At 44.0% G+C, this 571,789-nt stretch overlaps 17 protein-coding genes and 6 long non-coding RNA genes across 68 annotated transcripts in view; 14 read left to right on the top strand and 9 right to left on the bottom strand.

Annotated features, from left to right (window-relative positions):
* The first annotated feature begins 17,650 nt into the window (after nucleotides 1-17,650).
* TBC1D24 (TBC1 domain family member 24) lies at nucleotides 17,651-49,138 on the top strand. 5 transcript variants are annotated; one of them, XM_082198973.1, is made up of 8 exons: nucleotides 17,651-17,849; nucleotides 32,215-33,249; nucleotides 35,203-35,220; nucleotides 40,187-40,345; nucleotides 41,258-41,321; nucleotides 41,989-42,084; nucleotides 44,170-44,404; nucleotides 45,474-49,138. In XM_082198973.1, exons 2-8 carry the CDS (start codon nucleotides 32,291-32,293, stop codon nucleotides 45,626-45,628), a joined length of 1,686 nt encoding a protein of 561 aa, XP_082055099.1. In that variant the 5' UTR covers nucleotides 17,651-17,849; nucleotides 32,215-32,290; the 3' UTR covers nucleotides 45,629-49,138. The 5 variants fall into 5 exon arrangements, with proteins under 5 accessions (XP_082055099.1, XP_082055101.1, XP_082055102.1 ...); XM_082198975.1 differs by having other exon boundaries at nucleotides 17,651-17,845; XM_082198976.1 differs by having other exon boundaries at nucleotides 17,651-17,821.
* LOC309518647 lies at nucleotides 48,960-53,129 on the bottom strand. Its single transcript, XR_014213574.1, has 3 exons — nucleotides 52,462-53,129; nucleotides 51,695-52,206; nucleotides 48,960-49,557 (listed from the first exon to the last, which is right to left on the bottom strand). It is a non-coding gene; the product is annotated as an uncharacterized lncRNA (long non-coding RNA).
* Nucleotides 53,130-80,479: 27,350 nt separating this feature from the next.
* On the top strand, nucleotides 80,480-101,204 carry ATP6V0C (ATPase H+ transporting V0 subunit c). The gene is made up of 3 exons (XM_082199431.1): nucleotides 80,480-80,961; nucleotides 96,796-96,979; nucleotides 100,322-101,204. The coding sequence occupies exons 1-3, from the start codon at nucleotides 80,877-80,879 to the stop codon at nucleotides 100,524-100,526; spliced, it is 474 nt and encodes a 157-aa protein (XP_082055557.1). The 5' UTR covers nucleotides 80,480-80,876; the 3' UTR covers nucleotides 100,527-101,204.
* LOC309518878 lies at nucleotides 90,203-96,789 on the bottom strand. The gene is made up of 2 exons (XR_014213634.1): nucleotides 93,124-96,789; nucleotides 90,203-92,862 (listed from the first exon to the last, which is right to left on the bottom strand). It is a non-coding gene; the product is annotated as an uncharacterized lncRNA (long non-coding RNA).
* LOC309518879 lies at nucleotides 100,686-110,193 on the bottom strand. Of its 3 annotated transcripts, none has more exons than XR_014213635.1 (3): nucleotides 110,090-110,193; nucleotides 109,393-109,499; nucleotides 100,686-104,694 (listed from the first exon to the last, which is right to left on the bottom strand). It is a non-coding gene; the product is annotated as an uncharacterized lncRNA (long non-coding RNA). The 3 variants fall into 3 exon arrangements; XR_014213636.1 differs by having other exon boundaries at nucleotides 109,393-109,720; XR_014213637.1 differs by lacking the exon at nucleotides 110,090-110,193 and having other exon boundaries at nucleotides 109,393-109,794.
* A 151-nt stretch (nucleotides 110,194-110,344) lies between these two features.
* AMDHD2 (amidohydrolase domain containing 2) lies at nucleotides 110,345-123,495 on the top strand. 3 transcript variants are annotated; one of them, XM_082200128.1, is made up of 12 exons: nucleotides 110,345-110,439; nucleotides 112,466-112,572; nucleotides 113,032-113,168; nucleotides 114,063-114,202; nucleotides 116,168-116,222; nucleotides 116,926-117,138; nucleotides 117,461-117,549; nucleotides 117,962-118,106; nucleotides 119,043-119,150; nucleotides 119,923-119,991; nucleotides 120,965-121,066; nucleotides 122,125-123,495. In XM_082200128.1, exons 2-12 carry the CDS (start codon nucleotides 112,487-112,489, stop codon nucleotides 122,211-122,213), a joined length of 1,233 nt encoding a protein of 410 aa, XP_082056254.1. In that variant the 5' UTR covers nucleotides 110,345-110,439; nucleotides 112,466-112,486; the 3' UTR covers nucleotides 122,214-123,495. The 3 variants fall into 3 exon arrangements, with proteins under 3 accessions (XP_082056254.1, XP_082056256.1, XP_082056255.1); XM_082200130.1 differs by lacking the exon at nucleotides 110,345-110,439 and adding an exon at nucleotides 110,464-110,545; XM_082200129.1 differs by lacking the exon at nucleotides 110,345-110,439 and adding an exon at nucleotides 110,605-110,767.
* Nucleotides 123,496-126,358: 2,863 nt separating this feature from the next.
* Nucleotides 126,359-136,787, top strand: LOC309519283 (UPF0488 protein C8orf33 homolog). 3 transcript variants are annotated; one of them, XM_082200125.1, is made up of 9 exons: nucleotides 126,359-126,840; nucleotides 127,823-127,883; nucleotides 128,458-128,548; nucleotides 129,232-129,369; nucleotides 130,347-130,865; nucleotides 131,155-131,291; nucleotides 132,318-132,405; nucleotides 134,117-134,263; nucleotides 134,975-136,787. In XM_082200125.1, the coding sequence occupies exons 2-9, from the start codon at nucleotides 127,875-127,877 to the stop codon at nucleotides 135,187-135,189; spliced, it is 1,344 nt and encodes a 447-aa protein (XP_082056251.1). In that variant the 5' UTR covers nucleotides 126,359-126,840; nucleotides 127,823-127,874; the 3' UTR covers nucleotides 135,190-136,787. The 3 variants fall into 3 exon arrangements, with proteins under 3 accessions (XP_082056251.1, XP_082056249.1, XP_082056250.1); XM_082200123.1 differs by having other exon boundaries at nucleotides 126,361-126,806; XM_082200124.1 differs by having other exon boundaries at nucleotides 126,833-126,966.
* A 1,106-nt stretch (nucleotides 136,788-137,893) lies between these two features.
* Nucleotides 137,894-140,135, bottom strand: LOC309519334. The gene is made up of 2 exons (XR_014213809.1): nucleotides 139,310-140,135; nucleotides 137,894-138,089 (listed from the first exon to the last, which is right to left on the bottom strand). It is a non-coding gene; the product is annotated as an uncharacterized lncRNA (long non-coding RNA).
* Nucleotides 140,136-151,261: 11,126 nt separating this feature from the next.
* On the top strand, nucleotides 151,262-248,844 carry LOC309519245 (uncharacterized protein). 3 transcript variants are annotated; one of them, XR_014213769.1, is made up of 15 exons: nucleotides 151,262-151,729; nucleotides 154,966-156,001; nucleotides 156,374-156,593; nucleotides 157,435-157,592; nucleotides 158,907-159,008; nucleotides 160,284-160,490; nucleotides 161,436-161,986; nucleotides 163,550-163,853; nucleotides 166,170-166,371; nucleotides 167,672-167,802; nucleotides 168,928-169,038; nucleotides 171,374-171,571; nucleotides 172,193-172,286; nucleotides 176,420-177,623; nucleotides 248,826-248,844. XR_014213769.1 is itself a non-coding variant. In XM_082200041.1 (14 exons), exons 2-14 carry the CDS (start codon nucleotides 155,125-155,127, stop codon nucleotides 176,658-176,660), a joined length of 3,396 nt encoding a protein of 1,131 aa, XP_082056167.1. In that variant the 5' UTR covers nucleotides 151,262-151,729; nucleotides 154,966-155,124; the 3' UTR covers nucleotides 176,661-178,806. The 3 variants fall into 3 exon arrangements, 2 of the variants coding, with proteins under 2 accessions (XP_082056167.1, XP_082056168.1); XM_082200041.1 differs by lacking the exon at nucleotides 248,826-248,844 and having other exon boundaries at nucleotides 176,420-178,806; XM_082200042.1 differs by lacking the exon at nucleotides 248,826-248,844 and having other exon boundaries at nucleotides 151,263-151,729; nucleotides 160,284-160,481; nucleotides 176,420-178,806.
* Nucleotides 179,008-188,140, bottom strand: LOC309519291 (uncharacterized protein). 5 transcript variants are annotated; one of them, XM_082200141.1, is made up of 6 exons: nucleotides 187,718-188,140; nucleotides 185,851-185,944; nucleotides 183,383-184,400; nucleotides 182,197-182,375; nucleotides 181,275-181,409; nucleotides 179,008-180,293 (listed from the first exon to the last, which is right to left on the bottom strand). In XM_082200141.1, the coding sequence occupies exons 3-6, from the start codon at nucleotides 183,867-183,869 to the stop codon at nucleotides 179,907-179,909; spliced, it is 1,188 nt and encodes a 395-aa protein (XP_082056267.1). In that variant the 5' UTR covers nucleotides 183,870-184,400; nucleotides 185,851-185,944; nucleotides 187,718-188,140; the 3' UTR covers nucleotides 179,008-179,906. The 5 variants fall into 5 exon arrangements, with proteins under 5 accessions (XP_082056267.1, XP_082056266.1, XP_082056268.1 ...); XM_082200140.1 differs by having other exon boundaries at nucleotides 185,851-186,015; XM_082200142.1 differs by lacking the exon at nucleotides 185,851-185,944 and having other exon boundaries at nucleotides 187,718-187,985; nucleotides 188,036-188,131.
* On the top strand, nucleotides 195,136-203,772 carry RNPS1 (RNA binding protein with serine rich domain 1). Of its 3 annotated transcripts, none has more exons than XM_082199509.1 (8): nucleotides 195,143-195,259; nucleotides 198,814-199,008; nucleotides 199,289-199,444; nucleotides 200,331-200,486; nucleotides 201,020-201,122; nucleotides 201,695-201,848; nucleotides 202,671-202,812; nucleotides 203,583-203,772. In XM_082199509.1, the coding sequence occupies exons 2-8, from the start codon at nucleotides 198,938-198,940 to the stop codon at nucleotides 203,686-203,688; spliced, it is 888 nt and encodes a 295-aa protein (XP_082055635.1). In that variant the 5' UTR covers nucleotides 195,143-195,259; nucleotides 198,814-198,937; the 3' UTR covers nucleotides 203,689-203,772. The 3 variants fall into 3 exon arrangements, with proteins under 3 accessions (XP_082055636.1, XP_082055635.1, XP_082055634.1); XM_082199508.1 differs by having other exon boundaries at nucleotides 195,144-195,259; nucleotides 200,295-200,486; XM_082199510.1 differs by lacking the exon at nucleotides 198,814-199,008 and having other exon boundaries at nucleotides 195,136-195,259; nucleotides 200,295-200,486.
* TELO2 (telomere maintenance 2) lies at nucleotides 205,829-231,818 on the top strand. Of its 4 annotated transcripts, none has more exons than XM_082200065.1 (21): nucleotides 205,829-206,137; nucleotides 207,040-207,386; nucleotides 209,004-209,281; nucleotides 210,781-210,849; nucleotides 212,299-212,446; nucleotides 213,233-213,335; nucleotides 213,905-213,973; nucleotides 215,096-215,237; nucleotides 216,466-216,602; nucleotides 217,412-217,500; nucleotides 218,117-218,224; nucleotides 218,339-218,427; nucleotides 219,413-219,504; nucleotides 220,023-220,139; nucleotides 220,466-220,537; nucleotides 220,822-220,992; nucleotides 222,259-222,350; nucleotides 223,241-223,340; nucleotides 228,053-228,117; nucleotides 229,041-229,156; nucleotides 231,418-231,818. In XM_082200065.1, exons 2-21 carry the CDS (start codon nucleotides 207,055-207,057, stop codon nucleotides 231,513-231,515), a joined length of 2,487 nt encoding a protein of 828 aa, XP_082056191.1. In that variant the 5' UTR covers nucleotides 205,829-206,137; nucleotides 207,040-207,054; the 3' UTR covers nucleotides 231,516-231,818. The 4 variants fall into 4 exon arrangements, with proteins under 4 accessions (XP_082056191.1, XP_082056192.1, XP_082056193.1 ...); XM_082200066.1 differs by lacking the exon at nucleotides 205,829-206,137 and adding an exon at nucleotides 206,163-206,298; XM_082200067.1 differs by lacking the exon at nucleotides 205,829-206,137 and adding an exon at nucleotides 206,495-206,572.
* Nucleotides 232,303-312,988, bottom strand: IFT140 (intraflagellar transport 140). Of its 2 annotated transcripts, XM_082200021.1 has the most exons (30): nucleotides 312,846-312,988; nucleotides 310,940-311,095; nucleotides 309,850-310,071; nucleotides 308,133-308,254; nucleotides 306,749-306,891; nucleotides 303,436-303,608; nucleotides 302,342-302,433; nucleotides 300,957-301,063; nucleotides 299,600-299,748; nucleotides 297,941-298,144; nucleotides 296,743-296,815; nucleotides 295,600-295,691; nucleotides 294,506-294,633; nucleotides 293,442-293,559; nucleotides 292,380-292,510; nucleotides 289,738-289,888; nucleotides 288,699-288,830; nucleotides 285,765-285,958; nucleotides 243,121-243,298; nucleotides 241,211-241,401; nucleotides 240,639-240,734; nucleotides 239,914-240,046; nucleotides 239,610-239,753; nucleotides 238,371-238,499; nucleotides 237,301-237,483; nucleotides 236,107-236,313; nucleotides 235,305-235,517; nucleotides 235,060-235,226; nucleotides 234,388-234,529; nucleotides 232,303-232,806 (listed from the first exon to the last, which is right to left on the bottom strand). In XM_082200021.1, the coding sequence occupies exons 2-30, from the start codon at nucleotides 311,084-311,086 to the stop codon at nucleotides 232,603-232,605; spliced, it is 4,365 nt and encodes a 1,454-aa protein (XP_082056147.1). In that variant the 5' UTR covers nucleotides 311,087-311,095; nucleotides 312,846-312,988; the 3' UTR covers nucleotides 232,303-232,602. The 2 variants fall into 2 exon arrangements, with proteins under 2 accessions (XP_082056147.1, XP_082056148.1); XM_082200022.1 differs by lacking the exon at nucleotides 237,301-237,483.
* TMEM204 (transmembrane protein 204) lies at nucleotides 251,024-282,364 on the top strand. Its single transcript, XM_082200156.1, has 3 exons — nucleotides 251,024-252,110; nucleotides 264,800-264,955; nucleotides 282,018-282,364. The coding sequence occupies exons 1-3, from the start codon at nucleotides 251,831-251,833 to the stop codon at nucleotides 282,260-282,262; spliced, it is 681 nt and encodes a 226-aa protein (XP_082056282.1). The 5' UTR covers nucleotides 251,024-251,830; the 3' UTR covers nucleotides 282,263-282,364.
* A 1,330-nt stretch (nucleotides 312,989-314,318) lies between the features above and the next one.
* On the top strand, nucleotides 314,319-362,307 carry CRAMP1 (cramped chromatin regulator homolog 1). 5 transcript variants are annotated; one of them, XM_082200025.1, is made up of 21 exons: nucleotides 314,319-314,521; nucleotides 317,425-317,843; nucleotides 326,418-326,611; nucleotides 327,432-327,585; nucleotides 329,117-329,200; nucleotides 331,426-331,474; nucleotides 332,876-332,961; nucleotides 334,363-334,486; nucleotides 335,157-335,238; nucleotides 335,833-337,104; nucleotides 338,482-338,656; nucleotides 339,643-339,824; nucleotides 346,370-346,444; nucleotides 347,175-347,256; nucleotides 348,058-348,162; nucleotides 349,687-349,859; nucleotides 351,066-351,146; nucleotides 352,885-353,119; nucleotides 353,690-353,854; nucleotides 355,864-356,012; nucleotides 357,591-362,307. In XM_082200025.1, exons 2-21 carry the CDS (start codon nucleotides 317,426-317,428, stop codon nucleotides 357,753-357,755), a joined length of 4,050 nt encoding a protein of 1,349 aa, XP_082056151.1. In that variant the 5' UTR covers nucleotides 314,319-314,521; nucleotide 317,425; the 3' UTR covers nucleotides 357,756-362,307. The 5 variants fall into 5 exon arrangements, with proteins under 5 accessions (XP_082056151.1, XP_082056149.1, XP_082056153.1 ...); XM_082200023.1 differs by lacking the exon at nucleotides 314,319-314,521 and adding an exon at nucleotides 316,629-316,841; XM_082200027.1 differs by lacking the exon at nucleotides 314,319-314,521 and adding an exon at nucleotides 316,629-316,794.
* Nucleotides 362,308-364,627: 2,320 nt separating this feature from the next.
* JPT2 (Jupiter microtubule associated homolog 2) lies at nucleotides 364,628-385,314 on the top strand. Its single transcript, XM_082200163.1, has 5 exons — nucleotides 364,628-364,787; nucleotides 380,360-380,508; nucleotides 381,676-381,818; nucleotides 382,756-382,813; nucleotides 385,083-385,314. The coding sequence occupies exons 1-5, from the start codon at nucleotides 364,744-364,746 to the stop codon at nucleotides 385,259-385,261; spliced, it is 573 nt and encodes a 190-aa protein (XP_082056289.1). The 5' UTR covers nucleotides 364,628-364,743; the 3' UTR covers nucleotides 385,262-385,314.
* Nucleotides 385,315-387,906: 2,592 nt separating this feature from the next.
* LOC309519281 (lysosomal dipeptide transporter MFSD1-like) lies at nucleotides 387,907-404,562 on the bottom strand. The gene is made up of 13 exons (XM_082200121.1): nucleotides 404,325-404,562; nucleotides 403,054-403,154; nucleotides 401,308-401,429; nucleotides 400,405-400,460; nucleotides 398,876-399,019; nucleotides 398,358-398,516; nucleotides 397,080-397,195; nucleotides 396,283-396,383; nucleotides 393,794-393,905; nucleotides 393,022-393,159; nucleotides 392,631-392,770; nucleotides 391,880-391,991; nucleotides 387,907-390,949 (listed from the first exon to the last, which is right to left on the bottom strand). The coding sequence occupies exons 1-13, from the start codon at nucleotides 404,347-404,349 to the stop codon at nucleotides 390,836-390,838; spliced, it is 1,440 nt and encodes a 479-aa protein (XP_082056247.1). The 5' UTR covers nucleotides 404,350-404,562; the 3' UTR covers nucleotides 387,907-390,835.
* On the top strand, nucleotides 391,874-396,275 carry LOC309519326. The gene is made up of 3 exons (XR_014213801.1): nucleotides 391,874-391,998; nucleotides 392,971-393,177; nucleotides 396,224-396,275. It is a non-coding gene; the product is annotated as an uncharacterized lncRNA (long non-coding RNA).
* A 10,835-nt stretch (nucleotides 404,563-415,397) lies between the features above and the next one.
* Nucleotides 415,398-485,083, top strand: MAPK8IP3 (mitogen-activated protein kinase 8 interacting protein 3). 13 transcript variants are annotated; one of them, XR_014213767.1, is made up of 34 exons: nucleotides 415,398-415,985; nucleotides 426,568-426,688; nucleotides 428,277-428,347; nucleotides 428,655-428,746; nucleotides 432,463-432,486; nucleotides 435,946-436,087; nucleotides 439,251-439,494; nucleotides 439,860-439,959; nucleotides 440,076-440,194; nucleotides 444,871-444,882; nucleotides 447,558-447,575; nucleotides 453,300-453,357; nucleotides 454,332-454,484; nucleotides 455,410-455,491; nucleotides 457,834-457,985; nucleotides 458,853-458,909; nucleotides 460,287-460,457; nucleotides 461,956-462,115; nucleotides 462,663-462,758; nucleotides 464,636-464,797; nucleotides 466,437-466,602; nucleotides 468,012-468,197; nucleotides 469,255-469,441; nucleotides 470,218-470,340; nucleotides 471,214-471,294; nucleotides 472,253-472,320; nucleotides 473,148-473,296; nucleotides 473,888-474,059; nucleotides 474,199-474,312; nucleotides 475,843-475,881; nucleotides 477,666-477,848; nucleotides 478,288-478,431; nucleotides 479,906-483,058; nucleotides 483,306-485,083. XR_014213767.1 is itself a non-coding variant. In XM_082200039.1 (33 exons), exons 1-33 carry the CDS (start codon nucleotides 415,668-415,670, stop codon nucleotides 480,025-480,027), a joined length of 4,053 nt encoding a protein of 1,350 aa, XP_082056165.1. In that variant the 5' UTR covers nucleotides 415,398-415,667; the 3' UTR covers nucleotides 480,028-485,083. The 13 variants fall into 13 exon arrangements, 12 of the variants coding, with proteins under 12 accessions (XP_082056165.1, XP_082056161.1, XP_082056156.1 ...); XM_082200039.1 differs by having other exon boundaries at nucleotides 461,989-462,115; nucleotides 479,906-485,083; XM_082200035.1 differs by having other exon boundaries at nucleotides 457,855-457,985; nucleotides 479,906-485,083.
* A 229-nt stretch (nucleotides 485,084-485,312) lies between these two features.
* On the bottom strand, nucleotides 485,313-493,137 carry NME3 (NME/NM23 nucleoside diphosphate kinase 3; the record flags this gene model as incomplete). Of its 2 annotated transcripts, none has more annotated exons than XM_082200160.1 (5): nucleotides 485,313-486,838; nucleotides 488,132-488,244; nucleotides 490,006-490,107; nucleotides 491,563-491,693; nucleotides 493,014-493,137. In XM_082200160.1, the coding sequence occupies 5 exons, from the start codon at nucleotides 493,135-493,137 to the stop codon at nucleotides 486,721-486,723; spliced, it is 588 nt and encodes a 195-aa protein (XP_082056286.1). In that variant the 3' UTR covers nucleotides 485,313-486,720. The 2 variants fall into 2 exon arrangements, with proteins under 2 accessions (XP_082056286.1, XP_082056287.1); XM_082200161.1 differs by lacking the exon at nucleotides 493,014-493,137 and adding an exon at nucleotides 492,759-492,917.
* An 855-nt stretch (nucleotides 493,138-493,992) lies between these two features.
* Nucleotides 493,993-515,670, top strand: ERCC4 (ERCC excision repair 4, endonuclease catalytic subunit). The gene is made up of 11 exons (XM_082200064.1): nucleotides 493,993-494,365; nucleotides 497,807-497,987; nucleotides 500,233-500,428; nucleotides 501,510-501,717; nucleotides 505,159-505,339; nucleotides 506,581-506,712; nucleotides 507,779-507,889; nucleotides 508,923-509,493; nucleotides 510,309-510,401; nucleotides 512,419-512,531; nucleotides 514,420-515,670. The coding sequence occupies exons 1-11, from the start codon at nucleotides 494,165-494,167 to the stop codon at nucleotides 515,151-515,153; spliced, it is 2,721 nt and encodes a 906-aa protein (XP_082056190.1). The 5' UTR covers nucleotides 493,993-494,164; the 3' UTR covers nucleotides 515,154-515,670.
* A 136-nt stretch (nucleotides 515,671-515,806) lies between these two features.
* Nucleotides 515,807-528,609, bottom strand: LOC309519320. The gene is made up of 3 exons (XR_014213794.1): nucleotides 526,613-528,609; nucleotides 520,361-520,489; nucleotides 515,807-517,337 (listed from the first exon to the last, which is right to left on the bottom strand). It is a non-coding gene; the product is annotated as an uncharacterized lncRNA (long non-coding RNA).
* MRTFB (myocardin related transcription factor B) overlaps nucleotides 524,292-571,789 on the top strand; it is a 92,227-nt gene continuing 44,729 nt past the window's right edge. Inside the window, exons 1-3 of one of the 7 annotated variants that reach the window (XM_082200045.1) lie at nucleotides 524,377-524,395; nucleotides 536,335-536,385; nucleotides 554,471-554,637. In XM_082200045.1, the coding sequence (XP_082056171.1) occupies nucleotides 554,484-554,637 (154 nt within the window). In that variant the 5' untranslated portion in view covers nucleotides 524,377-524,395; nucleotides 536,335-536,385; nucleotides 554,471-554,483. Of the gene's footprint in view, nucleotides 524,396-528,778; nucleotides 528,896-529,312; nucleotides 529,332-529,373; nucleotides 529,397-536,334; nucleotides 536,386-551,677; nucleotides 551,809-554,470; nucleotides 554,638-571,789 lie in introns of those variants that run through there. The other 6 variants (XM_082200044.1, XM_082200046.1, XM_082200043.1 and 3 more) reach the window with 6 other exon arrangements.

A 571,789-nucleotide genomic window follows, 5' to 3' on the forward strand; every position in this document is an offset into this window, starting at 1 on the left:
CTCGAACACAGGTGCACTCTCCCCTCTTGCAGTTTCCAGCAACTGGCATTAAGGAACATTACTGCAAATGTAATGAGCATAGCCATAATGGCTGGTAGGGATTGACAGCCTTCTTTTCCATGAGTTTGGCTAATATCTCTATAAGGGAAGAACACTCCAGGAGGCTGCAAAGCAGGGTCAGTGAGAGGCGTGGCCTGCAGAGAGGGGGTGTGGCTGGGAAATATTTCCAAGGGCCTGGTAGAGAGGCTTGGAGGGCCACATTCTGACCCGAGACTAGAGCCTTGGCACCAACTCACTCAGCTTGTTCCCCAGCTGATGGTTACCGGAATCTGCAAAAAAAAATTAGGACGCAGTCCCTTGTTGAGCAGGCGGGCAGCAGCGGAGCTATCGTTTTTTTCCATCTGTCGTAATCTTGCCTTTGCATCTTTATTGGTAGAATGGGTAAAAATGTAAAACATCCTCCTTGGAAATTAGAGCAGTCCTTCAAAGCTCAGCTGCATCTGGACAATGTAGGGTTCCGTCAAAAATGTTTACAGAACGTGGAAGGGGGGGTTGGGGGTGGAAATCAAAGCGTTTGTGGGGAGAAAGAAGAAGATGGCAGCCCCAGACGTCGAGCAAAGCCCCACTGTCATATCCCCTTGGGAAACGGAAGACGGGAACATCAGGACTCGTTTATTTTAAGTAAACTATAAATATCAGACGACAAGGAATGCATGTAAGAAATGAAAATTTGGGCCGGATCCAGTGAGTTTCCGAAAGGTCTTGGACAAACATGTCTGATTGAATCTGGCAATTCAGCCCCCCACCCACCCCCACCCATTGGTTAAAGTTGATCAAGAGAGCAGAGAGTGAGATACAGTTTAATCCCTTCCAAATGAAAAGCAGATCGCATCAGAAAGAAATCAAGATAGAAGCTCTGCAGGAACTCAGCGGCAGGATCAGTCAAGACATGGAGCTGAGGGCACAGTGTGCCCTCCTATGCTTTGCAAAAGCAAAAACATGCAGCCGGTGGCTGCAAGGTGCTGTTGGGAATTCTCTGTGGGTGCCATTCAGAGGCCTAACAAACTTGCAGCGCGATCAAATCCTGCATAGCATAGGACCACTGCCTTCATGTCTGAAAAACACTGCAGATGGTGCTGGTTTCTGTCTCTTGCCCTCTGAATCTTTTCCACTAGTCCTTAGTATGTGAAGGTCAGAGTTATTTCGGCAGCGGCAATGAAAAGCCACTCTGCACATCATAAAGGCACCCAGGTGTTTTTTTTTAATAACTTCAGAGCCCTTTTGGTGCACCATATGCAGATAATTACAAAGCAATCCATCTGCCTCTGCTCTAGGGAAGTGTAAGCAGGAATAAAAGTAGCCTTGGCCTATGGCTGCCTTTGTTTTCAAAAATCCTGCCATCAAGTACTCTGAGCATATGCAGAGTGCCTTTTTCTCTGATCAGAAATGGCTCTTACCATGGGCAAAGGTTTTGCTATTTTTTTTATTAGTGTCTCTTTAATGTTACTGTTTGTTTTGTTCTTTTTATTGCTAAAGATGTTCTCTTTCGCTGTACAACATGTGACGTTGTAGGAACCTAAGAGCAAAAGCACAAACCTTCAACTGAAAAACTATTGGATGATTTGCTGTGGACCCAACCCTGACCATTGGCTGCCATATTGTTATGAACATCAGAATTGTCATATTGGATCAGAAGACCATCTAACCTAGTTTTCTGTCTCTGTCAGTGGCCAGCCGGATTGTAGTCCCCAGTTACCAGTAAATTCATGTATGTAAATAAAGATTTTGGGTAGAATTCAACTTCATACTCTTCCAATCATTCTGTCTGCACAAGCATTGCTGCTTGCCAGACAGAACAATGCCCCCCCACCCTGTTTCTTCTCCCTCCCCCCCCCCCCAGCATGCTGTTCTGGGGGTTTTCCTGACACACACCCTGAGCCAATTTGGAGGGGTGCAAGCAGAAATATTTGTGCAGGGCTTCCACTGGCAAATGAACACCTCATCAGCTAACATTTACTCAAAGTAGATTCACTGAAATATCTTGTCCATCAGTTTCAATGGATCTACTCTGATCAGAACTAGCATTGAATGCAACCCATAGCCTCTGGTGTGTTAGAAAAACCCTGCTCTAGACTGCTCGTTGCAGACCTATACATTCCTTTTCTTTTATTCCTCTTTAATAAACAGCACCCTCCCTGCCTCCCAGCCTGGGCACACTTTTACTCCCTGCCTCAAACCCAGAGTTCTGTCTTCCTGGGGCACAATTACTTGCTTTATCTTACCTCCCAAGGATCCCTGGGAACTGTTACGCTTGGTTGGAACGACTTGGAAAATCCCCTTTCTGCCAACTGTGTCCCAAGAAGAAGAGCAAGCAGGGGCAGGAACCTGGGTGGGCATGCCCTGGCAGGGCCGTTAGAAAGAGGACAATACAACAATTCATCCCCCCACCCACCCTCTCCTTCTAGCCATTCCCTTCCTAGGCACTGATCTGCTCAGAGCCCTCTTGGAGCTGCCATTCAAAAAAAAACCAATGATAATTAAATTCTGTTTCGACCTGCCCTGGCCTCCAAAGACTGTGGCAGTTAGCCAGGGACAAGGTGTTGCTTTCTCTGTGCAATAAAGCCAGGCCCGGCTGCAGCCTTTTAAAAGGTCTGAGCAAAGGATCTGCTCATGGTCTTTATGACCTGCTTCTCTGGATGAGGTCAGGTTGCCAGAGGGGAGCGAGAGCATAGCAAGAGTGGGCCAGACATGGGTTTAGTTCTCATTAAGGTAAAACCTATGTCTGGGCTAGACCATTTCGGGTTGTAGGTATGCACGCCCATGAATGGTGATGCTTGTGTGTGTGTGTGTGTGTGTGCCCTGCAACTGTCCTGGGAAAACCGGGACATCCTATTTTTTCACACGAGAGAATGGCGGCACCCCAAAATGCATGTTTTGGGGCACAATGTTCTCATGCAAGAGCACAGCCCTGAAAAAAAGCTGAGAAACCACCAGGGCAGGGAAAACACACTCAGTGGTTTGGGCAAATAATAATAACAATAATTTTATTTATACCCCACCCTCCCCAGCCAGAGCTGGGCTCAGGTCAGGGCGGCTATCATCAATAAAATTTCAGTAAAAACATAATAAGGGAAAAAATTAAATACAGGTTAAAATGCAATTTAAAATACAGCCTCATTTTAAAAGTCAAAACCATAAGGGGAGGGAAACATAAGGGTCAGACTGAGTCCAAACCAAAGGCCAGTTGGAACAGCTCTTTCTTGCAGTCCCTGCAGAAAGATGTCAAGTCCCACAGGGTCCTAGTATCTTGTAACAGAGTGTTCCACCAAGTTGGGGCCAGTACTAAAAAGGCCCTGCAAAGGGCTACTGGTCAGTGGTAGAGCATCTGAACTACTAATGCAGACATCAACAACCTTTCAGGGCCCATTTGCACACAAGAGAAATTGTCGTGGGCGCAACACACAAACAGCAACTTATTCTACTGGTTACAGTACAGTCCTTCTTCCAAGCCTAATTTCAGTTGGGGTGGATGGATGGAAGGGACCTTGTTGACACCAGGGAAAGTCTCCGTGGGCACCCCATTGGTGACCCTGCCCCAATGCCTGCAGATTGAGCTGCACAAGCAACAAGACCTGAATAAAAAGATGGAAACTTGACTGGTCCAGGTACAAGCCTGCAATTCTGCCACTGCACCAGGTCAGATTATAGGACTTGAGAGCCCCACCCTTCCCCTTGCTTGCATGATCTGACAAGGATAGACAGGCTGTTCCCTTGGCCTGTGGACTTGCATAGTGAACCAGAGCAAGATGGAGCTATCACAGAGAAGTTGGAGCGAACCAATGGATTCAAATTGCAAGAAAGGAGATTCCAACCAAACAATAGAAAGAACTTTATGGTGGTAAGAGCTGTTTGACAGTGGAACAGACTAGCTTGGAAGTTGATGGACTCTCCTTCATTGAAGGTCTTTAAGCAAAGGTTGGATGGCCATCTGCCAGGAATTCTTTACCTAAGATTTCTGTGTTGCTGGGGATTGGACTCAATGAACTTTGGCCTGCCTTCTAATCCCTTCCAATTCTATTATTTTTTTCTAAAGATTTATACAATTCTGAAAGACTTTTGGCCCAACAGCTTCTCAAGTTTTCCTCTATCCCATCCCACCCTAAGTAAAATAAATATAAAAATTCAGCCAAGTGTTAGGATCTGATCTGCTGCTGGATCCCATGAGCAAGGCGGGTCAGGACCACGGATAGCTCGAGGGGAGCAACTTGCTCCAACAAAGGTTCAGAGCGAACTTGGCCCTTTTCAGCCTCTGCCCTCCTCCTTCCGACTGCCTCTCCGAGGCGCCACCCCCCTTGTGGATAACCTCTTTTTCATAAAGGGCCAACCCTCTGGTCTGTACATACCGGTAGGTACTTGTTCCATAGCCTCTCACCCAGTGTGCTCCCTGAACCATTCGACCAGTGAGGCATTTGGATTCTGAGATTCAGGGGGAGGTGCCATGAGGATCGAGGCTCTGGCCCTACAGGCCACAGTGGTACGGGACATTCTTCTCTGTGCTCCTGTCCATCAGCCTCAAGCTCAGTCTCTCAGTTTGCAGGGCCTGGGGCCTGGTCTGGCTCTGTTGCCAGAGACTCCACAGTCTCTGACCCCAAAGCCAGACTCTGGAGTCATGACACAAAGTTGAGTGAGGAACATCTTTTCATTCAGTTGCAGGGAGAAAAGATTGCTTCTTTTGTTGTGCATATGGTGGTGGCACAAGAGTCCTGCTGGGATGGGTGAGGAGTGGAGTTGGCAACTCAAGGCGTACATGGTCATCTTTTTTTCCCTTTTTTCTTTTTTTTTTACATCCTGCTGATCAGGGAAATAAGCATTAAGAAAGGTATGGAATGGCTTCATGTGATGAACCTGATAGCCAACAGCAAGAGGTCAAGCCAGGTATTTACATATAAGTTAAGGATGGCAACTTTCCAACTGGCCATGACTCTGAGGACCTAAACAAGTGATAACCTTTGCCCTTGTGTTATGAAAAGCTTTGCCTGTTCCTTTCTGCACAGCAGGCAGCCTATAAGGACTCTGCCCCATGTTCATTTTGGTCCTTTAGCAACCCTAACTCGCTTCTGCAGTACCATAAGCTGCAATGGGGAAGTTTGCCCTCTCTTTAAGAGGGTGCATCTTAAAACTCAGGCTTTTATCCTTCTAAGTTCTACTTTGACTAGACATGTTGGAATTAATAGGCCTAAATTAGTCATGTCCATTCATTTTCCTCATAGTCTGACTTAACGCAACACACACCAATTTACAGCTACTTCTGATATTCCTATACAGTATTAGGCTTTAGGAAGAGAAAGGGCGCTCTCTGCTGTTTACTGAGGAAAAATAAGCTTTTGAACAGGACAGAGTCTCCAACCTGGAACAATGGAAAATGGTATCGAAATGTAATGTTTGAATCTGCCAAAAGCTAGGTCAGATACCATTTGGAAGTCCCACCTGGAAATTTTGAGACAACAGGAGTCAGCGATTGGATTCAGTCATCATATAGAAATTACAGGCAAGGTGCACATGAGCCAAAGATTCTATATCCACCCCAACTCCCCAAGGACAGAGACATTCACTGTAAGGGGACCAAGCTGGTGATATTTCCAAATTGTTGAAGCAAGCAATTGGGTGGTGCCCTGCTCCTTCCAGTCCTCCACTCTTAGCCCATTGCTTCCTTCCTTGGCCACTGCAGACAAACAACGTAGAGTGTTATTGCACTCAGGTGATGCTTGTGGGCTTCCCATAGGCATCTGGTTGGCCACTGGGAAAACAGGAGCCAGGACTAGATGGGCCTCCTAGAACAGGCTGTTCTTATGACTTCATGATCTACTCACTCGGTTCCTGGTGGGTATTACAACAAAGATTCAATAAATAGACAAAAATGTTGATTTCCCTGCTCCCACTCTGGTGCTCGCAATGGGAACCGAGTATAGTAAAGATTTTATGTTGTGATTTTATGTAGAAACTGACCTGAGACCTGCGGGTATAGGGTGGTATAATTATAATCATCATCATCATCATCATCATCATCATCCCAGCATCGTGCAAAAACGTACAGTGGCTTAGCACTGCCAACTCTGTTGTTCACACCAATAGACATTACTGCTTCTCAAATATTCAATGATGCAAGAGAGGAGGAGTGTCTTTTTAAAAAAAGAAGCTAAAGTGAGAGAATCCAGAGATATATGAAGTCCTTCATTGTACAAGTGGTGTGTTCTATGGGTTTCCCTGAAATCAAGTCCCTCTGTTAAGGTCTATCCATTCAGAATAAGTTTACACTGATCCACCCACTGGTTTGCTAGCAGCCAGGAGTGCCCCCCAGTTCTCTGGCAAGCGGAACAACTGGTACCATGCAGATTGCTAAAGCAGAAGTCTAATTTCTACTGCAGTTTCCAAGCAGGTAAGAAGCTGCAATACAGTTGTCCCTTCCAAGCAGCAGGAGAGACTCCTGCTGTTCCTTTCTACACCCCTGTATAAATGAGATAAGATTCTATCTGTCTCCCATGCCAGAGGATAAAGGGGAAAGGTCTGGTGGCAAGCACAGATAATGACTGGCTGGTAAACCAGGTTAGGGTATGCCGACTCCTGATTAAGAAGTTAACCGACATGCTCCATCACTTATCCTGCATTGAGGTGAGAGAGAAATTCAGTGACATAAGAAAAGGATGGGAGAATCCTGGCTTGGGAGCAGTACATGTGAAAAAGATCTAGGTGTCTTTGGCCATATCCATACGATACATTTAAAGTGTATATTGGTGAAAATGACCAAAAAATTGCTTCATATCATAAGAAACTGCTTGCAAAAATGTGTGTTATTTGACAAAATTTGTCCGCAAGGGAAATGTGAAGACTGACACCCTCCCATTCAGAAAGTCTCGCCTTCATTGTCATCACCTGATGGGTCCAGAAATACTTATCTTCCCCGCCACCCTGGAACACAGGAGCGCTGACTTGGGCCCCAGATTATGGGCACCCAATGGCAACCGTGTTGTAACATGATGTCATGACTTTGTGCCAGGGCCCTCTATAGTTGGTGCCAGTGCTGGAACAGATTTCCTTCTCCCATCCTCTCAGTGCAGTAATATATTTCATAGCACCTGTGCTGGGAAAACCAAAGGACATTTCTGCACAATTAGATTCCGAAGTATCAAAGAACTATAAAGATCCATTCATTGCTAGGGATGGACAAAACTGTTCATTTTTTTGTTTCTCATTTTTCCCAATATCCACATGTTCCAGATCCATTTGCATATTTTTAAGCCCTCCCGAAAATTCATTTATTTTATTTTACTTTACTTTGGGTGGGATGGGATAGGTCATTTATCCAGTCAGTTTTCCTATTCCTGGCAGTTTCCCATTTGGACACTAATCAGCTTCAACAGTGGACAACCATTAGGTACCTCTGCCCCATTCTCTATGAACCAAGATGGAGTCAGAAGCAGCTGCAATATCTTATAAGAACTGCTTTCCTCCCTGAAACCTTTTTCTCCGTCTCCCTCCAAATACCCTGCAGGTATTTAAGTAGGTTATAAATGTGGGGGGTTTGCCATGGCACTTTCCCAAACATACCCCATAAATTGCAGTCCCATGCCGATCATAAGCCAGGTAATAAGGCCACTTTTTTTTCGTCCCGCCAAAAGCACAGAGGTGGCAGCAGGGAGGGGGTGAAGGCTTATTAGCGTTAAGGTGAATTTTATGTGCAATGGAAAATGTTTACTCAGCTGAAAGCAAGAAGGGTTTTGAACCCAAGAATGCATGTTAATGAAAACAAGAGCATGCAGAGGAGAAGTGAGTTTTGGCACAAAGTGGCAATTCACTTGCGTGCACAGGTGTAATCACACGGGAGGAGCCCAAAGCCTCCAGGTCAGAGCGCTCACAGTGCCCTCATTTGCTTCACACTTTTGCAAAAACTAATTGCAGGTGCTGCTTCATATTGCAGCAGAATGTCATGGGTAGACATCATTCCTTCATTCTTTTCTGTAACCATAAAAGGTAAAGGTAAAGGGACCCCTGACCATTAGGTCCAGTCGTGACCAACTCTGGGGTTGCGGCGCTCATCTTGCTTTAATGGCCAAGGGAGCTGGTGTACAGCTTCCGGGTCATGTGGCCAGCATGACTAAGCCACTTCTGGCGAACCAGAGCAGCGCACGGAAACACCATTTACCTTCCCGCCGGAGCGGTACCTATTTATCTACTTGCACTTTGACGTGCTTTTGAACTGCTAGGTTGGCAAGAGCAGGGACCGAGCAATGAGAGCTCACCCTGTTGCGAGGATTCGAACCGCCAACCTTCTGATCTGTAACCATAGGCCATCATTAAATCTGGCAGCGATACAACAGTGGAGCCCAAAGGCAACGTACTCAGTGACATAGCTCCTTTGAAGTGCTTGCATGGTCCTAAACAGCTTAGGACTTGGATATTAAGAAGGATATTGACAAGCTGGAAGGTGTGCAAAGGAGGGCAACCAAGATGATAAAGGGCCTGGAAATCAAGCCTTATGAGGAGCAATCAGTCTGGTTCAGAGCAGCAGCTGTTGCCTACTCCATCACCTTGGTAATAGAGACGCCAAGGAGGTAGAACCCTGAACAAAAGTGTGCAGGAACCTTTGAAGACTTTTGACATTGCCCAACCCCCTTAGCCAAAGACTAACCCAAAATCATCATACATACATCATAGGAGGCAGTCTACAGCAGAAATCCTGTCTGCCAGGATACCTGATAATGGTCGCTGGTTGCATTACCTGGGCAGCCTGGCCATTATTTTGTGATGGTTAATATTTTAGTTCCTGAATCCAGGTTAGAGGCTCACCCTATTCATACACAAATACACCCTTAAGATGGGATTTGTAAGCGAAAAGACAATGGGAAGGCTTTCCCCATTTGCCTCCCTTACTGCAGAGGAATATTTGAGGTCATTGAGAGAGCCAAAATGGCTTCAGGATTGCTCTCCTGTACTGTTTCAGACACATGGTTTACATATTTAGATATATGTGCATTTATGAATATTTATTCTATATTTGAGACCTTAAAATTCTTATAACAATCCCCCGTTTGGAGCTATAATTTTATCTAAAATTGTTGCGCCACCAAACAACCTAATGTCCACCCTTCCCAGATGTTGTAAGTGGATGTGTTTATGTAACCCCGAAGAGACTCGCACGTCAGGCCTCTTAAGGCTATTCGCAAGTGTAGCAGTGCACATAGCTGGGCATAGGATCCTGTATCATATAAAATAACACGTCTTGTTTTGTTCTATAGTTAAATTACTTGTGGCATTCTAACACTCTCCCATTTCCCATAAAAATGAGGGTCTATGCTTTACACATATGCTTTACTTTCAGCAGAAAGTTCCATTTAAAATGAAATATGTACGGTAGTTGTTTTGCTTCTGCTTTTTTGTGTTCTCAGGTGTCAAAGTTAGCCTCCTGGCCCTGCTCCTCCAGTATACCACAGCAACATCCCCCAGTAGGATTCCCTGGTTGGGCTTTCATTGTCCATAAGCAATATCCCATGTAGCTAGGTGGCAACACTCCCTGGAAAGAAATGGTCCATCTTGCCCATCTTTGGGATTTTACTATGGCTTGAGTCTTGCGCTCAAGGGGTGAGTTGCTCTTCTTAGAGGTTCACCTATCCTGTCTGAAGGGAAAGATTTGTTTCCTGTGAAAATCTCTGTAAGGGTCTGTTTCCTTTGGGCTTTGCAAGGGAATAGGAAAGCAGATCTCTGTAAACTTCCAACGAAGCAGCTTGGCTTGGCATACACGAGAAATGTCTGTGCATGCAAGGAAAATGTGTATATTGGCAAATGCATAGCCAAGGACTAGAAATTAGCAAAGATTAGCATTAAAAATGGCTTTCCCAAGGCTTGAAAACTCCTCCGTGGATAAAAAGGAATTTCCTGTTCACAGGCCAAGGGATTTGGGAAAACCTGGAATTTTATTTTTTTAAAGGGAAAAATCAGCTACTCCTAGCTGTACCCATTTCATACCTATCTGAAAAATATCATTCCCCAATGGCTGAAATGTTCTGATAGCTCAAGCTCTGATTACATATTGCTTTGGTGGTGTATTTGGCATGTAGTAGTAACATGCTGACTGGGGAGTTCTGAAACATTATTATTTACGATTTAAAGTTGTGTTTATTTATTTTAAGCCTTTTAAAAGAGGAGTGTTGCCTGATTAAGAAATCTTACACTGAAGCCTAATGCATATTTATCTGGGAGCAAAGCCCATTGAACTTAAGGGGGCTTTGTTATGCATAGACATTTATAGGAGTACACTATGCCTTTATTAATCGTATGAGTTTAGTCAAATTAAAACAGGACTGTAGCAAAATGAATACTAACTTCGGAGGGTGGGGCACAAGGTGTGCAAAATTCACCCATGCTTCTCCCAACTCCTTCATGCTGCCAACTGCTGTATTTAAAGCCTCAGCATGTCCCAGAATAATGCTGCAGCACAACATAGCTCCCCCCCTCGAAGGTGTTATGTACTGAGTTGAATAGGATCCTAAATGCAGCAGTCTGATTGGTCCTAGAACAATAGGATCCAAAATGGAGCAGTCTGATTGGTTCTTGAACAATAGGATTCAGAATGCAGCAGTCTGATTGGTCCGCAGGTGCCACCCAATCCAGCTCCAGGTGGAAGTGAATCCGCAACCTGATTGGCCTACAGGAGAATCCCAGAATTAGCCAATCACGTGCGGCCCATTGTGTAAATAATGTATATAAAGCAGATATTTTGGGGAAACATTCATTCCTCCTCACCACTATGAGCTGAATAAAGAGCATGAAATCCACTCTCGACTCCAAGTATATTTCACAAGGGATATTCTGGGATGTGGGGAAATGGCATTCCCCACTGTTGGCTGCTTTAAAATGCTAGTGGGTATGTCGCCCAGCCCCTGAGTCCCTTGCAAAGCTAAGCTGTGCTGTCACATAGCTTTGTTCTAAAGCAGCCTTTGCCAATCTGTTGCCTTTCAGATGTTTTGGACTCCCGTCAGCCTCAAACCAAAACAGCCATGGTAGATACTAGGACAGCAAAGCAGCTGGCAGCTTCTGCTAGCAAACAAGATCCCTTGGTAAATGGGGGGAAATTACAAAGCCAGTGTGTTCGCTGGACCATGCATCCTGATGCAAGGCTTCTTATAGAGACACGGAAAACCCAGCACTGGAATGACTGCTTACACACCACCCAAAAAAGAATAAAGAGAGGACAAATGGGACACATATTTGCATAATATTTGCATATGCTAATTTGTATTTATGAATGAAAATTTACAAGGCATTAGTATATCTTAAATAGAAATACATCTCAATAGAATAGGGACTATTTGTGACAAGGTAACCCATATGTCTTGAACGTGGGTGGCGCTGTGGTCTAAACCACTGAGCCTCTTGGGCTTGCTGATCAAAAGGTTGATGGTTCAAATCCCCGCTACAGGGTGAGCTCCTGTTGCTCAGTCCCAGTTCCTGCCAACCTAGAAGTCTGAAAGCATGCCAGTGCAAGTAGATAAATAGGTACCGCTCCAGCGGGAAGGTAAACTGGGTTTCCATGCGCTGCTCTGGTGTCGGTGTTTCATTGCACCAGAAGCAGCTTAGTCATGCTGGCCATATGACCCAGAGCAGACAAACACTGTCTCCCTCGGCCTGTAAAGCAAAATGAGCACCGCAACCCCAGAGTCGTTCACGACTGGACTTAACTGTCAGGGGTTCCTTTACCTTTACCTTAACCCATATGAAGGCTCAGTTTGCTCTCCAGATGCTGTGATGTGCATCTTCAAGGCCCTTCCTGCTTTCCCTTCTTTGGGTTCTTTATCTTCAAACCAGATTTGGCCAAGACATCCCTTTATATAGAGGGCCCTGGCAAACAGGAATTGTCCTCTCTAGGGCAGGTCACCTAGCAATAGGGATGGGGGAGAAATTTGATTCCACTCATCGTTAAAGGCAAGTCTACCTAATTCACACTTTTGGGAGCAACCAAAACACAGCCCCCCTGCAAAATTTACACTTCTCCAACCAAATCATGTGTACAAAATTTATATATTAAAGTGGGCATATAAAGGCATATATTTGCACAAATAATAAAAAATGGATTTTATTGGGGAAATTGCTTTGCAAAAATGTGTATATTAGACAAAATTGCATTTAAAAACTTGTATAGAATATGTATAGGAGGAGAAATTCACTAAAAATTGGTGGTGAATTTTCTTGGGAACTTAAAAAATATGTACTTCAAAAGAATGGGGAAATGTGGAGAACTGAGTTAAAGACTGGAAAAATGAGAAACTGAAATTGACAAATTTCCCCACCCCTCCTTAGTCACCCTTGTCCTGCCTTGAACAACAGATTGTGAAAGAAATTGCTGATCAGGACACAACCCCATGGCGGTTTGCAGGTGTGAACGTAACCTAAACCTTTGCGTGTCTGGAAAGGAAGGATTGTGGTCTGTGGGCCAGAGAAATACAACCCACTAGAACACAGTTCAGTGCAGGCATTTACACCCACACAGAAACAGTTGGCAGGATAACAAATATTTGAGAAGTCCAGTCGAAATATCTCAATTCATGGAAGTGTGTTGCGCCACATTCTCTGTGCGAGGCAGAGACCCTCAGCCACCTGCCAACTGAGAAAAGTGGAACATTAAGCCCCTATGGTCAGGTGGGCAGAACTCAAATTCTGCCATGACCTCAATCCATTAAGAGCGCAGGTTTGCTTTCCAAATCTCAAGGGACTTCTTACTCGGAGCAAACTGTGGAATATGTGCACGGGGGGGAAAGAGCCTTGATTTAGGAGTGGTCGCTGTTCATACACCTGATAATAATCAAAACACAGGATTGACTTTCCTCTCGGCTCGCTTCGCTTTTTTGGCACACTTCGCCTTCAGCTGGCAGAGCGGGCGAAAATCCATTCTCCTTTGGGTCATTAAACAAGCCATTTCCCCTCTAAAGGGAGGGGGGCACTCTGTACGTCTGCGGCCCTGCTGGCCCTACCAAGGCCTGCTCTCCCTCTCTCCTCCCCCCCCCCCCCCGCACCTTGCCCATCTCCAAGGCTTTCTGGGACATCAGGCACATGGATTGGAGTTCTGCATTAGTATGAAAGCAGCGCACACATCTGGAAGTCCCTTTGGTTAATTGGGCAATTATTCATACCACACTTTCTGGAAGGAGCCTTGTTAAAGGCTGGCCAAGAGCAACAATGGAGTGTGGGCTATGCCCCACCCCTCTCAGCAATTGTATAGCGAGAGGAGAGGAGAGGAGAGGACGTTGGGCAGCGGCAAGGGTGGAGGAGGAATGTATTACTGTAGTCAATCCACAGGACGCACCAACATTTGGAAATCCTTTTTCATTCCAGTCTGTAACAAAAAATCTAGATGATGGTGATGATGAGCTGTAGCTCAGTGGTCGGCTTTATGCACTTAAGTTTTCAGTTTCAGTCCCCGGCATCTCCAGGCCATGCTGCAAAAATCTGAAACACTATAGAGCTGTTGTTGGTCTGCATAGCGAATGCTGAGCTTGAGGGGGCAGTGGTCTAACTTGGTATAAGGAAGTTCCCTTTAGTGATTGTGCCTGTAATGTCTTGGTGTGGAAGCTGGGGGCCAGGGGCCAGATGTGACTGCCTAGGCCAACTTATCCAGCCCTGCTCAGCTCTCCTTGGGTCACACCCCTCACTGCCCCAAATGTTTTTGTCTGGCTGGGATGATGAAGATAATAATCTTCCGCTTGATATTGTGAAGTGTACAGTGGTACCTCAGGTTAAGAACTTTATTCTTTCTGGAGGTCCATTCTTAACCTGAAACTCTTCTTAACCTGAGGTACCACTTTAGGTAATGGGGCCTCCCACCATTGCCGCGCCACCGCTGCGCAATTTCTGTTCTCATCCTGAAGCAAAGTTCCTAACCCGGGATACTATTTCTGGGTTAGTGGAATCTGTAACCTGAAGTGTCTGTAACCTGAAGCATCTGTAACCCAAGGTACCACTGTATTGTGAAGTGCGTCTTTGAGGGTGATGCAGAGACTATGGTGCCTGTAGAGCCCAATATGGGAGAGACATGTTTTGTTGCAGCTAGGGCAGATGAAGGCATCTGGTTTTGCTGCTGAAGATGCACCATGGCGTTTCTTCCCTCTGTGTTCCTTCCATCAATCATTCCTCCCCAGGTCACTGCTATGAATATAAGACCTGACTGTCTGTCTGTCTCCAGCACTGCGGTTGTCTGGAAGGAGTTTCCACACAGCAGGGTTGACGTTGCCATATGTCACATTTGCATGAACACAGAGTAGCTCTGCCAGTGGGCCTGGTGCCTGAAGCCAGCTCCCCATAGAGCATGTCCTTAAGGATCCTGCTATTGTATCTTCTATTCTGTGGGCATGACCAAGCCAGCGTAGACGTTACTGAGACAGGAGTGCGAACAAGCTCTGTTTAAAACTCTGTCCTTCCCCAGTTCAGCGTGAACCAATCTCGGGTCTTTTCTGATGCATCACTGATGTTACCACTGCTGAAGTTTTCAGGCTTTCCATAGCAAGAAACAATAGCAATGAACAGCTACCCTGTTTCCACATACCCATGTCAACTTCCCAGAGAAGGCAATGTGCTTACAGGAAAATGTCAGAAAGGAGAAGGTGTGCTAGGATCCAAACCAGGTCCCTGCCTCTTTAAGATCTTATTTAAGAACTTCCATTCCTTAAAAAAGAGACAGACTCTAGGAGGGGTAAATCGGCCCTGGGTGCTTAAAAACCTTCAAAGTCCACTTCGTTGCAGCATGTTGTTAACTTGGATCTGTAATTAACTTTGATCATGTGTCCCCATCATTTTAATAACCACTTCATTGTGGCAGGTGGATCAGTTTTGTTTTCTCCTTATAGGCTAATGCTATTTTAAACACTATTAAGATATGTATGCCATAGTTCTCCAAGCACTAGTAGGTAGTTCCTTCTTATCTCCACAAGGGGTCTCACATTCTCAGTGTTTGACCTCGAATCACTGAGGCTACAATCTTCTCCTGGAAATAAGCCCTGCTACCTGCACTACAAACTGCGGGAGGCAGTGGAAGACAGGAGTGCCCAGGGGCGCCGACTTATAAAAAATATTGGGGGGGGGCATACCGGGGTCCTGCCCCGGGAAGTTTTCTAAATTTTAGATGAAAATTAGTGAGTTTTAAAGTTTTTTAAAAGTATTTTAGAGTCATATGATCAACATTAGAACCCTCACTCAACGGCACTTTCTGGCCCTCCGCCAGCAAAAAAGGAAAACCTATCCCACGCCGGGTCGCCCCCCGCGCGCTGCCCTTGGCGGCAGGATGGCAGTGGTGCTTTTGCATGCAAGAACCGGCCTGCCCTCCCCAGGCTTCACGCCGGGAGGCGGCCACCCCCTCCTACCCTCCTACCGTCACCTTAGCCGAACCTATGATTCTATGAGAAGGAACACAACATAAATTTTCTTCCCAGCCAAGCAAGGGATACTCACTTAGATGTCCTTCAGGCATAATGTATACAAGTATATTGCTGCTGTCATTGTGATGTCATTGAGGAGTCTCCATCTTTGGAGGTCTTTAAGCAGAGGCTTGACAACCATGTGTCAGGAGTGCTCTGATGGTGTTTCCTGCTTGGCAGGGGGTTGGACTCGATGGCCCTTGTGGTCTCTTCCAACTCTATGATTCTATGAACCCAGAAAAAAAGCCCCGCTCCGGCGGCGGGAACTCCCGTCCCCTCCATTCTCCCCTCACCCCGGTCCCTCGCCGGCGACGAATACGCCGTTCCTCGGCCCCGCGGCTCCATTCCTTTCTAAAGTCCCGCCGCTGGGGGTCTTCCTCTGACTGACCAACCTGCCCGCCCCTTCTCAGGAGCTCCCGGTCACTTTGGGAGGCGCGCGCTGGAGTCCCCTGCGCGGTTTTTGGCAAGGTGCCTAATAATTTTCTTAAATTATTGGGGGGGCAGAGCCCCCCAAACGAATTTTTGAGGGGGCTCGGGCCCCCTCAGGCCCCATGGAGTCGGCGACTATGGGAGTGCCTGGCATGCTCTGGTCCATGGGGTCACGAAGAGTCGGACACGACTAAACGACTAAACAACAGCAACCTGCACTACACATTTAAAGCAGTATCATATGACTTTAAACAGCCATGGTCTCCACTAAATAATCCTGGGAACTGTAGTTTGTTCAGAGTGCTGAGAATTGTTGGGAAACCCCACCCAGAGATACGGTTTCAGGAGTCCCCCGCAAGCAGGACTGATTGTAAAACCACTCTGAAAATTCTACTTCTGTAAGGGGAATGAGTGCCTCCTTACAACTCTCAGCACCCTGAACAGGCTACAGCTCCCAGGATTCTTTGGGGGAAGCCATGACTATTTAAAGTGGTATGGTGCTGCTTTAAATGGATTGTGTAGATAGGCTCCCAGCCCATTCTTAGGATTGCACTGTGAATGTTGTTATGTATACCACATTCAAATGAGAAGCCATCTTTGCAAGCTTTCTACTAACTTAGTGTTTAAAATACTGTACAACTATCCATAGTCATTGGAAAGTATTCTGGAATGCAGCAGGAATGAAACATTCTCAGCACAGCATCAGTGGTGTAGCATGGGTTGCCAGTGCCCGGGGGCAGGCAAACTGCCAACACTGTTGGAGCACACACACCCCACTAGAGCCAAGTGGGGCTGGGCTGGGCTGCCTGTCCGCGCATGCAGGGTGAAGCCCGGCCGACTGACGCAGTTCTTGGTGGGCAAATCCCCCCAACTGCCCACAGTCTAAGATGGGCAATGGGATAAACTACAGAGGGACGGGAGGGACTACAGAGGGACTAGGGAATGGTTTTATGTAACGGTTACAATTTGGGATTGGGGGTTGACTTTCAGCCATTTCCACCTGGTTGTGTCTGAGGGGGAAGACATTCAGCAATGGTCCAACTGCCATTTTGGCTCCTCTGCAGCCATTCCAGCTGGTTATGATGCAGTCATATTTAAATTTATGAATGATGAATATGTGTGATTACTGTCACTAGAGCCTAAAATATTACTTTGGGGCCAAAACATAATTTTACATGATATAGAAATAGTGGCAAATTTCACTGCTGGTAAAATGGGTATATGTGGGATATAGCACACCATCTGTTTCAGATTGGATTGACAAAATGATGTTTACCTTTGCATATTATAGAAGGCCATGTAATGAGCAACCAATTACATGTTTAGAAATATGGACTTCACTGTTACTTGTGGTCTTTTGGAATCATAAAGATACTGTATATGCTTTCACATTTTTTTTGCAATTATAGTTGTTTTCCACATGTCAAGTGTATAATCAAGTGGTTTTTTTTTAAAAAAACACCTAAGATACATCGCCTTTTAGGTATAGGCCCTATAAGGAGACATAAAAACTAAAGAAGATGCAACTAAGATACATCTGAGGAGATAAAAATAACAGAGTAAACACAGCTAACACTGCAGGGATATTTTCAACGGCCTTCGCCGCGCCCTCTGAGCAACAGCTGTGAGCTATGGAGCTCCTTAAAAATGTATAAGCCACGCCCCCCCTCCTGGCCGTCCCCGTGCACGAGGAAAGGGAAAAGGCGGGGGAAAGGAAAATACAGACAGAATAACGCCTCAGCCTGCGAGCGCGCGATGCAGGAGCGGAGCGTGCACGCACGCACGCCACGGGAGCACGCGCCAAGGTTTCTCCTCCTGCGCCGAAAAGTCTCGTGCGCGGCCGTAAGCTCCGAGACGCCCTTACTACGCATGCGCCTCGAGTCGCTATTTATAATCTGCTCCGTTCGCGGCCGCCGCAAGGGCTCCCGTAGGAGGTGTGTACATGGATGAACTGTGAGGTTGGTGAGTAGAGAAAACGCGGGGGGGGGGCGGCGAGCGAGAGGAAGGAGAGGGAGCTAGAATGGTATAAAAGTGCGCCTGCGCGGGCTGGGTCTTACGAGCTGGTACCTGAAGTGGGGCCAGAGGTAAGAGGGGCCGGGCGCGGAGGGAGGGCGCGAGGGCGCACTCAGCCTGCGGGGGGCGCCTCCGACCCACACCTTTTGCCGGGAGAGGGGGCTGGGAGCAAAGGCAAGGTGGAGACGGCCGTTTTAGCGTTGGGGGGGGGCGAGGTATTTTTTGTGGAGAGCAGCTACTGTGGGAGAAATACAGGAATACCCTGGAAGGGCGGGCTGAGCGGGGTGTCTCCTCACTTGCAGGGTTTCGTTTCAGCCGAAGCCCTCTTCTGTTTTTCATCCTCTTTCCAGTTTCGAGAGAGAATGGATTTGTGGAGTGTGTGGAATAGTTTACACAAAAGGGGGCAGTGCCCTTGAGCATGAGCAGAGTGCCACCGCCAAGGAGCCCGCTGTGCGTCTACATTTGGGGTCTGTGTGTGTGGCGTGCAGTGAATACGGTGTCAAGGTAGAATTCAGGAGTTCCTGGTCTGATTGACCCCACTCAGCCCCATAGCATACTAGGTGACATTGGGGTCAGTGACAGATTCTCAGCCTTAACCTGCTGCACGGGGTGGTTGTTAGGATAAAAGGGGTGTGGGGAGAGAACAGTGTGTGTTGCTTTGGGTTATTAAGGGCAAGTGATCTTTTTTTAAATATAGAAAAGCTCCCCAAATGATGTGAATCCCAGCAGCTTTTCTTCTAGAAATTGGGTTGCTTGTAATTGTGTGGAAGAAAGACCCTTAAAGCAGAAGTATTCATCCCTTTCACAGTCCAGACCCACCATTTTATCCCCAACCTGCAGCACTGGATAAGACTAATATTGTTATCCTTGAGTTGGAAGTGACTCTGGGGGTCATCTAGTCCAACCCCTTGCAATGCCAGAATCTCAAGTACATGGCCATCCAAGCTCTGCTTAAAAACCTCCAAGGAAGGGAGAGTCCATCACCTCTCATAGGAGTTTGTTTCACTGTTTGTTGAACAGCTCTTACTGTTAGAAAGCTCTTCCTGATGTAGTTATGTCCTGTTTTCTGTTGCTTTCATCTCTACTGACCTCCTTTCTCCTTAACCTCCACATTTCTGCTGCACCCCTTTGCCTTCTCTTTTAAAAATGAAATGAAATCCAAAGGCACAAGAAAAGTGGTTCCACTGGGGCACCTGCTTGAGGTTGGGCTACAACCCCCTGTTGCATCCTAGCCCATTACATGAAGGCCAGGGTATGAAGAAATCTGATAATGATGAGATAATTTTAAAAAGCCATTGAAACAAAGTTATGTACAAGTATTGTGTGATGTTCAACTAAGTGCCACTGAAATTAATAAACATTACCTAAGTTAAGGCCTTGAATTTCAGTGGGTCTGTTCTGAGTAAAACTCAGCTGAATGCCACCCATAGGCGATTGAGGGCTGAATTAGAGGCCTGGCTTGCATTCCTACAGATGGGAAAACAAAATCTTGATTCCTAAAGATTGACATGGGACATTTAAAACACTGAATTTCCAGGTGAATGCAAAAAAGAGGTTCTGCAGCATGAGGGGAAGGGTGTCCTCCTGGAAATAAGCCCCACTGATACGGGGGGACTCCCCAAATACATAACCATATAGAGGATCTGTTTACACAACTCCACCCACATAATTGGCATCCTTGCTATATCCTCTACCTTCTCTTTTGACTAGCCGTGTGTTTTCCAGAGTGAGCACTGAAATTTCTACCCACCCTCTGGCCGTAAAATATGGTTGATGACATTAGGGGTGTAATGGTGCTTATCTGATGTGGGGGGCGTTGCTAGTTTGGGAAATATGTAACTGGAATCAGATGCTGAGGCTCTAAAGCAGGCAGCCCCAAACTCGGCCCTCCAGATGTTTTGGGTCTACAGTTCCCATCATCCCTAACCACTGGTCCTGTTAGGTAGGGATGAAGGGAGTTGTAGTCCCAAAACATCTGGAGGGGCAAGCCTGACCTAAAGTGAAGCAGTTGCTACCTCTAGAATGGATGTTGATACTGCAAGCAGCCTGAATTGTTCGTAGTTACAGAGTGGTTGTTGTATAAACACAATAAACTAGGTTTAAAGGCATGTTTAAGTGCCTGTTTATGTTTTTCTTAATCATGTGATGCATGAATCTCATGCACTAAACTGTTCAACTTGAAATTGCCAATATCCTATAGGTTAAATAAACAAAAAAACTTGCCCTAATACTCTTTGCACTATGGATTATATTTTAAAAAAGCCTGTATCTCTCAGGCCTAAGATTTTGAAATGACTTAAGATGTTTGCTGTATCGCTTCAGAATGCATGTTCCCCTGAAAATGTTTTCCGAAACATTCATGAATTTGTAATTAATTAGACTGATTCCAACCATGAGTTATCAATTAGGCCATTTTTTCTCATGACTCCTGAATCTGCCTATATCTGTAGGGTGGGGGAAAGGATTTTTTTCCAGCCCTGAATTTAATTGGTAATTGAGCAATCTTAGCCGCATTCACACTTCCCTTTCTTCGAGCAGTTACTGCAGTAGTAGTAACTTTTATTTCCAAGTGCATGCTATAGTTTTATCTGGTTTTCTTTTCCCACACTGGGAACCTGTGGGTTTGTTTTTTTTTCAGCAAATAGAGATGTATTGATGGTTTTTTTAAGATCTTACGTCATATTTCATAAGATCACAAGTTTTGAATCCTGAAACACTTGGCAGCCTTATTGTTGGCGCTGCTGGGCTCTTGGAACTGATGCTGATAACTAAAGTGAGGGGGAAACCCACCTTCTAAACAACCCCAGAAAAAACTGACTATGACTGTGATTGTGATTTTGAAAACCTGCACCACACAGTCATTTACATATCTAAGCAAACTGTATTTCATTTCAGTGCGAACATGCTTGAATTAGCCTCTGCCCATTTTGTAAACGGTAGCCTTACATGGCAGCCTTACATAATGTATGTATAGTAAGCTCCAAATCATCACTTTTTAAAAAGGGTGTTTTTTTGTTTTTGTTTTTTTGGTATGGTAAAAATCAGTGTGTTTGTGCACAACCTAAATAAACTGGACATTGTTTTTACTGCACACGCAGGACCTAATCACAGTATCTCTTTTTAAGAGTCACAGAGGCAAGAAGGAGGTTGCAGTGTTTACTAACCCCAAGTGACACCTGAACTTGTGGATGTGGGCTGGCCCAGGATGGTGGGTGACTGTTGACTTATCAGCAACTGACCACTTTTAACATTTACCGGTATATTTTTATAAGCTAAGAAAACAGAATCATTTTAAAACATATTAGGCTGGAAGGGGGGTACACAGCTGGCAACTTAAGTGAGAGAAACAGGGAGGAGAGGAAATTGGTTTGGGACTCTTATGGGGAACTAGAGGATAAAATTAGAAGGGAATCTGGGAGGCAAAAAGGAACCTGTAAAAAATCATTTTCAGGACATGAGGGGCAAGGAGTGGTAATAGCTTTGGTTATGACAGAAGACAATAAATATGTCCTTGTTACCAAGCAGAATTTCCTCATCCGTTTTCAAATTGCTTTGATCATATAATTTCATCAGATTGAGTAAAATATGCTTGATGCTAACTGCCAAGCATGTTTTCTTTTTTAAGGCTTGCTTGCACAAAATTACAGATTTTTGTAGGCATTGCTGTGAGCAGGCCTGCTATATATTATTCTGTAGCATTATTTTGGGGACATTTCTGCATGCATTGTCTTACTTAACAACATTTGTGCAGAAGCCCACAAAAATAATAGTAATAGCATACTACCAACATCCAACTCCCAGTAGTCTTCCCCTTCATACATCCCCTCTTATTTCTTTTCTTTTGGGGATTTTAAGAACAAATTTAGACAGATTGCACCTTTACATTTAGACTAATGTTTCTATGTTATCAGAGGCACTTACTTACTTCTTACATCCTTTTCCACATCTCTATGTTTTCCTTTTTGCTGTTGTTGAATTCTTGGCTCTTGTCCTAGTCTTTCCACCTGTTTGTTCTTAATGGTACAGAAAAACAGTCTACCAAACAGATTTTTTGTGGGTGGTCGGTTGCAGTCTGTGAGAAACTCAGTTTACAAGCAGCAAATGAGGTTTTTCTTCAAATTAACTGTTTATGAAAGAAGCAGATCGATCTTTCATGCAACTCTACAACCTACTCCAGACACTGGTGAACCCAATGCCAGGTGTAAGGAAGCCAAGTATTTTTTCCACCTCAACTGTATATCTGATTGAAGTGACTTATTTGTCTAAGTGCCCATCATTGTAAGCAGTGCTGTGTGCATAGAGATAGACTTGCCTACTGCAGAGAGTGGGGCGCACAGAGGTTCTGCAATATTTTTCACGCAGAAAAATGTTGACTCCCCACATTCAGTCCCATTTGAAGGTGGATGGACTTTCCCTCTGCAGCATTTCATTTGTGCCCCCATCCCCACTTCATGAGTGAATGACAACTACTGTCTTGTATGGGAGAAAAGGTTGTACAAGGTCAGCACTGGAATGAAGAGTAAATCTGCCCCCTGCTCCTGGTGACCCCCAGTTACCTGGAGTGGCATTTTCATCTGTGTTCCTCCATCACACCTAGTTAACTTTTTACTTCTGAACTGAATAGAAGCCGCCCTGCATCCACACAAATAGATCTTCACCTAAGTAACTCTGGTTTACTCCTTTTTTAAAAAAACAACAACAACAGGATGTATTTCATTCACATTGTTTACAGGCTTGGAGCTTTCTATGCCGAATTAAGTCAGACAGGTTGTAGAGTTGCATCCATCTTGATGGTCCTCAATTGTGGCTTCTTAAATTTCTTTCACAAAGTCAAGGGTTTCTGTTGACTTCTGTAGGTTGGTGTTGGTTCATGAAATGCGGTGAGCTGAAATTCAAAGTCTTTGCCCACTTCAGATATAACCAAAATAATGGTTTCTTACAAGTACAAACCTTGGGCTCATACACTCTTCTCCCTTCTGTGTTTGCTGTACAAATTAGATTTCATTGCAGCGATTCACTTAATCTGTGGATGCTTTCACAGAGCTTGAGAACCAACCCAAGAAAACATAAATATTTTCACAAACTGGGAATAAGCAGTGGTAGTTTGCCTGCATTCAGTGAGTTCATGAATAGATTGAGATTTGAACAGGACTTCTAGTTTGTGCTCTTAGTCACTATACTACACAAGTGCTCGTTAGTGTGTGATTATTGCCCACACATACTCTGCTTGGATTACTGTGAATATGCAGAGCACAAGCAAGGTCATAGTTGTAAGCTTCCACATTTCCAGTGTTTGGCCTTATCTTATGGCCCTGAGGGGCTGTTAAAATACAAGGCGTTGTAGGTTTTATCTCCTGAAGTCTATTCAGGGCACTATTGTCAATTTATAAATGAACTCATGGAAGAAAATGGAATACAACTGGACAGATCAATAGTCATACTGCACATTCTAACAAAGCCCTTAACTTACTAGGGAAATTGCTTTCAGACCTCTTGTACATAAAGCTAACTACTTCTGTGAACTCATCTGAAGAAGGGAATCTAATGAATAACCATTCACCTGGTCTTTTGGTCAAGTTCTCTTTCACACTGATTTTTGGACAGTGAGGGGGCAAAATTATCCAAGTGAGTTCTTCAAAAAAATTATGCAAGGTGGCAGCATGCATGTTTTAAATGAGATATAAGCATAAATTTTACAGTTGAATATGCCTAGATGTTTATCCTTTTAAAATACAGAAGAGAACATTTTTCAGTAACTAACAAAACACCTCTACTCTTCTCTCACTGCCTCCATTTCTTCCCCTTCTATTTGCCAGGAGGTGATGGGACCAGTGGCCATGATCTTAGGTTTTTTTTTTTATGTTGAGCTTCAGAACATATTTTGTGCTCTCCTTTCACCCTCATTAATAGGTTCTTTAATTCCTCCTCACTTTCTGCCATCAAAGTTGTGTCATCTGCATATCTGAGGTTGTTGATATTCTTCCGGCAATCTTAATTCCGGATTGGGATTCATCCAGTCCAGCCTTTTGCATGATGAATTCTGCATATAAGTTAAATAAGCAGGGAGACAATATACAGCCTTGCCGTACTCCTTTCCCAATTTTGAACCAATCAGTTGTTCCATATCCAGTTCTAACTGTAGCTTCTTGTCCCACATAGAGATTTCTCAGGAGACAGATGAGGTGATAGTTTACAACTGTTAAAAACTCTTTTCCTGTAGTATCTGTTATATGCAACTATGAAATATATATGCTAGATGGACTGGTTGCTGACATATCAAAGATGGTCTTGTGTGATATATTTAATCAGGTAATTAAATAGGCACAAGATAATAGTGAAGTACTGAGCGCTGTTCCAAGGCTATTGTGACTATTATGCCATTTTTATTGCATTTGGATATGTAAGCTTTACACAGGGTTCATCAGGAAGCCAAAGAAACTGCTGATGTTTGAATCCTTCTGTTTCTTAACAGCACTTCTGCTTATGATTGGGTGGTATTTATATCACATCTGTGCTGCTCAAGCAATGCTGAGTGGTTTTTGGAAATGCCATTCCATCTTTCCCTTAGTCACAAAACCTTCTCTTTCCTCAATACCAATTATTTGTCTGGGTCTCTGGAGAACTATTTAGCTCCTGGTGGTTTTGCACAGCCAGCTGTAATTAAATGCATGTAGTAATCTCTAACATTCATTACAAAGAGTTGAAGAATCTTAATGCGGGTTTTTAACACCACTCTATTTGCTGCTCTTGAGTTAGCTGTGTGGTTACAAGACTTGATTCATGAACTCTTCATAGAAGGCAGAGTGAGGGGTTAGGTGTGGCATGCCACATCTGCCAGTCACACAATTTTGCTTTTTATTTTACTACATTTAGTAGTAACATGGTTTTCAGATTGGATTGCTCCTAGGGTCTGATTTCCAGGGCAGCTGAGTTCTCTCAGAATGGAGGAAGACACTTGAGTTCTGATAGTCCACAATGGGCATGTGTGCTCCCTACCCTACCTCTAATTCTCATACCCACAACAGAAAAATGTAATTTCATCTGTCTTCAGAAATAATCCCTAAGTGGAGGAGGTAGCACAAGTAGCTACTGTGCTTGGGTGACTGTTCCTCACTATGTTGTGATCTATGCTCTTGATTGTATTTGATCTAGAAATGTTGGTATTTGGGCTTTTTCAAAAAAATGAAGTAATTGTTGGATTCATTTATATGTTGTTGTTATCAAAGAAAGTGCTTCAGTTGCCTTTCTCCTTGTAATAACACTGGCCTGATTCACACAACACACTTGTTGGCTTAGCAAGATCGTGTGAACATGCTGGCTCCCAGATAGGACCTCACACAAGCTTTGCTCTTCCTTGGTCTTTCTTGCTGCCATGCCAAGCTAAGCCAAGGTTTGGCTTAGTATGTCATCCAAATAGTGTTAGAAACTGAGATATGAAAGCTAGGAACTAAATGGCACCTTAAACCTAGGTTATGAGCACAACAATGGAATGTCTAGGCACACTTTTTTATAACAAGAATACAAAACTGAAAATGAATGAACTGCAGCTAAAATATTATGCTCATTTTTCACATGGTCCAGTCCCTCCCCTGCCAACCCCTGTAATAGTCTTAAGAGGGTCTCTTATCCAGTCTTCAGAGAGTAGCTGGAAGTGGGGAGGCAGAAAAAGGTCCTCCTTTCCTTCCACTCTGCAGTTTTAATCTAAAATCTTAGATGCAGTTCTGCACCCAGAGCTCAGAAACTGCTTGCACTAATGAAATTCCCTGTTGCAAAATGCGCCTAGAACAGTGCAAGTTTTGAACACTGCATCCAAACCAGAACTCATGGGTAAGCATTCTCCCCACTAAGCATGAGTTTCAGCCAAGGTTTGTTCTTTGCAACAACTCATTATTAGTGAGCACCTTGTCTTAGTATGATGTCGAGAACCAGCTCGACATCCGAAATAATCAGTCTCACACCAAGATGACTTGAAGAAAAAGCTTTGGCTTTTGCCATGCAATGTTTATTGTGTCCAGTGAAAATAATTCATCCTCTCTCCTCCAGCACAGCGCTTGTTCTGCGCCTCGTACCCAAAAGTAACAATCACAAGAATGTAACCTTGCCTTTGCCCACAGACAAAGAGAGTGTTATGCTACGTGAGCCAATCATTTAGTCTAGCATGAGGTGTTCACGCGCTCATCATGCTCTTAACAATATCTCGTGCTGTAAAATCACTCTGCAATAATAAGAACTCTGCTCATGCTCTCATGTACAAGCAATCATTTCCCCACAGTATGATATAGCAGCAAAAAGGACCACAGAGGAACAAAGCGACTATGAGGCGCTCTCCAGCAGCCTACACGGTCACATCGTCTTGTTGTGTGAACCAGTTATACAGTGGTACCTTGGTTCTCAAACTTAATCCATTCTGGAAGTCCATTCCAAAACCAAGGTGCACTTTCCCATAGAAAGTAATGCAGAATGGATTAATCCGTTCCAGACTTTTAAAAACAACCCCTAAAACAGCAATTTAACATGAATTTTACTATCTAGTGAGGCCATTGATCCATAAAATGAAAGCAATACTAGTAATCAATGTACTGTACTGTAAAATAAATAAGACAGTATTGTAGATGATAAAAATTAAAATTAATATATTTTCTTACCTGCTCTGATGATAGTCATTGTTTGGATGGGGGGCTTTTATCTATTTTCACAATCGCACAATCAATCAGTAGCTGAACTGGGTTCCACACAGTCACAAAAACAAAAGAACCGAAAAAGCCACAAAAATAAAATAAATAGCAAAAGCAGCAAACTTAATCCATTCCGAAAGTCCGTTTCACTTCCGAAATGTTCAAAAACCAAGGCACAGCTTCTGATTGGTGCAGGCGCCCCAGAAACAATAGCTGATAGCCACATCAGATGTTCGGCTTCCAGAAAACATTCAGAAACCAGAACACTTCCAGGTTTTTGGTGTTTGGGAACCAAGGCGTTTGAGAACCAAGGCACCACTGTATATAGATTCAGAGGAAAATGGATCAGGAAGCAATTGCCACCTGAAACACTGGCTAGGTTAGCATGAGTTACTGTGATCTACATTCCTGTAGTCCCAGTTTAAGTGGTGAGAGAAGCTGATGCTGATGTACACAAAGCCTGAGGCAATTCACAAGGAGATAATCGAACTACATTTAACCTCATTAAGGCAATCCATTGAACTCAGTGCATCAGTGTTGGACAATTCCACTACAGAAACAGTATTTCATTAACTCTCATAGATGAACTGAGGTAGACATTTCCTGAGGTGAGAGAATTGTTTCTGTTGCCAATAATGCATGTCTTATTGTTCAGTAAATCTAATGTTTCCTGTTGCTGCACTTGTCTAGATTTCTGCATGTCTGTTTAAAGAAAACTGAAGCTTTGCAAATCCCTTGGAGCTTTTCTTTACCCCCACAAAAAAAAATATCTTTATGACAATAATTTGGAGCTTGGTCATCCTGGCCCCACAGTAGCCTTTCCCTAGTAGAATGGTCCCTCTTCTAAATACAGCAATACAGTGGTACCTCGGGTTAAATACCCTTCAGGTTACATACACTTCAGGTTACAGACTCTGCTAATCCAGAAATAGTACCCTGGGTTAAGAACTTTGCTTCAGGATGAGAACAGAAATCGTGCTCTGACGGCCCTGCGGCAGCAGGAGGCCGCATTAGCTAAAGTGGTGCTTCAGGTTAAGAACAGTTTCAGGTTAAGTACGGACCTCTGGAACAAATTAAGTACTTAACCCGAGGTACCACTGTACCCATAAGGAATGGCATCAGTGTAAATACCATGAAATTGATACTTTAAAACCTTAACTTGTCCACTAGTAACATCCCTTGCTCAATTCAAGACTGACAAAAATAATCGCTGAACAAGTGCTGACCATCCGTGTGTGTGTGTGTGTGTGTGTGTGTGTGTGTAGAAATCTGGAAGAGCTGGTATAAACAAGAATGGGAGCCCTTGGAAATAGTCTGTTTGTATAAAGTGAGGTGCCATTAGACTCATTCTGCTCATTGCATTACTTCAAAGATTTGGGCATCTGTGTGGTAATGTGGATCTGGTCCCATATTTGTGAATGTGTCCTTGTGTCCATATGTGTCCTTGTAGCATTAATGGTAAGAAATGTTAGAGTTAATACAGAAATTAAGGAAGAAGGGGTGTTAACCTTTTTCACTTCTACAGTATTTTTGTACTAATAAAAGGTACCCGCATTCTCTAAGTTGCAAAGACTTTACTGTATAAAATGTCAACACGGTTCTGATTGAGTGCTCTGGGGGAATGCCAAATGGTCTACTCTTCTTAATCGAACCAAAGAAAGTATGTTGCCCTTCCAAATAAATCCACAAAAGTTATTAGCCATAGATACGCACCTACACTAGGTGTATATGACCCAAAATGAATTAAGGATCTGACTTTTTATAAAAACTTGATTGACAGAGATAATAAGTTAGCAGGCAAGTGACTAGGCTACAGGTAAGAGCACAAATTAAGGTTTCACCTGTTCCCTTCTTCTGTAGCTTGCTACTTTAAAAACCACAATTGGCCTCTATTTCCTGACTCAGTTGGAAACTATTAACCATAGTCCCTGGGTTGTACGCAGTAGGCAAGATTAACTGAGCCTTCTTGGTCTGTTTACATTAGCAGGCAAAGAGAAGAGTCAAGTGAGAGCAAAGGGCTTGTGTGCAGGTTGCTCAAAAGCTTGTGCATATCCTGGCTTTTTATCATACCATTCTGCCATGGTCGAATGTTTAAGTCTACAGCTACTCACTTTAATAGCTAAATGATACTTCTATGTACAGAGCTCAAATATTGCTGTGTTAGAAGCAGGGCTGTTTAGATCTTTCTGGGAAGCTTACATTAGACTTCTACAGAAAACAGAATGCTGGCTAGCTGGACCTTGGTTTCATCCAACAAAATAGTCTCAACTTCTTTCTCAGCAAATTTCTAGCCCTTAATGTTGCAATTGTAGACCAGAAAGTGGTGCTGTGACTGATGCAGTCTCAAAAGCCAAGAGGAAGAGGATTTTCTGAGACTAATAAAAGAAGTGGCTCAGCTAAGCTGTATAGACAGGCCAGTTGAAGAGGATCAGATTCCCATCCATTCAGATCTGACGGCTGATAGAGACCAGAGCATCATAGTTCTTTGTGCCTCCCTGTAACTAACAAGATTAATTTACATGAAACAATCACCAGTGTTGTTGCATTATTTAATCGAGTTACAGCATCTGGATTTCCTCATAGAAAATGGTTTTTTGCTTTTCTTGGAAGAGGGGCTGTGGGGTTCACAGTTCTGCAAAAAGTGTTGTGGAGAGTTGCTACTAAAGAGGCAGCAGTCTGCAGTTGGCAATCTGACCAAATCAGGGATGTGACTCAAGACAACCTTACCAGGAACACTTAATCCGTGTTGGGTAATCCATAACAGTGGACTAAAATACTAATTATTTCCCATTCTGCCTCCTAATCCCAGCCCCTTTTTAAAAAGAACAGCGATGCTTCTAGTCTCAGCAAACAGTGAACCTGCTGGTAACCAGCAGTACTGGAAACTGGCTTCTGCCATTAAATGCAAACTGTCTCTTGTTTGCAGGGATTTTACTTTTGTTTTTCTCAGTTCTGCTTTTTGGTCAAACTCTTTGTGCATATTTAAAAACGAATATATTTTGCAGAGCGCAGACACTGAGATTTCAAAAGGTACAGAAGCTCATGCCATAAATAAATTGTCTTTAAGGTGGCTGCTATTTTCAAGCCTGATAAAAATAAATGTTCGAGGGCAACAGCTGTGATTCTCACCTATGCGCTCTGCTGTAAACCCTGTATACTTAACTGGAATGTATAAGCAGGTTGATCTGTTTATGCTGAAGCAGGAGAAAAAGGAACTCTGCCAAAGAGGAAATTTTGATTGCAGCTGTATACAATGGTGCCCCGCAAGACTAATGCCTCGCAAGACGAAAAACCCGCTAGACGAAAGGGTTTTCCGTTTTTCAATGCGCTTCGCAAGATGAATTTCCCTATGGGCTTGCTTTCGTCTTGCGAGTCTTGCAATTTTTTTCGCTCCCCCCCCTTTTTCTAAGCTGCTAAGCCGCTAATAGCCTTTTAGCCGCTAAGCCTTTAATAGCCGCTAAACCGCTAATAGCACTAATCCGCTAAGCCACTAATAGGGTTGCTTCGCAAGACGAAAAAACCGCTAGACAAAGAGACTCGCGGAACGGATTATTTTCGTCTTGCGAGGCACCACTGTACTAATAGTAAACTCATCTTCTGTATGTGGATCCTTGCATAGCCAAGATGGCACCAACTCTGGCGAGCGGGAGATATCGGCAGGCTTGGATTTGTAGAAGTATTTTTTTTTAAAGGAAAAAATATTTAAGGGGTGAGGAGATATTTTTGAAAAATACTGCTGGGCTATTTGGGGGGTGGGTGGGAGGAATAGAATGGAGTGTTCTGGAAAAGGGCATGGCTGGCTGGAATTCTAAACAGAAGAACTCTATGCTGCAACAGTTCCCACTTGTAACCCTTTAACCATGTATTATAAAGGTGGCTAACCTGTGGCCCTCTAGAAGTTGGAATTCAAATACCATCAGCCTTGGCCAGCATGGCCAGTAATAGGGGTGTTGTAATTCAGCAAGACAACAGATTAGCTATCCCTGATATAGAACCTATACGTGATAGTCTATGTATACCCATAGAGTGTTGCATGTAATGTGTGATGCAGTTCTGATTCTCTGCATGTGCCTGATAGTTTCAAATCATATCTCCATAGGGCTTCCTAAAGACATGGGTTGTATCAGAGTAGAATAATTAAAATGAATGTGCCTGAGTTAGGTCAAAATTTTAATCGGTCTACTTGTGAGTAGGACTAACATTGGCTATATCATTTGATCTGACACCGTACTAATTTTGAGACTAATGTGGAATCTCAGATATCCAGATTAATATTCAACCAAGATCTTGATTTATCTGGACAAGGACTTGCCCTCATTGCCATGCCTATTTATACGCAATATTTATAAGCATGTTTTCCTTAGAGTAGGCAAAGGTTCAGAATTTTAACAGAAGTGAGACAACACCCACTCTTGGCACATGAACCAGTATTTCATGCATTAGTGTAACCTGTTATAGAAAACATATTGATAGACACTTAATTTCTTAAAGTTATCTGGTTTTTAAGTGATGGAGAACCACTTAACTTGTCTTTTATTAAGTCTGTCATAGCACTTAATACAACAGCCAATACTGAATTTCCAAAGCTCTGCTTACAAAAGCAAATTTGCTTTCCTATTGGAAAGCTGCTGCTTAAACTTTGGGACTAAACAATTTATTGCCATTCTACAGACAGACTAACTATGCGCATGTTGAACGTACATCCCTGACTTTGTTGTTGAACTCCTGCTCTTCCAAGTGTTGTACAGGCCTATGTTAACCTGACTTGTTAGGCTGTATCTTCCAGAGGATTAGCCCTGTTCGTTACAGCAAAAAGAACCAGAGTCCTGTGGCACTTGAAAGACTAATTTATTATGGCATTAATTAATTAGGCTTTAAGGTACTACAGGATTCCTGTTTTTATTTGGCTACAGCTAGTAAAATCCTTTCCTGCCTATGACCTAGTATGCTCACGAAGCCATTGCATTTCCCAAAAAGCTTGATAATGTAGTCTCCTATGGCAACTCCTTCCTCAAAAGACAGAGGATTCTGATATGGCAGTAGCATTTGCATCTTTATTTTCTGATGTCCTGTATAATTTCCCCCCACCTCCCTGCTTTCTGGTACCATATAAATAAGATGTGCTGGAAAGGGATGTTTGAGGCAAATTACAAATGGTACCTCAGGTTACAAATGCTTCAGGTTACAGATGCTTCAGGTTATAGACTCCGCTAACCCGGAAGTAGTACCTCGGGTTAAGAACTTTACTTCAGGGTGAGAACAGAAATCACGTGGTGGCAGCAGGAGGCCCCATTAACTAAAGTGGTACCTTAGATTAAGAACAGTTTCAGGTTAAGAACGGACCTCCGGAATGAATTAAATTCTTCACCAGAGGTACCACTGTATTCTTCAGCTCAGTTTACTACAGTTTTCAGCCACAGAACAGTGTATTGCACAGATAGAAAAGGTTAACCCACTGAGGAGGGAAATACCGGTACATCAGTTTAAAAGTAATAAGCCATCAATTACCTGAGTGAAGCCCCTTTGCAGGCAGTCTGGAACTTGCACTCCACTGCCAATAGCAGGACAAACTATTAACAATTTACATGTTCTTGACACGAAAGTAGCCGTAACCTGTTGTTTGCTTTGTTCTTTTCCAGGAAAAAGTGAAAGTGCTCCAAGGGCCAGATAAGATACTTGCTTTTATGTCATTCTGCGAAGAGTATCTTAATAGCTATGGGTGAATATAGCCGCTTTATAGACTGGGATAAAATGGATTCTACAATCCAGGACCAGGATGCAAAGGAACTGACCAGCACAGAATTTCAGGACCTGAAGCAACTGGCTCGCCAGGGATATTGGGCCAAAAACCACTCTTTAAGAGCCAAAGTGTACCACAAACTGATTAATGATATCCCTTGCCGCACAGTGACTCCAGATGCCCACGTCTACCGGGACATTGTGGTGAAAATTGCTGGCAAACGTAACAGCGGCAGTCTTCCGCTTCCAGAATTTGTGGACAACAGCCTTGTTCCCACTTACTGCCTGAATGCAGAAGGCATTGGGGCAGTCAGGAAGATAATTTCATGCATTGCAAGCCAGTTCCCGGACATATCATTCTGCCCAGCTCTGCCTTCAGTGGTAGCACTTCTCCTCCATTACAGTAGGGATGAAGCAGAGTGCTTTGAGAAGGTCTGCCGCATCCTTGCCTGCAACGATCCCTCCAAGCACTTCATTGATCAGACATTCTTGGCTTTTGAGTCGTCTTGCATGACTTTTGGCGATCTGGTTAACAAATACTGTCAGGCGGCCCACAAGCTGATGGTAGCAGTTTCCAAGGATGTGCTAGAAGTATATTCAGACTGGCAACGGTGGCTTTTTGGAGAACTGCCTCTGATATATGTTGCACGGGTCTTTGATGTATTCTTGGTAGAGGGCTACAAGGTTCTATACCGTGTTGCACTAGCTCTTCTCAAATTCTTTCATAAAGTCAGGGTTGGGCAGACTATGGAGTCAGACAACGTTCAGCAGGACATCCGAGCTTTTGTTAGGGATATTGCAAAGTCAGTGTCTCCTGAGAAACTGCTAGAGAAAGCTTTTGCGATTCGGCTCTTTTCACGGAAGGAGATCCAGCTTTTGCAGATGGCCAATGAGAAGGCTCTTCAGCAGAAAGGCATAACCGTCAAACAGAAGAGGTAAAAGGGATTCATACATACTCCAGAGAGGCTTTCCCTCTCCTCTAGTAATGCTCTTGACTTACATGGGAAGTGGATATGGTTGCAAAAGCAGAATAATGTGGGTGCTCAGTGGAAAAGTATAGAGACTGTACCAACTTAACCGAATAATTACATGCGTATGTTTGCTTTTTCAGCTTCTGATAATTGGGCTTTTAAAGAACAAGGACCATAGTGGTGGAGCTCTTTCAAAGCACTAGTCATGTTTTTTTAAAACTCTAAATAGATTGTGTCTTAAAATAATATAAGAGACTGTGACTTCCCATATGAACTTGCCCCCTTCATTAAGATCTGAAGAGGGTCTTCTCTGCATTTGCAAAGCCTCAACTACTAATGGGAGAAGTAGGAGAAAGCCTTTTCTGATGCCCCACCTAGATTATAGAACTCCTGTCAGGGTATAATTGTGTATTTTATTGCACAAGCAGTGTGGATATTTGGTAGAGTGAAAAACAACCTGCTGTGAGATGTAACAATTGTAATATTTATAGAAACCACTAAAATCATTAAACAAGATATATTAAGCAGGCACAGAACCTCTAGCTTACAACAGTGTTAGAAACTCAGATAGATAAGGTAGACACCAAATGGCACCTTAAACCTGGCTTGCAGTCACCACAAAGAAAGGCTATTCATCCCAGGGGGCTGGACTAGATGACCCTCAGGTCCCTTCCAACACTACAATTCTGTGATTCTACAATTCTGTGACCTCAACTACATTGCTTGACTGTAGATTGCTCTTACAGATATTCAGTTGTCCAATATGCAAGAAAGAGAAACACACAGTGGAAATGGAACTGGTATTAACTATGAACTAAGGCAAAGGTTTTTAAACTGATCTGTGAGTTGTGTTTGGGTGGCCTGTGGAAAGGCTGCATCATGGACCTGCACCAGTAGCAAAAAGTGCTGAGCGCCCAGTTAATTTTGAACACTGGCTTACAATCTATAAAGACAAACTTAAGAGAAATGGGGTGAAAGGGCTACAGCTAAAAGTACTAAAACTGGGCAGAGTTAAGTGCACGAGGCATCTTTGATGAAAGAGCCCTTTAAGATGTTCCGCTGGGGCTTATTCAGCTGACAAGTGTTTGTGAAAGCCTTAAAGTTTCTATATTCTTGTCAGAAGCATTGACATTTCAGAGATTTGGGTCAGTGTTCTAAATATTCCATTTATCGTTAGTAGAAATAGCACAAGACCAGTGGCTGACAGGCATGAGAACGCTGTGCTTTTGTATAAGCTGAACAGCTAGTATTCTGTAATCACAGAAACTTGATTGGAGGAAATGTGTTCTGGTTGTGTGGCCCAAAATGTAAAGCTTCAAGGAGCTCGGTTAACAGCCTCACAAATAGTTTCTTAGCATTTCACACATGCAAATGGTTTGGTTTTTGAAATTATGTAATCTGCACCTGTCCAATTTTCCAAGGGGAGGGGATTCCATTTTTATGTTAACTCTGTATTTTTGTAATATTTTGTTTAAGTTGTCTGTTGCTTCATTTTTTGTACACCACTTAGATATATTTTTAATACATTAAGCGGTATGGAAATTAAATAATCCAGATCAGATCAAATGAAGTCAAAGGGTAAGTACCACAGCACTAACAGGAAAACCTCAACAACAGAGCGCAGTCGCGTATAAGGAGTGAGAGTAGAAGGGAAGGTTGAAGGGCAAGTTCAGAAGTCATAAGCAGTTAGGTGAAGAGACATTGTATAGAAAGATAAATGTGATAAGAGAATTGAGGAGGAAGAACTGTGATACAATGGTTGGGTGTCCATCTGTTCTTTAATCTCATTCATTTGACTTCAAATCTTACTCTTGAGTTTTTCTCTAAGGCTCTAATTTACTGAACTTTTCTTGATTTCTCTCTCTCTTTTGTCTCGTACTGTCATTTCCCTGTCTGCTGCACCCCTTCTCTTTGCAGCATTGCATCCCCAAAAAGGTAGGTTTCAAGATTTGAATACTCCACGCTTTGCTTTTCTCTTCTGCCTTGGCTTGACTTCCTAATGGCTGTTATCGCGGCTTATGCTTGGCTGGTTATGCCAGTACCTACTGCAGTATCAGATGGTGGGGAAGCAGGGTGGGGGGGTTGCAATTCACAAATGTCTTTCCAGAGCTTTCAACAGTCCTGCTGTCAAGTATGCTGTACAAGGTTTGCATTCTAGTCTAGCCTTATTTCTCTGCACTTTCGTGAGGATTTCACTGGTGAAACACAAGCCTATTCTAACATACTGTAGGGGCTACTAGTCTTTTGTTGTTAAAAGAACTTCTGAGCCATATAGTGATAAGGCAGAATGTTAAACATGAAGTTGCTTTGTGTGAATAGATAAAGATTGTTAATAACTGTAGAATCATAGAATCATAGAGTTGGAAGAGACCACAAGGGCCATCGAGTCCAACCCCCTGCCAAGCAGGAAACACCATCAGAGCACTCCTGACATAGGGTTGTCAAGCCTCTGCTTAAAGACCTCCAAAAAAGGAGACTCCACCACACTCCTTGGCAGCAAATTCCACTGTCGAACAGCTCTTACTGTCAGGAAGTTCTCCCTAATGTTTAGGTGGAATCTTCTTTCTTGTAGTTTGGATCCATTGCTCCGTGTCCGCTTCTCTGGAGCAGCAGAAAACAACCTTTCTCCCTCCTCTATGTGACATCCTTTTATATATTTGAACATGGCTATCATATCACCCCTTAACCTCCTCTTCTCCAGGCTAAACATGCCCAGCTCCCTTAGCCGTTCCTCATAAGGCATCGTTTCCAGGCCTTTGACCATTTTGGTTGCCCTCCTCTGGACACGTTCCAGTTTGTCAGTGTCCTTCTTGAATTGTGGTGCCCAGAACTGGACACAGTACTCCAGGTGAGGTCTGACCAGAGCAGAATACAGTGGCACTATTACCTCCCTTGATCTAGATGCTATACTCCTATTGATGCAGCCCAGAATTGCATTGGCTTTTTTAGCTGCCACGTCACACTGTTGGCTCATGTCAAGTTTGTGGTCAACCAAGACTCCTAGATCCTTTTCACATGTACTGCTCTCAAGCCAAGTGTCACCCATCTTGTATTTGTGCCTCTCATTTTTTTTTTTTGCCCAAGTGCAATACTTTACATTTCTCCCTGTTAAAATTCATCTTGTTTGTTTTGGCCCAGTTTTCTAATCTGTCAAGGTCGTTTTGAAGTGTGATCCTGTCCTCTGGGGTGTTCGCCACCCCTCCCAGTTTGATGTCATCTGCAAATTTGATCAGGATGCCCTTGAGTCCATCATCCAAGTCGTTGATAAAGATGTTGAATAAGACCGGGCCCAAGACAGAACCCTGTGGCACCCCACTAGTCACTCTTCTCCAGGATGAAGAGGAACCATTGATGAGCACCCTTTGGGTTCGGTCAGTCAGCCAGTTACAAATCCACTGAGTGGTAGCATAGTCAGTAGTACAGGCATCCCCAAACTCGGCCCTCCCCTCCAGATGTTTTGGGACTACAACTCCCATAATCCCTAACTAACAGGACCAGTGGTCAGGGATGATGGGAATTGTAGTCCCAAATCATCTGAAGGGCCAAGTTTGGGGATGCCTGCCCTAGTAGTACAGCCCAAGATAGTTTTGTGCCTAGGGAGGTGTTCAGATGATCTGGTATATAAATTCCACTTAACTATGATAAGGGTATATTGGCTGCAATTCTTCAGATAGCGTTATAGGCATAAAGTACCTTACTCTTACTGACAGGGTTGTATGTTGCCACTTATATGTCTGAAGGTGGTTTGAGGACTAAGGCCGGGTTGCTATATGGGAGTCATCCTCCCTGCCATTCAGACAAGCACATGTGGTAGGTGTAAAGTCCCTCCATATAGTGCCTATACATTTACATGTTCCTTGTATTTTGCTCCATCTCCTTGCTTCTGACCACCTCTGCCCTGCTGGTTCATACATATGCTGGTCAGTCGGTCTCTCACATATGTGCACGCGTGTGCTCACACACACACACACGCACACACATATATAAGCACTTCTTTTGTCTGTTTGCTGCTTTTATTATTTCATGACACTATCCTTCATTTGCCTTCTCCTTTTTCCAGGGAGTCTTTCAAAATAAATGATGGAAAAGTTCCTAGGCCCATATTGCTCTGGGACATGTCAAGCCTCCTTCACAGCCAGATCTCCTCCCAGGCTTGCTCTCAGTGAGCCTTGACCCTTGAATCTCCCTAATTTTTTTCTTCTCTGAACCTTAGTCAGATGGCTGCACATGCTGATTCCCTATCAGGGTCTTCTTTGTTGCTCAGACCTCCCCTTAGTACAGGCAATGACTGCTTTGCACAAGTTATATTCCTGACCCCCTTGCATGTTGGCGGAGTGCACGTAAGCCAGTTACCCTCCCGCCTTTTTTTCAGCCCCTTCTGGGTTGTGGCAATGCACGTGTGCGCTGTCACCTGTCAATTAGTCATTGCCTGTATAACACCAGTTCCTTCCTTCTTATTTTTTTCACCTTGGAAGCAACAGAAGCACATTGTACTGGAAACTTGGAAGAAAGCACCTAAGGTAGCCTGGTGACAATCAGGGGCATGGCTCAATGCATTAAGGCATTAACCAAAAAGAGCTTCCTACAGCCCATACACAAATACAGAAAATGAATGCAACACATGAAGGTGTGACTAAGTGTGGAACTATTGCCTGCAGCCCAAATTGGATGAATGGCATGTTCTTCCCCACCCTCAGTTAAGCTTGTTTCCAAGATCTTTTTAAAAGTATACAAGCCCATGTGGTATTCAAGCCCATAACTGAGAAGCCAGTAGTGAACTTTTAACAAATTTCTTGATAGCAGCAGTGCTTTTTTTCTGTGGGGACTCAAGGGTACACGTACCCCTAAACATTTTGTGAATCTTTGTACTTTTGTCCATTTAGTGTATTTATTTTTCCCGATTTGAACCATAAAATGGTGATTTTCTTGAGTCAAAATGAGAGTACCCCTAAAAAAATTTTTTTAGAAAAAAAAGTACTGGTTAGCATCATGTTTATTAATCACTCTGCCACAGGTACACAGTCCATGTGCTTTGGTAACAAGACATGAGATTCATGTTAGCTTGAGCTGCCTAAGCCTTGGTGGTTTTAAGGCTTAGAGATTAGTGATAAATTGTAGCATGCACACTGAACAGAGCAGCCTTCACAACTTGTAGATCATGCTTGGAAGGAGACTAATCAACAACCTGATAATCCTCTGCTGATATCATGCAGGCTCCTATCTGCAGTGCTTCGGAAGTACATATAACTGGCTCTGTGGCTTATCTGTGCTGAAGGGGACACATCCTGCCTATAGCATATGCAGTCAACTATGCATTTTGATTAACTTCTGGTTTAAGGACAGAACATGAGTTGCTTCAGAAAGGCAGCCACACGATTTTTGAAACTATCACTTCAGTTAAATTTTGAAACTACCTACAAATAAGCATCCCTCACTTAATTAGATATGTGCAGACGATTCCAACTAAACATTACAACAAACTTTCTGGTGGCAGATGTTCGACAATGGAACTGGCTACCTTGGAGGGTGATGGAGGTGATGGGAGATTTTTAAAAAGAGCTTAGATGGTCATCTGCCAGGGATTCATTAGCTGAAATTCCTGCATTGGAGGGGATTGGACTAGATGACTTTGGGTCCCTTCCAACTCCACAATTCTATCATTCTATTAGCCGCTAGTTTTCTGCAAGGTTTACAGTATGCAGATGTGTCCATAATAAAATGGACAGGTGGATCCCCTCCCTTTTTTTTAAGAATGCCTTTGCACTATAAGTGGCCTGCATTTCAACTCTTCTTCCTAGCATGTACTGTATAATAACTCCAACGTTTGGCTTGCTTCATGGTACAGTTCTTGTATATCTCTGACATAAGCTGTGAAACCTGCATTTAACTCTAGCTTGGCTGTCAAAAAGAATTGGCTATATTTCCTTGTCACTGGCTTGTATGTTATCCTCCTGTTTTATGTATTGGCTTCCAGTGCTTTGGAGCAACTGAGCCTTCTGTGGATTCTTTAACTCCATGGATATAGCCATATTCAAGTCTGTTTTCATACTTGGGCAACAGTTGGAAGAGAATTTCCATGAGTGGCACATAGGTCTGAATATATTTATGGTTGTACAGTTTCCTCTGTAATGGTATCACCTGGGTCCCCTGCTGGTTTTGAACTGCAGCAGTCATGGCTGGGGAAGGCTGTTTACATCAAAACCTTCCAAGTGATTTTCAATGGCTATAGCTTTGATTGGTGAATTGGGCTAGCTTGTAAATATGTCTACCAAATCAGTGGGGAAACTATGAAAGGGCAAAGCTGATCCTAGTTGCAAGGTAACAACTTATGGTATAGTAGGTTTTAAAATTTCCCAGAATTCCCACCATTTGAAAATCTGCATTCTTCCTTGGGGACACAAAAAAATGTACAGCTATCAATTATTCACATGAAAATCAAATACAGGAAGTAACTTCCTGTTATCCATGTAAAAATGCTGATTTGTATTTAAGAACATTATTTTGACAAAACTACTTAGGGCTGCTGAGATCTGCACCCTTATACAGAGCTAAACACCACAGCATTAATATGGATATCAATCCCTCCTAATTTCAAGCTGTGGGCGACTGGAAACCCTTCAGTTGTTTTGCCCTTTTATTGTTTTTTCCTGTGGTGTGGTGTTGCCCTCTTTCTGCTCATAGAGTTACTAGCCCTTCTGCTAGTTTGTTAGTCATTTACAATGCATCTACAAAGGGAAAGGGAAAGAAATGTTTTAATTTGCAATGCTTCTTTGCCTTCTGGATGCCAGGAAGGGACTCTTTCTTGCCCTAGGCAACAAGTTGAGGCCCGAATTGGGCAGTAGTTGCTTTGGACAAATGCCCATGACTCCAGTCTTAACACCACTTTTCTGTTATTCCACAGGCAGAATGTCCACTTGGCAGTTCATGCTGAGAACTTCAAGTCTGAAATAGTTGATGTAAAGAAGATGAGAGACATATGGTCATGGATTCCTGAGCGCTTTGCACTTTGCCAGCCACTGCTGCTGTTCACCACCTCAGAACATGGCTGCAGCTTAAGCAGGTAAAATGTAGTCAGCACTATTTTAAAAGGAATCTTTGGTACTGTACACCACAAGATGATGTAAACAATCATAGGCCAATTCTCTTGGCAAGGGTGCTTTGCTTCTGATGTATGATGAATGTTGCTAGAGTTGTCTTGCCTTGCCTCAACACAAGCAGAGTTTGTAGGCTGGCTTTACATTGAATGTATGTTGTTGTGCTATCAACTCATATAGATCTTTTTTCTAAGTCAAATCATGGCTTAGTGTGAAAGCGTGTGGTCCCAGAAAGTCAATTGCAGCTGCTTTCCCCCTCCCTGGCCATCCTGCTGTTGTTGCCATGGTTTGTCTTAGCATGTCATCTGAACATGGGCTTGCAGTTTGTCTCACTTCAGACAAACTGCAATCTGTAACCAAAATTCATTCTTGGTTTACAGTTTAAGGAGATGGACCACGAACCCAGATTTGGATGATGTGCTAAGCCAAACCAAACCATGACTTGGCTCATAGCAATGCAGCAACAGCAGGACCAGAAATCAAGCAGCCACAAACTTCTCTCTGGGAACCTGCACATTTGTGATGTACTGTGATTTTGCTTAGCGTTATGGACAAACTGAGCTATAGACTATGCTGTGCTATAGAACTGTGGGTTTTTGCTCGCTCTTGCTTAGCTGAGAGGCCTAACTGTAGGAATGTTGAGGCATTAAAAAACCTAAGACATTTATTATGGCATAAGGTTTTGTGAACTAGAGTCTGGTCTTTTAGCACATCACCCAAACAGTTTTTATTGTTGATTAAAGAGGCAGACAATGAACTGGGACTTGATTGGCAGTGTGGTGTGGATGCAAAAAGTGTGTGGAGAGTGTGCACAGTTACCAAGACCAGCAGTGGGATGTTTCACTAAAGGAGCATTGTTTTATATGTGTCTTTATCAGGTTCTATTCGCATTGCGAGGGACATGAACCAACTCTCCTTCTGATTAAGACAACGGCCCAAGAGGTAAGTTAGTAGGACAAGTAGCAGCTTCATAAAAGACACTTTATAAATTTCATATGATTCACTAATCTGCTGTCCATCAATTATTGTAGTTGCCATAAACAAAAAATGAAATAACTCCTTAGAACTCTCCCTGTTCCACTAACTCATTTGTGCCTTGCTTGCTTAATAAAGCACAATTTAGCTGCTTTCTTGGGAAATTTGAATTTGAAACTCAACCTGTTTTCCAGGTTGACGTGTTCTGCCACAGACTCCCTTCCCCTACCACTACAGAGGGGTTACTTCATCACAATGCACACACTGCAATATGTGTCTCCTGCACGACTGCAGAGCTATTCAAAAAGGCCCCTCTTGACACTGATAGGAGCAGTCATAAAATGTGATCTTGGTTGACCGCCATAAACTAACTAAAGATATAACTTGCTACTCTCACACCAGGGCCACTTCAGAGGCAAACCTTGGTTTGCTAAATTCAACTGTGAGTTGCTGCTGTTGACAAATTTACATGTTTGATTTCCATTTCACACCTAAGGTGTGTGTTAGGTGTACACCTACAAATGTTATAAGAAGTGTCTCTTTATCTACCAGCTTTGAGACCTTTCAGCATTACAGCTTCAAGTGTTCAAACTTCTTCGTTGTTTCTCTAAAATGGTGGCTATTACCATCCTAGGTCTGTGGGGCTTATTTATCAACAGACTGGAATGAACGCAAACGAGGAGGAAACAAGCTGAGCTTCTTTGGAACAGGGGAATGTTTTGTGTTCAGGGTAAGAAGTAATCATGTTCACTCCTTTTTTTAAAAAAATCATTTTTATTTGATTTTACAAATAAATTTATAACAATCCAAATGCATATCCATATATAGCTATTAGTCTGAATCTCACGACTTCCCCCCATACCCTCCATGGGTCCTATTGTCAACATTTATAACTGCATATTATTCCATAATCTATATTTTGTATCCATCCATATTATCCATAGTATTTGTTACATTATAAGTGAGATTAAAATCCTGCCAATGTTTTCATCTGCTTAAACAAATAAATAAATAAATAGTTTTCCCCCATTCTTTTTTAAAGTTTTTGTCCTCTTGGTTCCTGAGGTTTCCCTGTCAGCTTTGCCATTTCATCATGGTCCATCATCTTAGCTTGCCATTCCTCTCTGGTACCACAGAGTAATCATGTTTACTCTTACCACCCCTTGCCTTGGGGAACAACCTACTAATCAGTTTATAAGACTAAACCTTGCTGCTATTAGCAGCAGCAGCAGCAGTTTAACCATCATCATCTATATGAATATGGAGCAAACCTTTCCCCAAGTTCATCAAAAGTCTGAATGTTATGATATTCTACTGCAATAAGTGTCTTGATTATTGTTGGGTGTCACTTCTCTACCATGGTGTATGATGCAATGTTGCCAAACTAGGAAGTGTAGATATTTTGAATTTCAAGCTTGGGGCAAGGGACCGAGGCATACAGGTGTAGCACATGGATTGTTGATGAGCTGCCAAAACAAATGTGTCACTCTGAAGTTGGAAGGCAACTGGATTCAGTCTGCATTTAAAGGTGAACCTACTAATAATATACAAGAATGCATTATATCATGGGATATTGCATAGAAAAATGTGTATTAGGAGAAATTCACACTAAAATGCTGATAAATTTCCACAAGGCCTTTAAAAAAAATAGCAAACTGATGTGAAAATGGGGAGAACAGAACTTAAGAATGGGGAGAAACAAGAAACAAAAAGTGATATATTCCCCCATCCCTAGTTGTAAGTACAGTGGTACCTCGCAAGACGAATGCCTCGGAAGACGAAAAGCTCACAAGACGAAAGAGTTTTTCGTTTTTTTGAGTTGCTTCGCAAGACGAATTTCCCTATGGGCTTGCTTCGCAAGACGAAAACGTCTTGCAAGTTTGTTTCCTTTTTCTTAAAACCACTTGAAGAGGTGCAGTTGCGACTTGACCGTGCTTCGCAAGACGAAAAAATCGCAAGACGAAAAAACTCACAGAATGAATTAATTTCGTCTTGTGAGGCACCACTGTACCTTTTTCAGATTCACTTAACACACGAGTCTTTACAATTAAAGTGGCAATCAAGAGGGTCACCAAATGAAACATTTGAGTATCTATCCTGATTTTGCAAGATTCCTGATGCAATGTCAGGAAGAGGTTGTGTAATATAACTGTCATAATGTCTTAACACTTCTCTAGTGCATTGAGGTCCTGCCTAGAAAGGTAGGCCAGAAGTACTCTATATATTGCTAAGCAATCTGAAAGCCCCCCGTGCTCTACAAATACCAAACTTGATTTATGCCTAGCAAGGAGACCACTGAAAGTTGCTCTGAGCTTTACTAAAGGAACAGCAGGTTATAAATATAATAACTTCCCTTTTTAGTGTCTGCCACAATACAGTGGTGCCTCGCAAGACGAAATTAATCCGTTCTGCGAGTCTCTTCGTCTTGCGGTTTTTTCGTCTTGTGAAGCACGGCTATTAGTGGCTTAGCGGCTATTAACGGCTTAGCGGCTATTAACGGCTTAGCGGCTTTAAGAAAAAGGAAACAAACTCGCAAGAACTCGCAAGACGTTTCGTCTTGCGAAGCAAGGCCATAGGGAAATTCGTCTTGCGGAACGACTCAAAAAACGGAAAACTCTTTCGTCTTGCGAGGCATTCGTCTTGCGAAGTACCACTGTATTCTGAATGTGCAAATTCATTCTGAAAATCTTTCCTGGGATGTGAGTCAAGTTCTGGCCATCGGGGCACGGGGGGGAAGAGACGCCAAGTGCAGTGCATTTTCTTTGAAGAATTCCTTCATAACTCCATCTCTCCTCTCCTCCTCTCCTCTCTCTAGCTGGTGCCTGAAGTGGAACGCTATGAGTGGGTAATAATCAGGCACCCAGAGCTAGCCATGACAGGACCTGAACAAGGGAACAATTCCTCCCATGTTTCTGACCCTCCATCCGCAACCAGCCTCCCCTCAGACCCCTCAGACCGCCTTTCCCCCTTCCTTTCTGCCCGGCACTTCAACCTGCCTTCCAAAGCTGCATCCATGTTTATGGCTGGTGGAATGGACTGCATCATCATAGGTAAGCCTGTGTTCTTCTGTTGCTGCCTCTTGCAGCAGTGCCTTGTAGTTCTGTGTAGGGGCACAAAGGGGTTTGCACTTTTTAAGACTTTTATTCCTAAATCATCTTTGAATCTTGGTTAATATGAAAGATGGAGTAGGAGAATGATTTTCATCTGATATCGAACTGCAGTTAGGCCTGCAATGTTGAGTTTGGGGGGCGGGAACTATAATAAAATAATAATAATTTATTGTTTACACCCCGCCCATCTATCTGGGTTTCCTCAGCCATACTGGGCGGCTCCCAACAGAGTGATGATGATGATGATGATGTGGTAAAACATCAAACATTAAAAACTTCCCTAAACAGGGCTGTCTTCAGATATCTTCTAAAAGTTAGATAGTTGTTTATTTCCTTGACATCTGATGGGAGGGCGCTCCACAGGGCAGGCGCCACAACTGAGAAGGCCTTCTGCCTGTTTCCCTGTAACCTCACTTATCACAGTGAGGGAACCGCCAGAAGGCCTTCGAAGCTGGACCTCAGTGTCCAGGCTGAACAATGGGGGTGGAGACACTCCTTCAGGTATACTGGGCTGAGGCCATTTAGGGCTTTAAAGGTCAGCACCAACACCGAATTGTGCTCGGAAACGTACTGGGAGCCAATATAGGTCTTTCAGGACCGGTGTTTTATGGTCTTGGCAAATAGATCCAGTGTGCAATATTTTATCTATTCTGCATCAGATTCTTGACCGTAAGCTCTTCTTAAAGCTAAAATAGCCATAATTGAATGCTCTGCATGTTCTAGCCTTCACCAACATGGTTCCCTCCAGATGTTGTTGCCCAAAACATCTGGAGGGTGTCATGTTGGCAAAGACTGGTATACACCTTGGATTCTGAGAGATCCATGAATTCTTAACTGTAGAGCAGTTTGATGGGGTGATAATGTCTTATCATAATATATATTCACATGTTGGGGCAGCTGAAAGCTGTCATTCTGTGTCTCCAGAAGTAGTGGAACTGAACATGCGATTGGAGCCACTGCTTTGCATCTTGATGCAGGGACAGTGTAACTGTGGTCTTTTCCCCCACAGGTGGAGGCGACGGTCAAGCTCTCTACATTGATGCAGACCTGAACCATGGAAGAACTGGCCACTGCAACACTTTCAACAACCAACCATTGTGCTCTGAAAGTTTCCAGATAGCTATCATAGAGGTTTGGGGTTTCAAGGACACTATGAGCAACTGAGGAGATAGAGCCTACTTTCAAAAACAGCTAGCTTGTGGAGCATCTTATGATTCTGACCACAACTCCAGTTGCAAGAGTCGAGCTTATTTATAAATCCACAAAATCAGTAGGCTCCTTTTTTGTAATTTAGAAAGCTAATTTGCAGGGCTCACGTAGTTGCAGGGGCCTCATTGTTCAGCCATTGTATTCGTCATATGCAATTTGTATTTGGCTAAGCGATTTATCCTTGACCTCCTGTTCTTACCTCTGGAAACCTTTATGCATATCCTGATATTTTTGGTAGAGAGAAGGTGGCCTCACTGAAGTATCCAAGTTGACTTTTATCCGTGTCAGAGCCTTCATGAGGCCAGATAACATTTCTGATGTCAGCAGGTGCTTGTTGGTGACTGGATTTATCCAGCAGTGTAATTTTTCTTCTTTTGCAGAAGCTTCTAATCCCTGCTAACATTAGCTTGGATACAGAGTGACTCCCATGCAATCCAAACTGATTATGTTGCTGATTTTTCTCTCCTCCCAACTGCAGTCTTGCTTACTGCGTGCCACGCCAACCTAAAGGCTTCCCCAGATCCTCAGGGGCTGCAGTGGGAAAGGGAAGGATGAGAGAGACCCATTGCACATGTGCAGAACACACTGCAAATGGAGTGTTTGATCCAAGCCATTATTTTCTATAACCTATTAGATTCGAGAAATCTGTTAAAAGCACCATTGTGTGTGTGTGTGTGTGTGTGTGTGCGCGCGCGCGCGCACACACACTCATTTACACACCTTACAGCTGGCTGTTGCCCTAATAGCCAGTCTTCGTTTGACATTCCGCTGTGTGTGAAGTGAGGCTGACTGAGTAATTTGGGAGTACTTTTCCCCCCTTTGGTCTTCAGTGCCACTGCTCTGTCGAAGGCATCTTGTCTGACATGCTGCCATCCTGCTTTTCTGTTTACATTCCTGATACTGCATATCAGTGATACCATGATTTTTTTTAGGGGGTACATTCAGGCAGCTAAACGACCCTTATGGGATATACAACACACTGAACTACTTCCTCCTGAGTCGTTGCTATTTGTGTTGAAAAGAAGCTGGGAGGAGCTTGAAGCAGTATTAGCTAACTGACCTCAAACTTTAGCACAGTCTTTTGAAGTGAAGCTATTGCAACAAGTTAGGGAAATGGCAGATAGTTGTTTTGACTATTAAAGGACTGTTTCTTCTAGGGACTCTAGGGGGTGCTGCATCCTCATGAACCTGACAGATACCTGGTCACTGGAAGCTTTCTTGCATGCAGCCTTTGGCTGTTTGGTTAGTAGTGACAACTCTTCAGTTCAGGTTGCCACGTAGTAAGCGAAGTCTGCCCCTAGACTAACACAGAAGCATTAAGCACATCTTGTTGGTTTTCCGCTTCCTTTTTTTGTCTCTGAATCTCTGTGAGATCTGCTCATTCCTAGCTTAGCAAATGAGGAAGGGAGCTTTGCCATATCTGATATCCGCACAACTGCAGTAAAGTAGCCAGCTTAGAAGATTTTCCTTTAGAACCGGTTATTGACTGTTTTCATTTGATTATGCCCTGTCTTAGAAATGACACAGCCTATGGCTAAAATGGGGGGAAAGCCAGCTTGTTACAGAACTTGCTTGGTTGAGGCGGTGCAAAACTCAGCATGCTATAGCCTTTGGGGACGTTACATGTGCTTGAAGCTAGGAGGTACTTAAGATAATAGCTCAAGAACATACCATATAACCTGGCTTATTTTAAGCTTGTTTTGGCCCTTTCTCTTACAATTTCTAGTAATGTGGACAAAATTCTACCTGCCTGATTTGATGGACGTTGTTTGGTAGTGGAGTAATACAGACACAAAAAGAAGCCATTGCATGGTGTCCTACTGTTGAAGCTGTTTGCTCGTGCTGTCTGGGGAGCTTTATCTGCAATGGGACTACCCTCCTCTGAATGAAAACTGGTGGCATTTCTGGCCATCTTTCCACAGCCCAGTCCACTCCCCGTCACTTCTCTGTTGGAGTAGAATGCAGCACATGTGAACAACACCAAAACATCCAGCTAAGGTGAATTGTTTAGGATGTGGAAGTCTCAGCAAACCAAGTGGAGCATGTTTCCATATCTATCCAGAAGGTGGCACACATTTCTCAGTGGATGTTGACATGGTGAAAAATAAATAGGTGTTAACAGTCATCTAAGCTTTTGTGAAGCAGAGCTGTGAAAGTGGGGGCTGGGATGTTACCTGCCATCTTGAGAAGGGTGCAGCTCAGAGTCTGCTGCAGCAGGTTTGGCAAAAATTAAAAAAATACTTATATCTCCCTGTTATGTTTCCCAATCTGTTTTAAGTGGGAGGTTTTTAGCATAAGCAGTTTTGGATTATATGTCTCGAAGTCGATACCTTATTCGTGATTTCATTATAATTCATGATTTCAATATAAGCAAGCTGATATTAAGTTTTATCCGGTTTCTGTCCTCATTTTTTGAGATCTTGATGATGACTGAAAAGGAGCCATTCTAAAAGTGGTTTCCTGGGAGATAAGTCCCTTCCTTGTAATAATAGGTTGGACAGCAACACTTGCTGTGTTGAGGAAGGGAGAAGTATTGGCAGTAGCAAGAAGTGACATGAATGTAACTAGAAACAGCTTCCAACGTAATTCTTTGGGGTGCAGGCAAATTTCTACCCACCTACAATAGACTGCTGCAGTGCTAGAATTTTCTTGGGAATGTTTCAGTAATTCACTGAGAACCATGTACTTGTTGACAACCAAGACTCCCTATTTCTCATTGAGATTATTTAGCTTTTCTTGCATATGAAGAGAGAACAGAAGAGAAAGTCAATATTACCATTAAAGAGTTAAAAACACCTCATACTTTGTTTTAGGAAACCATAAAAACTGCTTCATTCATTAAATCAGTTGTTAATCCCAGAACTGATGTTAAGCACAGAATTTATTCTTTTTAAAAAATATATATTCCGAGGTGTTTACTTCTTCATGTCTCTTGAAATAAGTGTTCTAGTTCTCCTCCAAAATCTGAATATGTATATTTTTGCCTCGCCATCGTAATGTGTTAATATCACAAGCAAGCAAGGCCTTTGCCCTCATCTACACACAGTTGGGGCAGAGGAACTCTGGTGTTGCAGATACATATCTAGAAGGTGGACCAGCGGCCAGATCTCAGCTGCTGTCTCCTCCCTCTCCCCCTCCAGGTCGCTGTGTGTCCCTTTGGTGTGTTTTGAGATGAGCATTGTACCTGGTTGTAACGATACATGTGAATGTGCCTACTGCTCCTGACAATGTGGTGATGTTTATTTCCCTGGAGGCAATTGTAGCTTTTGTGCAATGTGACTTTTCCCCCTCAACATATAGTTTATGTCTCCCTTCCACAATTGATGTCACTGATGGCAGTTGTCGCTGTGTGTGTGTGTGTGTGTGTGTGTGTGTGTGTGTGTGTGTGTGTGTATCTGTGGCCACACAGAAATCAAATTGACTTTTAACAGAAAAATAAACTCTGGATATGACTTGACTCTTCAATGCAGCCACATGGCTGTTGGTGTTTCCTCTCTTCACTTTTCTGTAAGTAGTTGGTCCTGCAGCCAGCAACTTGTTTAGCTGGCCATGTGCTGGGATACTGAGATCTTGGGTGTGACCACCTGTCACCAGAAACACCAGGTAGCATGATTCATAATGCCCCCTCCATTATTGCCGTTCTCCTAAGCACGAAAGCAGTCCCCCTCTCTAACAAGCAGGGGGACCAGCTTCTTGGATGCATCTTCCAAGGCAATTAGCATCATCCTTAGAAATCAACCAGGAAAAAGTTTCTGGCAGGGGCTCAGATAGTACCTGAGTTTTATTGCACAGGACCCCTGAAAACCTGAATGGGTTGCATGCTGTTGAGTCTGAGAAACAAAACCTCTTGGACCATCACAATTCCACATAAACTGGATATAAATCTGGACAGCATGAGAAAGCTAATTACCTACTGATTTGAATATGATAAGCTATGTAAACACAAGGCAGTTCATCCCTTTGGACAAGGGGGATCTTGTGGCAGTTGCTCATACTGTATTAACTAATATGCAGCATGTAGGCCATTACAGCTTGGCCTGTTTGTTTGTCTCCTGGACCACAAGGTGTAGAAATAAATTGTCAAGATGGGCACAAAGGTAGTGTGCACCACCATGCATTTGAAGCATATGGCTTCCTGCAAAGAGTCCTTAAGTCTGGGATTCCCTAGGATTGTTGTTTTTTTTGGGGGGGGGATAATGTGCTTTAAATGTATGGTGTGTCCACTGCCTAAGGCAAAGTTAGACTTTGATGTAGCTATGGCCGCTCTTGCCTTTGGCACCACCCACCACAGGCATGTGGCCCCTGCAAGGCTGCCTGTGGAGGAACGTGGCCTTCAGGCTGAATTCCTCATCCTTGCTATATAAGCATTGTACATTACTATATCCTGCCAACCTAGCAGTTCAAAAGCACGTCAAAGTGCAAGTAGATAAATAGGTACCGCTCCAGCGGGAAGGTAAACGGCATTTCCGGGCGCTGCTCTGGTTCACCAGAAGCAGCTTAGTCATGCTGGCCACATGACCTGGAAGCTGTACACTGGCTTTCTCGGACAATAAAGTGAGATGAGCGCCGCAACCCCGACTGGACCTAATGGTCAGGGGTCCCTTTACCTTTACCTTTACATTACTATATAATATAGCAGTACTTCATTCTGGCCTCTAGAGGTCCCTGTTCGGCTGATTTCAAAAGCAATAGCAACTACTAGACCTTCTGTTTGCAGAAGGTCTTACTGTGGATTCAAAGCTGCTCTTTGCAGGCGGGAGTCTCTTTCATGAGCTGCACCACCAGAGCGGTGGTGCCTAACCTGACCTGGCGCTACACACTGGTACATAGTAACACAGGTCTAGATTTTACTATCACAGCCTTGCAGTGCATGCAGACAGGCATGGGCGTTTTGCTCATTGCCATTTTGCCCATTAAATCTCTGGTCAGCTGGAAGCTGTGGCACATTCTTGGCTTGACAGCATAAGTCTGGCAGGGCCCTACAGCCGCCTTAACCCTCTAAGGCATGTATCAAGTGTACCTGGTTGCCCTTGCACCCACCCTAGTGTTTACTACCCTACACTGGCCTGCAAACAGCTTTAGAGGAACAGTTTTCGACAGGAGCACGAGCGGCTTCCACATGCATTTTCTAAAACACTTTAAATGTAAAGACCAATTTAATGTTGTTTCTAGCCCCGCCCCCGAAGTGTAGGCTGTCCTCAATTAGAGGGGGAGACATCTGTCTGAATCCCTCTTTGGTAATACCACTGGAGTGAACAAGCAGCAGCACATCAGATCTTGGGACTGATCTGCGCAAGCACACACTACAGTACTTCCTTGCAGTTGGAGGTGCAGTTGCACCAGGTGCATAGAGCAATGCTGAATTATCAAGGTTGGTGCTGCATACAATGAAATATTCTAGCGATTGCTGGAATTCTTTGGGGAGGCAGCGGCCCTTCACTCTGGATAAGCTAGTGCCCACTATTCACAGCTCCTCCAGGGACTGTTCCTTGAGTTTCTCTGCTGGGCATTTCAAAACCGTGGTGCTAAGCTTCAATACTGATGCTGCATTATGAGTCACTATGGAGGTAGCACCAGGCATCCTGGAATCTCCTTTCCTGACCAGCAGCTTGAAGAAGCCTGTAGATTATCCTTGCAGCAAGTGCTGTGCTGCTATTTCCATCCAAAGGAGAGTGTATGTCTGGTTACAAATTGTCAGTAAAATGGAGCCATCTCACGCTGGCTTTCCACATCTCTGAGCCCCCTTGGGCCAGGATCACAGAGGAAATGCTGTGGCCGATGGGAAAACAACTGCAGGGTGTGCAGCAAGGCAAGTGTAGCTTAAAATGTGGGGTTCTACTTTGCCTGCACATGATGATTTTTCATCTTCAGCCTTATGGTGCTTTAGTAATATAGGAACACAGGAAGCCTTATATTGAGTCAGACCCATTGGTCCATTTAGTTCAGTATTGTCTGTGCTGACTGACAAGCGGCTCTCCAGAGTTTCAGAGAGGAGACACTCCCAGTCTTACGCAGCGGTACCTTGAACTGAACAAGGGTTCTTCCACTGCACTGTGACTCCTGCCCTTAAAAAAATGAATTACATTTTTAGTGCTCATGATCTAGTCATCATCATAAACTTTTACTGCACTAGCCAAAGGCCATGACATCTTCCAAAAACAGATCTACAGTGGTACCTCGGGTTAAGAATTTAATTCGTTCTGGAGGTCCGTTCTTAACCTGAAACTGATCTTAACCTGAGGTACCACTTTAGCTAATGGGACCTCCCACTGCTGCCACGCAATTTCGGTTCTCATCCTGAAGCAAAGTTCTTAACCCGAGGTACTATTTCTGGGTTAGCGGAGTCTGTAACCTGAAGCGTCTGTAACCTGAGGTACCACTGTATTTGGAGGGACTTGGATTGTTACAGAAGAGTATTCAGCCATGCAAGATAGAAAGCAGTCTTACACACACACACAGAGAGAGAGAGAGAGAGAGAGAGAGAGAGAGAGAGAGTCAGACCATTGATCTACTTATCTGAGTACAGTGGTGCCCTGCAAGACGAATGCCTCGCAAGACAAAAAACTCGCTAGACGAAAGGGTTTTTCGGTTTTGTGTTGCTTCGCTAGACGAATTTCCCTATGGGCTTGCTTCGCAAGACGAAAACGTCTTGCGCTTTTTTTTTTAAGCCGCTTGAAGAGGCGCAGTTGTGACAGACCGTGCTTCGCAAGACGAAAAACATCGCAAGACGAAAAGACTCGTGGAACGAATTATTTTCGTCTTGCGAGGCACCACTGTATTGTCTACACTGACCAGCAGCAGCTCTTTGAGGTTTCAGACATGGATCCTTCGCCAGCCCTGCCTGAAAATGGCAGAGATTGAAACCGGGACCTTTAGCATACAAGGCAGATGCTCTACTACTGAGTGACAGCACTTCCCCATCACTTGCTTCAGGTAAGCTTGAACTCATAAACTCAGTACTGCTGTGCCACCAAACACTGCATCCTAAGTGCTGTGTACTAACTGATTGCATCGCTAGAGCTGCAAAATGCTTGCCTTTTGGAGTGGAACACAAATTTTTGTATTTATATCCTATTTTGGAAGAAAGTGCAAGGTGGTTAAATGATTTTTTTTTTAAAGGGTAATACTTTCCCATGAGTTCTTCCCAGTTATCCTTTGCTGGTGATGTCATTCATCTGTCTGCAGCTCATTCCTTCCATCAGTTTCAAACACTAAACAAGTAATAATTCTATTCTAGAGACATCAGGAGGTTGAGATGGGTTTCCGCATATTTTTAAAAAGTTGTAAATAATTATTTAAAAGGTTCAGGCCAATACTGTATTTGTCTTCATTTCTAAATAAACCACAACCTGTGATAACCACAAAACAAACCAAGTATAATCTATTTATGCTCCACCAACTTCAAATAAAATGAAGTTACAGAATATAAAATGCATAAGATTGTTAAAAGGCGGGAAGGGGGATTCAAAAAGTCATCTTAAATTGTCTAATGTCCTCCGATGTAGGACAGAGGCAGAAGGCAGAGTGGAATCCAGTATCTGTTGAGGAATGATGTTCCTGAAACTACTGAGATCGTTTCAGGATATTTAGCTGAGATTTTTAAAGTCAACTTTAAAATTACTAATTTTACTTAATGGTGGCTATTGAGTCTTTTTTATGTTTTGTGTTTTAATATGTAGGGATTACCAATATTTTACGGATGTCTTTTATACGTTCTGTTGTCCAATTATGCCAATAAAGGCTGAATGAATAACAAGATTCATGAAGAGTAAGGCTATCTTTGGCTTCTAGCCATGAGGGCTATGCTGTGCCTCCATAGTTGGAGGCAGCAATGCTGAAAACCAGATGCTGGAAACCACAGGCGGGGATAGTGCTGTTGTGTTCAGGTTCCGCTTGCGGACTTCCCTCAGTTAACTGGTTGACCACTTACAGATAGGTAGCCGTGTTGGTCTGCCATAGTCAAAATAAAAAAATTCCTTCCAGTAGCACCTTAAAGACCAACTAAGTTAGTTCTTGGTATGAGCTTTCGTGTGCATGCACACTTCTTCAGATACACTGAAACAGAAGTTGCCAGATCCTTCTATATAGTGAGAAGGTGGACCTGTAAGACCTATTGCAGTCGTTAAGAGTCGTCAACAGGCTCATCTCAGCTATCTGCCAATCTCCCATTCCCACCACCCTTCTGAGTAATACCCCTCCCCACCTTCTTACTATATAGAAGGATCTGGCAACTTCTGTTTCAGTGTATCTGAAGAAGTGTGCATGCACACGAAAGCTCATACCAAGAACTAACTTAGTTGGTCTTTAAGGTGCTACTGGAAGGAATTTTTTGGTTGACCACTGTGAGAACAGGATGCTGGACTAGCTGGGGCCACTGGGCTAATCCAGCAGGCCCCCGTTATGTTCTTGTATTCCTAACAGCAGCTGAAGAATGAAGAAAACTTCCAGCAGCCAAGTCAGGCCTTTCACTTTCAAGTTCCATTTTCTGTAAATGCTGAAGCTGACATCTTTTCATTTCTTACGAAACAGACTTCCCTGTATACAGTGGTACCTCTGGTTACGAACTTAATTCGTTCCGGAGGTCCGTTCTTAACCTGAAACTCTTCTTAACCTGAGGTACCACTTTAGTTAATGGGGCCTCCCACTGCTGCCGTGCCACCAGCACGTGATTTCTGTTCTCATCCTGAGGTAAAGATCTTAACCCAAGGTACTACTTCCAGGTTAGCGGAGTCTGTAACCCGAAGTGTTTGCAACCCGAGGTGTTTGCAACCCGAGGTACCACTGTATTAACTGACTGGCTGTTTCCTGTTCCACCCCTCCTCCCTCTCCCTATTTAAAAACTACACTTCTCTTAAATTTCCCAACCTCCCTCCCTCCCTCTCTGTATGTCTGGCAGCCAGCCCATGAAACCCATGAGAAATGTAACAGCTTCTATTTCTTGCTGCTTCTAGGGGGGTAAGCCAGGCTACGAGACCTGTTGTCAGTGATAACAAATCCTTTTGTTAAGCATATTGAGAACAAATAACATTTGCTTTTCAGTTTCTTTCCAGATTTTGCAAAAGACGGTTTGTTTGTATACAAAAGCAAACAGAATAGGAGGGCATCATGGCCTGAAAAACTAGAGTTGAAGGAGAGGAAAATGAGCCCTCTGACGGATGAGTGATATTACACATTTTGTTTTCACTGATTTTTGTGTGTGTGTGTTTCATCCAAGGAGCTCCAGGCAAGATGCAGGTGCCATTATCCCCTTTTTATCTTCACATACCTGAGAGCCAGGCGGAGGAACAATACTATACTTATCATTTGCTTAGTTATTTATTTATTTGAGCAATTTAAATACCCCTTGGGGGGGGGACAATCCATCTCCAAGGTAGCTTACAAAAGATTGGGAGAAGGGCCATAGCTAAAGGGTAGAGCGCCCATTTTGCTCAGTGTTGTCTACACTGACTGGCAGTGCTCTCTGAGGTTTCAGATGGGGGTCTCTCCCACCTAGGGAAGTGGGCAAATCTGTTGATGTAGGTTTTGCTCAGTTTCTCGTTTCTCCAGTCTTAAATTTCAGTTCTCCACATTTCCCAATGAGTTTGCAATTTTTTTTAAAAAAAGTCTTTGTGAAAATTCATCATTTTACTGCAAGTTTCTCCCGATATACATTCTTGAATGCAATTTTGAGTACTATCATGCATCGGTGTGTGTTTATTTTCAGTAATGCATGCATTTTGGGCAATAGACAAATATAATAAATTAATAAATACAAATTGCATGCATTATGGAGAACTGCACTACAAAATTTGGAGAGGTGTGAATTTCAAAAGATGGCTGTGTTTTATGCATTGGTTTGGAAAGTGTAAATCAGGTAGGTTTGCCTTTAAATGCTAATCAAATTTATTCCCCATCTTCCCAAACCTCATTGGGGATGCTGGAGATTAAATCCTGAGTCCTTCTGCGTGGAAAGGGCCTTTTCTGTCCCTCTCTCATTCTCACTGCCCAGGGAAGTTCCAGCAGGGAGGGAGATCCCTTTTTTGCCAGACAGCTGAACTGACTGCTTATAGAGGACGTTCTTCCCTCCTACTTCTGTCACTGAATTCATGTTGACTCCCTTCACCCATCTCCTACTGGGTTCCCCACCGCCATGAAATTAGGCTGAGGGTTTCAGGTCTCCCTAACCCCTGGTTTCAGCTAATTTCAGCAACAGCATAATCAACAGGCTGGTGTTAGAGGTGATCCCTATGTGACAGCTGGAGCGTCATAGGAAGCTGCCTTCTCCTGAGTTAGAGCATTTGTCCATGTAGCTCAGTTCTGTCTACATAAGGAGTAACCAATGTGGTGCCCTCCAGATGTTAGACTACAACTTCCATCCTCCCTGACCTTTGGCTGTGCTGCCGTAACGGAGATCCTTATTATATTCCTCCATAAATAAATCCTCCATTGCTGCAGCTGGAGGGTTGAACCCCCCAATTCTGGCTTCCCTTCCCAGGAAGAGCTGAGCCACTGACTCAGTTCATGTCGGCTCTTTGGCATGCAGGAGGAGGGGAGAGAGAAAGAGCTGACTCCATTCTTTCATTTCCCATTCTTCCATCGCAGGTGCTCCAGGACTGTGTGCACTGTAAACAAAGCCGAACCTGAGCCCAGCAGCATCCATGCTCCTCCAGGCTGGTTCGTGCTAGTGGGTGTTTTGTTTGGCGTAGCAGCAGGAGCTGGCTGGAGGCAGCGCATCCCTGCTTCCCGCAGTCATGGTACGGTGTGATACTTGCCTGCGTCAGCAGCCTCCCCTCTCTTAATGCCCTTGCTGGCAAAAGAGCTATTTTGGTCTCCTTACCTGTTAACCCCATGTGTGCCGCAGCCTGCAAGGATGCATCAGGCGCTGTTGAGTCTTCTAAGCAGGGAGCTGCCCATTCAACAAGATATTCAAGCATCCCTTTTCACTCATTGAATGCATTTGCATACTGCCTTTAGGGGAGGTAGGTGCTCAAAGCCGAGACAAAATGGGGATTGATCCTGCCCAGCTCCCAGGTGTGGCACGGCAGCCTGGACCATGCATACGACACACATAATACATTTTACATCTTCCTTTTGAAAATTACGTTTTTAAAAAAGCAAAAGGAGCCCTTATTCCTCTGGCTGGAGGCAAAAAGCCTAAAGCAGCCTACTTCTATCTTGCTGTTGCTCAGGGATGATGGGAGTTGTAGTCCCAACAACATCTGTGGTCTAGACTGGGTCCTTCTCTCACATTTTCAGGCCAACGTATACACACCGTACATGCTGGTATGGCACACACTGTGTCACCTTTCTTTCTTTCTTTCTTTCTTTCTTTCTCTCTCTCTCTCTCTCTCTCTCTCTCTCTCTCTTTCTCTCTCACACACATGCCATATCACACTCATTTCTAACACAGCACTGGGCTTAAGAGGAAGCCTCTCTTCTCAGTCCAGCGTTGCAGTGGAAGAAACCATCACTATTTTAAAAAGCACCTAACCAAAGACTCTTGACTAAACTTTCCTATTTCATTGAAATACGAAATTGCTGATCATGTAACCAAAATATGTAACTTCTCCTTCAGATAAGTCTCCATGCCTGCACACTGGAACTTGTAACTTCTAGGATCAGGTTGGGTCCTAGAAGTTACAAGTTAGCTTAATGCCTTTCCCAGGGAAACTGGTGTAAAGCATTATTAAAGACAGAATTACCCAGCAAGATACAAGAACAAGAAGCCTTGCTGGAGCAGAGGAATCTCTTATCCCAGCCCAGTACTGAAAAGGAGAATCATAGAATCATAGAATCATAGAATCATAGAGTTGGAAGAGACCACATGGGCCATCCCATCGAGTCCAACCCCCTGCCAAGCAGGAAACACCATCAGAGCACTCCTGACATATGGTTGTCAAGCCTCTGCTTAAAGACCTCCAAAAAAGGAGACTCCACCACACTCCTTGGCAGCAAATTCCGCTGTCGAACAGCTCTTACTGTCAGGAAGTTCTCCCTAATGTTTAGGTGGAATCTTCTTTCTTGTAGTTTGGATCCATTGCTCCGTGTCCGCTTCTCTGGAGCAGCAGAAAACAACCTTTCTCCCTCCTCTATGTGACATCCTTTTATATATTTGAACATGGCTATCATATCACCCCTTAACCTCCTCTTCTCCAGGCTAAACATGCCCAGCTCCCTTAGCCGTTCCTCATAAGGCATCATTTCCAGGCCTTTGACCATTTTGGTTGCCCTCCTCTGAACACGTTCCAGTTTGTCAGTGTCCTTCTTGAACTGTGGTGCCCAGAACTGGACACAGTACTCCAGGTGAGGTCTGACCAGAGCAGAATACAGTGGCACTATTACTTCCCTTGATCTAGATGCTATACTCCTATTGATGAGGCCCAGAATTGCATTGGCTTTTTTAGCTGCCGCGTCACAGTGTTGGCTCATGTCAAGTTTGTGGTCAACCAAGACTCCTAGATCCTTTTCACATGTACTGCTCTCAAGCCAGTAGAAGACCGGGGCTGGCCATTTCAAAAGGTTTCCAGGGCCTGATCTGACCCATGGTTTCTCCACCCTTATTATGAGCTTAATTTCCAGCTCTCCTTTAAGGAACACCTCTCTCCCTCTAACCCCAGTTGAACAAAACAAGACAAGCCATTTGGAGGTATTGCGACAGGAAATTCTTCCTCTTTCCCACTAAGTATTTGATCTGTAATGCAGCAAGCAAGCATAAGAGGGAGCTCTCTTGCAACCACAGCCACTTCTCTACTGAGCTGTTGAGAAAGGGCCCAAAAAGGTTGAGTGAGCCCCTTTCCAGCTATGTCCAGCATGTAATATGATTACTCTGCTTTGCCTCCTTGGTTGGAGGCAGTATGGCTCTGGATGTCAGTTGCTGGAAAAGACAGGAGGGGGAAATGCTGTTTTGTTCAGGTTTCCCACATTCATCTGGTTGGCCACTGTGAGAACAGGATGCTGCACTAGAACTTCTATTGGCTGATCCAGCAGGGCTGCTCTTACGTTCACATTCAAGTAGATAACCTGGCCTGCAGGCCAGATCCAGTTCCCAGTCCCAACCCATGCAGGCCAACTATGGCAGGTGGTTGGGAACGCCCACCTGTCAATTCACCTGACATTGCGGTGGCATCAGGTGACCCGTTTTCCAAATTAAGCTTTGCGGGCAAAGGCATACGGTGCCAACTATCAGCTGATCCTAGGATCTTGTGAAGCGCTAGGTATGGTGCTCCGCAGGGTCCAATGATCATTGGAAGTTTCTAAAGCCTGTGCACAGCACTTCACAAGACTCTGACAGCCCAGGGTGCAGTGCAGCAGAGGGCTTTGCGGGTGCCCTTTCAGATGACCCAGGTCATTACATCTGATGTCATAAATGATCTAAAGTGTGTGTGGCAGCGGCGTAGCGTGAGTTGTCAGCACCCGGGGCAACGCAAGTAATTTGCGCCCCCTAACCCGGGGCAAGGCAAATAATTTGCGCCCCCCCAACCCCTAACCTGCGAGTTGCTGCTGGCGCTGCCGCCCAAACGACGCCGCTTGCCCCGAGGAGGAGGGGGGCAGAGAGGCGAGGAAAATGCAACGGCCCAGCAGCTGCAGCGGCGGAGGCGGGGCTGTGAGGAGGGGCTGCCTGGCGCGTCCTCCGCGGCGAGCGCTGAGAGCCGCTGCCTGCCGGGCGCCTTCAGCCCGGACGCGGGCACAGCTCGTCGGTTCCGCGAGACATGCGGCTCCGCTACAGCCTGCGCCCGAGGCTCTTCGGCGACTCCGGAGGCAGCGAGCACGCCCCCCCAGATGTTGCGCCCGGTGCAGCCGGCACCCCTGGCACCCCCCACGCTACGCCACTGGTGTGTGGCTTGGCCAGAATGGTCTCAAGGGCCAAATGGGGAAGGTTAGGCACACAGGCTGGAGGTGCCCCACCACTACACTAGGGTGTCCGGCCAGACACACAGAAAGCTACCAGGGCATGTATGTAATTCTTAGTGATCCACTCCAGTTTCAACTTCCTTTTTCTCCATAAACTTTCCCACCTCCATGGTTAATAAAAATGAAACAAAATGAAACTCGCCAGTAGCCTTTGGTTGTCTAGATATGCCCAGCTGAACTGCAAACTTTGACTTACAGCTATTTGAAGCCTCAGTTTCAAAATGTAATTGCATTCAGAAAATTGCATTACGCGGTAGCAAAATGTGTGGGACACTTATTGCATATTTGCAAGGAACATGACTGCTGAGACATTTTCCAGTGTTCTTGTAGCAGACCTTCTTGCAGAGAAAGGAGGTGCAATTAAACACTTTGCACAACATTGAAGCCCTTGCTCCTCTCAGCTGATGGTCAAGAGAGGCCCTTAGGGGCTGGATGAAATCTGGCAGCCACATCCAGTCTGTAGGCTGACAAATTTATTTATTATTGAATTTATATACCACCCTATACCTAGAGGTCTCAGGGTGTTTCACAAAATAAAATCAAAATATAAAACCACAAAATACATAATCAGGATAAAAACAACAACCCAATAACCACCCCCCCAAAAAAAACCCACATTTTAAAAGGCCGTAGCATGTCAATCAAATCAACCAAAGGCCTAGTTTAAAAGGAACAGTTTTGCCCAGCACCTAAAGGTGTATAATGAAGGCGCCAGGTGAAGTTCCCTGGGGAGAGCATTCCACAGACGGGGAGTCATTGCAAAGAAAGCCCTTCTTGTGTTTCCACCCTCTGGACCTCTCAAGGAGGAGACACACAAAGGAGGGCCTCAGAAGATGATCTCAGGCTCTGGGTAGGTTCATATGGAAAGAGGCGGTCCTTGAGGTATTGCAGTCCTGAGCCATTTAAGGCTTTATAGGTCAAAACCAACACTTTGAATTGAGCCCAGAAACTAATTGGTAGCCAGTGCAGTCGGACCAGAATCGGTATAACATGCTCAAACCGTTTTGCTCCACTGAGCAACCTGGCTGCTGAATTCTGCACTAGCTGAAGTTTCCAAACCGTCTTCAGAGGCAGCCCTACATATAACGCATTGCAGTAATCTAACCTTGAGGTTACCGGAGCATAGACAACAGTAGTTAAGCTATCCCTGTCCAGATATGGGTGTAGCTGGGCCACCAGCCGAAGCTGATGGAAGGCACTCCAAGCCACTGAGGCCACCTGAGCCTTGAGCGACAGCAAAGGATCCAGGGGTACCGCCAAGCTACGAACCTGCTCCTCCAGAGGGAGTGTAACCCCATCAAGAGCAGATGATCTCCCACTCATCTGGTTTAGGGCTGAAGGCTTGACAAAGCCTCTCTCCTATGGTTTTATGACGGGGTCCTGGAACACTACTTGAGTCACCAGTGTTAGCAAAGTGTTAGCAAAGCCATTTAAATAACAAAAATGGAGTCTGGTGATAAAAGTCCTGATAACACTTTGCAGAGCAAACTGGACAAAAATAGTGTATAATCTGAGGAGAAAGGAAGAGAGATACAGGGACACTCAGGTTTCGAACATGATCCATGCAGGAGGCACGTTCGCAATCCGCAGTGCCACATCTGCGCACGTGCAGGTCACAATTCAGCATTTCTGCACATGCGCAAAGCATGATTTAGCTTTTCTGCGCGTGCGCGAGTGCCGAAACCCAGAAGTAACCTGTTCCGGTACTTCTGGGTTCAGTGAAGTGCTCAACCTGAAAGTGCGCAACCTCAAGCGTCTGTAACCCGAGGTATGACTGTACTTTGTCTTGCTTAGTTTAGGCCTCGTACATAGCAGGAGACGTACAGAGGAAAATGCCCTTAGAACTACATGGCCAATCAGAGTACATGCTACCTCAGTGAAGATCATGCCACTCTGCCTAGTTGCTAAGCAACACCGTTACCTTGGCTAGTTGACTTTAACACTAACAGAACTAACCCTTAAGTTACAAACTGAACAATCTCTGCTGCCGCACTTCCAGCAATCAGAAGTGTGCTTTACTCCTGCGCTTACACTCCACTTGTTGCAACAGCCCCTTCTTGGAAAATATCTTGACAAGTACAAATTCTGAAGACAAAAAATAAAATGCAGAAGTGAAACCCACAAGAGGAAAGATTCATTGGGGAAATAGTGAATGCATGCTGTGAGTCATGGAAATGGGATGGTGCTAGCTGCTTTTTAAGGGAGGACTCAAGAGTGACTAGCCTTGTCCTCTGACACATATGAAAGGGATGCTAGCAAATGAGAGAAGGAATCTTTTAAGGTCTGGACCTACTTCAGTTGATTCTTTTATCCTACTCCAGTTGATTTATAAATATATATTGTTTTAGCCATTAGGCAATACAATTTAACAAATGCAGTGACTTTTGCCCACTTCCATTGTGCTATAGCACAAGAGTGCCCTCCATACGGTAATAATGCAACAGCTCTGAGTAAGCATTGCAGAACAGCTAATCAAGCAGAATGGTGTGTGGATTGTCCAGTATAAACCCACCACTTAATGTGCTATTATAACAATGGCATGTTGCAGAGTTACAGCTGCGTAAAAACTCCAGTCTTGGAAGGTCTGTAGTTAATCGGTTTTGAGGCTGCAATCATGTGTACAACCTCCTTTTCCTTAGAGTAAGACCTTGAATACAATGGGATTGACTTAAATGTAAACATGGATTAGTTGCACTTTAGGTCCTTGGTGGCTTCAGGAGGAGACATGCCTTGAAAATTGCAGAGTTGGGAAAAAAGAATACTAAAACTGAATAGATAACAAGCACATGCTTCACTTTCTCCCTTTCAAGGGCTTAGCTTTGGTTGGAATGTGCCCCCTTTGTTGATATACCCACAATATTATGTCTCACTGCAATGGCACAAAATCTGTGTTGTTTTAGGGAAATTAATGTGTGGGCTTGCAGACCCAAGAGGAAAAAGTGCAGATATGCACCAGTTCAGGGAGTGGGCGAGAATTGCAGAAAAACGCAGAAGAGGACAAGAGACAAACCCAAATGCAATACCACAGAGGAGCAATCCTGCTAATCTATAGTTGGCCATTTTCCAAACGCTCTCCACACAATTTCCACTCCTCCATCCAGATTGGTCTGCCCAGTTCTTTGCAGTAGCTTCCTTTTTAGCAACTCTTGTGGCTGGGGGAGCCCAGGGTTAAAGCCAAATTAATACCAGTAGAATAGTCTGAATACTCAGAATGAGTGGTGGGAAAGGGGGGTAGGTGATGTGCCAGCTCTGATCTGAAAGCCCCACACAGTAACCAGGACTAACCTGTAACAACCGGGCCTGTGCTTTCTATGTCCACAAAGCAAGACGAACCAAAAACAACCAGCTCCCATTCTGGCATGTTCTTCTGTCATTGGGCAACCGGTCAGGAACTTAAAAGACTCTAGGTTTCATTGGCGTCCCTGCCCCCCAGAAGAGCACAAGCTGCTTATGAAAGGAAATCAATGAAACATTAAATTGCCTCCAAGTACACCACCAGAGGAGGCTGGCTTTACAGAGGCACCATAAACAAGCTTGTGTGTTTCTCTGACCTAAAAGGGCCAAGGGAGGCATAGGAGATTTTGAGGTAGTAATATAAGAACCTTGCTGGAACAGGCCAAAGTCTTCTCATCTACTCCTGTTTCCCATAGTGGCAAATCAGATGCCCTCCAGCCATGGGTGTAGCAAGGATTGGAGGGGGGCAGAACTGATGTGATTGGTCAGTTAGTTACATATTTCTACTGTTTTACATAATGGGGGGGGCAGCTGCCTCCCTGTCATGCCCATGCCTCCAGCAAACCCATAAAGAGGGTGTTATGTACTGAGTTGAATAGGATCCAAACTGCAGCAGTCTGATTGGTCCTAGAACAATAGGATCCAAATTGCAGCAGTCTGATTGGTCCTAGAACAATAGGATTCAGAATGCAGCAGTCTGATTGGTCCAAGAACAATGCAGCAGTATGATTGGTTGGCAGGAACCACCCAATCATGCTCCAGATATAAGTGAATCCACAACCTGATTGGCTTACAGTAGAATTCCAGAATTAACCAATCATGTGCAGCCCATTGTGTAAATAATGTATATAAAGCAGATACTTTGAGAGGACTTTCATTCATTCCTCCTCACCACTATGAGCTGAATAAAGAGCATGAAATCACTTTGCGACTCCGAGTATATTCCAGAGGGCAACAGCCCTCTTCCACTTATGATCTCCGCAAGTGGTACTCAGGGGCATGCTCACCAGGACTGCTTTAGAATCGCCTTGTTCATTTCAACAATGGTTGTGTAAGAGAACCTTAACCTGGTTGGTGTCCCATGCCAGGCTCTTGCTCAGTTCCAGCCCTATGCAAAAGGAGCTGCATGAGAACTTCCAGGTAGATTGCCCCTCATATTCATTAGTGCAAAAAGAGGGAAATTCAGAATTCTGCTCTATACCCAATGTCTTGGCTGGCCCTATGGATGTTCTGAGCTTCTGAGAAGGAATCTAGGAGGCTGCCTTATACCAACTCAAGCCAGTGGCACACCTAGCCCAGTACTATAGACACTAAGTGGCAGCAGCTGCTTCCCAGCCCTGTTTTGAATGGAAGGGAAGGCACTGCCTTGTCCTTTGTATCCTGGCAGTATAGGAACACAGGAAGTTGCCTTATACAGAATCAAAGCATTGGCCAATCCAGCTCAGTGTTGTCTATGCTGACTGGCAGAACTCTCCAGGGTTTCAGACAGGAGTTTCTCCCAGCCCTACTCAAGGATTGAACCTGGGACCTTCTGCATGCAAAACAGATGTTCTACTCCTGAGCCACTGCCCTTGTGTACTGAAAGCTAGATGGCAGGAAGCCTGGAGCAAGTGGTGTTGTGGTCTGGAGTCCCATTACCGTTTCTGCAGCAAGGTCCCTGCAGAGGCACTGTCTCCCAGCATCCTAGAGCCTCCCAATTAGGATAAAAGGAATGTGTTTTAGGCACTGTACGCTCTAAAGCTAAGTATTTAGGGGCACGAGGTGCTTCAGTTTTGGGGGGAATGGTGTGCAAGTTCTGTTATGTGCAATAGAACTTCGTGGAAGATAAAACTTCAAAAGAGGATATTGGAGCACTCCAATTCATTTCCCCATGTATCGTGCACAGAAAATAGTACACCTAGCTGAAAGTCAACACATGGAGATCTGCATCAATCGTTGAAGTGCATCCCTAATAATTATTATAATTAAAATTATAATATTATTGCAGAATTGTTGGCTGTTATACAATCCTATAAGCAGCACGGCTGCAGCTATCACGAAGGGACCTTGCACTTCAGAATTCACCACTACACTACTAGTCTGGAGCAGAGGAATCATTACCTTCCAAATCCCTCTCGAGTTACTGTTAACTGAAGATGAGCCATTTCCTGCTGCTCTGGGTCTCTCCATGTGATACTGACTTAGTCAGGGGAAGGAGGATGGAAGAAGTGTGAATCTGTCTGCCCTCATCACAGTCCTCTTATATAGCCCCATCTTCTAGGTTCAGTTCCCCAGAACTGAACGGAGCAGCAAATTAGGATACAATCTTGCAAAAGTTAGTCATCAGAGCTGTTGTATCATTAAAAGGAAAAAAAAAAGGGGGGGGGGGAATAAGAGGAAATCAGCAGTTAAAGCTGCCTCCCAATACAAAGAAAACTGGCATTGGGGTAATTTTAGAGCGGCTATTCATATTCATTACTAATTGCCTCACTAGGGTCAACAAGAAGAAATAAAATCCACTAAAACTTTGAATTTCAGTTAGCATTAAAAAAGGATCTCTGCGGAATGTAGCTTACTTGTGAGGAGACAACTAGAATGTTTGTGTTATAAAAAGCCAGTGTTTCCCCCCCAAAAAAATGTTTAGGGGTACTCTCATTTTCCTAATCATATTGAAATGCTGCCCCTCAATGAGGCCAAATTTAGATTCACAAAATGTTCAGGGGTATGTGTACCCCTGCGTCCCCCCAGAAAAAAAGGACTGTGAAAAGCTATAAAAAGTTACGGGATTTCAGAAGGAAGTTACAGGATATGCACTGATCGGCTATGATGTGGTGTGTATGCCCCAAAACTTTTGCATGGGCAAAGAATATTGAAAAGAGGTTTAAGTACAACTGATATGGTAGCGTCACAAGTACGAATAATCACGAATGTGCAATAAAATGATGCCTGAAGCAGCCCTATTTCTGGAAAGTTATGCTTCATTCAAGGGTTCCAATGTGGATGTACCCTTTATGGAAGACGTATGGTTACCTCCAACTATGGGCTTGTGCACACATCACATAGTAAATCACAGCTAGCAATGCCAATAAACCATGGTTTACTGTGAATGTGGTTGTGCCAGGAGACAGAAATCCCAAGACTTGGTTGAGCATGATGTGCCAACCAGCACTCATAGTTTGTATCTCACAAACCATGAGTAGTAATCCACAAACAAATCAGGGCATCCATCTGTCCCTGATTTAAAACTTTAAAGGCCAGACCCAAAACCTTAGAATTGGGCCCAGAAACAAGTAGGCAGACGATGTAACTGGCAAAGAATACATGTGATGTGATCTACCTGCAGCCTTCTGTACCAGTTGCAGTTTCCGAACCATCTTCAAGGGCAGTCCCACATAAGAGTGTGTTACAATAATCTATGAGAAAGGACCATCATAGCATTTTCAAAGCCCTAAGGACAAAGTCAAGTAAGGGAGTCTTCAGCCCTCTTTAACTGTGCAGCCTGCCACATTTGAGCACATGGCTCCCAATCTAGACTGGCCCACTCTGAATGCTAAGAAGGAAAGTTGAGTGGGTGGGTAGGAATAAAACATGCATTTAAATTCTGGATCTAAAATCCTGAGCCTCCTCACCAAGACATTGCCCTGAAATGTGGTTTCTGTGATTTGAATATGCGTACCAAAGAACCTGCTCATTGGAAGGACAGATTGTGAAGCTGAGGCTCCAATACTTTGGCCACCTCATGAGAAGAGAAGACTCCCTGGAAAAGACCCTGATGTTGGGAAAGATTGAGGGCACAAGAAGAAGGGGACAACAGAGGACAAGATGGTTGGACAGTGTTCTCGAAGCTACAAACATGAGTCTGTCCAAACTGCGGGAGGCAGTGGAAGACAGGAGTGCCTGGCGTGCTCTGGTTCCTGGGGTCACGAAGAGTCGGACACGACTAAATGACTAAACAACAACAACCAGAGTACCTTAATCAAGATCACATCCTCTGAAATGAGGAAGGGCAAGCGAGGTCAAAGAATGTGAGTAGCAGCAGAAGAGCTGGCAGCGAGCTTTGCACATCCTCTGTTTTTAACAGGCAAGGATTTGGTTGAAGCCATATCAGGCCTGGAGCTCAGTTTGCTTCCTTTAGACCAGGGGCTGTACCCATGAAGGTTGCGCGACACCATCATTTTCCACATTTCTGTTTTTTGCATGAATCTGCCCTGAACTTCTCGTTGACGGTTCCTTTTCCAGACTTGCATGGTAAACGTGCAGAGGAGGTCTGTTGCAAGAATGAAACTTCTGGGGTTTGTAGGCCAGATTTCCGTACCCACCCCAATCCTGCTTGACATCTGAGATTTACATTTTTAAGACTCGCTTTCTATGGCTGTGATTTGTTTTAAACAGCTTTGAATATTGTGTTTAACTGCCATAACCTGCCCTGGAACCTTTGAGTGAAGATCACCCTCCATCATCAGGGGGAAGAAGAAGAAGAAGAAGAAGAAGAAGAGGAGGAGGAGGAGGAGTTTGGATTTGATATCCCGCCTTTCACTCCCTTTAAGGAGTCTCAAAGCGGCTAACATTCTCCTTTCCCTTCCTCCCCCACAACAAACACTCTGTGAGGTGAGTGGGGCTGAGAGACTTCAAAGAAGTGTGACTGGCCCAAGGTCACCCAGCAGCTGCATGTGGAGGAGCGGAGACGCGAACCCGGTTCCCCAGATTACGAGACTACCGCTCTTAACCACTACACCACACTGGCTCTCACTGGGTAACCAATGTGGTACCCTCCAGAGGTTGTTGGACTACAAGTCCCATCATCCCCGATATGCTGGCTGGGGGCAATGGAAGTGGAGTCCAGAAATAACTGGAGGGTACTGAATTTGTTACCCTTGGTGTATATATAAGCACTTGCCACCTGCTACTCTGCCACTGTCATGCCCCCCGAAAGACCACCTATGTAAGGAATTTCCTTCTGTGAAACTTTGTCGGTGATGCAGCCACCAGCCGACTAGCTTGCTGTCCTACCCTCTATGTTCTTTCTGCAGCTCTAATAAGATCAGCTGAGACCATGCATAAAACCCCAGAAATCAACAGTTCCATTCAGTGTCGTACCTTTTTAGCTGCTTGGTTTGTCAACAGGTGTTATTCTGGGTGAACTGAATCTGAAACAGGGCCCCACCAGACTTATCTTAGCAAGTAACCATGGCAACAAAGGACAGCTTGTGGAACAGGGTGCCATTCTGAAGCCATCTGCAGAGAATCCCTGTAAAACATTCACAAAACCCATTCCAGCCAGTTCTTTCCATGCTTACTGCAAAGGTCATTTCATGATGCTCGGCTGATGACTGAGCTCCATTTCCTAATCTGCAACACTGGTGAGAGAGCCACTGGGAAAGAAGGTCCTTAATAGGACTAAGGGTCTGGCTCCCCTCCAGTCCCATGAAGGATTTTAAGGGAGTGGGTAGTAATGACATGGCTTGCTCTTGTGCCTCTTTGATTGACAGAAATCATGGAAGGCCATAGCTCAGTTAAAGACCTGGATATTCACCCAGGCTTCCATTGGTAGTCTTAACACCTGATTGGATTGTTGTGCATTATTTTAAAGTGGCAATTTAATCTATGTTATATGTTCTGAGTAGCTGAAGCATTGCTGAAGCAAATAATAAAAAAGCAATGCCTGATACCATTCTCTGTGCCCACATCTAATTTCTATCCCAGACTAAGACCAGAATAACTCAAGAACCACCAACTCCTATATGACCCTGCCCAAGCTTTAATATCAGTTTCCAAGCATCTACTTTTTACTGTGTCTTCATGTAATACAAGATGGGCAGGTGCAAGAGACTAGGCCTTTCTGGTGGTGGCACCGATACTGTTAAATATCCTCCCTGCAGAAATTACCTGGGCTAAACTGGTCTATTCCCATTTTAATAAGTTTCTTTCCTCAAAGATGGCTTTTGAAGCTTATAAACTACCTTCTGCTTCAAGGCCTGCCTTGTTTCAATACTGCCATTTAACGGTCTATATTGTGGTTTTGTATTGTTCTAATACAGACAATTTTTTATTAATTGCTGGGTTTTATGTATGTAAGCATGAATGAGATTTTACAGAAATAATAACACCCCCAACCATTTCTGCACCAGACTGTAGCTTCAGAACCCTTTTCAAAGGCAGCCCCATGTACAGCATATTACAGTAGTCCAGGCTGGACGTGACCATGGCAGTGGTTGCTGCTGCTTCTAACCATTCGCTTTAATGAGTGGACACAGCCGGTATTTATCCTGTCAACTCTCCTTCATTCCTTAGAAAGGATTTGCTATAATCAGTGTCTTACGCTGGTGACCTTACCAGCAATTGCAGAATGCTTTGGTCCCACCCAGATCCCTTCTAATGGAATGTGCCGGCCTGTGTTTCTACTGCAAACCTCCATGCTTTCGGTGTCACGCTGGCTCACCCACAAGAAAAGCTTCCACAAACACCCAGACCAAGGCTTGGTGTTTTCCCAGCAGAAAACAGATCTTGACCAGCAACAAAAGAAACATAAACAATGGTTGAAAAGGAGGCAAGAGAGGAAAGAAAGATATGAAACTGTTCTTCCTGTTTGATGAGTTCCAAAGGGAACATTTAAAAAATAAAATAAAACACACAGAATATCCTGATTATATAGAGGCTAACCAAGAAAGTCACCAGTGACTTATTCGGAAAGGCAAGTAGCTCAGCTGACCTCACAAAACTAGAAACACCATTAATCTTGTTAAGGCAATCAAGGCCAACTTTTCTCTATGTGTTTGCTTTGCTATTAACCTTATTCGGAGCTGATGGCAGTAAGATGGGAAAACATAGGAAACTGCCTTATACCAAGGCAAACCATTGGTCTATCTAGGTCAGTACTGTCTACACTGACTGGCAGCAGCTCTCCAGGGTTTCAGACAGGATTCTATCCCAGCCATACCTGGAGATGCCACAAATTGAACCTGGGACCTTCTGCATACAAACCAGATGCTCTGCTACTGAGCTACAGTCCTTCTAGTAAGATGGTTGTTTAAATGCTCCTCAATGGCTTTTGATGGTTGGTGGCTAGTAACTGCTGTATATACCTCAATTGTTTGGGTGGAACGCTGGCAGCTCTTGACCTGCAATGGTTGACTCCCTCTAACATTAACTAAACCAATAAAAACAGAACAGGACAATACCTGCCCAAAGGTTGATATGACACAAAAGGAAAAGAGAATAAGGAGGGAGGAGGAAAGCAAGCACATTTAACTACCAATTCTTAAAGTTATATCATTGTTCCAAAATGAGACCAGTTACGAGTGAGGAAGAAGTTCTAGGAGAGGACGAACCAAAATTTGACCCAGCTGGCCTAATCAATTGGGTGTTGCTCTCTATTTTCTCCCTCTGAAGAAGCCAATGTTAAAATGGTTCTTGAAAAGAAAGCAAACAGCAGCTCAAGCCAGGTCAAAGGAGTAGCCTCTGGGTCTCACTCAAATATGCATCTTAGAAACCCAGTTGCTATTTATTTATTTCTTAATTGTGTACTGATTTTCTTTATAATCTGTGCTTGCTAGCAAAGCGACTTATAATTAACCACTTGCAATAGTCGTGGGTATTATTTCACTTACTTCAGAAACTGTTAAGGCAGTTGTCCTGCATTTGAGGGCCCTAATGTTCATTAATTAATTAACAAAAGTAATATACAGCCTGATTGTAACAAAACAGTTTCCACAAAATACTAAAATAACCAATAATAATGTTTAAAATAGGTATTTAAAAGCATTCAAAGGCTGCTTAAAATTAACAGTAGCTAATAAAAAGAGACAAATCACATGTAACTTCTACCTATCTGGATAGTCTTGCGTAAACAAAAATGTTTTAAGCAGATCTGTGTGGCACCTGTTAACAGCACCAGTTCTGCAAACTGAAGCAGTCAAGTGGGTACATACAGGGAGATCCCACAAGTAAACTGATCCCAATCCATTAAGGGCTTTATATGCTAATAGTAACACCTTGCACTTGGCCAGGTAACCAAATTGCAAGCACTGCAGGTCTCTGAACAGAGGTGTCATCACTGCAGTCAGCAACTGTGCTGCAGCATTCTGCACTAGCTACCACAGGGGTCGGCAAATTTTTTAAGCTGCGGGCCGGTTCACTGTCCCTCAAACCATTTGGCGGGCTGGAAATGTGGCACCGGGGGGCAGGGAGCTGGAAGAAGAGGCGAGGGGGGCAGGTAGTCCTCCTCCCCACCCCTCAGCCCCAGCCCCAGCCACTGCGTTTACCCTCCCTGGGGCTGCCACTGCCGCCACAGCTTCTTGTGGGTAGGCAGACGGAGCTTGGCCCACAGGAGCACCAGGGCAGCAGTGGTGATGGCGGAGGGAAGATGAGCAGAGCAAAAGGGCTGGCTCCGGAGAGGGGCTGCTTAAAATGGCGCTCAGCCAGCTCAGGCCAGCCCCCTTCCTCCTCTAGGCAGGGTGGGAAGAAGCCAGGAGGAGGGAGGGAGGGAGGGAGGAGGCGCCGCCACAGCGGTGGGGGGGGGATGGAATGGCACAGCAAAAAAAATGGCACAGCCCAAACTAGAAGAATTCCCATGCTGATCCACGGACAGTCCGTGGGCCGGATCCTGAAGGCAATTGGGCCTGATCCAGCCCGCAGCTCTTAGTTTGTCGACCCCTGAGCTACCGTTTTGCTTTGTTTTTCAGATCAGGCCCAAGGGAAGCTCCAGATACAGTGCGTTGCAGTAATCCATTCTTGAAGTCACTGCCTGTGACTTCTGATTTCCCAACCCTCAAGGCAAAAGGGACAAAAGGAAGAGAGTTTATCTGCTCGGCTACTTCCTCATTCTTGGCTGCAAGGATCTGGTCTTTCTTGAATCATATGATACAGCCTCACAAGCTGCAGATAGGCTGGGAAGTTTCCACACCTCCCCCCCCCCCCTTTCTCTTGAGTGCCTATAGAGACAAGCTTTTCATTCTTTCTTTTCTGATGTCTCCAAGTTTTGATTAACAAGAAGCCTGTGTCGTAAAGCTGAAAGGGAGGGAGGAATGTCTTCAGTGTTTTTCAAACTTTTTAGGCTCCCCAACTCTAAACTTACCTTCTCTGCTTGCTGATGGGGCCCGTGGTGGTTTACAAAAGGCAAAACAGTAAAATCAAGAAAAAAACCTGCAACTCTGCTTTAAAACATACAAAAGTTAAAATACTAAAGCAGATTAAAATTACTTCAAGTTTCTAAGCACTACTGCTTAATTTAAAAATAAAAACGGAAAAAAATAAAAAGGCAGCATAAAAACACTGTAGAAAAGCAGAAAGACAGTATTAGGAGCTTGCAATTAGGAAAAGGAGCCTGTCTTATTTTGAGTCAGACCATTGGTTTATCAAGCCCAGTATTGTCTACACTGACTGGCAGAGGCTCTTCAGAGCTCATACCTGGAGATGCTGAGAATTGAACCTGGGACCATCTGCATGCAAGGCTCATGCTATACCACTGAGCCATGCCACAATGAGGTCATGACCACTTTTAAACTCCCCCTGCACTCACTTTGGCCCTGGGTCTACAGGGTCCTTGGGCTGAAAACCATTTGCGACTCCTGTTCAAGGTCATTAACTACCACATGTGTGGGGAACCTTTGGCCCTCCAGATGTTGCTGAACTCCAACTCCATCAGCCCCAAAAAACATGGCCAGGGATTATGGGAGTTGTAGTTCTGAAGGCAGCCCTGTTTAGGGAAGCTTTTAACGTTTGATGTATTACAGTATTTTAATATTTTTTTGGAAGCCGCCCAGAGTGGCTGGGGAAGCCCAGCCAGATGGGCGGGGTATAAATAATAAATTAGTATTAGTTCACCTACATCTGGAGGGCCAAAGGTTCCCCACAACTGACTAACTCACTAAAGTGTGCAGTCACAGTCTTAACCATTTTGATAACCACATCAGGGAGTGAGTCAATGAGGCCTGTACGTTTTTATATACTAACTACTAGGATATACACCACTTGGGCATTTTGAGGAATGTGGAGCAGAGAGGCGTCTCCACACCAACAGTACAGGAGTTCCTTAAAGCCACTCTGTAAACCCACTGATACGGAAGGGGGGGGGCATGTCTTCTTCACCTCCTTCTTCGCTACAATATATCCATTTATTTCCAATTGTCAATGTCAAAAGGGACTAAAATCTTTAAAATTCATTGAAAATCAACATGCCAATTTGCTCAATTTCTCTAGGACCCCATGACACCTCCCCTGTCCTCCATAATCCCTCAAGCAAGGTGTCAAGACCCTAATCCCGTCAAATCGCTCTGCCAAGCCCTTCCTCCAGGCGATGCCAGGTGACAGACTATGCATACATGGACCATTGTCTTCTCAGGATGTGCTTATCTGCGCATATCTCCAGCTCTGCATATTCCCCCCTCCCTCCTCCATATGTTAATCCTGTGTAACCCAACCTCTTCCTAATGTATTCGTGATGTAATCTGTGTAACCCAACCTCTTCTTAATGTATTCATGATGTAACTGGGATGTATTTTGCACTGTATTCTGGGACATGGAGGGAAATTTCAAAAGTTCATGTCACCCCTTTCTCGCTGTTCAATCTCGCCTTGAACCTGTTGCGCAATAAACTTGGATCTTCTGCAGTTTGCTCCTGTCCGGCTGAGCTCATTTTCTTCCGCACGGACCCGCGGACCTAGTCCGACGAGCTGGGTGGCAGAGTAGCCCCGCACCCAGATTTTTCCGTAAAACCCACCCAACCTCAGTTGCTTGGAGGACTGACTTCATTTCTTAAAGTCATATTCTGGCACTGAAATTCATCACGCAAATTCCACACGGGAAAGAATTCCAAGGAAATGTCATTATGATTCCTGTTGGCAAGGTTCATTATGGCTGTGATTTCAAACTGGGGGGGGGGGGAGTACATCAAAGGGAACCTGCAGGAAGAATACCGTGTTATGCTAGAGCTGAGCCAGACTGGCAGCTGTCCACAGCAACCCACTTCTTCTGAATTCTGGACTGGCTCTGTCACTTTCTTGCTTAATATATCTGATTCCAAGCTCCGAGAAACCCTACGTCAGAGGTGGGGGACCTCAGGTTTGGGCCCAAAATGTGGCCCTCTCTGTTTGGCCCTCAAACTCTCTTCCCCTCATTGGCCCTACTACACACCCCATACTTTTGCCTAGCGAAAATATGCCATTGAACTCTGCTAATGTCTCTTGCTTGTCTGGATGGAGGATAGAGGGGTGTATGTGGTTGTGCATAGTAAAAACTAGTCTAGTATACAAAGTTAAATTTTGCATTCATTGCTCGATCCACTTTTGCTCAGAATGTTGTCCAGAAGCAAATTTATCCTGTCCTCCCAAAAGCTGGACTTACCTCCTCTTCATTAAGAGGACTGTGCCAATTTCATTGGTACCCACAGGCCTGGATTACTATTATTATTATTTTTTAAAAAATCAACATCCCTGCTGAAAAGTAGCAGGGGGTGTTCTGAAATCTCATGTGTTTGCAGTAAATCCTCTCTTTCCGTCAAACTGCTTGCATCTCCTGCTGTCGGATAGCAATTGATAACCTTTAAATGCCCTCTGATCGCTTTCTGCTACAAAAGCAGCCCGGCTAGAGGCAGAAATCACATACAAACGCTCTCAAGATCTTCACGCAGGCAGAATGCTGCTTTCCCCCGGTTTCTCTTCCATAAATCCGCGCAAGCTGTAGTCGACTGGGCTGTAAGAGGGATGTTAAGATTTTTCTTTTCTTTTTTTTTGTATTACAGGCCTGTGTCAGCAGCTCTGTCATTTAACTCGGAACCAATGCAATAATCTGCACTACACAGTCCAGCTGCTTTTCTAATGGTGCTCTTGGCAACCAATCTCTAAATGGGGGCAAGTTCTGTGGACTGACCTCAGTTCACAAAATCCAGAAATGCAAGTAGCTCCCTCTGCCTTCATGTCCCCATCCCTGCTCACTGCCATTCCCTCCCTGTTTTGCACCTGGCAGAGGACACAGATATCCACTCGCTGGCCTGAGCTGCAGCTACGTAGATTCAAACCGCTATTAATCCTTCACCACCATGAGCAGCAGACAGCTTTCAACATTTATTGAGAGCTATTAAGATACTGTAAGCTGAGGATCATTCAGCTGGGCGCTTGAGAGATGCACAATGGTGGGGGTGAGGGTGTCAGGTTAAAAAATAATAATTACAGTGTAATATTATAAATCCAAAGCAAGGCACTGTTAAACAACATGCAAACTATAATGCATACCTTTCCAAAGGAACGGCTATAGTTTTGCATACAGAAAATCCCTGGCATATCCAGAATGGGGTGGGGGAGACTCTCGTCTGAAATTATGGAGAGCCGCTGCCAATCAATGTAGACAATACTATGCTATATCAACCAGCTTTCCCTAATACATAAATACATCAAAGGGTTGGGGGTATATATAAAGGATTAGCATGTCTACTCAGAAGGAAATCCAGTTGAATTCAATGGGATTTATTCCCAGGTAAATGCATGTAAAGCTGCAACATTAGGATTACAGTACAATGTGCTCTTATTGGGAGTGAACCCTGTGCAATACAGTGTGATACTCTGGAGTAAACATGCCTAGGAATGTGCTGTTTTGACTAACACAGTGTGTAAGAATAAACTCCAAAATGCTGGTTCTTCACTCCCACAAAGAACCAAAGTAGAATGGAAGAATTCTGCCATCTCCAGTGCACTGCGCCTGGTGATACTCAAATCCTGTTTAAAGGAGCTGTAGTTGTGGCTGAGTTCTGATGCTACTTTATTTTGTTTTGATTTATTGATTGTATTGTATTGGCATTAATATATATTGTTGTTCACAGCTTTGAGAGCCTTAAGCTAAAAAGCAGTACAGTATATAAATAAACCATACCACACTCCTTCCCTGCAAAGAATCCTAGGAATTCTAGCTTATTAAGGGTGCTGGGAATTGTAGTTCTGTGAGAGGTGAAGCACAGCTAGCAAAAGCATTTAGGGTAGTGCTACCATTTCCACCGCACTGGGCGCTGAGCCTAGGGGGTCTGCAGGACGTTGTAATTATGACATAGTAAATTGAGCAGAACCAAAGGCAAGAGGCGGGGGGGGGGGGCATTGAATTTTGGCCTCGCACAGGGAGCTGCTGAAAACTGAAAGACCAAAGTCTGCTCTTGCAGCTAGGACTGGTCTGGAAGAACAGCAGCTAAACAAAGTTCTTATAGTGAACTAATGTCTAGCTTTTTTCAGAATGATCACCTGGGAATGGTTTCCTATTTTAGAACAATTTGTATTGATAGAATTTTTCCACTTTTGTGTAGAAGCATTTTAAGTACTTGGATCACATAAAGAGTGAACAGTTGAACAAATGTAAATGGAAACTTTTAATAAAACTATTTGTTGGGAGGAATTTCCACTTTGCTCGACTGTTTTATTGACTTTGAGTTTTACTGTATATTGTTATATTTTGGTTTTAAATTGTAATGTTAAGTGTCCTCACGATTTATTTACTTACTTGGTATTTAAAAAAAAGAAGAAGGGCAGTATGCAAAAATTCTTAACCTAATTATAGTTACATCTCACATGACCCCCTTAAGAGCCAGTTCAAGATATTTTGCTGCCTGAGGCAAAAAGCCAAGATGGTGTCCACCTCTCCACGCCACATATAGAAGCCATTGGGATTGGCAGTTGAAACTTATTTGAGCACTGGCAATGGGACAGGAAGCTTGCTGAGGGGCCACGGAGCAGGCCACAAAGAGCTCTATTTTTCAGTGCCTGACCCCCAACAGTGGCTAGTTCCCACTGGAACTGGCCAACTAAGGCCACATCTATACTGTGCATTTAAGAAACATTGATACTGCTTTAAAAGTCATGGTTTCCTGCAAAGAATCTTGGGAACCATAGTTTGCTCAGAGTGCTGAGAATTGTTAGGCGATTCCTACTCCCCTCACAAAGCTTATAATCCTCAGTGTCTTTTAACAACCAATCCTTCTTCAAAGAGAACTCTGAAATTTGTGGTTCTGTGAGAGTAATAGGGGTCTCCTAATAACTCTCAGCGCCCTTAATAAAATGCAGCTCCTAGAATTCTTTGAGGGAAGGAGTATCATAGCAGAGGAGGCTAGCCTGGAATGATGGAACTTCAGCAGCTGTCCGAGGAGTCTGGCCTCCGGTGCCAGCTGCGGAATGAAATATTCTGCTCCGGTGCAAAGGACGATCCCTGGCTCTATTGGCAGGGTTGTCCTGCCTCTGCAAAACGGCTCAATGCCAGCATATGATCAAGCAATACAATAATAATAAAGTACCACAGCCCCCAGTTTGCAGGCTGCTTCCGTCTTGCAGCCAGAAGGACTCTGTGCACCAGGGTATAAGGCCTCCCCATGTGAGCAAACAGAAGTCGCAGCATGAACTGGGGGTCATTGCGAAAGATATTGAGCAACAATGTCCATTAGCATTCACTTTGCAACCATGATGTTTTTGAACTCCTCACTTCTGCAACTGATAGAAAGTGCCAGGAGGGGCTTTCCTTGTAAGGAAAGAACACTGCAGAGGAGGGATGTTGGGCTTTTTGCTTTAAAAAACAAAACCCTGTTTATAAATACATTGAAGCGCCTAAGCCTTTACCAGCAATATGAAGCGGTACAGCCCAGCCACATGTTTAGCACCTTAGTGAGAACTAGAGTCTTGTTTAGGCTTATTGTGCTCTCTGCCTGCTTGTATCTTGCCAAGGAGGGAGCATAACTGGCCCTCTGCCAGTGTAGTGGGGCTTCTGCTAGAAGTTCGCTATTAATATATAGGGAATACAAATACACACACACAAATACATGTGTGTGTATTCTTGTCACACAATATTCACTCCAAAAACCTGTTTTCAGTTCCTAGAGTGACTGATGTATCTAGAACAGGGATGGGGAACCTGTGACCCTCCAGATGCTGTTGAACTCCAGCTCCCATCAGCCGCTGTGAACATGGCCAATAGTCAGGGATGTTGGGAGTTGTAGTCCAGCAAGATCTGGAGGGCAACAAAATCTCCACCCTTGATGCAGACAGACTGATCCATTAATCTCAGCTCTGAAAATATGGATGCTTTTGTACTGATTGAATTTTTAAAAACCAAACCCTTCTATCCTGTGGGCTTAGAGCAAGTTTTTAGATAATATAACGTGGTCAATAACTATTGCAATCTATATGGGACTCATACTTGAAGGAGTAATTTAGCGTGCACTTTCAGAATAATGACATCCTGCAGCTCTCTAGAAAAACAGTACATAAAGCATATGAGGTACTTCAGTCTACACTAGCAACAGGTACACATTGTAAGGGAAAAGGTGCAGCACTATTTAACCAGGTACAGCTGGGACACAAAAGAGGCTCACCTGCTGCAGATATCAACAAGGTGAAACTAGAACGCACATATAAATAAGTACTGTTAGAGGTTATGCAGACATGGCTGTGCATTATGGACTTCACACATTATAAGGTGTCCTACACAGAAGTCAAGCACGTCACAAGAATTTAACACGCAATCCCTTTGTAAATCATTCCTGAGTTTCACTCAGTGTTATTATTTATATTAAACATTTATATTCCACCTTTTAGAACCACGTCCTCACAAAACGGATTCCGGCAACAGAAAAAAAGACTATCAAAACAGAATATACAAATTAAAACTTAACACCAGATAAACACCAGAACAGCATGAGAGATCAAACCAGGGAGGCTTAAACATTTTTTTTTTAAATCTAGGGAGGCCAAAACAACAACAACAATAACCACCACCAAGAAAGGCTAAGCAGAAGAGGCAGAACCTTAGATCATGTCAAAAAGCACCCACAGATGGAACTTGGGAAATATCTCCAGTGGTGATGATCATAGGTGAAGAGTCCAGTGCTTTTTTTCTAGAAAAAGAGGTGCAGGAACTCCCCCCTTTTTTTTACAGACAACCCTAAGCTGTTGAGCTGCTGTTACGCTACAAAGAGGTGCTGGAACTCAGTTCCAGTGAGTTCCAGCTGAAAAAAAGCCCTGGAAGAGCCACCACTGAAAAGGCTCTGTCTCTGCAAAGGTCATTCACAGGATGACCAAGGCAGTTTCAGCCTCATAACCAGGTCAGAAACTGGACAGAAATGGAACCAAGTAAAGAAGTATCATCCATGACTGTCTGGAGTTGAGATGCCACCATCTTTTCCAGTGTCACTAAGTTTGATGAATCCAGTTCCCTAGTAAGCATGTTTATGACTGCAGCGTAAAGTGGTCCATTAGGGTTTCAAACTCATCACCAAAAAAGACAATGCAGCACCAAAAAAGGGGGCACATTTACTTAACATTTGCATATTATAATTTATATGTACAGAAGATTTTGAAATCACTGCAACTTAAATAGGTATACTTCTCACTAACCATTCTGAAGAAGACAGTGACTAAGTGATCTGTGTGCCCGCAGTGTCTGCCACCCACCCAGATGCTCACAGCTGAAGGACAACTTTAAGGCTCCCTCTCTCCCTTCCTATGGCCATTTTATCTTTATACCAGACATGGACCGGACATCCCTCTAAATAGAGGATTGTCCTCTGTAAAGCAAGACACAGATACCTTAAGTGCAATCCAATGCATGTCTATTCAAAGGTAAGTCTCACTGATTTTATGAGGACTTTCTCCTCCATAAAGAATTGCAGCATTACAGAACATATTCTTTACAGAGTAATACTTGCAGAGTATTGGAAGAGCGGAGGATGGGGGGGGAATGTTTGCGGTGTACTATACCACAATATTTTATTTGAAATTATTGCTTATTTTGAAGAGCTTCTCTGTTCATTTTATGTATCTGATGAAGCAGATGGAAAGGCTGTAGCTTAGTGGTACAGCATTTGCTTTGCCTGCAGAAGATCCCAGGTTAAAAACCAGAATATTCCATATAAAATGGGCAAACCCCTCTGCTCTGTCTGAAACCCTGGAGAGCTGTTGGCAGTGAATACAGAGATACATGGACCAATAGCCTGATTGGAACAAGGCAGCTAAGGCCCTATCACCTCAGGCCCAGGGGCCAAATGTGGCCCTTAAGTCTTCCCTCTCTGGCCCCCAGCCCCCCCCGCCTTGATTTATACCCTGAATGGGTTTTGCCTGGCTGGAAAGAGTCCTTGAATTCTTATGCATCCCGAGGACAGAGAGGTGCAGAAAGTTCTGTAAAAAGGCAAAATTGCACCCATTGTAAGACTGTGGTTTCATTTCTGGTGAGAAAAACCCACAACCAGGTTATTATTATTTGAGGATCGAGGACGCTACCTCTATCAGGCAGGTAGGTCTATCAACAGCCTGGCGAGAAAAGGGGGCTGGGCTTGTCGCGCTGCCCCCGCCCTTTATGTTAATCAGCGCTGAATCACGCTCACCTGACGGGAGGGGGAACAAATAAACCCCGCCCCTCCACTGACAGAGAGAGCCGAGAAATCCTGAGGGGGCTGAACCACCCGAGCCATTTGCTTCGACGGGAGAGGGGGTCGGCGGAAAGAGACACCCCAAGACCCTGTCTGACATTCATCTTTCACGAACCCTAAAAAGCAAAATGAAAACCGTCCTCATGATCACAGATCAGCGAAATGACCGCGGAGGAGGAGCAGGAGGTGGTTCCCTATTGGGAGCCCTCCCCTTTTTTCCCCTCCCTCTCTCCCTTGGCACATTCCAAGAGAAGGGAGGCGAGGAGGAGGAGGAGGAGGAGGAGGTGCCCGTCTCGGGCCCACGTGACCCCCGGGCAGCCGCCATTTTGTCCTGCGGTGGCTGGGTATTTAGAGCGAACCGCGAGCGCAGTGGCGGAGGAGCAGCAGCTGCAGGACGAGGAGGAGCGACGGAGCCGGAGAGCGCCGCTGCCAACGCGAACCAACGAGGCCCGCCGTCTTTGCAGCAGCCTCCGCCGCCTGTCAGGACGTTTGAATACCGCTTGGCGGTAGAGGACTAAGCAGCGGCGCTAGAGGACTTAAGGAGCCCCGTCACCCGCCGCCGCCGCCGCCTCTTGCAGCTCACAGCCGCCAGCCCTTCGCCCGGCTCAGCTTGGCGCCGACGTAGCCGTCCTCCTCCACCCCCCCTTTCGCTGCTTATTCTTATTTTTTAAAACTCTCCCTCCCGCCCCGCCGGCTCGGTTCATCTCAGCAGCCATGTCGTCCGCAGCCACCACCGCTCCTCCCGAATATTCCTGCTTCTTCGCCGTCATGGGTGCCTCGGCTGCCATGATCTTCAGCGGTGAGGCTGCGGGGTATTTCCGACGAGGACACACGGGTGGGGCTTGGCGGTGGGGGTTTGGTTGAGGAAGGACGTCATGTGAGGAGGCTGCTGCTGCTGTTGTGTGGCCTTGCGTAACTGGGCTGGGTGTCATCCTGATCGCGGCGGGGGGGAAGGCGCTCGGCTCAGCCAGGGTGGCTCTGCAGCAGTTGGGTGACTTGGTTCCAACCCACCCACTCGCCTCTTTTGCACATCCTGGGAGGAGATCCTGCCGCAAGCGGGGAGGGGGACAAGTGGGATCGTTATACAGATTGGGGGGGGGGGAGGGAGCTTTGCCTTGGCCAAACCCTGAGACTCTTTCGTGGCTCCATGAGGACGTCTCCTGGCTGCCTGTGTGTGTGTGTGTGTGTGTGAGAGAGAGAGAGAGAGAGAGAGAGAAAGAGAGAGAGATTTCTTCCCCACCCCTTCCTATGCCTTAGGGGGAATGGGGGCTTCCATCCCATTTCTCCCAGCACCCTCCTGCTCCTCTTGTGCAATTCTCCACGAAACCGTCTTCCTTGTCCTGCCTTTGGACTTGGGAGAGGCAAGAAAGGCGTGGGCACGGGGAGGTGGCAAGTCTGGCGTTACCTCTTTCCCTCTGCCAAGGTGTTTCCCCTCTTCCCTGCCCTACTTGGAGAGGGAATGATCTAGTGTCTCCCCTCCCCCTGCTTTCCAATGTTGCCCCCCCCTGCAGAAAGCTTGTGGGGTGGTTGGGGAAAGGAAGGAATTATTGGGAGGGGGCAATCAGGGATGTGGTTCCTTGACTCCTTTCTCTGCTTGGGTATGGAGAGTGCCTGCAGGCATGCTGCTGATTATTGGATTTTTCTTTCTTTTAAAAAAAGCTTTCGTTTAAAATTAACTGGGGTTCCCTTTGCTTACAACCTGGGAGGGGCAACATGTATTTAGTTTAGATATTTAATCTGCCAGCTCTATATTGTATCCTGGTCTTCAATGCAAGAGACGGCAGGTGTCCTTCCTTGCTCCAGCCTGCCCCAGTTCCAGGGCTTGGCTTAAGCGGCCTGCTTCTCCTTGTCTTGCCATTCTGTGGCTGCAGGAATGTCCCTGCCCAAGTGATAGGGGAGAGAAGGCAATGCGGGGGCGAAATCCCAGCCCAGCTGGACGTGCTCTGCCTGTCACTTCCGTTGCTTCAGTGTCTACCTTTTTCTTAATTCTCTCCCTTTTTGAAGGTTTTCAGTTCTGCCTTCTGTCGCCCTACTCCTACCAGCTGGCTCATCCGGGTTATTGGCAGGAGGGGGGAGCAGAGGCAAAGAGAAAGAGAAAAAGGAGACTACTGCTGTTTCGGAAAGCAGAGATGCAAAGGGGCAATGAGGGTGACGTCATAGGGGAAGAGTGTCAGCTGCTAGAGGAGCCCCTGGCTGGCCATGTGACTGCAGGGAGGGGGGGGTTGCAGCCTCTGCTGCTTCACTACATGCCATCCGGAGTGCTAAATTAACCTAAACCTAGGTGATTCCATGCAGTCATGATTCCATGCGGTCAGTTCATCCAGGCCAGTGAGGCTGGAACATCTTCCATCTTGTACCAAGCAAGCACTCCCACAAGGCAGTCAGATGGATGTGCAGTGCTTGGATTAACTTGCTGTCTGCCGGTTGCAAAATCTGGCTTATCCTTGCTGAGATGTAGTATGCAGCTTGCCCTCCAAAGTCCTATTGGGGTTGCTCTGGAACTGAATTGTTGTGTTAGAAAAAGACCTGAGTGAAGCTATCTCTACCCAAGACTTTACTGGAGGTGTCATTTTTGAATCTGTATGTTGGCTTATCAACTGAATGCCAGCATATTAAACTGACGCACCATTCTGTTTAAGCGGAGAGGACTTGTGAAATGCAAATAACACTCTGCAAGGGCTACCTAATTTTGAGCATGGTCATACTGAAAGATTCTGTATTGGATGGGAAGTGGTGGTTGAATAATCAGAGTCCTGAATAAATAGCTCTTGATGAATAAGAGTGCTGGCCAGCTGTGACAACCAAACTGTTCTGGTCTCTCAGTTGCAGCTCCTTCCCTTTCACTTCTTTCTCTCAAAACTTGTCCATAGCACTTGTCCAGAAGTCCACAGAAGTCTTTAATTGCCTGATTGACCACTAAACAAAATGAGCTATGTCAGATTGCCTTTAATTCCACTTTATAAAGCACCTACAAATGTAATGTAAATGTTTTTGGAAGAGGAATTTCAAAGTATTGTTACTAATTGAAAAATGCAGACACACTAAACTTTACTGCTTTCCTTAAATGTGTAAGGATAATCTAGCAAGCACTGCTGCTGTTATCTGTAGCCATGTAAAATATGCTTCTCGCTAAACTATTGCTGCTGCTTTTAAGCTTAATGAGGGAGGTCTTGACGCCCATGTACAAATTGCATCAAACTACCAGCATGGCTCTAACTAGCCAACTATAAAATTCCTTGTGCTGTTTAGGTAGCAATTGGAAGTAAGTTCCATTAGAGTTGAGCATAACTTGAAAATAATCATCCATATAAGTTAGCCTCCAGGAGAATCTCCTTCCATATAAAGCTCCACTGAGCTATTGCACACCTGAATAGTTCTAAAGCAGGTTTCCTCAAACTCGCCCCTCCAGCTGTTTTGAGACTACAATTCCCATCATCCCTGACCACTGGTCCTGCTAGCTAGGGATCATGGGAGTTGTAGGCCAAAAAACATCCGAAGGGCCGAGGTTGAGGAAGCCTGTTCTAGAGTAGCCACTGCATTATTACTATTTTTTTTTAAAAAAAGGTGCATAGCTCTTCCTCAAAGGAACGCTAGGCTGTTCTTTATTCTCTCCCCTTTTAGCAACCCAGAGAGGTAGGTTACACTGACATAGTGACTAGCCCAAGGTTGAAGCTTTATGGTTGAGTGGAGACTTGAATCAGAATCTCCCCAGTACTAGTTAATCATTCTAAGCACTACAATATTCTGGCTCTCATTAAGACAATTGCTGTTTCTTACCTAGCACACCAGTACTTTCTGACCAAGTTTAGCCATTGATTTTGTCTTCAGGAATTATTTTACTGAAATCAAATGACATTAGCATATGGGCAAAAGGAAACTTAGCAGTTAATAAATTCCCACTGTACAGGAGAAGATTGCTGAACTTAATATGGCTTCCTTAGCAACTTTGTGCAATAGGCTAATTTCTACATACCCCCCCCCCCGGGTGCGAACTTGAATAAAATATTGGGGAGGGGAGGTAAGCCCAGCCCCACATAATCTATCACAGTGGCAGTGTCCATCAACTGGGGGGGGGGGAGGCTTCCTCAAATATTTTATGGTGAGGGATCTTGGCCCCTAGGAATTGGCTCCTCTGTTTCCCCCTGTCATTTATCCAGACATCCAGTTCAAGGGCACATTCTAGCCAATCAACATTTCCCTGTAGAATAGCTACATACAACTGTCTCTTATCTATTCTGGCAGAGTGTGGGGAACTGGATGGGTTCTGTTCCAGTGGAAACTGGTTGTAGTGGGGTTTCCAAATTGTGTTGCCAGGATCAGTGACTCTGAGAAGGCCAGTAACAACCGAAGTGGTCTTGGGAAGATGGCTTGTATACTGTTTTCCTCTCAGCAGTGTGTTGTTCCTGTATAAAGCTGTCTTTGGAATGGGCCCAGCAGACCAAGCTGCCCCAGAATCCTTTGAGGTAGATTCCTCATCTGACATGCAGATGTTCCTAGTGATAACTAAATGTAAGAAGCATTTATATAGGGAAAGGAGTTCGCAGATGGCTAGTCTAGTAGTCTGAAGGCGTGATATTTCAAAATAGTGTCCCAACTATAGTCTCTTAAAGCAGCAAATGGAAAACTTGCATTGCAAGCTCATATTGTCAGTAGCACCCCAAGTTGAGTTGGCTATTGAGTATTGTTCCCTACATTGGACTAGACCTCTCAACAAAGTAACAATAAGGTGTGAACAGTTGCTTTGACAGACTTGTTCTAGATCAGATCTGGTCATTGGCTAAACACCTGGACGTTTTTGTCCTGCTGTGAAAAACAATGTTGAGAAAGCCTCTGCCAGATAGATGGATGTGTTCATATGTTGAAAAGTGGTTTGATAGAACTTGCAGATTGAATCAATTTGTGGAAAGGTATTCATGATTAAAACTGTTGGACAACCATACATAGTTCTTGGTGGATGTTCTGTTAAATACCCAGACACCTTAACTAGCAGTCTATTAGTGAACTGCAAATGGCACTGAATGCTAATCTTCAGAGAAGCAAGAAGCTAACTTGTCAAAGGCTTCCATTCCAGAGACTTAGATATGCAGTGTCTTAAGATCAGTGACTTAGTACCTGTTGGTTTGTCATTGAACACTGCCCTGGCACACCTTAAATAAGACACTATGTCATAGTTCCTCATGAGCTGTGCAAGACCAGTCTAGTACTACTAAGTTCAGGCCTTGTTTTGTGCTAGCCAGCTTGAGACAGAAACCATGTTGTATAAACACCCATATCTTGGTCCTGTACACACTAATTTCTGATGATAGTAAACAGCTTATAAAACTCATTCTGGTCATTGCTGGCTAACCTTGTGATGGTGCTACCTTTCTGCTGCAAGTGCCATCATGACCTTCAAGCGTACAACCATATTTTGTGATACTTATTTGGTGACCAATCTCTAATCACAAGGCTTGTGGGTTTTCCCTGCTTCATTGGATTATCAGATGCTTCTGAGTGATGTGATTATCTAATATTTCCATGTAACATAGTTAGACTCTATGGCAGAAGGAAATGGGTGACAATAATTTCCAGTGGTTACAAGTACTATATACTGATCCATGTTAACTTCCTACTTGATATAATCTTCCTTGTAATGTGCATCTATCTTTAGAAAGGTGAAACCTGGAATTGCCTGGCTGGGGAGCACATTTCTGCTCCCAATATGGCTAGCTGCACAGCTTTTTAAAAAAAATAAATCTCTAAATCGCTCTTTAGCTGGGTGGATCGTGGAGAAAGATAATGAAAGCAAAACTTAATGTATTACAAGAGCTTTCTGGACTGCTTTAAAGAGGCAGAAGCTGTTAAAATGGCTTCTTCTCTTGTAATTTCCTGACCAACAAGATTGTTTGACTAAACTTCACAGAGTGCTGTTACCAAAAGCGGATTGTTACAAAGCTTAAAAATAGCATTACAGTTAGCATGGACCAGCTTACTAAAGTTGGGTATTGCCAGATGTTCGGATTGGCCATAGACTGTTAACATCTCATACAGTATTCTAGTACACCAGAAACAAACACATGAGATTGCATGCCACATCTAAATTATTTTATTATTACTTATTAGATTTATATACTGCCCTTCATCACAGCATCTCAGGGCGGTTCACAGAGTAAACGTACAAGGTAAAAACACAAATAGTTAAAACGAACAACAAAATAACACACACCCAAAAAACATGTAGAATATTAAGCAGCCAAAGACCTGGTTGAAGATGACATAGGAGGGATCCGCTAGGAACGTAGTATAAGCAACCATTAACACCATATGTTATAATCTGGCCATGTTGCATTTCTTCCAAAGCTGAGACAGACAAATGAACATGGATTGCTGTGATCATTGTCCTAATGTGACTGTCACTTTGTCAAGTGTTCTGCGGTTCTTCAATTAAACCATCATCCAATATTATGTTGGTCTACAAGTCTCCTTTCCACAGAAATGAGTAAAAGCTTTATTTTCAGCCCTGGCTGACATAGTTGCGTAATAGCTAGTTCCTACTGATGATGAGGTGGTGTTCTTGTGATCCCCAAAATTCTAAGTACTGTAAACTAGAATATTTGCAGATCCTGATTGCAACTTGTAAAATGGGTGGAAGGTGTGAAGGCGAATGGATGTCTGACTTTGGCCTCTGGAAGCCCTACAGAATGCTGGTCTTAGCTTTCCCTAGGCTTCCGTGCAACTAAGAGGCCTACTCATAAGGTTTTATTTTTAAAAAAATCAATGAGGGTTTGTTGGTGTGAATACCAAGTAAGGTGTGCCGAACCAGTCCAAAACACATTTGCTTTTCTGATCTTGACATTAAATGTCAAGCTTGGATAAGCTTGGAATTGATAGCCTTCCCTGCCTCCCATTGGGGATCTTTGTGCCAGAGTTAAGGTGGTGGATAATCTTTTTGAAACACAGTGCATTCTTCTCCCAAACTTTGCAAACATCTGCCAATACTAACTTGGATCTTCATGATCCACAGACAAGGAACTGTCTGTTACCACCACTTGAAGTGAGTGTTAAGAGAAGCTAGAGATGTATGGTTGACAGGTGATCTGCAACCCCAGAAAGCCAGCCAGTTAAGTACCTGTCATATTTCAGCTTCTAGCTTTAAAGCACTGCACATGCTTGAAGCCCTCTCCCCCACTCTCCAAAAAGAATACCATATGCTCTTTCAGGCATGGGTCCATCATTCACTCTACTTTAAGCTGCTAATTGGAGGCTTCCTTTCTTCTCCTCTCTGTCTGTTAGTGATCTCCAAACTTGCCTAGCAAAAATGGGATCTCTTGGCTTACTGTTGCTCACAATTTGTGCAAGAAATGAACTGTTTAACACACAACTGGGGGTTGGAAGCAGGGAGAGAAAACAGGAAGAGCCCAAGGAGGGGCAAACTCATTATTTGAATGTTTGTGAATGGCAAGTTGCTGTAAGAAACCACTGAGAAGTCAAACGCAGGAATTAAACTGTATGTCTCGGAATACTTTACTACTTCTCCTTTGGAGCTTGTGGTATCGCTTTGCGGGTCTAGAATGGATCCTAGCGTTCGCGTCTTCAATCCTGCCTCCTTACCAAACCCCGATGGGTTTGGCACACACACAGGAGAGTCACCCTGAACGCAGCCAGATCCCCCTGTCCTGAGGATTTACCTCCTTGGTTCACAGAGCCCTAGCGTGACCTCTTTATACCTCCCCGGAGAGTTGATCCTGCACTCCTTCAAATGGCAAGAGGAAGTTACAGAGTTCTTTACATGTTGGGTGGGGCACAAGTCATGATGTGCTAGTACTCCACATTCTGGCAGAATTAAGATAAAATTACCTTAAATCTGTAAGTAAGTAAATTTGTGGCCATGAGAACACATCTTACTAAGTCAAGTCTCTAGAAACAGGTTCTCAGTCCTATAGGTAGAATAGCAGTTGACTATGGTGGGGCAAGTGGGAGGGGGAAGGAGGTTGACTGCTATGTTAGTACATCTTTATGCTACAAAATCCTGCTCAGGTTTTTCCAACAGCAATTAAGTATACATAGCAGGCAAATAAAACTTCAACTTTGTAATGATAGGAAATGCCAGCTGCAAAACCCACAACAGAAGCTTTTAAGTTGATGGATGAGTATATATGTTATGAAGTGTATGATATGCCTACATGCTTTTTGTGTTGCTATGTCTTCATTTGCTACCTTGATGGATTTCTCCCAGCATGTAGAAGTCATGCTAGAAAGCAGGGTTTCTTCCTGTAATTACAAGCTTTTTTTTTTTCTAACTAGACTAGAGCAATGAAAAAAATATTAGGTTTGCTAGAAAGCTGCTATAATGTAAATCCATTTCCAAATAGCAATAGGCTTGGCTTCTAAATTAGAAACCTGTACTAGGGCTGAACTAATAAAATGTAACTGGATGATGTACTCCAGTAAAAATTAAGGAAGACTTGTATTTGTATGTTACCAGTTTGTATGTTACCAAGTTCCTTAGACCTGAGCAGGCCACTTAAATATTTTCACATGGCTTGTCCATACGTCCCAGTTAAAGCCATTTCTCTCCAGTTCCTCATCTTAGAGCTCTGCAAGATTTCTGACAGTTTTTCAATCTAAGGTACCTATCTGACCTCCCTGTTAACTCTTGATGCAAGAAGGTTTTCCCTCATTCAGATTTGTATTTGTGTAGTCCTCCTAACTATTGTGGCAAGGATATGCTCTGCTTGAACATGAAGAAGACTATCTCCTAAATCTGTTGTCATATGGACTCTTGACCAAAGGCAAATCAAGGAGAATGAAGTGACTAGATCATTTGCCTTTATGTTGTCAGCACTTTCTAGATTATGCTAATAATTCTTGATTAAAATGAAGATTCTGTTGCAGTGGGACTTTGACTTTTAAAGAATTATGTCACAAAACCAGTTGCTACTTTCAGAACCTCTGACTTGAGACTGCCACTGAAAACACTTAACTAAAGTGTCTTCCTTCTCAAGCAAGTTAGAGGTTCTGAAAGTAGCAGCTGGTTGTGTGACTAAAGTAACAAGGCTGTGTCTTAATTCTTTAATCCTTCTATAGATCACAAACTTCCCGGCATTCATTCAATATTCCACCAAAATCAATATTCCTGCATGAAAGCTGTGCATGGCTTTACACCATGTGCCATTAAATATATTATCAGAGCAGTGGCTACTAGAATAACTAAATTAAGCAGTTGTTTGGAAGCCTCCATTATAAAACCACAACTTCACATACTTCATCAACAAAGCTTTAGCAACTCCGTGCAGCAAAGACTGGGCAAGCATTCAAAACTATTCTCATGGTCATGGTATGCACTGTATAATTAAAATGCAAGCCTCTGACAGGAAAAGGTGGACTCTACAACCTGTGTAAGATTCACTGTGTCTACTTGCACAATTTTTTCTTCAGTTTCAGATAAGCAAAGAGTTATTTAGGACAGAGTTGTTCAGCTGTTACTGTGCCTAGCTAAATTCTGCCAGTTGCACTTCTCTTGTGACTATCATCATTTGTGTGCTTAGTAATAAAATTTCTACAGCCAATTTTTATAGCAGTGCATCTTCCAACAGGATTCTCCGATATCAGAAAAGTGGAAGCTGCTTGGCCTTAGCCACCCTTTTCAAGGTTCCTTTCCTGAACAAGTTAACTTGGATCCTAAATGGCTCCTCTGTTTAAGGGATGGAGCAATTTTTGCCAACCTAAACTGCCCACCCCACCCCCCAAAAAAAATTTCAAACCATTCCCTGGGAGCAGAGTCTTGGGGTGATATAAAGGCAAGGGGGGAAAGGGGAAATGCTTTTTTGTGAACATAAACCCTATTCCATTCATAGTGTTTTTAATACAGCACTGTTAAGGTACATAGACTTTAGCAGAATACCTTGAATAAGAATCCCTAATCCAAGCAAGTTATAACCTAGTGTGACCTGCAGCCTCCGTTCACAACATATCTGTGTTACTATGTATTTGCCTGCTAAACAGTCGCCTTCTCACCATCAAAAACCAATAAACCTGGGTCCATAGAGCTATTAATCAAGACTCCTAGCTTCTCCAGCACACCTGTTCAGCAAGTATAGATTTAGAAGATGGTAACAGGTTCATAAGACTAGTCAAATATTTTTGCAAAACTCTTGGCTGACATTTACCTGGATGTATGGAGGATTAAGTACTTCCATTCAGGGTTCAAAATGAGCAGGGCACCAGGCGCATATCTCCATTTGCGAGCACCTCAAACACTGCTTCCATTGCTACTATGAGCGGCAGAATCTGGATTTATTAGAGTAATGGCTAATTTGGTGCATGCTGTGGGCAGCCTTTCTGTACTTTTGATTGGGACACTGTAGCCCAGCTAACATCACAATAAATGATGTCTTGGGGGCAATTGAGGGGGGAAACCACAAGCTTGTGTTCAGATGAAACAACAAGGCTGACTTGCTTCATCCACCATACAACAGAAGTAGGGAGGACCATAGCAGAACTTTTGAACAACATGCACTATATGGTTTTTTAAATATCTTCTGAACCTGATGTTGTTTGTAGCCTAATGTGATTGTAATAGTATGATCCTAACTATGTCAGTAGTGAGGGGAGAGAGACTGTGTTGGCCAGCAGATAATGGTTTTTTCCACCTACTTTGCCCTACCCTCCAGCCCTAAGAGTCTTAATAAGAGCTGTATCCAGAGGGAGGAGAAAGGGGAACTTTTTGCCATTGGGGTGGTTGGTTTCACCTGTGCTGCTACACCTCCAGCCCAAGGAACCTTCAGAAAGGAGTTTCTGCCATGGGCATTATATGTATACATATTTTAATGAGCAAAATAGAGTGAAAGTTTGAGTCATGGGGTGTGGGGAGTGTGTTTGTGAACCTTGCAGTGCTTAGTTTATTTTTTGGCTGCTATTTGTTGATGTTAATATTGTTATATAGATTATAAATGCTGTATTGATTTGTTAATCATAGAATAGGACCTTTGCTTTAATTGTGACAATCTTTTCTTGTTGTTGCTTTGATAACTTATAGATTGTAGTCATTTCACTGATGATTTCTTAATTATTCCACATGATTTATGTTGTATTTCTGATGTTTTGTTGTGCTTTATCATGTTATTTGTAAGCCGCCATGGGATTCATTTGAATGAAAAGTTGCATAGAAATATAATTAATCAAATCAGACAAAATCAAATATGTCAAATGCTTACATAGCAATGAATGCAAGAGAGTCATTCTAATCCAACAAGCTGTTGCTGTAGCTCATTATCATAGGGTAGATAAACTTAAAGCAAGCTTACAGCTTCAAATTAAAAGAATGCACACTGATTGCTTGATGACACTGGTAAGAATGGTTTCAGTATTTTTTTTATTCCTGTCAAATGAGCCTTGCTAGATCAAATCAGGGGTCTGTGTAGCCCAGCATCTCTCTGACAGTAGCTAATCAAATACCTCTGGGAAATAAGCAGATCACAGAACCAACACTCCCCTGTTGTGTGTCCCCAACGCCTCGTATTGAGGGTTAATGCTACATGTTTAAATGTTTATTTGCATACCAGGATGCAAATAGCTATCACTATTAAGGGATTTATTTCCCAAGCAGCAATCTCCAGTACCAACTGCTTGTAAAACAGAGGTTTGAAAAGTTAGTTTGATAATGGAAAGAGAGTATTCTGTTCAAAGGGGGGGGGGATATTATCAAACATACGTAAGTGCCTAAAGTAGCCCCCTGGATCCTTGCCAAAATTTCTTTAAAATTTAAAACAATATTACTATTTTGAAAGATGCACGATGTATTGCTTATGTAACTGGAAACCTGCATTTTTTTCAAGCAGTATGTGTGCAAAAATACACCTGTTGTTGGTAGGTGAATTGCTTCATTGCACCAGTAAAGATCTTCATGTCATTTCACTTCTATTGATGCTCAATTACAGATAACTTATTTCCCCACCAACCATATGGTACTTCAACTACTTGTTCTAATTTAGTGTCCAGAAGCAAGTTTGTCCAGTGAGATGGGAAGTGTTCCTAGTGATTAGGTGGTCACAATATTCACAATTTGAGAAGTGAACAAAGATGGTGGTTAGATGACACTTGGATAAAATTTGAAATCATCCAGTGGGTTCAGACTTCTGCCAAAGCTACCACCTGAATCCCAATAATAAATTGTAGATTCCTAAGAAATAGAGGAAAACAATAGAATGGGAAAAACCAGAGATTTGTTCAAGGAAATTGGAGATATGAAAGGAACATTTTGTACAAAGATTACCATCAAGAAGATTACCATCAAGAAAAGATTAGACATCAAGAAGAGGTGGCAAGAATACTCAGGAATTTTTCCAGAAAGATATGTATGTCTCGTACACTGCAGGAAGTGTGGTTGCTGACCTTGAGCCAGCCATCCTAGAGAGTGAAGTCAAATGGACCTTAGAAAGCACTGCTAATAACAAGGCCAGTGGAATTGATGATATTCCAGCCGAACTATTTAAAATTTTAAAAGATGATGCTGTTAAGGTGCTACACTCAATATGCCAGCAATTTTGGAAAACTCAGCAGCAGCCAGAAGATTGGAGAAGATCAGTCTACATCCCAATCACCAAAGAATTCTCCAACTACCACAATACTGCACTCATTTCACACGCTAGCAAGGTTATACTTAAAATTTTACAAGGCAGGCTTAAGCAGTATGTGGACTAAGAACTCCCAGGAGTGCAAGCTGGATTTCGAAGGGGAAAAGGAACCAGAGACCAAATTGCAAACATGCACTGGATTATGGAGAAAGCTAGAGAGTTCCAGAAAAACATCTGCTTCTGCCTCATTGACTATGCAAAAGCCTTTGACTGTGTCGACCAAACAAACTATGGCAAGTTCTTAAAGAAATGGGAGTGCTTGATCACCTCATCTGTCTCCTGAGAAATTAAGAAATTAAGATTGCCGGAAGAAATATCAACAACCTCAGATATGCAGATGATACAACCTTGATGGCAGAAAGTGAGGAGGTGTTAAAGAACCTGTTAATGAGGGTGAAAGAGAAGAGCGCAAAATAATGGTCTGAAGCTCAACAGAAAAAAACCTAAGATCATGGCCATTTGTCCCATCACCTCCTGGCAAATAGAAGGGGAAGAAATGGAGGCACATGATCACTGCAGATGGTGACAGCAGTTACAAAATTAAAATACGCCTGCTTCTTGGGAGGAAAGCAATGACAAACCTAGACAGCATCTTAAAAAGCAGAGACATCACCTTGCCAACAAAAGTCCGTATAGTTAAAGCTATGGTTTTCCCAGCAGTGATGTATGGAAGTGAGAGCTGGACCATAAAGAAGGCTGATCGCTTTTGAATTATGATGTTGGAGGGAGACTCTTGAGAGTCCCATGGACTGCAAGATGATCAAATCTATCCATTCTTAAGGAAATCAGCCCTGAGTGCTCACTGGAAGGACAGATCCTGAAGCTGAGGCTCCAATACTTTGGTCACCTCATGATAAGAGAAGACTCCTTGGAAAAGACCCTGATGTTGGGAAAGATGGAGGGCACAAGAAGGGGACGACAGAGGATGAGATGGTTGGACAGTGTTCTTGAAGCTACCAGCATGAGTTTGACCAAACTGTGGGAGACAGTGGAAGACAGGAGTGCCTGGCGTGCTCTGGTCCATGGGGTCACGAAGAGTTGGACACAACTAAACAACAACTAGACAACCATCAAATTGGTTGTTTTACATATAGCATTGCAAATGTATCTAGTAGAGATTTGACTAGGTTTTGAGAGATTTAGCTATGGGGCTAACATGCTTTTACTTATACAGTGGTACCTCGGGTTACATACACTTCAGCTTACATACGCTTCAGGTTACAGACTCTGTTAACCCAGAAATAGTACCTAAGGTTAAGAGCTTTGCTTCAGGATGAGAACAGAAATCGTGCTCTGGTGGCGCGGCAGCAGCGGGAGGCCCCACTAGCTAAAGTGGTGCTTCAGGTTAAGAACGGACCTCCGGAACAAATGAAGTACTTAACCCGAGGTACCACTGTATTTATTACAAACCTAGTTCTGCAGCTCATATTTAAAATTATATTTAAAAAGAAATCAATTTGCTTCCATTTTTTTTTAAAAAAAAATCCAGCCTGCTTGCTGCTTTTGCTTGCCATAGCCTATCCACACTACCATGGGATAATTCTCAGGCTGCTGGTGGTGAAGACAACAGTCAACCTCTCAGCCTTGTCTCTGGCCAGTTGTAATAAGTCCAGTGGACAAGGCTTGAATAGATGCCTGTGGTATTGGCTCATGAATGTGACTTAGAAGGAAGAGGCTGTTCAGTGGTGGTTTTCCATTTCTCTGGAATGCTAACTAACCTTGCCATTCAGAAAGCTGAGTGCCAAGCAGCAGAACAGGGAAGTAGTCCTGTGGCATGAGTTTTCTGCAAGCTTGGTGCTACCATGCCTTTTTTTAGTGAGTAAAGATAACTGAAACATTCCCTAGCTGATTTTCTATGGTTGTGAAAGTGTCTGAACAGACGCTCCCTAACATAAGGCGGCCACAAACACCGTTGACACTTAACTGTTGCCAACACCACCTTTCCAAAGGAGAGTTTTATGGTAGGGAAGAGCCAAGTGCTGCACTACCCCAGGAAAGTGTCATGTAAACATGCTGATGGCTTAATTAAGGCTTAACTTGCAGCCAATAAACAAGCTGATACCTAGCAACCTTACTACAGGTTTCAGGTTTGAGAACTTTGCTCCATTATATGGTTATTTATGCAGGTGAAAACTACTTAAAAGCAAAGCATTGGAATTAAGACTGGACTTTAAAATTTCTGCATTTCTGGGATGAGCCTCGGAAAGAATAGCCTTACTGCAATCTGGCAGTGCAAAAACTACAACTGCCATAACATGTTGCTATCTTTATTTTAGTTCCTCCTTTCTGATTTTCCTTTGACGTAGATAGTTTCTGTACATCAGAGAAGCACAGATGAGCTACATTAGATCAGCTTAAGGTGTTGTACTAGATTTAGTTGCATTTGTGGTACATGGCTCATAGGCTCCGTTGGTGATGCAGGATTAAATCAGCCAGCTCTAGTGATGAAGCCATTTTGGCACAGAGTAATGTAGGTGGGACACAGGTGGTGCTGTGGTCTAAAACCACTGAGCCTAGGGCTTGCCGATCAGAAGGTCGGCGGTTCGAATCCCTGCGGCGGGGTAAGCTCCCGTTGTTCCGTCCCAGCTCCTGCCAACCTAGCAGTTCGAAAGCACACAGTGCAAGTGTGCAAGTAGATAAATAGGTACTGCTCTGGCGGGAAGGTAAACGGCATTTCTGTTCGCTGCTCTGGTTTCGTCAGAAGCAGCTTAGTCATGCTGGCCACATGACCCAGAAAAACTGTCTGCAGACAAATGTTGGCTCCCTCTGCCAGTAAAGCGAGATAAGCGCCACAACCCCAGAGTCGTTTGCGACTGGACTTAAGTGTCAGGGGTCCTTTACCTTTAATGTAATTGCAGCATCCTGGATCCATGGGCTCAGGAAGAGGGGCAAAACACTACTGTAAAGTGACTATCTAAAAAGTCCTGAAGCCATTTAATGCATTGGCACCAGCATGTGTCTCAAGTGAAACTTGTCATCCTTTTATGTAGGAGGATACTGTTTAACTTTCTACTTTAAAATAGGGCTTAGGGCTGAATGCGGGGGGGGGGGGGCTTTGTATTTTCTAGGGAAGGGGGTGTCAAGTGGCTACAGACGTTCACCTGAAAATAACAGGCTGCATTGACATAAGTTGGTGGGGGACACAGAAGCTGAGGCCATGTTGTAAAACAGTTAGATGCTGCTATTCATTGCTTCCAGTTCTGCATCAAGAATGTTGGTTGTCCTCATGCCTTGAATGAAGGCATGTGTCCATCTGGGGATCATAGTTAAACCCTAGATCAGGCATCCCCCAACTCGGCCCTCCAGATGTTTTGGGACTACAACTCCCATGATCCCTAGCTAACAGGACCAGTGGTCAGGGATGATGGGAATTGTAGTCCCAAAACATCTGGAGGGCCGAGTTTGCCTATGCCTGCCCTAGATTGTAGTCAGCCAACCTGGGTGGTAGCTAAAACGTATACTCTTGTTGCTGTTTGCACAATAACTCTTGACACTATGCTTTGTCTACCGTTTCTACTTCTGATCTACTGCGGGTGGCCCCTAAATTAGAAACAAATATCTTAGTCACAGTGTGTGGATAATATAGTATTGTGGTCTCTGAAACCTTGCTTGCTTGGCACGTTGTACAACAAGCCTGACTTGTAACTTGTGAAGCTACATTGCTGCTCAAGGCACACAACAGGTACTGTTAAAAAGCTGCTGGTGGACTACATGGTCAGAAGTTTAGAATTTTTTTAGATACTATTTGTAAAATAGTACTGTGTTCTCTGTATTGCTTGCATGGGTATGCTTTGTTACTTGAAATTAGAAATCAGTTAAAAAATTATATTGTATGACATTCATACCTGCAGTGTGATTTTGTATTTTATTCAAATTATATTTTTGCATGTTAACCAAAGTCCAAGATAATTTTACACAGTGCTGATTTCTGTGCCAATATTTTCCTTCGTTCTTTTGTATTAAAAGGGTACAGTAAGCTTGGCAAGACTCACCTCTGTTTTTTCTCTTCTTCCTTCCAGCATTGGGAGCTGCCTATGGCACAGCAAAGAGCGGCACAGGCATTGCAGCCATGTCTGTTATGCGGCCAGAGCTGATCATGAAGTCAATCATTCCTGTTGTTATGGCGGGTATTATAGCAATCTACGGCTTGGTAGTGGCAGTCCTTATTGCCAATTCCATCACAGTTGGAATTACACTGTACAAGTAAGTTTTCTTTTTGAGTCCTCTGCATTGCGAGCTGTGCTGAAATTTAAAAAAAAAACAAACACTGAAATGACCAGTTGACATGTCAGCTGCAGGTTTTTCAGTGGCTCTGTAGTGCAGGGGTCGGCAAGGCTCAAGCAACCTGGGCCGCTTCACTCCCCTGGAGATCTCTCTGCGGGCCGGATCGCGTGTGTGCGCAGAGGAGGCGTCTACATGTGCGTGCACATGTGCAAACGCTATTTCAGGAGCTTCCTGCAGCTGATAGGAAGCCCCGCCAGCACCGCAGAAGTGAGTCCCTGTGCCACGCTGTGCTGGTTTAGTGCAGCGCGCAGGGACTTGCCAAGTGGGCGGCAGGGTTCAGGGCCAGTGCGGGGGCCGGTTAAACTACAGTGGTGCCTCGCAAGACGAAAAGAATTCGTTCCACGAGTCTTTTCGTCTTGCGAAGCACGGTCCGTCGCAACTGCGCCTCTTCAAGCAGCTTTTTTTAAAAAGCGCAAGACGTTTTCCTCTTGTGAAGCAAGCCCATAGGGAAATTCGTCTAGCGAAGCAACGCAAAAACTGAAAACCCTTTCGTCTAGCGAGGCATTCGACTTGCGGGGCACCACTGGACCCCCGTGGCCCATATCTGGCCCCCGAGCCTTAGGTTGCCAACCTCTGCAGTGTAGTATGTGGGAGTACATCTGTAATAGAATCCTCTTCTCAGTTCCTTTAAGGTGCAAAAAAGCAAGACTGTTCTATATGCAAATGATAACCCTTATTGGCTATGTTATCATGCTTGGCTAATGATAGTGCCATTTCGAAAACGGTTGCCATATAACGTTTGGCAGCACTTGCATTAATATGTGCTACTCATAGCTGTTAAAAACCTGTGGGATCCCATTTGCTAAAGGCCCCAGCTATTTTCAGGTATGTCCTTGTAGGTCAGTGGTGTCCAAATGGGGGACAGCACAACAGCCTAGGTTTTTTGGTTTTTTTTTAGGATTGAAGTTGTTGAGTTTTTTAAGGGTTAAAGTTGTAGAGGGTTTTTTAGGATTTTACCTCAGGAAATTAACTGCCACAGGGGCCAGATTAAACCGACCGGCGGGCCGGATTAGGCCCCCGAAACGGACTTTGGACATGCATGTTGTAGGGTATACTCAACACACAGCAGCATAGCTCCAAAATCAACCCATCTTGTTTAGACTGAGTCTGGATCAACTTTGTATAAGTACAGTCAAAATTGCAAGCTCAAGGAAACACTGGGCTTTATGGGCTTAAAATGGTCTATCATTACTTAATATAGAGTCCCTCTGCTTTGAGACTTAAGCTCTAGCATTGTGATAGAAAGGTGTTCAGCCACCTGGATTCAATTCTCAAATGTCTTCTGGTAATAACTGGGATAAAAGGTATTATTTCCAGCATGCTGGGGCAGTGGGGGGATTTTTTCTGAACATCAAGCCCTCGTGTAATAATACTGCAAACTGTTTCAATTTTAGCTTTTCATACAGCATGTTAAGGCTATTGTTGAAACAATAGTATGAGGCCCCCTCTCTTGATCTGCAGAACTGACTGCTCACTTGAGCCAACTGGGCTGTAGTGGGTTTTGAAAGCTTGAGGGGCTTTTCTAACGAACTTGCCCCCTCCCCCGCAAAGTCTTCAAACCAGATAAGGCAAAATACTTTAATATGTAATAACTCTGACATGTGGTGCAGTAGTGAAGCACTGAATTATTCAGTGATGCTTAATTTGAAGCATGTCTGTAAACCAATCTCTTGCTGCTACGCTAGACTTAAACAGGCACGGATCCTTGCATTATGTACCTAGAATAAGCTGAAACCCAATCTTTGTTAAACTTTCATGAGAAGTTGTAGCAAAAGCCTGTGACTCCTACCGGGCATATCTGCCCTGTAAGGAAATAATCAGCCATGAGTGCATTGGCTGCTATAGTTTGTTTTAACTGTGGCACATTACTAGAACAATAGAACTAAGATTAATAGGAACTGATGAGATCATGTAAGAACCTGCATGTAGTAGCTGACGGCTGTCTGGATGTCTAGTTAATAATCCATCCTAAGAAAGTTATTATTAATAACTTGCCAATAACAGTTATGAATGGAGAACTTTATTGCTAATAAAGCAGAGTTGTATGAATGAAACAAACAGAAATATTTGCACTAATTTTGTTACTTATGCCGTAGCCATCCATTTTGGGCGGTTTACTTTTTCTTCAGGGTTTTCCCTCTTGGTCTTTGGGCTGTCACTGTTGAAGATCTGCAGACTCAAATGCAGGCTATTCCAAGGGACTTGTTTCTCTAGCATAAGATCCAGACTTTAAAGCAAAGCTTGTGGCAACAAGATTGCTTTTGTTAGGAACTCCTGAAAGTAGTGAAAAAGTAGCCACAGAGCAGTCTCCAGAGTCTATACAGTGGTACCTTGGTTTACGAACTTAATCCGTTCCAGAAGTCTGTTCTTAAACCGAGGTGCGCTTTCCCTAATGAGGCCTCCCACCACCGGTGCCCTTCTACCGTTCAGATTCTGTTCTTAGACTGAGGTACAGTTCACAAACCGGGACACTACTTCCGGTTTTGTGGAGTTCGTAAACCAAATCGTTCGTAAACAGGACTGTTCTTAAACCGAGGTACCACTGTATAAGCTAATTGTGGGCTACCTTGTCCTTTGCTTTTCAAAGGGGCAGGAAATCGAAACTTCCTGCAACTAAAATTGGTCCGCTTGGCAACAACTGTGAATGGCTCAAAATCCCCCTTTTATATTATTTTTAAATTTATATCCTGCCGTTCCTCCCAAAGGAATCCAGGACAACAAACAACAGAGCAGTGAAACAATGCAATTAAAAAACAAAGGGTTGTGTCCAGCTAAGTTCGACTCAAGAGTAGTTGCAGTGGAATTAATGGGCCTAATTTAATCATGCCCATTTTCGTTAGGTTTACTCTGAGCAGAAATTAGTTTGATAGGACAGGGTGCCATTTAAAACCATTTAAAATCTCATATCCCCACAGTCTAATAGTTAACTAATAATTAGTATGACGGTGGTCTTTGCAGTCCTGTTAGACATGGTTACTTGAAACTGTTTAGCTGACTTCTTAACAAAGCTCTTAACTGAGCTGATTTAGGAGGAAAAACTGCTTATCACTGCACAGCAGCCATAGCTTGGGCAGAATCTTATTAACGCAGAATGCTTGCATAGTCTAGGAATGTTGATTTGGCCGAAAAGGCTTTCCAGGAAATTTCTGAATGGGTTTGACTTGCCATTCCTAGAAGAACAGTACTAAGCTGTCTCAATGTGATTGGAGGTTGTTGTTTTTTTGCTGCTAAACTTTTGTCCCCCTTGTCCTTCACCTGCAGGAGCTTCCTTCAGCTGGGCGCTGGTCTGAGCGTAGGCCTCAGCGGGCTGGCTGCTGGCTTCGCCATCGGCATTGTGGGTGACGCAGGCGTACGGGGGACGGCACAACAGCCTAGGTTATTTGTGGGCATGATCCTGATCTTGATCTTTGCTGAAGTCTTGGGTCTCTATGGCCTCATTGTTGCCCTTATCCTTTCCACAAAGTAAAATAAAAAATCAGAGTATGATGTGTTTAAAAAAAAAAGTTGAAAAAACAAACAAAACTAATCTCCAGAATGAAAATGGTCTCTCCACAATGTGTACAGTTGTCATCAGTTTGGTAGTTGATCTCTTGTAAATGCGCAATGTATGTTAGTGACTCGTCTGTCTTGTGTGTACTTCAATATTAAACAGAATGAGCTGCCCCAAGCCCTCTAGGCAAGGCTTGGGGAAGCTCATGTGCAATTTTCCATCCATTCTGCCATTAGAGTACTTTATGTATAAATATGAACTAGAAATGGTAACTTTTTTCTCTTCACTGGATGTTTTATTTATAAGACTTGACATGTTCATACATATGGAGCAAGAGTTTTCAATTTCCCATGCTTATATATATTAATCTCATATATAGGTAGATTAATACACTGTGGGGTTAATTGTAAGTGCAGAGAAATCCTTGGATGTAATTTGAATCTCAAAAGATTGCTGTTGTGTCCTGGTATTGGAGTGTGAGACTGTTTGTGTTTATACAAATAACAGCAAAATGTCAGACACTCCTGTGTTCCCAGTAGTAAAAATAAAAATAAAAAATCTGTATGCTCCGGCATCAAAGTTGTGCACCCAGTGTTGGGTTTCGCAGTTATACGTTTCCAGATAATAAAATTTCCTCCACTACATCATTGTAAAGAGGTGTGTCTTTGTGTGGTTTGTCTGAAATGCAGGCTTTTGAAACACTGACTCCACCTAACCCTCTGTGTGTAAATGCAAGGACACCTTAAAAACCGCCTGGAGGTCAATAAACTAGTCTTGATTTCCCATTGGCACCCCAGTTCCTTGTGCATATTTTGGGGGAGTATGGCTGTACTTGTTCCTGTTTGCTTTTTTGGTGCCAGGCATAATCCGCTTTATACTATGGGTCTCTTCTCTGCACAGCAGTTGGCACATGGGCAGCAGCTTGTTCAAAGGCATGTCTGTGGCATGCATAAGCAGGACTCCACCCAATTGGACTCTGGAAAAACAGGCTTCCTGATCAGATGAAGCCCTGCCCTCTATTCCTCACTGTCATATATGAGTTTCAGGACTGTCTTGACTACAAAATATCAAAAAACTTTGGACTTGGGTCCAGTGGTTGAAAATTCCCAGGCGCCATGCACATTTTACTACTGGTGTGCATCTACTTGCAACCACATGGGGATTTCTGTGCACCAGGTTGGCAACCACAGTTTAAAAACCTCTGCCTTAATCCATAGTTATTTCCAATTCCCCTGTGTGTGCTGTAAGAGCAGATTACAGTCAAGCAATGTAGTTCAGATTGTAGCATTGGAAAGGGACCCTGAGGATCATCTAGTCCAACCCCCGGCAAATAGACAGGTTTCAGTTGCCACAACAGAATAAGTTTAAGGTGCCATTTGGCACCTAGCTTTTATCTCTGACTTTCTAACGGTGTTTGGATGCAAACAGCAGTAAAGCTCCAAGACACTTTGGTTAGCACAGTGAGATGTGCTTTTGTTTCTCAAGGAGCCAACGGAAAGACCATCACAAATGGCTTTGCATTTACTTCTGAAAAAAGCTGTTTTGTTTAAAGTGGGGGGAGGGGGGAGAGAATGTACTGTTTTTCAAGAAAACCTAGTACTGAAGCCAGTGTGGTTTCAGATGCATGGGATCCTTCTCATGGCATACATCAGCTTTGGGGAGCCTGTCCCGTCCCCGCCCCCCCCCCCAGATAGTGAACAAGAATTTTTATCAGCCTCAGCAAGCACAGCCAATAGTAAGGCATGATAGGAGTTGCAGCACCACAGTTCTCTTTACAGCTAATGTACGCCACGTGCACACCTCCAGGTTTTCTTGTGCGCTTCTTACGGAAACCGCAGTAGAAAATTGGGTATAAAAATAATGTGAGAATTTGGCTTTTATTTACATTTAAGGGAGTAGATGCAGATCACTAGATATGAACTTTCACCAATGATCTGTAGACTGCAGGGATATGAAAACTGCAGCTCTAACAGTAGCTAGAAGGCTACAGCTTTTATTATAATCTCTCCTTTGGCTAGGCTGGCTGTGGCTGATAAGTAGCTGAAATCAAACAGGCAGTTCCTCAGCCCTGCCATGCTTCATCTTTCCAACTTCCACCCTGTACTCATGGAGCAAATGTTCTAAAAACCAGAGCCAAGATTATCTTGATTTGGGCATATTATAACTTCAACCAATAGCTAATGAAAGTCTGCACTTCATAATTTCCCCAGAGCTGGATTGTCTAGCTCTGGGAATATGAGCTACAGTTGTGCAGTAACAGCTCTTTCATGTATGGGCATTTATGAAGGGAAAAAGTTTCCTCCAGATATTTGCATAGTCTGAAGACAGGTTCATACTGCCCATATTTCATTGAATGTAACATAATTTAACCTGTACATGGAAGATTTCATCACCATAATTATGAAACAAGTATGGTAGCCAACAATCTAGTTTTCTCGTTTGAAGTAGACTCAAAGACGTGACCATATAACTTTTGGAAATGAAGACTTAATCGCAGCCCGTTGCTTAGAAAGGTGTCCAGTGCTGGCTTTCAAAGTATATAGCTACTGAATTGCTTCTTAAAATCTCTCTACCTAAACTACATCACAGGGTTGTGATGATGATGAGAGGCGGAGAGCCATGCACACCACTTTGAGCTCCTTGGAGGACTGGCAGGGTAAAAATAGAGATATAACCTAAGGTCACCCAGTGAGTGACATGGCTGAGTGAAGATTTGAACATGGGTCTCCTTGTGCCTACGCTGATAGTTTAGACCAGTGGTCCCCAATTAGCAAAGTACTGAGGAACCCGTTTTTAAAAAGCAAAGCCATGGACCGCCTCCGCCCCCCCAACTTTGAAAAAAAAAAATTGTTTTTGTTATGTGAATGGTGCCACGGACCCCCTGGGTGGGTTACATAGGACCAATTGAGAACCTCTGCTCTAGACTGCTATATACCATATCTTGTTGACTGTGAAAGTAGATAATTTCAAAAGAGACAAGAGATTGCAATTCTGTGCATGCAAATTTAGGAGCTGGCTCAGCTGAATTGAATGCTTCAGAGTAAATGTGGCAGCTTTTCCTTCCCAAATGTGAGTGTTGTTGCTGTTAAGCATCCATTCACCAACAGGCCCCAAGATGGTTTATGACAATTTAAAATTCAGAACTGAAAACAGGTGGGCTCCGAAAAACACACATCTTAGATGTCAAAGGTGAGGGTAAAAAGGTGCATCTCCAGCATTCCCCAAAGGCTGTATAGTGAAAAAGCCAGGCACACCTCTATGGGTGGGAAGTCCACAATTTAGGGGCTGCCCCAGAGAATTCCCTCTCCTGGCCCGCTGCCACCCAAACTTCTGAATGTGGTGTGGAACTACAAAGAGGGTCTGCTCTACTGATCTTAACATTCAGGAAGGTCTACAGGGAAGCAGACACTTTCAGATATTTGGGGCCTAAGTTGTAGGTGGGTGGAGATACCAAAGTGACTATGTGCATAGTCCTTTACTACTAGTCTCTTTAAATGAGCAGCGTAATTTAAAAAGACAACCTGCAAAGAAATGTACAAAGCATGCACCCTTTTCCCCACAAATATGTGCATGGCAACTGGCGGGGGTGGGGGGGTCCTATGTATTTTTAAAAGAAAAAGCGAACGATCCACCTATGCACCATTACCCAAGTCTAAATATTTTGAGATTCTGATGTATTGTTTGAGTGCAGAGGAGGCAAAACCACATAAGGGACCATGTGCAGAAATACAGAGTAGTGAAACACAGGAGCTCAGAATAAGCCTGGATATGTTTTTCTTGAGAGCCGTGTTGGTGCATCCTAGTAAGGATGAAGTGGGATGAGGCATCCCTGCAATTACATCAGCAGACAGTCTCTAGTGATTCGGGCCATTGAGAACTTCTTCGTGACTCATTCAGCCCTCCACAGACCCTTTACGAGCTTCACAGATTGGATTGGGGAGCATCGCCCCCCACCTTGCCAAGGCAATACTTGTATGGGTCTCCTTGCAGTGGTGGTGGGTGTGGGGGGACGTGAAATGCCAGCGTTTGCAGCATCTATTTAAGGAAAAAATGGTTTGGGTCTGCAGATAAGCTCTTGTGAAATGGAACGGATCGCCTTGTTCTGATTTTGCATTGAAGCTCTGCGCTGCAGAGTGAGTCAGCCCTGCAGAGGAACAGAGAGGGGGAGGGAGAAGCTGACAAAAGGGAGAGGGAGAAGCAGCAGCAGTAGTGATGGATAATATCCATTAATAGGCCACCTCGGTCCCTGGAAGAGGCCTTAAGTCAAATGCTGATTGCGTAGGTAAATTCTCTTTCCGTTGACTGTGCTTCATCTTTTAGCTCCCCCCCCCCCAAAAAAAAGCCCTGGGGAGGAAAAAGCAAGCCTGTACTGATATAGGTTCCTAGCGAAGATTTAATTAGAAGTGTAGATAATTACAGGTCCTGTCAATTCCTTTTTCTGAAAGAAGGATCACATAGTACAGATAGCTGGGGAGGGGGGCTTAAGATGTTGCTGGACTCCCAATGCTATCAATCCCAGCCAGCATTGTCCATGGTCATGTTCACACCATTAATATAAAGCACTCTATCACCATGGTTTCCCACAAAAAGATCTATGAGCAGTAGGAATTAAAGGACCTTAAGGATGCTGACCTGTCTATTCCCTCCACAGAACTACAGTTCCCAGTGTGGTTTAATAATCCCACTTCGAAAGGAACTCTGGCAGTTGTATCTCTGCATGGGGAACAGGGGTCTCCTAACAACTCTCTGCACCCTTAGCAAACTACAGCTCCCAGGATTCTTTGGGGAGAAGCCATGAGCGTTTAACACGGTATGGTAGGTGCTTTAAATGTATGGCATGCCAATTATAGAGATCTTGGGAGTCATAGTACAGTAACGAGAGCCAGCGGTTTCCCAAACAACTATCTGAATGGAACACTAAAGTGTATTTTCTGTGGAATGGCTGTAGCTGTTGTGACCTACATGTGTAGCAACCTGGTTGTAAGCTTTATTTATTGAGCCTGCCAAAAAAAATCTTCTGAAAATACTGGATTCCTTTTCAAAGAAAGGTTGGATTTATTGAGGGGAGAGAGAGAGTAGTAACACATGGCAGCAAAGTGCATTGCTCTCTGCATGCAGATGATCCTAGATTCAGTTTCTTGACATCTTCAGGTAGTGGGAGAGACCTCAATCTGAACCCCTGTGGAGTAGCTGCCCATCAGTGTAGACAAGGGATCATCAAGCTTTTGGAACATTGACACTGTTACCTTCTCTCTCTGATCCTCCAGATCGCACTCCCCACCCCATCTGTTTCTGGAGAAACAGATCCTTCTGGATCCTCATAACATCAAAACCACCAGCACCTGGCTGTATCCACAGATGGGATCCATGATTTGTTGCTGGTCTTGTTGTTGTGTAAAAACCATGAGGATCCATGGCTTGGATCAAGGTTTTTGCGTGGATGACAAGCTCCAGACCTGTGATTTTTTACTGTGTTGTCTACAGCGTACACTTTATTTTTAGTTGCTGGGTTTTTTGAGACCTTGTGTAAAAAATCACTCAAATTCAGTACTCTTAATTCCTTTGAACCTCCTGATCAGTGGTTACCAAACTTTTTACCTTGTGGATCATTTTAAAGTTGCTGGCAGACTCCTTTTTCTGTCTTTTGTAGCAACTGCAGTGTGCTGTGTTAGATGCTGTGTGGTTTTTAATTGTATTTTTATTGCTTCTTTTATTTCTTACATTCTCTCTTATTGTATTACAATTTGCATTCCATGGAACTCAGCGAAATACAAAATAGGGAATAAAATAAACACTAAAATCACAACTAAAAACTTAATGACATGCCATGGACCACCTGAATGAAATTCAAGGACCATCACAGTTTGGGAACCCTTGCCCAAGAAACATTATTGTTTATTTCTATTTTATTTATTGCATTTAGATCTTACTTTTTCCTCCAAGGAACTCAAGGTGGTTTATGTGGCCCTCCCTCTCCTCATTTAAGCCCTACAACATCCCTGCAAGGAAGGTAGATTATGCTGAGAGGCAGCGACTAGCCTAAGGTTACCCAGTGAGCTCCATGGCCAAGTGAAGATAAGCTCTTCCAAGACCTAGTCCAACACTCTAACCACTCCACCACAATGCTACCAGACCAAGCACTAGCAAAATCCATCCATTTTCTGAACAGACACCACACACAGTCTCTTGCTTCTGCTCTCTGTCCTGTCCTGTGTTTTGTTTTCTGCATCTGATCTGGTTTCCTGTGGATCAGAAGAGCAGCTAACTCAGGCTCCTAAATTTTTTCCCCTGGAAGCTGATGCTCCAAGAGCAATCTAATCTACAGAGAGGCCTGAGAAAAGGACAGAGGCGCAAAACGCACACCAATTAAACCCTACGTCTAGATCATGTGCCTGTTGCCAAGTGATACAACTGGTGCTTCGCAGCTTGAATTCAGCTCAAGGGATTGTTTTACATGGCCTCCTGGTCAGCCCTTTGCCCTCTGCTCTCCTAGCTGGGCCAGGACTGAGGAAGGCAGGCGTAATAGCGGATTGCTGTGGCAGATCAGATCAAAGTCTTATCTCATGGGTGGGGAAACTCAAACTTTGGGGTGTCAAATGTGGCCCTCAGGGCCTCTGTATCTGGCCCTTGGAACTCTCTTTTGGCAACAATCACTCCTCCCACACCTCTCATTGACTTTGATTTGTACCCTGAGTGTCTTTGCCTGGCCGGAATGTGTCCTTGGGCGCTGATAATATCTCCTGCTTGTCTGAATGGAGAAGGGTTTGCAAGTGTTCAACCTACTGTACAAAGGGGAAATCTGCATCCTTTGCTCTGCTCACTTTTGCATTTGGCCCCACCCACCACTATCATGTGGCCCTCAAAAGGTTGACCAGAAAGGAAAGCAGCCCTTGGACCCTAATCTAGCTTTCTACCTCACAAGCAAGCCATACAGGTGATGGCTGTCCCCAGTTGCTTCACCCTGGCACCTAGCATTCAGCGGTAAACTGCTGCTGTCCATGGCAGTTTCATTTTAACTACAATGACTATGGACTCGTTCATCCCCAGTGCACATGAAGCGTGCGTTCCAACGAAATATGGGTAAAGTGTTGATCCATTAGACTGAACCCAGTCGGAAGGTGTTTTATGCATGAACAACACTACCTTGTGAAGATTGAACCAATACCCCTCCTTACAGTCATGCCTCAGTACAGTACTACCAATGGAGCACCGTCTCACTGATTTACAGGGACAGAGTCTGCATCAGCGGTAAAGGTGGCATCTCACCATCATTACCTAGTATCATAGCTGTGTACACACCATACATTCAAAGCACATTCAAGCACCCCACTCCAAGGAATCCTGGGAACTGTAGTTTACCCACGACAAAGCTGTGATTCCCAGCACCCTTAGCAAACTACAGTTCCCAGGATTATTTGGGGAAAGGCTTTAAATGTATGGTGTGGATGTGACACATCATGGTAGAACTCAGACATCTGTTTGAAGGGGCCCCTCAGCCTCATTTTTATTCTGTTGGCAAGAAGGAGAAATGGGCTTTCAGAAAGAGAACTAAAAGGAGGTGGCCCTCCCCACTTCTGTCTCTGGCCTTAACAGCACCCTTAAGGAACTACAGTTCCCAGGATTCTTTATAAAGTGAAAAGAGAAGTGTTAAAGTAGATTTCAAGAGCACTTTGTGCAAATATGAACAAGCTCTATTCTACCAAGTCTTTGCATTGCAGGGGTTGGGCTACACGACCTTTGGGGGTCCCTTTCAACTCTACAGGTCTGTGTGGCAAAACCAGGCACTGGGTCATAAAGCAAAATCTGGCTGAAGAGCTTTTGGTGTGTAATCATTATTCAGCGTCTGCATCTTGGCAGGAACAATGGTGGCAAGGAGGAAGAGTACTTGTTTTGCGGTGCCTTCCAGCATGAGTGACTCAGCCCTTAGCTCATGTCCTCCCTGCCTTGCCACTAAGATGTCAGAAGCCTTTATTAATATGCCAGACCTGTTCTCAGGAAACCTTTCAGCAGGGGATAAGAAACACCTCTCAGCTACCAAACACAGACGGATGACTGGTTTTCACAGCCACCTCAGATTTCCATCACATTGATGCAGTTCTGCAACTATGTCTTCCTGCATGCATCATTATATCCTACATTCGTGTTGAATATATATATCCCTGCACACACGCACACACAATGCCCTGAAATCTGCAATAGATGAGCATTGAATTTGATGGTATCAGCCAGAAGATCCTTGACACTGAAATAGGCACATGGTCCTGAAGATTTGAGCAAGGTGTTACTAAAGTTAAATGTATTCTGTGAATGCTGGCATCCCCTCCAAAATCCACATTTAACGCCCAATTTTTGCACCACTGAATTAATTATTAGTACTGCAGGCTTCAAGAATCTTCTTCAGCTTGAAGGCCACATTCCTTTCTGGGCAGCCTCCTGAGGACCACATGCCAGTAGTGGGTGGGACCATGAGCAAAAGTAGGTAGAGCAACAAAAGTTAATTTATGCACCCACATCCTCTCTCGCCTCCTTCCAAGCAATAAAGAGGCATTAGCAGAATTCCAGCTACATCAAAGCAAGTCTGGGGGATGGGGCATTGACCTGGTGAGAGGGGTGTGTGACTGAGGAATCAGAGAATTGTAGCATCATCGGAAAGGACCACAAGGATCATCTAGCCCATCTTTCACCCAACATGTGGCTCGAGCCCACAAGCCTGAAATTAAGTGTCTCATGCTCTACCGACTGGTGGTATAGCTTCACCCATATCCTAAAATAATAATAATAATAAATGTGAAGTACTTTGAGCACTTGAAAGATAAATGCTACTTCATTATTATTACCTTACCTCTGCCTCATTTCCATATCTCTCACACACATATTCATAGATCTTGTGTACTAACATGCAGTCTTTCTACAAGAGCAATGATGGTGAGGGGGCAGGGCAGAGAAGAACTGGTGTCCCCCCCCCCCAGTCGTTCGTGTCCAATAAGCAAGCAGACATGTGGCTGGATCCTGGTCGCTGGTTGCGCTTTACCTCAGCACCATTGTCACTCTTCAGAAAAAAAAGGAAACTGCCTGCAGTATGCAAATATTGTCTGTCATACCCATTTCTTAGCTGCCCTTTGGCATGTTCTTGCTGTCTCAGGGTTCCCAGAACAAGAAAGAATAGGTGGCTAGAAAGCAAAACAAACAGTTACAGCAAATGTACAAAGGTCCTGGAGGCTGGCACATTAGGGCAAATGGGGCACCGCCCAGCAGGCATCTTAACTGCAGTCAGATTTTATAGTTTAACCGATTTTTATATTTAAAAAAAATATGTATTTCTTGTACACCCCTTGAAGTAGATTGTAGTTAAGCGGTACAGAATGAGTGAAAACAAATAAAGTAACAACAACTACAACAAATTGTTCAAATAAATAAAAGTAAGACAAAATGTTTAAATAAATAAAAGTAAATAAAGCAATAAATTGTTTAAATAAAACATCTAAATCAAGTAAACAAACAAACAAACAAACAAACAAACAAATATGTATATCTACCACCTAAATCCCCGTCTCCATAGAATTGCATGCTCAGCCATTCCTAGTCAGCTGTTACTCTGACCATCTCAAGATGGAGGTAAGGGTAGCTGCCTGCACTGACCCCTTCCTTTCCTTTCCTTTCCTTTCCTTTCCTTTCCTTTCCTTTCCTTTCCTTTCCTTTCCTTTCCTTTCCCTTCCCTTCATGGCGGCTCGTCTGTGCAGCTCACGTGCCCGTAGGGAGCCCATCCCCCCCCAGTCTTTCCTATCAGCTGACGAGGAAAGACTTGTCACGTGAGCGGGATCCGCTGCTGGAGAAGAGCGTTAAGGCAGAAGTTGGGCGACCCGAGAGACGGCTTATGTGTTGGGAGCCGGTAAGGCCAATGCTCTGCGCTTCTTTCCGAGGGAAACCACGGGGGTTCAGCAGCTACTCGGAACACCTCTTCTTTCCCTGGAGCAGAAATGCTAGCCAATGAGAAGGTGCTTGTGTAAAGCACATGCTAATTTATGCAAATGTAGGCGGGACTGCTCTTTCTTGGGCAACTTGCCCCCCCCCGCAATGAGTGACAGATGACATCACGCTCCTCAGTTTCCGAACTGATACGCTGGGCTGAGCCTCTCCATCGCCCCTCCATTGACATGATGGGGGCCGATTTGCTACCAGTCTTGAAAATAGAAGCGAAGGCGGAGGAGGCTGACACGGTAGATTTCATTGCCCTGCGTTGTAGTGATTTAGATATGATTTACAACCCTCCTTTAAACGTTAGAATATTCCGCAAGGCAGTATAAAGTCCACAGTGCAATAAATGGAGCACAACTAGACTTGTTATTTTTTATATGTTTTAGAACAATAACTTTCAGGAGAATATACATCTATATAATTTATTTACATTATTGTAATATAATTATATCACATATTCCTATATACCTTGTGTTTTTACAAACTTATTAAGAGGCTTGAGATGTTAAGAACTAATATAAAATAGTGAAGCTGAACTAATTTGTTTACTACTTTTTCCTTTCCTTTTTTAGTTAGCTTTATAAAATAAAATTTGGTGCAACCAAAGATTTAAACTGGCACTTTGAATTGCACCTAGAAACAGACTGGCAGATGCTGTACATCTTGGTGATTAAAATATTTTTAGCACCAGTTGCTGGAAAATGCAGGAGAGATTTCTGTTGTGCTCAGGTCCTGTTTGAGAGCTTCTTATGGGCATCTGGTTGGCTACTGTGAGAACAGGTAAAAGGTAAAGGTACCCCTGACCATTAGGTCCTGTTGTGACCTACTCTGGGGTTGTGTGCTCATCTCACTCTATAGGCCGAGGGAGCTGGCGTTTGTCCGCAGACAGCTTCAGGGTCATGTGACCAGCATGACAAAGCCGCTTCTGGTGAACCAGAGCAGCGCACAGAAACGCCGTTTACCTTCCCGCCGGAGCGGTACCTATTTATCTACTTGCACTTTGATGTGCTTTCGAACTGCTAGGTTGGCAGGAGCTGGGACCGAGCAACAGGAGCTCACCCCATCGCGGGGATTCGAACCGCCAACCTTCTGATCGACAAGTCCTAGGCTCTGTGGTTTAACCCACAGCGCCACCCACATCCCGTGAGAACAGGATCCCGGACTAAATGGGTCACTGGCCTGATTCAGCAGGGCTCCTCTTATGAGCAGAGGCAGCAGTGAGGGTGGTTCTTACCTTATTATTCTTACTGCAGGGAAAACAGTTACAGTTTATTTGCAAACCTATGTAGGCGTTCAGCATCACATTGGCCACTCCTGCCAGGACTAATGTATGGTGGTGGCTTCTAGTTGCCCATTAATGAAGGAAATGCACTCTGCACATGCACGGTTGTGTTTTTAAAGAGGGCTGCCTCTGACCTCTGTGATGTGCCTTACGCATTCTGTTCTTTTTTAAAGAATAGAATGCAAAATGTTGCAGCAAGAAAAGCAGAACTCTTGTCAATCATATAAATAAAAATGTTGGAGCTTTTGTATGGTTTTGTTTCTGCCACAGAGAGATCCAAGGGAGTATGCCATCTAATTGCTGAGTTTACCAGGCATTGCACCTACACTTTCAAGAACATTTTTTAAAATTTAAGCCCCTTTTTTTGGCCCCACTTCCAGATCAATAAAATAAGAACAACAACAACCAAACCAGTACAGGCCCTGCCCTCAAGTCTAAAAGATAATGACAAAACAAGGGGAAAAGGAGATGGAGGAAGGAGGGGGGAGAAGCAAACCCAGTCATTGGTTTTTAAGGTTTCTTATGGTGACAGGCACGGAAGGAAACAATTCAGGTAACCAGATGGAATGGCTGCTTCTAGGTGCGAGCCAAGAAGCAGAACTGTTTTGTTATTTTCCCACCTATTCTCTCTGTGTTTTGCTTCCTTTCTCATTACCAGGTGCATTCCCTGAATGCCTGAATGATGCCACCTGACAAAGCCACCTCAGATGCTCCAGTCTTCCAGTTTACTAACTGCTGGATTTTGAAGAATCATGAGCTGCAAAGGTGAGTGTGAGGGGGAGATGCTTTGTTTCTTGTTGTCTGCAACGGCCTTAAGGTGTGTAGCCATAGTTGAGAGTAATCACAGTACAGTATGTCCTGGATCCAGTGACCTGGCAAACTGAGGCTAATAAAAAATGGAATTAAAATCTTCTGAACTCTTCCTTGTGGCCATGCCAAAGTGGGAGGTTGTGCATGTGAGCCTCTGTGGAGGCTAGGCTTGTTTTTTGTAACACTAAACTATGGTTTATACTTACATCTGAACCAGCCTTGTATGTTTACATGTACCAGTGTTTGTTCCTGATCAAATATCTTTGTAAAGACAATGCTAATTTCTTCAACTTGCTAGCATTTGTAGACAAAGTTCCAGTGAAATCTGCTGCTTTTTATTAAATGTACTTGCAGACCCATGGCTTTCTCCCAGGTCTGGCTGCGTTCTAGGTTACTGGTTGCTTCTGTTTTCAGAGAGGACTTGTGGGTGAGAGAAGGAAAGATCCTAAACCCAGAGAAGCTGTTCTTTGATGAAAAGAAACCTGCAGACGTCCAGCTGGACTGCAAGGGAAGCATCCTGGCTCCTGGCTTCATTGATGTGCAGATCAATGGTAAGGTATTGGAATAATTCTAGTACAAGAGAACACCGAGGATTAGGATGGTTTAAGCAGTGCAGAAATTGCTGCCTCGTAGATTCTGCTTGTGTAGTCCATGCTTGAATCTTTTTAAATCTTTGCCGTGGAAATGTGACTTGCAGAAAAAGCATAGAAGAGTTAGATAAGAGAGGCAAGTTGGAAGAAAACATTATTTCATAATTTTGTGGGTTCTAAGCTTTTACATATATATGAGCAACAAGTATCCCTTAGGAAGCCCACAGTCATCATAGAATGAAAGAATTGTAGAGTTGGAAGGGACCACAGCGGTCATCTAGTCCAGCCCCCTGCAATGCAGGAATACTTTTGCCCCATGTGGGGCTCGAACCCATGACCTTGAGATTAAGAGTCTCATGCCCTAGACTATATTTAGATCAGGAGTGGGTAGCTGTTTTCAGCCGTCAGGATCCACATGACATTGGTAGGTGAGACAACAGATCTGAATCTTAACATTTGTACAGTTGGCTGCAGTTCAGCCACACAAAAGCCAGAGATTTCTAGGCCTGTATTTGCCCATCTGGACAAGCAAGAGGCATTTGTACAGTTCAAGGGAGCAGGAAAGCAGGATCTCTCCACTCAACCAGTGATATGTTACTCCTGTACATCTTCTGCTTCCAGAGACACCCTGGATCAGCCATCTCTAACCTAGTGCCCTCCAAATGTTAAGGGCTACAACTCCCATCTTTCCTGACCATTGGCCAAACTAGCTAGGTTAGGGACATGGGAGTCTGCATCAACTACATTATTTATTTATGCATGCCCCACCCATTTAGAGGGCACATGGTTAGGGATGGCTAGCCTAGTTTTCATAGCATAGCCAGTCGCAACTTTTCTGTTCTTCCCTTCACACAGGAGGCTTTGGAGTGGATTTCTCTCTGGCCACAGATGATGTGGGAGCAGGAATCTCACTGGTTGCCCAGAAAATATTGTCTCACGGAGTGACCTCTTTTTGCCCGACCCTGGTGTCCTCACCATCATCCGTATATCACAAGGTAAGCAAGAATAAGGCCCTATGAATACCCTTCCTTACTCATGAGGTCTAATGTTGCACTAAGCAGCTTTTACACGCCTTGAACAACCTGCGAGTCGAACACAGCCAACCATGTGTGGCAGCCTACAGAAGTGTGATAAATCTCCCATCTTTGCTGTTTGCCTGGGATTCCAAAAACAGAGCAGCAGAGTGAGGCCCACAAGAGTCTGACATACCACAATACAAAGCTGTGTTGTTCATGTTGTTTCACAAATTGTGAAGGCCTGGATGAGCCTCTGATAGCTGAGCTGCCTTCTGTGCCTATTTCCATCTAGATGCACACCCCCCAAATTCTTGTCCATTTCTGTTCTTTCTCCTTAAAGCAGGCACAGGTTGGTCAAATTAATCCCAGTAGCATTAGAATTCTCTGGGATCATGGGAGAAGTCTTGCCTGTTGCCTGGTACCCGAGATGGCTGGTTCCCAATGAGACTGGTAGGGCAGAAGACAGGGAGCCCAACAGTAGGTGGCACCAGAGCTAATGACAGGCAGAGCCAACTTCTTCCAGTTTTGTCCCCATCCTCTTCCCTACTGAATTCTACAAGCACAACACTGACAGAAATGAGAAGGCACAGAGGAAGCTGCCTTTTCCTGACTCATGCCACTGATTTGTCAAGCTCATTGCTGTCTACATTAACTGGCAGCAAGTCTCCAGCGCTTTAGCAGGGGACATTCCCAGACCTACCTGAGGAGGCAGGGGACAGAACCTAGGACTTCCTGCATGCCTCTGAGACAGACAGTTCCACCCCCTGAAATGGTAGCAACTGTTTAAAGTGGTATTGTAGTGCTTTAAATGTACGGTGTGAATGTGGTCTTTTTGTTCAGTCACTGAGCAACAGCTCCTCCCATCTAAGGTGGAGTACTTCTTCAGCTCATGTGTCCTTGTCTGTCTGTAGCCTTCCCAAATGAGGAAGTAAATGGTTGGACTCTAAACTGATTGCTAGTTGTCAAACTTTAGACTGTTGATAAGTTGCTGTTTTCATGGACCTATATATATATATCTATGTTTCCTATCAAATAACAACGCATACCCACACTGGGAATACGGAACTTAATAGTTGTGGAGAAAAGAAAGAAAAACAGGGGTGATGGTTGTAGTTTTAGACGTTGCAAGAACAGCAGTCAAATGGAAGTGTCTCTCCACAAGCTTCCATGTGTCAATGGAGGGTGAAAGACATATTTGATTGTCTTAACCAAGTCAATAAAGGGATACCCGATCAGGAGCTTATGTAATGAAACAGGGCTAAGGCCCATTTTTCTAAGACTGTGATATCTCTCTGTCTCGTGGGGCTGAGGCCTTGTTGGTTTCATGGGTCCATGAGGCGACCAGGAAACTGGGCCCAGAAGAAGGTTTGTTCTGAAGTGCCTCTCTGACTAGGGCCCCATCCGCACCATACAATTAAAGTACTCTGATACCACTCTAAAGAGCCATGCCTTCCCCCAAAGAATCATGGGAAGTATAGTTTGTTAAGGGTGCTGAGTCGTTAGGAGGCTGCTATCACCCTCAACGAGGTACAATTCCCAAAGTTTCTGGGATCCATCGCTGAGGAAGGATCACTGGTCTGAGCCCCCACTCCAAACAGCCAAAGTTGACTCTTAAGGCAAGATAGTTGGGATGCTCTTGTATTATTTGTACTCATGTGGGTTCAGGGCAAGTGAACGATTGCAGCTATGGGACCACACACTTTAGCCAATTCAGCACTGAATGTAGTGACATCAGATGACTTTAGTCCTGAGTTCAGATGTCACCTTGGCCACATACTCAATGAGATGGCTTGACTGTATCCCATCTGCAAAGTGGGAATCTTGCCGCCCGCCCTTGCAGCATGGTTTGAACAAGTTAATTATGCAAAGTGAAGTCAGCAGGCAAAGGCTTTCTGTTCATACATTTACAGCAATGATTAACTGTGATGTTTCTGACAACTCCAGGTGCTGCCTCAGATCTGCGTCAAAAATGGAGGACTTCATGGAGCTGGTGTCCTAGGTGAGTGTTACACCTACTCTCCCACAGGACAACATCTGCCATATTCGTTACCTTTATACCTCACCTTTCTTCCAAGGAGCTCAAGGTTGGATACATGCTTCCTTCCCCAGTCACTTTACCCTCACAGCAAACCTGTGAGGGCCAAAAGAGACCCTGTGAGATTTATGGCTCAGTAGAGATTTGAACTCAGGTCTCTCCATTCCTAGTCCACCATTCCAGGGGTGGGGAATTTCAGTCCCAGGAGCCAAATGTGACTTATAGGCCTTTTTATCTGGCCCTTGGGACACCCTTCCCAGGCCACGGCCTCTGCCCCCAGGCCTCACCCCTCACTGGCCTCTCCTCCTCCAGTGCTTTTTCTTGGATGGAATGTGTCCTGGAACTGTGTTGGTACTTCTTGTTTGCCTGGATGGAGCTTCGAGAGAGGGGAATGAGGAGGAAGGCGATGAAGACTCACAGAGTTGATTGGCTCTGTAGGTCTGCCTAGCTGCAGGTTGGGACTTGCAGAAGAGGGCATCAGTGTCCTCATCCAAGAACAGGGATGGGGAGCCTGTTGACCTCTAGATGTTGGGCTTCAGCTCCCATCAGCCTCAGCCCACTTGGCCAATGGTCAGAGCAGATGGGAGTTGTTTCCCAGCAACATCTCCAGGGCTTCAGGTTCCCCACTCTGCTCTAGAACTCACCCATCTCTTCTGCAATGGGACAGGGGTTCATCTGGAGGGTCCATTCATCAGCAAGGAAAAAAGAGGGGCACACCCAGAGCACTGCCTTCGCACCTTCGAGACGGGAGCCTTCCAGGAATTGCTAGACACCTATGGGAGCCTGGACAGTGTCCGTATTGTCACCCTAGCACCCGAGATGAAGAGGAGCAGTGAAGTGATCAAGGAGCTCACCAAGTGCGGCATCTGTGTGTCACTAGGTAAATATTGCCACCTCTGCGCGAGACCTTAAAGTTTGAGGTTTGGGATCTGGCAGACAGGGAACGAGCCTAGGTCCACACATGTTTTGGAACAGTGGAAATAATATTGTGCATTCTATTGTTGATCAAAGGATGCATTTGGTGTGGGGGTTCCTGGAAGCGGATCCAGAGTTTTCATATTTTAGAAATGGGGAAATGCATTATATTTCCAACAGCTGGGATGCCCACTAAATATTAGGAGTATAGGAAGTTGCCTTCTGTTGAGTCAGACGTTGGTCCCTCTAGCTGAGTACACTTGACACCTGGTTCTCCTTGATCCTAGGTCACTCCATGGCTAACCTGTCTCATGCCGAGGAGGCTGTTCAACATGGGGCCACCTTCATCACTCACCTTTTCAATGCCATGTTACCTGTGAGTAGCATCAATTACCTCCAGCCCATCAGGCCCCTTGATCCAGCCCCTGATATTCTCCCTCTCAGTCTGGCAGGTGTCTTAAGAATCTCCACACATTTTTTACCTTACTGGAAAGCAAGTTTTTGGCCTTTCTGCTTGTGAAGCTACATCTAAAAATATGGGAATGATGCCTTCTGAATGCGGGGTGGGGTGGAAGTCAACAAATTTTAACTGGTGCCATGACTGAAAAGACCCTGTATCTGGTCCACCCCTACCCCTGCACTTGAGTCAGGGGTGGAGGAGGACCTGGAGGAGAGCCTTGAATGCAGGATTCCCATTTCCTCTGTCTGCCAATCTCCTTTCTTTAGCAGTTAAACAACACTCCATGGGGCACCATTCTGATGCTCATCCTGGTTTTGTCTCCTTGCAGTTCCACCATCGAGATCCTGGGATTGTGGGACTCCTCACAAGCGACCAGATCCCCCCAGGTCAGAAAGTGTTCTATGGCATGATATCAGACGGCATCCACACGAATCCTGCTGCCCTGAGGATCGCTCACCGGGCTGACCCTAAAGGTTTGTCCCATTGGGCAGGAAATCCCCTGAGTAGTGAATATGGAGTTAGTCTTGTTAGATCGGTTCCCAGCTGCTGCCTGTAGGTCCTGGGGAAACAGTGTGATTTATTCATTTATGTATGTATTTTATTAGATTTATATATTACTCCTCATAAAAAGATCTCAGGGCTGTTCAAAAGATAAAAGCACAAGAGAAAAGCACAAATAGAAAAAACAAAACAACAGAACCCCCCCCCCCCCAAAAAAAAAACATATAAAAGGCTGTAGAATATTGATTAGCCAAAGGCCTGGCTGAAGAGGAACATTTTTGCTGGGTGCCTAAAGATATATAATCCAGGGGAGGTAGAGAGAGATCAGCTGGAACATGTTCATTAGTGAGAGTGAGGCCACATCTGCACTATACATTTAAAATGGTAGTGAGGCAGTGTGGTACAGTGGCTAGAGTGTTGGGCCTAAGACCTGGAAGACCAGGGTTCTAACCCCCACTCAGCTGTGAAGCTCACTTGGTGGCCTGGGACCAATCACTGTTTCTCAGCACAATCTACCTCACAGGGTTATTGTGAGGGTAAAACAGGAAGACACTACCTTAAGGTCCTTGGAGGAAAGGTGGGATATAAATGTAATAAATAAACAAATGCCACTTTAAAGCCATCATGGCTTCCCCCAAATAATCCTGGGAACTGTGGTTTGTTAAGGGTGCAGAGAGTAGTTATTCTCTTCACAGAGCTACAGTTCCCAGATGATTGCTTTAAAGTGCTATAAGTCTGCTTTAAACAATGCAGATGGGGCCTGAAAGAGGGGGGAGTCCAGCAACATCTGGAGGGCCAGAGATTCCCTATTGTTGAGCTAAAAGAACCAATGGCTTGGCAGTTCCTGTGTTCTTTGCTTACCTTTATGACAAGACTGGAGTTAACGTGAGCCAATTATGTCCCTTTAGGTCTGGTCCTGGTGACAGATGCCATCCCAGGTATGGGGCTTGCCCCAGGCAGGCACACCTTGGGCCAACAGGTAGTGGAGATGGATGGGCTGAACTCCTACATTGCAGGTGAGTTCCCCAGAATCCAGGTAGGGAGGACGGGACCCTGGACAACTTTCTCATTCAGGGTTGGAGTGCGTGGCCTGACTTTTGAACCATTAAGCTCTTGAAGGCCCAAACCTTGCAGATACCAGGAACAACCTCCTTCCTGCACGGCATCACCATGATGTTGGCTGCGCAAAGCATTGCTTAGTGGCAGAGCATCTCCCTTGCATGCAGAAGGTTCCAGGTTCAATCTCTGGCATCTCCAAGCTGGGAAAGATCCATGTCCAAAACCCTGAAGAACAGCTGCCTGTTAGTGAAGGCAATACTGAACTAGATGGACCGATGGTCTGGCTCACAATAAAGGCAGCTTCCTGTCTTGCTACATTGTGTGCAGCCCATACTGGGCTCCATGCTTGATCCTGACTGCTATGGTCACAAGCCATGGACCAGTGCAAAGTGAATCTCCCAGCATATGTGTGTGATACCAGGATAAGACATTGCACACTTAGTCCTTTCCCACAACCTAGTGATGGTGCATTCTTAATTATACTGGCTAAACTTGAAGCATTTTCCAGAGCTGTTGCTCAGGTTAATGACCACAAGGGAAAAAGAAAAATGCACCTTATAGAGAAGAAAGGAATGAACTTGTGTTGAAGTGCTGCAAACTCAATCCTAACAGCTCAGTCCTTTGCTAGTCTACTCAGGAGTCAAGAAACTGGACTCACATATAGGCTTGTGTGAACAGCTTCCCATTTAACTTTGTTCTTTCGTTCTCTCACCCCTGCCCTCTTCACAGGGACCAAAACGCTGAGTGGCAGCGTTGCAACCATGGACGCATGTGTTCGACATTTCAAGGATGCCACTGGTAAGGCTGTTCTGTGTGGGATGAGAAGGGGGAACCCGTGGCTGTCCATACATTCTTGGACAAAATGGTCCTCCTGTGAATCAGGGATTGATTAAGTAGCAGGAAGTAAAGAGCAAGAAGGAATGGACAGTTCTTTGAATGGAGAAATGGAGAAAGTGGAGTCCCCCAAGGATCGGTACTGGGGCCTACGCTTTTAAACTTGTTCTGGCCACAGTGATCCATGCATTGATAACCTCAAGACTCAATTATTGCAATGCGCTCTATGTGGGGTTACCGTTCAGTTTGGTCTGGAGTCTCCAGCTGACGGAAAATGCTACAGCTAGATTGTTGATGGGGACAGACTATCGCTGGTGCTAAAATTATTATTATTAGTAGTAGTAGTAGTACCCCGCCCATCTGGCTGGGTTTCCCCAGCCACTCTGGGCAGCTTCCACAAAGACCAAAAATACACTAAGATGTCACACATCAAAAACTTCCCTGAACAGGGCTGCCTTAAGATGTCTTCTGAATGTCAGGTAGTTGTTTATCTCTTTGACATCTGATGGGATGTTTGCCTTGGCTGCCCGTAGGCTTCCAGGTCAGGCTCAAGGTCCTGTTAATAATTTACAAGGCTCCAGGACACCTCAGGATCCCTTATATCCCCACCAGATCACTGAGGTCTTCAGGGGAGTTCCTGCTAGTGGTCCTTCGTGGCTTGGCTGCACAACTTGTGTCCACCATTAGCCATGCATTTAGTATTGCATGCCCAATTTTATGGAACTCCCACTGGAGGTCAAACAGGCTCCCTCCCTGTCAAGCTTCTAGCACCTACTGAAGGCTTCTTTATTCCTGCACGTATTTTCATTGAAGTCCGATTTCACCATTTTAATTGATTTTTTGTTGTTGTTGTATTTTGTCTGTTGTAGTTAAGCAATATGTAAATTGCTTAAGCAAATAAATAAAATCGTAGTGATAGATCTTCTCTCTTTTTCAGGTTGCTCTGTAGAGACAGCACTGGAAGCTGCTTCTCTACACCCTGCTCAGCTCTTGAAAATCGAGGACAGAAAGGGCACCTTGGATTATGACACGGATGCAGGTATTGGCCATCATTGGGAGAGCGAGTTCCAAACCTCCCACCCCTAAGCCCCTCCTGTGTGTGTCTTCTGCTGGAAAATCCTCAAACTGAGGAGAGGGTCTCTTTTCCCCCCCATCAGGGAGAGCACAACAACTGGAGTAGAATCACAGAGTTGGAAGAGACCACAAGGGCCATCGAGTCCAACCAGTAGGGTGTGAAGTTCTAGGGAGGGAGAGAGTAGGACAGTTTCACGGGAATCCTAGTGGACAGTTGAAGCTGTGCTTGGTGCAGCTATGACTTTGGGAAGGGGAGGAAGCATAGCTCTGCAATAGAACCCATTCTTCATGAAGCACCCAGATTCATTCCCTAGCAATCTCTAGTTTGAGGACAAAGAAGGTAACATGTAATGGGGAAGACATTCCCCTGAAATGCTGGAGAATTACTGCCAGTAGGCAATAGTATGGCCTGATATAAGGCACGTTTGCCTGTTTTCTACTCCTTTAGGGATTATCGTGGATCAGGGATGGAGACCCTGTGACCCTGCAGATGTTGCTGGACTCTCACCTCCCATAACCTTTGGCCACCAGCATTGGAAGGGCGACAGTTTCCTCATCCCTGCCCTCACATCAGTCTCGACCAGATATTTCTTTTCCATGCACTTGTTTCAACAGGCATTGTGCCAAATATGCAAAAAGGAAATGGCCCTGAGCATTGTTGGGAGTGCTTGGTAGCTGGTCCATTAGAGCAAATGGGGCACTGCCTCACTAACTTGCAGACTGCCACACAACTGCCTGCCTTCTAACTTACATCCACTCCAGGTGGATGGCACTGCCTGTCAGTTTCCCCCTCCTTAGTCTCAGTGTTGCCTTTCTAGAACTCAGCAGGGAGGAGGAAAGGTTATAACAGAGGGAGTTGGCTCCACCTGTCATTGGCTCTGGCTCAGCCTATCGTTGGCTCTGGTTCCACCTACTGTCAGGCTCCCCACCTTCGACCCCATCAATCCCAGCAGGTGCCAGCTGCCAATGACCCACTGTATCCCACTTCCTCTGTTGAGTGACATAAATTTATATTCCATACAGATTTCCTGTTGCTGGATGACAACCTCCATGTTCGGGCAACCTACATTGCAGGCCAGCAGGTCTGGAGGCAGGACAGCTTTGCCATCTAAATCTAGAGCTGAGACTATGACAGCAGCACTTCAGATCAGTGGCAGAGAGTGGATTCTAGCCAGAATGGAGCATGTTTTCTCCAAATGCCCCGGTCTCTCTTGTTCCTGTGCAGTGGAGGCTGGTCCATTAGGGCCAATGGGGCACTGGCCCACCACCCTCAGTTGGCCCTCAGTCAGCCAGCCCTCACCTACCTGTCTTCTTACTTAAAACCAACCCAGGGGTGCCCCTGGCTCGCAGCTTCTTCCTCTTTGGTCTCAAGTTTTGCCCTTGTGCAACTCAGCAGGCGGATGAGGGACAAACCTCAAATAAGTTGGCTCCACCTCCCTTCATCACTGGCTCTGACTCCATCTTCTGACCACCCCACCAGTCCCAGTGAACACCAGCCATCTCTGCTTCCTCTGACTCTGAAAAAAGAAGTCTTATTCAAACAAGTTCCAGCTGTGGCAGTCCTTTCTCCTCTTCACAAATTGCATCCCGCATGACAAGTCGCGTGTCTCCAAGGAGCTGTGGATGGAGCTGTTTATTTCCTCACCTGGCCCCAGAAACCTGGAGGTGGTTGCCTTCTCTGGCTGCCTTCAGATGCTTGCTTCTCCCATTCTCGTGTGTGAATGCAAAGGCCTGGAGGAAAGTAGTGCACACGGCTGAACTGAACACGCAAATCAACTTATGAGGCTGTTCTTATCTAAAGAACTTCTCAAGCACGTCTGAAACAACAGGAACTAGACACTTGCTCCATAGATTTTAAAAATGCTGAATTCTGCACTAGGTGCCACAGGGGAGCTCTGGCCATTTTCCTCCCACAGTGCCTCCATTGTGGCCTTCAGCCATAAACCCACCCCTACCCCTTGTCATGCTGGAATGGTGCCTTTTCTTTTACTGTCATCTTCCTTGCCACAGATTAAAGCCAGCTGAGACATCTTGTGCATGTTATTCCAATTCTAGGAGGGTGAGACGCTACCATGAGCTTTCGCCCATGTCTGAGGTGTTCCTTAGGTTGCTGTTATTTGCCCTCTCCCTGTGTCTAGCTCCCCAGCCATCATCAAGCCATCCTAACGAAAGAACTCACCTCATCCCTTGTCCTTTCTAGTTGCCTCTGCGGTGCTCTTATATGGACCTGTAATATTCCAATAAGGAAAGAACCCTGCAAGTCAGGTTCTGCATAAAAACCATCCAGCTCAGTTCTGAAGCCTGACTTAATCTTGCACATATGTATACCAGTTTGCTGTGCATAATGCATTCTGTTTCCTGGAATAATGAGGGAAGAAAGGAAGCTATGTGGAAGCTTTGTGCTTGGCCTTGTATTCTGCCTCCTGCTTCTGAGACTGTTTCCTGAACACCTGTCCCAATCACAGGGATCAGGCCTGTGCAGAGCTTGTCTGAGGCCCAGGGCAGGACCTTGTTAGAATAAAGTTATAAACTCAAAAAGCAGCCGGGCCCTGACAGGGCCCCCCGCTGGCTTAGCCCTCCAAGGCCTGGGGCAAGTGTACCCAGCTGTCTCCTGCAGGGGCCTGACAGGGACTAGAAGCCTGGGTTGTCTGTGTGGGGGTGATATTCTCAATACAGTGGTACCTCGGGTTAAGTACTTAATTCGTTCCGGAGGTCCGTACTTAACCTGAAACTGTTCTTAACCTGAAGCACCACTTTAGCTAATGGGGCCTCCTGCTGCTGCCGTGCCACTGGAGCACGATTTCTGTTCTCATCCTGAAGCAAAGTTCTTAACCCGGGGTACTATTTCTGGGTTAGCGGAGTCTGTAACCTGAAGCGTATGTAACCCGAGGTACCACTGTAACCTGAATTCTGAACTAGGTCCCACATTCCAGATTTGTGCTGCTCAGTTGCTGATGCATGGATTCACAAGAGCCCTGGTGCTACATGTTGCTCATTTGTTGTTTGCTTGACCTCTTGTCTTTGAAATGTCGGAAGTTGGTGTTAAGAATCAAAAGTCCTAGGCCCTGCTAGAGTCTTGGCACTGTAAGCAGCCGAAGCACAGAACAAATGGCCACGGTGGGTTATGCTGGCGTATACATATTTTCTAAATAGTTTTCTAAATCTTTAAATTCTAAATAAATAAACAAATGGTTGCCCACTTCTAAACTTAAATGAGGATGCAGGTTTCCCATGTTTTTGCCATCTCCTTGGGGTCTCTGGAAGTTAACAGTGCAATCCTATTTGTGTCTGCTCAGAAGTAAGTTCTCCCTGTGTCCAGCAGGGCTTACTGCCAGGTTGGTGCATATAGAATTGCACTCGTAAGTCTCTATAGTCTGGGGTGAGTGCATTTTAAAGGCACTTAAAAATTAACTATTACAGAAAAGAAGAAGGAAGACATAGAGGAAATAAGAATCATGAAATATTTCTTAGGCAGCAAAAACAGTAAATGGTGAGATCTTAATAGCACACTTGTAATAGCATACATTTTTGTAGGTTGGATATATGGAGTAATCCTCAGTTGGCAGGTAGCTCTGCTAGGGTGTCTGCACCCCCCCCCCAACCTCACTATCCTGGTAAGCAGCAGTAACACTGTTTTTGAGAGACTGGCCACACCATGCCAGGATAGCCACTTCTGGTATATATGCATACACAAGTGTAAAGGGGAAAATATACAGATGTCGAAATTAAATGCCAATGAATTGCAAAAAGTTAAGTCTTTGGCAATTCAGTTAGAACTTAAACTCTGAAATAGTAACTAAGGTGCTAGAGCCTGGAGCAATGTAAAACTATTCAGTAGACTTAGAATAATTTCAACCCAGCTTCTACAGGGGTTACAAAATATGCTGATGATACTCAAGAATGTACATGTATATGCAATTAAAGGGGCCAGTGGACCCACCAACTTCACAAATCATTAGTATAATGAAGTTGAACTTGTACTGATGAGTAGCAACTTTCATAGACTGGAACTCTGGGTGAATCTGGACAATTATCTTGGTTTATTAAGCTGTGGTACGTATGAGCCTTTTCTTTTTATGCAGTGTGCACATAGCTCTTTTGCTCATCTATTAGCTGTGATTCAACCAGGAAGTCTGTAATCATCATTACAATTCAAAAGGATTCTGTGCACACTCATGCACACTCATTCTAATCATCTGAACTGGACTTTTACCTGCCAAAGGAAAATGTTTCACTTTTATTTTTAAAGAGTGGTTTCCCTGTATATTGATCTCTCACATCTGGTAGTTCAGTTTAGGTACTAAATATCCTCTCTAACACTTTGGATCACTGCTTCCAATATGTCATCCCACTTGTTTTCATTTGCTCTCTTCTGCCACTTTTGTTCTAAAAAAAGAACACACACACACACACCACATCCAAATATAATAAAACCCATTTTAATGGGGATGCATCTTGAGTCTGACACAATTTACCAGGTCCCAAGATAGAGCTAGTTTGGTGTTTTTTGTGTGTGACTTTTTAAATAAACCCTGCAGCACTCTCTCTGCAAAACAATATATGCTAATTGCTTGCCAATTTTCTGCCCCTAACTGAACTGCGGTTACACTGATTCTTAGTTATTTAATTACAGAAAGTGTGAAAGTACTTTTTTTTTAAAGGAAAAACAGAAAGCCTCTAGTGGTGTGTGTAATGAGGGGAGGTTCAGCTTGTGATCCTTGGTGTGAGAACAGGAGTGTTAGAAATGTGTAAGAGTGTTCCTGTTTTCATTTTCTGTGAAATGCTAATGGATACGTTGCAACCACCATGCAGTCCCTTGATCAGTACTGTATTTTAAAAACGCTACGAGTGGATTTTTTCTCTCTCTCTCTGGAATTTTACAAGTCAATATTAGAAGTCAAAGACACAAAACTGCAAAAGAAAAACAAAACAGAAGAGTGTATTGAATGAATATAGGAAAATGTTGCATCATAAACAAGCATCTTTAGATAAGGCATAGAGGGCAAAATAATTATTATAATGAGAAAGATCCAGCTGTTAGTCATGGCCATAACCGACTGTTTTCAGAACGAGAGAGGCCTTTTTATTAACACCAGTTAACAGTTCTGCGTTGAATAAAAGGATACCAATCATTAAGATGATCGAATTACAGTAATTCGTTCAGTGACTGCGCTTTTTTGTTTTTCCCGGCAGAGGGCACTTGCGGTTAATGAATGTCCCCGTGGAGATTATTATTATCGCCTCTTCCACAACATTTTTTTTTTTTAAAAAAAAGAGAGGTTAGGATTGCAATTCTATACCAATTCAACCCTGGGAAGAAACCCCATTGGACTCAATCGGAATTTCTCTTGAGTAGAAACGATTGAGTAGATTAAGCTGTTAGCATTGCGTAAAAAAATAATAATGAACCCAAATGTGGGGGTTAAAAACACCTCCTTAAAGTGTGGTATACTTTGTGGACGATTCCTGAGCAAGAGATTTGCAGAAATCGAAAGCTACCGCTTCAGTTTCAAGGCGAGTCGCATAGCCGGAACGACTTAACGGCGGAACTGAACGCAGAGAATGTTAAGTGACGGGGAAGAGGTTCGGCCTCGGACATGGTCCGCCACGCTTATTTGCATGGCAGAGCTTGAGCAGCCAATTAAGGAGTGAATTGCTGCAGGAATATCCACATAACAACTTGAAAGAGAGTCCAGTTTGCTCAGGTTTGTGGAGCTGGCACAGGAAGGGGGGCATTTGGTGAGCGAGAAAGATCTTAAAATAGATGATCTTAAAATAGATGGGAGACCTACTGGTAGAACTCTAGTTCCTTGCCATAGAGTGACCAGGAATTTGCTAACCATTTAACAAGAGCAACAACAAATAGTAAGTTTTTCTGGCGGTGGGGTGTGTGTGTGTCGTCCTAATTAAGCTGCCGAAACGACAAAAGAGAGGGTGTGTTTGTGCGTGAAAGGGCTGTGAGCTCAGTGCTTGTGGGGAAAACAATTTATTGGGCTGAGCATGTGCCCAGAGGCACCTTCTTCCTTTATTCTAAGTGTATGTCAGTGCTCACACACCCCTCCAAAGGAGCAACATTTAGTATTCATGTAGGGTTCTTGGTGCTTCAATAACAACCCTGAAACTGGTTTTATGGTTCCCATTTTGCAGAATGAAGATTGAGGCAGAGAGATAGGGACTTGCCTAAGGCCACCTGCCTAGGAAGGACTCTCACTTAGGCCCAGTCAGAATGTTTGTAAATTAGCCCAGTATAGTCTCTACCCTGACTTATAGCTGCTCTCTAGGGTCTCTAAACAGAGAGGGTCTTTCCAACAGCCTGCTACCTGGGCTAGGTGGACAAATAGGAAGCTACTTATCAGGTCATTATAGGTAGCCTCAGGCAAGCCACTTTTTCTCAGCCTCAGCTCCTTATTTGCAGCTGGAGATACTGTGGATTAAACCTGGAGTTATCTGCATGGAAAGCATGTTTACTCACATGTAGAGTCTTTCTCAGCCCTACTTGGAGATGCTTGGGATTGAACCTAGGATATTCTGTATGCTAAGCAGATGCCCTGCCACTGAGCTGCAGCCCCTTCCCCAGCCTAGGGCTGCAACCATACACACATATTTTTCAAGGAGTAAGCCCCCTTGAACTCGATGGGCTTACCCTTGAGTAAACATGTATAGGATTGCACTGTAAATTTCTAATGTTCTGGAATGTTGATCTGTAATTTTGTGCGTCTAGGTGAATGATGATGTAAGGATTTGTACACAAGCCTGGATTGCCAACTATCCTAATGGAAGAGGTAAGGAGTGTGTGGGCCTTTCTCTGTTTGCTGGGTCCTTTGCTCCTGTACACCTATAAAAGCTACAAACGGAGGAATTTTAGCAAGTACAGCAAGTCATGTCACAGTGCTGCAAGGTGTTTTAAAACTGCATCTTCACATCCGAAACAATTAAAATACAGAGACCAGCCCTCCAGTTTCAGATGACATTTTTTCTTACATTTCTGGACTTCAGACATGTCTATGTCTAGAGAGAGATCTGGTTCGCAAGTCACACTAAATTGCAATTTAAAACAAACGGGTTTAATACAGTGGTTGTGTATGTATGAATAAGTCAGCTTAAGAAAGAAATCCCACATTCCCCCAAATCCCTTGGAATTGTGCTTTACTGTGGTGGAAGAGAGGAGGCACAGTCACCAAATATTATAGAGTTTCCCACTGAAAAATTGCCTGGGTTCCATCCAATTCTGGTACTAACAGAGGAATAGCATTAGGAACATCTGGGTTTCTCAGTATGTAGAAAGAGAGGGAGGGACACCCCCCCCTTTTAAGTAGCAGTCCTTATGCCATCTCTGTTATCTTTCCATTGATCCAGGCTCCCAAACCAACATACCAGGAGGAACTGGAATGGTGCATCTCTCAACTGGAGACCGGCCTCCTGCATCTCAACCCAACTCCAAAGCAAGGTGTGTTGTCTCAAGGTCACTGGCTTAACCCTAAACCAGTAGGATCAGCCACAAAACATTGTGGTGTGGAGTGCTGCTGTTAGGCTGCTAGCCTGCTCCATTTGAGCTCAGCTTTTGATGTTGGAAAAACAGAAGACAAATATTAAATCAAATTACTATGTCACAGTCTCTCATCAGCCACTTCATTGCGCTGCCAGCCACCATTCCATGTCCACTGAGCTTGCTTAGGTCTCATTGGCTTGTTCCCTGCCCCTACCCTTAGGGTTTTTTCTGTATTTTTTTGTTTTGTTTTTATGTACTGTACTGAAAATCTTAGGGTTTCCTCAAGCCTGCTTATACCATCCCTCTTGAGCCATTCAGACTTCAGACACCTTGTGCCATTTTGATGACATCGGCAACAGCACACATGACTTGAACTTCAAAGATATATTGATAATCACCCAGCATCTTTGTAGTGCAATGTTTCTTCTCTTTTCCTTTCCCTTTTTTTTAAAAAATGAAGTGATTGCATGTTAAACAGCATGTGTAGAGAGGGGAGAAGTACTACAGAGTTACCTGGCTGCGTGCTTGTAGGGGCTACTGAGATTACCTGTGGATTGTCAGATACTTTTGTAAGAGCATCAAGTTAAAAGCAGAGTTATCGTTGTGAGCTGTTTGTCTTTTCTTCCACTTCTTGTGAGCAGTAGAGGCGACACGGCGCATCCTTGGGGTGCTGCGCTCGAGCAAGTCTCCTCTTGGGAAAAAGCGGCAGGTGATGCATCATGTCTTTGGGGACTACCGGCTCAAGATGGCAGAGGAGAGGCAGAGGGCAGCAAAAGCAGGTGAGGTGGAAAGCTGTGCTGTCAAGCATCACTCAGCAATGCTACTTCCTCCAAGTTGGGAACCTTTATCAGTCCAAGGGCCACAATTTTAAATATAAAACTATAAATTGTGTGTCTTTGCTTCTCAATTTGTATTGTGTTATTTTATGCACTGTGACTTGCTGTTATTTTTATTGATTACAGTTTAGAACGTATTTATTGTAATTGTTAAGGGTGAATTTCTGTTTAATTATTATTTGCTGATATTAAATTTTATTGTGTACTATATTCTAATGGATTATTGAATATTACTTTATTTTATATAAGTTGCTTATTTTAAGGTTATTTTTGTATTGGATCATATTGTTATAAAGTGTGTGATCTTCTTATTTATTTATTTTATTATTACAGTATTATTTATTGAATTTATATACCGCCCTATACCCAGAGGTTCTTCAGTTTGTAAACTGCCTTGTGTGTAGTAATATAGAAAGGTGATATACAAATTAAAAATGAAATGAAGTGAAATTCCGTCTGGGCAACAATTCGGGGGCCCATGCCAGTGGTGGGTGGGTGGGTGGGGTCAGAGAAAAAGTAGGTGGGGCAACAAATATAAATTACCTTTAAGTAGTACTAATGTCACACTCAGAAATCCCTCTCTATCCTATGCCCAAGCAAGCAAGAGGCTTATCAGAGTTCAAGGACGCAGCCCAGCCAGGCAAAAACACTGGAGGGTATGAAGCAAGGCCAATGAGAGCTGTAGTTTTGACAAGATTTCAGACATCGTTAATCTCACACCCTTGCCTGTAAGGCTGGAACTGCTTGTTGCTGCTGTTGCCAAAAGCCTCAGGCTGCATGTTGCTGCCATCAGCAAATACAGACCAGCATCTAGTTGTGTCTCATATTCTCGTCAGATGTGGCCAGAAGTGCAAGCAAATAACCAATTCCCTAGAAAAGCCATAGTGAAAACACTAACCCTTCTGTTCCTTCTCCTGTAGCTGTGAAGCCTGAGAACACTGTGCAGATACAGCCGGGAGATGCCCTCAGTTCAAGCAGCGTGGTGTACAGGAAGCAAGCTAACCACCCTTCTGCAACACCAACATCATGGTTTGCACCGTCAGACAACAGCTTTCAGTTTGACTTTGTTATTTCCAAGGGAACCTCAGAAGAAATTGGTGGAACTGCAAGAGAAGCACATGAGGTGGATGACTCTGGAGAGCAGTCCACTAGTAGCAGTCTGTCTGGGACACTCGATATTGGAACAGGGAAGCCCGAGTTTGCTTTCAACTTTGTCATACCAGACGTTCCCCCTCTTCCATCTGCTGCTGCAGATCCAGACTCTGAAGCTGTGGTAGAAGCAGCCAGAGAGGTAGACTCCGCATCCCAAAATGCCACAGAGACCATGCCAGAGAGTGCGACTTTTTCAAAACCCAATAAATCAGCTGCGAAGGGCGATGGAGGGAGAAGAGATGAAGGCACCGTGCAAGAGGTTTCTAAATCAGAGGCTGCCCAAGCAGGTATGGAGACTGTAACTGCAAGTTTTAATTAGGTTTCTGAAATAGATGTATGCCTGCTCACCTACAGTGAGTAGAGAATTGGTCCCAGGCGATGCTCCTTTTAACAAATGTTCTTTCATTTATAAGACCTTCTATTTCCATTGCATTGTTGCAGTAAGAATCTCATGCAATAAAGAGCCCTTTTTTCTCTGCCTGTGGGAACCTTTCCTATAAGACATATGTATACAGTTACATGGCTTTGATTGATTTAAAAGACAGGTGAATAAATATTATTCATTTTTTTCCCTAGGAACGAAGCTGGGTGGATCTTCCAATAGGAAAAAGAAAAAGAAACAACCACCTTTAAAAGGAGTACATGGTGGCAATGTAAATGGGGATCACAGACCTTGTGGAGAAGGTAGACTTGACCAAACTGACATGTGTCAGGTATGTGAACACCTTGTGGTCAGAAGGAATGTGGCTAAATCTTTGTATAAATATTTCCAAAATTCTGCCACCCGTGGCTCCAGTTGACAGCATGTATTTTATTTAAGTATTGTTACTTAAGGGGTAACCCAGTCAGATGGGCAGGGTATAATAATAATAATAATAATAATAATAATAATAATAATAATGGCAATAATAGCAGTTCTTCTTCTTCTTCTTCCTCTACTCTTCAACTGAAAAAGAACCCTAGAGTGACCTTTAATAGCAATAATAAGATAGTCTCTGTCCTCAACTGTATAATCTGAAAGACATAAAACAAAAAGAAAAGGAACAGGGAGGGTGGAGGAAAAACACAAACTCAGAAAGTTCTTACAAATGTTCTTCCTTTCAGGGAGAGGGGGAAGCGAGCACTTACGTGTAGGTGATTTTTCATGCTTTATCCTGGTGGCAGCAAAATTTTAAGGGCAGAATGTCACCCTGTTTAGAATTGAGATCTCAGAAGGGTAAGCCTTCGTTAAGTCCCCCATTAGAAACATATTTGTCAGCACACCAGTTTGAATGGGGAGAGAGGGTCAAGTTGCCACCATTGCTGAGAGAAAAAAATGGGAGAAACATCCTGTGGTTAAGAGCCATTTGAGAGTGGAGCAGGCTGCCTCGAGAGGTGGTAGACCCTCCTTAGCTGGGTGTATTTAAGCAGAGACTGGGCAGCCGCCTTTCAGAGTTGCTGTAGTTGCATCCCACACCGCAGTTCCTGCTTTGAGCAAAGGGTTGGGCTGATGATCTCTAAGATCATTTTAATTTCTAAAAATAATAATAATAATAATCTTGTGGTTGCCTTTTAAAATGTCCTGCCTGGAAACCAAACGTCTCTCCACTCCTCCCTTTTTGTACTCCTTGAAAGAGGAATCCATTGCCTCTCCAATTGAAACCTAGAGGGAAGCCAGTTGTGAGGGAGGTACTTGCCCAGCTAGTCTTAATTGACTCTCCCTTTTATCCTATGTCCCACCCCCAAATTTATTGCAACAGTCAGATGAACAGATGAAGAGGGAGGTGGACTGGTGCATTGAGCAGCTGGAGCTTGGCCTGAAGACGCGGAAATCAACTCCCAAGCAGGGTGAGTCCACTTGCAGGGGAAGACTGAGTTGGGGGGGACTAAACAGAGTCTCTCTCCCATGTGGACCCCCTCTCCCACCCCCAGGGAGGAAGTCTGCGTTCATTTATTTTGGTCTGCAAATGTGTGTGTGTTGTTGTTTTTAATGCTTTAATTCTGTTTTATGGTTTGTTGGCTGCTCTGAGAGCTTTTAAAAGGGACACGGGTGGTGCTGTGGTCTAAACTACAGAGCCTAGGACCTTCCAGTCGGAAGGTCGGCAGTTCGAATCCCCGCGATGGGCTGAGCTCCCGTTGTTCGGTCCCAACTCCTGCCCACCTAGCAGTTCAAAAGCACGTCAAGTGCAAGTAGATAAATAGGGAAGGTAAAACTGTGTTTCCATGCGCTGCTCTAGTTCGCCAGAAGCGGCTTAGTCATGCTGGCCACATGACCCGGAATCTGTCTGCGGACAAATGCCGGCTCCCTTGGCCTATAGTGCGAGATGAACGCGCAACCCCAGAGTTGTCCGTGTCTGGACCTAACAGTCAGGGGTCCCTTTACCTTTACCTGAGAGCTTTTGCTGATGAGTGTTGTGCACGTTTCATAATCCTATATACTAATTGCCTGAGTATGCCCGTGGGAAGCCCTGGTTTGAGGCTTCCCATGGGCATCTGGTGGGTCACTGGGAGCAGAGGATACTGGACTACATTGGCCACTGACCTGATCCTGCAGGGCTCTTTTTATGTTCTTGTGTGTGTGTGGATTCTTATGTGTAGAAAATGACGTCATCCAGGTTCATGAGGGAGGTGCCAACAGTCTTGGGGGGAACAGAAAAATAAAAAATCTTTAGCAGAGAAAAAGAGCCCAACAAAGACTGAGCATGCTCAGAATACCAATTGGTTGATGGGTGGATGAGGTGAAAAACCAGGGGCGGGGGGGGGGAGAGAGAGAGATGGAACGGAGTACAGTCGTACCTTGGTTTATGAACTTAATCCGTTCTGGAGTCCGTTCTTAAACCAAAACCGTTCTTAAACTGAGGCGTGCTTTCCCTAATGAGGCCTCCCACCGCCAGTGCCCTTCCACCATTTCGCTTCTGTTCTTAGACTGAGGTAAAGTTCACAAACCGGGACACTACTTCAGGTTTTGTGGAGTTTGTAAACCAAATAGTTCATAAACAGGGCTGTTCTTAAACCGAGGTACAGTGATACCTTGGGTTACAGACGCTTCATGTTACAGAGTGACACTTCAGGTTGCAGACTCCGCTAACCCAGAAATAGTACCTCAGGTTAAGAACTTTGCTTCAGGATGAGAACAGAAATCGTGCTCCGGCGGCAGTGGGAGGCCCCATTAGCTAAAGTGGTACCTCAGGTTAAGAACAGTTTCAGGTTAAGAATGGACCTCCGGAACGAATTAAGTTCTTAACCTGAGGTACCACTGTAGCTTAGAATAGGGTGTGGCCAGCTCACCAACACCCTGAGCTAAAACAGTCCATCATCATAGAATCATAGAGATGGAAGGGACCACAAGGAACATGTAGTCCAACTCCCTGCACTGCAGGAATCTCACCCATAAACCTGAGATTAAAGATTTCATGCTCTACCGACTGTGCTATCTCCCACCCCCTGCAGTCCACACTGTAACATTTTGTGACAGGGCCCCTTCTTGTGATGAGAATGAAAACCACAAAAAATAAGAGAAGTAGTAAGTAGTAATAAAAACATAATTTCTTTGGGTCAGTGGATGAGGCACTCCGGGCCATCAAGACTCTGCGCAGCGAGAAGGCGGTGCTGGCAAAGAAGCGCCAGTTGATGCGCGCCCTATTTGGCGATTACAGGAAAAAAATTGCAGAGGAAAAACAGAAGCAGCTGAAGCTCATGCAAGCAGGTAAGGAAGCGGAGCAAGGCTGAGAATTTGGGGACAGAGTTTTGAGCCACAGCGATAGCATATTAGGGGCTTTTTCTGACTGGGGCTAATATTGGGGGTGGTAGGCAGAATACAACTGCCCAGAGCAGTCTCCAGCTTTCAGTCTTTGCATGTCTGCTTGGAATTCAGTGGGGCTTAAGCCCAGGTAAGTGAGTAAAGGATTGACAAGAGATTGCAGATAACTGCTGAACCCTTGCCTAGATGCCGATGCTGTAAATTCTGTCCCACCCAAAGGAGTTGTGTGCCTAAGTTTCAGTTGTTCTTGCTGCAACCAAGTTGTAGCTGGTGCTTGGGAACATAGGAAGCTGCTTTAAGCTGGTCGGTCTTTCTCAGTATTGTCTACACCAGAAATAGCCAATGTCGTGCTCTCCAGGTGCTATTGGACTGCAACTCCCACCAGCCACAGCCAATGTGGTCAATTGTCTGCCTTAAACAGACGAAAGCAGAGTTATTTCTGTTCCCTTTTTCTAGGGAGAAGGAGCATTTGGAGGGCTGTGTCCCAGATGTAAAAGGTAGCAGGTTCCCCAAACGCGATCAGTTACTTTCAGCTCAGTCTCACCTTTTAAAAGATGCCTTTGCAAGCAAAAATGTTCAGGATGAGAAAGTAGACAGACTCACTGAGATGTGTGGTGCAATTAAGAGATTTTAACAGTGGTTTTTTCTATCTCCAAGCGTCGAAAGCAGCTCGTATTGCAGAAGTGACTGAAGATGCTTGCAGGAAGAGCAGCCGGGTTTTCAGGAAGTCCTCAGTCATGGCCAGGAGAGACCAGAGACCTGCAGGATCCTTTATTCCGTCTTCTACGCAGACAGCTTCTACTGGGGCAGCTGAGACGTGCTCTTTTGCACTCACATCTTCCCAAGAGGAATTCTGCTTCAATTTTTTCTAAGGAAGCCTGTTGAATACTTTTAACAGGTTTCTTTCACCTGGGTGTTGGAAACTTGGGCAAAGTTTGCGTTTTGAAAAACCAAAGAAACAAGCAAGCCAAAAACTTACTTACAGAAAGGTTGCAAAAAATGGAATCAGGTATGTTGTTGAGTAGCCTGAAAAGCCTAATGGAAGTGCCTTAGGGGGGGGAAGAAAGAGGGGTCTGGTGTAATCTGTACAGGCCCCCATGAAATAAGTGGTAGCTTAATAAAACATTGCAGACACATGCCTTGCCCCCAAGGATTCTGGGAGTTGTACAATTCCTAGCATTCTGAACAAACTACATCTCCCAGAATTCTTTGGGGGAAGCCATGTGCTTACAATCTATTTTAAATGTATGGCATGCATGCAGCCAGAGTGGGTGTCTTTTTCTTTTTAAATCTTGGTGGAAATCTAGTAAAATAGCAGGTATAATTTAGAGGTGGCAGGAAAGAGGTAATCAGCAAGGGAGCAAAAGAATGCCTAGCCAAAGATGGACTGTAAAAATACAACAGCATCTATGCCATCAGAATTACTTTACACCTTGTAATTAAACCACTTTGAGGTTTTTGGGTTATTTTTTCAATCGAGTGATATATAAATTTTATGAAATAAAATAATTGAATCCTCCATTATTTACATTTAGAGTTTGTGCGGGAGAGAGGTCACATGTACACCATTCATTCAAACCACATTTAAAGCATATTGCTTCCCCCAAAGAATCCTGGGAACTGTAGTTTACCCCTCACAAAGTCACATTTTCCAGCATTCTTCATAAACTACAGTAACCAGGATTCTTTGGGGGAAGCCGTGTGCTTTAAATGTATGCTGTTGGTGTGACCCCACTGTTCAAAACTCTGTACAGGATAGATAAGTTTTCACTGGATCATGGTACGATGCAGTTAATTGCTAAACTCATATATTTTACAGAGACTAACAATACATTCATTTTTATAGCAGATCATTTGGGAGATAGAAGCATTTTGCTATAAAATTAATATCTGTTTCCTTAGTTACTGTAGTGAATATGATTGCCAGCTGTCCAGAGACAATAGCCTACCTTGTTCTTTTGGCTTCAAGAGCAGCTGAATCTTCAGAAATCAGCACAACAAAGTAGATTTTCATGGCATTACCATTATTACCTGCTGATTCCTGCATATCCATCTGATATGAAAAGGCATCACAGCTGGCAATTGTTAATTCTCACACATACGCAAATGCATACCTGCAAAGCCCTGAACCTGTGCAGCTGCTCAGATTGGTCACTTGGCACTGAATAGCTGGTATCGAAACAATTGCCTGATGAAATTTGCCAAGCATTGTGGGTACAGTCAAGCCTAGATGGCTGCCTTGTTGGGAGATCAGGCATTTCCCATGGTGACATCAACTGTTGACCGTAACATGAGATATCATGAGAGGCTTCCTCACACCTATGCAATGCAAATTGCCTACTTGTGTGAATATGTCAAGTAAAAAAGAAAGAAAGCCAATCTCTTTCGCACCTAGGCAAGAACAGGAGCAAATGATCTAGTGAACAGATGGATGCCTTAAATCAGAGACAAAATAAATGGATTTCCAGATCTTGCCCGTCTCTTTTCTCTTTCTTTTTTTCTTCATTATTCTTGTGAAATTTGTTTTCATTTCAGGTATTCAAGTTTTATTTATTTAAAACAGGTTGTATCTAATAGGCTCAGAGTAGGCGTATTGAAATTAATGGATCTAACTCACGTCTGTTATTTTCTGTGGGTCTACACTGGGTAGGACTAGCATCTTGTAGAAGCAGATTCCATAATTTAAACTTTAAACTATGCACTATGTAGGAAAAGTAATTTCTTTTGTCTATCCTAGTCTTCCAACATTCAGCTTCATTTGATGTCCCTGAGTTCTACTGTTATGAGAGATTTGATCCGTATTACGATCAAATCCTGGAGATTTCCATTTAGATGGAGACATTCAGATATGAATGGGCTATGTCTGCTTCTGCCAACAATGTCTACTACTACCACCCGGGACAGGCAAGGCCACCACTTGCTTCTCCATTCATAAGGAGACACTGTCTTAGGAACAAGCCATTTAAAAAATGCTGAAATGCTGAGGGGTGTAAGAGGTGCCTAGGTAGCCCAATTTTTCCGTTCCTCTTAACATTGGCATTTTCATCTGTAACAAAATAACTCCTGGCAGGGATGATGCCACACAATTCCAGCTTCGCTCAGACCTTGCCTGGAAGATATATGAAGAAAACAGGATCATCAGCCAAGGCTTCTCCATTCACATTTTGGCTCACCATTTCCACTATTGGCCCTTTGGCCCAACTTCCCTGTAAGGAAATGGAATTATATTCACGATCCCTATTCTGGGATTGGTTAAAGGTTGGGGTGGGGCTGGTGAGCGTTGATTGGTCCCTTGTCTATGATAGCTAGGTGGTGGATCTGAAAGGAAGGCAAGGATGTAATGAGAGTTTAGAAAGGGCAATCTTGTCTTCAGTAGCCATGCAGAGCAAAGCTTTGGAAGAGGACTAGCTCCTAACTCCCAGGACCATCAAATATTCTTCTAGACTGCCTACTCTAGAGAGAGAGAGAAATTCACCCCTTTACGTTCCGTAACTATCGGTGCTATTTACAAACTGAGGGAAGGGGAATCTACAAATAATTCTTACTTTAACATTTAGATTTTATTTTTTTTTAAAAAAAGACATTTTGGAGCAAGCACATTGAGTGCTGGTTTTTGTCTCTTGATTTAAAAGTAGTCTAAAAAGAACAAAGGCATTTTTGATGTGATCCTTTAATTACTAGGAGATAACCTGAGTTGAGTGAAAAGTATTTTTTTACTTTAACCTTAACACATAACATGAGTCAAAATAAAAAAAATTCCTTCCTGTAGCACCTTAAAGACCAACTAAGTTAGTTCTTGGTATAAGCTTTCGTGTGCATGCACACTTCTTCAGATACACTGAAACAGAAGTTGCCAGATCCTTCTATATATAGAGAAGGTGGGGAGGGGTATTACTCAGAAGGGTGGTGGGAATCGGAGATTGGCAGATAGCTGAGATGAGCCTGATGAGCCTGTTGACGACTCTTAACGACTGTAGTAGGTCTTACAGGAAAAGGCAAGGGGTGAGAAGGTGAGAAGTGGCTTAGTCATGTATAATGAGATAAGAATCCAATGTCTCTGTTCAGACCAGGTGTCTCCATAGTTTTAAGTTTGGTAATGAGTTGCAATTCAGCAGCTTCTCTTTCCAGTCTATTTCTGAAATTCCTTTGTAGTAAAACAGCTACTTTGAGATCTTGTATAGAGTGTCCTGGGAGATTGAAGTGTTCTCCTACTGGTTTCTCTGTTTTGTGATTCTTGATGTCAGATTTATGTCCGTTTATTCTTTGGCGTAAGGTTTGGCCTGTTTGTCCAATATAGAGAGCTGAAGGACACTGTTGGCATTTGATGGCATACACAATGTTAGACGATGAGCAATTAAATAGTCCCGAGATGGTATGTGTGATGTTGTTGGGGCCAGTAATGGTGTTGTCCGGGTGTATGTGGCAGCAAAGTTGGCATCTGGGTTTATTGCAGGCTCTGGTGCCAGTGTCCGTGTTAAGTCTGGTTGTATTATTATTGTGGGTTAGGAGTTGTTTAAGATTGGGTGGCTGTCTGTAGGCAATGAAAGGTCTTCCTCCCAGAGCTTGAGAAAGAGAACTGTCATTGTCCAGGAGAGGTTGTAGATCTCTGATGATGCGTTGAACTGTTTTAACTTGGGAGCTGTATGTGATGACTAGTGGTGTTCTGTTATTTTCTTTTTTGGGTCTGTCTTGCAGCAAGTTCTCTCTGGGTATCAGTCTGGCTCTGTTGATCTGTTGTCTAACTTCATCTGCTGGGTATTTTAGTTCTGAAAAGGTTTGCTGTAGATCTCTTAGGTGAGAGTCTCTGTCTGGCAACTTCTGTTTCAGTGTATCTGAAGAAGTGTGCATGCACACGAAAGCTTATACCAAGAACTAACTTAGTTGGTCTTTAAGGTGCTACAGGAAGGAATTTTTTTTATTTTGACTATGGCAGACCAACACGGCTACCCATCTGTAACATAACATGAGCTCATTTTAAAATTGTTGCATTACAAAATGACAATGAAATGTTCAGTAAATTTCAAGGACAGTATTCAAAATCACTAACGTTTTTCTGCAGCAAAAGTGACTGAGTTTTGAAAGAAGATATAGAGAAGTGACTTTGGCAAATTAACAAACTGTGAGAAAACTGGTTTTATGATATGAAGCATCTTTAATTCTGAAACTAAGACTCTGTTCAGAAACAAAATAATTGTTATATTTCACCTGTGCTCAAAATAATAGCTTTGCTCCTGCTATCAACTGCTCCTGAATGACATTTAGCATGAAGGAAATGGTTTTTTAAGAGTTCTAAATTAAATGTTCAAGAATACTAATTTCCCGGCTGGGTTTTAGTGCTTCTCGCTGAAATAAGTGCTTTGGTTTGTCTGGACCCTGAAAACGGTACCATTTGAAGTACGTAAAACATCTGCCATACCCAGCACTAGTTTAGGTCTACCGTGGCAATATCTAAAGTATCTACTGCTCCTGGTACCCAATAACTGAGATGGATGAAGTCTGGGTCGTCTATTTGTGTATGGTTCTGTTTGCCATCGTCGTTATTTTGATGAAGCAGAAGCCCGATGATGAAATCAGGAAAGAGACAGAGACGCCAAGCGCCTCTGCTTCAACCTCATCCTACTCTAGCAGTTCTGGAAGTCGTATGGAATGCACTGAGGAGGAGATGGAAGCATCCCTGAAGCCACTAACCAGCATCTTGTTCCATGCTGATGCACAGAGGAGGGAACCCCATCACGAGCACAACACCTCTGCCCATCAGAAAGATCCAGCAGGAAAGGAGCTAGGAGAATCCCAGCCTCAGCTGAGTCAGAGGAGAATTCAGGTACTGTACAAAGGCCCAGAAATTATCTTGAGATGTGCCCCAACCATATGAAGGCTTTGGGCTGCAATGGCTGTGCCCTGGATACATAGGGTACAGTGGTACCTCGGGTTAAGAACTTAATTCGTTCCGGAGGTCTGTTCTTAACCTGAAACTGTTCTTAACCTGAAGCACCACTTTAGCTAATGGGGCCTCCTGCTGCTGCCGCTGCGCCGCCGCTGCACGATTTCTGTTCTCATCCTGAAGCAAAGTTCTTAACCCAAGGTACTATTTCTGGGTTAGCAGAGTCTGTAACCTGAAGCGTATGTAACCCAAGGTACCACTGTATAGTGTTGGGCTGTATGGAATCAACACCCCTAGTATCGGTTTCAGCATGACCAAGGAATTCAACCGGTAGGCCCTTAGGGCATGGAGGGTGATCACAGAATCACTTGACAGATCAGTTACCTCAAATCTGGTTTAACTACACCAGAAATGTTGTTAGCCTGACTAACACACGTATACTTTTTATCCTCACAACAGCCCTGTGAGGTATGTTGGGCTGAGAGACAGTGAATGGCCTAAAATCACCCAGTAGGCTTCGTGGCTTCCAAGCTCCCAGTCTAGCACACTAACTGCTCTGCCACATTGACATTTACACTTACTCTTACGCTGCATTTAGTTTGCATTTGAAATAAAGCGTATTGTGACTTGGTGGGCTAGACTGATTTAAATCATGGCTTACACTATCAAGGGGGGGAGGGAAGGCCGATTTAAATAATTGATTTTTACTGATTGGTTGGTTTTCAGATTGATAATGTTCTTCATATATTTCCTAAACAAAGGTGCAGTTCCAAAACCAATAAATAAAGTAGGATGTAGATATTCTTATTGGAGGGATGATCAAATTGTGTTCTTGGTTTTTCCCCCAATTAACACAGACAGAAAAGCCTCCTTTAACTGAAATATCTGGTAGAGGCCACTGACTGATTTGGTTTAGAGAGTAACTGTAACACTGAGCTGTTTACAATAAAGCTGTTTAATATTAACCAAGTTATTATTTACCGTAATATAAATTCCCTGTTCAAAAAAACACCTCCAATTGAAATCTCATTAAAAAATACCAAAAAAATATTGATTTTTGTCCACCCCATGACTTGGCAGCATTAGAAACATAAGTTTGCATTTCTGTGTCTACTTAATTTGCTGAGTGAGCTTTTCAAGTCCAGTTTTAGCTCCAGTAAACGGTTTCAGGTGTCACTTCTCTCTCTAAAAGCCAAGCTATGTCCCAGAACAAAAATATGATATAGCCCACATGATATAGCCCTCCTCTTCCTCAGCGTGATGCCCTCTAAATCCTTTGAACTACAATTCCCATCAACCTCAGCCAGCACAGCTGTGCTCCCCACCCCTTCCAGTAGCTTGGTCAACACAATAATTTCTTCAGGATGGGGATGGTTTTTCTCAACCCCCAATAAGAAGCGCCTGCTGAAATGTTCCTGCTAACTGCCCTGTGATCTTCGGATGAAAGGCGGGATGTACTTTTAACAACTAATAATAATAACAACTAAATGCATCCTGTTTTTCCTTTTGCTCTGGTCACTTCAGGAGTGTATTTCAAGCTGACATTTAAGAGCTTCAGATGGCAAAAACTTTCAACAAACTCAGTGCCGACAAATCTGATCAAATAAACGTCAGGTTCATTTAAGTATACTGAACATATATGAATAAAAGTACATAGAAAGCTGTCTATGTACTGAATTAGACCACTGGCCCATCTAGTTCATTATTGCTGACACTGACTGGCAGCAGCTCTTTTGGGCAAACGACTTTCCCAGCTGGAGATGCTGAAACAGCCATCCTTTGAAATTCACACTTACCCCACACATTTCCATGTTATTTGCAAATGGATTTTATTTGGATGCAAGTATGTAACGCGAAATAAGCACTAAACTTGCACTATATTCCGCTGTATTTCCAGAAGTGGCATTTGCATCATGTGAAAGCTCAAATTATAATGGGAATATTAACAGGCAAATGTCGTGAAAAATGAATAAACTGCTGTGTGAATGCAGCCTTAGACGACAATCTCTTTCCTCCAATTTTTCCTCTCCCACTCTGCAATATGGGGCTAATAATTCTGGTCATCCTTTCTGGGTTGTTTCCATAATTCCTAAGCCCCTAAGAATTCACTTTGGACACACTGGCGCCCAATATAAACGTATGTTTAATCTAGAGTTTTTAAGAGTGTTCTTTTTAGGGTTTCTTCTCTCTTTTATTTGAAGGAAAGGCACAGCAAGGAATCAGAATGCTGAAACTCATTTATTTTAGCAAAATGCCTTATTTCTTGTTGAGTGTGCCCCAGCAGATATCTGTGCTCTTTCTGCTTAATTTGGGTGGAGTCCCCTGGACTTTTTCCATGCTTCTATTTGTGCATCTTGTTTTGCAAGCTTGTGTCTATTTTCTTTCCCGTAAAGTCTTACAGTGTTTTCCACGCCTAATGATTACCTCATCTGTCAGATGATACATCCTTGCCGGGGGTGGGGGGGAGATGTTTGCAGAGATGGGATCCTTTGCCCAAGAATTACAGGAACAAGAAGTCAATGTTTCCCCTCAATTTCTAGGCTTCAGCTGTGAGGGGCCGTTGCTTACATAGCCCATTGCACAAGAGAAACATTTGCAGAAGTAAAAACAAAAAACTTATGGGGTGAAATCCTAAACCAGAACCAGTCCGTGATCACTGACTCAGTGTTCATTGAGTGCGCAGATATGGGAGGGGGGAACCCTGCAAATTGGGGTGGGGTGGGGTTGGAGGAATGGAATGGAATGTGCTGGAAAAGGGCAAAACTAGCTGGCTGGGATTTATATGTTTGTTTTATTCAGCATTTTACACACACAGTGTCACAAAGTGAGTTGCATCACTATATAAAATGCAAGATGCTTAGACTCAGTTAAATCCAAGTGAATAAGAAGCCAATATATGTTTTCCCTGGGCTGCAAAGAAAACCTATTGAGTTCTCAATTTTCCCAGGGTCTTTGAAAGGTGCAGTTCACGCCCTGCAGCATTGAATTACAGTTAACCTTTCGCAGGAACGCTGGACTACCCTGTTGCGATCGGATATGATATTTGGCATGGCGCTTTATGAATACTTTTTGAGCCTTGAATCAAAATAGGTCAAGCTAATTCTGTTGCTATGCATTTGGCAGCTGAGAAACATTTTGAAAATGTGGCTTACCACCTGCCTGTGGTCTCCCTGTCTTTTTAGTATCTCGCATGGTTTTGACATCACCCACTGCATGGTGAACTTAACCACAATGAGGCAGTGGCTAAGTACATCCAGCCTCTGCCTGAAGCAAGATGAGCGCCGGCACCCAATAGTCAAGTCTGACTGGACTTCACCATCCAGGGGTACTTTACCTTTACCATACATGCATATGCACATACAGCCCACTATCCTAGGGTAGTGCAAAATAACCTGTTATTGTTTTCCTTTGCACGTCTGAAATCACTGATGAATTTTAGACAGCAGCATATGGTGAGCATGTTCTGATTTTCATTTGGGGCTGCTGGGCTCCTTCAACTGACCTGTTTGTTGAGCATCCAACCTGATTTGCTTGTGGGGCATCTTTCCATTTAATCATTTGTTGCATTTTTCAGCGCATTTCCCCATCACTTTCCTAGCAGCGAAAAATATTTCCCGCTCCACAAAGTGGGTTTGTTGCACTAGGGTGTCAAAGCACTTTAATTGCACAAACCTTAATTTCTGGTATACGTTTGACTTCTCCTTGTGAAATAGTGGAGTCTAGAGGCACCAACTCTTGTGTGTGCAAAATATGTACTATGGAACCTGTTGAAAGCATCTCTATTGCCTTTCACTTCTTTGTTCCCTTCTAACAAACATTGAAGGGACACGGGTGGCGCTGTGGGTTAAACCACAGAGCCAAGGACTTGCCGATCAGAAGGTCGGCGGTTCGAATCCCCACAACAGGGTGAGCTCCCGTTGCTCGGTCCCTGCTCCTGCCAACCTAGCAGTTCGAAAGCACGCCAAAGTGCAAGTAGATAAATAGGTACCACTCTGGTGGGAAGGTAAACGGCGTTTCCATGCGCTGCTCTGGTTCGCCAGAAGCAGCTTAGCCATGCTGGCCACATGATCCGGAAGCTGTCTGCAGACAAACGCTGGCTCCCTTGGCCTATAGAGCGAGATGAGCACCGCAACCCCCGAGTCGGCCACGACTGGACCTAATGGCCAGGGGTCCCTTTACCTTTACTTTAACAAACATTGAGGGAGGTGCCAACACTACAGCCATCAAGGATTTGGATGTCTTACCATGAAAAGCAAGTGGGGTGGGGGGAACACCACATCATAAAATATGAACTCCTTAAGTCCACACATACACACATCTTTTATAAGTCCTCCTCTGCTCAACTTGCTGTGTTGCTTACACTGCAATCAACTGAATGCAACCAACAAAGTTCAGGACACACACACCCCGCGATATCTTGCATTATCAATAAAAATAAACAAATGCATAAGCAAAGGACACAAACAGAATGAAAGAACAATACCCCCATCTCTCTCCTCCAACTGCAAGAAGCCTATGACAAAAGTGTCTCTCACTAAATGTAAACAAACTGTGAAAAAGATCAAGAACTGAAAGTCGAGACAATAGATGTACCTTTCCCTGTTTATCTGTTTTGTTACACAAAAAAGCCTTTAATAAAAATATATTTTTTAAAATACTTGGTCTGTGGCTCTTATGGATACAGCTTTACACTCAACCATAAACTGAGTTGGTTCTAAGGATGAAAGGATCAGTAACTTATGGTTCTCTCAGTTTCTAATTTTGTCAGACTTGAATTTGTTGGTTCAAGGAAAAATACGGAAAGGAGACTTCCTGGATGCAAAGATCCAGGTTTGGGACAAGTACTCTTTGGTGAGAGAACCTCAGCATAGATTTAAAATCACAAAATATGCAGCAAACATGGAAATATATTCCTTCTCCTAGCATAGAAAAAGACCACATGTTTGGTAAGTTAAAAATGGTTTACTTAAAACACTCCAAAGGTCAGATTCATGTGCTTTTCACATCAGTCAGAAATGTTGCACAAGCAGTAAAACTTGGCTTAGCTGCAAAATTGTGAAAATTCCTAAATTAGTGGTATAGGAACTCAATAGGGACAGCTTAGCCTCTTCACATGCTGAGTTCATAGAGTAGAATGGGAGAGGAACAAAGGCTTTATTATCTAGTCCAGGCATAGGCAAACTCCGGTCCTCCAGATGTTTTGAGACTACAATTCCCATCATCCCTGACCACTGGGCCTGTTAGCTAGGGATGATGGGAATTGTAGTTCCAAAACATCTGGAAGGCCGGAGTTTTCCTATGCCTGATCTAGTCCGTCCCAAGGTGAGCTAAGCCTGGCAGGACAGCTTACTCTATGGTCTTAACCCCTTCATGTATTAAACATAAATTTGCATGTTGGTTATATCAGGCTGGTTATCCCATAAAATTCAGTTCTCCACATTTTGCAGTAATTTGTGTTTAATTTTTTTTTAATCCTCATGAAAATTCACCAGCATTTTAGTGTGAAATTATCTTAATAAACACATTTTATATGCAGTTTTGACAATGCACCTGATTCCTTCCCTTCCCCTTATCATTACGCCAGGCTGCATAGACCAACTTTTTAGAAATGTGATTACATACTGGCTGATAGTTTTGAGGCCACTGATGTGTCTCAGATTTGGACACAACAACATGGGAGACCCAGCTCCCCACATAAAAAGATACTTTGCCTCTTCTACCCGCCCCCCATCTTTTTTCCTTTACTTTCCTGATGCAGCCCTAGGAAATGCTCTTCCAATAGAGATTCAGCAGGTGTCTTCCATATTGACCTTTAAACATTTGCTGAAAGGTTTTATTTGACACCAGGCTTATGCAGACAATTAAGATAAACACCTTCTGCAACTGTTAGTTGGTTATCTGTTTTTCTCTGTTTTATTGGTTTTTATTGTTTATGAAAGATTGCTGTAAATTGCTTTGGGTTTTTTTAATAAATGAAATTGTGGTGTACAAATATATTTATGAATGAGTAAGCTGAAACAAGCCCAAATCAAGTCCATGGGGTACGTGCGTCCCCTCTCTGCTTCTGTCTTTTGTGGGAAGCTTAGAAGGTTTCACTTCTGTTTTTGTTAAGCACATATTGCCCCATGGGGAATTGTGGTGAGTTAAAAAAGCTAACTTTAGAAAATGTTGATTAAAGTTGGTTTAATGTGCAACCACAGTTTGTAGGTCCAGACAACACGGGAAAAGCTTCCTGAATCCTTCTCTGGTGCGGCACAGGAAGACGGAAGGGGGGAATACAGGAGGCTAGGTCTACCTAGTTGTCATTCCAGCTTGTGCACATCACACTAAACTATGGTTTGTGTGCAACTACAGTCATTGTGGGAGGCAAGGGAGATGTTGTAGAGTGGTAAAGAACACGGCTGGCATGTAGGTTTTAGGTGCAGTCATCTACTAAAGGATCTATCGTAGTAGAGAAAAAACCCTGCCGAAAACCCTAGACACCCCAAGCCAGAATATATTTGGAGCTAATCAAGACCCAACTGGGGAAGCATGTACATTCTGTATGCCCAATTCTGGTTTATAGGAGGAGAGCAGGGAGCCTGCTCTAGTTGTTGTTATGTGGATTCTGTAGTAGATCTTGTACATAGCTCTCTTAATTTTTGGATTATTAATATAAGATTTAGAATGTAGAATGGTTTGGTAGCATTTTGTGTGCCGCTTATGTGCTGCTTACTTTATACTGTAATTGGCAGCATAGGTTCATTTCTTCGGTACACGTATTTCAGCAGCGGTGCTGTGTGCTGCTGTCCATCTGTCCCCATCAGCAATTTAGCTGCTACGTTCTGCTCCAGCTGCAGCTTTGTGTCCTCCATTCCTCTCACTCCTGACTGAATGTTCTCCTTGTTTCTCCAACAGGTTCGGTTCCCACTGTGCGCTGGTAGACGCTTGAAGCAAATCTCACACCTTCTCCAAAAGGAAGAGGCTTTCAAAGAAAGGAAAACAACAGGATATTTCTTTGCTCTTCCCACTTCCTTTAACAGAAGCTGTGATTTTGACCTAACAGTTAGGTTATTCACTAAAGGCAAATACCTCTTTCCCGCCTAGGTGGTTTTTATAGCTGCAGGCTTAAACTCTGTCCTACCTGTGCTCACAACAATATGGTTCTCTGGAAACTCTCTAGACATAGAGGTTCCTACTGTGTCCCTGTGACTGTCAAACTGTTACTGGAAAGTGTGTGCGAGAGAAAGAAAGAGATAGAAAAAAATAATCTTCAGAATGGGGGTGAACTTCATGCCTGGGGATGGGAGGCAAATGCAACCGTCCTGTCCATTGGGATTCTCCAAACTTTCTCTTCTCAGGCCTTGCCCCTCACCTGGTTGTTTTCACCTGGCTGTCAATGCATCATTGAACTCTGATGATGGCTAGAAGCAGGGTGTGGAAGCATGTGTAAAAGTTTACATCTGTTGCTCCACCCATTTTTGCTTCTGGTCCCACCTACCAGTAGCACCCCCCCCCCAATTGCTCAGAAGGGAATATGACCCTCCGGCTGAAAAGTTTACATGACCCTAGCTTGGAAGATGCTACCAAATAATGAATATGCTCTCTGTGTGCGTAGCTGGGTGTTTTCATTTTTCAATCCTTGTGTGGCATGCCAAGCCCTGCATTTCAGCAGTTTTGTACGAGGCCAGTCAGATTCTCTGCTGTCCCCTGTGCAACCCTTTGAAACGCCCCCCAGCAGCAGTTCCTTCCTCAACCAAATAAAGCTTGTGTTTGACTCCAAATTTTTGTACAAGCTGCTTTGAGGCTAACAGATTGAGGTTGAATCCTGACAAGACAGAAGTACTGTTTTTGGGGGACAGGAGGCGGGCAGGTGTGGAGGATTCCCTGGTCCTGAATGGGGTAACTGTGCCCCTGAAGGACCAGGTGCGCAGCCTGGGAGTCATTTTGGACTCACAGCTGTCCATGGAGGCCCAGGTCAAATCTGTGTCCAGGGCAGCTGTTTACCAGCTCCATCTGGTACGTAGGCTGAGACCCTATCTGCCTGCGGACTGTCTCGCCAGAGTGGTGCATGCTCTGGTTATCTCCTGCTTGGACTACTGCAATGCACTCTACGTGGGGCTACCTTTGAAGGTGACTCGGAAACTACAACTAATCCAGAATGCGGCAGCTAGACTGGTGACTGGGAGCGGCCGCCGAGACCATATAACACCAGTCTTGAAAGACCTGCATTGGCTCCCAGTACGTTTCCGAGCACAATTCAAAGTGTTGGTGCTGACCTTTAAAGCCCTAAACGGCCTCGGTCCAGTATACCTGAAGGAGCGTCTCCACCCCCATCATTCTGCCCGGACGCTGAGGTCCAGCGCCGAGGGCCTTCTGGCGGTTCCCTCATTGCGAGAAGCAAAGCTACAGGGAACCAGGCAGAGGGCCTTCTCTGTAGTGGCGCCCGCCCTGTGGAACACCCTTCCAGCAGATGTCAAGGCGATAAACAACTACCTGACATTCAGGAGACATCTTAAGGCAGCCCTGTTCAGGGAAGTTTTTAACGTGTGATATTTTATTGTATTTTTGGTTTTTATGGAAGCCGCCCAGAGTGGCTGGGGAGGCCCAGCCAGATGGGCGGGGTATAAATAATAATATTATTATTATTATTATTATTATTATTATTATTATTATTATTATTATTATTATTTGAGGCCAGTTATGTTCCTATTTATCTGCGCTATCCTAGTATAAATTACACAAAGCCTGAGCTGGAGGTATTTGTACAGTACAAGCTGATCCAGATCATACTATCTATCAGTGTGTCTTCCTCATCCATTTAGCTCCCAGAGTTTTCTTTCTTTGTCTTGGAGTTGCTATGTTTGCTAAAATAACTCCGGTCCAGATTGTTCATCATGAGCTAACTTCCTGCTCTTACAACATGTCCGCAAGTAGCCTTTCCTCATAAGATGCTAAGATTTTTTCATACAGCTAACAGGAAGTCTCTCTTCCTCCTTGGCCACTAGATGTTAGCGCCTTGCTATGTGCAAAGTAACAAGCGTAATCACTGAAGATGGGTTAGTTAAACCTGCTAGCTAGCAGCACATGGCACCTGAGGTAGGGATAGGTAGAAAGAATCAGTCCCCAAATCATCATAACGCTTGTCAAACGGCATTAGTGCCACAGCTCAGTGGTAGAGAACATGTCTTCTATGCAGAAGGTTCCAGGTTCAGTCCCAGACATCCTCAGATGGCTCTGGGAAAGGCTGCCAGAAGCAGTGAAAGGTCTCTGCACTAGGTATGGAGAACCTTTGGCCCTCTAGATGTTGCTGAACCACAAATCCCATCATCCATCGCTGTTGGACATGCTGGCAGGGGCTGATGGGAGATGTAGTTAAGCAATGTCTGGAGGGTCAAAGGTTCTCCACACCTGCACTACGTGGCCATCATGCAGGTGTTATTGGACTTTAACTTATACATTTATAAAACCTTAATTTCTATGTCAACAGTGTTCTTGACAGGCTTGAAAGCCCAGTGGGAAAGGGATTTGGGTGTAAGGTAAAGGTAAATGATCTCTGGACTATGGGGTACAGCGCTCATCTCGCTTCAGGCCGAGGGAGCTGGCATTTGTCCAAAGACCGTTTTCTGGGTTATGTGGCCAACTAAACTGCTTCTGGTGCAAAAGAACACTGTGATGGAAGCCACAGTGCATGGAATTGCTGTTTACCTTCCCGCTGCAGTGGTACCTACTTATCTACTTGCACTGGTATGCTTTCAAACATCTAGGTTGGCAGAAGCTGGGACAGAGCAACGGGAGCTCACCCCGCCGCACGAATTCGAAACTTCTGATCAGCAAGCCCAAGAGGCTCAGTGGTTTAGACAACTGCGCCACCCGGGTCCCTTGCAGATTTGGGTGTACACATAGAGGACATTGCATGATCTGGGACAAAGCACCATTTAGGTATACCTGTGCAATCAATTGCTATTAAGACTCTCTACCAGTGGTATATGCACCTGCTCCTTTTGAGCAAGATAAACAGCAATAATGCAGCATTATGTTGGAGGAATTGTGGGGACACTTATTCTTTTGTGGTGGGAATGTCCTTGAGTGCATTGTTTTTGGACCAAGGTGTTTTGTGAGGTGGGTCTGATTAACAATCAAACCATTCCTTTGGACCCTAAACCTGCCCTTTTGCCACTTTTTAACTCTGATGCTTTGGACCTTTTTCAAAAATACCTTGATGGTACCACAGCTCACCACTGCATCTCATGATGGTGGCACTGCTCACCATTGCAAACTATTTGCAACCTCTAGAAAGCGACCTTTATGAAATGCAATGGACAAAATTTTGGGACCTCATACTGATGGATATATTGAACAATAGAACAAACTATAAACATCCATAATTAGAATATGCAATGACAGAAAGTACTTCTTCATATAAGTTCATAGTTAGACTATGGCACTCGCTCCCAGAAGAGGCTGTGATGGCCACTAACTTGTGTGGCTTTAAAAGAGGAATGGACAAATTCTTGGGAGGATAAGATTGTCAGTTGGCTCCCTGCCATGATGGCTAAACTCCGTCTCCACAGTCGGAGGCAGCTGTGTTTCTGAATATCAGGTTTTATACCTCTGCCTGCTTCCCCCTCTGAAACTTTTATTTTAAAAGCTGAGCTTTTTTTGTGGCTTTTTCTTTGACTGGAGGGGTTGCCTTGGCGATGGGAGGGGCAGTGTTTGTTTTTTGCCTGTGTACACACACTATGCATTTAAGGTACATCATGACTTCCCCATAGAAATCTGGGAACCGTGGTTTGTTAAAGGTGCTGAGAATTGTAGCTCGGTGAGGGGGGAAACTACAGCTCCCATAATTCTTTGTGGGGGGATGTCATGTGTGCTGGATGTGCTTTAGGGACAAAAACTTCCAAGTTCCAGTCCGTTGCTATATATATCAATCCATTTTTGCGTGTCCTCAAAACGGATCACTATCCCTTAAAATCCACAAACCTTTTCCTCCTGGAGTCAATTAGGTCAATTAGACCCCCTGATCAACTTACAGAAGGAAAGGCGAGGAGACTGGAGAAGCCACTGTTAGGCACCCGACCCCGCCCCAATCCTGTCCCCTTTTCTTGGTTCATTTGGATGAGAAAAGTCCTCTTTTGCAAGGGGAGAAGAGAACTGACCGCGATCTAAGAGAAGGGCGATTTTGCAAAGCTAGTCTGGGACTGAGTGGCTGGCGAATGAGTAAGCGCGAGAAGAGAACCGCGTGTTTATAAAGTCAGAGGAGGATCCAGCGAGAACCGCAACATATTGGTTCACGTCCCCTCCCCACCCCAAAAAGTATATACAGTAGAGTCTTCTTTCGTTTCGCCCCGTTTTTCGTAAAGAGAGAGAGAGACGCTTTTTTGCAAGCGTCGTGTTTCCTCTTGCAAAGCGCGCAGGGTGAGGGGATAGGTGCGATTTTTGAAAAGAAAGAAAGAAAAAAGTGTTGCTTGAAATCTGATCGCGCTTTTGCAAGCCTTGAATGAATCGGTTCGGGTTGCGGAGAAGATTGGGTTCCCCTCCTCGAGGAGGTAAGTGAGCAGAGGGAGTAGTGAAATTTGTCCAGATTTGGGGTGGGCAGCTTTTCGTGGGTTGCCTGGCGTTGCAAAACCACACAACCCAGCTTCTCAACTCAGGCCGAGTGAAAAACAAAACCGCTTTACTTGGATGTGTAAAAACCTCTCTTTGCTGGAAAAAACCGGAGGAGCGGATCAGAGCCACTTGGAAGTTCGTTGAATTTCTGAAAATCCGTGCGGCTTGATAGCTGACTTTTCTCGCATTGATTTTAATGGGAACTATGTCCAGCTCATTGAATGTTTTAAAACTGCATTAACAGGGTGTGTGCTCACGTTAGGGCCTTAGAGCTCAGTGAAGTTGTTCCTCCCCTTCATACCTTGCCGGTTCTTTCCCATCTCCCAACCTTCCACCAGTTGTTCACATCGGCACGGCTTCATTAGGGGCAGATTCATACCCTGTTTGACACATCTTAGCTGGGAGATGTGACTGGCCCAAGGCTGACCCAATGATTTCCATGGCTGGGGGAGAATTGGAACCTGGGTCTTCCCAGTCCTAGTTTGACACTCTTAGCTGCTTAACCGTCCTGGCTTAGTGCTAACTGAAATTGTCCCACTGCCAATGATTTTTCTACTATTTTTCTTCCCTGCCGGTCAGAGAAGCAGAAGAATATCTCCACTGGTTACAGTTTAGCATTTTGATACTCTAGACAGCATCTTTTCAGCATGGGCAGCATTTTATAAAATAGCTTAGATTATCTAGAATATTTCTACTTGGGGCCCCACCCCCCGGCAATACCTTCCCCTCTCTCATATGTGAAGCAGCAGCCATCAATTATTTCAGATGTCTTTGGGAAATGTATCTTTTTGCCCAGGCTTTCCCAAACCCACAAAACTGGACCGTGTTTTATGCACTTGAATTCTCAGGGTTTTTTTTGTTTTTGTTTTATAAGCTGTTATAAGGGTTTCGGGTGGCACTGTGGACTAAACCACTGAGCCTCTTGGACTTGCTGATCAGAAGCTCAATGGTTCAAATCTGTGCGAAAGGGTGAGATCCTGTCGCAACTTCTGCCAACCTAGCAGTTTGAAAGCACACCAGTGCAATAGATAAATAGGTACCCCTGTGGCGGGAAGGTAAACGGCGTTTCCGTGAGCTCTGGTTTCCGTCATGGTATTCTGTTGTGCCAGAAGCGGTTTAGTCATGCTGACCACGTGACCTGGAAAGCTGTCTTTGGACAATCACTGACTTGCTCGGCCTGAAGCGAGATGAGCACCACACCCCATAGTCACCTTTGACTGGACTTAACCATCCAGGGGTCCTTTACCTTTTTTTTTGCCTATACGGTATGCTGTTATACTGATTTTTAGGTTTTCTTTTTGCTTTTGTTTTAATGACATATTGTTTGTTTTTTGCACTGTACACCGCTTAGAGATTTTGGAAATACTAAGTGGTATGTAAATGCTTTTAAATAAAAAATATGATTTTGTAACCCTTACAACAACATTGTAAGGTAGGTCAATATAATTATCCCAGTTTTGGAAGTAGCAGTAGGCTGAGAGAGAGAGAGAAGAGCTTGCCTAAGGCAGGAGTAAAATCAAAGTGGTGTGTTTCCTTATTAGTAGCTCATGCAAGGCAGCTTTCTAGCCTTGTTATATAATATTACAGAATTCTAGGCTTACATGTGCAAAAACCTGGGCATGCAGGAAAATCTGAAGTGTTTTTAATTCTGGTTTTATAGGTGCTAGGGAATATGTACCCTTTATGATTACAAATTTCCAAAATATTCAGTGGGTTGTGTTACCCACAATGGACAAAGTGAGAAGAGTGATTTGAAGCACACCACATGTTCCTTTCTTTCCCAAACGCTTTCTCTCTTAAAAAAAAGAAAAGGCTTAATTAGATTCAGATCAGCTCTTAATAAAAAGGTCAACAGCTGTCGGAGCCAAGCTGTCATGCCTCTTCAGTTGTTTGTGGTTCAGTGTGGCTGATGGAACACCCCTTTTCAATGTAAAACACACTGTCATAGAGAACCTTTGACTTGAAGGTTTCACTAAGCTCCCTTTACAGGGCTCACTTTTTATGTTCCATTTGGTGGAGATATTTTCCATATATGTTGCATTTTCCAACATAGCACCTTTCATGACTGCTGCATCAGATCATTTTTGTTTGTGGTGTTAGGCAATGATGCCTAACGTGAAGTAGCAGTGGTTGTGTGTGTGTGTGTGTGTGTGTGTGTGTGTGTGGATTCAATTTAGCTTGGCATTTGAAAGCGAGCTTACAATATTTGCACTTTCTGACATAGGCAAAGCAAAAACAACTATCCTTCAAAATTTGTGCTTTCCCAAATTTTACAATGCAGTTCTCCAGCCACAAGTAATGTACAAAGTTCCACACATACTAGGGAAATGTTATCCAGCCCTGGGTCTCCAGTTGTTGTCAAACATATACTATTGGAGGTAATTGATTTGCAGAAGTGTGGATGTTAGAGAAAATGGCACACAAAAACCTGCACTTTTCAGGAAATCCGTACTGAACCATAGCTGTCAACTTTTCCCTTTTCTAGCGAGGAATCCTATTCGGAATAAGGGAATTTCCCTTTAAAAAAAGGGAAATGTTGACAGCTATGACTGAAATCATGATAAATTTTCATGAGAACCTTTAGAAAAATAATGATGCACAAACTGATGTGGAAATCTGGGGACTGAGAAAATGAGAAAAGTGAGAGAAACAGAAAGTGATTTAATTTTCCATGCCTACTTGACAAGTAGTGGAACGTGGGTGGCGCTGTGGGTTAAACCACAGAGCCTAGGACTTGCCGATCAGAAGGTCGGCGGTTCAAATCCCCACGACGGAGTGAGCTCTCGTTGCTCGGTCCCTGCTCCTGCCAACCTAGCAGTTCGAAAGCACGTCAAAGTGCAAGTAGATAAATAGGTACCACTCTGGTGGGAAGGTAAACGGCGTTTCCATGCGCTGCTCCGGTTCACCAGAAGCGGCTTAGTCATGCTGGCCACATGACCCAGAAGCTGTATGCCGGCTCCCTTGGCCAGTAAAGCGAGATGAGCGCCGCAAAACCAGAGTCGGAAATGACTGGACCTAATGGTCAGGGGTCCCTTTTACCTTTACCTTACTTGACAAGTAATGCCTAACTTGGCAGTGGCATGCAACCCTTTTCCTTTTGCAAAATTTAAAACTAAAGAGAAGCATTGTGTTCCTCACCACCAACTTTGTGTTTCCCTCTTTCTCTCCCCTTTAGATTCAGGATGATGACATCTTCAGCTAGTCACAACTGAGAGGCTCTGCTGTCAAACTGAGTCAAACTTCTTCTTGCCATTTTCTCCTCCATCCTGCTCAGCTCTCTTGGAAAGTGGACCACACCCTTCTCCTCCCTGGAGAGCTGGTAGCCTCTGTAGTCATGGGGCCAGGCCTATTACTGGCATCTCTGTTCTGTGTGTGCTTCTTGCTGCATGAGGTGGGTTCTCTGAGCCTCACTGAGAACCCTAAGAAACAGAAGGCAGAGCACATGCTCCGCATTAATGAGGTCAATGCAGATAACCCAGGGATTGACACCTTGGAGTATGTGGAGTTGTATCACACAAGTGGCCAGCAGACCCCTCTAGATGGCTACTCCTTGGTCTTTTACAATGGCAAGGGCAATACGGCCTACAAAGTCCAGGATCTCGGGGGCTTTTCCACCAATAACGAAGGCTTCTTCCTCTTGGGGTCCTCTACGGTCATTCCGAAGCCATCGGTGATCCTGCCTAACAACACAATCCAGAACGGGCCAGATGCTATTGCGCTCTATTTTGGGACAAAGAAGCTGCATGAGGGAATGACCGTCACCAACGAAGGGCTGGTGGATGCGTTGGTCCATAAGTCTAAAATGAGTGACAGAGCAGATGAGCTGGTCCGTGTTTTGACCCCGGGTGTGGAGCCTTTCCTGGAGGACCCTTTCTTCAGGACCACAGATGAGGCACTGGAAAGATGCTGGGGGACTGATTCTCATTGGTTCTTCCAAGTGGGTGCGCCTACCCCAGCCATGGATAACCACTGCATCCCTTTTTCTCAGCTGAATGAATCGGCCGTGTTGATCAACGAGGTTAACATTGTGTCGTCCCCTGGAGAGTTTGAGTTTGTCGAGCTACAAGGCCGTCCTTCAACTCAAGTAGATGGCTTGGTACTGGTGTTGATTGAGGGGAGCACCCAAGAGATTTACTTTGTGATGGAAGTGCATGGCAAGACATCCCCTGATGGGCTGCTTCTCCTTGGCCCAGGCCAGTTCAACTCCTCAGGTAGGGCTGGGCTGCTGCTCATGGTGTTGGCATCTTCTCACATACCAAGGGTGGAATGTGTAGCAAGATGTCTTATACCAAGTCAAGCTGTTGGGCCATCTAGTTTAGTACTGTCCAGACCAGGGTTTCCCAAGCTTGGGTCTCCAGGTGTTTGTGGACTACAATTCCCATCATCCCATGACCACTGATCTTGCTAGCTAGGGATGATGGGAGTTGTAGTCCGTTGGAAAGCAAATGGAATGCAAGATAAATCTGAGCACCGTCTCTAGCAATATGGCATTGTGTGTCCATGTGGGTGTTTCCTTGGGCTGATTAACAGGTTGTCTTAATAGGAATAAACCCTCGTTTTTCTTCTCTTGCTTTGACCTCCAGTTGACCTGCCATTCCCCCAGAACTCCAGAAGACCCCTCCTCAGGGCAGGTGCCAATGCTGTTGCCCTGTACAGGGGGACTCCTGCCAGCTTTGCTGAGGGGGCTGCTGTGTCAGCAACAGACCTCCTGGATGCCTTGGTGTACTCTACAGCTGAAAGTGCTGATTTGAAGCTGCAAGATGTCTTGACTCCTGGGAAGCCCCTCTTCCATGCAAGAGAGAGGTGAGAAAAAGAAGGGCAGGGAATTTCTGTGGCCTTCCTTTCCAATAAGGGAGCCCACCACACCGCAGGGCCAGATTTCATGTTCTGTAGCTATTTTATTTATTGAATTTATATTATTTATTTCATAAATTTATGCACCACTGGATTGTAAGAAAACCCCCTCAAAGACAAAACAATAAAATCAAGAAAAGTTCAGAAATATATCCTCATTATCATTATTTTATTTGTATGCTGCCTTTCCATAGTTGAAACTATGCTCAGGCAGCTTACAACATGACAAGATTTACATAATTACAAACATAACAGAAATCATAAACAATAAATAAAATGCATCAAAAAGTACATAACCAAATGGAAACAATTTCCACTAAATCATAAGATCTAAAACTAAAGATACAACAGTAATATCAATAACAGCAACAAGCTCTCTCAACCTCCTGTGAAAAATACTCCAGCCCAAGAATCTGTTCAACAGCCTCAGCTTTTGTAGTTGGAGTCAGTCCCAAAGGAGCCCAAGGGTGGCAAGGCAGCCTAGCTACAAACATGCAAATGAGGGACATCTTGCATAAAGTGATCTATTTACTTTGGGTTGTATCTAATGCTTGACCTCCTCAGAGTAGACTCATTGAAATCTGCGGATGCAACTAACTTAAGCTGCTTAAATTCAGTAGAACTAACTGTATAGGGCTTAGTTTGAGACAACTATCTATTGGTTACCAGTTCATTTCCAGGCCCAATTTAAGGTGCTCACACTAGTGTTTAAAGCATTAAATGATTTAGGCCCCAGTCTATAGCATAAGATTAGTCAGTCAGCTTCTTATCCTGTTAATCTCCATTACAGGTCCCAGCAAAATGATACATCTGTGAATCGCTGTGTCTGTTGCTCCGTCGCCCGGGATCCCTCTGTTTATGCTGTCGGCAAGCCCACGCCTGGGCAATTCAATGACTGTCCCAAGAGATGCTTTGGGCAAACCATTTCCTTCTGCCTTCAAGTTGCAGGTGAGTGCTGCAGCCTCCAGATCAATCAAAGCAGTGTAGATCAGTTACTTTGGGATCTCAGCGTAATGGCTGTATGGCAGGGGTTGGGAATTTCTAACCTGAATCAGGCAGGTGTCCTTATTTGGCCCACAAAACTACCCCCCCCAACCACACCTTCCTGACTGTGTTGTCTTCCATATGAAAATCCAAATTCAATATAGTAATTTCCAACAGATATCTTATTAATAGGCGAGTACGCATGCATTGATCAGTTTTTTGTTGTCTTCTGTATGAAGTCCCAAATTCATTGTAGCAATTTAGAACAGGTATTTTATTAATAAGCATGCACACATATATGTACAACATCAATCAATTTAACATAATCTTCAGTAACTCTTGAAGTTAGACAGCCTCCAGGTTGTCAGTATTGGTGTTGTTGTTTTAAAGCCGCAAGGATCTTGGTGCAGATGTTAGCATTGATTAGAAGAACCTATATTTCTGTGCCAGAAAGGCAGAATGGCACAGTGGTTAGAGTCTCAGACTATGGACTGGGGAGATTCACATTCAAATCCCCACTCAGGTGATGAACACCCTCATCGACCTTGAGCTGGCTACTATCTCAGCCTAAGCTACAGAAAAGGCCTCTCTTCAGGGGTGTTGTAAAGTAAAATGGGTGGTTATAACGGGGGGAGAGAAGGGCTGTGTATGCTTTGATCTAAACTGCTTCCATCTGTGGAACTGGCACGCACCCTCCCTCCAATATTTTTTATTGAATTTTATCCATATAACCCAAATAACCAAGTAGAACTTCATGAGAAAAACTCATGAAAACTAAACCAAACCAAGGGTGGCATGGGATGGTACATTCACAAGAATAAATGAATAAAGCTGGTTGTCTGGATATTTGCAATAGGAAGTCGGGGAGCCCAGAAGTAGGTGGCAGGTGCCAGAGCCAATGCCAGAGCCAACCAATGCTAGTTCTGCAGCCATCTTTATTCCTGCTGAGTTCTGTAAGAGGCAACAGTGAGAGTAAGGAGGAGGAGGCTGACAGGCAGGTTGCAAGAACAAGGCAGGCAGGGAGAGGCAGACTGTGGTTGGTAGGGCAGTGTCTCGTTTGCCTCCACTGGATACAAGCCTTTAAACATACAGTATATGTAGAAAAAGGAAAAGCTAATAATAGAGTCAATGCAGGAATCTCAACATGTGGTTCCCCATCCAGTTTGAAACAGTACTGGACCCTGCTTAGCTATGCAACCGTGCTAGCAGTTTTTATCACTGCATCTTACACATATGTGCATCTGTCCCATGCTGCAACGTTGCCTTGTGTTTCCTAAGATTGTCAGGAAGAGTCCCTGGAGAAAAGCAAGGTACAGATGTTTTTGTCCCAAGCCCTGGATAAACAATGCAACTGTGGAGTATCTCCTGCTTATTTCAAAGGTAAAGTGCTTTTAATATATAAGTCTGGGCTTTGGCCTATTTGAGCTATATTATTATTATTATTATTATTATTATTATTATTATTATTACTATTATTTATTATTATTATTTTAAAAAAACATTTTAAAGGGGGAACATTGGAGGAGGGGAGTGGCAGGACAAAGGGTTAAACCTCTCCAGGGGGTGGTAAGTTTGGGCATCTGTCAGGGCCCCCAAACCAGGAGGCCCCTAACAATGCTACCATTTCCCCTTCGCGCAGTATATTCAGTTAGGGCCATATTCACACCATTCATTTAGAGCACTATGATACCACTTTAAACAGTCATGGCTGCCCTGAAAGAATCATGGGAACTGTGGCTTGTCAAGGGTGCTGAGAGTTGCTAGGAGAACCCCTTTCCCCTCACAGAGCTACACTATTCAGAGTGGTTTTACAAGAAATCCTTCTTCACAGGGAACTATCTTAAGTTCACTCTCCACATTCACTCATCATTTTGCAATTTATTTATTTTTTAGACGTGCTTTCAGAAATTCAGCAGCATTTTCGTGTGTGTACTATGTACATATTTTGGGTGTATTTTTTTTTTAAATAAAATTTAGCAAAGAAAGAAAAGAGAAGGAAAAAGAAAGAAAAGGGTGAAAAACATTCATCAGCTCACATTAAGAATACAGAAGCCATCAATACACCCATCTTAAAATGACCGGCTACATGAGGAGACAAATTCGTGATGGGAAAAGCTATCAATGGCTACTAACTATTATGGCTATGCTCTGCCTCCACAGTTGGAGGCAGCAATGCTTTTGAATGTTTGTTACTGGAAACCACAGGAGGAGAGAGTGATCTTGGGCTTGAATCCTGCTTGCTGGTTTCCCACTGGAATCTGGTTGGCCACTGTGAGAACAGGATTCTGAACTACATGGGCCCTTGGCCTGATCCAGCAGGCCCGTCTTATGTTCTCAAGGACTGTCTCATTTATACCAGCCTGCCTGTACCTTAAGATCTACTTCTGAAGCCCTCTTGAGGCACCAGCCTCCCAAAGTACTTAGGTTATTGAGCACACAGAACACGGCATTTGTGGTGGTGGCCCCACAGTTCTGGATCCCATTCTGATATTAGCCTAGCCCTTTTGCTGGTGGCTCCACCATTGTGGAGTGCAGTCCCATTAGGGAAGTCCTGAATGAAGATATACCGGTTTTAGAAAGTTCTGAGGACATTGTGGAAATACAGGGCTGTAGCTTGAAGGTTATTTCCATTTTTTTGTTTTCTTTTCTCCTCAGATCCTGCTGTAGCCTGTCAGGGCCCACAACTGGTTTTCACTGCTTTCCTGACTGCCAGGTCAACAGAGCAACTCAGCAGCCTGCTGAAGGCCTTCTCGCTTCTCACTGAGAGCAAGGAGGTTCCGCACTTTGGGAAATGGAATGGAACGGCGGTGAAGGCTTGCTTGAGAGATGCTAACATGACAGACGGGCCTCCAGGTACTCCAGGTAATGATGAAACACCAGGCACATGGGTGCTGTACGGCTGGGCAATGATTCATTAGGGAAAGCCAGGCTTTGCTAGGATTTAGCTTTGAAAGGGGTAATTCCCCGCAAAGGAAAATATCTTTTTAAATCGCGTGAAGAGTTTATTTCCCTCCTTATTTTAGTTGTATTGATTTATCTACTGTATATTTTGGAATTTTGGTATGATGGTTGCTGAGGTTGAGGAGCAGCTTTTTGTCTATGTTTGGATGCAGCTGGACGCTATTTTGAATCAAGATGGCGGACTGACATGTTCAAAACTGCCCTGGTTTTAATAACTGGTTTTTGGTTTCTTAGAATTCCTGAGCGATGCCAGCTGTAAGGCTGCTTGTTTATTTTATTTATTTGTTGCTTTTCACACAGGGAGGAATGCCCCAGAGTGACCTAACAGCATTAAAAATCATTTAAACCCTGTAGGAAACAACAATAAAACACAATATCTAAACATGCTCACCTCCCCCCACCAAATGTATAAACCGAAAAACCCCACTAAAATATGAGCGCTAAAGCAGGTCAAAAACCCATACCTCACTACGCTCCCAGTTAATAACCAAAGGCCTGGGTCAACAGAAATGATTCAGCCTGGTGTCTGAAACCAGACAATCATAGTGCCAGGCATATTTTCCTGCGGGGAACATTCTATAAACGGGGAGCCACCACCAAGGAGGCCATTTCTAGTGTTGCCATCCTCCTAACCTTTCTCGGAGAAAGCACTTGGAGAATGGCCTCTGATGGTGAAAACAGAGTCCCCTTCGAAAAAACAGGGCCAAACCCCAAGGATTGGAATTGCCAGGCATTTGTTGTGGTCCAGAAACCAGCAAAGGGGGCGGGGCTGGCATGATCCTGCTACTTCTCTTAAAAAAAACAAACCTCTACATGTTCCGTGTGATGTGACTTTGCTCTTTAAAGTGGTCGTGCCGGAAAGGACAACCAAAGCAACTCCCTTGACTGAGCTGCTTATCAACGAAGTGAATTCAGACAACCCAGGAGGCCGAGAGGACACTGAATACATTGAGCTCTTCTATCCTGGTCAAGCACCATTTGCTCTCCAGGGCTACTGGCTTGTGCTTTACAATGGGAAGAACAACTTGGCTTACAAGGTGATAAACCTGTCGGGCTACAGGACCGACGAGCGAGGCTACTTCCTGGTGGGTAGCACTGGGGTGACCCCCAAGCCCCAGATTGTCCTGCCTGACAATACCATCCAGAACGGACTGGACGCTGTGGCTCTCTACCGCAGCAATCCCAACGCCACCTACAAAATGAACATGCCCCTAACCAATGTGGGGCTGGTGGATGCCCTCGTCTACAAGGCCCGGGGCTCGGACAACGCTGACAAGCTGCTTGCTGTGCTTGCCCCAGGCCAGAGGGTCTTGCTTGAAGATGATTCTCACAGCAGCCAAGACGAGTCCCTCAGCCGATGTTACAGCCTGCGGCCGAGAGACCACAGCAGCTTCCAGGTAAGTGGCAGGATGCTGGCTTTGGCCAGAAGGAGCCCTGAGTTGTAACGCTGGAAGCTGACATGTGCCATTGCTCTCTCTAGTTCGGTGTTGTTGCCAGCAGGGTGGACTCTGCACCAGCCTTTGCCAACCTGGTTCCCTCTAGATGTTTTGGGCTACCGTTCTCATCTGAGCCAAATCCCAAACATCCGGAAGGCACCGGGTTGTCAAAGGCTGCTCTTCAGTGGTTGGCAGTGACTGGCAAGTGCTGTCTCTTTTAGATAGGAATGTTTTCCAGCCCAATCTGGAAATGTTGGGGGTTAAACTTTGGGATCTTTTACATGAGAAACCTTAGCTGTAGACTCCCTTCTTTCCTCCAGCAAGATTAAGACAGCAAATATGCCTTAAGTCCCCCCCCCCCCATTTTATCCTCCCTACAAGCCAAAGTTGTCCAGTGGGCTTCATTGTTGAGTGGGGATTTGAACCTGTGTTTCTTCAGTCTTAGCCCATCACCCTAAACCCAGGGGTAGCCAATGTACTGCCCTCCAGATGCTGTTGGAATGCAACTCCCATCATTCCTGACTTCCAAGATACTTTATCCCTACAGCTGTGGTTTCCAACCTTCTTTCTCCACACACCACTTAAGAATTTATTATCATCTTGGTAGACCACTTAATGATTTTTCTGCCCATTGTAGCAATTGTAAAACGCTGTTCGAGATCCAACATGATTTTATTGTATTTTTATTGCTTCTTTTCTTTCTGATATTGTATGACAGTTTGAATTCCCTGTAATTCAGAGAGCAATACAATATAAGAAATAAAAGAAGCAATTAAAATGCAATGTTAAAAAACCCCAATATGAGTGTTTAATACGGATGTGCCACAGGCCACCTAGCATAAGAACACAAGAAAAGAATGTTGGGTCAGGCCAATGGCCTATTTATTATGGCATCCTGTCCTCACAGTGGCCAACCAGATGCCTGTGGGACACCAGCGAACAGGATTCAAACACAATAACACTCTTCCCTCCTCTGGTTTCCAGCAGCTGGTATTCAGAAACATTGCTGCCTCTAACCACCCACTGTGGCTAATAGCCATCAATACAGTGGTGCCTCGCAAGATGAAAAGAATCCGTTCTGCGGTTTTTTCGTCTTGCAAAGCAAGCCCATTGACGGATTAGCGCTATTAGCGGCTTTTAGCGGCTTATCGGATCAGCTGATTAGCGGCTTAGCAGCTTAGAAAAAGGGGGGGAAGGGAAAAAACCCCGCAGGAACTCACAAGACATTGTCGTCTTGCAAAGCAAGCCCATAGGAGATTCGTTTTGCGAAGCACCTCCAAAACGGAAAACTCTTTCGTCTAGCGAGTTTTCCGTCTTGCGAGGCATTCGTCCAGATTGGGAAGCCCTGCTCTACACCTTGACTTATTCTTTAATTATCATTTATTCAATGTATCAGTCGTTTTTTCCTTCCAAAAGCAACTTACAACCCAAGTCTGTTTTAAAACCAAATGCACAGAGGTTAGAAACGTTATTAGAATATGTAATATTTCAGGCCTAGCAAGTCTTTGTGGGTTTCTCCTGCAGGTAACAGAAATGACTCCTTCCCAGGAAAATGCTTGCCCACCTCCTGGCTCAAATTCCACAGAGGAAACACCCCAGAACCACTCAGTCGTAATCAATGAACTGGGCATGGCCAACCACACCATTCTGTACCGATTCATTGAGCTGAAAGGCAATCCTGGTGTCAGCTTGAAAGGGTACACATTGATGTTCTTTTCTGGGCACAATGCCATACCATACAGCACTATTCATCTGCAGGGCACATTTGGAAGCAATGGTTTGTTCCTCATCTTGCCAGAAGGACAGTCCAAGACTATCAAGCCTCACGGTATGACATTGACCCTGGGGTGGATGAATTTGTCAGTTCAAGCTTCTGTCGCTTGCTCATTTCCCCCCCAACCTTAAATTCATTTCTCCACATTTCTGAAGCAATCTGCAGATTTTTAATTCAGCCACGTTTTAGTGAAGATACCTCCTAATAAGCATGTTATTCAATGCAATTTTAACTAATATATATTTTCCCCCAAGCAGTTTCCCATAATTCAATTTTGTATGTTTTCACTACTATAGTCATTTTTATGCACGCTTTCCCCTAAGTTGCTAAAAACTGTCCACACTTTACAAGAGTATATTGCAAAAATTGGAGAAGTGTGGGTTTCGGAAAACAGGTGTGTTTTGGTTTGCATATTGATTTGAGAAGCGCAAATAAGATGGCTTCTCAATAAAACGCAAACAAAAATTGAATTTCTACCCTATCCATAGTTGACACACAGATAACCTTTTTCTGCTCAGCTTCCACAAATTGAAAAGCTTAATGGGCCCATGCAGCCCAAAAGCTCGGCAGCTGATTTACCAGGTTGCAATCTCAGGGTGTAGAGGAGTGCATGTGAATTGCACAGGAAATGTGGATTGCACAGAAAGATCCATACCATTCACCCTGCTGGGTAATGTTATTAACGAACTCCCCTGCTGTGTAAGAGACATTGGGCCCATCTGCGCTATATATTTAAGGCAGCATTGTACCACTTTAGCAGTCATGGCTTCCTTCCAGAGAATCCTGGGAATTGTAGTTTGTTAAGAGTGCTGAGAGTTGTTAGGAGACCCCTATTTCCCTCACAGAGTTCCTTAAGAGGGGTAATTTATTGTTAAGCCGCTCTGGGAGTTGCAGCTCTGTGTGAGGGAAATAGGGGTCTCCTAGCCTTTCTCAGCACCCTTAACAAACTACAGTTCCCGTGGTTTCCCGACGTGGGTCTCCGCTTCGCCGTAGCCGGCGACCCGTTTCCGCGGAGCTTCCCCTTCAGCAGCTGAAGGAGACCGCCATTGCCGTTCTTTGAACTTTCTGTGTGTATGGTGATGGTATTTTGTATGTTTGGTGGTTTATTTGTTCTTTAAAAAATTGCAATAAATATTTTATATATATAAAAAAAACAAACTACAGTTCCCAAGATTCTTTGGAGGAAGTTGTGGCTGTGTAAAGTGCTGTGTAAAGTGCTTTAAATGTAGAGGGCCTTCCCCACACTTAGGAATCTGCCTTATACAGTCAAACCTCGGCTGTCAAACGTGTTCCGTTCCGGAAGCCTGTTCTGCTTCCAAAATGTTCGACAACCGAGGTGTGGCTTCTGATTGGTTGCAGGAGCTTCCTGCACTCAAGCGGAAGCTGCGTTGGACATTTGGCTTCCAAAAAACCTTTGGAAACCGGGACACTTACTTCCAGGTTTTCAGCGTTCGGGAGCTCAAACGTTCCAGAATGGAAGCGTTCGGAAACTGAAATTTGACTGTATTGAGTCAGATTGTTGGTCCCTCTAGCTCAGCATTGTCAACACTAACTGGCAATGGCTCTCCAGCATAGCTGTCAACCATCCCTTATTTGGTGGGAAAATCCCTTATCCCAGCGCTGTGTCCTGCTGCTGTCCCTTATTGATGATGTCCCTTAAATTTCCCGGGTTTCAAAGGAAGCAGCTCTTCTCCCTCCCTCCCTGCCGGCGAGGGAGGAGGGAGACTCCAACTGTGTTGCTTGGCTGCGTTGCTCACCCAATAAGGAGTCTAAGAACGACTGGGGGGGTGGAGCTTGCATGCCTTGTGCTGATCAAATCGGCCGCGTTGTTTGGGGACTTGCCTTTGCTCAGCGCTTCCCAGCGTAGAGGTGACGGTGGTTTCCCTTGCTGCATCTCCTTTGCCGGGTTGCTGTGCTGTGGGAACCTCCGCTTGAGGCTTTGTTTGGCTGCTGGCTGGGCTTTCTACCTTTGGCTTGGAGGGGCTCAGAAGTTGAACATACCTGTGCTCGGAAAATCCCTTATTTTGGCTGCTAATACCTTATTTTCGAGGCTGCTGGTCCCTTATTTTCAAATCTGTAAGTTGACAGCTATGCTCTTCAGGGTTTTGGACAAGAGTCTTTTCCCAGTCCTACCAGGAGATGCCAGGGATAGAACACTTCACTATGCCCCTTTCTCATCTCTCATGCACATGTGGATGTGGTGGCATACTTTGCAAGCTAGAGATGCGTGTTGGCCAAAGGGTAGAGGCCATTTTGAACATCTGGAGAGCCGCAGGTTCTCCACCTAACTCTTCAGTTGTCAAGAAGCAGGAAGGAGAAGACTCACACATTCCTTGGTTTTGACTGTGTTTATACCATCTGTGTTTCCAGAGCAGCATGTGATGCCCTCTGTTTGGAGCAATCCCTCCTTGCAACAAGTGACCCATTCTGTGGCACTTTCCAGGCATGCTCTTAACGGCACTATGGAGGAGCACCTCAAAGATGTTGCAGTTTATACATGGGAGACGGGTGCAAGCCAAGCTCATCCTCGTCTTTCTGAACCGATCCACTTTGTAACTAGGGAAGGAGGCAGGTGAGGTTTATTGCATTTCTATCCCAATATTGGGAGTGCTCTTTCAAAAAAAACATTTTAAAAAGTGTCCTCTCTTCCTTTTGGCTATGGGGAAGGGCTGTGAACAGGGGCAAAAGGCTCTACCGTTATTCAGAACTTGCTTTCTGACATTATTGTACAGTGGTACCTCGGGTTACAAACACTTCGGGTTACAGACTCCGCTAACCCGGAAGTAGTACCTCGGGTTAAGAACTTTACCTCAGGATGAGAACAGAAATCGCGGGGCGGCAGCAGTGGGAGGCCCCATTAGCTAAAGTGGTACCTCAGGTTAAGAACGGTTTCAAGTTAAGTATGGACCGCCGGAACGAATTAAGTACGTAACCAGAAGTACCACTGTATATCAAAATGTAATTGGCTGCATCCTGTTGTGTCTTCATCATGCTATCTATGGGACCTCCAATTGGTTAGCATGTGAAGTTAGCTTTACCTCTTAACAATAAAGAGCCAAAAGGAGGTGCTGATCATAGAGAGGAATTCTGGACTTGGAGAGAGACAGACTTAAAGAAGGACAAGAGGAGAGAGTATGGCTGTGTTCACACACGTAATGCTAAACTATGGTTTACCACTACATGCAGCAGCAGAAAAGATCCCACACAAATCTCAGGCTTGCAGGCAGTCCTACCCTCCCCCTGCACAGCCAGAGTTCATTTCCTTTTCCACAATTCCTGAATGTTTGTTCCAACCCCTGGCCTCTGGTTGGCATGTAACAAGAAGTCACTTTTCATGGAAAAGGAAGCTAGGCTCACTTCCAGGTGACTTATTTATGTGTCCAGTTCTGGGCACTGCAGTTAAAGAAGGATATTGACAAGCGGCAAAGGGTACAGAGGAAGGTAACCAAGATGATAAAAGTGTCTGGAAACCAAGAGAGTTTGACATGCTTTGCCTGGAGAAGAGAAGAATGAGAGGTGGTATGGTAGCCATCTTCAGTATGGGAAGGGCTGTCACACAGGAGATGGGCCAAGCTTGTTTCCTGCTGCTCCAGAAGGTAGGATCCGAACCAATGGATTCAAATAACAAGCAGAGGTTGTATGGCCATATGTCAGGAATTCTTTAGCTTTGATTCCTGCATTGCAGGGGGCTGGACTAGATGTCCCTCGAGGTCCCTTCGAAATCTACCGATCTATGATTTTATGAAGTAGAAGGGGGAAGGTTATGTTGTTTTTCTTTAACATATGCAATAAATTGATGCCAAGTTGAAATAAATGTATATGTTTTTGAAATCTCACGGGGAACTCTCGTTGATTTTCTGTTTCCTTTGCAGACCGCTGTCCTTGAGTCGCTGTCCCTCCTGCGACAAAATCTATGCAGTCTCTGACCCCACTCCTGCCTCGGAGAATCACTGCCCACAGGAATCTCTCTTCCTGAATCTTGAAATCTGCCTGCTGACTCCCAGTAAGAGAAGTTTATCTTCTTTTTCTTGTGAGGGTGGAAAGGTGATATAGGATACTGCTGACCTCCAAACAAAAGAACAGGCAGTGTATTCAGGAAAGCCAGTGTGGCCACAGTGTCACACTAGGGCATGGATTGGCAAACTAAGGCCTGGGGACCGGATCCGGCCCAATCGCCTTCTAAATCTGGCCCAGGAATCAGCTTGTTTTTACATGAGTAGAATGTGTCCTTTTATTTAAAATGCATCTCTGGGTTATTTGTGGGGCATAGGAATTTGTTCATTCCCCCCCCAAAAAAAATATATAGTCCGGTCCCCCACAAGGTCTGAGGGACAGTGGACCGGCCCCTTGCTGAAAAAGTTTGCTGACCCCTGCACTAGGGCATGGGGGACCAGGGTTCAAATCCCCACTCAACCATGAAGCTAACTGGGTGACCTTGGGCCAGTTGTTACCTCTCAGCCTAACCCACATCGCAGGGTGGTTGTGACGATGAATTAAAACTTTGTAACGAAACCCTGTAAAGAAAACATAAAGGGGGAGGGAAATGTTAAGACTGCTGTATTGAGCTGTCCTACGTCTGTTATGTTCATAACATTTGTTTAATTTTTAATTTTCACCTTAGAAACATTTAATAAATAAATACAGTGGTGCCTCGCAAGACGAAATTAATCCGTTCCGCGAGTCTCTTCGTCTAGCGGTTTTTTCGTCTTGCGAAGCAACCCTATTAGCGGCTTAGCGCTATTAGCAGTTTAGCGGCTATTAAAGGCTTAGCGGCTATTAAAGGCTTAGCAGATTAGCGGCTAAAAGACTATTAGCGGCTTAGAAAAGGGGGGGGAGCGGAAAAAAATCGGAACACTTGCAAGACGTTTTCGTCTTGCAAAGCAAGCCCATAGGGAAAATCGTCTTGCGAAGCAGCTCAGAAACGGAAAACCCTTTTGTCTAGCGGGTTTTCCGTCTTGCGAGGCATTCGTCTTGCGGAGCACCACTGTATTTGTTTTAAAAATTGATTTTTTAAAAGAAAAGTAAAGAAAAGAGCATTGGCCCTCTCTGCTGTGTGTTTTGCATGAACCACGTTGTTGCAAAGGGGATTGGCTCAATATCTCTTAATTCCTCCTCCTCCTCCTGGCAGATTGTTCCATGTGGCCTCAGAACCCACAGATGTTGGCAAGTCTCCAGCAAGCATTAGTGAGATCCATGGAGGAGAGCTGCTTCTGTGGCATCTGCCAATGCTACCTACACGGTCTGTGTCAAAATGTCATCCAACTTTCATAGGAACTTAAGATTTGTTAGCTGCCTAGTGCAGACAGCTGTTGCTGCAGCTCACAAAGTTTATATGAGTCAGGTGTGGGGAACCCTTAGGCCTCCTGATGAACTTCAACTCCCATCATCCCTGGTCCTGCTTGCTGGGGCGTATGGGAGTTATAGTTCTGTAACCTCTGGAGGGCCACCAATTCCCCTTCCCTTGTATAAATAATTTTCACATATTTACTTTGAGAGGTGTTTTTGTTTTCCTCCCTGCTTTCTTTTAGAAGAGGCTTAATAGACTTTTGTATTTAAATCTACCTTTGGGTAAAGAATGTCGGATGGATTTTAAATTGATACTGCTACTTTAAATTTTTTATTATTATTATTCATTTATTTATTTAAAAGAATTGTGATACATTTGATTTTGTGGTTTGGTTTGCTGGCCTGAAGTGTTTTATGCTGCTCTTTTCAGCTTCAGTATTTTAGGGTCGCCTAACAATGCTTTGCACCCTTAGCAAACTACAATTCCCAGAATGCTTTGGGGGGGGGGAAAGCAGTTCAAGTGCTTTAAATGTATGGTGCAGATGCAGCTCCGGTTGTACAAATGGCGCTTTAAACAGACCAAAAAAAGCAGACAGCCCATCAGAATTACAATGGGGGCAGGTATACAAGTCACCTGGAGCCAGTGTAAAGTAGTGGTTAGAAGTGTTGGACTAGGGCCTGGGAGGTAAAGTAAAGGTAAAGGTACCCCTGCCCGTACGGGCCAGTCATGACCGACTCTGGGGTTGCGTGCTCATCTCGCTTAAGAGGCTGGGAGCCAACGCTGTCCGAAGACACTTCCGGGTCACGTGGCCAGCGTGACGAAGCTGCTCTGGCGAGCCAGCACCAGCGCAGCGCACAGAAACGCCCTTTACCTTCCCGCTTGTTATGTACTGAGTTGAATAGGATCCAAAATGCAGCAGTCTGATTGGTCCTAGAACAATAGGATCCAAAATGCAGCAGTCTGATTGGTCCTAGAACAATAGGATTCAGAATGCAGCAGTCTGATTGGTCCTAGAACAATGCAGCAGTATGATTGGTTGGCAGGACCCACCCAATCCGGCTCCAGATAGAAGTGAATCCACAACCTGATTGGCTTACAGTAGAATTCCGGAATTAGCCAATCATGTGCAGCCCATTGTGTAAATAATGTATATAAAGCAGATACTGTGAGGGGACATTCATTCATTCCTCCTCACCACTATGAGCTGAATAAAGAGCATGAAATCACTTTGCGACTCTGAGTATATTTCACCGCTATAAAGTGGTACCTATTTATCTACTTGCACTTAGGGGTGCTTTCGAACTGCTAGGTGGGCAGGAGCTGGGACGAACGACGGGAGCTCACCCCGCCGCGGGGATTCGAACCGCCAACCATACGATGGGCAAGTCCTAGGCACTGAGGTTTTACCCACAGCGCCACCTGCGTCCCTAGGGCCTGGGAGACCAGGGTCCAAATCCCCTCAGCCATGAAGCTTGCTTAATTATCTTCAGTCAGCGACTGTCTCGCAGCCTAGGCTACCTCACAGGGCTGTTGTGAAGATAAAACTGAGAGAAAGAGAGTGCTGTGTATGCTACCTTGAGCTCTTGGGGGGGGGGGAGTGGGATAGAAATGTAACAACAACAACTCACATCTAATAAAACTTACTGAAACAGGAAATATTGAGAGCTAGTGTGATGTAATGCTTGACTATGACATGGGAGACCAGGGTTTGAATCCCCACTCAGCCATGACAATCACCAGGTGATTTTGAGCCAACCCAACATCTCTCAGTTTAACCTCCCTCCCAGGGTTGTTGTGAGGGTAAAAATGGTGAAGATAAAAATAGAACTCCTTAGAAGAAAGGTGTAAAAAAAAATAAAGAAAAAATCAGAAGAGTGAAGTTAACAGGAGTGAAGCAGGGGCAAAGGATCATGGTGGTTAGGTACCGTATATCTGTAGACACTCTTCTTTCACACAACCTTGTCTTTCTGTTACAGCCCTATCCTAGGTTTGGTTTGATGCTATATAACCCCGCCCCGCCCCCCGCTCTCTCTTTGGTAATTCTGAACTGAACCAGACCCCCGCTGCTCCAACTACTGACAGTAAGCGCTGTTTGACAGTGGAATTTGCTGCCAAGGAGTGTGGTGGAGTCTCCTTCTTTGGAGGTCTTTAAGCAGAGGCTTGACAACCATATGTCAGGAGTGCTCTGATGGTGTTTCCTGCTTGGCAGGGGGTTGGACTCGGTGGCCCTTGTGGTCTCTTCCAACTCTATGATTCTATGATTCCTCTTTTTTGTCTTCCCATATAGGGGTTACATTCACCTGCCTTAATTCCACCCTGAAAGTCTCTGGCCAGGTGTGGGCCAGGTCACCTGAGCAGCGTCAGCGCCTCGTTCAGTGGCATTCTCACTTTTCCTCAAGTCCCCACCCCTTTGCCGTGGACGGGAAGCCCCTCAAAGCGAATGCTGCATGTGCATCTCTGGGGAAAACAGCGCAGAGGTCTGAGGGTGAGCGGATGGGGAAATGGCCCACATGGCTGCGAGGAAGTGGCGACACGAGAAGCGCCCAGATTATTTTGTTTGACTTTAAAATTAAATAATACTGACAGAACATTAAAACAAGCTAACTAATACCAAACAATCAAAACATTCCAGATATCATGTTGGGAGGCGGGGATGGGTGGGTAGGAAGATACATAGATGAACAGTTTATCCTCATTGCATACTTTGGAAAGAATAACATCTATTCTGTGTAGATTCTCTCCAACCTGCATACACCAAATGACAATGAGGATGTAAATTCACCTGTAGGTCGTGTTGCTTAGTGATCATTGTGGTGTAGCAGGAAAATATATTAAATATATAAATTTATATGTGTACTTTACCTTTATGTATGTAAAGGTAAAGATTATGTTGGGGTTTGAATCGTTTTAGTGTTTAAAAACCTTTAATAAATACATTTTTTAGCGGAGGCTAAAAATGTTCTGTTCGGCAGTGGCGCTCTGTTGAGATGCCTGAAATTGAACCTGTCTCTTGAACCTGTCTCTAGAAAGCTATCTCCAAAGCTGTAGGGAGCTCACCAAGACAGACTGATAATAATTATTCCCCCTCCTTTTCTTTTTTTCTTAGCTTCATTTCAAGCCTGGGAGATTGCTCTCATTGTTGTGGGGTCCATCTTTCTTGTACTGCTGTTAGCTGGAACAGCTTTCTATTGCATCAAAAGGTAAGGAGCAACGGCAGTTCTGCTTTCCGGTTTGTGTGCCAGCCTTTGCCTGAGCCCCCTGAATATTTTGGAGGGTCTAACAAACCAGATTGAAATTCCACTGCAGTTCTTACTCTGCCATACACAGCCCTCCTACCCGTCTGCTCTCCTAGTGCTTGGGAGATCAACTAGAGACCACCTAGAAGGGTGAATTATGGACTGTAAAAGTGGGTAATTGGCACTCATTCTTCCTGGCACTGGAAAGCCATGAAATTGAGGCAGGCTCAATTAAAAAATTAATTTAAAATTGTTAATAATGATAATAATAAATTTTATTTATATCCCGCCCTCCCCAGCTGAAGCCGGGCTCAGGGCGGCTAACAACAATAAAACAGTATAAAAGTATAGCATAAACAACACTCTAAAATCATTCATTATAAAATTAATTGATTCAGGCCACTGGCAACCATTGGGCCAGAGCTCCGCGAAGATTGCCGAGGGAGGGAGTCAGGCTGTGCCCTGGCCAAAGGCCTGGTGGAAGAGCTCTGTCTTGCAGGCCCTGCGGAAAGATGTCAAGTCCCGCAGGGCCCTGGTTTCTTGTGACAGAGTGTTCCACCAGATCGGAGCCACAGCCGAAAAAGCCCTGGCTCTAGTTGAGGCCAGCCTAACTTCTCTGTGGCCTGGGACCTTCAAGATGTTTTTATTTGAAGACCGTAAGTTTCTCTGTGGGGCATACCAGGAGAGGCGGTCCCGTAGGTACGAGGGTCCTAGGCCGTATAGGGCTTTAAAGGTTAAAACCAGCACCTTAAACCTGATCCTGTACTCCACCGGGAGCCAGTGCAGCTGGTGTAGCACCGGGTGAATGTGATCTCGCAGCGAAGACCTCGTAAAGAGTCTCGCTGCAGCATTCTGCACCCGCTGGAGTTTCTGGGTCAGTCTCAAGGGCAGCCCCACGTAGAGCGAGTTACAATAATCCAGTCTGGAGGTGACCGTCGCGTGGATCACAGTGGCTAGGTCAGGGCGAGAGAGGTAAGGAGCCAACTGCTTAGCTTGGCGGAGATGGGGAAATGCCGCCTTTGTTATAGCTGCAATCTGCGCCTCCATGGAAAGGGAGGTGTCGAAGATTACACCCAAACTCTTAACGCACGGTGCTGGCACTAATTGCGCCCCCGCAAGAGATAGGAGTTGCCCCCCCAATCCCATATGTTTTCCAATATGTTTTAGTTCTTATCATTTTATACTATATTTTAATGTTGCATTACAATTTTCATTTTCATTTTTTGCTTAGTGAGCCATCCAGAAAGTGGAGTTGCTGTATAAAAGCAGTAAAATAATAATAGCAAAGATAAATGTACATTAGACCTACTATGTTAATGGCCCGGTTCTAATGATCTGAATAAGCCGTGTGCCCTTGGAATGTAGCCTCTTCTCTCCTTCCTTTGTGGCACACCTGAACGCGATGCAGAAGTCTCCAATTGGCCATTGTTTCCTGATTCTTCAGGAAACAATGGTTCCTAGCTTCAGAGCAAGCCAGTTTAAACCATGGTTAGAAGTTAATCTAAGATCCTGGCTTGTTCTGAAGGTGGTAACCATAGTTTCTTGGTTTGGAGAAAACAGGAGGTCTCTTGAATGCAAGGGCACAAAGCTCATTCCTGTCTTGCTTTATTAAGCTGAGATATGACCATCCAGAGGCAGCCATTGCCTAGCTGTTTGTGAAAGAAAAGGAGGGAGAAAAAGAAGAATCAGCTAAGAAGGAACAAGAAGAGTTCCTCAAATCTTCAGTGCAATAAATTGTAATTTATTAAGCCTAACATGTTTTGCTTAAAAACGTGAAACAAAGCACTCTGTGTTCTCCATGTACTCTGTTACAAACTAATTCCTCAGCAGTACAGAGTGTGTTTGTTTTACAGTTCCCCTAACAAACGTGTTAGCCTCAGTTAGTTATAATGTCACACTCCTTTATGGTAGGGTTCTCTTTATGTAAATTTACAAGGGAAGTTTGTGTACATTACGCAGAATCCATCCTAATGGTCCTCCCCCCACCCCATTTTGCTTCCTGCAACTTTCTGCTTCCTCACTTGGAAATTCAAGCATGTTGCAGTAGCTGCTTAAAACGTTTTAACTAAACTAAAAAACCCGAAGGGGCTTTTCAACAAGCTTCCCCACAACTCAAGTTCCCGTTTCCTCCACCCCTTTGTGTGTCTGTTTTTGCTGTGTTGCTTTATTTTGTCTGTCTACAGCAGGGTTTTTCAGACTCTAGCATGGCAAGTCTTCTTCTACTCAGCCTGTTTCAGGAAATGAAATGCTTTAAAGCTTTCTGGGTATAAGGGACTAACTCTACATTACTTTAAATCCAATGCTTGAAGTGATATCAGGTGTCCATTTGTCATCAAAGAAATTGAAGCTCTGGGGTGTATCCAACTAAGTCCTCCTCAGAGTCGGCCCATTGAAATTAATGATAAGTGGACTATGTCTTAATGACTAAATGACTCAGGCCTCAAATATCTGAAGAACCACCTCCTTCCCTACAGACCATCTCAGGTGCTGAGGCGGCAGTGTGGGAGAGGACCTTCTCTGTGGTGGCCCCTAAGCTGTGGAACTCCCTCCCCACAGAGGTGTGTCTGGCACCTTCATTGTGCAGCTTCTGGTGAATGATGACAAGGCACCTCTTTACCCCCGGCTTCTGACACTTGAGGTGTATAGTTTTAGGAGCCACTTTCTTTTTTATGTTCGGAACTTGTTTTAGACTGTTTTTAATCTTGTGTTTTAATGTTGTAACCCACCCTGGGACCTTAGGATGAAAGGGAGGGTATAATAAACACTTTTAATGGGTCTACTCTGAGTAGGACTAACATTGGGTACAACACTCTGTTTGTGTTGTTCCAAATAGGGACCACAATGCTGCAGGAGGGAAGGTTTAACGCTTTCCTCCTCCGCTAACATCCAGGGGGGAAATGCAGGTGTGGGGGGAAAATAGATGCATCTGCATGGCAAATAGCAACAGTAAAATCCTCCCATTGGCATCCCATTGGAGATGCTTCCAGATTGCTGCTGCTTTGGGGTGGATTCAAATCACATACCGGCAAATGCAGGTTGTGCAATTAAAGTGGATTTGATGCTCTTGTGCAACGAACTGACTTCCCCAATTCTCCACCGCAATGCTCTCATTCTCTTGCTCAGCCTTCGTCCTTGCCTCAAGTTCAGCATCAGCAGGCACCACCCTTAAGCAGCTGCAAAGCGGCCCTTCCTGACACATCCCACCCCCCGCTGCTTTTGGTGCATGCAACAGACATCGTGATTTTTGTGCCCAAATGGGGAATGCAGAGGTTGTGAATGTGATGTTCTCCAGATGTAGCTGGACTCCAGCTCCCATCAGCCCCAACCGGCATGGCCAAAGGCCAGGGGTGATGATGGGAGTTGTGGTCCCACAACATACGGGTGGCTGCCTGATGTTCATCAGACAGACATGGGAAGCTGCCTTCTATCGACTCCATCTAACTCAGTATTGTCTCTGCATTGATGGCAGCCGCTCTCCAGGGTTTCAAGCAGTGCTCTCTCCTAGTCTTACCTGGAGATGCTAGGGATTGAACCTGGGACATTCTGCATGCAAAGCAGATGTCCTGCCATTGAGCTAACATCAGTGGCATCCTTCTTTAGCAGCAAGCCCTCCCATCTGCCCCCACCTCCAGCCATAAATAAACAGGAGGGGAAAAAGGGCTGCCTGCTGATATTTGGATCTGTGCAGACATAGGGGTGCTTATTAGGCCCCCTTCATACATGGATTTGGTCCTGTTCTACGATTCAGGAAAAAGACCCTGAGTTGCAGGGGGTTGGATTAGATTACTCTTTGAGTCCCTTCTAACTATACAGTTTTCTGAGTCTAAGAATAAATTCCATGCCTGTACTGACACCCCCACCCGTTTGGAATCTACAGTGTGTTCAGACTCTAAGCAAAAACCAGGAAAGTATTTTTCTAAATGCATAGCCTTGTTACAAAATGTTCTGGTTTGCAATAATGAAAGCACTGTACGCGAAGCAATGCAATTAACGGTTGCTTTGCGTCGCTTCCCCGTCCGATTAAACAAATAAAAGTCATGCCACTTTCCTTTAACTTATTTCCTCTGGTGTCTGTGTGTGTTTCCCCTCCTCCCCAGACGGCCTCAGAATTACACCACCATTGAGCTGAACGACCGCTGTGAGTCTGACTCTCCTGGGAACAGCCTTCACCAGGAAAAAGCTATTTCTGTAACTGATGAGAAGCAGCAAAAACCTCTGAAAAGCAGCTGTGCTGATTGTCCAGCAATTGCACACACGGACCAAGAATGTAACATTGGACGTTTGAAAAGTCCTGGGTTTATTTATTGTTGTTGTTTGTTTACTTCCCATCCTTACTGAGAGATGCATGAAACTGTGTTTCCAGAACATTTTCTGCTTTGTCTCCCCACTGCTCTTGAGTATGTGGTGGTAGTGGTGGGAGTTTTGAAGATTTTCATAGCCTTGGTTTTGCTTTGTTTTGTGTATACAGGGTTATAATTCTCTTCCAGCGTGGCTGGTCCACATTGGGACTGGTAAGGCAGAAGGTAGGGAGGGCCAACAGTAGGTGGCGCTAGAACCAATGGCATCTTCCGTTTAAAAGGACCAAAGATCAGGTGCTGTGAAAGGCATCTGCCAAGAACCTGGAGGGCTGCTGCCAGTCAAGAGTAGAAAGTACTGGGCTAGATGGGCAGAGAGTTTGATTTCGTATGTGGCAAGAGCTGTGGGTCAGTGGTAGAGCACATCTTAGCATGCAGAAGGTCCCAGGTTCAATCCCTGGCATCTCCAGTTAGGGCTGGGCAAGACCCCTGCCTGAAATCCTGGAGAGTCACTGCCTTCCAGTGTAGACAGTAGTGAGCTAGATGGCCTAATGTCTTGATAGGCAGCTTCCTATGGCTGAGTCAGAGGCAAAAAAACCCTTAGGAAAGGGTTTATGTGTTGCAACATTTCATTCTCCCCTAGAAGCAAACCAAAGAAGAGTTGGGACACTTGGCACCAAATGCATCTCTCCTCCATCCTTTTTCTTTACCTCCGTAATTCCCTGCTCTGTATAGGCCCCTTTTGAGCCACTAGTTTGCACCAGCGTTTTCCTGTTTGTTTGTTTGTTTGTTTGTTTCTATCTTCAAGATTTTATATGGTGCTTGTATTCGCACATGGGACTGGAGAGAGCGAGGGTCCTGTGTTTTGATCAGCTACTGCCCTCTGCTGGTCACCCCCCACACTACAGCACCTGGTGTTTATTATGCTGCAGAAACATTCTGCTGGTTCAGTAACGACTAACTTCACTGATGGACGCGGGTGGCGCTGTGGGTTGCCGATCAGAAGGTTGGTGGTTGAATCCCCGCGACAGGGTGAGCTCCCGTTGCTCAGTCCCAGCTCCTGCCAACCTAGCAGTTCGAAAGCACGTCAAAGTGCAAGTAGATAAATAGGTACCGCTCCAGCGGGAAGGTAAACGGCGTTTCCGTGCACTGCTCTGGTTCGCCAGAAGCGGCTTAGTCATGCTGGCCACATGACCTGGAAGCTGTACGCCGGCTTCCTCGGCCAATAAAGCGAGATGAGCACCGCAACCCCAGAGTCAGTCACGACTGGACCTAATGGTCAGGGGTCCCTTTCCTTTTAGCTTCACTGCTAAGCCTTTCAGTACTGCGATGGCCACATTTTTTGACCTACGGGTGCATTTACAAACCACAGAAACCATTGTTGTGGGCACAACAACCAAGCTTACACAAGCAGTCTATGGGCTACAAAAGGACACTTCTTCCCATAATAATTTTGGCGGGGGGGGGGGTTGTTTGGGTGCCAGGGTCCCATTGGCACCCTGTTCCACATGCTTGGGCATCATGCATACTGCAAAGAGCAAGCGCTGCTCTTTATTATTTGTGTTGTCCCTACAGAAGCTTGGGGTGGGGGGTAAATAGAACGTACCAGTGTTATTAGTACCACGGTGCCAGAGGTAGCCCAACTGCATAGGCTCCCATTTAGGGCAGAGGTAGTGTTATGTGGTGCCCCATAGATATTGTGCTCAGGTTAATTGTGTATAAGACTGCAGCTTTACATGCCCTTTTGACACATGTGGATTTGCTTTGTGGCATTTTACTACACCCCTATGATGCAGTGGTATTTGGTTTTGGGCAGTAAAAACCTGTCTTAAGTTTCTTTGTGCTGTTTTATTAAGGTGAAGAAGCCTTAGACAAAAACATGTGCCTTTTTGCTTAAGGGCACAGTAAGTTATATTGACAAGTGCGAGGGGAAAGTGAGGTTCCTGTTGTGTTTCCAAGAACGCAGGTAAGTACAGAACGGCTTCCCAAGAAAAATCTGGTTAAAAACAGAAGTCAGATATGTGAAGACAATCCAAACACACATTGCTGGAGGTGCAATGAAACCAAAACAGGTGTATTTCCATTTCTGAACTGTGCAAAAATAAAACCTCTCTGTATAACAATTATGAACATTATGCTTTTATGTATGTTTTGATCCAAACTTATAAAACACTGTTCTACAACTTGTAGCCAAATCTTCATGTATTTTCTGCAATGGCAATTTTTATTAAAAAAAACCAACATAGGAAAATATCTAATCTAGCCACATTAATTCAATACTCATTGTAATCTGTCTTCCCTTTTTGATTTATTTAACTTACTGCAATGTGAAGTTTATATTTAAAAATAGTAATTTTAAAAAAGAACAAATTATGAAAACAAGGCACACGTGTGTAAATAGACAATTTTATTCTGAACGTGGTTGCACAGGGCCTTGATACAGGTCATAAGGGACAAGGTACTCCCCAACCAATCCTGTGCAAGGTATCCCACAAAGAATTGGGACACAGCTCACACCCAGCCTTTGCCAGCATGCTGCCCTATGCTGGCTGTGACTGATTGTAACTGTAGTCCTAAACACCTGAAGGGCATTCAGGTATGCAAAGGCTGTTCTGACCCCATTTACTTTGCAACTGCCCCTGCCATACGAGTTGGACTTGCAGGATTTAGCGTGTGTGTTTTTCTAGAACCTGCAGATCTACTAACCGTAGCCAGGTGCGAAAGACATACCGTATTTTTCGCTCTATAAGACGCACTTTTTCCCTCCTAAAAAGTAAGGGAAAATGTGTGTGCTGCCCTCCGGAGGCTTCACGGGCTGCCCCAGAAGCCAGAACACTCCGTCTCGCTGTTCTGGCTTCTGGGGCAGCCCGTGAAGCCTCCGGAGGGCAGCGGGAGCTCTTGTGGGAAGTGGGGGGCTCTGTCCCTTCCCCCACCTCCCAGAAAAGCCCCCAAGAACCGCACTCCCTTTAAAGAGCGCATGGTTATTGCGGGAGATGGGGGAAGGTACAGAGGGCAGCTTACCTGCGTGCAGCCTCTTCCAGGCAGGGGGATCCTTCATCCCGCTGCCCGGGAGAGGCTTCAGTGGCTAACCCAGAAGCCAGAACAGCAAGAGGCTATCCTAGAAGCCAGATCCCTCTTGCTGTTCTGGCTTCTGGGATTCAGAATTTCTTTTCCTTGCATCTTAGATGCGTTTTATCGTCTGGTGCGTCCTATAGAGCGAAAAATACGCTACACTTAGAACATAAAACAGCTCACTCATTACCTCCACTGCCATCCCCGTAGTCCTTGGTCAGATAAGCTCCATCTTGAACTGGCTGAAGCTTGGCAAGGGTGGCGAGGGGTCAGCCACGTTGTAAGGAGTACAGGGGGCATGGGCAGGGATCGCCCCGTGGCCAACAGTGGAGCTGAGCTGCTGCAGCGTCATGAGAAGCTCCTGTTGGAAGCGCTGCTGCTGCTCCTGTTGGCGCTCCAGTCGGCACTGGCGCTCCAGCACCATATGCACAGCCTGCGCAAGCTTCTGGACCTCAGTGTGCACTGTATCCAGTTTCTCTGCAAGTGGCTGAGGGTTGGCAGTAGGGACCAAGGAAGTAGTCATCTGAGATCCCCACTGAGGATTCTGATGAACGGGAGGGTAGGTGGGGTTAAATGTACAAGTCTGAGTACCGGCATCTTTAGTCTAGAAAGGGAAGGGGGAATCCAAAAAAGAAGAAGAAATGGCGTGTTAAGTTATGGGTGAACATATCAGACGACACAGCGATTCTTCAAACAGCTCTTGTTTATTCACAGGCCAGGACAGAACTGAACTGAAGGGCTCAGTCAGCCTGCTTATATAGAGCTCCAGTACCACATTACTGTAACAACTTTCTAAAACTATCCAATCACTGAATGTCACTTTCGATCCTTCATTTGCATAACTATCTACAGTATCCCCCTGCTGGCCCAGGGTGAGAACTTCAGTACATAACACGGTAGGATCACCAAATAGTTATTCTCTTCTTCAATTAAAGACTCTAGTTCAGGAGTCACAAACATCACAAGTGCCAGGATGCCTCCTCTGGCGTTTGCAGCAGGTCTTCATAAATATCCCCTCTGAAATCCACCAAACACCAGGGATTGTTTGCTCTTCCTCCTCAATTCCTGTTTGTACCGTCTCAGCTTCTCCTACTTTGAACACGCCCCCTTAAAACATGTCAATATTTCACTGGGTTGGCATTTTACCCTCTGTTCAGAGGAGAGGTGCAAAGAGCTTCTCTCTGCGAGTGAGCATGGTGGTGGCTGATGTAGCTGCCTCCCCCCCATTGTTGCAAGGGGAGAGGGAGAGCACGCCCACACCATTTTGTGGCCCTGTCTCTGTCTCTTCCCTTTAAGATGATGTGGCAATTACCCCCATGCCCTCATGGCAGCCATTTTGTGACTGGTGCCCATGGCACTTTCTCAAAATTCCAAGCATTTCCCAAAAGGTCAGTGGCCCCCTGCCCTAACTCTTCCCCAACTGGGTTCTGAAGTTCTTACAGACTCTCTTACCACCTCAATGCACACAATCCTTCAACTCCCACCCCCGCCTCCCCCCAAAAACAATCAACCTCCTTTTGCTTGGGAGCCTTTACTCTTTCTGACATATATCGCTATTAAAGCACGCAAACTCTACATCACTTACATGTGCAGAGCAGCCAGAAGATGCCACCGGGACAGGAGTTGTCCCCCTGGAAGGATGGCCAGTTGGCTGCACCCTCACCGTGAAAGGCAAACTGGGTGTAGAACCAGATGAATTCTGCCCGTTCTGTACATTTGCCTAACGGACAAGGGAGAAGACTCAGTTTCTGCTTAAGAGCTGTACTTCCAGAAGATGAAAAAAGTGCAGGTGGGGAACCTTTCGTTCAGTTCAAGGGCCACATTCCCTTCTGGGAGCGAACTACATCCCAGCCACGCAAAAGGCAAGGGGGTCGTCTCCAGTCACTTTCAATATGTCTACTCTGAGTAACACTTGGCTAGATACAATGCAGAGGTTTGACACTCATGCAGCACTTCTCTCCATCCTGCATCCACCCTGTGTATATTTTGCTCTAGGAGGCTTGGTCTGGTCAGAATCGAGTATACAACTTCCAGAGTTAACACTAAATACATTATTTCTGAATGCATAAATAAATAAAAATTTAAAAATTGTTCAGTAGCACTTTAGAGACCAACTAAGTTTGTTCTGGGTATAAGCTTTCATGTGCATGCACACTTTGACTGCATCAAACCAACACAGCTACCTACTTTACCGGTATTTCTGGTAAATGAGCCACCATAGTCACTAGAGGGCCATGAAAATTTGTGTCCCGGGCTTTTCAGACTGGTCTACCCATGCACTATCTGAATCCAAAGGGTCACATTGGTTCCTACATGTGGGGGACGGGGGGGGGGAATCAGCTCTCATACCCCACTGAAGGACACCAGACCCATCCTTCCTACTGCTCTAGGGGTTGCATGAAACTACTCAAGAATAATAGGGCTAACTTGGGATTCTATTCTGGGCTTCCAATCATGCTCATCTCTCTCTCTCTCTCTCTCTCTCACCCTCTCTGTGCCCTTCCCACCTTTTTCTGGAGATGGATGGCCCGGCCTACGATCTTCCTCTTCACAATCAAGGCAGGATTCCGGGCAGGAGGCAGAAAGGCCTTCCCTTTGCCATTCAGATTATGCTGAGGAACTGCAGGTGCAAATGGAGTCAAGCAGCTGGGCGGCACAGAAGGTTTTGGCCCTGGGCAGTTGTCACCTGGAAGTGAAGAAGAGAAAGAAGTGGAGGTGCCTCAGGATCATCCCAACAGAGAAAAGCAGGGTAGCAAACCAATATGGTGCCTCCCAGATGTGCTGATGGAGACACATGGCCAGGAACGTGTGATACCATTGCTAAACATCTGCACTGGCTGCTCATCTGCTGCCAAGCCAGGATTAGGGTCCTTGTATTGATTTACACAGCCATGAACAACTTAGGTCCAGGGTACCTTAGGGACGGCCTGAACCCTTAGCTTGATCACTGAGATCATCTGCAGGTGTGTTGATGGCTGTCTCCCAAGTTGGTGAGGCTCATTTGACATCAACACAAAACAGAGCCTTCAGTGTTCTTGCCAGTCCAGTGCTATGGAATACTCTGTCCATGGAGAATTGGCAGCTGCCTTCTGTTTCAACCTTTAAACACCTGAAAACTCTTATCTTCCTCCAAGCCTATGCAGACAATTAAGAATGCATCTTCCCATAATTGTTAATTGATTCATTTATTTTTAATGTGTTCCTTAGTGCTGTCAATCGCCTTTGAACTCTCCATCAGTGCTGATTAGCCAATAGGCACTGACAGGAAGCCCCACTTGCAAAGAAATTTGCAGCAAAGTCTGTACCTGCCCCACACGAATGTTCACACATGACAAGTGTGGGGCAAGTGGGAGCAGTTTCTGGGGAACAGCCTCATGGGCCAAATTGGGACAGTGTGCCAGGACGAATTAGGCCCATGGGTTTGGTGTTACCCCATTGCTGCCTTAAGCCCTGGCCATTAAGGGCTTCATAGGTCACATGGCACTCAGAAATAAACTAGAAGCTATTACCCCTTAGAAGTGCTACTAAACCTTCACTCACCCTCCAGCCCAGAAACCCATAGAAAGTGGACCCCTGACAGCCTGCACTTGCAGACGGTGGTTGCTGTGAGCAAAGGTTGTGGAAGTTTTCTTAAACAGGCCTCAAGCAGAAGCCAGAAGCACATGTGAACAAAGAGGCTGTGCAAAGCTTTACCCATATTCTGGCCCAGCTGAGATCCGCTGGAGAGGCCCTCATGGGAGGCACTCTGCTTCCCAAATGGCCCTCCATCCTTGCTCAAGGAAGTCACGCTAATTATTTTGATGTGCTCCTCGCCATCACAATGGCCGTTACAAGGTGGCACCTCATAGCTTGGGTCAACTCCTGCCACAGAGCCAGCAGCCTCTCTCTGCCCATGGTGCTCAGTCTCGTTTTCCTGCAGTAACTTCCAGAGCTGGTTGTCCTCCCAGCCAGCTTGGTCCACAAGAGTCTTCCTGCTTCCATTCTCGAGAGCAGGTTGCAGAAAAGAGACAGGTGGGGGCTGGCTGGGCTCCACGTTCTTGCGCTTAAGGAACAGGTAGATGGCTTGCGGGGTGACCCGGATGTTGTCCAGCTCCAGCACCTTTTTGATCTTGCGGAAACTCAAGCCGGCTTTGCGCAGCTCCACAATCCGTTTCTTGGCATGGTCATCTAAGCGACCCATGGTGGGGCCAAGGACTTTGGCCTCTTCCTTTGGTCAAATGGACAGTGGCTACATTCCAGAAGAATACGGCGTTTTCAAGGTAGGGTACATTAACAGCCAACAGAGACCCTGATGTGGACGCTGCTAGATTAGCAAGTCAAACAGGCAAAATGGTGCTGGGGAAACAACCAGTGTTCCTTCCAAGGTCACGATCACTGTTGCCCCGTCCTATAGAAAGCCACTGCAAAGGTTAAATCCATTCTGAAATCCAGCAAAGATCACCAGCTCCTGAGCTGGCCAATGGTCTTTTCCATGGAACAAACACTTGTGTATTTTTGGATTTATATCTCCCCTTCAGAAGATGGGCAGGAAGTTAAAAAACATATATCCTTTTTCTGTAGCAAAGGAAGACTCCAGTAACCCTTGGGCCCCGGGAGTTAACAGCATCAGTCTAACCCTGTCCACTCAATGCCCACACAAGAAGAGAAGCCACGCTGGGAAAATCCCTCTCTGATTTCTTGCAGTTTTCTGTTTCTTAAGCAGAACTTTGTGCTGGAAGAGAAAACAAACAAACAAGGATAGAATAAAATTGTTCTCATTAAGACACAAAGGAGAGAGGGAGAGGGAAAGAGAGAATAGGGCTCTATCTGGTGGCTGCTTCTGAACACCTAGATGGACCATCTGGCTGAGAATTAGGTAGCTTCCTAACTTCAGGTTTCCCCTATGATCACACAAACCAGGATAGCTACCCTGTGGCCTTCCAGGTGGTGTTGGATCACAACTCCCAGCTGTTGGCCATGCTGGTAAAGCCGATAGGAGTTGGGAGCCCAATGACACTGGTCTTATTGCGTACATTTGTTTCTAACATCTGTTGATTTTAACGATAATTTGGTCATTTTATTATGTCTGCTGTTTTCGTTGCTATTTTATATCATTTTATGGAAAGTACTTAGGGATTTTATTGCAAACTAAGTGAATATAAATGCTGCTAAATAAATAAATGCCTCTGGAGGGCCACACTGTTAGCCAGCCCCACAGCACTTAAACAAATTCCAAGGACAAAGCAAGTGACAATATTACAGGATAAGCAGCTGTGCACTTATCAAAAGCGCTGTGAATTGTTTACTGTAGCAGGGCCTGGGGGCTCAGATGGCAGCAAAGTAAAATCCAGCAAGGTTGACCACCAAGTGGAAGAGAGGCATGCTCTGTCCCAGATCTTGACACCCCAGTTTGGGGGACGGGGAAGGGACTTTTCTTAAACTAAGGGCCTCATTTCCATCTGGGCAGGGGCTTCAGAAGCGGGCAGAGCAATGAATGCAGATTTTACCTCTGCAGAGTAGACTAGTTTCTACAACCAGCCCTCCTCTATTTTTCATCCAGCCAACAAGAAGCAGTATCAGAGCTTATGGACACATTCCAGCCAAAACAACCCAAAACACTCCAAGACAGCAAGGAATGAAGTAGGGTTGGTGAGTGGCATGGCCAGAGGAAGGTATATGGGGCCACATAGAGAGGCCTGGAGGGTCACATTTCCCTCATTGCTTAATAACATCCTACACACCATTTCTAGAGCATTTTGTCTATGTAGAGTCTTCAGAAACTAAGCTTTGCCTCTATGGTTCTCTGCCCTGTTAGGAGGACATTCAAGGAAATGTGTGAATTGTTACTCATGTTGCCACAACAAGCTTTCAAAGTTAGAGAATGTTTTTTTACAGATGATGCCACAGCAACGATGCACTTTTGTAGGCCAAAAGCCAGGCCTGTACAGACACATTTCAAACAGTACACATTGTACAGAATTCATGGGTTATTTGCCCTAGAAGTGAATTGTGATGTTGCAAGGATCTCTTTTGAACAGATTCACGACAGTGGGAGTATTTCTACAGGATCAGAGTCCACCTAATTATATGTCATTACAACCTTTCAAAGAAGCTTTAACCTAAAGACAATCTGGTTATCCCAAGGAAAGAAAGCAAAATACCATCTGAGCTCTCTGACTTACAATTTAGAGGAGGTACAGCAGTTTTCCCTTTTCAATGAAGGTTTAAGGGTTGAGAGAGAAGTCTAGGGGTTCACAGCTGCCTGGAAGCTTCCACCTGGGCCAAGGAACTGGTTACTGTGTTATTTTAGGTAGACTAAAATCTACAAAGGCCAATACCATTTTCTCCTGTAATAAGCACTAACAATAGATATGTTTCATTATCCAAATGTAATAAATGTCTCCAGCCCAGGGAAAGTAGACTATCAATTTTTGATAGCAGTTAAAACCCTAACCCTGTGGGCATGTCCGGTGATATTTTCTTTTTGGTCCAAAGATGTTATCCTTATCAATTTTGCACTGGCAAAATCCTAGAAATTTGCAGATGTTCATGTACTTTTAAATTATATTTCTATTGTATGCTGCTTAATGGCAGAACAACAATAATAGATTTTACATGTCCTAATGGTCACTAGAAGCCTGGAACAATAAATATGCACCATCTACTGTGCAGTGGTCTGATGACCTTAAAGTCCTTGCAACATTTTAGTGCACTTTCTATGAACACCAACTTCATTTGAAGACATATTAGGACATCTGGATGGCACATATTGATCTATATGTACAAACTAAGATGAATGTATTGATGTTTAAATGTATTATTAATGGCAGCTTTTTTCTATTTTCCTTTACACCCTAGATTAGGATGAACAAGCAGCTAAAGCCCTTATAATGTTCAAACCGTTGCCTAGCTAGTGGAATGTTACCAGGAGACATAATATTCCTTTATTAACTGCAGTGGGTTGGCTCGTTAAACACAGCAGTTAAGATACTACACTAAGAAAACAGAAGATTTTACTGTTAGGCAACACTTATTAAAGAGTTATACAACATATAAGAAGGTACACTTAGAATCCCTGAAGCTGTCATTTGTTAGGAGTGTAACCCACAATCCTATTTCTCCTAAACTGGCTTCTTGCCCGAGGGTACATAATCATCAGGGATTACAGGTTCTGCTGCATTATTTACGTTGAAAGCTAAGAAAAATCTGTTGAATGAACTGTATGATCTGTATGTCTTCCTATATTTTAATAATCAAGCCTAATTAAAAGGTCACAATGAGGTGCACAAAATATTTAGAGTTCATCAGAGCTCCTCACCAAGCTGAATGTGAAGCAAAATAAATAAAGAGTCCGGCAGGAAGAGATTGTTAGGGTTTTAGGCTGCAATCTTTAAACATGTCTAACCTGGAAGAAGGTCCCATTTAACTCAGAGGGAGATATTTCTGAGTAGACATACGGTACCTAGGATTACATTAACACACTGCCCAGGCTTGCGCCTAGTGGCAGTGGTTTGGCTTCAGCCCAGGAGGTGCACTCCATTGTCTTTTGGGACAGACAGATGCCAACAAAAATAAATGTACATATTCCGTTTTCTACTGCAGCTGGCATGCAAGTTACATAAGTAAGACTGAATGTGTGTGTGCTTTATTTTCTAGCCAGGTGAAATATGTGTTATTTCTGTTTCTATTTATACCCCGACATTCAAGTTCGAATCTTTCCAAGAGAGCTCTCTTTTATTACTCGGGATTGTAAACTAAGAAGAGTTAACTGCACAGTCTGCATGCCCAGTCAAAAGTAAACCCCGTCCAGTTCAATGGGGCTTACATCAGGTAAGCAGACAAGAGAATTATAGCCTAAAAGGTTTTGATTAATTCGGGGGAAACTTCCTCGCTCCTTTGTAGATGTTTATTGCTAACATTAGCATTGATACCAAAGGTATTACCCGGGGGTTCCTTTTTGTTTGTTTGGTGATGGACAAAACAACAACAAAAACCTACCCGCGATTTCTGCACAATTTAATAACAAACGATGAGAGCAAAGAGACAAACCTGCCAAAATACAAAGCGCCCTTCACCAAATCTTGACCGAAGAGGCGATCTCCATGCCAGCCAGGTGTGCAAAGCTATACTCTGCACGCTTAACCATATGTTACTCCCACGCAGATCTCATTCTCTAAATTGGTGTAAAGTTGCAATCTTCATAGCCTCCTTCTGTTCAAAACTGTTCCGGCTGCTTCATAAAGGGTCGCGCTGCTAAGAGGAGAAACGCCGCTCCGCCAACTCAAATGCTCTTTTTGCACCTCTCTAACCCCGAGTGCTTCGGTTCTGCACAGCCTGGACTAAGCAGCAGCAACGCTCCAAACTTACGCCGCCCTTCTCCCCAACTTTGCACAGTCCCGGGGCTGCTGACGAGGCTGCAGCAGCTGTTCGAAAAGCTCCAGCCTTCTTTGTTTGATTGGGGGAAAGCCAAACTTCGCAAAGCCTGCTGGGAACGAGGTTTGTGTACTTTAGAGGGAGGAGGAGCTCCACTGTAACCCTTTCAGGGAAAGGGGTCAAGGGGAGAAGCAGCTTAACCCTTGCAGGAGAAGAGTCGCCTTCCTTCAAGGTTTATGTAGGACAAACGTTTGCTAATGTTTGTTTGTTTGTTTGTTTAGGCAAGTCTACCCAGACATTTTTTCCAGTAGTGATGTATGGAAGTGAGAGCTGGACCATAAAGGTGGCTGATCGCCGAAGAATTGATGCTTTTGAATTCTGGTGCTGGAGGAGACTCTTGAGAGTCCCATGGACTGCAAGAAGATCAAACCTATCCATTCTTAAGGAAATCAGCCCTGAGTGCTCACTTGGAAGGACAGATCCTGAAGCTGAGGCTCCAATACTTTGGCCACCTCATGAGAAGAGAAGACTCCCTGGAAAAGACCCTGATGCTGGGAAAGGTGGAGGGCACAAGGAGAAGGGGACGACAGAGGACAAGATGGTTGGAAAGTGTTCTCGAAGCTACCAGCATGAGTTTGACCAAACTGCAGGAGGAAGTGGACGACAGGAGTGCCTGGCGTGCTCTGGTCCATGGGGTCACGAAGAGTCGGACACGACTAAACAACAACCCAGACATATAATTTTATTGCTATATTTGTTGTTGTTTAGTCGTTTAGTCGTGTCCGACTCTTCGTGACCCCATGGACCAGAGCACGCCAGGCACTTCTGTCCTCCACTGCCTCCCGCAGTTTGATCAAACTCATGCTAGTGGCTTCAAGAACACCATCCAACCATCTCATTCTCTGTCGTCCCCTTCTCCTTGTGCCCTCCATCTTTCCCAACATCAGGGTCTTTTCCAGGGAGTCCTCTCTTCTCATGAGGTGGCCAAAGTATTGGAGCCTCAGCTTCACGATCTGTCCTTCCAGTGAGCACTCAGGGCTGATTTCCTTCAGAATGGAGAGGTTTGATCTTCTTGCAGTCCATGGGACTCTCAAGAGTCTCCTCCAGCACCATAATTCAAAAGCATCAATTCTTCGGCGATCAGCCTTCTTTATGGTCCAGCTCTCACTTCCATACATCACTACTGGGAAAACCATGGCTTTTACTATACGGACCTTTGTTGGCAAGGTGATGTCTCTGCTTTTTAAGATGTTGTCTAGGCTTGCCATCGCCTTTCTCCCAAGGAGCAGGCGTCTTTTAATTTCGTGGCTGCTGTCACCATCTGCACTGATCATGGAGCCCAAGAAAGTAAAATCTCTCACTGCCTCCATTTCTTCCCCATCTATTTGCCAGGAGGTGATGGGCCCAGTGGCCATGATCTTCGTTTTTTTGATGTTGAGCTTCAGACCATATTTTGCGCTCTCCTCTTTCACCCTCATTAAAAGGTTCTTTAATTCCTCTTCACTTTCTGCCATCAAGGTTGTGTCATCTGCATATCTGAGGTTGTTGATATTTCTTCCGGCAATCTTAATTCCGGCTTGGGATTCATCCAGCCCAGCCTTTCGCATGATGAATTCTGCATATAAGTTAAATAAGCAGGGAGACAATATACAGCCTTGCCGTACTCCTTTCCCAATTTGGAACCAATCAGTTGTTCCATATCCAGTTCTAACTGTAGCTTCTTGTCCCACATAGAGATTTCGCAGGAGACAGATGAGGTGATCAGGCACTCCCATTTCTTTAAGAACTTGCCATAGTTTGCTGTGGTCAGCACAGTCAAAGGCTTTTGCATAGTCAATGAAGCAGAAGTAGATGTCTTTCTGGAACTCTCTAGCTTTGCAATTTGGTCTCTGGTTCCTCTGCCTCTTCTAAATCCAGCTTGCACTTCTGGGAGTTCTCGGTCCACATACTGCTTGAGCCTTCCTTGTAGAATTTTAAGCATAACCTTGCTAGCATGTGAAATGAGTGAAATTGTGCGGTAGTTGGAGCATTCTTTGGCACTGCCTTTCTTTGGGATTGGAATGTAGACTGATCTTCTCCAATCCTCTGGCCACTGCTGAGTTTTCCAAACTTGCTGGCATATTGAGTGTAGCACCTTAACAGCATCATCTTTTAAAATTTTAAACAGTTCAGCTGGAATACCATCACTTCCACTGGCCTTGTTATTTGCAGTGCTTTCTAAGGCCCATTTGACTTCACTCTCCAGGATGTCTGGCTCAAGGTCAGCAACCACACTACCTGGGGTGTACGAGACATCCATATCTTTCTGGTATAATTCCTCTGTGTATTCTTGCCACCTCTTCTTGATGTCTTCTGCTTCAGTTAGATCTTTACCACTTTTGTCCTTTATTATGGTAATCTTTGTACGAAATGTTCCTTTCATATTTCCGATTTTCTTGAACAGATCTCTGGTTCTTCCCATTCTGTTGCTTTCCTCTATTTCTTTGCATTGCTCGTTTAAGAAGGCCTTCTTGTCTCTCCTTGCTGTTCTTTGGAAATCTGCATTCAATTTCCTGTATCTTTCACTATCTCCCTCGCATTTTGCTTGCCTTCTCTCCCCCGCTATTTGTAAGGCCTCGTTGGACAGCCACTTTGCTTTCTTGCATTTCTTTTTCATTGGGATGGTTTTAGTTGCTGCCTCCTGTATAATGTTGCGAGCCTCCATCCATAGTTCTTCAGGCACTCTGTCCAGCAAATCTAAATCCTTAAACCTGTTCCTCACTTCCACTGTGTATTCATAAGGGATTTGGTTTAGATTGTATCTTACCTGTCCAGTGGTTTTTCCTACTTTCTTCAGTTTAAGCTTGAATTTTGCTATAAGGAGCTGATGATCTGAGCCACAGTCAGCTCCAGGTCTTGTTTTTGCTGACTGTATAGAGCTTCTCCATCTTTGGCTGCAGAGAATATAATCAATCTGATTTCGATGTTGCCCATCTGGGGATGTCCATGTGTAGAGTCGTCTCTTGTGTTGTTGGAAAAGCGTGTTTGTGATGACCAGCTTGTTCTCTTGACAGAACTCTATTAGCCTTTGCCCTGCTTCGTTTTGATCTCCAAGGCCAAACTTGCCAGTTGTTCCTTTTATCTCTTGATTCCCTACTTTAGCATTCCAATCCCCTATAATGAGCAGAACATCCTTCTTTGGTGTCACTTCGATAAGGTTTTGTAAGTCTTCATAGAACTGGTCAATTTCAGTTTCTTCAGCACCAGTAGTTGGTGCATAAACTTGGATTACTGTGATGTTAAAAGGTCTGCCTTGGATTCGTATCGAGATCATTCTATCATTTTTGAGACTGCATCCCAGTACAGCTTTCGCCACTCTTTTGTTGACTATGAGGGCCACTCCATTTCTCTTACGGGTTTCTTGCCCACAGTAGTAGATATGGTAGTCATCCGAACTGAATTCGCCCATTCCCGTCCATTTTAGCTCACTGATGCCCAGGATGTCAATATTTATTCTTGCCATCTCATTTTTGACCACATCCAACTTACCCAGGTTCATGGTTCTTACATTCCAGGTTCCTATGCAATATTTTTCTTTACAGCATTGGACTTTCCTTTCGCTTCCATGCATATCCACAACTGAGCGTCCTTTCGGCTTTGGCCCAGCCGCTTCATCAGCTCTGGATCTACTTGTACTTGTCCTCCGCTCTTCCCCAGTAGCATGTTGGACACCTTCCGACCTGAGGGGCTCATCTTCCAGTGTCATAACTTTTATATGCCTGTTGTCTTTGTCCATGGAGTTTTCTTGGCAGGGATACTGGAGTGGCTTGCCGATTCCTACTCCAGGTGGATCACGTTTGGTCAAAACTCTCCACTATGACCTGTTCATCTTGGGTGCCCTGCTCGGCGTAGTTCATAGCTTCTCTGAGTTCTTCAAGCCCCTTCGCCACGGCAAGGCAGTGATCCATGAAGGGGATTGCTATATTATTATACAGTTATTGTTATTTAAAATTACATCCTGCCCTTCCTTCCCAAAGAGCCCAGGGAAGGAAATAGGTGCTCAATTTAAAAACTGAACCAGGTGTGGATCACCTTTGACCCTCCAGGTGCTGATCAACTACAACTCCCATCAGTCCCAGCAGGCCTGGCCCATGGTCAAGGATGATGGGAGTTGTAGTCCAGCAACATCTGCAGGGGGCAAAGGTTCCTCCCACCCGTTGCATGTGCCTGAGCTTTCTGTAGAAATGCCACAGGTTGCTGCTCTTGCATAACATGGCATTTCACCTGCGCTGCTTACAATCTTACTCCTCCAGTATGTTTGTGGGGAGCCTTTGTTTCTCCAGGTGTTGCTGCAACTACAATTGCCACCCCCCTTGGCCATTGGCCATGCTTTACTAGCCCTCACAGAAGTTGTAATCCAGCAACTGATGGAGGGCAAAAGGCTCCCCACACCTTGTTTAGATGAAGTTATGCTACTAAAGATAAACCAATATGCTGTTATCACCCCAATCTCTTGAGCAGTGAGTGACTCCAAGGGTTCCAAGCACTTTTCCAGGGTTTGGTCTCTAGAGAATGAAGGTCACTGGACACTGGTGTCTTTAGAATATGTGGCTTTATTTGCACATATATACAACCTGAGCATAGTATGGAGGGGCTCACAGCATTAGTACTCCAAAGTACCTTGCTCCTCCACTAGTCACTGCTTTAGACCCACAACAGAGCAAGGTATGTATCAGTCTCCAGCTTCCAACTAACACACATCACTCTTGACTATTGTTCTGCTAGTAGCAGCTAGGTGAGAGCATTCACTAGAAAGCTCACCTATTTGCTTCTATGACACAAAGCAGCCTCTTTTTGCCTGTGCTAAATCATGGTACTTAACTAGTCAGCCAAAGCTATTATATTGACAAAGGAACTAGGTTGTCAGTTTCCCCTCATAGATACAGGATCATGGGTTTGGAAGGGGAACCAGGGTTTCAGAGGGAGAAGTTTGTGTACAGTGAGGAGGGACTAACAACACTGTGAGGGGGCGAAAGTGGCTGTCATAAACAATGGCAAAAGTTTAGTAAAGTGGGAGTAGAAGGACACTGAGAGGGAAATGGCACTTTTACACTTTTACATTTGAGTAAAGCAGGGATGGAAATATACTGAGAACAAGAGTGTTGGTTTTAAACAATGGCAGATGTTTCAATAGAGTGAGCAGGGGGTGTCACTGTAGGGTGTATGTGTGTGGCAGTTTAAAACAAAATTAGGGTACAGTACAGTGAGAAGGGATTTTGGAAAGGCACTGTTATGATTTTTGGTGTTAGCTTCTGTGTTGCACCCATCTCTGCTAAGAACAAAGCATTTCCAAACTCCCTTCTTGCCCTACAAACCTTGTGCTAAAGTTAACTACTACCACCTTCTATTCCTCAGCATTAACCCATGCTTACTCTACTTAGACCTCTGCCATTGTTTAAAACACAGTTTCCTCCAATCTTGCAGCATCTGACATGGTTTTAAACCACCATCCCCGCCCCCCTGTCAGTGGCCCTCCCTTCTCTCTCCCATGCCCTGGCCACTGCTGTTTACTTTTGCTTCCCTATCCTGTCCTGACAAGATAGAAATCCTGGATTATGATGCAGCACTACAAACCCTCCCACAGGGTCTCTGTGACTCCACTACATTCTTAAATATTTATTACAGTACATGCTTACCAGACTTTTGAGGCCCTTGAGCATATTTGTAAACCACAGCTAGGCATTGTGCCACCTGTTCCATTGGCTATGATAGAATGCTTCCTTCAAACCTATTTTCAGCTGGGGGTACCCTACGGGCACAAATGTGCCTGCAGCTGAGACATTGATGACCTTTAAGTGATTATAACATTTAATAAATAAATAAGGTCAGTTGCAAACAAAATTAGCTGAACTTGGGTCCCATTGAAATTAGTCAAACAAGTTTGTCATGATTTAACTCAATTCTCACTGAAATCTATGGGAATTTAGGCTGCAATTCTAATTCTAGTGGGAGAAAGTCCCACTAAATTAAATAGGACTTACGCCCAAGTAGATATGGTCAGAATTACACTATAAATTAAACGAAGTCTAGATACAGTACACCCCGCAAAGAAGTGTGTAGTGGTTGCTTTGTTTTATAGCCGGTAAGTAGGTTTGGTTTGTGGTACTGGACATTAGTCATGTCATGTCATTAAATTGTAACATATTCACAGGTAGCTGTGTTGGTTAGCTACCTATAAAGAAAAAAACCTCTAGAAATAACAGTGGTATAATAACTTTTTCGGAACAAACTAAAAGTCACAAATAAGATTTCGGACTAATTCTCAGGAGATGGTTTAAACTAACTATGTGCGCTATGACAGAAAAAAACATAGAATCCCCAAGTGTAAGAAAACACATAAATAGGTTTTAAGCAAAGACACAAAATAAAAATGTGTCTATCTGTACAATCTGCCAACTAAAGATAGCATTTCATATATTTTATGAAGTTGACCCTACTCCATGAAAGCTCACCCCAGAGTAAACACCGTTTGCCACATGCCTCTTTTATTTTGCTGTTTTAATCCCTGCTTGCCTGCCATACAGCTGCTTATTGATTACATTTTATCCTAACCTTCCTCCAAGGAATGTAGGGCATTTATAAAGTATCCTATTTTATCCATGCAACAGCCCCGCCTACCGAACCTCACAGGGTTGTTGCGAGGATAAAATTAGTAAGGGGGGGAAACAATGCATGCCACCTTGAGCTCCTTTAAGGAAGAATAACAACATTAAAGGGATCTGGACAGGCTCTAAGCACTCTCCCTTAGCCTACCGTGCCAGGGGTCTTAGCAGGCCTTCCCATTTGAGTTTATTAAAATGTTTAATGTCCAAAGTGCTAGGCGCTTGGAAAAAATCCTGCATGAACCAATAATCCTTTCAACTCCCATTTCCCCTTTCCATTATCATGTTTTAAGAACAGATAAGTGGTTTGTTGTTGGGTTCTCCCCGCCCTCCTAAAAAACCTTTTTATCTCCATGGGGCCTTAAACTACCACAACAAAAAGGGTCGATCTGCCCCTTTAAGGGGGGACAGTAACCATGGAGATAAATGGCTACCCCGCCTCTCCTCTCCGCGCTTCCTTTCGTTCGGTGACGCTATCAGTGCGCGCCGCCTAGCGGCTCTTTGCCGCTGTGTGGAAGGCGGCAATCCGTACGTCACCGCGAGCGCGACGAGGGAGCGACGGTCGGGCTCTGAGGATGTAAGTAGAGGGGAGAGGCGGTAATCCGCCGCCATCTGCCCTGGTCCGGTTGCAGTTAGCCGTGACTGCGCCCGAGTGTGGCAGGAAAAGGTTCCCGGACGCTGGGGGTGGGTCTGTGAGGGAGGTCGGCCCCGCGGATGAGCTCGAGGAGCGGGGAGGCCTTGGCTGGAGGGGAGAGTTTGGGAGCCCTTAGAGGCGCTGTGTGGGGTCGGTTGACTGAAGCGGCAGAGCCGAGTTGCTCCGCCCCTTCCCGTTTCCCTCTTTCTCCGTGTCGGGCGAGGAAAGCTCGTATCGCCAGCTAGGCCCAGTTGAGGAGGGGGTTCTCTTCCCACCCCGCCCTTCTCCCTTGAGTGGTCTCCCAAACTTCCTGGAGCCCACTCTGAAAGTCTCCTTCAATCCCCCTTATTTGCCTGACCAGTACTGTGCACATTCGAGTTGCGTCCTTCTATTATTATATTGATCGTGTTATCTATTTTATGTTGGAAAAGATAAGCCCTTATCCAAGGAAATACAGGGTGGAGTTTATGGTTCTTCTCTCCCTACCTCCCTACCTCCGTTTTAACCTCATAACAGCTCTGTGAGATAGGCCTGTTGTGATCCCTCAGACTAGCCAAGGCCACTCAGTTGAGCTTTGTGATTGACCAGGGATTTAACCCTCTTGCTTCTGTAATGCTAAGTGTTGCACCACACTGGCCCCATTGGTTACCTCTTAAACCTTGGCTTTCAGCGTGGGGATTCATTCAGTAGATTCTCAGATATGGCTTTATGTTGCAGCGTTGTGGTTGTACGATTCTTACTTTTAGATGTAACCTGTTGTCCATTCAGCCAGCTTGCAGAGCTAGTACAGGATATAGCTTGTACCTGGGAAGCTCAAGTATAAATCTCTGGTCTCTCTTTGTTTTAGAGGGTGGCCTTAGTCTTAGAGGGTCTTCTTGGGATGGTGGTAGTGAAGAGCAGTAGTGTGGCAGGTGCTATTATAATTCACTTAATATTTCTTTATCAATGGCAAAGAAATCACCTTTCAATAATATCAGTGATTACTTAGACAAATATGCAAGTCCATTGATATGTTAAAAACCCTAAGACTAAAAACATTCACTTGATTATGTACCAAGTGGCTTTTCACCACAGTGAAGTAAATGTATTGCTCAAACACAGTAAGGTATACAGGTAGCCATTCTGCTAGCTTTATGAACCATGCTGATAAGAGTCAGTTTGCAAAGTCAGTGATTCCCACAGAAAGACCTCTAAGCATTATTGAAGTTTGTACACAATATTGTTTCTTTTTGGGCAGTACTAGTAAGCTTGGGCTTGGTGTTCCTGGTCTTAAAGCACTGAGGATGTGATATACAGCAGACACAGTTCTCTTTTACTGAGGGTTCACTGATTTCTCTTAACCACCAAGTTAATTCAAGACCTCATTTAACCTGAACAGGTTCTTTCAAATTGTTTTTGTACCACTTAGAGAGTGCATCGTGAAGTGTGGATATAGAGGAATAATACCTTTAATCCCATTTAATTTCTTTGTTGATGAAAACATCTGCTGGAGTACTTCCTACTGCTTCTTCCGAAAATGCTTCTGTCTGCTACATAACACAGGGCTACATTCAGCATTGTCAAAGCAGAATGGCTAAGAAATCTGGGGTATCCAGACACAGGTTTTCTGAATTTGAGTCCCTAGGGCAGGGAATATCATAACACACCTATGTTTCTACAATAGCTGTGAGTGACACAAAAGGAAGAGCTGCCTTCTTGAATGACTTGTGCAGAAATACTTAACCAGAGCTTCAAGTGAAAAGCTAAGCTTGTAGGAATAGTCTTCTGCTATAGCAGAAGCAGAGTGGTATAACAGTATGTGCTTTCCCTTATGTTTGAACTGCTTCAGGCACTTGCAATTTAAGTTACAGACATCAGTAGAATAATGGCCTGTTGGAGCTTACTTTGGACCTTCCCAAAGGGTTATTTGCATAAGCACATTATACACAGTTTGTGTGTATAATGTGCCTGAGAGAAGTCTCAGCACATGAAAATGCATCATTAATTTTAATCCATGTTGCCCTCCGTAAAGTAATAGTTCCAAGTGTTAATCTTAAAGATGACAAAACATATTTGTCCTTCGTACGTCAAATATACATCAAAGCAACCTTGCTCTCTCAGTGCCTGTTGAGTTACTTGAGCATAGCAATGTATAGGAACTACAAGGATGAAAACCTTTGTTTTCAGAGTTTCCACCCATTTCCCATAGGTTGCCCTGATGCTGGTTCGCTAGAGAAAAATACATACACGTCATCTGAAATGTACAGTACCCTGTACTCTACCTTTCTAAAATAGTCATTGTTTTTAATGTATGACTTTAAAACACCTTGGGTTCTATACTGAGGGGTAGAATTAAAGTACTTGAAATAAGCCATAGCCTTCTCAATCTGGCCCACGGATGGTCCAGGAATCAGCGTGCTTCTACATCAGTAGAATGTGTGCTTTTATTTAAAATGCATCTCTGGGTTATTTGTGGGGCATAGGAATTTGTTCATTTCCGCCCCCCCCCTCAATATAGTCTGGCCCACCACATGGTCTGAGGGACAGTGGATCGGCCCATGGCTGAAAAAGGTTACTGACCCCTGGTGTAACCCATAAGGACTTCCTGTAGCTTATCTGGAATAGCCAGCAGCATTTCCAGCTGAGGTTCTTTTATACCACAGATGGGAAATGGTGGCCCTCCAAATTTTGTTGGCTTGCCAACTCCCATCACCCCGACCATTGGCTATGCTGGCTGGGGCTGATGGGAGTTGGAGTCCAAGAACATCTGGAAGACCACAGGTTTTACCACCCCTGTTGTGTGATCTGAAGATAGGGTTTTGCGCTGTGCTTCTGCTCTGTTACATTTAATAGTCTCTGGGAGTGACCCTGGAGCTGAAATTGCAGACTTAACTGCAGCACTCTATCAATACAAAATAAAGCTTAGCAGTAGTAATGAGAAACTGCATTAAGAATTTAGGAAGAGCAGTAGAAATTCTTATAAACAATTAAAATCTACTATAGTTTTCCTGGGACTTAAAATGCTTTCTTGCTACTACTGTACCACAATGTCCTGTTGAGGTACCTTGCTTTCTGTTGCAGAGGTTGCTGACGTGGTGTTCTCCAGATGTTGCCGGACTATAACTCCAATCATCCATGAGAGTTGGCTGTGATGACAGGCCGATGGGAGTTGGAATTCAATTCATATGGAGGGCACCATGTTGGCTACCACTGTCCTGCTGTAATGCTGCATATCTTAAGGAAAAGTACTAAGGAATTCAGACTGAAAAACTCTGTGTGCTTTGCTGTATGTTCTTCCTCCTTTTGAAGGGTGATTAGAAAGAAAATTCAAATGCTCTGTGTAAACACACTCTTAAGTTGTTCAGCAGATGCTATTTTCAAATGGGTAATAACAAGCCACACAGAAGTGTGTGAACTATAATGCTTTGCATGAAGCTTGTGCCTTTTCTTGTGAAGTGGGTTTTCTTTTCCTCTGCCTATATGTTAACTGTCTCATATCCCTTTTATCTTGTCACTAGGCTGCTCTTTGGAGTTTATTGCATTCGCTTAGGGATCGTTTCTCAGAATCAAGGAGTTAGAAGTAAGCTTTCAGATAAGTGAGCCCCCCCAAAAAAGTGCCGCTTTTGGACTCGGAAGGGGAAAATGGAGCTGTCAGGAATGAAAAAGAAGAGTTTGCTAGGAATCAAAGAAAATAATAAAAAGTCCAGCACTAGGTAATAATTGTCTGAATGTTCAAGGCCTCACCCCTCTTGGGGGATCTGTGCAGACTCCTAGGGATTTCCCATCAAGCATGAGGAATTAGAAATGCATCTTCCCTCCTTTTCATAATCTCCATATATTCCACACCATTGGCTTTCTTTCATGAAGCCGCTCCATAGTGTAAACACTGGGGATTTGTCTCTTAGCATCTTTGTAGCAGTGACATTTCTTGCTTTTGTTGCAACTGAAATTGCGGGATTGGAAATTAAGTTTCTGAACCTTCGTTCATTAAAGGGCTCCCTCTCCTACCAAGCGCAAGGACCGTACAGAAGAAAAGTCCAAGGACAGGTCCAAAGACAAGCCAGCTACAAAGGAGTCAAGCGAAAAGGATCGTGGGCGCGACAAAACTCGCAAGAGGCGCAGCGCCTCCAGTGGTAGTAGCAGCACCAGGTAAGCAGAGTCAGGAATTCTTGGGTTTCTGAAGGCTGTTTCAAGGACCAGGCCTTCCCAAGGATTCTTAATCTGCAGTTAAAAAATGATGCCGCCATGCTCAGACAGAGGAAACCTTTTAACTCTTCAGATGTTGGATACAGGGACGGAGTTGTGGTGGCTGTCTCACCATGCCCTACTTGTGAGATTCCCAGGAATGTAGGGCAGTTAAGCTTGAGAACTTAAAATATGCCCCTTGATGTGAACCAGCAGGTTGGTTGTAAGTTGAGTGAAGCAGTAATGCTAAACACATACTTGACTTCAGGTCCTCTTCTCTGATTGAGATATTGGGGGTTTGTGTGTGGTTTCGCACAGGAGGTCTGTTTGCACCCTAATGATCTGTTTGGAGGGGAGGCCCTTCTTGGTGTTCATCTTTAGAAGATGTGTGTCCCTCATTTACAAAGGGGCGTGTGTGTATTATGGGTACTTCAACTGTGGAACACCCTCCAAAGGGAGGTAATTTCAGAGACTGTTAAAAGATTTTTCTTTGCCTGAGCATTTTAGATGGTGGCATTTTTAGTGGGTTGAATGGTTTTTCTCATTCTTCATTAAATTGGTTTTATAAGGTATTTGTAATTTGAGGTGACATTTGTATATTGCTCTGAAATCTGTTTTTCGACAAAGGACCATTTGTACAATAAGTGAAATGATTTAGAAAGAGCATCACCTCTGCATTGGGAGGTGGCCAGGTTTGGGTTGGAACTGCAAAAGACAATGGTGTGTTCTTTCCAACACCTTCAAAATTTCTTGGGGGTTATCGGGAGAACACCCTTGCTGCCATTAGTCTCTTGCATGACACCTTCTCTGCCAGGTCTCGCTCCAGTTCCACATCCAGTTCTGGTTCTAGCTCCAGCACCGGCTCCAGCAGTGGCTCCAGCTCCTCCTCCGCGTCCAGCCGCTCTGGGAGTTCAAGCACATCCCGCAGTTCCAGCTCCAGCAGCTCATCGGGCTCTCCAAGCCCATCTCGACATCGGCATGACAACAGGAGGCGTTCCCGTTCAAAGTGAGTCTAGATTACCAGAGGCTACTGGCTACTTTATTTCCATTGGCCTTGATAAGTGCTTCCTGTAAGACAGGAGTGGGGAACACTTTACAGCTCAAAGGCCATGTTTCTTTCTTGGGGAGGGGCACATGCTAGCAGTGGGTCAGAGGCAGAAGTGGGTAAAATAGCAGATTGGCCTGTTCTTTGCCTTTTGAATCTCATCTTTGGGAACCTGTGTTATATGAAAAGGATGCTTCTAAATTTCAAACTTGGTGGATAGTATCAAATAAAGGTCCCTCCAAGCCCTACTGAATTTAAGTTAAGCCTCAATAAGTTACTCACTTTTAGCATAATTATTTCTTGCAAACTATAAATGGCCTGTAGTTGTTGCGCCAGCCACTTTTTTTTTAAAGTAACAAATTTAGCAAGGAATACAGAATAAGATCATTGGTGGTTTTTTGTCATGCTGCATTGATAGGAGTTAATGAAGGGCTTGAGTTGCAGATCCATACGTTTAAATTTTTGTTTTTACACTTTTTGTTTATTTCCACCAGGTCTAAACCGCCCAAGAGAGATGAAAAGGAACGGAAGAGAAGGAGTCCATCACCCAAACCTACCAAAGTACATGTTGGGAGACTCACCAGAAATGTGACGAAGGTAACAGATGCCTGTTGTTCACTTGTACCCAGAAAGAAGTAAAAAGGCCAAAGGGGGTAGGGAAACAAAAGTCCCCCAGAACCCATGGTCTGACTCAGTATAAGACAGCTTCCTGTAAGTTAATATTGAATATGAATGCTGGGAATGCTATTGACCAAGGGTCCCTCCCAGTATTGATACACTAGATCTCTATAGGGGAGAGTGCTGTTGTGCTCAGGCCCTGCTTGCGAGTGGCTTGACCTCTGTGAGAACAGTGTGCTGGACTAGATGGGCCACTGGCCTGGTCCAACAGGCTCTTCTTATTCTCCTATAGATATAGCTGAGTGAAGTTCAGGTAACCTGGGAAGCAAAACTGTTGGAAGCGTTTCAATATGTAATTGAATGGTCTTCACTCTTTTTGTTCAAATCCAGTTAAAGGTGTGTGTGTGTGTGTGTGTGTGTGTGTGTGTGTGTGTGTGTGTGTTGCTTGCTGCTGCTTCCACCACTGCCCATTCAAGTGTTTTGTTGTTATGAAGATGGAAGGTAATGGACATTTGCCATGAGCGTTAAGGAGCTTGCTTTTCTTCTTCCAGGACCACATAATGGAAATATTTTCCACTTATGGAAAGATCAAAATGATCGATATGCCAGTCGACAGACTCAACCCACACCTCTCAAAGGGTTATGCATATGTAGAATTTGAGAATCCAGATGATGCCGAGAAGGCACTGAAACACATGGACGGAGGTGGGTTTCAGAAGCTGGCAGCACTGTTAAGAGGTTTGACTCCTACATGACTGAAAAATCTTTATTCTGTAATTTGAGAAGATCCCCACATTAAAGCAAGGGTTTCAGAATTCCCAAAAGTGATATAGGTTCTGCCAGCTAGGAGGGCTCTTTGCAGAGCACACCTGAACAAAATAAGGCTCTAGGTTCTTCAAGTTTTGCTCTTATAATAATACAAATATATCATTTTACCTGTATGATTTCTTTTTAAAAAATCAACCTTGTCTGCCAGGAATATGGGCTGGTGGGACCTTTGTGATCACATCATGTTGGTTTCTGGCCCAAAGTGAAAAGGGTGGATCATCCTGATGAAAATGGCCCCCAAGGTAAACTGCATTCTCCAGAAAGGCAATGGACCTGTGGGCATGAGCAAAGACCTTGGAATAAGTTGGCAGCAATTATTTAAAGAAGGCAGAGGCTCGTCCCAGGAAAAACTTGCAGTCCCATGTTGGACATTAAAAAATTTATAGTGTAGGTCAGAGGTTACGAATCTCTCTTTTTCTTGGGGGGGCTAATGACCCACAGAGGGAATCATTCAGGGAACTGGGCCTGATTGTAATAGGTAAGCAAAGTGGTGTTTGTGGTTCCCCAACGTCATTTTGGTATCTCCCTGCATGTATGTTTTACCTGTGTATCTCTCTCTAGGTTCCCTGCTCCCCCACACCATTGCCATAGTTTGACCTTCCCTGGTGAGCAAGAAGGCAGTGGCTGCAGGGAGCCTTTGCGTCAATCCCTCACCCTGCTGAAACAAATCAACTTTCTGTTTCTGTGATCTTTAAATAGGGCAGATAGATGGTCAGGAAATCACTGCCACGGCTGTCCTGACTCCTCGGCCCAGGATGCCTCTCAGGCGTTTCACCCCTCCGCGGAGGATGTTGCCGCCACCGCCCATGTGGCGTCGTTCTCCACCTCGCATGAGGAGAAGGTAGGTTGCCTTTGTGGAGCTGGGTAAGCCGGAGGGGCTTAGCTGTTCACAGCTGGTAGGAGCTCTGTCCAGGGAGGCAAACTAAAAAGAAGACACCTGCGGACTCAAATGGGTCACACCAAGGATGGGCAGTGAGTTACTTCCTGCATTACAGCTGATGGCGAACAAAGACTGTCCCTGCAAAAAGTAATTGAAGGATAGGCACCCCCTTCCAGAGCATTAGCATCAGTTTGTTTGTGTGCCACTTTTCCACAGCAGTGCTCAAAGTGACTCACAGCACACCAAATGTACATTAATAAATCCAGCAATTTTATTTTTAAAAATACATTAAATACATTAGGGGAAGGCAGGTGGAAGTACTTGCGCCATAATAGTTCCAGTATTCTCTCCCCTATAGACCCTTCTCATGTAAAATCTCACAACTCATTCTAATTTTGAACATATGCCTTATATGTTTAAGTCAAGATTGATGGAATATTTTTATTGTTAATATAAGCTGATGATGTGTATTTGCAAAAATAAAACACTGTGATCTAGGAACTGAGAAAATATTTTATTTAGTTATTATACAGTTGCTATATTGCTTTCTGCATTAGGGCTCATTTGCAAAATGTTAGCATGCTGAACTGCCTTCACCCTTTAGGATATAAGAACTATTATTGAATGCTGTTGAATAAAAAGGGACTAGATAAGTGTGGATTACTTTCGATATCCACCCATTCTCCTAACTGAAGCTCTGTTCTCTTCCTTACAACTATATTTCCTTTCAGGTCCAGGTCTCCCAGGCGCAGATCCCCAGTTCGCAGACGGTCACGGTCCAGATCTCCAGGCCGCAGGCGTCATCGCAGCCGATCCAGTTCCAACTCTTCCCGATAAAATGTGGGACTTGGCAGCTTCTTGGTTTTTTTTGTTTTTTAAAAAACTTAAAAGTGCATTCAGTTTAAAAATTGTACCTTTAAAGAGGAATGAAAATAAAACGAAGGGAAAGCTGAGAAACTGAAACCTAGCCTAGTGTCTTGGGCCCAGCAGGGTGAACTGTGGACTTTTGTTGGACTTAAAGTCCTTTTTAAAGGGAGCTTTGGTTTGCAAGTTCTCAACAAGAAACATTGTTCTTTAGACATGATACTGTCCTCTTAAGTCCAGTGAAGTCTCTTGTTTTTAGGATATGTCAAAAATAAATTTATACTGTTGGAAGTAAGAAATGGCAGGTTGCAAGAAAACCCTCAGCAAATTTAGATATGGACTGGTTCCTCCCCTCCCCTCCCACCGCCACCCTCAGCTCTTAGGGATGTTGGCACACAGAAAAGCTTTTTCATATTCCTTGCTGCTGGTGCATTTAACCAGCCTAAGAACTGGGGGACTAGGACTAGTGTTCCTTTTAAGGCATCCCTTCCTTTACTAAAATGTTTTTGGTGCATTGTTCACATGCCCTGTCCTTCCCAAGACCGATGTAAATGCTTTCGCTTTTAGAATATGTGAAACAAATAGGCAGAAAAGCTGTTTCTCTTGCCACCTTCCTCCTGGGGCGGAAGGTGATGTGTCTGAGACCAATTGGGATAACTAGTGTTCAGTTTGCAAAAGGCCAAGAGATTTGCAACCTATTGTACAGTCATTACTATAAAGTTTGATTTTTGTATACCTTTAGCATCTTGTAGTCATGTTGTTGGTACTTGTGTGGAATGGCAAGACTGAATAAACCAATAAGGTTTGGAATAAATGTGTATGGATTCTTTTGTAGTTGAGAAATGTGGTGGTGGTTCTGTGTACTTAAAATTTTACCACTGAATCCTGCAATGGCTATGCTGGGTTCTCAGCCCAATTTTCAATGAGACATCCAAATACACCATGTCTCCACCTGCTCAGAACAGGTAAGTGTGTAGGACAAAAAGTGTATAGGACGAAGATAGGATCTTAATGTTTCAATATTCATTTACTATTGCTGTATGTTGCCTTGAGGTTTGGTGAGGGAGGTGGTAATAGAAATGTTTTTAAAAGTAACAAAATATTACTAAATTTGTAACCCGCCCTGAGTTCATAAGGTGGCTTCAGCGAAAGGGCAGATCATCAGCAAGAGAAAGTCCTTAGCTGTAGACAGCTTTATTGCCTGTGCTTTCCAAGTATTTCCGCACCTCTTCTTTCCTAGGTGATCATAGAATTGTTGTTTTGGAAAGGGACCATGAGGGTCATCTAGTCCAAAATATGCAGGAATATTTTGCCCAGTGTGGGGCTTGAACCCATGATCCCGATATTAAGAGACTCCTGCTCTACAGAATGAGCTACTCTGTGGCTTAGAAGCAGCTATTTCAGAAGGACAACCTGTCATCATGGGAGCCTCATGTTTTCCCCTGAAACAAAATAAGATTGCCAGCGGGGTTCATTTTCTGCCTTTTAGGCCATGATTAAGGGGGAGTGGGCTACACCACTGCAAGATGTAAGAAAGGTTATGCAGGAGCTTGGTGACTTCCAAAGATGAGCTAAATGTTGCACTCTGATTAATTACTTTTTAAAAAATAATAAAAATGAAACTGACACGGCCATTTTAGAAGAGCCAGATGAGGAGCTGGTGCTCAAGACAGCAAGTCTTGGGACCGATTTCAGGGTTGGGGGTAGTGGTTAAGAGTTACTGGGTTAGGTAGGATCCCAGGGAGCAAGATTCACTTTCCTGTTTAGCTGCAAAGCTCTCTGGGTTATATTGGCCAACTCAATAACCTACCACACAGGATTGTTGTGAGAATAAAAACGGGGAGGGGGATGAACATACATGCTAACCTCCAAAATCCTTGGATAAAGAATGGGGTATGAATACAATAAATAAAATTCAACCCAACAGTGAAACCAGATTCGGGAAGTAACACACCACCCAGAGTCTCAAAAACAGGCCCTCTTCCATGCTCTGGGACTATAGAACTTTATCGTTACTGTCTCTTTAAGAAGAGACAGGGGCCGGACCGGGAGAGCGCGAGAGCTGCGAAGGGTCGCAAGCAACATCAGCAGATTCGACAGGCTCTGATCGAGGCGGCCGCACATAAGACAGGAGCGTCGAATCGGCTGCTGCTGTTTAGACCAACGTATTACCCGGCGTGTTGAGGACGGACCGTAGAGAAAAGGCAGCGCAACACACAGAGATAAACTTCCGGTAAAAATCGACGCCGCTGGTGGTTCCGCCGCAATTAGGCACCATAGAGAGCGCGAAGCAAAACTAGAATGACACGCGCTGACACACGAACTTCCGGTTGAGGTTCACGGGCTTGATTGGGTTTCCGGTCCACATGCCTGGAGAGTGTCTTGGGGGTCGCTGTTAGCCGTGGCATCATTTCTGCCCTTGGTGAGGCCTCGCCGGGGGGGGGGGGAGGCGGGAAGCGAGGGGCTGAGGCGTTTCTCCCTCACGCCGGGCGGTCCTGTTCTACACATCAGCGTGGGGATTAAGCCCCACTGAACTCAGTGAGCCTTACTTCCGAGTAGACGTGTCTTGGGTTCCGCGTTACGGTAATTTCCAGAGCAACAGCCGTGTTAGTCTTTTGCTGCAGCAAAAAGCAAAAGCAAAGCCCAGCGAAGAAATCTTGTGGCTCCTTAAATACTTAAGGCGTTTACAGTATTTTGGCTTAAGCTTTTTGTGGTCGGCAGCCCATTTCGTGAGGGGCGTTCAGAGGTTGTGCTATAATAAATTTGTTATGTCTTTAAGATGCCATGAGACGCATTGTTGCGGTGCTAAACCACTGCGTGTCTCCTCAGAACTGAGTTCACTGGGGCTTATTCCTAGGTAAGCAGATAGAGGATTGCAGGCTTAGGCTGAAGTTTCCCTTAGGCCCACACAATACCTACACAGGTGGGAGCATCCTGAAGTTTTGTACTTGCATGTTTATTTAGGTTTTTAAAATCTCCGCTCCCACAAGGAGGTCAGGATGTTGGTGGTTCTTATTACTTACTATATTTATAACCCACGTTTTCCACCAAGTAACTCAAGAGTACCAAGTCAGACCATTTGTCCATCTCGCTCAGTATTCTCTACTGATGGGCAGCAACTCTCCACTGTTTCAGACTTTGAGTCTGTCCCAGACCCACCTGGAGATTCTGGGGATTGAATCTGGGACCTTCTGCATACAGTGCAGAAGTTGTACCCCTGAGCCATGAACCTTTCCACTTCTTCTGATTAGGGGATAGTAATTACCAGCTCTACTTTCTCAAACCTTGGTGATATTACTTATCAACCTCCTTGTTGTTTTCCAGAAGTGACCAGGATAAATGGATTCTGACTTGCTTCAAGTTCGCCATATAGTACAAGAAGCAATTGGCACCCTATCTGTTTCCAGAGATGGAGCCCAGATCTGTGAGACTTTGCAGACAATTAAGAGCTACCTTGGTGGAACTGAAAATCCACCCTCCATGAAAGAGAAAGAAGAATTTACTCACAACCATTTTACTACCTTTCTGCAGTGTCTTATCAGTAACCTGAGTCTTGATTGGCTGGAGCAGTTCCAATCAGATGAAGATAAGGAGTTATGGGATTGCTTTTTCTTGGAAGGACCAGCAGACCAAACTTTTATGGTTCTTTTGGACACCATCATTTCTACAGCGTAAGCATGGCTACTGTGCTGTGATCTCTAATTCCAAAACTGTTTTGTTTATAGGGTTCTCTCAGTTTAGAGGCCTGAATCCAAAGAGCCCAGTGCTAAAAGCACTTTTGCACATACAGGAAGACTGCTGACTTTTATTTCCGACAGCTGTCTCGCGCTTCATCAGATGCCACTCAACTTTTCATAGCAGCTTTTTGGAGTAAGGTGGAATGTTTGAGCTGCAGTGGGAAGGAGGATCCCAAAAAGTCAAAATACATATGCAAAGGAGTGTGTGTGTTTTTTAAATCCCACTTGTAGGCTCAGTTGAGATGTGATTCGAAAATCCATTATTTGCTGCTGTGTGAATTTGCATGGAATAAACCTTGTGCTCATGCACTGTGTCTTCTCCCTCCTAGTTCGAGTCTGTTTCCCCATCTTAGGTTTCAAGGCAATTACAAACTCTAGTTTCTGAGTTTGGATGTAAGGGCAAACTAGTTTGCCACAAGCCATAGATGGAAGGCAATACCAAGGGGCTGAGGGTGTGCCTAATCATTCAGCCATGGTTTGGCCTAACATCTGAACTGAGTCATTGGCTGCATTCAGATGTAACTCTAGAGCATGGTTTTGCATGATGAGAATGAGCATGGCTAAATCTTGGTCTCATGTGCCCTCCTCTTCATGAGAAGTGTTCATGAGAAGATTGAGAGCTTCTCCTTTCCCTTTAAAACTAATCACAGATCCCTGTATGTTCTAACTTAGGAACTGAGGTTTGTCTAACTGTGGTTACTTAAAACAAACAAGACTCAAAACAATGTTTTTTAACTAGCTGCTGTTAGTGCAAATCATAGTTCACTTCTTTAGAAATAACAGGTGATTGTGGTTAATTCAAAAAACAAAAGCAAAGGCTTTTGATCTTCTCATACATGCCAAGAAGTAGTGAAGAGGAGAAAGAGCATGATCCCAAGACTCATTTTCCTAATATTGAACTGTAGTGTAGTGTTATTTCTGAACCTGGTAAATGTTTCAATATACAGTACTGCATGGACAGAACCCAAATATGCTTTTATTTTACCTCTCACTTTGCAAAAGTTATTATCATGATTCTTCGGTGCAATATTTTGGGCTTCACAGAATTTTGAATCCCTTAGTAAGGGATATCATCCTGAGGTTCAAAGAAAGGAGATGTGTGGTTGCAGGAGTTATACAAGAGTTATGGGATGAGAGTGTGGAAATAATTGTGGTGTGGATGTGTTTAAAGGAAGACTGAACTGGCATTGGTCAAGGATGCTATAATTCTTTCCTGTAGTTGGGTTAGATGACCTTTAAAATTCCTTCCAATTCTAAAGGTGGTAGCTAACAGAAATTGATGTTCCTTAGTTGATTTCAATGGGTGTGCTTTGAGTATAACTAATGTTGGATATACCCTAAAATTCTATGATTCTAGAGCAGCTTGATGGACATCTGTGAGTCCTCAATAAACATTGCTTATACATTTTCAAGTCTTTGGCCACAACCAGGAATCTTAGAAAAGTGTGGTTTAAAAAACAACCACCAGAATTGCAGGTGATGATGTTATCTGTTGAGTTGCTTTTTCCTTATGAATTGAAAATAAAGGCAGAAAAATACCTTTCCATGCAGGCCCAGTTTCCGTCTGAATAAAGTCGTCGATGTGCTGGAGCAGTTCCTGCAGAGAGCTGGACTGTCTGCTCTGATGTGGGAAGTCTGCAAACAACAAACACAAGCTGGCCCTTCAGTGCTACAGGAGGCTATCCTCAATAAGGTGGCCTGTCTCCCTGATCACCTAGGCAACAAGCTCCAGGAAGAAAACCGGCCAGTCTTCTTCCCCCAAAACTACTTCCCACTGCTTGGTTTGGAGATGGTCCAGGTGCTTGAGAGGATCTCTGATTCACTGCGAGGTGAGATTTCACAGGATCTGCTGCTGCTGCACTGACAGGCCGTGGCTAAGAATAACAAGTATTTAAAACCATTTCTGAAATTAGGGGAGGGCGGAGGGAAGGGAAGGGAACCCTTAATGAAATCTGCAAGACTTGCCACTGCTTCCTCCCAAGTTTAGCCAAACGACAGGCTTTCCCACAACCTTTTGGAAACAATAGCTAAGGAGGTTTCAGAAAATATAAAGGGGCCAGACTTTGCCTCTTGTCTTCCAAATAAAGCAGTTAACAGGTGAAACTGCATGGCTGGTCTCAATCCAAGCAATGCATAGCTGAAGACCAGATTGCTGTCCTCAGCCGGGTACATAGTTACAGAAACAGGGGAAGGATCCTAGCTAGTGACCGTTGAATAGAGATAGAGGACCAAATAATGTCCTCCCTTAGTCTTTTAAAATGGAAGCAAAAGGAACCCAACACAAAAGTTAGGGGGAGTAGCCTCTCCCCATTTGACTGCCTGTAATTTTAGCACTAGACAAAGCAATAGTTTTATATCATGAACCTACATTGGTATAGTAGGAGTATGAAAATACTTTTGAGGTTTTTGTTTTTTCCAGAATTCTTAGTTGTGGATAATTTTTTGTCTAGCTACTGCTTGATGAAGAGCTCTGTGAAGACCAAACTTACAAACTGAACTTGGTCCAATAAACTATATTTGTATTTGGTGCCAACACAGTGATCACAGCTATCAAACTACATTGTTACTTAAAATAATAATCTGACACCCGTATATCTTTAGGTGCATGTGAATACTTAAAGGTTTTGTGTGTGTGTGTGTGCAGTCCAACCAAAATAAAGCACTTTGAAATCCCATTGTTGTCAGTATGAGTCTTAGGCCTGGATAATTAAAATCTTTTGCAGGTATACAGTAGTTTATTGATTTATATTGTGCCAGTGATACAGATGGTGCTTTGCATCTATCTCAGGGTACACTGACCAGCCGTGGCTCTCTGGAATTTTTGATGAGGAACTTTCCCTGCACCCCTGGAGGGGGTGGGCCTTAGTGGGTTGCTGTGTAATCAGCTGGGTCTGTGGTCATTCATGATCTCGCAGAAATGGATTAGTCTTCCTAGCCTTGAAAGGAAGGCCAACCTATTTTGTGCAGAGCTCGCTTCTCTCAAACCTCATAACGAGGCTTTCATTGAGTAGTGAGTTTTATTCTTCTGAAAGGACTTTGTCATCCTCACTTGCATAGACCCACTTTTCATTCTTCATGTTTAGCTCACTAACAATTTGTTCTGGGTGTAAGCTTTATCTGAAAAAGTGTGCATGCACACGACAGCTTATACCTAGAACAAACTTAGCTGGTCTCTAAGGTGCTACTGGACAATTTTTTTATACATAGCTCCAGGTTATTGACTTCCCCTGAGGACTTCCACTTCGTGGAAGCTTTGCAGCTGGAGCTTCAGTCTCAGTTCTGTGATCTGACAGATCCATCGACTAATGTGGCTTTTCCTGTATTCCAGGTGGCTTGGATTGCTCAATCTCTTTTGTGTCCCAGGTGCTAGGGAAGGTATGCATGCATGGAAGACAAAGTGAGTGCTCTTTAAAGCTTGCAGTAAGCCATAACTTCCTTTCAACATGTCTGCTTTCAAAGCTGCTTTCTCTCTGCTCTGTCACTGGTTGAATCAAACTGCAGCGATTGATTATCACTTGATGTAATGATGCTTCAAAGAACTCCTATGTAGGCTGGTTAGAGTGTTGCAGTTGGTAGTGTGGTTCATATGAACATTTGAAGCAGCTTTATGCTGAGTCAGACCATTGGTCGATCTAGCTGTGCCTAGCAATCTGTCAGCAGCACTCCAAGGTCTCAGGCAGATTTTCCTCCTGCAGTCCTGTTACCTGAACTGAAGTTGCCGGGGATTGGACTTGAGACCTTATGAGTACAGAGCCTGTGCCCTACAACTGCTTTATGCACCAAGTCCCCAAGCTTGGCATTTCGCAGGAGCTCATTTCACAAAAAACAGTCACACTCATTCTGAATATTTAAGTGTATGTGCCTAATGAAGTGTAAGAAATTACACCATATCGTAAAAAGTATTTAGCCTCTAGAGTTACAACTCTATGAAGATTATTGTCTTATGAGGAGGCTGGAGTCTCTGGAACCTGGAAATATTAAGCAACTTGATAATAGTGTTAGTTAATAATAACAACAAATGATGATTTTGGGCCACTGAGAATTCCAAGGGTTAATTCACGGAGAGCTTTTAGCTTTTCCAGATAACTTGATTTACTGTTCCTGCTGACTTGCCCTCTTTTCCCTGCACCCCCACCCCATGGCCTGTGAAGTCATTGGGTGCTCTTGCATATCACAATAAACCACGTGAGGAAGAGACAAGGAAAGTCAGCTGGAATCCATAATCAAGTTACCTGGTAAAGCTAAACCATGGTTTATTGTGGCGTGCAGGAGCTGCAGTGAACCTTGGGTTCATGTGGTTCCTTCCCCCAGACTGGAGGTTAGCCACCTCTGCGATGATGAATTCTTCCAAACTATCTAACCAATAAATGGCCCGGACAGCCAGGCAGGTGGCCTGGAAGAGGAACTGGATGCTGGATAAACAGGGAGCATTGGTTTGATAACCAATTTTTCTTTCGTATTCTATGTCGCTCTTTAAATGACTTGATCTCAACAGACATGTTGAACACTTAAGACTGAGCACTGCTTAAGAAAAGGCAGCTGTTATCGCTTTTTCAGCCACTAGGAGGCAGACTTTTAAAGAACAATGCAATGGAAGGAATATATAATGCCACGGTTTACAGTGGCGAAGAACAATGTTATATGATGTGTGAAGGGCATTCTTATTAAAATGTTTTTAAAAGCTCTTCTTCTCGAAGAACAGCAGGAAAGATCCCCCTCTTCCCACCACCCACATTATCTTAACTATTGGCCAAAAAAATAAATAAATAAGGTAAAGTAAAAAGGATGTTTGTTCTTCCCTTTCTGATTTCAAAGCAACTCCTTCTCTTCTTCTTTTGGGATGCAGAAGAAATCCTGAACGTGCTGGTGCCCCAGCTGACGGATCGTACCCAGTCTGACTGCATCTGGCAGAGGATATGCTGGCGACTGGTGGAGAGTGTGCCGGATCGCTGGGTGGAACCTGTCGTCTGCGGCTTTGTTCAGGCAGCAGCAGGGTAAGCAGCCAAACCTCTTCGTGGAACGATGGGAGCATGTCATGCCTCTTTGTAGCCTTGCAGCAGTTGAAAATGGTTCTCTCTGCACTACAAATTAGATTTCCTTTCAGCCTGCTCAGCTGTTGAAGTTTGGAAAGGAGGAAGGCTTATTTATTTCATTTATTTATTTGTATGTCTCCTCATAAAACACAGCCCTTTGGGCAGCTTACAATAAATGACTCTTTAAAACAATCTGAATATAAGACCGTTAAAATATAAACTGAAATAACTACAAGAAAAACACAGGTCATAGCATCTCCAAGATGTAAAACACAGACTTAAAAACTGGAGAGAACCTGGCAATATAAGTTGTTTAGGTGGCCTGGGTAACGAGAGAGGTCTCTACCTGGCACTGAAAAGTCGACAGGGATGACACCAGGCAAGCCTTCCTGGGAAGGGAGTTCCATTACTAGGTGCCAGTACCAAAAAGGCCTTCTCTCTGGTGGTTGTCCATCTCTCTTTATTCAGTGGGAGCACCCCAATACAGCACCTGAAAAGTAGCTTAAAAGTTTGGTTAGGCAGAGGCTGGTCTTTCAGACATATTTGATTTGAGCAGAGAGACACCTCCCTTGCTTTTATCTGCCCTTATAGGACGGGAACTTGAATATTGCTTATCATGCTTTGCCAATACCTTCCAGACTCTGGTTGTGAATCATCTAGTCTTGTGATGCAGTTGCGATTTTAAAACAGCACCGATTTAGAAAAAAGACACTCATGGTTGAAATGTTGCTTTGTCTGTATTGCTAGACCTGCCGTGCTGTCACGATTGTTGGGGAATTTGGTTGTCAAAAGCAAGAAGGCTCAATTTGTGATGACCCAGAAGATGCTGCTGCTTCAGTATAGCTATCCGGTGAGAGTCCTTGGATGTCATTAATCAGGAGGCAAGCATGTTTGTTGGGATGGCATTATATGCTATGTCTAAGATGGGTGACCTGTGTTTTTACAAGTTGTGATGTTGCGGTGCTTGTGCTCTTGGACTTGCAAGTACAAGTTTCAGGGTGCCCCTTCTGAGGCAGGTTTGGGGAAACGTGGGCCAGCAGCATCAGGAGGACATCACATTGGCTAACCCTGGTTTAAGGAAATAACCCTGCCATCCTGCTTTCTGACCGTAAACCTGTAAATTGCATGCACTGCTTTTCTTTTCTTTTCTTTTAATTTTCTTTTACAATATCAACACAATGCATATTGTATTGGTATACTGAGCATATTTGTAAATTTTACAATTACAACAAATTGGTCCACTATGAACATTCATTGTCAAGCTCATATTCCCATATAATGACCTGAACAGTAGGTCACCCGGTTTGCTTTATAGTTCATAGCTTACCGGAAGATATTGAGAGTGTTCCTTTCTCAAAGGGTCTGCCGTGATTTCCGTTGTTTGTCATGCGTATGAGCTCTGTGGTTTCATTAATACAGACTATGGTGCTCCAGAACCTCCTTGGATATCTAGCCCTGGACAACATGCGGCGTCTCTTACTAATCAAGGTAAGCAGGGTGACGGTTAGCAAAATATATTTCTATATATGTGTGAGAGAGATAACATGCAACTTGGTAGAGTTCATAGGAGTACCTTCCCAGCCCTGTTCTATATAATGTAATAAAAACACATCAGAACTAACTTAGAATGAAAGAGGAGTGACCCCAGAGCCACTGATCTTGCCAGCCTGTGTTTCACTCCTTTTCCGTGTGCTAACAAACTAAAGGTTTAAAAGTGAGATAAATGGGTGGTCATTTCAGAGTGGCCCTTCTCTGTCAGTGGATGAGATCTTTTCATAAGGTTGGCTCTCCCACTCATCACAAGATGCTGAATATCCTGTGCGAGAGAGGATTTTCTAGTTCTGGGGAATATTAGATGTTGATGGAGCACCATTGCACTGAAACCAAGTTGGGTTCTCCATCCTCACCTCTTCTGGTTTAGCTTGCTAGGGTGGGAAGAGGAGGCGATAATCACTAACCGACTGAAAAAGTTGGTGGGATTGCAGATGCAGCCATGTGTTCCTTCCAGCAGATTGATGAGAATGTTGTGTTTTGGCTGCTCCATCTGGAGGGCAGGGGGGTTGTAGCTGGTACTGTTGCAAAGAAAGACACACACACACACCTTTCTCCCAAGACATCCTGAGCCCAAGGAGCAAGGTCTACACACACTGGTGGGACTGTCTCCCTGGAGCCCAACCCTTGAGAGGAGGCCCCGGGTGGCAATTCAGCCCAGATATGCAGGGCTAAGCTTTCTTAGTAAAGCACCAGGGCAGATGATCCTGAGACATTGAGAGTTAGTGCCTTGACTAAGAGGTTCTGTACAACTTACTCCTCCTTGACCCTGCTGGTAATTGGGGAGTCTTTACACCCCCAAATTTTGCTTCTGGATACAAAGGTGATGACGAGAGATCTTAACCAAGCCTTTAAGAGGCATAGGTCTGACTCCAGCAGAAGACTTTCTCATACAAAGTGGAATTGGGTTCATTGGCACTTAACTGTGAAGGTGCCTCCTCTGGTGGATGAAGGGAGTCGGTCACTGCTGGGTTATTATGCTAAGAGGCCCCAAAAGGAGGCTTGTGGGGACAGGGGCAGAATGACACGTTGAACCCGACACTCAGGCTTCTAACACAGGTTTTGAAAGAGCTGCTGGAGACCTGGGGAAGCAGCACTGCTGTGAAGCACTCCCCAGTGGAGCAGCAGCTGTACATCAGCAAGGCCATTTTGATCTGCCTCTCTCATCTGAAAGAAGCAGAAATACTGAACGACAGACAAGGTAAGGGAGAGAGAAAAGGACCAAGCTGGCATCTTGGGCCTCTGGGCCTCAAAATCTTCATGGTGGAATCTGGGTGACTACCTTGGGAGATTCTCACAGGGTGGCTGCAGCAATTGGTTGTATCCAGTGCCAGTCTTATTCAGAGTATACTTATTGAAATGAATAAGCCTAAGGTTGCCCTGTTCATTCTCTTCAGTGGGACTATTCTGCACAGGACCACCATTGGATAGAACCTATTATCTTGGTGTGAATGTCATAAAACTGCAGTTTATTGAGATGTGGTGAGATCAGTAGGATGTCTTGCCAATAGAGATCAACTGAGAAGTAACCCAACATAGGGTGTGATAGTCTATCTGTGGCAGCCTTCCCTAACCTTGAGACCTCCAGATGTTTTTGGCCTACAACTCCCATCAGACCCACCTAGCATGTGTGTGCTGGCTGGGGCTGATGGGAGTTGTAGGCCAAAGTATCCGAAGGGCAGTAGGTTGTTGAAGGATGTTCATGGGATGGTCACGTGCTTTGAGCTTGGAGTACTGGTGCAGAGTGTTGCTTATGATAAGTTATTAGTGATGGAAGATCACAGGCCTGTTAAGGATTTTAATTTTGACCCACGGGCAGAAACAGGTCTTTATCTGTGGAACATTGTGCAAATCAACCAGTATGTACTGTGGATCAGTATCCAGCTGGGCTCTCCTGTCTTGTAATGTATTCAAGGTTCAAGAAAAGGTACCATAGACATTGTTGAGTCTATGGAAAAGGAGAAAAGAAATGGATCTCATACTATTATGTTGCATTGTATACTTCTTAAATATACAATGAAAATTCTTTATTTTTCTGTAAAAAACCAAAAGACTAGCACATTTATTATGAGTCTGCCTCATTAGAACCATCATTCTTCGCAGTCCATAAAATGTTTGGAAGTAATACATTTTGTAGCCATTAAAGTGTTTTGTTTCTGTTTTAACCTGTGTTTAGCTGGCTATTCATTTGAGTAGTGTACCCGCACCGCTAAAAGAAGAAGAAAAGGAAAGCAAAGGAAAGGAAAGGTCATCACTGTCTTCTTCTGCTTGCATTGGAAAGCCATAGCAGATGGTTCAAAAGATGCCAAAATATATATTTGCCCCATTGTGGAAAGCACAACACCTGCTTATCAGGTTTTAAATATGTCAGAGTTGGCTATTGTGCTTTTTGCTGAATTTCCCTGGTCACCTTCTGCTTATCCTTCCAGAGCTACTCACAGTCATGATGGAAGGGATGAAGTGTCACCTGGACAGCAACTTGCCAAAGATCCGCCATATGGGGATGGTTGTGGCCGAGTGCGTCAGTGCCAGGGTAATGCCTGAAGGCCCCGCTCTGAAATTTCAGGTGAGACAGCCAAGTGAACTTTCTGCAGTGTTCGGTTGTGGCAGGGAAAAAATCCGTTAAACATGCTAGTGGAATATACCTTTGGTATTGTGTCCCAGCTTCTGTCATTTAAAATTGTTGTGTGTATATGTTTGTGTGTGTGTGACAGAGAGAATGGTTCTGTTTAAATATAATGGGAAATCAGGATTTCCCACCATGTGAACAAGTCTGTAGGAGCCTTTGCCTCTCGGGAGGAGAGCGCAAACTTTTGCTTCTGCTTTTAGAAAGGCAACATCTCCTTGTTAGGTCCAAACTTTGTTTGTTTGTTTGTTTGTTTGTTTTGTTAGGTCCAAACTTGGGGGACTGGTTTGCAAGACTGTGGCTCCAGATCCTGGATTTTTTTTCTGAAACCACAGTTGAAACAAACCATGGTCTTTCAAATCAGGTTGTAATGGGCAACTGTGGATTGTTTCAAAAATGGAAGCAAAACCTTATGTCTCGTTGTGGTTGTACAAGAGACTTGGAGGGAAAGTATGCAAGTGTGAGGCTTGTTCATTCATTTAGCAGGAAACTGGGGGTTCCTGTTATGTCTGAATCCAACCAACATTTAGTCGAGTCTGGCCTTGCTTTTAAGCAGGCACCTGTCTCTTGTTACAAACCTTGCGGGTCAACCTGTTTCAACCATTTTCTGAGGTGAAACAACAAGCGCCATCCCAAGAATGGACTTAGTAAATCAAATCACGGCTGCCACTTGCCTTTATGCAAGAGCCAACCTGTGTACTAGTCCTCTTATTCTATCTTAATGTTTTGCTTTGTTCTCAATGTGTTAGTATGAAGAAGATGATGAGATCAGAGATTTAAAGACCTTGCTGATTCAGAGGCCAGAGCAGATTCCTGAGAGTGATTCCCAGAGCATTGGGTAAGTTTTTTAGACTCCTTCAGCTTCAACTTGCACTGCCTGCTTCTTGTCATTGTTTTCTCTGCTGGAGACTTTGGCCTACTTAACACATAAAGCTAAACCATAGTCAAAACTAATCTGTGTTAATTTGTGTGGTGCTAAAATACACTTTGTTGAATAAGCCATGATTATAAACTGGTTTGATCTAACCTTGTTTCAACAAAGCATGGTTTAGGCTAACCACAGTTTGTTCCTTTCAAATGTAATCATAAACTGTGTTTGATTTAAAATAGGAAGCAGGTGTTCCCAGACCTCTCACCATGGCTATGCCAGAGGAGGGGAATAAAGGGAAAGATCACGTGAGCCAAGAAGCTCTCTGCTGCACTAAAACATGATAGCTAAAAACTAAAGCATTCTGTGCAAATGGGATCTTCTATCTACATAACAGTTTTCTTATTTCTTTGTGGAGTTTCAGGACATAACTTCTGACGTTTTTAGAACCCAGGCTAATTAGCAGCATGTTTGTATAATAGTTATGTTTTCACCTGCTGTTGCACCACTTTCCTATTATCAGCATAAGTAAGACTTTCCCCTCAGTTGGTAGGAACTTTTCTTCTTCTTTTTTTGCTGCTGCAAGGAACAGCAGACCAGCCGTGACACCAGGCACTGTTCTCAAACCCAGTGTGAAACCACAGCCAAGTGCTTCTGAAGGATTGGACCAGGAGGATGACTCTGAGCTTGATAGGTATGTGCCAAATGTTGTTGCCAAGCAAGAAGATAGATATGATGTAGGATCTTCACACTGTGTGCATGAATCGAAGCTCATTTGAGGAAGAATTTAAATTTGTTTCTTTTTCAGCGATGATGACCTTGTTCCGTATGACATGTCAGAGGACAAAGAACTGAAGAAGACCAAGGCTCCCACCTACATCCGAGACTGTATTGAAAGTAAGTGATAAGGGATAAGACTGTATGAAGTCCATAGCATTGCTCACATGACACACTAAACCATAGTTAGCATGATAAGAGCAAGTAAGAATGAGCCGCAGTGAGCCATGGGCCTTCAGACTTCCCCTTCCCCTCCCCTCCTCTCATTTGACCAGGAGAAACAATTTGGAAGCATTTGTTTCCACTTTTGCTTAACTGCATTGTCCAGACCAGCAAACTGACTGACACCAACTGGATAGTTTCGATCAAGCAAACTTCAAACCATAGTTACTGAAGCTGGCTTGTTTAAACTAACCATAGTTAAAATTAACCACTGTTTCTGGTCTGTACAGCATAGCAAGCTGTGGTTAATCAAATACGGAAGCAAAAGCTTTGGAACTTCTTGGAGGAAGAAAGGAAGTGTGCCATGCGGCTTTATCATGGTTGTTCAAGTTGTGCAAGCCTATGGTTTAGTGTGACATGTGAACTAGCTTTCTGGGATGTTTTGTTTGTTTCTATCCCACCTTTCATCCAAGAAACTGAGGACGCGGCAGTGGCTCTCAACATGTGTTGTGTTTCCTGGTTGAAGTAAACACATTTATTGCCCGTGAAACATCCTGTGGCTTTTCTGTTGGGCTGACACATTCTATGCCTTATTCAGAGCCTCCTGCACTTCTTTGCTATCTTCTGTCTCCAAAACTAGGGCAAGTCAACATGGTGCCTAACTGATGGGGCTGGACTCCAATTGCCATCATTCCCTAACCATCGCTCATGGGCTGATGGCTGTTGGAGTTAAGGAAATTTTGGAAGGCACTTCAGTGGCTACTTTTGTCCCAGAGCTATCTATGAAAGACTGCCACAATTATTTGCAAACCCAAATCTTTCAGTTTAAAGCATATGATTACATGAACTTTCTGCGTAACATATATTCCTGGTACAGCACTAACTTGACTGGACAACTGGGAAGTGAAATGCAAGCTTCCTTTTCCTCTTTCCTTTCTCTCAGTCCTGACTGGTCCCGAAGATCTGGACAAGTATGAAGCCACAATGAGCACCCTGGAGACTTTGATCCGAAGGAATGTGGCAGCTGCACGAGAAGTAAATGTGACCTGTGCCTCCTGGTTTTTGGTTTGATCTTGATTCAGCTTTAGAGATAACCCATGAGAACTTGTTGGGGCTCAGGGGCTTGCCCTTGATGAGTGAGAAATACAGGAGGGTGGTCCCCTTTGCCATTGGAAGGCAATGACAGTTCTCTGTAGTTCTGGTGGCGGCAGTTGACCTCTTTGTTGTCCAAGGCAAAATAGCATATTTGGGGTGTGAGGGGGGAGGCACAGTTAGGACTTTAGATGATCTCCAGTTGCTCTGCACATACACTGAAGCTCCTTGGCAGGATGATCAATCTAGGCAACCTTGGAGACCTCTTGAACACCCAACGTAGGGTGTCATGGTGGCAGCAGGAGAGGGGGACTGTCATCTCCTTCCTGACCCCTGCAAACTTTTTATTACATTCGATGAGACCAGCTGACTCTCAACATAACCTGCCTGAAAAATCAAGCCTCTTGAATGGCTGAGACTTCAGAACACAGACACATACACTCTTTGGTATTTTTGTGCAGGTGAGCGTGGAACTGGCAAAGGTCCTGCTGCATCTAGACGAGAAGAGCTACATAGAAGGCTTTGTGGGGCTTCGTCAAGGCGCTCTGGTGGCCATCGCTGTCACAGACCCAACACCAGTGAGTCCTTGTGCTGTCTTTGGTTCTGACTGCAGGGGCTGAGGATCTGCAGCTGGCCTTTCTTAGCCGGGCTTGGAGAGGGCCATTTGAGAAGCTAGCTAAGGGTCTGGTAAGACGAGGAGATTGGTAAGGTGGCACTAGGTGGACAGGGAAAGCATCTTGCTAGGAAGGAGAAGGAAAGCCATGGGCGGAAGCACTGGAACAGGAGCGGTCTGTTCCTCTGCCCTCTTTCCTCTGCCCCTAGTTTGCCAAATTCATGGGGCAGCTTGTTAAGACTAAGGAGCCACAGAACAGCTCTAAACTCACCTTTGTTTCCTGTCGCCTAGGTGGCCCAATTTCTGACCTCTGAGTTCTACTCCCTGAACTATAGCCTCCGCCAGCGCATGGACATCCTGGATGTAAGTGGCCCTTTTCCAGCATATTATAAGCAAGTCTTGCAAGAGGTAGTGTTGCATTGCAGCTAAGAGACTGACCTGTCGGAAGCTCCCCAGTTCATCCCTCACCTCTGTCATGAAGTTGTGTACATGTGAAGTTCTGACTCCCGCATCCCTTATTTTGCTATTGTAAATGGTTTATTGTAGTTTGAACGATGCTCTGTGTTTTATATTTGCTGTCCTTGTGAAGCGAGTGGGATGCACTGTCAGGCTAGAAGTGCCTGACAGCCTCTTGTCTATTCACTCAGGTGCTGGCCAGAGCAGCCCAGGAACTCTCTCAGCCCTTTTCTCCTAAAGCAAAGCAGCTTCCTAGTCTGAAACAGCCCAGCATCCAGATCCTGGCTAGCAACAGCTCTTCTCCGGACTGGCAAAAAGTTGTGGATGAAAGGATCCGAAGCAAGACCAGAAGGTTTGCAAAGGTGAAGCCAGGAAATGCAAAACTGCCTTGAGCTGCAGCAGGGGCACATCAGTGCAGACAGACGAGCTGGTCTTGTATTCAAGGGCTTAAGGGTCTCCCACTCCATCCAAAAATATGCTTTTCTGTTTAGTTCAGGCTTCCCAAACTTCTGGTAATGGGAGGGACCATACATTCACCTACCCATGTGGAGCGGAGTTCTCTCTTTGTTCTGAAGGCCTTCATAGAATCTTCCTTTACTCAGCCCAGGAGAGACAGCAGCCCATAATGTTATTAGGGTCTTGTTTGATCGGCTCTCCTCAGCTTTCAACCCCCACCCTCCATGTCTATAAGTTACAGACCTGTTCTGGCCTGTCCTGGATCTCTCCTGATAGGACTACATTGGTGGAAGCACCTTGAGAGTTCTATCCCTGATCTGGTCAAAGTAACAATTAACAATTATATTAACTCATGTGACCTGTGGCTTCTTCTGAACCACTACTCCAGGATACAGACTGTTTGCCTTAAAGAGCCAGTCAACACAGCAATGAAACGCTTAGCATACTTTTTGTTTCAAAAGCACATCTTGTTCCAGGAAAAGAAAAGCTATAGCATATTCTTATTTGCATCCTGGGATGGGCCTCCTGCCTCTGACGGTCATCTCAAGAGAGGACAACTTTTCAGTCCTACCTCCCGTCTTTTATTGCCTCCATATTTCCCTCCCACGGATCTGTGCCATAGAAAGTGATGCAGTACAATCACATTCCACAATTTGGTCCTGCCCTCCACCACCAAACATCACACCCCCCCCGACATCACTTGTTTTTGAGTTAAGCTGATACCACCTGAAATTCAGAAATAGATGTACTTTCCCTGTCTGTGGCTGAACTTGGTCATAAGATGTTGCATTGCTAACCACAAAGGTGCTTAAGCATTTCAAAGGAAACTTCCCTTTTCTTACTTATGGGCAAATGGCAACACATTTCATGTTTTAGACACCAGTGCCCTTTAAAACTGATGCTAAGCTGATTAACTATGTTTCCAAGTAATCAAAGCATTACCGTGGATCTGGATTGGCATATCTGAAATTCATAGAATCATAGAATTGAGTCTATGAGTCCTACAATGGACTAAGAGTCCTACAATGATCCCTCACAAGGAAAGCAGATTGGTCTGTTTAAGGGAGAGTGGAACAAAACATTGCATCCATGAAGCCTCTTCTGGGGTCTTCGTCAAGTCTCACTTGCTAGTGACGGTTCTCCTGCCCGACCTTTCACTTTGTTTGGAACAGGGCCAGTCCCGAGCAAAGCCACCATCTGCCCCCAACAGATTTGGTCCAGTTGCTGGTCATTTCTTTTTCCCGCTGCTTCGGAACTTTGACAGGTGAGGCCATTTGCATTTTCACGTCCCTAGGGCTGTGTTGTGTTATCAGAGGCGTGCATGGAATACATTTTGAATATCTCCTGCAACAGCACCCATTATATTCATGGCTGAAATTTATCTCATTGCAGAAAAAGTAAGCTAGCAATCAGCCAGGTGTGTGATTCAGGTTTGGTAGGTGCTGGGCTGTGTGTCTGTAATTCCATGTTAATAAATGCACCAGGCATTTATATTTAAACAAACAAGTAGTTTAATTTAAACAGAGTACAGGACTTTTTATTTTGCCACTCCCAACAGCTCCAAGAGCCAAAACAGTCCAAACTCTTTAAAGAGACTAAACTGTAGTTCACCTTTTCATTTGCAGGACTGCTGCAGCAAAAATGTCCAAAGGGTGCCTTTGCACCCAGGTCCTTGGCTCCTTTTGGAATTGCTGCATGTCTGTTCTTGCTCAGCTTCTGAAAAAGAAGGCTCTGCCTTGGCTCCTGGAATTCGGTTCTTTTTAGCAATAGCAGAGGGTGCCTGATGGAGAACAAGTGTTCTCAGCTTTTTGTAAACAGCAATTATGATAGGAGCTGAGAGCTGCAGTTTAAGGCTTGCTGCTGCTTCTCCTTCTCTTTCATCTTAATAATAATAATAATAATAATATTTTAACAAATAGAACAAATTGCTGTCCCAGGAAAACGTGTATCTCAGGTGTCAGAAGTGTGTCTTCACACAAAGGAAACCAATGAAGGTTCTATATATACACCTGGGGGGGGGGAGAATTCCCCAACCTAGGAGCTGCCACAGAGAACGCCCTCTCCCACCTGGACCAACTCCCTTCCCAAAACTTTTGAAGGCAGTGGAACTACCAAGTGGAGCCAGTTAGAACATTCTCCCTCTCTCTTTTCCAGGCCACTGACCACCTTTGACCTTTTGGGAGATGATCACCTGGTTTTGGCCCGGCTGACACACACCCTGGCAATTCTGATGTACTTCGCTGTCAACACTGTGGTGAGGATACTAGATAGGCCCTTCCAAAGTACCTGAGAAGTACACAGTTGCCTGTGTTTGGCTTTTGACATGCTGTGGCATCCCATCTTTTGACAAAGGGAGCCAGTGAACATTTGCTTTTTTGGACAGGATGTGAGGAGGTGAAGCATCTACACATGGTGTATGCAGGGAGTTTTTGAAACTCTGTGTTCTGATTTTGGCTCTGAATTAGTAGAGACCCTTTGGTTTCAGGGCAGAAGAAGCTGCTCACCTCTCCATGCTTCACTCTGTAATTACCACTGGCTCTGGGAGTTTGCTTCCCTCTGCCCCTCTAAAATCAGGGTGGGAAAGTTGTGGCCTTCCAGATGTTGCTGGACTGTAGCTTCTATCTTCCCCGACCACTAGCCATGCTTGCTGGGGCTGGGAGCATTGGAGGGCCACAGCTTCCCTGCCCCAACTCCAAAAGCCAGGTGCTCTCAGGATTCTGCATAAGCTGCTTGGTTTCAGAACTGTAGCAATAAACCAGCAGACCTAGCGAATGAAGGTGGGTGGAATGTCCACTCTCGACACAGCTCTCGGTCACTGTTGCCTTCCCGCTCTTCAAGCACTAACATACCCGATGGCCTCCCAAGATTGAATCCTTTATCTTTGATTGGGTCATGTCAGGGGATGGTTAGCTGCTTGTGCTTAAAATTGTGCCCCTTCAGAGTTTGTGCGACCCCACAAACCTCTGTGTGTGACAGAGCTCCTCAGACATGTCTGCTCTAGTCACTAGTAGAGTCTGACAGTGGCTGTCTGCGGAAGCGCTTCCAGCAAAGAAGTTCCTTAACGGAAACGCGTCTCCTGGACTCACGACGTGGCAGCTTCCGGCGCAGCATGGGTCTCCCTGCAGTTGCTTCTGACACCTCTTCACCAATTAGTAGATGCCTCCATCTCCGGAAGGCCTCATAAATCGCAAGAAGTTCCCGGTCGTGCACCGTGTAGTTTCTCTCAGATTTGTTCAGCTTTCGCGAAAAGAAGGCACACGGTCGCCACTCTGACCCCTCCTTCCCCGGCTGCAGAAGAAGCACCGCCCCTATGGCTCTGTCCGAAGCGTCTGTTTCGACCCTCAGCTTTTTTTGTAAATCCACATGTAGAAGTTGTTCGTCAGAGGCGAAGGCCCTTTTCAGTTCCTCAAACGCTCGCTCCGCCTCCCCCGTCCAAACAAACTTCTTTTTGCTGCTGAGACAGTCCGTGATGGGCGCCGTCAAGTGGGCGAAGTTTCGGATGAACTTACGATAAAATTTTCCAAACCCTAGGAACCTCTGCACATCCTTCTTGGTCTTGGGTGTTTTCCATTCCAGCACCGCTTGAACCTTGCCGGGGTCCATGGCCAACCCCTTGTCTGACAAGCGGTACCCCAGGAATTCCACCTCCTTGGTATGAAACTGACACTTTTCCAGTTTCACCCACAGTCTGTTGGCTTGCAGTCTGCTCAACACTTCTCTGACGTCTCTCACATGTTGCTCCTCATTCTCCGAATACACCAACACGTCATCTAAGAAGGCCACGCAATTCTTGTAGAGCAAAGGCCCCAGTACATGGTTCATAAAGGCTTGAAAACACGCGGAGCCTGTTTGTAATCCAAAAGGCATAACGAGGTATTCAAATGCCCCCAAAGGGGTGAACATGGTGGTCTTCCATTCATCCCCTTTCCTTATACGTATCAGGTTGTACGCCCCCCTTAGGTCCAGCTTTGTAAAAATCTTTCCTTTTCGCACCCTGGTCAAAATATCATCAATCCTGGGCATAGGAAAAGCCGCCGGCTCTGTCACTGCATTTAGGGCCCGAAAGTCACATACCAGCCTCGGCTTGTCCGTGTTTTTTTTATCCACAAAAAACACTGGGCTACCCCCCGCTGCCTTGGACTCTCTGATGAAGCCTCTCTTCAGGTTCTTGTCAATGAACGCTCGCAACTCCTGCATCTCCCTGTCTGACATGGCATACAACTTGCCTACAGGAAGCTGTGCTCCAGGGAGTAAATTGATCTGGCAATCAAAGGGCCTATGCGGGGGTAGTTGGTCCGCTTCCTTCTCGCTGAACACGTCGCTGAGATCAGCATACTGTGGTGGCACCTTCCCCTTCTCCATCACTTCCGTCCCTGCTAGGGTGGCTTGGGCCCCTGCTGACCCCTTTTCCGCCCTGCAGTGTTCTAAGCAGTGTGCGGAACCGAAGGAAACCACTCTTTGATGCCAGCCCACCAGCGGATCATGTAGGGCTAGCCAGCTCATTCCCAAAATAATGGGAGCGCCTCCCAAGGTGGCCACATTAAACGCTATCAGTTCTGTGTGCCTTGCCACCCTCATTATCATTGGGACGGTCTGCAAGCTGACGCCTCCTCCCAACAGTTCCCTGCCATCAATCGTGGTCACCTGCAGGGGGTTGCTTAAAGGGATAGTCTGTATCTGGTGTTCAGCAGCAAACTCCTTGCTCATGAAATTGCAGGAGCTGCCTGAGTCCAACAGCGCCTTTATTTTTAGGGGGTGTCCATTTTGCAGCTCTAGCGACACTTCAATCACTAGAGCAGGTCGAGGAGCTTCTGGCACTGGCACTTGGGGAAGGGGCACTTTCACTGCTCTTTGGCCTGGCTGCAGTGCCCTGCTGGCAACCAGGCGTTGGCTTTTACCTGCTCCGTTTCTCCCTGCTCTTCCCCCTCAACAGCTCCCACCATCCCTTGCCATTCCTTCCTCTGGGGGCAGACTCTGGCAAAGTGGCCTGGCTGTTGGCAGAGATAGCATTTCCGGGCTCCCTTTCCCTCCTTCTTCTCCCCCTCACTGGGCTTTGAAACTGCGCGCGCGCGGGCTGTTCCGATTTCCATCGGCTCTGCCGGCGGGAAAGCTGGCTCAGGAATGTCTGGAATGCGTAACTCCTTCCAACGTTCCCCTCTCCCTTCCCGCCTCTCCAAGGCTCTTGCCTCCTGGCGCGCTCCAATGGTCAGCGCAGATTTGGTCAGCTGATCCATAGACACCGCCCTGGGGCTCCTGGCCAGCTCGTCTTTCACAGCTGAAGAAAGACCTTCTTCAAATAGCATCTGAATGGGTGCCGCCGATAAATCCCACCCCAATCTGTGAATCAGCATGGTAAATTCAGTCCAGTACTCACGGACAGATCTGCTTCCCTGCTTGCAAGCCATTAGCTGTCTGCGTACCAACCCTTCCTCAATATCGCTGGAAAACATGATATCCATTGCACGAAAGAATTTCATAGTGTCCTTTAGGATATCGTTGTGCGTTGCCATCAGGGGTCGAACCCAGTCCCGCGCCCCCTTCTCAAGATGCCCAATTACGAACGCAACTCGCGATTCCTCATCAGGGAACTCATCAAACTGCACATTCAGAGCATATTGCATCTCAGTCCTAAAGGCATGGTAATCCTTGGGGTCCCCCCCAAACTTCTGCACCAATCCTGGTACCTTTCTGGGGAACTGAGTGGTTCTCCCCTTTTTGTCAGCATCCTGAGCCCTTCTCTCCTCGAGCCTCGCCGTCTGCAGCGCAAGTTGGACCTCCAGAGCTTGATACCTTTCTTCCAAGCTTGGACCAGCTCCAACCCCTGCGTCTCCGGTTCCGACTGGGTTGCTCATGATGCTTTCTCCTGCACAGGCAGCGTACAGAGACTGTCAGACTGCTGTCAGGGGATGGTTAGCTGCTTGTGCTTAAAATTGTGCCCCTTCAGAGTTTGTGCGACCCCACAAACCTCTGTGTGTGACAGAGCTCCTCAGACATGTCTGCTCTAGTCACTAGTAGAGTCTGACAGTGGCTGTCTGCGGAAGCGCTTCCAGCAAAGAAGTTCCTTAACGGAAACGCGTCTCCTGGACTCACGACGTGGCAGCTTCCGGCGCAGCATGGGTCTCCCTGCAGTTGCTTCTGACACCTCCCCGCTATTTTCGCTCGAAGTGTCTCTCACCCCTTTCTCTCCCCTGCTGCTTCCTGCCTGGGCTGCTGCGTCTCTCTCAGCATTACTGAGATCCTCCTCCAGAGACCCCGCGCTCCCCCTGCTGGTCCCTGCTTTGGCTGTTGACTCTCTCCCAGTCTCTGGGAGCCTTACCACTTCCCTTTCCTCCGATGTCAGTTCCCTGACAGGTCACTTGTAATTTAAAAAAAATTAATAAATCCAGATTCCTTGGCCTTGCAAGCAACTCCAACAATGTGTTCAATAGGGAGATATAAATAAATATCCCACAAAATAAAAAAAAAAACGCAATTCGACAGTTTATTTAAAATTCAAATGTGATGCTCTTCAGTTTTTAAAATGGATGTCAATGTTTCTTAAATCAGTGCATGCCGAGTTTCCCCCACTATGCTCCACCTGCAGGATGTGGCGATTCCCCTGCCTCCGCCCCCAGGTACGAAGCAGTAGTGCCTTCGGTTGTGGATGAGCCACTGTTTCCATTCCTGGTCTCTTAATGTTTGAAGCCAGGGCAGACTTTCTGAGGGAGAGAGGAGGAGGCTGCTGATCTCAAGCAATAGCCAGCAGTACTGTTAACAGGTGGCAAACTGGCTTTTCAGTACAAATCTATACCTGCCTACAAAGGAGCAAGTCCCATTGAGTTTGGTGGGGCTTACTCCAAGTGACTATGGGATTGCAGCCTTTGCTTGTATCTTTACCACTTGGATTTTCTGCCTCAGAAAGCAAAATACCCGAGGCTACCCATTCAATGCCTCTTCCATGGATCCTGATTTGTGTGTCTCCTCCAGGTAGCATCTGCGATGGGGAAGGCCCTGCTAGAGTTCGTCTGGACCCTGCGCTTCCATGCAGACACGTGAGTTCCTGTGAGCATTGTGGTGGCAGTGGTGGGGTCCCTCTGCACCCAAAGCCAGGGAACCCAATCAAGGGGGGGAAGGAGTTTGTTCTCTTTGTCCCATTCTCGCCCTTTGGGCCCCCCAGTAGTACCAAGATGCCAGAGCCAGGTGGGGAAGAGAAACGGCTAAGTCAGGTTGAGTAAAACTGAGGCTGAGAGAGCATATCAAGCCACACTGCCCTCAAGTTCTTGAATGAGTCAGCCATTATCATAAGCAACACTTTCCAATGTCTGTAGTTTGAATGTGAAACTGATGCAACCTCAGGCATGAATATGTCATTATTATTATTATTGTTATTTCATTAATATGCCCCCTATTTATTTAAATAAATTTAAATAAATAATTTGTTAGTTGCTTTTTCTTGCCCAAGGCAACTCCCAAGCAGGTTAAGTGTAGGTTAACTACAGTGACGATCTTGTAATGTTTGTAAGTTCTGGGTTTTTAAACTATTTCGTATGGGTGTTAGTTCTTTCCCCCCTTTTTCTTCCCCCACTTTTATGTCTTGTTTTTTCCCTGTGCACTCTCTCTCCCTCCACACACACACACAAAAAGAATAAATTTTAAAAACCCATGTAGATGCATTAAAACAAGGGGGGGGGGAGGGACATCCCACCCATGCTCTAGGAAAGTAGCTTTAGCTACAGCTTTCTTGGTGTTGTTCTTTACACTCCAAATAGCAACTAGAAGATGTGAGTGGGACAGAAATCTCCTGAGTTCAGCTCTGGGTAACTCTCGGTGCAATTCAAGCAATTAAGTTTGGTGACTCCAGCAGAAAAATGAAGCTAGCAAAGCAGAAGGCAGTGTCAAGGCCACCAGCTATCAGTTGGGTAGGGATGAGATTCCTTCCTGCTGGCTTTCACAAGGGCACTCCTTTTCCCTGCAGATATGTGCGCCAAGGGCTTTTGTCATCTGTCTCTTCCACACTCCTGAGTGTCCCTGCTGAGTGCCTTCTGGAGGACATGACGGAGGAGCTTTTAGAGACCCAAGCCTGGCTGGCAGGTGAGAAGTCACTGTGAGAGCAGGCCATTGGCAGGGGTTGTGTTGAGGTCAACCCTTCTCTCACTCTCTGATATTGGCGAGAGGCAGAGAAGCAACATCCCAGGCTGGAATTTCTCTGTCCTTGTTCCCCGTGTGCCAGTTCGGTCATGTGAATGCGTCTGTCTTCCTGAGGGGTGTATGGAAGTGGGGAATTCCACTGGGCCATTTTTCTCAGTGCCCTCCCCCCCCCCAAGCAAAGGAGGATACAACCAGTCTCCAGTCAGGAGAGGGCAGTTGAGCGTCTCCTGCGTGCCCAGAAATGCATGCGGATTGATGCAGCCTGACTCAGATTTCAATGCTGAAGGGGCGAGTTGCCAGGAATCAAGTGCCACATGTTCTAGATAAGCTCAGAAGCCTTCCCATTTCTGCCCTGGGTTGCTTTCCCTCACCATTTGGATCCTGAGAGTGAGCTTCCCACGGGAGCTGGAGAGGATGTGACACCAACACAGCTAGTCTTTGATCCCTGGACTGGCTGCTAGAAATCTGTGCCCTTAAAAGGGAAAAGGGCTGCCATGGAGCCTAAAGATTCCCTCTTTTCCCATGCCGTGGTGTGTGTGGAGGAATAGGCTTTTGCTGTCCTTGAGCATAGCCTGCTGAGCAATGAGTTGAGGCTAGCCTGAAAGGAGACGGGATGCATGGTCTTGGGCTCATAACGCTCAGGAGGGCAACTGGACAGGTGGAGAAGAGTCTTCCTGGGCTGGTGCTAAAATCCCATATCCTCCTTCTCAGATGGAAAGTATTGTGCAATGTGAATAGGGTAGGATTTGCATACGCAGTCAAGGTGTGGAGGGGCAGAGTCATCACATATTTAAACATCTCTCCAACCATGATGACTAGAAACTTTGGTTTTGTGGGTAACATGTTGCTTGGCTCATGAAGTGCTATAGGCATATGGAAAGGGAAGGCAAGAGCTAGTGGCTTAGAAAATTGGGATAGCACAGAGGTTTTGACTTTTATTTCTTCTACTGGGCTAGCCATCTGCTTCCACGGTGCACAATCTCTCGTTAAATAAGCCTTTGTTACGTTGGGGCAACTGCTGATGTTAATCATTTTGGACCGCAGGCTGCCCTCAGAACTGTGTTCCATTCTGTCATTTTATAAATAGAGGGGGGCTATCTGAGTGAGTCATGTACCCAGACTGACCTAGTGCTAGGCTTCAAGCGCTTAGCTTGTGCGCACAGGATTTCCTCCCACAGACTCGCCACTCTTTCAGGCTCCCCTCTGCTCTGACATCCTGATTTCCACTTTGCAAGACTGTTAGAAATATAGAGCTGCCAGCCACCCCCTCCCTCCCCCTGGTACAGTGCCTATTAGCTGCCTAGCAAGCAGAAATTCAGTAGCTGAAATTTATTCTGTCCTGGCATCTCTGTGTTGGGGGGAGGGAATGATTTGCCTGCTGCATTTCTCAATTCTTAATATATCTGCAGCTGTTTAAGCTGTTTAACCTAGCCAGAAAAAGACCGGCAAGCCGAGTTGATGTGCCGTATAGCACAGTGCTTAAGACAAGGAATGATGCAAGTGCCACACCAGATGCTAACTTTTCTGTATGGCATGAGGACTATTTGTGCTTCACAGTACAAATAAGTGCATACCTCGTTTCATAAAGTTGCCAGTTGATAAAAATGCACCTGTACAAAGTGGCTAATTGCTGCTCATGCATTGTGCAGTTGGAAGCATACCTCTGAGTAGGATGGCAGAAATTTCTTTCACACGCAGATAGGTGCATGCCTGAAATGGCTTTGTGGAAGTCACCACTTCACATAAAGCTTTATGCAAAATGTGGATTTGTAAACTTGAGCTGGGTTTGTGTGGGAGTCAGGCTTTAAATTTGTCCTTTAAAACTAGTTTAGAGGTAAAGAATCTGAAATACTGAGCCAAAAAGCATGTTCCAGTGTTCCCTCAGTTACTCAGTGTTAAAACTCCTCCAATCTTTACTTGGTCCTGTGGTTAAAGAAAACAGACAGCTGCTGCAACTTTATCTTGCCAGCACCTAGTGCTGAGATGTTTTGGTTACACGGGGTAACTGTGTAAAAAAGAAATGTTGCTAAATAAAGTTTGGTCTAAAATCAAACAAGCTGGATATTTGGAGAGCTGGGGTGGGGATAACTTCCTTTTATTGTTCCTTTACTGAAGCACACTTGACAGTTCAACTAATGCTTTACAGGGATTTCCTCGAGCCATTCTTTCCTCTCCTCTTGTCTGTCTTTTCCTATTTTCTGCAGATGTTGCAGAGAAGGACCCAGATGGTGACTGCAGAAGTTTGGCACTGCAGAATCTGCTATTGATGGAAAACCTGAAGAAAAAAACTCTAGAAACGTGAAGAAGGGCTTGATGATGGAGATGCCCTTTGCCTGCCCTCTGTCCAGCTGGTGGCTCAGAATCTGCCCTGTCTCTGCTTGGAGGAAAGGAAAGGAAGGAGGACACTGAGCTGTAAGCCATAGATAGGTAGCTTAACATCTGGGCTTGGTAGCAGAGGGTAGTTGAGTATGCATTTGTTGTTGGTCTGTTGGTAGAGAGGTGTGCTGGTGGTGCTGCTTTTCTGCAAACACACACTTGTGTGTGCATAGGCTGATACTGTAGCCAGGACAGGAGCAAAGAGACTATTTACTCAGTGTTCTTGAACATGGGCATGGGCTCTTTTTGACTTTGGGTCCTTACTGGGTATCATGCATTAACTCCTGTTTGACTTTTGTGCATGACTACAGTAGCCAATGGTCACACAGCAGGACTCTATTGACTGATCAGGTCTGATAAAATGGCTTGAAAGTGCTGTTAACTCAACCTAAGATGTTCACTGAACAGAGGACTGGTGAACAGGTCATGTGGCTCATCTGCCAGGAGCAGATGAAGTCATTTCTCCTGGCACTATTTCATACACACTGCAAAAAGCGCACTCTCAACTTGCACTAAATGCAATTCATTTTCTGCAAAGTAACCAAGAGGAGAAGGGGGTGGGGTGAGGGAAAATGGAAGTCATGTTAGATGCTCTGCTCTGTTTGATTACATCAGATTTTCAAACAATGTGTTATGATGCTTACATCAAGGTCTGTTTTGGCCCAAACCTCTTGGTCTCTCATCTTTTCTGATATACAAAATGACCCAAGACATTTGTGTTTCCCAAAAATGTAATAAAAGTACTAAAATACCTGAAAGTGGGCTAAAAACAAAAATGGCATATACATATGTTTACCACTACTAACTTGCTAAGAGATGCACAAACCTCAACAATTGGGCAGTGCATTCCAACCGTAACATCTTGGAAAAAGCCAAGCATACAATACAGCTTAGAAACTGGCTTCCCACCAGTCTATTTACCCCTAATAAAACGAGGCAAGGCAATCCTTTGGCTCTCCTCTAACAGTGCAGCAATAGAAGTTACCATCTTACAGGGGCCAAGCGCAGGCTGCTTAGGAAGCCTCTGCTTCATCAGCCACTTCGTCTTCCACCCCTTTCTCCTCCATGCTGTTGTGACGAACCCTCTCTGGGGCAGTGTTTCGGCTCAGAGGAATGCCCAGTCCCCTGTGGACTGCCTCCACAGTCTGTTGGCTCACATAGTAATTGAGGTTTACGCAGGGAATCTTTTTCCGCAGCTCTTCTAGGTACCGGTAGGCCTAGGGAGAACAAAAATATGTCCTAGTCAGGGGTTGTTTTCACATGAACAGAATGGTAAAATGAGCTAAAAAATCTACCTCCAGGTGACTGTGGCACTGACAAACTATTTTAAGCTCAGACTGTAATCCGTTATCTGCTTATACTGGAACAGTGCAATCATAACCACAGATTTGAGTTGTCTTTGGGAAACCATATCCACAGGTTTTCAGCATTTGACTAAGGAGTTTTCTAATAGCTATACCAACAGCATAAGGGTTGTGAGATGCTGGTTTTCATTAGCTGTATGAGTGATTCCCAAGGCTCCATAATATCTAGAATTTGTATTCCTTCATGATCATATAGCTACAACCTGCATTAAAGGGCTGGAAGCCATGAGACAGACTTTTTAAAGATGTTACAGTGTCTAGGTAGATGTTACAGAACTGTTAGCAGTACTAGTTGGGAAACCTGGCATTAGACGGCTAATAGTCTGGCAGGATCTGTCTGCAGAACAGATTTGCTGCCAGGCAGTGTCTTTTAATGCAGCCCATTTTTTGCTTGAATTCCACGTGACTAGAGAGCACCTGGCTGTTCCAGAGCAGCAGTTCCTTTTGCCCACAGCCAGTAATTCTGCCTTCCCTATTTTACACTAGGTCATGTTGACACTTCCTGCTCTTAGCAAATGAATCATTGCATCTCCAGATGGTTCAACACAATTGTTTCCTCTGCTTGTCTGTGGCTCCCCCCTTCCTCCCCGCACACCAGGTGTTGGTAAGAGCAAAGAAATATCTCCTGATGATAATGCTTATAAATTATATTTGGAACTGCCACCTCCTGCCATCCAACTATATAATAATCTTATACAGGACTGGTTTAGACATTACACTTCTAGTGAGTTATTTTTCATTTGTGCTTCTGAGAGCTGACCTACACATTCCTAAAAGAATCATTGGAGTAAGTGGAAGATCTGCATGCCTGAATATTCCCCATTCTCACAGGTAGAAAACTAGTACTTCAGGGAAGGGCTGCTCCCTGACATTCTAGCTCTCTGTGTGTAAAGGTAAAGGGACCCCTGACCATTAGGTCCAGTTGTGACTGACTCTGGGGTTGCAGCTCTCATCTCGCTTTATTGGCCGAGGGAGCTGGCATTTGTCCACAGACAGCTTCTGGGTCATGTGGCCAGCATGACTAAGCCGCTTCTGGCGAACCAGAGCAGCACAAAGAAACACCGTTCACCTTCCCGCTGGAGCGGTACCTATTTATCTACTTGCACTTTGACGTGCTTTCAAACTGTTAGGTTGGCAGGAGCAGGGACCGAGCAATGGGAGCTCACCCCGTCACGGGGATTCGAACCACTAATTGGCAAGTCCTAGGCTCTGTGGTTTAACCCACAGCGCCACCCGCGTCCCTTCTCTGTGTGTAGGGAGTTCTAAAAATACATGCAAGAAAGAATTCAATTATCACCACATATTATCTGTGGTGATACAATCTCATGAGAACAGCACTATGTGTGGTGCTGAATATTTTGAATGGATCTGCCCATGTCTTATCAGGAGGCTTATCTCTACTGAAAGACCCCTGAAAGAGCCTAGACCACTCACCATCTGGAATTCTTGGACCTGTAGGTGGTGTTCTACCAGGAAGCCGAGAACATCTCCCAGGCGGATGGCGCTGTCGATGTCTGGCTCACTCAGGAGTAGCTCACACTGCCTTACTGCCTCCTTGGGATCCTCTGAATAAAGCCTAGGAAGGGGAAACATCAGACACTAAGCGCTATGGCAGAAAAGCTTTTGTTACATCATTAGCCTCTCAGTGGAAAAACTGTTTGATGCCTATCAGGTATAGAAATCTAAAGACATGCATGCTCCAAGCAGTAGTATTTCCTTTCTCCCTGAATATTTTAGCAGGGACTAAGGAAAGAGCAGAAAACATAGATTGCAGGCAAGTTGAAGCGCCAAGAAGCACACAAGTTTCCATCCCCACTCACAGACACCAGAGTTTTCATCATACACTGCCAAGACTCTGCCCCCACCCTTCTGTTCTTCACCAGGAGTAAGAGCAGGGTTGTGTACAGTTCCGATTGGCTGGCTGCTGTGTCAATCGCAAAGCCAGCCTGAAGCAGACATAGTGGGAGAGGGAACCATCCCGAGTGTCCAGCGTATCATTCACCATCTCTTTCTGACTGAGCCTCCTGAACTGCAAAGTTCAGGATGCTTTTGACAAAGAATGTGCAGCATCCCCAATGCACAAAAGTCTTAGCTGTTTCCTCTCACCTCCGGGCCTGAATGAATCTCTTCACCAGGGCCATCTTGCTGTGGAGGATTGCAAGTTTGCTCTCCTGCTCAACGGGGCTGCGTGTCTTCGCCTTTGACAAGCATTTGTACGCCTCGGTTAGGGCTCCCAGTGCCTTCTCATAGTTCTGGTACTCATCCACCTCCACCTGCAGAGAAAGTAACTGGGATGAACTTCACTTTCTCTTGTGCAACCCAAGCTCTGTGTCTGAGGAACACCTACGCACCTGAGCACAAGCATCGTAGAAGCCAGCTAAGAGGTCAAGAGCCCTCCCTTTGGTGTAAAAGCTGATGATGTTCTTCATAATCTCCGGATCCTTGCGCCAGTCCAGGGACTGGAGATAGTTGGCAGCCATGATGTAAATCTCTCTCTGTCTGGAGACACCAGCAAAGAAGACAATCTTCTCTGTGTCTCCCGATTTGAGCAGGGCTCTCATTGCCTGCAAATGAAGGGGCAGAGTTGGTGAGGCTTGCGTTTGTCTGTCGCAAACAGCAGCAGCAAGCCAGGCAGAGCTAGGAAAGAAAGACCTGCAGAATTGCATGTTTCAGTCCAAAGTTTTGGACCCCACAAAAAAATCCCATCCCCATACCCTTAGGCTGAAGACAATCAGTACATAGGGTTTTTATCAGTGATAACTAGCACCTTAAATCAAGATAAGCTAACAGGAAGCAAGTGCAGAAGATCAAGGACTGGGAGTAATATGTTCCTGCCACCTCATTCCTAAGGTGACAGACTGCAACATTCTGAATTATACTGTACATTACAGAAAACAAAAAAAGCATGGGTGACAGGGAGGAGAGGTTGTCCAAGCTCCAGGTTCAGAGGTGGTAACATTTGCTGGAGAACAACAGGCCTCTCTCCTTGCCCAGCTTGTGGGCTTCCCAAAGGCATCTTCCTAGGTCCTTCTCTGGTAACTTCACCAGCCGAAGTTAATAAAAGGTGCCCTTGGCCACCAGGGCTCAGACTTCCAGAAACTTTTTACTAGCATCAGCTCCTGCCAGCAGCCACAGCAGTGCGGCACAACTTGCCTTCAGCTTGTTCCCCGACTGCGTGTACTTCTTGGTAGCCATGTGGTAATTGCCCTGCCGCATGCAGCAATCGGCAATTTGCTCCAGAAGTTCCCGTCGCAAGTCCTCTGGAACCTCTTTGGAGTCCTTTGAAATGGTCATCTTCTCAGCCATCTCCTCGGTGATGGTCAGATTCTGTGTCAGACAAAGCTGGAGAGCATCGTGGTACTGCAAGAGAGAACAGAGTAAGATCTTGCAAGGTGAGTAGAGGTGAAGAGGGAGGGAAGGAAGGAAGGAAGGAAGGAGGACAATACAACTTGCCAAGCCCAAGCCCTAGGATGAGAGCATCTTTTGAAGAGCACTTTCTAACTCTGAGGCTGAGCTCTTTTTTTTTGGAATGTGCAGTGCTTCAAATGTGATTCCTAGCAACACAATGGAAAATAAGACATCACGGAAAGAGTAACCAAAACCAAGCCATTACAAGCTTCAGGGTGTTAGGGCCAAAAAGAAACATGATAGGAATGCACCAAGGCTCAATGCCGGGGGGGGGGGGTGGAGAGAGGGAGGGAGATGGGAGTCAGATAAACTGTTTTAGCCACAAAATGGGCACTGCACACTATCCTATATCATGACATCAAAGGTCAATGGTCATCAACCTTGGGTCCTCTGACATTGTTGGATTCTCCCAGCCAGTCAGGGATGATGGGAGCTGCAGTCCAGCAAGATCTGGGGAACCAAAGTTGAATAGCACTGTTCTAGGCAACTTGCAATCTGAAGGGGTGTTCAGAAGTTTACTCAACAATTATGAGTTTCCACCTGGCACTTTTTGGACACCTTTTGGGTCCTCAATCTCTTCCCTAAGAAAAAGGAAGACAATTATTTCCTCTGCCCAGCTACACAAGGCATTCAAAGTGATTCTGTTCTGTGTTATTGTGACAGGATTCAAGGCTTAAAAGGGTAGTTATCAATATATGATCCCAATAAATTTCTAATGTCATGCCCCCAAAGAGTAAAGACCCTCCGCAATCCTATTATACTTGAACCGTTCTGCTTGCCAAACAAAGTTTTGCCCAAAGACCATGCAAAGCTTTAGTCCAGAGGAGATTTTGAGAATGTTTCCTAAAAATGGTGGTTTACGGATTGCAAGGTCAAGAACTGAGGGCATAGAGGACAAGGTTGTCATTTGCTGAATGAAATGTCATATATACAGGTTACCTTTTTAGCAGCTAGCAAGAGTTCAACTGCCTTCTCATACTGGGCATGTTCAATGAAGAAGTCAGAGCAACGAGCCAGCAGGGCTGGGTCCGACTTCTCGTCCAAATCGTCAGCAATGAGTTGCAGGGCTCCAAACTGCTCTGTGGCAAAGGCTAGCTCCAGAGCCTTGGACAAATGTCCTGCCTGTCAAAGGAGACACGAGGCTTTAGCTTCCAGATTTTTGTTATTCTTTATAATCCACTTTTCAGAAAGATTTCTTCACAGCACGGTAAACACAAATATATGCATACCGAGCATACAACAATATAAAGACAAGGTGCTTGGACTGGTCAGGGCAACTGCTAAGTATGTCTCTGTTCTTGCCTCCCTGTGAGATGGGGTGGTGCCTGTCTGCTTGAAGGAAGCAGTAGTAAAACCACTCCTCAAGAATCCATCCCTGGATTTGGAAAATCTAAGTAACTACCAGGCAGCTGCTAATCTCCCCTCCTTTGGCAAGGTTCTTGAGTGGATGGTTGCACACCAGAGCCAGGCGCTCTTGCAGGAAATTGATTTTCTAGATCCATTGCAATCAGGGTTTAGGCCCAGTTTTGGCACATAAAACTGCTTTGGTATTATGTCCTCTGTTGGGAGAGGCACAGGGGAAACGTGTCTTTGTTAACTGCCCTCAACCTTTTAAACATGTTTGTGGGAGGGAAATTATTGGTTTGTTTTTGTTTTATTACTTACTTTGTGTTCTCATTTTGTATTTTTATGATGTGAATGCCCTGTGATCTTGAAGTGCAGTACACAAATTTAATGAACAACAAGAACACAGTTTTAAAACAGCCATAATCACACAGTGTGACTATGAAAACAGCATATAATTGGAATAAAAACAGCACCACAAAGCCACACACACACACATATATATGAAAACACATGTTTTCAAGGCCCACTTAAAAATGAGCAAGTCCACACGGCCACTGCAGTACAGAAGCCTGCTGATCAGGCACCAGGAAAGAATTATGCCTCCCAAAGTAGTATTCATTTGATTTGAGAAAGGGTCTTTCCACAGAGACGGAAGTGCTTACCTTGTGATACAGCATCACTGCCCTGTCCATTTGTTCCCCCTTCCCTTCGTAATAGCGGGCTGCTTCTATCATGTCTTCTGGTGAGCTGAGGAGAGCCAGGTTCATCAGCTGGTCATCCAGATTGTTCTCCTACTCCAAAAATATTTACTGTATTAGTTATGGTTGGACCTCCCACGAGGCACACTGAGGCAACCGCCTTAGGCAACTGATGCTGAGGGATGGCAGCAGCAACAGTGCCTAGCTGTTCCTCCAGAGTTTCCAGCCACTGTCAAATGTTGCCACTTGGCCTCTCCTGGGTCCCTTAATCTGACTTTATAATCTCTGGCACAATGAAGGATGCTATCCTATCACCAGTGCTGAAGAATCAACTGCTAGGCCAGCTGGCTTCTGGCAATGTAACTGGGGAGGTGCCATCTTGCCCTTCACCTCAGGCAGCCGGTTATGACCTCCCTTCTCTAGGTTCCATTGCTAATGTCCACAGTTAAAACTGAGAATACAAGATGAAAACCAGAAACCAAAGCATCTCATAGTTTCCAATGTTATGCAGTTCCTTTGAACTGAACAATTAAATTGCTTGTTTACTATCTTAATTTCCATGTATTCGGAGTTCTAAAGAGCCAGGCAGTTAAGAAATTTTAAATAATATTTATTCATTCCATTGCTAGCTTTATTATGTGAAAGGAACCCACAGAGGTTCCCGGGTGGTCTCCTTTCTAGGCACTGACTTGCCCCAGGACTGTTTAGCTTCAAGCAAGTGCTTTCAGACCAGACCCAGGAAATAATAGCAGCAGCTCTATCAGTTTTAGCTCACGCAGATAGAATTCATTTGCGAGGAGACAAAGCACCCTTGTAACCCCTTTGGTGCAAAGGACACATACATCTTCCTTCCAAGTTGTACCTCCACTGCCGGAAAATTGCCTTTGTTCACTACACAAACCTCAAACTTGGAAAAAGGCGATTCTCTGGCCTGCTGGCACTACTGATACTTTAATCAAAAAAGTATGGAAGAATGACATCACATTTCCATGACTTCTCTCTAGAATCCTCAGGTTGAATGTGCTGAATAGCATCCACAACACAGGGACAATAACAACTAGCAGGGATTTGTGCTTGAGAGTCTCTATATGTTTTTTGGCCCTTGTGGCTGGCTTTTCCCATTATCGCCACAGCTGTGAGTCAAAGGGCTCTCTACGGTTTCATTTGAAAACTGATGTGATGGTGTGTGAATGTTGCGTGTACCTTGCACAACCGAATAGCATTGTTAAATGCTTGTGCTCTGGTGTAGAAGTGCACAGCCTGGCTGATGTCATCATTGCTCTCATAATGACGGGCGACATGATATGAAGCTGCCCAGTTCCCTGTTGCATTTGCTATTTCCGCTGCCTGAAATGAAAGGAGGGAGAAGAAAAACCATTATACTTACTTAAAGCATCAAATGGCTGCCAGTGCTAGAGAACTCACAGAAAGGAATCTTAATAGTACTGAAAGAATGTATATACTGCCTTTCCTTTCTAGATGGAATAGTGAAGTGGTTCAAGCTTACCTTCTGGGTGTTACCCAGGAAACAGTGAATACGGACCATGGAAAAATAATCCTGAGCCAGTTCGTAGTATTTTAAAGCCGCATCCATGTCTGCCTGACCTTCCAGATACTGGGCCCACCACTTCCACAAGCCTCTGGAAAACGGAGAAAGGATAACTCAATTAATTGATTAAACAGCGTGCCCTACTAGATGCAGAACACAACACAGCTAGAGCTTTGCAATAAAACAAGTGCTATGGCTTCTGCACAGAGGGTGCACAATCTAGATGTGAGGGGTGGAGATGTCAGAGTCTGAAAATGAGCCCCGAGGATGCTTCACCCAAGATATAGCCACTCTAGAACGCCAATGCAATAAGGCTGACCAAGTACAAGTGACTTATGATCACAGCCTCTGAAACAGAAGCCACTGGCATCTCATGTGGCATGAGAGATCATTGGAGGTTTTTAAGCAGAGGCTGGATGGCCATCTGTCATGGATGCTTTAGCTGAGATTCCTGCATTACATGGGGTTGGACTAAATGACCCCCGAGTTCTCTTCCAACTACAATTCTATGATTTATATTCACTTGACAGCAGGCTGGGAAGGAGATGGCAGAACTACCAGAAGATCTTTGTCTGGCCAGCAAATAAGACAAGAATGATCTTGCCCTCTCTACTGCAGTCACAGGACAACTGGCAGCTGGAGCAGAGTTCAGTCTGGCATGGAGAGATCACACAAACACTCACTTGTCTTTCATCTTGTTGACGTAAGACTCCAAGGCCTGTAGATCTTTTGAAAGCATTCGAGGAACCTCAAACTTGTGTGTCTCTGACTTCTCATAGCTGTGCAGGAAAACAGCAGGTTTTCATTAGGTTTTCAGGGCCTAGATAGGGGCACAGGACTGGGAACGTGGCACTGCTATGCACTGTCCTACTGCGTCGACGGCAAGAACACAAAACAGGTGTATTAACTGAAAAAGTTGGCTGCTAGGTGTTCGTATGCCAACAAAACCATACCACGACTAGGAATAGGATGCTGATGTAGCTCGGACTGCTCTAACACCAATCCTTTGCAGACACCCATAGGACTGGAGGTTGCATCCAAAACGGTCATTTCCCCCTCCAATCCTCTTCCCTGGAGCACCATTGTGCACCCTCAAAATTGGCTTAAGAGGATTTGGGGTATCCACCAGAGCAGGGGTTTTTTTTGGGGGGGGGTGCAAGGAGAGGAGAAGAATGGGAAGTCCTGTTGTGTGAGCTAAGCCCTCTGTGCACAGAGTTGGATGCAACTTTGGGTTGGGACTCTACTTAATACTTACTAGGTCAGTGCAAGATTGTGCTCGGCTATGGCTTCCAGGTGCTTTGCATAACTGTAGTAGGTGGTGCGCAGGTGGACGCGGTCGTGAACCTCGGCTACTTCTATGGCTTTGTCCCACTGATCTGAGGCCTGGTAGAACTTGTTCAAAAGGTCATAGCGTTTGCACTGCTTATACAGTTGCTCAGCATCTTCCTGGAATGGAGACCAGACAGCTAAAGAATGAAGAGTGCTTTGGAAATTATGCAATTTTTATATGCATGCGCATATACTTTGTACAAAAAAGAAAACGGGAATACAAAAGACAAAAATGCAACAATGAGAAATCAATTAAACAAAATCTGGATATGTGAGAGGTGAGTGATTCAGAATGACAAAAGTAAAAAGTGCATTGCGCAAACAATATAATAATTATCTGATGAAAAGCAAACTAATGTGGGTGATAAAAAAAGAAAAGGAGTATTTGGCCAATAAAAACGTAAGTGATAAGGAACAATAAGTCCACTAATCATTATCCAAAGTGTTTAGTATAAAATAATACATTTAGTTATGTGTCTTTTTTGAATTTCTAAGTTAAAAAATGGGAATGACAATGTTGCAATTCTGAGCATTGTGAACTCCCCTGATATTTAGAAGAATGAAAGGAAGTAAAGTTTCAAATAAATAAATATGATATGGTACCCACACCATAAGTGATGAAAAGTACTCAACTAGCCGACCCGACCCCCCAAAAAAATCTATAATGCAGCTGAACAAGTGAGCTGTCACTTGTAAATTACTAATAATTTTTGTATTGTGTTTCTCATGAACTGTGGGCATGTTGAGAAAGCAAAAAATACTGATCATATTTTTGCCATTTTCATTTTCCAGTTGGATGGTCCAGGCCCAGGCAGACGAAAGGAGTTTGTCACGCTTCAGATTGCTCTCTGGTGTACAACAAACGTATTCCTTGTGATTCAGTTGGAGTGTGATGGAAATGACCTATTTTTTCAAACTGTGTTAAACCTAGAAATAATGAGAGAATTTTGCAATGCTGCCCTAAGAAGATTGGACTAAATGTATATATAAAAAAATAAGAGCAATAATGTGAAATTTTGAGATAGGCAACAATGCACTTCCAATATTGAGTAGTAGCAAGGGTTAATTAAAAGAGGAATTTGAAGAACTAATTGAGCCCACAAAGCCCAGAATAGAAGCATTATGACTGAGACAGGATGTTTAAATAAAAATAAGGAAAACGCTAAGCAATCCGACCTCTAGGTCACTTGGTGAGGGAGGCAGCCTCCGAATGCTCCAGCCCAACAGGCTGAAAAAGTCTTGGCAATCTCTGAAGCAGTAGAAATAAATGGAGGCTTGGGAAATGCTGCCACTCTAGAGCAAACCTTGGACTTTTAGCAAAGTGTGAAAACTACGCAGCCTTAGATGTTGGCTCATGAATTTGGGTGGGTGTGGGTGAAGTTATCAGACAAAGATCAAAGCAACATAGACAGGGCATAGCAAGTGTGGAGGAAGAGAGTGGGCAGCATTTGCTCTCAGCTGTCAAATAGAGCTTCTCTTCCAAAGGCAAGTTTAAAGTTTACTTTTGGTATTAAACAAGGGGTGGCTAATGGATTTTAAGCTGGACGGTCACATTTGCTGTTGACCAATTACCCGAGGGCTGCATGCCAGTGGAAGGTCAGGGGAAAGCAAAGCGGGTGCAAGAGGTCCCAATCTGCTTTAACCGCGCAGCCTGAGTTTCCCAGAATGACACAGAATCCTGCCCCAAAATAGTGGCAGTCTGGAAGTGCCTTTAGTCGTCTTTTCAAAGTGCCTGGTTTTTTCCTGCTCCGACACAATTTGGGAACCGTTCATGCTCTCCAAATGGCTTAATATGAAATGAAAGAGGGTTGCTTTGAAAAAAGACACCTGACCTACCAGCATACCCAGCTGAATTGCCAACATGGCTACCCTGGCTTCCAGCTCTGGCTCTTGCTCAGCCTCCCGCAGTGCCTTGGCTCCTCTAGCATGGCCCATATTCCCCAGGCAAACTCTGGCAACATCCAGCCTTTGTGTCTTCACACACATGCGGGCCATGTTCTCCCAGACGGATTCACTGCAGGAAACAAGAAGGGGTGAGGTGCTGAGAGTTGCATTTTGCAAAGGAGGAACCAATCTTGGGAAGACACCGTGGCAGCTGAACATGCCCTCATACAATACAATTACAATACATACACACTTGGATTAAACAGTAGAAGATTCCCAAAATATTGTAAAGGCCTACGGAAGCATAGCATGAGAATCTTGCCATAAACCCACACTAGAAAGAGGGAGGTGGGGAAAGAAAGTATGGCTGTCCTTAAAGCAAGGTAGAGTATGTTGAGTCTTAGGGGAGGGAGCGCTGGGTTAAGTGCTGTCCTGTTGGAAATGTGAGAGCTACCTAACCTTTGAATTTAGGTTTTTAAAATACATTTTTGCCAAGGCATACCAGTAAGGGGGGTGGGCTGTGAAATGAGTGATTCCTACATTTTCTATACTTATTTCTGGAATTTCCTGCTTAATTCTCACCTTGCCCATCTTAGTGAAAAATGGCTAAAGCTGGCCATCCTGTTTGCTTAACAAGTGGGTGAAAGACTTTGATAGCAAGCAATTATCTGAACCAAGGCACCTCTGCCTTTAAATCACCTTAGCATTGTGTGGATGGATCATTCTGAGGAGCTGAGTATTCTGTACTTAGCAACTAAATTTGCGTGTGTTAATCTTTTAAGTCAGATGTGGGTGAACTCAGAATATGACCAAATGCCTTTCAGCAGGGGGCTGGGATCAGTCTTTTTCCAAAGTCATTGAAGCTAATCATGGAGGGTCTCATGTTATATGGAAGTTATGTCAATCCTATGCAATGATCTACAGAGATAAACCATATCATAAATTCAGATTAACACACACCTCCTTACAGCATCCCCTCCCCAGGCTTGTGCTCCGAGAAGTGGCAATGGAGGGGGCTTCAGCTCCCCCCAATATTTTTTTGCAGGGTGCTGGGCCACCCCCTGCTGCCGGCAGGCGCCCTCCACATGTCCCAGCCACAGCCTCTCCCCGGCAGCCCAGAAGCCAGGAGGCGGCTTGGACAAGCGTGGAGGGCGATCGCCACGCTTGCTCATACCAGCCACAGCTCAGCATCCTGGCTCTGGCTGTGGCTGGACCGTGCAAGCACAGAGCCCTCCGTGCATGCCAGGGTGCATCACATGACAGCGCCCCCTCAATGTGGGGGGCAAGTTGGTGCCCCTGGCTTCAAGCTGGACTGTTGCAGCAACAGTGTGACCATGCCTCCACCTAAAGTTAAGTACCTTTGCCTGATGGAGTGCATGCAAGTAACCTGCAACTTCTCCTACACAGAAGTTGTTGCTGTGTCTGCCTCTTCAAGCCCCTCCTGGTCCTTGGAGACAGTGGCAGAGAAGATGGAGGGGATTCTACTGGCCCAGCCCTCTCAGGAACAGTCTGCTCCTGGCATGTCCTGCACTTCCTTCCCTATCTCCAACTGCTTGGCCTCTTCCCCTCCTTCAGCCACAGCTCCTGCCTCATGGGAGGCACAAAACCCCATAAATTGTTGACCCCTTCTCCTGGATCAGTCTCAGAGCCCCCTGCCTCTGCCACACACACCTCGGAGCCCTGCCATCCCTGACACTAGATGGCATTTTGATTGAATCAAGTTGGCAGACCGAAACATCACTTTGGCATGATTTTGCATGTTTTTTGACATTGCTTTGACTGCCACTTGAGATATCATTGCCAAACTAGGCATGAGGGTTCCCAAGGTTGGGGCGAGGGTCATCTTTTTATGTTTGGGTGCCAGACACCATTTTGAATCAAAACGTGTATTGCAAAATTCAAAGGATAATTGTATTGCAGTCTCTGCATTCATCCAGGGAAGTAAATCAAGTTGGTTCACTAAAAATGCAGACTGATCCTTAAGCATCTCTGCTCTTCAGAAAACGCAATTAAGATGGCAACCTAAAGGAATTAGAAGGAATGTTAATGGACAGAAGGCACAGACCTATAATCTTTTAAAATGTCTCATGGAATCTCCCTCTTGAAGGCTGCTTCTTTTTGTCAGTGCAGTCTATCAAAGGCCGCTTCTTTTCCTGCTGAATATTAAGTTCAGCACCCCAAACAAAACAGAGCAAAAGTCAAATAACAACCGACTCAGCCCCCCACAGCAGACTCTGAGAATTTCCTGAGTTTATCTTTGGAATGCTACCTCACATCTGCACTTCATCAGCTAGAGCAAGAGGTCCTAACAAAGACCAGATGCAGCAAGGGGAGAAGTGATGGATTACAATATTTCTCCCCTCATTTAAAGGGGCACATCCTCAGTTTTCCACCTGTAAAATGGGAATGCAAGCTGCCCACTTCATAGAGTTGTGAGGATAAAAGCAAAACATTCATTTTTAAAGTGTTATGAAATTATACATTTAATTATAACAATTCCAAACTCGGATGTTTTCTTGTCATTTGCTCTCCCCCCATACACTTTATTTGTATATCATTCATTCAAATCAAAAGGACAGAGCATCAACTAGAAGAAGTGATGTGGGACAATTCTGCTGAAAACAGAAACTGGAGTGAAAATTTATGATGTTTGATTATTTGTCCCATGTCCAGAATGAAAATTAAACCAGCAAACACTGCCAATATTGCTAAGGTTGCTGCTTTTAGCCCACAAATGATACATAATTGATTACGTTTTCTCCTATTTAAACTGTGTTTCCTTTGCATTGAAACGGATGGGGTGGAATAACATAATGGCAACATAATCTATGTCATTAAGGGATTCAGGTGGCGCTGTGGTCTAAACCACAGAGCCTAGGACTTGCTGATCAGAAGGTCAGCGGTTCGAATCCCCGCAACAGGGTGAGCTCCCGTTACTCGGTCCCAGCTCCTGCCAACCTAGCAGTTCGAAAGCACGTCAAAATGCAAGTAGATAAATAGATACTGAAGGGACCCTGTCCCTTCAATACCGCTCCAGCAGGAAGGTAAATGGCGTTTCTGTGCACTGCTCTGGTTCACCAGAAGCGGCTTAGTCATGCTGGCCACATGACCCGGAAGCTGTATGCCGGCTCCCTCGGCCAATAAAGCGAGATGAGCACCACAACTCCAGAGTCGGCCACGACTGGACCTAATGGTCACGGGTCTCTTTACCTTTTAATCTATGTCATTAATTAACTAAATTACAGAAGTTTTGCCATAGCAAACAGCATGACAAATAATATGGATTTTGGAGGGAAATGAACTGCAGTGGAATGGAAACAGTGCTGCATGTAAAAAAACAAAGGGTGGAATGGAAAATGATGCCTTCTTACATTCCTACCTAGAAGTATACGATATATTGCACCTTGTTCACAAAATCTCTCACTGATGTGATTGAGATGCTTTTCAGATTGGCAAGTGGACTAAAGACTGAAAAAAGGGGCATCCTGAATTACCTTGCGGAACAGCAACTCTCATCAGGCTTAAAAGTTATCTAAAACTGAGAACATTGCAGTACTTTAGTGACATATACAAAGTATGTAAAAATGGACAATCAACTTCACCACTAGATGTGGGAACTAAAGAATATGACCTAATTTTGCAAGGGCTATGATTGAGCATCCTTCAACTGTCCAACGGAACATATGCAGTTGTCTTAAGCCAAGTCAGGCCATTGGTCCACCCAGATATACCACTGAGCTACAGCCCTTCTTGTTATGGACCTTGCAAGAGAAAGACACCTACTCAACAGAAGGCAGCAATGCCATGTTAACACTGCGAAAGTCACTTCCCATTGAATTAAAATAAATGGGGATAGCTTTGCTGCGGGTGGGGGAAGGAGAAAATTTATCTTTTGTAGGACAAATATGCTCCAACAGATTAGTGCACAGCCTCCAATGGCACAGAACAGCATAATATTAAAGTGGGGGGGGAGAGACAACTGGCAACTGGTAGGGGATTAAAAAATGATAGGGGTAAAAGGGGGGGGGTGACATGCCTGACAGTGATGACACTCAGCCACACTGACAGAAGTAGGAAGCCAAGGACTGCCATTTACCAGCAAGCTGGGTTAGTGACTTGAATGGTAATAAAACACTGATTCTCCATGCAATAGGAGCACGTGATGGGCTGGCTTTGTCTGGGTGACAGCTGCAAACAACTCCACAAACCCCAGGAAAACCACAGTATACGTAAATGCCTGATGACTAATTTCAGCGTTCTCATTGGAAAAAAGCAGCAACACAACACTAAATGTGAAGAACCCTAATGTGGAACAGTACAAACAACTTTGTCCCCTCTACCCAGCCCCACCTGCTTCCCTCCCCAGGAGGAGACAGGAACCAGAGAAGGAAAAGTATCATCCTGTCAGGTCCCCATCAGGATGGGAGCCATATTGAAGAACTATATAACTGAAATGGACCTCAAGATTTCCTGAGTTAAAAAAACACACCGTAGGCCGGGGCCAGGAAGAGGGCAAAGCACTATTCCCAGCTGGCTCACACTTCTCCCTCCTGCTTCCACTTTCAGAAGTAGAAAGAAGGATGCCCAAGTCCCCAGAAACACCTTCCGCTCTGGGTTCCTCTACGGTTTGCTTCAAGCACACAAATGACAGCTGGAAATTATATGGAAGGGCCACTGTACAGCTTACTTCCATTTCTGGCGCATGTCACCAAACTCCTGCCGTACACTGGCTTCAGTCAACTTAACAGGGTGAAGTTTCTGCACGATACCTATGACAACAGGTAATAATTCCCTTAGGTTCTGCATTTGGGAAAAGCCAGGTCTTATAATGGGTTTATTTGCTGTTCACCCATGTATTTTAGCATTGCAGGAGCAAAAGCAAGGCAGATACCAAGTTATATTGGTTTTAGCTATCATGACATCCTGCAGAGAATCCTCATAGCTGTAGTTTGGTGCGGGTGCAGATCCCAAACGAGGCAGAATTTGCTGATGAAACAAATGACAGTTAAACCAATTCAGTTCTGTTGCGCAGTAAAGGTACCCCTGCCCGTACGGGCCAGTTGTGACCGACTCTAGGGTTGCGCGCTCAAGAGGCCGGGTCATCTCGCTCAAGAGGCCGGGAGCCGGCGCCGTCCAAAGACACTTCCGGGTCATGTGGCCAGCGTGACGAAGCTGCAACTGGCGAGCCAGCACCAGTGCCACACACGGAAACGCCGTTTACTTTCCCGCTATAAAGCGGTACCTATTTATCTACTTGCACTTAGGGGTGCTTTTGAACTGCTAGGTGGGCAGGAGCTGGGACCGAACGACGGGAGCTCACCCCGCCGCGGGGATTCGAACCGCCGACCTTACGATCAGCAAGTCCTAGGCGCTGAGGTTTTACCCACAGTGCCACCCGCGTCCCCCTTCTGTTGAGCAGACATCACCCCTTTCCCAGTCCATTCTACCATCTACATATGTATGATTATTTTTTATAAAAGAAAAAGATGGATAGAAGCATGTGTTGTTTCCCAAAGAGAGCCAAGAACATCTGCAACTTGGGCTTAAAAAGATGTAATCATCACACATGTTTGGATTTAGTGCAGGCTACAACTAACACGGGACGCGGGTGGCGCTGTGGGTAAAAGCATCAGCGCCTAGGGCTTGCCGATCGAAAGGTCGGTGGTTCGAATCCCCGCGGCGGGGTGCGCTCCCGCTGCTCGGTCCCAGCGCCTGCCAACCTAGCAGTTCGAAAGCACCCCCGGGTGCAAGTAGATAAATAGGTACCGCTTACCAGCGGGAAGGTAAACGGCGTTCCGTGTGCAGCTCTGGCTCGCCAGATGCAGCTTGTCACGCTGGCCACGTGACCCGGAAGTGTCTCCGGACAGCGCTGGCCCCCGGCCTATAGATGTGAGATGGGCGCACAAACCCCAGAGTCTGTCAAGACTGGCCCGTTCGGGCAGGGGTACCTTTACCTTTACCTTTACCTTTACCTTTACCTTTACCTTTACAACTAACACAAAAATATGCAAAAAAGGAAGAAAGACACAGAGGGTTCTATCCAATGCTAGCCCTACTATTGAAATTAATGGACATACCTAACTTAGTTTCATTAATTTCAGTAGGCCTACTCTGAGAATAACTGAGATAGCTACAACCTTGAATATTCAAAAACAAAATAAAAAGCAAAACACATACTGATTTCAAGCTACAGTTACCTGCTAGTCTTATTTTAACATTCTTGTAGTTTGGTGGGGGGTGGGGGAGGCAGGTCTGTGACCCTCCAGATATTGCTCCAGATCTCCCACGGATCTCAAACCCTTGGTAAATTAAGAACTTTCCCTGCATGTGAAAACAGGCTCTGGTAAATTGAGCAGACAAGACCAACATTGTGCCCAATGGTAAAGAAGGTGGTTACTGCATGTGCTATAGAGGAAAGTTAGGGGCAGATGGGGCTTATCAACCTGGGAAGGTAGCCCATCTGGAAGAAACACTTTGATTCTAAACGTCCGCTGCCTTGAGGGATTATCTTCAGGAGAAGAGAAGGCTAAGGAGTAAACCCTACACAAATCCAGAGTGGAGTCCCTAAGATGGACCTTGTACACAACCTTCCAGCAACTCCTGCAGTCCAGCTGATGTCAAATGTATTGCTGTACTTTCCTCTGGACCACATGAGAGATGCCAAGAAGTGGGTATTGTTGTCTGGGCAGCCTGGGACCTCCACACACACTGCCTAGGCTTGCACTCCAAGAAGGTCACTTCGGTGCTGTTAAGGCAGCATTTTGATTTCACCCCTGTAAATGTACTCCATTGTCTCTTGAGACTGATGAATGCCATCATCTCTAAACATTAAGCCATGCTGGCTGGGGACGATGGGAGTTGGAGTCCAGCAGTATCTGGAGGGCAACAGATTGTCCACCACTGATTTAATGTTACCACTATATTAGGAACTGTGTATAGAAATATGATATGAATGAGGAGCACTAGTTGCACCTTTATTTATTTATTGCTCCAATTGCCAGGTTGTTGTTTTTTACTGGATACTTCTGCCACTGTTTGATATTATTCATATACATTTCTGCTTTTATTCTTTTTACATCTGCTGTCTGTTTTTACAAGCATTTTACTGCTTTTTACTATAGTTTTATTTTGATTGAATACTTTCAGGTCATTAGCTGTTTTCAATTTTATATGTGAAAGGCATATTTTAAAGTAAAATTAGCTTTTGCAAATAAAGGCAAGAGCTGTAGTAAAAACACACACACACACACACACACACACACGGGGAAAGAGTTGCTTGAATGTCCTTAGCACTCATCAACATGACCAATTTTTGTCCTGCAAATGGAATTACTCTCATAAAGTGCACATCAGCATGATGTGATGCTAAATTTGTCTTTGGAAGACAGATACTGCAAGAGAAACTCCCAAGTGACAATTTCCCCTCACATACTTTTGGTTATTTTTCCTGTCAGTAAGCAAATTGTTTTAAAAAAAATAAATCTCCAAACTTCTTGCTTCCATTGCCAGGATCTGAGAGTTTGATTTTTAATTTTGCTTGGGAAGAGGCCCAGATAACTCTAGTCCCTGAAAAGCCTTGATTTTCCCAGTCGGGTTTCATAATTGGCTCAAGCCCCAACAGCTGAATCTGGCACATAAAAGGACCTGTAAAACTAATCCTACTAACACAATATCACTGAACTGGTTACATTTTTCTGGGAAGCAAAGGAAGAGAGAGGGAGGAGAATACTGGAATGAGGGGGGAGGCTTATGGGGGGAGGGCAGGGGAGAGAGAGAGAGATTGGAACTTTAGAAGTCTCCCTTAGTCTTTTTCCTTTCAGGAAACACATCCTGTTCACATCTGACTGCTGTGGCAGTGGCTCTGTTTGTTGCAGCCGGCTACGCCCTGAGGCTCACCAAAAACAGCCACAAAAACAACCATTTCCTCTCCATTGAGAGATAGGAGGAAAAAACTTCCTTGCAGCAGAGGTTCTGCTATCCTGCTTCTACCTCACACAGCCCTGACATTCGCAGAAGAACAGGGGCAGCAGAACAGATTTCCTCGGAATACACTAGCTTTCCAGGGCTCCTTGGGGAATAAGTGTTGAATTTTTCCTCAGAATTTGTCTTGGTGTTAAGAATGAATTTCTACTGCGTCTGTGGGATGCTCTGAGTTTGGGGCAGCTGTGAAACGATTTAAGAGCTCTTGCTGCCTAACTCCTATGCAGATCTTAGTCTCCTCTCACAGCTGTGTTCCAGAAGGTTGAGGCACCGGCACCGTTTGCAGGCATTTTAGCCTCTACTGTCCAAGAACGCAGCACTTCCTACATCAACATTTCGCAAGTTGGTTCCAGAAAGAATGCACCTCATCTTTCAGCTCTTCACCAGCTTGGCTCTGCTCAAAGTGCAGGAAGGTGGATAAGGCACTGCTTGGGAAGACAGAACTCTGGAAGCCTCGCTTCTGCTCGTTATATGGATTGCCCCTCTCTGCCTAGTTGCTCTTTGTGCAATCAGAAACCCCCCAGGAGCTGACTTTGAGAATGAATGGTGATGTTCTCTAGCCATTCATAACTTCATCCTGCGCCTGCCTCCCATCTGCAGCCCCAATTAAATGTACTGCAGCTGATCGGGACTCTTGGATCTTCTACAAAGAGAGGCTGCCAGCGGTTGATGACAGTCAGATATGACTGTCCAGAAGCTGGTAGCCACAGCTGTGTTGGTAGCTCTGGTCTCACTTATTCTCAACAACGCCGCTGCCTTTACCCCCAACTGGGTGTATCAGACCTTGGAGGATGGGCGAAAGCGCAGTGTGGGGCTGTGGAAGATGTGCTGGCTGGCAGAGAAGGGAAGAGGAGGTGCAGGCACAGGTGCCAGGCATGGGCAAGGGGCAGAGCGTGAATGTGAATCCTTGGGCTGGGGTTCGGAGCCAGCTGGGTTCCAGGAATCTCGTAGCACTGTCAAACGTAAGTCTTGATTTTCGTCATCACTGTCTATCTTGTGTTATGTAGAGAGCACCTCTCGAGTCAGGTGTCGGCACTTGACACATGGGAAGACCTGACTTTGAAGCACTTGCCATCTCATGGCTCAACCAGAAAAGGGCTGCACACCTCAGAGAGGTTGTGGATTTCCAGCATCTCTTGAGTCTGAGCCCCAGTAAGTAAGAAAGAAACTAGAAGAGAGGGGGAAATAGAAAGCAAGTTTGGGTCATGACAATTGCACACCTGGTCTCTAGCAGGAGGCGCAAACTGGAAGTTTTGAGACACCATAAAAGTCAAACTCAAGTCTGAAACCAGGCCAAAGTGTGCACTTTTGTGGACAGGCACAACTCCAATGGGATGAGAAGCTCTCATTTGTGTCTTTGCTGTTAAATGCTTCATCTAGACCTTGCTGGTATACAATGAAGAAATAGCATAGGTAAAATTATAGCACGGAGGCAAGGAAGAAATACAGACCTGCAGACCCCGTGCTCAACCTTGAGTTAGAAATAAGGCCTCAGCAATGCCCAAAACAGGATTGAAGACTTCCTGACAAAGTGGCATACATTTTCCCCTGTTGAGGAAGCTAAGAAGGATGGGAAAGCAATTTTAGGCAGAAGCCTGATGTAAGGGAAAGGGTTAAGCAGCCCCATCCTGTGCCCAGGTCTCATGTTGCAGATTACAGCCTCCCTAGTTGCACCTTATTTTATTTTATTTTTAAAAAAGTAAAGAGAAAAACTACACATGACTTAGTGTCATGCGTGGTTTTACCCTTTGTTGTGTGATTTCCAGCTCACTAGGTGGCAATACTTTGCTAGGTGTGGAGAGGGACAGTAGGCATTCAGGGATGGTGGCAGGATGATATGACCAATTAAAATGCAGCATTCGAACCGGATACTGGGGCTGAGCCCCATGCTCCCAAATATTGAGGGGGCTGAAGCCCCCTCTGCCCCATATACTCAGCGCCACTGTGCCATTTGATGCTTTTCACTTGCGATGTCAAGGAAGGCACCTGGGATCTCCTGCATGAAAAGCATGTGTCTACAGCCTCTTTCAAATAGCCTTCTCCAAACTCAGAAGGGGGATTCAGAATGGCTTGAGAAAATGTACTTCTCAGAAGCCGCTCTCTAACTCAGCTTCCTTGAGGTGCATCCAGGCTGTCAGTATTTTGTGGGAGGGATCCAAGCGCATACCTGGAAATTTAGGTTTGTGCAATTGAAAGCGATTGTAGTGTTTTGTTGCCCTAGTGCAAACTGCCTTTTTGCTGTTCAGAAGATGACTTTAAAGAATGATTAACAGGATGATGTGTAAACGCTCCACAAGCAAATCAGGAAGAATGTTCATTTTCATATAACTCCCCGCAAAGAAATCAGAATGAATGTTTAGTAAATATCAGATATTTCCAAACCTCCTTGTAAGCTTAGTACCAGCAAATCAGGATAAACCTGCAATAAACAGTTCATCTGGACACACCCTTATCTCAGGCAGGAGTGGGCAACTTTTGGTCCTCCAGTTGTTTCTGAACTACAGCTCTCATTCCCTGGTCACACTTGCTAGCACTGATGGGAGTTGTAGTTTGGCAACATCTGGAGGACCAAAAGTTCCCCATTCCTGCCTTATCTGACACAACACAATCAATTTGCCCATATTTTGCTCTTGTCAGTTAAGTTCTTATTCAATTGCTGTCACATATTGGTACCCATACGAGTAGGTATTCATCTCAAAATGTAAAATGGGCTTAAAAGTGGGACAAAAACAAGCCATACACATCCCCTTCCAAACTGAGCCAGTTATACCCACCCAGAAGTGTTATTGAGAAAGTGATGCCACTAAGAATTGCATTCAGTGAATGGAAAGTAAGCAAATCCAGTTTAGCAGGGTATGAGAGAGAAACAAAATTTTGCATATTCTGCACACACACCCTTTCACAAATCTGCATCCTAAATAACTCAAATTCTGCTACAGGTAAAGCTGAAAGATGTGATCAGAATAAGCTATACAAATCTGCATGCATTTGCTTTTTGTGCACACTGCATTCTCTCAATCTCCCCCGAGTACTAGAAATCTGGCCCAGTCCTTCCACTCCTGGCTTTTGAAATTTGACCAGATGTTTCCCACAAATAAGCCATGAAGTCTAGAAACTTAAGTTGGGACAGCAGCATGTGAAGGATGTTTGTCCCACCCTAGCGATGATACTGACAAAAATCCATCACACACCGCAATTAGTGATAGAAAGCTCTTGTTCTTAAGATGTTGAGTTCTGTGCCAAAAAAGCAATTGCTGGTGAGATGTGATTGTGGAATTAATTAAATCATGCAGCCCTGCAACTGACTCATGTTCCATTTCTGTTTTGTTCATGTAAATCTTACTAAATAGTTAAGACAAGATGGGGTGGTGGGGAGGGATAAAACATGCTTTGTTTCTAATGCTGACACAGTTTGCAGAAGAAGTGGAGGAGGAAAAATGCAAATGGTATGAGAGTCTACCAGCTCCAGAGCTTCCAGAAACTTGTTCTAGGATATCCTCTTTCCCCCTCTTGCCTCCTCTGAAGAGGTGCTGCCCCAACATCTCAGCCTGATTGTGACTAAGGAAACCACCCTCAGCAGATTCTCACAACAATTTTGCCTGTAGTTGGCTGCTTATTTATTTTTCCTGGCCCAGATTATATCTTAGTCCAAGATGAAGACATCATATGAGATGCTCACAGAGGGACACTCCCCTTAACACTTCATCAAGAGCCAATCAGTTAAACGCCATCAGTTTAGAAGTCCACAGTCCATGTCAGGAGTGGCTGTTGTTGCTCCTGATCACAGGGTCTTGTTAGAATACTGATAAGTCTGCATTTTACTTTTCTAAGAAAGAAAATTTTCTAGCACTCATGCTGGTACCGACAGATACATTACTGTTTTTGTTTAAACCAATTCACAAACCAATAACTTACACACTAACCTCCAGTAATGCACCATATGTTGCAGATATTACTGCAAATTCATTATGCTATTTTTGTGATATACCAATGACATGAGAAGACTTTGCCTATTTATTTGTATCATTTAATATTCTTAATAAAGAACCTAACAAAAAGTTATTCCATAGCAGAAAGATCTGCGGTTGTATTGCTACAAAGATATGCTGTGCTCTTGGACTAAATAGGGAACAAAATGATTTTAAGAACATCTGAGGTACCCTGCTAGATCAGACTAAATGGCTATATCTAGCCCAGCATCCTCTTTCTCAAAGTGGCAAACTGATGCCGCTGGGAAGCCCACAAGAAGGATGTGAGGGTTATAACCCTTTCATGCTGTTGTTTTTCCTGCAACCAGCATTTACTGGCAAGTGGCCTTGGAACGTGGGGCTCCATGCAGTTATTATAGCTAACAATTGTCGATAAATCTCCATGCATGTCACTGATCCCCTGTTATGGCCATCACCATGTTTTGTGGCAGTGAATTCCATACATCAATGCTGTGAAGATGACCCTTCTTTTTGCATGTTCTGAATCCACAGCCAAGCAATTTCACTGGATAACTACAAGTTCTAGGTATGCATGATTTTCTAAACTTCTGTCATAGTCACCCGCTGCACTTTGAGTCACTTTTTTTTGTAAATTATATAGCCCCAAATGGAAGGAGAAGCTTGGGTCTCCAGAAGACTACAATTCCCATCAGACCCAACAAGACTGGACAACAGTCAGGGATGACTAGAGTTGCAGTCCAATAGTATCTGGATGGCCACAGATTCCCTATTCTTCCTTTCCCCTTTCCTTATTTTAAGTGCCTTTTTAATGGGACAGAATTTAATATACTGTGGCGGCTATCAATCTTGAGCAGCTCAAATAAGCCAGGTCTGCTACTTAATGCACAAGCATGAAAAGGGAGGACCATAAGGTACATTTTTTGCCTCTGAAAACCAGAACAGCGTGGCACAAGAAAATCTGGCAGTGACACCACCCCAGCACTCTCGGAAGCCTCATGTGTCAAAAAGCAGATGCTGCACAAAAAGTCCAGATCAGTCTAAAAGCTTTGGCACATAGCCAATGTTCAATGGATTTACACACTGACACAGAGCAAGTGTTAACTAATACACCATGTTTCATATGATAGACAGAAACAGAACAGCTGACTTCTAACCTGATCTATGTCCATTTCGTGCTAGAGCACTGGCAGAGGAAGAGGAGGGTGGGAGCGCACCGCTCCTGGCAGCGTGATCCCAGTGGGGTGCCATTGCGGCTGCTCGCCTACCCGCACTGGGCACCATGCCCCTGCAGGTGGCGTGCCATGCCCCCAGGACATGCACCTGCCCCGTCACTGTGCTAGAGGAGAAGGGGGGGAAAACTATGCGGGAAGGTAGCCAAATTCTGCAAACTCCAAAAAAATGCAACCCAAATTAATCTAAGGTGTTTGCACCTTTCAGTTCCACTGTGGAAGAGAATGACAAAGAAGTTTCTAATATAGCTGTACTACTGTTAAGAAGCATACAGAGCTCAAATAGAGTACACAAAATTAACCAATTTGCATACAGCTGCTTCTTTCCACTAATTTATTCTGCTTCTGCTTTTCACAGTGGAAGATAAAGAGCTCTTCTTTTAGCTCAGGGCAAGGGAGGAAATATACACCACTGCCTCTGATCACTAGAAGGCCTCCAAAACCTCCTACTTGTCTTGTAAGGTCTCATCAGGGCTAAATGCTTGTTGTTTTTTAATCAATCTAAACAGTTACATAGGTAACAGCCCTCCTTTAAAAAGAGAGCCAATATAGCATTACTTTTCAGGCACCTAATTCTTACATGTGTGGTGTGGTCATATGTAGAATACAGTATACAGTATTCAGCATACAGTATATTTGGCCCTGTGTATAATCTACTTGAAGCAACAGAGACAAAACCTGGTTTATACAAGCAGCAAAATGAGGTGCTAATAAGAGGTCTAAAAGACTACAGAGAGTAGGGAGAATCAAAGTGCAGAGGCGGATTTAGGGCAGCGTGACCAGTTCTGCTGCACTGGGCAAAAAGCCTTAGGGTTGTTGCAGGACGTTGCAACTATAACATAGTGAATTGAACAGAACAGAAGGCGAGGGGTGAACGTCCAAAATTTTGGCCTTGTACAGGGTGCCATTGAAATTTGAAAAACCAAAGTCCGCCCCTGGGATCAGCAGCAAACAGGCCCCACGATCAGCACTGATTACCCCAGGGATAGGCGAATCTGTCAATTTAGGTTTATCTAGGTTTCTCATTTTTCCCATCTCCACATTTCCACATCAGATTACAAGGGGAGGGGGGGTTCCCCATAAAATTCATCAGCATTTTAGCGCAAATTTCTCCTAATCAACATTTTTTGTTGTTTGTTGTTGTTTAGTCGTGTCTGACTCTTCGTGACCCCATGGACCAGAGCACACCAGGCACTTCCACACAACATAATCAACATAGCTACCTGTTGTTGTTGTTGTTGTTGTTAAAATGCATATAGTTTCTGCAAAATTTCAGGGAGTATTTAGAAGTGCTATGCCTCATTTTTGTTTGAAGTCCATTCTATCTCCTTGAGCTTGCACTACCTTGCTGATTCTCTGGATCTGAATGTTATCCAAATACTACAACCCATTAGAAGGTCCCCTCACACTGAACAAGTCTCCCATTCCTGGTCTGAAGAATTGCCTAAATCTCTTTAGATTTTTCTTTCTTTCTTTTAGAAAGCACTTGGCACTGGAGATGTAGAATGGGATGTGGGCTTCTTTGTCAAACAGCAATCATGGTGGTTATGAATGAGCTGTTGTTGCTGCCCAGAGAGCAGGATGCTTAGACGCTATTATAATGAGTGCTGTACTCAGACAGAGAGATTGTGTCTCTGGCTGTACTTGCAAAGGAATACTGTTTAGGCATTGCAGAGTCTAAAACCAATCATGGAAAGGAAATTAAATGAGGGGGGCAGGAACAGGGGACTTGGACAATTCTCAGGGATGTTGAAGACACAGGAAAGAGGCAAGTGATATGAAGCTTGTTTCTCAAAGACGCACAGAGCAATGAAGCTATTTCCTTATTATAGCTCCTAGGGTCAAGCATGTCTAGAGGTGGGGAGTGGCCCAATATTGTGAGTGTCTACGTGACTCCCATGTTCGCTAGATATAAACATCTGTCTATTCACAGGGTATGATTTATATAAAATACATTTTCACTATGAAATCCGGGGGGGGGGGGGGGAGTGGCAGCGAGGCCAGAGGCACGGCTCTGTGTGGGAAAAAGAAACTGGAAAATGTTTATAGAGGCATCAAACCAGACAATCCCAGGGATCATTAGCCACGTCTCAGATATTTCTTCTTGGAAAACAGCCAGGCAGAAACCAGAAGATACCAAAAATAGAGTTTAGCTATGATAGGCTATATTACTGAGACCTCTGTGGTATTTGAGTGCAAACCAAAAGGATGGTACAGGCAGGGTCCCAATTATGTAAACCCCCATTATCTGAACAAATCCTATGTATTTTGCCACACGATTGTGTCCTAAGACAATCTGAGGCACTTTAAAACGCATCTAGCTGGTATCATCTTCACTGAAAAAGACTGGGACGCTGGTCTGTTCAAAAGAAGGGTGACGAGGGAGGATTTTTCAACCATTTCTAGCCTACTCCTTGCTATTCTTTCCAATATTAGAAAATACAAGTTGGGCAACATTTGCACAGCCCTGTGGTGGTTTTTGTGTGTGTGAAGGGTTATGTTCTGATTCAGGAGCTACATCTCAGCTTCCGTGGCAAGTGGAGGCTGCAGTATGTGTACAGTGCAGCTTTGTTCTTCCCCATGGAGCAAACTTTAGCAGGCAAACTAGATCAGGGAAATAATCATGCATTGAAGAAAGGCTTACACCCCCACCCACACTGCTGCTTCTCCTATCTAATTTGGGAGCCCCTATAGCTGCTTTGAACCACAAAAACACATCCAGTGTCGCTTCAGGTTTAGCTTATGTGCACATGTGCACAAGATGGAAAGATGAAGTCATCATACTCTCTCAGTCACCTATGTAATCCCCACCCCCCAACCTCTGCTCTTTCTTTCTGCCAAAAATGACAAAAAGAAACATTCTTAAACATAACAATATGCAAGAAATTCACACATTGCACACACACATACACACACACATTTTTTCATCTAAGAACACATTGCTTGTCCTGCATGGAGAAGGTTTTTAATCTTCTCTGTGAAAAGAGATAAGAAATACCACCTCCCTTTGAAAACACAAAGCTCATTGCCTGGTGCAGCTTTAGCCAAGCATTTAAAGGCAACCGAAATACTATTTTCCAAACAAACTATTCTGACCTGAAACTCAGCAAATCTCTTAATCTATCCCTGTTAAAAACTGGATACATGTTTGATTGCCAGGGCAACTTCTCACTGGTATAGAAAGCCATAAAAATCTAGCCTTCTCCAATTCATATCACAGAGGCTCAACTTCGGGGGGGGGGGCAAGGGAGAGACATGCGCAATCAGTCAGGACTGTTGACAATCATGCTACATTTATGTCTGAAACAAATTTTGCTCAACAAATTGTATCTGAAAAGAGTAACAGAATGTACCCCAAAATCCCAGCTAGCTCTATCCAAAAGCAACCTTTCAGCAAATAATTCACAGTTCAGTTTTCAAGTTTTAAAATAATTTCAGCCACTGAAAGAGCAAACAAGAAGATGGAGATGTATGTTTAAATCCCAAGCAGAATGAGGTTTCTAAATGAGATCATTTTTATTTAATTACACCAGCAAATCACATACTATTGTCTAATCTGACTGTTATGCATTTACAGAGCACTAATGTCCCTGAGGACATCATTTAGCATAACCAAATAAAGCCTGTGTTCATAAGTATGGAAATTAAATTAACTGTACCTGCCTTGGTCTAGTCTGGATAATAGAAATGAAAATCTGAGATGGTTTTGGAACTTGAATGCACTGTCAACTAGACCTAATTGATTTCCACTTGGTGGCTGCAGCGCTATGTACATTTCCATGGAAGTAAGTCCTGTTAAATTCACTGGTGTTTACTTATGAGTAAACATGCATAGGATCAGACTGCACAAAACTAATTAAAAAACAGCAACATCTGCTGTACAAGGTACAGGTTTGAATCAGAGCTAGATGTTACAGGAGGTGCATGGCTGCCACCCAAAATATATAATGCACTTCCCCCTCTGGCAGCATCTAGTAATGCAAAAGGCACTAGACTTTTCCTGATCCCTGCTCTCTACTTCACTGTGGCATCATGTTATCTAGAGTTACCACAAGTTATGGGAGAACTATGAAGAAGAGGTGCAGGGCTGCTGTTTCTGGTGGAAGTCACACAGCTTTCTGTAACTGGAAAGAGAGTGATTTGTCTGTTCCCAGACTGTATCAATTCTGAATGTCTATTCACAAGTTTGTTCTGAATTAAACCACTTCAGGGAGGGACGAAGCTGGGCACAACATGGGCTCCTCTGTGTTCTGGGGTGTCCCATGCTCCCTTGGTGGCACAGAAAGCTCATATACTGCAGCTGCTCCCACATTGCCAGTGTAACTTAAGGTGTTCTAAACTGAGAATACACTCACTTAAATTAAAATTATGGATAGCCTAATTAGGAGGCAAGAAGACTCTTCAGTCTATTGAGCTTATCTCCTACCTTGGTAGCTAAGCAAGAAGCAACACAATTTCCCTTTATAGAATCAGTGTCGACTTGGCCCCTTGCCTGAAAACAAAGACCACCACAGCCAACCACAAATGAACAACCACACCATAGGCCAACCCCAACCTCTCTCACCACCAAAGGAACACAGGTGAACAACAAAGAACCTGCACAAGCAACGCTGACACCAAACCCTACATATAGTAAGTAAAATAGAAACATCGCCACCCGACCTCACCCCTCACCCACCTCCATATCTTTGCCCCTTTTCTTCCTAATGTCTCAACAAATGAAACTGATTTGTAAAAATGTTACATGGGGGGGGGGATACGAGAGAGAGAGAGAGAGAGAGAGAGAGAGATTGCACACACTTTTGTAAATCAAGAAAATCTTTAATAATAATAATAAAAACTTGGCCCCTTGCCCTCTGCCCTTACCAGCAGTTGGGTGGTGCTTTTAGTGCAGGCCCACTGAAAGAATTGTAGCATCACAATGATTTGTGTGCAGAGCTGGACCAGGAAGAAAGTTGTATGAGACCAGATTTGAAGGGTGGCCAGGGGCCTGGCCTAGCCCCATAGAAGTCCAGTCAGTGTTGTGTAAAAAGATGTATTCATCAATGACACAACTTTTTAGGCTGCATCCAGTGGAGTTTTCTTAAACTAGCCTGTCAAGAGTGCATCTTGAGAAATGTTAGGAACAAGATGTTGAAAGAGAACTAATCATGTGGATTTCAGAGAGGAGATGTCCTGACTCTGGAACAATGCCTGGAAGTTTGCCTTACAAGTGTCTCCTTTTCAAAATAAACAAAAGTATTACCCTTCTGATACTGCATTCTCATGCTTTTAAAAGTCGTGGGTGTGACTCCTCCAAGCACAGCTGCATCTTCTAAGAAGTAAATGGGAAAGTATACCTTACTGGCTTACCCTTGCTTCTGAATAACAACACCATAGTTGCTGGAAATGAGCTGTTTGATGGGAGTGGTAGGCTGACCCAGAAAGATGGTTTGAAGTACAGATGGAAAGGCCCCGAACACACTGCAGCAGGGAAGACATAAAGTAGTCCAGAAAGGAGGTCTCTAGAACACAGACAACAGAGCCAGGCTACCCAAGTCCAAGAACAGCTATACCTGGGAAGCCACAAGTACTGTATTCTCATAATATGAGCCTGTTCCTTCAAGGACACTGCAATCCCAGTCAGGCCATTCACCTAGTTCCCAAACCACCCACCTGCAGCACCTGTCTTATTAGCCTCAGCTTATTGCCCCTACTCAATCATTGCTGCCAGACATCAATCCAACACTTTTGCAGCCTCTTCTGATTCAGATGGAATGGAGAGATAGAGCTGTGTGTTATTGGGATATTAGCGCATTGACACTCACTTAGTATCAGAGCTTCTTGTATGGAAATCTTGATGTGGGAGTCAGGGGATCTGACATGTATCTTAAAGGAAGACTTTTCCAAATGGTCAATGCAAGAGGAATCAGGGGCTTATCAACAATGTATCATGACATATGGGAAACCCATCAACAATTAGTTTTTAATGTAGAAGGCACAGCAGATTAAAAAATTCCAAAACAAGAAGGTGGGCCCCCTGAAATACTTTTGTCAGAGTGACAACACTGAACAATAGGTTGAGATGCTAATGATTACTGGCAATGCCACTGGTGATTGTGCAGAGCTTATACAAAGTCACAAGAAAAGAAAAGAAAAAAGAGTGTTTGCAATGGTTACAAGGATGCTGTTTGTTAAGTTCAGGGTTATTATAAAGGTTGCAACAAAGCCAAAAGGAAATCATAAATGGGCAAAACAACCAGCCTTTAATGCAAAAATATTATATAACAGAGATGTAGATGAGGAGTAAACATGAAAGTTTGCAAGAGACACGTAGCAGCTATGACAATATACCGTAACAACAATTGTCTGGGACAAGAGAGAAGATATGATAACCATCTTCAAATATCTAAAAGGCTAGAGGATGGAGCAAAAAAAAAAATTATCCTGCTCCAGAGGGTAGGACCAATGGATTTGAGTTACAAGAAAGGAGATTCCAACTAAAGATCAGGAAGAACTTTCTGATAGTAAGAGCTGTTTGACAGCAGAACAGACTCCCAAGAGATGGCCATCTGTCATGTACGATCTAGTTGAAATTCCTGCAATTCTATGATTCTATTATTCAAATGCAGTGTGCAGATACAATATATTTAGAAAACTCAGGAACTTGTCTACTGCAAATCAAAGTGGAACTACACTTTAAAGAGTATATTTCATATCTTGAGAATATATAGCTCATTCCTAATCAGTGTTTTTGACTTCTAGAAATACATGTAAACCTTCAAGTTAGAAGGGATAAATTTTTGCTCTTTTCTGCTTTTACAATCTCATCTCTTGATTGCTTTTTAAAATTGTAAGGGTTTTTGAAAGGTTTTAAAAGGTGAGGGTCCCAAAATATTGCAGAGCCTTCTAACCCATTGCATCCTAAGATGTACATGTAGATCTATATCAGCTTCCCAGCCTCTAAAACAAGTTTTGCCCATTTTGCCTATATATATATATATTAAATTCCCACCCTAACTGAAGCCCATGCTGGTTTCATCTGTGTGCAGAGCAGATAGCAGAGACTTTAGTTAGAGGTGTGTTTGTTGGAGTGCTGCAAGGTAGGGGTTCCCCCACCACATTATAATATCTTCATACATAGGGAAGATTACTCACATTCTTATTGTTAATACAGGAAACTGTTTCACTTCAGGTCAGACAAATTGTCCATCCAGGCCAATATTACGTACTCTATCTGCTCGCAGCTCCAGGTTGTTGGGTTGGAAAGGGCAAATCTGTCAAGTTTGATTTCATAATTTTCTCATTTTTCTAATATTAAGCTCTGTTTTCTGCATGTCCATATCACTTGCATTTAAAAAAAGTTCTGATGAAAATTCATCAGCGAATTTCTATTATGCCCATTTTGCAAGCACTTTTCACTCCTGTAATACATCTTTATATGTTATTTTCACTATTATATGAATTTTGATGCACACTTGATGCATTTTTACACACATTACTTGGCTGGACAACTGCACTGTAAAAGGAAGGAAAGAAAAGTGCAATTTTTGAAGAATGGCTACATTTTTATTCTTGTATTATCTGAGAAAATGTGAATTGGTTAGGTTAGCTTTTAAATGCAAACTGAACTGAATTTCTACCCCATTCGTAGTCTCAGAGATATTTCCCATTATTTGCTACGTGGTCCCTTTTGAACATATGGAATCAGTTTGACAAAAATAAATTTTGGATGCTTTAAATTTCTAGTTTAAGTGGTTGACCAACAATTCCACTGTACAGGAGCATTTTATAAAACAAAACTTTGATTTTGGTTCTAGAAAGGTTTCCCTTCAAGTGCAGCCATTTGTACGGCAAGAAAATTCTACCTCATACCAGCAGGAAGCTAGGATGTTGCGCTGACACAGTGGTGCTTATGAATCCTAGAGGGAGAGGAAGGAAAAGGATGAAAACAGGAAATCTACCAATGAAAAGAAAATAAGGAAAAAATGTAGACCTTTTCAGCAAATGCTAATCCAGTGTAAAGTATTTCCTTTTAAATAGCCACCATGGATATAGCTGCTTGCATAAAAGATAAATGCACAATGTAAATACAAACGTCAAGTATAAAACACTATAATAATTATAATGGCAACAGCAACCATCTCTTCTTAAAAAAATACCTGCATGTATAGTGGTGATATCCATAAAGATCAAGCGTGATGGTTTTTCTAACAAATTGTGATACACTACATCAGTCAGTGAGTCTGTTTATTAATGAGAAGCATTTTAATCCTGATCTTCCACAGGAACTCAGAACACCAGACTCCCTTCCCCATCTTTAAAACAGCACACTTTTGTGATATTTATGTTAATCTCTTTGTCCTAACTTGCAAAGAAGTACGAGTTAAGAAATCTGGCAGCACACAAGTTTTTTCAGAAGGGACTGGAAATGGTTGGCTTCTCAAGCCTTTCACATTCATGCTAATGAACTAATGCCTTTGTTCCCCACAGTGCAGTTTGACATGATGCGAGCCTGTAACATGATTGCCACGGTGGCTCTGACAGCTGGCCAGCTCCTCTTTGTGTTGGGATTGGTGGAACTGCCCATTATCTCCCAGGATACCCAGTGGTGGGAAGAAGCCATAGCCGCGGTGTTTCAGCTTGCCAGTAAGTTATTTCTTTTTTTCAAGAGCTAACTTATTAGAGTGATATTTAACAATAAAATGTTTCCCACTACGTCTATTGCTGTTTCAAGTGCTCTGTAATATGGCTGAGCGAGTGCTGGTGCCGTGTATGACATTATCAGTGAAAAGCAAAATCACTACCGCCACCCCAGTGCCTGAGCCTGTTTGTGGACTTCTTGTTCATTTCTTTTTTAAAAATAGCATTGGTTGTGCATTCAATCCAGTTGCACTAAATCTTCTCACTGCTCCACATTATAAAGACCAAGTAGGTACATGTGAAACGGTGTCACTGAACTTTTAAAAATACTTTAAGAACTCACAGATCTGTGCAAGCATGCTAAATCCAACTCAGTCCTGCTTCTTTGTTGGCATCTGGAGATCCTAGCTCTAGGCTAGGATTTCTGCATTAAGAGCTACTTGTGAGCCTCCTCCTTGAGGTGGATGCAGCTCTTTCCACGTTAACTGTTGCTCAGATCTCACCTTTAATACTTCTTAGTCTGAAAGCGTTGAGTTAATAATTTGGCAGAGGAGTTGAATTTGAAACAGATATATATAATGAAGATGGTCCCTGAAAACTGTATGATCTATGGGGAATCATGTTAATCAGTTGAGTAAATATTTAATTTGTGTAAGTTTGTGTTGATTAAGGAGGGTTGTTATGCAATCTTCTCAGCTTCCCCAGGTAAGCTCAACCAACCAGACCCTCCAGAGCAGATTTTGGGCATGCAGGAGAGAGGAGAGAAACTGGATGTGCTGTTGTCCAAGTGCATTTCCATTGTGCAAAAAGGGAGAGATCATTGGATGTTGGCCCTAGTCATTTAGGACTCAAGAAAAATGTGATTTTCTCACTTACTATAGGTGTTAAATCAGTGATACACAAAGATAGGAAGATAATGTTTATTACTAATTACTGTGTTCATGAATTGTCATTATGATTTTCTCTTATCTATTTAACCTTTACACAGAAATTATATGGGCTGTCTCTTGCAATTTCATAGCCTTTCCACTCTGCTGTTTACAATTTTTTTTCTATGTGCGCGTCTATAAAGCAAAAATAAACATCATGCATCTGGTGAGCTCTAGTCCTCCAAAGGGGATTCCACAATAAATCTAAGGCACCAAAAGATGCCTTTCCTTTTTCCTCTAACAATTCCACAGGCATTCCTTCCACACTTCAACCACTTCAAATGGTTACAGCCTAGTGTTACCTGTGCTGTGTGTGTGCATTTTAAAATTCAATTTCTGGCCCTTCCCAACTGCAGTAGAACGCAACTGTAGCAGCATTTTCTCCAAGCGGAGTACAAACAACCATTTTCAGAACTTGTGTGTGTTTAATGAAAAAGCATCCTGTTTGCATGTTATAAGGACACAAAAAGTTGCCTTATACCAGGTTAGACTCTCCTTTCAATCTAGCCCACTACTGTCTGACTGGCAGCAACTCTCCAGGGTCTCAGTATTTTCTATCACATGCTATCTTGCCCTTTTACCTTGAGATACCAGGGGTTGAATCTGGGACCTTCTGCATGCAAAGCAGGATAATTTCTGGATTGTATTGTGGTTTGTGTCTTAAGTAGGTGCTTCATTCATTTGCTTTTGTAAACCACATGGTAAGGAAAGCTTTCCTAACAGGCAGGATATACATTAAATAAAGAAATCCCTGTGCTCATCATATGATGAATGAGGAGGGGGTAATTTACACTGCCACCAGAGTGCTGGGCTTTTTTGTTGCTGTCACAAAAATCAGTGGGGAGTGGGGAACAGAATAAAAATGCTGGGCGCTGCATCGCCGCTATTTCCTAAATTAATTTAATAAAATATTTTACCATAAACCAATCAGATAAAAATATATAAGTAGATAAAAATATACATAATAATTTATATATTGTTTTGATTTGTGAGTCGCTTTATTTGGTCCATTCCAAACTGACTTACAACCAACTAAACAAATAAGACACCCAACAGCATAACTGAAAAAAGAGAAGCCGCAAAACCAAAATTAAACCTTCCCCAAGGGCCAAACTGATACTCAGTTATAGCCCAAGCCCAAATTATGCTGAAATAACAGCATCTTGATTTGGTGGCAGGCAGGCAGAGAAATGATTAGATATTACAGGGCAAACAATTGCAGAAAGTGAGTACCACCACCAAGAAGACCCTGTTCTGTGTAGCTATCTGCCATCATATTATTATTATTATTATTATTATTATTATTATTATTATTATTATTCAAACTGTTAGCTACCTTATACAAGGCAGCCTCTAGGCAACTTCTCAGCTATCTTAACCAGCAGCAGGATACAGAGAAGAGCGCACAATGAAGATTTAAGTGTGAAAGTGCGTAGGGGAGAAGGCAGTCCTTAAATATACTCAGGTCCTCAAAACCAGCACTTTGGGCTGGTGTCAGGAAATGATTGGCAGCCAGTGATGATGATACTATTCATTTTTCTGTGATCAAAATGCTGACTGCTTGTAAATTATATGGGACAGTATGCTTAGCACAATGGTGCACAGAAGACAAGGCAGTGGCAGAGAAAGGTGAGGGCCAGGAGACACCATAAACTAGCGTATTTGTCGCCCCATAAGACGCACTGGCTCATAGGACACGCCTAGTTTTGGAGGGGGGAAATAAAGGGGGGAAATTATTTCCCCCCCAGAACAGACAGCTCTCCACAAGCCTTGGGAGACCGGTGCGACTTCCTGCCGGGCTCCCATGCCTTGCGAATATCTGCTAGCCTCCAAACCAGGTCGGGGGACAGCGCTTCTCCCCGCCGCCAGCCTCCAAACCAGGTCGGGGAACCGAAGCCCAGGGGCGCCCCGGCTTCAACATGCAGGCTGCTATCCGCAAGCCTAAGGAGCCCAACGGGAACTCCCGCGGGCTCCCAAGGCTTGCGGAGAGCTTCCTGAAGCCTGGAGAGCGAGAGGGGTCGGTGCGCACCGACCCCTCTCGCTCTCCAGGCTTCAGCAAAAGCCTGCAATCGCCCCATAGGACGCACACACATTTCCCCTTCATTTTTGGAGGGGGGAAAGTACGTCCTATAGGGCGAAAAATACAGTATATACAGGAAGCACAGGACAGCAAAGGATAGATCCAAAACCCAAAATTCCACCCCTGAGGTTTAGGATACATAACAGTGGTTCTATTACTATTCTGGATAAGTTAAACTGCTTGGAAACCTTTCAGCTATTCCCCAACCTCAACCCCCACACTCCCTTTAAAAGCAGCCTGAAGCTCTCTTCCCCATTGCTCCATCCTCCTGCTGTCCAAACTACCCTCCTCCTTTTTTTTCCATGAAAAGGAAATGCATTCTGGCCCTGTTTAGATTTGTTGTTTCATTGACAAACAGTACAGAGGACAGCCGTGTGCCTTTCTTCTATCAAGGCTGCTAATTTTAGATTAGGCTGCTTTCCCCCTCTGTGCTACAGTCTGTTTTAAACACAGTCAGAGAGAGACTGAAGGGCGCCAGGATATCCCGGCACAGGAGAAGGAAATGCCTGCTGTTACCTGTTATGCAAGCTGAACCTTGAAATCCTCAGTACTGGGAGGGAAAAGGAGAGAGAGAGAGTAGCCAGAATCAGAATATTCAATGCAAGGCTGCTAAGACAGACTCAAACAAGCACTGCAATTTTGATTCTTGAGCTCAAGGTGTGAAAAGCACAATTTGGCAGCCAATAGAGTTGGGAATATCAAACTGCACTACTCCAATGCCTCTGTTTTGCAAAGATGATGCAATTTGTCCCATGAGAGGATGGAAAGAGGAGGAACATAATGCCGGCCATCAGATGCACCAATCTCCACTAGATGGGCTTCTATATTATCTACCTATTCATGATGCTTAAAAATAAATAAATGTTCCCATTCAGGAAGGAATTGATTTTGTTATTTATAACAATAGCAGAAAGAAAATGAAAGCTACAAGTAGAAAAACTGTAAAATAGTAATAAAAAAGATTTTCCACAATAGTCTTGTAATAAGTTACATGAAACACTTTAAAAAGTCTCATTAGCTTAACATAAGCCTGCACTGAAAATAAATTCTTCTAGACATTCAGGCGATTTGGCTGACAAATGTTGGTGCAGAACACATTTGGATACAGAGCAAAGAAGGGATGAAACCTCTGGTATGTTCATCTCAAATTCGGCCTCTTGGCATTCATTCTCTCTGTTCAGATGGGACAGATGTTGGAGGGTTAGTTTGTTTGTACAGTGGCCATATGCAGGATAGAGTTCCCTGACTGAACAGAGGAAAAACTAATGTGTTCCTTATGCTGGTTAGATTAAATGGATTTTAACAAAAGCTTTAATTGTTAAGTTAAATAACCAGAACTAAAACTTCTGGGTTAGCATATTAGCTTGCTCTTGATCTAAGGGAAGCAATATAAGGCCCACAGTCATGTCTGGCCCACACTGTCCAATGTACCATAAACCATGATGCACAACAAACAAGCATATGTGCTGCCTTGGTCTGCAACTTCTATTTCTATTTTGACAGGAGACGGCTGTCTGAAATAGCATGCAGTCTAAAAGGCAAACAGTGTTAAGAACTTCTGAGAAAGAAGTATTTATGAAGGCTTCAATATTATTCACGGGATTAGCTTATGTTTGTTATTGGACACCAGGCTGGTATTTCACGGAACTCGCCCCACTGATTCTTCAATATTTTCTATCATAATCTCTAGCTTGGAGGGCCAACAATTTGCATGCGAAAAACTGGAGTAACAATTCGGAAGACCCTTTGTGAATTAGCCATTCCCTGCTCTCCATGCTTTAGCTTTTTCTTTTATAGGGACGTGGGTGGCACTGTGGGTTAAACCACAGAGCCTAGGACTTGCCGATCAGAAGGTCGGCGGTTCGAATCCTTGCAACGGGGTGAGCTCCCGTTGCTCGGTCCCTGCTCTTGCCAACCTAGCAGTTCGAAAGCACGTCAAAGTGCAAGTAGATAAATAGGTACCGCTCTGGCAGGAAGGTAAACGGCATTTCCGTGCACTGCTCTGGTTCGCCAGAAGCGGCTTAGTCATGCTGGCCACAAGACCTGTACGCCAGCTCCCTCGGCCAATAAAGCGAGATGAGCGACACAACCCCAGAGTCGGTCACGACTGGACCTAATGGTCAGGGGTCCCCTTTACCTTTATGGTAATTTTGATGGATGCCATTCAGGGAGGACTGACAGAGAGGGAGTGTGATTATTCCTCAGGAGCACCTATATTATGCATTATACAAAGTAATCACAAAAATACTCTTAAATCTTATTGATTTGCCATTTAAATTTAAATATATCAAAGTGTAATCCTTTGATTTACTTTGACTCTTGCTTGCATCCACCAACTTCCCCATCCACCCCCAAATCATGAAACAGTACCCATGGGCTGGAGATAGGAGGAATATCTGGATAGGGGAAGTGCTGTAGTTGAGTAATAGAGGAGTCTTGGACATCTCATGAGAGACCGCTGCCTGAAATCCTGGAGCTCTGCTGCCAATCTACTGAGTTAGATGGATCAATGGTCAAAGTCAGTATCCGATAGCTTCCTATGTGCCTATGACCAAACTGTATTCTGGAACATAGGAAGCTATTTCTGCTTCCCATTCATTCAGCTTGTCCTCTTCCATACTAGCCTTGTCAAAAATTCTATGAAAATCTCGATCATGAAAGCAGACTACAGTGGAGCCTCGTGTTACGAACGGGATCCGTTTCGAAGGCCTGTCCGTAACATGGAACTGACGCAAGCCGAAGCGCCACATCTGCGCATGCATCTGCGCATGCGCGAGTGGCAAAACCCAGAAGTAACCTGTTCTGGTACTTCTAGGTTGCCGTGGGGCGCAACATGAAAACACGTAACCTGAAGCAGATGCAACATGAGGTATGACTGTATACATAAAAATAAATATGTACATTTTAGGGCAAGATTTATGAATGAACACACAAATGGTAGGTCTTCTCTGATAGATTATGTCCTTATTGATGCCACACTGAATGGGAAGACAAGCAGGGTACACTCTCATAAAAGGCTTGAGAAAAATGCTGGCATAAAGCAGTAATCTCAAAGCTTCTTCAGACATAGCACCAACACAGAACTACAATTTGAAACATTGGGACCCGCTTTTTAAAAACAAAACTAAACCCCCCCCCATGCATGTTACCAACTTCTTGTTTTTTTCTTTAGGGTGACCAGATGCATCCTGTACCCTTTAGTACTTGTACAGAAGAGAGAACTTTGGAAGGCGTTGCATGTCACACAGGTGTGTGCCTGCTAAAATTCTTTTACACACAACTATTAAAAGATACAGGAGGCTTCAACTCTGGTCACCCATCTTCTTTAAGAAACCAAACCAAAACTAAAGGATGGAATTGTGTCAATGCTGCTGCAGCGGTACACCTTAGGTCAGGGCATGACCAACAGTGTAGACTACACAAAATCCAAGCCAGTATCTTATTTTCATCCTATCTTCATAGTCTGCAAACCATACAGCAGTTTCCCAATCATCACAGTGAAGAGAAGTCACACTTCAGAGAGAGTTGAGTATTTCAGTCATACCTCAAATACCCCAAACATAATAATGACCTTGGCAAGCACACAGTCACTCGTCAACACTCACCACACCGACGCTTACGATGGCTCCTAGCCCTGCATCATTTTTACTTCAGCCACCTGCGTGTGTCCTTGATAGAAGTGCATCCTTTTTTCTTTTTAAAAAATCTAACAAAATACAACCTTAGGAAGCAGAGAGGAAGGAAAGAGTAGAGGAAGTGGTATTGCTCTGGCGGCTGCACATGGATTCACACACAGTTCCAGAACTGTGCAGCCTCACACCTTACAGGAAAGAATTGTTTGCTTTGGAAAAGCACTGTGGTGAAAATGGAAGCAGTTTTGTGCACAGAGGGTTTTGAGTAAAAGCTCATAAATTTTACTTTAGAGGCTTTTCTTTATAGAGACAGGATTTTGAATAGCTTCTATGTTCTTCAAGTAGACAAGCTTTGCCTTTTACACTTGTTAATAAGTGAAAATCCCCTGCAAATTCTGCTATCATGTGCAATCAGCTTTGCTTTGTAAAAAATGTTCAGGAAATTTGAAGAAGTCAGCTTCACACCACTCAAATAGTCTCCTATCAGCAAACATCCTTTCAATTCCCTCCCCCAAGCAGTTTTGCAATTAAATGAAACTTTGAAAAATTAAATGGGAGGGGGCAGGAGTCGGGGTCATATGTATGCAGAAACACATTTATATCCATAAAAGAGATACACATACAACAACCCCCCCCCCCGGTAGCTGTTTCGATAAACATAAACATATGCATGGTCAGGAGAAAGTAGACCAAAAAAGAAGTTTTTCTCCGTCTCTCAAAATGCACCCCCTACCCAGGTCAGGGTCATTCAGTGAAGATAAATGGTGAGAAATCAAGGAGAGGCAGTGGTTTAGGAACCTCAGCAAGAGAGGGCTGTTGTCTTTATATTCTGCTTGTGGGCTTCCCATACGCATCTAGCTGGCCACTGTGGAAAGCAGGGTATCAGATTAGATGGGCCACTGGTCTGATCCAGCATTGCACTTCTTATATTTTATATGTGTTTATTCAATAATCAAGCTACAGTGGAAGAAGGCTTCATTATAAAAAATATGTTTTGATGTGTGTGGCCCCCCCAAACCAGGGGGGAAAATAATGACTTAGATGTGTTTTAAGCCAGTGATGTGTACAGAGTCCGAGGTCAAGTGAGGTTTCCATTCCAAAGAGTTTGTATTGAGCAGAGCTAATCATTATATAGCTAGCCAAATAAGTAAGAACAGGCTTCCTCAACCTCAGCCCTCCAGATGTTTTGAGACTACAATTCCCAGCATCCCTGATCACTGGTCCTGCTAGCTAGGGATCATGGGAGTTGTAGGCCAAAAAAACATCTGGAGGACGAAGGTTGAGGAAGCCTGAGTAAGACAATCCTGTGTTGCAAGGAGAAAAGGGATTCTGCTTCAGGCAAGGTTGCCAGGATGGACCTGCTGGCAACATGTATTTATTTCTATTCCACCTTTCTTCCAATGAGCTCAAGGTGGCATATATTGTTCTCCCGCTCCCCGTTTTACCCTTACCCTGGTGAGGTAGGTGAGACTGGCTCAAGGTCGGACTGTATTAGGTTTTGAACCCTGGCCCTCAGGTCCTCATCCAGCACACTGGCTCTCCTTTTCAATCCTTATGTTATACCATGATATCATTTTATTATTTAACACAAGCACGACTCTGTAGAAACAAATGAAGATAAGCTTTGAAACTGAAGTTGGCTTTCTGCCAGAATGATTCAAACAGGAAGCTCATTATTCTGATCCAAAATGTAAGTTCACAGAGCAACGTTCCCCTTCCTACTTTGCCTGCCCAACCATTGACACCATCCCCTGCAGGATTCTTCTTAACAAATCCATTATCTATTTCCTTTCCCAGTAGAAAGGCACCCTCCACCCCACTTAATGCTGACTCGTTTTCGCCAATTAACTCTTTTGGAGACACCAAAACACAAAACAAATAACGGACAATTTTTACAGTGGGACAAGAATTTAGCAGGTTTTCTACACAATAAATATGAACAGATTGATTGGCCACTGTAGGATTTTTTTTATAAGTGATTCTGTATTCTTCAAACTTCCCTCCAGCAGACATTTTATCCTGCTGAGAGTCTTTGGAATAGGTGTTTCAAAAGCTTGACTTTACCCAAGAATGGAAGAATAGGTGGTCAGATGCAAAATTGCCATCTGGATTATTCTTAGGACAGCAGCCATTCAAAAGAAGACGTTGCTTTAGGTGTCTCCCCTTTAGGTTCTCCCTGCTGCTCCAATGATGTTGTTAGAAATGATGCTCAGCAGGAGAAGGATCACATGTAAGTCCAGACCACAGGGGCCAACTTCTGAGGAAGTCTGAGGGGGCAAGTGGCGTTGTGCATGACATCAGTCAGGCAGAGCTAAACGTAGCAGCAATGCGGCTTCAATGGCCAACAGCTTCTCCTCCTGCTGCTGCCACCACTGGCAAGGGACTGCTTCCCACCTCCTTCCCCTCCATGGCAGGAGGAGGAGGACCTGGCCACTGAATCCGTGCCATGTTTGGCTCTATGCTTTACTTCCCCTGCCCCCTCATGTTTTGGACAAGTGGGAGTTGGTGCTGTTGGCCCAGACACAGGTCAAGTCCACAATGCTGGTTCAGAAGTGACATCATCAAAGTTTCAGATATAAATTAATTCCTAGAATTCCATCCTGGAAACTAGATTGTGAAAAAAGGGAGCTTATGGCTACTGCTGGCCTCCATTAATTTATCTAATCCCCTTTTAAAATCATCAAAACTGTTGACTACGATGTCTTATGGACGTGCATTCCATAAGTTATCATGGCTGATATTTAAATGGGATCTCTGTGTTCAGAGTCACACACTCGCTCTGAATAAGGGGGACTGAGGAGAAATGAGGTAACTATCACTTTTGTGCTCTCCATTTGAGCTTCTAGAACCCAGTGGATGGCAGCTGTGGGATGGGGAACCTGTGACCCTTGAGTTTTTGTTGCTGTCCCATCAGTCACAGCCAGCAGCTCTACCTGTTTCTTAACCTCGGTGTTTGTCTAGAACAGTTTTGGCATGCCAAACTGAACCTATATGCATCACTTTAAAATATTCTGGTGACATAAGTAACTTTTAGACCTTCCCCACCTGCCTGGGACTTGCCATGAAATCTGAAGAGAAGAAAAGGGTGGCGTGTCATTCATTCACTGCTGTTCAGAGTTAGAGTTCAAGCAAAGGTCCTGTGAAGGGAAACAGCCTTGCTAACACAAGTGGTTTTATTTTGAGCAACACAAGGAAGTTTAGTAGCTTTCTGTGATGAATAATTAGTCCCTTACATAAAAGATGAAGAACCTGGAGAGTGCTGGCTTACGTTAGGCCAAACTTTAGTGGCTTATATAGCAAGGGTGGGAGTGGGCTAGGATGAAAATGATTGGGGGGGGGGACAGAAATAGAATACAGGATTTCCATTAGAGATGTACAATTCTGTCATTTTCTGTTCCATGACAGTTTTCACACTTACATATGCGTCTCACACAAACACATAGGACAGTAATGCAGAAACTACAGTCACTTTGATATGGTATACAAAGAAACTAACAAAAATAATCATTTCTGCCACTGTTTTCCTCTGCTGATAAAACCTGAGACCCGTGCTTAACCAGACTCCTGGCAACTGGTGGAAATGGACCCCCCCACTCAATCTGTTCACTTGGAGTTGGAACTCTTTTTACAGAATTGTATCTGAACACTTCATCACATACCTCTGCTTCAACATCTTGAGACATTTGAGGCTCATTTCTTCTGCATTTTATTTCCCCTAATTCCTGCAACACAGCTTAGGTCGGGAAAAGGAGACTGGCCTTTGGCCAGCGGAATAAACACAACCTAGCCCTGTTGCTGCCGCACGTTACCTCTGATAACATTTGTACAGCATACTGCTTTTTGGAAAGGCAAACATAGGCCACTTTGCTATCTATATATTTGAAGGTACCCCACTTTGCTTACTGAAGATATAAGTGAAATATAGCTGTGCCTTCACACTATAATACCAATATGCTTGAATTGCTGCATGATTGCTGCATCTCTAGAAATCATTCATCACCAAATTACTTAAAGATCACAGCAAAGATTATGTGTATTTGTTCTACATTTAGATACAGAAACATAGGGTTGGAGAGGACCAGTAATTCCAGGTTTCAGAGAAAGGCCTATAGAAATCTAGAACCAGTTCTTTAATCCCTGCACCATTATGTCAGTTGACTAGGAGAGAGAAGTACAAGGGTTCATGCTTGCTGATGAATTGCCAATAGGTGGACATTTCTTGAACTAAGGAGTCAATCAAGACTAGCCATTCTCACACATCTTCTTTGTATCTCAACCCTGGGCCAAGCCAATATCAGACACCATACCCTTCAACATTTCTTCAATGAAAATAGAGACGTTCCATTTCATAATGATAATTTTACTATTTATAACTCACACATCTTACTGGGTTGCCCCAGTCACTCTGAGCAGCTTCCAACATATATAAAAATATAATAAAACATTAAACTGGACTTCTCCGCGACCCTTCCCCTCTACAGGGAGGTGGGACCAATTCGGATGGTCCGCCCCCGCCACTTAAAAGATCCAAATGGTTTCCAGAGAGTGGTAGGGGATGCTTTATCCCATGTTGATGGCCTTTCAGCTGATTCCCTGGTGGCCCGCTGGAATGCGGAGTTAACCAGGGCTATCGACTGTCTGGCTCCGAAGCGCCCTCTCCGATTGCATGGAGCCCGGACAGCCCCGTGGTTTTCTTCGGAGCTGAGGGCGATGAAACAATCGCTGAGACGGCTAGAGCGTCGGTGGCAGAAAACTCACTCCGAATCTGACCGGACACAGGTTAGAGCTCAACGTCGAGCCTACCAAGTGGCGATAGCGACGGCGAAGAAGACTTTCTTCACCGCCTCTATTGCATCTGCAGAAAATAGTAGCAGGAGACTCTTTCAGGTGGTCCGCAATTTAACGGAACCACCTTTACCACCGGGGCCTTGTAAAGACCCCAAAATCTCCTGCAATGATTTTGCAAAGTTTTTTGCAGATAAAATCACTCATATTCGGAAGGAGCTAGACACCACTGTGGGAGCAGGGCTGGGGCGGGAGAGTGCTAGAGCCCTGTCTGGTCAAGTTGCATGGCATCAATTTCAATCCGTTACCCCCGAGGATGTGGACAGGCTGCTTGGACGCGTGAAACCAACCACCTGTCTCCTTGATCCTTGCCCATCCTGGCTAATAAAAGCAAGCCGGGAAGGGCTGGGCGATGGGCTCTGCGGGGTGGTGAATGCTTCCCTCTGTGAGGGAACATTCCCAGATCTGCTGAAAGAGGCGGTCATTAAACCGCTTCTTAAAAAACCATCTTTAGACCCGGCCAGTATGGCCAACTATCGCCCAGTCTCAAATCTTCCATTCTTGGGCAAGGTGATTGAGCGTGTGGTTGCTGAACAACTCCAGGCACGCCTGGAGGATGCGGACCATTTGGATCCCTTCCAATCAGGGTTCAGGCCTCATCAGGGGACTGAAACTGCCTTGATCGCACTGGTTGATGATCTCCGGCGAGCTAGGGACAAAGGTGAGAGTTGTTTCCTAGTTCTGCTGGATCTCTCAGCGGCCTTTGATACAATCGACCATAACATCCTTCTGGACCGTCTAGAGGGGTTGGGAGCTGGGGGCACTGTTATACAGTGGTTTCGCTCCTTCCTCCTGGGCCGTGTTCAGAAAGTGGTGGGGGGGATGAGTGTTCAGACCCTTGGGCCCTCACTTGTGGGGTGCCTCAGGGTTCCGTCCTCTCCCCCATGCTTTTTAACATCTATATGAAGCCGCTGGGAGAGATCATCAGGGGGTTTGGACTGGGTGTCCATCAATATGCAGATGATACCCAGCTCTACCTCTCTTTCAAATCAGAACCAGTGAAGGCGGTGAAGGTCCTGTGTGAGTGCCTGGAGGCGGTTCGAGGATGGATGGCGGCTAATGGATTGAAGTTGAATCCTGACAAGACAGAAGTACTGTTTTTGGGGGACAGGGGGCGGGCTGGTGTGGAGGACTTCCTGGTCCTGAATAGGGTAACTGTGCCCCTGAAGGACCAGGTGCGTAGCCTGGGAGTCATTTTGGACTCACAGCTGTCCATGGAGGCGCAGGTCAATTCTGTATCCAGGGCAGCTGTCTACCAACTCCACCTGGTACGCAGGCTGAGACCCTACCTGCCCGCGGACTGTCTGGCCAGAGTGGTGCATGCTCTAGTTATCTCCCGCTTGGACTACTGCAATGCGCTCTACGTGGGGCTACCTTTGAAGGTGACTCGGAAACTACAGCTAATCCAGAATGCGGCAGCTAGACTGGTGACTGGGGGCGGCCGCCGAGACCACATAACACCGGTCTTGAAAGACCTACATTGGCTCCCAGTACGTTTCTGAGCACAATTCAAAGTGCTGGTGTTGACCTTTAAAGCCCTAAATGGCTTCGGCCCAGTATACCTGAAGGAGCGTCTCCACCCCCATCGTTCTGCCCGGACACTGAGGTCCAGCGCCGAGGGCCTTCTGGCGGTTCCCTCATTGCGAGAAGCATAGCTACAGGGAACCAGGCAGAGGGCCTTTTCGGTGGTGGCGCCCGCCCTGTGGAATGCCCTCCCATCGGATGTCAAGGTGATGGACAACTACCTGAAATTCAGAAGACATCTTAAGGCGGCCCTATTCAGGGAAGCTTTTAATGTATGATATTTTAGTGTTTTTTGGTTTCTGTGGAAGCCGCCCAGAGTGGCTGGGGAAACCCAGCCAGATGGGCGGGGTACAAATAATAAATTATTATTATTATTATTATTATTATTATTATTATTATTAAACATAAAAAACCTTTCCCTTTACAGGATTGCCTTCAGATGGCTCAGGGGTTGGATAACTCCATACCCTCCACCATTTCTCCAATGAAAATAGGGACATCCTAAGGAAAAGTGGGACATTCCTGGATCAAATCAGAAACTGGGACAGCTCCTCTAAATCAGGGACGTCCCTGGAAAATAGGGACACTTGGAGGGTCTGAGACATTGCTGCTGTTCTGGGCTTCTCTTTTTTATTATTATCTCCTTCAACTCCAGTCATCATTTTAACAAAACTCTCATGTTTTGCTTCAAGTCAGTAGAATCACACACACAAATTGAAGCCAAAATTGTGGCAGTTGAGCTGTAAGTTGCCTGTTATATGACAGCTCTTTAAGCAACATCTAGATACCACTAACAGCCAGCCTATGCTTGTTCAAGCTTTGTCCTTTTTTACAAGTCCCTGTACTTTTAAAAAAAAGCAAACTAGCAAAAATACGATTTTATTGAAATTCTCCAAGTCCTGTGCTTTAATTTGGTTCATATCTTGAGTTAGACTGCAATCCTATACGCAGTTTCCTGGGAATAAACCAAAGAAACTCAGTGGGACTTATTTCTGAGTGGACATATGTAGGACTGTACTGCAAGTGCCCTACAATGACATCCCCACAGGGAAGAGTAAGTGAAAATGTGAGGAAGGGCTATAGCTCTGAGGCAGAGCATCTATTTCACATGCAGAAGGTCACAGACTCATTCCCCCAGTAATACTGAGCTAGATGGATTGGATTAGTGGTCTGGCTCTGTAAAACACAACTTCCTGCGTTCCTATCTTTCCATTTTTAAAGTACACAGGACAGCACACAAAAAATGTTGTTTCTGCAAGAGCATTTCCAGAAAAACTAGTCCGAGGGAGCAAAAGGCACTGTAAAGGACATTAGATCCAAAGGATTTAACCCATACTATACAGAAACTTAACTGTGAATGAAAGCTGGAGGTGGGTGGGAACCTGCTACTCCTCAGAACCATCCCTTTATTTCTTGCTATTTACCAAACAAAACCAGAAAGGCTTAAACAATTTTTATAAGGCTCTATAAAAATATAACACCATGGATTTTTTGGAACTTTTGTGAAAGGATAATTTGTACTAGACGGCACTGAAACTCAGCAAGTTTGCACATGGAAATCTAGTTCTAGTCACCCCCCCCAGCTGTCATATTCAAACCCAAGAATGTCATGGTCAGCAACTCAATTTACAGGTGGACTAATCTGAGAAGTGAATGAAGGGTGGGGATAAGCTACCACCACGTTCTCCAAAGCCAAGTGCCACCAAGTCCTAATAGCATAATTGTCACATCCGCTAATCAGTTTTCTTGCCTCCAGGGGAGAAGCAGCTGGTATCTTCAGGGTACTGAATTTAGCTGAAGGGCCTCTAGTTGCTGACTCCTTTAGAAGACTCACTATTGAAGAAAACAAATCATCAAGTTCCCTTGTAGCCATTTTTTTTAGGATGCAGTCACATACAATGGTCATATTGTAAGAGATGTGCAAGCAAAGCAGAGAGAGATCACCTTCTTCATGTCTGACCTGTCCTTGCCCACAAACCTAACGGAAATGGTATCTGCAGATCTTTATGTCTGTTTACGGGCCTTTGTTTATTCTAGTCTCCCTTTGCAAAGGGGCCCTTTTGTCTATGTGAATTCCTTCTGTTATGGTGGTGGTTAAGGAAGTGTTTATGGGAGTAGGGGAAGCTGATTTTTTTCCTATTATGTGAGACACATTTGCCTCTTTGTATATTGTTCTTGTCAGGCTAATTAGATCTATAAATTACTTCCATCAAAAGTTAATAACTAGACCTGCAAGGGTGGAGGAGGGAAAGAGAAACTAGAATGCTGCAGTGAGGTTCATCAAGAAATAGGGCACTGCCTTAAAGGGAAGGAGGTTTTGCAACTGCATACACAACATCTTGGGGTCAGATGTTCTGGGTTCTACTGCTGACCCCATGACAGATTTCCTGCATGGCTAGACAAGTCTCCTCACCTCAGCTTCCTCATCTCTGAAACTATGAATAACCGGATATTTAGGATACATATGAAGCGGGAAGCCACAGTGGGATTCTTTGTGTTCATAAAGATCTTCAAGAGCAGTGGGATAATGTGCTGCAGAAAGGCAAAATACTGTTGCACTTTAAGATTAGATGTTTTCCTACCATTTCACAGGAGATTCCTAGATAAAGGAATTTCCCAGAGGAAAAAATTATTTTCCTTCTTCACAATATCCGTGTTTATATAACTCTTCATTGAAAGCATGTGAATCCTTGTTCATGGCCTCTTGAACTAGTACCACATAGAGCCAACTCCATATGGAAAGCCACTGGTGTGAATGGCTCTTTCTGTGACTCAGGCGATTTTTAACTCTGTAAGAACAGTTTCCTAGAGAGGATCAGCTGCACTGACATTGTTTAAATTCATGTGCAACATGAAACAACAAGACAGCCTGCACAATCAATCTACTAAGTTGAGATGAGTCCACACATCAAAAGAGGTACCGGTAACTCATACAGGTGACTGCTTGTATTAATTGGACCCAGTACTGTCCATTGGTTTTAAAAACCTGCATAGCTGAGCTTAGAGTTTGAAGACCTTTCTACACATGATTGTTTGCCAATATGTATGGCACATCCTGGATATGTGAGTTTTCAATAGGGAACATCAGATTTTCTGAGTAGCCAAGGCACAGTATTTAGTATGAGTGGGGAAATGCCAGGCTTTGGAGTGCAAAAAAAATTCTGCTGACCTTGCTGCTGATTTCTTATGGTAGTTTTGTACATTTTATTGGTACTTTAAGTGGGGTTCTTATTATTGCCTTTTTTGTATCGCTATGATGTGGCAACTACTATGCATTCCCGCTGGAAGGAATGACAGAGAATAAAATGGAAATAAATAAATTAGAGTAATAGCTCAGTTGGTTAGAGTGTGGTGCTGATAATGCAAAGTTTGCAGGTTTGATCCCCATATGGGACAGCTGCATATTCCTTTATTGCAGTGGGCTGGGGCAAGGTGATTTTCAGGGTCCCTTCCAATCCTACAATTCTATGATAAAGGCCACAACTGGTGCTAGCTCAGTAACAGAGGCAAAACTCAGAACACAGCTTTTAAATTTAAAAACAAGGTTTCAGTACTGAAAGAATTTGAAAACCAGTGACCAGTACAGTATCTGCTAACGGCTCAGAGAAAACGAAACTGGTTGAATGGATTTCCTTTGTGCATCTAGAAATGCACAGATTCAAACTGGTTTCCAGTCTCCTTTTCCTACTCATTTATGTAACCTTGGTTCCAAAGTTTTACGTGTCCCTTGGCCTAATAGAACTAAACAGAAAATTTACATTGAGTGGTATTCAATGGTATTCAATGCCAAGTTTTACTCAGAGTACACCCATCAAAATTAATGGGCCTAACTTATTCATGCTCACTAATTTCAATGGGTCTACTTTTGATTAAAACATAGCTAAATATCACTCACTGTGTTTTATGATAACAATATTTAACTACTCTAGTGCCAAAATCTGGAGATGCACATTACTGGGCAAGATACAAAGTTCTTCTGCAACAAGCGTTTTTTCTAGAATGTCAGGTTCTAAATACATTACTCACATCTGGCATTCTATTCTGTACCTTTCTTTCAGGTTTCGTTCTGGTCATTGGGTTGGTGACCTTCTATCGTATTGGACCCTATACCAGCCTGTCCTGGTCTTGCTACCTGAACATTGGGGCTTGTCTTCTGGCCACACTGGCTGCTGCCATTCTCATATGGAACATCCTTCACCGACGGGAGGACTGCATGGCACCCAGAGTCATCGTTATCAGTCGTACCCTGACTGCTCGCTTCCGACGTGGGCTGGAGAATGACTATGTTGAGTCACCATGTTGAGAATATGTGGGTAAAAGGGGCAGACTCTTCAGAGAAGACGACATACAAAATGGACTGCTTTCTATGAAATATGCCATGTAATTTAAACATTGAAGGAAATCACTAAGTTCACTTTTCAATTAAAGAAGCCCAACATTATTACTTGGATGGGCTACATCTATATACATGTGTACATTATACACCATCTCTCCTCTCTGATGTACAGTGTAAAATATTAACAGCTTAACTATCCTGATGGAACTTCAGTCAAAAGTCAGGGATATTAAGGGTGGTGGCATATGTACCCAAACCCAGGAAATGCATTGCAAAAAAGAGGACAAAACGGGACAGAGATTTAAATAAATGTGCATCTGCTAATTTAAATGTACTGTCGCAAATTTAGAAACAATTACTATAATTAAATAGAAACACAATATATTTCACTATGGTGGGGAACAAGATGGTAACCTGTGTGTCTGTGCAAACTGCTGTCCAGGTGCTAACTGTTGATGGACAGCAACTTATAAAGCCCTCCCTGTTTTCTTTCCTTATGGTTCTTTAACTTTAAACCAGGCATGAAGTAGAACACCCTTCAAATGGAGGATGACTTTAAGCAGAAGACTGTAATCTGAGAAGTAGTGCACGTGGCCATTCTAGGAAGATTTGAAATGTGGCAGATCTACCCAAGATGAGTTTTGTAGGACTATGGAAAGGGGGAAAGATAACCCAATATTCCAAGCTTGAAACTTGGTTCGGTGAAAGTTATCCCACACTGAAAAACTTAGCTATGGAAAGTATCTTTTTTTGGATCCAATAACATAAAGCACATGAAAGAGGAAAGGAAAACTTGTTCCATGTTACATTTTCATCAACATCATACAACTAATAATGCTTGTGTAACACATACGTTATATTAAAGAGTCAACCATCCATAATGTTAAGTGCATCCAATCTGGTAGGAACCATTATTTGTATTTCAAAATTTACAAACCAAAAAGCTACTGACATAATAGCAGAATTTATAAAGAATGTCAGCATTTTTTTAAGGAATGAAAGTTGAAGGTCTCAAGCTTTTAAAGCAAATGTTTTAGAAAGCTTCACATGCCATTAACCGATGATAAAGAAGTACACCCAAAAAACCCAGCACCTTGTAATGTGATCCACTTATATAGTTATGTTAATAACCACAGTCCCTCTTTTCATCACCCTAAACAGTTACCCAGTTCAAATTATACTACTGGGCATTTTCATATTTGGTGCTGATTTGAAAGATTCACTGCTGGGTATGTAAGATGCCATGTCAAAAATTGAGATCAGAGGCGGATTTAAGACTGTGCAACCAGTTCCGCCACACTGGACACCAAGCCTAGGGCAGTGTTTCCCAACCGGTGTTCCGCGGCACACTACTGTGCCGTGAGACACTGGCTGGTGTGCCGTGGGAGGGAGGCAGGCGAGTCGGGCGGTGAGAGGCGGCGGCGGTGAGGATCCGCGTCGAGCCGGGGGCGGCTCCGCGGTGGTGGTGCCGAGCGGCGGGGCAGCGCGTGCAAAAGGGAGGAGCGCGAGACAGCGGAGGAGGAGGAGGCCGGTATGTCCGGGCAGCAGCAGCAACAACAGCACCAGCAACTCCCGGCGACGGCTCCTCAAGCCCCGCCGCCGCCCCCTCCTCCGCCCGCTATCGCCGCCACCACAACAGCCGCCGCCGCCTCAGTTGCCGCCGTCCCTCAGTCCCTCGCTCTGCTGCCTCCTCCCACCCCCAAAGCTTGGAGGTTCCCCGGCAAGGGGGAGGGAAAAAACTTTCACTTTCGTGTGTCCCTCCCGGCGTGACGCTGCGCGCTGACGTCACGGGGCTGTGCCGCGGTGGTGTGCCGCGAGATTTTTTTCCTTAAACAGGTGTGCCGTTGCCCAAAAAAGTTTGGGAAACACTGGCCTAGGGGATGCTGCAGGGCATCACAACTATGGTGTAGTGAATTAAGAACGGAAGGCAAGAGGCAGGGAGGTGCTGAATTTTGGCCTCACACAGGGCGCCACTGAAAATTTGATAGACCAAAGTCCACCCCAGTTGAGAGACAAACTACAGACGCTATCAGGAGGCGCAGAGTAGGGTAGAGTTTGAGTTGAGTTTACTAAAGATGAAAGTTACTCCTAATTTATCTAATGGGAGTGCAAAAATATTGCCTTCCAACAAGCCTCATAATTCTGTTTGGCATAGCACTGAAATTATTGTAAAACAACCAGGTCCAAAACACATGGAAGAAAGAAAGGTGGGAAAAGCAGGAAGTGACATGTGTGTCACATAAAACTGAAGATGCTACAATTTTGCTATAGGCATAGCCATTGAGACAGAGAGGTCAGGATGACAGAGCTGTGAACTTATATTTTTGCTGTCTCTTTCTCAGAGACTTGTGTAGTATATATCTTTAAATCTGTGCTTTGATTTTTGGCGTCACCAGCTCATCTTCTCCACTCCACTCCACTCCCACCCCAATTTCATTTTCTTCACAAAGAAAATAATCAAGCTGGCTCTTGAATTTCATTACAATGCAGTTTGGATGCCAAATAAGGGAGAAAGCCAAGTTTGTCACTTAAGCCGCAGCACTGCAGGACAAATTAGCGCCCATAGCACACATACAGTTATTGAGGAACTATAGTAAGTGCAGAATACACACTAACCATTCTTGGGTGTCTCTAGTACTATGAAACTTCATACATAAAATTATTCAAGACAATTAAAGTTAATAGTTCTGTGGACACTTAACTGAACACACTGGGTCTTGCTGTTGAATAGGACTGTACTGTACCTATACTGTTGTATAGGATTGTACTGTAAATAATGCAAGTTGGAACCATGAAATGAAAATTGTGTGGGCACGCAACTATGTGTTGAAACAAATTGTCCTTTCCTGCTCTTAATTTCCCACCACACTCCACGGCCAGCCTCCAGAATTTAACACAGACTTGTAAGGCCATCTTCCTAAGACTGCACTGAATGATCACATAATCAAAAACTGGATTTTATTTTAAAATTTGCCTGGCTTGCTTTCTGGAAAAGCTCTGTATGCTAAAAATTAAATGTGCTCTAATTAACTACCTTTAATAAAATAAAATATTGGAATATTTAAGACATGTTATTTCTGCTAATATTGCAATAGCCATACTATAATAATGTGAAATTAAAAACAAATGGTGGCTCTGTGGCCAGTTCTACTGTTATGTTTTTGAGTCATTGTGTTTGTTGTAGAGGGATAAAGTAGCCAATGTGGTTGCCCTCAAGGGAAAAAAATTCCAAGAACTGACCAAGAGGGTTTGTGTTCTGCTATAGGAGCAGACAAAGCATTCCAATGACATATCTCAAACTACTTTTGAAACTTCAGAGTTTGAAAAAAAGGATAATAATTGGGGCTGCATTACAAGAAATATAAGCCCCAAAGTTCCATGGGCATCTGGATTTACTTACACACCTCTTTGGATCCTAGCCAGCACATACACAAATCTTGTAAAAACCAAACCAAGTTAGTGTCCCTACTTTTTGATGAGCTTGATGGATTTGAAGGCCTCATCCATATCCCCAATGGTGAGATAGAAGCTGAAGTTAAGCATAGCATCACATGTGGCCTTGTCACACTCTTCCAACCCAATGAAGTCGCGCAATGGCCTTCTGGCTACCATTTGATAGAGTGTTACCCCACTAGGCTCTGCCTCATGTTTATCAGCTTCCGGCTGAAAGGAAAACACAAGTCATATGACGAGCAGAATATCATTAGTTTTTCCCATGAAAAGAAATTCCTATATAATTTTAAAGCCTGTGACAGCAGCTAGATTCTTATCCAAAACAGTTCTTAGATTTTGAAGACAGTGAAAGCCTCATATTAGCACTATACTTATTATTTTTTACTAATCTAAAAAAAGTCTTTAAAAGGAGTGCTACATGACAAAAGGGATAAACAAATCCAAAATATTTTCACAATATTTAAGGAGTACAAATAGCAACTTGCAAACCCAACCACTTCTACTTTCTGAAGCTTTCACCCTTTGGGAAAAATTAAGAGTTGAGCTATTTGGAGCAATCTCTGGGACAAGTGACTATCGTACAGCAGCAATGTGGAAGCTTTTTAAATGGTCTGCAACACAGTGACTTTGTAATATGAGAATTCTCCTACTTCCATTCATCTTTACAGCTCACAAGATGATGTAAATTGTACACTGCTTTAGAGGCCTTCGACAGAAAAATGGCTTGTACGTATAAACAAATAATGCAGCTCATGCACTGCCAAATTTAAATAAATAGATACAAATGAACTGCAGGAGTTAATAGAAGACACAACACAACACAGCACATATAGGGAAATCCTATGGTGACTCCAAATGCAACAAAGTAATTGAGAATTCCAGTGGTGCACACCTTGATTTCACCAATAAGTATTCTTCTCTTTTCATCAACTGCCATTAGGTAATGTGTTTACATGGGCGAATCAGGGTATGCATCAACTAGTATCAACAAAAAGGCCCTGCCATATTAAATGTCACAAAAGATATCACAGCATCAGATATGTGGGGGGAAATAGACAGTGAATCATGAGTTTACTGGGCCATTGCAAGCACTTGTGAGTTGCAATTAAGAGAAGGCACTTGCACATAGACTTGAAGTACAGTGGTACCTCGGGTTAAGTACTCAATTCATTCCAGAGGTCTGTTCGTAACCTGAAACTGTTCTTAACCTGAAGCACCACTTTAGCTAATGGGGCCTCCTGCTGCTGCCGCCGCGCCGCCAGAGCATGATTTCTGTTCTCATCCTGAAGCAAAGTTCTCAACCCGAGGTACTATTTCTGGGTTAGCGGAGCCTGTAACCTGAAGCGTATGTAATCTGAAGCGTATGTAACCTGAGGTACCACTGTATTTCATTTTATCTCATGCTGCCCACCTCACTGACATCAAACCTACTTTTCTAAGTCTTCTAGAACCTTGTGCATAATTTTTAAGTGACAGGAACTGAAACAATGAAATCCGGGTGGGGGAGGCAAATTCATTAAATAAAGGCCAGCGAATGATACTTACATAAGGTTTATAGACAGAGCCTCTCCAAAACAACAACTATTGGCCAGCAGCAATGAAAAAGAAACAGAATGATAGGAGTAGCATTTTTTTATTAAAAAAAAGTATGTAGACAGAGTGAAGAATAAAACAGACAAAGCAGAAATAGTGACAGAAAATGCAATGAAACAGACAAGCTGCCTCTGTTACATGAGAGTATATAAACCTCAGGCATGGCAAGTATCTAAACTGCAGCTATTGAGGTCTTTCTTCTGTAATCTAGATGTGCTGTTTCACCCCAGTTATGTATAAGGAATATGTTATCACAGATATTCTTGCCGAAACGGGATTTTATTTTTCTCCATTTCCAAAATGTCAATGCTCTGGGTCTTGCTCTCAATTGTAATGAAGATGGGGATCAACTGCATATCCAGTATGAGTGGTGCTCTGTGCGTCACTCAAAAATGGCATCATGGCATTGCTCAGTGTCACATCATCATTACTTTGTCACCGTGGTTCACTAAGACTTCCAGTTCAGTGTTAAAAAGGCAAACCAAGAAGATGGGAAGCATGTTGGTGGACTATGAACAGATTATACCATATGGAATTGGACTGATCATGCTGCTTTTTTCTGCTACTTCGAGTGTCATTCTATGCACATTTGAAGAGCCCCAAATGATAGAACAGTGCAAACAAATCAAATCGCTTGTAATTTCTAGTGATTTCTTATTTGCATTGCTACTTAATTACCTCTGCTGCTGTTGGATGGCAGCTCCAAAGGATTTCATCTGCCCCCACCTACCTACCCTAAGGTCCAGAGAGTGGACATTTATTGTTCTTCCTGGAGCCTTTATCAGTCACCCCTGAAACCAGAGAGTGGCTGGAAATTCAGACTATCCAACTGTCCAGATGGTGAAATGTCCCACTCCTTGGAGTGGGGGGTAACATCTGGTGCTACCTGGCACATTTTGAAGTGGGAGAAGCTATCATCTCCTATGGTCAACATGAAACCATAAAGGAGAAGTAGTTGAAACAGCCACCACAGAAACATCAAGGACTGCACAGTTAAATTACTGTACTGTCCCTCCACAGCCTTCATTAGTTACCACTGTCTTAACAAAAAAAAAAACCCCAGGACTTCATGTTTTATGTAACTTTGAACTGGAAGCTGAATTTGCTTGTTTTCCTATTCTCTTATCTCTTTATACTTTTGTATCATGTGTACAAAACTGCAAGGCCGCATGTGTATTAGATTGTAAGTCTGCTGTAATATTTGTACAGCACCCAGGAAGACATTAGGTGCTTTATAAATAATAACAGGAAAGTCTCAGTTTACCTTAACCTGATCCAGAGAACAAAATGTTTCCTGCATGGAGATAAGGGGGAAGCTTTCAAGGATCAACTCTTTATAAACTCTTTGACCACTTACCTTTTTGGCAAAATAGTAATGTGGCACCTCCATTCCCAAAAGAGACCGGTAGGCTGATGGCAATGGAAAGCGATCATGGAGCAAAAGCCCATGCTCTTCAGTAATGAAGAAGGATACGATCAAAACATCCACCTGGAAGGGGAAATTGAACACTATTTGGGTTTTATGCAGCAATATCCTTTTTACGGCTTGTTTTTATTTTCCATTTTCACTTGGCAGAGTTCTCAGTTAAACAACAGAACACACACCTGCTACGGATGGCCAAGTTACAGGGATCCTCTCTAAACTGATCATAAAGTCACACCACAAATCAGCCTGTACTCCAGAAAGACAGTAACAAAGCGTCCTGTATTTCAGAAACAAACCACCTCTTCACTCAACAGGGGAAGCCCCTGCAAACATTTATGTTGACATAAGCCAACCACTTTGCTAAAGAGGAGCTACAAAAACAAAACAGAGCTATATATTAGACTGCAGAACAGAGGAAACGGCTTATACCAAGTTAAATCATTAGTGCATCTAGCTCTGTTTATACATGGGATGAGGAACATTATTTCTCCTGAGGGCCACATTCCTTCAGGGGAATTTGCCACAGGCTGAATTTTTGCTGGTGGGAGGGGCTGCAGCTGGCAGTGGGTGGGGCTATAGCCCAAAGTGGGCAAGGCTATCCACAGGCAGCTGTGATCACTCAGAGATAATGGAATTCTACACATGCACAGAGATTATCCCCCTTTTAGACACTCTGCAGGTGAAGAGAAGGTGAAAAATACCTGAATCGTGGAACTGAGAGGAGACTCCTGGCTGAACCCTTCCTTATTATCAAACCCTGACAATCATTTATGCTAAACAACATGTGAACTGCTACTGTCACAAGATTTCATACAGTCAGCCTCTTTTATTTTAAGTTTCAAGACCTTCAAGAAGGATTCCTCGTGGCAACCAACTGAAGCATTCTAGCTAAACCCCTGAGCACAGAGTTAACATCAACAACCAATCCCTACAGTGCAACAAGCCAGAGGAGAATAGGAGAAAGACATACTGAGTTTTCTTCTGATTGCTGATTCTTGTCCAGGGACTGCTGACTTCGGTTCCGACCTGTTTCACACACAAAAAGCCTTGGTTCGCTTTGATCCCAAAAGTGACTAGTAGGAATACGATCACTCAGATCTGGATATTCAGAGGTGTTTCTCCTACATAGACAACACAAGTATAAATCCAGACCACAACTACTTGTAAAACACATCCATAATTAGTAATCAAAATATAGGGTGATTTTTTTTGGGGGGTGAGGTGGGGGGGGACACAAACAAGCAAGAACCAGACGACTGTATATGCTGGATTTGAAACTGTAACAGAATCAGATAGGTGAGCTCCAGCTAATGCTACATGTGATAGATGTCATCAAAGACATATTACTTACCCCTTGAGGCTATTACTGACAACTGACAGTTCAGTTAGTTTTAGTAAGGTAGAATGTACAGCAAATTTGCAATCTACCAAAAGAACCAGGACACAGAAAGAACGCTTCTCCCCGGCAAATCCCACCCAGCATGTATCATGTACGCAGCATCTTGGGCTCCATTGAGAAAATGTGGGATATAAATGCAATAATGAACAAGCAAATATAATGTCTAGGCCCAATTCACATTTCAAGTCCATTGGATCAGGGGTTCTTGAGCCAGGGATCCCTGAAGCCTGAGCTGGGACCTGCACAATCCATACCCTGAGATTCTGCACCCATTGGGGATCTGAATCAGGAACCCACATCCCCATTTCAACCTGTCAAGGCAGGCAATGTGCTTGGAGAGACTTTTCAGGCAGGAGGCGGCATGCTAGGCTCTATTGCCACTTCTGAAGGAAGGGTGAACTGCTCCTGAAGGCGTAAACGGCTTTAGTCCATTCTTAAGACTCAAGGACTGAAAGCTGCTCACCTGCAGCTCTCCATGGTGCTGCAACTAAAAGCCTCCTTTGCCCCATGGGCATCTTTGCTGAGGACAGGACAGCCCGATGCCAACTCATTAAGAGTGCAAACACTTACAATTAAATGATAGAACCACAGCAATAAATGCATATTCCAGAGGGAGAAAAGAAATAAGCCAACATGTAGGGCCACCTTATTTAATCAACTCTCCAGAAACTCATGAGAACATGAGGCCCACCAAATTCCAATTGGGGTTAGTGTGTACAGATGAGAAAGACTGGATGGGAACACACCTCCCCTATAAACACCATGAAAATGATGCTGAATATTGGTAAACAGGAGATCCAGTTTTACAGTGACCCCTGGTGGATGGTTTATATGTTTATAAACTACATTTCCATTTAAAACCATAATCAAAAGCAATTCAAAAATCATAGTGATTAATATAAGAGAAAATAAAAACTAAAATTATAGATAAAGCCAACTATCAGCAACAAAACAAGTGCCAATAAAAACTTGACTAGCTTCAGATTTCTGTGCAGTTTTTTTAAAGAACAGAGTAATGCAGAAACAGGACATAATGATCTTATAGGTGAACATATGTGAAAGTGAAACTGATTCATCCATCCCTACATGGCACTAATATCAAACACTATAGATTGTTGTTCATAGCAGCTTATTCTTGTGTGAGGCAGCTTTAAGTTCCCTCCGCTGGGTGAGTATAGAAGCAGTGCTATAATGCAAAACAATAAGCCAAATAAGGCAGACTCCAAATTCAACTAAATAATTAGGAGTTTTGTTGGTTCTAGCTGATGATACTTACGTAAGGTTTATAGACAGATCCTCTCCCAAACAACAACTACTGGCCAGCAGAAATGAAAACAAACAAACAAACGGAATGACAGGAGCAGTAAAAAAAAAAAAAATAGGGAGGGAGGGAACCAGTGCACACATTAATACAGGTAAAGTAGAAATAATGACAGAAAATGCAGCATGTCTTGCATGAATGGTACTATGTACACCACCCTAAAAGAATGGTGGCATGGCATTCTTCCTTGCCACATCCTTGCTTCTTTATCATGGTGCTTCCTGGAGACTTCCAGTTTAGCATTGTGGTGCCAAGCCAAGAGGAAGGGAAGCATGCCAGTGGACTGGGAACAGAATATAATGCACAGAGCTGGGCTAGTGCTGCTGCTTTTTCTTAGAAATATTGTCCCCCTTTGTGGCAGTCACCCCTGCCATTGGGAAGAGGGAAGTGCTACAGTTACCTCTATAAGGTGATGCTCCACCCTTAGCAACCAAAACAACTGGTACCATGGGAAGAAGACATGGAGCTTAGCATTAATTGATAAACTGAACTGATTATGCCCAGCAGCATAACAGCAAATATTGTGAGGCTTTTCAAAAGACTAGGAGCCTTTATCTCTTTTGTGAGGAAAAAATATTAGTGCTGTTCTGTGAACTCTTGCACAAGAGCTAGCAGAAGACTTCTCACAGAGCCATTCCACAAGGGGTTGTGTATAGTATAGTATAGTATAGTATAGTATAGTATAGTATAGTATAGTATGTGAACGTATGTACGTGTGTATGGACACACACACACTATAGTATATCAAAGAGTAAATAAGAAATGTGTAACTTCTAAGTTGCCTATAAAGAAGTCTTCAGGTGAGCTTATGCAAATAATTAATGTTTTTTTCCACTCTCATTAATTAATTCACATCAATAATCTCCACCTCAGGCTCAAAAAGCATTCTCACCCTTCAGCCTCCTGTCCAATGGAGATCATCTCCCTGGCATCCTTCTGTTGCCCAGATTGGAAATCAAACAGAGTGACTGTGTCCATTTCAATGTCATAGAAACAGATCTTGGAGTCAAGACTCCCATCAGCCTACAGAAGTATAAATAAGAGAAGTTGAACAGGAAAAGACAGCCTAATTGTCTCATTCTAGTCACTATGGTTCATAAAACTGAAGATTAATAAAAAACAATCTGGGATGGAAGAAACAGAGCAAGAAAAAAGAAATTTACAAAGCGGTCAAGATGGTTCTCTAGGTGTTCTCAAACTTGGTCAAGTAATTCCTCAAATCACATCGATTCTTGAATTACCATTGTTTTAAGGTGCATAACGCACAAATTTATTTGATTTGATTTACCCATTATAATATATGCTTGTGATATGTGTGTGTGCATATCTATCTATCTACCTAGACAGTGGAGTTTATTTGAAAAGTCAAACCTATATTAACACCAGCTTTTGGTTTCTGCCTGTACCTCCAGCATCTACAGAACTGGCAGAGTTGAAGAAATAATCCAAAGAAACATTGTACTTTGCAATCCAGAATAGCATGGCATGGGAGAAATCTATTCTATAACATTCTGGACTCCATGTAGAAGCTTGCACTAAAATCACACTAGTGATGGAACCTGTATGGAAGTATGGAACCTGCAGTGTGATACTGGCAATTTAGTGCAGATGGCTGCATTTTGGTAAAGTTGGTTCAGATGTGGTGCCAAGCCACGGCTGAGTGTTATGTGAATGAACTTTTGTGTTTGCCTGCTCCCTCAATCCCTTGTGTGTTCCATTTCTCCTGGTTTAGTGCTAGTCCTGGTTTGCAGGCAAATCATGGTTTCCCAATAAATCAGCTGAGAAATCAGAACACGAATGCACATAGGTAGTTCACAGAGCATCAAGCTATGGCTTGAACGCAGTCTGTAATAAACTGATCACAGATTCCTCCCAACAAGAGATTCATTGTTGGCCTAGCCATTCCATGCCCCATTCAGGTTTTAGTCACAGGCAAGGGACAGTCCAGACTCACCTTGTTGATGAGGATGCTAACTTTGTTGCCACTTGCGTTACACTTTACAGATGCAATCCCACTAGCGCCTGGAACCAGATCACCCAGGGCCTTGCTACTCGAGTGTGCTTTTGCCTCCCTGTGGGGGAGATGAGGCAGTTAGGGCAGTCTGCTCAACAAGAGCAAGCTCTTCACTAAAATTATGGGAATATGTGCATCATAATAAAATCCTCCTAGTAATTTGGTCTTAAGATAGCTGCTTTTTTGGTAACCACAAGAGTCATTTCTGGCTCATTTGTGAGTCATTTCATATATTAATTTCTCACATGATCCTTGCTTCTTTGTAAGAAGCCAGCGTGTATCCTCATGTGCGATGACTTTTTTTTTGCTCTGCACACGCAGAGCAAAGTTCACTGAGGCTAACTGCAGGTTCCCATTGTGCCAATACTTGGCAAAACATATAATGTGCATTTATGAGAAGCATTGGCATACGTCCCATTCTCCTACAAAGCAATGATATCCACATGGTAAGTAATCTTTGAGGAGCAATCCACAGTGAGGAAGAAAATGGCTCATTATGTTATTAGTCAATATCATACCAGATGGAATTACAAGTTCTTTCCTTCCCACACAAACTCTGCATGCCTGCTCTATGCTAGCAAGCGCAACCATGTCAACTTCTGCACTACAAGTATAAAAGAGGTATCACAGAACACACCAAAAAGTATGTGACACAACCAGTACTATGCCTGACATACCTTAGAAGTTTCAAAAAATTCAGCATCTACCAAAGTTCTACATGCTGAATCATGAAATTATACTTGAGCCATATTTTAATACAAACAGAATGATCTATGATCATGATAATGTCTGAAGCCTCTTGCAAATTCTGAGTCACTACAGGTCATCTCTGCTACACAATTGTAATTCTTAAGAAATTCAGTTTTTATTCATTACATAAATCTATAAAACAGCAAAAATCTACTCCTCATATTTTAATGTCAAGAATAATGTTTCAATGAACCTTAAATTTAAAAAGGAACCAAAAGATATATAATCAAGTTCCATTAATTGTTTGTTTGTACCTGCGAGAAAGATCAAAGATTTTAAAGTGAGCCAGGTCTGTTCCCACAGTCAAGAAATTTCCACAGACACTCAGGAGGCATGGATTCCCTTCAGATTCAGAGAACACCAGCAGCTGTTTTACAGTGCCCTAGAAGAGAAAAAGAGCAGCAACTTTAAAACCATCACTTTCCTTTCATTGATATATTACCACAAAAGACCATTTTGACTCATTACCAAGTAGACCCACAGCACCATATCTAACAAAGACATCAAAATGTTTGAAAAGAAAAAAGTTACCCTCCACAACTGTCCAGTTCTACCAATCTGAAACTTTAACATCACATATTAACTGTAGGATCTATCTCTATCTATCTATCTATCTATCTATCTATCTATCTATCTATTTATTTGGGACCCCAGTTTCCAAAATAGATGTCTGAATGTTATGTGTCATCAGCACACACACTCACAGGAAAGAAACAACAAATTATGAAGTATTCCACTGTCCCAGCATGGGAGTCTGGCACTTAACTTCTTCTGCTACAGTAGGGATGGGGAAGCTGACGCCTTTCAGATGTCACTGAACTACAACTCCCTTACATTTTATTTATTCGAGTTATATCCTGCCCTTCCTCCTGATGGAGCCCTGACCACTAGCCATGCCAGTTGTGACTGATGGGAATTGGAGTCCAAGAAAATTTGGAGGTTTCTTACCTCAGTTTTACAGGGAACCATAGCACACAAATGAAATGAAATGGGGGTGGGGGGAAGAGACTGGAAAAATTAGATGGTTCTTCCCCTCAAGGTATTTCCTCCAATTGAGGAAAAATGTTGGATAGAGCAGAGATCAGGGGGAAAGGCCATTTTTAATTAATTTTTGTGGTCCTCTGTGTCTCTACACAGGATTAGGCTGCCAAGTGCGCCTTTCTGATCTAATCATCGCCACTTTTATGTAAGCAGGTTTGGCAGGAAGGATAAACAATGACATTACTGTTAACTGGCCTGATTGTATTGGTAAGACTGCCTTTGGTTCTGCTACCAAATGTCACCCCGCCACCCTTCTTCGTGAGGCAGCCGCCTGCAATCATCCTCACATAAAAATTGGCTTGCTTACCTGCCAGGTGCGAACTTGAACACGATTTGGCTCAACTGTGTAAAGATTTTCTTCATGCATAGCCAGCACGGGGGAATCACAAGGGAAAGAACCTGGAACCACATAAGAGAGAACTTCTCCATTACAATCACAACCTATTGAAAGAAACAGTTAAGAGTTCCATCCAGATGGTCCATAAAATATGTTTCAGTAGTAGATAGGTAGCCGTGTTGGTCTGCCATAGTCAAAATAAAAAAAATTCCTTCCAGTAGCACCTTAAAGACCAACTAAGTTAGTTCTTGGTATAAGCTTTCGTGTGCATGTGTATCTGAAGAAGTGTGCATGCACACGAAAGCTTATACCAAGAACTAACTTAGTTGGTCTTTAAGGTGCTACTGGAAGGAATTTTTTTTTATCATAAAATATGTGTAATTTCCAATTAATCATCATCACATTCTTCCATCGATCAGTGTAGCACTCAGAAAATGATCACTACTTTTCTCCTACCTTGTCTTTCATGGATTAATTCCATCCAAGATCAAATGTAAAAATGTAAATGAGGCTATATTTTTAAGTACAGCAAACTGCACTACAGAAAGTCTTTCCAGATACTTCCTCGGCACCATATTGAATAAGGCTCCTAAGGTAGCATGGGCAGGAAAGAATATTGAATCTTACTGCACCTACTTGACTTCAATACTATTCAGAGTTTATAAAACATACAATGCCTGCTTTTTAACCGGATCCAATAAAAAGAGCACCAGGGACGCAGCCTCCTGAACATAGTGAATTCACGTGCTCAGTCTTTGGTAATTATATTCTGCATACTTTTATGACTCTGCTGCCTCCCTGGGCCACCATTTATATTGTGCAAACTGGTAATATAGAATATAGATAAGAAGACTGTATATGGAGAGGTACTGAGTCTGGATGTGGGAAATCTCCACTCATCACTAAGTAGTCTTGGGAAAAGCACTACCTTCCAGCACAGCCTATATCACAAGGCAAAAAAAAAAAAAAAAAAAACCCAACAAGCACCATAGAGAAAGAATGGATTGTAAATATTAAATACATACATACATACTTTGGCTGTATAAACATCCTCAGGGTACTTTGCATCCAACATCCACACTCACAAGTTACTCTGAAGCCCCTTCATCTTACCTGAATTTCGTGCAGTGGCAGCTGAGAGTTCGAAGATAGCAACTTGCTTTCCATTCCAGAATGCTACAGCATCCTAAGGTTTGCCATAGAATTTTTAAAAAATGCATCTTAAAACTTGTGCTTTGCAAACAGAAAATACATAAAACCAGTTTTTGCTAAATGCTACCACCCTTTACTACTAGCAACCCAAGACTAATTTATCAATAAATTGCAGTGTTGTGGCAATTAATTTGTTTGAATGGCAGGCCTATTTTCTATTACAGATATTTTGTTCTATAAGCAATGGAAATTCAGGAGATGACTCTATGGGGAATTAAAACCAGATTTTTTTAAAAAGAATGTTTTCATGGAATATTCTTATACTATTATGAGAGAGAGATGGGGGGGGGAGTTTTATACCAGATTAATCTGACAGTAAATATGTAAAATGAATACAAATGAGCTTCTTCAGACTAAGACAGTAAGAAAGCAGTGAAGGTGTTCTGCATCTTGATGCTAGGAAAGGATGTTACACCCATACAGAGAACTGCTAGACTTGTTTAGATGTCATGCAACAGCATCAAATATTCAAATCCACTCCCCTCTGCACCCATGTAAATATTTATGTTAACATCAGGGGGCTAGGAAAACCCTATGGTAATTTTCCTCCCTACAGGCAACAGCAGAAGGAGGTTGGGATTTGGAGGGTGGAAAAGCCTTGCTATAGCAGTTGACTGTCATATGCTCCTTCTCTCTTGAGGAAAACCTTGCAATTTTGTTTTTGCACAAAAGGTGATAAAGGAGTGCTGTCTGAACCTATATGAACTTGCCAAACAGCTGAGATTATAATTAGAGTCCCTCCTTCAGGTATCCTTGCTTGCAGAATTATCAGAGTAGCTACCAAAGAGAGGGCCTTTCCTGGGCTTCTAACCCAACTGTGGGAACCCCAAGGAAGGTCTGCCTGAAACATTTGTAGTTATCCTTTAGGTCTGTCCTGTCTACTCTAAGTTTTGGTAGTTAACTCTGGTGGCTTCATCTCATGTATTGTGTTTTTGTTTAGTTGTACTTGCCTGCACAGTATGTGCTTTACTGGCTGCTGCATCAATTATCACTGCTGCTCTGCATTCATTTTTAAAAAATAAACAAACAACATATTTTCCATCCCCCCACAAAGAAGCCCAACCTGACAAGAAAATCTATTGGCAGTGATGCAAGTTACCTTAGTACAACACACTCCATTCACGTGCATGTCAATGCGAAGGTTGTCAGTCATTTTTGTGCTGAAGGAGGTAATGTTGAATAGGTTTGGTGAAATTTGCACCACTGCCACTTGCTGGTGAAAGTGTGACAACATTGCCTGTTCATTAAGGATTGCTACAGAGCTGCCTGTGTTTACAGCCAACAAATTTTTTTTGGATCCCCACTAGAGATAATATGAAGAAAGAGAGATTAAGTACAACAAGTAACTCATTTTAAATTAGAAAATTAACACAATGCATTTGAACTACAGCATTAGATTCTTTAAAAAGCATGAGCAAAAAGCGAATACCACTTACATTATTTCTTTTTTAAAATGTTAACTCAGTGAAGTTCAAAATTCTATAGCAGTTTTCATGCTTGTGGATTTGGAATGGAATGGGAATTGTCTTCTGGGCCAGCCCCAGGAGCACCTAACCAACTGGAAGCACTGATACAAGAAGAGCCTGTGCTGCCACTACCCCTCTGGCCCACCCAAGGATGTCACATGGCCCTTCTTTGACTTAGGGGATTCCTGAGTGAAGTCCTAGCACAATTACAGTCTCGTCTGCTTCATGAGAGTCAATGAGTGCTAAAGCAGGTTGGACCCCTTTAAATCAAGAGGCTCCTCTCAACAAAAGCAGAGCTAGCTATTGAGATAGAGCTGTAGTTCCTACTTAAAGCTTGGTCTGAGAATGACTGCTGCTGAAGCAACATCTGTACCCATGGATTCATTTAAAAAAAAGTTTGATCTTTTATCATGTTTTTAATATTCTGTTGGGAGCTGCCCAGAGTGGCTGGGGAAACCCAGCCAGGTGGACGGGGTATAAATAATAAACAAACAAATTAACTCATGGCCCTCTAGACATCCTACTCCCATCAGTGCCAGACAGCATAGTCAATGTTCAGGGATGATGGGAGTTGTAGTTCAGAAACATCTGGAGAGACACAGGTTCCCCGCTATCTAGTAGTATGGAGTGGCTCTCTTTTACAGCTCATACTCAAGGCAGCGCGACTGGGCAAGACTGGTTAATACTGTAACTTCTGATATGACAGAGTGTATAGAAATTTTGAAAGCAGTTCCCAAATTGTTTTAATTTTACCTCTGAATGATGTGACTTCTATAGCTTACAAAACTCCTCTTATGTGGAAGGATATATCCAATGGAATTTTGATGAAAAACTAGTTGTCAGCTCATGAAATCTTGTCAGATACAAAAATTTGTCATGGTTTTGTCCTCTGTGAAATAATTTTTAAAGACAGTTGGGGAGGACTGGGAAATGTACAGATGTTTCCTTTTGCAAGTGATTCAGGAACCATGAGTCAAGTGAAACCAATGTGCCAAATAGATCGGGAGGGGAAACCAGCAAGATTCATAAAAGTTACAGAAATCAGAGGTACACATCTGCTCAATGAGAGTCCAGCCCTACACTACTATAACTGGACATGCAATCAAATATATGCATACCTACTTAAAATAGGAGTTGGGAAAGAAGAGCAAGGAGGAAGGGTGGCAGCAACCTGTTTCAGGCAGTTTAATATGTGCACCAAACCTGCTTACTGTTGAATGAATCCTCCATGGTACACACTATTACACCTAAATAAACAAAAAAAGTAGAAATGAATATATTCGCTGCTTTACCTGTACTTGAACTATATTGCCCTCAAGCTCAGTAGGTGCTTGAAGCTTCCAGCTGTCCTTGGCTTCCTGTGAGCAAGTGCTTTGGGCAGGGGATGCCACTTTCCTCCACATAGCTATCTTCCCTCTGTCGGTGCCAGCTGATAGGAGACCTGCAAAATATACCACACTCTTCTGATCAGGCCAACACCATCATCATTTATATTGGACTATATAAAACCCAACAATCTACCATGCTCTAGTCTAAGCAATCAAGTCTGTATAACACAACTTGCGTTTGGGAAGGGATGGGAACCCTGTGGCTCTCAAGAGGTTGTTGGATTATGACTCCCATCATCCTGTTCATGCTGTCTGACACTGATGGGAGTTGTGAGTTCCAACAACACCGGGGGGGGGCACAAGTTCCCCACCGCCATGTAAACCTTTGCCTAGTGTATGCACTGTAAGAAGAATCCCCAAGAAAAGTAATCAGCTTTTCTCTACAGATGTGGCAATGGCAGGAAAGCTAGCAACGAGTTGTAAAAATGAAAGGTGCATATAGAGGAGCTAGACAAGGACAACAGGGTAATAAAGTCCTAGAGTGAGATGTGGGGTGATGAAAAGAGGAAAGGATTGAGGGAGATATAGGGAGGAGGTAGAGCTTGGAGGAAAAGGGTTGGAGAAATAGAGAAACAAAGGATTTCAGTTTTAACATTGAAGGAGACAAGAGTGGCAGCCACACATAATACTAAGCTAGCCAAATTTAATTTAGTAAGTCACACACTGTACAAATAACTTGAATCTGCATCCAGGACTAAGAACACTCCATAGCCCGTAAAACTTGAATGTTTGGCACACAGCACAAATGCTGCCTCCAACAGTGGCTTGGGATATTAGGGGGAAATTGATCAGTGAAGTGTATTAAAAGTATCTGTACCTCCTACTGCCTTTCAGTTCTCCCCACTGCTCAGCACCTATCTCTGGCTTCTTTGCCAGCCTGGCCATATATTTCTTCCAGATTCTGAACAGCATTCAGTGTCCAAATGGCACAAAATAAAGTTTAACGGTAGCAGTAATGTATTGCTGCACTGTCATCTGCACCGAGCCTTTAGAAGTGGAAGGCCAAGGAATAATCTATGTGTGAAGGCACATGTCCTACCTAATACCTGTTAAAATTCCTCTGTTTTACAATTTATATGTTTATTTTCCAAGCTCCTTCATTCTGTTAGGGATTATTACTATATATAAGCAAGTTACATTTAAATTTCATAGCAATTTCAATAGATAACTCTCAGCCAAGCAGAGTGTAATTGAATGAATGCCATGGGACTGCAAATTTGAATAATTGGGTCATCAGAAGTCAACAAAAGTTCTTCCTCACCTTTAGCATTGCAAAAGGAAACACAGTTGAGGCACTCTCCTATCTCAAACCCAAGCTGCTCATCCAGATCCAGTACATAGTTCTCACCTTTCTCCAAGTCCCAGAACCTACAGAGAAAGTACAGAGGCGGGTAGGTAATAAATCATCTTGTCAACAAGCTGGCCACAGGCACAGATCCTGCCCTCAGCTTTTCTCCTCCACATTTGCCTTTTTGGTGTAGCTTCTGCTCTTTTGTAGCAACCTTTACGCACAATGAAGTCCTCCTTGTCTCACTTAGCACTGCTCCAGGGAAGTAACAGCTAATGGTAGAACACACTACAATGGCATACTGTGCCTTATCCTGGATTGCTATGCCTTATCCTGGGGCTCTCCACATTGGGGGGGGGGCTACTGCAATTCTCACCATCCCTATCCATTGCCATGGCGTGTCAGAGACCAGGCTGAGGAGTACAACTCTGATGCGGAATGGTCGGAGCCTACCCCTACCCCTGCTCATGGCCAGGATCCTGAAACTCCACAAGAGCAGTGGAGGAGTGTTGATTTGGAACAGTGGTTTGCTGAGGGTCACAGTTCGGAAGATAATAGTTGGGCAGAACAGTAATAAGAAGAAAGGGAAGAGAGTGAGATAGCAGGCTCTCTCTCACTGGAAGATGTACATCCTCTCAGTCCTAAGGCTAGGAGATTAGATAAGGTGGCTTCGCAAAAGGCTCAGTGGCTGAGAAATCAGGTTGCTAGGAGACAAGAGGACGGAAGTGACTAGAGGGAAGTGGGAGGAACCTTAATTAGGAGCACCTGCACTCTGAGAATAGTGGCTTGTTCTTTTGCTGCATTCATTAAGCATTTCTGTTACTGGTAAGAGACTGCTTTCTCTTTGTACTGCTTATCTACGGGCCAAGGGGGGAGGAAGCCCAGCTCCCAAAGCCTGACATGGTGACTGGAGCTGATGGGAATGTAATCCAACAACTGGAGTGCATCAGGTTGGGAAGTCTGCTATAATCCTTTTAACAACAACACTACCCAGCATTTTCATAGAACATTCCAAATGTTTGAAGGCCTTCACATACATTCTCCCAGTAACCCTTATGACAAATTCACAAGCTAGAACAGCATTATTATTCACATATTTGGGGGCAGAGGTTGAAGCTAAGAGGCTTTCCTAAAGCCATCTAGCAAGTGTGTGGCATAGGCAAGATTTGTTGAGTCTGCAGCTCACATTCTTATTGGCCCTCAATATGGTGGTCCTTTAAAATGGGGGCAAATGGTTCACAATCAGGCTAAAGACACTGTTCAATGAAATTTATCTGAAAAATGACATGGTATCTAAACAGCAACACAGCCCACAACCTGGTACTAAGCCAAGCTCCCCCCCTTGCCAGTTTTCTTACCTAAGAACTGTTTCACCTGTTGCTGCTATAAGAAGGCTACGGTCAATCAAAATGATATCAGCGGAATGACCCATTCTTCCACTCAGCTTCACCTGATAATAAGTTATGCAAGGAGACAGTATTGAAAACACAAGGTCATCTCTTTGTATTACTTGGCAGCAATGGGCTTGGGGTGGAATCATGGCAAATAATGAGGCTACTTCTCAGATAGCTCATGTTTTTAAGGCTTGAATGTATGTTTTTAGGATCAATGTCAATTTGCTTACAACTGGATGTTTTTAGTTGTCAGATAATTGTACAACAAAGAATCTTATAGTGCTGTAAAAACTAACAGATTTATTATAGGATGCATCTGACAAAGTAGACTCTAGTTGACAAAAACATATCTTTAGTCCTCATGGAACCACAAGACTTTGTTTTTCCTGTGACAGATTAAGACAGCTATTATCTTCATAACAATGCTTCCTATGAAAGTCAGCAATTGCTGTCATTTCACAACTAAGGGTATACGGCTGAGAAAAACCCTACCCAAATCATACATAGAGCTTCCTTGTAAGCAGATGATTCCTCACTTGCTTCACTGTCAGGGACAGTTCTACACTTGCAGAAGCAAGTGGGGACATCCTCCTGTTGCTCCAATTTAGGGTAAGTGTTTCGTTGACAGCTACACACTGAACGTTTTATGCTGTCTTAATATGGAGTTGGACCATTGGTCCCAATTAGGCCAATGTCTTCTCTGACTGGTAGCAGCTCAGTCCAACAGGGGTCCTTCCCAGCCCTGCTACCTCACCAAGGAGTATTCTTCATGTAAAACATACACCGTACTACTAAGTGTTCTTTCTTAAAGTTCATGGCCAGCTTAAATACATGGCTCCAACCTAGTGCAGTGTAGCTCAGCGGACTCACTGTTTTAAGCAAGAATGTTCAAAAAGAGAGAACACTTCAAATGCTCAACTAGCAACTGGAATCCTGATTTCCACAATGTACAATAAGTTGCCTTCAAGATTCTTTTGTGCAGCCTGCAGACTAGTCAGAAAACCAAAGAATCAATTTTCTCTTTTAAATGATGTTATCATACAGCCCATGGTGCCTACCTTCAAGACCTCCTCTGCTTCTCCTTCAAGAGAAATTTTGTGAAGAGATAAGAGGAGAGTCTCCGTTATTACTACCAATATATCTTTTTCCATGAAAAGCAGCTTTTGGACTGAACTCTCTGTGGTCAATGCCTGGCTTGTTTTCCCCCTCTCGTTCACATAATGCACAGTTCCTGCAATGAATCAAGGTTGTTTCATTCTTGTAAATTATAATATTACTACAGCTTAAATAAAAAGTAATACAGGATCAAGCTTATTTTGCTCAGTATCCATATTGCCACAGACTTATAATACAGTACTGTATTACAAAACAGGCTTCTCCCTTGGTTTTACTATAGCCAGGTCGTTTCAAGAGAACACTAAGTAAGTCCTAACAGATATTGACTATTGCAAGTTCTTGAAGTGCATCACACCAATTTACCAGAATGGAGGTTAGTGCGGGGGGGGGGGGACACAACAACAGTACAATAGGAATTGCTTTTCTGTGCTGGTCAAGATCCAAAGCTCTTAAAGCAGGCTAGCACTGCTTTAGCATTAATGCCACCTGCCTTTTTCCTACCTGTATAATCTACTTTGCTATGCTTCCAAGCAAAAGAAAAGTAGAAAAGGTACCCAATAATGCATACTGTTTGGGAAAGTGTGAACCATTATTATGTTCTTGTCAAACATTATTATAAGGCACTTGTCAAAGGTTGGTTCATGCATTACACAAAGGGAAATCAGAATTTATTATCAAGTGAACAACAAGGAGCTATAACCATTCACATCTTCCTGTAAGATACACATATCTACAAAAACATTTCTATCCACAGCTTACTACAATTTTTATTTTATTTTATTTTATTTATTTTACAAATGTACAGCTAAGGAATTTTAAGGGCATATCTAAAATGTATTATTATTATTACTATTGGGGTTTTTTCATCCTAAGGACCTGGGTGGGTTATAATAGTTAAACATAATGCTTAAAACAGTTTAAAAGCATATGTGTTCCTCATATGCTAACTGCTTTAGTTAAGGTATCTGAAGAAGTGTGCATGGACACAAAAGCTTATACCCAGAACAAACTTAGTTGGTCTCTAAGGTGCTACTGGACAATTTTTTAATTTATTTCGACTGCTTTAGTTAAGGAATATCAAAGCACCTTGCAAACAGGTTTTAAAAGAACCATGTATGTCAGGAAATTGTTATTTTTAAAAATATTTGTTTACTTCTTCACAATTTGACACCAGAAAGGGTTCTGAAGCTAAATGGTTCTTGAAAAGGATTAAAAAGAAATCTCAAAACAAACAAAGGGAACAACTATACTTTTTGTACCCTTAACACAACAACCCAGAGAAAACATTTACAAGCAAAATTCTAAACACAAAGTACCATATTTTTCGCTCTATAACACGCACCCAACCATAACACGCACATAGTTTTTAGAGGAGGAAAATCCGTAGGCATGCCACCCGTAGGCATTTCCTCCATAACACACACAGACATTTCCCCTTACTTTCTAGGAGGAAAAAAGTGAGTGTTATGGTGCAAAAAATACGGTAATTCCCAGTACTGATGGCCAGTTCTTACAACTACAGAGTGGCCCCCCACTTGCATAAAGCTCCTATAGAGAGATTTAAAGCTTTTAATCAGAGATCTAAAAAACAAAAACCAAAAAAACCAGGCAATTAAAATGACTGAAAAGCCTAGGTGAGTGGAGCACCATTGTAAAAGCTTTAATTTGATTAGGATTCCAGGACTTTCAGCCTTGGTTTGTTTGACAGTTCTAAGTGGCCAGGATACTGCAATACAAAGTGCTGAATATCGTTATGCAAGACCACCCACTGTTTCAAGATCCTTTATTAGTAAAGAGGTACGGGCTGTTTGGGGCTTTTCATTGCCCTGTAGATAAAGATTTCACTACAGAACCACACAAAGGCTCACCTGGAAAGTTTACAAGAGCTGTGCTAATATGAGGACAAAACTTATATAGGGTCTGAAAGCAAAAGGCAGCAAAAAATTAATGCACCATAAAGAGATGATACGATAGTGTTGAAATTGGTATTTCTCACTTTCAATATCAACAGCGTAAATGGTGGGAGACCAACATGTAGATTTTAGAGAAGTGAAATAGCTCTCCCTTACCCCCCAAGAGACAGCTGTCCCTTATAACACAAACCTGTAGACATCCAATGAAGCTGAATGTTGGAAGATTCAGAACAGATAAAAGGAAACATTTATTCACACGGTGCAGTTAAACTATGGAACTCGCCTCCCACAAGAGGAAGTGATGACCACTAATGTGGATGGCTTTAAAAAAGGATTGGACATATTCACTGAGAAGGCTAACAATGGCTATTAGCCATGATGCCTAAGCTCTGCCTCCACAGTCAGAGGCAGTAATACTTCTGAAAACCTGTTGCAGAAAACCACAAGAAGGCAGAGTGCACTTATGTTCGGGTCCTGTTTGAAGGTTTCCCATAGATGGGTAGGCATTGAGAGAAGAGGATGCTGAACTAGATGGGCTATTTTCCTCTGTCCTTTCCCTTGTTTTGACCCACAAAAGGTATGGGAAAAGGCAAAACTTGTATGATTTAAAGATATACCTCTATTGCTTACCACTAGGTGGGGCTGTGCACCTACAAACTAAGAGACTATAAGAGAAGGTAGATGCAACAATATTGGTTTTGTCAAAAACAAAAAAAGAAAAAGAAAAAAGAGTGCTATTCTCATTTGGCATGCAGCAATAAGATGTAGACAAAACCAATATTGTGGCATCTTGTATCTCTTACAGGGGCTAATTGGAAAGCGGAAAGCAGTACAAGTGTGTTTTTAAATCATGCAAGATTTAGAGGCCCCTTTTTACGATGTCCTTTTCTTCTTCAGAAAGGAAATAACAGAATACAGTATGGTAAAGTTAAGTCTGATAAAAGCGAGTCTGAGGAAAGTACTTTACTGGCAGGGGTGTGACACTTTCACCTTGTTAGTATTCTCATGCAAACCTGTGCTGTACTGCACCTTTAATCACAATTTTACTACTACTGTATTCTTAAGAAATCAAGTTTGATACAGTTTAACAAATACTATTATACAGTCAATAAATTCAGTCACAAAGTCTGTTTCCACAAATGATCTTTGTCTAAGAAAATAGAACTTGGAAAAAGGAGGATCGACTGATATCTTTCACCATAAGAATGGAGAAAATTGGACTGGAAAGATCATCCAAACCATTCCTTTCAGATTTATTTATTTTTTTACCTCCTCACAATGTATAGGCAAAGAAAGCCTCAATAAAGTGACTTTTCCCACCAGGCTACAGCAGTTTCCGTACCATCTGTCACACTGATGAAGAAGGACAGCCCTTCTTGAGGTCCCATTTTCAGAGGCATTCCCATCCCAGATTTTCTCCAGTTAAACATGTCCAGGGCCTTCTCATCTCCACTGACTGCAGCCTTTGCTAGCTGTACCAAGTCCCTGCAGGCAACAACACAGCATGTTATTTTTGGCTCCTTTCTTGGAGGAACTGTCAGAAGCAGCCATCGCTTATGACAAAGGGGAAATGCTCACTCCAGGCCTAGAGCAGAATCCCTCAAACTATTGCAAACATGATTTCCAGTATTAGCTCTTTTCCAGTATTAGCTTGTTTCTGGATGTTATTAGTAATTAAAGAAAGTATTGAAGGTGTTATGTGGTAATTTAATTTTGTGCTAGTGGTGTGCTGAAAGTTTAATGTTCAAAAACAGAGGCTTTGCTCCCTGTCCTTCTCTTTGCTTCTGTTTTTTCTGTTTCGGTGACAAGCAGCACTTTTAATCTGCTCCAAGGCCATTTCACCTCCTGCCCCACCCCGCAATGACACTGTGGAAGGGTCAGCGTCATAGCCATCATGGCATAGTGCCCTTCCAGGGTCACTGCCAAGGATAAAAAGATGCCTGTGGAGTTAATTACTGTAATGTGTTTCACAAAGGGCTGTTTTTGAAAATCAATCAGAAACCTCAGTTATTTCAGAATATGGCAATTTCAACAGGTCTAATCTGAGTAAAACTTAGTTGAATACCACCCCCTGGTTACCAACAAGATCTCACCACAACAAGAGAGATTTTGCTTGCTGTATGTTGACAAATCTACACTGCATTCAGAAACAATTCTCTCAGGTCTTTCATAGCTTTTGTTGCTGCTTTTTGGTATTTGTTGTTATTTTTCTTGGTTTTCTTTTGCTTTTACTAAAATTTAAGTAAGACACTTTTAATGGTAAAAGCAGGAAATAATTTTCCAGATAAATTAGAACAGAAATGGAGATTCAAAAGCAACTAACATGAGATAGGATGTTGTCAGTTGCAGGTAACGATGAACTATATCTGGACAGAGAGCAGGAGTGCAGCCAGAATAGAACTGGTGATGGGACCATGAAAGCAGAATAGAAAAGCAGGTTCATAAGAAGGCAAAGGACCTGGGCATGACACTGAAAAAGTAGATTAACTCCAATAGAGGGTTTAGGAGGAAGGCAGACAACAGTAAGTAGCAAGGTCAATTAGTAGATGGAGTAGAAGCTTTAATGAACATAAATGGTGGGAGTATATGAGTTACAAAAACACTCAAAATAAGGGGAGGTCTGATCCAACATAGATACTGTTGACTGGACACTGAGGAAGTCAGCAGGTCTGATTCCACCTGTTTTCTATTGCCTATCAGAAGTCTGGCCAGAGTGTGCTACTTACTCGCCAGGAGGGGGTGGTCGGAAGATGCAGTAATTGAGATGCTTTCCATATTCATGCTTAAGCAGAGGGGGCCCCTGAACTCTACCCCGCTGGTCCATCCTCCATAACACAAGGACACCAAGCTATAAAGGTTACAAGAAAAATTAAGATAGTTGACACAATGCTTTTATTACTGGCATTTTATACTGAGAATTGTGGTGTTGTTTTAGGATTGTTTGACAAAAGCTGGAAATAAGCAAATAAAGATAGAAAATACATTGGGGGGGCGGAGGGCAGGCGGGGGTGGGGGGCGCATGCCCCAGGGACGTGGCATGCCATCTGCGGGGGCGTTGTGCCCAGCGTGGGCAGGGGGCAGCTGCGATGGCACCCCACCGGGATCGCACTGCCAGGGGCTCTGCGCTCCCCCCCCACTCCTCTTCCTCCACCAGTGGATCCAGCGCATTGTAGCACATGACATCAGCATACACATGACAACATTAGTCTCTGATAGCCAGTGCTAGAAAATAAACATGAACAGATTGAAAATTGCAGCTGCCATGTCATATGAGCGTCATGAATAAGCCCAAAAGTTTTTCATTTCCAATTACTTTCATTTTTTTAAAGTAGCCAAGCAAAAGCCCTCTGTTCATCTACAGTGCACTGACCATTCCACATCTATGCTCAGTTTGTTAATGCATCCTCTTGGAACATGGGTGGAGTGGGCTTACAGGTGTACCTGCAATCTCCATGCATACCCCACAGGCAAGTACTAACTTTCAAACAGGAAACAGACAATTTTAATAATAAAATTTTAAATCTCTGGAGCCAAAGCCACCTCCACAAACTACTATTAATGTTGTTGGGTTTTTTAAAAACCCAGAAGATCCTGATGACAGCTCTCCCATATCACCTGGTTTGACCCTCATGTTGCTCTCTTTTTCATTTTGCAGACACAAAGCAGAGAAATATCCTCTTTTTAATTTTGCAAACACACAGCAGAGAAATATCACTTTAATGTTGACAAAACAGAACAAGCTGTGGAAACATACACTGGGCTTTTTGCTTTTCAACAATACCGTATATTCCTGTCTGTTCAGGACCTTCCTGCACTCTTATTTTGATACCCTTGCATTAAACAAGGAAGAGGTAACACAGCTCTTGAAAAAGCAGACAGAACGTGGTACATGAGACACAATGTGCTGTCACTTCAGTTAGCCACACACAACGTGCTACACACTGGCAACAGAATTCATCACATCAACAAACCAGTCGAAATGGCACAAACTAAATGAGTCCTCTGGTGATTGTATAGCTCAGACATTCTAAAACAACATAGACAACACCAAACGGCTGTAGGGTTGTGTCTTGAGGGGCTCCTACATTATAAAGGGACTTTTCTATTCATTTCCATATCACAGATAATTCCCAGAATTCCCACAGCAAACACAGGCCAATGGAGGTTTACAGCTAGACAACTGTACTGTCTGCACTCTCAAAAGTCAATATAGTACGCTAGAAAAGTAGTCCTAGGTAACATAAAGACCTGTGGATTCTGGCACTCCATTCCCAATATTGGCCTCCTACTTTGTTTCCCGGTCCTTTAGAATGCCTCTTCCTATTCTTGTCCCAGGACACTGTTGCCACCTCCACATTTCTTTCAGTTTATTATACAGCTGCATGTCTGTAGTACCTATTAAAACTATGTTCATCAAAGAACCATTTTGATTTTGCTACTTACTTTGTCGCCAGAAACTAGTCGGGTGCCATTAGTACTCCAGCTTAGAATTGTAATATCAGCATTATGGTTGGAGGGTACCGCATGATGTTCCTTGTCCTGCTTGTTCACCACCACCACGTCGCCCATCTCACAGCCCACTGCCAGTATCAGTTTGGTTGGATGCCAACTGAGGCATGTGGCCTGGAAGCTTCTTTCCAAGTGTGCATCACTTACATATTCTCCCTGCAAACAACACGACACAGATCTTTTTTACATTCCTTCTTTTCAGCCTTCTGAAAAGTCAAGAATTCTGCGTTCTCCAAATAAACTGGTGTTCTACCTCCAGAGGTCATTCTAGCTCCTATCATGTGTGATACAAGAAGCCCTCCTTTTCTACCTTCCACTGAACTAATTATGTTTAAAATAAAGTTAAAACTACACTGTAAGCTGAATTTTGTTGCTTGGTAGAATGTAGAAAAAAAGGCCTATGGTTTTGCTCTGCAGTGCATAAACACACTAGGAAAAGGGTTAGCATTGGGGTGGCCCTCCAGATATTGTTGAACTTCCTTCCAACTCCCATCAGTCGCAGGAAAGATGCTTTCTTCCTCCTACAAGTTGGGCTTTTGTAATTATTTTTAATGCTTTCTGTAAAAGTCTAACTGAAAAAAACAATGAAAAAAAGGCCTCATCGTTCTTCTCAATTGAGAAAACACAGGGTAGGCTCTTCTCTCTCTCCAGGTCTTGCAAAAGGTAGCACAGAGGATGGTGATTTCTCTAAAGGCCCAACTTGGAAGAGGGGAAACCCTCCGTTTTCCTTTCCCAAGACAAGGTGGAAAGGAAAAGTGTTTTATATCATGTCTAATCAGAAGCCTGTGGGCAGAGTGTGTGTTCTTAAAATATTTGCACAGCACCTATAAAACATTAGACATAATAACAGCAAAGTAATAAATCCTGAGGTAATTCAATGGATTTAAAGTGAACTAGGACACTGTGTATATATAACACATAAAAAACTGAGTTTAACAAAACTGAACTTCTGTATCTTTACAGATGCAGCAGTGTTCAAAGCTAGTGCAAAAAAAGAAAAAAGAGAAGGTTTTAGAATGCTCACCTGTTCTAGAAAAATATCCACACTGCCACCAGAGTTTAAATTAATAGTTGCAACAGCCAAAAATGGCTGCTGAGGGTGCCAAGCTATGTGAGAATGGCATCCACGGGACTCGAGAGATTCTATACGATGATCAACGTACACAGCCATGATAAAGAGCTACAAGACAAACAAGTATTTAGAGACAAACGAACTGTAAAATGAGTCCTGAGCATCAATAGGAAATGTAGTCTAATCTACATATTTAAAAGATATATAAAATTAAATATGTTTGCATTCCATTACAGTGCAAACACAAGGTATTTAAATTTATATTTTTTAAACAGTAGCCCTTCTCTCTCCACCCTACCAGGGTGAGAAGTGGAGGGGGAAATGCAGCATATGTCTACCAAAGCTCATCAGTGCAATTATTTCTGCCACCCACCAGCAGGTCAGAAAAACCCTTGCTCCAGACAGGAGCTGGGAGATGTGATGTCCCCTACAAGGCACTGGATCCTGCAGGTCACTAGGTCAATCTGGTCCAGATTCACTGAGAGTAGGCTTCCCATAATGGTCCTCACAATACCTGCAGTCATCACCTACTGCGTTACTGAGTGATAGAACTCACCTTCATGTAGTCTTATTTCATTGTATTCACCCGGCACGAGGGGTGAAATACGAACTGTATAAATAACCCAGGCCAGAATGCAGATAAAACATATACTAAACCATTATTTACTTCTAGAAAGTAATGGCCAGAACAAGTAGCTGTTCTATACAGAATACTAAAAGAAGAATTTTATGGTTATTCTAACTTAGCCAGCTCTCATCTGAAGGGCTGAAGAACATTGGAGCTAAAGGAGGGGGGCTTCTGAGGCCATGTCATATGTGGCCACCATACACACTTGGGGCAAGCATGGGAATGAATACACACCAAGAGGAGAGAGGGAGATGGCTGATGTGTAATTTAGATATGAGCCAAGTGAGGAGGGGCAATACTTTTTTGCTCTCTTACATGCCCACCACATGTGGAAAAAGGTGCCCTGTCTTAGCATTTCCTTTTTCTTTTTTTTTGGCGATTCATCTTTATTGGTTTTTTACAACAGAAATGCTTACTTAACATAAGATCGCAATATGAAGTTTCAACTTCTTGTTGATATACAAATATTTCCAAATCATAATAAAGAAAAAACAAAAACATATTCTTTGCCATTCAACTTATTGATGTTCTAATTACCTCTGACTTGCCTTCCGTTCTTCCTTGGTTCTTTTAAAGTTCTTGGTTGGGATGCCTATCATTGTGTATCTAGATCAGGGTTTCCCAAACTTGGGTCTCCAGCTGTCTGTGGACTACAATTCCCATCACCCCTGACCACTGGCTCTGCTAGCTATGGATGATGGGAGTTGTAGTCCAAAAACAGCTGAAGACCCAAGTTTGGGAAACCCTGATCTAGGTTGTTGGTAACCAACTTATCCCCTCACTTTTTGATGTTTCTCATTACAAGAGTTAATCTAAACCGGTCAAAATTTTACCATTTCCAGCAAGCATTGGATCCTTTCTTATACAGTACATCTTGACGAGTTTGCTGGGTGTTAGAGATAACATCTGTGGAGCATTTTAAATTCCTGCCTGGGTCTCACAGGTGTTAAAAAGGCAACCCAAAAGGTGGTGAGAAGCCTCAGCCACAATATCAAGCACACACAGAGAGAGACATACTGAAGAGACATGATGGCCCTCACATCAACTCATCCCCAACCTGAGTGCGCATGAAAGTTACATTTCCCTCCCTTCGCCCGTGACAGGGCCGGCCCCAGTTCGGGCCACGGCCTTCGCGAGCAGCAACCCCCACCCCCGAAGAGCTTATCGAAAGAAGCGAGTCCAAGTTGAATCCCAGCTTGCCCCCAGCCCCACCTCGAGTTTGTCGCTTACCGGCTCACAGCGCCACCTCAGCCCGAGAGAGAGAGGCCTGGCGGGCCTCAAGCCCGACTCAACGAGATGCTGAGCGTTGTTACCCTTGACAACGGCGGCCGTTACGGAAACACCCGAACACGGAGCCGAAGGAATGCGAAGTTTTCCGAAGGGGAACGCTTCGCGGAAATCTTCACGGAAACCCCCGAGCTCTCAACTCGCTGCCCCTTAGGTCAGTTGTGTTTCTGTAGGAGCAAGAGCGCTAGTTCCAGCTTACTTGTAAGTAGTTTAAGTTCCTGGTGGTTTAAAAAGCTCCCCTTTCCTTAAGGCATTCCTTCTAAGGAGAGTTGAACCTCCCTTTCACTTTCTCTTCATGTGTGCAAAGAACGCGGGGGCTTGGGGGGGGGAGCAGATGGTTTGCATGCATGCATAAGGTCTCAGGTTCAATATCCGCCATCCGCAGGTAGATAGAAAAATCCCAATGAAAAGCGAGAGAGGCCCTGCCGGGAGCGCAGGCAAAACTGGTGTTTATTTTTATGTTGCAAACACACACACACACACACAACCTGCAGACTGAAGCGATATACTCAAATGAATTCTTATCGCTAAGAGTCTCGTTATAAATACTGTATGGAAATAAACTCTGCTGAATGCATAAACTGGCTCCTTTAACGCGCCCACGGATCCGAAATAATTCTGTAATGAACAGAAAACCACAGGAATGGCTCACAACGGGCTGGAGTTAGTATGGTTTGCAAGGCAATAGCTATGATAATTTCATCTTTTTAAAAACAGTTTTCCATGCCGCTTCCAGCTACATCAGCAAAGAATCTGTTGGCATCTTCAAGAATAACCGATTATTTACGTTCTAAGGTTTCCTGAACTACAACACTGAATCTCACCAGGTGCATGAAGATGCCATAATAAAGCAGCTGCCTTTTAAGATGCCCCCAATTAAGCAGAGCATGCCTCTGATGAAGGAGGCTCTAATAATCTACCAAAGCTGACTCCATGCAAAACAGTTTTAATACTCTACTACAAGACCCTTTGTTAATGCTGCAAAACTCAACAGGCCTTCCCCCTATAAAAAAATCCCACCGGCCATGTATTCTATTACCACCTGCCAGTCAAACAGGAAACTAGCCAATGGAAATGCTAGCAGATGACACGGGCCCTTCCCCTTTACGATCGGCGCGCGTCTATTTCCTTCTAGCCAATGAGAATCTGGTTCTAACGCTTCGGCCCCTCTCCCGCCCTCTTTGCTCTTCCCTCGAATCTCGCCTCCTAACTCCCGCCTCGCCATTGGCCCAGTTCTGGTCCGGTGTCATCAGCCGCGCGCGGCTCTTCGATTGGTCACCTTTACCACCGCAGCCTCTGGCTCCGCCTTCCTGCTAGCTTCGGCCGGCCAATGAAGCGATTTGTTTGGGGTCTGTGGGGGCGTGGCTGTCTGCGCGCTCAGCCGGGCCCGTTGGGTGCATTTCCCCAGCCCTTTGCTTCCCGCCCCTTTGCTGAGCGCGGAGGCAACGAGGAAGCGGAAGGGGACCTTATCAGTCTCCAGTGTACCAGCAAGGCGTAAGGGTGGGAGTAACAATCCAAGGGGCTGGGGAGATTTGGGCAGCGGAGCGGGACCTTTCAAGATCGGCCTTTAGGCTGCAGGGATCTGGTACCGGCGTCGCAACGGTGCATCCATGCAGCAGGTAGGACTTGGGCCCAAATCCTATTCCTTGAAGATCGGTCCTTCCCTTTCCAGGATGTGTATCGAGAAGACTTCAAATGCAACCCTAAGCTCGCGTGTTAGCTAGAAAGTAAAATGCAGTGGGACTGACTTCTGGAGAAATGTGTATAAGATTGTAGCCTCCGAGCCCCGGCTGTCGGAAGTGAGATTAGTAAAGGGCTCACTTCCTTAGAGCGGGTCTGGAGGGAAGAGATTCGTTTCCTTGGGGCGGATCTGGAGCGGTAAAAGGGGGGGGCGATTTAGGAGACGGCAGAAATCATTGACGTTAAACTGCTGCCCCAAAGAGAACGGGAAGGAGTGAAATCGATTGGGGATTATGAAGGAATGATTGAGAACTTTGGGAAGCTAAATTGTCCTTTGCAAAAAAAATATTACATCAACACAGTTTGACAGGAGTGACGTGGAACCAAAAGTTGAAACTGGAAGCAGGAGAAATAATGTGGGTGGAATACTTTACATTCGGGATGAAGCCAGGAGGCACTGGACACTATCTGGGGAGAGGACGGGAGAATGGGTTCGGTATGTTGGCGTTAGTAACTTTCAAACAGACTAGAAGATCCAGCCTCTTTACATAATTGGGCTCTCATCCTGGATGTTAGACGTTCATTTATTTAATCATCCCTTGTGTGGAACTGAATGCTGTAAATCTTTGGTCTTTCAGTAGCACAGAATAATGAAAAAAAAATCAAAGTCTTTCAAATGTCAGGTGATCGTCATTGCTTTTCTGACTAGTCCTGCCTTGTTTATGAAATTTGGATACCTATTGTGTGTAAAAAAAAAGATGACTTTTAATTCCACATTAAATTTTATGGATTTTAAAAAATTGTGTAAACTACTGACACAACATAGAATAGCCCAAAACAATTAAAAAATGTGCCAAGAATGTAAACTTGAAGGCTTTGGTTCCACCTGATGCTTTCTAACAAATATATGTTTCACAAAAAATTTTTGGGGGAAAGAGAGATTACTTCCATATATGTTTTAGGTTTGGGTTTGAGGCAGAGAGGAGTGATTGATAGTCACATGTAATGAAACCATTATGAAACAACTGCATATCCCTTTGTAAAATGTGTAATACTGATGTTCACTTCAATGAGTTCCGCACTTTTAGCCTGAAATCTGGGATTATTTTTGTTGGTTATTATATTTTTGGTGGTGCTTGAATTTTGATTTCTGTTGTGGGAAGGAAATAGCATTTTATATAGTTCAACATGATCCTATGTCTATTTGCTCATAAGTATGTCACACTGAATTCAGTGGGACTTACTTCCAAGTAAGTGTGCACAGTTTTGTAGTGATATTGTCCTCTCTTGTACTCTTGAATTATTACTATTTTGAAAGTTGTTTTGGCTTTACCATGCTTTCAAGCACTTTGCAAATTTTTTGAAGTTCACTAGTTTAATCTGCATGTACATTATGTGTGTGTGTGTGTGTGTGTGTGTGTGAGAAATACAGAAAATGTGTTGTGGGTCACAGCAGAATATGCTGACATAGCATTGGGTAAACACTGAACTCAGTAATGTGTAAGTAATAAAGATTTCAGTAGCATCTGAGCACATTTGTTAAACCCTCTGTGACTATTGGGCAAACTGGCTGGTCACGTATGTCTTAAGGGTGGGGAACTGTTTTGAATCTGGTTTCAGTTTAGCTGCGGTTATTCCAAATGCTAAAAAACCCATTCTATAAGAAAGCAACAACAACAAAAACTAAAAGAGAAAGAATGTCTTTAGGAAACCATAGCTCTTTCTTTAGCTGTTTGAAGTGAAACCCTTAAATAACTCCCTCGTTTTCAAATGTAAAACTTTAAAAAAAATGGCGTGCAAGTGGTGCGTTTTGCGTTTGTGTTGGTTTTTTTGTTTGTTTTGTTTTTAAAAACAACAAGCTAATGTTTTAGTTGTTGGGGTAGGCTTGGCGAGGAAAATAAACCTGGCACTCTTCTGGTTTGGAGAGGAGAAAAGTCGCCGTATTTAAGGGCGATTCGGAAAGGTGCTGAGCAATTGGGAAGTGGGTGTGTGGGGAGTTGTTGGAAATCTTTGTAGCCTTGGCCAGTCCCAGTCCTAGAGAGGCAGACACACACATACTCGCACACACACTCGCTCGCTCTCTCGCTCACACACACACACGAGAGAGAGAAAGAGAGAGAGAGACGGAGGGAGGAGGCGGCAGCGAAGCTGCTTGCTGCATCTAGGAATATGAATTTCCCCCCTCAGTAGGTCGGATCGCCTCGGCTCCATGGTGAGGAGAAAGAAGAGCCCCCCTGGCCCAGAAGACCCACACAATGGGTAGGATGGGGTGGGGGAGAGTCACTTTTTAGGGGACATTTCTCTCTCTCTCTATCTCATATTTTCCCCTCTCTCTTTTTGCTGGCCTCTCTCCCCGTGTGCCGACGAGGGTGCTCCCCCCCCCTCCGGCTCCTCCTTTCCGTGGCTGCCGAACGCTTTCCCCCCCAAACGCCCGAGTTTGCCTCGGCGGTTTTCCTTGCTAAAGGCGCCCTTAACCTTCCCGGCGAGGGGGCAGGGGGCTGCCCGGCGGCGCTGGCTACCCTTTGGAGGGGTTCCTGGCCTCCTTCCCCCCCTCCCCTCGCTTCCCCACCACCGGCACAGGTTGTTGGGTCGGGACAAGCCAACGAAAGGGGATTTAGTAACAAACAACGGCGGCCATGTTGAGAGGAATTTCTGCAGCTAAACTTCTCCCCTCTGAAGGCAGGCTGTGTGTGTTATGTGTGTTTGCGCGATGTGGGTTTGCATTGTGCTTCGGGGTGTTTTATATTTTTTCCTTGTTCCTCTGAAGGGGTCTCTTGGTTGACTTTGTGCCCCCTCCCCACTTTGTCTCTGTCTCCTTCTCCTCCCCCCTTCCTCCACATAGGATGACAGTGAAGCTGGGCGAAAGCAGCAGCAGCAGCAGCAACACCAGCACGACGACTACTGAGGAAGGCTTGAGGAAGCTGGGCAAGCGAGCAGGTGAAGAAGAGTCCCTGGAAGAAGGAGCAGGCGAAGGAGGAGAGGCAGCTCCCAGCACCAGCAGCACAAAGGAAGAAGAGGCGATCACTCAAAGCAACACTAACCGGGGGCCCTTCTTGGCAACCTCCACTTTGCCCCAAGCCCCCTCGTCCTCCTCCTCCTCCGTCCAGCCTGCCCACAGCAACGACCAGCATCATTTCCTCAGGTCCAGTGTCAGACCTCAGAGCAAGAGGTTAAGGAAGGATTCTCAGGCATCCTGCGCAGTTGGAGGTGGCAGCAGCAGCAGCAATGCAACCGCTGCTGCATCAGCAGCAAAAGGAAAAGGTACAGTATTGACCTCGCACCCCTCCTAAAACACACATGCCACGGGGAGGAAGGTGCCTTTGGCATCCGTTGCCAGTTTTGTCCCCTTGACACCTTGCTTGGGTGATTGTTCTTGCTTTGCGTTTCTGCCACTGCTTTCGTGCATCCCGAGGTTTTTCGCTTGATAAATCTGTAGTTTTGTTTATTCCCCATATGCATAGAAAAGGGACCAGGAGCCTATTACTAAAGGGCATTTTTTAAGAATCCCTGGAGGGGGTAGCATTGCTGCTGCAGCAAAAACAGCCAAGTCTTGTGGTGCCTTAAAGACTCGCACATTTATTATAACATCACATTTGTGGACCAGAGTCCACTTCAGCAGATGCATCTGATGAATTTGACTCTAGTTAACAAAATATTATGTGTTAATCAGTTTGTGAATCTTTAAGGCGTCACAATACTTTGCTTTTGCTTTAACTAGCTGTGGTCAGCTTTAAAAGCCATGGTCAGTTGATTGGGGTGGGGCTATTAAGTTAGAATTGAGCTAGAGGTTTGAGTCCCTGATTCCATCCTGAGTAGCTAGCATTTGGCTTTTTTGTCATTTCAGTTGTTACCAAATAACTAAGTTGCATTTATTGTCCTTGTCAAAAATTTATTTGTGAAACTAGTTGTGATAAAAGATTTAATTCTGGGGCATGTTTGGTTGTGTATGACACTAAGCCATGGTTTATTGAACATTGGTTTGTTAAACCATAGTTTGTTTGATCAACCATGCCCTCTCTAGAGGCTTCACTAGGCTTTGATTACTTCCATTGAACTGCATTCTGAAGCTTAGGAACCTTGTTTGTTTTAACTATTGCTTGATGCTGTATACAAACTCAGCACCTTCCTTAACCATGGTTGGTTTGTTCACTCCTACCTTAAGCACTAATTAAGTCACGAAGGCATGAGGCAAGAGCATCTTGAAAACAAACCAAGCTTTTGCAAAGTACAGTGGTACCTCAGGTTACATACGCTTCAGGTTACATACGCTTCAGGTTACAGACTCTGCTAACCCAGAAATAGTACCTCGAGTTAAGAACTTTGCTTCAGGATGAGAACAGAAATCGGGCTCCGGCGACGCGGCAGCAGCAGGAGTCCCCATTAGCTAAAGTGGTGCTTCAGGTTAAGAACAGTTTCAGATTAAGTACGGACCTCCGGAACGAATTAAGTACTTAACCTGAGGTACCACTGTAAGCCATGGCTTGCTGGTTGTCTGTGGGACAACACCTGGTTTGATAAATAGACCCTGGCTTGGCATTGCTGCATAAGTATCACAACCCATGCTGCTTTATGCTCTTGATCAGTGAACCTTTTATGTGTTTGTGTTAAGCATGGTGGATAGCTGAACAAATTCTTGTTCTTGAGGATATACAGCCCTTATTCATTGCCATCTAACTCCTTATTGTGTTGGTTGGTTGGAAGGCATTTTAGGTAATCCCCAGTAACAATATTTGACTAAGGCAGGCATAGGCAAACTCTGCAACTCCCATCATCCCTAGCTAACAGGACCAGCGGTCAGGAATGATGGGAATTGTAGTCTCAAAACGTATGGAGGGCCGAGTTTGCCTATGCCTGAACTAAGGTTTCATTATAAAGGACTTTCTACATCCCAGGATTTATTTTATTATCAAATTGCCTTTATAGGAAAAAATTAAATATATAAGACTTTTTTTAAAAACAACAACACAAAAATTGTAATGAGCAGCTTTATCTGTTAAAAAATAAATCCGCCCAACATATATTGGATGCTGAGAGACCTATTTTTTAACAATAACATTAATAATAATAATAATAATGCTGAACAGAAGCACATTTCATAAGATGCTGCCTATTTATGCAAACCATCTAAATGCTGGAAGGTTTCTTTTAAATAAGAATTGCAGCACCCTTTATATAAATATGTATTATAGAAGTCATTAATGAAGATATTGATGAGAAGTCTGATGTCAGATCATATTCCCAAAGTCCAGAGGATTGATCTCAATATTTTCTCATCACACAATTGGTTCTGTTTTAACTTACTATCAGGGCATCGAGTATAAAAGCTTGTGGATTCATTGGGGAAATAGACATTTTGACTGCAAACCCAGTAAAAGGGAAAAATGATTCCATCACATTGTGCAGAAATCCCATTTTGGTTGCTTAGCATATTTCTCCCTTGCACTATTTCTTAAATATGCATCCATACACCAGCCCCATGAAATCTTTAGCCCCAATCCAGTGCTAGTCACACTAGTAGCCCCTTACATAGATGCTCAGTCCCATCTACAACAAAAGACACACCTATCCATATTAGTGGTGTCTAGATAAGCATCTCATAGCATATTTACATTTTCTGTTTGTGTGCAGGCTTATCCTCCATTGGCACTCTATTGTTGAATTGGGGCATTTTCCTTTAAAAGAAGGTTTTGATAATCTGAAGTTGATCTAATTTTTATTTTATTGTTTACAATTAATGTAAACATATTGGATTCAGTAGTATGCAAGCTGATCTGATTATTAGTAATAATTAGGAACATGGGAAGCTGCCTTCTCTGACATTTGATGTCCAACTAGCCCAGTATTGTCCACTCTGACTGGCAATGTCTCCCGGCATCTTCAAAAGAGGTATTTCACATCACCTGCTACCTGATCCTTCTAACTGAAGATGTCAGGGATTGAACCTTGGAATTCTGTGTTCTTCCACTATGCTATGGTCTGTCTCCAGTGTTTTTTTAATTGCATTGGGCAACTTTTACCCCTTTTCTACAGAATCCACATTGAAATGTATGGCAGTTCTGAAGAAGTGCAACCATGTTCTTGTGTAGTTTGTGTAGAGCTTTGCCACATGCTGTGTGTTTTTGCAGCCTTAGGAAAACTGTGCACATAGGCTCTGGAAAGCAAACAGATAGATATACAGGAAACCATTGGTTTGCATCTTGTTTTGGTTTTGCAGTCCTGTTGCTGAAGAGACAAGCTTCTTTTCAACTTACCTCTTCAGCGGTGGGAAAAATCTCAAGTAAAAGTTTCTGTTTGTCCTTCAGTGTGTGAGTCCATGAGTTGGTGAATTCTGAACCCTAAATTTAAAAACTGACATATTGGCTAATCTTTAAGCCTAAATTTCAATATTGCAGATGTTGATGGGTGTGATTTCAATATATGTGTCTGTGTGTGATATATCTTATAAATTACTGATACCTGTGTGAAATTCACGAACTAGACTCTCAGGCAGGCATGTTTTAATACAGGGGTCAGCAAGGTTTACCTCACCTGGGCTGGTTCACTCCAGTGGAGATCCCTCCGTAGGCCGGATCGCACATGCACCCACAATTTTCGGCGTCTGCACAGACGCAATTTCCTGCGTTGCGGAAGCGAGTCCCCACACCGCACTGCGCTGGTTTAGTGCAGAGCGTGGGGACTCGCCGAGCGGGTGGCTTGGTTTGGGGGTGGCTCATAGTCCGTTTAAACGACTCCCGTGGGCCGCTTGTGGCCTATGGGCCTTAGGTTGCCGGCCCTTGTTTTAATAGTTCCTACATTATATTTATCCATGTAAAGCTATCTGTATCTGCAAAAGTGCATCATTTTAAAGCCCCTAACAGTCTTTGGACTTTCTTTCAATCATGTAATGAAGCATCAATAAGCATTCTTTAGAAAACCCAACTTGGGTAGCTTTTTCTGTCAATATCTTGGAGCTTTGTTTTGGCTTGATTTGATTCTACCTGCATGCAACAATAGTGGCCCCTCATGGGAATGCACATTCCCCTTAAAAAGGACTTCTCTAGCCAGGACAGTGAGTCAGGATGAGCCTGTGATGAGGATGCATATCCAGAGGTGCTTCAGTTGTTCAAGCCCACTTTTGGACACCAATTTCCCTTGCCAAAACAGTGTGCGTTAACTATTTTATCTTTAAGAATTTTAGCACATAGATCTGTGGAATGCTTTCAAAATTCAGCATATATGCTTACTTCAACTATGGTATACCTGACATCACCAGATATATTTTTTTGTAGCTGAGAGAGAAATATGAAAAAAAAATGAATTGATATTCTGCAGTTTTATTGAAGTGTCATGGGAAACTTCTATCTATCTTCAACTTGCCCGTTTCTTCTCTAAAATGCACTTCTTAGTTATTAATTTGTAGATCTCAAACAGGTTTTCCCTCTATTTCTGGATTTGTTCACAGCATCAGTGCAAGTTGCAGGCAAGGTAGAACTGCATGGCCTCCACTAGAGCTGTCCTTCAGAATCCTTGCTTTGCCCTTGTGTTCTAGTGGAATTAGAAGCCATTCTTATGTTGATTTAGCAGACAAATTCTTCAGGAAGATAATTTCACATTGTTTTTCAGGGAGTGCTCCTTTCAAAATCCATATATATGTCTTCTGGGAATGTTCAAGAGAGGTGTCAGGAGAAAACTAACGACATGCTCATTAAACCTAGTGTTTAATTTTAAGTGGTTGCTAGCTGTATCCCATTGGTTTGAGCTTGATTGTGTCTTAGTAATGAACAACCCTTAAGTGATGTGTTCTTGTGATATTTATATTTAGAGCAACCTCCGATAGGTTCGATAGCCAATTGTAAGTTTTAGAAAGTGCTAGGTTACAGTATTATTTTTATTTCAAGTATTTATATTCTGCTTTTCATCAGAAATGATTTGCAAAGCAGTTTGCAAAGTAAACTCAAAATTTGAGATAATGTAATACAATATATAAAACAATAGAATATAATCAGGATTCCACTTGCTCAATGCACTTCTACTTATTGCCCACAAAAATTCCACACTCATCTTTCAATCAACCTACACTCATTCACCTACAAATGCACACTCCTTCAGTTTCAACTATTATGATAAATAGAGTTAAATGAAGAAAAATGTGCAGTACTCTATGGGATGGTGGTGAGAACTGCATCCCTGCTAAATCTTTACAGATTTCCTGCTGATCAAATTTTATACACTGTTCTCCTTGTCAGCCATGGCTTTTCAGTATGTTTTTTGTACTCCTTTATCTCTGATTCTGTTCACATGTATTGCTAAAATTACTGTGGTGTGTGATAACAGCAGCCCCACCCCCCAAGGAAAATTCTATAACTATTTCAGAACCAATAGTTAAATGTCTTTAAAAAAAATAAACTTTTGGACATGAATTGTAAAATAAGGCATTTATTTTTATCAGCATAGTTTACTGTGTTTCCTGTGGTCAGGAATTGTTTCGGATCATAACCCTTCCCATCTCTGATTCGTAGTTGCAAGAGATCGCTACAGATACTCATCTTGGTGTGAAGCAGGGGTGAGGAATTTGTAACCCTCCAGATGCTGGACTCCAGCTTCCATCAGACTCAACCAGCATGTCCAATGGTCATGGATGATGGGTACTGTAGTCGACAACATCAGGAGAGCACAATGTTGGCAGCCTCTAGATTAGCCCTTGGCTGAATTGTTCTTACGCCTTATTTTACAGTAGTTGTGGAATGCTATTTCAGACATTTAGAATGGCTTGAAGCACAAGATGTACTGCTTTATGAAAAAATGGCTGACAACTCACTTGGGGCGTGTTCTCAGGGGGCATTTCACTGCTGCTGAGTTCTGTTTTAGTGCTACATTTTGTACAGCTGTTTTGCCACTTTCTCTGTAGGTTACAAAGGCTACATCGTGCCTAACATGTAGCATGTGAAGGCACAGATTTTGTGGTGCCCTAATAGACAGCTAGTCGGTGCATCTGTACAAAAGTATCCTAGCAGTAATCTAACCTTTATGTTTACAATTCTTTGGGGCCAGAATCCGAAAAAACACCAGACTGATGAAATTCCATTTAGTCAGCATTAAGTATCCCATGTATAGGATGCAGTCTTGGCTTATAAAGAAAATGAAACCTATTGAGTCTGTGGATTGTAAATCTCACCCTTTTAGAATTACATAACTTTTCTGCTTCATAGTTTTGAACAGGCAATGGTATAAAGCAGTGTCATCTCAGATGTATTCATATTCATTGCTAAGACCATTGGAAACCAAGATTACCTACTGATTAAGGGAGCTTTACACACACACTGTTCCAAAGTGGAAATTTTCAGGATTCTGATAGAAATCAGCAAGGTAATCATGTGCATGCCAAAGAGGTGAGTGTTGCTCACCTCTCTTTAGCACGATGTGGAGCTCCACCCCCACCCACTCAAAAGAAATTGCAAGATGCAAAGTCTAGATGCTTTAAAAGGGGCAATGGTTAATTGCAGAAACAGAAAAGGAATTATCCAGGAAGTTTTTTTCCAGAAGTCTGAGGGTATCTGTTGTCCCTTTGTTGTTGCTGATGTTCATTTGCTTTAAAGCGACCTGATCTTTATCTTCAAATGTTAAAAAGCAAGTTTGTCTCCTGGCTCTTAGATTTCAGTACCCACTGAAACTGGCATATAGTTATGACAGAATATCTTATTTTTAACACGTCTTCCCCTGGAAACTATCCAGGTTTTAGGTGTTCTTGAGTTGCTTTAACTGTTGTTTGTTCAAACCTCCTCTCTACTAAGCTGAATTCTTTCATTATATTGATAGTCTCCCCTCATTGCTTTATCTCTTTCTCTATCCGCCACCCTCACCCCCCCCCCAATATCTTGCAAATTATACTTCATTAATTCAACATAAAATGACATTTCCCTCTTGGCATTCTTGCACTATGTTAGAAGGTGATACCTGTGTATTTTTAATGTGTGGCTCTATTCTTTCCTGTGTGATATGTTCTACATTTTTCATTGTTGTTTTCGGTTTGAATGACTAAACTGAATCACTGCTGGTATATACACCAGTAGACCAACAGAAATAATGATGTGGTGGTGCTGTAACAGTGATTGCACCAGATACTAATTATTTACGAGCTGGACCAGTTCTTTCTACCAGTAGGTGTTGGGCCTGGCATGGTATATATCTCGATATAGCACTTTTAAATTCCACCCCACCCCCCAGTCAATGCTGCATTATGAAATCAGTGTTGTATTATGAAAGTAAACGGCTCTAGGCCTAGCTACTAAGAATGTCCCCTCTAACTGATGGGAAAACCAGTTTTATGAAAATCATGAGCCCCAGGTGAGCATGTTAACCTGTTCAATAAATTTAGTACTCGTCAAAATGGGCATGATCTTCATTGTTTGAAGAAAGATAAGTCAAGTGCAGGTCTTTGTACAGAGCTCATAGATATCACTCGTTGAGAATCTCTGGTGAGCAATTTGTGAGAAAGTTATTTCTGATGAATGTGTAGCATAGCTACCTTGCGGAAATTTTAGCTTCCCACCCACCCTCTTAGAAGTGTCATGAGACATCTGGCAGGAAATGCGGCAGTTTGATTCCCTGTCACATCCTCTTGTGACCAAGAAACTTCTCTGCCGAAGCTGTAATTCTGGTCCAGTGGTGGCTTCCCCTAGGATTCCACTGCATTGTGACATGTAGATGGAGACTTCTACCAGAAGTGGGCAAGTCTACTCTTTTGAGAGCCCCACCCTCCTTGGACAGCACATTCAATGCATCTTGCATGCCACAGTAATGCCAAAGAGAAGTGGCATTGGGCCTACAGCCAATCTGCCATTGCATGCATTTACTTATTTTTTATTTTATTTAAAAACATGGTTACCCACCCTTCATTGATACTGACAAATTATAAATAGCTCTTTCTATAAAACAGCATGCTTAAAAAAAACCCTAAAACAGAGGCAGCTAAAACAGTCACCCTTTCAGACCTAAAATGAGTAAACAGGTGTTTGGCACCCAAATGACAGCAATGTAGCTCATTGTCTTGCCTGTAAGAGGAGCACATTCAACATACTGGGCTCCACCACAGAGAAGGCTCTGTGAAACTTGCTAGCACTTTCCTCCCCAACATCCCTTGTAGCTTTGGAAACTGAACATTTTGATGAGAAAGTACCTTTCTAGTAGGGGGATTTGTACATGCCCAAAGGGAGGATGCATGAGTGTTCCCTCTTTAGAAAGGTCTGTTGCTTTAAGAGTGCTAGAAATGGGCTTAATGCATTTCAACCTCCTTACTCAGTTTTGTTATCCCAGCCCATTAACCAGCCATCACTTTTCCTGAATTCCTTCATAGTAACTTTTGGAATCTACATTATTTCTTACCTTTATGAGATAGAAAATACAGGAATTTGCCCTTTATAATTATGGGGTAAATAACAAAGGTTTCCACTTCAAAATGTACCGTAATTTGTAGTGTCTTCTGAGTAGATATGGGTAGGATTGCACAGTGCGTCCTATTGAATCCCAGGTAAGTGGGGTTAGGATTGCAGCCTTAGTCAGCAATTGACTTAGTCAACAATAGATGACCCTTGGGGTTCCTTACAATTCTATCCACTTTTTTTAAAAAAATAATATATATTTTTAACAGAATGAAACTGAACACTTAAAAATTCTGTAGTTGTAAAAATAATTCTTTTTTTAAAAAAGATTTATACTCTTGCTTTTCAATCATTGGTTTTTGAAACTCTCAAATTTTCATTAATTCTGCAGTGCTACAAAGTGTTGCTTGTGAATTACATGGTGAACTTAGTCTCCTTTAACTGAGAATATGTGTTGTGGTGGTCTTATTTACTACAGGTGCAGATAATGGCGGGACTTCCTCTGGCAATTCATCAGGAATCTCTTCCAGCACCCCAGCTGGTAGCTCAAAATCTACTGCAAGAAACCTGGGCTCATCAGCGGGAGAAAAGGAAGAAGGCAAGAAGGTTAGACGTCAGTGGGAATCATGGAGCACCGAGGATAAGAATACTTTCTTTGAAGGCCTCTATGAGGTGGGTGTCCTCAAGCGATGTGTTTCGAAGATCAAAACTGGATGCTATGTATCATTCAAAGGTTGAATACTTGAGTGCTATGTCAAAACAAGCAGGGCTCTCAATATTGCCACGGGTTCTTCTCCTGTTTGGGGTTCCAGCCCTGCCGAATTCTAAACTACTCTATTTTATTCCTCACCCTGTTTACCATATTCCCCTCCCAAAGCAGACACCTAGCATTCTGTGGCTACTTAGCATGTTCAGTTCTCATTGGGTGGGGGTATCTTCCATGAACCTAGTAGTTTTCCCTAGTCTGTTATCCTCTTGTGTGCTATTTTGGCTACATAAGGATTGGCATCCAGGCAGTGAAATAGCTTTTAGTTGTGTGTTTTTTTTACTGAGGATAGTATAAATAATTCCCCCCCAGGTTACTTGAAACTATTCTTCTTCTTTTAAGCCAATATCCCAGTCTCTCTGTGTACCTTATACCCATGTGTCTATGGTGTTGTCTATATCTTCAAATGCTTATTCTGGGAAAGGTCATTGGACCATGATAGAGAAGATCCACAACATGCATTTAAAGCTCATCCAATGCACATTTAAAGCATGTGACCCCCCCCCCCCCCGAGTGATCATTCCTAGCATCCCTAACTGCAGATCCCAGTATATTGGACACTTTTGTAAAAATGCTTTCATAATCCGTTAGCTACTGCAGATTGCCTATCGGAAGTGGGTGTGTCTGTAACTCTGAAATCCATACATCTCTGATAAACCATCTGCAACAAACAAAATAATAATTTGGACAGCTAGTAGAAAAGTATTGGTGTATTTGCTTTTTCAGCACGGAAAAGATTTTGAAGCAATTCAGAACAACATTGCCCTGAAGTATAAGAAGAAAAGCAAGCCAGCAAACATGGTGAAGAACAAGGAACAGGTTCGGCACTTCTACTACCGCACCTGGCACAAGATTTCCAAATACATTGACTTTGATAATGGTGAGCATACTGTTAGGTTTGGTTCTGCGGTTGGTACAACCAGACTATACTATATTGTCCATAAACAACTTGTAGAATTGGGGAGGGTGGGGGGAACCCGCTAAGGTTATGTACCTATGCATGGTTTTCATGCTGAAGCTGAGGAGGTTTCATCCTGGTTAGTGCCTAGAGGGGAGACCAGCCGGGGATCCCATGGACATCACCTCAAGTTCCATGCAGAAAGAAAGGTGGAATATAAAAGTAATGAAATGTTTTTGAATAAATGTTTGAGCAGGGGGACTCTGCTTGGATTCAGTGTATCAAATTATTGTGTGACACATAGCATCTTCCTATCCCTATAGTGGGCTGGATGTTGCAGACCAGGAGTCCTACAGGCACCACAGTCCTGCAGAGGTGGAGTAAATCGGTAAAGGCTGGGGAACCTGTAGACTCGGCTCCCATTAGCCATTTGCCAGGGATGATGGGAGTTGTAGTCCAGAAGGATCTGGAGGGCCACAGTTTTCCCTTCCCTGCATTAAAGCTGGGCAGCATGGTGCTCCCCACCCCTTTTCTAAGGGCTCCTTACTACACTTGAGGTTTTGCACTGAAGTGTTACGACTGAAATTGAGGGAGGCAGGCATACACTATAACAGCTTTCATCAACTTGGTGCCCTCTAGATGTTTTGGATTACATCAGATCCATGCTCACATCAGACCCAAAACATCTGGAGGGCACAAGGTTAACAAGGCTGCCCTAAGACCACCAACACGTTAGGGAAGTCTTCAGCTGTATGGGAAGTGCCAGCACTGTGGCAGTATGTTTCATTAAAATGACATTGCACTTCCTTTTTTTCTATAAATGCAAATGCATTTACAATAAATTAGAACATCAGAAAAAAATCAGTAAAACACACTAAAATAGCCTAGTCCTTCAACAGTCTGCACCAGGATGACTAACGGCAGACCTTGAATGAGAAGTGTATAGCCTGGTCTCTGGGCTAAAATAGTGAAAGCCCTGCCATTGTACCATTTTGCCATAACCTCCTTCATAGAGGCCAACTTGCTGGATATACCCAATTTTTGAGCGCTGAATCCACCTTGAATCCACAAATCATGAACTACTGGGATTTGAGGAGTGTGTGTGTGAGAGAGAGAGTGTGTGTTGTATGTGTATAAAATATATTTTGGAGACATCGTTCCCATTAACCTGTGATTTCAAATGTGAAATCTGGTACTAGAATAGACTAGTAATTATGACAGCCCTTTTAAGTTGGTTTTTGTCCAGGTCGTTCAAATACTGGAAAAGGTGATATCTGTTCGTTAGCACATTCCGTCCTAAATCCAGCTGCAAAATATATCAGATCTTCACATTACAGCACACTTGTTGCTGTATACCAATTATACCAGTTAACTTTTGTATATATTTAGGAGTTTGTCTCAAGACCTAAGAATTCTTAGATAAGGGAGTGTTTAGTATCTGCTGGCTTAATCATTCTCTAAGTGAATAGTGTTTTTCTTTTCCCTTAACACCTGTGGTTTTCTTTCTTTGCAGTGTTTTCTCAAGGGCTGAAAAAATCCTCCCTGGAGCTCTATGGCTTAATTTGTTATGGGGAGCTAAGGAAGAAGATTGGGGGCTGTAAGTACACAACATTTTAGTGCCATGAAATTAGAAAGTGTCTGGGGTTTTTTCTGTGCTGCCATGGAAGACTCCTTCCCAACTCTCCTCCCCGGATGTTTCTGGTGCCCTTATTTTTCATTATAGCTCTCTTCGAGTATTTTTCTGTGTGTCAGTACTGCTTCAGAGGGAGATTTCTGAGCATAATCTTTTAGTTTGCTCTTTCATGCAGAGTACAAAACAGTAAAACATAAAATATACAAGGACACAAAAAGAAAATACAGAAGGAAGCTTCTGTTGTTTTCTGGGTGTAACTCACATACAGTGAGAGATCTGCTTGCCCCTGCATAACAGAAAGATAATGAATGACATGTATATACGATACAACTTCCTTCAAAATCAAAAACCTGGGATGATGTCTGTCTTCAGATTTGGGATATAAAAATGAAATACCTTCTGAGTATCCCATTTTGGTTTTAGGTCTGTCAGCAACAGACTATAATTTTGTCTAGACTATACAATTTTTTGTTTTTTTATTTGATTTTTCTATATACTCTGGCCATAACTGGCGTATCATAGAAGCTAAAATCATTGCCTTGTTTAACCTTTTAGGTAATGAAGTTTACTTTGGACAAATCAAAAGTTAAATCAGTGGTGGGAAATGTGTGGCCCTCCTGTTATTGGTGGACTCAAACTCTCCACAGGCCTCAAAGGTCGGTGCAAAGGCTCCCTGGGATTGCACTTGCAAAGGCTTGTGGGAATTGCTAGATGCTGTTTTCGCTCCATTTTTGCTGTATTTGTGCTCTTCTTAGGGCCGTTTTTGCCCCTTTTCGTGCCACTTCCGGGTTTGCAGGAATGCGTGCGTGCGCCGTCGCACGTGCCTTGAATGCACATAAATAGGGAGTTGCTTGTATATCGTTCTCTTCCATGTACTGGCTTTCTCCACCTTCATTTTATCCTCATTGCCTAGCTGATGAGCTAGGCTAGCCTAAAAGTAGTGCCTGACTGAAGATCACCTACCGAGTTTCATGACTGTATGAGGATTTGAACCTGGCTTTCCCCAATCCTAGTCCAACACCATAACGACTGCACCACACAGATTTCAACACAGATGCACATCCTCTTGTGTGTTTAGAATACTGTAATAACCTTGCATTCATCCCTTGGCCCAAGCCATCCATCTAAAGGTGTATATTCAGAGCAAAGCTATAAAAAGTGTGCATTTCTCTTACAGCAGAGAACAGTCCTTCCTCTAGCACACACCGTTTCTTTGGTGTCTCCTGCTCAGTGACTTTCTGAACTCCCAGTTTCTTTCTTTTATAAGTATTCACATTTTGTCAGCAGGCTCTCCTGCAACAAGACTCATAAAGGCTGCAAGCTTTCCATAATACTGTGCTGCCTTGGTAACGGATTTGGTGCACATAAGGCAGTTGCTTTTGCATACTGGCTTTGTTCAGATGACATAATAAATCATGGAACATGTCTAGGTGAACGTCAGGCTTGTGCATTCTTCTACCCCCTTCCTTTGGCACGGCTACAAGGAGATCAGCTTTTTCTATCTTTTTTGATTAACCACAGATTGTCATGTCATCCCAACAACCCGTGGTTAATCTTAACCATGGTTTGTAAAGCTGGCTTCTTTAATCAAAACTTTAGTTAAAAATAACGACTCTTTAAGGCTCAGTCATGACACGTAACTGGTTAATTGAAATTGAGAGCAAAAGCATCTATTCTCATGACAGCTATACTAAAGGAGGTGTTAGGAGTGCAGAAACCTAGGCTTCTTCCTGTCACAGTAAACCATGGCTCGTGTCCAAACACAGCAAGTGGAGCCAGCCTCACTGGGGAAATTATAGCGTCTGTATTGTAAATGCCTGACTCTTTATCCCATGTGATCCCCTTCTGTCTCCCTTCCAGTCTCCATCTCTTTCCTTTCACCTTTATGCATATATCAACCCACCATTTCCCCTTTCTCCTGCTAATCATTACTCCTCCTTTCAGAACACCTTCCTCTCACTTTCAGAAGAGGAAATGCTTTAAAAAAATGAATTCTTATTCAAAGAGTCATGGATTCATGTTTTTTCAGAGCTCTGTGGGATGATAGGAATATTATGTTTGTAGTTCCATTTTTTTTTACTGTTTTGATGTACATGTATGTGTATACATTCTTTAGAATACCTTCAAACCTCTTTGTTAGATGTTAGTCAAAATGACCTGCTTGATCTGTTTTTGTTTTGTACTTAAAGGTATGGATGACAAAAATGCAGCTAAACTCAATGAGCTTATTCAAGTTGGGTATGTTTTTTCTTTGCTTTTTAGCATTATCACTGTACAATGTTTAGATTTTGAGGTACATTATTATCTCAGGTTGTGAAGCTACTCTGAACATGTCCGGCCTGAAAAGCACGATGCGCACAGATGTTGTTATTATTCCATCCCAGAGCTCTAAGGCAGCGATGGGGACTCCGTGGTCCTCCCAATGTTGTTTGACTCCAACTCACATCAGCCTTAGCCAGAAAGAATAATGTTTGAGAATGATGGAAATTGTAGATCAGCATCTGGAGGACTACAAGTTCTTCACTGCTCCTCAAAGGAAATGATTTTACTACTTTAGGTGTGTTATAAAATTGCTTTATAAGAGCAGGGAGAACTGACTAGTTTTAAAGAGTTTGCTGCTGTTGCTTTGACCTTCTGAAACTACAGTTCAGAAGAAATCACTATGCTAAACGTAAGATGCTATTTTCACTTAATGAAGAACAATAAAAGCATTACAATCTCTTGTATCCTGAAAGAAAAGTTATAAGTCCTTCAAAGGTGCTTTAACATAATTGAAGATTTAAAGCACACACCTGTGTGTGTGTGTGTGTGTGTGTGTATGTACACACACACTAGATAGACACATTACAAGTTATTGGGGTCTTTCTCACAGAGCAGCAGGTGATAGATATCCTTACTGGCGAGGGCAATTCAACTGGAGCAGGATTGGGTTCGTGACATTGTCTGCCTGCTTCCCTTTCCTCCTGGGATCTTTCCCCAGGGGCAGTTGATGGTAGTTAGCCCAGTGGTAGTGAGGAGGCAGTCTAGCTGGAGTAGACTGGTGGTGATTTCTTTGCCTGTCCTTCTCACTCTGATATGTATAGGCAATTTTTCTTGCTCAGACTGTTAATAGTGCAGCCTTCATTCTCTACAAACAGCAGGAGAAGAATAGCCCCCAAGCAACCATACTGTGCTAAGAACAAGACATCACAGTAAAAGAAAGCTCACGTGGCTGGATCTCTCCATCTGTAGCGAGTTGAATCTCCCACCCACACCCTTAGTTGGATGCAGCATGAAGTACAGCTTCTATTTCTGCTGCTCGCCATGTTGCAACATTGTTCTGCATGGCATTTGAAAGAGTACTCTCTGCAAGTGCTAATTATGTTTTCTGAAGGATCAGCACAGATGCCATATGGGTTTCACGGTGTCCCAATATGCTGAATCAGATTAGTGGACCCTGGTAATTGGTGACAAGGTGCAGAAAAATAATAGCACTGACTACAGTGCTCTGTAGGTTACTGTGGCGTTTTCTGTGGCTTCAAAACCACGGATAGTGTGATTCCTTAGTAAATCTCCCAGAAACAAGTATTCAAGTCACATTCAGAGTTGCCGTGCATGCTTCTGGTGCCCTCAATTGTCCCATTCTTTTAACATTTCTAGGGCTACAACTGTACGCTACAAAGGGAGGAATCTTCGCATCAAAGCCCCAATGTGCAGGGCTCTGAAGAAACTCTGTGATCCAGATGGTATGTAAGAGGCTCTGGGAGAAAAGGAGGGTTGAAACAGATCACCAGTGGAGAGACCCAGTGTTAGAAACTGATATGTGAAGGCTAGTAGCTAAATGGCAACTTAAACCTAGGTTATGGGCGCAACAATGGAATGTCTAGGCACACTTTTTTATAACAAGAATACAAAGCTGAAAATGAATGAACTGCAGCTAAAATATTATGCTCATTTTTCACATGGTCTAGTTCTTCTCCTGCCTACCCCTGTAAGAGTGTTAAGAGGGTCTCTTCTCCAGTCTTCAGAGAGTAGCTGGAAGTGAGGAGGTAGAAGTTTTAACCGGAAATCTTAGGCGCAATACTGCGCCCAGAGCTTGCGCTAATGAAATTCCCTGTCACAAAATGCACCTAGAACAATGGGAGTTTAGGACACTGGAGAGATCCAACTATCTCTCCAGGTCAATTCACAAAGCAATATGTGTATTGAACTGCCCTGAGACCTCTGGATAAAGTATGGTATATAAATTCAATAATTGTGGCTTGAGTGGACCCATGCAGGGTTTGGTGCATGCTCTAGGGGTCGTGTGACTCCTTGAGGTGTGAGAAGGGTGTGATTCCTAGTTTCTACATACACTTATGCTTTCATAAGTGGCTTGAGAGGTGACAACAAATAAATGAGCTTTGAGCTTTGTGAGGAATCCTGCATTTGTTTTTGCATCTGGATCCACAAATGCCAGTTTGGTTATACAAACTGGTCTTCGGTGACAATAGAATTGTTTAGGAAAGTGACTTTATTAATGCATCTAATAAAACTCCATTGTATAAAACATGGTATCGATGTTTCTCAGCCTCCTTTATGTAGTCCATTTTGTTGATGATAACGACCACTCCTTTGTCTGCCTTCTTAATTATGATGCCAGTATTGTTTCTGAGGCTGTGGGTGGCCTCACACTCTGTACAGCTCAGATTGTGCAGTATATTTTGCTGATAACCTCAGCTTGGGGTGTGACAGCAGAAGCACCTTACGTGAAAAACTAACCCAGTGTTCCAGGCATATGGAGTGGCAGCCCAAGCAGAATTCCTCTTCCTGTGGCGTTAAGAAGTATTGTTGTGTTTCAGTGAGCATGTTGAGAAGATGGTAGAATTGTATTGATGCACTGCTTGGTGTCATGGCAGAAACATTTCTTGAGTCATGGATGAAAGGGTCAAAGGTTTTCTCTGACTAATTATTCAGTTTTAGTTAATGTACGACTAAAACCCTTTTTTTATTATTAGTGTTTCTGTTAGAAAATCATCTCCCCACTCCTCATCCCAAGAATACTCTTACGGATTATTTCCTATGCTCTCTGGTGAATGTCAGGTGATAGGATAGCTACCTCTTATTTGTGGGAATAATTCAGGAATTTTCACTGCTTCTTCCCTCAGGCATCAGTGATGAGGAGGATCAGAAGCCAGTGCGCCTTCCACTGAAGGTCCCCGTGGAGCTGCAGCCACGGAATAATCATGCATGGGCCCGTGTGCAGAGCCTGGCCCAGAATCCACGTCTCAGGTTTGTGTGTGTGTTGTGCTTAACTAAAGCTTGAGAGCTGAATTTTGAATATCATTGGCACAACCTATAGACTACTTTAGCCACTGCTAGCAAACAAGTGACTCCATCTCCTGGATACCCGTTACTGTTTTGTATACGATGACTTGTTCATTAATGCGAATAGAGCCTGCCTTTGCACATCACAGCAAACCATAGAATGGTTTATCGTGAATGTGGAAATCACTTCTGCTTTGCTCCTCCCCTATCACATTACCTGGCATTGTATTGCATGTGAACCTGGGGGTCATAGTTACTTTTGCTCGAGACACACCAACACTAAGAACAAAACCTGTCTAGTCTCATCAAGGATTGTTTGGAGCAAAGCAAACCATGATCCCCAATTCGGACATTACACTAAGCCAGGAATGGTGGTTTGCTGTTCTCACAGTAGGAAAGGAGAAAAGTGGGGGGCATCTGTACATTCATAGTTAACCGTTAGCTGTGGTGGGAATGCAGCTGGTATTCTTTCCCCCTTGCTCCAATGAATGGGAAATTAGGGAGTACATGCCCATCTGCAGAGAGAGGGAGTCTGTACTTTACTTAGCTTGTACTGTGACTTCTATACTACATTGTTAGTGGGACATCATTTGCTGACTCCTCTGTGTGTGTTTTGTCTTCCATGGCTTGCCAGGATGATCGTAGAGTTGCATCGTAAGGTATCTAGCCTCATTGAGTTCCTGAAACAGAAATGGGCTCTCCATGAGGTGCGCATTGTATCCTTTTTCTTGCTCAGAAATTTGTTTTGCCTTTTGATTTTGTGTTCTGGGGACATCGCTCAACATAACTAGCCTTCAAGTTCTTGAAAGCCATTACTCTTCATTAGACCCTTACTGTATTTATGAGACAGGATGCAGGATCCCAGGCCCTTGAGACCCTCTATTGGTAGGAGACTTCCCCAGGTCGTGCCCCTCACCATCCCTGCTCTGCACCCTTCCTAAGCACTCTTGTCTGGCTGGAATGTATCACTGAACATTGACAATGCTTCCTACTTACCTGGATGGTGGATGGAGAGGTGTGGGGCTGGTGTATGTGTGTTGGGGAGAAATCTCAGGGCTTTCTGTGAATAGAATGTAGCCTACTGTATCACACATTTCTTGTTATGCTTGCTTTTGTCCTCTGGCCCTACCCTGCACTGACATGCAGCCCCTGGAATGTCATCCAAAGGGGAATGTGGCCCTTTAGCTGAAAAAGGTTTCCTGACTATGTTATAAAATATTCCTTTCCCACTTGGGTCTGTGGATGTGTGGACTGTAGAGAGACTTTCTCTCTTTTAAGTGTTGCTGTGTTCCTTAATGGCCTGTATTTAGCGTAAAACACTAGCAGAAAGGCAACTACAAGACTCCAGGGATCCTGAAGCAAGTGGCAGCTATTCGGAAGAGAAAGTGATGCTCCATCTCTTCCCAGGAGAGAACTGTACGCTTACACCCCTCCCTGGGGTTGCCAGGGTTGTACACTCCAAAGCTTTCTGTACAGTGCATTGGCAGGAATCCGGCCGATGCAAGCAGAATACAAAAGACGCCCTCTTGCTGCCGCCTGCCCAAATTCTAGGCATACAGAGCGGTCAGGGGACAGCCAGAGGGCAAGTGAAATACCCTCGGGGAACAGAAGGCAAGGGTGGGACCAGGGCCGAGAACACTACAGAAGCAAGTAGAAACACTCAGTCCACATTTGAGGCAACTGCAAGCGCTGAGGACTGCTCCTCAGAGGCTGGGCTTACCGAAGGAGCATCCCTGTCTCTCAGTGTTGCACATAGTCTTGATAAGCCACTGTCCGGGCTTCAAGATCTGAGTGGGAGTCTTGAAAAGCCGGTTCCCACAACCCATTGTGCTGAGGGTAGGGAGGCACCAGCCGTTGCACTGGTGACTGGGTCATCTTCTGGCAGCGCGAACTGTGACTGCGGTAGCATCCCCCCTGATTTGGAGGAGCTCTCTCTGCTTGACCCATTTCCTCGGTACATGAAATCTTGCCAGGACCTTATTGTCCCAGAGAAGTGTCTTTGCACAGATAGACTGAATGGGAAAGATTTTGCCTTGGCAGGGCACTCCCCTCCCGGGAGGCTCTCGTCTGGGAGCACAGAGGCTGGCAGCCTCAGTCCCACACAGCTGGCAAGAGGTGGGGTGGCATTGCCCAGCTGCGGCCCAACCAGAACTGAAACTCAGGCCCTCCAGTGCTGCGGACCACAAACAGAAATGTGTGCTAAGGAGCTATCGGATGTAATGGAGGACTCTCAGGAGAAGCCCAGCACCTCACTGCCGCCACCGCCGCCACCACCTCAGGGACAATTGGTCGCAAAGTCTCTCAAGGATGACCCAAGCCGCCTTGTGCAACAGGTCAGAGAGGAGGGATGGAGCCTGCGGACCTCTGAGAGCCTTACCTTGGCTGAAGTCTACCTCATGATGGGCAAACCGAACAAGCTACAGCTAGAGTACGATTGGCTGTCTGTCTTGGGGCCGGAAACCCAGGATCCTGGGGAGCAGATGCCTGAACCTAAATCTGTTTCTCCATCAGCCACCTGTCACAAACAGAAACTCCTCAACTGCCTCTTAAAACTTATCTCCACTGAAGTTAACCCCAAACCAGTAAGTATAATTTGCATTGATGCTAAGAACCACCGTCTTTCAGTTTGCACAGTTTTTGGTCCTCAAAAAGGCACAAAGGGGTTAACTTCAGGAAGAAGGCAAGGGATAAGGGGGTCTTTGGGTACACCCTGGAGAGACCTTCCCGTTTTTTATTTCTGCCTTATAGAGAACAGCAGGGTAACTGCTGCTCTTCAGCTACTTTTTGGGAGTAGCTTATAGACATTAAGCCTCATAGCAAAAATTAAGAGTGGTTTTTAGAGTACTTTCCAATGTGGTAGTGCCCATAGTTCTGTGGAGCTCTGATTCATATGGCCGCCTGCCCCTCATTTGGTGTTCTGTTTCCTCTTTTGACTGCCTTCATGGTGCTTTAGAGAAGGAAGAGACCACATCCACCCTTCCAACCCCACTGTATCTCTCTGCTGCTGGTCAGCTAACAGCTTGGGAAAGGGAGCCCAGCTCTGTGCCCAGCAAAGGGACTAGCAGGCCATATTCTGCAATAAAGTCCCTCAGCAAGGGGACATGGAGGAACTGGAAGTTCCATTGCACTGTGCTGCAGCCTCCATTGGAGGGACCTCTACCATTGCCCTCCAGCAGCCATAGGGTGCTGGGAAATGTCCTCTGCATGACTATGAAAGAGAATATGAGAATGAGTGCTTTGTGTTTGCTTGACACAAGACTGCAGGAGATAAAATTTTCAGAATACATAATTTTTTCTACTATAATGTTAATGGCTGCTTATGTTTTTATTGTTTCTTAGCTGCTCCTCCTCATAAACTGACAAACCCCAAGAGATGCTAAGTTGCTTACAGTGCAGCAGAATTAGCTCCATTTGCAGCAAATTTTACAAAAAAAATCTAAATTGTAATTACTGTCTACATAAAATCTGTACTTCTAATATACCAAACGTGGTAATTTTATGGCAACCCAAATTATGCATGATACATTTTATGTTCCTAAAATAACAAAGTGGTTTTCAATCTGTAAAGAGTGTGAAAAAGAATCATTGCCTGTTTCTCTGTTTCCCCCACAATTTCTGTCTCCTCCCCCCACCAAAAAAAGAGAAAAAGATTCCCACCCTCTTGACCATGCTTTCAAAATTTCCAGAAATTTTACAGGTAGGATAAAGTGAAAAGGAGTGGTGGGTCTTTTTGATGTTGCTGGATTGCAGCTTCCATCATCCCTGACCATGGGCCATGCTGTCTCCTTGCTGATGTGAGCTGGAATCCAACAACATCAGCAAGACCACATTTGCCCCACCCCGGTGATAACACAAAGCTTGCATAGACACACTTCCCATATCTATGGCAACGTCCTCCTCCCCCCACTTTCTTCCAGCATGCAGCTGTTGGGATACAACCATTTTCTCTTTCTTTTCAGATCCCTGAAATGAACTCTGTTGCAACATCTCCCATAAAGCCCACTCAAGAGGAGCATGCTCTGACCCCCCCTGGCAAGGTTATTGCCGTCAGCACCCGGAGTCCAGGCTGTGCACGCAATCAGCCTGCCCTTCACAAGAAAACCTTTCCCCCCAGTATCACCTCCAGTTCCTCAGGTGAGTCAGTTGTTGAGATGAACTGGTTCTGTGTAGCCCTAAGACAAAGTATTAGTTTTCAGCATTTCTACCATTCAGGAAAGCATTGGTCTGCCATGGACTCCTGACACATCTGTCACAGAATCTCTCTGTTTGCAGAGGACTCCAGAAATGTTCTAGGCTGCATGCTTACTTCACACAGGGTGCAGGTTTAGGTGTGATTGGCTGTTGTCCTGCATAAACATAGAAAGCATTCTGACCCCATACCCTGCTGCTGCTCATGATAGATGAATATTGGAAAAGTTGGACAAGTTGTCTTTCAGGGAAGTTTATCTTCTTTTACTGATCTTTTTTTTCGAGGAACCTTGTTAAACTTCTGGGGATTTTTCTGCAGAAAAATTGCAGAATATAGTTGAGAATGTCTGTACTTGAAGCTGTGCTTGCTTGCTTGATTTGTTTTTCTGATGTTGATGGAGATAGAGGCTATTTTGACCAAGGCCCGATTACCAGCCTAACAAGGCCCTAGCTTAGGACCCATGATTTTCATTATATAATACTGCTTCAGTCTATTTATATTTCACTTTAAAATCATCAGTTATAAAGGGGCTCTTCTCAGTGACCTGGCCCATGATTTTCATAATATTGTGCTTTATTGAACAGGAAAAAAGCATGTGATCCACAGGGATCCCAATAGCCCCTGTGTATCCATTGAGCTGTAGGTCTGTACTCTGAGGGAAGACAACTGATTTTATCTCAGAGATGAGGTAGGAATAGTGTGGTGGGGTTTTTGCGCAGGCGGTCCTTTCCAACTCTGCAGTTCTGTGATTCCTCAGCTGTTTGCTCCATGAAATGTCATGATAAGGCTACTCAGTTCCTGATTAATTTGGCTCACCCTCCCTAACAACAAATGTGGATTGGTGGAAGAATTCTTTGCCTCAAAGATTTCTAATTGGAAATTGCACTTGACTAATTCCCACGAATGCTTGTATTTTTATTGACCCTACCAGGTTTGAGAAATCACTCTGGACCTCTCTTGGTGGCTGGTCCTTCAGGTTCCACGAGTGCAGATGCAGATGGTGGCCTCTTTGCTGTTCCCACAACTCTCCCACCCAACAGCAGGCATGGGAAGCTTTTCTTGCAAAGTAAAGAAGCAGAGCTAACCTTCCGGCAGCGCTTAGATACAATCAGTGTAAGTTTTCTTTATTTATTACGGTTTATGTTGAACTGTAAGGTGTGCAGATCTGATCAGGGTGCTCCTAAGGAATAAATACAGCTGCCCCCAAAACTTGCAGATCAAGAGAGAATTTATTCCATGCCACAAACCAAGTTACCCTGTTCTACAGCATTTTGATTTTGGAAATGCTTTATCTTCCTAATCTGTTTTGGAAGGCCCTGGAGTTAGGCTGATCTGTGTTTGGTAAAAAGCTTGGTTGTAGGGACACAACGCGGGTTTCAGCCTAGAAGGGGACTAACCCATTCCATGGTGCTCTCTTGCTTCATTGTTTCTTTATAAATGGGGTTGAAATGCTCAAGTCCTCCTACATACTCCACAGGCAGAAGCATTCAGCTTTCAATGAGCTGCCTCTGGTGTGGGGAGCCCCCACTACCCTAGAGTTCTGCCCTGCCTCATGTGCAGCAACAGGGTCTGCACTGTCTGCTGCCTTTGGTTCAGGCACCTTCAACCTGAACTTCCCTTCCCTAGATTACAGTGGTGCCCCGCAAGACGAATGCCTCGCAAGATGAAAAACTCGCTAGACAAAAGAGTTTTCCGTTTTTTGAGTCGTTCCGCAAGACGAATTTCCCTATGGGCTTGCTTCGCAAGACGAAACATCTTGCGAGTTTGTTTCCTTTTTCTTAAAGCCGCTAATGGCCGCTAAGCCGCTAATAGCTGCTAAGCTGCTGTCAGGGGATGATTAGCTGCTTGTGCTTAAAATTGTGCCCCCTCAGAGTTTGTGCGGCTCCACAAACCTCTGTGTGTGACAGAGCTCCTCAGACATGTCTGCTCTAGTCACTAGTAGAGTCTGACAGTGGCTGCCTGCGGAAACGTTTCCAGCAAAGAAGCTCCTTAACGGAAACGCGTCTCCTGGACTCACGACGTGGCAGCTTCCGGCGAAGAATGGGTCTCCCTACAGTTGCTTCTGACACCTCCCCGCTATTTTCGCTGGACGTGTCTCTCACCCCTTTCTCTCCCCTGCTGTTTCCTGCCTGGGCTGCTGCGTCTCTCTCAGCATTACTGAGATCCTCCTCCAGAGACCCCTCGCTCCCCCTGCTGGTCCCTGCTTTGGCTGCTGACTCTCTCCCAGTCTCTGGGAGCCCTACCAACTCCCTTTCCTCTGATGTCAGTTCCCTGACATCCACCTCCCCTCCAGGGCCCCCTTCCCCCCCGCCCCTACTCTCTCCTCTGGGCGGTGAGGAGCTGAAACCCCGAAAAGAATCCTCTTCATCTTCAGACGTCTCGAACATTTCCCTCCATCGGTTTTCGTTCCGGCTCGCTGAATCCTCCTCCGCCTCGGAATCAGAGAACCCCTCCAACTCTTCTTCTTCGTCGGTGGTGGCGAAGTATTCCCTCCGGAACCTCGCCACTGGCTGAGGTTTACGAGGGAATCTCTGATGAAAAGTTTCTATCAAAACCTCGTCATCTACATCCTCTGCCCTGACCCAGGTGTTTTCCGACTCCGGCTCCCCTTCCCACATTACCAAATACTCTACTTGATCTCCCTTCCACCTGGAATCGAGAATCTCCGCTACATGGTAGCTGTGTTCTTTTTCCTCCATAGCTGGTCCCCTATTGACCCTCCCTTCTCTGTCCCCTTTATACGGTGACAGCAACGACCTGTGGAACACTGGGTGCAGCTTCATGTGGTTCGGTAACCGGAGTCTGAAAGCCACTGGGTTGACCTGCTGCGTGACTTCAAATGGGCCCAGCCTTTTGGGTCTTAACTTCTTACAACCCCCTTTGAATGGTAACCCTTGGGTGGACAGCCACACCTGGTCCCCCACCCTAATGCTTTCCCCTTCCCTTCTGGTTTTGTCTGCCTGCCTCTTATATTCCTCCTTCGCCCTGTTTAAATTAAGTTGGAGCTGGCGATGGATCGCTTCCATTTCTTCAACGAACTGTTCTGCAGCTGGAACGCTCCAGTTCTCCCCTTCCCCCCCTGGGAAGGCTCGGGGATGACACCCGTGATTAGCCAAAAAGGGGCTCATCCCCGTGGACACGTTCTCTGCATTGTTGTAGGCAAATTCTGCCAACGCCAGCTTCTCCACCCAATCATTCTCTCTGTCATTCACATAACACCTCAAATATTGCTGGAGGACACCATTAGCTCTTTCCGCCTGCCCGTTGGTTTCTGGATGACGGGCAGTTGAGAAATTCACCTCTACATGCAATAAGCTCATGAGCTTCCTCCAGAACCTGGAAGTAAATTGTTTCCCTCAGTCAGAAACCACCCTCAAGGGGGCGCCATGCAGCCTAAACACATTTTCCACAAACAATTTAGCGGTTTCTTCCGCTGTGACCGCATGTGAGCAGGCTATAAAGTGGGCCATCTTGGTTAACAGGTCTACCACAACCATGATGGCTGTTTTCCCTCTGGACCTTGGCAGATCAGTCATGAAATCTATTGCCACTGCCTCCCATGGCCTTTCCGGCGTGGGTAGTGGTTCTAATAAACCTGCCGGTGCCCGCCTCTCCCCCTTGGCTCGTTGGCATTGGTCACACCCTCTCACATACTCCCGCACATCTTCCCTGACCTTGGGCCACCAGAATTCCCTGGTAACCAGCCACATGGTTTTGTGTTGCCCAAAATGCCCTGCTGTGGGGCTATCGTGCAGTTGCTTGAGTACCTTTTCCCTCAATTCCCCTTCAGGTATATATAACGCTCCCTTGTAGTACAACGCCCCGTTTCTCTCCTCAAAACCCCCGGGTTTGTCTCCCTCCCTCCTGAGACCCCTGAGTTTGTCCTGGGCGTATTCATCCTGCACCGTTCCCTCTACCAGTTCCCTTTGCCCCACCAATGCCGCCCCACACACCCAGCGGTCCTCGGGAATGACATGGGTCTCTTCGGGTGCACCCTCCCCCTCCAAATATTCAGGTTTGCGTGAGAGAGCGTCCGCCCTAACGTTCTCTGGGCCTGGCACGTAACAAATCTCAAAGTTAAATTTGGAGAACTCCTGGGCCCATCTCAACTGCCGTTGGTTGAGCACTCGCGCAGTTCTCCAATACTCTAGATTCTTATGGTCCGTGCACACTTGCACCTTATGTTGTGCACCAATTAGCAGGTGCCTCCATCTCCGGAAAGCCTCATGAATCGCAAGAAGTTCCCGGTCGTACACCGTGTAGTTCCTCTCGGATTTGTTCAGCTTTCGCGAAAAGAAGGCACACGGTCGCCACTCTGACTCCTCCTTCCCCGGCTGCAGAAGAAGCACCGCCCCTATGGCTCTGTCAGAAGCGTCTGTTTCGACCCTCAGCTTTTTTTGTAAATCCACATGCAGAAGTTGTTCATCAGAGGCGAAGGCCCTTTTCAGTTCCTCAAACGCTCGCTCCGCCTCCCCCGTCCAAACAAACTTCTTTTTACTGCTGAGACAGTCCGTGATGGGCGCCGTCAGGTGGGCGAAGTTTCGGATGAACTTACGATAAAAGTTTCCAAACCCTAGGAACCTCTGCACATCCTTCTTGGTTTTGGGTGTTTTCCATTCCAGCACTGCTTGAACCTTGCCGGGGTCCATGGCCAACCCCTTGTCTGACAAGCGGTACCCCAGGAATTCCACCTCCTTGGTATGAAACTGACACTTCTCCAGTTTCACCCACAGCCTGTTGGCTTGCAGCCTGCTCAACACTTCTCTGACGTCTCTCACATGTTGCTCCTCATTCTCTGAATACACCAACACGTCATCTAAGAAGGCCACGCAATTCTTGTAGAGCAAAGGCCCCAGTACGTGGTTCATGAAGGCTTGAAAACACGCGGAGCCTGTTTGTAATCCAAAAGGCATAACGAGGTATTCAAATGCCCCCAAAGGGGTGAACATGGTGGTCTTCCATTCATCCCCTTTCCTTATACGTATCAGGTTGTACGCCCCCCTTAGGTCCAGCTTTGTAAAAATCTTTCCTTTCCGCACCCTGGTCAAAATATCATCAATCCTGGGCATAGGAAAAGCCGCCGGCTCTGTCACTGCATTTAACTGCCGGAAATCACATACAAGTCTCGGCTTGTCCGTGTGCTTTTTATCCACAAAAAACACTGGGCTACCCCCCGCTGCCTTGGACTCTCTGATGAAGCCTCCCTTCAGGTTCTTGTCAATGAACTCTCGCAACTGCTGCATTTCCCTGTCTGACATGGCATACAACTTGCCTACAGGAAGCTGTGCTCCAGGGAGTAAATTGATCTGGCAATCAAAGGGCCTATGCGGGGGTAGTTGGTCAGCTTCCTTCTCGCTGAACACGTCGCTGAGATCAGCATACTGTGGTGGCACCTTCCCCTTCTCCATTACTTCAGTCCCTGCCAGGGTGGCTTGGGCCCCTGCTGACCCCTTTTCCCCCCTGCAGTGTTCTAAGCAATGTGCTGAACCGAAGGAAACCACTCTTTGATGCCAGCCCACCAGCGGATCATGTAGGGCTAGCCATCTCATTCCCAAAATAATGGGAGCGCCTCCCAAGGTGGCCACATTAAACGCTATCAGTTCTGTGTGCCTTGCCACCCTCATTATCATTGGGACGGTCTGCAAGCTGACTCCTCCTCCCAACAGTTCCCTGCCATCGATCGTGGTCACCTGCAGGGGGTTGCTTAAAGGGATAGTCTGTATCTGGTGTTCAGCAGCAAACTCCTTGCTCATAAAATTGCAGGAGCTGCCTGAGTCCAACAGCGCCTTTATTTTTAGGGGGTGTCCATTTTGCAGCTCTAGCGACACTTCAATCACTAGAGCAGGTCGAGGAGCTTCTGGCACGGGCACTTTCACTGCTCTTTGGCCTGGCTGCAGTGCCCTGACGGTGGCAACCAGGCGTTGGCTTTTACATGCTCCGTTTCTCCCTGCTCTCCCCCCTCAACAGCTCCCACCATCCCTTGCCATTCCTTCCTCTGGGGGCAGACTCTGGCAAAGTGGCCTGGCTGTTGGCAGAGATAGCATTTCCGGGCTCCTTTTCCCTCCTTCTTAGCCCCCTCACTGGGCTTTGAAACTGCGCGCGCGCGGGCTGTTCCGATTTCCATCGGCTCTGCCGGCGGGAAAGCTGGCTCAGGAATGTCTGGAATGCGGAACTCCTTCCAACGTTCCCCTCTCCCTTCCCGCCTCTCCAAGGCTCTTGCCTCCTGGCGCGCTCCAATGGTCAGCGCAGATTTGGTCAGCTGATCCATAGACACCGCCCTGGGGCTCCGGGACAGCTCGTCTTTCACAGCCGAAGAAAGACCTTCTTCAAATAGCATCTGAATGGGTGCCGCCGATAAATCCCACCCCAATCTGTGAATCAGCATGGTAAATTCAGTCCAGTACTCACGGACAGATCTGCTTCCCTGCTTGCAAGCCATTAGCTGTCTGCGCACCACCCCTTCCTCAATATCGCTGGAAAACATGATATCCATTGCACGAAAGAACTTCATAGTGTCCTTTAGGATATCATTGTGCGTTGCCATCAGGGGTCGAACCCAGTCTCGCGCCCCCTTCTCAAGATGCCCAATTACGAAAGCAACTCGCGATTCCTCATCAGGGAACTCATCAAACTGCACATTAAGGGCATATTGCATCTCTGTCCTAAAGGCATGGTAATCCTTGGGGTCCCCCCCAAACTTCTGCACCAATCCTGGTACCTTTCTGGGGAACTGAGTGGTTCTCCCCTTTTTGTCTGCATCCTGAGCCCTTCTCTCCTCGAGCCTCGCCGTCTGCAGCGCAAGTTGGACCTCCAGAGCTTGATACCTTTCTTCCAAGCTTGGACCAGCTCCAACCCCTGCCTCTCCGGTTCCGGCTGGGTTGCTCATGATGCTTTCTCCTGCACAGGCAGCGTACAGAGACTGTCAGACTGCTGTCAGGGGATGATTAGCTGCTTGTGCTTAAAATTGTGCCCCCTCAGAGTTTGTGCGGCTCCACAAACCTCTGTGTGTGACAGAGCTCCTCAGACATGTCTGCTCTAGTCACTAGTAGAGTCTGACAGTGGCTGCCTGCGGAAACGTTTCCAGCAAAGAAGCTCCTTAACGGAAACGCGTCTCCTGGACTCACGACGTGGCAGCTTCCGGCGAAGAATGGGTCTCCCTACAGTTGCTTCTGACACCTCCCCGCTATTTTCGCTGGACGTGTCTCTCACCCCTTTCTCTCCCCTGCTGTTTCCTGCCTGGGCTGCTGCGTCTCTCTCAGCATTACTGAGATCCTCCTCCAGAGACCCCTCGCTCCCCCTGCTGGTCCCTGCTTTGGCTGCTGACTCTCTCCCAGTCTCTGGGAGCCCTACCAACTCCCTTTCCTCTGATGTCAGTTCCCTGACAGCTGCTAATAGCCGTGCTTCGCAAGACGAAAAAACCGCAAGACGAAGAGACTCGCGGAATGGATTAATTTCGTTTTGCGAGGCACCACTGTACCTGCATAGGATGGGTGGAGAGCCATGGGGAAGCAGGTGTTCAAGAGTAAAGAGAAGGTGCATTAACACAATGTATCCCTGCCAATCTAGGCTGCACTTTTTAGGTGGCTAACAAAGCCTCAAGGCTCATGACTGATGAGCAAAATGAATGTGTGTTACAAGTTCCCTTTGTTTCTCTTCAGATGCAATCTGATTTCTTCTTGCCAAAGCCGAGGAAACTGCATAACAGACATCTGCGAAAACCACTGGTAGTACAGGTCAGAGGAAAGACTAATTGAAATGTATCTCTTGCATGTCGGGTAGTTTCATCTAGTAGTTTTCATATGACCTTTTCTCTCCATCCACATGGAGAGTTCCTACTATTTCCTGCTATTCAATGGTCTGCTTTTTATTGTGCAAACATTGCCAGAGACTCTCAACTAGTGCTAGCTGTTTCAGTATGTGTTTCAAATGGGACTGATGTGAATACTTGCAAGGAAATGTTGGGAAACCAGAGAAAGGCATTTCTTTATCATGTCAGATGGGTCAGTGTGAGAGACCTGCATCTTCTCAGAGCTCATTGCTGGTGTTTGATTCTGACATCGTAAAGGCATGTATCTTTGACCATCCTCTAGTGCAAGAATGAGGAACCCTTTCCCACCCAAGAGCCCCATTCCCTTTTGGGCAGCCATGCACAAACTACATGCCAGTGGTGAGTGAGACCAGAGGCAAAAGTGGGCAGAGTCTAGTGTGTGATGGAAAAAATTAATGTTGGTAGCACCCCTGAAGCATCATAAATGTACCATGTGATGCTTTTCCCTGTGGTCATGTGGGAGCTTTCCAGGATACCTGTCCTAGCCCCACCCCAACCTAGGAGATAGAGGGAAACATGGTCTAGGATCCTAAAATGTTGCCTGCATGACCAGCAGAGGATCATTCATGGTAAGTTGCCAGTGCTGCATTTCCTAAGTTGTTCTTTTTAAAGGCGTCTTGCCTTGCCTTTTTCAGAGAACGCTGCTACCCAGGCCATCTGGAAATTCCTCCCAGCACGTCTGTTCCTTCTCCATCTTATCAAACTCTTCTGCAACAGGTGAGCTTCAACTGTGTACATACTCCAAACAGGGTGTTTAGTTTACTCTATGAAAGACTAGTGAAATACTCTTCCACTAGTTTCAGCCCCTCCCTCCCTACCAGTGAACCCTTCTACCCATGGAGTATTTTACAGCCCTTCCTGTGTTTTACCACCCCAACAGCCCTGAGAGGTAGGACAGTATTTTACTTGCTGCTGCATGTGAATGCAACCTCCTCTCTGAGGAACATAGAATAGCAAGCACACTTGCAGGGAAGAAAGCCCCATGGAAATCTGTGGATCCTGTTTCTTAGCAAATTCTGCACCATTAACACCCCTGTGAAGTGTGTAAAGATTAGAGGTTCACAAGACTTGAATATTTTGAGGGCGTAAGCTTGTGTTCCTCCTATTTCTTGCCTATAGTTCCACTTAATTTCACAGAGTTCTTCCTCTCATGCAGAAGGACAATATTGTCAGTAAAAACATTGAAATGGAAGCTGGATTTGGTTTGATAGTAGACATGACATGTTGTGGACTCTCCTTTGCTGGAGGTTTTTAAGCAGAAGTTGGATGGCCACTTGTCATGGATGCTTCAGTTGAGATTCCTGCATTGCAGGGGGTTGGACTTTATGACTCAGGATCTCTTCCAATACTACAATTTTATGATTATTGTAGGTGCCATTTGCAGTAAATGGTCCTGTCTTCTGTATGTCCCACTGGGGAGAGAATGAGAACTGGCCATAAGGAGGGGCGTAGCTCTTTGGCTGTCTATGACAATGTTTCCCACCTTTAAAAAAATTCATGCTTTTACTTCGTTTTTAGGAAGGGGATCTTTTCGGCCGATCCAGTCTTCACTTACGAAAGCAGCTGTGTCCCGTCCCATTGTTCCCAAGGTCCTTCCAGCTCAAGCCACCAACCATCTGTCCAGTAGGTTTCTCCTTGGAAGGCGGTGGTTCGGGGAGGGCAGGTTTAGCAGGAATGTTATGGTAGCTATAATAACAGAAGCGACTACTCTTAATCATTTTACATCCATGAATTTTGTCTTCTCTCCCCTTCTCTGATTTCCTGTTGCACTCAATAAGTACAAGTTGAGATTTTCAACTAGAACGTAGATGTTTTCATCTAGCAGAAGCAGGAGTACCTTGCCCTGAGAGGCTGAGCCGCAACAATAGCCTTCTAGCAGTCAGGTCATTGGGTTGTATCCAGTACTAGTTCTCCTTGGATTAGACCCATTGAAAATAATGGAAATGGCTAACTTGGGTCCATTAATTTCCATGGGTCTACTCTGGGACGCAGGTGGCGCTGTGGGTAAATCCTCAGCGCCTAGGGCTTGCCGATCACATGGTCGGCGGTTCAAATCCCCGCGGCGGGGTGAGCTCCCGGCTTTCGGTCCCAGCTCCTGCCCACCTAGCAGTTCGAAAGCACCCTTAAGTGCAAGTAGATAAATAGGTACCGCTTTATAGCGGGAAGGTAAACGGCGTTCCATGTGCTGCTCTGGTGCTGGCTCGCCAGAGCAGCTTCGTCACGCTGGCCACGTGACCCGGAAGTGTCTGCGGACGGCGCCGGCTCCTGGCCTCTAGAGTGAGATGAGCGCACAAACCTAGAGTCTGTCAAGACTGGCCCATACGGGCAGGGGTACCTTTACCTTTTTACTCTGAGTAAAACCAAGTTGGATACACACAACTGCTATTCCTCTCACAGAACTACAGTTCACAGAGTGGTTTAATAACCAATCCGTCTTTCCAGGGAACTCTTGAGAACTGTAGCTCTTGGAAGGGGAATAGGGGTCTCCTAACAACTCTCAACTCCCTTAACAAATGCCATTCCCAGGATTCTTTGTGGAGAAGTGGAACAGCCATTGGAAGTGGAACAATACTGCTTTAAATGTCTATTGCAGATGGGGCCATCTGATTTTTTGTTTGAGGAGGCATTTAGATGGCAGAGGTGTGGATGATGGCTCCAGATTTTGTAGAACAACCACACACAACAATGTACCACTGGGTTGCTTTCCTTGCTTGCTACATAGTTATTGACTATAGTACATACATATTCATTTTCACAGGATATGCCTCCCTAGATGATAGTGGATAAGATTGTATCCTTTAAATTTAATAACACTCCTTTCAAGCTGCTGGAATTCATACCAGTACAGACCTCAGAACTAATAGGACCAAAGGCATAATTACCTGCAAGATATATCAAGTTGAAAACCAAAGGGAACACTGAAATCTTTGCTCCTATATGTTGAACTGAAAATTTGAGATAAAAGGCGCTGAATTGGTGATCTATATTAATAATTCAGTGTCAGAAAAAACTACTAAAAATAACTTTGGCACATATCAACTCCTACAGAAAAGCTGTTAAGACCTATTGCCCATGTATAAGACAGCAGTTTGATTTCGTGAATTGCTGAAATAAGACTTCTCTTAGCTTTCTGTTCTTTGTTCAAAGGTGCTATTGACTTAGCAGCCCAAAGTGCCGGTATTATTCCTGGCAGTCCCTTGCCTGTTCTGGATACTGAAGGCCTGTCGGGCGTATCCCCACTGTCACCGGATGCAGTGACCACGGTGGTTTCAGGGCAAGATTCAACAGCGGCACATCACAATGGAGGCTCCATCGTTGCGGTCAGTTTTCTTTTCTGTTAAGGTTTAATTCTTGTAGAACTGATTCTAGGCTACTGCTGGATAGAACCTTGCAATGTGCATGATAGACTAACATGACCAAAAGCCCAGCGATATCACCCAACATGGCTGTGATGACTTGTCTATTATTTTCTCCCTCCCTTGAACCTGCAGTCAAAGAGTTTGGTGCTTATTTAAAATCAAAGTGTGAAATTCAGCATTTCACTCCCTCCTCTTACTGCTTTATTCTGTAATTTTCTAGACTGTTCAGCATTAACAATAACAAAAAGCATGAGCAGTACACAAAATAAAATTTTGTGAAACAAAACATAACATATAAATGGTATAGAAACAATAAAATATAACAGAAGTACAAAAAACCTCAACCTTAGGGGTAAGGAAAGTGTCAAATGGCTCAAGATAATAAGTTTCCTCCAAGAATGTGCAGCTAAACTCTCATTACCCTCTGAAGTACCTTGCCCAGAAAGAGGGCATTTTCAACTGGACAATATTTGTCAAGTAGCTTAGGGTCCTCTGCAGTGCACAGTTACCTTCATTGTGTACATTCCTAGTCAACAACATGTTGCCCCTTTGGGGAACCTGTAGCACTCTGGATGATGTTGGACTACAGCTCCCATCATCCCTTACCATTGACCATACTGACTAGGGCTCATGGCCGTGATGTCACCTGATTGGCTGGATTAAATCCTGTGTTAACTGCACGTGCCTGTTCCCAACAGGAACACAAAGTCAAACTGAGAAGGATTTCACTCCACTTATCCTGCTCAGTTGAGCTTGCAAACCGCTTCCTTTGTTCAGCAGCACCTGACATCAGGTTATAAGTGGCTGGCCTGTGTACCTGTCAGATTTGGCCTGTGGAGCCAAAAAGGTTCCCCAACCCTCCTGCAAACCATGCATTCCCCTCCTTCCATGCCATCCAGTGTCTTGGATTTTCCCAGCATGTTCTAAAATTCTGGCAGGAAAATCCTCATGGGGCGAGTTATAAATGATACGTTACAAATGATACGTAAAACTGTTTCAGCAAATCTAAATTCTGAATTTGGATTTCTTTGGCAAGGTGGATTTTGCTGGGGCAGGAACTGAATAAATCTAGTCCCCATGAGAGCAGTGGAACAGCCTGCCCTTGTTAAATATGTATTCTCCATCCCCTGAAAGTCTGATTTGGTCATTCTTGGTTGCACTTTCCAGGGCTCAAGCAACGAGTGTCAGGTTCCATTTCTTGGCCTACCACCATGCTCTGAGCAGGAGGCAATCCCGGATGGCTTCCAGGTAAAATACAAGCTTTTCGATTGACAACTACTTGACCTTCAGGGTGACAAACACCTTTTTCTTTTCTGCTGCATATTAATGCTTTATGTGAAACCCAGAGTTGAGCTTCCTGGGGTATGTTTATTAAGGGTCACAGTCCATCACACTTTCGCTGTGTGAGAATTGTATGTAGGCACCTTGTTAGAAGCTTTTGTCCATTTAGCAGAGTTTCTGGGAAGTAGTGGTCAGCAGTTGAAGTTACACTTTGAGATGAAACACTCACAGATGCTGTACAACTCAGTCAAGTGATATTGCTTGACCAGTCATAAGTTAATCACGGTGGCACTATTCACAATCTTTATAGCAATAGCTCTAATGGCATACTTAAGTTTCAGTCTCATTTTCTCTTTAGCAATGACGTACGCAATGACACAGTCCATCACAATGTTTTCCTGAATATGAATTGTCGTTGTGGAAGCTATTGCAGTCAAAAAGTGGAGACACGTCAGCCTGGCGTCCACTGACCTGCCTCCTGCTTGGTTCCACACTTCGCAATAAGGAGCTTTGTTTCTGAATGCTGTCCCTTTGCTCTCTTATAGGAGGACAGGGACATGAAACAGCCAGGCAGATGGCTCATTCCAATCTACCATCCTATGTATACTTGGAAATCCTTGCAGGCAGTTATAGAAGGGCAGCACAAAACTTCGATAGCCATAGGGACACTTGTTTTAATCCCAAACATGATTTCCTCTCTGCTTTCAATGTGCTTTAGAAACATAATATTTGTTGACTGATTTAAGTGCTCTCACTGCATGTAGGTATGTACGTACGTACATACATATGTACGTGTGTACACACACACACACACGTGCATATATACATATACACATGCAAGGTGATAGTGATGGAGAGTGTAAACAATGATACCCAAAGGCCATCTGTCATGTTACGCAGAGCTCGTGTGTGTGTGTGTGTGTGTGATGAGCATAGTGACTGCTGCAGCACTAGCAACTGGCAATAACTCTAGCAGTGCGGGATTCCAGGGGTCTTGGCACTTAACCCAGATTTGTGCTTCCTTTGGAATAAGGAACAGTGGAAGCTATGGTGTCTTTATGATGCATGGTTTTATTTACACACATATATAACCTGAGCCTACAGTGGTGGGATTTCCAGCATTCGCATCTCAAGAGGGACTTGCTTTCTACAGAAGCACAGCATTGGATTCAAAGGCAGCCAAACAGCCATCTCTTATGTCTCTTTCTCGGCTTTTTCTAGCCAGCCAGCCAAGAGTTCTGGGAGATCTGATTGCCACCATAACCACCACCATCAAGAGTGTTTTGTTGGCAATGTTCACTTTTTGTTGCCCTGACCCCAGTTTTGTGTGGCTTTCTGATCCATAGGTATCAGTTTTCCCATCTGTAAAATCAGAAGTTACAGTGACAATATGTCTGTGCCAGATTGGAAAGAGGGGCATAGATGGGCAGTTTACCATGCCAATAGCTCATTGGTTGGCCACACACTTTGCATGCAGAGGACACCATGTTCAGTCCCTGGCATCTGCAGGTAGACGGTGCTAAATAAGGTGGACCAATTCTATCCAATTTTAGGAAGCTTTCTGTGCTCAAAGAAATATAGGCAGAATTGCTAACTCCTAGTTTGATTGATTCCTATGCCTTTAAAAGCAAAGTAGCAGTGCAACAATTTCAGAAAATGTATACAAATAATGACTTAGAAATATTATATCTGCTTGCTGCCACAGGGAGCACCTGTCCTTTCTCTACCAGAACTGCCAAAAACCTCCCTCCAGAATGGTCTCGCCACTCCTCCGCTTCCCTCATCTGATGCTTCTGGTACCCATTTATCTCCTCCCAATGTCTCTGCTTTATTGGATATCTCTCTTCCTGGACCCCCTGAGGATGTTCTGTCTCAAGGAGAACCTGCTACTCAGATCAGTGACTCTATCATTGAAATAGCAATCAGCTCTGGTCAATATGGTAAGAGATGAAACTAATCTAAATAGCTGATCAGTGGTTAAGCATCCAAAAAAATTCTTACAGCTCTGATTCTGTCAGGATTTTTAGTAGAGGAATGTTCTCTTGAAAGTCGGCTGTGCATTTTTACACATACTTCTGTTTCTCTGGCAGAGCTGTTTTTTAGCTCTTTGGATTTAACTCAGCAGATGTTCTTGACAGAATTCCATCTAATTTTGACAGTAGATCATGGAAGTATTTCCTTTGAACCCTCCCTGAGTCAAGGAGAATAGCACTTGTTTAGGCCTCTTAAAGTTGGGCCTCTCACTATTGCCCCATTTAGATTCAAAGCCAGGCAGATCAAGGGACAGGTTTTTGTAAGTTCTGCAGTAGGGAGTTGTGTTGACTATTGTTGCTGCTCTGCTATGGTTGGGAGGGGGTAATTTGGACGTCTTGTCTCCTGTGTGGCCCACATCAAGCATTTGTTTGGATTAAGTCAGGAAAGAAGTCATATCTGTGTGCAGTGCCCACGCTTCCTTAAGGACGCAGTCTCCAACTGTTTGTCATACAGAATTGGTCACTTTCTTTTAATAGGCGAGAATGTTCCTCTGTCCCCAGCAAAGCTGAATGGCAGCGATGGCTCAAAAAGTCTTCCATCCCCTTCCTGCAGCCCCCAGCAGAACTGGATTGCTTCTCCTAGTCATGATCCACAGTGGTACCCCAACGATTCCACAGACTCTTCCCTCAGCAGCTTATTTTGTGAGTAGTACTGCACAGGGGATTACATTGGTTGTAATCTGGACTTTTTTACTGGACTTGCAATTCTGCCCCCCCCCCTTCTTTCTCCTGAGGGTAGGGGTTGTCAGCTTTGTTCATTGCCAAAGCTCATGCTCTAGACGACCCAGCTTAAATAAATGTAGTGAAAAACGTCAACATACATTTTCATGAACATGGGTAAAAGTCACACGGGGATTGTGCCAGTCCATGTGGTAGGCTAGGGGAATGGCAGGAGCAATGGTACCAGTGACACAATCCAAGCCCAGCATTGCTTTGAGACTGTTGCAAACGACTGTAACTTTGTACACCTTTCCTCCATTGCCTCTACTACTACTGTTTCCCTCATTGTATTTATAAAATTCTTTATTGAAACAGAGTATTGTGGAGTTGAAAGGGACCTCGGGGGGTCATCTAGTCCAACCCCCTGCAATGCAGGAATCGTTCACCCAACATAGGGCTTCATCCCATGACCCTGAAATTAAGAGTCTCATGCTTTACCAACTGAGCTAACCCTGTCCTACTATTCACAAAAGAATTTTACAACAATTGTACATAAAACCATATGAAAGTTTAAAATTAGAGGTCAGTTATCTATTACAAAATGATATTTTCTTAACTGTCAGCACAGAAAAGTTTTGAACAGGCACTTAAAGGTTGAAACAGAAGGTACCTGCTGAATATTAGCAGAGCATTCTGAAGTACTAGGGTAACGACACTGGAAACTCAGTTTCTTGTTGCTGTCAAATGAGCCTCACTAACTTGGGGAACAACTAATGGTGCTCTTGCAGGTGATCTCAGTGATTGAGTTGGGATAGAAGGATTTAAGCCAGTGGTGGCCAAACTTGGCCCTCCAGCTGTTTTGGGATTACAACTCCCATCATCCCTAATTAACAGGACCAGTGGTCAGGGATGATGGAAATTGTAGTCCCAAAACGCCTGGAGGGCCAAGTTTGGCCATCACTGATAAGGTAATCTGGACCTAAGTAGTTCAGGGCTTTATAAATTAATTTAAGGACCTTGCACCTGTCTCAGTAGTAGAAGAGCAGCCAAATGCATATGTTTTAACAATTGTGTCGCATGTTCTTGGCTAGATGCCCCCATCAGGAATCTGGCTGCCACATTCTGCACCAGCAGAAGCTTCCAAATCATGACCAAGGGCAGCCCCATATAGTGCTTATTGAATTAATCCAGCTTCAAGGTTAACAACACAAGGACTATCCATGTCAAGCTATCCATGTCCAGGAATAGCCGTTGTTGGCAAAACAGACAAAGCTGGCAAAAGGCATTCCAAGCCACAAAGGACACTTGGCCCTCTAGTGATGGAGATGTATCCAGGAATGCCCTCAAAATATGCACCTCCTCCTTCAAACGGAGTGCAATCCCATCCAAAATGGGTGGCTTGCCTTTCCCAGAGAACCACCCACGCAAAGAGCACTCATCTTCTCAGGATTCAAATACAGCTTATTGGCCCTCATCCATGAATTTTTATTTCATTATTGATTGTTACTGTTTAATCTCATATTTAGCAGTACCTGTATCTACTATCCAAATGCAGTCTTCAAATGAACAAAGAGAGTCACAACCAGCCCATAAATATTACTCCCTCAGAATCCTGAAAATGCCAGTTCTGAAAGCTGAGCACGTTGGCACTTATTTGTCTTGCCAGAAACTTGAAGGTTTGCTTGGTTGGTTTTTCCTAATCAAAAATTGTGTTATTTACGGTATCAAGTAATGTATTATGTGAGGTACATAATACTATACCAATGATGTGCATATTGATATTCTAGTATATGTCCAAAAGATTCTGCATCCCTTGCAGTATAGGAAGTAAATTTTTTTAGGGTTTTGCCCAGTTAAATCGGGTACACACATCTTGATTATATGTTGGAAAGTGAGTAAATAGCTTGTAGGAAGCTCTTTGTACCTCCCCCATCCCTCAAACCTAGCAATTAAAATACTGACTGGCTGACTTTATCATTTTGTTTTTACAGCAAGCTTCCTTTCCCCAGAAAAGGGACGGAAAATGCTGCCAACCTCTACTAGTAGTAACACAAGCAGCACCTCCTTATTGGGACCGAGTCTGCTGGATGGAAACTCACGGGACTCTTTTGTGTCCCGGTCCCTGGCAGATGTAGCTGAGGTATGTCCATACTTAATTGGTGCGATGATGTGCCAGCCTTCAGCTGAAAGAGGGGATAGTAGTCTTGTGACACTTAGCATAGAAGTATTTTTTCCAGACTTCCCCCTTTCCAGGTGATCAGTCAAAGCATGTGCTATAATTGCATTTTAACATTTGAAGGGTAAAATCCACAAATCCTGATGCAAAGCCAGCATCTCCTATGTACATAATGGAAGAGATGGTATTTCCCAGCAGCAAAATACTGTTTTTGAGTGCAATAGTGGAACAATGCAGTAACTGCTGCAACAGAAGTTCCATCTTCTTCAGGGAAAACCTCCGGATCTTGCACAATAAATTAGCAATCCAGCTAATTTGTTCTGTTGGAAATGGCTAAGGAGAGGAATTTCCCCATCACCACCACCATTTAATAATAGGACCAAGGCTGGTGACACAGGATTGCTAAACTGCAGTTGCTTCCCTTTTTAGTTGCTGGAGAGTGCACTGAACGGATGAATGGATGTGCGGGTTCGGCATGTGACTCAGCCTTTCCTATTTAGTATTTAACACAAAACTGATAATTCCAGTAATCTCTGTATTCTTTTTTTATCTCCTCTAGTGGAGGAAGGCATCCTCTCACTTGCTTTAATTTGCAAGGTTTATTAGATTTGGAATCCTCATAACTGTTTGGCATAGAAATAATGGCCTTTTTCTATTCTGGCTATACCTGATCTGCAGCGGCAGGACTTAGGATGAGCTCTGCTGTCATTTCCCAATTAATGTTCATTTATTTCAGATATTTGTAAGCCACTGTTCAAGACTATAGGCTTCTTGAGGCAGATTACATCAATAACTTTAGAATGCTCCCCAATGCACAGCATCACCACCAACCCACATACAAACACAGCTCCCTCAGGGAGAAGAGTTCTAGTCCTCCACTTTGTGGGTTCTTTTGTGCATTCGGAGAGCTTTTGACTTAGCAGGATTTCCAAAGCTGTGAGCTGCTCACCTGAACTCTACCCTAGTACTATAATTTATTTATCTGTTTGATTTCTTGCCTGCCACTCACCTTGTTACAATGATTTTAAAATACAGTATTTAAAACAGTTAAAACAGATTACAGTCAAGGCAGTGGGGTGGGTCCTAAAATGAAAATCTCAGGTGTCAAAGGCCAGATTATAGAGGTGCATCTTCAACATGATATGAAAACTACGTAATGCGTATGTCAAACACAGCAGGGAGGGAGTTCCACAGTTTAGGGGTGGCCTTTTTTCCTGAACATGTGGGTCGCCCCCTGCTGGAACATAATAAAATGCACAAATCTGCAGATTCTTCTCATGTCCCACTGTACGTCTTGCTCTCCAGAGTCTCTAAACTTGAGCATTATAGGCAGAGTAATTTGCAGAGTGTAGTCATAGCACAGATTTTGGATGTGCTCAGTGCAACATCCGGGATTTACTTTTCCCTGCTGAGTACACCCAACCTGGCCTATGTTCAGTTTAGCTTCTCCAGACTTTCTGATATGGCCAAGCAAAAGTGGCAAGACCTAAGCTGTAAATAACCTACCCTCTCTTTTCTCCCCCATCCCTTCTTTGCTTCTAGATAGTAGATTCTCAGCTGGCTTGCATGATGAATGAGAACAGTATAGATTACATATCTCGTTTCAACGACCTTGCCCAGGAGCTGTCAATACCTGAGCCAAACCGCCGAGAGATCCACTTTGATGGAGGAAGTGATGGCCCTCCCATTGGTGACCTCTCTCAGTGAGCACATTCACCCAGCTGGCTGGTGGAAACCATTGAACTAGCTATGTAACCTGGAGAGAAGTGATGTCATAGCTATGCAGTGGATACTTTTGTTGTCCTGACTAGAGCATGCCTCATAAGAAGATCAGTGTTGTCTTCAACAGTCTACAGTTCCTGGAATGTGCAATATGCTAGGAACAATACAACTGGGAGCAGTATTATAGGAAATGACATGTGTAAGCTGATTACAGTACTAGTGGAGTTTACATACAGCCCTGGATTTATGCTCTGGGCAAGAAATCCCACAAGCTATGTTTTTATACAGTAAACCAAACCCTTGTTGTCATATCCGCATTTAAGCTGGAGGGTGGGGGTGATAAGATGGTATGCTATTTTTTTAATCCTTTTTTAAAAAATAAATAAATGAATAAATATACTCCTCTCTTGGTCTATCACAATTGGCATTGTTGACCAGTCAGTCAGATTGATAATTCCTTGCACTTTCCTGTCAGGCAGCAGTTAATACCACTTTGCTTTTACCAGAATTCTTTTTGATTCACTCACATTCATCAACATTCCAGCATGGCATGAAAAGCGCTGTGTCTGTTCCTACTTTAAAAATAAAAACTGGAGTAGGATCTGAGAGCCCCTTAAGAATGCTCCCTTCCTTATTCTTGTAGATGGATGTGGTGTGCCTGTGCACGTGTATGCACACAAATATACGCACACCACCTTAACCAGCATCCCTTTGACTGATTCTGCTTGCTTGCTTTTAGTTTTTATTTCTTACAGCAAACACTTCCTGATGCAAAGGTGGTCTTACTCCCCAAGGGCTCTTATATTCCATTTTTTCTCTTGAGGACTAGAAACTTTTTCAGGAGGCTCTCTAACCTCACTCCCAATTCATTCTCTTTCCCCTTGTTAACTTCTCTGCATATTTTCCTCCTTCCCTTTTAAATATTCACTTGCTTTATCTAATGAATTCTACAAGAAGAAAGCATTTTACAGTACTCTTTCCTATGACAGTAGAAAGGTAATGCTTTTACTTTGTCCAGCAAATGAGGTGAGAAAGCTGCTATTCCACTTTTGTAAAGTTAATTCCCACATGGCAGTTCAAGTTGTTCAGCTTCTTCATGAAAGCCTATATAAATTGCATTCTTTAGGATATGCTATTCACTTGTGGGTAATGGGAAACCTTTAATCAATACTAGTGTGAAATTAAGCAGATTTTTAAAAAAATACTAGCTGGAACTCTGCTTTGCAAAGATGCCCTGTTCTCTGGTGATAACCCCTCACCCTTTACTGTCTTTATCAAGCATTAGATGGGAAGGTGACTTTGGAAGCCTGCCCACAGTGGTGAGGTGGTCTCACCAGAATGACTTTCCCTGGCAAAGGGACCTAAAAGTCACTGCCAATCTCCAATGGTTCCTGCATTTCTGGGACCGTATTCGGGACCCCTTTTCTGAAACTGTTCCTGAATCATTCCATCTTCAAGGGCAGTCAAGCAGTCTGCTAGTATATCTCCAAGCTCTGCATATTTGCAGAACTGGAGAGGCTGTCCTAGGTTTAAACACTTAATTTGTGTTATATTTGTGTTCATCTCTTGAATGGCTGAGCTCATCACCTGAACAGGAAACTGTCCACAACTTCAGTTTTCGTAGGAGAATATCAGAATCATGTATACTTTCATGGGATTATCATAGCATTGTCTTTCCCTGACATCACTGTCATTTTTTTTTTTTTTTTTTGCAAATAATCCCTCTTTCTAGGATTCTGCCATGGTTACTTAGGAGCACACATTTGTAATACTTCAGGGCAAAAGCATTCTTGCCATCCCCTGTTACTGATTATCAGACTAGTGGTCCAGCAGTTTTGAAAGCCCCATACGGAGCTCTTTGTGTGCTGGGGCTTGCTTATTCTCTTCTAAAAGCAGACAGAATGTTTTGTAAAATGCAATGATGCATTCATGTGAGTGTGTGAAGGCTTTTCATTATAGAAGAAAATTTGGACTCTTTGTGTATGGTGATTTCTGATTATGCATTTAGCAACATGGCCTAGATACCGCTGTGCCAAAACATGTTTATTCTACCTGTCTGCATTTTTTTTTGCAGGAGCATTTCAGGCAGAGCCCATTTTCTCATCCGTCCTTGAAATGTTATCAGTTCTATCGTCCACAAAAGGCCTTTGTTCATATGAGACATTGCCTGTGGACATTTACGTTAATTCGTTATAGGTCTGCAGGTGTGGGTGGGTTGGTTTTTTAATGAAATCATTCTTAACATTCAGTTTCTGATGTAGGGAGCCATTGGCCCTCCAGGTGTTGCTGAACTGCAATTCCCATCACCCCTATCCATTGGCCATACTTGTTGGGACTGATGGGGGTATAGTTCAGAAACATCTGTTCTTTTTGATTATTGTCTCTTATGCCCCACCATTTCCATTCCTCCTATTTCTAAAAGGATGGATTTGTAGCAAGCTTATGAATCCCTCCATGTGCCCAGATTATTTACCAGCCTTACAGCTTAATGGGATCTGCAAATTTGTCCCTTGTGTGCTGACAGATTTACCTTCTGCCACCAGCTTCCTCTGTTTGAGAAAAGATAGAATGTTGTGTCATAGCTATTTTTATCAATGACGAGGCCTGCAGATTTTAATATCCTTTGTTGCCTGAAACAGAACCAGAGCATCAGAAAAGTAGACAGAACAAGGAGCCAATTGTCCAATTCTAAACAGTTATGTAGTAAAGTTTCTATATCAACTCCTCTTTCTCCCAAAGTATTTTTCCCATGCAAATTCAGTTTCCAAATTCTTGCTAATCACCTTTCCAGTTTCTAAAGATAGAAGTCCATAGAGATTATAAACACTGGCCATTTGGCCTTTTATCTTGCATATAAAATTACATGAATTGTGCACTTGAAATAAAAAACCAATAATAATGTTTAACTTCCAGTCAGTAACTGCTGCTACTCTCAATGAAGCATTAGTAATGTGTCCATTTTGGAGCTTTCTGGTGTTGAGTTACCAAAGCATCCATACATTTGAGACACAACATTAATTCTAGGGCTGCCACTGACTTTTTGAATGCAGGAGTTGGTTTTGAATTGTACTGTTTCAGCCTCTTTGAACTAATAATGAACTTTTACTTAGTTTGTCTCAGAATGCATTTCAGCAAGTTTCAAACAATCTGCAAACCCAACTACTTTGAAGGTGAATTGTCCTCTTGCCTTACCTTCACATTTGCCTGAGGCATTGAGAGAAGGTTATTCTGTGGATATAGCTGGTTTCCATTCATGAGTGAGATTCCTAAAAAACTATATGCTTCAGTTTTTTTCTGCTATCACATGGTTTGTTAACAGGTGTATTATAAATTGGTCTACTTCCTAGTATATATGCAGTGAAGAAAAATATGTCTTGTAGACCAGGGATAGGGAATCTCTGGCCTTCCAGATGTTGCTGGACGCCATCTGACATCATCCCTGACCATTCATTGGCCATGCTACCTGGGCTGGTGTGAGTTGGAATCTGATAACATCTGGAGGGCCACAGCTTTCCCATCACTATTGTAGATCCACAGAATAGGGCACTGGGAATCAGATATTAATATTCCTAGCCTGAATTTTTTTAAAGAAGAATACAACCTAATTTATTGGCCAGATTCTGAGTGCCTATATTGCTTCTGCATTGCATTTTGATAGGCCAGTTAACTCCTCTGAATATTTTTCTGTAATCACTAGCATAGAACTTAACAGTAACTTCATTCCACAAAGCCCATTGAAATTAACAAAAATTTTGGAGGAGCAAATTCCCTATGAATTGTGTCCAAACAACATGGTGGTTGTTTTTTTAAAGCAAAGTTGTTTGAAGTTGGCGTTACACAACCCTTTTCATTATCTCTCTCCTATCTTTAATGCTTTCCAGCCAGCAACTTAGGTCAAATCATATCAGCCAAGATGTCTTGTCCACTGACTTTTTGACTTGACAGTTGGATTTTAGTATTTCATTTTGGGTTTACTTTTTTAATCACATGCACGCATATGCACACACACAAAGAAGTTGGATACATTTGTAAGGAAAATACTGCACTTTTGAGTTACCAAGCCCTTTTAAAAACTCAATTCTCCAGACTCCCCAGTGATCTGTAAATGCTAAACAAGTGAAAACGTTTGCAAGCACTACAGCAGTAAGTTATCATTAGTTGCCAAAATGTGATAACTGGCTTTAGAGCTTGTGGGTTTGACAGCAGACTTTGTTGCTGTATATTTTAATAATAGTTAAGCCATATCATCTAAAGGTTTTCTGTCTTGTTTTGAGATGTGAATTTGTTTTATAGATAATAAATATACATATATAGTGTATGTATAAAGCAAGAATGCCTGTCCTTAACTGATTATTTTTTTGTACCATATTGTAAATTATATTATTTATTCTTTACCAATTTTTGGAAAAGGAAAAGGTGTTTGGGTTATTTAATATAATATACAAAAGCTGTTAACTTCTTCTGTTTTCAATTTTCAATTCAACTTGTAAAGTTGTTTTTATGATTGTGCATAAATACATACTAATCCTTGGTCTAAGTCATGTGTTTGCTGTCATTTTTACCCTAAGCACTGATAGATTTTCTTCTGACTGGGAATATGACTTGAACCGCTACCTCAGTGGAACAGGGGGAAAATAAGTCCTCTAAAGTACATGTTATGTACTTAGATCTGTGTAACGGAGAACACCCATCCTTAGATTACAGGCCCTTCAAGTTACCCTACCTATTTTTATGTTTGGGGCTGAGCTCCAATACTTACTTAGCCAAAATGGCACCACCCATGCACGGCATATTTGGAGGGTTCCCAAGGTTTGCAGAAGAACAATAATTCTTTTGGAGGAGAAAAATCCTTGGGGGTTCCCAAAAAACAGCCTGATGAGGACCAAGAATGCACAGTGCCCACAGAATGCTGATTGAAGAGAAACCAATAAATGAGGGGAAATAGAGCATCCTGTACAAGGGGCCATGGCTCACTGAAGGGAATCCTGAACAGGAGCTTCACTGAACACCATTTTGTTACAATTCAGTTTTAAATTTTATGGCACTCAAGGCTGGATTATTGACAACAGCAAGAAATATCTGCAGCTTGAGGAAAAAAGGGTGATGGGGGAGCATATTGTATAGTATACGGTAATCTGTGTTGCACATCCAAACTGTTAGCAGTGCACTATCATCTGCACTTGCAATCAAAATTATTCAACCCCCATTGTAAATCAGGTTTATTATAAAAATTTACAGTCTTTCAGCTGTTTGCAATGAGCAAATCATACAAAAGCAATTTAAATAGCTCAACATGATGGATGCTTCAAGTGGTTTCCCCAAATTCAGCTGAAATTGCAACACAGACTTCTCCAGTCTCACTATTATTCAACCCCCTGAACAGAATCCCACCCAAAAGCACAAATACAACAGGTGTTGTCTCGAGCACACCTGATGCAACTAGATCAAGGGCTTCATTGTTTGTATCCGTTGTGTTGAGCTTTTTAATTGCTTTTGTTTGATTTGCTCATTGCAAACAGCTGAAAGTGTGTAGATTTTGAGAATAAACCCGATTTGCAATGGGGGTCGAATAATTTCAATTGCAACTACTTTCCCTCAAAACCCCACAGTTGCATCTAAAGGCTTTACAAAGGACTGACAAAGGGCATAAATACTATGGCTAACTGGTCACCTGGATAGTTTGATTTGCGGTATATAACTAAGTTAGGTCCATTATTTTCAGTAGGTCTGCTCTGAATTAAACTTAGTTGAATACCACTCTGTATATGGGGTGGTTTCTTGCAAGCCGCTTGAGTTTCATACAAAGAAAAGCAATGTATATGTTTTAAAATACACAAATAAATGAATCCTAATAAGTGAATCTCTTAAGAGTAACTTAGCCTGTAGCCTTTTCATTTACACTCCCGCCCCAAGGTAGCAAATGCTGAGAAGCTGACCAGGGCTCTTTAAACCTTAAAGGCCATTGCCGTTTGCTGCCTTCTTCCAGACCAATGAGCGCCGGAGATATATGGAATGGCAGTCTTCTTTGGTGATCATTCGTAGCCAAGTAAGATTGTCTTCCATAAACACGGTTTTAACAATGAGTCCGTAAGTGACTGGAGGCCAATTCTGTACCCACATGTCCTTCCACAGTGGGGACATTTGTTTCCGGACAGGAGTTGATCTCGGTGTGGATTTGCCAAGTGTGCCTTCCTTTTAGCACGTTTCTCCCTTGCGTCCTGAGTTCAAGTGTCTTAAAAACCCATGACACCTTTGGTAAAGGCTGTTCTCCAATTGGAGCACTCACAGGCATGTGTTTCCCAATTGTTGGTGTTAATACTACATTTTTTTAGATTTGCCTCGAGACAGTCTTTACGCCTCTTTTGTTGACCACCAGCATTACACTTTCCATTTTCAAGTTTGGAATAGAATAGTTGCTTTGGAAGAAGATAATCAGGCATCCGCACAACATGACCAGTCCAACGAAGTTGATGTTGAAGAATCATTGCTTCAACACTGGTGATCTTTGCTTCTGGTATTAGTTCTCTCTTCCCAAGTGATGTGTAACAATTTTCAGAGACACCGTTGATTGAATCTTTTGAGGAGTTAGAGATGGTGTTTATAAGTGGTCCATGTTTCACAAGCATATAGTAAGGTGGTAGTACAATAGCTTTGTAAATAAGCATTTTGGTTTCCCTGCGAATGTCCCGGTCCTCAGACACTCTGCACTTCAATTCACTCCGCCCGCGCTTGAGGCATCTCGCCCCTTCTTCCCGCCCCCAACCTTGTATTGCGCTCATTGGGCACAGATCACCGAGTCGTCAGTTGATTGGCTGGCCGTGAGCGGCGGCTCCAACGGCCAATCGGCTTTTAAAGAACCGCCCGGGAGCCCTGCCTGAGGAAATCACAAGCGCGGGGCTCCAGCTCCGCTCGCAGTTGAGGAGCGCGTTGCTTAGCATCCGCTAGGCCGTTGGTCGCCGCCGTTCCCGCCACCATGTTTCAGGGACCCGAGACCGACTCGGGGAAACCCAGCTCGAGGTAAATGTGCTCGTTCCTCTGAGGAAGAGCGGCCTTCGCTTTGTGGGGGCGGGGCGGGGAGGAGACGCCGGACGCCGGGGTCCCTCGCTCCGTTTCCCGCCCTTGTGGCTGAGGGGAGGCTCAGGGGCGGAAGCTGGTGACTTGGCGGAGCCACCTCGCTGCAAACGAGGCGGGGGGGAGAGAACGCCGTTTTTTAAGGGCATGTTGTGGGTTGTAAAAGCAGACCGAGGCGGACGCTTTCGATTCGAATTAAAGCCGTGCGTTTCCAGTTCGGCCTCGCTGCGCTTTGAGAGTGGGGGTGGGGGTGTGGCAATATGCCGGTTCAGGTAGGAGGCCTTCTGGTGCCGTCGGAAACCGGATTTCTTACCTAGCGCTGAGGCTGCATTATTTTGCAGGCATACATGGGAGTAACCCTGATGAAACTGCCTGGCTTGCTTCTGAGTAAAAGACTTCTGTAAGGGGTGTGGCGGAGGTTTGGGGGTTTTTTCGTTTTGTTTTAAAGAGAACAAAAGCTTTTATGGTGCCCGCCCTTTTCACTAGCCTGCTCAAGCAAAATAAAGGAAGGTTATACTTATATTTTTGGGTGGTGTTTTATTTTTAAAAATGTCTTGCCTGTCTCTTTCCCCCAGCAGAAAAACTTAAGGTGACTGACGAAAGTTTTAAATACGGAATCTGAATACACCAAATCAAGGCAACAATGCTGATCCACACATTGTTTGGCAGTCATAAGGATTCTAGTGATAATGTATGGTGCTGTTTCTGAACTCCCCTCTGAAATGGTATACTGTATACGTAGAGGGAAACTTAATGCGTTCGCACCCAAAATGTTGTATTAAACATCCCAAGGCCTGTCTGAGAAAGAAAGTATAGCACTGATGCCTAGATTAGAATTAGCTTTGTTGTGGTTGCAACTGGAGTATTCGTGATAAGGTGTCCTGCCTTTCTTCTGCTTCCTCTGGCCATGCCCGTGTGTGGGTGGAATGAGTAGGTTTTGATTTTGCCTATTCTTGGAGGCTATAAATGGATTTGTCCTTGTCTGGAGCATGTATTGCATATAAATGAAATTGATTCAGGTTACCGGGAGAGAAGAAACCAACTGCACTCAGTTAGACCTCTTACTACTTCCACTGGATCTCATTTTTACCTGTGTCTAGTATAGTAGTCACTTGGATTGCTTTGAATGCTGAACTCCCTTTGTGAATTAACCACCCCATGTGTGTGAGAGAGAAAGTGTTATGCTCATTTGACAATTCATTTATATGTCACATTTATTGTGCAAGAATCACACAGCTTTTATTGGTAGGTCCCTATAATTTCTGACTGTCCTCACCTAAGAGACTTGGGAGTTGCTGAAACCTGGCTGCTGATAGGCTTCTATTCAGTTCATGCAAAATGTTTTCCTAAGAGAAGACTGTTTGACACATAACTCAATATATGATGCAATATGGCCTAGATGATGCCGGATGTACTGACTGCCCTACCCAGGTCTTCCAAATAAATACTAACTCTCTACTACACCACATTGGGTCTTCTCTGAACTTTGTTTGCTTTGTCTGTCCATGTGCATTGCTTTGTATGCAGAACACTTCTGATGCTTATAAGCTGGAAGACTCGAACACTGGTTTCTATAATGGCAGTGGAACTATTGTAGCAGCGATTGTTTTACATGCTAAGGTAACCTTCCCCAGGAATCTAGTCAAGAGTTGTAGTCTAAAACATCTGGTGGGTGCCAGTTAAGGGAAGACTGCTGTAGGGATAGCATTCAATTAGTGGCTCCAGTGTCCAACCCCAAGTACCACCAACTCTATTCATATCAGTAGCTATGCTAGAAGGTACAGAGTTGTGTGTATCTGAAGAAGTAATGCCTTTAGGTATATGATTTGTTGGCATTTAGCGTGTGTGTGTGTGTGTGAGAGAGAGAGAGAGAGAGAGAGAGAGATGGGCTAGTCTACACTTCACAATTATCGTATTTTTCGCCCTATAGGACGTACCGTCCCATAAGGCGCACCTAGTTTTTTTGGGGGGGAAATTATTTTTTCCCCGGGCTGGGGCTTCCCCCGACCCCAGCCCCCAAACAGGCGGAGAGGTCCGCGAAGCCTGGACGCGCTGAGCTCAGCGCGCGCAGGCTTCAGCATGCAGGCAACTCTCCGCAAGCAGCGGGAGCCCAGCGCTGGGCTCCCGCTGCTTGCGGAGAGGTGTGCGAAGCCTGGAGAGCGTGAGAGGTCGGTGCGCACCGACCCCTCTCGCTCTCCAGGCTTCAGCGAAAGCCTGCATTCGCCCCATAGGACGCACACACATTTCCCCTTCATTTTTGGAGGGGGAAAAGTGTGACCTATAGGGCGAAAAATACGATACTTAATCTCAAAGTGGTCCTGATTGATTGCTGCCCTAAACTTCAATGCAGCTGCTTAATCTCCAAAATAAACATTGAATATTTTAATTGTACATGGATTGGCGATTAGAATTGTAAGTACCTATATATTTCTACTATTGCTATGATATGTAACTTCATGGAGGTGGATCAGTCTGTTGAGATTTGAATAACAGACTCATTAGCACTCCTCCTCCTCCTTTTGGAGGTTTAATAATTCATGCCACCCAGTGTTTCAGAATAGATTTTTGCTGTAGGAGGTGGCTGCTGTGCTTAAAGGGCACCAGACCGCACTGTCTGGTATGATTTTTTTCAGGAAGGCTCAGTTGTGACACCAGGCTCTGTTTTCCAGAAGCCAAAACTCACTTTGAAGTCAACATCTCTCTACCTTTAGAGAGTTTTGCTTCTTGCCAGAGACATAAAATATTAATTCTAAAACTGCCTATTAATCTCTGCTTCAACCAACCTAGAGTTCTTGACTTTTCTCATGAAGCAATAACCTTGGAGAAAACCTGGATTCTGTATCTCCTCTCCTCTCCTCCATCCCCATAACTTAGACCAGCATATGTAGACAGACTTTGATAACAATGGATTACTTAAATCAAATCTTGCCACCTGAACACACACTGATTAGAAAGTAGTGTTTCATTTGAGTGACATCATTATTTTGGATATCAGTGATTAATTTTTTTTTTAATTGCCTAGATGCCCTTTTGCACAAGGTGACTCATCAAAATGTAACAATATATGCATACTGAATTAGTGTCAGGAAGAATTTTGAAATTTAGTGGATTTTTTTACATTATCAGAATGCTCAAGGAACTTACTCCTGGTGTTTGCAATACTGTGAGGACATCATGCTTATTGAAAGCACAAGGGATTGGGATTGAATTTTCTGACTCAGAGCTCAGCCCTGGAATACATGAGGTAAGAGATTTAAGAAGAGCCTGCTTGATCAGGGCAGGGGCCGACCAGATGCCTGTGGGAAACTCACAAGCATAATTTGAGCACACAAGAACTCTCCTCTCCTGTGGGTTTCCAGCAACGGGTAATCAAAAGCGTTGCTACCTCCAAGTGTACAAGCAGAGCATAGTCATCATGGCAACTAGCCCTAGATAGTCCTCACCTCCATGAATTTCTCCAATCCTTCAAAGCTATCTAGGTTGATGGCCATCACTGCCTCCTGTGGGAGCAATGGCCGTAGTTTAACTGTTGTGAATCTTCCAACATTAAGCTTCATTAGATGTCCATGAGAAAATCTTGTCTCTATTCACTTTCTACATCTTTGCTTCGTCCAAGTTAACAAATTTGTGGTCCACAAGAGGATCCCTCCCCTTATTCCTCGATGGCTAAGCTTCCTGAGGAGACCTTAGTGAGGTACTGGTTCAGGCACTGGGATCTGCAGAGGCAAATAATTCATTCAACTTCTCCATATCCTCCTTTCACATTCCTTTTACTACCTTGTCATCCAAGGTTCGAACTGTCTTCCTAGATGGTTTCGTGATACCAATTTATTTAAAGAACTCCTTGTTGGTCTTAATATTTTTAGCAGTACGCTCCTCAGAATTTTTTTAAAGCATCCCTTACTTGCACTTTTTTGCTCAAGTTTTGTTCCTTTTTGTTCTCTTCAGAACTGTGTATGCAGTAGCATTTCCAGCTAAAGAGGAACAGTCTGCCACTACCTTCATAGGATATGGCAAAGAAGAAGAAATGGGTTCTATATGCAATAGAATAATCACATCAATAAAACTTCAGATGTAAAAAATAACTAAAATCATCAGTTATTAAAGAGCAGCAGAATTCTTTATTAAAAGTCTATTTAAAATGAAAATATTTCAGCCTGGGAGACAGTATGAAACCTTGTCTCCCCATTGGATGGAACAGCAATCTCTCAGCATCACCTTCTGGGACTGTTCTTCCAAGAATGTAAAGAGCCACTGTAAAACAATATGCCAGTCTTCCCAGCTTCCTCAACAAGATACTGTTTCATCACCAAGGTGACTAAGGCACTTTCCATTCCAAGGAGAAACCTTGTACAGAGTTTGTACAGATATTTCCTAATAGTTACCTGGATCTAAACCTTACTACTTCAGGAGGGAATTCATTGCAGCCTCTTTCCAGGACTGTAGGAACCACCCCCTTTCCTCAAGCAATTTGGGATTTGTGTGTCAACTAGTGTCAAACAGCCTATATTTCTTAAAGGACTTGTGCTCATTGTATGATGCTTTCTTTCTGAATTTGTTTCTGCTTCTTGAAAATATTCATGCAGAATTTGCAATGAAAACCCTCTCTGTTGTGTATACAATGTGTATCTTCAGTCAGGCACACTCATGTTACTGTTGCAATGCTTGAAACTGTGGTGTTGGAACAGTGCCTAAATGTGTAGTTCACTGATCTCAGATATGATACTCACACTTTTAATCAGAGAGCCTTTTGTGGTCCAAAATGCAATCTTCAAGTATTTATTTTCATTTATTTTGTTTTTGCATTTATATTCAACGTTTCCTCCAGGGAGGTTAGGGGGGCGTATTTGGCTCTCCCACTCCCTATTTTATTCTTTCAACAAGCCTGTGAGGCTGAGAGATGGTGATTGACCCAAGGTCCCCTTGTGAACTCAAATCCTAGTGAGGATTTGAACCCTGAGTGATGTCCTAGTCCAACATTCTAAACCAGCCTTCACCAACACGGCCATTTGCTAGCTGGAGCTGATGGGGATTGTTGAAACCAAAGCTAAATTATTGGCACGAGACTGCCAAGCACTGCATTGTCAGTTGAGAAAGTTTGAATTTAGATTGCATGAGTGATTCTGTTTTCTCATTTTGATGAAGAGAGAGGCGATGACCACTGCAGACTTGTTTGCATTGTGGCATGTTGAAAGAAAGCAGCAGTAACTTAGAAGCAAAATGATACAGTGGAACCTCGGGTTGCAGACGTAATCCATGACGGAGACACATCTGCAACCTGCAGTGTTCGTAACCTGCAGCGCCACGTCTGCACACACGCATGACGTGATTTGGTGCTTCTGTGCATGCACAAAGCGCGATTTAGCACTTCTGCGCATGCGGCGAAACCTGGAAGTAACCCTTTCCGGTACTTCCAGGTTTCCCGCGGTCCACAACCTGAAAACACTTAACCCGAAGCGTTTGTAACCCAAGGTACCACTGTATTCTTAGTTTATTCCTCCCCACCCGCACCCAACCCTTTATTCAGGCACTCCGATTGCACAGGAAATTCTCTTCCATGACTTTTGGAGAGAAAAGGTTTTATGGTCTGGAATGCCGTATAGCTGTGTCTCAAAATCTGAACACAGTCTTGTCTCCTTCCTGGCAAATGATACAAGAAACATCTTTTCCCTCACCACCTTCATTGAATTAGTCTATCAACTTCCATTGTATTGTGAAATTGCTTCAAGAGTGCAAATGTTTGCATAGATATTGACTATTTGTATGGAACCAGCTTGATACTTCAGTCATCAATAGAGGGTCAAAACTTGTAGTTTTGTTGTGCATGTATTGTACTGAGTGTCTGTCCTAGCTACCTCTTATCTGGTCGTTTACAATGCATTATTTAATTTCATTTGCATTCCGTTCCCTGCAAACCTTGGCCTTGTTCTGGAATGTTTCTTTCCACAGAAAGCTGAATAACAGATTGCAACAGTCTTAACAATATGTGTATATGCTGATGTGCTAGTCACGAAGCCTATAAAAGGGTGTGGACAAGTTTGTAAGCAATAAATGCATGCACTCTTGTTCAGTTTGAATTTGGGTGTGGTAATGACCTCACCCAACAATGGGAAAATATCCACCAAGAAGCATCAAGCCAAACTTCTTATTGGTGCCTGATATGCTTTGCACAGACCTAGTTTGGGATTCCCCCCCCTTTTTTTTGTCGAGAAGTATGTACAGTTATAAATTATTTGCCCTCTTTAAACTTATCCTGACCATCATATTCTTTATGCATTTAAGCTAGGGGTAATAATAATAATAATAATAATTTATTATTTATACCCCGCCCATCTGGCTGGGCCTCCCCAGCCACTCTGGGCGGCTTCCATAAAAACCAAAAATACAATAAAATATCACACGTTAAAAACTTCCCTGAACAGGGCTGCCTTAAGATGTCTCCTGAATGTCAGGTAGTTGTTTATCGCCTTGACATCTGCTGGAAGGGTGTTCCACAGGGCGGGCGCCACTACCGAGAAGGCCCTCTGCCTGGTTCCCTGTAGCTTTGCTTCTCGCAGTGAGGGAACCGCCAGAAGGCCCTCGGCGCTGGACCTCAGCGTCCGGGCAGACTGATGGGGGTGGAGACGCTCCTTCAGGTATACTGGACCGAGGCCGTTTAGGGCTTTAAAGGTCAGCACCAACACTTTGAATTGTGCTCGGAAACGTACTGGGAGCCAATGCAGGTCTTTCTTTTTTTTTTTTTTTTTTTTGCATTTTTAAAAGATTTTATTAGTCTTTCCATATATATACATTAAATCCGTGTTTCATACATCTCATACTTTTGGACTTCCTTCAACGTCCTTGACATTCATTCGTATTTCTCTCTTTATAGCGCATTCCATTCTTTCGTACTGCCATTAATACCATCTTTCAAACATTGTTTTCCATAAGCAATACTTCTTGGTGTTTTACAGTGCCTCTTTAAATCCTACTAGCGTTGTATTTACTAAACATTTGTTCTCCAGATAGTCCGCAAATTTTCCCCAGTCATCTATAAATTTTTGATCCTTCATATATCTAATTTTCCCTGTTAATTTATCTAACTCCGCATATTCCGTTAATTTTAATCTCCACTCTGTTATCGTTGGGCCTTCTTCCTGCTTCCACTTCTGCGCCACCACGATTCTAGCAGCTGTTACCGCATACTGGAAGATTTTACAATCCTTTCTTTTAATGTCTTTTCCCACCATACCTAATAGAAAAGCTTCGGGTTTCTTTACAAATGTGTAGCTTAATATCTTTTTGATTTCATTGTAGACTTCGTCCCAGAAGCTTTTAACCTTCCCACATTCCCACCATTGGTGATAGAACGTCCCTTCTTTTTGTCTGCATTTCCAACATTTGTTATCTGTTTTATACATCTTGGCTAGTTTAACGGGTGTTATATACCACCTATATAACATTTTTAACATATTCTCCCTTAGCAGTACACATGCTGTAAATTTTATATTCACTCTCCACAATTTTTCCCAATTCTCCAATTGAATATCATATCCAAGGTCCTTTGCCCATTGAGTCATCACTTTTTTAACTTTCTCATCTTTCATGTTCCATTCTAACAGTATTTTATACATACTTGACAGATTTTTCCGATCACAGTTTATTATCTCTCTCTGAAATTTCGATGTCTTTTCATCATATCCCCTCTCTTTCACTTCTTTTTTAAATATTTCATTTATCTGATAGTAACTCAGCCAATCGTATGTATATCTTTTTACCTGGTCATATGGTTTAATTTTCCACTTCCCTCCTTCCTTCAATACCATTTCTTCGTACCTACCCCATTTTTTCCCCATATTGACTTTCTTTACACTTATCAACTCCACTGGTGATAACCAGTGTGGGGTTTTTGGTTCCAGTATGTTCTTATATCTATTCCAAACTTCTATCAAAGGTCCCTTAAAGATATGGCTGCAAAATCCCTTATGTACTTTTATCTTATCTCTCCACAAATAGGCATGCCATCCAAATTTGTTCTTATAACCTTCTAAATCCAATAACTCTGTATCCTCCAACTTTATCCACTCTTTAATCCAACAAAGGCATGCCGCCTCGTAGTACAGTCTCATGTCTGGTAGGGCGAAGCCCCCTCTTTCAGTAATATCTGTTAATATCTTAAACTTAATTCTGGGCTTCTTTCCTTCCCAGACAAATCTAGAAATCACCCTTTGCCATTCTTTAAAGTTTTTTGTGCCCTTTATTATCGGAATTGTTTGGAATAGAAAGAGCATTTTGGGGAGTACCATCATTTTGACCATGGATATTCTACCCCAGAATGATAATTTCATCCTTGCCCAAATCTCCAGATTTTTCTTAATTTCATTCCACACCGGGATGTAATTATTTTGGTATAAGTCAATATTCTTATTGGTAAGCCAGAGTCCTAAATATTTAACCTTTTTGACTACTTCAATTCCTGTTTGTTCCTGTAGTAATTCTATCTTATCTTGGTCTAGGTTTTTAACAATCATCTTTGTCTTATTCTTATTTAATTTAAATCCAGCTAACTTCCCAAATTCCTCCATCTCCTCCAGAATTCCCTTTAAGCTGTCTATAGGATCTTCTACCGTTAATACCACGTCATCAGCATATGCTTTAACTTTGTATTCGTTTGAACCTAATGATATTCCCTTAATTTGTTTGTTTTGCCTTATTGCGTTTAACAGAACCTCCAACACCACTATAAAGAGCAGCGGCGAAAGCGGGCATCCCTGTCTTGTCCCTTTAGATATTTTTATATCTTCTGTTATGGCATTGTTTATTATCAACTTCGCTTTCTGTTCTGTATATATTGCTTTTATCCCATTCCAGAATTCTTGACCCACTTCCATAATTTCTAAATTTCTCAACATGAAGTCCCAGGTGACATTATCGAAGGCTTTCTCCGCGTCAATAAAAATCAGGCTAGCTGGCTTATCAATTCTGTCCGATAAATATTCTATTATATTAATTATGCCTCTTGTGTTATTTTTTATTTGCCTTCCTGGTAGAAAGCCCGCTTGGTCCTCATGGATTATCTTCACTAATATCTTTTTAAACCTTTTTGCTAGAATTCCCGCAAAGATCTTATAATCTGTATTTAATAAGGAAATGGGTCTATAATTTTTTACTTGGGTTGGGTCTGTATCTTGTTTTAGAATTATTGTGATAAATGCCTCCTTCCAGGTACTTGGGATCTCTTTTTCCTTTAGGGTCTTATTCATCACCTCAACTAACGGAGCCGTCAATATATCTTTCATTTCTTTATAGTAGCTCGCAGTGAACCCATCTGGGCCCGGAGCTTTTCCTCTTTTCAGTTCCTTTATCACTTCCTCTACTTCATCTCTGGAGATGGGGGCATTTAACATTTCTCTTTGCTCTGTCGAAATCTTCCTTACCATTTTCTCTTTTAAATATCTCTCTATTTTCCTATTATTGTTTCTATCCTTATTCCTGTATAGTTGCTCGTAAAACTCCACGAATCCTCTTCTAATCCCTTTTGGTTCAGTTATCTCTTCTCCGTTTATTTGTATTTTATTTATTGTGTTTTGTTCCTTTCTCTTTTTGACTTGCCACGCAAGCCATTTTCCTGGCTTATTAGCGAACTCAAAATTTCTCTGTCTTAATCTTTTAATATTCCACTCAACCTCCTTATTTATCAACATTGCAAATTGGGTTTGGAGGGATTTTATTTCCTGCAATAGCCTTTCATTATTTGGTTTTTTAATTAGTTTTTGTTCACAATCCATAATCTGTCTCAAAATCTCCTTAGTTCTTTTTTCTTTATTATTTCTTTTCCATACATTTTGTTGGATGAACAGGCCCTTCATAACTGCCTTGCTCGCGTCCCATACCACGTTTATTTTAACCCCTTTGTCTAGGTTATCTGAGAAGTACTCCAATAGTTTCGTCCGAATCTTTTCCACAAATTTTTGATCATCCCATAGGTTATCATTTAGTCTCCATCTGAAAGTTCGTCTTTCAACCCCCTTCATCTCCATTATAATGGGGTTATGGTCGGAGATAATTTTGGCCTGTATTTCAATTTTTGTAGTTCTTACTGTTAGTTCGTTTGATATCCAAATTTGGTCTAGTCTTGACAGCGATTGATTCGATCCTGAATAAAATGTAAATTGTTTCTCCAGGGGGTGTCTCAATCTCCATATATCTACCAAGTTATAGTTCTTCACCATTTCAAAAAATGTCTTGGGTAGTTTCCCTCCTTCTGTCTTAGTTTTCCTTAATCTATCTATTTCTGTTGAGACCACCCCGTTCATATCTCCCATTATTATGATTTTTTGGTCCATATAATCAAATAATCTCTCTTCCAATGATCTGAAAAATTCTGTTTTATTGCCATTTGGTGCGTAAACTCCCACTATTATCATCATTTCCCCTTGCCATTTAATACGGACTGCGATCATTCTCCCTTCCTCATCCTTAAATAGTTGGTGTGTTTCAATGTTATTTTTAATATATAGTACTACTCCTCTTTTTTTCTTTTTATCGGAAGAGATAAACTCATTTCCTAACCTCTTATTAATAAGGACTTTCTTATGTTTACTGGCCACGTGGGTTTCTTGAAGACATATGATATCTAAATTTTTCTTTTTTAGAATGCGTTCAATTCCATTGCGTTTTTTCTTATCATTCATTCCATTGACATTCCAGTTCCATAGTTTAAGAGACATATTATTTTAAGTGCTACTCTGAGTTAGATGTTACTCTGTAACCTTTCTGTTTCCTCTCCTTCTTCCTCCTCTTCTTCTTCTTCTAATTCTCCTCTGCTTTGTTCTTCCTCTTCACCTAATTCTAAATCCTCCCTCAGTCTAGGTCGACCTTCTGCACCCTTCTCCTCTTCCTCTCCCGCTTGGAGCTCTTTATATCTTCTTGTGAATTTTCCTATTTCTTCGGGACTAGTCAATCTTCTTTTAACACCTTTATAGAAGAAAGAGACCCCTTCCGGGAATTCCCATCGGAAGTCAATTCTATTCTTTTTAAGTAGTTGCACTAGTGGTTTATACGATTCCCTCCGTTTTAACAGCCTTATGGGGATGTCTTTAAATATGATAATATAATGCCCATCAATGTATAATCTTTTTTCCCTATTTCTTTGCAAAACCAAATTTCTCATCTCTCTGTCTTTGAATGTAACTAGACAATCCCCTGGATATTTCCTGGCTTTATTTGTTTTGATTTTCATTCTATACGCATTTATAATTGTCCTTGCCACATCTTCCTCTTCCACTTCCATCCACTGTGCTATTTCCTTCACTAATCTTTCTTTTATATTCTCGTTTTGTACTTCTGGGATTTGTCTCAATCTTAAGTTAATCTCCCTCTGTTTTAGATCATTCATTGCGATGGAATCTTTAATTTCTTCCTGTATTTTGTTTAACTCTACTATCTCATTTCTCATTCTTTCTTCTTCTCGCTTCATTTCTTTCATTTCCTGCTTTGTCTTTTTTAGTCCCTCATCCACTCTTTTTGAGACCTCTTTAATCTGTCCTTTTAGCTCACTTACTGTCTCTTCAATCTTTTTGTCCATTTTTCCGATTTTATTGTCCACCTGTTCCAATTTAGTTTCCAGATTTTTTTCGCTTTGTTTTATTTCTGCGAACATCCTCAATATTTCTGTCCTAAATTCTGTTTCTTGTTTTGAAGCTCTCCTATCAGTTGGGGTACCTCCCTCTGCCCCTTTCTTCTGCGTATGTGACATTGTCCTTAAGCTTGGGAGTTCCTTTTATGCCGAAAAAATATATATAGATGTATTCCTTATAGTTAAACTATTCAGCTTTCAATTAACCCCCAAGAGGTCTTAGTCCCTCGGGGTAGTATAAACCTTCTTATATTTAACCACTTGGAATAGCCACTTGAAATAACAGAGTCTGTTTCCCCCCAAAAAATAAAAGGAAGACTATCCCTCCCCTCCAGAGGTTTTAAAGAGGTTAATTGGGTCCACCAACCAGAGTCTGATTACACTCTTCCTGCCTCAATTCAGACTCCTCCACCCACTCTTTAACAACCACTTTAGCAACCACTTAACCTATGAGAGTCTGAGTCTCCAGATAATCTTTTCCAAAATTTAGGTGCAATGCTTAATTCAGTCCAGCAGGAGGAGTCGGTTCTTAAGCAGAGTTCTTAAGTGTATAGAGAGTTAGTCAATTAGTCAATTAGTCTATCCTGTTTGTGGTTTCACGCTGTTCACACTGTTCTTCCCCCGTTCCTTCCTCTTTCCGTGACCCAAATATTGAGTCCAAAAGAAGATAAAAAAAGCGTAACAAACGTAGCAGATAAAGAAAGCCCCCAAACAGCGATACAGTAGCAAAGTGATTCCGAATGTCCAGAGAGTAGTCTTCCCCACCCCCGGAGTTTTCTTATAAGCCACTTAGCGTAACGTCTCACAGGAGTCTTAGTAAAAGTCCTCTTAACCGAAATCTCCTTTTGTCTTTTTTTTTTTGTATAGTTTGCTCTTTGTAGTTCTGTGTCTCCGTTGCCGTGACGACTGAGTTTTTTCTAGTACCGCATTTCTCTGCCCTCCCTCGGTTGTTTTCCCTTTCCCCTCTACAGCAGGAGAGGGTCTAATTTCAAAGTGAGTCCATGGGGGAGGGACGGACAATATAACCACTAGCGGTAACTTACTTTCTCCTTCGGCTCTGCAAACCACACTGCGTCTTTCCCGCTGAAGACAAGCTGACGCTGAACTCGGCTGTTTCTCTTTCTTCTCAGATACTTCCTTACGCTTTCCCCTTTACAGTTTCCAGCACTCCTTCTGCGTATCTGAGTTTCTTTGTATCGAGAGCAAGGCGCTTAGCCTGCAGGCTCGAGGCTTCGCTAATTCGCCGCTGTAATGGCTGCCCGGATTGCCGTCTCTTGTTCCGTCGCTCTCTTCGCCTTTATACAAAGGCTACCTGGCGACCAGACGAGTGACACCTTCGCACTGCTGGGCACCAAGACCTCCGGATACCCTCCAGAGGGTTAGCGGGAGTTTTGTCGCCCTCAAAAACTCCCAAATCGGCCGAAAAGCTAGAGCTCTCTCCGGAGAGACAAACCCTCGCCTGCAACCGGATCCGCGCCCGCCGGAAGTCTCGCCAATGCAGGTCTTTCAAGACCGGTGTTATATGGTCTCGGCGGCCGCTCCCAGTCACCAGTCTAGCTGCCGCATTCTGGATTAGTTGTAGTTTCCGAGTCACCTTCAAAGGTAGCCCCACGTAGAGTGCATTGCAGTAGTCCAAGCGGGAGATAACCAGAGCATGCACCACTCTGGCGAGACAGTCCGCAGGCAGATAGGGTCTCAGCCTACGTACCAGATGGAGCTGGTAAACAGCTGCCCTGGACACAGATTTGACCTGTGCCTCCATGGACAGCTGTGAGTCCAAAATGACTCCCAGGCTGCGCACCTGGTCCTTCAGGGGCACAGTTACCCCATTCAGGACCAGGGAATCCTCCACACCTGCCCGCCTCCTGTCCCCCCAAAACAGTACTTCTGTCTTGTCAGGATTCAACCTCAATCTGTTAGCCGCCACCCATCCTCCAACCGCCTCCAGACACTCACACAGGACCTTCACCGCCTTCACTGGTTCTGATTTAAAAGAGAGGTAGAGCTGGGTATCATCCGCATACTGATGAACACCCAGCCCAAACCTCCTGATGATCTCTCCCAGCGGCCGCATGTAGATGTTGAAAAGCATGGGGGAGAGGACAGAACCCTGAGGCACCCCACAAGTGAGAGCCCAGGGGTCTGAACACTCATCCCCCACCACCACTTTCTGAACACGGCCTAGGAGGAAGGAGCGGAACCACTGTATAACAGTGCCCCCAGCTCCCAGCCCCCCAAGACGGTCCAGAAGGATGCTATGGTCGATGGTATCGAACGCCGCTGAGAGATCCAGCAGAACTAGGAAACAGCTCTCACCTTTGTCCCTAGCCCGCCGGAGATCATCAACCAGTGCGACCAAGGCAGTTTCAGTCCCATGATGAGGCCTGAATCCCGACTGGAAGGGATCCAAATGGTCCGCTTCTTCCAGGCGTGCCTGGAGTTGTTCGGCAACCGCTCGCTCAATCACCTTGCCCAAGAATGGAAGATTTGAGACTGGGCGATAATTGGCCATCGTGGCCGCATCTAAAGATGGTTTTTTAAGAAGCGGTTTAATAACCGCCTCTTTCAGCGGGTCTGGGAAGGCTCCCTCACGGAGGGAAGCATTCACCACCCCACGAAGCCCATCGCCCAGTCCTTCCCGGCTAGCTTTTATAAGCCAGGATGGGCAAGGATCCAGGAGACAGGTGGTTGGTTTCACTCGTCCAAGCAGCCTGTCCACATCCTCGGAGGTAACAGATTGGAATTGATCCCACTCAACTTGACTAGACAGAACTCTTGCACTCTCCCGCCCCGGCCCTGCTCCCACGGTGGAGTCTACTTCTTCCCGAATCTGAGCGATTTTATCTGCAAAGAACTTTGCGAAATCATTGCAGGAGAACATGTGGCCCGTACTGGGCCCCGATGTTGCAGGTGGTTCCGCTAAATTGTGAACCACCTGAAAAAGTCTCCTGCTGCTGTTTTCTGCAGATGCAATAGAGGCGGTGAAGAAATTCTTCTTCGCCGTCGCTATCGCCACTTGGTAGGCTCGACGTTGAGCTCTAACCTGTGTCCGGTCAGATTCGGAATGAGTTATCCGCCACCGGCGCTCTAGCCGTCTCAACGATTGTTTCATTGCCCTCAGATCCGTGGAAAACCACGGGGCTGTCCGGGCTCCATGCAATCGGAGAGGGCGCTTCGGAGCCAAACAGTCAATAGCCCTGGTTAACTCCACATTCCAGCGGGCCACCAGGGAATCAGCTGAAAGGCCATCAACATGGGATAAAGCATCCCCTACCACTCTCTGGAAACCATTTGGATCCATTAAGTGGCGGGGGCGGACCATCCGAATTGGTCCCACCTCCCTGCAGAGGGGATGGGTCGCAGAGAAGTCCAGTAGGCAACCTAAGGCCCATGGGCCACAAGCAACCCATGGGGGTTGTTTAAGTGGCCCACAAGCCGAGCCGCCTGCTCAGTGAGTCCCCACGTGCTGCACTAAACCGGTGCAGCGCGGCATGGGGACTTGCTTCCGTGGCGCTGGAAATTGCGTCTGCGCAGGTGCCGGGAATTGTGTATGCTCAGGCGCCGGAAATTGCGCAGGCACTCACAATCCAGCCCACCGAGGGATCTCTGCTGGAGTGAACCGGCCCAGGCGAGGTAAACCTTGCAGACCCCTAATTTAAGCAAAGGTTAACTTTGTAGAGACGAAGTTAATAGAATCTGTAGGCTGACTGTATGCAACATTTGAACCATTAAGCTTTCTGCTTCCTACTAACAGAGAGTTATTTCCTTCCCCTCTCTCATAACCTTTGGATAAATCTCTCCATAGACTTGTCTGGTTGCACATTGCCTGTTTTCACTTATATAATTCAGACTGGACGCTATCTGTGCTCGTGGCTGACTATCATTTATTTTCTGTAAACAGGGTCCTGCAACCTCCCGGAGGAAGCTCCAGCAATCTCTTTGGAAGCCCAGAAGAAGTAAACTCCTCTTTCAGGCCACACAGAATGACATCTAACATATTTGGAGGAGCTGAAGAAATTCCAAACGTTTCAAAGAGAACAAACCCTCCAGGTGAGAGTCATCTTCCTGAGAAACTATGTAAGGGAGTGGCAGGTTTGGCTTTGCCTGCGAATACATAACCTATACTTTGTCCTTCTCTATTCTAGCAGAGTTTTACCATATTGTATCGCCATTGAAAGCCTCTGTATGTTTCAGACTATCCTTGTTAATCAAAGACGTGCTTAGGTTGTGTTCAGCCAATATTTTGCATGCAAGAGATGAATTGCACTGCTTTGCTAACTGATGTAATTCAGCGTAACAAACAGATGTTTTATCAGTTTGCACAATCTTGCCGTATAGATTGCATCTTACAAATGTAGATTGCAAGTGTGTGCTTTGGCAGAGGGGGACCAAACCAGTAATTCAACCCTGGAAAGGCTGCATAATAAAACTTGATGAAAATGATCATTTAAATATGGTGGCAACAGATTGCAGTGCATACCACCCTCATCCAAATACCACTGTTGTGCCGAGGATGTGGTAAGATATGGTGTTTGATCTCATACCTCCTAGGCTGGCTGATATTAAAAGTGCAGGTTTATAATTGATATTGGACTTCTAAACGTTGAGGTGTGTGGGATGTAGGACTCAAGCTTTCTGTTTATGGTAGTAACATATCAACTTTCAGCTGTGGTATTTAGACAGTGCTGCATTAAATAGTGGCTTAGGCAAAAGCAGTTCTTGGCACTCTCCCAGTGAACAAAGAGGTTTTTAATAAATTGTATAAAGCAATTTGAACAATGGGCTTCAGTTTTAGAGCATGAAGGTGAGTCAAAATATTTCTAGAATCTTGTCCATGCATGTTCATTTCCACACTGCTGGCGTCTGCATCCACTTGCAAACACTGTTGCAGCATATAGCTGTTCTTATTGCAGTATTGTGTCACATTGGAAATCAAGTGGAATAAACGTTCCTGGAATGATCCCATGCATAACAAATGCTAGTCAGTGCTAGCTGGGCAGCTTGTCTAGCAGTGGAACCTTTTACACATTACACATCTTCAGAATAGTTTTGGTTGATTCCCAGCCTATTAGGTTAAAAGTCAGTGCACATTGTACAGGGAATTAAAAATACAAACAATGCTGATAATGGGCTGACTCCTGGAGCTTATCATGAGCTACCTGGAAGAATCTGAAGGAGAAGTTCTTAGTAACTTCCATTAGTGCTGCTGTCTTGCAGGTGGGAAGGACAGTGGAATATTTGAGGACCATAAACCTAATCCTTCTCGTCATCTTACAAATCCACCTGGTGGAAAAACAAGCAATATTTTTGGGTCTCCACAGCCTGTCGACATTGTCAAAGCTCACCCAAACAAACCCAAGGTATTGTAGATTTTGCCCATTTCCTTTTCCTTTTTTCTTTTTAGTGAAGCCACAGGAGAACTCAGATCAGATCTTAGGAAGAATGATCTGTGTAAATGAAGCAGCCATGCATTCATTTGTATAATTGAGGTTGCTGAATCTGGGGGCCCTTGGTATGGAATTGAGAAGCTTTTGATTCATTCCATTCATTCCTGATCATGCTGACCCAGCCTTCTGTCTACTGTAAAGTGTTGAATTAGATTGCACATCTATCTAGTAGAAATGTTGGCCACTGTGAGATAAGGATGCTGGACTAGATCGGCCAGTGGCCTGCTCTAGCAGTCTCTTAAGTTCTTATAATAAGCAGAATCCCTTCTGCCTCATGTGTGGAAAACAACCCTGCAGAAATGCTAGCTACTGTTAGTTTCTGTTTGACACTGTGCAGCTGCTTAGACTCTGTTTACATTCCAGAGACATTCCAGGCTGTTTGAAGTCTCACGGAAGACAGGAGACGGATGTGACGTTACTGGTTTCCTGTTCCTTTGTTTAGTTCAGTTGCTCTCTGCCTTTCACAGAGAGAGGATGTGTTTTCTGTCTGCAAAGTAAGAAATAAAGTATAGCGATGTAGCCATAAATCTCATCACTTCTGCGTGCTGCTTTGATTCTCTGCTGAATGGGAATGTGCCTGGAGCCTCATCAAAGGCTCAGGTCGTTAATCACATCACAGGGCATTTCCGAAGGACTCGGCCGGAGAAAGATGAGCTTTACCAGCTCGGTCGAACGCAGATTCCAACAGCTACGTGCTAGAAGTTCTGCCCTTCAAAAAAGAGAGTGGTAGCAGAAATTGGTTGCCTTTCTTGCTTGAAGGAAGCCTAAGCAATCCTAGAGTTGCTTTTTTTTAAAGGGGCAATACATTCCCACAGAACTTAGTTTTTTAAAAGTGTTTTTCCCCTTACAGGATCATGCTGTTATCCTGAATGACAGAGGGGATGTGCCACAAGAACTAAAACCCAAAGGTAAGTGGAACACGTTTTCTGGGAAGCAGAAGATTTCCAAAGCGTTGGTTGTATTTTAAAACTAGTATGAAATCAAAACAGAATGAAAAGCTAAGAGTAGAATGAAAAACATTTTTATACATATAAAAGTCAGGTGTAACACATCCGATCCACTGAAAGATGCCAAAAATATCTAAAACTCTCCAGACTAAGGGACAAAAGCCAGGGTATAAAGAAACATTCTTATCTGGTGCCTGAAAGTAAATAGTGATAGTGTCAGGCTGTAGGTCACTTTGGGACACTTCTCTGTGTGTCAAAAGTAACAAATAATAATAATAGTGTGTGCAAGCAAGACTTCTGTGGCTGATCTTGAGGCCCCAGAAAACTCGTAATTGTAGGCATTCTGTCAACTGCAGATGCCTAATACAGCTTGTGGGTCGCTATAGAGAGACAGAATCTAGACAAACATCGAGGAACCTAACCTATCTTTTCAGTATATGTGGGATGAATAAAATTCCCGGGAGGCTTGTTAAAATGAGATTTATCAGAATCCACAAAAAAAACACTTTTAGGTTGAAGAGGGTTTTTTATTTTCCAAAGAAACCAATCTTTGGTATGTTAACTTTCTAATGGAAAAATGACTTGGTCAGCTGCTGGCTCTGTCAGCAGCTCCTTAGATGCTAGTTACCAACAGTTACAGCATTCAGTGTCATAAGTAGAAAAGCAAGAAGCTCTTTGGAATGAACTAAGAGTCCTTTAAATGCTTCAGCAAAATAGTCAAAGATTCTTCAGAAATCTTCAGCTTTACAACAGCTTGAATTTGAGCTGAAATATTACTGAGAATTTTTTATTTCTGTCACAAGAAATTGAATATGAAAATGCACCTCTGACTGCAATTTTTTAATATATGGATGTGAGAGTGAAATGGATTTGAAGTGGGTTTGCTTGGCTTATTTTGTGTGTGTGTACAGTACAACCTCAGCTACCACTGCCCCTACTTGCGAGCAATCCAACTCGTAACCGCAGCAAACCTGGAAGTAAATACTGGGTTTGCTGCAATTCGTGCACATGCAGAAGCAGCTGCCGCTGTCTGCACATGCGCAGAACGGCACTGTCGCTGAATGCGCACACACAGAACAGCACTTCTCCCAGCGACCCAGATCGACTCACGAATGGACCTTTAGAACGGATTCCGTACGTGAGTAGAGATTCCACTGTACCTGTAAAGAGTTACAATTTGAAGAGATCCCTGCATCTGAATTCCCTTTAAAAAAAACCTGTATCTTCTAAATTTTATAAAAAGCATTCAGTGCATCTTCTAAAAGTACAGAATAGATTCTCCACAATTCAGTCTTCCTATAACTATATGAGAATATTCTGGAATGGGTTGCTATTCTGCTGGATGCCAGAGCTAAGCCTGAGACAAATAATATGTATCTGATCTGAGCTATCTACCAGTGTGTATTACCATCTCCTAAGCTAGTTGCCTGAGATTACTTCTACTTACTTGCTGATTATTATACAGTCGGTAGCACTAACCTTGTGCTAAGTCATTCCCTCTGCCATGAATTCATGGCTTAAGCTATACTTTCTCTTGGATATGGCTTACCACTAAGAAGTAGATGAGCATAGTTCTTGATGAGCTGCACAGGGCTTGGAGACCACTCTGTAGGTGACAGATTGTTCACCTGTTGTTTCTATAGGCTTTCCAGGATGGATGAGTCAAGGGCAGTATCCAATTTTTATTTGAAGAACTGTTTTTTTCTGGGGGTTTGTTTGTTTGTTATATTCAATGTTTGACACAGCTATTATTATTCCAGATCAGTAAACCTAAATGAAAAGACTTGTGGAGAGAGGAATATAAGCCACAAGTATTTAGTGTGTGCCTATCTGCAGTTGTGACTGTATCTGTTCCTTAAAGGCCTGGGAATGGTCTGCACACACTTTCATAATACTTTCTTCGTGTCCCCATTATAGTGGCCTGCTTGGTGGGCTGATTAAATACGTTTTAAAGGAGTGTGTGTGCGTGCAAGTGTTCAGTACTGGGTGCCCTTCCGTGCTCCTTGTAAAGCTTTTTTAGCAAAGTATTCTTGGGGAGCAGCATTTCACAATGCTTCCGCAGCACACATGACATAACTATCACCTTGTTAACATGGAAATGAAGTGCTAACTGGGGGCTGAACAAAGTGCAGCTGGGTAAAATACATGTAATGCAAGCTATAATTGTCATAAGACTGGGTGAATATTCTGGCATGGCCACCTGGCAACATATCTTAATTTACAATTACAGAAGACCAAAGACCACAGGTGGAAGATACAAGTGAAAAGAGAGAGCCACAGAAGAAGGAGAGCACCAAAGAGCCTGGACCCAAAATGGATGATCATGAGCCCAGGCTGGGGCCACGGCCACGATCACACAACAAAGTCCTCAACCCTCCTGGGGGCAAATCCAGCATTGCCTTCTATTAAGGAAAGTGTTCTCTTCTCTTCCCCCTCCCCACAATGGAGTCAGCACAGAAACAGTTTTCAAGGTTTGAACCAGAAATTTAGCCTCCTGCTGCTTGAAGAAAGAGCCACTTAGTGGTTTGGCATATTCAGTATGTGGCAGAAGTTAGCTTGAGATTCTCTGGCTTTTAAAGTTGCAGAACAGACTTCTGAGAGTACCCTGATCTCATGCACTTCTGAGGCAGAATATAGCTTTCTTGATGCACAGATTAGGTATTATAGCCCTGAGGGGATTTTATTTGTGCTAGATAAGGAGGAAGGCTGGTCTAAACTCTGACTAAAGATCTTCCTGAACTGTGGACTAGAACTGCCCTTTGTCATCTTGTAAGGGAGAACCCTACTAAGCAAGCAGATCCTCTTCTGGAGAGTAATTGTAGTCAAAATGTATTGTGCAAGAATTCATTTTTTGAACTCTTGAAAGTGGAAGGTGCATGTTGAATGACAATATACTTGCAGTTGTGGATGGCATGGAATGATCTGAAAATTCAGCCAAACCACTCTTGTCTATAATCAGACCTTGAATCTTGTCCAATGAGATGGTTAAGAATGTAGTGTTCTACCCCATAATTAGCCTCCAACAGAAGCTGTTTGTACTCAAGGTTCTTTCTGCCCTATAAGTGTCTAGTCTTATCTAATTCTGTGCTGACTCTGTTAGACTATTTGCCTTCCTTCCTTATTGACCACTTCGTCCTATAATTTGGATAGTTTTCAACTCCTCTTCCCCAGAGACAGCACCTTTAACTATGCTGAGTGAGGCTGCAGCTGCTGTGCTGCCCACCTTATTCTTCTAGTTCTCCTCACCTTGCCCACCACCAGTACTTCAAAATTAAAAGTCCTGATTGTAGCAGAGGTTGGAGCCCTGGTTATTGCAGTTGAAAGTATAAATAACATATTGGTGACCCCATCTGGAAGCACAGACTATCCCACCTGGTTACTTCTTTGCATTGTAACTGCCTTGAGACTTCTGTTTGTCTCTTTCACTCACTCCATCCAATTGGGGATGGTTCCTGGATTTTTGCAATACAATACTCCTGGTGCACAGACTTCAGATTTTTTTGCAATAACTTTGTATTGTTTTCTGGAATTTCATTATGTGGGTTTAGGGGGTGGGAGGGGCTCTTAAACTTCATGTATTTAGATTCCTGACCAGCTGTACTTTAAGACTTGTTCTTTTTTTTAACATCAAGTGCAGTGGCTTGCCTTTAGAACTCCCATTATATATAGAAGTTCATCAGGCTTGCCAAAGAACTAGTGGCCTTTCTTGCAAAATGGCTCTAGGTACCAGCAGAAAACATTTTGCAAATGGGTTCTGAGAAACAAGCTCTGTGCCAAATATTAAAAGTAGCTTGGAGTTCTGTCCAAGTTATTGTTTTGACTAAAAACTCACCTCTACTGGGGAAGAAAAATTCTTCATTGGCATTCTTCAAGAATGTGCAGCACCTCAAAAGAAAAAGGGGGAAACCCCACAGTAGAACAGGGAATAAGAAGAGTTTGATGTGGGGTGGATGTTGAGCTTTGTGGTGGATTTGTTCTAAAAAGGTGCAACATGGGAAGAGTTGGCTCAAACTTGCTTCTCTGACACTATTTGCATTGTGTTATGGACTTCCTCTTGTCTAAAGCATCAAGCTTTACCTGGGGCTGAAGTATTAAAAGGTGGATTTTCACCAGTGCCTGTTTTGGATAGCAGTTTTCCAGCAAAGCCTTAAATTATTACTGATTTAATTATACCTGTGCCATTATTTTTCTCAAGGGGTGCCTGGGGAGTACACTACGTATCCAGAAAGGATGCTTTTATTATTAAAAAAAGGTGGGGTTAAAGAAAATTCAGAATGTGTTGAATCATGTACTACTCAATAAACAGCTGCATTTTGTCACTTCATTATCGTGTGCCAAGGCTGTGAGTCCTAATAGTGTTCTTTTGTGTCTTAAATCACCTTGTGTGTTTAAATCACCAATACTGAGACATGTGGACTACCAAATGTCCCATTAAAATAACTCTGGTGGACATATTTATATAGTGCCATCCATCTGTACTGTATTGGGTAATTTTAAGCAAAAGTTAAATACAATTCCCTGTCCTGACAAGTTTGTAATGAAATTATGGATGAATGCATCCATTTCTTGGCAGAGAATAAAATTCAAATATTGTTTGAAATAGAAAGTATCTTAATTCAGAATCAAGAGATTCGGGTGTCTGTCTGTACAATCAACACTTGTAAGGAGGCCCTTTTCTAGTTGGAAGTTGCCACACCTGTGGTTCATAGCCCAAACTCATGCTACCATTCTTCTAAATGACATTTCTCTGTTCCTTCAAAACCATCCTCTCAAAGAATCCATCTCTTCTGTGAAGCATGTTTGGCACAACCTCTTCAATTCCTACTGTGCCTTAGCCCAAATATTTGCAACTGAATGAACTGCATATCATTTGTTTACCTCATCCCCATCCTTCTTCAGTTTCCCCTTTGTCAACTTTGTAAGCATCTTAGAAAAGGGACCTATCCTTTTGTATTCAGTGAAGCACCATCCAATTTGGCTATGCAAGTTATTAGAAGAGTTCCCCATGCTTTGCTGTGTAAATTCACTGATGCCAGTACTATTGCAAGAAATAGTAAACAGAATACGCGGAACTTTATTTTGTGTGTTATTGGCCAGTGAAGTGGTATTGTCATTAGCTATGCTACAGTGACTTGAAACCCTTCACTGACTAGTTTTCACCTTAACCCCTACCTCAACATCTTTGTAGCAGGTTACAGTATAAATAGTCAATTTTCTAAATATATACTCTCTATGCAAGGAGGGGAATGTTTTTCTACCTCCTTCACTTTTTAATATTGCTAACAGAATGTTTCTTTTGCAGTAAAATATGTTAAGGCTGACTCAGTCTTCAATCACTAGGACAGAAGCGTTAACTTTATTGGATTCATTTCTGTACCATCTGTTCTGTCCTCACATTAGCTGAAGATAGTAGCTGCCTTTCAATACAATTCTCTGGTTGCCTGCAGATGGTTCCTAATTTGACCTCTCAGCAACATTAAGCAATACTCTTTTCTCCAGTACTTGAAAATGAGCAGTGTTGTCATTAAGTTAATCAACTTGTGCTAGTGATTTAATATTGCTGTGGTCACACAACTTCAATGAAATCATTTAAGAAATATTAAAAATCTTTTAATTCCTTTCTCCTAGTGGCGTTAGCAAGCCAAAATCAGCATTCTGTTAATGTTGTTGCAGTATAGCGTAGAAATTCCTGTACATAATCACTAGGTGTAAAAAGAGATATTGTGGCAAAGGGGGAAAGACTGGAAGTTGTTCTGGGTAGAGTACTACATTTTTAACTTGTGTTATTAATCTGACAAGCCTCCTTGAGGCTTCTAAGAATCAAAGTACTGCCCTGCTTCAGATTTTTCTGTAGCCTTCTGACCAAAAATATGACCTACACTTTTCCTATAAATTTATGTTTACATTACTAAACTCTAGTACCAAAGAAGGATAATGCTGGTAATAGCTGCCACCTTACCCATTGCTGGAGTAGGAATATTTAGTGATGTACATTATTCCTTTTGGAAGACTTGGAAGTATTTTCTCCGTAACAGTCCTGTGTTAGTAACACTGATGTGGTGTGTGCTGGAAAGCTACATGAGCACAAAAGCCCCAACTCTTTGGACATCAGCAGAGCAAGAACTTCATAGGAGGTATGGAAAAAATACTTTACTCCAAACACGGTATTGTTGGTGGAAGCTCTCTGCATATGGGCATTTGCAGACTGGGCAAGGCCCAAATTCATGCAATAGGTAAGACCCCCTAGGTGAAAACTTATTAAACTGAAGGCATTTGTCAAATGCAGCTTTCTAAACAATTTTTACTGCAGAGCAGAGGTAACTAACCTGTAGTATTCCATATATTGTTGAATTCTCATAAGCCCCCAGCCAGAATGGCTAGTAGTTGGGCATAATGGAAGCTGTAATCCACCAATAATCTAGACATCCATAGATTCTACCACCCCTGGTATTATAGATATGTTATTCAAATAGCTCACAGCCAACATTATCCATGTAAAAGCCTGGGATGAAAGCCAAGAAGTTGTTTTTCCAGTACATGTTGTGTTGCTGGCTCCACACCAAGCTCTTGAATGTAAACATGGATAAGTTTTGGCAATATTTAAGAGCCTGAAGGAAGGTGCTAGCATTATCTGTTTCACAGAATCATAGAACTGTAGAGTTGGAAGGGAGCCCAAGGGTCATCTAGTCCAACTCCCAGCAATGCAAGAATGTAGGAATTTGCAGGCAGGCAACCAACTCACTGGAAACTACTCCATTGGGGATCTTGATCAATTTGGACTTATGTCTGTCAAGAATTCTAAAACCATCAAATAAGTAAAGTATTTCTTTTCATCCACTGCATGTGCATGTATGTCCTATATACTAATAGCAAGCTCACTCTCCAGTTGTCAATCTAAGCACTACAAGAGGCAGATAGTAGCAGCTTGAGGGAAATGCCCAGTAGAGTAGCCATCTTGGGATGGAATAAAGCGTTCTGGAAAAGGGCATGGCTGACTGCAACCCTAACAGTGCAGAGTTAGAACTACCACAAGGTGTAGTGATAGCCCTTTCCTCTGTAGTCTCCCTGTCTTTCAGGCGCAGTATGCCTCTGAATGTCAACTGCCAGGAATGACAGGTAGAGAGAACACTCTTGTGCTCAGGTGATGCTTGTGGGCTTCCCATAAACTTCTGGTTAGTCACTGTGAGAACGGAATACAGGACTGGAGGGGCCTTTGGACAGACCTAGCAAGGGCTGCTCTCGTGGTCTTACAACCTTGAACTGGAGCAGTCGACATTGCAGTATTTTGCTGCAGCTCCTATTTGTTATTTTGGCTAATATCAAGGAATCAGTGTGCATACACACCAAGTTTTGTTTGGGGCCTCTGTCATAGAAAACGGATTAGGTCAAGACATGGGCATGAGCCAGCATGAAATAATATTGACTCCTATTCATTCCATAGCTTTTTGAGGTTCACGTTCGCCAAGAGATTGTGCTACATTTGAAGGGGATGTCCACACTACCTGCAAACATAATAACAGGATAGATACCTAGGCCTGCAGCAGAGATTCTTAGAAGACATGTTTTGAATATCCCAATGCTTAAGTGGGTCTTATATGATAAAGATGTAACTTGCAAATTTACTCACTGAATTCCCATTGATTTCAGTAGGATTTGACTTCCATTAGTGTTGCTTCTGTGCTTTTCAAACTACAACATGCAGAAAAATTCTGCCTGTACTGGAGAGCCAGGAAATAACTGTCCTCTTGTTGAAGTATTCTTCTATGACCGCACTTAAACAGCTCCAGTGTCCAAGAGGCAGTATTACAGGCTTTCTTGGCACATGGCAGATTTGTAGAACCTCATAGTGTAAGATTTCCCTTTCGTTCCTAACATAAGCCCAACTTACATGTATACAAGGGCCTAAAAAGGGACTGTACTGTAAGTTGGACTTATGTTTAGATTCCTTAATGAAATATTAGACAGTAGCCCACAGAGGGCTTCCTAGTTGATGGATCCTTCATCTTCCACCTCACTGAGGAGTGGGGCTGTGTCTACAGGCTGCCTGGCAGGCTCCTCTGTTGATGAGCGCTTTGTTGAACGGTTCAATGTTCCACCCTAGAAAAAGAAGTCAGAAAAATGAAACTAGACATTATTTTGGGTTTTTGGAATCTCGCTGTCAGCTGGGGTGCTAGACTATGATTTTTCCAAACCCTGTTTCACCACCATATAAAGCAGGAATCACATTCTATCAGGTCTGCCTGAGAAGCGTTACCTCCTGGTCATAATTACACCCTAGTGGCCTTATTCAGGGAAGTTGGTCGCAATGACAGCAGCAGCAGAGAACTGGGGAGAAGTTTTAACATATCTGCCACCACCCACAAGGCATATCAATTTTGGTTACCCCTAGCAGCAAGAGGTAAAGGCTGCAAGCTGCTCATCTCTATTTTAAATAAAGTAATTAGCAGTAATAACTGGAGTCAGGCTGGGTCTGTCTAAAGTAGACTCATTTGTCTAGCGACCTGCTTCCTCTCCTGCTCTACAGTTCTCTCATGAAAAAGGTGCTTTAGAAATGAAACCAACTTCCTAAAACATTTATTCCTTACTAGAAAATGCAGTAAGACAAAATCCTCCATTTCTGGATACAGTGTGGAACCTCGTGGCTTTGCATAAAGTCATTCAATGTTTTCTTAATTAGCAACAACTGAATTTTTAAAAACCAACGTGCAGTGGTATTGTTTTGCTAGGATTTTGGGTTACCTGCACAACAGCATCTTTGCTGGGGGAACCTGACTTATTAGCGTATGGCATAAAGAATGAGAGAGGACCAAAAATCAAAAGAAATGGGCAGAACTTTGCTGCCACCACCAGTCTTCTTAATGGCCCAGTTTGGGGTTCTGAAATTTTAGCCAATCTTGGCTGTGCATTATGATGATTTCCTTAGGCAATCTTTGGGACAGAACTTTAAAAAGGAAAGATATTATCAGGCAGGAATGTGGAACAGAATTAGGCTTCTTTATGGCAAATGCCCCAAATACTGAGCCTTACCTGCTTCTTGTCCACTATGTTGAGGCTGACAGAGGCAACAATGCAAGCGATGGTGTTTGCCAGCATGAAGACCATCATCTGTTGCCATCGCCACAATGGGATCTTTAACTCACTGCAAAGTAAATAATAATAAATGTACATATGGCAAACAAGACAGCCAATTGCTTGAGAACTTACATCCCCTCATGTAGTAGGGTTGCCATTTTTCAAGAAGTGAAAATCTGGAATTATTAATTTTTGGCCAAAGTTGTGGGCTGCTTTTTTTTTCTTTTTCAAAATCTCCTCCCAAAAAAATTCAACACTTCCAATGTGGGCTGCCATATGCTTGGGTTTCCCCAGACATTTTAACTGGTTTCCAAAAATTCAACCCAGATGCCATTTTTGACAGACGAGTCATGGAAATATGGCAGCCTAATCATGTAAGGTAAAGGGGACCCCTGACCATTAGGTCCAGTCGTAACCAACTCTGGGGTTGCAGTGCTCATCTTGCTTTATTGGCCGAGGGAGCCGGCATACAGCTTCCAGGTCACCTGATCAGCAAGTCCTAGGCTCTGTAGTTTAACCCACAGCGCCACCTGTGTCCCGCCCAATCATGTAGACATGCAAAATAATGTGATCCCATCCCCAAGCCTTGGGATCTGGGGTTCAGGAGTGAGCAACATGGGATCTGGGGTTCAGGAGTGATGGTGACAATGGTGTCATTTTCTTGACGGCACAACTGTGAGGGAGGAAGAAAAGCAACTATTCTCACCTCGACTTTGTTCCCAGAATCCGTCCCACAATCACATTAGAGAGGCCAATTCCAATCATCTGTACGGATGTTGCAAGCCCCATGGCTGTTCCCAAGGTTGCCTGGGGGACCACAAGGGGTATAGAGGGCCACATGCTAGCCTGTTAAGAGGTGATTAAAACAACAGAAACAGTGAGAAAATAGGTGATTTGAGAAGTAAGACTGTTAAACTAGGGGGAATGGATTTTTTTCAGCTTCGGCTTTTGTTTCCACCCATGTACCTAAAAGAGGGAACATGGAAACTTCCTCTAATGAGCCAGGCGCTAGGTAAATGATGTCGAACCTATCCCATCTATTCTAGGGAAGCAGAAACCAGGAATGGGGAGATAACATCACATTTCTGATGACTTACGGCTGCAAAGGAGTAGGTAATGCCCAGCCAGATGGTAGAGACAAGTGGAGGAACGAACGTGAAAGCCAAGAGGGCAAAGACGGGCAAAGTCAGCACTGCGCAGCCAACAGCAAATACACCTCTCAGTCCAACATAATCCTGAAAAATGAAGAAAAAGTAATAATTCTACATACACTGCTGTAATGCTTGGCGATCTGCTTGGTTGTCTAAAATGCCATAGTTTTCTGTGTATAAGACGAGGTTTTTTTCTTATAAAATAATGTCAGAAATGGGATTGGTTGCTGCCGTGAGCAGGAGATTTTTAGTGGCGATTTGGCAGGTGATTAGTGGCTGCAGCAAATGCTGCTGTCGATTGGCGACTGATGTTGGCGAGCGGGCAGATGATTGGTGGAATTGGTGACGCGTGCGATACCAATTGTCGATCTAGGCAAACCAGCCCCCCAAAACTCAACAACTGTGGGCAAGCCTCCCCCCTTTTCTTAATTTTGTGTCCCCCAAAATAGGGGGCGTCTTATACACGGGGGGATGTTATACACGGAAAAATACAGTGCATTGTAAGGCTTTTTAAAAATATATATAAAAGCAATCCAATCTATGATTTGATCTAACTTGCGGTCAGGTTCCAAAACCCAGCCCTTCTCATTTCGATTTGCAAAATCCTGCTACTCCAGTGGAATAGCTGAATGTGCAGCTCTTGCCCTGCAGAAACCATGTCAAGGAATTCCAACCCCCGCCCAAGCGTTACACCAAAGCCAGTGACACAAGTACTTACGATCAGTATGCCGACTGCCGCTGAGAGAACAAGGGAGCTGTCGTAAACTGCCCCAGCAATGTAAGCAGCTGCCTGTTGGGTATAGCCAGGATACTTATCTTGGATAAACTTGCTGGAAAGGGTTGCAGGAGAGAGAACCCCATTAAGATTCTAGATCACATGACAGAAAGGTTTCCTTTTTATCCATATGGAAACAATTGAGCTCTTCTGCCTTGCTTTTTTCCAAGGGCCTCTGCAGACAAATAGCCACATCTGCCACCATATATTTTAAGTACTGTTTAACAGTCATGGCTTCCCCCAGGGAATCCTGCAGCTTCCTAAGGGTTCTGAGAGCTATCAGGAGACCATCATTTCCTTATAAAGCTACAATTGCTAGAGCTCCCTGAGAATAAAAACAAGGTTGTTTGATAAACTGGCCTTCTGCCCAGGGCTGATCAGAGCTATGGTACAACAGCATCTAGAGGCCATCACATTGGCTACCCCTGCTGTAGACCATGCCTGTGACCAGAGTCTTTAAATCCCTAGCAAAACTCCTGTTCGGCTTTGCACTTTCCTAACATAGTGGTGCTATCAGGGCAGGACTTTTGAGGCAGACGTCAAAAGAATGAGGTGGAAGCCCCCCAAAACACAGCAAGGCTAGCTTGCCACATTTCATAGTAAGTGGCGTAATACACATGACCATCTAAAGACAACAACCCCCCTTAAAAAAAAGACCCATTAAGTCCAGAGTCTAAAATTGTCTCACTGTACCAATGGCTTAACGTCACATCTCAACCCCTCCAATCAATACACGTTTTGCTGATGTGGAAGAGCAGTGCAGGAAATCTGCCAAGGTCACAGCATTTTATGGTGGAATCAGAAAGGATGAGATCTCCCAAGACAAGGAAAAGGAGCCCCAGCCTGAGGAAGCTGCAATACGAGCCAAGAGCTGCCATGTAGGGCACATGTAGGAGAGCCAGTGTGGTGTAGTGGTTAAGAGCGGTAGTCTCGTAATCTGGGGAACTGGGTTCGCATCTCCGCTCCTCCACCTGCAGCTGCTGGGTGACCTTGGGCTAGTCACACTTCTCTGAAGTCTCTCAGCCCCACTCACCTCACAGAGTGTTTGTTGTGGGGGAGGAAGGGAAAGGAGATTGTGAGCCGCTTTGAGACTCCTTAAAGGGAGTGAAAGGCGGGATATCAAATCCAAACTCTTCTTCTTCTACTACTTTGAAGACCAAGCACAGCCCAAGAAGCTGGCTGGGTGCCAGGGGGCTTTTTGGCTGCAGCCACTCAGGATGTATTGAAAGCAGGACTCTTTCCAGAATTAATGACTTCTGAAAGCTCTGCAAAGGTATCAGGCCTTTGGTATCTACCCTCCCGCTTGAGGAAGAGGAGTTGCTGCTGCTGCTGTTATTATTAGGATTTATCTCCCATCCTTGAAGAACTTTCCCAAAGCAGCTTACCTGACATAGTAATGAGATGAGGTGTGTCTGTCTCCCTCATTATTGGCTTAGCAAGAATTTTAAAACATTCCCGTTTACCCAGACATTGGATGGCTACAATGCACTGTTCCTGAGGTCACTGGCTGAGAGAATGCATTTAATGTTTTAGAATGTTTTATCTGTTTTAGAATGCTTTTTTTAAAAAATACATGTATATGGTTTTTACTATACAGTGGTACCTCGGGTTACATACGCTTCAGGTTACAGACTCCGCTAACCCAGAAATATTACCTCAGGTTAAGAACTTTGCTTCAGGATGAGAACAGAAATCGGGCTCCGGCAGCATGGCAGCAGCGGGAGGCCCCATTAGCTAAAGTGGTGCTTCAGGTTAAGAACAGTTTCAGGTTGAGAACGGACCTCTGGAATGAATTAAGTACGTAACCAGAGGTACCACTGTATTTTGAAATCAGAGATGCTTCATAAGACATTGAAAGACAGTCTTCTGATAATCATCTCATGCAACAGAAGCAAAAAGCCAGACCTTCATCTACCCTGGTTCCAAGCCATAAAATACTTTGAAGCAGGGATGGGGAACCCTGCAAACCTCCAGATGTTGGACTCCCAACTGGCACCAGCAGCATGGCCAGTGATACAGGAGTTGTAGCTGGCAACACTTGGCCACAGGCTCTTCATCCCTGCTTTGAAGGTGTGTACCAGTACTTTGAACTGGGCCCAGAAATGGACCAGCAGCCATTAAATCACAGTTCATCCTACAAGTTTTAAGTCCAACGGGAATGGTATTGATTTGCCAACAGAGAATACTTTGGAAACTAGTAATCCTGAACCCTTCTAGGCCTAGTTTGTTCTAGGACCACATATGAGAACCAGATTGGCAAGGCAGAGCTAGACAAAACTAATGTAGTAGAGGGGACTCTGCTGCCCAGTCCGTATGACTTTGGACCATTCTGCCCACTTCTCACTCACTTATTAACATTCATACTTCTTCCAGCTTCAACCAAACCTCAGCATTGGGACGAGTCACTAAAACCACCACAGTAAACCGTTTACCTGGCATCCGCCACGAAAGGAAAGACCCCATTGTAGAAAAACATGATGGTCAGGACCAGGAGCCAATAGCGAAGTGGTAGGTGTCGGACATCCTGAACCCGCTGCCAATTAGAGAAAAATAAAATGCACATCATAGAATCACAGAGTTGGAGGGTCTTTTTCAACTATCTGGTTCACCTCGCTGCTCCATGCAGGAGATGCAGATATAAAGCATCTCAAGCAGATGACTGTCCAGGCTACGTCTCCCAAGTCATTGGTTCAGTTGTCAGTCTGCTCCTAAGAGATTTCCTGTAACTTACGCAAATGGCACCATGTCCTCATCCAGTATCTTTACAGCCTGTGTTAGGGGCCCCCTACATTGAATGTAGGGGGGAAAGAGACCCTTTCCTGTTCTTCCAGTAATAAACCAACAGTGCATGAAGATGCAGAGCAAAACAGGGCCCCCACAAACAAGATTACATCATGCCATGGCAATGAGAACCAAAAATCCAGGTCACTGCGGACTCAAAATCACGGTCCAAATTCATGGCGCTGTCCTAGATGGGCCAAACAGCTGCCAGTCAAACATACTTGATGGGCAAAGAGCTTTCAGGGTCACAGGCACTCAGGTAACTGCCACCACCCCCTCTTTCCAGAGAAAGGAAATTGGGGAGCTACAGCTTGGAGACTTTTGCTAAAAGGCACTTGCTCCCTCTCCTGGCTGCCAGTGATAAATGAGGCTCTCGGGCTTTGCACACAAAGCTCACAATGGAAAAACAAGCATGTATGTGGCTCCGTGCAACTTCTGCCTCACGTACCACTTTCTTGGACTCTTGCTGGATAACTCCATCCAATCCGAGCTGCTTCATGCCCACCTTGTCCAGCACACTGACGACAACAGCAGAAAGAAAGCCCAGGACACATAAGATAGTCCCTGCAGGCAGAGAAGAACGAATGGTGGGTGGAACTGTGATCACTGGAATACTTGTGTTAGACAAGAACGTGGTTTGGGTTCATTTGGGGACAGGAAGCCCAGCTAATTGCAAAAAAAAAATCTAGAGAGGTGAAACTGGAAAGGGTCTTCTCCCCCCGCAAAACACACACACACACATTTTAGTTAGTCAGTTATGGTCGTCTTTGCAGGATGACCACCCCTACTGGCACCAAAGCACAATTCCTACATGGAAGTGCATTAAGAATTGCATTGTTCATCACCACTGATGCCATAGGGCACTAGTGTATGTAGCTGCCTGCACACTCATGCGACAACATTCCAGACAGCATTTCACATTGCAACGGGCCTAATAACAGAGTCAAGAATCATATTGTGTCTAGCAGCAAGCATTACTCCTTCCTAAAGAGAGCCAGTGTGGTGTAGTGGTTAAGAGCGGTAGTCTGGTAATCTGGGGACCCGGGTTCGCGTCTCTGCTCCTCCACATGCAGCTGCTGGGTGACCTTGGGCCAGTCACACTTCTCTGAAGTCTCTCAGCCCCACTCACCTCACAGAGTGTTTGTTGTGGGGGAGGAAGGGAAAGGAGATTGTTAGCCACTTTGAGACTCCTTAAAGGGAGTGAAAGGCGGGATATCAAATCCAAACTCTTTTTCTTCTATTGGCAAAAATATGATATTTTGGACACAGAAGTGCTTGCTTGAGGGATGACACAGTGTACTTGCTGCAATATAAACTGACCTTCTTGAAAGGCTCCATTTCAGGAATGGGAAATTTAAGGCTGGGGGGGCCAACACAGCATCCCAGGCCTTTCTATCAAGCCCCTGGAACTCTCCCCAGACCCCGCACTCACTCTAGCCACATCTCTCACCAGCCCTGCTTAAGTTTGTTTGTTTTGGTCTGGCTGGAATGTTTCCTGGGACTCTGATAATGTTTCTTGTTTTGCCAGGATGGCGCACAGAGCGGAGAGTGTGAGAGTGTATGTAGAAAACGGCCTACTGTACAAAGGAAAAATTCATGTTCGCTGTTCTGACCACACCAACCACTGGTATGTGGGCCGTAGAAAGTTGTCCAGAATGGAATGTGACCCTCAGGCTGAAAATGGTTCTCTGCCCCTGCTGTAGAGGCAAGCTGACATGAAACTCACCTCCCCAGAGAGTCCACTGGATGCCAAAGTGACTTTCAAACTGCTGGGTGAAGAAGAAGTTGAGGACACTTCCAAGTCGAGAAAAGGAGAGTGTTAGCCCAAATGCCAGAGCCAACTCCTTCCCCTTGAACCAGAAGGCTGTGATACGATTCTGCACAACTCAAATAGCAGAGAAGACAGCAGTGTTATTAAGTGATTTCATGAAAAAGATAGATGCTGAAAATGGAGAAGAGTTGATAACAAAATCTATAGCCCATATTTTCATAAAATACTCAAGGTAGTGAACAGAAGAGTCACACACAAAAAAGCTCAATGTGAAACCATGTGAACACTAGGAGAAGGGAAAAGACCAGAAATGGAAACCAGAGCGTCTCCAATCAGCAGTACAGACATTTATCCATGAAAAACACATATGACTTTGGATTCCCCTATTCCCCAAAGAAATGCACAGCAATTAAAATCTACAAAATTAAGCCACCCCTGTCTTAACTGAAAAAAAGATTTCTTTCTCTCCTTACTTGTCAGTGACCCGTTTCCAGAGCCAAAAAGCAACCTCCCCGTCAGCATCAGCGGCAAGAGGTACGGAGTTCCTCTGAAGTGAGAGCCCAGAGCAAATATGGATGATCCCAGGACAGTGAGGAAAGAGAATAGAAATACTCCAACTAGGGAAGAAGAAGATGGAAGAAGTTCATTAAATCAAGGCAAATGGGCTTTTAACAACTATGCAAACTGGAGGAGTAATAGGATGCCAGTTCTTGGATCCAGGTCTATGACTATTTTGATAAGACTTGAGCACACAATTCCTGTCTATTAACTGGAATGGCATCCAACAGGGAAACATTACTGGCCCATTTTGCATGTGTCTGGTTCGCTGCAAACAGGCACATCTCAGTGAACACTGTTCCCGTGATATTGTGTAATCCAAACCAATGAGGCCCATTGCAAATGGCAGGGCAGAAGGCAGGAGGCCAATGGTATGTGAAGCCAGAGCAAAGACAGGTAATTGCAGCTCTGTCCCCATCCTCCTCCCTCCTGAATCCCACAAGGGCAACACTGAGACTAAGGAGGATGAAGTTGACAACCAGTGCTACCTGCTGGGGTGGTTGTAAGAAAGAACGTAAGACAGGTGAGGGGTGAGCTGAGGGCAGACTGAGTTGGCTGGTCACTGCCCCATTCGCTCTAATGGACGAGCCTCCACTAATCCAAACTCCAGATGTGTTGAGCTGGGAAACAGCACACCTGGAGAACCGCTAGCAGAGGAAATCCCACATTGGCAGAAATACACTCTGCCAGCTTCAGTATCTCCTGAACTGGGGTTTGGACGCAGTGGCTTTTAATAATGATAATTTATTATTTATACCCCACCCATCTGGCTGGGTTTCCCCAGCTACTCTGGGTGGCTTCCCACAGAATATTAAAAAACAATAAAAACTTCCCTAAACAGGGCTGCCTTCAGATGTCTTCTAAAAGTCAGATAGTTGTTTATTTCCTTGACATCTGATGCAAGGGCGTTCCACAGGGCGGGTGCCACTACCGAGAAGGCCCTCTGCCTGGTTCCCTGTAACCTCACTTCCCGCAGCCCTTGAAGCTGGACCTCAGTGTCCGGGCTGAAAGATGGAGGTGGAGATGCTCCTTCAGGTATACTGGTAAGCTGGTGTATCACCAGTGGGCACTTTCCCACAGTTTGGGTTGTTCTGTTAAATGCTGGCATCAACCATAAACTGTGCACAGATACATTCCAATTCACACAGGTTTATTCCAATGCACACAACACCTTTCTAAAACAGATTCAAAGGTTTCCAGTTTGTTTCCGGGCCCAATTCAAAGTGCTCATATTAGTGTTTAAAGCCCTAAATGACTTAGGCGGCCAAGTATACTGAGTGCCGCATAACAAAAAGTCCCTTTTTGCATCCTTGCCAACTGCGTCACAGAAAACAAATGGAAAACAAAGGAGCACACAGAATGGATTCACCAGATGACCTCTGAAAGCAAGAAGTCAAGTGGGGAGGGCGAACAATAAGCCACAGTTCAATGCCTCAGAACTTACAGCGATTTCCCAGTTTGTCAATTAAAAAGCCAGCCATGATCACCACCAGTGCATTGCTATGGGAAACAAAAAAAAAAAAAAAAAGAGTTATTGGTTTTTTTAAAAAATTAATAAATGTGTTTGCTTCTACTTATTTCCTGTTTCTGTGTTAGAAGAGCCCTGCCGGAGCAGACCAAAGGCCCATCTAGTCTAACATCCAGCTCCCACAGTAACCAACCACATGCCCTATGCAAAGCCCAAAAACAGGACTTGAGTACATAGCACCCTCTGAACCTGGTACTCAGATGCATACCAGCCCAGATTATAGCTCAGCTGGTAGAGCATAAGACTCTTGATTTCAGGGTTGTGGGTTTGAGCCTCACATTGGGCAAAAATATTCCTGCATTACAGGGGACTGGACTTGATGATCCTTGTGGTCCCTTCCAACTCTACAATTCTACGACAGGAGAACACCGCACCCTCTGCACTTGTGATTCCCAGTACCTGGTACTCAGATACATGCTGCCTCTGACAGGAGAACTCAGTCAACATTGTTAGCAGCCACTGACAGCCTTTCCCATATACATCCCCACATATACATAGATATACTTAAAAGATAAATATAAATGGAGGGGGTGTTTGCTCAGTGAAGTACCCCTCTACACTCTGCCAAACCTTGCTGCAGTTGCATTTAATGGAGGCGAGAGCTTCATTGAGTTATTGGCCAAATGGAACTGTGAAGCACGCACACACACACACAGAGTTAAACAGCTCGCATGGGCCACCTGCCCCCCATGCTACTTTCTCACTTGCCTATCTGCCATTTGTCACGCTGGAGTTGGCCTATCAGTAGCCCCTGAAACTGAGGCATGCCAATAGCCTTACTTTTTAATGTATATAGGAAGTTATAGAAGAATGACTTACGTCCAGGCATAGATAGCATACAGAAGATTGTACTCTTCAGGCGTCATTCCCAGGCCTTCCACACAGTCGGTTCCATTATGCCCTGTGCCATTGTGGTGCGTGCCATTGGGACAGGTTAGGTTCTATATAACAAGTCAGAGTAAAAGGAAGTGAGTTCCAGAAATAAACAAGGGGTTGAGTAGGTGGACATCTGGATTCAGCGATTCCAAGACACCCAGCTGCCTGTTTTGCCTTAGGTGGCTAGTGCTCTGTATTTCCTAAGATTATTTCTTATAGAAAACTCATAGGACTCTTGGGAATCATAGGCAGGGAGTAGGAACTGGTTGGCCCTCATAGAAAAGGAGGAAAATGACTTTAAATAGTTGGAGAAGACATATACTTTTAGGACAGGCCAGTGCCACAGCTCAGCAACCGATCAGTGGTCTGCATGCAAAAGATTCCAGGTCTAGCTCTACTTAAAGGATCTTACCTGACAGAGTTGGAGAGCTGAGAGAGACCTTCACCTTGTATCTTGTTCTCCTCCCAACACTAAACCAGTGTTCTGTGACCACTGGGCCCATTCAGTCCTTATTGGGAAGCTTTGTGGAGTTCTGCAAACCTTCATTGTCTCCCTGGAGCCTGCCAATACCTCTCCTTTAAATGGTACCACTTTGGCCACTCACAGGACTGAGTTTTCCATTAGTACACATAATGATAAACTTATCCTCAGTCATGAATCCTTCTAATCCAGGGATGAGACACCTCACGTAGCTGGACTACAATTCCCACAATCATCCCTGACCATTGCTCATGCTGGCTGAGGCTGATGAGGGTTGGTGTCCAACATCTGGGAGGTCATGTGTTCTCCCCTGATGTCTAAAGTACTCCAGCTGAAGATGAATTCCAGGTATGTTGCATTTTGGACAAAGATGTACAAATCTAGTCTGTAGAAACTGTGACGGCATTTAAACTATCAGTTTTGCTTGAGTCCTGGAGGCAACAAAAATAATTCCAACATACAGTGGTACCTCTAGATACAAATGGGATCCATTCCAGAGCCCCGTTCACATCTAGAGGTAAATGTATCTAGCAACAGCACATCTGCGCACGCGCGCATCGCTTTTTGCCGCTTCTGCGCATGACGTCATTTTGAGCGTCTGCGCATGCACAAGCGGCGAAACCCAGAAGTAACGCGCTCCGTTACTTCCGGGTTGCCGCAGAGCGCAACTTGAACGCTCTCAACTCAAAGCGTATTTAACCCGAGGTATGACTGTATAGAACCTATCCATTCTTAAGGAAATCAGCCCTGAGTGCTCACTGGAAAGACAGATCGTGAAGTTGAGGCTCCAATACTTTGGCCACCTCATGAGAAGAGAAAACTCCCTGGAAAAGACCCTGATGTTGGGAAAGATGGAGGGCACAAGGAGAAGGGGACGACAGAGGACGAGATGGTTGGACAGTGTTCTCGAAGCTACAAACATGAGCCTGACCAAACTGCGGGAAGTGGTGGAAGACAGGGGTGCCTGGCGTGCTCTGGTCCATGGGGTCACGAAGTCGGACACGACTAAACGACTAAACAACAGCAACAACATGACTGTATATGCTCTTCAGCTGTGGAAACAGCTCTTTCTTTGACCTGGTCAGTTTGAAAAGACTTGGGCTCAGAGACATTTTGTATTTATACCCCACCAACCCATTTTGTCTCAAGACTGCAGTCAATATGACCTTTTACAGAATACTGTTGCTCATTCCCACCTAAGCACTTACCCCTTGAAACTGCTCTTGCAAAACACTGGGGATATCAAAGCAGAAGTAAGAGCCAAAGGTCAGGAGGCAATTGAAGAAGAGCACAAGGAATCTGTAGTAAGCTGCAGACAAAAATGAACATAAGGCAAAAGTTGCAAAACTAAGGGAGGGGGAAAGTCTCACAGATGGCAATTTTACCCATGATTATGTTTCACAATTACAATGTGCAATGAAACAATTGATACTAAGGCAGTTGTGCCCCACTTGGAAATTGTGGGCTGTAGCTGATGTTAGTTCTACTCAAGAGTAGACTTCTTGAAATTAATAGCCATGGCTAACTTAGGTACATTAATTCCAAAGGGAAACCCAGCCAGATGGGCTGGGTATAAATAATAAATTATTATTATTATTATTATTATTATAAAGGGTCTACTCTTAAGTAAAACTAAGCTGGATACAACACTGTTTTTGCTTGCTAACATAATTATGGGAGCACTTACATCACCACCCTGAAAGCAGCTAATATGTTCACATCAAATATTGCAGTGTATTTCAATGGGACCCTACTTTCATGTGGTTCCCTGGCAGAGAAAAGAGGTGGGGCAGGAATCACAGAAAGGAACTTCACACTGACCATTGCAAAGCTTATAATTTGAATGTGCATGCAGGGGAGCATTTGCTGCAGGTTTATTTTGTATTTTCTTGGAAGTTTCAATATACATGTTCCTAGGTTTTAATATTTGACAGGACATCGAGTTAAGAAGCAGAATATAAATCTTCATGTAAATACGATATTGGGCTCAAGCTGGGACCACAAAAACAGACTCAGTGGAGCAAGAGAGAAGCAAGGACTCCCTAAAGGCAAAGGCAAAACACAGAAACACAACCCTTCTAAAATGACCGTCAGGGGATGTTCAGTGGGGGAAGGGGGAGGAAATCTGCCCACCACGCCACTCAACCCGTAAGAAATTCAGTGTAGAGGCAAGGAGGAAGGCTTAAGCAGCGCTTGAGTACAAGACATCATTTTTAACGCCCGGAGAGGTGTGTAAAAAAAATAAGGGCCTCCAGGCAAGCGATCAAGAGGTCGATTCTGAGCTTGGGCAGTGAAGCTCTGAGCATGTGCCAAGAGCCTCGCACGCGCGCTCTTCAGTTCTCTATTAACGGGAGGAAGGACCGTGATTTCCTCTTTCTCTTATTGGCAATTAAGCAAAAGAAGAGCGGGGAGGGAAGGAAACGCATAGTCCGTCACGTGCCCTAACGACGGTCACGTGACAGGCGCGGCTCGCGCTCACCTTTCTCGGCTGCCGCCTCCGCCATGGCTTTTTTCAGTTCTGGCGGCTGCTGCTTCCTCCGCAAGTTTCAGCTCACCGCGACGAACCGGAGTCTCCGCCCCCCTTCGCTCGGGCCACGCCCCTCCGCTCGGGCCAGACACCGGCCGACACTGCCTGGCACTCAGACTCCGCCCACCGCCGCTCGCTTTTCTGCCTTTGTCTCGCCAGCCCAGCCCATGTCTCCTCTTGAGTGACAACCCGCCCTCCAGCTCCGCCTACTGCTGCCAAAGCTGGGCGGGCACTCACCGCCCAGCTTGGTGACGACCCCAAAAATGCGCTCGCGGCTGAGCTTGGGCCCGCCCTCTTTCCTCACCCACTGAGCTTTCCTCTCTGAGCTCGGGTCTCTCTGTTTCGCCTGTGGGCCTGTCACTCTCCCCTCTCCTGCCCCTCCTTAGTGAAGTGTGTATGCACACGAAAGCTAATAATAATAATAATAATAATAATAATAATAATAATAATAATAATAATAATAATAATAATAATAATATACCCCGCCATCTGGCTGAGTTTCCCCAGCCACTCTGGGTGGCTTCCAATCGAGTGTTAAAAACAATACAGCATCAAATATTAAAAACTTCCCTAAACAGGGCTGCCTTCAGATGTCTTTTAAAGAGAAGATAGCTACTTATTTCCTTCACATCTGAAGGGAGGGTGTTCCATAGGGTGGGCCAAGAAGGCCCTCTGTCTGGTTCCCTGTAACCTCACTTCTTGCAATAAGAAGAAACTTAATTGGTCTCTAAGGTGCTACTGGACATTATATATATATATATATATATATATATATATATATATATATATATATATTTGCTTTCGTAGATTTTCACGGGTACAGGAATGCAGGTTTTGGTGTCTTCGGGTGTCTTCCCGTGTAAGAGTCGGGGTGTCTGTGCGACGTTTCGACGAGGTCTCACTCGTCATCTTCAGGCAAGAAGCCGAAAGCACCAGCCTGAAGATGACGAGTGAGACCTCGTCGAAACGTCGCACAGACACCCCGACTCTTACACGGGAAGACACCCGAAGACACCAAAACCTGCATATATATATATATATATATATATATATATATATATATCCCGCCCTCTCGGGTTCGCCTCCTCTGAGGCATGAGGGAATAATAATAGTAATTTATTATTTATACCCTGCCCATCTGGCTGGGTTTCCCCAGCCACTCTGGGCTGCCTCCAACAAAATATTAAAAATACAATAAAACATCAAGCATTAAAAACTTCCCTTAACAGGACTGCCTTCAGATGTCTTCTAAAAGTCAGATAGTTGTTTATTTCCTTGACATCTGATGGGAGGGCGTTCCACAGGGCGGGCGCCACTACTAAGAAGGCCCTCTGCCTGTTTCCCTGCAACCTCACTTCTTGCAGTGAGGGAACTGCCAGAAGGCCCTTGGAACTGGACTTCAGTGTCCAGGCTGAACGATGGAGGTGGAGACGCTCCTTCAGGTATACGGGTCTGAGGCCATTTGAAGCTTTAAAGGAAGATCGCTGTCTCTTGTGGGAGGCGGTGTGGGCGCTCCTGGTCTGGCCCATGGATATTTGTCAGTCTGTTTGGTTGTAAGTTGCTTTGGTTTGCCCTGGGAAAGAAAAAGCGACAATGGAATTTAATAAATAATAACTATTTTTTTTAAAAAAATTATCACACCCTAACTCCTGAATGCCAAGCTGTATGATCAGTACACTTCCTCTGTTCTTTCTTTTTTTGCACTTAATTCCCCTTTGACCTCACTGTTTACACACACACAAAGCGACCTTGGGAACAGCGTCGTTTTTATCAGAGCAACTGATGAAATCTGGAGCTGAAACGTTTTGTAAAGAAGGTAAAATTTCTGTTGTGTTAGTCACTGTTAGTCTGTCTCCAACTGACCAAAACCCAATGAGCGTCTGGGCTAAAAGCATCTTATTCTGAAATGGTATTTATATCCATTTCCATAAGTGCTGCAAAGTGTGGGTAGGAAAAGCAAGAGCCCCCCCCATATCGCCCTGCACTGAAATGAAATCCGAAAGGACAAACATGCCCAGGTGCCTCACTGAAATTGTGAGGGAGTCTTTAAAAATCATCGGTTTTCAATGGCTTCTCTGCCTTTTGGGTTAAGAGCAAGTGTAAAAACCACTGGTTTGAATTCAGTAGTAATGTTAAAGTAACATGCGTATTGTTCTGTGAATTGTCATTTTAGGATGAATAATGTGCTGTTAGGTACAAATCAAGGGAATGTGTGGAAGTGGATCCGAAATTGCAGGTTGGGAGTCAGGGGTGGATCTCGGGTCTGTATCAGGTGCTGCTGTAATAAATATATGATTTCAGTAATTAAAGGTATCCTACTAGGATTGAAAACAAATGAGTCTGAAGTGCTGTTTGATGCCTTCCTCCAATCCAGGAACCACACCTCTGCTTCTTCCCCTCTGAAATTCTTCCTGAATTTCCAGCTTTCATTTTGTAAAATAAATCTCTAGCAGACATTTAAGTTTTGCTATTTTTAATGCCTGCCAAATACTTTCTTGTTTCAACAAGCCTATCCAGATTATTTTTTAAATAGTTGTTTAAAAATTATGTGGATTTTTTCTGTGTTGTTAAATTGTCTGCTTACTCTTAATTTTGGCTAGTTTTATAAGTATTTTTGATTAAAAATTATACTATTTTATGTAAACCACTTAGATATTTACTCATTTTTGTTACATAATCTATAAATGTTGCTGAATAAACTAACTAATTAAATATTCTTTATTAATTTTAGTGCATAACCAATACAATTACAGTATATTTCAACAACTTTTCTTATCTGTATTTTCTCCATCTCCATTTAATTCCACAACTTACTTTCTCACCTTCAACACAGTCTTTCTCATTTCAGATCCTAGGACTAAGTCAAAGTACCTCCCAGTTAAAATGTCAGACCTTTTAATAAGCTTCTTACACAGTAAACCACCTTTTATATTGCAATGAAGAGATCAGTTGAAAGGCCAGAATGAGGAAGAGTGGGAAGGAAAGAAGAATGACTAAGAGATAGGGAGACAGAAAAAGGAAATTGAGGAGGGGAATCACATCAGATTATCCTAAACAAACAGTGCAACCTGAAGTACTGACCAGTAGCAGCTCTGCAGGGTTTCAGCAATATTCTTCCCCCATAGCCCTACCTGGAGATGCCAGGGTTATTGGATATATTTATTGCAGGCATAGGCAAACTCGGCCCTCCAGATGTTTTGGAACTACAACTCCCATCACCCCTGACCACTGGTCCTGTTAGCTAGGGATGATGGGAGTTGTAGTCCCAAAACATCTGGAGGGCTGAGTTTACCTATGCCTGATTTATTGGATAGATTTCTAGCCTGCCTTTCAGGGCATGTTGTCATCACACAAAATAAAAATAAAATAAAATAAAAGCATCAAATAAAACATAAAACAATTATCAATGCAACCATTAAATAAAGCAATTTCCAGTTTCCAACTTAAAATTAAGCAACAGCAGCTAAACAACATTTTCAAGCAAAACAGATGAACTAAATGTGAACTGGATTAAAAAAAAAACACAATTTGGGGTTTCTCTCGTTTAAAAACAAACAAACAGAAAATGAACAGAAATAATGGTGCCCTGTGTACTCCTGAAGAGGAAGTTTGAAAGATATCAGGCTATCCTGGAAAAGGCGCTGTCTTTCCTGGTAGTAGATCTTTACCCAAAGAGCAACCAACATCTTGCCTTTAACAGCAATAGCTTGCAAGGATCTTGCAAAGTAAATTAATATACCATCCAGCACGTGAATCAAAATCATTCAAAATGTAGAATGGGGGGGGGGATGTGGCTTCTGAAGTCCTCATTGATATGAGGGCAGGGTTGTTGCAAGCACATTCCTATTTTCATCCATGAAATGTTGGCGGGCATGGATGATATTCAGACATCTATATCTTTTTCAGTTCCTGTGTCTGCCCCTTTTACTTTTGGAAATTTAAAGAAGAACATCAAAGCAATATGCCAAATTGTTGTTCTCTATGAAATAAATTTACTCCAGGCTTCCAGCATTTTGGCCAATGAGTGCAAAGGCGGTGGGATAACTGACTAGTCATATGATTCCTTGTTACATCATTAACAGTTTACAATTTTACAATTTTCAACATTTTACATTACTTATATTCAATTCCAGCTGTTCTACAGTGAATGACCCTCTGCATGTAGACTTCCCTTCCCACCTCCATTACAAAATTCCTGGCCAAGGTCTTAGATCAGTGGTGGCTGGTGCCCATTGGGAATAATACAGTGGAAGTGGGAAGACCAATACTAGGTGGTGTCAGAGCCAATGACAGGCAAACCACCCACTGACTGGTTGCAAATATGAGGACAGGCCAGTAGGGACTGGCTGAGGACAGACTGAGGCTGGTGGGGTAGTAACCAATTCTCCCTAAAGGACCAGCCTCCACTGGCTTACATGGAGCTTGGATTAACTAGAGCATTTACAGAGCCCCAATGATGATAATTTAATGAAGCTGTTTAAGAATGCTCTGCTAGGGCATGGTGGTTGTTTTTAATTCCCTTTAAATCCTTTAATCGTGCCCTCTCTATCCTTTGGAACATTATTGTAGTGAAGAAAAGTTCACTACATATCTAGTCCCTGTGTTTCTTTGTTCTAAAAGGCCTTATTAATTTGAACCCCCTATCTGAATTCTACAGAGAATTCTGTAGGCTTAGTATTGGATGCAGAAATCTGATGTAGCAGGTTCCAGTGAAGTTCCAACTAAGTCCCTGGCTGTAGAATTCAATAGGTGATGCAAACCAATCTGTTCCTTACCTTAAAACAGAAATATTTGACCCTCCAGCTGTTGCTAAACTACAACCCCCATTAGCCCAAGCAAATATAGCCAATGGCCAGGGACAATGGGAGTTGCAGTTCGATTTCTGATAGGCCAAAGGTTCCCCATGCCAACAGGACTTCCTGGTCCTGGTCTACTGTATGTGGATTGGGGCCCTGCATCCCTTCCCCCAAATATATTGGCAAGAATTGCTTAAGAACATTGTTAATATAGCCTAGCCTACCACACAGGGCTGTTCCAAAGATAAAAAAGGAGGAGGGAAGGAAAAGCAAGATACAAATATATGTCATTTACAGATCACATAAAGCAAAATAAACATGCATGAAGGCAGAAAAGTAGCCCCACCTACTGCTTTAACTGCAACATTTTTATGGTCTTAATAATTGCAGTAAAATATCACCACCACCTCTGATAAATAACAAAAATGCAAAAAATAAAAATAAAAAAGCCAGGTATGTGCAGTTTCAGCCTATGCTACCTCACAGGGCTGTTGTGAAAATAAAAAGAAAGACAATGTACACAGCCTTGAGCTCCTGTGAGGAAAAGCAAGATACAAATATACAACAAGAAGCGACAACAGTGCCACAAGTCCCTGCAACATATGCTCTTTTTTTTGCCAACCTTGATTAACAAAGGATCCTTGTGAATTCCATGCCAGCCTTAAAGAAACACAAAGCCCAGTTATGTAGTTAACTTTTTTTTAACCTCTAAGTGGAGAAAGCAGGAACACCAGCATTCTGCTAACTAAACTGATTTCCCACAAACATATTTGATGTGACCCTTCTTCTTCTTCTTCTTCTTCTTCTTCTTCTTCTTCTTCTTCTTCTTCTTCTTCTTCTTCTCTTTCAAGAGGGAATTCCCCCTGCTCTGCTCTGTCTTGTTCCTGGAGATGGATGCTGCTTATTTGCTGTTTCATCCTGGTCTGATGACTCACACTCTGCATCTCTGGGCCCCAATGGGTGAAGCAAGGCTGGAGAAAGGAGGCGGAGCAGCTGTGAGGGAAGCTTTCCTCTGTCAACCCCAGTCCTGCTTAAATATTGCACAGCCCCCAACTGAGCCATCGCTTCTCCCTGTGTCATTTCACGCATCATAGCTCATCGGCAAGGAGAGCTCTAGCCAGATGATGTCATCTCTCATCCTTCCGTGCCTCCGTTGTGTCTCTGTTGTATTTAGAAGCCGCCCTACATTTAGGGCAAAGCTACATGTTAAGGAAGCAGCACGGGGTTCCCAACTGCATGGATTTCTTCATAAAGCAATTAGGAAGTGGATTGTACTCTTGCAGGCTAGAATCACCACTCCTGATGCTGTGAGGTTCTGATTCCCCATCTGTTTGCAAGGCAGGGGAGCTGTCCAACAGGGCAAGGACCCAAGGCAAGGCTGCTGAGGCAGCAAGGGAGCTGTCCAGCCATGTAGAGTTTGTGGACAGAGGTGGATCTGATCAGAACAGGACTTTGCATTAGGAAAATCCAGGCAGACACTGAATGGCTCACATAGGCATCCATACAGTCAGGCACCAGGGATTTCCCTTAGCCCTGTATTCTTGGTGCCAGGATATTGTCTGAAGGCGCATGTTGTAGCCACCTTGCTGAAAGTAAGTAAGTCTAGATCTGGCCCATTACCTGCATGAGAAACTGTCTGAGAGACCCCTGGATGCTGCCTTATGTTATATCATGGAAGAATGGTGGGGTATAAGTGTAATCATAATGGCTATAATAAAACAGTTTTGCATGTTTGTTTTGTTTTTTAAAAAAACACACTACAAAACCATGCAAACCCTCTTTAGGAAAGGCAAAAAAACAAATCAGCATAGACATCAGGAGTAATGGTTCCTGTTTCTGGCCACCTTCAATTCTAGGGTGCAGGGACTTTACTTCTGCTTACATCCGTCCTATAAATGCACTGTGCTGTTATATAGTTCCACCAGGCTCCAGCAGAGGAAAAGATAGGCTTGTGGGCTCATTGCATTGGCTCTGTCAAGAGACCAGGTCCATCGGGTCCCTCTTTTCCCTTGCCCACTCTATCAGGCTACAGGAGGTCTAGAAACAGGAAGCACCCATCAGCTCAAGTGTGAACCAAGCTCCATTTGGGTCATTGTCTCCCAGAAGTCAATCTGGCCATCATAAGAACTTTGGAATAATTTTAGGAGCAGGTGCCTGAGTTTGCTTGTATTCCTCTTTCCTTTTGTGTTATGCCCTTTAGCTTATAAGCCTACAGGCAGGGACTGTTTTGTTTGTCGTTGATCCTATTTAGGCTACCTACTCTGGGAGATTTTTCCACTGAAGAATGAACTAACATCCTCTATTGGCCAATATCCGGGAAATGAAGGAGATCTAGATGAACTGCTGCCAATCCATAGTCACACGGGTAGCACCAGATAAATATTTTCTTTCTTTCTTTAGCACATTTATTTATCTGAGAGGAAATTAGTGGATGTAGAAACTTTTCCAGCGAAAAACAAAAACAAGGAGGCATAAATAAGCAAGCAGAAAACAAAATTGCCTAAGAGCTTTGTGGCACCATTGCTGCCATAGGTGTGCTGGTAATTAGTGCAATACAGTACAATACTGGCATAAAGAAATCTTCTGTGATGGCTACAGTTGTCCACTTGGTGTTATTTAACAGCTCTTGTGGAGGTTTCCCAGTCTGATAAGAGCAGGAGGAACATGCTGCTCTATAAAAGAAGGTCAAGGGAAGGTCTTTATAATAACAGCCACAAGCTGAGTGAAGATTTGTCACAAATTATAGAGAACCCATTGCCAGCTTGATCCTGGTCAGGGCTGAGCTGAAAGCATCCTTTCAGCTGGAACTGAGAATCAAGCTGGAGAGGTAGAACAAGAAGGCAAAGACAGAGCCAGAAGAGATAATAATCACCTAGTCCTAGGCAAACTCCCAGCCTCAGTAAGAGGCCCATATAGCTGGACTCAAGAACACAAGGGTCACAATCGCTTCTGCGCAACTATTTCTGGACCCAAATTTGTATTATCTATTTTTTGTTTTGTACACTGCTCAGTTTTATTTACGATATACAGTTGTGTTTTGATTCCATTTTTCTGTAGTTTTAAAGAAATTTTATTAAATGTTGCACCTGGATTGTTTTTATGTAAATTACTTAGAGATTTTTTTTTTATCATGTTAAGTACTATTCAGTCCCCAAAAATAAATGCAACAAATTCAAATTCCTTTCTTCAGTGACCATGTTCATTTGGGGCACTTGGGAGGAACAAGAAAAACATCCTCCCATATTCTTTACAATAAATTTAATCTAGAGATTTACAGCAGACAGCCTGACATCTAAAAAAGCAGGGCTCAGACATCCCTTCTGCATAGTTCTAGGCAGATCCATCCCTTGTCTTGAATAGAGTATGTTTTAGAGTGCTATTTGGAGCAACTAAGAGATCTCTCCTGAGGATTCTTGCAAGCTTTTGCCTCTCTCTTCATTCCTTTTTCCTTCCTCAGACCAGAACACTGAAGCTCACATTACAACTCTACCCAAATCTTTCTAATGCCTCATTGATTAGTCATTAGAGAGGTTGGGGGATGGATTTTATTGCAGGGCTACTCCTGCTCTTTCCAGAGATGGCACAGAGAAGCTCTCAGCTGATGCTCTTTATTTTATTGTTTGCTTCACAGTTTTGGTTGCTGTTATATGAAACAGAGGTATACACAGCGGTGTATACCTAAGTCACGCAACTAGGAAATGTGTGTTTTTTGTCAGTGTTAAGTGACATAGAAGGCTATTTATATGACCTTGCATAGTAGGATTTTGAATGGGAAATGGCAGTGCCAGACACAGGGTTTCTTTTGGGGGGGGCTTGGGGGGGCTTGATCAAGATGCCTTCAGTAGCCTTCCTTCTCTATGATTCCTTGATTTCTGTCTTAAGGCAGAAAGCTTGGTCATTAGTGTTTTCCTTAAGCTATTGTAGTTTCTGTTACTCTTGGTCTTCCTATTATATTTGTTATTATTGTCGGTACCATGAAGATTTATTATGTTATTATAGTTATTTTAATAGAAGGCATCAAAATAAATAAAAATAAAGGTAAATTGAGAGTATAATTGAAATGTCAGCCAGTATGGATCCAACAGCACCACAGTAATATGCTCTGACTGACCAAATGTAGGCAACTACAGTGGTACTTTGGTTTACAACCATAATCCGTTCCGCAGGTCCGGTTGTAAAACAAAACAGGTTGTAACCCAAGGTGCGCTTTCGCCAGTTAGGACCCCCCCAAAAAAAGAGTTGTAATAAAAAGGGGGGGTGTAATCCAAAAAAAGGGACAATCACTTCCGGGTGTGACGTGGTTGTAATCCAAAACGGTTCCTAACCAAGGTACCACTGTATCTGGCATTTTGCACCATCTGAAGTTACCAGTTCCTTTTTTTAGGGCAGTCCCACAAACAGCACATCACAGTAGTCTGTATTAGGGGTTCCTAAAACATGAATGATCAAGGCCTGGCCTGTCTTCTCTGGGAAACAGCACAACTGACACACCAGCTGAACTTGGAGAAACATATTGCACCAAACATATTGCGATGTGAAGTAGGGTCTGGTTGGAAGATGAATGCTCACACCATGCAACCGGTGGGCTGAGGGCATTTAAGAGGTGGATTGATCATATGATGTCTCTAGACTGACAGTATTTGTGGGAAGGATTCATGCATACACTGGGAATTGTAGTTTTGTGAAATCAAAGTGGAATTAAGTCATCTGTCACACAATAAATCCACTTTTAAGGAAGGATGGACTTTTTGCGGTTAGCAAAGTGAAAGTGAATTGCATTAAAAAGTGTTTAATGAATGAACAATTAGTGGGAAGCTGTACAAATGTCCTATAAGCAGGTCAGCATGACTGCCCACCTTATTTTTGTGTGTTTGTAAGTTGTTTTTAACTGTTTTTAACATTGTGTTTTAATTGTTGTAGTCTTCTCTAGAACCTTAGAGTGAAGGATGGGTAATTAATAACAATAATTGTTATGTAACCTTCCTACAAACAAATCAGACTGAATTTTCAATAAAAATCAGAAATTATCTAACCTCCACATATATTTTGGGCAAGCAAATCAGGATGAATCTGCAATAAAGAGGTTGTGTGATGGAGACCAAAATATCTCCATCAAGTGAACTATGTATGAATTTGATTCCAATGCAGAAACTCAGATATGAGACACAAAAAGTTAAAAAGTAGGGGGCAGGTTACCTCTGAAGATGTGTAGAGTGGCTTTCAACTTTCACTGAGTAATTGCAACCAGTTCATACACATTAGATTTAGTGGAAGGGATTCTAGGTTAGAGATTATTATTTTCATACAGGGTTCAGCCTCATTTGTCTCTCTGAAGGCATTAGGCATCCTTAATAAAGCATATGGAAGACCCAGTTGCAAAATATTTCCATCTGATAAACATAAACAGGTCCCAATGTGTATTGGGACCTGTTTATGTTTATCAGATGGAAATATTTTGCAACTGGGTTTTTGTTGTGGAGTAGTTAAAATGTGTTGTATTATGTGTAATGCATGAATTCTATGGTTGAAATGATTATTTATATACAGAATTTATACCCCCCCCCCTTAAACAACTATATAAGCATATGGTTTTGTGCACTGCTTAGGCTCCTGATTTAAGAAAGTGGACTTGACTGCACTGATATAATGCATGGGAATTCTACAATGCGTTTTAATAATAATGATAATGCCCAACTTTATCCCCACAGGGATAAATTCACCCACAGATTGCTATCTTCATAGCAATCTATCCTGTGTCCACTCCGAAGCAAATCCTACCAGGCTGAATGAAGCTTACTTAGTATTAGGTGGTGATTCTTCCAAATCCGTATCTCATTTGCAGCTCAGTAAATGGGAGTTTGGGGATATTATGCCGTGTACCTAAAATGTAACCAATTAAATATTATACAGGCACACGGATTTTTATTTTTTTTAAAAAAAAATAGCAAGCAGGCTAGTCCTCATTTCCCCCTGTCCTTTGCCGTCGCAAAGAGAGCTGTGCGGCAGCATTATTCTGGATCTGCGCGCCCCCTCCCCAATACGGCCACAGCTCAGGCCAGCCTAGTAACGATGAAAACCTATTCCATATTGGAGCGGAGGAAGGAGGGATGCGCACGGGAAATCCGATTGTAAACCCACCTTTCTTCCTTCTCTCCGTCCCTCCACCCCCGCCCCCCGCCTCCCAATAGCAGCCTGGCCGCAGCGGCGTCTCTGCTGCTGATGCGCCTGTGCGCGCAAGGCAGAGAGAGGAGAGGCGACGGCAACGGGAGTGGCCAGTGGCGCAGGGCAAGCGACGTTGGGCAGAGCCGAGCCGAGCGCTGGGGAGGCGGAGGCCGAAGCGGGAGGCGCAGGAGCAGCATCAGCATCGCCGCCGCCGCCGCCATCCATCTTCTGCAAGCCGGCGGAGCAGGTGCCGCTATCGGTGGGAGCGCCTTCTATACCCGCGGCGCGGGGCTCGTCGGTCAGCGGAGGAGGAGGAGGAGGAGGCGGCGGCGCCAAGATGTTGGAGATCCAGCTGGACGATGGCGGCGTCGGGGGCTACCCGGGCGACGACTACTGCTCGGGCTCGGTGATGTCGGAGCGGGTGTCGGGCCTGGCCAACAGCATCTACCGCGAGTTCGAGCGCCTCATCCGCTGCTACGACGAGGAGGTGGTCAAGGAGCTGATGCCGCTGGTGGTGACGGTGCTGGAGAACCTCGACTCGGTGCTGACCGACAACCAGGAGCACGAGGTGGAGCTGGAGCTCCTGCGCGAGGACAACGAGCAGCTGCTCACGCAGTACGAGCGGGAGAAGGCGCTGCGCAAGCAGGCCGAGGAGGTGAGCCCCAGGGAGAGAGAGGGAGACCCCTGCGGGCGACGCGCCTGCAGCGGGGGAAGGGTGGGGGTGGGGTGCGGAGAGGCCGCGGCGCGCGCAACGAGGGCGCAGCGCTGGGCCAGGCCCAGGCGAGGAGCCAAGGGGACCCACCAAGGCCGCCGCAGCCCCTTTGCTCCCGAGCAGCCTCATAGGCAAGTGGTGTTGCCGTGGCCCAGATCTGGGCAGGAGGATGGCTTTCTGGAGCTCAGGCCCAGCTCATGTGGATTGTACTTGGGATTCCTCACCTACTAATAGTGGATTATTATTATTTTTAGTAGCAGTAGTAGTGTTACTATTATTCTGCAGCTGCATGGGATTTGCCATCCAAAGGACAGATCCAGGACCTGCTTAGCTGCAGCAGATTCTCCAGGAGGATGAAATGTTCTGTAGAGCCTTTGCTGGGCTCCTAAAAACAAACAAACATGAGAAAGGGTTAGGAATAAGCCACTGCTTGTTCTGTCTTGGCTGAAGAGCAGGGGGGAAGGAGGAAAGGGGAAGCTCACTGGAATCTGGCAAATGCATTAGAGCTCTGTGGATTACGTTTCTTGAAATGGGAAAGGGGACAGAGGGGAGCCCTTGTCAAAACCCAGGTTTCTTTTACTAGAGTCCAGGAGACATTAAAAAACCCAAGTCGGAATCCGTCCAGAGTAGGATGGGTGGGGGGAGGTGAAGCAAAGATCCGATGCAGTGAAGACGCTGCAGGGATACTTTCCATGGAGTGCTGTGTGCAAAATACTTTCCTTTGCAACCTGCCACCCACCCCTCCAAGTAAATTACCTTCTCTTCCTCCTGATCCCCTCCCTAAAATAGTCTGCCCTATTGGTTGGGACCTTGTCCCTGTCTGGGTGCCAGACTTCCCCAGCCTGGTGCTTCCCATTTGTCTTTGGACCGCAACTCCCATCAACACTGTTTTACCTGGGGCTGATGGGATTTGTAGTCCAAAACAACTGGAGGTCACCCAGCAAGGTGGGCCTAGGATAGCTGCGCCCACCTGCCTTCCCTTTCCATCAGCCCTTGGCAACCAGCCATGTACCTCTGCCATTCATACACCAATTCCTGTGCCAAGGTGAGATAAATCTATCACTAGACGCCAGAAAGTCACCCTGCCGGCTTCTCCCGTTTTTCTGTTTTTTCTAGTTTTTAATTCCCAGAAGTTCCGTTTGCCCTCTGGGCGATCTCTTTCCCTCCATCCCACCAACCATTTGTTGGTGAAAGGAGAGGAGGGGAGGTTTGTGTGGCACACTGCTAGGCCCTGGAAGTGCCTGTCTCTGCTATCTTTAGTTCCCGCCCTTGCGTTGTGCAAAGGGGGTGTTTGTAAATGCCAAGGAAGTGGACCCAAGTGCTAAAGTTGCTCTGTTTGTTGTTGGCTGGTGTGGCATGACTGGAATTGCACTTGATTGATTTCTTAGTGATTCGCTGTAGATTTGCAAGTTCTTCTGACTCCCAGTTTTTTAACAGCAGCAACAACAGCCAGTGTGGCCTACTGGTTAGAGTGTTGGACTAGGGCCTGGAGCACCAGGGTTCTAATCCCCAAGTCTCACTGGGTGACCTTGAGCCAGTTGCTGTCTCTCAGCTGAAGCTACCTTTCAGGGTTATTGTGAGAATAAAATGGAGAGGGGGGAGAACTGTATACACTAGGTTTGGGGGATTATTATTATTTAGCTTGAAGGCTGCATTGTCTTCTGGGCAACCTTCTAAAGGTCTCATGTCAGTGGTGGGCATGGGCAAAAGTGGGGGGGGGGAGAAGTTAATGTAAATTTTACCTTTGTACAATAGCCTAGTTTCTGCACACATGCACACCCCCTTCTATCTTCCATCCAGGTAAGTAAAGAAGCAATATCAGGCAAATTCCAGCTAGGCAAAAATAGACTTGGGGTGCAAAGGGGTGTGGCCTTGGGACAATTCTTAATGCTAGATAGAGAGGCCTGGAAAGCCTCATCTGGCCCCCAGGCATGAGGTGACCCCCTCAAGTTGCACACCACCTTGAGCTCCTTGAAGGGAAGTTGGATATAAATGTAATAGTAAGTAAAAATAATCAAAGTTTTTTAAAAAAAATATTTCTCTCCTTCCTCAATTCAGATACTGAAACAAGGCTGTATACACTCTATACACCGAAAGCACAGTCAAAGCACATTCTTTCCCTCAAATAATTCTGGGCACTGAAGTTCGTTAAGGGTTTCTGGGAATTGTAACTCTGTGGGGGTTCTTTGAGGGAAAGAATGTGCTTCACATGTGCTTTAAAGGTATAGTGTGTACACATCCAAAGAGAGTTTTTAAGCTGGGAGACAATGACTGGATTTTTGTGTGGAAAGAATTGTGAACTCAGTTCTGGTATGGAAAACCAATTCCTGGTCTTAAACATATGCTCAGTTTTGTCCTGGTTCTTAATTTCTAATTCTAAGGGTATATCTGCTTCTGTAGCCAAAATGGCCACCCATCCATATATAAGAATGCCTCTGAAGCAGCAGAATGAGAGAAACTCTATTGTAGGTGAGGGGAGCTTTTAATCTTTCAGATGTTCAGCAACTACAATACTCATCAGCTCCAGCACACATGGCCAATGGGCCAGGGACAATGGTTATTGTAGTTCACCAACAGCTGGAGGGCCCAAGGTTCTCTACACCTGCCCCAAGTTTCTAGAAGTGCAAAATATATTTTCAAGGGGGGAAGCCTTGAGGGAGGAGCCTCTGCCCACACAAAAGCAGCCTAAAGAAGACTGAGCATGCTCAGTGGTCATAGAATGCTAATTGACTGTGAACCCCTGGAATCTCAAGTGGGAGTATTCAACGCTGCAACGTTTTGTTGTGGGTCCCACTTGTTATTTTTAGAGTGTGTTCTCCTTGATGTTTTAATCTGAGGAGGCTCAGTAGAGCTGGGAGGTCGGGAGTTTTCTATGCCAAGGATGCAGTCCGGCTGGAGGGTAAATTCTCTTTGCATCATCAGCCTCGGATGCCTCTTTCCCTTACATCAATTGTCGGGCCATTTTTTTGGTCCCTTGGGCTGATGCCTGGTCTTCTGGCATCACTTCACAGTTTAAGAAGGATGTTGACAAGCTGGAAGGTGTGCAGAGGAAGGTGACCAAGAGAATTCTGCACTGCAGGGGGTTGGACTAAATGACTCTTGTGTCCCTTCCAGCTAAAAGTCTATGATTTAATGACTATGATAAGGGGTCTGGAGTTCAATCATATGAAGAATGGTTGAGGGAGTTGGTTAGGTTTAGTCTGGAGAAGAGAAGACTGAGAGGTGATATGATAGGCATCTTCAAATTTGTGAAGGGTTGTCATGTGGAAGATGCAGCAAGCTTGTTTTCTCCTGCTCTGGAGGGTAGGAATTCAACCAATGGATTCAAGTTTCAATAAAGGAGAATTTGACTAAGCATTAGGAAGAACTTTCTGATGGTAAGAGCTGTTGGATAATGGAAAAGACTACCTTGGAAGGTGGTGGACTCTCCTTCCTTGGAGGTTTTAAAGCAGAGGTTGGATTGCCATCTGTCAGAGATTCTTTAGCTGTGATTCCTTTATTGCAGGGGGTTGGACTAGATGACCCTCAGTGTTCCTTCCAACTCTATGATTCTGTGGTTCTACATGGCAGTGTGGCAAGCAACAAGATGGGGCAGCTGTGAACTGATGTATAAGAAGCCTGAAACAGAATGAGAACAAAATAATTCTCTTTGGTATTTATATAAAAGCACTTTTGTCAGTGATGTGCTTTGCCAGCTGTTTAATCCCAGGCATATTCATACAATTCCTTTAATCTTATCTAAATTAGAAACAGCTCATCAGATTTCCCCTCCCCATCCTGAGAACCATGGCCTTTTCATATTTTTAATGGTTATTATCTTCCATAGAAGGAGAGATCAAAACTATTAGAGTCACAATCCAACCAAAGTTGAACTCAGTGGTTGAATTTATTTCTGAGTAGACATAGGATTGTGCTGTTTAAAGATTTCATTGTTTTCAGTGGGAAAAAGAGTGGGGTTTTGTAACAGTACAACCCTATGACTGTTTACTCAAAAGTAAGTCACGCTCTATTCAGTGGGCCTTGCTGTTAGGCAACTGTCCTAGAATTGCGGTCTCTTGTGGAAATCAGTGGGACATAGGATGTGTTGAATTTTGGCTGGATCAGGCCTGAAGGTGCTTTCAGCTTAGAGAAGAGGTGGCTAAGGATTAACGAGTTACTACTGAAAAGTATAGAGAATGAATGGAGATAGGGGATTCATGTGTACTTTCTATCAAATACATTTTACGTGTCTTGATCAGAGTTCAAGAACCTATTCCAGCAAGGCAAAAACACTCAGTGTGCAAAGCTGGGCCAATGAGGGGTGTGGCTTGGGGAGAGTTCTGAGGGCCAGTTACGAGAGGCCTGGAGGGCCACATTTGTTCCCCAGCCCTGATGTGCCCCACGCCAGCTTTTAACCGATGATGGGGGCATTCATTGTTTGCCAAAGCTGATCCAAATCACTACACTGTCAAAAATGGCGAACAGGGAAAGGACAACTCGGCTGTGGGACTGACATCCTGCATTTTTGCATACGCCCAAAGTACATGGGAAACTGTAGTCTAATGTGGAGGTTAGCAGAGCATGGGGTACAGTGGCCAAGTTGTCATCTGTGTCCAAAACTGGCCATAGCTGGCAAACTAGCCATAGCTGGAAATAGGCACTCCTAGCTGTAGAGGCTACCTGAGTTTCCAGGGGCAATGTCGAATCAAGTAGGAATCACAAGCTATGGACCTGTTCCCTCCAGGAGGATGCAACCATGTCCAAAGCTGACTACCACCAACATATGTCACCAGTGTCGAAAGATGTGACCTGGCTACTGGTCCAGATTCAGGGTTCTGGAACTCAGAAATATGAAACCTCCATCTAGTCTGCATTCAGTTTCAATTTGTTGGTCCACGTCCAAAGTTGAAGCTCCCAGAGCGAAGGAGCTTTTTGCAGCCTTACATTTTAGCTATTGGAAGGCAAAACCCCCACAATTTCCAATTCCTAAGTAGCATCAAATTGATTAGGCTTGCAGGTGGCTAAGCCCTCATGATTTTTCCATCTTTGGATACTTAATGTGTAGCGGTATCACAAAGTTTGTGGCTGCTTTGCAGGTCCTCTTTGTATGAGGTTAACCTTGCATTGTCATTCTCCAGCTGATGCCAAGCTATAGTTGGCGAACACATTGCTCTTACTCTTTTTTTTTTACAGTACAATGGTACCTCGGGTTAAGAACTTAATTCATTCTGGAGGTCCGTTCTTAACCTGAAACTGTTCTTAACTTGAGGTACCACTTTAGCTAATGGGGCCTTCCGCTGCTGCCACCTCCACCCCGTGATTTCTGTTCTCATCCTGAAGCAAAGTTCTTAACCCGAGGTACTATTTCTGGGTTAGCGGAGTCTGTAACCTGAAGCATCTGTAACCTGAGGTACCACTGTATTTATTGTAGTGATTTTGAAGCGTTCCAGATGTGGAAAATCTTGAATCAGACCCTGAGAAATACCAATTTCAAAGAGACAGAAGTGTATGCAGGTTTGTTTGTTTTTTAAACCATGCTGTGCTTCCCTACCTGCAGTCTTTGATTGGTCTTTGGAGAAAAGATGATGGAGGGCACAGACTTCGTTTGCACATACCAGTAACTTTAAACCAAGGGTGAGCAACCTTTCTTCACCTGAGGGTTGCATCCCCTTCTAGGGGCCATATGCCAGAAGTAAAAGTGGGTGAAGCAACGGATGTCAGTTTACTTACACATCTCTCTGGAAGCCAGAAGCATAATAAGATTTCAAGGTCAAATTCAGAACTCTCAATGAGGGTGTAAATCTGGGCTGGTGGAAGGTGTGGCTGTGGAGAGCATTTGGTCTAGGGAGAGTCCCGAGGGCCAGAGAGAGAGTCCTGAGGGCCACATCCCATCAGCAGACCTGAGGTGCCCCATCCCTACTTTAAAAATATAATTTGGCTTAACCATGGTTTGATAGTGAACACACAGTGTACTGGTGCACCGGGCTAAAATTGCTGGCCCTTAAATCCTCACTCACTGCAGACCCAGTCTTGTGGTTTTTGTCTCTCCAAAAAAAAGCCACAAGCAGTAATCCAAGAACAAGCCTTGGCTACAGTTTGTGGTTTGTTTGGAGAGGAACAAACCATGAACCTGGATTAGGATGAAACGTTAAACCAAATAATGACCTATCTCAGCAGGAGCAGGGGAGGAGTGCAGTGCCCATGATTTTCTCCTGAGTACCAGAGCACTGCACGTTCACCATTAAACCATAGTTAAGTTTAATATACACATACAGACCTTTTAGATGTTTACAAGTGGAAACTTTGACAAAATATTATGGTGAGTATAAAATACTCCTGTTTAGGGTAGCAGGGAGCCGTGTCCATTTCCAGGCTACTCCATTCCATTTCTCTGTCTGGTTTTTATTCCACCCCCATTTACAGGAACTTGCTGTTGTGTTGACACTTGGAATGCTCAGCCCTCTTTGAACTGTTTTTGGGGTCCCCCATTGTGGTGGGGGAGTCAAACCCTGAAAGATGCGAAGGGACTTTTTCTGATTAATCACAGTTTGATTGTCTCATATCTCAGGTTCTACAAATGCTAGAAACTTAACCTTTTTTTTAAAAAAAAAGAAAGCTGAGGATTATGGTTTATCATGGGGGTGGCAGTCCTTGCTGCATCCCTGCTGGACTCCCATGAGGAGAACATACGTTATTCTTACCATAATAGAATTGTTTATAATTGGAAATGGTTTTTGGAGGAAGATGTACTGTTGGACTGACATGCAGTAGTTATTCTTATGATATCTTAAAAGTAGGGAGTGGGTGGGATTTTTTAAAATTAGTTTTCCTGGCAAGAAAGGAAGAGCTTTAGAGCGCCACGATTTTACTGCATATGTCTGTGAGGCCTTTATGGAAATCAATGTGAGGTCAAGCGGTTGATGAAGTTTTATGGAGTTGTTACGCTTGCTGATTTAGAAGCACAGAAGAGAAAGCTAAATAAGAGCAAGGGAGTCCGTTAATGCGTTCCGTGTCTGAGTTAACATCTTTTGCATCCTCGGGGCGGTAGCATTCACTTCAGATTTTTGTTCTGAGGATTTTTTTTAAAGAGTTCTTCACATTTATAACCCACCTTTCCCCATAGCAAAACTAACAAAGAGCTTTGAGGGCTACTTCTTGCAGCCATCCATGCATGGTGAGGTATCTTTTTTAATAAAAGGAATAATTTTTATGAAAGGTTTACAAAAGTACGTACATTCACCCTTTTCTCAGGTTGTGGGGTCTTTTCTACAGATCAGTTACATTTGATTTGAGACTTTAGTGTTGTAAGCAATATCTTTTCTATTGGTTCACCCTGCACAGATTCCACCATGATTTGTACATAGTGCTTGGTAGCCAAGTGGGACATATTGGAGTGGTTGGGTGAATGGTGAATGTTTGTGTATATGGGTGAACATGTGGAAGCAGATTGGGGTGGGTGACATTGACTGAATACTATTGTATGTTTTGTGTACGCAGACTTTGGGTGTGATGTGTAGTATTTTGAGCCACTGGCTGTGTACATTTAAAATGCACGCACAGTCCTGGGAACTGTAATTCCGCTGTCACCGAGCTGCAGTTTCCAGCACCTTAACAAATTGTTGTTCGTAGGATTCTTGGGCAGGGGGAACTTGCTTTAAATGGGTGGTGTATATGCATCCAGGATGTGCCTTGGCAAAAGAGAGGCTGAAGAGGGAAGGATCCCTGTCTCTAAACATGTTTCAAAATGTGCTGCTAGGTTTTTTTGTTTTTATTTTGGATTTTTAAATTTATGTTCAGAATGGAGGTGGCTGATTGCGTGGAAAGCTAGTGTGTTGTTGTTTGGGGGTTATATAGGAACATAGGACACTACCTTGCACCAGGTCAGAGCAGGTGCCAATTTAGCAGAGTGTTGCCTATTCTGATCACAAGCAACTCTCCAGGGTCTCTGGCAGAAGTCCTTCCCATTACCTTTTGCCTGGTCCTTCTAAACTGAAGGTGCCAGAGATTGAACCCAGGATCTCTTCCACGTTATGCATGTGCCATCCCAATGAGCTGTGGTGCCTCCCCAAGGGACCTCCCTCTAATCTATCTGTTTCCCCTATGCATGGTTCCAGTGTGATCAGCTTCATGCACTGTCCGTTTTTGTACATGACACATAATAGACCCTTATGAAGAAGATGTTCTCGCTGCCCGTAAATATCACAATGCATCGAGCAATTCCTGCTTGCTTCTAAATTATTTATTTGCACTTCATTCTGCTTCTCAAGATGGCATTTGTTGGTTTTCGTTTCTGGGCTTTGCCTTGCATGTTCACAGGGATAGCACTCTCAGCAGTTTTTTGCTTGGCTTGGGTTGTAAAATTGTTGCTTTTTGCTATGAAGGCTCTCTTGTGCAAGAGGGCAAAACCGAAACCTATTCACACATGAACACATACACAAATGTCACCGATCTGTTCTGGTTGCTCAGCAGTCACTAAGGCTTGAACTATTTCTTACCAAAGTGTTAAAAGCTCATAACTTAAGTTTTCAATCCAACTGGGTTAAAATCCACTTACAGTGGTACCTCGGGTTAAGAACTTAATTCGTTCCGGAGGTCCATTCTTAACCTGAAACTGTTCTTAACCTGAGGTACCACTTTAGCTAATGGGGCCTCCTGCTGCTGCCACACTGCAGCTGCACGATTTCTGATCTCATCCTGAAGCAAAGTTCTTAACCTGAGGTACTATTTCTGGGTTAGCGGAGTCTGTAACCTGAAGCGTCTGTAACCTGAAGCGTCTGTAACCCGAGGTACCACTGTACTTAACTTTTGAAAGGATAAAATACGTAGGGTAAAGGAGTTCGATACGTGTTTTTAAAAGCATTATATGTGAATATATCCTAAGCATAAATGTCTCTTATAAACATTAACATACTGGGTGGCCAGATAAGCAAATTGGCCCTAGATCTGCTGCTTATTAGGGTTGCCAACCCATGCAAGTTGCATAAACCATAATTTCTGGTGAGGAAACAAACCACAGAGTGACAGGCTTAGCATTGTGACCTTATGTTTAGATTTGCTGCAAACAAGCCGTTGATGTGAATCCAAGGTTTATTGTTTTGTTTAGAAACAAACCACAAGTGCAGACATAAAACTGTGCCACTGTGGTTTGCTTCTGTGGTTTGCTGAAGAAAAGGAGGAGCAGAGTGGATGTGTTTGAGTTTGCGCACAGACTTATTGGGCACCTTTCTGACTGCTGCAGGGAGCTGCGCAAGGCCCCATATCTACTATGAACGACCTACTAGTAGATTAGGGACGCGGGTGGTGCTGTGGGTAAAACCTCAGTGCCTAGGACTTGCTGATTGTCAGGTCGGCGGTTCGAATCCCCGCGGCAGGGTGCGCTCCCGTTGCTCAGTCCCAGCATCTGCCAACCTAGCAGTTCGAAAGGACCCCTGGGTGCAAGTAGATAAATAGGGACCGCTTACTAGCGGGAAGGTAAACGGCGTTTCTGTGTGCTGCGCTGGCTCGCCAGATGCAGCTTGTCACGCTGGCCACGTGACCCGGAAGTGTCCGGACAACGCTGGCCCCCGGCCTCTTAAGTAAGATGGGTGCACAACCCTAGAGTCGGACACGACTGGCCCATACGGGCAGGGGTACCTTTACCTTTACTAGTAGATTAGGGATGGGGCCCCCTGTAGCCTTCCTGTCATTGTGGGACTCCCAATCCCCATCATCGCTAGCCAACGTGGTCAGTGGTTAAGGATTATGGGAGTTGTAGCCCAACAACATATGAAGGGTCACAGGCCCTAGATCTGCTAGTCACCTTTGGAAGCTTAAATGGCTGTGGGAGAACCTGGTTTGGCCCAAGAGATTTTGCCTGAAGGGAACAGCAAATGACTCCCACTGCGCTTCCATGTTCAAGACAGACCAAGTTAGGCCCCATCTGCATTTTACATTTCAGGAAGTATCATACCACTTGTAACAGTCATGGCTTCCCCAAAATAATCCTGGGAACTGTAGTTTGTTAAGGGTCCTGAGAGTTGTTAGGAGAGTCTTACTCCCCTCACATGAGCTATAGTTCCCAGAGCTACCTGGAAGGAGAGCTTGGTTGTTAATCCACACTGGGTTATAATCACAAACTGATGTGGAAATGTAACAAACTGAATTTTAGACTGGAAAGTGAAAGAAACTGAAATTGACAACTTTGCCTATTGAAATGATAATTTATTTTAATACGGAACTGCATGTCCCCCCCCCCTATTTTTAAATTGTGATTATATTGTTTAGATTTTGGAGGAGGAGGAGGATGCTTAATAATACAGTATCATTGTATTTCTCCTCCTAAGCCTCTCCTTGCTATAACACCTCTGAGGACCAGTTCAAACATTCATTCGCTCAAGTGACACCAGTCCTCTCACAAGACAGCACCACTTCAGTTTTCATATGGTCAGATGATTAGGTGGAAGTGAAGACACCCCTTCAATCCTGTCACAGTGTCCATTTGATAGCTGTAATTTTCCACTTACATATATCACGTTTTTCTGTTTGTTTTTTTATTGGGCCCATGTAGAAGTTCATTGAATTTGAAGATGCACTGGAGCAGGAGAAGAAGGAATTGCAGATACAGGTTGAGCACCTTGAATTTCAAACACGGCAGCTGGAGTTAAAGGCCAAAAACTACGCAGACCAGAGTAAGTGAAAATCATGTGCACGGTCTGTCTGAAGCTCTGTGAATCATACACAAATTGTGTTGAATTCAATAGGGGTTTGTCCATACTGATTGAACAAATGCAATGGTGAGGAACCTGTGGTTCTCTAGATGACACTGGACACCAGCTCCCATCCGCACCAGCCAGTATTCCCAAATGGCAGGGATAATGGGAGTTGTAGTCCAACAGTACATGGAGGGCTACAGGTTACAAATCTCTTCTAAAGCATTTACTGTTTTTAAAAATCTTCTATTCTAGGTGACCACAAAATATCTGGAGAATTGAGGGAAGAGGGAGCCAGTATTGCTTTTGCCATTCTGTGCTCACACACATACACACCCGTCTGAGCCAGTAAAATGGATCATCTTGAAATTGCTTATTTTTTCACAGGGCTTATTTTAACCACCACTATCAAGTCCACCACTATTTTCACAGGGCTTATTTTAACCACCACTATCAAGTCACAGGTCACACCAGTCTTTGTTGACTGAACCATAAAGTTTATGGATCCAGTGCTTTACAGCACTGCCATGGGAGAAAAGTACAGATTAAAGGCATGGATACTTATGGATTCTCATATTTTTTCAAGAGATCCCCCTCAAAACCACCATCAAATCATAGTCTGCGTCGGTGTTTGCAGATGTGCTGTGTGATCTGTTGGTGCTGTTGTTGTCATCTTTGTGAAGAACCACGAGGATCTATACCTTGGATTATCATTTCTATGGCAAATCCTGAAGTGCAGTTTTTTAGTGTGTAGTCCTACCAATGCAAGCTCTAATTTGATGGTGGTTTTTCAGGGAACCTGCACAGAATCATGCGACTTCAGCAGGATCGACTTCAGTCCTACTGAACCCCATAGAAAGCCAGAGACAGAGTTTGTCCATTCTTGGATCTAGGAGATATGCATTCAGACACTGTTTCAAAATTCCAAATAGGCTCTAAAAGGTTGCTGACCAATGATCTATGCTATCCAGGGTTTCAGACTGAAGGCCCTTAGCTTAGAGGAAAGGAACAAGCAATCCTATTTTAATGTGACCTCTGTGTTCCCCTTTATTTAATAGAATTATTTTAAAAGAGAAAGGGTTCTCTCATTATCGAGATCACTATTTTTAATAGGTTTAATCATTTTTATTAAATACAGAAGGCACACCCACCCCTGAAACATAAATGAAGAAGATCACAGGGATACTCAAAACAATAATTGACAGCAGGGGTGGATAAAAGATCCTGGATTCCATCCCTCATGTCTACAGTTGGGAAGGACTCCTGTCTAAAACACTGGACCATTGCTGCCAGTCAGTGTTGGTTATACTGAGCTTGATGAACTAATGGCCTGACTCCATGAAACAGCTTCCTAACTTGAGTCTTTCCTAGACCTACCTAGAGGTGCCAGTGATTCCGCTGGGTACCTTCAGCCTGTCACGCCTCGGCCATAAGCACTGAGCTACAAATGACATACTTGTGCTTGCACCCTCATTCCTTTTGGTGTTTCCACGTTCACCCCTCCTGGAGATGATAGATCAAAAAAGTTATCTTTCTCTCCCTTCTCCCTTTTATTTTCAATGAACAGTTTCCAGGCTGGAAGAGCGTGAATCAGAAATGAAGAAAGAGTACAATGCTCTTCACCAGCGTCACACAGAGGTAAGTCGTCATTTCAGAGGGATAAAAATCATTTTCAAACTATTTGCATAAGAAGTGGAGAAGGGCACAGATAGAGGAAGAGAGCTCTGCAAGCCTGTAATGCTGTAAATTCTGCTCACTCTTGACTCTGGTGCTCAGTTAACTTCTGCTTTGGGCCAGCTGCTTTTCCTAGAGCAAATGTTTCCCACAACATCGCTGGCTGTTCCGATCTTTAAGGACATCCCTTTCTTTGAAAGAAATGGTTGTCCAGAAAATAAAATGTTGGGATGTTCAATCTTCATTTTGCATTTCCCTGCTCCTTTCGCAGATGATCCAGACCTACGTGGAACACATTGAGCGATCCAAGATGCAGCAAGTTGCTGGAAATAGTCAGAATGAGAGTGGACTACCTGGAAGGAGGTAATGCTGCACCTTGGCTTTGTACCTGGAAAACAAAACAAAACAAAACTCAGATGACTTCTGAACTGTGAATATATGTTTTAGGGGGAAGGCACTGACTCAGTCTCCTGTGCTCTCTGAGTGACCAAAAGTAGCAGTAGCTGATCTCTTTTATCGCTGGTGTCCCTAAGTTTGATTGCAAACCATTCTTCTTCTTTAATAATAATAATAATAAAATCCACTCTTCACCCTGAGGTCCCAGAGTGGGTTACAGTAAGTAAAATGCAATATTAAAAACAGTTTAAAATAACTTGAAATCACAGAAATAAGGTGAGTCCTAAACATGGGTCCTGGGAACAGCCAATGAATCAGTCTGCTGCTTTGATCCTCAGCTAGCTCCGAGCACGCTGGATGTGATAGGAGCAATTCAGGAGAAGAATGGGAGTTAGGTGACAAAGTGGATCTGAGGTCCCAGGCCTTTATCGAAAAGTGGTGAAGGGAGGGTGTTGTTTGAAGCAGAAGGAGTGGTTGGTGGGAGTGCTGAACCCTTCCCCCGAGCTGTGGGTTTCCCCTCCCCAACAACCTTCATATTCCCCCCCCCCAAGATAACACACAGGGGGCCAGAGCTTTCTCATCTCTGTCTTATGCAGTTGTGTTCAACCTTGGGTCTCCATATGTTGTTGGACTACAACTCCCATCCTCAGCCAGTGTAGCCAACATTCAGGGATGATGGGAGTTGTAGTCCAATAACCTCTGGGGACTACTGTAATAGACAAGTAAGGGAGAGATCTGTGATTGGGGTGTTCATTTGTGTCTCTTGCATTTTGTTTGATAAGTGAAACAATGGCAACATCAGTTTCTTGCTGTGTATTAGGCAAGTTATCCATCTTTTTAAAGCCTCTTTGGGCACTGGTGGGTGGCTTGCTTCCTCAGAAGATAGAAGACTACGCCTGGGAGTCTCCTTTAACCAGCTATCCAGAGTCAAGGGGGCTTTTCCTTCATTCCAGGCTGTGCCTTGTACACACATGGCTCAAGAGCTGCAAACCTGTTTCACCATAAACCTCCCCTCTGCTTGCTCTCCATATAGCTTTTGTGTCTCCATCTGCTTAGCCTCTTAGGCCCCATCTGCACAATGCATATAAAGCACTATGATACCACTTTAAACAGTCATGGCATCCCTCAAAGAGTCCTGGGAACTGTGGCTTGCTAGGAGAGCTGAGAGTTGCTCGGGCACCCCATTCCCCTCACAGAGCTGCAATTCCCAGAGATTCCTGGGAAGGGAAATTAATTGTTAACTCATTCTTGGGACTCCGTGAGGGGAATAGGAGTCTTCTAACAACTCTCAGCACCTTACAGTTCCCAAGATTCTTTGAGAGAAGCCATGACTGTTTACCACTTTAAATCTACAATGCACATGGGGGCCTTAGAGAGGTGAGAACATGTCGTAGACTTCATGTGTGTTTGTGATGCAGCGTGCCTTGCCGCTCTCTAGATTGTTTTTGTGTATTGTTGCACTTTTGTATGCCTTTGGACTTCTTGTTTTCAGCCTCACCTCCAGCTCTCAACTCAGAGCTGGTGAGAGAACCAGGAGATTCTCTCCCTACCTTAGAGGTGTGGCAGGGAGGTTATGGCAATTAGAGTTTTGGGGAGGTTGCCAGCAGGACAATCCAACATTCACTAACCCTGCTTAAAGACCTTCACAGCTTGGGACTCGGGTACCTGAAGAACCACTTGTCCACATCTGCTCACCTGAAAGCTATGGGTTTCACCAGAGGCCCTTCTCCAAGCCCCCCTGCCATCAGAGGTGCAGTGGGGTGTTTACTGAAGAATGGGGCTCCCTGACTGTTGAATGCTCACCTGGCCCCAGGCACCTCCTTTGCTGTACTCTTGGCCCCAAAGACCTTTGCACTGCACCAAGCTTTTAACTCCATTCTGTTTTCTCTGGGTTATATCCAACGTTATTCCTATGCAGAGCAGATGCATATAAATTAATAGGAGTGACTAACTTTGGCCCATTAATTTGAGCGGGGCTACTTTGAGTAGAACTTAGTTGTCTACAGTCCTCTGTCATTTTTATGCTGCTTATGTTTGCTTTATCTCTGCTGGTGTGCTTTTTTTGCTTTTCTTTTAAAAAGCTCCGTGTGAGTTGGACTATCCCAGATCTTGCTGGACTACAACTCCCATCATCCCTGACCATTGACCCTACTGGGTGGGGCTGATGGGAGTTGGAATCCAACAAAGTGCAAAGTGCCACAAGCCCCCCCATCTCTGTTTTAAATGCTGTTGCTTTTGATGCTTTTGTTTTCAATCGCTTTTTATTGTTTATTTTAATTATTTGTTGTCTACACTGATGGAGTGTGTAAAAGAAGAAGAAGCAAAAACTCACTCACCCCCTTTTTTATAAAAAAAAATCACAATATGGAGACAGCCATCAGCCAGCTATGCAACTGGGGCTGCCGCTTTCCCCAGTTACTGAAGTTGCAGAAAAAGGTGCAGCTCTTTGTTTGCATTGCAGACTGCTTTAGGTGACATCTGCACCATACATCTAAAGCACTATGATACCACTTTCACAGACATGGCACTTCCCAAAGAATCATGGGAACTGTGGCTTGTTAATGGTGTGTTGAAGGTTTTTAAGAGGCCCCTATTCTCCTGAGTTGGACGCGGGTGGCGCTGTGGGTAAAAGCCTCAGCGCCTAGGGCTTGCCGATCGAAAGGTCGGCGGTTCGAATCCCCGCGGCGGGGTGCGCTCCCGCTGCTCGGTCCCAGCGCCTGCCAACCTAGCAGTTCGAAAGCCCCCCCCGGGTGCAAGTAGATAAATAGGTACCGCTTACCAGCGGGAAGGTAAACGGCGTTCCGTGTGCGGCTCTGGCTCGCCAGAGCAGCGTTGTCACGCTGGCCACGTGACCCGGAAGTGTCTTCGGACAGCGCTGGCCCCCGGCCAATAGATGTGAGATGGGCGCACAAACCCCAGAGTCTGTCAAGACTGGCCCATTCGGGCAGGGGTACCTTTACCTTTACCTTTATTCTCCTGAGTTACAGTTCCCAGAGGTCCCTGGGAAGAAGGACCAGTTGTTAAAACCACTCTGTGACCTACCAGAATGAAGGAATAAATAATATTCTGCACGATGCTAATTTTGCAATGGACCAATCATTATGCAGATTTTTGCCTGGCTGTCTACATTTGCTTGCTTTGCAGTATATTATTCTGTTAGAGATAGCGAAGCACTATGTGAGGCAATAAAGCCCTCACTTTTGGAGAGCCTCCCATCCCTGATCTGGCTTCTGAAATCTTATGAGGCCTTGCTTATGTATTTTCTTTACTGGCTTAAGGAACAGAAACTGCTCCCTAATCCTTTTTTAAAACTGGAGGTAAGTTTTAAGGCGGTGCCAGAAGGATGTTCCTGATAGCACCAGGCAGGGATGAACATTCCACAGATGGGGAGCTACATCTGCAAAGGCCCTCTCCCTCTCTTGCCACCCCTGAACCTCCCTCACTGGACTGTATGTATTACCATTGTGTGTTCCAGACCCACTGCATGTTCGTTAGGCTGGGTGTTTTATGTGTGCCAATGTCTCAATCTCTGCTCAGGCGAGCATTTCTGTGAGCACATAACGACATATGTGTGTGTGTGTGTGTGTGCTTGCATGACTGTTGCACTCTAATGGTTATTCTCTTGTCTTGCTTCTTGTGCCGTTGCCTTTCTTGTGTGGGCTGCTCTCTGTTTGTCACTTCAGTCACCGCCAGTCATGGAGGAAAAGGTAATTTGGGAGAATCTGTATCTGTTGGGTTGGGAACTCTTTCTTTGCTGGGGAGTAGCTGTGACCATTAACAGCGCTTTTGCTGTTTTGTGTTGATGTGAGACAAGCTGGTGAGTCGAGGCAAGACAGCCTATTTCCCTAGGCTCTAAAGAGGCAGAGGAAATGGTCTCAGGTCACACCAACATATGTTTGACGAAGAACAGGGTCTAGCATTTGAACTGGGCATCGCTGCAGCACCTGATATCCTCACACAGCAACCAGGGCCACACCTGCACCATACATTTAAAGCCGTATTATACCGTTTTAATAATCATGGTTGCCCTCAAAGAATCTTGGGAATTGTACTTTGTTAAAGTGCTGAGAGTTGAGACACCCCTATTCATGTCACAGAGGTACAATTTCCAGAGTGGCTTAGCAATTACTCTCTCTCTCGGGGAATCCTGGGAATTGTAGCCTTGTGGGGGGAATAGGGGTCTCCTAACAGATCTCAGCACCCTTAAAAAAACTACAATTCCCAGGATGTTTTGAGAAAAACCATGACTGTTAAAGTGGTATCATTGTTCTTTAAATATATAGTACAGATGTGGCCTAGGATTCCACTGCCATAGTAGGGCCTACCGAAGCCAGTGACTGCCTTTGGCTTTCCATCCTTCCTAATGCCTGAGGCCTGGGATTACAGAGTGGTAGCAGAAGGCAGCTGGGAAGCTGCAATTTAAAAAGGCCCATAATGCCCCAGGGCAGCTCTCTGTCAGGGCATTGTGGGTAATTGCAATGAAGAGCAGTTCATAGCTGCCCGCTACAGAGTGCAGTTTCCAAGCTGTTTGCCACTGCCTACAAGCTCACTTGGTGGGGCTGGGGTGCAGTGGGGCCATGGCGGCTACTTTCCCATGGTGCCCTCACACTTGGCGCTGGCACTAGTTCGAATCCTGGCAGAGGTCACTGCAATGGGTAGACTTGCAGTGCATCTAGGAAGAGCTATGTGTCCTTGGAGCAGAGGTGGGCCACCTTTCCCCCCTGAGGGCCACCTGTAGTCTGTGGGTGTGGCGGGGGGAGGAAAGCATTTGACAGGTAGGTTGCTTCTAACAGTCTTAGCTTTCGTCAGGCATTCAAACCTAAGGTTAGAGATCACTTCAAAGACAGGAAACTGCAAGCAAGCTGGAGTCAAACTTCAGACAGATCCAGGAAGTTCACAGGCCTAAAAGCCTTTGTAACTTGTCCCGGGCAATGGATTGGCCTTTCACTGTCACCTGACATCCCTGGCCATGCTTATAGAGCGAGATGAGTGCCACAACCCCGGAGTCGTCCGTGACGGTCAGGGGTCCCTTTCCCTTTAGCAACATCCCTTTAGTGAAGCCTGGCCAAGCATGTTATATCACTATACCCAAATGCTGCTAAGATCACCAAATAAAAGCCCCTCTTTTGTCTGAGACACATGTACCTGGCTCTCACTGGGACCCTCATTATAGCATCAAAAGAGTTGCTTCCCTCCCATGATAAATAGTAAATTCAGAGGTGGGTTGTGGTTGGCTCTGGGTGATGTCAAAGCCTTCTTCACCCATATCGTAGTTCCAGTCCAGAATCACCGCCCCCCACCAAGCAAAAACGACTTGCTTAAAAAAACAACACAGGCAAATGCAAAGATTCATATAAGGTAATGTGTGGCCTTATCAATTATTTTTTTCCTGGAAACTACTGGCACTCAGTTTCCTTGACTGATCCCAATTTATCTGAGTGGGGGTGGGGGAGAAATCCCTCCCCCTATTCAAGTGTTGGATGCACCAGCACAGACATTCATGTCTTCAAGCGAGAAAATCTCCTGTTGGGCAGTTTTGTCACCATTTCCCCACGCCCACCTACAATTAAATTTGTTTGTCTCGACACACACACACCCTTTTGCTGGTTTGACTTCTCACTTTCAAAGGAGTTTGAGCATGTCTCACCAGCCCTTTCGTTCACTGCCTTTGCTCTTCGGATTTCCGGGGGTTTTGAGTTCCATTACAGCAGTTTCACACAAGGTCACAAGCAGACTGCTCGTAACTGCCTCTCAGCTGGATCCCTGGGGAAATGGTTTTCTGTGTTCAGCAGAAGCGGTGATCCGTACCAGGAACAGCAGGGGAAAGTCTTGAGGCTTTGCTGCAGCACCATCTTTGGCATAAGCTCAGAGAAGCACAAGTGCAGTTAAGGCTGCCAGTCTATAGAGTGTTGCATGAAACTCCACCTCCGCTCCCTGCTCAGTTCATGTTGGAAGAAAAGTGTTTTGCAAGTTCAAAGCTGCCCTACTCCCCTTGCCAACATAGAGGTTCTAGGTTGAGCAAGGGGAACCTCTGGCATAAGGTTGAAGTTTTCTTCCCATCAGCTCCAGCCACCATGGCCAACAGTCAGGGATGCATTTTATTTTTATTTTTTATTTATTCAAAGTTATATACCGATTGAAATTATCAGTAAAAGCAGCAAAAAACCAAACCAACCAACCAACAAACAACAAACAAAAAACTCATGAGACTGTAGTGACAGCAATGGATCTAGGATCACCCCTAAACTAAACACCTATTCCTTCAGAGGAAGTGCAGTTCCATCTAGGGCAGGTACCCAACCCAATTCCTGGGGTTGATGTTGTGTGAATCTTGTGCTGAAAGGTTTAAAATTCCACACCAGGAAATACAGAATTTTGTGAGTAGTACAAACCACGCACATTTGCATTATGTCTCCATATTTTTCATAAATTATTCTACAGTTTTATTCATTCATTTGCCTTTTTGTATAATCAGGTCTGGTTTGACTTCAGAAGGATTGTTGCTCACTGGTGCAGAGCACACACTTTGCATACCAGTGATCCATAATTCAATCTCTGGTATCTTCAGGTAGAGCCAGGAAATACTCTTTCCTGAGACCCAGGAGAACTGCTGCCCATCAGCATAGACCAGGCATAGCCAACATGACAGCCTCCAGGTGTTGCTGTACTACCACTCCCATAATCCCTGGCCATGCTAGCTGGAGCTGATGGGAAGTTCCACAACATCTGGTGGGCACAATGTTGGTTACCCCGGTGTAGACAGTGTTGACGTAGATGGACTATTGTTCTGCTCTGGTATAAGGCAGCTTCCTATCCACTATTCATGGAACTATGCAGGTGCCAATGCCCCCAACTGCTTCAAAATGTATGCCACCATCCCACTGGCTTCAGCAGGTAGAGATTTCAGCAGGTACATACACTTTGGAGCATATTTTCACACCCAGATGTCTGGAAACTTGGTGTCTGTTTTTTAAAAGGACTTTTCACTTCTTGGGCAGTTGAATCTTATGGGAATGTTAATGGGTTGTCCTTGGGATACTTGGCCCACTCTTAACTATGATGGGTTTGTTTTGCTGCTTTCTCCACGTCAAGGATCTGCTGGTTTCCTAACTCTTTCCCATGCTTTCTCTCCTTGTCTCTCTCTGACTTTCCTTTTCTGTCTCTAGCATGAAGAGGCGTCCCAATTCTCTGAACATCCCCCTCACAGATGACATGGTACGTGGGCAGGTGGGCGCCAAGATCGCCCCCGCAGTGGACCACTGGCATCTGAGTGACCTCGGCCAGCTGCAGTCCAACTCCAGCTACAAGGTTTTTCTAACACCATCATGGAAGCGAGGGCATCCTTGCCTACTTGTCAGCAGCACCTCCATCAGGACAGAGAGACCTCGTGTGTGTCTGTAACCCTTTGCAGCTCATAGCCATTTCTTTGCTGATGCTTTGCTCAGCTAAACTCCTGTGTGTGATGAGTGTTCTTTTCCTAAAGTTTTTTTTTTTGCCTGGGGCAGCAGTATTTTAACATTCGCCCATCAGCTAGCATACTCTCAAGGTGCTTCCATCAGGACAATTTTATTATGGACTCAATGTTGCCCCTGCTCAGAATTTCTTTTTGCAGTCTCCATGTTGTCCTAAAAATGCTACCCTCTGCTTTTTCTTCATATAATCATATAACCCAGATTTACTCTCACCCCACAGAAAATCCAATTTTTAAAAACCCATTATATATCTGCAGTTATTGGTGTGCCAGCTCCTAGGCATAAATTGTTTGGTGGGTAGTTTGTTACATGCATGGCAATGCATAAATGGCTTCCCTCAAAAATCGTATCAGGAGTCCCCTATTTCTGACATAGAGCTCCAATTTCCATGGCTCCCCAGGAAGATGGACTGATTATTAAGCTACTCTGGAATTGTAACTCTGTAAGGGGGAATGGGGGACGCGGGTGGCGCTGTGGGTTAAACCACAGAGCCTAGGGCTTGCTGATCAGAAGGTCGGCTGTTCGAATCCCTGCGACAGGGTGAGCTCCTGTTGCTCGGTCCCTGCTCCTGCCAACCACAAAGTGCAAGTGGATAAATAGGTACCACTCTGGCAGGAAGGTAAACGGCATTTCCGTGTGCTGCCCTGGTTTGCCAGAAGTGGCTTAGTCATGCTGGCCACATGACCCGGAAGCTGTACGCCGGCTCCCTCGGCCAATAAAGCGAGATGAGCGCCACAACCACAGAGTCGTCCACGACTGGACCTAATGGCCAGGGGTCCCTTTACCTTTACCTTTAAAGGGAATGGTGTCTCTTAACAACTCTCAGCATCTTTAACAAACTACAGTTCCTAGGATGCTTTATTGGGAAGCCGTGTAATATTTAGTCTAAATCCTTTTTGTTGTAACTTTTCTTGTACTCCTGATCTGGATTTCCTCTCCTCTCTGCTGCTGCCTTTTGCTAAGAAGGAGATAAGCTATGACCTGTGCCTTTAAACCATTCATAGCTTCCTGCCCCACAACAAAAAAAGGTTCCCTGAAGTTGGAAATGCAGTATATCACCAAGTATATCACATACTTGGTAACAAGGCTTTGTTGGGTTTGCCATATTTCTCCTCCCAAAATAGTGATTTTAAGGTTTTGGAGCTGTTTCCACTGCTTTTTTCATTGCGTTGCCATGCATCCAGGTTTTCCCAGACATTTTGCCAGTTTGGCTAAATCCCCCCCACCGCCGCCATTTTTACACCCAAAAACCAGCACATCATGAATTTTCCTGACATATGGCAAGCCTATGCTTTGTTCTCTAGTTGGCAAGGTGCAAACAAAATATCATCTAAGTGTTGTGCAAACAACATTCGGCACTAGTAAAACCATTAGGGAAATGAATGTATTGTTAGTAGAGAATTACACTACTCTGGTTTTTTAGTCTTTGATAGTACCTTTGTGATAGGATTTCTGCTGCTAGCTTGTTCTTGTTACACACCTGAAAACAATTGGTCTCTAAGACCACATAGGCTACTTGAAGCTCGCCAGCACAGTATATAGAGGACTTGAAATTCTGCTGCTCATTAAAGCATGGCATCCTTGCCTTTAAGAATGTATGGCTGCAAAGGGTTAAGTGGCCATCTTTTCACAGTCTCCATTGTCATTTTGCTATGCTCTGTATGTATGTGCGTGCATGTGTCAGCTGTGGAAGTATAGCTGGGTTTGCAGTAAGGGAATCCTTCTAGACTAATGTTAACAAGATCACCCCTGGCCTTGAAGAAATCACCATTCTGCAAATTGCCTGAACAAAAGCTAAGAGTTCAGTGGTGCTTCTTGTGTTCTTACTTAAGTGGCAGGGATTTGGTGTAGAAGTCAGAAGTGCCTCTAGAAAAGAGGGTCCCCTTTCCTCCAGGGCTAGTCCATTGCTGGCACTGGTCCCACAGTGGTTCCTATCAGCCATGAAGATAGCTGGAGGATGACTCCACATGGTTCCTGCAGTGGCCAAATATGGTCCTCATCCAGTCTCCTAAAAAACGAACTATGTACTATGGTCCTATAACATCAATGGGGAACTTGTGGTCCTCCAGATGTTTGGGTGAATAGGTATGGTTTTGTGTAAATGTGTGTCTTTGTTTCAGTTGCGCTGCTTTTCAGATGTGCGTATGTGCTCTTGTTTTTAAAAGTCCTGTCACTAGTGACGGTCCCTTGACTGGATCCTTTGGCTTGTTTGCTTCTGTAGTTTGCCCCTAAACAATGAGTCCAGCATTTGGTCATAATTATGAACCTTGCCACATCGGGGCAACAACAGCCAGTGTGGTCTAGTGAGTAGAGAGGTTTGGTGCCTTCTGACTGTGTGGTTGCCTGTTCCTTATATAATAAGCAAGGGTCAAATTATAACTCAGGAAGATGGGATTCACTAGCACCCATAGATGACACAAGGCCTCCAACACATTGTGGCTCCTTGTGGGCCATTATTCACCATTAAGCACTCAGGCCAAGGGGTGAGCCAAACAAAAATCTGAGGCGTTCTGGAGAGAAAAGGAAAAAAGAGGATTTTACGTGAGGATATTACGTATCAGAGAATAAAACACATAAACTAAACATGACTTTTCTTAAGCAGCACAGTGAATCTTAAAAGCTGCTAACGGGCCATTAAAAATCTTGGGAGAATTACAATATTTTTGTATGGTCTAATTAAATTTATCCTTCACAACAACTCTGCAAGGTAGGTTTGGTTAATGGTGACTTGCCCGAGGGCACCCACTTCTCTTGATTGCTAAATGGAAACTTGAACCTGGCTGTTTATAAAAGTCCAGACACAACATTCTAAACCACTGTACCACACTGGGCCTCATTTTTGTAGTGGCCGTTATAGGCTTTTTAGTGCATAGTGCTCGTATATCACAATGCTACAAGGCAGCCACCTGGCCAGTAAATGGGAGGAAAAATTAACTGATGCATGTGATTGCCTCCCCATCCCTTCTCTTCCCACCCCCTCCAAACTGCTGTGCCCCTAGTGCCCGCCTGATGAAATGTCTGAGTCTGGACAGTCCTCGGCAGCTGCTACGCCCAGCACCACCGGAACCAAATCTAACACACCCACCTCGTCCGTGCCCTCTGCTGCTGTCACCCCCCTGAATGAGAGCCTTCAGCCCATGAATGACTACATCACGTCAAAGAACAACAAGCGGTCGCGGGAGAAACGGAATAGTAGAAATATGGAAGTCCAGGTCGCCCAAGAGACGAGGAATGTGAGCATAGGTATGGCTGGCTGAGAAACTTCTAACTTGTTTCCTATAGGAATGTGAGATGTGGACATAACATTCCAAGAAGGAATTATTATCCCATAATGGTGTAAATTAGCATATTCCTTATTTTTGGGGCTGCAGTTAGATTGCGGTGCCCGGAGTTGAGCAAAGGACTGCCTCTTAAACCTAGCTAAGTGTGTGGATGTGTGTGTGTGGATGAAGAATTATTGGTGGCTGCACGAGATCTCTGCTGTTCTCTTTGGGTTGTCACCAATATCCTCCTTGATAAATGGAGGTGCAAATGCCCACCTCTGATCTGAAATGTTGGTTTGGTCTTCTTGACTATGAATATTTCCCTCTTTGCATTCCATCCTACAGGGATGGGGAGCAGCGATGAGGGGTCAGATTTTCAAGACATTGATTCTACTCCAGAGCTGGATATGTGCCAGGATCCCAGACTGGAACGCACAGGAAACAGGTTTGGGTGCAGACATTCCCTTTCTTTAGGCATGCTGCCCATGAGTGCAGAATGCAGCTTTTATTCATTTCGTGCCAGTCTGCAGCATTTCCATTCTTTTTCTCTTTGCATGACAGCCCTACTCAGGGGATCGTGAACAAAGCCTTCGGCATCAACACCGACTCGCTGTACACTGAACTTACTGAAGTTGGCTCGGAAGCCATTGGCGATGTGGATGAAGGAGCGGACCTCCTAGGTAAAGCCTGCTTCAAGAGTGCTGCTTTTGAAATTCTTATCTTATTTATCACAACAGCCCTTTGAGGTAGAGTAGCTGGAGAGATAATTAGGTAAAGAGCTGGAAGAAGTCATGTAAGTCTTTATGGTCTAGAGCAGGGATAGCCAACAGCTTCCCGATGTACGATATATGATATCTTTATTGTCATTGTCCCATGCGGATCAATGAAACTGGAAAACTACATAAAACATTCAAAAGCCCCTAAAAACTCTGAACCCCCGTTTTAAAATACGCTATACTATAGAGACCCCTTATGCTGCATTTAGAACCAGAATTGCATTTGCGTAGAAACTGTTTTTCAGGCGGCTAGTCCTGGCCTTTATAACCCTATACCTTCTTCCAGAAGGCAGAAGCTGAAAGAGATCATTTACGTGGTGCGTACTATCCTGCGCTATCTCTGCCGCTTTCTTATGGCACCTGACAGCATAGATTTGATCCAAGGTGGGAAGAGTGCACCCAATTATTCTCTCTGCAGTCTTTACAACCCTGGACAGCATGGTTTTTTCCCTGGCCGTGCATCTCCCAAACCACACACACAGACCATAAGTTAATACCTTTAGTTGTTGTAATCTTACTCCCATCATCCCTAACCATTGGCCAGGCTGGCTGGGGCTGATGGAAGCCCAGCAATATCAGGAGGGCACTGTGTTGGCTACCCCTGCTCTAGATAAGATGCAGAGATTGTGGTGATCAGATGTGATCAGCAAACATTGGGATGAAATAGAAAGGGCATTTCCCTCTGAATCATAGAATTGTAGAGTTGGACATGACCCCAAGGGTCATCTAGTCCAACCCCCTGCGATGCAGGAATCTCAACTAAAGAATCTATGACAGATGACGACCCAACCTCTGTTTAAATACCCCCAATGATTGAGAGGCTACCACCTTCTGAGGTTCCACTGCCAAACAGCTCTTACCGTCAGAAAGTTCTTCCTAACGTTTAGTCGAACTTTCCTTTCCTGTCATTTATATGCATGTAGTCCACAGAATTCTGTGACGTTTATGCAAATTATGCAAATTAAAGCAGAGTTACATAAATTATTTTGCCTAATTTACTCTGCTATTTTAGACTTGGAGGAGGTGCCATGTAGGGCACTGTAGGGCACAGGTGCCTTTCTATGCTCTATTACTGGAAATCTCGCCCTATGTTTTTGCTTTTGAGATTTCACCACATATTGCCCACATCCTTTCAGGCATACCGCTTCCCAACTGTAAGGAATATAAACTTTTTAATGAACTGATTTTGGAAAACTGAATTCTGTGATCACAATAGTGTTCTGTAGTTTTTCTTCCCCACGTGAGGAATTGCAGTCTACACATAGCCTTCCACGACAACAACCCTGAGAAGTAAACAGTGTCAAATAAAATGAATAAATAGTTTACCTGCTATATTGCCAAGCTGCTAATAAAAGCAAAGGAACAAGTAGACCAGCTAATAAGTGTTACATTGATAGCCAAAAAAGTAGAATGCAGAATTATCAATGCCCAGAAGTCTTATTTAGCTGTCACTTCCAAAACTTTAATTTCCTTTCCTCATCTTGAGTCCTTGTTACACACCAAATATATTTCCATGCTCAAATTCATGCTCACTACCACAGGTTCACTCCCTCTCCCCTGCAACATTCCAACTGAACACGGCTTGATCATGTATCACCATTTATGTTATCATTAGCTAAATTTATATTGTACCTATTCATTGGCCTGCTCAAGGGTAGCACACCAAATCAGTATTGCCAAAAGCAATGGCAACAGTCAGATAAAAATCATGGGTTGTATCCAGCTAAGGCCACATTTACTCCATACATGCACTATGATAGCACTTTAAACAGTCATGAGCTACGGGGAACTGTAGTTTCTTTAGTGTGCTGAGAATTGTTTGCAAAGCTCTATGCCCCTCACAGGGCAACAGTTCCCAGAATGGTTTAACGACCAATCCCTCTTCACAGGGAACTCTTGGAATTGTAGCTCTGTGAGGGTAATAGGGATCTCCTAACAAATCTCGGTACTCTTTAACAAATGCCAGTTCCCAGGATTCTTTGGGCTATGACTGTTTTAAGGTGCCATGAGAGTTCTTTAAATCTGTGAATGTGGCTCAGGTTTTAGTCAGAGAAGACCCATTGGATTGTGTCCAGTGCTAGTCCTGCTCATAGTAGACTCACTGAAAGTAATGGACATGACTTAAGTTAGGTGTGCTAATTTCAGTGGGTGTACTCTGCATAGAACTTAATTGGATTCAAGCCATCAAAGTGAGATGTTAATCATGTCCATTATTTTCAGGGGTGTTCTCTGAGTAGAACTAGCATTGAATACACTGAATTGTTATATCAAAGTAGGGCTTAACACAAATACCCCTAAATTTTGTGCTTCTGTGGCCATTTGGATTTGGAGGAGTGATTTTCTGGGGTTGGGAGGGATGACATTCACCTTCAGACCCCTCCCCCCAATTCCCCCACTGGTGGCCGCCATTGTTATGTGATGTTTGTCATTCCTCCCCGCCTCTCAAACACAGTGACCCAGAACGAGGGGCATTGTTTGGGTGGGATGGGAGGAAATGGTAGTTTGGTCACTGGAGGAAGTGCTCTGATGTGGCTGCTTGTTTAGCCCTGTAATGGCTAGACTAATATCTTTTTTCTTTTCATTATCTGACCAGAATCTAAGAGGGCTGGGCGATTAGCCAATCAAGAATAGCTGTGGCTCCTCAGAGAATGGGGGGGGGGGGCGGGCAACAACTGAAATTTTACTTCTAGGTGGCCAGACTATTTTGTCGTGTAAAACTTATCTTTACCTCAACTAAAAGGGGATATTTGGTGATGAGAGGAACCCAAAGGATGTGCAAATGGTAAGTGTTATGAATTGCCTATCTTAAAGCAGAGGAGATTCGATTCAGAGCTTAATACTGTCACGCAGGCCTGCTCAGCTTGCATCCCACTGAGACAAAGGCAGCCCACCAGCATTGCGCATAGCACACCACTGGCTCAAGGAGCCTCCTGTTTTTACTGCTTTTCTTGCCAAGTGCATACCATTCCCCTCACACACAAAAATGGGCAGGGACAATAGCCCATTGGAAGAGCACCTGCTCTACATGCAGAAAGTCCCGGGTTCAATGCTTGGCATCTACAGATAGGGCTAGAATAGACATCTGCCTGAAACCCTGGAAAGCAGCTTCCAGTCAGTGTAGATAATGTGAAGCTGGATGGACCAAGGGCCTGATGTGGTTGGTATAAGGCAGCTTCCAGAAAGAGCTGTGGCTCAGTGATAAAGCATCTTATTTGCATGCAGAAGTTCCCAGGTTCAGTCCTGTAATGGCCTGGGACTTGGACTCGGAGCCAGAGGAGTCTCAGTCCGCACCAGATCCTTTGCCTCAGTCTGCACAGGTTCCCCTGATTCTGAAGTGCCCCAGTCTGCAGAGGTTTCCCTGCAACAAACACCAGCTGGGCTGAGTCAGGGGGCTGAGCCTTCCCTGGCTCCAGATGCGGGGATTACCTCGTTGCCTTTAGCTGGGCAATCACTTACAGCTGCTCCACTACCAGTTGGGTCAGGAGAGGCTGAGGTGGCCTCTGGGTCTAGTAACCCACCAACATCTCCCAAGGTGCAGAGACTGAGGTCTGAGAGAAGGAGAGACCTGAGTACTCGCGGGAGGAGTGCTCGCCTTCAGGCGAGACATAGAGGTGAGTCACCGGGGGGATCAGGACCGGCCGTTACCCCGACAGAGATAAAAGGCTTGCTGGAGCAACGTTGCTGTTTGCCAGAACCTGCCTGTGATCCTGTGCCTGATCTTACCTGGTTTCCTGCCTCATGTCCTTCCTTGGCCCTAGCTCCTCGCAGAACCCTTGGATTCGGGATCGGACCTGGACCGCGTTACTCAGGTTACCCCCGGGCCCAGCACAAGTCCCCAGCACCTCCAACACGGGGTTGCACATGTTCCTATTCTGAAACCAAGGAGAGGTGCTTACCAGTCATTACAGGCAGTACTGAGCAGAAATGGACTAATGGTCAGACTCGGTATAAAGTAACTTCCTATGTTCCTCTGAGAGCTGCTGCCAGACAGAGCCAACAGTACTAGGCTAAATTGGCCAACTGTTAGACCTGGGTTAAGGCCATTTCCATTTTAAGGCATTAGGGCCATGATCCAATTGCTGTTGGGCTGCGTTTGATTTAGTGGGTCTCAAGCTGTGCCAGCTTTCATGAATTTTTGGAAAGGCTACATAGAGCGCTGCAGATGGTCATAAGCATTCCAACAAATTAGGTTATTCAGAATACGTTTTTGTTATACCATTTGCCATGGTTGAGAAGACAAGGCTTAAGTCAGGGTTCGTAGGAAGTCTCCAGGCTCCTCACTTATATCCTCATCCTGGGGGGGGGGGGAAGTGATTTCCTCACCCTCATACTCTCAAATGTCCCATATGTAGATTCACACCATTTGCAGTCCATAGCAGGTCCTGTCTTTACTATTTCATGCCTTTTGACATTGAAATGGCAAGATCATTGTTAATTTTTTGTTTCTCTTTTTAAAAAATCCAGATTTTTTTTATTTTGTTGGTTTCGGTCACTGATTGACTCTTTTTCTTTCCTTCCCCCCAATTCCTTCCCCCCTACCCCATCCTGTATCTCTGTGCTTCGCTGGACATGGCCCATAGGGGAGTTTTCAGGTGTGTATCTCTCCTCTGTTCAGATTCTCTGTTTCCTCCAATTTTTCTTTCTTCTTGCTCCTTCCCCCTTCCTTGAATTTTAAATTGAATGATGTGGGTACACACGTGTGATACTCCCCTGCTGTTGTCCAATCACGGTTGGCTTTGCGGACTTCGTCCCGCCTTTCCCTTGTTTGATTGGCTTGCGTGACTTAAGGTTCCGAACCCAATTGAACATTCTCTGCTTTTTGCTCACATGTTACATTGCGGTAAGCTTTATTTCTAACCCCTACCCCCTGGCTTTCTGCAGCCTCACTCCACAATCTGCTTTTTTTTACCTCCCTCTTTGAATCCTAGGGTAGAAGGTGGGGAACCATCTGTAACTTCATGTTTCCTGTAAGGTGGGATTTTTCCTTCCTTTTAGGGCAGGCAATGAACCCAAGTGTGGGTTCCTCATTCAGAGGGTGAGCTAAAGATAGGAGGTTTATCCATCTTGCTGATTCCATTAATAATTAGTCCTTTCCCTCCCTCAGGATGGCTGCTGGGGTAAGAGAAGGTTTGGGACTCAGTGCTCGCAGGATGGGGGCTGAGCTCTCAAGTTTTGCAGCTTGTAAGTTTGGAAAAGGCTGAGATGGTCAGTCAAGAATTCTAGCTGAAGGAGAAGTGCTAGAGGTCCAAGGGCATCTTTTCTAGATGAACTTGCTTAAATCAGTGGTGCAGTTAGCTAATTTAAGACTCTAGACCAAGGGTGGAGAACCTGATGTTGTTGAACCACCACCTCCCATCACATATAGCTCAGTGGTAGAGCTATAACTCAGTGGTAGAACATCTGCTCAGTGGTAGAACATCTGCTTTGCATGCAGACTGGGTCAATCACTAGCATCTCCAGGTAGGGCTGCAAGACACTCCTGTCTGAAAACCTGGAGAGCTACTGCCAGTCAGCATAGATGATACTGAGTTAAGTGAATTAGTATAAGGTGACTTCCTAGATTACTATCCCTGACTGATGGCCATGCAGGCTGAGGCTGTTGGGAGTTGGAGTCCAACAAAATCTGAAGGGCCACAGGTTCTCCAGCCCTGCTCTCTCTAGACAATTATCTTACTGGAGTGGGGTGGCTCTTTAGATGGTATTGTGCATTGACACCACTTCCTTCAGCATGTGGAAAGTCTGCTCTGTTGCATTAGGAGGCCCTTGGGCTCATTCTGCTGAGTGGGCCTCTGGGCCTCTACCCCAAAGTCCTGCCTTGACAGCACCATGGCTTAGGTGGTACAGACTGGACAGTTTCCCCGGATACAGTTCTGGTCCCCATCTCAGGAGGATATCCTGGAACTGGAAAAGATTCCAGAAAGCAGAAACAAAACCATGACAGGTCTGGAACATTTCCTCATATACCGGTATAAAGAAAGCTTAAAGCATTTTAAGATAAAGATGGGCAAAGGTTCAGGGAACACAAAGGAGAAGATAGAGGTTTATGAAATGATTCAGTGGGTAGAGGGAATTTCTGGAAACTTTCTTCGGTTAGCTATGTTTGCTTTCGTATTGTTTCGGAGAGTGAATTTGATAAATTTGACTTTGAACATGAACTGAATTGAATTTCTCCCCATTCCTGTTGGGCACACATGATTGCCTGTCGATTTGTGAGCACACTGGGTGTGCACATTTAGTATCATTTCCGAAATTGGAGCATCCACACTTCCCTCCAGGGCTCTCCCAGTAAGGGTGGAAAATTAGGTGTTTGGTTTTTTTACATGTAAATGTTCATTGTAGTCATGTTTGAAATGTTCGTGGAAGGGCCATAGCTCTGTGGTAGAGCATCTGCTCTGCTGCCAGAAGCTGCTCTGAGTTCAAGCTCCAGTATCTCTGCATAGGGTTGAGAACGTCCTCACCTAAAATCCTGAAGAGCCACTGCCAATCAGTGTAGGTAGTATTGAGCTAGACGGACCAATGATCTGACTCAGTATAAGGCGGCTTCTTATTACTGAGTTGTATGACTTGTAAACTCAATCCTTTGTGAAAAACGTGTCCAGTTTTGACGGAAGGAGAAAGAAAGAGAAGGGGTGTGTTTGTCTGCATTGGGTTGGATGCCAAAGTTTCCTTCCTTTGATAATAGCAGTCTACTTCTGCTGAATAACTCTTTATACTGGACCCGGCCCAGTGCAAATAGGAAATAGATTCATTTCCTTTAAACATTTATTATTTGCTGCCAACCCAAGATTGCTGCCTTTTTTTTCAGGCATCCGTCCAGTTGAAAATCAAATTCGGGGTCTCCCAACAGCCCCTTTGCCCCGATTTTACTGTCCTCTCCTCCTGTTTTCCCCCTTAACCTGACCCATCCATGCTGTTGCTTTGGTTCCCTTCCGTAGAGGATGAGAGGCCCAAAGGACCTTTGCCTATCCACGGAGGATAATAAGGATGGAACCAGGAGTTCCTAACTTGATCTGTTCATTCATTCAAAATCTGAGACTTTCTTCCCTGCTTAGCTGGATCAGAGGCAGAGAGTGGTTCTTGCTGCAGCATAACTAATTTCCTTGCACATACGTGCTAAGAGAGCACGACCGTTTTGCTGTTTACAGATTTGTATTTAATGGCTGCTTTTTTCTCTCCCTTTCTTCCCCTATTTTTCTCTTCTTTGTCCCTATCTCTTTCTGTACCCCTGACCCCACCCCTCTTTTCTCATATGGAATGACTTTCATAGTGCGGGATGATTTCTTTGGTAAGGCCAAGGCCTTTTTTAAACATATGGGTGTTCTCCTCCCCCTTTCTGTTCATTCAGCATCTCGTCATCCTTTTTCTTCTTCTTCTTCTCTTTCTTTTCTTCTGGGATTTCTCGGGACTCTCTTTTGTTTCGTTCCTGTGATGGTGATGGTGTTGCTTTGTTGAGAAGAAGTAGGTGATTCTTCCATCACCCATTGTTTGGGAGAGATTCTTTTCTGTTTGGGGATGTAGGTGGCTATTCGCTTTGATGTTTCAAACAGCTTGCAGGATGCAGGTCAAGAAATATGGCTGTGAAATGTAATGCATTTCCTGGTTATTTTTTTCTGGGAACTGTAAACAAACCCACAAAACACGTATAGCACTCTTGATGGAAATATCCTATATACACAGTTGACTCCACCACACTTCAGTTAGGTTGCTGTGGGAGCCAGGGCTTCTTATAACATTCCAGACACACAATTCAATGTGCTGCTTTTCATGTTTTGAAAACCCTTAGCTTAGAAACCACTTTGTATTCAGAAGAAAAGACTAGCCCTGGCCTTTTTTTTTTTTTACCTGAACCACTAGCTTTCCAGAAGCAAGGAGCACTCAGTTGTAGCTTCTTCCCAACTGTATTTTGAGGGGGATGCTGGCATGTGCCATCATCATTATTCTAATTATTATTATCGTTATTATTAAACAAATTTATAGACTGCTTCATGGCCAAAGTTGGTATGTGAGGGAGATAAGTATATGGCCCACCAGCCAGATCCAGTCCTGCAGTAAAGAATTGGCTACACCACCTGAAGTGCCATTGCACATCCAGCACTGCCTTCACCCTCCAGTCACTGCTCTGTATTTGGCTCCAGTTCCTGGACTGCAGTGTTCTGGCAAAAACCAAAGTAGATTCTGAAATCTGCCTATGTTTGACATACTTGATGTAGTCTGTGCTAAAAAACAAAACCAAAAGGTCTTGTGCCAAGAAAAAGAAACGTAAAAGTGATGCAAGCCAGCAAAACTGCATTTATTCACTCAGGTTGAATAACTTAACTACTCATAGCCTTGGGCCTGAGCAAAGGTCTTTGCAAAGTATTGACACCTGCTCTTAACTATCAGATATCTGAGCTTCTGCTGTTCCACGCTTGTGATAACCACCTGGCATTCTTCATACAGTTTCAAGCCTATTTTTGCAGTCTTAAGGGCTACAAATTTGCTAAAGCGGCGAGATTTGCAGTATTCTCTGCTCTGCTATAGATTGATGCAGTCTTGTGATTTTCATATTCCGAATTCATACTTCTGACTTCAACATGTATCTTGTAGGCTCAGGATGATTTCCATTATTTCTGAAAGAACAACAGACCTTGCCTCTTTGCAATATGTTTTGATTTTTGAGTCCAAGTATCTCCAGTTATCCAGGGACAGAAAATACCCTGCAGCCACATTGCCCAGGCACCTAAAAACTGGTGCTAGTGCCTTGAAATATTCACCCCCACCAACCTGCAGACCTTGGCAAATCAGTGTGTAAAAAAGATTCTATTTACATTTCACCTTCTCACAGCAGCCGGTCATGCCACACTTTCTTTCATTTTTTATGTGTCCTCCTATTTCAAATGTACACCAAGAAACATAATGTGGGAATGAAACACATGCATGTGTCATGCAGGTACACAAATTGAGTACCTGGGTTTGGCAGTGCCTCCATGTGGAGTCTACATGAAATGGACTGAATGTCAGTGAAATGTGCAGAGTGGCCTATAATTTACCTTCAGACTTGGATTCTTAATCTCCATTGTTGCATTTAAGTTTGTATTTCTGTTCTCTGCCCCAATAGACAGTATGAAGATCCCATGCTGCCTGAAACATCAGAAGTGATTTATTTCTTCCTGTCTTATTCCTGATGGTTGTAGTGTTTTTTTTTTCCTTTCTCTATATCTATCTAACTTTATTTTTTTTAAAAAAAACCACACCTGCTGCTTCTTTGCCATTCTTGCTGGGGAACTTGCCTCTGCCATCATCAACCCGTCCCATCTCATTGTTGGGAAGAAGGTCTGTGTACTTGCCTGAGTGTGTTGTGCTGTATTCTCACTTCCTGTACACTGCCATGAATCTCTTTTTTAAGCGTTTCATTTGTACTGAGTGTGTGTTTGTCGCTTTCAACAAAAGCAAGCAGAACGAACAGCGTAAAAGCATGTTTCTCTACACAGTGTGAAGTGGATGCGTGCGTGAATGTTGAAAGCATCCGTGGGTTCATGAGAACAGTTGAAATGAGACTAGGTAGCTAAACATTTCCCTTCCATTCTGTAATGGAAGGAAATTCTAGTCCCCCTATACTGCAGTCTCAACGTTTGGGACGGAGGCTCTCCATAACTTTGGCTGGAAACACACCCTAAATTTAAAGCATGTGAATTCCCCCAGAGAATCCCGTGAAGTGTTGTTAAAGTGTGCTGGAAACTACAGTTCCCAAGGTTCTTTGGGGAAAGCCATGTGCTTTAAATGTATGGGGTGTATGCAGCCTTTGTAAGGTCACCCAGTGAGTTTTGCAGTGAAGGAGGGATTCGTACTCTAGACCTGGCTCTTTTTTGCTTCCTGTTCTGCATTGGCAACTTTCATTCACAAAAGCAGCAATAGCCAAAGAAGGATTCAAACCAGGCAGGAGGAACCTGTGGCCTACCAGATGCTGCTGAACTGCCACCTAAATTGTAAATCTAATATATTATCTATCTATCATCTATCTATCTATCTATCATCTCCCACCTTTTCCCTAGATGGAACTCAAGGTAGCTTAGAGATTAAAAAAAAGAAGTGCTAAAAGTTCAGGGTTGTTTAAACATAATAATAATAATAATAATAAATTTTATTTATATCCCGCCCTCCCCAGCCGAAGCCGGGCTCAGGGCGGCTAACAACACTAAACAAACCAAAAATGATTGTGAAGCGCTCCAAAAGCATCTCTCAAAACTGAGGAAATGAGCAGTAAAATGGCAAGTGCAATTCAGCGTAAACAATTATAAAGTGATGAATGTCGCCCCCCCCCCCAAATATGCTTACATTCGTAACTCCCTTTACTCTCCGTCAGCATAGCTGATGGTCAGGCATGATGGAAGTTGTAGTCCAGCAGCATTTGGGAGGCCACAGGTTTTACACCCCTGCCCTACTAAGTGTGTTTAGGATAATGTCATATGTGGGGGGAAACCCAAAGTTTGTGCAAGATGTATCTAAACTTTCACAAATAGTGCATTTGCCAGATGAACAGAGCTGGAATAGTGATCTGATTTCTCTAGAATTGCCTTCACCAACTTACTGCACTCCAGATGATTTGGATAACAGCCGTCATCAGCCCCAGCTTGAGGGGGAGTTGTAATCTAAAACATCTGGAGGTCAACAAGTTGGGAAAAGCTGCTGTAGAGTGTGCATGTTTAACAAGTGTATTATGTGGCCAATAGTAAGATTTCATTTTTCCTCCTGTCCTTCATCTTCCCAGCAACAACTCCATAAAACTAAAAAGGTGGGAGGAGAGAATGGCAGCCTAGTCTCGTATATGGAGCTTGCTGCAGTAGTTATGGAGACTAAGGTCACTTCCCACATCTGTCCTTGCAAAACTGGGAAGCGTAGTTCTGTGAGGGGGGGGCAGTGATCTAGAAGAGAATTCTTAGACCCCTGGGCAAGCTACAGTTCCCAGCACTCTTTGGAAGGGGCAACATGATAGTTAAATGGAGTGCTAATATATCCACAAAGTGGGAAAGACTCAATTGGGATAATTTTTTTTGTAACAGCAGTATAACATTTCAGAGCTGACCTCACTAGTGAGCCCCTCAACTCCTCCCTCACCCTGCCAAGCCTCTTCAGGGATAGTTTCCTTGTGATGTCTAGCTGGGGTTGGATCCTTCCACAGTGGTCCAGCACTAATCTGCATAGAAGTTCAGGGGAAGTCAGACAGTTAAGCTTCACTGTGTGACATTAGGTACTTCCAATGAAACAGTTGGCCCAACGGCAAAGTCTTTAAAGTTTCGCTTTGTCATTGGCAACCTAGTGACCAGAAACTAGTGACTAGGAGGACTGAAATACGTGACAGATGATCGAAGTAGATCAGAGCTGGCCCTTGGATCATAGCTGTCAACTTTTCCCTTTTCTTGCGAGGAATCCTATTCGGAATAAGGGAATTTCCCTTTAAAAAAGGGGAAAGTTGACAGCTATGCCTTGGATAAACAGAAGAAAGGAGATGTTTTTCTCCCTCTCTCATCATACTAGAACTTTGGGCCATTCAATGAAGTTGAATGTTGGAAGATTCAGGACAAACTCCCATAAGAGGTATTAATGGCCACCAACTTGGTGTAAAAGAGGATTAATGGAGGATGAGGCTATTTAGGGCTACTAGCCATGATGACTATGCTTCTGTCTCCCCTGTTGGAGGCACTATGCCTCTGAATACCAATGGTTGGGAATTGCTGGTGGGAAGAGTGCTGTTGTGCTCAGGTCCTGCTTTGGGGCTTCCCAGAGGCAACTGGTTGGTTGGTCACCATAAGAGCAGGAGGCTGGACTAGGTGGGCCAACAGGGCTTTTCTTAACTCGCATCAAGTAGCTTCTACCCACGAATCAAAGTTGGCCTGCAAGGGCGGAGGTCTGATTCACTAGTATGTTCCTTGTCGGGAATGCACTGGCCAAGCAGCACCCAGCAGGACTGAACACTCTGCTTCTCAGCTGATGTGGAGAGGGTTTAGTTGTGTTCTACTTTGCTAGCATGTTCCCCCACAGGGATCGCACATGCAAAGAAGCACCCAGCATGATTGAACCCTGCCCATCAGCTGACAACACCCAGCGATACCAGCTGACTGACAGGTGGTGTGGTTTTGGGAAAATGGCTTCACAGGTCAAATTCAACTCCCTGACAGGCCAAGATTGGTGCACAAGGTGGACTTTCTCTACCCCTGCACTAAATTAGCTGTGCATAATATTGAACTTTGCTAATAACTCGCTGTGCTCATGGCTTGTGCTCTTGAATCCAGATTGAAAACAAGCAGGGTTGTGCAAAACAGAGGAGTTGAGTGACTCGCTCATTGGCTAGGCCTTTTCAAAAAGGTTTTAACACATTATAGTGGGGTGGGTCCAGCTTTTAAGTTTAAGGGCTTATGCACAATTACCTTTCCTCTACTCTTTCCAGGCACAGTCCACAATTTCAAGCTCTGGGTCTAAGCACCCCCACTTTTTTATTTTGCTCTGGAACTTTCCTCTTGAAAACCCACTCTTTCAAGCTCAATCAGAGCAAATGTCAATCCACAGAAAACCTGAATTGGTGTTTGTTCCAGTTCAGCCTTAAAGAGCTGTTTTTGTCGGGGAAAGCTTAGGGCAAAACAAACAAACAAAAAACCGCTCGTCCATAGAGTGTTAATGTATAGATCTCTACATGGAAAGTGTGGGATAAAAGGTAAGTGTGGATAAGCCCTAAGAATACCCATTTTAGTGCAGTTGTTTCTTCTGTCCCGTCTCCTAAAGGAAGTATCTGTACTTGAGTGAATGCATCCGTCTGCGTCTTCAGAAATGTTTGCTTCTGTTCCGTGACCTCGACAGGGCGAGTGGCGCTTTGCACTGTGCAGCAAAACATATACATTGCAGGCTCTCGAACTACGAGGCTGCTTCTCCTAAGTAAGAATTGGCCAGCAAAGCATAAGGCTTAAATCTTTCCAAAGGGTGCAGATCAAAATTGTGTGTTGCCTCGTGTTTTATTTTTTCTTTTCCACCCCTCCAGGGATGGGCAAAGAAGTGGGGAACCTGTTGATGGAGAACACACAGCTACTGGAAACAAAGTAAGACACCAGCTCATGCTCTAGAAATACTTTGCTTGTTTGCTTAGGTGTATGGCATGGACATGGTTGACATTTGTGTGTTGCCACTTTGCTTGCTAGCATTTCGGTGACCACCAACTTAGAAGGCTTAAAAAAAGGATTAGACAAATTCATGTATAAGGGTATCAGTGGCTACTAGCCTTGATGGCTGTGTTCCACTGTTAGTAGTAGCATGTCTCTGATAATTGCACGAAGAACTTCCAAGCAATGGTTCTTAAGAGGATTGAGAATTGTTTCTGAGAGGGGTCACTTCTAGGGGTGTGGTGAGAAATTAAATAGGGAATCTCACAAAGGCAGACTTCCATACTTGGTTTCTGCCAACAGAATCAGTGTTTCCCACAGAAAAGTCTCCGTACAACCTACCATACTGTAAAATCCATATAAATGCAGTTCAAAACAGCAAATTCATAACAAATATAACATTTGAAACCACCAGCAATATACTAAATGAGATTGAGTGTTTGGGGGGGGGGGGAAGACTCGGTTAATTTCATTGTACACAGGTTGTACATTGACAATAAAGGTATTATTATTACTACTACTACTACTACTACTACTACTATAAAAGCATCTGCAATAATCATGAAGAAACAAACCGCCCTTTTCCCCACACAACACAAGGATGATTGACAAGGGAACTAAATATTGTTATGCAATAACCACAATTCCTAAGAAAGTAAAAACTTCTTCAATGGGTGCAGGGTGAAATTCCCTGGGAAACCAGAGCCTACTACCCAAAAGCCCATTCTCTCTCTCTCACTGCTGTCCTCTAGACTAGGGTTGTAAGAAGGCATTGCTTTCAGTCCTCCCCTATATTCATCACAGGCTGCACTGATACTTCTCTGCTGCAGTTAATCTTCCACCAAAATGATGTTATCCACCTCACTATCTGCTGTGGCACATACGTTTTTCTTTTCCTTTCCCCTATCCTAAAGAAATGCTCTCAACATAGTGAAGAACGATTTAATTGCAAAGGTAGACCAGCTCACCGGGGAGCAGGAGGTGTTGAAAGGTGAGCTTGAAGCAGCAAAGCAAGCGAAAGCTAAGATGGAAGCTAGGATCAAGGAACTCGAAGAGGAACTGAAAAGGTGAGTGTTCTGCTGCTGCTTGAGCAGTTTCCTCAGCTATGGGTAGGCAAGTCATTCGGGACAAAAAAAGAAGGCTGATGGGTGCTAGATTCCAAGGCGATCTGTAGGGCAGCACTTGGGCTACTCTGGCTATTGTCGCAACAACACTTGGAGGCCCACAAGTTCTCCCCCTGCCCCCTCTGCTAAATGGACCCTCCCACAGCACCACATCCCAGATCTTCATGAGCAAAAGCAAACCTGCAGGAGGCCCAACTGTGGTCCTTCTGTACATATTACATTTGGTATGGCCCTCTCTACATGCCACAGTCAAACGAAGAGCTCAGGTGGATATTGATTTGTGAAAAACGAGGCGGACAAATCAACTTTTCATGTTGGTGCTTCTCATTCTTGTTCTTGTATTAAATCCCCCCCCCACCTTTGTAACTGTTAGCAAAAATGGTCCAGTTTACATTTTTGGGGGAGCAGAGTGAAGTATTACTGTCTTCTGTTTTTAACATATATGGATTGGGGGTGTGTGTTTTTTATCCTTGGTTGTTGCCTTGGGCTGCTCACATAAAGCCAGATGTTCCCCTCGCCTCATACACTTTCTGTAGCAAATGTAGCAAAATGGCCTAGCTAGGGTAGCCATACGCCCAGATTTTCCCAGACATTACCAGAATTTCAGTGGTGGAAGTGATGTGGGGGGGGGGAGAGAATTTCTAAAAAGCAGTGGTTTGTCCTGGATTTTTGGCAAAATAACCAAAAAAATCACTTGGGTCATTTCTCAACTTTGGCTTTTTTCAGCAATTTGTTTGTGTCTGGATTTTCACTTCTTGAAAGATGGCAGCCCTAGTGAGCAACTAAGGCCCAGGACAGCGTACCCCTGTCAAGAGTGGCTGCTGTTTAGCCTCTTCCTTTCTTTGATGTTCTTTGCTCTGTTTTCTAGAGTGAAATCCGAAGTGATCGTTGCCCGTCGAGAGCCCAAAGAAGAGGTGGAGGATGTAAGCAGCTATCTCTGTACAGAATTGGTATATTACATTATTAAAATGCCTAGGGAAGGAGGGGTTTTTTTGCGGGAATGGGGGGTTTTCTTCCTCAATTACTTGAACACTGACACCAAAGTGCATATTTTATCATCCTCAGGTGTGTGTGGGGCAGCCCAAAGAGGCTGTTCTCTTTGGGTTGTCACCACATCCATGACTACCGCAGCCTGGGTATAATCATATCAAAATGGAAGTACTGGATGCCACTGCAATCCTAACCCCACTTACCTGAGAGCAAGCCCCATTGAGATCAGTAAGACTTGCTTCTGAGTAGACATGGTTAGGATTGCACCATTAAGGTCAGATTACCCTTACATATGTGTCCGTCCCCCCCACAAATAGTCTCTGGTATGGGGAAGGTAGGGGACTTTAAGTCTTTGCCTCCCTCATTGTGGTCCTAAACCAAATCTCCCTTGTACGTGCTAACATGAGGAGGAACATAGGAAGCTGTCTTATCTGCAGTTAGGTGACTGGTCCTCCTAGATCAGGGTTCAGCCACACTTCCTTTTTGCCCCATTCTTTCCAGGTCCGCACTTAAAAGCTCTGTGTCCAAGTGTGGGTTTGTTTTTTGCTTTTTGCCCTGGAGTTTCTCCCCATGAAAACCTGCTCTTTAGCGCTCAATCAGAGCAAATGTCAATTCTGGTTTTGCGCAAATTGCTGTTTGCTCTGATTGAGCTTTAAAGAGAAAGTTTGCACTGGGGAAAGTTTGGGACAACAGCAATCACATCTCTCACTACTGCTGAACACCATGTTCCTTCTTACCCAGAAGATTCCATCAGAATGAGGTTGGGAAAACATTGCTTTCTGCTCCCATGCAATCGCTCTGATGACATCACCCCCAAAGCTAGTTTAGGATGAGGGCAGAAACAGGAAGTAGTGTGTCCTGTCCTCGCTCATCTTCTGGGTTACAAGGAGCTTCACAGAAAAATTACACGAACCATCTGCGGTGAGTGTGAATGCCATGCTCATATGTGGGACAAACATTTCCCCTTGACACACACAATCTCCACATACACGTTCCTTGTTGCTGAAATGCCTCCCTAAACTTTGCAGCGTATGACAAAGTTGGGCGTGTATTTTAGCTCTTATAGCTGGTCTCCTAGCTACCCAGCAATGCTGCCTGCGATCTCCTGATCAGCAGCCCATTAGCCTTTAGCACTTACTGTTGGGACAGATGAAAGGGGCTGCATTTCGAACCTGTCCCTTCTCTCTATGCTGTCAGTGGTCACTGGGATCTCCCCCAGAGAATCATCCAGATAATGAGTATGACCAGGTAAGCTCAGCCATGCTGGGTAAGAAGGTCCAAGCCTTCTTCCGCAGTAGAATAAGCAGCTCTTCCCTCAGTCTCCCACCACATGTCTTTTGGGGACTTCTTTGTAGAGAAAGGCAGGCTGATTTTAATCCTGTGAGCTACTAATGTGTGTTTCAGTGCTGACTTGCTAATGCGGTTGATATGCCCATACAGGCACCCTTAGTTCTGATGTAGAATTACTTGTTCATTCTGATCTTGGGGTGAAGACAGACGTAGCACTTTTGAGAGTGGCAGAGATTGCTTGAATTCGCTTTTGACTTCCTGATCTACACATGCATGAATCTTCTTTTCTATGATTCTTCTTTTCTGGGAGAGGGAAACTAGAGCTTTGTACGTTTCTGGCATATTGGGGGAAAGAAACTCTTGGTAGTTGCCTGTTGTCTAGTCTGTGAAGTCATTACCTCCCCACGTCCCCAGAACAATTTTGAAATGGTTTCTTTAAAAATTGAGTTTTTTGGTAATATGAAGGGTGAACAAAAAAGCTTACAAATGCATATAAATTCCCAATTATTATTTTTTAAAATAGAAAGATGGGCAATCTTTATGAATCATGACAGGGAGAGGAATAAGACTGAATTCATGCAACGGGTGCATTACTGCTTTGGCCACTGTTAAGACTGTTACTTCTGCCTTCTCCCTTAAATAATCCTCCACTTTTGCATTGTATTGCACTGTTTACAAATTAGGCTTCCTCCTGCTGCAGGAAGTTTGGCTATGCATGGGCTTAATATGAGTTGACTAACCCATATTAACACTTCATTCCTAATGGCAGGCTAGTTAGACTTGGATGCTAACTAGCATTACCTTGGAGGCTTGCAGAACACGAATTAGCTTTTTGCTCATCACTTCTCCAGATGTCATGTTTTCGTTGCTTATATGATGTTGTAGTTAGATTCTCTTTGCTAAAATTAACAGGGGGGGGGGTACACCTGGAAGAAGCTAACACTTGTTGCTTTAGTCTCCTGGCTTCAGGCTTTACTAACCTTAATCCCCTTCCATTTCCCATTGGTTGAAGCCGTCCTCCTCCCCTCTGCAGGACAACATTCCCATAGCTCAGCGCCGGCGGTTCACCCGTGTGGAGATGGCCCGGGTCTTGATGGAGCGCAACCAATACAAGGAGAGGTTGATGGAGCTGCAGGAGGCTGTCAGGTGGACCGAGATGATCAGGTATGGGGGTTGGGTGCTTTATTATTGCAGCATCGTAAAAGTGTTGAGAGGAACCTAGCAGGTGGGCTAGAGGTGCTCTGTGGTTCTGGAGTACCAGTGGTCATTTTGCGTGAGACGCAGAATTCAGCACCCTGATCACCTCAGCATCAGACAAAAAACCCAGTGGGTTTTTAACTCTCATTGGGTAGGTCTAAATGTATTCCAGCACCTCAAGAATCTTAGTGTTCATTTGAAAAAGAAGAAACGCAAAAACCCAATTATAGCCTTTACACGTGGCTTAATCTCATGTAATTGGGTTAGGGATTGCAGCCTTAACCTGTGGACTATTATTATTTGTTCGTATGCTTGGTTTTAATGTGGGGTTTGTTTGTTTTTTTGCATTGTAAGTAACTTGAGAGACTTTCGTGAGAAAAGCAACAAATAAATATAAATAAAATAAAATTGTTGCTTGCTTTTGTAGTGTGCAAGAGTTATGTATGATGTGGTTTATGCTGGATTGCATTATGATTAGGTGAGGGTTGTTGCATTAAATTATATTCTATGCATAATGTTTTTATCATGGGTTTGTTCTGTTATACCTAATGATGATGTACATATATAATTGTATTGTGCTTGATCTATTTATTTATATGGATGCTCATTTTTATTTTTTTTACAAATTTATAAAAATTCTATTTACTGGAACTGTTTCAAGGCTTTTCCTTTCTTTTTGCTTCTGGGCCTTCAGTGCATGTCATTTGTAGTTGAATCCTGAAACCAACAGGCATACTAGTCCTCAGATCCCCAAATTAACCTTTTTTGCCGTTTATTTTGTCCGCTCATCTGTTGTCCAGCCGTTTAATAATTATCTATTGTATTTGTTCACAGAGCCTCTCGGGAGCACCCTTCTGTCCAGGAGAAAAAGAAATCTACTATTTGGCAATTGTAAGTAGTGTGTTTGCTTGTGAACTGTGAAATGCAGAAGAACATGTGCAGTAGAGTACAGTCAAGTAAAAGCACACTAATTCTACCAGTTCATTTTTACGGACAAAGTTGCATATTTGGATGTGAGAAGGGAGGTAACATCACTGGTGCAATAGATAGCCTGTGCTGCCTCTTGACATTCTTTATGTTTAAACCTTGCACATTCCATCAGATGAGGGTGTGTGAAGACAACTTCAACTCACGTAGCACTTTTGGGTAGCTGCTGGGGCTCCAGAGTTTCAAAAAAGCACATCACCGAACCATCCTTATCTGTCCTCTGTAGCTGCAAACTCTCATTTTAAATTTCCCATTGTGCCACAGAGCACCGTTGTGTTGAGTGCTGCAGAGCATTATGGGAAGTTTAAAAAGATGGCTTCCAAGGTGCTAGCTGATCATGCCAGGTAAAGAAGAGGCTGCCAAGATGGTACTTTGCCAAGACCCCTCTCAATCAAAGGGAATAAATAAAATATTAAAGAAGAGCAGTTGTGGCAGTGAACTGCTTCACATCCTCCAGCAACCCTGGGGTTAGATGGATGGGGTCTTCAAGCTCAGAAGATGTGGCTTTCAGATAGGTTTGAACTCTGGTCCACTATATATTGCTGAACTATCATTCCTGACCATTGTCCACACTGGTTGGGGCTGATGGGTATTGTCATCCAACAACATCAGGAGTGCCACTGTTTTCCCACCTGATCATTTTCAGACTCATGCATGCAAACAGCAGATGAAATGCCAAATTTATTCTTGCACAAGATGCTCTCCCATTAAAACCTAAACATAGTACAACTCCTTGCCTCATCCCATGTCAGGAAGTTCTCTAATGTTTAGCAACTTTCCAGTAACTTCCATATAGGATTCTTTCTGTTTCTCATTTTTCCCATTTTAAATTCAGTTCTCCTTGTTTTTGCTGCAATTTGCACTTTAAAAAAATCCTCTTGAATACTCACCAGCATTTTAGGGCGCATTTCTCCTAATAAATATATATTTTTGGATACAGTTTTGATTAATATGCACATTTTTGCAAGCAGTTTTTCCTAAGACTAAGCATTTTGTATGTTATCTTCACTAATAGATAACATCTATTTTTCTGCATTTTTTTACACATTGTTTGGTTGGAGAACTGCACTGCAAAATTCCAAGATGTGTGAATTTCAAAGGGTTGCTGTGTTTTGATAGGTGTATTGGGTCTGAGAAGCGTGAATTAGGTAGTTTCTCATTAAAGTGCAAACAAATAATCCCCGCCCCCAATTCATACTCCTGTACCTCCTTTCTTCTTCTTTGGGATTAACAATACAAAACTCATGATTTAACACCTTTGGCTTCCTTCTTTCTCCCCAGCTTCAGCCGCCTGTTCAGCTCCTCCTCCAGTCCTCCACCCGCCAAAAGGAGTTACCCATCAGTGAACATCCATTACAAATCTCCCACGGCAGCTGGGTTCAGCCAGCGCCGTAGCCACACTATGTGCCAGATCAATGCTGGGAGTCGCACCCTTGAGTTCTTCCCGGATGAGTGAGTTCATCGACCACTTTGGCTAAAGTTCCTGCTGTGGCTTGTCCTAGTTGCTTGGCGGAAACCCAGAAAGTATAGCTTCAAAGCATGTGCTGACCAGATTTTGACAAGGCTGGACATAGTCAGTGGCTGCTTGGAATCCAGCGACCTGCAAATCTCCTTTTCGTTACTTTATAGTAATAAAAATATTTCAGGGAAAACTTAAGAATGAACAAGATAGTGAAGCACATCAAAGTAAAGAGGGGAACATGTTTTGCGTGTTACTATTTATTCAAATATTTGCCCTGAAAAACGCAACATGCTTGTCAAAGAAGAGAGGAAGACATGCATAAATTGGACATATCTATATATTGCCTCCAATGTTATTTTTACTCAGAGTAAACCCATGAAAACAATAGCCCTGGGTTAGTTATGTTCATTCGTTTCAATGGATCTCTAGTAGAACTACTGTATTTTTCGCCCTATAGGACGCACTTTTCTCCCTCCAAAAATGAAGGGGAAATGTGTGTTCGTCCTATGGGGCGAATGCAGGCTCTCACTGAAGTCTGGAGTGCGAGAGGGGTCGGTGTGCACCGACCCCTCTCACTCTCCAGGCTTCAGGAAGCTATCCCCCCAGCCCGGCAAGCTCCGGGAATGATGGCGAGGTTGCGCGCCATTGCTCTCGGACCCGTTCTGGGGGCTCGAGTTGGGGGAAGCCCGAGCTTCCCCCGCCCCCAGCCCCGTAAGCTCCAAGAGCGATGGGGAGGTTGCGCAACCTCACCTTCGCTCCCGGACCCCCAGCCTCGAGGCTAAAAACGAAGCCAGGACAGCGAGCGGGATCCATCCCGCTCGCTGTCATGGCTACTTTGGTCTTTGGGGCTGGGGGGGAGAGGAAAATAAAATTTCCCCCTTTATTTCCCCCCCCAAAAAAATAAGTGCGCCCTATGGGCCGGTGCGCCCTATAGGGCGAAAAATACGGTAAATAGCACATCACAACCCTAATAGTAAAAAGGGCCTACCTTTGATTCCCACAGAACCAAGGTTTTGACAAATGCTTTTTGGATGGATGCATCATGCCTCAGTGGATTTTTAGCACCCGGTTTTGCTCAGGAATTCTAAGGACCACCCCCAATCAGTTTAGTCTGGGAGTCAATAATTAAAATCAGTGCAGCTCAGAAAGGTTCATTCCACCTTCTTGATTCAAAATGGTGTCCAAGTGTATCCAAACCTAGAAAAAAGAAACCCAGCGTCTTGGTTTCAGAATCTATTGTGCAAAAATTGGCCATGCAATCTGAAGAGGTGTCCAAATGCTTAGAGAACTGATTAAAAAAAATACTTTCTAAAATATATAGTAGGAGATTTCCTTGGTTCACTGCCATAGCTTTCCCCCCTGCTTTGTGTGTATTATTGACTGAGCTTCAACCTCTCTCTCTCTTTTTCCTCTCACTCCGTGAATCTCTATCTTTCTACTGCCACGGCAATGCTTCCTTGACCCTCTGCCTCTCATTTCTAACCATAGATTGAGAAGTAACACTGTTGCGTCTCTCCTCAGTGACTGTACGTCATCCGCACGTCGCGAACAGAAGCGCGAACAGTACCGCCAAGTCCGGGAGCACGTGCGGAATGATGACGGTCGCTTGCAGGCCTGTGGCTGGAGCCTGCCCGCCAAATACAAACAGGTAGGCCTCATTCACCGAGAGGCAAGAGAGGTGAAGTTTGGTTTATTGAATTTGTGGAAATGTTTTCCACAACAACTATAAAAGTCCTGGTGTTGATTTACAGCAAGAATAACATGCAGTCATTAAAATGCGTATGCTGTAACATCATTGAGGCCGAGAGGGGGTACCCAATCGTCTGGGCAATCCAGGACTGCCATACACATTGCCCAGGCTTGCACCCCAGGGAAGTCACTTCAGTGCTGCTAACTCAGTGGTTTGACTTCACCTCCAGAGGCGCACTTCATTGTCTCTTGAGACAGATGGATGCCAACAATTAACCTGTGGGCACTATCAAAATTGTCCATTAGCATATGAACTAGATAGCTTTATAGTTGCCACATGTGTGTTACGTGTGTGTGTGTGTGATTTCTCCTGGTTGGCCACTGAAAGGAACAGGTTGTTGGACAAAATGGCCCTTTGATGTACTCTTCTTATGCTCAGTTTGGCAGCTGGAAATCACATTTTGGTTGAGAGTTGAATCATGTCCTGTCCTTTCTGTCCCCAATAGCTGAGTCCCAATGGTGGCCAAGAGGACAACCGGATGAAAAATGTCCCAGTGCCTGTGTATTGCCGCCCACTAGTGGAAAAGGACCCTACCATGAAGGTAAGTGTCACATATGTGCAAAAGCTTCCCATTCCTTTTAGCAGATAGTTCTGTCGTTGCTGAACGTTGCGTCACAAGTTCAGGCATGCCTTCATGTGAATAACCTACTTGTCAAACAGAAGTGACGAAGATGTCCCAACAGTTGACACTCCCCTCCTGCCAAGCTTTTCAAGGCAAGGCAAGCTCACTCTTGGGACTCTCTTGCCCTACAAGTCTGCTGTGTGCACACATGATGCACACTTCATCTGGGCGGATGCGTCTGATTCCACCTGTGAAGGCAGCACTTGTTTCCTGGTAACGAGTCTGTGTGCTGCCCCTTTGCCTCCAGCTCCACCACCAGCTCCTTCTCCCTCTTGCTGGCCAGAGTCCTCCCACCTCCCTGATCACAGAATCATAGAGTTGGAATAGACCACAAGGGCCATCAAGTCCAACCCCCTGTCAAGCAGGAAACACCATCAGAGCACTCCTGACATATGGTTGTCAAGCCTCTTCTTAAAGACCTCCAAAGAAGGAGACTCCACCACACTCCTTGGCAGCAAATTCCACTGCTGAATAGCTCTTACTGTCAGGAAGTTCTTCCTAATGTTTAGGTGGAATCTTCTTTCTTGTAGTTTGGATCCATTGCTCCGTGTCCGCTTCTCTGGAGCAGCAGAAAACAACCTTTCTCCCTCCTCTATATGACATCCTTTTATATATTTGAACATGGCTATCATATCACCCCTTAACCTCCTCTTCTCCAGGCTAAACATGCCCAGCTCCCTTAGCCGTTCCTCATAAGGCATCGTTTCCAGACCTTTGACCATTTTGGTTGCCCTCCTCTGGACACGTTCCAGTTTGTCAGTGTCCTTCTTGAATTGTGGTGCCCAGAACTGGACACAGTACTCCAGGTGAGGTCTGACCAGAGCAGAATACAGTGGCACTATTACTTCCCTTGATCTAGATGCTATACTCCTGTTGATGCAGCCCAGAATTGCATTGGCTTTTTTAGCTGCCGCGTCACACTGTTGGCTCATGTCAAGTTTGTGGTCAACCAAGACTCCTAGATCCTTTTCACATGTACTGCTCTCAAGCCAGGTGTCACCCATCTTGTATTTGTGCCTCTCATTTTTTTTGCCCAAGTGCAATACTTTACATTTCTCCCTGTTAAAGTTCATCTTGTTTGTTTTGGCCCAGTTCTCTAATCTGTCAAGGTCGTTTTGAAGTGTGATCCTGTCCTCTGGAGTGTTAGCCACCCCTCCCAGTTTGGTGTCATCTGCAAATTTGATCAGGATGCCCTTGAGTCCATCATCCAAGTCGTTGATAAAGATGTTGATGATGCTCTACAGTCTGGCAGGGGCAGAGGAGAGCCCGCAGATCTGCTTCTCCCTCTCTGACATCTAGAGTTCCAAGGGGAGGAGCTCTCCCCTCCATTCTCGGGTGCCAGCCTTACAGCACCCACCCTTTATCTTCTCCTTCTCTGTTTTCCTCCTCCTGTTCCTGATTTATCTGGGGTTGCCAAGCCATGCCAGATTCTGATGGAGCCAAGGAGCCTGCGATGGGAGCTTTCTACACAGATAATAGTATCCCTGGTTTGGATAGATACATTTGTGTTTCCTTTTCACGGGAATCTAGTGAAATGCTGATTCACATTCCCAAGACTCCTCAACCTTTGTTGTGGAGGCCCAGTGGTACAGAGGTCTCTAGAGCTGTACCCTTGCTTACAGCATTCTTTAGGATGGATCATTGGGTTTGTGCTGAATTCTGATCTATTGCAGATCATATTTGAGAATGAAGACACTGCAAAGATGATCAAGACATGCCAAGTGGCTCACATCCTTTTACCCCGCCCCATACAAAAAAATCTGCTCTTCTTCAGACTCCTTTCTTTGTTTTTTTAGTTGTGGTGTGCAGCTGGTGTCAACTTGACAGGTTGGAAGCCTGTGGAACCAGATACTGGAAATGGGCAGAAACCAGATCCAGGATGTGATCCTCTCACTTGCGACCGAGAAGCAGAAGGAGAGAGCACCAAGAGTAACCACACATCGCCAGAAAAGAAAAAGGTTGGGGAAGAGAGCTGTCCATTTCTCCCATTTTCCTTCTTACACATTTAAGTGTGACTTCCTCAGCTATTTTTTATAAGCTGGATACACAGCAAAGCAACAATCATGCACTCTAACATCAATTTGGCATTCACCATGTATTTTTTAATGAAGCATTTGTGGTTCTACAGGAGATATAAATCAGTGTTTCCCAAACTTTTTTGGGCAACGGCACACCTGTTTACTGAAAAAAAATCTTGCGGCACACCACCATTAAAGCCCCGCCCCGTGACGTCAGCGCGCAGCGTCACGCCGGGAGGGACGCACGAAAGTGAAAGTTTTTTTCCCTCCCCCTTGCCGGGGAACCTCCAAGCTTTGGGGGTGGGAGGAGGCAGCAGAGCGAGGGACTGAGGGACGGTGGCAACTGAGGCGGCGGCGGCTGTTGTGGTGGTGGCGGTGATAGCGGGCGGAGGAGGGGGCGGCGGCGGGGCTTGAGGAGCCGTCGCCGGGAGTTGCTGCTGCTGTTGTTGCTGCTGCTGCCCGGACATGCCGGCCTCCTCCTCCTCCGCTGTCTCGCACTCCTCCCTTTTGCACGCGCTGCCCCGCCGCTCGGCACCACCACCGCGGAGCCGCCCCCGGCTCGACGCGGATCCTCGCCGCCGCCGCCTCTCACCGCCCGACTCGCCCGCCTCCCTCCCACGGCACACCAGCCAATGTCTCACGGCACAGAAGTGTGCCGCGGAACACTGGTTGGGAAACACTGATATAAATACTGGATTTAGTGGCTGGTACCTGGGCTGCACTTAGATGAGAGAGGGGTACTGTACATTTTGAACAAGATGCAAATACCAGCCATGGGGCAGGGGAGCTATTCTGATCAGGGGCACAGTGGGGACAAAGGGTTAAATCCCAGCAATCCCTTTTTATGGTGGGGATCCCTCAGCAGTTATTTAGGTGTTTTGAATCCATAGAATTGCTAATAACATGAATAGCACAGTCCTAAAAATAACACAGAGGGAGGCGATTGTAAATCATCTCGCCCAGAGACACTGGCAGTCTTAAACATCTGTGAGACCCTGTGATCATGTAGAAGCCCAACAGGTATGGGAAATCTCAGGAACTGGGGCTCAGTGTGGCCCTCCAAGCTTCTTTCTCACACCAGCTACCCCTGCTACTCATGCTGCTTCGCATTCCTCGAGTGTTTTTGCCCTTGAGCACCAATACTGCCTTTTGCTTGCCTGGATGGAGAAACAGCTGTACTGTACAAAGCTAACGCTTATATCCAGTGCTCCTCCTAGTTTTACCCCTGGCCCTCTGAAGGTTGCCCAGAAAAGGAATGCAGCCCTTGAGCTGAGAAAAGGTTCCCCACTCATACCCTAGAGATTCATTGTGAATATGCTTTTGCACTCAGCGCCTCCCTGCCTCCTGCATTCCATGCTGGAGTGAGAGCCAGGTACTGAGACGAACTGTGAGTGAAACCTGTTCCCCGCCCCTGGGGTGAACTTGCAAGGATAATTACCCTCAATCATCCTTGTTTTTCCTTTGCCAACGATCTCCCGCTGTCATGGGAGCTGCCTCCATTAAGGCAGACCGGAACCGGAAGCCTTCCCACCCACCACATTCTCTCCCTCTCTCTCTCTGCATTTTTGCTGTTCTGCAGGCCAGAGAGTTGCACGAGATGGATGCCACATCCAGCAGAGTGTGGATCCTCACGAGCACCTTGTCTACAAGCAAAGTTGTGATCATAGATGCCAACCAGCCAGGGACGGTGGTGGATCATTTCACCGTATGCAATGCTCACGTCCTTTGCATCTCCAGCATTCCAGGTAAGTGAATGACTCTTCATAGCAGTTCAGGTACTGTTTCCAAAGCTGGCAAGCCCGCAGGGAAGGAGATCACAACCTAGAATATGAAAGGGATCTTGCCAGTTCCACCCATAAGGCAGGTATTTTAAAAAACATAAGTCGTGCACACTTGAAATGTGGTACTGTAGTGAATCAGGGTTTGTGTATTGGCCCTGGGGCAGGACTCTCTCAGCCCTGCTCTCACTCACTCGTCCACACACAGAGAGATGTAAACAAACATATAACCTCTCTTCTACGGGCAGAGGAGAAATTATGTCTGGTTAAGGGTTTTAATGTGAACCTACCTAATTCACACTTTCTGAAACAGTATGCAGATCGAAACATAGCCTATCCTGAAGAAAAGAAACAGAAACATAGCTATCCTTTCAAATTTAAGCTCCTCTGAATTTTGTTATGCAGTTCTCTCCTGAAAAAATGTGTTTAAAAAATTGTATATTAGAGGAAAGGGCGCATAAAAATTAATGAAAACAACATACAAAGCACATGTTTTGCAAAGAGTATGAATATCAGTCAAAAGTGCATGCAGAATGTATATTAGGAGAAAATTGCACTGAAATGCTGCTTAATTTTCATGAGTACTCTTTTTAAGGAAATGCACATTAAAAAAAATTACTGCAGAAATGTGAACTTATGCTTGGAAAAGTTAGAATAAAAGAAAACAGAACTGACGAATTTGGCCTATTCCCCCCATGCGCAAATGTGCACATACACACGCGCACACAGAACCTCTTCTCCCCCACAAAAAGCCAAACCTCCTTAAAACAGCAATCATAATAGAAAACAAATGCTAGCAATACTTGCAGCTGTCAGGGTAAAGGCTAAGCTAGACATGACATTAGGTGCATGTTTGCATTGAACACGTATGTTTTTAAAAATACAAATAGTTGCCGTGGAACGGGGCTGATAGGATTCATTTTATGAAACAATGTGGGTTTTTTTACAGTTTTGAGAAATGTATTGTACCAAAATTGGTACAATATGTACCAATGTATTGTACCATCCCTTATGAATGTCAATGTATAAATAGCAGTCATGATTTTACTATTGCTTTGGAATATACCAGTCATCCACATTCATTCATTCATTTCATTTCATTTCATTGCCTGATTGTTTCACATTAAAACATAATGAAGCAATGTAACAATAAAAAAAAAAATTAAGTCCAATGCAGATAACAGTCTGAAATTAAAAACCTTCACTTAAAATACTTCATGGGAAAGGAAGATCTTTAGTAGGCAGAAGTATAATTTTAGCATGAGCAAGGAGCATTCTTGGAACTTGGCACAACTTGGCCTGGCATGCTGATAAGGCTGTTGAGCACAGACATTGTATACAGTGACGCAGGAGGCTTTCCTTTTCCTTCTTTGCAGCGGCCTGTGACACTGACTATCCTCCTGGAGAAATTTTTCTGGAAGGGGACATAAATCCCGAAGAGTCCTCTGAAACCGACGGCGTCTTGGCGGGCATCACCCTGGTGGGCTGTGCGACCCGGTGCAATGTGCCCAGCAGCAACTGCTCGTCCCGCGGAGACACTCCAGTGCTGGATAAGGGACAGAGTATGTCTCAGGTCACCATATGTGTATGTCAGTGAAGGGTTGCCTTTCTTCTTTAAATGCACCCATTTTACAGGTTTCAATGAAAAGGCTTCAAATTCAGCTATATGGAGCAAACACAGAGCAGTCAAATGACCCAAACACATAATGAAATCGTGATGTCCACAAATGTCTTTCCCAGTGTAAATAATGGGAATATTTCCTGCTCATCAGGGAGGAAGGAAAAGAGAAAAGAATGATGGGAAAGACAAAAGAAGGGGAGGAGCTGACAGGTGTTTGTGTGTGTGTGTGTGTGTGTGTGTGTGTGTGTGTGTGTGTGTGTATAAAGCTTGAGTTTGACTGAAATCTTAAAACATGTTGCCACTACAGAGTAAGTACAGTGGTACCTCAGGTTACAGACGCTTCAGGTTACAGACTCCGCTAACCCAGAAATAGTACCTCGGGTTAAGAACTTTGCTCTGATGCCTCATCATAAACAGCTTTAAAAGTCATGGCTTTCCCCAAATAATCCTGGCACCTGTAGTTTGTCAAGGATGCTGATAGTTGTTCCCCCACAGAGCTGCAATTCCCTGCACCCATAACAAACTACAGCTCCCAGGATTCCTTGGGGGAAAGCCATGACTTTTAAAGCTGTTTATGACGAGGCATCAGAGGTCCTTATATTTGTGGTGGAAGGAAAGGGACGATGGAGTAGAGAAGGTATGACATTAGTTCCAGCCAAGCCAAATCCAGTAAAGGGAAGGTGCTGGCAGGCTTCATAGTGAGGGGTGAAGCCTCAGGATACACCTACCCAATGCCCCACCGAGGGACTACTGGGTTGTATTCAGCGGGGAAATAAAAGTGTGATGTGACACCCTGTCCTTAATAAAAACAACTGTGGTTGCAGCTATATGTGGGAAGGAAGAGAAGGGCATGGATACAGGGTCTTTTGGGGGGTTTCCCATGGAAGCCCAACAAGCAGTCAGCTGATACTGCAGCTGGCTGTTCATCTGATGGACATGACCTTCCTTCTCTAGAGTATCCCATCTCTTGCCTTTTCCTTCTGCTTCCCTGCCTTCAGATGAGGTGCCTGCCGTGAGCAACGGCAAGATCAACCAGTCCCAGTCCACCGAGGAAGCGACAGAAGCTACAGAGGTGCCAGAGAATGGGGTACACGAAATGGAGCCAGCCCAAGTCCGCCCGGGCCCCCTTACGGAACATGTGTTTACAGACCCAACCCCAGTTCAAGTGCCTGTGAGGCAAAACAGGTAGGGGGAATGCTCCTTAAAGACTGCTCTTCCTTGTCTTGAATGAGGAGGCTTATTAATTTAGGACAGACAAAAGAAAGTATTTAATTAAAGAATTCACTCCTCCCAATACATAGTGATGGCCACCAACCTGGGTGGCTTTAAGAACGAATTAGATGTATTCATGTGGGATAAGGCTATCAATGCCTATTAGTCACAAAGGCTATGTTCTACCTCTAGTGTCTGAGGCAGGGTACCTCTTAAGACCAGCTGCTGGGAGCTGCAGGAGGGGGACATGTTGTTGTTCCCAGGTCCTGCTTGCAGCCTTCCCATAAGCCCATTATGATAATAGGATCCTGGGACAAGGTGGGCCTTGGGCCTGTTCCAACAGGGCTTTTCTTACACCCCTGTCAGTTTTATTGACAGTCCAAGAGAGGGGCCTGGAGAAATCACGTCAGTGCTGCTAATGCAGCAAAAACAACACGGGAGGCAGTAGTTGCAAGATATTAGTCTCTGCAGCTACAGCAGCAGCTGTGATTCTCCAGCGGTCTGACTTCACCTCCAGAGATGCTCTCTCTCCATTGGATTCCAACAGTTTTTAAAACCATTTTCGACATAGCCTCCGAGGCAGCTAACAAACCGAATGAAAATGACACAAAACGGAGTGCAAACATTTAAGGCAGAACCGTGTTAAGAATCGGTTAACAAACTTGCCTGTAGCAAAGCAAAAGTAATATTTTTTCAGTTTATTGCCTAGCCCCAACCTGTAGTGTGTTTTTCCCCCACCCCCTCCACAGTGAAAACGGGCAGCCAAAGATGGAGTCGAGCACAGCAGCCCAGGAGCAAGAAGCAAATGGAAACGCGGCTGGCACTACCACAAGCGCTGCCCCTACCATGTGGCTGGGAGCACAGAATGGCTGGTATGTCTCTCTAGCCCACAGTGGTGGCTTGGCGAACCATTGATAACGTCGGTCTCTAGTCTCCAGGCAAGAAGCATTGAAAACAGCATAGTGCAAGGCAGAATGATGGAATAATTGGGTTCAGAGCAAAAGCAAACGCCCCCCCCAGATGAAAACACTTCTTAGCAGAGTTGGGGGACCTGTGTCAGTCTAGATGCTGATATATTCCAACTCCCATCAGAGCTAGCCAGCATGGGGGTGTTGATGGGAGTCTCAGTCCAACAACATCTGGAATAAATTAGGTGTCCCGGCCAACACCATATTAGAACTTGCAGGGGAATCTGCCGGTAATGTGACTTACTGTCAGGGTCCAGCATAGGGCCGAGAGGCCATTCTGCAAACAATCGGATCTTGGGGTCCTGGGGTGCAAAGCTGGCTGTCAGTCCAGGGGCCCCAGATATGAGCAGTTTAGTCCCAGGCAAGTGGAGGCTGACTTCCAAAAGCACAACCAGAGAAGGTGGGCAGGAAGGCTAATTCAAGGCAGGCTGGGAGGTCAGATAGAGGAAGCGTGACATTGCACGGTCCAAGCAGTGAGCACACCGCCCAGAACGGAGAGGCAAGCTTTGAAGCAGAGGTTTCACAGGGCTTGGTAGAAGACGACTGGTCGGCTGATGGGCTGCTCAGTTAGGCTCCATTCCTGGCATCTCTAGGTAGGACTGGGGAAATCCCGTCTGAAATTGTGGATAGCTGCTGCCAGTCAGTGTAGACAACACTGGGCTAGATGGACCAATGAGTCTGACACAGTGTAAGGCAGCTTCCTGCACCCTACTTTATAGCCCAAATTGGTGTGGGGCTCGGGGACCGTACTGCCTAACTAAGCTACCTTTCCCCCAGGTTGTATGTGCACTCAGCAGTCTCAAACTGGAAGAAATGTCTACACTCAATCAAGCTGAAGGATTCAGTGCTGAGCCTGGTGTAAGTAGAGATGCTGAACTTGGTGTCTATGAATTGATACATAACTAACTATGGATATTCACATCTTTTAGAAAACTTGCTTGTCTGGTCAGGAGAGGGACTGTATCTCTGTAGAAGAGCACCTGGGTCACATGGAGAAGGTCCAGACTCAGTCCTTGGCATCTCCTGCTTTAAAAAGTGCCTGGTGGTGGTGGGTTATGGGAAAATCCCTCTACCTAACACCTTGGAGAGCCATCACTAGTTCAGAGCTCATAGCAGCACTCAGCTGGACAGACGATATAGGAAAGCAGCTTTCTATATAAAGCGGAAAGGACCGCAGCTCAGTTGTAGAGTGCATGGTTCTTATGCAGAAGATCTCTGGCTCAGTTCCTTCCTGTTAAAAGGGAATCAGTTGATGTGAAATATCTCTTCCCGAGACCCTGCCAGTGAGAGGGGACGCTACTAGGCTAAATAGGCAAATCATCTGACCCTGGTAGAAAGCAATTTCCCATGTTCCATATTCCATATTTGCATTAGACATCATAGAATTTTAGAGTTCGGAGGCACTCTAAGGGTCATCTAGTCCAACCTTCAATGCAGGAATTGTACCATTGAACTTCATTCTTCACCAAGATTCCCAAAATATTTAAATTATGTAAACCAAGGGCTGAGGAGTCATACCACCCATCTCCCTGAAGAAACCAGAACCAGCAGAAATCCTGCTCAGCCCCCAACCTGCAAACAGCACAATCTTTTGACAGTTCAGAAGGCCTTGCCAACGACCCTAAGGGGCTCGAAAATTTTCTTTCTTGTTTTAAATTGAGAGCTTAGATCACCAAGTTCATTGCCTGTTTCCTGTGCTTGCATGGTGCGATCATACAATATTACTTAACTCACAGTTGTTGTTCATGTTCCTGCACAGTGTTATTACGTGCCTTGCTTTGAAACTAATCCTTCCCCCCATCCCATGTACATTCAGGCATGTGAAAGGACGTGTTCTAGTGGCCCTGGCTGATGGAACCCTAGCCATATTCCATCGAGGAGAAGGTAGGTCCAACATTGTGGGGAATGATGCAGTTTTGCTGTAAAGCTGGGGAAAGGCCTTGCAGTCAGATTTGGGAAATCAGGACTGGTGGGATTCAAAGGGACAAGTTTTCCTTCCATGGAAGCTTTCCTCCTAGTTAGAGGAGTAGAGGTATTTTAGGGGTGGGGGATAGGATTTCAGTTGGAACCACACAGGGTCAAAGTGTTAAAGCCCTTCCTTCTGCATACCACAGTTCTGATCCAGCTACCTATCCAGAGCAAGCTTCCATAGAATCAAGAGAATTGCAGAGTCAGAAGAATGCAGGAATCACAGCTAAAGAATCCCTAACAGATGGCCAGCCAACCTCTGTTTCAAAACCTCACATATAGTTTGACCCTGACTTATCTGCATATCCTAACTAACAGAACCTGGCAATCAAAAGAGACTTTAGTACATGCCGCAGAAGCTTGGGAAATCCCAGCTTTCCAATGTACAAATATGAAACCATTCTAGATTTGCTTCTCCCCGATCCAGCCCACATGGGTGGAGGAGAGCAAGAGCACCCCTGCTTTGGTTATTTTTCCTCCTCTGACCCTTGTTACTCAAGCAAGACTTGAACTGAAACAGGAAGCCCTCTTATACTCCTTCCTGTCCAAGAGCATCCAATGGCCAGTGGTGGGCGGAGTCTGTCCAGGGTCTGAAAGTACTTCCCTGAGAAGCTGCCTCCTGCAGTTCAGTGGCTCACCACACAGGGCAGATCCCAGAAACACCTGATACATCAAGACCACTGAGAATCAAACCAGTCCTCTCTACCCATCTTCTTCCTTCTTTCCTGTGCGTTTATCTCTAGACGGTCAGTGGGACCTCAGCAATTACCATCTCATGGACCTGGGTCACACACACCATTCTATTCGCTGCATGGCTGTGGTGTATGACCGAGTGTGGTGCGGCTACAAGAACAAAATCCACGTCATCCAGCCCAAAACGATGCAGATAGAGGTATGGCAAGGGTGTCTCTGAACGAAGGAACATGGCAGAGAATCTAGGAATGCTTTCTAACTAAAAGTACTGTTGGGATTGAAAGTGTTTACTGGCTCATTCATCAATGAAGGCTTTGGGGTGGCTAATTCATGTGAGCCTGTTTTAATCAAAAAGGTCAAGATTTTTTACTGGGGAAACTGCAATTTAAGGGCACCATCTTTTATTGCTAAGATCTCTCATTTGGGGTGAAGGAGGCATCCAACGGAATTGGGTAGTCGGGATTTGCCAATGTGGTAGCCGCTTTACACCTGGAGACACCTTCTCTGACCTTCACAGGCTTCCCTCCCCAGTTGAAGGAAGCAAGCATGGTTCCCCTCCTATTTTGTCCTGTGAGGATAAAACAATCCTGTGAGGGGGGTTAGGAGGAGAGATAGTAAACAACCAGATCCAACTGAGTTTCGGGGTCAGGGCACCGGACCCTCAGCCTGAGAAGAGGTGCTATTTCCTGAACATCATTTCCTGAACGACGACTCTGGCGATTAAGTAAGACCATTTCCAACCATTGTGGAAACCCTGAGAATATTTTCCTTTTCTCCATGCCCTTTCCAGAAGTCCTTTGATGCTCACCCTCGCCGGGAGAGCCAGATCCGACAGCTGGCTTGGATTGGGGACGGTGTTTGGGTTTCCATCCGCCTGGATTCTACGCTGAGGCTGTACCATGCTCACACCCATCAGCATCTCCAGGATGTAGACATTGAGCCCTATGTCAGCAAAATGTTAGGTAAATGAAACAGCACGAGAGACAGCCCTTGGGAGCAGGGGTGGGGACTAGTGCTGTATGAATGAATGAATGAATATGATCGTGGCTTTTTCAGTGACCTACACTACCCTAACTAACTCTGTTTGTGCCTCTCATCCAGGCACCGGAAAGCTGGGTTTCTCATTTGTGCGGATTACAGCGTTACTCATTGCTGGCAACCGTCTGTGGGTAGGGACAGGCAACGGGGTTGTCATTTCCATCCCTTTGACGGAGAGTAAGTCCATTTTCATTTCTTCTGCTGTATGCGTTTTTCCTCTGTATGTGATTTTCTCAAACCGCTTCCCCCTCCTAGCAAGAGGATTTTCTGTGTGTGGATTCCAGCCCTTCACACAAGCTGACCCAAATCCAGCAGACTTTGTTTTTAAAGCTTGCATTCATCCAGCTCTTAACTCGTTGCAGTGAAGTTTGCACAACGAATATCCATTGCAGATTGTGCTTATCACAGAGGCAAACGTTAATCTTACAAGCAAATGCATCTAAACAAGGCCCATTGGTTATTCTTTTTTTTTAAACGAAAAGTAAGTGTCACATCCAGTATTAGTCCTACTCCGAGAAGACCCATTAGCATTACTGGACCTAACTTAGTCACATTCATTCATTTCATTGGGTCTACCCTGAGAAAAACCTAGTTGAAGACCACCTAATGGATCTACTCTGGGTGAATGCTAGATGGATACAACCCCAGATTTGGAATGCATGATTTTGAAAGGAGGGCTAGTGTGGGAGTGTGCTTAATTCCACCTCCCCTGTGTCTTAACGCACAACTGCTTTTCTCTCTGTAAGGTATTTGAATACAAACATCTGCAATGTCACATGCATAATGCAATGTAGATTTTCTATTTTTCTGTACCTGACTTCCCGAGGCCTTTGTATTTTTCCAATATGTCTTTTTTGTGACAAGCTGCAGCTCACAATGTTTTCAGAATGGAGTCCTCTGCAAAGTAATTTAGCCATGAAACACCAGTGTGGTGTGGCAGCTGTGTGAGGTGGTGCAAATAATGTGGTTGGTCATAGGTTTAGAGATCTAGAGACAGCTCTGAGCACAAAGGTTCCCAAACTATGGGACACAAACTCTCCGAGATCTGCAAAAGAGATGCGTTGGGTTTTTTCTCAGACCAGAGATGAAGTGGACATGTAGTGGGAAAGAGTTATGATATTGCTTGATGGAATTTGGGGCAAGGCAATAAACTCCAAAAGAGCTGTTCCCAATCACAGTAGACAGTCCTGGACTAGACATACAAGTAGCCTGAACTGGTTGAAGGCAGCATCCTCTGTTCCTAAATCATGATGGCTTTGGGGCCTAATGCCAGTTTTCTGGTCTTCTATCATTTGGCGAGTCCACTGGAATGTGCCCTCCTGTCCTCTAGGGGGCATGTGTTCATCAGAGGATCCATGGAGAACAAGGGATGGGTCCCAGTCCCTGCATGTGGCTTCCCACCTCAGAGGCAACACCTAGTGGTGCAAAATGGAGATGCAAAGCAGTACTCTGGGTGGATAATTCTCTGACTTCTAAGCACCTGTTGCTGAGACAGCATTTAGTATCAAGTCTCTTAATATTTTCTTATTATTATTTGGTTGTAATGCTGTGCCTCTTGTTAAAAGAAACATATTTTTGTAAAGGAACTAAATGTCAATGTGCTCCTTTTGCTGCTGCTTCCAGTAATTGCTGTTTTCTTCTCTTCCCCAACTTGTGGCCTCTGTTCCTATTTTCCCCTTCCTTCTCTCCCTTGCTTCCTCCTCCTAGCTGTAGTCCTCCACCGAGGTCAGCTCCTTGGGCTCAGGGGTAAGTCCAAGACCTCTTTCCGTCTAGATTCCAGATGCCATCCTATATCTAACCCACTGACTTCTCCATCCTTTAATCCATCCGCTCACTTTTCTTCCTCTGCCTATTCATCCATTCATTCATTCATCTCTCATTTTCATTTGAAATTGCCAAAAAAATGTAGGAGCGGAAAAGTTCTTGTGAATCCGTGTTAGGAACGTTGAGCAGATCATCACTTCTGAAGACCGCCCCTTGCATGTTAAAGTTTCAGACCCTTTCCTTTCTGTTTCTATCTCGTGATGAAAGAAGGTGATGAAGCAGAAATGTGGTCATATGCCTAGGAATTCTTAACATAGCTATACATTTAAACAGAACAACAACAACAAAACCCCACAAGTAGCACTTGTACCACTTCAGAAGACAGAGTGGAAATTGCATGTGAGGACAGTGACAGCCCTGCCACTGGCAAAACAGTGCTGAGTGCTTCTGGGTTTCCCCCATTCCAAACATGTCAAATGATTTGAAATATTTGAAAGTGCATCCTTAACCCAGCCACTTTTATTTTGAAAACAAAGCTGAAGCTGACATGGGGCCCCCAATCTGGAAAATATTCCTAATCCAGATTGGGTGTCAGTTTCCTGATTATAATCACTCCCTTCCTGGATGTGATTTGCCCACAAAGGTACTTTTTGCAGTGAACTGTGCCTTAGGCTAGCAGAAAGCTGGGGTGAGGAGGGTAGAATTTCAGCAGGAAACTCATCAAGGTGCTTTCCAGACTGCAGTTGCTTTTCTTCAAAAAATACAACCAGCCAATTTAAGCATGTAACTCTGGGTCAGTTCAACAAACCTCCTGCAGAATAGCTCTCCTCCCCACTGGCAGAGGAAGGGGGGTGCAGTGGGTGCGGGCCGCCCCGGGTGTCATCCCTAAGTGGGGGTGACATCGCCACCCCACCCTCCTGGGACGCTAGCCCCGCCCCCGCAGGCGACTAGCCCAGCCCCTGGGTACACAGCATTTGCGCTGCTCCACCTCTGCCCCTCCCCCACCATCTGACAGTTCAAAAGGGAGATTTTTTTAAAAAATGAAAGCAGTGAAACCACTTCCAGACCAGCCACATTTCTCTTTATAGGTGTTAAATAAGCTTTTGGAAATCTTTGTCTCAACTCATGGAGCTATACTTCCCAGGGTTCTCTGGGGAGAGAAGAGACGGATTCTTTATTATGTGGTCCTAGTCCTGATAGAACCGAAGAAAATAAAACCAACAGCCATATAAGTAGAATATCATAACATACAAAATACATTAGAATGGGTTGTGATACATCGGTGATATAAAATATCAGGGATATCCAAGTCTGATCCTTTTAGAAAAACTTAATCCAAGATACAAGAGAGGAGAGAAACTGAAACATATTTATCAACACACAGTGCTCAGCAGGCTCCATCTCAGGATATGGCTCTAAGTAAATCTTGTTATACTAATTACCCCCAGTCTGGGGAGATGTTTATTCTCCAGGAGAACACCGTAAGATCTAAAATGTACTAGCTTGAGATACGATCCGAAATCTTAAAATGAGATGTTATTTTTTCAAGGGTAGGCGACATTTTAAAAGTTGCTAGGAACAGACCAGATTGTCAAGCCAGATGTTACTGGACTTTCCCCTCCTGACAATTGGACAGGAGAAGGAATTCATGGCGCTAATGCTTTGTAGGATAATTAAACCAGTTTAGCCATGCGTAGTGCAGTCAGCCCTTACGTTTCCCCCTCCTTATTGCTTGCTTTTAATTTGTGTGTGTGTGTTGCCTTCAGCCAATAAGACATCCCCAACATCTGGAGAAGGGAACCGGCCTGGCGGGATCATCCACGTGTACGGCAGCGACGACAGCAATGACAAGTCTGCCAGCAGTTTTATCCCTTACTGCTCCATGGCTCAAGCCCAGCTCTGCTTCCATGGTCACCGTGACGCGGTCAAATTCTTTGTCTCTGTGCCTGGTAAGCAGAACATCTAAAGTACTCCATGAATGCAATTCTGTCAGTGCATCGTTATGCTGAGAGCTTATCGTGAAACCTGAAGGCTTATGCAGAATTCTGAGGCTCTTTCCATTGCAATGGCCTTTCCTATGATGTTCAAGAACATCTTAAGAATCGCCCTGCTGGATCTCAAGTCCAGGGCATAGCTATCTGGCCCAGCATCCTTTTCTCACTGGGGTCAACCACATGCCCCAGTGAGAAACCCAAAAGGACTTGGGTGCAAACAGCATTCTCGCCATGGGTGATTCCCAGTAACTTTTGGGGCCATTCTGCCAGTGACATTGGATGTAAGACCCATCAGGATGATAGTAGTGTTGATAGCCTTATCCTCCGTCATTTTGGTTGCCCAAAGCTCAGTAGTATATCTCAGCTGCTCAGAACAAGCTCTGGATTCTTTCAGGTAACGTTCTGGCAACCCTGAACGGGAGTGTGCTAGACAGCCCCTCCGAGAACCCCAGCACGGCCACCATCGAGACTGAGGGCCAGAAGCTGAAGAACGTCCTGGTGCTCAGTGGTGGGGAAGGGTACATTGACTTCCGGATTGGTGAGTTCTTTTACATATATATCCTCATTGTGCAGAGCAGCTATGAGTAAAGGACAAGCTAGCGCAGAGTGGCTAAGGAAGAAATTTCTATTATTATTTATTGAATTTATATACTGCCCTATACCTGGAGGTCTCAGAGCAGTTCACAGAATAAAATCAAGATATGAAACCACAAAAGACCTAATAAAAATAAAACAACAACCCAATAGCCCCCCCAAAAAAAAACACATTTTAAATCGGATCAACCAAAAGCCTGGTTAAAAAGGAACGTTTTTGCCTGGCACCTAAAGGTGTGTAATGAAGGCGCCAGGCGAACTTCCCTGGGGAGAGCATTCCACAGACGGGGAGCCACTGCAGAGAAGGCCCCGTTCTCGTGTTGCCACCCTCTGGGCCTCTCAAGGAGGAGGCACACGAAGGAGGGCCTCAGAAGATGATCTCAGGGTCCAGGTAGGTGCATATGGAAAGAGGCGGTCCTTGCAGTATTGCGGTCCTGAGCCGTTTAAGACTTTATAGGTCAAAACCAGCGCTTTGAATTGTACCCAGAAGCTAATTGGTAGCCAGTGCAGTTGGACAGTGTAATAATGCTCAAACCGTGTTGCTCTGATGAGCAACCTGGCCGCTGAATTCTGCACTAGCTGAAGTTTCCGAACCGTCTTCAGAGGCATGTCACATTCATAAGTACCACTTTAAGCGTGTCCTGTACTTTAGGGGTTCTGAGTTGTCCTGTTGTTGTCCATAGCTGGTGCAAGGGCCCTGATTTTGATTGGGATTGCGGCAGGGACGAAGGGATGAATGGCCCTTCTCTCCATGCCATAGTCCCCCTCTGAGTCATACTTCCCTCTCACATCATCTATTTGTTAAAAGAAAAAGCAACCACACCATGGCAAACATCCGTATCTTGTTTGGCCCTTTGAGAGTTACAGCGCAGGACATCCTGCTTCCATCCTTTCCTCTGCCACAGACTCAGCAGTTCCCCAACTCCCCTGCTTGCACAGACCACTTAGAAGTTGCTGAGAGTCTTGGTGGATCACCTAAGTGATTTTTTTGACCTGTTGTAGCAATGGAAATGTGCTGCGCTAAATAAGGTGTGTTTTTTAATTGTATTTTTAACTGCTTCTGTAATTATCTCATTTCTTATTGTACTACAATAAAAAGAAGCAATAAAACCACAATTAAAAATCAGTATGAATATGTAATGCAGACACACCATGGATGACCTGAATCAAGCTTTCTGCTCAGGAGAACTAGATGAATTTTGACCTCTCCCACTCCGCAGCTCTCCATTTGCAGAACTTGGATAACTTGGGTCTACAGAGTTGGGGTAAAGATTATAATGATGTATGCAAAGCACTCTCAGGCATCTAAAGATGCTATGTAAATGGTACCTATTACTAATGATTGGGAGGCCTGCTTGGTGGAGCTTTGGTGCTTCCAAGTTCTTCTCTTCCATTCATTGTACAAGGTCTCTCCACAGGTGATGGAGAAGATGACGAGACGGAGGAAAACGCAGGAGAAGCCACCCAAGTCAAGCCCATCCTCTCCAAGGCTGAACGGAGCCACATCATTGTGTGGCAAGTTTCCTACATCCCCGAATGAGCTACTCTTGTCTTTTCTTTTTCTGCCAATTATAACTCTCTCCCCTCTGATCCCCCCAAACTCCCGGAATGCCAGTATGTACATACCAGAACTCCTGCATTTCTCCTACTGCTGGAAAACCAAGGCCCCAGACAACCAACCGCAGCAGCTCCTGCACTGGATAGCGGCTCCCTCCCTCATCTAACCTCCAAACTTGCAGCTTTCATCTTGGGCCTGCATGCTTTCTAAAATGGCTGGGTTACTGCCAGCTTTCCAAAGGGGGAGAACCATGGCAATGAAGGCCCCTCCGCCCCCAAGTGAGGCAACGAGAGATGCACAGGCAGAGCGGACTTGGCTTGGATGAGGTTTTCAAGACGGTCCCCTCCCTCCTTCCTTCATCTGCCTGCATGGAAGAACTAAGATGTTTGCCGGCTCTTGCCCCTGCCCACTTCACCACCACGGAGGCAGCGTTGACGGCATGCACTGGTCTGCAAACCAGGACTAGAGAGATGGATCCCATCATAGCAAAGCGATCATTCCAACCTTGTCTCCTTCGCTGTCTCTCTTTGGGACCTGCTCACAGGGGATTATCTGGGATAAATTGGGAGGTTGGGAATCCAAAAGAGCGTATGGATGCGTTTGGGAAGACTGTGGTATGGAAGTCAACAGCGGGACATCAGTGCCCAGAGACGGACCACAGGCACATGATGGGCTTCCACCGCTGAAGCTGTTTAGATCTGGGCCTGGGCACTTAAAAGCATAACTCAAGTCAGTAGAGCATGAGACTTTTAATCTCAGGGTCATGGGTTTGAACCCCACGTTGGGGTTTTGCAGGAGGTTATGGTCCCTTCCAACTTGACACTTCTGTGATTCTATTTATGGGAGACCTCTTGGAGAGTCCCGGGGTGCCCAGTTCTGAACTCCTTCGAGGAAGGGGAAGATTCAAGCCTAACAAATATCATATATAATAATTCAGGTGAGAGGCACAATTGGTAGACTTGAAGGTGGAACGGGCATCTCCAGCTCTTTGTAGCAGTGGGTGGTGTGCTGATGGAGAGGAAGGCAATATGTATGTTTAGCTGGTATGTGGAGAGTCATTGAAAGAACTGGGAAGTCCTCTGCTGCTGAAAGGCCACCAAGGTGTGCTTTGTGCTCCTTTACCTTGTGCTACTCCACTAGGGCCCCAATGGAGACTTGGGTGCTGCAACTGGCTCTCAAGAGGTATTCAAATGTATCTTGCAGGCAATTCAGGAAAGCAAGCAGTCAAGATGGAGACTAGGCCCCTCCCTCTCCATGACATGTATTGAAACCAATGAAAGCAGACTTGGACTTGGGGGAGATGGAGCAAGGCAGTCGGTGGAGAGGTATGTGCTTGGGGAGGATGGGCTGGGGAAATGAAGAAACGGGGAAAGGAGCTGAGGAGAAGACATTGGTCCTTTGTTAAGCGGCTTCCAGAAGCAGCAAGAGAAGGAAGCAGAGGTGGTCTTGTTGGGAGAGGATGTTGAGAAAGCAGCACCCACAGCTGTGGCATGCAAGTTAGGGCGCTGCCACTCTGCTGGCTGCTCACCCGGTTGATGGCAGGTGTGCACACTCATAACATGCATCCCACCTGTTGCTCCCCTTCTCTTGCCCCCACCCTGCCACATCCAGTGGCAGTTCCATCCCAGCCAGTGAGCCCTGTCTCATGCTTCGTGACTCGGCACCAGTGACTGGGAGTGGATTGCTGCTTGAGATGAAGTTGTAAACAGCTGGTCCTCTGGGATATAAGGAGGTTTCTGCCGTAGGCAGTTCAGAGGCTGATGAACTTTAAAGGCTGTGGGAGGAAGCAGCAGGAAGAAGCCCAGAAATGTTAAGTGCTCTTAACGTCTTATTTAAATCTCACAGAACCTTTCACGTTTTAATTTTCTTTGAAGCCAGGGGAGACCAAGGTTTTTTAGAGAGGGAGGTGGGTCTTCCTTAGAGAGAGAAAGACGGGGGGGGGGGCAACTTCCTGGCAGTTCTTGGTAGAGTCAAAGCTTGGGACTGTCCACGTGCCCCTTTCTTTGTGCGCTTTGCAGCAGAGGGAGATTATTGCAGGCTTTTTTCTTTCTTTTTGCATCTCTCAGGCCTCCCCTGCCTGCCCTTGTGGGCAATGTTTTCTTTCTCCATGCCTGAATGAGGTCTGAGAAAACATAGACTAAAAAGGAAGTCCAGTCATAGTCTGAACAGCTTGTGGGAACACTTGCCCCAGTCCAGTCAACCGTACCACGCTGTGACTTAGCCCCCTTTCTGGTGTGCTGAGAGTAGTGGCTTGGGTATGGCAGGCACACAAGCACCATGGCACACATATCGAATGCCTTACAGCTCCATTTCTTAACACCTGGCCACAAGCTGGACCTCTTCAGAGACCCCTACTCTTATGTGTGGTTTTATGTCACTTGCTTACTCAAAGCCACCCAGAGCCACAGAATGTACAAAGAGATGAAAGAAATATGGCAAAGGCTGAAAAGGTCTGTGGGTTCCGCACAACAAACCAAGATGAAGAAAAAACAAGAAAGAGACGTTAAGCGGTAAAGCTGGTGGGTGGGGAGGACGTAGGGACTTGCAAGTCGACATTGTCGATCTCTGGCCCATAATTTTTCGCCAAGAGCAGGAGAGAGGAAATCTAGAAGGCTAGTGAAGTCATTGGGGTAGTTTGATTTGAAAGAGCACCAAATGTGGTTAAGTAGCTGCAGCAAGGCTTGAGATCAAATGGGGGCTTTATTCATGATGAGAAAGAGAGTGAGGCTTACAGGGTAGGTAGCAAAGGCGGAGGGAACAGGTATCAGGAGCAGAGCATCTGCTTTGCAGGAAGAAGATTCAGTCCCTGCCATCTTCAGTTTAAAAAATGATCAAGAAGAGAGCGGGTGGTGGGAAAGACCTCGTCATAAGACTCTGGGCAGCCACTGCCAGGCAGTCTACATGGTACTGGGCAAAATGGAATGTCTCAGCTGCTGTAAAAGCAGCTTCCTAGGTTCTCCTATTTTTATTCTGTCCATTAAGTTTCCAGATTTCAGGCCACTCTTGAGAGCCAGTGTGGTGTAGTGGTTAAGAGCGGTAGTCTTGCAATCTGGGGAACTGGGTTCGTGTCTCTGCTCCTCCACATGCAGCTGCTGGGTGACCTTGGACTAGTCACACTTCTCTGAAGTCTCTCAGCCTCACTCACCTCACAGAGTGTTTGTTGTGGGGGAGGAAGGGAAAGGAGAATGTGAGCCGCGTTGAGACTCCTTAGGGTAGTGATAAAGCGGGATATCAAATCCAAACGCTTCTTCTCTTCTTAGGCCTTACCCTACCAGACCTACCTGGAGGTGACACACTAGGGAGATATCAACAATTTCACTGAGCGCAGCTAACACCTTATTTTCCATGTCACAAGGAGGTCCCAACCCTTTGGGATTGGCTTTTCAGTAAACAAGAAGCCAGACCGCCTCCTGATACTTCTCCTATGGAAAGGGTTTTGTTGCCCAATGCCAGCATATCCTAGCTGTTTTCTAGACTACTGATGAAATAATAGTGTGCAGGAGAGAGAAGAGCAGATTGTTAAGACACCCTTTCATTATTCCATTTGAAACAGCAGTGCCATCAGCCAAGATTTGCTATTCTCTTGGGGCAAGTTAGCAAGTAATACCACTAATCTATCCTGTCACATTCCCCACCACCATGCCTGCCCCACTGCAACCCTAGTGCTCTGCTCAGAAAGATGGCCACAGTCCAGGTGGAGTTGAATCTCTGTTCATTAGAGGGCAAAAGACATAAGACAGCTAATCCTCTGTGCTTGTCCCAATTAAGTAGAGAATGAAGCAGATCTTGTACCGCTTGCTCTGAAGTGGGGGAGAGGGGAGCTGGGAAGGCGACACAGGGCCTGTAGCTCACAGGTAGAATATCTGCCTTCCATGCAAAAGGTCCTGGGTTATAAATAAAAGCCCTGATGTCTCCAGGTAGAGTTGGGGAAAGCTCCTGCCTGTCAGTGTAGACAATACTAAGCTAGATGGACCACTCGCCTGACTATTCTTATGCTTCCTATGTTCTTATTTTGTTCAGTCTGTTCTGGGGGTGAAATACCTTTTGGAAGGGGTGGGAGGAAACTAACGTGACCTGGAGAGCAACCTGACAACAGCAGAGCCTGGGAGGAGAGAGAAAGGGAAGTCGGTTTTTTAAAAGTGAGGACCGGTGGGGTGGGCAGCTTTGGCTTAGGCACTACTTAGCAATGGTGCAGCTAGGTGGTTTTAGACTCTGGCCTTAATGGTCTCCCAGCCCGGCAGACCTTTAGATGGGAACATGTATTGCTTCACTTACTGCATTTTTGAAGTAAGCTGCATTTGGGAAGGGGGGAGCTGCTCATTCTGCTGAGTTGGGTCTGTGTCCCATAACTTCTGCCCCCAAAGCCCTACCCCTACAGCACCACGGCAGTTGAGAGGGCGAGCATGTGGAGTCCGACAGGGTGCCATCGTTTTAAAACTGATCTACCTGTTGCCAAAAGACCCGCGAGCAGGAATACTTCCTCATGCAGAACTGAACCAAGGTATGGTCTTTTTTAAACAAAAACAAAAACAGATACAACTGCAAAGCCTCCTGCAGTTCTCAGTTCCCAGCATTTATTAGTCAGGATACTGCTCCTTTTGCCTCCCCTGCCTACAAATATATGCCCAAAGAACCTTTCACAGTTTGAAGTTACGTTTTCATTGAAAAGAAGCACATGTTCAAGGTGGGGGGGGGGACGCGGGGGGAGGGAGAGGCGTAGCTATGGGGAGAAAGCCTCACAGTGCTGGCTGTTGACTCCTGATAGCTACTTGCCGGCAAGATAAAAGCTGATTTGACTTACAGACACCTCCCCGCCACATCTCCACTGTGATGTATGTAAAGTTAACTTGTATGTTATAAAAGGAATTTTTTAAAAAGTGTCTTAAGGCCTGTCAACTCTGCTGTTTTGGTCTAAAGATGTAAAGAGACTGCTGTATGAAAAAACAACCCCACTCTCCCTATGCTTTGTCCCTTATACGCTATCCAAAAGATGACCATATCTGTTCTGTATGTAATAAAAAAAAGTGTGTTAACATCACAGATTCGAGAGCATTGATAAACACACACTAGAAGTGGCATTTTTAAGGAGCTACTGCCATGAAATTTATTGCATCTTTTGATGGTGCACATCCGAGTGATGGGGCAGGGGGGGGTGTCACCTGCAACAATATGGTGCAAGTATGAAGTGCCCTTGTTCTGTACTCCCAGCCAGCCATCCACACCCTTTTCCAAGATACACCACCCTGACAGACACAGAGTAAAAACGATTGCCTTTTCCCAAAATTTATTTTACAAAAGCAAAACGCAGCCAGTATTTAAAAAGTAGCCCTGTACATATTTATAGATGTAAACAATCTCCTTTTGGGAAATATCTGGAAGAACAGTAACATGCAGTGGGATGAAAGATCCCAGAGGAAAACACAGGAACCATGATAGCCTAGGAACAATACTTCTCCAGCCAGGTCCCAACTTAATGGGATTTGGCTGTTTCTATCAGAGGCCTCCAGAAATGCCATCTTCCGCTCCCAAATCCCAGCATTCTGTTCCTACTGAATAGTTGTCAGCTGTGAATAAGATTATTTTAAAAAACAACACAGGTGGACAGTGGTCCTCCAAATGTTGTTGGACTCCAACTCCCATCAGCTCCAGACAGCATGGCCAACAGTCAGAGGTGATGGAGGCTCCAACATCTGGAGACCTGAATATTTGCCATCCCTAAGATAAAACATGCACTAAAGCAGCTCCCCCCCCCCCGCCGTCCTGGACTATTGGAGAAAGTGGGGCAGGTATGAGATACGAGCAGCGTGAATTCTGCATTTCAAGTCATTGCCCAAAAAGAAATTGCATTCACTAGAGAGAGAGCAGGACGTAACATCAGCTGTATAAGCCCTGTTGCTCAAGCTCGGGATATTGCTAGCTGCGAGCAATTGTTTGTATTTGCTGCTGCTTAAGTAAAGCGAAACAGCACAACTCCCCTTGCTTCTGTCTTATTTGATGTTTCCTTTTGGAAAGAGCAGGGGCAGCAGGCTGGATCTGTATTTCCCCCACTCTTCCCATGCGTAAAGTTGGGAAAGTAGGAAGGGCCAGTCACCTGATGTTGCAATTACGTTGGGTGGCCTATTTTCGCCTGCGTTGTTTGAAATCAAACTCTTGTGGCCAGAGGCATGGTGCTTTGCAACCCCAAAGATGCTGCGGACAGCAGGATGCAAGCCCAGGCAATCCACTGACTAGGATTGCAAAGTGGGGTCTGTGCCCTGTAGCTAGTAAAACTGTGGCCTAACATAGTGGGGTAGTCTTTGCAGGCTTGGATTGGGAGGCAGCAGGAAAACCACTAATGAAGCCCTTTGAAAATACATTCTAAAAGAGAACTGGAATCCCTTTGGTGTGTGGTTTTCCATATTGGTTTAATAGCGCAGATTTCTCTAATATTGCCCCCAAAAGGCTATAATTGGGGGCTGGGGAGGCAGGGGGAAAGGGAATTAAATTACTAGCTGTTAAACTGACATGATATGTTTGTTCAGATCTAAAATACTCCCGCCCTTTCTCTTCCCCACCCAACTCAACAAAAGAAAAAAGCTACCCAGGGGAATCCCAGATAAGCTGAAAGGGAATGGACGGGTTTGTGCAGTGCCTTTGTGACAGCAGCAGAGGGGGCCGGACTTCAGCTGCTCTGCCTTACTCATAAATCCAGTGATCTGCACTGTCTTCCCAGCAGGCCAGTTCATCTGTGCGGAACCAGAGCAAGATCTCTCGCTGGGCGCTCTCCACCGAATCGCTCCCATGGATCACATTCCTGTAGGGAAAAGGAACAAATATATCCCACGGTGCAGCTGGATGCATTGTGCCACAGTTAACTAAGTTCTTGTGCAATTGGGCATATATGAATACGATGAGCTAGGTTTCAATTGCCAGGTACAGAAAAAAGCTCCTGCCAAATCCCGGAGAGCTGCTGATAGGCCAGATGGACAAATGATGTGACTGCTCACATTCACACCATACATTTAAAGTGCTGCGATTCCACTTTAAGCCGCCACTGCTTTCTCCCAAAGACTGCTGGGAAACTGTCCGTGGTGCTGAGAGGAGACCCCTGATTCCCCTCACAGAGCTACCGTTCTCAGAGAGGTCTAATCATAAATCCCTCTTCAAAGGAAACTGGAAATTGTAGCTCTGCAAGGGGAATAGGGCTCTCCAAAGAACTGTCAGCACCCTTGACTAACTCCAGCTCCCACAATGTATGGTGTGGATTTGGGCTCTATACAACAGCTTCTTATGTTCCTAACAGGGTAGGGGGAAAGGGATGAAAAATGATCATTTCCATTTTTATAACCTTATGCAATAATTCATCAGAGTCTTTTCTTATTTTCCAATTCTTTGCTGTTCGTTTCCCACTTCTTGCTGCTGCTTCCCCTCCTGCCCCATTTTCCCAGCTCTCTCTCTTTCTTTCCCTTATAAAAGGTCCATTTTGCTGAGGGAGGGTGTTTGCTCACAGACGGGATGGACTGTATTAACAGCATGTGTATTGGCAGGCAGGGACTCGCCAACAATAAACCCTGGAAGAAGCAAAAATACTCCACTTGCCTTTCAAATCTATGAAGCTGGAGGTCATTTCTAACATTACTGGGAGGCAGTTTAATTTTGGCCCATGTTCACATAAAAATGCTTCCTTCTTACTTACAAACCCATAATCTACATTGGCTGCATTCACATGTCACAATAAACCCTTGTCCACCCAAATTAGCCTGATTTGGTTTGGAATTTGGTTAGATCTAGTGCACAGTCCAATCTGAAACATTTGCACTAAACAGGATTTTGATTATTTTTGCTAGACACACAGAATGTGTGAACAATGCCCCTATCTCCTAATGCAGAAACAAAAAGGCCTTCCTGATTTATTTATTTTTAATCATCCTCTGATTTAGTTTCCACTCTGTTTACAGGAATGCAGTTTTAGAGCATCTCAGGCAGAAAACGGCACCTGGCTGAGCCCCCATTCCTTGCTGTGGTGGACCAATAGTTGCATTGCCGGAGTCACACAAAACGGTCAGAAGAGAGAACTGCCCCAAAAGTAAACAAGGTTTTCACTCACTTGCCAACTTCAATGCAGAAGTCACCTCGGATAGTCCCAGGCTTGGAATCTGCTGGGTTAGTTTCGCCGATCATGACGCGAGCTGTCTTCACCACTTCCAGTCCCTGCCAAACCTGGGGTGAAGGGATGAAAAACTCCCACTAGCATTCGAACTTTTGGTGACCCGAGACACACCTTTAGCCTCATTGCACATTTAGGGAGCCCTTTCTTTCTTTGTTGCTGCCTATTTGGATGGTGGTCGTGCTGTTGCTGGTGTCGCCTGCCTTAGATCAAACCGTGACCCACTTGCTGAAAACCTATGGAAAAGGCAACCTTCTCAGTGCCAGTGGCCTTGTTCTGCTAAACCACTTGAGAAAACATTCCTGGGGAAGAGGGAAGTGATGAGCTTCCTTCTCAAAGAGATAGTATTTCTTACAAGGTTTCCCAACACCCCCCCCCCCCCCGTGTTCTGCTGTCTGGGATCTTGGAGGGCAAAATGTCAGAACGTGCCAACAAGACTGCTCTTCTGTACTTGTGTATTGTTAGAAAATATACCGTATTTTTCGCACCATAGGGCGCACCGGACCATAGGGCGCACCCAGTTTTTAGGGGGGGAATTCAAGAAAAAAATATTTCCCCCCCCCCCGCAGCCCCAAAGAGCAGCGTACAGGCTGCACACAACCTCTCCCTGCCGGAGGGGTTGCGTGCAGCTATGGATCAAGCCAAGGCAGCGAGCGGGATGGATCCCGCTCGCTGTTTTGGCTTCCCCTTTAGCCCCGTGCAGCCTCTCCCTCCGGCAAGGAGAGGCTGCGTGGGGCTGAAGAATCCATAGCCCCGTGCAGCCTCTCCTTGGCAGAGGGGCTGCGCGCAGCTATGGAGGAAGCCAAGGCAGCGAACGGGATGGATCCCGCTCGCTGTTTTGGCTTCCCCTTTAGCCCCGTGCAGCCTCTCCTTGGCGGAGGGGCTGCACAGGGCTTTCCTGGCTTTACTGGGAGGTGGGGGGATATTCCCTCACCTCTCCCAAAAGCCCGCAGAAGCCGTGCAAACCCTTTAAAGGGATCGCGGCTTCTCCTGGCTTTTGTGAGAGGTGAGGAAATTCCCCCACCTCCCGCAAAACCGGCAGAAGCCACGCGCCTTTTAAAAGGGCTGCACGGCTTCTCCTGGGAGGCGGGGGGAGTCCCCCACCTCCTGCAAAACTGGCAGAAGCCGCGCACCTTTTAAAAGGGCTGCACGGCTTCTCCTGGGAGGCGGGGGGATTCCCCCACCTCCCGCAAAACCGGCAGAAGCCGCACGCCTTTTAAAAGGGCTGCACGGCTTCTCCTGGCTTTCCTGGGAGGTGGGAGAAGGGACTGATATGATTACCGAGGAAGTCAGTCCCTTCTCCCTCCTGTTGAAAAGCCCGCAAGAGCGCACGGAGCTTGTGTGCGGCTCTTGGGGGCTTTTCCCGCCTGCCTCCCCCCTGCATTCGTTCCATAGGACGCACACACATTTTCCCTTGCTTTTTAGGAGGGAAAAAGTGCGTCCTATGGTGCGAAAAATACGGTAGATGTGTTAGGAGATAGGACCCTCACATAGAAGAAGAAGAAGAAAAAGAAGGAGAAGGAGATGAAGGAGAAGAAGAAGGAGAGTTTGGATTTGATACCCTGCCTTTCACTCCCCTTTGGGAGTCTCAAAGGAGCTAACATTCTCCTTTCCCTTCCTCCCCCACAACAAACACTCTGTGAGGTGAGTGGGGCTGAGAGACTTCAAAGAAGTGTGACTGGCCCAAGGTCACCCAGCAGCTGCATGTGGAGGAGCGGAGACGCGAACCCAGTTCCCCAGATTACGAAACTACCGCTCTTAACCACTACACCACACTGGCTCTCATAGCAAAATGCATTTGTTATTTCACTCACCATGGCCACAACAGGTCCAGAGCTCATGTATTTCACCAGGCGGTTATAGAAAGGACGCTCACGGAGGGCGATGTAATGCTCCTTCAACAAGTCTTCGGAAGCCTAATCAATCAATCAATCATTTTATTTGTATGCTGCCTTTCCAAAGTCAAAATCGTATTAAAAAATTGCAAAATAGAAACATAGCAAAAGTAGTCATAAAACAGTAAACCAAACATCAAAAAGTGCACAAGTTGAAGAATTTCCACATAAATCATAGGATCCAAAATAAAGATACAAAAAATCAACATCAACAACCCCAACACCCCCCCAAAAAATCCCTAAACAATACTCCAGCTTTGGTAGTTGGGAGTTTGTCAGGGCCCCATCCTTCCAGCCAAGTGGGAAAAGCCCTACAAGGCAGGAAGCAGGTCTTCCAGGATGAACACGTGGTCAAACACATGCCACAGACTTGATCAATGATGTGTAGTTCTATAAACAATTTTGCTGATTTTTAGTATGTTTCGACTGTTTTTAGTCTTTTATTTTGTGTGTGTAAACTGCCCTGGGAACTTGCTTGAAGGGTGGGAGTAAATTCTCCTAGGGTTATGATGATAATCAAAGATCAGGAAATTAACAGTTGAGTCAGCATCATTATCACCACCATCAGTTTATATATTTATAGGCCACTTTGCCACAGAATTGTGCCCCAAGCGTCTCACAACCCAGCAAACAAACCCAAAAATACAACCATGCAAAATTAAGAACAATTTAAACATTAAGAACAATTTAAAATAACAATGATGTCAATGAATCCAGAAAATACTTACATACAATGTTAGATAAGGCAATACAAATAAGCCAACCTAATTTAATCGGTTTTAACTAGGGAAGCAGGCAGAGGCAACAACAGACCCTGTTCCAGCTGAATTGTCCTTTCTCCGCCACCCCACCAATTTTAAATGTTCTTTTGTGGTCCTTTAAATTTGTAAACTGCCTTGGGTGCTGTGGTAGAAAAGCAGTTTATAATTTCAATGAATAAACCAACAAAATATAGAGAATAACCCCCAACACAAAAATAGAATGATAGCGTGCAAAGATAATATACAACACTGGGTGCGATCAAACTGTAGCCTTCAACCTCCAGGTCTCTGGTCTTCAGGCCAAATTTGGCCCACCAGGCACCCCCCATTTGGCCTATAAGACAATTTCCCCCAAACACAGTCATTTCCTCCACACCTGGCATCCTATGTGAAGCAAGGTGTGTGGCAGGTAGAGCTGTAGCTAAATCAGCTGCTTCCACCCCAATGCCTATAGAAAGCAGGACTAGAAGCCTGGTGCAGAGGGAATTCAATCCCACTTGGTTGTTGTCTCTCCCCCACAATGAGCCACCTTTGACAGATGGATGGGACAACCCACTTGTCAATCACCTGGTGTCCAATGATTGACAAGTGGGTAGCCCTAAGTTAGCCCACAGAATGGAGGTGGCAGGAAGATAAAGATGTGGTCCACTGGGTCATAAAGGTTCCCCATCCATCTCTCAACAAAGAGCTTAGGTACTCAGCCAAGTATTCTGACCTGCATGAGCTTCATGGCCACCAGTTTGAAGCCCTTCTTCTCGAAGCGTCGGATGATCTCTCCAACCAGATGCCGTTGTACCCCATCTGGCTTAATGGCCAGGAAGGTGCGTTCATTTACACCGGTGAATGCTGGAAAATAAGAGGAGAAGAGAGATTTAATGTATATATTTTGAGGAGGACATGCAATACATGCTGCGCAGCTGAGGAAGGGCAAGATTTCTGAAAATCACAAGTGAATACTATTGTACTCAGGTCCTGCTTGCAGGTTTCCCACAGTACGTGGTTTTTTTTTCCCCTCTAGAAAAATAGGTGCTGGTACTCACCATTTAGTTCCTACAGTAAGTGCCGCACTTTCTAACAACAAAAAAGAGGTTTTATCGTGTTTTTGATATTCTGTTGGGAGCCGCCCAGAGTGGCTGGGGAAACCCAGCCAGATGGGATGGGTATAAATAATAATAATATAATATTATTATTACCCTTGAGTACCCCCTGAAAATCCTGGGGTGCGGGTGGTGCTGTGGGTTAAACCACAGAGCCTAGGACTTGCTGATCAGAAGGTTGGCGGTTCGAATCCCTGCGATGGGGTGAGCTCCCGTTGCTCGGTTCCAGCTCCTGCCAACCTAGCAGTTCGAAAGCACATCAAAGTGCAAGTAGATAAATAGGTACTGCTCCAGCGGGAAGGTAAACGGCGTTTCCGTGTGCTGCTCTGGTTCGCCAGAAGCAGCTTAGTCATGCTGGCCACATGACCTGAAAGCTGTACGCCGGCTCCCTTGGCCAATAAAGCGAGATGAGCGCCGCAACCCCAGAGTTGGCCACGACTGGACCTAATGGTCAGGGGTCCCTTTACCGTTACCCCCTGGAAAAAGCACTCTCCACAGCCATCTAGTTGGCCACTGTTGGCCATCTAGTTGTACCAGCACCGTTTGGCCTGATCCAACAGGGCTCTTTTTATGTTTGTGTGTTTTTATCTAGAAGACACCAGGTTGGCGAAAATTGACTTAGCCAATTGGGGCGGGGGCGGGGGCGGGCGGGGTGGAGGGCAGGCACAGGGCGTTGCTTCCCGATGGCAAAAGAACAGACATGCAGTACGGCTAATTCAGCATGACCCAGCTACAGAGAGAGGGAAGGGCTGGTGAGGCACCCCCAGATCTCAGCCTGCAAAGTTGGGCACCCCTAGATCTCAGCAACGCTCACCTGTTTGGAAGATGCTGGCAAACAGGGCCAGCAGGAAGATCATGGCGTTAGCAGCGGCAGCAGCAGCAGCAAAGAAGACCCATAGAGCGAAGGGAAGAACTGGGGAGGACGCGCACGCCGGCCGGCAGCGTGGATCGGGAGCGCGCACGCTGATGACGAGAGGGGGAGTCTACTCAAGGGGAAGTAGCAGCACCAGCAGCAGAAGGGATGGGAGATTCCGCTCCTTTCTAAGGCTCCGATCCTGAACACACTTACCTGGAAGGAAGTCCCTTTGGGCATCTGAGCAGTCGTAGAGAGGATTGTGCTCTGACGCTGGTCTTTTTACTGGCGGCGTTTCGCTTTTGCAAGTCTCCAAACGACGTTTAAAAGTTCTGTGCATCTGCATGTAAGTCAGTGGAGCAGACAGGTTTTCCTGTGCCATTCCATGACTCCGATACCTTTGCTGAAGCAACGTCTTTAAAACAAACGAGCCGCAACAGCAACATTTTGCCCGGTCAACCTGAACCAGCATTAACCCCACTTCGAACCTGCAATGTGAATAGTGGACGACATCTTTGTGCCGCTGAAGTCGCTGTGTCTCAGCCACGGCCCGCCCTCCCCTCCTTTATTTGCAACCGAGGGAGGTTGCCGTAATCCGGCTATTGCTTTTAAATCAGGAACGGGGAGCCCACCGCCCGCCCCACGTTGTTTGACTACAAGTCCCATCATCGCTGACCGTCGGGCCACCCTCACTGGAGCTGATGGGACTTGCGAGTCCCGATCACACATTAAAAATAAAAAAAATCCTTCCAGTAGCACCTTAAAGACCAACTAAGTTAGTTCTTGGTATGAGCTTTCGTGTGCATGCATGGTATCTGAAGAAGTGTGCATGCACACGAAAGCTCATACCAAGAACTAACTTAGTTGGTCTTTAAGGTGCTACTGGAAGGAATTTTTTTATTTTGACTATGGCAGACCAACACGGCTACCTATCTGTAACTGCGACCACACATTGTCACTCTACACTTTTCCTATTTCTATGCTGCGTTTCTCTTCCCCTCCCCCTTCCTTGCGTCACTTCCCCTTATCTATAGAGAACTAAAAATGTAGAGTCGCACACTTCCGGTCTAAACATCGAACAACTTCCCCACTGTTCCTTCCCGACTTAAAACAACACGTGGGAAGGCGACGCTTTCACAGCAAGGCCGCGGGTGGGTGGGGAGGGGGGGAGGCGCGCGCCAGTACCCGCGAACAACGGAGGCTTTCCGTTTCCATGGGGAGTTTAAGGATTCTGCGTGCGCGTGTCACTCTGAGAGTTTTTATCTCTACGGCATTGAGAGCCTGAGGCTTTATTCGCGTAGTAGTACGTTCGCTTCCCGGTTTGCGCATGTGCAGTGGGAGCCGCGGCTCTTTGACAGCGACTTGTCATGGCGGTTTCTTCGGCGGCTGTTCCGGCTGCGGTGCCGCTGGAGCACGAGAACCAGATCTTCCTGGACCTCTTCCACGACGACGGGCTGGTGGTGTGCGCCCGCGGCCTGGGCATCGACCGCCTCCTCCTGCGCTTCCTCCGCCTTTACTGCGAGCCGGCCAGGCTGGTGCTGGTGCTGAACACCAGCCCGGCAGAGGAGGTAGGCAGAGGCGCCGCGGGGCCCGGGAGGAGCTTCCCTCAGTCTCTGCTATTCGGAGAGGCTGCTCCGCTTCTCAGGGCAGGGGTCCTCACAAGGCAACGTGCAAAAAACACCCCCCCCAAAAAAAAGACAAGCCCAGGCACGCAAACAAACAGTGGGAAATGGAGAATTGCACCCCTCCCAAATGAGCTGCAAAAGCACCGGTCGAAAGAAAGACTTCTTGAAAGTTCCTTTAAAAGGCACTATATGCGGTGTTTCCCAAGCTTGCTGTTTTCGGACTACATTTCCCATAATCCCCAACCACATCAGATGTCAAAGAAATGAACAACTATCTGACGTTAAGAAGACATCTGAAGGCAGCCCTATTTGGGGAAGTTTTTAATGAGTGATGTTTTAATGTATTTTTAATATTTGGTTGGAAGCTGCCCAGAGTGGCTGGGGAAACCCAGCCAGATGGGCGGGGTATAAATAATAAAATTATCATCATCATCATCATCATTATCATTATTACTGGTCTTGCCAGCTACGGATGATGGGAGTTGTAGCCCCAAAACAGCTGGAGACCCAAGGTTGGGAGACACTGCACTAGTGCAAGAGATGTGTGAACTTCATGGAAGATGATATGGGGCCAGCACCGAAAAGGGCCTATTCCTAGTGCACCTGCCCGGGGAGGGAGTTACTGGTTTGCGAGTGGTTTTTTTGTTCTTGTTTTTATTATGTATTTTGTGTTTTTTGCTTTGTGTTTTTATGCTGTGAACTGGGGAAGGTTGCCTGTGACTCAGACTGTAACTAAGCTTGAATACACGCATGTCATGAGTCCTGTGGAGCCATCTTGGTGGTCGTGTCAAGATAAGGAGTGAAAGGAGCTTGAAGGACTGGAGGCCAGTGTTTGGGGAGGGACACAGTGGATTGGAATAGGCCTCATTCAGGCCTCCTGAGACATCAGAGTTGCCCGTGGGGATGCAGCAGTTGAGGAGGCTGATCCTGGGGAGGGACCTAGTGCTCTGTCATTCAGCCCGAGCTAGTCTGGCCTCTCGCCCTGCCAGAGCCTTCTCTTCCTTTAATTCCTGCTGGCAAGCCTCTACCTCCAGAGGAGGTGTCAGGTCCCAAATCTAGTTTTGCACAGGTGCTGTTGTCTCCTCTTGCCACCTAGATCACAGAGATGCCAGTGCCTGCATCAGCTCAGGCCCAATCCACCAGAAGCAGTTCCCGTTTACCTGCCCAGTCAAAAGATGTCACACACTCTGCACTAAGCCATGCCTGCTCCACTCCTTTGTCACAGGAGTCACAGGAGCCAGTGTTTTAGCTTGTTTTGCCATGCCTTGCACCTGCTGTGCCTTTGGCCCTTGCTTAGTACCATAGTGATTTGAGCATTAAAGTTTCTAAAGGTAAAGGGACCCCTGACCATTAGGTCCAGTCGTGTCCGACTCTGGAGTTGCGGCGCTCATCTCGCTTTACTGGCCGAAGGAGCCGGCGTACAGCTTCCGGGTCATGTGGCCAGCATGACTAAGCCGCTTCTGGCAAACCAGAGCAGCGTGCAGAAACGCCGTTTACCTCCCCGCCGGAGTGGTACCTATTTATCTACTTGCACTTTGACGTGCTTTCGAACTGCTAGGTTGGCAGGAGCAGGGACTGAGCACCGGGAGCTCACCCCGTCGCGGGGATTCGAACGGCCGACCTTCTGATCGGCAAGTCCTAGGCTCTGTGGTTTACTAGAAACCAAAATCAGAATGAAAGTAGATCAGTTCGTAGAACGTGAGGCTCTTGATCTCAGGGTCATGGGTTCGACCCCCACGTTAGGCAAAAGTTTCCTGCATAGCAGGGGGTTGGACTAGATGATCCTTGTGGTTCTTTCCAACTATTTCATGAGTCTATGAATTTATTGATCCTGCGGGAGTCAGGGCAGTGCAAGTGAAACAGCTTGATTTTTCTCTGTTTATACCTGCCTCCACTGCTCATCCCATCCCTCAGTCCTTCACCCTGTGTTTAATTTTAGATTCTAATCTCATTGGAGCAGGGACATGTTCTCTTAAACCAAATGTGGGGAACCTTTGGGTCTCCAGATGTTGCTGAATTACAGCTCCCTTCAGGCCTCAAGAACATGGTCAGTGAATGGACATTTTAGTTCAGCAACATCTGGAGGGGCAAAGGTTCATTAAGCTCTGTGAAACACCAGGCATGCTGACTGTGCTATGTGCATGAGAAATAATAATTGTTTATTTTAAGCATTTCCTTCCCACTTTTCAGCTGACAAGGTCCCCAGTGGCAGGTTATGTAAGAGCAATATGAATAATAGGTTTTTAAAATAGCATTTCTTAAACAAAATTAATGTGGTCTATTTAAAGAGCTGATGGTGGTGGTATTTTGCCTTGCTAACTAGCTGCTGCTTCCCTTATTCACAGGGCTGTTTGTTCTGTAAGGCAGTGAAAATGTAAATAAAGCACAGGTGTCAGAAACTGAACAAATAAGAAACAGTGGCAGATAAAACCAAAACTTGTATGAAATGACAGAAGAACCTCAGAAAACCAAAGGTGTATTGAAACCAAGCAGTATTCAATCAATATCTGATTCAGGTATAGGGAACCTCTGACTCTCCAGATGTTGATGAACTACATCAGCTCCAGCATGGCCAGTGACCACAGATGATGGGAATTGCAGTACAGCAACATCTGGAAGGGGAAGGGGTTCCCCACACTTGATCTAAATGCAGATGCCCAGAGGGGGGCACTACTGAAAAGGCCCCACTGCAGGTCTGTGTCAATCTGACCCGACATTAGGTTGGGAGGACCATGAGCAAAGAGCACAGGTGGTATCTTGCTCATATAATACTATGAAACAATGAAATTAACTTTTTATACAATGTCATGCATTATTCCTATTCCTAACAGTATTAATGAAAGTTTAAATGCCAGGATCAGACTAAAAGTGCAGAAAAGCAAAACATAACAAAAATAAAGTAAAGTAACAGCAACTTTTTTAAAAGTCAGTTTTTAAAAGCAGCAGGTCAAGTCTTAAAGCTTCATCAGAATTATGATTTAATGGATTGTTGGACTCCGGGCAAACTTTAGGTGCTCAGCTGACTGCTGTGCCTACCCTATTGCAGTGGCTCGCTAGCTCTTACACACTTAGAAAGCAATTGAGTTGACATTTGTATTTTCATCATGATTCAAAGCATGTTTACTCAGAAGTAAATATTGGTGATTCAGCTATCAGGCAGTGGCTCATCTGCACTAATGGATCAGCCTGCACTGCTGGTTGAAACTCAGAGCAGGAGCGTTCCGCCATAATGTTTTGTTGGCAGGTCCCACTAATTACTGAATATTTAATATTGTATTTAATCATAGCTTTTGCACTGCTTCTTACTCTACAGCCGCACAAAGTATCTCCCTCCCCCCTTACTCCACATTGGATTTGTTGTGAATAACTTTATTTTGGTTTTAGGAGTTTTTTATCGACCAGCTGAGGACCGATAACGTAGCTCATCTTCCTCGACGCGTCACAAATGAAATCGCAAGCAGCAACCGCTATGAAGTTTACACCCAAGGGGGTGTCATTTTTGCCACCAGCCGGATTCTGGTGGTGGATTTTCTGACCGACCGAATCCCTTCAGATCTTATCACCGGTAGGATCTTACCACAAGAGAAAGCGGATTCGAACCCTCTTCCCCGCCCACCGCTCAGAATGTTAACATAATCTAAGTCTAGGCTGAGAAACATGGCTTCCTCATGCTAACTCATGCACAATTCTACAAATATAAAGTTTATTGCTTCTCATTGTTGAAATGGCACCTTGCTCTTCTACAATAGAGAGTCTTGTGACACCTCAGAGACTGGGCTGATACCCACACCATACAACTAAAGCATTCATGAACAGTCTTGGGAACTGTAGTTCATTAAGGGTGCTGAGAATTTACCATCCCCAGGATTCATCAGGGAGGAAGCTTTGACTGTTAAAGGGGAATAAGACTGCTTTAAATAGATGTGGTGTCATAAAAACCTTCTCCCACTAGAGGTCAGTGTGACATAAAGCCTTGATTAGATCCTATGCTGAGCAAGCTGCAGATTAGTGACCAAGCCATTCAAGCGTTTCTGGAGTTTATCCTGCCCAGTGTTCAATTTCCATATGCTGAGAACCAGTGTAGTAAGGGATACAGAGTGGGAAAGATGTAGAGAAGCTGGGGTACCAAGTTCAGCCTTGAAGCTCACTCAGGCACCTTGAACCAGTCGGTCTCCTTCAGTCTAACCACCTACAACAGGGATACGGAACTTCAAGCATGAAGCCTGAATGTGGCCCTCCAAGCCACACTGCTTGGCCCTTGAGTCTCTCCTCAGAGGGTCACACCTCTCTCTGTCCCTGCCTGGTTTCCTCCTGGAGTGTTTCTGCCTGGCTGGAACTTGTCCTTCTGATAACGCCTTACTTCTTTGGCTGGAAAGGGGTGTGCGAATGTGTGCAGAAACTAGCCTAGTGATACAAAGGTAAAATTCGCATGTATTGCTCTGCCTTCTTTTGCCACTGGCCTTGCCCTCCACTGAATGTGGGAATGTGACCATCTCAGGCTATAAAAGCTTCCTCATCTGCAGGATGGGTGTCAGGTCGAGAACCAACTATGCTACTTGGAGCTTTGGGGAGGAAAGGGGGCATAAACATACAGGGTTGTTGCCAATTTGCTTTTACTTAAGAGTAGATCCATTGAAATTAAGAGACTTGAGTTAACCATGTCTATTCATTCCAGTGGGTCCACTCTGAGTAGGCTTACCATTGGAGAAAATTTACAGTATTAATAAACTGTACCTATTTTTAAAATCTGCTGTGGCTCAGGGCGCAGAAAAGGACATCAATAGCTGTATTCAGCTCTATAAGTTAGTATGACGCCCTTACCCTATTTAAAAATAAAATAAAAAATCTTTTCCCTATAGAGTAGGGATGGGGAAACATTTTCATTCTGTGAGTTACTTTTTGTCCTGAAGGCCATGTGCCAGAGTTGGGCGGGGCCAGAGGCAAAAGTGGGTGCAGCCAGAAAAGTAAATTTTACCTTTGTACCAAAGGCAAGCTTCTACACACACACACATAGCCCTATCAGTTATCAGAGTTCAAGGACATGTTCCAGCTAGGTAAAAGCATTCAGGATGTTAAGGAGGGCCAAGGAAGGTTGGGGCCTAAGAGGAATTCCCAGGGCCTGGTAGAGAAACCTGGGGATCGCATTTCTTGCATGGGCCTAAGGTTCCCCACTGCCTTATATAGGGAAATGACCAAGTGTAAAGGTGGATCTCCAAAAGGAAATGCAGTGCAAATCTTTAGATATGATTCCAATCCACTGTCTTCACATGTCCTAGCACGTTGCACAGGATTTTATTGTCGCCTTGTTTGCTTGTGGTCCTTTTGTTACCAAAATGCAATTATTTCTTACAAATAGTTTAAAGCAACAAGGTAGCAGGCCCCCACTTTACCTGTATGGTTGGTTTTATTTCCAGTGTTCAGGCTGCAAATGCCATTGCACCGTTGCTGTGTTCCGAGAACGCTCCTATAAATAAATTAAGGTCGGGGGTTCTTGCCATCTTTCTTATTTGGTTTGTTGTTTTGAGTAGAAACTACCTTTTCCTACTTACCGGTAATTAACACATTTTAAATTGTTGCAGCATTTTCACTGGCGCGGCATTGAAGGTGGGAAAGATCTGAGCCCCGCTGAATTCCATCAGTGGGAAAAAAGCCAAAGGAAAGTTAGATGGTGTCATGCTCTTTTTAATTGGTTGAACCTTTGAAACTCATGACCTACTCTGCAAAATATCACGTCCTGTGCTTTATTGTTGTTTTCTTTGCTTTTCTCCTGTGTGTATGACCCGAGTTTATTCGTCTTGTTGTTCTGCCAGGTATTTTGGTGTACAAAGCCCACAGAATCATTGAGTCTTGCCAGGAAGCTTTTATCTTGCGACTCTATCGCCAGAAGAACAAGCAGGGTTTCATTAAGGCTTTTACAGACAATGCCGTGGCCTTCAGTACGGGCTTCTGTCACGTGGAAAGAGTGATGAGAAATCTCTTTGTGAGGAAGCTTTACCTCTGGCCAAGGTGAGGCCATTCTTCCTGGGTAACTGAGCAGATGAATTGATCACAGACAGGGAAGATAATGTTGATCAGCAGCAATTATGCAAAAACAGAACCTTCAGGATCAGGAGCAGTATATCTTTGGTTTCCTGCTGCTGGGGACCAAGGAAAATGATGGGCGCTCCTAGACGTGCAAGGTGAGCAGTAAACAGGGCGGGCACAAGACTTTATGCCGCCCGAGGTGAAGTGGACCAGCTGCTGCCAATCCATGTGCTGACCACTCCTGCTACCTTATCCTTCTGCTTTAGTGTTCTGCAGCTGCATCAGTGGTGGCAGAGTAGGTGTTCCCAAGGCTCTCTACGACTATCTAACCCTTGTCTAGTTCTGAGGGGCATCATTCATTTATTTGACTTATTAGTGGCTACAAAAAAAGTCTCTAAGCAGCTTCCAAAATGGAAGCCAAAACAGTAGAATATATAAAACATGGCATTTACCGTATTTTTCGCTCTATAACACGCACCCGACCATAACACGCACGTAATTTTTAGAGGAGGAAAATCTGTAGGCATGCCACCCGTAGGCATTCCCTCCATAACACGCACAGACATTTCCCATTACTTTTTAGGAGGAAAAAAGTGAGTGTTATGGTGCAAAAAATACGGTAATTAAAACTGTCCCGATAACCCAGGGTTCAGCAACCTAAGGCCCATGGGCCAGAAGCAGCCTGTGGAGGTTGTTTGACCAGCTCACGAGCCGCTCCTGAACCGAGCCACCCGCTCGCGCACTGTGCTAAACCGGCGCAGCACCACGGGGACTCGCTTCTGTGGTGCCAGAAATCGTGTCTGCGCAGATGCCGAAAATCGCGGGCGGGACCGATCTGGCCCAGGCAAAATAAACCTTGCTGACCTTCAATAACCCATAAACAAGCCCAGCAAAAAAACAAAAAGGCCCCATCAGGAGCACCATAGGAGTGAGGCGTTGCGGACAGGGAGCTCACATCTATTTTTGCCTTTTCTTGTCCAGGTGGGGTGGGGAAGAGGCTTGGGATTTGCGTGGGTCTCTTGACATCCTTCTCCCTAACACCAGCCCGCCTTTCTCTTCCCAGGTTCCACGTGGCAGTGCACTCCTTCCTGGAGCGGCACAAGCCCGAAGTGGTTGAAATGCACGTCAGCATGACCCCGGCCATGCGAGCCATCCAGAGTTCCATTCTGGACATCCTGAACGCGTGTTTGAAAGAACTAAAGCAGTGCAACCCGGCTCTGGAAGCAGAGGATCTGTCGCTGGAAGATGCTATCGGGAAAGCTTTTGACAAGGTAGCTCTTTCAACTGTCGTTCGTTTTTGTTCTTGGACTTTTCTTATCGGCCTCTAGCGGTTTTTTTTATATGGGCACAGGCAATGCAGTCAGCGGCATCGGGGTCCTTGGCTGCTACACCATCCTCGAAGGGCTGTGATTGTTCCCTGTGATGATGAGCACAGCTTTAAGAAGGACTGGACAACCTGCAGCCTCCCAGGTGTTGTTGGACTCCGGCTCTCCTCATTCCCAGCCAATGTGGCCAAGAGTCAGGAATAACCGAGAGTCTGCAGGATCAGGGCAGCAGCCCATCTAGTCCAGCATCCTGTTCTCACAGTGGCCAACCAGATGCCTGTGAGAAAGAGCAGGATTTTAGCACAACAGCACTCTCCCTTCCTGTGGTTTCAGCAGCTGGTGAAGCACTACTCTCTCCAATAGAGAGCCAGTGTGGTATAGTGGTTAAGAGCGGTGGACTCGTAATCTGGTGAACCAGGTTCGCTTCCCCGCTCCTCCACATGCAGCTGCTGGGTGACCTTGGGCCAGTCACACTTCTCTGACGTCTCTCAGCCCCACTCACCTCACAGAGTGTTTGTTGTGGGGGAGGAAGGGAAAGGAGAAGGTTAGCCGCTTTGAGACTCCTTCGGGTAGTGATAAAGGGGAATATCAAATCCAAGCTCTTCTTCTCTTCTTCTTCAATGGTTCTAGCCTAGCCATCCTGGCTAGAAGCCAACAATAGCCCTCTCTTCCATGAATATCTCTAATCCTCTTTTAAAGCCATTCAAGTTGGTGGCCTTCACAGCCTCCTGTGGGCGCCAGTTCCATAGTTTAACTCTGTGTTGCGTAAAGCAATGCATTCTTTTTTCTGTCCTGAATCTCTTTTGTTTTATTTGCCTGATGATGGGAGTTGTCGTCCAAAAACATCTGGAGGGCCGCAGGTTTCCCCTTTCCTGGTTTATGCCGCTGTTAACATTTGTTAACCATCACTCTCTGTGCTTTTCTGCATTTCCTTTCCTTTGGACATCACAGTTTACAATTCCCTCCCACTCCACGTAATATGTATACACAGCTGTAACGTATTCCATTGAAAGCAGCAGAGCATAACTAGACAGCATCCCAATTCCATTGCACTTCCCACTTGGCTCACTTTTCTGAATCTGCTCAGGGATCATGGGCATACATCTCCGTCACTCAGTCAGGGCAGCAGTATTCAGCTTCTTCGTAAAAAGATGGAGTATTATGTCTCGTTGGACTCCTGCAATGTCCGGCGTGGATTCCATTTACCTGTATCCCAGGTGTTTGTTTGCTCAGCTGGCTGCAGAATCATAGAGTTGGAAAGGACTGTGGAAGTTGCCTTCTCAAACCTTTTGCTCAGGGCAGGGTCTGCAGTGCAGAAAAGTGCAACCACAGCACCCCCAACAGATGAACACCCACCCATAACTTCAGTGAAGGAGTCAAACAGCTATGGTTTACCTAAACTTGAGGGAACTGCTGGAATTAATGTCTGGCTGCTTTCTGCCATGAGCCACTGAATTTCAGGTGGCTGCCTTCTTGGTGAAGAACCTTTTGGACTGACTCCACCCAGCTAGGCAGGAAGGGCTTCCTTGTCCAACTTCCCCTGGCTCAAACAAGACTTGTGTGTACCCTGTCTTATCCTTGATGCCTGGCTTGTTCTTCGCTCCTGTTTCCTCATTTGTCCTTCTGGTCCTATCTTACGCATAGGTTCCAACCACTGGCCTTTCTCCTGGCTCGACTCAGTCTGCTTGCCCCCAGCCCAGCCCTGACATCTGCACATGCTTGGGGTAGTCTCGTCTGGATTATGAGCTCACATCTCTCCCCAGAGCTCAGCTCTGGCAATTTTAAGTGCATTCCGGAGCAGGATCCCGGCTCAGATGAAGGGCTTGGCTAGTTCACAAGGAGAGCAGAATAGTGAAATATTTCTCTTGCCTGTGGGCCAGCTTACAAAAGCACTGCATGTTGCTTGGCAATTGCAGATTCATTAATGGCAGGTTCCCTTGTCTTCATTAACTTGGTGATCTTCTTTCCAGATTGCAGAGCTGTGTTTTTTTTGCAATGAAGCGATGCGATCCTTTCTTTGGCAAAGTCTCTTGCATGTCACAGGCTCAGGCCGGCCAGAGCTCTCCAATTGACTGTCCTCCCTTCCCAACAGCTGCACTTTGTTTAGGGGAGGAAAGTCTGCTATCTTTTTTTTTAATGGAGGGATTTAGACATCTGTTAATAGTTTAACTGTGTTTTTACATAAAAGAGTGTTTTATTAGCTCTCCAAGACTCTGGCTGGCTCATTGTAAGCTTGTTAACAATGAAATAAACGTTCTTTTGTTTGGGCATTGTGTGCCAGGATCATAACATGGTTGGAATTGTTCTTTGTAAAAATCCATATATCTGTGCTGAACAGCCTTGATCTACTGACCCTGAAAGTGGAGGGGGAGATTTCTAGTGGAACCAGCTGTGACTTTAAGTGGGCAAGCTGGTGAGCCTCTCAAGACATGTTTGTTTAGCGTTCATCCTGATTTGCTTGCACAAAAGCTTACGCAGAGGTTAGACCATGTCCGGTCTTCACTGAGCATCCATTCTGATTTGTTTGTAGAACAGTTATACAACGAGCATTCATCCTGATTTGCTTGTGTGGTGTTAGTACATCTTCCCATTTAACTGTGCGTTCATCCCACACTTTTCAGTGCATTTCCCCGTGACTTTCCTAACTGCAAAATTCTGTTGTTTTATTTTAAAGTGTATTTGTTGCACTAAGGTGATAGAGCACTTCAATCAGCATGCACACTTATTTCTGTGGAAAGCACTATTGTGTATGCTCATGTATTGGCAGACAATGAATTGATGGGATCCTCTCTGTATTTATAATAATGCACATAGAACTATTCCATTGTTGGGGGTGGGTTTTGTTTGTTTTGCTATTTTTGTGTAAACTGTTATATTAAAAATTATTATTATTATTATTGTTGTTGTTGTTGTTAACGCACAATGAATTCTATATAGAGGCAATAGAGTTCAGGCAACTCCCAATTTATGCAGCAGTTAAGTTCCAAGGCATCACACGGTTTAAGTGAAATTGTGTATATTTGAAGCACCTTTGGAAAAGCCTGCAAACACCCTGCCCCACTCCCCTTTGTGACATTTTTGGGTCTTTTCTGGGTTCGGCACAATGCACGGTCGCACACATATCAGATAAACCTAAAATGGTCTCTGCCTGCCATGGGCTCCATGTATGAGAGTGAGAGGGTGGGTGCTGAGGGTCAGAAGGCAGGAATTATTGCCAGATTGTTCAGTTGTGTTCATGAGGACTAGAAACTTGTCATTTTTATTTTAAAAAGACACAATCCAGGATTTGTGTTCTAAAGCTGCTAAAAGTTTAGGAAGGCCTCTGAAGTTCAAGTTCAGATCATGACAGTACTGTGTCAGCAGTTCTTTCTAATTTTATATTTCTAGACAATTCGTCACTATCTGGATCCTCTTTGGCACCAGCTGGGATCAAAAACCAAAACTTTGGTCCAAGATTTGAAGATTCTCCGTACTTTGCTACAGTACCTGACTCAGTATGACTGCGTCACTTTCCTTAACCTTTTGGAGTCCTTAAGAGCCTCAGAAAAAGCCTTTGGTCAGAATTCAGGTATGAACAGTTTCTCCCCCCCCCCCCTTTTATACAAAGGAATCAGTTGGGCTATTAAAAAAAATAAAGAGTGAAGTTTTAATTTAAAAAAACACACATGTGCATGAACGTTCCCAAATGTTTTCAGCCAGCCATAAGGCTGTAGGATTTACTGACAGTGAATATATTCAGCCTCCCACTGAACTTCTGTTCCTCGGAAAAGATCTGCAAATGTTCATACAGAAAACCTGAGTTGTTGTTTCTTCTTTGGTCGATAATTACATAAGAAGGACTTAGCTGCAGAAGAAGGAAGAACGTCAGGACATGGAGACTGGGCTTTGAGCAGCTGGAGACATTTGTCAGAAGTGTGGGATCTTTGTGCCCCCGGTATGGGCCAGTTTTACATGATCCTGGGGCCAGCCCTACTATTAGGCAGAGTGAAGGTTACACACACACACACACACACACACACACCCTTTTTAGGCTGCTGATTTTGAAAAGAGTTCAAATCCCCACTCAGCCATGAAGCCTGGCAAGGGACTCTATGCCAGTCACTGTGTCTCAGCCTAATCTACTTCACAGGGTTGTGATGAGGATAAAATGGTGAGGGGAGGAATAATGAGAAGCTTGAGCAACTTAGATGAAAGGTATGATGATGATGATAAGAATAATCTAGTGCCTGGAGCTGGCCATATCATCAGCAGTGTCAAGTGAGAAAGCTTCTTCCTGGACTGAGAGAGGAAGTGGGGCTGTGTATGTTCCATGTTTGGTTACACCAGGTAAATTAAATCTGGGACATCAGGGCAAAATTACTTGACTAGATACATAGACCCACCCCAGTATAACAAGGCTGTGCTCTTTGCTCTACTTTAAAGTATTTAGGGCCATATTATATTGCTTGTTACCACATTTTAAAATATTTTTTTTAATTAATAATTTTACCCCGCCCATCTGGCTGGGTTTCCCCAGCCACTCTGGGCAGCTTCCAACACAACACTAAAATACAACAACCTATTAAACATTAAAAGCTTCCCTAAACAGGGCTGCCTTCAAATGCACCAAGGCAGTGTGCTGGGCTGTTTTCCTGCCCCCCCCCCCAAATAACCCCTTGTGAGGTTGTTGTTTTTATCCCTGCAAAACTAATTTGAGCACAACTGCTTCAAAAGATGATGGGGAAGAGGGGGAAGAAGAGAGCTAAAGAAATTAGTGGGCATTTTGTAATTGCAGCCACAGATATATATTTGTCTCCCTCCATCTGCTAGGTTGGCTTTTTCTCGATTCAAGTACGTCAATGTTTCTAAATGCTCGGGGCAGAGTGTATCGCCTCTCAGATGACAAAGCAAATAAAAAAAGAAAAGCTGCCGAAAAAGCAGATATCGGAGGAGAAGGAAAAGGTACCGCAAAACCTTTTAATTTATTAAATAGTAATGGGTGCTTTTATTATGATGATGGCATCAGTGTACTTTGCAGGGTACAAAAGGGCATGTCCCTGCATTGATAACATTGTAATAGTACTGTAAGCCTATTTCATGTTTCAGTATAAATGGCACAGTGATCAGAGAAGGGAGGATAGGAGTCTGATGTTGAACTTTGTGTTGACAATTAGCAAACTCTAAACACACACACACACACACACACACACACACGTATTTACTTTATCCATGGCGATAACAGAGAGGATTTTATTAAGGCTTAATTTGGACATCACATGAACCCATAGTTAAAGAAGCATAACAGGAGTTTAAACTTTAGAGGATGTCTAAGTTAGCAAACCATGGTTTGTGATGGAGTGGCAAGCCAGAGGTGCCTTTGCAAGGGACGGTCAGTTCCAAGGATTGTTTGGTGCTAAGCCATGTGCTTTCAATGCACTTGGTCCCAGGTTTGATCCCCCAGTGCCTTCAGTTAACAGGATCTCTGGTAAAGGGCTGTGAAAGGCCACTGCCTGATATATTGGATGGAGCAATGGTCTGACTCAGTACACAATAGCTTGGTGGGTCTTCACCGACCAGTCGCAGTTGCAGCCACCACAAGAGGCTGCTGTACTGATTCAGAATTTGTGAATCTGAGGCTACATACACACATTCAAAGCATATAACACCTGCAAAGAATCCTGGGAACTGTAGTTTGTTGGAGCTGCTGGGGGGTAAACTGCAGTTCCCAGAATTTTTTTGCAGGGGGTGGGGATGTGCTTTAAATGTAAGGTGTATATGCAGCCTGAGTGTAAGAGGCCAGAAAGCCAACAAGCAGCTCTAAATCATACAGGGCCAGATCCAGACCAAGTTAGGTCCCATTCAGTTAATTCATGCTCAGCTTGTGCTTTCAGCCTGGACGTTTGTTTGTTCAACGGGGCACAATCTATGTATAAGTGCCAGGCGGATTCCCCAGCATTCGTAAAGCGTCCGAGAAAGGTGTAATGAGAAATTCTTAATTCCCCACTCATCCACTGACCTTGTGTTCCAGACCAGAAAAGGGAGTTGATCCTGGAAAGCAACCCAAAGTGGGAGGCTCTTGGAGAAGTCCTGAAGGAGATTGAAACGGAGAATGCCAACAGTGAAGCTCTGGGTGGGCCAGGTGAGCTGGGAGGGGCAGGGCAGCCGGATGGGGGTGGGCAGAGGCAGTTATGGTTGCTGCTCTTGCTAGAGCTATTATTATTATTCACCAGCAATAATAATATAATACTGTACTTGTTACTATCATACTTGCAAAGCAGTTTTTCTTCTTCCCTAAGACTGTTCCCAACAAGAACCTTTATCTCAGTGACTTCTGGAACCTGCAGGATGTTTTTTGTATTATTTAGTTCAACAACGTCAACGTTGATACTGCTTAACATCCACCGGTGTGTATCCGACTAACATTTCCTTAGACTAGACCCCCACCCCGCCCCCCGAAATGAATAGGCCTAAGCTAGCCATATCCATCCATTTCAACCAGAGGTCACTTGGGTGCTGCTAATGCAGTGGTTTGACTTCACCCCCAGAGGCGCACTCGATTTTGTCTCGAGACAGACAGATGCCAACTCTCAGTAGGCACGAATGGTTCTATTCAGCGTTGGTCCTAAAGCAGTCCAAGAGACCTGGAGCAAAGGCATTTGTAATCTTAGAACTCAAAGGTCACCTGGTCCAGCCTTCTGCCAGTGCAGGAAATCTGCTGCCACAGCATCGCTGAGAAGGTGGCCTTCCAGCCTTGGCTTAGAAACCTCTAATGAAAGAGAACTTGCCATCTTCTGAGGATGTGTGTCCCATTGTTAAAGAGCGCTACCATCAGGAAGTTCTTCCTAAGGTTTAGCCAAAAAACCTTTGATAGCAACAGAGTGTTCAGTTTTGGGGTTGTGTAACATAGCAGGGGGAGGTTTTACAATAGGTTAGGAAAGAAGGGGAGAGTATCAGTTTTCAGTCTCCCTCTCCTGAAGCTTCCCCTGCTTTTGAGCCCCAAACAGAACACTACAGGGTGCCAGAGTCCTGGACAGGGGGTGAGGATGCACTGCACCATTTTATTGTGGGTCTCAACCTTTCGTTTCCCACCCCCTGCATTTTGGGGTGGGGGGTGGGAATGGGTGATCGGTTCTACGTGCCATCCCATTACGACAACCGTTTCTCAATTGCAGGGCAAGTGCTTATCTGCGCAAGCGACGACCGCACTTGTGCTCAGCTCAAGGAGTACATCACGGCTGGGGCAGAAGCTTTCTTAACAAGGCTGTATAACAAAACCTTTGGGAAGGACCAGGAAGCCACCGTAGCCTGCCTGAAGGACGGAAGGGCAGCCAAGGGCCGGGGCAACGGTGCCAGAGAACCACGGGCCAAGAAAGCCAGAACGGATTCCTCCAAACCAAAGAAGGCGAAGAAGCCAGAGCTGACCTTGACCCAAATGCTGAACAAAGAGGAGCAGGAAAACCTGGGAGAGGAAGAAGGCTGTGAGGAATTAAGCAGCAGCCAAGAGAGCGTTGGAGAAGCCAAGCCCGAAGACCTTCACCTGAACCTCTCCTCGGATGCCTATTATGGGATCTTAAAGGAGCCACTCACTGTGATCCACCCACTGAACGGCTGTGGGGACCCTTATGCTCTCACTCGCGTCTTGCACGAAGTGGCCCCGAGATACGTCGTGCTGTACGATGCGGAGCTGACGTTTGTTCGCCAGCTGGAAATTTTTAAAGCAAGCAGGCCTGGGAGGCCTCTGAGGTACGTTGAGCCTCGGCGAGGAAAAGGTCGCAGCTCAGGGGCAGAGCATCATCTCTGCATGCAGAATGTCCCATGAACAGCCTGCGGCTGTTTGAAAACCTCTCTGAAAACCTGGAGAGCTGCTACTAGTCAGAGTAGGCAACACTCAGCCGGGTAGACCAGTCGTCTTGATACAGTATGTAGGGCAGTTTCCTTTGTGTCTGTGAGGGAGAACCTCCCAAAAGGGATTGCTTAGAATTGTGCACTACAGACATGACTGCAGGGGGACACGGGTGGTGTGTGGGTTAAACTAGGCCGATCAGAAGGTTGGCAGTTCGAATCCCCGTGATGGGGTGAGCTCCCGTTGCTTGGTCCCTGCTCCTGCCAACCTAGCAGTTCGAAAGCACGTCAAAGAGCAAGTAGATCAATAGGTACCACTCCGGCGGGAAGGTAAACGGCGTTTCCGTGCGTTGCTCTGGTTTGCCAGAAGTGGCTTAGTCACACTGGCCACATGACCTGGAAGCTGTATACCGGCTCCCTTTGCTAATAAAGCGAGATGAGCGCCGCACCCCCAGAGTCGGCCATGACTGGACCTAATGGTCAGGGTTCCCTTTACCTTAGACATGACTGCTAGGGTTCTGCCTCTATGGTCACTGGCCGTATGTCTCCAAATAGCAGTAGCTGGGAATAGAGGTAGAGAACTGTTGCTCTCAAATCCCACTTCCAAGCTTCCCATCAGCATCTTGTTAGCCACTATGAGAACAAGATTCTGGAATCGATAGACTTTTGGCCACTGTCTTCTGGATTTGGAGAGGTCTTTGTGTCTTGCCTTGCAGGGTTTATTTCCTTATCTATGGAGGTTCGACAGAAGAGCAACGCTATCTTACTGCACTACGGAAAGAAAAGGAAGCTTTCGAAAAACTCATTCGGTAAGGTGCATCTTGCATGCTGCCCTTGGAAAATGCTGGCCTTTCAAAGGAGGGGCCAGGCACCCCCTGCCAAGGTGCTGGGGTCCCACTACCTGCCCAGAGATGCCAGCCCTGCAGTGTCAAACAATATGTATTTTGCTTCCGCAGGATAAATCTCCCCCCTTTTAAAGCTGGCAGAATTGTAAAGCTAATTCTGGTGGAAGCCGGTTCTCTGCCAGATCTTCCCCTTCTGGTGGCATATTTCTAGCTGCTCGAAAGGCAGAGACTGCACATTGGTTATCCTATTGTTGCTATGCAGCTCTGAGCTCTGGCTTGTTTCATCTTCCCCCACCCACTCCAAGTGTTACCAAGGTAGCAAACTTATGTAAGCAGCTGAATACCGTGAAAGATCGTTATAGACTTATATAATAAAAATGTCAAATTTGCAAAGGGGGAAAAGAAATGTTCCCTTATATCCAGAGCAAACAGCAGAGCCTTGTGACACCTTGAAGATTAACAGGTTGGGTGCTGCAGGAGTTCATGTGGACTAGTGCCCACTTTATTGTCCTTGGGAAGGGATTGTGCATCTGGTGGCAGAACACATTTTTTGCAGGCAGAAGATCCTAGGTTCAGCTTGTGGCATCTCCAGCTAAATGGATCAGGTAGAAAGTAATGAGGAGAAACTCTTCTTTGCCTGAGACCTCAGAGACTTCTCTACCAACCAGACCAAACTGACAAAGAAGTCACAAAATACGTAGTAAATTGGACAGAAAGCAGACTGACACAGTCACAATATTAAGGACCAGCAGCATATTTGGCTGTCCCTCAAGTTTCCCAGTCATGGTTTTTAGGGGGCAGTGGAGAAGAGAGTTATCCTCAGGAGGAAAAAAAAAGTGATTTTTCCTGTTTTCTCTCTCTCTCCAGGCCATCACATCCCTAGCTGAGCCCCCTCAAAGCTATTCAAGATTCTTTCCCTGAATATTCAGTTCTCATTTTAAAAATAAACATTTTACTTGTAAAGATACGAAGCAAAGTCTTTCAGGCAGAATTTTAACAGATTGATTTGCAAGAAGCAAACCTGTTCCCCGTTCCAGTTTTCTGGCTAAATGAAACTTAAAATCAGATAAATACAAAATAAATAACAATGGCAAAGCATACGCCTGAAACAACCTCCTCAAATGTTATGAATATTGTTCTATGTTATTTATTTAAAGAGCACTCCTAACCCTTGGTCGGTGCTGCTGCTGGGGGATAGAATATAGCAGAGGTTCCCTCTGCCAGTCTCCCCTGGGTTCAGCCATTGGGGCATGTGCTACTGCCAGTAGCATAAGACCCCAAAACAGAACATTCTGGAGCTGGACCAAGGCCAGTGATGGAGCCACTGGACTTAAAACTGCCATGTTTCCTGTTGAGGGCTCCACTCCGGGTACCTGTGCTGTGCCAGCCTGAGAACTGGCAGAGCAGAAAAGGAAAATAAGCTACACACACACACAGCCACTTCCCTCCTGTCTGGCAGGAACTAACAGGGCTGCAGATCTGGTGGGGAATCTGCTGCTCTGTCTTCTCTGCACCATATAGGATTGCTCCATTAGTCTTGTTGTTATTGCTGTTACTAATTTAAATTATATCCTGCCCTTCCTTCCCGCACCGCCTGGTATAACGTCAGAAACGGGAACAAGTGTTTATTATGTTTTCTGGCGATCCGGGACCAGGGCTCCAATGTCTTGCCGTGGTTGGTGGAAGCACAGTTAAACTATGGAATAGGATCCCTCAATATACAGCGATGGCCGCCAATTTAGATAGCTTAGTGGCTGCTAGTCAGGATGCCTGTAGACTATCTCCATGCCTCTGAACCCCGGTCACTGGGGGAATAACATCAAGGGCTGTCCTGTTTGTGGAAATTCCCTAAACTGATTGGAGGGAGAGGTACTGCTATAGCTTTTGCTCCAGCTCGGCAGCAGGAAGGTTTTAGAATTTTAACACATCCATTCTGAGGAAAATGCCTCAAACATTTCTGTTCATAATTTTTGCTTTTCAGTGAGAAGGCCAGCATGGTGATCCCTGAAGAAAGGGAAGGAAGAGATGAAACAAACTTGGATCTAGTAAGAGATGCAACCCCAGCGACTGCTTCCACTGATACGCGCAAAGCAGGTAAGTTCTTGATATCTATGGGACTATTTTAAAACACACCTTTCAGATTTTTGAGCTGAATTTGCATGGACATCGTCAGTGTAATGATCTTTTATTGTAGTCAAATGGTGGGCTGCCAGATAATTTAGGGGCAAACTCAAATGGCCTCTGAATTTCACAGCTCTGAATGGTGAAAGGAGACCATTTTGCTTATTTGTGGGGTAGTGGGATTTACCATTGGAGGGGGGCCTTACCCCAACAGTAGCAGCCTCCTTCAGTTTCTAAAAAACATCATTTTGCTGCTATCACAAACCATGGCAGAGCTTTCCTCTGAACAGACCAGCTGCTGTTTTCTTTACTTCATAATGCTCCAGACATATTATTTCATTTATGGGAGGTGGAGGATGGTGACCACACACCCCATGCCCTGGAATGATGCTGTGTCTGAGGCATTCTTGGGGGGAAATAACAAAGGATGGGCTGGCAAGAGGGAGCCTCTACTCCTATTATTATTACATTGTATTTCTTAGCCGCCTTTCATCAAAATGTCCCAAGGGAGGGGGGCTGTTACAGCATATAGAAAGCCAATATTGTATATTGTCAGAGCTGCTCCCAGATCCTAGCTCACAGAGGATCACGCTAGCCAGCGGTCACTTTGTAAAAGTCTTTATTGAGTTACAGTTTCCATTCTCAAGCTGCTGCGTGCAGCTCTACGTCTTATGGGTTAGACCGGCGAAGCTCCGTCTGAGTCTCCGCCCCTTGTACACCAGCTTAATACCCTAGCCTTACTCCACCTTTTCCGCCTGACCGTTCTTCTCTGGGTCCCTCTGCCCCCCGTGGTCTCTTCCTTCCGGGACTCTTCTGACGCTGACCCCCCGGACCCTTCTGTCTCCCTGTGTCGGGCTTTAGGACCTGGCTCCCTTTCCGGGCTGCTTACTGCACCACCTTCCTGTGCATTTGAATTTGGCGCGCGCGCCCAACCTTCCACTTTCCGCCTGACCGTTTCTTCGCTCCCTGATGGAGGTGTGGCCACTCCTGACTCATGCCCTCCCTCCTGCTGCGAGCTGCCAGAGCTCGATACCTGGCGCCCTTCCTCTCCACTGCGCTCTGTTGGTGACGCTGGTCCCGATTTCCCACTGCTGCCCTCTGAGCCCCCTCTGGACCCTTCTTCCTGGGATGTCCCCCTAGGCTCCCCCCTTGCTCTGGCCACTGGCGCTCCTTTCTGTGAATCTTCTGATTCACTGGAAAGACTCGGAGATCTCGGGTCGTCGTCATCACTCATCTTTTCTTCTGCCTCCTCCCCCTCGCTCTCTGTTTCCTCCCTTGCCCTCGCCTCTGCTCCTGAACCCCTGACATATATGAATAGTTTAGATTGCCTTGTTAAACCGCTTAGAGGTTAAAATAAAAAAATTCCTTCCTGTAGCACCTTAAAGACCAACTAAGTTAGTTCTTGGTATGAGCTTTCGTGTGCATGCACACTTCTTCAGATACCTTTATTTTATTTTGACTATGGCAGACCAACACGGCTACCTATCTGTAACTGGAACCGCTTAGAGGTTGTTAAACCGTTTAGAGACAGAACTGCAGCTAGGAAGCTAGGATCCAGTGGGTCTCGCTTGTCAGCAGAAAGACCAGTACAGTGGTACCTTGGGTTAAGTACTTAATTCGTTCTGGAGGTCCGTTCTTAACTTGAAACTGTTCTTAACCTGAAGCACCATTTTAACTAATGGGGCCTCCTGCTGCTGCCGCCACACGATTTCTGTTCTCATCCTGAAGCAAAGTTCTTAACCTGAGGTAATATTTCTGGGTTAGCGGAGTCTGTAACCTGAAGCGTATGTAACCTGAAGCGTACGTAACCCGAGATACCACTGTATGTCCTCTCTTCCCTGATCCCTTTTGTTTTGTTCAGGTGGCCAGGAAGAGAGGGGCGTGCCGCAAAGCATTGTCGTGGACATGCGTGAATTTCGTAGCGAGCTTCCGTCTTTGATCCACCGTCGCGGCATTGACATTGAGCCTGTGACCTTGGAAGTCGGTGACTACATCCTCACCCCCGACATCTGTGTGGAGCGCAAGAGCATCAGCGATCTCATTGGCTCCCTGAACAGCGGGAGACTTTATACGCAGTGCGTCTCCATGTCTCGCTATTACAAGCGCCCCGTCCTTCTCATAGAGTTTGACCCCAGCAAATCCTTCTCCCTCACTCCTCGGGGATCCCTCCATCAAGAAATCTCGAGCAACGACATTATATCCAAACTCACCCTCCTCACTCTCCACTTCTCCCGGCTTCGATTCCTGTGGTGCCCTTCTCCGTACGTGACGGCTGAATTGTTTGAGGAATTGAAAAGGAAGCGTCCCCAGCCTGATGCAGCTACAGCCATGGCTGTCACAGCAGATTCAGAAAGCCTCCCCGAATCGGACAGATACAACCCGGGTCCCCAAGACTTCTTGCTCAAAATGCCCGGTGTGAATGCCAAAAACTGCCAGGCCATAATGAATCATGTTAAGAGCGTTGCAGAACTCGTAACCCTTTCTCAGGACAAGTTGGCCGAACTTCTGGGCAATGCCGGCAATGCCAAGCAGCTTTATGAATTCATTCATTTGCCCTTTACAGAGGCCGTTTCTCAAGGGAAAAACAAGAGGTGATAAATTGGAGTGCCTTGGCTAATTGCTGTCATGTCTTAGAGCTGAACTGCCCAGTCAGAAAAGCTATCTGCTGTGATCCTCTGGGAACTAGACCACTTCAGAATACAGGTAAAGATGTTAACATGTTGGGATGCTGTCCTATAGCCAAAGCAGCCCGCCAGTGGAAAGCTAGCACATTGAGAAGGATAGCTTTCTCCTTGGCACACTAGGTTTCCACACCCTGGGATTTCATTTCAGTGAAGTGAAACACTTCACGCCTGTGATCTCCCCTTGCCATATCCATTTTCTGAATGGGATGATTAGTTCCAAATGGTACAATGCCTTGGGAAGTTTTATGGGGCTCTTATCGGCCTAGAAGCTTTTAAATGAAGTGTCTTAAAATTATAATTAGAGGTTAATGAATAAAAATAGGTAAAAAAATGCTAGCAATCAATTTTGCATGGTGGTGAAATTCTGGGTTGGAGGACCATGGGACACACTGTATCACTCTTTATAAATGAATATTTTGGAATTAAAATGTGTGTGTCTGAATTGATCGTCTTTTGCAGGCATAAACGTGTGGGGTACATTCCAAGCTTACTGGTATTAGGTTTCATTTCCAGAAACTACTCCTCTGTTCACGGAACTGATTAGAACAGGAGGGGGCTGACTTCTTTGCCTTTGTTTGCTTATTTACAAGAATTCCTGTTCCATCTGTTTCATGAGTCACTCTGTTTCTGGTGTTCAGGCTGTAGGTGCCATGGTTTATGTAGCCAAAACTGCATCACCCATGCACAAGAGGATAGGATCAGCAGGCTTGGCAAGAGCCTCAAGGCTTGCAAAAGTAATAAAAACATGTAGGGGGTCGGGGGGGGGGGAGACAACCCAATAGGGGGACTGCGAATGCTAGCTGACAGGTGGGTGGGGCTGGAATCCTAAACAGCAGTACTCACCCTGCAGTGTTTTGCCACAGCTCCTGCTTTTGTATTCACAAAGCAAATCTCAGAATCCTTTAACAATTATGGCATTACTGATTGGTGTTTAAACAATCCAAAGTCTGCTGTCTTAGTTAAGAACCTAGCCAGCACCTTGCAGATCAGACCGAGGTCTGCCTGGTCTAGCATTCCTTTGGAAGGATGTTGCTAGCAATCAACAAATAGGAGCTGTTCCAGATGCAATTGGTCAGTGGTCTGTGGTTTGCTTTTTTCTGTTGCAAAAAATCAATTCTCATTGAATTTGCTTCAAAGGGAATTTTTGGCATTACAGATTGCAGGAACAAAGAGCCTCAATTGATTAGGGATTGCAAGAGGGACAATAGCTTATATCCACCTTAACACACACACACACACACACACACACACACACACACACACCATCCTCATCCAGAATAAGTGTCTTGCATTTGCAGTTTGTGTGTGTCAGAGGAAAACTAGGGAGTGCAGAACTCTGCAGTTAAGGTCATGTGTAGTTTCCAATTTTAATTGCAAATACCAAAATGTGAAATTTCCAGTTTTAAGGCCTGGGCAAGTTCAGACAGGTATACTATTTTTATATGAAGCCTATCTGAACTAGGGATGGAAGAGAAATTTGATCCATTTTGCACTGAAAGGCAAAGCTACCTAATTCACACATCCTGAAACAAGATGAGAACCAAAACACAGCCATCCTTCAAAATTCACACTTATCTGAAATTTATGATGCAGTTCTCCAATCAAGCAAAGTTTACCAAAAACATTGCATATCAGGGGACAGTATGCATAACGATGAATGTATTCATGAAAATAACATACAAAAATGCATTATATTAGGGAAGATTCTTGTAAGGAATGTATATGTTAGTCAAAATGGCATACAAATGCATTAGGAGAAATTTGCCCTAAGATGCTGATGGATTTTCACGAGGGCTTTTTGTTTTTTTGTTTTGTTTTGTTTTTAAATCACACATTGTTGCAAAAATGTGAAGAACTGGATTTAAGATTGTAAAATTAGAAACTGAGAGAACCGGAATTGACTGATCTTTCCATTCTTCCTCTAAATGAAGTTGGGTAAGGATCATGCCTGCCTTTTAGTATTTTGATTAGGAACTGAAGAGTTGGGGCTTCTCCATCTTTCATTCTTGGAAGACTGCGGGGACATACAAGGAGCAGCACACGTCTTTGAGTGTTGTCTTTATTTTTAGCCCACAATCCAGTCTGCAAAAATTGCCTGTGTGGTAGTCATTAAACATTTAATTCTTGGACCCATTGAAACAGACTCCCCATCCCTACTCTGCACACATGCACTCCTGGTCAAAACATTTAAATTATCTGTGAAATATTTTGGCTTTAGTGGAAATCAAACAAAAATGTAAACTTGGGAGTTGAAAGATATCCACTTGGGGCTAGAGGACATGTTATTCCTAGCGGAATATTTCTGTGGATTTTTAATTCTATGTTGTAATAACCCTGAATTTCTTACAATTTTGAGTACCCTCCAGATGGTATATATTTGCAGATTTCTCCTTTTCAGAACTTATACCACAATAAAATGTGTTGCTCTTTTAAGGTACTACAAGGTACTTTTCAGAACTTATACCACAATAAAATGGGTTGCTCTTTTAAGGTACTACAAGACTCGTTGTTTTTTGAAGAGTTCCCTGTGTTTAACAGGATTATTATTTTTTAATACTTGCATTAATATTCAGTAACTATGGTCAGGAACAGAAGGATGATCTGTGTCCTGTCTTCATATAAAAGGAGGAAATGTCCGGAGCATGTGCAGTTTTGCATTTTAACTCGCCCCAAATCACAGCACCATCACAACTGCCTTGACGGTAAATCCGTTTCCTTGGGAATAAACAGCATTTTGCTGTAGAAAAAGGTCGTGACTTTTATGCAAAGTAGTGCCAAATCTCTTGTTCTGCAAGATGGAGGTGGGCAGACAAGCAGGTGGGCCAGTGGGCCAGGTAAGCTGCAGAGTAATAGGTGAGACAGAGCAGCTCCCCCACAACCATCCTGCTCTGATGCCATTGCCTGCTACTTGCATCTTCATTGCACTCGACTGCTGAGACAGAAATGGTGTTGGTATGAGCAGCTGTGGCAAGAGGAGGCTCTTGACAGGTGTGCAGGCCAATCCACCTGTGTAATATCACAGTGATGCCATGTGATTTACAGGTGCGTTGCCCAACCCACCTGTCAAAGCTGGCCTGCAAGGTGGAAATGATCCCTTGTCTAAGGGAATCAAGTGGTGGGGTTTGGGGTACTGGGAGGTGGAGGTTGGTGGAGCTGGGGAGAAATGTGAGCAGGGGCACAGCACCTAGAGCCCGTGTGCAACACCTTGTGCATTTGATGAAGTGCCATGATAAATTTGTCTTGATTTTAATGTGCTACGACGCTTTTAATTGATCTTAAGCTCTCCTGCATTTAAGAGAATGGGAAACGCCCCTTCCGCCTTAAGATGATACCATGCAGGGCAACTTACATTTTTAAAAAGCTCAAACAGGAGATACAAAAGACAAAACAAAAGCTTGTCGCCCTACAAAAAAAGTATTTGCTATCCAGTAAGGCACATAAAGAGATGGGCTCCGTCAAACTTTATGAGATCAAAGACTTCTATGACTAGGGTTTGACCACTGAGAACACTTCTTGCCCTTTAGAACCATTTGCCTGTGTGTACGCTAATGCATGCAGAATCAACTAGAACTCCTAGGGATTCATTCCTCCACCAAGATCTCAAAAGTCAGACATGCTATTGGACTCTCAGATATGCAATTGGACTCCCAGGTCCCATCAGCCCCAGCCACCTTGTTCATGGATGAGAGAGATGCAGTCTAACAGCAGCTGGGGAAGCACAGCTTCCCCACCCCTGCTTTAACCAGATCATGGTCCTTGCAATACAAAGATCTCAAGGCTAGCCCCTGTTAAATTTGACTCTCTAGTAGGAGGATTGTTCAGAATCCTAGTCGTCCCCTTCTATTTAAAGCTCCCACCGAGTGTGTGTCGTGCTCCCACCAGCCCACAGAGCCTTGCTAAATATTGCAATAGCACACTAAAAACAAAACTGAGACCATTAATCTAACTCATAACACAGTCCTTGTTTCTTCTTAATAGTTAGGAACAACACAGCATCTTGAAGATGTACCTACCCTCTGTACACTGAATGAAGGCAGGAGGACAGCACTTGGAAGCAGTGATACACTAGTCCTGTTCAAATGGGGGCTGCTTATTTATTGCCCTCGCCTTTTCTCCCGCTTCAGCTGGTGTAGAACCATGACAAATGGGCAGGGCCAACAAAGCCTAATAATAGGAGTTGGCACATCCCAAAGGCCAAAGGGGAAAAAAGGAGAGGAGGGGAGGAAGCATCCCACTGTAGGGACCTGCATCTGCAAATCCACAGGTCTGAAGAGAGGAACGTTTAAGCACAAGATCAGCTTTTCAATGGAAAAGAATGATCCACTTCAACTTGCATAATAGATGGTCTAAATAATGACACACACACAGTGTGCTGTAGGATTCCAAACATTACTTTTGCATAGCTGTCAACTTTCCCCCTTTTTTAAGGGAAATTCCCTTATACCGAATAGGATTCCTCGCAAGGAAAGGGAGAAGTTGACAGCTATGCTTTTGGTTTGGTTTGCATTATTCTATAGGCCTCCTCTTTTTAATACATACCAAAAAAATTCTCAAGGTCTTCCCATTCCCCAAGTTGTCCTCACCTTTGGTGAGATCCAGAAGAGCTCTTTTTCTGTTTGTTTCTTTATTTCTCCCCCTTATGTACATTTGTTCGTTTGATTCAAAATTAATTGAGGAGGGGAAATGGAATGGAGTTTCCTGTAAAAGGACATGGTTGGCTTCTCTCAAACTCCTGAACAGGAACCTCATGCTGCAACACGTTCTTGCACGTCCCGCTTAAGAACACTTTCTTTTGAGTAAGCCCTGTTGGACTCAGTGGGGCTTCCTTCCCACTGCATAGGATCAGGACGCAGAAAGTGTTCTGGAAGAACCTCAAAGAGAAAGTATTGTGACTCATACTATAAATGCAAAAGGCACTGCCTTCAACAAGAGGCTACTAGTCTACCGATAATGAATATCTTCCAGAAATCAAGAGGCAAAACTGTGTTCCATTGTTTGGTTAACATTAACAGACTACAGCTCTGGGTTCCTCTTAAAAATTACCTCACTATTTATTCTGGGTCTGGTCTGCAAATAAAACAGTTTCTATATATAAAGCAGGAGTTGTTCTTAGCTTACGTTTCCAGGCGTCATTTTCATAGATACAAAGTCTCATATTACCAGCGCAGAGAAGTCACGCCTGCTGGTGTGTAAGAACTGTTGTTGATTTAAGGCAGCTTCCCCAGTGACATTTCTCAAGAGCAAATCCTGTGGAAGAAAAGGAGTACAAATACTTTAAAAGTTTTTAATGCAGTTATGCATGTGGCTGACCTGTGAAATGCAATGCATTCAGCTGGGTAAAGGGTCACCACTCTTGGGGGGCCTGTTGGGGCCTTTGGGAATTTTAAGAATGGGTACCAGTCATGTAATACAATGCAAAATGCCCATAGTGGGATATGTAACATAACATAAAATGGCTGCCACACCTAAAAGAGCAGAAAAAGAGGACAACACAATGGTGTGCTAGTGCCCCCCTCATCGGCTATCCCCATCAGGTGGGGTGGGGGGAACTTATACTACCTCAGCTACCGCCATGTTTGCCCCAGAGATATGCTCTTTGCACCTCTCTTCATGTCAGAATGCAGACTCTCCAAGGGCCCCAATTTTCCAGGGACAGACCCAGATTTATAGAAGCCATCCTGGTTTCTGATTTGATCCTGGAATGTTCCGCTTTTACTTAGGATGTCCCGATTTCTGGGGTCTTGGGGACAAATTCAAGATGGCAGTCAGAAGCTGCTCAGCCCCATAATGCCAATATCTCTTCGTGTGTGAGGGGGATGGCATGTGTCCAGCACCTGCCCGGGCATGCCTTGTGCTAACACTGGGCTTGTCCACTACACAACTATTTTAGGGAAAGGTCGTCACTCAGTGGTAGAGTATCTGCTTTGAATACAGAAGGTCCCAGGTGCAGTTCTCAGCATCTCCCTATAGGGCTGGGAAAGACTCCCTGCTTGAAACCCTGGAGAGCTGCTGCCAGTCAGTGTAGACAAGATTGAGTTAGATGGACTAATGGTCTGACTTTGTAGAAGACTGCTTCTGGTGTTCCTATGTACTTGCAAGTATGTCTAACTGGGAGCTCTGATGCAGTGACTGTGTAACTTAGCCTTACTCTAACTAGAAGCAGACTTGCAGCCCCACTCTGAATTTAAATACTTATAGGACTGCCTATAGTCCAGTGCATTAGATGAGATTATTTTATATTCAGAGACTGCTGATGGCCAGTTGCTGCAATCGCTTGTGTTCCTCCTTCTAACAATGTTGAGCTGGTAAAAAAAATGTGCCAATAACACTTTCTGTTCATGTATTAAATAGATTGAAAAATGCCTCCCATTTATAATCTTTGTGCAGTTAGAACAGGGAAAACATCTTTGCTATTAATAGCAGATGGCAAGCTAAAAAGATGTGATAAAAGCTTCATAACTCATCTCTTCTGAACAATGTCAACCTGTCGTGTCTAACAGTGAAATCCGGACTGGGCCAGTTACCAACATCCTGACTGGTCACTATGAAAACAACTGCAGTCCAAGTTCATCTAGACAGCAAACTGGATTGAATTCACTCTGGATAAGATGCCACACTAAAAAAACAAAAAACAAAAAACAAAAAAAAAACCAAGGGGGGGGGGAGTACTATAGCACCACTAGAGGAGTGACAGCTAAAAAAAAGTTAGCGCTGTATATCCGAGGGGTAAACTGGGCTTAGTTTTCTCTTAGGATGCTTGTTCTGTTTTTCATTTTGTTGCTAGGACTGAGTGTTCTCTTCGTTTTGCTAAAGCCTCCATGCAAAACCTTTCAATTCAGCTGAGAAAGAAGATATAAAAGCTGTTCATTAAAAAAAAAAAAGTTTGGCACCAGAGTTGTACTTAAAGTAAACTAAACCTCAAAGTATTTGAACTTCTTTTCCCCTGGTATCCTGGCTGTTATAAAATGTATTTCCATTATTATCATGTTCCAGTGACCTGCGTGATACTCAGTTCTGCATGGATTTCTGCTACTCCAATGGGATTGCTCTTCCCTGCAGCCCCCCACATGTTGACCAAATCTGCTGCAAAGGCAGGGGTGGGGACCCTGCAGAACAATTTGGGGGGCTGCAGAGGATAGAAAAGAGAAGGGAAATCCAGTCACACGTCATTGGATATCACTCTCTATACTTTCTTTTACAAGTATTTATTGATTTAGATTTATTTGGAGCACCTCCTAACATTAATCAGTTGGCATGGAAGAATCTCATGCATTTTGGTTTCTTCAGTTTCTCATTTTTCCAGTCCTACGTTTAGATCCCTACATTTCCATACATGGGTGTAGCCAAGAGGGGGCAGCTGTCCCTCATAATCAATAAAAATCAATTAAAATACATAGCAACCTGAGGTTCTCCCCCCCCCAACAAAAGGCCTGCCCCCCAACAAAAATTCTGGTTATGCCCATGTTTCCATACCAGTTTGCAATTTTTGTTTTCAAGTTCCCATTAAAATTCTTCAGCCTTTTTTTGTGAATGTATCCTACTATATACTGTATACATTTTTATATGTGATTTTGTCTAATATACACATTTTTTGCAAAGCATTTCAACCTAACATGCATTTTTGTATGTTATTGTTGCTAATGTGTGCCTTTATATGCACATTTTACCCTAGCATGTGCGTTTTCATACATATTACTTGGCTGCAGAACCGCGTTGCAAAATTCTAATAAGCTAATTTCAAATGACAGTTTTGTCTCTGTTTGCATATCGTTTCAGAATTAGAAGTGCAGAATTAGACAAGTTTGCCCTCAGATGTGAACGGAATAGAATTTCTCCCCCATCCCTATTACCAGAGAACATTTTTCTTTTGATATCATTCCTTCTATTTCCAATGTTCAGGCTGTGAGCGCCGCTCCTTGTGTAGCCAAGAGTACCACACACATACACATGAGCGGAGGTATCAGTAGGGTTGGTGGAACTCCAAGACTTTCAGAAATATTAAAAAATAGGAGTGGGAGGTACACCAAAAACAGTATGATGAAGATTGATTTTGCTCAGTGGACACAGAATGCTGACTATTTTGTGTAGAAAATGAGTGGTGGTTGTTGGTGGAACGGATGGGATTCTAAGCAGCAGCATTCCACACAACAATACTTTGTTGCCTCTCCCTCTTGTTATTTGTGGAATCTCTAAAGCTGTGTTTGAAGCAAATATCCAGCCCTGTCTGATATCTATTTATTCTGAGATATCTAATGTGGTGCCCTCCAAATGTTCTGGACTACAACTCCCATCATACCATGACCATTGGTCATGCAGGGGCTATAGTCCAACATCTGGAGGGTTACTCCTGGAGTAATTAGAAACAGTGAAGAGTTTGCTTTTGTTGTTTCTTCCTCCTTCCCAACCTCTTTTCCTTCTGTGCTGTGTCTTTTAAATTGTAAGTGGGAGGTCAGTGACTGCTGATCGGTTACATTTGCAAGCCACTCTGGAAATTTTTTTCAGCTAAAGCACATGATTAAACACTTTAAATAAACACGAGGCACAGGTTTTCCCTGGCCACTAATATTGGTCCCCAGTGTCTTGTCTACTCCAGGTGGCAACCTTGTTGTCATGAACTGGCAGGAAGGAGGAAGAGGATCCTAGCGAGAGGTGTAGCTGGGACTGGGACACACCGGGGCAAGCTGGGGATGGGGAAGGAGATGTTGGTGTAGTAGGAAGTACTCACAAGGTGATGGAGGATGACGAGGGGATGGGGGCCAGTGCACAGGACCCAGTGCCACAGGACCCATCACCAGAGCCAGAGGGGCCCCTGTCCCCATGAACACAGCGGGCTCTAAGGCATTGGGAGCAGCAGAAGTGGTGCTCCACGAGATTAATGCAGGCAATGGTCCACAGCCCAGCTCCCTAGCTGGCCAGGTCGGGCTTGCTAGCTCTGGGAGAAAGTGTGTGATTCCTCAGCTGGAGTAGGCTTGGAAGACTTGAGGGTCACATGCCACATCATGCCCAGATGCTGCAATCAGCATGCAAGGTATAAAAAAGGCAGCATGTTGATGGCTCTTGGCTTTGATGCTTCAGGATCTCTGTTGGACTGCTTCCGGTTGGACATGTGGATTGACCCTGGTCTGGGGACTTGACATACTGACTTGCTTCCAGGTAGGCTAGGGGTTCAGGATACTTGCCTAATTAACCACCAATGGACCCTGTGAGAGCTAGCATACATATTGTTAGAGATTTGGAGTAAAGCCTATGAATTAGTAACTGCCAGGGTTTTGATTAATGCTTTGGGCCATGCTGTAAGATTTGGACTCTCTCCATGCAGACTGAGGGTGTAAATAGATGAGTAAATCCTATTTCTTAAAGCATGACAGCCTCCATTGTGTCTTCTGTTCTCCAAAGGGACACAGACCCTGTGTGAGCGTCTGAGATCCCATGTGCTCTTGCCATGGCTTGGCAGAGAGAGGGACTGGCACTGGGCTTATGTAACAATAATTTTGTAATTGATTCAGAAAGTGGTAATTGCAGCTCTAGAACCCAGGAAAGCTTTCCATGGTCACTATGATCATGTAATCTTTTCATGGTTGCTATGACAATGAGGTTCTGAGCTGGTTTGACCAATTGTGAAGCAGGCTGGAGGTTCTGAACTTGCTCATTGACTTTTTGAACTTGACTGCAGGCAGACATCCTTTCAAGTTCTTGCTAGTTGGTCCCTGTTGCATCAACTTCAGTTCCAGTGTGGCTGCAACTGAGCTCATTGATGCTTACAAATCATGGAACTTGAAAGACTGCTCAGAGTGTTGACCACCCAGCCACAGACATGAAGGGAAAACAGACCACCTGTATCAGAAAATTTGAGAGTAGATTCTGGCCCCACTGGGATGCCCAAATACAGCGCTAAGCTAGCCAGTCTCTCTCTCCTGATCTGGATGGATTCCTACTCTTTTGAACAATGTCCAAAGTGATGTCTTTGCTTCCATGTACCCATGCTTCCTACTGTGAGGTGCAAGATCCAGCTCCTCATATTCTTATTCAGTACCATCAACACACATTTACAGAGTTTAACAGACTTCTGTAAACAAAAATAAAAAAGATCTCTCTGTTCCAAAGGAGCTTTCAATATAAATTATGAGGGTGGGAAGTCAACCTTGCCTGCTTACCCACCATTGGACCCTGAGCTACCAAACTTGTATTGATTCAAAAAGTGGCAGTTGCAGCTCTGGATTTGAGGGTAGTGTATGTTTACATGGTCACTGTGACAATTATGTTCCAATCTAGCCCAGCCCATTATGAAACTGAGTGCAGGTTCCAATGTTTCTGATTACATTTAAAATCTCCTATAAACTTCTTCAGTGCAGGGAGAAGTTATATAGAAAATGATATATTCAGGATCAGGAGCACTTAAAACCTCCTGGACTCTCAAGTTGGCTGCCCAGCAACCAGAAACACAGGATATCCATTAGTAGTATTATCAGTGCCACACTTTTATCTACTGCTTTTATTTATGTGCTTTAAATGTATGCATCTCCTCCCACCCAACTTTTTTTGGGTAGTATTTGTGAATAAAAAGAAACAAAAGGACCAGGATGCTATACCATCTTTGGCAAGGATTAGAAAATGGGATTGCCTAATTATATATACTCCAGGGTAAAACACTCATGGAACATTTCCCCATTCCATATGTATGGTTTCTTTTTCTGAGATCTAATAATACACCTTTTATCTTGATTTTGGTTTTGGAAACTGGAAACTGGCTCCATACTTTCTTTTGAGAAGCCCGTTTAGTTCTGCAATAAAGTCAGGTTATTTTCTTATGATTATTTTTGGAAAAACACAATTGTTAAGGACTTAAAGGAGACTCAATGGTAATACTTTTGTTTACAGAAATGCTAAACTAATCTGGCTGCTTTCCTCTGGACATTTTCTTCAAGCTCTTGCACATAGTTTGTCAGCATAACTAATGCTAAATTCAACTGCATTTTCCATCAGGAACACACCACTTTGGGGGTTATTTGGTCTGAAACAGATGTACAAGTGGGGATCTGTAACAAAATGCTTTGTATCCTAATAGCTAAGATCCCTTCCAGACGTCCTTTTTATTGTGTATTCATTGTGATTTGTGCTCATCATGCTTTTGGGGAAGTAACACGCAACCCCACTTTCAATATTGTTTGAGCTTGTAAACATTTGGGGTGGCGACTCTGTTTCATTTCCAATCACTGCATATTCCGTATCACATATTTTATTTTTAGACTTGCTTGTGCTATGCTGCTGTCCCTCCAGATAATAATAATGTAGTAGCACTGGGGAAACACTGTAGAAAAACCTAAAGCAGAATAAATCCACTATTATTGCATCCATCTCAATAGGATTTACCTCTGAACAAACATGTGTGGGGTTTCATTGCTGGTAACCAAAAGAAGTTCACGATCTCTTAGCCTAACCAACCTAAAAAAAAAAAAAAATCAAAGGGGAAGAACCCCAGCTCTGTGGAGGAGTGGGCAGGTGTTTAAAATGCAGTAAATACTGTTATAGAGGGTTCTTAAACCATAGAAATTTAAAAATGGTAGGATTTTGATTATTTGGAGTACTGAAGGGAAGATTGCAGGCGAGTGGGCAAAATACAGGCTAAGCTTGCTTTCCACCTGGGATAGAGGCATTAACATGACAAAAGGTGTTGATGGCCCACCTGAGAGCAATCTTGGGCCTGGGCAGACTGCCAGAGTAACTGAGTGTGAAGAAACAGGAAAAGAGTGTCTTTAGCAAGGTGTGCTGGGAACAAGGGGGAGAAAAAAGGGAGCGATTGATCTTGGGCAGACTGGCTGGGAGAGACGCCTTTGACTCCAGTGCTGCACTGCTGTGGGGAACAAACTCCTCTTGAAATGAACATATGTAAGATCTGGACTCCCTCCATGTGGACTGTAGGTGTAAATATGTGAATAAATAATATTTCTTAAAGCTACAACAGTTTCTGCCATGCGTTAAATTTTCCAAGAGAACATAGACTCTGTGTTAGTGCCTGGAACTGCCTGGAATATTGCAAAGAGTGGGGGTGGGGGCATCCAACTTTTGTGACAGGAAAGGTAAGAAATGGAGGATATAGGCTGGGTATTGGAGCTAAGCAAATAACCAACTCAAATTAACATATGTATTTGTAGTCAAGTGAAATGGCTATTTGATTTTAAAAATAAAGTGCCCAACATTTACAAGACACTCCTTTGGATTCCATGACAAAAGAAATACAGGATCTAAATGTAAGTAAATAATAGCCTTGACCACTATGCTTTTAAAAATTAACAACCAAACAACCCTTAGTTTTGTACAGTCGCTATCACAGATAAGACAGCCACTGGTCTCTGGCAAGGTCTCAAACCCCTTTGTAACATCTGTGTGACAGGAAGGAATTCATTAGGCACAGCATTTCCTGGCTCAGTGCTGGTTAACAATAGGAAAATTTTGCTGCTTGAAAGTGTTCTAACCACATAGATTTATGAAAATATGAAGGCTGGAGGAAAATTTCACCTTTAACTGCACTGTCTGTGGATTAAAACAGGAAGGGGAAAGAGGAGGCAACTAATTTGCAGTATGTGACCCTGAGCATGGGCAGGTTTGTAGCACTTTTGAAAGATTTGCGGCATCTATTTTTCTGCCCTGAAGCAAGGTCCTGAGGCCACCAGAGCAACAGGCCGCAACAGGCGAGATTCAATGCCAGCCCTACTCAGAGGAAACCCATTGAAATTAATGGACACAGCCCATTAATTTCAGTGGGTCTACTCCTGGTAGGACTGTTGGCTACACAGCCAAATCTCTTAAAACGCAATCCTAACCAGTTCTGGTGAAAAGGAAATTCTGTTAGTTTTTTAAGTTTTCAAAACTTTTATTATGAAGTTAAAATAACAATCCAGTTAAGAAATATGAAATAAAAAGCCCCCCTTTAACATCGAATTCACTGTGTAGTCTTATGAGAAAGTTATGAGGTAATGGCTGGGAACCCTTGTTTGTTCGTTCGTTCGTTCCATTTTCTCCCTTTATTGTACATCCTATTAAATTCAATGCTGCTCTCTCCCAGGTAAACGGGGTTAGGGGTTGCAGCTTGAGCCATTTAAAGGTGCCACAAGCCTTTCCTCGCACGCTCCTAAACATTTCGTTTATACGCATTTTTGTTTCGTGAGGTAAGAGGGAAACGCTTTAAAGAAGCTTCCCAAGTGTGAGGTGGCTCCGGCTGGCATTACTGGCAACTTCGCGCAACTTGTGCCAACTCGCCTCAGAAAGTTACAAAAGAAGCAGGAGGTGGAAAGGGGTGTGTGTGAAAAAAGGTGGGAAAACACCCGGATGGAAGAGGTGGCGCCAAGGGCAGCTCTCTCCCCACCCCCCTCTCCCCGAGGAAAGCCAACGGTTTTAGCGCGAAGGAGCGTCGCGTGCCTTCCCCTCCGCAAACACCTTTGCCCGCTTGGCGCTCCTGCGCTGAACCGACGCCCAATCAGCCGAGCGCGCTGGGTCTCCCCGCCACGCCCACCAACGCACTCCCCCCCCCCGGCTCTCTCGCGCACGGTGCTCTCCCCTCTCACCCCACCTCCTCCTCCTCTCACTCGACTTTTGTAAACTCTCGCCGCCAAAGCTCGCGAGAGGACATGTCCGCGGCTGTAGCGTCCAGAGAGGGTGAGTGAGGGGCGGACTTCGGGTTCGCGGCGGGGTTCAGCTGACGAAGGGGAGGAGAGGGCGTAATGTGTGTAACTCTATATATTTGAGAGAAATTATTTTCCCCCTCTTTCCCATCTTTTCCGTTCTCCGCCTCCCCCCCACATGACGGCGGTGGCAGCGCAGGCTTGAGGCGAAGGGTCGCGGTTGGGCGGGGGGCGGGGTGGAGCAGGGGGCGACGTTTTTCCCCCGGGCGCGCGCGCACGCGACACGCAGCCGTTCCGCGGTCTTGGTTGTTTGCGCGAGCGCCTGCAGATTGTGACCTCGGGGTCCAGGGGGCGGGGCTTCCAGGAGGCTGCGAACTCCGCAGGGACCCTCCCCAGAAGTGGCTGCATTTCTAGAGCCGGCAAAATTGCCGCCGGGGTCGTGTCAGCGCGGGTTAGGCTTACATACGTGTGTATGCGTGTGCCAGCACGCGCGCCGCAGGGTCTTAATTTTCGGGTTCTGTGGTACTATGACAAGGTGCGGGGAGGGGAAGAGGTGGAACCACTAGGTAGGATGGCGCCCTCCCCAAAAGTCAGCAGGACCGATCATGGGCATCGGCTGTTTTAGGGCCGACAGTGACCTACCTGCTGTACCTGGAAACTCAAGGGAAAGGGTCGTAACGCAGTAGTACTGCATCTGCGAGCATCTCCAGATCGGGATGGGAACAGGGCTGCCAGCCTGAATAATTTTTTGGGGGGGTAGGTAAACACTGCCCTGCATAATAGATGGGGTGCACCACAACGTTTGCCCATCAACTGGGGGGGTGCTAGCACCCTCAAATATTTTGTTTGGGGAAGGTGAAAGGACCTTGGCCCCCAGGAGTTGGCTCCTTTTGGTGGGGAAGTCTCCTGCCTGAGAATCATTGCCAGTCATGGTAGACACTTCTGAGCTAGATGGGCCAGTGGTTTGTCTCAGAATAAGGCAACTTCTAGTATTCCTGTTCTTGCATCCTTCAGGAATGGTAGCAGAGTTTTAAAACACACACATGTAGAGTGTCATAATCATAATAGACCATGGCACATAAGGAGAGCTTTGCTGGGACAGGCCAATTACCTGTACTGGTCCAGCATCCTATTCTTGCAGTGGCCAGCCACATGCCATGGGAAACCTGTAAACAGGACCTGAGCGCAACACTACTCTCAATTCCTGTGGTTTCAAGCACAGTACAGTACAGTATTTAGAAGCAAACTGCCTCCAGCATAATGTAGTGCAGGGATAGTCAACACGGAACCTTCCACATTTTGTTAGATATACTCCAAATCCTGTCAGCTCCAGCTAGCATGGCCAATGGCAAGGATAGTGGGAGTTGTAGTCCAGCATCATGTGGAGGCCACTGTGTTGGCTGTTTCTGATTTAGAAGTTAGAATGACCAGGGTTCAAGTCCCCAGCTACACTCTTGCAAGGTGTTGTGAGGATCATACAGAGAGAGCAAGCACAGTGTACATTGCCTCCAAACAGAGATGGGACTGGATAAAATGTAACAAGTAAAGTAAAATAAATTTATGGTGTACTTTTAGTATTCAAAAAGTACTTTTTATACAACAGGACAAATATATTCATTACTTGTCTAGTGAATGACTTGTGAGCCTGTCCCTTCAAAAGATGAGAATTTTTCATTGGGACTAGGGAATCCTGAAATATTTCAGTTCACATTGTTTGGAAAAGTCTATATCTAGTGTATGGAAAATATACAAGTAGCTATTTTTCAGTAACAATATTAACCCTAATGCTTGAGAATTTTAAATGAACAATTTTGTGTCAGTGGAAGTTTTGCCATTTTACATGGAGTTGCAAGGGGAAGAAAATCACTGCAATCAGTATGAAGGGAACTATGTGCTTTCTGTTGAATTCTCTGGGGCCCTGTGTTTCTGTTCTCTTAATTTCCTCAACAATTTGCCTGTGCTCTTTACTTAGGAAAGTAGCGCTACCACTTTATTCACCTGATTTGGCCCTGATCTAGCTGTTTGCATGTGTAGCATTGGGTGCTAACAGCCAGAGCTGTATGCATCCATATGTACTCAGATTAGCAGTGATATGACTGACCACTGAGACTGTGGATACCTCAGTTGGTAGAGTGTGATACTCTTAATCTTGAGGTCGTGGGCTTAAGCCGCGTGCTGGCCAAAAAGATTCCTACATTGCAGGGGGTTGGACTAAATGACCCTTGGGAATATCTTCCAACTCTGCCAGTCTATGATTCTATGAAAAGGTGGGGAGCCGAATCTAAATGTCTGCATCCCTCAAGACACAATCTTAGCACTAATGGAATACAGATTGGGGCGGGGTAGAGATGGCCTGCTGCTGTGACAGTATTGCTTTTCCCTCTTGTCTTAAACTGAGGTTTATAACTTTCACTTGCGTTATCAAAATATCTTTTTCTTTTTTCATTTGTGAGAGGTGGGGGATTTATTCTATTTCACTGATTAAGAGGGAGATACACAGCCTTTAAGGGAAAGTCCATAAAATAACAGGGACATTGCTGCAGTGGGAGGGACTAGCTTTATTACTTTTTTGTCTGAAACTTTTATTATACCAGTTAGGGTTACTATAACTGTAAAATCACTGCAATAAAATGAATAATAAATTCACAGAATTGTAGAGCTGGAGCGGATCTTGAGAGTCATCCAGACTAACAACCTGCAATGCAGGAATCTCAACTAAAGTATCAATGACAGAGAGTCCACCACCTTCTGAGGGAGTCTGTTCCATTGTCGAACAGATCTTACTGTCAGAAAGTTATTCCCAATGTTTAGTCAGAATCTCCTTTATTGTAACTTGAAGCCATTGGTTCGAGTCCTACTCCCTGGAGCAGAAGAAGCGCTTGCTCAATCTTCCATGTGACAGCCCTTTAGATATTTGAAGATGGCTATCATATCTCCTACCAGTCTCCTCTTTTCAAGACTGAACATACACAACTCCCTCATAAGGTTTGGCTTCCAGACCCTTGGTTGCCCTCCTCTGCACATGTTCCAGCTTGTCAATATCCTTCTTAAATTGTGGCATCCAGAGCTGGGAACAGTACTCCAGGTGTGGTCTGACCAAAGCAGAATAGAGCAGTACTAGGACTTTCCTTGATCTGGACACTGTACCACTTCTGTACTTTTACATCTTCTCCACACAGAGTACCTACTGCTTGCTTGTTCTTCCTCTTGTTTTGAACATAGCCAAAAATTATTGTTTTTAACCTCTCATGCAAGCCTGAGCTCGTTATGCCTGACCTTCTCCCTGCCACTGCTGGCTACTTCATGATTTCAGCTTTCTTCCATTTCTTATACAGGCCCTTCTTACATCTCAGCTCAGCTGTAAATGCAGCTATAGTGGTTTCTTCAGATGCCTTCCACTTTCCTTTCTTGTTGGAATTATCTGCACTTGTGCTTTCAATATTTCACCTTTAAGAAACCCCCTTCTCTTTGAGTATTTCTGACCATGGGATCTCATCCAGTAGTTCCTTAAACTGTACTGAACATTGAGTTTCCAGTGTGAGAACAACTCATGTCCCATTCCCTTCCCAATTCCCAGATTTCTGTACAGTGGTACCTCGGGTTACGTATGCTTCAGGTTACATACGCTTCAGGTTGCAGACTCTGCTAACCCAGAAATATTACCTCGGGTTAAGAACTTTGCTTCAGGATGAGAACAGAAATTGTGCAGCAGCGGCAGTAGAAGGCCCCATTAGCTAAAGTGGTGCTTCAGGTTAAGAACAGTTTCAGGTTAAGAACAGACCTCCAGAACAAATTAAGTTCTTAACTCGAGGTATCCCTGTATTCTGTAAAAGAGGCAGCTGGATTGCTCCAGTGGATGTATTTGTCACTTTTGAATTGAGGAAGAGAGCCAAAAAGGACATCCTCTGGCTTGCTCCTTGGTTTAAACTGTCCCGGTCACGCCCCCCGGCCAGCGGATAGGCTGGCTGGGCTCTGACATGGCCGGGATCCCTCAGGCAATGGGGGACAGAGTCCTCCGCCCCCAGTGGGAAGTGGGTGGCCACATGGTCCACCACAATTCCTCCCCACTGGGAAGTGGAGCAAATTTGTCACTTTTGAATTTCTGTAACCTTAGCCTTTTTGTACACAACGTGAAAATCGTTTTTGGTTACCTTTGGGTCTGGGAGCCTGAAGATCTTAAGCTGCTACTTGTTGAACTTAATTACATAATCATTAGCCTCTCCTTTTCCTGGTACTAATCTTTTAAAATTTCCTGTAAGTGTTGAAGTAGTGAAGACACCAATAATAGAAAATTTCTCTTTATCTGTCACCTTCCATAAGGAAAGCTACATGGGAGGGGGAAAGGGTCTACCATAGCTTTCTCCTGACATCATAGATACCCCCACCTGTGTGTAGGCTTTTTTTTTCATCATGTAGCACACCCATACATACCTGAAGTCCAAAACTAGGTTTGTTGGCTCAACTGATGTTTGTCAGTTTTATCATAGTAAATATCAGACTGTAGCTGAGGCCTTATTTCAACTGATCAGGACTATTACCCTCATTGTGTCTTGCATACAGTATATTTGTTAATGCAATCTTATTATTTGCCTATTTTGTAACAGCCTTAAACCTTACCTACATACTTTAAGTTTATTAATTTCACTGGGTCTGCTCTTCGTAAAGCTTAGTTGAATACCACCCTAAGTAAGGATAACCTTTTTTCTTTATGCTGCTTGCGGATCCTCATATGATTTGCAAACTGACTGAGCGTGTTTCTCACTCAGGTTTTCAAATTATTTAAGGAGTTGTTGAACTGCAGTGGAGCCAAGACATACCTTTGTGGGATACAACTTTTTTTACTTTTTTGTAATTAATGTTTGCCTTCTGGGATATGTCATATGTGGTTTATCACATACTGTGATTATGCTTGGAAGGTGCTTGCTCTACAGTCAAAACAGTTGAAAAGGCTACTTTTGCACTTGTGCCTTCAATATTTCGCCTTTAAGAAAGTCCCTTAACTCTGAGTAATTCTGAATATTTTCAAGATTCAGCTGATCATGAAAATTTGTATTTTTGTTTTACAATATTAAATATATTCCATCCTGAAACTACTTATGCACGAGGGATGTGTTTTTCTTAGCAGTCATATTACAGCATCATTGTGAACAATTGTGGATATATTCTTTATTATTTATGTAAAGGATAAATATATTCCCTTCCCATTGCTTTTTTTTCAGAGCAAAACATTTCCTAACTCTTATTTGAATACAGTTGCTATTTTGAAAAGCTTTGCTGTAACACAGTTCAATACTTCATGGTATGCTTTTTAAATGTTTGTATTTTAATCGGGATTTGTTTGTTGCCTCTTCCATTCTATATATTTTGGCTAAAATGGAGAAGCAAGTATAATTTATGTTGGGAATATGCTCCAACACCAGGAGCAAACATTACTAAAACTTGGGTGCTCAGTCTCCTAGGAGCTCTAGTAATGATTGTGATCATTTTTGTTTTGTAACAAAAGTGAGAATTGGAGTTTCCTTTTAAGCTAGGAGTTGATCCTGATCTATGTGGCCTTAAGTGTATAAGTGATATGGGATGTGCCATCCTTATTCTTCTTATCTTGGAACCCCTGCACACAAGGAGGCAGTTCTATCTGCCTGGTTTGTTGGGCATCCAGTGTATTGTATAATTTCTCAGTACTACCTTGCCGGAGGCATCTTTGCTCATTAGGCATAGAATACACCCTTCTCTCCTCTACCTGAGCCTCTGAGGTAGAAAGAAGATAAAGAGAGCTTAGAGTCAATATGGTAAAATAAGATGAGAACCTTTGCATTCTTACTACAGTGCAGCCATTGAATGACTGGAATAGTTATATGTGCAGTAATCAGTGAGGTAATATTTACATAACAGAGTGTATGGTTACATAAACATTGTGAACAAGAGTTATAACATAGGAGTGGTATTCTCCTGATCTTATAACAGTCATTTGCGTATATGAGACTTAAAAGTACATAAAAATTTAAGATGAGCAATTCTTTATACACAATAGTTGGTGCACTGTATATTTGGACAAAGATTAAGACAAACTAAATAATAGTACAGCAGTCACTAGAAACTAACCAGCAATTATCCTCAGATGACCCGATCTTAATTCTATGTATTAAACTGCTTTTAAACTTAAGTTTACATCCAGTATACGTTCTGTATATTAAAGGAGATGTTTGACATAAAGCAGCCCCTGGGAAGGGGGGAGGGAAGTAGTCTTCTCTGCATTTTTTAAAAAAGAAATGGTGCATGTTCTTATTCATTTTCTCTGCAAAAGTAAGCATCATTATGTAGAGTTTTCTGAAATTGCCATTTGGGGAAATATTTCTAATTGAAATATAAACTGGTGATGAAAAGAAGAGAAAATGTTTGGTTTTCTCTTCTAAACCTTTCATTAGAAGTGTGTGAATTTAATTTATGAATTCTTGCTATGGTTCTGATAGCAAAGGCTCGATGCATAAGTGTTTGTATAATGGAGAACTTTAATATCTTTTAGATTGAATTCTAAATAGGAACAGCATAGCAGGCTCAGAACTTAAGTAGCTATAATACTAAACCAAAAAATACCTCAATTCCCAAATGCCATATATAACCAACCTAGAAATACCAAAACAGCAAAGGGCCTTCACTTTGGCCCGAGGTCAGGCCTTCCCCTCAGCTATCCAGGAAGGCCGTTTTAGGAAGATACCTTACGGGGAGGAGAAATGCCCCTGTGTCTCAGGGCAGCTAGAAACTATTGAATATGTCTTCTTCCACTGCCAATATTATGCAGATGTGTCAAGTTCATCCTGCCAATTCTATACCAATTCTCTGCACAGACAGAGCAATGCTATACCTCCTTGCTACTTCAAGATGCAAACCCAGATGTAACATACTCAGCTGCCACATTTTGCACTGCAAAGATGGACATTCACCGAAGAACGGTTTGGGTCATGTACCAGACCTAAACTCAAGACCCGTGCCCTATCTTGCACCCTCCCTTCTATAGTTACTTTTGCAACTCCTTGCTCTTAACTCTCTAGCTGATTTTAAGTCTCCCTCATGCATCCCCCCTTCTTTGAGTCACTCATTTTACTCATTTTATTTCCTAAATTACTGTGTGTTCCTATTTTAACCTATGCTGGTCTTTGACCGTAATAAAGATGATGATGATGATGACGACGACAATACTATTATGTACAGTTAATGGAATGTCATTTTCTAATTCTTTAGCTGGGTGATAAATGTTACATTGTGCAAATCTTGTACTTGAGAACTATGTTAAGTTAATCAGGGTCCCTTCAAATTAGTTTTATCTTCTCCATGTATTTAGTGGAAACAGGAAAACTGGACCTGCTCCAGTCACACAAGGCAGCTTCCTGAATCAGGAACTAAGATTATTTGTATATATAAATAAATGTTAAGAGGAAATTTTAGATTCTTTTTTTGTGATCTTTCATTTTCCAGATTCACATTGAATGTATTGAAGGGACACGATTTTAAGTGGTTAGTGGTGAGGTAAGTAAGTTTACATATCAGCATGTATTAGTCCTCTCAAAACATACTGTAGCTGAAATTTACCAGCTTTCTACAGGGTACTCAAAACTCCTTCAGCCACAGCAAGTTCATCTTGTATACAGCTGTTGGCAACACTATTTTCATTGTTTGCTTATATATTCTTCAGTAGAATCTAAAACTCGTTCATGGGTAACAGTTCCTCATTTTTTTGCTAGATTTCTCCCAATTTTCACTTGGCAGAAATAATTGCTATCTCACATGATTGGCTTTAGATTCCTGTGTGAGGGAATGGGTCTTCTACTCACACAGTGAGAGTGGTTGTATATCAGCCCACATCTTCCACATCTACAATCCCTGTGTCTGCTGGAAACTCTGCCAATGAAGGGGAAACACTACAGAGCAATCTTTTGGGCAGTGGAGGAAAAGGGGAGGGTATAGCTGGGGGGTGGGGTGGGATTGGCATGCCCCTATGCATTTCAGTCACATGGCAAGGTCTTTCAGATCCAAGCTAATCTATCCATTCCAATAATTTCCTAGTTATGCTTTCACATTTAATAATAGTTTCATACTGCCTTGACAGTTTTTCCTGTGCAAATATTTTACTCATTTTAAGAAATCCCATTCTGCTCATTTAGGAATTATTCACTGAATTTCTCAACCATGGATTCTAACTCATTTTGTGAAAACAAATTTGTATTTATCAGTATATTAAAAGATCCATGTTAAAGTTTTTTACTGTTTTGTACTTTCATATTACTCAGATTCTTGAAAATACATCTTTTGAAGTAACTGAAGAATTAAAAAATGAAATATTACTCCTTTGGAATTAAAACACATTTATGTCCAGAGAATTATGAAACTGATTCCATTATCACAATGGGGCTTTGAATGTATTTTTAATCATACAGTAGGTTCCCCTTACCCCCCACTCGTCCACATGACAAACCGGTTGTGAAACTGAAGGGAGTTTCACAACAATTTGTGATATGCTAGTCATCAAAGAAAGTCACACATTATTATGCACTGTAGCAAAAAATGGACACAAACTTCTCTAATTTCAAGAATAGCAATATTTGTGCACGGTGTTTGACCCACCTGCAGTTTGAATTTTGGTTGAAGTCCTAAGTAACTCATGCATTCAGTAGGATGTTGCAGATTATGCATCAGAGTAAACACATTATTACAGGGCCAGATTAATAATACGGAATTAATCAACTTTCAATCTCTGCATATGTTACATTTGTAGAATAGTGGCTGCTGAAATTGAGTGAAGTGTGATGGTGTTTCTCCATGGGTAGTTGCTTGTATTGCAACTTCGTTTCAGCTTATTTAAAACTACTACCACTGTGAAAGAGCAACTTGATAGTCTTCTGTAGGGCAAGGAGGCCTCCTCATGGCCAGTGGTCAGGGATGATGGGAGTTGTTGTCCAGTAGCATCTGGAAGACCACAGGTTAGCTATCCCTGCTGTAGGGAGTGGTCCCTGTGTCACTTTTTCAGTCGCATTGAAGACAAAATGAATGAATTGATCCTTACTGCCTTTTGTCTGTAAACAAAGAAAATCTATCTATAAAGATGCTGTAGTTAATACTGTGACTTAAAATATTCTTAGGAATAAGTTCTACTCAAATCACTTGCTTTGTAATAAGTGTTTATAAGATCCAAGGTCCTAATGTATTAAATGAATGTAAAGAAAAATGTGTGTGTGTGTGTTTTAAATTTCATACCATCATTTTATTTTTTTGAGAGGATAATATGAACAAGAGATCCTATGAACACTTTGTAATTCTAACTGCATTGTGATTTACTATTCTTATGGGGCAGATATTCCACCAACTCAATAACGGTCAACATTGTTTTCAGTTTATCACACTAAGTTTTGGATAGTCAGTTAAATCTTGTCCTTGCATCATGCACTGTTAGTCATGAAATATAAGTGGATCTGTCAAATAAGTTTTTATTAATTAGAGCTTGATTCTTGTTGGCCCCAGGGACTAAACTCTTCTTCCACCCACTCAGAATGAATTAGAGATGTGAAGTGATGGTCTGAGACCAGTAATGGTCTTAGTATTTGCATAAAGGTTATTCTTTGAATCTTAAAAAGTTGTTTTTTAAAAAATAGAGAATACTTGTAAGAGTAAATAAAGTAGGTTTGCCACAAACATAATATCTTTTTAGGCTTTAAAATCAGTTTTTACATTATGTTTACAGTGGAGTGGTCTAAATACAGGCAACATCTGTTTATTTGCATTAAAATATAATTTAAAAGTATACGTTCATTTTGTGATATTGGCTAAGTAGGCTTTGTGGGAAGAGCCTCTCATCAGTTCGGTAGCTGTCCAAATATTGTATCTACATCAAACATGTATCAACATTACCATTTTCAAAGGAAATGGTGGGAAATTGGGCTTACAGGATGTACATCCACCCGTCCAGCTGATTTAATAACTTTGTTGTCGTTATTTCTCTTTCTTGACAAGTAGGTGCTTTTTGTTTTAGCACTTTCAGGCAGCAAACTGCATCACACATAGAAAGCACTTTAAGACTGCAGCCTTACATGTGTTACTATGCACCTTAACCTGGAAGTAAATCCCACTCAATGGTTTTTACTTTTGAGTAGAGATGTATAGGATTGCATTGTTCACGTATTTGCACTTCACTTTTCTAAATCTTCCATCTCTAAAAAAAAGTCAGCTTGTACTGTGAGGCCAGGTTTTCAGCACTTCTGCAAGTGCTTCTTCCTTTCTCCTTCCTCTCAACCAGTTGGAGCACTATAGCTTTCAGAAACCGAAGAGATAGCCCAAAATAGCATATTAGTTGTGCAATATAATTTAAACTCTTCTAAAACCTCTAATAATATGCCTCACAATTGCAAAATCAGTTAAGGTTTTGTTGTATTATGATAATAAAATATTTTATGTAGCAGCCGTAACACAGTATCTTTACTAGGACCGAAAAGATTTGCTGATCCTAATAAAAATATTATGCCTTTGGATTCCCTCCTGCCCCCTCTAATAGGCCAACATGTCTATCAGCAATACTACCGTATTGCCTCGAGTCTAATGTGCTATTGAATCTAATGCACACCTCAATTTTCAGAACCTTGAAACCAAAAAAGGTATTTGCTGGTGAATGTAAATGTGCCATTGAATCTAATGCACACCTTAATTTTTGCAACGTAATTTGGCTAAAAACAGTGAGCATTAGATTTGAGTAAATATTATATTTTAACATTTAGGTCCTGCAGCATAGCTGCACAGAGCCCTTGGGGAATGAACAACATATTCACTAAAACATACACAATGAAACAGAATAAATTTAAACTCTTAATAGTCATTGCATTAAAAAACCAAAAGAACAAAATATAAAAACTTGACTGGTAGATTTGATTCAAGTTTCCTCATTAATCAGTAAGGCCTGAAACAGAATAGTTTTCTTTTAAAAGGCTGGTGAAAATCTAGTTGACCTAGGGTGAGTCTTTCAGGAAAAAATGCTGCTGCAGGAAAAGGACATGTTCCTTGTCATCCTCAGTCTAGCCTATGACAAAGATGGAGATCCTTGGTGTATGGGTATGGGGCTCATACTGAAATGATGCTCTCTAAAAATGCCAAAGCCATTAGAGCTTTATGGTTGAGCTTTAAAGAACTTTGAATTGTGTTTGGGAACCATTATAGATCTCTTGGTACATGTTTTAAGTTCTCTCAGTAACTCCTGATAATGAGGCTGTTGCATCTTGAACCCACTGAAGATTCTGAACAGTCTCCAGATGCAGCTGCTGCCCCACATAGAACATATTGTAGTAATCTAGATTTAAGTTTATCAGGCATGTAGCTAGGTCACCATTTTTCAGGAGTGCTTGCTGCTGACGTACCAGCTTCAGCTGGTCAAGTGCTATCCTTACTGTGACCTGTTGAGGTTCCAGAAACATTCCCAAACGGCACACTTGCTCTTTCCTTGAAACTGCTAACCATTCAAATTAGGAACCCTCAGCTCCCAGATAGGTCATTGATGAATATTTCCATCTTAAGACTAAGCTACTGTTTATTCACCCTTACCCAATCCTGTCATTTACCCCAGGCACCTGTTTATAGCTTTCACCGTGTTATATGATGTCCTCTTGCGCTAAACATCAAGTGAATTTATGCTAGCAAGTTCATGTAAATATCTCAAAACAAAGGGGACAAATTGGAATCTTATAGCACCCAATGAGATGAGGCCAATGTAAGATGCAGGAGAATAATAATCACAAAGCAGTGCTTCCAATCACATAATGTGACCCAGAAGGAGGTTCAGGAGATATATCATACCTCCTTGTGCATCTCTTGGCAATGGTAATCAAAATGGTTTCAGTCCTAAAGCCTAATAATGTGGATCAATATAATCAGTAATATTCAGAAGTCTCAAAATCCTCACATCTCCTAGCATATTAGAAACTGGCAGGTAATTGAGGTCCATATGGGTCATTCTGTCCCCTCCTCCCAAAAAGGTCTTATAGTTGCCTTCAAAGGGGCAGAATACAGTTTTCCACAGAAGAGAGATAAATCTGGTCAGCCTATTCTGACCAATCTGGCCAGCCTTTCCTGACTCACTTAGGATGGGCAAGAGTAGTGTGTACACATGGCTGGATTTGCTTTTTAAAGAACTCTGTATCCTCAGGTAACAACAAATGAAGCAAAATTGATAATTTGAGACTGTGGATATGTCTTACATAGCTAAGTTGTGAGGATTGCCCATTCTCTACAAGCACACACACACATACACACAGCCTCCCAAGTACTGTATGTCACAATACTCCACTGGAGCTTGAATTTGATCAGAATGTAAGCCAAGTTGTAATAGGCCTCTTACTATCTGAAAATGTTTCTTTGGATAGAATGACTCAGAAAACAAGGGCTTCAAGTGGATACCAGCCCATGCTTCTTTATATTTGTCCCAATGTCTCTTCTGCTTTATGTTCTCTATTTTCTGGAATACCAGGAAGAGTTATAGATTCAAGGACATGGGAGAAGACTCATCAGCGCTATCATATAAACTGCCTGAGTCAACCCCCTGTTCCAGAGGCCAGCTAGAGCTTTGACAGCTAATGAGATTGACTGGTAACATTTTGGTAATTCCTTGTACCAATCACCTTTAAGGGATGGAAATCTTCAATGACACATCACTCCCTCCACAGACTAAAGTTATGATATTCTCAATTACCAAAGCAGTATTCCCTACCATCTGGGTACCATCACACTGATTGGAATAAAACATGTAATCCAGAGAATCATCTGCAACATGCATTGTGACAGTTAAACATGGAGACAGACATAAGGTGGCACCATGAACTCAGGAGGTCACAAAAGGGATCTTGAAATTGTCCAACACTGATAGGCTTGAGGATCTCAACACCAATTCTGATAACAAATCAATCAGCCTGTTACTCAGTAGTCAGTCCAGTAACAGAATCCCTGGTTCTCAGGCCTGGCACTGGGCATAATTGCCAGGTTGGTTTCCTTATAAAGTTCCTGTTTGAATGGTGGCCAAAGTGATGTTGTAGAGCAGCAGCTGTTGGCTCAGTTAGCTCCACTCCTTGAATTCTCCAGAGTTGGAAGAAAGGCCAGAAGCAGGGATAGCCCTTAATGCTCTAATCCCATTTCTTCTTTTCCTCACCTGCTCAGGCTTCACTCAAAAGCCCTACCATCCTGTCCCCCATACATTTCTAATAGAGGCATGCTCCACCTTAACAAATAGCATTGTACATTGCTATAACCTGCCCATCAACCTTGTGGTGGAGGGCAGTTAAAAAATTAATAGTACTTAATAGTGCAAATTAATACTACAAATCAATAGTACTTAAGTTAAAATATTTTCCTTGTTTAGCAGGGACAAAGAAAAACAAACTTCACTCCATAACCATAGCATTCTTCTCCAGCTGTCTCCTAGAGAAAACAGTTTCTTTCGGCCTTTGTTCACAAAGTACCCACCACTATATTATCTCCTCCAATTTCTCTGTTTCCTTCCTTCCTTCCTTCCTTCCTTCCTTCCTTCCTTCCTTCCTTTATCCACAGTTTTTTCAAGATGGAAGTCAAAATGCCATACATGGGTTTCCAGAACAGTCTTCCAGACCCATTTAGTTTCAGCATGCGGTTGCTTCAAACTTTGACCTTGATATCATGCTTGCTCCCTCCAGGACAATTGCTCTTGAGATCACTGCTTAAGGCACTGGCTTAGTCTTTTGTTATCCCGGAGTATGCTGGAGTAAATACCTTCCTTTCCAAGTGTGAGAGACATAAACTACTAAAAAGTGCTTCAAACAGTTGAATATTGCAGATCGCAACACACCAACAATATTCAGATGCTATGAATCTTGATCTAAAGTGTTTGTATTTATGCACTTCCCTGCCAAATGAATGTGGAATTAATTTTCAGGTTATTAATGTTTGGACATCTGACAAGCCACTTCTCAAAGTGTTTTGAAAATTAGGTTAACTCTGGGCATATTGCCAGTAGGAATGTGAGAGAGGGGCCTCTAGTTATGCTACCCCGTAAGGTTTGATTAAATTGTGAAACCCAAACAAATCATAAGAAAGACAAAGGCTGCATTCTGCACAACTTTAAAAAATCTTTAAGCAGTGATTTCATAAAACAAGTACATTTTTATAGGTATCTTTAGCAAGACACGCTGCATTTTCTGTAATGTTCTAATATTAGAAATATGCCGCAAAATTAATAATGTAGTTCATGTTTAAACTGTATTGATATATTTAAAAAATCAATAGCTCCAAAGTAACTTTAAAAACATCAACCTTCTCTCTGCATGTTGAATAAAATGTTCCACTCAGTGCACTTAATATTTCAAATAAAAGGTGTTGAAGCTCCCAGCCTGCCTGGAAGTTCCAGTATCTTGCTCAGAAATCTTTTATGCTAATCCTAGATCTTTGGCTCCAGGCTGAAATTTCTCAGTGGTGAGAGGAAACATGGCCTCCACTTTAACAGAGATGTTATTACTGCACATGTTTCAAACCTGAGTGCCGGCATTAAAAATAAAAAAAAGTTCTGAAACTGATGTCTTGTGCCATATCTAGGCATGATGCCCACAGTTTTGTCCTCTGTGCTGCTTGTAGTTTTCTGAGCTGTGGACTCCAGACCTAATATGTGTCTTGTCACAGTTCATGCTGTGGCATGTCTTAGAGCTTGATCCTATGCATGTTTTTGGTTGCAATTCTAAACACATTTTCCAGCAAGTAAGTTCCACTGAGTACAGTGCAATGTATGTCTGAGTAAACATGTGTAATATTCTGTTGTTAGCTCCCTATTTACCGTTTATTTAGCTTGCAAGGATTGTTTGCATCCCAAGTCAAAGTGGAGATTTATGCAGTGGGGGAGCCTACATTAATGGTGATTTTATTTTAGTAGCAATGAGGTAATCGAATATGCTGTTCTTAGAGGCTTGAAATTTGTCTGCATTCATGGAGACTTTTTGCTGGTAAATCTGCATCTGTGTAAGTTAACAGGAAATAAGTCCTATTTAGCTTGGGGTGATTTACTTCTGATAAAACACATTGGGCTATGAAAGGATAATAATAAGTGGATACTCGTTACATATTTATTTTAAAGGGCTCTGAGGCACTCAAGACAGATCACAACTAATCTGTGAGCAATGAAAGTTTGATCAAAGCCAGAACAAAAACTACTGCAATCAAAAAAGGCTGGGCAGCAGATAATGCCAACCAAAAGTCCTAGTTTGAGTAGAAACTAAATTAATATGAGATAACTGTGATGCAGTCAAAATATTATCCTTGGGGATGAAATCTGTGTATGGAAGTGTACTTATATATAGCATGAACATGCATTCTGCATTTTGGATAAATGCATACTTTGAAATGGATATTAACAGTTACTTGCATTAATTACCATAAATATTCCAAAACACTTTGGTTCCTGTCTGAAGATAGATGCTCACAGTAAGTGGCCTATGACAGCAGATGTGAATACATGTTTGCCATCCACCTTGTAATACTGTTGTAATACTATGCGGCTGGGTAGTGTTTGTGAGGTTATCATTGGACAATTCTCATCCTATTTTGAATCCCAACAATGGATTCCATGCACAGAAGCCCTGTTCCACACACAAGAAAAGAAGTATGGAAAATACATTATAGCAGCTCAGGCATTGCATGAAATGCTATGGAAGGATAGTCTGACTGCCATGCAATGTAATTCACACACATCTATGTTCACTCAGATAAGCAAATACTGGTAGATAAGCAAATACTGAAAATAAATGTTAATATATAGCTATCCTTTCCCCACCTCCTTTAAAATGCTTGAGAGAGATCTGCAGTTGTTGTCAAGGCTCTGTTGTTACCATAGATGCAGTTCTGAAATAAACAGAGCTGCTTGGTCTTTTATGGAGAATCACAAATATTGTATTAGTGGCACAGCCCTTCAAAAAGTTAGGACCTAACAAGAATCTAAAGAACCATAAGCCACTGTTTTCAGCAGGATGACACTGCTTTATTTTGCTCTTTATTGTCACCTTTCTATGTATTTCCACTTTTAACTTCACACATTTGAAAGGTGCCTAGAAGAATATGCCTTCTCTTCTTTCTCCACTGCTTCCCATTTTTAAAAATACAATATTTACATGGTGCTGCAGATTGATGACCAAGTTTCCTCAAATTATTCAGTGGGCCACAAAATATTTATTGTATTTCTGTCCTAAAACTTCCAGTGGACATCTGTCAAAGAGATAATTAGGTTCATGCCCCATTAGGCATTCTCAGTCTCCAACTCCACCTCAACATGTAATCTTTTGTTTTAAGGTGTCAGATCACTTTTGGCTTAGTTTTTTTAAAAACAAAAAACCAAAATAACACAATGGTAGAAAAAAACAAAGAAGGAACTTAATGGGTTTTACCCAACTTACTTACTCAGAGTAAACCCATTGAAATCAATATATCAGTAAGTTAATCAAGTATTTAATATTTTGGTATATTTTAATGTAAAAATATATTTTGGTTATTACCGATACTCAGTATTGTGTGTGTGTATCCTATGACCATGATGGTCAAAACAATAAACTGTACAATGCAACCTATGCTTGATAGGACTAATATGGGATACAACTCAGCTTTTATAAGTACTTGTAGCCAGTTTAATTTTTTTTAAGATATGTTCAACAAATTCCAGGAACTTGAAAGTTACCATATCTGGTCTCCAATGCTGTAGCAGGGTCCTTCATATTTGCATAATACAGTGTGCCACAAGCAAGAAAGCAGAAGAGGTTTGGTCTTGTATCAATAGACTGAAGGCGTTCATCTCTACATAGTTCCATCCTTATTCCAGACATCATGATATATCAGTATATTGCGATGTTGAAAACCGGATATTGCTCAGCCCTAGTGATGAGACATCTTTCCATTGTTAGAATGTGAGTATTTAAGCAGTCAGGGCTCTTCATAAGATCCATTTGTTTATCTGGGTATGAGGTTTCATTTTGCTGGGATATGTATTCATCCCTGAAAAACAGAGTGTCATCTCTAAGGTGAAGTTAAACCTAGTATGCACTTCCATCAAAGGTGTTGTAATAATCACATGCTGCCAAAACTCTATTGCTTTATTTTGTGTCATTTTATAGTCAACCCTTCCTTGAAAATGCTAAAGGCAGTGTACATTATTCTCTTCCACTCTCCCATCTCTCTCTCTCTTTCTCTCCCTCCTCCATTTCAGTTGCTCTGTGAGAGAGGGACTGACCCAAGTTACCTAGTGATCTACATTTTGGAGTAGGAATATGAACTTGGGCCTCTCTGGTCTTATTATCATATACTTGTCTGACATCCACACCTCTAGCTAGTAATAGAGTCTTTAATTTGATTTTTAAATACCCATTTAGGGGTCCAGTTGGTGAAAAATGTGCATTTATGTTAAATCAACTGAAGAGTAAACATTTTCATTGAACCAAGTGCAACCTTTCCTTGTCCCTTCTTAAAGAGGTTGGCAATGGCATATAGAAATGTAGTTAATTGTGAGCTTACCAGCTAAGAAGGATTTTATAATGGATGGTTTTGGTTCCTGGGATTCAAAATTTAATGAATTTAGGCATAATACTCAGCCATGTGCTTATGCAGTTAGGGATTTTGGGTTTTGCTTTTAATAGAATATTAATCTCAAAATAGAAGATGTGGTGTGCTTTGAACCTGGTGTGATAGTGTGAATTCTGGGAATTTTCAGTGAAACCAATGTATGAGCAGCATTACTATTAAAGATACATAGGTGTTCTCAACACTTTGGATACTACCTTCATCTTAAAACCTAAGAAAATGGCTGTGCAAATATTTTTAAAGTCCTTTTTCTGTGTTTTTTAAAGCAGGTATGGAGAAGCATGTTTCTCTCTGTACATCATCCTTCATTAAGGCATATGAGAAAGAGATTCAATATACATATTAAACTGAAATCTAATTATTAACTGAATTGCTGTTTTTGAGTAGCACTTGCAAGTGTTGCAATTAAGTGATACAATTAGCTTCCATGGAAGCAGATTCTTAGGTGTTACCTTGGTTGCAAACTATTCTGCCTGAAATGGATACCTGTATTGTGTTATTTGTTACATAACTACTTTTAAGTTCCCCCGTTGATCTGTTAACAACTGATCAAGCTTCAATATACCGTACTTCTCTGTGTATAACACGAGGTTTTCTTTAAAATAATGTTTGAAAATGGGGGTTGTCTTATACACTGATTGTGCATGGGGGGACGGGTGATTGGTTGCAGCCGCGAGCAGGAGCTTGTCAGCGGCGATTTGGTGTGTGATTGGTTGCTGCTGCAAGGGCTGCTTTGGATTGGCTGCTGCTATGGTAATTGTGTGGGTGATTGGTTGCTGTGGAAAGGGCTGTTTTGGATTGGCTGCTGCTGCGGCAAATGGGTGTGCGATTGGTGAGCGGGCACACTTGTTGGATTCTGCGATGTGAGCGATTGTAAGCATTTTCATTCTGAAAAAATAAAAAAAATTCCTTCCTGTAGCACCTTAAAGACCAACTAAGTTAGTTCTTGGTATAAGCTTTCGTGTGCATGCACACTTCTTCAGATACACTGAAACAGAAGTTGCCAGATCCTTCTATATATAGAGAAGGTGGGGAGGGGTATTACTCAGAAGGGTGGTGGGAATCGGAGATTGGCAGATAGCTGAGATGAGCCTGATGAGATGCCAATCTCCGATTCCCACCACCCTTCTGAGTAATACCCCTCCCCACCTTCTCTATATATAGAAGGATCTGGCAACTTCTGTTTCAGTGTATCTGAAGAAGTGTGCATGCACACGAAAGCTTATACCAAGAACTAACTTAGTTGGTCTTTAAGGTGCTACAGGAAGGAATTTTTTTTATTTTGACTATGGCAGACCAACACGGCTACCCATCTGTAACATTTTCATTCTGATTAGTGATTTTTGGCATCCCCCCCAAAAAGCTTAACATCCCTGGGCAATCCCCCCCCAAAAGCTCAACAATTCTGGGCTATCCACCCCCCAAAAAGCTCAATAACTTTGTGCAATCCTCCCCCCAAAACTCTCAACAACTCTGGGCCATCTCCCTCCATTTTCTTAAATTTGAGCCCTCCAAAATAGGGGTCGTCTTATACAGGGTGTGTGTGTTATACACAGAAAGATACGGTATATTATCCTGCATTGATTGTTGTTGTTGTTGCTACTGCTGGAAACTGATTTCTTTTCCAGATAAATGCCTGTTTTGCTTTGTCTCCGAACACAGAAAATTGTGCTACTGTATTTACACTATTAGAATAAATGTAATTCACAGAAGTTCATGTACAGGAGAGATGTTCTCAAAAAGCAGCTGGAAAAGTGTCCTGTTGTGCACATAGGAAACAAACATGAATTTCCTTCCTCTGTAGTTTAATTCTAACGTTTTCCTTGCTTTGTTTGAATCAAGGGCTTGCTGGATGTGAATAAACAGAGCAGCACCTGCAAATTTGTCATAAATGGAAATATCTTGATAGCTAAGCATAACAATGAAATCATAAAGAAATTTAACTGTTTATTAAAAGCTCAGTAAACATCTATCAGCATTAAGAAAATACTGTGAAGGAGAGGAAATATTGCATAAGAGTTTATGACCATTTCATGTGGGGATTCCATTCCCAGCCCCCACATGAATTGACAGGACGCATATGAACACACCCTACCCTGTTGCCTCATTATGCCCCACTCCTGTTCCCCTCATTATGCCCTTTTAGTGATGTGTTTTGTGATCTTTTCTGTCAATTCCAGGTTGGGTGCTGTGCATGTGTCTTTCAGACGTGCATTAATCAGTCATTGCTTGTATTGCTTTTAGAAATCAGTGATGATGCTTTTAGAAATCAGTGGTGTCTCTTTATGAACTGTCAGCTTTGAAGGCCTCAGCATCTCCTATAGTGTTGGCGAAAATAGTTGGATTTTGCAGAAAGCTAAATCCATAATAGTAGTTTATAAGTGTTTATTGCAGTGTTGTAAATTGGATATTCATGAACTTGAAGAAAACTGTTCCTGGGAACTATGAGATCACTTCATGAAATAATGTTGTTAACTGGAACTGCTTTTAGAATGCTTTTAACTGTAGCTGCTTTTTAAATGTTTTAACTATAATTGTTTTTAGGATATTTTAATTGTTTTAGTATTTTTTCATATTTAAATTATGGGTGTGTTTGCCACCCTGGGCTGCTTTCGGAGGAAGGGTGAGATATAAATGCAATAAATAAATATGAGAACCTGGACAAAAACATAGTGCTATCTTTACTAGAGCTATCTATGACAGTTTAAAACTTGCTGCATATAATTTTTGAATGCTTCTTTTCCTTGGAATATCCTCAGTTGGAGGCAGCAAGGCTTCCAAATACCAGTTGTTGGAAACCACAGGAGGAGAAAGTGCTCTCGTGCTCATGTTTCCCACAGGCATCTGGTTGATGGGATGCTCTGAGAATGGGATGCTGGACTAGATGGGCCATTGGTCATAGAATCATAGAATCATAGAATCATAGAGTTGGAAGAGACCACAAGGGCCATCGAGTCCAACCCCCTGCCAAGCAGGAAACACCATCAGAGCACTCCTGACATATGGTTGTCAAGCCTCTGCTTAAAGACCTCCAAAGTAGGAGACTCCACCACACTCCTTGGCAGCAAATTCCACTGTCGAACAGCTCTTACTGTCAGGAAGTTCTTCCTAATGTTTAGGTGGAATCTTCTTTCTTGTAGTTTGGATCCATTGCTCCGTGTCCGCTTCTCTGGAGCAGCAGAAAACAACCTTTCTCCCTCCTCTATGTGACATCCTTTTATATATTTGAACATGGCTATCATATCACCCCTTAACCTCCTCTTCTCCAGGCTAAACATGCCCAGCTCCCTTAGCCGTTCCTCATAAGGCATCGTTTCCAGGCCTTTGACCATTTTGGTTGCCCTCCTCTGGACACGTTCCAGTTTGTCAGTGTCCTTCTTGAATTGTGGTGCCCAGAACTGGACACAGTACTCCAGGTGTGGTCTGACCAGAGCAGAATACAGTGGCACTATTACCTCCCTTGATCTGGTCTGATCCAGCAGGCTATTCTTATATTTTTACATTCCATGATGAAGGATATGTTTTGGAATTTATGGTAAAGCCGTTGATCACTTTCTTGGCCTTCCTATTTTTCACATGCCCTTTGTAACAGTTGTCAAAGAGAGCAAGAGTTATTTTGCCTAATTTTGCCTTAGTTCATAACATTTTTTTTCCTCCAATCAATGCTCTTTTTATATTGCGTATATCCATAGCAATAAGAAGTGAGAGTAAATGGAGCAACTGTTGCTAGGTACTGTGACTCTGTTTCCAAGTTTATATTAGAATTCATAAGTACCCCTTTATGAATAAAATAAGAAATATAATAGAAAAGTCAAATAAAGCTTAACTTCATTTATATGCAGATAATTTGACATTTCAGTCAGAAGAAATTTGGATTTCCAAAATGCATCTTAGCAAGTGATTAATTTTTGGCATTTTAAAGTGCCCTAATTTATTGTTTCCCTGCAGTTTAATTTCAAATGGAGGCAAAGGTACAGCAAAGCTGTTGGTACACTTCTAATTTCATGTACATTTATTAACATGTCTCATTGATTTTAGTGGAATTTAGTTCCATATGAGCATATGCAATTAAATTGAATTTTATCTTATTGATGGAAATGGTGCTGAAGTCACTAAGCAATTTACATTTGTGTTAGAATTTTAATAGGAATTCTGCTCTGAAAAGATTCTCCTAATGATGTATCTATTTCAATGAACATGTGGGAGTTTGGGGAATGTATAATGTCATAAAATGGGAGCAGGGTTATGACAAGCTATGCTTTCTAAAAGCTAATTATTAAGCAGTTAGCAGCTACATATGATTGTAAATTTGATTAAACCCCAAAGCCACTTCTCTTTTTCTATACATGTAAATATAGTTAACCTTAGAGATGCACTTGACTGTTTATAATGTACAAAGAAGCACATTTTCTGGAACATAGGCATGGAAATCTCCAAAATCTGCTTTCCCACTGCCAAAAATAGCATATAAGTTAAGGAAACATGAATTAATGTGCTTTAGCAACCCTACCCCTCAGTTCTTTAACCTGGTAGTCTAGGCTCCCTATGAATTTTCTTTATTTGAAATTGTATATTACAGAATTAGCTGTGCTTTACACACTTTTACACTAAGCTTTCCCAGCCTTCTAGATCCTTTGAATTCCCAACAGTGCCACCTAGCATGGCCAGTGGTCAGGAATGATGTGAATTGTAGTCCAAAACGAATAGAGGGCAACAAGTTGAAGGAAGGCTGCTCTACATTTCTGCTCTCTCCCCATCTGGCAAAACTAGTGGTTGGGATCCCAAACATGTGGTTAGTCCTAGAGGTTTTAACCGCTAGGAATTTCATATCTACCACCAGAACCTAACCTCTTTCACAGCTAAATGATGCTCTTGACTCCCAATGTGAATGTGGCTTTGTTTAGTTGAATTATTATAGCTTTAATATTATTATTATTATTAATAATAATAATATAAAGCGTGACCTAGCCAGTGCTATACACTTTAATCTCCAATTTATTTCAGTGGAATTGTTAAACATGTGCTTAAGCAGAAAACATTAAAGCACAGATGGTGGTGGCACTGTGACAGAAGAAAATGTGTTTCTTCTATAATAAAAAACATTAACTGGAATATCTCTGCATCTGACCCACGAGGAAGTGGCCCCTGTGCCACTCTGGTATCCTATGAATCAAACATCAAATGTTACTTCTGGTGATAAATTGTGGGACTTGAGACTCCACCACACCATGGGTGAGCAGATGGTTGAAAGCATGTACACTACACATTTTTTAAAAAGTTGACTGTTGAGAAGGCAGCGCTTCAGATGAAAAGCCTTCCAATCTGCAAAGGCTTTTAAAGGTAATCACCTGCACTTTGAACTGGGTCTGGAAACAAATTGGTAGCTAGTGCAGTTGTTTCAACAGGGAAGTTACATGCTCCAAGTAAGCATCTCCATTTAATAGCCTGGCTGTGGGAGTATGGGAGGTGATGGTGGAGTGGCTTGATAGCCAGCAAGATGAACACATAATTTTCTAGCTCCTGGTTTTATCTGCTAATAAATCAGCTTATCAGATCTGATGCTTGAACTGAAAGAAATGCATTAAAACATGGACAGTGAAACAAAGATCTCAGCAACAGTTAGATCTGAGTTTAAAGTCCCACATTCCCATCTGAAATAGATTGGAATTGCTAAGAACTTAGGGAGACAAAACTGAATATTACATGGCAAAGAGCTACCTGAAGCTGTAAAAAAGTGCCAAACTTGTGGGGAAAGGGCCAGGCGACGGAGAGTACAGATTGTGAAATTAAAATGGGAAATTATTCAGGCTTGGACTTAGAGCTAATATAGGGAATGCTGTTAGAAATCAAATGGCCAGTGAGAAATAGAAGAGGAAACACAATGCACTTTTTACTCCACTGCATCAGTTACAGTTGTCCTGATGTGAAATTGAAAGAACATGACATTAAGAGAGAGGTCTCCTGGAGTGGACTACTTGCATAATTTCCATACCCTTGCAAATGGTAGTGGTTAGCAACAATAAATCCAAATCTCACTAGGTAATGGGGGTGACTCAGTGCCCACCCCTCACAACCATCCTCAGCCCACCTGGTGGCAAACAGTGTTGACACATCCTAATGAATCTTCCAGAGTTAAAGAATGGCCACTACACAAATTTTATACTGCATATACAGTGGTGTTTCTTGTCAAATCAAGGCCACAGTAGTATATATGAATTTTACTGGCACTCATTAGTGACCTTGGCTAGGACAGAAAGAACATTTGACTGTGGAATAGAAGGCAAGCAAGGCTGGATAATAAAAAAGGCTTCAAGAGGAGAGATGAGTCATAGACACACAAAGATAAAAGCTTTGCAAATGATACACCCACAGAATCTTATCATAAGCAACATTTTACTTTAGCTCCTATTAATGGGAGTTTTGAGAAATTATGTAAGAACTTTAAAGGGCTCACTCTTAACTTGATGGGAGGTTATGAAAGAGAATATGTAGCCAGAATATTCTACTTGGGAATCAGAAAGCTTTTAAAATAATAATAATAATATGCTGTTAATATTAGTAGCTCCTTACTTTAGCTGGACAGCTGTTAAGAGTTGTATGGAAACTAAGAGTTGTATGGAGACAGTTTGTAAAACAAATCCCAATATTTGATTATTATTTTTGCCTTTGTGTCTATTAAAAAGACAAGAAATGTATATATTTGCTCATGCTTTAATAACTACAGGTTTGTATAACAGCATTATAATATGGGTGGTTTTATTTTCAATCCCTTTGCTATGAATCCCTAGTATGGAGTTTACTCTTTCATAGCAGTAGTGTTTTGCACTGACATTTTCATCAAGGCGTCTACCAGCAGTAGCCAAGAAGAGTCCCTTTTCTGTTCAGTCATTTGCAATCACCTGTATACATAATTAACATTAGTTCTTATGTGGTCCCCATGGAGAAAGGTATTTAAAGTCACCCGGGCTTCCTTTGACACGTTAAAAAAATTACTCAGATTATGGTTCTAGATTCAGATAGGTGGCCATGTTGGTCTGACGCAGTCTGTGTGTGTGTGTGTGTGTGTGTGTGTGTGTGTATATGTGTGTGTGTGTATATATATGTGTGTGTGTGTGTGGTCCAGTAGCACCTTAGAGACCAACTAAGTTTGTTCTTGGTATAAGCTTTTGTGTGCATGCACACTTCTTCAGATACAGATTATGGTGTCTGTGAAAAATGGTACTCAGTTGGGCTGTTCTTAACTTGCTATGTGAATACATATTTTGTTTTATTGTTTTATTGAGAGCCAAACTGCATATGCAAACTGAACCTCATGACATTTTTTAAGATTGAAAGTGGAGAAATGGTGAGGAATGGGAAGGGGGGAACTTAATATTTTACCTGATTGCAATTTCCAGTTTCCTTGCATCAGTTCCTCCCTGTGGGGGGAAATATCCAGGGGAAATGGGAAGTTTTGCATGTATTTCTTTTACCTTAAGCTTAGTTTCAATAGATTATGGGAACTAGGGGGCTGGGCCCAAAGACATCAAGATAAAAGAAAGTTTTGCAAAGGGTTCTGAAGTAGGTAAAGGTAAGGTAAAGGACCCCTGGATGGTTAAGTCCAGTCAAAGGTGACAATGGGGTGCTGCGCTCACCTCGCTTCAGGCAGAGGGAGCTGGTGTTTGTCCACAGACAGCTTTCGGAGTCATGTGGCCAGCATGACTAAATCGCTTCTGGTGCAACACACAGGTGTTCTAGCCTACTGTTTTGGGCATAGGGGGGAGCAAAGGAGAATGAACAGAGTTATCTGAGGGAACAGAAGACTTTTGGAAGGAGCTATGAATGGGTAAAGATAGGTATCCATAGGAGGAGAGAGATAAAGGGGCCATGATGATAGGAGGCTTTGAAGGTAAGAATAACTTGTGGATCTAGGTGTAGTTATTGAATATCTGCATGTGATTACTTTTGATCCATTTTGACAACTTGTTGGCACTAAACTGTCCTCTGTTGTCAATATTTCCAGCTGTTTGAACACAATGGAACACTTGGGAACAGTAGAGCCAGAAGATGATTCAGGATTACTACCACGCCTAGCACCTAGTCCACACAGTGAGGCAGTTGCTCATGAATTTCAGGAACTCTCCTTGCAACCCATCCAATGTTTGCCTCCCCTCAATGAAAGGAAGAACGGTGAGTACAAAATATGACAGATGTTTGGTGTAGCTATTAAACAAAACTGAATTGTTACTTTTTTATTTAAGTGTTCTGTGATTTTACGCCCACTGAAAAAATGAATATGTGAATGTTGTCCAATAATGTTGCAAAATATGCCATATACTCTATATCATAAACATTTATACATGTTTCCCTGCTTGAAATACCAGGTGTTCATCCAGTGCTTGCCTAATGTATTCAGCACATCTGATGAATGCTGAGTACTTCCAAAAATATTAATATCTAGTTTTGGAGTTATCAGTTTTACATTTACTTTATTGGGCATTTATGGAACTTAGCGGTTGCTAGTTTTATCTCTTCCTTTTCTGTTTCTTTTGGCTAAGAGACAGGAGATTTTAATCAGGGCATGTCTGTTCTAAAACTGAAACATGTTTCCATTTGGTGTGGTCTTCATTCTTTGCATTTGTTTAGCAAAGCTTACATTTGTATGTGGTCATCTGCTGCTTGTTCCCTGTACAGTTGTTTCCTATGTACTTGCAGCTGTGTTCTGAGGCATTTGGGTTTACCTTAAAGAGATACCTGGCTATAATTTGTGCACTCCTAACAGTAAACAATTCTACTGTCTTTTAAAATTTCTATAATAACTTAACATGGAGGCAACTGAGGACAATTTTTGGAATGGGGTTAGAAAGTATCAAGTAAAGAGCAATAGCAAATCCTACCATCTGAAGCAGAAGCAGTGTACAAGAATAACAATACAGTTGTCAACACCACTGTTTCACATTTCCTTGTAACATCCAGATTTCAGCAATGCATTTTACGTGGGTCTTCCTCTAAAGCTTACTCATAAATGTCTGTTGGTTTGAAATACAACAGCCTGATTATTGACTGGAACTGATCAGTCAGAACATAGCTGACCAGTGTTGAAACCACCTTACTGGCCTCTGATCTGTTTAATTTAAAGTGCTGGTCTCAACCTTTAACATCTAAAGTTGTATACCTTTTGGGACCCAAGTTTTTAAAGCAAAGGAACCATTCACACAAACTTGCTCAGTTAGAAGGATTGAGTTGTATCCAATGGGACTTCCTCTTCCTTTCCTGCAAGCCCTTCCTGACATCTGCTCCAGAGGATTCCCTCTAGATTTTGATGGGTAGAAGGGGAGAGAGGGCAAAGTTGTGTCGTGTGAAAGGAGCACAGTGTTGGATGCAACCAATAGTTGTCAGAGACCCTCTTCTGTCAAAAAGTGAGGTGGATTCCTGAGTATCTTCTTCAGGAATGCTCTCCTATAGGATTTGATTAGGTTCTTGCAGGAGATATTTTTATTGTCTGGACTTTTTAATGCTTTTAATTATTAATCTCTTTAATGTTGCTATGGGGTTTTTTTTGGTTTTTTTTTAGGATTGTTAGGTGAGGTTTTACCATTGATCACTGTTTCTTCTTTTTAATTTTGAGATGGTTTTAATGGCTGGTTGAGCCATCTTGAAAATTACGTTTTGTAAGGTATGAAGGAAATTCTTTAACAATCCCTTGACGAGTTGCACCTTTTTATAGAGGGATAAACAGAACCATGAAGAAAAGTTAACACTCTCTAATCCAGCATAGTCTTTCTCATAATGATACTTCACCGTGCTCTAACTGTATCAATTTTATGAGAAACTGGTGCTTCATTTAATCAGAAAATGTTAGAATTGTATCCAGTGTTATTCCTACTTAAAGTAGACCCATTGAAATCAATGGACCTAAGTTATGTCTATTTTAATTCTACATATGTAGAATTTCAGAATGTCAAGTTTTGTGATGAAAAGATCCTTATGTGGAAAAGAGAAGGAGATTAGAGCATGAGAGCAGATCCAAATGCACATTCCATTGGCAGTAATGCAGTGCTGACAGGCAACATTTGTATTCCTGCCCTGCACATGGAAGCATCTTCTCTGAATCAGATCACTTATCTTTAGATACCCTTGTCTGTTCAGACTTAAGGCTTGCTATGCTTATGCATAAATACTTAGCATTGGATGCACCAGCATCTAAGAGCAGCATAAATAAGGCTGTAGTTTTGAAAAGCTCTGTTAAAAAGAAAGTCTGGCTGAATAGAGTGGGACTTACTTCTGAGAAAACAAGTGTAGGATCATGCTGTGCATGTATCTAATTTTCTTGGCTTTGGCTCTTCAGCATAAGGAAGTAGCACAGTGGGTTTGTACAAGAAATGCTTCCAAGTTGATTCACAACTTGAAAATGAGTGCTTAGATTTTATAGCATCTTATTGGTGATTTATTCTGAACAGACTGGATTTCTTCCAGGACTTCCAGCACTCTTTTCAACCTAGAATTTGGACAGGTATTTATTGTAGTTTCCTTTGCAGCCTGAAACAAATTATTCAACCTCTGCGTGTTGTGACTTGATTCTGCAGCTCATATTAAGAGTAAACTTTTTCTGAAAGAAGACACCTTCAGAAAGTTGGCGAGTGTGACTATGTGCAGTGCTTTATTTCATTTGATCATATGCGTGTCAAACTGGTAGTTTCTAGCTTTTTTTAAAAAAAGATTGATTTGTACATTCAGTACTCAGTCTTTTATCTTCATTTTCCTATTTCGTTGTGGATCTGTTCTGACAAGAACTCTCCTTGTGTCTTAACAGTACTATGGTAACAACTGGCAGGAATCCATTGCTATTGTCTCGTAGAGGTGATGGGCATTCTCACTGCAGTTTTGATACATGAGGATGTTTTCTGAGGGGCAAGATAATGGACAGTCAGGTTTGATATTAACTTCGAAGGAAGATCTTGATGGTTTGCTTTTTAAACATAGGAGAATAAGGACATTTAAGTTCTCAGGGCATATGGTATGGTGAGGTGCCAGTTGAGGGGGAGGGGGAGAAAACTGGAGAGGGTGAAAAGGGAATTAACCTGCTAAAGCTGTAATAGGTTTCTTGGATTGGGTGGAGGGAATAAGATTTTCTGAGAAATTAGTTATGAGATTTTTTTTTGCAGGGGGAAATCTCCCCCACTTTGTTTGTTTTGTTTCTTTTTAAAAATGAATTCATCACACTTTTAAATAGTCGTGAGTACAGTCAGACAAAAAAAATACTCTGTTGCTGTTTTACCAGTACATCTGGAGTTTAAAAATAACATCGTACATCATGTCTAATAGAGTTCAGTGGGTCATGGGTACAACCATGAACAGCTTTTTTGATTCCGTCATAAAAACACATATAAGGGGTTCGTCTGTCTTCTCAGCTTGGGATCAAATGTGGACTAGGAGACTGCAGGAAATTATCTGTCCTCTGAACTGTTTGTTGTACACAGCAAGTAGATAAGATCAACATTCCAAAAATGTAACACCTTTAAACACGTTCATCAAAAGGCTTTTGATAGCTATCTTGGATTTTGATTCTTGAAGGTCCTTTCCCCTAAGTTTAGGACTGGCAACTTAAATCCAATGTTAGAGATACTTTGTATAGCCTACAGATTTTCTTCAAAGTCCTGTAAATCCAGCTTTCCTTTTTGAAAACATTTTTTTTAAACTCAAGTTAACAGGTTAAGACACAATTTCATCCTGGCAGAGACTCTAAATGGGCAAAATATATATGATCCTGAATGACTTCCATATATCATGTTGGGCAAGCCTGTCATACGATTCCTTAAAGTTTTGGCTCATTTCTTTCAGCCCTTATATGTTCCTAGTACATGTCATCTTAAGGTTGAAAGGAGTGACACCTCCAGCTCCCCAATTCCACAATAATGAAATTGTACTCTTGAGTTTGGTTTCAGATGCTACCTACACCAGATTAACGTGGTCAGTGCACAGCTGTGTACAGACTTGTGGGTTTCTGAATGTAGCCCTGACAGAACATTGGTTCTCTCTAATTTAAGCATCAATTAAATACTACACTGATTCAGATTTACTGGTTACACAGCATGATCCAGGGTTGTCTCCTGTAACTTCAGTGGATTTTAAAAATTCCTTTTCACAACTCTGTCCACCCTATCCTAGCATCTCAGTGCCTGATGTTTTGAAAAAGACTTGAGTAGGGTTGGGGGGGGGGGAATAATGTGATGTGTGAAATAATTTTGACCCTTGGTGAGAATGTACATGTTATCTAAGGGATGGCATCTCTTATGCTATAAGAAATGCGAAGAGAGACTTTGTATATACTGGTTTCCCGCTCAGTCTGTCATTGTTACTAGTACTGCCAGTTCCCACAATCCTAACATTCCCTGGGCATCAGTCAGTGTCTGCAAGGAACAATTTTCATGTGAAAAGCCCACAGGCCAAGACTCAGTAGTCTCTAGAGAGCTGACCTCTGAAGTTGAGTCTCTTCTGACATTTTCACAAGCTACTTGAAGTGATTTCTGCAGATTCATTCCATTTGGTAAACTTTTGAACAAAATCCCTGTCCTTTTCAGTAAGATTTATTAAAGCCATTTCCCCCTTTCTCAGTGACAGAATGATGCAATTAAGATGGGAGATGTGTCTGGTGACTAAGTATGATGAAAAATATTGTTTACTGATTCTTATTTTTAAGAAGTAGTACAAAAAGAGTCCATGGTGTTGTTTTACTTCCAGACATTTCTTGTTGATAATGAAGTATTTTGCTGGTAATTAATGTAATGCCTACTTTTTAAAACTATTTTTTTTTAAAAAAATTATCTTTTAGGGGGCAAAATGCTAAGTGTAGTGGTTCTCTCTAGATGAATGTTGATAATTTTCGAGTTTCAGTGAAATTACCCTTATCAGTGTTGTATGCTATTGATGTTCTAAAAATGACCTGTCATTAGGAAAAGATATTGGTGGAATAATTTTCAAAGGGTGGGTTACTGTAAGCGTTGCCAATCCTTTTCTTTCCATGAGCACATTTCAAATTTCTTCCTTTTCTTTCTTCATCCCTCCCCCCCAAAAGTTACAAAGAGAGAGAGAGAACACATACAGTTTCCTTTTTCAAGGGTTTGGGGTAAAATACAGCTTCAATAGTGTTAAAATGCATAGGTGTAGCCAAGATTTATTTTATGGGGGGCAGGCTTTATGTTGGGGGGCAGAACTGAGATATCTGTGATGCAGTTGGCCAGTTAGTTAAGGATTTCTATTTATTTCCTTGATTTAGGTGGGGCAGCTGCCCCCTCTGCCTCTCCTGGCTACGCCCATGTTAAAATGAATCCTCTTGAATTTGCATGATGTTACACAGAGTCCTATAGCAGCAACTGTTAAATTAAAGCTTACATTGGCAGACTGCAAAGTAAAAAATCATAGATATGGTGTCTGGGACAAAAACACTGATTCAAGGCATGGATCCTCATCATGGTTCATTTTTACATAGGATGTCAATCAATTATATCTATGCACTTAGAGGTGACCTATGATTTGACTCATGATTTTAGGGCATAGTTTGTAAACAATTACGAGAATCCATAGGGATCTGTGCCTCACATCCATGTTTTTGCACCAAGGCGCTACTAGAAAGGGCCAGATCTTTGATTTTCATGGTTCAATCAGTGGAGACAGATGGGATATGTGACTTGATAGAAGGGTGTATCTGTCTGCCTGGGGACAGGTATCCCATTACAAACTTATGAAATTTCAAGTGGATCCATTTTACTAGATTGTGTGCGTTTCCATCTCTCTGTTTCTCTGGTACCTTATTTCTCCCAACTCTTGTAGCACCATGTCTTCTCCACATTGCACAGTCTGTTTTCCTCTTGCATTCCCAGTCTCAAATTTCTCCCTTTTTCCCCTCATACCATGTCAGGTGCTTCGCTGTCTGTTCAGCTGCTGATGTGCTGATCTAAGACTTGGAAACCACATAGTTCAAGAGATTACAAAAAGTTCATTGAAAACTAAACACAGCAACACTATTACGCCAACACAACATACAGCTGAAAGAGGAACTGGGAAAGAGTGTCCACCTTCCCACTTCCTGTTTCACATTCATGCATTTCAAGGCTCAGATTGGTAGCTGATAAAAAAGCTATATATGTGAAGTATATTCTTATGAGGAAAAATTGCCACAAACACATCTAAGGGATTGCTTACTGGGAGCTCTTCACTTTACTGAATGTTCACATTTAAGGCATATGTTCTTTGATTTTAAAGCAGCCATGGGGAGGGTCCAATCAGGATTCGAACAACAGAGTATTGGGGAGAGGGTTTAATTGAGTCCCCCAGTGAAAACCAAATATCCATTTTCCCCAGGGCAAATTGCAACTTGGAGGGTTTGATATTTATATTTTTAATTAGGACTACAGTTTTGGGGGCACAGACAGCTGCTATTTAAAAAAGAAAACTGATTTGTTAAAACTGATTGTACATTTTAACATGATGTGTACTGTAGTTCTGTGTTTTAATAGATCATATGTTCTATTAATGTTTTATTGTTTTTTTAATTATTTCTTCCACACCCAATGTGTTTAGCTGTTTCTATTTTAGCTGTAGAGTCCCTGTCAGGGAAAAGGGCAGATGATAATAATAATAATAATAATAATAATAATAATAATAAATAATAGCAATCCTATACAGTGGTACCTCGGGTTAAGTACTTAATTCATTCCGGAGGTCCGTACTTAACCTGAAACTGTTCTTAACCTGAAGCACCAGTTTAGCTAATGGGGGCCTCCTGCTGCCGCCGCGCTGCCGGAGCCCGATTTCTGTTCTTATCCTGAAGCAAAGTTCTTAACCTGAAGCACTATTTCTAGGTTAGCGGAGTGTGTAACCTGAAGCGTATGTAACCTGAAGCGTATGTAACCCGAGGTACCACTGTATCCAATTTGCTTTACTTCAAGCTGACATTTATAAAAAGATTTTGCTTTTAACCTATTATTATTGTTGCACACCACCCCAATCTCTGAGTGATGTGAGATTCCAGAGGCTCCAGGCAATAACCAAGGCTTTCATTTTTCATTCAGAATGATGCATAGAGGAGACTGTGGTATTTTTATGATATATTGTTTATTTACACATATATACAACCTGAGCCCATGAAGGAGGGATTCACAGTATCAACACCCCAAGAAGGCCTTGCTTCTCCCATAGTCACAGCCTCAGATTCAAAACAGAAATCAGGCATTGCCCCCCCTCTCTCCCCATCTTGCTGCTTTTCTTCTACCTAACATCACTTCACTCTCTCCTCTCAACTTTGGCTTTGTCCTTCTAACTATCCATGAGTTGAGGGAGGGTGCCCCACCTATTTGCTATCTCACACTGATCCACTTAATTTGTTCCCCTTAATGGCCAGTTACTCAGGTGACCACCTTACCAGGAAGTTAACATGGCTTTAACACTCGCTGGATCCAGGGTTAGAAGGTCCTTAGCCTTCTTCCCCTCCCAACTCATAACATTATAAAACATGTGTGTGATTGGTGTGTGTTTGTGGTCTGTTTGTGTGTGAAAGAGTGGATGTGACCACACCAATCTTTTGGAGGTTTGGCCAACAGTAAATGCAACTCTTGGGCCAAAAAAAGGTTATCCAATCTTGTTTTATAGCATTCTCAAGAAAAAATGAAATGATCAGTCTCATGGAGGGGTGCTGAACCACTTCTTTTATCTGAGCTACCCATTCCTTAATCTGTGTTTTTGGTTTTCTGTCAGTTTGAAAAACAACAACCAAAAGGCTTGTTCAGCTTGACATTGTGAGGAGAGGGAGAATGGATCCCATAAGATAAGGTCCAAGCAGTATTAAATACTTGCTTGTGCATTTACGTCATGTTTAATGAGGCAATAAAATTGTCCACATATGTTCCTGTTTTCATTTCTCATGTAACTGATACTTGAAATTGAGGCTAGCCATGCTCCCAAAGTTCTAGGCAGACTGGCATAGTTGAGATAACAGAGGATGCATCATTTCCTATAGAGCCTTTCTTAAGATTTTTAGTGGTTGTTTCCCCTAGCCCTGATGTTTCTTGAGGCTAGAATTGGATGGTGTGAATGCAAACTATTTGTAAATCTGTGGGAAATGTGATGTTAAAGAGATTATTTATGTGGCTTATTTTGTTGATGGCACAGCAGATGCTGGGAAGAAGTAGTGAAGGGCCTTTGAGCAGCACGCTCAAAACAAGCATGCTGCTTGTCAGCATTAATCCATAGTTTGTCTTAAGACCAAATGACTGCAGTATGTGGGATTGTCCTTGGTTCTGGTTTGGAAGCTTGTGCAGAAAGCAATGACCAGACTGCTTCCCTGGCCACAGACTGTGACTGTGACAGTGACAAACCATTGTTATGACATCTGCACTGGCTGCATGTCTGCTACTGAGCCAGGTTCAAGGTTGTATTGATTTACAAAACCCTGTGCAACATAGGTCCAGGGTACTCTGGGGATTACCCGAACCCTTATATTCCAGCTCGATCACTGAGATCATCTACAGGAGCGTCGTTGGTCATTCCCTATGTTTGTCAGGCTCATTTAACAACAAAAAGTAACCAAGCCTTTAGTTCCAGTTACAGATAGGTAGCCGTGTTGGTCTGCCATAGTCAAAATAAAAAAATTCCTTCCAGTAGCACCTTAAAGACCAACTAAGTTAGTTCTTGGTATGAGCTTTCGTGTGCATGCACACTTCTTCAGATACACTGAAACAGAAGTTGCCAGATCCTTCTATATAGAGAGAAGGTGGGGAGGGGTATTACTCAGAAGGGTGGTGGGAATGGGAGATTGGCAGATAGCTGTGATGAGCCTGTTGAGTCGTCAACTTCCCTTTAAGGTGCTACTGGAAGGAATTTTTTCATGTTTAAGCTTGCTTTTTTAAAAAAAAACCAAAAAAACAATGAGTGATAAATTTTACTCAGAGCAGCCCCATTGAAATTAATGAACATAGCTAATTTAGGTCCGTTAATTTAAAAGTACAACTTCATTAAATAACACTCCATGTTTACTTGGTACATTAGTGTCATGTTTAGTCTTCCAGAAGAAAATCTAGTCACAATTTTAATGATTTTAATATGGTGTCCATAATCTGGGATCTTATCTGGCAGCTACTGAAATCAACTGAAATACTTCTTATTGACTTGTATAGAAACACTGAAATGTTAGTTATCAAATGAATGTTAAATGTATGTTTGATTACAGCCTTCTTCATTTGGTGCAGTGCTTCAAAACATACTTCAAAGGGTCAGTTGTAGTTGTTCATCTGAAGAGACTCTCATTAGATCAGACATTTTTGGGAAGGCTTCTATGTTACCTTCCTGTTTACCATGTTTATGGTACCATGCCAACATACCATTGTGAAACACTGGTCTGTATGAAATCCTACTCGACTTCTTTTAACAAATTAGTTTTATAATTGCATGAATTTCTTCAAACTGCGAGAGACAGTTGTTCAGCAATTAAATCCACATGTTTGCTTCTCTTGCTACATAGTTCAAAGCTGTGATAAGTGTATAAAAACTTTGAAGCAATTAGTTGTTACAGCAATGATTGCTTTCTTTACAAAACAAAAAGCTACAACTTTTGAACTCTTGATACTCCTGGTTTGTAGTGTTCTAGTGATCAGACTAATACAAGAACAGGATATCCTCCTACATCCTTAGTAGACATACGTACATTTTCTCTGTCTGTTCAGTCATTTTTTTTAAGAGCACATCCACACGTTTAATAAAAGCACCTAACTGTTCCCTTTCTTCCTCCTCATCTTACCCAAGTGGCATACAAATGCTATTAGTTCACATTTGTTTGAATGCAGGGATAGACAACACAGTACTCACTGGGTTGGTGGTTCTTGTTATTTTAAGTCACTTTTTTATTGAAATGGCAGGCACTTTGGTCATCCTTGGAGGGGCTTTTCTGAATGTGTAAGTGGTGGGGTGCTCAATTATATTCTGTGTGTGAGATACATTTGGGCAGAGAGACGGGGGAAAAAGGCATGTGTGACTGTGCATAGATGAAGTATATGAGTGCATGTGTGTGAGGGAGGTGCTTGTGTGCATGTGGTTTTTATGTGTGTGTGTAGCGTGTGTGTGTATTGTGTGCTAGAGTGAGTAGCCACCTTGTATACTTTTCCTAGTGCTGGGGAATGCACCCTTTTATTATTAGATAGCAACTACATAAGTGTGTGTGCCCAGGGGAATCAATATTGTGTGATTTCCACAGTCAGCACCAGCAGGTCATTGAGGACCTCCCATGGAAAGCATGAGATTGTCTGACAAAGGAGGGGGACAGCAGCAATAACTGTACTTCCGATCAGCAAGCCCAAGAGGCTCAGTGATTGAGACCACAGCGCCAACAGCTCCCTTGATTGTAATTAGATTACAGTTGTTCTAAAGAAACCATCCTTGCACTCTTGAGGATTGCAATAACTACCTGTGAGATTGCAAACATCCTTTTCCTAGACAAAGTGCTTCAGCAGGTAGCTTGACATCAATAATTTGAATTCACTGCTATCTAGTTTCAGGCCCGGGTTCAACACTGAAACAATCTTGATGAGTAATCTATGATGGGAGTTGGAGAAGGACTGATAGAGTGTGACCCTGTTATTTTTCATGATCTTTCAGTTTCTTTTGTTATTGTTGGCCATGGTATTCTTTGAAGCAGCTGTTGGGATCATTAACGATGGAATCCAGTGGTCCTGGTCCTTCCTCAGTGACCTATTTCAGAAGGTGGTGATGGGAGGCTATTGCTCTACTCCAGGGATGTCTAACCAGTCAACCACGATTGACAGGTCGACCCCCGGTTGATATTAGTCAATCGCGGGCTCATTTTCCTCTGCGGCGGAAAAGGAGCATCCGGCCCCACCCCCTCACTCTTTTGAGTATTCACGCACTATTTCAAGAATGGAAGAGGGAGTTACCGCTGGTGGGATTACTTCTTGTTTATCAATTAATGCCACACTCCCCCCCCAAATCAGCAGAGGTATTTGCTGTTTCCCTAAAAAATGGTCAATAACTTTGGCACCCTCCAAAAAAAACTCAACAACTTTGACTTGCCCTCCTTAAAAAAGGTCAACAACTTAGGTCCTCCCCCCTCATGGGTAGATCACTGCTAGTTTCTTGGGAGTTGGACATCCCTGCTCTACTCCATTGCAGATAGGCTGTTGTATGGCACATTTTGAAGCTGGGTGGCAATGTTCAAAGCAGCACAATCTACTGAAAATTCTTATTTAACATCTTACTTTCTAAGACATGGAAAACTGTTGCTACAGTTGGAAAAAAAAAGCAATTCTAAAACAGTTAACACAGGAGGAATGATTTAAAAAATCATGAATTCACTTCTGTTCTATTTGCAATGCAATAATTAGGGCTTGAGGCTGCAATCCTATACACAGTTACACAGGTGTAAGTACCATTTTACTCAATAATACTTACTTTTGTGTAGGCATTTTTAGGATTGCCCGGTAAGAAATGTTTTTTGTTTTTGTTCAGTGCAGAATGCAGAAAAGGGCATTGTTGGTAGATGATGGCATACATGCATAATGTTGGAAGATGAGCAGATGGATCAATTCTGCTGTTGTGGATAATGTTATTAATGTTATTAGGTCCTGTAATAGTGCTGCCAAAATAGATATGCAATAAACAAACAAACCCCAGTGTTGCAAAATGTGACTCAGCAATATCGAAAGCAACACGATGGCCAGAAAAAATTACAGTACAGAAAACTTTATGGAATAATGCAAAACATCAAAACTATCAAACTGAAGTCTCTGAAAGTCCTTGAATAAGTCACGGTGCCAGACTTTACCCAGTGGAGAGCAAGCTTGTAAAGCTTTGTATGATTAGCAAATGTCCAGTTCTGATGTCCAACTCTGAACTCTGCTGAACAGTGTTTCCAGATAGCAACTACTGTTTTGTTCAGTTCTTCATCAGCCAATTAGTTCAACAAACACTCGTAAGTAGAAAGATGTGTAATTTCTTCACTAACCAATCTTTTTTCGAATTGATATAATATACATGAGAATGAAAAATACTCTGGAACAGTACTCATAATTGTATATTCATGTATATTATATCAATTCGAAAAAAGATTGGTTGAAGAAATTACGCATCGATCTGGCCATCGTGTTGCTTTTGATATTGCTGAAAATAGATATGCAGACAGAGTTGAAATCTGGCTCTGGTCGCTCTGACCATATCCCTGTTGTGTATCCTGTTCTGAATGGTGAGTAGCTGTTTTAGATTGGGAGGCTGTCTTGTCTGTAAGCCAGCACAGAGCTTTGAGAGGGCCAACTTAAAACAACTACTCACTCACAACAAGAGGACAAAACTTCATGCATCTGATGGAGTGTAGTCTATGAAAGCTTTTGTCCTGTTTTGAGCAGCTCATAATCTAAAGCATAAAAACATGTTGAGCTTGCACACTTGTTAGCTTTGGTTACAAATTTGGTTACAAAAATGTATTACATTTGGGAAGATGAGCATTAATGATGCAGAAGAATATAGAGCTTTTAAGGAAATCTTCTATTAGTGTTTCAGCTTTTTGCTGTGTTTTATATTCCTCCTACGAGTCCTTAGTTTCTTTGCACAGAAACTAAAGAGTTAAATAAAGTCTATCTGAATAAGCTGACGGTCTTAGGGCTCGCAAACTTGAGTGAACACTTGATTGGCTCATCTACAAATGCCCTTTTTCATGAGAGCAGATTTCTGTGAGTGAAGAGACAAGATTGTTGTTTCCTTGTATTGTTAAAGGTTCTGGGGAAGCCCTTTTGAATGGGTGATCATTTTTGGAAATTACACCATCTTGGTATTTTCTTGGATTGTGATGAATCTACCTCCATTTGAAGTTCTTTGGGTTCGATTATTTCTGCTCTCCACACTTTTTTGCCTCACAGATTTTGCATGCTCTGAGAGTTTAGCATCATCCATGTAAGTAATTGACTCCTCTTTTACTTTTTCACAGGAAAAATATTAAGTTTTTCATTTCCTTTTATTGAAAGTGTGTTTTAATGTTCTTGCTTAAAGTATGTTTTTCATACAGAAACTAATTGCATTGTGTGGGGAAAGCTTAAGACTTGCTGAAATATTAACACTCTTCTTACAATAAGCAGACAGTCACGGAGTTTCTGCTGGATACCAGCTTTTACACTAACGTAGGGATAACTCCATTTGCTAATGTGCAGGATGCTTTAGCAAATTATCCTGTTTGTGTTATTTCAGTGAATTTTCTTGTTTTGAAAAGAGAAATTGAAAACTGGAGGGAGGCACCTTTATAAAAAGGACCATATTCCTTAAAATATTATTAGAACATGTAAGAAAAACCTGTCCATACACTGAGAAACCACCTTATTCAAAATAATTCACAATTAGCTCTAAATAGGAAAGTTATCTTTTATTGTAACTTGGTCAACAAAGTCTTAATTCTATCTGCACATTACATTGTCAGTTGCAGTACAAAAATTCCATCAAACTGACTAGTGACACTCTTTTAGAATAGGAAGGTCCCCCCATTCCTTTAACAGTGCTTTGAGGTCATTTATGCATTGATATGCTATGGGATATTATTAATTTTAGATACCCTTGCCCTAATCCAGACTGATTATACACATGGGAGCTCAAGTAAGCATGCTGGGATTTTGCGTAATCATGCATTTCCCTGTTCACTGCATTGTGGGCCATGCTCAGCATGTGTGTGTGTGTGTGTGTGTGTGTATATATATATATATGCTTTCGTAGATTTTCACGGGTACAGGAATGCAGGTTTTGGTGTCTTCAGGTGTCTTCCCGTGTAAGAGTCGGGGTGTCTGTGCGACGTTTCGACGAGGTCTCACTCGTCATCTTCAGGCTGGTGCTTTCGGCTTCTTGTTACTGGAACAGAGCAGAATCTGGTGTTTGAGTTCCTATAAATACTGTTGAGGGGTGTGGTGTATAGCCTCCAACGTTCTGGGCAGAGAGGAAGTTCCTAGATTAGTGTGCCTCTTCTTCTTTTGTTCCTTAATTACTTGAGGGATATCTTGAGTGATTTCATGAGTGATATTCTGAATACCACTGGGTGGGTCATTAAGTGTAGATTAGTTGCTAAAGCTTTTGTGTCTTGACCTCTTGAGCTTGTGAAGAGTTTTTCTGAGAAGATGGCTGTGCTGCATTTAGTTGTGCTCTGGCTTGGCTTCGTGTATAGGGGCGAGCTGTGGCTTCTTTGCATGGCTCAGCTAGGGGGGCAGGAAGGCTCCCCCCCAACTGAGTGAGCCCATGCTTTTCCAGCTCATATGTGACGCATCAGGGCTTGCTCCTCTGGGGGGCAGGAGCAGTATAAGGAAGCCAAGGGAGGAACAAGCTGTATCAGCCTGGTGATACAGCTTGCTGCTCCCTCTGTGGTATGAGGGGCAGAGTGATGACAGCTTCACCTGGTGGCATATTGCAGGTGAAACTGCCGCTGCTCCTGAGTCCCTCTGCTACCAGTGGCCCAATGTTGAAAGTGGTGCTGGTAGCAGAGGGACTCAAGAGCGGCATCAGTTTCACCCACAATATACCACTATCACACTCTGCCCCTCATATTGGTCCTGGGTGATGGATCAATGCAATCTAGTGTTAGGCTAAGGTAAAGCCACCATACAGGTAACATGTAAATACTGAATCAAACCAGGGTCTTCTACTGCCAAACTACTCAAAGCTAAGCCATGGAGTCTGGTCTTGGCTACAGTTTGTTCTTGGCTTATCACTTGTGGTTTGTTTGGGGAAACAAACCATGAGGCCAGGTTCGGACGTAATGCTAACCCATGGCTTAGCTCTGAGTAGCACAGCGACAGCAGGACCAAAAAAGGAGTGAAGTGGCTACAATTTTTGTTCTGAGTATCCACACACTTTCTCATTCACACTTAGTCATGGTTTGGCTTGGGGAACTAGACCTTTGTCTCATAGCCCCACCCAGCTATTTTCTAGGAAAGGATGTGGACACTGAGACATATGTATAGAGCAGCAAATCTTTTTCACCCACCCTTGCATCAACCCCAAGGCTTTCTAATACATTCAAGTAACACATATTTTAAATAACTTATCATGTTATGCTAGAGAGGTTAAATCAAGAAATGCTAATTTGGACTTAATTTGGATTTCATAGTGTGTCCTGGTATCCTAAATGTATCTGTTATAAAATGTTTGTGGGAATGGTTACACAGCAGAGTAATTGCTTCTCTCTTCTCAGATAGAAATAGCTGGCTAGAACAGCCTTTGAAGCAATTCATTGCTCATTTCTACAGAGTGCACATTAAATCTAACTGTTCATTAATGGTCTTGAGGGAAGCACTATAGTGGGTCAGTATGGTGCTGGTTAGCACATTAGATGACTTTAAGTTGGAAAAAATGGCATAATTGGAGTAATATCAAAGCAAATGCTTGTACCAAAGCTTTCTGTGTCCTGAAAAATTAGCTAGCCTACCATGTTGCTGGAGGGGCTCTGCATAACTCAAAATTGTTTATACTTTTGCATTGTTAGGAGCTGCAGCAATGTAATATTTCCCATATTCTGTCTTGAAAGAAAAGGGCATTGAGACTGAGGGAAAGCGGGTGGTAATGAGTTATTTCCTTATCAAAGTTTTATGAATATACGTAGTTATCTTTTTGATATATATTTTTGTCAGCAAAAGCAGATAAAGTATTTAAAATAACTACTATACTGTATGCATAATGTTCTCTGAGTCTCAAATATGTGAGCCAAGAAGATCCTTCTTTTTCTCTTTCTTTCCTTTATGAATTTGTAAAAATAATACTCTGGTGTAATTGTGTAAGAATATATTGACCCTGCCAAATTTGATATACGTCCTTGGGGAATTGTTTGTTTTCACTGCAATTGCCAGGAAGCCCTTTTTTGGCTGGCCCTCACTTCTCAACAGTATGGCTTATTTTTTTCTCACGCTTAATAAATAATAGTTGTACTGAAGTGGTGGGAAAACTAAGTTGATTTATGGAGTTGTTAGTGTTTTTGAACAGTAAAAAGATCACCATGAAAGAAGATTTATTATAACATAAAGATTGATCTCACTTCATTTGGATAGAACGGTGAGATCATTTCAAACCATATACTTGACAAACATTATCTTTTCCCATCAATGGGACTACATGTTACTGAAGGAGAAAATGATTCAAGTTAGGAATAAGGCATTTAAAAAACACAGGAAGAAAGAGGAAATTTAGCAAGCTGCATAGAAAGCAACAGAAAGAATTAAATTCTACATAGCCTAACCATCTAGGAGGATACATTTTCATAGGGAACAATTTTCAGCTTGAACCATGGGGGAACCAGGGGAGAGGCTGACAGTAAAATTGGATACTCCAATCAAACATGACCATGTGGAACTGGATACAGCTCAAGTGGCAGAGTTGAGCCATTGGTACCTTTTAAAAATCCAGGAAGGTGCAAGTAAAAGCCTTCAAAGTCCATTATCAGGACAATACTGAAACATGAGGCCAACTGAAACATCACAGCATAGTGTACAAGCATTCAAGTTCTCCGGAACTCTTGATCAGGCCAGATGAAAGACAGGACACTGGTTGGTCTAATGTTGAAGCCATGCTGCCTCTCTCTTTAGTCACAGTCTTTAGATTGATTGGGGAGGACAGAGCAGACATTCAAATGAGGCTGTTGAGGTGCTATGTAGGTATCAGGTTGCACCTTGGACATCTGGTAGCAACAAGCATAGCAGTGGATGTACTTGTATAAAATTCATCAATTTCATCATTTTTTGCAATATGCCCATTGGGTATTTTATTCAATTTAAAATCTTTCTTAATTGACTTCAGTTGATGGACTGCAACCTTGTTGAGAAATTCTTTTGTTGAGTATTATGAGCAATTAGTGCAGGAAAAAAATCCATTATATTAGGTATTTTACTTCAATGCAGTCCCCCCCTCCCAAAAAAAGTAGAGGCTTTACGTATTTAACCACCCAAAATGTGTTTTCTGCTAATTTTTTATTCCCTGCCATAAATGATAGTTCCTTTGGTTTCTGCTGAATGCCTTCATTTTAAAGCATTCTAGCCCACCATTTTGGATGTTTCTTTGGTGCATTATATTATGAAAATATAATCTTCAGTTTGCCTTTACAACAGATTCTTGCTGGCAATAAGTGTGGGCCATAGCAACAGTGGTAAGCTACTCCCTCAGTGAGGAACCTGCTGTTTTTCTTTTTAATGAGATTCTGCTTCCATAGTGCTACTGTTTTTTATTTTTCTAAATGCTACTTTCAGATTGATTATATAGAGGGATTCAATGTAGTGCTATGCCAATAATTATTTCAGGGCAAGCGTTTCAACTTGCCAGATGGAAC

This window comes from Podarcis vaucheri (genome assembly GCF_965113315.1).
Source record: "Podarcis vaucheri genome assembly, chromosome: 14".
Classification (NCBI taxonomy): Eukaryota; Metazoa; Chordata; class Lepidosauria; order Squamata; family Lacertidae; genus Podarcis; species Podarcis vaucheri.

Coding starts and splice junctions, on each gene's coding strand:
- LOC309519291 (XM_082200139.1), bottom strand. CDS start 183,869: ATGGGTCGCTTAGATGACCATGCCAAGAAACGGATTGTGGAGCTGCGC. Junction 181,410..182,196: donor CCATCCATCTCCAGAAAAAG/GTGGGAAGGGCA, acceptor CTTGTCCGTTAG/GCAAATGTACAGAACGGGCA. Junction 180,294..181,274: donor CTTCTGGCTGCTCTGCACAT/GTAAGTGATGTA, acceptor TTCCCTTTCTAG/ACTAAAGATGCCGGTACTCA.
- CRAMP1 (XM_082200023.1), top strand. CDS start 316,792: ATGGTGAGGAGAAAGAAGAGCCCCCCTGGCCCAGAAGACCCACACAAT. Junction 331,475..332,875: donor AATGAGCTTATTCAAGTTGG/GTATGTTTTTTC, acceptor TAACATTTCTAG/GGCTACAACTGTACGCTACA. Junction 339,825..346,369: donor AGCGCTTAGATACAATCAGT/GTAAGTTTTCTT, acceptor GTTTCTCTTCAG/ATGCAATCTGATTTCTTCTT.
- AMDHD2 (XM_082200128.1), top strand. CDS start 112,487: ATGATGCCACCTGACAAAGCCACCTCAGATGCTCCAGTCTTCCAGTTT. Junction 116,223..116,925: donor TCATGGAGCTGGTGTCCTAG/GTGAGTGTTACA, acceptor GCAATGGGACAG/GGGTTCATCTGGAGGGTCCA. Junction 119,151..119,922: donor GCTGAACTCCTACATTGCAG/GTGAGTTCCCCA, acceptor CCCTCTTCACAG/GGACCAAAACGCTGAGTGGC.
- LOC309519245 (XM_082200041.1), top strand. CDS start 155,125: ATGGGGCCAGGCCTATTACTGGCATCTCTGTTCTGTGTGTGCTTCTTG. Junction 166,372..167,671: donor GTAACTAGGGAAGGAGGCAG/GTGAGGTTTATT, acceptor TTTCCTTTGCAG/ACCGCTGTCCTTGAGTCGCT. Junction 171,572..172,192: donor AACAGCGCAGAGGTCTGAGG/GTGAGCGGATGG, acceptor TTTTTTTCTTAG/CTTCATTTCAAGCCTGGGAG.
- MAPK8IP3 (XM_082200028.1), top strand. CDS start 415,668: ATGTTGGAGATCCAGCTGGACGATGGCGGCGTCGGGGGCTACCCGGGC. Junction 428,747..432,462: donor AGTGGACTACCTGGAAGGAG/GTAATGCTGCAC, acceptor TTGTCACTTCAG/TCACCGCCAGTCATGGAGGA. Junction 439,960..440,075: donor CTGGAACGCACAGGAAACAG/GTTTGGGTGCAG, acceptor TTTGCATGACAG/CCCTACTCAGGGGATCGTGA.
- TBC1D24 (XM_082198973.1), top strand. CDS start 32,291: ATGGGTGAATATAGCCGCTTTATAGACTGGGATAAAATGGATTCTACA. Junction 40,346..41,257: donor CATGGCTGCAGCTTAAGCAG/GTAAAATGTAGT, acceptor TGTCTTTATCAG/GTTCTATTCGCATTGCGAGG. Junction 42,085..44,169: donor GGGAATGTTTTGTGTTCAGG/GTAAGAAGTAAT, acceptor TCCTCTCTCTAG/CTGGTGCCTGAAGTGGAACG.
- LOC309519283 (XM_082200125.1), top strand. Junction 130,866..131,154: donor ATCAGAGGCTGCCCAAGCAG/GTATGGAGACTG, acceptor TTTTTTCCCTAG/GAACGAAGCTGGGTGGATCT. Junction 131,292..132,317: donor ACCAAACTGACATGTGTCAG/GTATGTGAACAC, acceptor TTATTGCAACAG/TCAGATGAACAGATGAAGAG.
- RNPS1 (XM_082199508.1), top strand. CDS start 198,938: ATGGAGCTGTCAGGAATGAAAAAGAAGAGTTTGCTAGGAATCAAAGAA. Junction 199,009..199,288: donor AATAAAAAGTCCAGCACTAG/GTAATAATTGTC, acceptor CGTTCATTAAAG/GGCTCCCTCTCCTACCAAGC. Junction 202,813..203,582: donor CCACCTCGCATGAGGAGAAG/GTAGGTTGCCTT, acceptor ATTTCCTTTCAG/GTCCAGGTCTCCCAGGCGCA.
- IFT140 (XM_082200021.1), bottom strand. CDS start 311,086: ATGGCTGTGTACGTTGATCATCGTATAGAATCTCTCGAGTCCCGTGGA. Junction 235,227..235,304: donor TCTACGATGCTTGTGCTCAG/GTGCGTAGGTGT, acceptor CTTTCTCTGCAG/GTGGAGGTGGATGAGTACCA. Junction 232,807..234,387: donor AGGTCCAAGAATTCCAGATG/GTGAGTGGTCTA, acceptor TGTTCTCCCTAG/GCCTACCGGTACCTAGAAGA.
- ATP6V0C (XM_082199431.1), top strand. CDS start 80,877: ATGTCGTCCGCAGCCACCACCGCTCCTCCCGAATATTCCTGCTTCTTC. Junction 80,962..96,795: donor GGCTGCCATGATCTTCAGCG/GTGAGGCTGCGG, acceptor TCTTCCTTCCAG/CATTGGGAGCTGCCTATGGC. Junction 96,980..100,321: donor GTTGGAATTACACTGTACAA/GTAAGTTTTCTT, acceptor CTTCACCTGCAG/GAGCTTCCTTCAGCTGGGCG.
- TELO2 (XM_082200065.1), top strand. CDS start 207,055: ATGGATTCTGACTTGCTTCAAGTTCGCCATATAGTACAAGAAGCAATT. Junction 212,447..213,232: donor TTTGTTCAGGCAGCAGCAGG/GTAAGCAGCCAA, acceptor CTGTATTGCTAG/ACCTGCCGTGCTGTCACGAT. Junction 213,336..213,904: donor TGCTTCAGTATAGCTATCCG/GTGAGAGTCCTT, acceptor TCATTAATACAG/ACTATGGTGCTCCAGAACCT.
- TMEM204 (XM_082200156.1), top strand. CDS start 251,831: ATGACTGTCCAGAAGCTGGTAGCCACAGCTGTGTTGGTAGCTCTGGTC. Junction 252,111..264,799: donor ATCTCGTAGCACTGTCAAAC/GTAAGTCTTGAT, acceptor TGTTCCCCACAG/TGCAGTTTGACATGATGCGA. Junction 264,956..282,017: donor CGCGGTGTTTCAGCTTGCCA/GTAAGTTATTTC, acceptor CCTTTCTTTCAG/GTTTCGTTCTGGTCATTGGG.
- JPT2 (XM_082200163.1), top strand. CDS start 364,744: ATGTTTCAGGGACCCGAGACCGACTCGGGGAAACCCAGCTCGAG. Junction 381,819..382,755: donor CTCACCCAAACAAACCCAAG/GTATTGTAGATT, acceptor TTCCCCTTACAG/GATCATGCTGTTATCCTGAA. Junction 382,814..385,082: donor ACAAGAACTAAAACCCAAAG/GTAAGTGGAACA, acceptor TTACAATTACAG/AAGACCAAAGACCACAGGTG.
- LOC309519281 (XM_082200121.1), bottom strand. CDS start 404,349: ATGGCGGAGGCGGCAGCCGAGAAAG. Junction 401,430..403,053: donor TGCAAGAGCAGTTTCAAGGG/GTAAGTGCTTAG, acceptor CTTGTTATATAG/AACCTAACCTGTCCCAATGG. Junction 390,950..391,879: donor ACATAGTGGACAAGAAGCAG/GTAAGGCTCAGT, acceptor TTCTTTTTCTAG/GGTGGAACATTGAACCGTTC.
- ERCC4 (XM_082200064.1), top strand. CDS start 494,165: ATGGCGGTTTCTTCGGCGGCTGTTCCGGCTGCGGTGCCGCTGGAGCAC. Junction 497,988..500,232: donor CCCTTCAGATCTTATCACCG/GTAGGATCTTAC, acceptor TTGTTCTGCCAG/GTATTTTGGTGTACAAAGCC. Junction 507,890..508,922: donor TGAAGCTCTGGGTGGGCCAG/GTGAGCTGGGAG, acceptor TCTCAATTGCAG/GGCAAGTGCTTATCTGCGCA.